The sequence below is a fragment of the Brachycentrus maculatus genome, unplaced genomic scaffold (assembly GCF_059751285.1).
Source record: "Brachycentrus maculatus isolate JH-2025_06_01 unplaced genomic scaffold, ASM5975128v1 h1tg000061l, whole genome shotgun sequence".
NCBI classification, from domain to species: domain Eukaryota; kingdom Metazoa; phylum Arthropoda; class Insecta; order Trichoptera; family Brachycentridae; genus Brachycentrus; species Brachycentrus maculatus.
Window position 1 is genome coordinate 2,041,254 of NW_028280815.1, and position 540,279 is coordinate 2,581,532.

The following is a 540,279-nucleotide window of genomic DNA, read 5'->3' on the forward strand; positions in this document are numbered from 1 at the left end:
GCCCAGCTTATACATTGATATATTATGTAAATAAATACAAAGGTACAATATTCTATGTAGAGCATATTAGTATCGATTGAATGCGTAGTTATTATTTATCATTAGCTTGAACTTTGTCAGCTTGGAAACAGGTTTATTATGAATAATAAATTCACGCAATAAATCGTTTTGATATTAGTAGATACGAGCGCGAAGTTTAAATCTCATCTGATTACCGCACTCACGAGTAGGCATAGGCTATAAAACTTAAAAAGTTGAAGCCTGAGTAGGGTCATGATAAGCGGTGTTGCATAAGCCGTAGCTAGATTACAGAGTCACTTGGACCTTAGGTAATTCAAAAAACTTCGCTTCTTTTTAGGGTATAAAAAATTTGGAACATCAAAGACTACTGACAGATAAAAAGATGCTTTGTCAGACAACAAAGTTTATGTTTTATGATTTAAATATTTACAACATTCATAAGAAAAAGATATTCCTACAATTCTAATAGACATTCTTCGACATATTATGTCTATTGGCGGTAGACCGGTAGACATAAAACGAAAATTGGCAACAAAAAATCGTGGCTTGCGCAAAAATGTGCATAAATGATCGTAGGATGGATAACCAAAAAAGTCGGTATTTAAGTTGTGAATCTTAAAGGCGTTCTTTAGTAGCGATTATTTCTTGATTTAGGATTCTTTGAATAATCCATATTTTTTTAAAAAAACATGGTTCTTATAATCGCACACATTTAATGAATAAATCGATATTTTCAATTAACAAACACTCTGAAAGACGATTTAATTGTTGTAGTGTGGAGCTCGCTTAAGTTTTTAGACCAGGGAATATGTAGGTACACATTTTCATTATATACCACGTTTTTCTTGCAATGTGATTCTTCAAGGTCCTATTCTCACTCAAGTAGTGCATAAGGTACCACATCGAATCGACGTGGTATTCGCTCGATCGGGATAGTATGAAGGCAGGATTATCAGTCCTCCTATCCAGATTCATAAATACAGAAGTAAAATATGTTATGTTTGACAGGATGCAGATCAGAAAAATAGAAAGAAAATGGCGAAGGATTAGTAGGTAGTTAATATAGAAGAGAAAAACGATATTATTATCGCATGTCCAAAGCACTCGGAGTTGTATATCCATACTCTTATTAACTTTTGTAAGTGTGTACAATGTTTATATATATACGAGTCCCATAAAGATAAGCCTTGCATAATATTTAATTCATTAAAAATTCCCGATATACGACCATTTTTGTACTACTAGGATTGAACGTATCTTGGGGTACGTGTACGGCCTGACGTAACACATTCTTAACCGAACACTCATACTTAATTATGGATTTTCATTAATTCAGTAAATCTTTTATTAAAATATTACTTGTTTTTGCAAGACTAGACGCATTTGATCATGAGAAGCAATGAAAACATAAGATTTATTAAGACGTTAAATTTCCACTTCCACTAAGCATTGAGTCCGACATAGCGTGTCAGGGTGTCGGAAAACCCTGAAAAGTGACGTCAAATATCTTTGTGCATATAATCTAAACCTAGAACGTACGAGTACGTGGTTAGGGATTGCAAATCCGGATCTTAAAACTTCGGATTAGATCCGGATTTTGACACTAAATTTACCAATATAAATTATTTATTTATTTCGTTTATTTATTTAATATAGTTAATGTTTTATAAAATTTCTATAAATTTCTACTTAATACAATCTTATAATATTGGTTACGCTCAGGCACCCAAAAAAGAGACTGAGCTCTTGTGCTTGGAGAGGGACTTTTATTTTAATTTTAATGTCCATTAAAAATATATTACATACTTATATTTGTGAATGTATGATACGAGTACATATATGCGTAAATAATTTGGTCCTCTTTGGAAAATGTAAGCCTATTTAGACAAAAACATTCACATGGAAAATTTTTATATTACATAAATAAATGTTATTAACTAAAATTCATTGTATTAATACTGAATTTCGTATTATTTTCTGGGTCGTAGGGACAAATGTCGCGTAAACAGGACTGTTATAAGTTTGATAGATTTGTTTAAAATAAAAATTGGCAAAAACAATTATATCGTATCGAGAAAGCTATGCAGAAGGACTCTAATGCGTTCATCCCCCATTTGTGTCCCTATTTTCACATAATTTGTCCTCGACTTGAGCTTTGATCATTCCCTTTTCTCCTTTTCCTCCCTCCCGTCCCTCTTCCAGGTATTTTCACTAACTTACAAATGTGAAATTTTGTAACTGGAATGGTACAAATACCTGTTTTTTTGTTACTTGTTAATGTAAACGTATTTATGTAACTGTTCTATATAATGTCCAAATAAAATACTGTTTATGATAAAGTAATTGCATTGAAAATAATATGATTAAAAACATCCGGATTCAGTTAATACTGGGAAAATTAGAGAATTCCGGATTTCCGAACTCCGGATTGCAATCCCTACACTATAGTATGCAGTTGGATATTTATATTAATCTTATTGCAGTTTGATCTAGCGGCCGCTAGCGAAGGATACTTAGTTGCGATACTATCCGATGGTGTTATCTTGCAAGTGACCCGTGGAAATTGTTTTGCGCCGGAAAATTGTTCGTAATTATATATTTATGTGTTTTCATTATTTTGCGCAACTGTGATTCAAGAGTAAATGTACGAATATGGTGAGTGACATTTAATCTTTCGTTTTGAAAATCATGAACTTTCTCGACTCGTTTGGCTGCTGTGCTGGAGGTCCCGGGTTTGATTCCCAGGGGGGTAAAAAAATAGTCAGACATTTTCACTGTAATATTTATTTCATATTGAAGAACAGGACTAATTGCCGTCCCATCGTGTCAATGTCATTACGTCGACAAGACCCAGTGCCCTATGCACCATCGGGTACGAATAAGGTTTATGAGAATAAATTTACTAATATACTCGTATATATAATTAATAAGAATGTGTAAATGACGGGAATTTTTAACAATAATAAAGAAGAATGTGGGGATAATTATAAATTTGTAATTTCATAGAGGTCAGTCGTATCATGTACCTATGGAAATTTTTCCATACAAAACGCAATCTATTAATCTTAGTGAATAATTACACCGCTTTTAGAAAAATCGTATTTTTTCACGATTTTTTATCGATTTGCTTAAAAACCTAGTTTATTTTTCAAAAATTTAGAAGTTTTTCCACACAAAATCGCAACTATACAGAAATACAAGGTGAATATGAGCCTTTGTAGATATGTAACTTTTTGCGGGGTATACCATTGCATTCATTATTTAGTTGCAGTAATTAATTTGTTATTAATCTCATCACATGAGATCAACAATGACACTGTATTATAATATCGGAATTCTGTAACAATACTGAATTTAACCTAGAAAAAACAAATGTTTTCATACAAAAAAATACTGTTTTGGCGGTAAAATTTGGCGAAATTCATTGAAAAAAAATAGAAAAGTACACTAGTAGGAAAAATAAAATAGCAGCAATCGCTAGGGCACCAGGTGTTGTTTATCTATACTCGTATTGTTGTGTAATTTGGACACAATCGTGTGAGATTAGTACTTATTGAAAATTTTACTAAAAAGACAATTCTTTTTTTTTTCTTAGGTTAATCACCACTCCCGAATGCTGCAAACAGTTGTGCTGTTTGTAGTAACACAACTAGTAGTCGATGGGCAGTACTCCTCCATACCAGGAGAGTCTCCGTGCCCCTCGGTTTTCTCGTACGACAGCAGTTCCTCCAGAACTGGCAAGTGGTACGGCCTTATAGAGATTAGCACAAATGTGATGCTGTATGGCGTGTGGATTGATGTCATACTGGACAAGACTGCAGAATCACTCACCGTAAGGCCCTAAAAATCTCTTTTTATTAAACTTTTATTAATTGATGTCTTGTTAGAAAAACATCAATTTTGATTAAAGTATGGGAAAAAATGTTGTTTAAATAATTTTAAAACAAATGCATTTTTGGAATAAATATCATCACTCACTGTTTCTAACTGCTGGTGTAAAGCATTCCATGCTATTGGGACCGCAACAGTAAAGGCACGCTTGACATATTTAGTACACTACAGATTCATAGCAATTGCTGTAGCTGATGGAAGCATGAGACGTCTATCAGCTTATTTATCAGTGCCATGCATTCAGATGACAGTCAGAAAAAGAAGGAGATTACGATTGCATAGTTTATGATATAAAGAATAAAAGCACAGCCAATGCAGTTGAAATGTGATATCTTAGATAAATGTGTACAAAATTTATGTATGACAGAAATAAAAGGAAGACATAATAAAAGAATGTAAGGTTGAGTTAGAGATAATTAAAAAAATCAAGAAAGGTTCACTTTGAGGTGGTTAGGATATGTGTAGTGAATGGATGGGAAGAGAATGGCGAAAAGAGTATTTTTGCAAATGTGAATGGGAGAACAGAATGAAGAAATAAAAAGACTTACATGACCAAATTAATAAAAACTTGCATAGACGTACAAGAAGCCAGGAGTGTATGTCTGGACAGAGAAGTGAGGCATTCCATCCGGCATGATGGTACTCGTAGTAGAAGTAAACTTACTACATAATGCAAAAATATTTTTTTCAATTGCAGAGTTCATTCGGAGATGTAACAACAACGGATAACAAATCATTTAAAATCGAAAATAATCGCCAGTACTTGAATCCGGGAACTAAGTCCCACGTGACAATATCTGTTGCGTATGATTCTTTTTATACCACACCAAAGTTGCAGATTCTTAGATTAAATGGCCAAGATATTTGCCACACTGTTACTTCTTCAATCAAACCAGTTTACACTCCATATCAAGGAAGCTACAATACACCAAGCAATAATGAAGATAATGGAAGACAAAACACAGATACTGGAGAAAGTAATAAAAGAAATCCAGCGAATAGGGATGATTTATATACAGGGGGTAATACTAGAGATAATGAAAGGAGCAGTTTTGGAAGAGAAAGTACCAATATTCCAATACAACCTCAGAGAACTAATTTTAATCAAGCATATCCAGCAAGCGATACTGTTGGAAGACGTAATTTAGGAAATGATGATATTAGAGAAGATAACATGGATACTGCTTATAGAAGAACTACTGAAATGACATCAGCCCTCTCGCCGATACAAGATTCATTCTTTTCTAATTCCAATCATGATAGAAGACCAACAACCCGGCCTGGTATCGATGAAGAATACCTGTAAGTTGTATAACATTAAACATCAATATAACATTAAACAAACCACAGCAGGCGCGATGGCGTAGTCTGGTAGACGCTCGACTGCGAAACTGGCTTTGCTGGTTTGATTCCCGCCAATTGCAAAATGAATTCAAGAAATATTAATTTTCAAAAGGTCTGGGTATTTGTGATGTATTTTTCACATATTTCTCCCCTTTCCTAACTATCCTACCTGCAGACAAGCCTCTAAAATAGAAGCTTTGCGGGTTATTCCTTTAAAAAAGAAAGAAAGATAATATTTTCATAAAAAAAAGGAGTGTGGGGAAAAACCTCAATTTTACCGTTTTATAAAATAGTTTACACAATGTATGAATTAATTTACCTATGAATTTCAGTAATCAGGGCAGCAGGGTGACAGCCTCAAGACGAAATCCTCCATCAAGGACTTCTGGGACTTCAGGGTAAGTTATAATTTAAATATTTTTATTGAATCCTCCTCGACCCGTATCAGCACCCTAATAGTGCATGGGGCGCCGTATTGTATCAAAAGCCTTAACTCAATAATTGGTCACCCCACCTATATACCCCAGTTGCTTGGATATAATAATAATAAAATAAAACCCTTATCCGCACCCCAATGGTGCATAGGGCACTACGTCATATAAACGCAGTGTTATCTTGATCATTTACACATAAAGGAAAGGTAATCAGCCCTCCGCTTCAGGTACCAGTCCAGGGTAATATTGAATAAATATGACAGTGAAAAAATCACTTATATTTATTTTACCCCCCCTGGGAATCGAACCCGGGACCTCCAGAACGGTAGCCGAGCATGCTGACCATTACACTACGGAGGCAGACATAAGAGTGGATATAGGAGTGGAATATATTTGATGGAAAACACATGATCCAAGTTAAGGAGCTCGGGATGAAAAGTGTTACTATTATATTGAAATAAAATGGTTAAGGTATTCCTCATGGAAGTTAGGAAATGGAGAACAACAGTAATGGCTGAAGCACACAGGGTTTAACTACCCTACCTTCGGGTTATTTTCAGGCATATTTTTTATAAACAAGCAAAAAATCACGTTTATTGTCACAAAATATTGTCAGGTATGAAACCTGACAAAAATTTGTCAGTGTACCCGGTACACATTAAATATTTTTGGAACAGATATTTTTTCTCGTTCATACGTTCGTATATGTAGGGCGCTAAAAATTTGTAAAGTTCCTTAAGAAAAACAAACATGATGTAATTACGATTAAACAGTTATTAGAATTTATTTCCTACCATTTGATTTTCTTGTCTACTCGTATTGAAAAGCAGATCTCTTATGTTGTGATCCCTTGAAATAATATTAAGTGCCCTGAATCTCCTTGCCCCTACAAAAATTAAAAATATATTACAGCCTTGGTTACACCTCAACTAGGGCGGTTCCATTGTCACCCAAAAACTCAAATGAGCACGGGACTTCGAGAAGACCACAAATGACTTCTTCAGGAACACAAACCCACCGAGGAGTCTCTCATGATAACAGTGAAGATTATGATGATCCAACTGACGTAGATAATATAGAGTAAGTCAAGAATGTTTATTAGTATTACTAAGAAAGCTGTTTGAATAATTTCTTATTTATAGGAGAATTTAAATTAGAGACAAGTAGTTACAGTATGGTTAAAAGTTTTAGGTTTCATTAGGTACTTTAAAAAGTTCTGGTCGATGACTTTCGTGTCGATATTTGCGGAGAAATGAGGTAGGGTATAATATGGCAACCGATTTGTTATCATGCCAATTTCTATATTCCCCACTCTGCCAGTGGGATGTCAATGCATATTGTGTTATGAAACCGTAACTTAATGTGATGTACTTTCGTGTGGAGTCAATATACCTGCATACTTTCCACTATCAGCAGTAATGGGCATTGACCATAAGATGTTGCAATATCTGGAGTAAGTGTCCCCATACAGTATTCGCAAGACAGAAAATAGAAAGTAGAATAAACGGGAGTACATGAATAGGTGTAAGGTGATTTTATATTTTTTATAAGGAAAGTGTCAGGTTTCGAAGGGATTACTTGACTATGACTATTTAATAAGAAGATAACTTAAGCTATTCAAGTACATATCTGCATCTGCCTTGTTTTGCTGACAGTGTAGAGGCAAGATCCACAACCAGAAAGCCAGCAAGAGGTAGCGGATCTTCTATATCAAATGATTACTTCCAAGGAGACCATAGAATACCGGAAGAGTCAAAAATACACCCTACCCCACCACATTCAAGGCATGAGGAGGAACATGAAGTTAGTACAATCCTGCCTTATAGCATGTATACTGTTGATTTCATACACTATAAACAAATAAAGTGTTACCATAAAATATCCAACTATAAATAAATACTATTAGAATTTATCACACACTTCGCTTGAGTTGTTCAAGCATATGTCCCATAAGGCACCTTACTGTTTTATATTTCTGTTCGCGTGTTTAATTTATTGATTAACTGATTATTTTAGCAGTCTTGTGGTGTTGTAGCTGTTCAAGCAACACCATTAATAGTTAGTGGGCAGTTAGCTAAACAGGGTCAGTGGCCGTGGCATGTTGCTCTTTATCAGTCTCAGGTACAGACAAATATTATTATTTTCTTAATTAATGTCAAATTGTTACATAACAATTGGATAAATAAACAAGTGTACTAATCTATTTTTAAATTTATTTCAGACTGTTGATAGCAAATATATCTGTGGTGGTTCTCTTATAAGTCAATGGCATGTCTTGACTGCAGCTCACTGTGTCACAAGAACGTCAACTATGAGATCAGTAAATGCTCAAACCCTCACTGTTTACATGGGAAAATTCAACCTTCGTAAGGCTTCCGACAGCGTACAAATAATGTTTGTAAGCAAACCCATACCAACTTGTAAAATACTATTTGATTACTTTTAGACAGAGTTTAGAATGGGATTGAGCAAACTGGAACATGGCTTTGGTTTGTAAGATTCTAGCTAATATAAGTCCGGTTAATGTAATTCTTGCAGATATACATCGGCTGTCCAAACTTAAAACACAGTAGGGGACATTTTTTTGTAGTACTTTTTTTTGCATTTTTGGACTAAGTAGAATCTACTAATACTATGCAAAAAAAAAACCTACTAAAAAAATGTCCCTTACTGTGTTTTGAGTTTGGACAGCCGACATATGTCCACGATGAAAAATGGATGGATCTGTATTCAGATAATACATAAAGATTGGTCCAATTTGAAATATTTGTTTTAATTTGTTACATACATTTTGAGCCCACCTGCATTTCATATATTATTTTTATCACTCTTTTCTGGTTACTCCGTTAACATGATTTGTTATGTGATTTTTTTTATTTGTATGAATGCTCTTTAACATTGTCTAAAATAACTACATAATGATTTATTATTGCATATTGTTTACAATAAATAATATGTATGTATGCATGTCTGTCTACGGTCACAAAGCATTTTCGGTGCCCTGTGACCTTATCATCAATAACTGCAACCAAAAATATTACATGGGCAAAGTTTGACAGCTAAAATGCTGTAAAAAAAACTGTGATCAGACAGTTCTGTCATAATATTTATTACGATTAAAAAAACTAAAAAAAAAATGTTAAAACAAAATTACAAAATTATATACAGAATTCAATATCATAAAAGAAATAAATAAAATAGAAGAATGGCACAATACATTCAAATAGTGTTCTAATAATAATGATTAATGTTAAATTTTTTTGGTGATTTTTCTATTTTTTATATTATAGGTGCGCAAGATATATGTGCATCCTGAATACAATGCCTCTAATTTCTACGCTGATTTAGCTGTGCTCAAATTTACTAAGCCATCCGAATACTCCAACGTTGTACGGCCTATCTGCTTATGGAAGGAAAATGAATCAGACCTCTCTTATGTCGTTGGAAGGGAAGGATCGGTAAGACTATTATGTTTAGATTTTCATATCTCTCAGACAAACTTTTCACAATGGAAATTTTAATTATTAGTAAATAAAATTGAGTAAAACAGAATTCTACATTGAGACACTTTAGTTACTAATTTTAATAATAAAACGAACCATAAAAATATTGATTAATTAAAATTTTATATTTCTCCTCGGGAGGCTTGTACCATCGTGTAGCCATCGCTCCTATCCTCATTTTCCTAGCTGCTATCGTTCCTTCATTTCCTTTCATATTCTATTTTTTTTTTAAATATGTTAAATTTCACTTTAAAATTTGCTATCGCAATTTTTTTTTCATAAAGCATTGGTTTAAATTAATCGACATGGACCTGAAACAAAGTGTTTCTTATTTTAAAACAGATGTTTTTTTTTATATCACACTATATCCATATGATTTATCAATAAATTTGCCTCTGTCATCCAGGTGCATATAAAACTGCAGATTCATTTTTTACTTAATCACTATTATCTCAATGTAATGGAAAATTTAAATAGTTGTACTTTAATGAAGACAAATATTAAAGTTTTGTAATGATATTTCTTGGTGGTGTTTTATTACATAAATATTGAAATAACTCAATATCTGGTCCTTTTAAGATAGAGATTTGATAAAAATAGTTTTAAATAGCTAGTAACCCTGTATATTTGTTATTTTAGGTGGTCGGATGGGGTTACGATGAGAGTAATCGGCTAACGGAAGAGTTGGCAATGGTGAAAATGCCAGTGGTAGAACAGCTGACTTGTGTCTGGTCATTCAAGGAATTTTTTTCTCACTTTACATCCAATCATTCATTCTGTGCAGGTTTTGCAAATGGTAAATAATTATTATTACCTTCTTAAAAAAAATTGCTATTTAATATACATTGAATATATAATAATTTTTATATTTAATATATTATATAATTTTTTTATTAATTATATTTTAAAACTATTGAAACTCATGACGATAATAATTTCATTTACACACACTTGCACACACACACACATTAAAAACATATTGATTTTTAGTTATTTTATTTATTATTGGTGGACATTGTGTTTTTCTATATAACTACAGATATATATATATATATATATATATATAAATATATATATATATATATATATATATATATATATATATATATATATATATATATATATATATATATATATATATATATATATATATATATATATATATATATATATATATATATATATATATATATATATATATATATATATATATATATATATATATATATATATATATATATATATATATATATATATATATATATATATATATATATATATATATATATATATATATATATATATATATATATATATATATATATATATATATATATATATATATATATATATATATATATATATATATATATATATATATATATATATATATATATATATATATATATATATATATATAATATGTATATATATATATTTTTTTTACTTTCAGCAGATTTATACATATTCAGAAATGTATTTTTAGATGAGACTTGCTTACCCTATTAAGAATGTATGTGTGTGTTTAAAAAAATTGTTTAATGTCAACATAAAATGTGTTTTCTTTCTCTGTCCAGGTACTTCTGTATGTAACGGGGACTCAGGAGGAGGGATGGTGTTTTCCGAGAGTGGTAGAAATACTGAGACTTGGTATTTGAGAGGAATGGTGTCCATCAGCGTTGCCAGGCAGAGTGATTCTGTGTGTGACCCCAATCACTATGTTGTATTTACAGATGTGGCTCAGTACCTCACATGGATTAAACAAACTATGAAACGTTAATACATATTATGTACTATTACATCTATAATATAAACCATTAATAACTGTGGTAAATTATAGCCTTATTATGTTAAAAAAATAAAATATCCTCTTTAAACAAACAGAAAAATGTTTTTCAACTTACCTATTTATAAAATTAAAATGTATAAATCTAATTAATATGTTTTATACACCTGTTATGACATACTTAAAAAAAAACAATAAAACAAAAAAAAAGACAAATGAAGCTTTAGCGACCCTACCTACTAATGAAAAAATCAATAAAAACATACCTATTTGGTACTATCGACAAAAATGTGAAGTTCATAATTTTATACGATTGTATATTTTCAAAGGATTACATAGTAAAAAAGATGGGTAATGGGGCATTTCGAAAAAATAAATATTGTGGTTTTTTGAAAATGCAAAAGTCAACAAAAATGTTTTGAGAAATATGTCATTGATTCCATGGGAAAAGAAAATAATTTTCAAAATTACCGCCATTTTACACTACCAACATATACTAATTAACAATGTTTTTGACAGGTGAATGTAAATAATACCACACACAAACATGTTTTTTTTTCATTTCATATTTTTTTATAAATTATTGTGTCCATGTAAATAATATGATAAAGACGTTTCCTGAAAATTTAGATAGACATTGTTTATAATTGCATGTTATATAACGTAAATACTTAAGTTTTAATTATTATGTGATTTCAGTGTTTTTGTATGGTTACCTTTACATCAAAAGTAGGTTAGGAAATTAAACAAACGGTAAATTCTGACGTCGGTGATTATAAATTCCGAGAGTTGACGTGTGGTTAAAATTTCTCGTGTGTTATATTTTAATAAACTCCTATTTAGTTCATTCTGTAATTTCATTTTTTTGAATGTATAAAAATCAAATAAATTGACATGTTGAACTATCAATTTTCTGTGAAAACAAAACACCTATAAAAGTGTCAAAATGCATCTTCGGAAAATAATATCGTGATAATACTGAATGTCAGAAAAGTTTTTATCGCGGTTTAAATCCTAAACAATCGCTTAAATGTGCAGTGTATAAATATTTCGCGGTTGGTTAACGTAATAAATTCATAGTAATACGCACTTATCTGTGAAATATAGTCCAGATTACAGATTTACTTCTTACGGAAGATTATTAAAAATTAGTTCGCCCTGCAAATTGACACAGGAAAATTTGTTTTTCACTAACAACTCTTGTTGGTGAAGTGTGTAGTATTCATTTTCTAAAAACAAAAGTTTTCGATTCTGAAATCCTTTCGAAAATTTGATTTAAAAATCCTTATTTCATTTATTTTTTTACGCTATACTTAGAAGGAAAAAAAACTAGTTCAGCTAAAATCCTGAATTATTTGAAACATTTTTTTTTTCAAATGTTGCTAAAAATTCAGAATTTTAAAATATTAATTTGAGAAAATATTGAATATTTTAAAATAAGTTTTTCTGTAAAATAAAACTATGATTTGTTTTTAGTAAGCCTTCTCGTTCGTAATACATAAAGCTCGTAATAAATTAATAAAAACAACTAAGATGCTGGTATCTGTGCGTATCAAAATCACAATATTTTTGTAAAACGTATAAATTTTTTAAATAGAAAATCAAAATATAAATTCTGCTGAAAAACTTCAACCAGCCTTAAATATAATCACAGTTCCCGGTTTGGGAACAATCACATTGTAATTTTTACTGTAGTGGATATCTCTTGATTTTGTCTTTCGCTTGTATGAAACAAGACAACTATATTTACAAGACATTGAATCTCTCTTTACCTGCTACTAGCATTCAAACTTGTTAAAAACTGAAAATAACTTAATGCATTTTACATCGAAATTGAGCTGATGTGGACAATAAATCATAATGATTGATTTTGGACAAAAAATATAAATTTAAAAAAAAATACACTAAATAAAAAAGTTCTCAAAAAATACTTTACATAGTTTTTTTACAAGGAATTAAAATAAAAGTATTTAAAAAAAAAGTTACTGATGAAATATAGATAGGAAAAGTATTTTTAACTTTTTGTCTTTGGGAAAAAATATAATAGCCCGTGCATTTCTTCTAGCCAGCCATATTGTGAATACTTCTTACAGCAAGCAAATAATTCATATTTGTGTGATTTATTTTCATAGAAAAATCTCTAAAACTCTAAAATTTACTGAACAAATTGACAAAGTTTTAAAATTAATTAACATTTGCAAGTGTTTGGGACCATGTCGGCGGGGAAGTCACGGGATAAGTCCCTGTTTATAACGTTTGTGCTGTGGTTGTTTGGCGGTGTGTTTGGGATCCACCACTTCTATCTGCGGAGAGACCGGCATGCCTTCGTGTGGTGGAGCACCCTGGGAGGCTGCGGGGTGGGGTGGGTGTGCGATCTCTTCAAGCTGAACAAGTACGTGAAGGATGCTAACGAAGATCCCAAGTTCATCGCGGAGTTTATCCAGAAGATGAGGAAAAACCCAAAGGTAAACAAGAGAAACCTGGTTTTTGCTACTTTTTTCCACTTTGTAAGAACACTAATCGATATAATTATACCAAACTCCCTTTTTACGCAATTTTGAAATAAAACGATGGAATTAATTTAACAATGAGTACCAGTAATTTGGAATTTCCTACATCGCAATCACTTACTTCTCAGTACTATGCGTAGAAAGGTGCTAGGAAAGGGGCTAGGTGAATAATTATGTAACCTTTGATTTAAAATATTCGGGAAATTTGATTTAGCAATAATAATTTTTTTTCTTTGATCTGAATTGGTTTCTATACAAGGAAACCTATCTATCATATTTTTAAATTTATTTTACTACTATTTTCTACTCACTTCAACTATCCATTTATCAATTTTAAAACTTTGTAGCATTTTTTGTTTGTTGACCAAATGTGATATAAGTTGGATTTTTTTGCCATTTTTCTATCACATGAATGAATATGGGAGTACTTTTCCGGTGATCTATGTAAATGATAAAATTATTTTTATTTGTGTAGATTAATTTAATGATTTGTGTTTACGATCAAAATAACACTGCGTTTATATGATGCAGTGCCCTATGCACCTATGGGTGCGGATAAGGGTTTGAATGAAATGAAAGATTAATTTGATTGTATATTCCAGCCCCCCTTCTCCACTAACCGCTTCATAGCGGCGGCCATGGTGAGCTACTCCTGGGGCCACATGTACCTGTCTGCTCTTCCACTGGACGACTTTGCGGGAGTCAACTGGAAATTCCTCATCTGGCTCACACCCATTGCTGTTGCGTTAGGTAAAAAACATATTTTACCATTTCCCTTTGAAGGTATAAAAAAAGATGCATATTAAAATTAAATAATTAAAAAACAACTACTGATATTTATTTTGACCCTCCTGGGAATCAAACCCAAATGTGCTAAACACTACACTGTGACAGACTATATTACACATTTATTAACTTAAATCTTAAGTCGACATACACTATTTTGTACCTGATCTTTTTATAAAACTCCATAAAAATCCACTTAATTCTTGGCTTCATTTTTTATTTATTTAATATAGTTACAAGAGTTTTATTATAATTTAATTTATTTTCTTGACATTTCTACTTTACAATCTCAAAATTAATAACGTATTTCTCTTCAATAAAGAGACTAAGCTCTTATGCTTGAAGAGGGACTGAAACTTATTATTTATTGTTTATGTTTGTGGGTAACATAATTTATTTTTATCATAATTATTTTTTATTGGGTATTTTTTTTATTTTGGATATTTTTCATATTATATTGTTTTACAAAATTGTCAGGTGTGTGGACGGTTGGCAATATTGGACGTCAGTGCGGCAGTATAAAGTGGTGCCTGCTGGCAGCGATGGCGTGCTGTCCGCTGCGCTTCTACTTTGTGGACGACCTGACCTGGATCGGGCTCATGGCCCTCGTCAGCGCGCTGACCTTCGACTCCTTATCCAAGAATTGGCGGAGAACTCCTCCCACCAAGACTCCCATGCTGAGGTTATTTCAATTTCCGTACCCTTTTCTACTCTCTCCTTTAGAGGAGAAAAAAAACATGTGCAGTAATAATTATGGGAGAAGACAATAGTTAAGACAACAGTGACGACAAAAAGACCAGCATCACCCCCCGCCATCTGCAGTTGAATATCCACAATGAAATGAACTCAACAAGCTGCTCTCCGGCGCTACCATCGCTCAGGGAGGCGTCCTGCCCGACATCTTGGCCATGCTGCAGCCCAAGAAGACCGAGAAGAAGGCGCAATAATACGGCGGCTCCACTTTCCCCCTTCAGACTCAGCGGATTGACGACATTTTTCTTTAATATATATTTTTTTATCATTGTCATTTCCATATCATAATCCATTCTGTATAAGCGCCCTTGAGGTAGTATTTTATGAAAATGGCGCTATATAAATCATCCAAAATTATTATTATTATTATTAAGGGTAAGGTATTATTAAGTGTTCAATAGGCAATGGAGAAATAATTTTGTTTGCATTGTTGCGTTGCAGGCGCCTGGGAGTGCTCGGCGTGTGCGCGTGTCTGTACCTGTCTCTGTGGGTCGGGTTCTTGTACTTCAACGGGACGGTAACGGACGTGAACGGGGACGAGGTCCCGGTGCACGAGGCCTTACACCACTTCTTCACGAGCCCGTGGTGGAAGGACTTGAAGCAGAGTCTGTACGACACGTACACCTACGCTCAGCACCACGGCTGGTACGAGATATGGAAACAGATAATCGATCTCTCTGATATACAAGGAGAGCAAAATGCATACAGGGTACGTAAACGCTCAATTTTATACACATACTTATTTTATTTTAGTATCCGCCTCCATAGCGTAATGTTAGCGCGTATAACTTCTGTGCTAGGTGCTAGGTGAAATTCTCAGGGGAGAGTCAAAATACATATGTTATAATTTTAATATTTATTCAATGTATCTTCCTAAACTCGTACCTGAAGTACAGGACTGATCACCTTGCCTTCATGTAATCATTTAGATCAAATTAAAAATAAAACACCTTTTTTACCGCTTGAGTTTTATATTGTTACGACTAGTTTCGGAAGCTGCAGATGCTTCCATCCTAGGGTTTGAATGTAAACTCCATATTTATTTATAGAGTTTATATTCAAACCTGTAGATGGAAACAACTGTAGCTTCCGAAACTAGTTGTAACAATTTAATACTCAAGTGGTAAAAAAAGTGTTTTATTTATAATTTATTCATGTCTTACCACAAAGTGAATGCCTAACCAATAAATAATATAAATGATCAATATAAGACTACTGCCTTTATGATGCAGTGCCCTATGCACCAGTGACAATATTGAAAAGAAAGGAAGTATTTTTTACATGCTGGTCAGTTCAATTTCTTTTGTTGTTGTCTTTTTACTATTTAGAGCAGATAACATGATTGTAATGTGGTCGCTTGTGCAGGTTCTTGGCGTATCGCGAGACTCCAGTCAGCACGACATAACAGCCGAGTGGAGGAAGCTCTCGCGCCAGTTCCACCCCGACAAGGAGCGGGACCCGGAGAAGAGGGCCGTCAGACAGGAGCGCTTCCTGGAGATCCAGGAGGCCTACGAGATTCTGTCCAACACCAAACTGCGTCGGAACAGAAAGAACAAAAAGTCTACCAAAATGGAACCAGATATCGAGCTGTAGAAACATGTCTCATGTTTCATAGTATAATCCTATTTAACTTGTATATTTCATGTCACAATTCCATTCCGTAGTGTGTCGAAAATGCAACATTTTACAAACAATAATAATAATAATAATACTAACATACTTTACAGTGTCGAATAGAAGAGCTGTATTTGATAAACAGTGTTTTAGCGTCTCATAGAGTATGAATGACCCTTTGAGAGCTTGTGCACTACACGGAATTTCACAGTCAGGCAGTCCGGTTTTGAAAAATAAAAGCGACTACAACAGTTTAGCGTGATCGAATTTATGCGCAATGTGTTCACGCACCGATCAAGAGCACTGATCTGAAGAAAGATGGACAAAAGCACAAAAGCCAATCATCGTTTTATCACGCTAACTGAAGTGCCAGACTGTAAAATTCCGTGTAGTGCACAAACGCCCTTAGCATACAAACTAAATTAATCAAAAAAGAGTATGAACAAGATGTTGTGTTCGTACTTATTCAATTATTATCAAATTTATTTAAATAATATGACTTGTAGTGACATCTGTGAATTTTTTCACATAGTTTCCTGAGGTTTTTGTACAGTATAAATATAAACAAAATCAAATGGTTTTGCCAAGATCCCATTATCAGTTGTATCAGGTGTAACTTTTTAATTGATATGGATACATTTTTATTCACAATGTTAGTTCATGTTTTGATTAATGATATTATGTACATATGATAAATAAAAGTAAAATTGAAAATCTCCCTTTTTGGAAGTAGTTTGCAAAAACTCGCTCACCAAGAGAATACTTGATTCAACATCACCGATAAAATACATTAAGTACATTAATATTACATACCATAAAGTAGGCATGGTTGATGTGACACATTCTATCTCTTTCACGCTCTCTTGACTTTCTTAAAATACTATTTTATTAATATCCTTATTGACTTGTAGTACAATTTAAACAGTTGAACTTCTATATAAAACTGACTTACTAACTAACCATCACGCCACGTAGGCAGAGATAATCGAATGCCACACCACTCTGTCTTTGCAAACATTCTTCCCCTCTTCTACATTCATGCATCTCCTCATACATACCCGACGATTAAGACGATAAGACGACTTTCAAGTATTTGATATACCTGATGTGCCAAGTTTTCCTTGGGCTTCCTCTGCTTCTTTTTCCAAATACATTCGCCTCATAAATTTGTTTAACCGTTCTTTCCTCACTCATACGTTCCACATGTCCAAACCATCTCAACACACGTTTCTTATCGATAATGCTTATCTCAGCCTTGCATTCTTTCCTTATTTCATCATTCGAACATCTATCAAACATTGTTTTGCCACACGTTCGTCTGAGAGATCGCATTTCGACCGCACTCAGTCTTTTAAATAATGATATTCTCGTGCATTTTGCCTTCTGTATAACCAACACTGGTTTTTTTATAACCCAAGATTTGTCTCCATACTACCATTTTGGAATGTCACCAAAATGGTAGTATGAATGTATGTAATAAAATATTTATAGTCCAATATGACAGCAATACCTGATAAACAATTTTTACCCTAGAACTTGTAGAATAACCTGATTGTCAATGTTCATTTCATCATGAATTATTCATGATGATAATAATCATGAATAAGTAAAATTATTATTCCACAGAAAATATTTAACAAATATTGGAAAAGTCTTGGAATGTTTTCCTAATAGTAAGTTCTTAATTTAATAATAAAATGATATGTATTCTGTATTTGTAAGTTCTTAATTTAATAATAAAATGATATGTATTCTGTATTTGAATTTTCCATAAAATATATTTTTGTTGCTTTGATTTACCAACTTCGTATTATAGAACTGTTCAACTATATACATATTTAGGTATATGGAGTTATCAATGGAAAAACTGTGTTCTTATTAAAACCATTCCTACGTGTGAAAAATCATTTATATTATATACGCACAATGTTAAGAATGAAATACATCGAGACATGTTAGAAAATATTGAACTGTTATACATATTCATATAAAATTGAATTGTTGGAATTTATATTAACCTTCCCCTCCCGGTGATATGTATTTAATACAACTCGACTTTTAAAATGAGAATATCAAAATAAAATATAACAGATACGGGCTCACAATTTTTGTATTATTCCGTAATATAATTACGTATTACATGAAAGTGGCATAATATAAAGTTATTCATTTGCAGCGACGGAAATGAAATATTTTGTGAAAAAATCGGGGATAAAATCACCAATACATAAATGTTTCTCAGAGTATGCGTGCGTGCCGCGTTTTACGTACACAGGCACGCGAATTCATACTGTTTCGGACAATCTCATTTTAGTTGCGCACAAGTCGTCCTTCAGGGTGGTCGTGTCGCGGCAATTGCGTACGGTGGCAATTGCGGTGTATTTTATTTATCTTTTTTAGGTATTAACCAGAGCTAACATTACAAAATTGATACATTTCAACTTCAAATATGCCCAATAAAGGCAACATTTAGGAATATTTACGTTTTTCCTGTTTTTAAATCACATTTTCATATGGTGTACAAAATACATATCACCGTTGCACGTGGAAGTTTTAAGCACTGTAAGGGAAGGGTTAAATTCAGTGCGAATATGTACTGTTTTTCAGACTGTTAATTTTTATATCATTAGTTATTATCAGTATTATGACTTCCTTTTCATCTTCCAATCTTTTCGCACCTTGAATTATGTATCATAATTATAATAAATTAAACTGACATTTTTATACATAGTTTAAGATTGATAAAATGGCTGTCTTGTACGTGAGAAATGAATAAATTGTTTTTTGATATAATAGTTTATTTTTTAGAAATATTATTTATGAGAGCATTTTTGACTTATTTTTTATAAAGTTATTTATTATTATAGTATCATTCCACAAGTTGTGATGTATTTGAAGTGTTCATTTATTGATATTAAAAATTTGAGCACCACATATGCTTTAGATTATAAATATTGGATAGGTTGAATAGTTTATTCAAAATAAATGGATAAACTAATAAGATTTTTATTTATTTACAGTTAGTTAATATTTAATTTCATAATTTTGCATATTTTATTATAGATTTTTCTTTTTAAATCTTCATAATTTGTATGTATAATTTAAAACTATTTATCAGTATTTATTTTACTTCTTGAAAAATAGAGTATATCAAATTTCTTCCACTTCTAACCCTTATCCGCACCCAATGGTGCATCGAGCACTGCATAGTATTGACGCAGTGTTATCTTGATCGTTACTTATATGAAGGCAAGGTGATCAGTCCTGCGCTGCAGGGACCAGTCCAGGGTAATATCAAACAAATATTAGAATGTAAAATCACTAATATTTATTTTCACCCCCCTGAGAATTGAACACCTCCAGCACAATAGCTAGACCTGCTAACTATTACAACACGGAGGTGGACAATATTAAATTTACTTAATTATAATATTTGTTTATAGTAAAATGAAGCAGATTTTTTCCGTCCATTGCGGTTTATTGACTTTGTAACGCTTGTAATTTAGTTTTGACTAAACCATTCCTACTTAATATATGATTTTTATAAATTTATTAAAATGCAGCTATGAACAACATTCATTTTTGTGAAATTATTTATTTGTATTACTGACTTTTTTAAACTTAAATTAATTTACTTTAAAATAAGCTTTAAATGAATAAGTTAAATTAACAAGCGTTAATGTACATGATAATTAAAAATACCAGTTGTTTGTGGCATGTATCACTAAATTGTGGGTGTTTTGCCAAAAAGAGCTTGAAACAAAAAAATACTTCTGTATTATTTTACAAACCATGGCACAAGTATTAATAGTTTACTACATATAAAACAAACTGATATTAAACTTATTTTTGTAAAAAAACATGTATTCCACATGTTACTTAATTTTGTATTGTTTTGTGTTTTTAATGTCAATTTTCAGGCACGTTTATTTCTTTTTAGGTTTTATGATTAAAAAAATGTTTAAATAAATACGAAAGTGTTATAATGGAGTTTTTAATTATGATTTAAATGTCATATCTCTGTATATCTTCTTCTTCTAACCCTAATCCACACTCAATGGTGCATAGGGCACTGGATCGTATTGAGTGTTGCTGTGTTATCTTGACGTTACATACATGAGAAGGCAAGTTGATCACTCTTGCGTTTCAGGGACCAGTCCAGGGTAATATTAAATAAATATTAGAGTGTGAATTCGCTTGTATTTATTTTCACCCCCCTCTGGGACCATGACCTATATAATTAAGCGTAATCTCTATATATCCATCTGGTATTTGCAAAATATCCCTAATGTTGTTTTTCACATACTTCGTAGCATTTTTTAAAAATGGCAACATATTAATCCTAAATTATTATTGCTATTGTCGGCACACGCGGGGATAGCAATTGCAAAAATCATTCTTCTAACTTCTAATCTTACCCAACTATAAATAAAATTCTCTCTACAGAGGTTGAAAAATATCTACACATTTAGGAAAACTTATTAAACAATAAGAGGAGTAAAATAAAACACATTTTTCAAGCTTACAGTTTATTTGGTGCTGAAACTAGATATAACACAAGATATAACATTTCGTACAATATGTATTGTTATATATATAATATTCAGATAAATACAAATTAGCGTCATTAATACTGACTGGACATATAGCAAATTTATGACAATGTTACTCTCAGATTTGATTATTTAGGATAATGAATAATTATATAATGACAATATAGTGAGGAACTTTTTTTTCCTTATGCATTGTAAAATTTCGAGACATTTGTTTTAGATTTTTATGACGTGGTACATCTGTTGTTTGCACAAAATTAATCATGACAGCTACATCAAATTGGGTTTTTGCCGAATGATGTAATATTATAAAACATATGTGTGCCTGGAATCCATTATAAATGACTGATCATTTTGAAGAAAAAAATCAAGATAAGATTGAATCATACAGTTATCATTCTTCAAATGAAATATGTATTTGCTATCGACATTTGTTATAGTAGAAAGAATTCAATGTAAAATTTTGTTGAAAGTGGTATGAGTAATGTAAATATAAATTTGAACAAAACCTCTTAAATTGATATTGAATCTTATACGAATTATAATTTTCTAAAATTGTACACAAGTCACATTTTCTTAATTTTTCCAAAACATTTCCAAATTGCATACATACTAAACAAACTATTGCTTTTTTTCCTTAGGGGGAAGATTATTCCCTTCTCTTGATAAATTATTTGTTGGATTCGTAATTTACCATATTAAAATTATATATGAAAAAGGTACACATATTTATTTATACCATATTAAAAGTTGTTAAATTTTCACAGCCGTTCAGATGCTGATAACACATTTATTGGTTATTATGCCATGTGTCTTATTTACTTCTTGACAATGTTACCAAACATCTTTGGAAATAGTAATGGTACTCTAAAAGCTCCTGCAATATTCCCTGCGTCTAGTTCAGAAGCTATTTGGCTTCCATTTGGACCCAACACAAGCAATAACAACTTCTTAAAATCTAGTATCGTTATTTAAACAATCTCGCAAGTAAAGATGAAAGTAACTACCAACGCTTTCCAAGTATCTGTCACCGTCACCTAGGCATGTAAGGTACTCAAAATAAATGTATAATTTATACTACCATGTTCATTTATACTACCATGTTCATTTATACTAGCACTACCGTGTTCTAATGCCCAAGGTAGCGACAGATGACTGCTTGGAATCATCAGGACGAGTCCAGGTTTTGACCAGGCAGACCCTTACTCTACCAACCCTCCACTAATGTGTAAAAGTAACTGGTCACAAGTTTTGCATGATTTTGCTCTATTTTTTTTTCTTTATTAAGATATTCGTTAAAACAAAAAGCCATATCGATGCAAAAATTAAATAAATCAAAAATGTTTTTAAAAAAAACTTGTGTCCAGTTGTTTGTACACATTAGCACGGTAATAGCATTAAGAACAATCATGTTTGCCTATAAAATTATTCTTAAATCAAATTCAGTAAATTTTTCATTATTTAAAAATATATGTTTACTTACTAAGATTGTTTACATTAATATGTAAAATTATATAATAAAAATAATATAATATTGTCCACTTAATGCGTATATCACATATACGTATGTTTTACCATCACATGGGCATACTGCTAAAAGAAATATATAAAAATAATCAAATTAGTATACAGTAACTTAGGTTTTCTTTGAAGTTAAGGCTTCCATTTGTAAAACATAAGTAAAACTTATTCCAAAGAGCACAAATTATAAAAAAAAATAGTGTTAACAGTTTTTCAGCAAAAGAAAAAGAAGAACAAGTTCTAGTACAAATATGTAGTAGTTTATGTATTAATTGTTAAATCAAACGCAGATTTTTTGAGTCTACTAAGTTGTATTTTATTGTTAAAAAAACACAAAAATTAATATTGTGACAATTGTTTCGCCTAGTTATGGCATTTTTAAACTTAGAAGACTCAAATCTGCATTTGATTTAACAATGAATACATAAATTAAAATAGAGTTCTACAAATTAAACACCAAATCAATAAATAAAACGAATAGAAGTATTTACACAAGTACGTACATTATAAATACTGTCTAGCAAAAGAATAACTATCTCTTCTATTAAAGCATTAATAAAGAAATATATTCAAGTACTCATTGTTCAAGAAAGAATTATCAACAGTGAGTTTCAAAAAATAAATGATTGATACCTATCGATATTAAACTTATATGTAATACTTTCATATTAAAAATTTATAATCTCGTTGTATTTTAGGCGTATATAACATTGCTCGTTTATTCACATTTAGAAATTCACATTGCTTACTTTGCAGAGTACTGTGCAACATTGGCTGCAGATAATAGTCAAAAGAAAAGAAGAATCCATCGTAACAATATATAGATGGATCGCGTTTCACCATTCAATGCTATGCAGTGGAAAAAGTTGAGTTATAGGAGAGCATAACCAGTATATAACTCTTATTACTTTCGGAACATTCTAATCAATTGAAGATAAACTTTTCTTGGATACATGCAATTGAAGTGAACGAAATTTGATGGGAATTTCGCAGTTACCTAACTACGTCAAGAAAGCTACAGATTTTTAGTCTCTTGAAAAAATGAGTTTTTGTTGATACATACAGGGTTGAGTCGGAGCAGTATCGAAATATATAAACATTTGTTCCAACATAATATTCTTAAAGCGATTTGTTTTTTGTGTTCTATAGAACAGAGTTCCATAACTTTAGGACACGATTTAGAAACCATTCCCATAGAGGAAAATGAATAATATAATAAAGCAAGTACATACACAGAAAAACCATTTTAATAAAAGTTTGATCACAATTACAACCGATACTCGAGGGCTCACATCAGTACTGAACTGGCGAAGAGCTCCCTGGATGGTCCCGGTGCAGGCCGTGTACCTAAGGATGGTGGCTGCCAGGAAACTGGACAGCCGGCATCCACAGCCCGAGTTAGCTGGGCTACTGCACTGATGGAGGGCAGCAGTACCCATCAGAACTGGAAGCGAGCGGAGGCAATGGATGCCAGAACGGTTGCCCAACAGATTACTCCAGGCGCAGCTGCAACAGCCTCAACGACTGGAGTACTGCGGTGCAGAAGGCAACGGGAAACCACTGCACTACTTTCCCAAGACAACCCAATGAAAGCAAGCAAACAAATAGGAAGGCCGTCGAGCGATCCGGTTGACACCCGGCGCCTCTGGGGGTCCGGGCCCCAAGGTGGGAAATCGGTGACCGGGCACATCGGTGTGACGCACCAGGCACCATGTGGGAAATGTGCGACTGGTGAAGCTAATTCCAATACAAGAATATCCGTGCGTAATACACACAGAGTTGGCACCTGGAATGTCAGAGGATTACGCCTGCCAGGAAAGACGGATATTCTAGAAAAAGAAATGACCAACCATAACATACACATATTAGGAGTCTCAGAAACACATTGGACCGAAAATGGACACTTAACAACAGCAAACGGTAATACAATATACTTCTCAGGCAATGCAAATGCAACATTTAGTGGGGTAGCGGTAATTTTAACATCTCAGTTAAGTAAGTCTGTCATTGGATATAACCCCATTAATGACAGAATGATCCACATCAAACTGAACACTCAACCCTGCAAAATGAATATTGTACAAGTGTATGCACCGACTGCCGATGCTCCAGATGAAGTTATTGATCTTTTCTATTCTGCTCTCAAAGAAACGCTGGCTCAAATACCCAATAAAGAAATAACAATGGTTATTGGTGATCTCAATGCAAAAGTTGGATCAAACAGTTACCTCGAAGGTGCAGTTGGCCATTATGGAATTGGCACCCAAAATGATAGAGGTGAACGTTTGATCCAATTTGCTATTGAAGAAAAAATGACAATCATGAATACTTGGTTTAAACAGCACATCAGACGCCTATACACATGGATATCACCGGGTGATAGATGTCGCAACCAGATTGATTACATCATGATAAATAGCCGCTGGAGGTCATCGGTAAGTAATGTTAAAACTTATCCTGGTGCAGATTGCGGCTCTGATCATAATCTGCTGATTGCACAAATCAGAGCCAAGTTCAAAATTATAAAAAGGGATAAGTTTAAAACTTTAAACCTCAATGAGCCAGCAATTAAATGTTTTGGCACAGATATCAGGAAACAAGACGCTGATTTCAACGTAAACTCCTCAGAAAATGTCGAACAGCGTTGGAACAGTCTCAAAGAGAAAATTGTCAAGACTGCAATGAAATATCAGGAGCCGAGAAATGAAAAGAGGAAATCTTGGATATCAGACCCCACATGGGATATGATATCAAAGCGAAAAGCGATGAGAGTAAAAGGAACCTCATCTGCAGAAGCGAAACAAGAATACTCTAGGCTCAATAAAGATATACAAAGACATTGCCGACGAGACAAAAATAAACAAATTTCGGATATCTGTGCTGAGATAGAAGATAAAGCGAATAGCGTCACTACAAAGGATCTTTTCCAAAAGGTTAAACTCTTAACCCGTGCCTTCAAACCTCAGACATGGGCAATAGAGGACCAAAATGGAAGCGTTCTGACGGACATTGGCAGCGTCTTGGAGAGATGGCGAGGTTACTGCTCCGGACTATATGCCGAGACCTCAACAGCAGGAAGTCCTTCCTTTGAGAATCAAACCATGGAACCCGACATTTTGGAAGAAGAGATTCGAAATGCACTGAAAAAACTAAAATGCAACAAGTCCCCCGGCAATGACTGCATACAGGCCGAGCTTCTAAAAGAACTAGGGGATAAGGGCATAAAAACAGTGCTGGATCTCTGCAACCTCATATGGAGAACGGGAACATGGCCTCAGGAATGGGCTGAATCTGTTTTCATTCCTCTTCACAAAAAAGGCTCATCCAAAAAGTGTGAAAACTATAGGACAATAGCACTTATCTCTCACACCAGCAAGATAATGCTATATGTTCTAAAAGCACGATTACACAGTTACATTGGATGGCAAATACCAAAGGAACAAGCTGGTTTTGTGAAAGGAAGAGGAACAAGAGAGCAGATCCTCAACATCCGCCAAGTGATCGAAAAAAGCCGAGAGTTCCTGACGCCAACAGTTTTATGCTTTATCGATTACAAAAAAGCTTTCGACTGCGTGAAGTGGGAACATCTGTGGAAAGTACTCATGGAGATGGGAGTCCCATCCCATTTGATAAAACTCATCCATGGACTTTATGCCCAAAGTAAGGCAATCGTAAGAATCAATGGCATAAACACTGCAAGCTTCCCCACTGAGAAAGGTGTAAGACAGGGATGCATACTCTCCCCTGACCTGTTTAACATCTATGGGGAATACATCATGCGCAGGGCTCTCTACGAATGGAATGGAGGAGTGTCCATTGGTGGCGTAAAGCTGTCCAATATACGATATGCGGACGACACAACACTTCTGGCCAAAGACCCAAAAGAGATGGTAGATCTCCTTAAACGAGTAGAGATTGAGAGCAAGGCACTGGGACTAGAGATTAACCAAAGCAAGACCAAGATCATGATCATAGATCGATCTAAGAAGTTTGGTGATCTCGGGAACTCACTGGAAGGTTTAGAGATAATAAACGAGTTCCAGTTCCTTGGATCTCAAATCAGCAATGAAGGAACTTGTGAAGGAGAGATTAGACGTCGTATCGCCATCGCCAAAAGTGCCATGTCTAAGCTAGACAAAATTTGGAAAGACCGGGGTGTGAGTAACAACACCAAGATGAAGCTTGTCAGGAGCTTGGTCCACTCCATTTTTCTCTATGCTGCTGAAACATGGACTATAAAAGCAGCAGAAAGGAGAAAAATTGATGCCTTCGAAATGTGGTGTTGGAGGCGCATGCTCCGAATTCCATGGACAGCTAGACGCACCAATGAGTCCATTCGCCAGGAACTACGCTTGGATGGCTTGTCTCTGGCCAATATCTGTACCCGACGGATTCTCCAGTTCTTTGGACACGTTGCGCGTGGCAACGAGGATAGCCTGGAACGCCTAGTTGTGATCGGTAGCCTGGAGGGAAAGAGAGGGAGAGGAAGATCCCCCACACGATGGACCGATCAAATTAAGGCAGCAGCAGGCACCTCAGTGGTTGGAGCGCTACGTGCAGCGCAGTCAAGGGATAACTGGAGAAGAGTCATTGCTTCTGCAAGGGTCACAACCCTCAGCAATGAGGATTAAGACGGAGAAGAAGACAACCGATACACATGACAAACAACTGTCGTGTGTAAGGGTGATTCTGTTCGCAGAGGCATTCACCAATATACAGGTTTTTGTAAGGTGCACGAAATTGCCATTAGTTCAGATGAGACATCCATGGACTATAATATTACTCATTTCTGATATCCCAAATATGAGTTGTGATATTCTCACAAGTGAGAGATATGTTATGTGGATCATACAAAAGAAAAAAATATGTAGTCTTTATAACCAGTATTGGATACATAATCACAATGTAATCATAACAAATCTAACAATTACGTTTCAATAAAACCATTACTCAAAAAATAATTGTATTTATTTTGATTAATAATAATAAATATATTTACAGGTTATTTCAAAAAGTCAACACATGTTTATAATGTTGTTATAATAGTAAGAAAATGTACAACCAATGCTTAAATCCTTAATTGAAAAAATAATAACGCTGTTATGATGTTTACTAATACATATTTAGTTGCAAGAAACAATATAATTTATAGTTTTTTGTGCCAATTTGGGGCAGTCTTGTGACAATTTGACAGGGAAATATCTGCCATTAGGCGCTTATAAATTAACTATATAAACTGTATAAAGTAACTCCACCAAACTGATGCTGTACCACTTTGTGCCATATTTGTTTCAATGCCTGAACTATAATTTTTATTTAATAAACATAATTTTTTTAAAAATGTGATGAGCATTTAGAAATAACCGCAAGAATTCTATATAAATAATAATGGATGGAAAACAATTAGATTGAGTTGATAATACTGCACTATGTTGTATACAAATAAGTCCTCTACACTAGTCCCTATTTTGAAGGCGTACTTCATACAATAAACGACTAAGCACCATTGTTTTTGCACTTGATCTTCAATATTACGTAGTCTCCAGACCCCTATATGGACCTAATGGCGCATTGGGCACTGAATCAAATCAACAAGGTATCAACTTATTTATTAATTATATGAAGGCAATGTCTTGTGCTCCAGATTCCCCGATTAAAGACTTTTGATATAGATGATGTAAGTAAAGAATATTACTATTATACTGTTCTGAGGTTAAAAAAAAATGATTTGCCAGGTAATTGAAAAATAAATAAAGCTGAAGGTATAAAGAAATACAAAAATGGCGCAAACTGTGTGCCAGGTGAGTGTAATGAGTTAAAGAAGACAGTATGTGACTACTGTAGTCAGTTCTACTACATATTTTAAAAAAAATTGATAGTGACATTTAATGTTGTCTGTACGGATGTTTTAATAAAAATTTTATTTATGGCTGACAAGTTTTTTTTTCATTATTTGTAAATCTACTAAAGTAGGTCCTCGTATAAATGTTATTTTGTGATTGTCTATTCATAATATAATCTCTGGTGACCCATTTAAAGTTTGCACCTATTTAAAAGATTGTAACATGCAGAGGACTTTGTGTATTTCAAATAAACCCTAAAATATTATTAAAATTAAGTACAGTGACAAATCACTATAAGATTCTTACATATGATTAGCTTATTAAGGACTTGTGATAAATATGTTATTATTCAATGATTATATTGGAATAGTGTAAGTTATTCCTAAATTAGCACTAAATATAAATAATGTATATTTTTACACTTTTATATAGAAAGTAAAGGCAGATATTTGAGTTACTCATTGACTTTGTACAAAAGTGTAATGTGCTGATTGAAGTGTCAACAGAGTTTATCTACAGATTAGATTAATCTTTTTTATTGACAATTTTTGATGAAATTCCATAATAACGATTTGATAACTGTGGTATTAACATATAAGTTACTTAAAATTCTTCAATAAAATCAGTAATATTTATATATTTCTTTTGTTAACAGTTAAATAATAAGAAATTCTACTATGAAAATGCCATTTTGAGGATTGAATGTAAAATTTACCTACAGTAATGTAAAGTAAAAATAAATAGTAAAAAATACAAAATTAGTACGTAAATGTAAATTATATTCCTTTTGATTCAGGAAATATATTTTCTTCGATTTTGAAATCAGTCGTGTCCACATTGTTTTATTGCAAATTTCTGCACATCTCATGGTTTATAAAATTTCTGCATTCTAAGAATTGTCAAAATTATATTATTATAGCAACTAAAGGCAAAATATTTTTCACGCCTACAGAAGTCTACAATTCATACTTGTTTATCCAACTTGGATATTTGTTATATTATCTTTAAAAAATGCAGACACATTATTTATCAATCAGCACATTACCAGCGCACAAATGGCTACTTCAAGATCGACAGTACCATTAATCTAAGTAAGTTTTGGTCCACGCAAACGGATCATCCTTGAGATCATCAGAGTGGAGGGACTTTCCTTGCGCGAGAAGTTCCGCAAATTGGGCCACTATCGGGTCCCGCTGGCACGAAGCCATCGAGATTACTCTACCGGATTCGTTGAAATAAAAAGCTACAAACTTCAAGGCTTCCGCGTCTCCTTCTATTCTCATGCTGTGGTATTTACCGTATCCGCAATAGCGTACAGACTTGCCGAACAACAGGGTCCAGAAGAAAGGCACAGATTTTAGAGGAGTGTCGATGTTCAACATGTTCAAGGCGGCGACGCGTCCGTGATAATGAGAGAGGCCAAAGTGGCCGATGGAGGCTTTTATACCGTCGTGCGAATACACCGGCGCGTAGGCAATATCGCCACCGGCGTATATCCCTTCGATATTAGTCTCCAGTCGGTCGTTGACCGGAATAGATCCATTCTGCTCCATCACGATGCCGGAATCTTTCAAAAAACTAGTGTTAAATAGGGAACCGACTCCCATGATTAAAACATCAGCCGATAAACTGCTGCAATCGTTCAACTCGACAGAAGTCAAAACGCCATTTTCACCGTGGCACGCTTTGATGTTATTGTTCATTTTAAATTGCACACCTTTTTCTTGGAATAGTTTCATTAAGCCCATGCCCACGGCTTCGCCGAATACGGGCAAGAAGGGAACGTTGTCCCTACCGATGACCGTGACACTCTTTGCCTTCCCCACGCAGTAGGCGGCCGCCTCCATGCCGATGAAGCTGACACCCAAAATGACCACATTTTTGTCTTTGTTGACTCCCATCGCGCTGTAGATCTTCCCTCCGTCGGCTACGGTTCTCAAGGTGAACACATTCTTCAAGTCGTTACCGGGAATCGGGAGCAATCTGGACTTGGAACCGGTGGCAATATACATTTTTGTATACCGTAAACTTTCGCCGTCAGAAAGAGATACAGTTTTCTTGTCGATATTGACTTTAGTGACTTCTACTCCTTTGTATACTTCTATATCGTTCTCGGCGTAGAACTCGTCGCTACGTAATTGCAACTTCTGGACGTCGGCATCGAGGGCTTTGGATATCTTGACTCGGTCGTACGGGAGGGCGTTTTCTTTGGTGATCATGACAACGCGTCCGGCGCAGTTGTTTTGCCGCAGAGTCTCCACGAAGGCGGCGGCCGAGGGTCCGCCACCGACCACCAGATAAGTGGACGAGTCCTTGGAAGAGCGCCGGGGACCAGACCTGACGCGATGATTTGATTCCAAATCTGTCATCTTAGCCGACACCTAAAAATAAAATTTTACATATGAAAAAACAAAGTAAGTATTAAAAAGTGGCTCACAAAGATTATCTTTAATAACAGTCATTAATAATTTCAACATGAGCATTTACTAATGTATTAATATGTAAACTGTTTTCACATAACAATCTTGATGGGCACATAATTATGTTCATATTGTATGCAGAAACTGGCTGTAATAAATACATAGATTAAGATCGATTTGTATGAACACTAAAAAAAGTGCTTTGTAAGCAAAAGAGGAGTTTACTGAACTTAATTAACATTAACTATGAATTAGATATTCTCAATATTATTGATATTTAAAGCATTTTTACTTATTTTTTATTTATTTATTTATAATATTAGTATATAAACTCTCACCGTAAGGTGATATACCGTAGGTTATATACTAATATTACTAACATTTTTGTAAAAAAAAAAAGTAAAAAGGAATTAGAACCATGAAAAATATAAAATTATGTATATTTTGTAATAAACAATACATATTTATTGTGGTTTTTGTGGGTAATAAAAATACATAGCTTTTAAATAAAATAAGGTCAATATGATATTTTATATACGTATATATATTTATAGATAACAGTTAATAAGAAAAACAGATTTTAAAAAAAAGTGGAGAATGTATGAAAGGGGTCAACACTCGGAAGGTCATTAAACAGTTTAAACATTTTCCCATGAATGTAAACATTTAACAGTTTATTGGGACTAAACCTGGGATAAATAACCTGAGAGGCTTTAAAATATGGATACCAAATTATACATTCTAATTACAAATTAAGAGGATTGATGCAATTATGTAATCACCGTAAATGTGGATCGCAGAACTGGTTGTATCTGAGGTACAAAATATAATTAGAGTAAATGTAATTTATAACAGTTTTCATCAACTTTCTTCAAGTCTCTCAGGTTGCAAGATGCGGCATTTTCTGATACTTCTTTACTTTCTTTTCCCCTAAATAATAAGTTGATTTTGTCAAAATATGACTAAAGTCCTCTCATGATATGAACTAGAATAAAATCTTGATACTACGAACCACTCGTCTCTCTTTGACCGTAAGACTTAAAAATTTGTAACTCTAAAATATTTTCATTATCTTTTTTAAAACTATATTGTGGTAACAAGTATCTTTTCATCCTTTTATGTTATGTTTCATTAGTATGTGTACAAACACCATAGAAACCTTTCAGGCTTGCACACTTCAGCTCGAGGCTTGGAATAATTAAATAAACAAATAAAATCACACGAGTAATTAATTTGTTAAACTTACTTTGACACTCCCGTCTTGTTCGACGCTGACCTGGTAGCACGGCAGAGAGTCCAGCCCGGGATAGTCCTCTATATCCCCGGTCTTGATGTTGAAGCAGGCGCCGTGCCACGGGCAGCGGACTCTTCCCTTACCCAGCGCCCCCGTGGCCAGCGGAGCGCCGTAGTGCGTACACTTAGCGCCGATTGCCGAGATCTGGCCGTCTTGTTTCACCACCAGCACCTTGGGACCACCGGGACCCATCTCGAGGGACTTCATCTCGTTCTCCTGGAGGTCTGCGGTGTTGCAGACCACGGCTTCCAAGTACTCGGCCACGGGAGTAGCCATCTTGCTGGACTCGGCTGATGAGGATTGTTCCGGAGTCTTACCTGAGTGGGTAAATAAAATTTTCGGATGTTTGTAATGAAATAAGTGCCGAGGAAGTCACTACACATAACTCATTTTGGCAAACTAATGCAAATGGGAAGTTCCTCAATAGCTTAGAATTAATACTTGAATAATCTCCTTCTTTACACTGCTATAAAACATAAACATTGTATGCTATAAGACGAAAAAATGCAACTGTGAATTCAGAAATTGAGTCAATTAACATATTCAACGATATCCAAAAAAAACTGTTTTATGCTTTTTCATTATTTAGACAGATGTTGATACTTTTGAAATTAAGTTTAGAATCCTGACTTCTGTCTAATCATTTATCTATTTGTGTTGCATAGCAGATAGACAAAGTGCCACAGATGTGTGGGCCAGCCAGGGTCAAGGGTTTAAGAATAATTTTGGAAAGGGGTTGAATTATAATTTTGTTTAGGTTTTATGTAAAAATTAAGAAGGAAAGAAAAAAGTCCATAATCGTATTTTTCAATATAATAATAACAATAAAATCTTTCAGTGATACCTTGATTGATCTCTCTTGACAAAAAAAACAAAAGTCTTTTAATTTAGCAAAATTTACTCTTTTTTTAAATGCACAAAATAATAATTAAAAGGTGCCTTCTCATAGCTAGCTGTTTGGGTTATATTTCAAAACAAATATTTAGAGTTGATCTTAATGATAAATATATAATAATAAAGTCAAATAACGTGTGTTTCTACATTTTATAATAAAGTATTGGTTACGTCAATAAAATTGTCCTAAGAAAACCTTCAACAAACTAACTAACTAACTAACTAACCATCACGCCGCTTACCCGCAGGGGTAGGCAGAGAGAATCGAACGCCACACCACTCTGTCTTTGCAAACATTCTTTGCCTCTTCTACATTCATGCATCTCCTCATACATACCCGACGATTATTACGACTCCTGACCCGGCCGCTTTCAAGTATTTGACATACCTGATTGTGCCAAGTTTTTCTCGGTCGTCCTCTGCTTCTTTTTCCAACTACATTCGCTCCATAAATTTGTTTAACCGTTCTTTCTTCACTCATACGCTCCACATGTCCAAACCATCTCAACACACCTTTCTTAATTTTATCGATAATGCTTATCTCAGCCTTACATTCTTTCCTTATTTCATCATTCGAACATCTATCAAACATCGTTTTGCCACACATTCGTCTGAGGGATCGCATTTCGACTGCATTCAGTCTGCTTTCATCCTTCTTTTGCCAACTCCATGCTTCGCTTCCATACATAAGGGTTGGAACCAGAACTCCATTGTGTACTGCCAGTTTAGCTTCCGCTGATAGATTTTTATTTGCTAAAACTGATTTTAGTGCACCATTCACTCTGTTCCCAGCATTCACTCTCCTTTCTATGTCTTTATCAATCTTCAACAAACTAAAAGTCAAATATTTTATTTCCATAAAATTGATATATCAATATCAAGTATTTTAGTTTCTTATAAATATATACCTTTGAAGGCGATCAATAAAACCACTCTATTATTCATGGAGAGGTTCACCCTTCATTTCATGAATTCACTTAAGATATCATTTATAACTTAAAACTGTTTAAAAACTAATTCTATACAAGTATTAATGATACTATACTAAAGACACTTTTTTTAATTGTAATTGAATTCCTGCACGTATTCGATCTGTGTTTTATTGATGAGTCGGAGGTCACATTTGGTGTCCGTCTTAAAAAACACTACTTTGGTCATCGTGGTATTTACTTTCATCCCTTCTTTATTAGCACTTTTAATCTAATTTTATTTCTGATAATATCTATTGTATTTTTGCCAGTGCCCTTTATTATAACCTAAAATATAATGTTTACCCACACACATGTCATGCCTTTGTGAGATCTTTTTTTTATTATTTTTTTTTTGTACTTGTAATTATTATATGTTGCGAAATGCAAAAGAATTTAAACTAAAGAAAATAATAAAAATCCCAAGAGCATTATATGCCCAAGAAAAGGTGTCCATTGTCTGGAGAGCTTGAGCAGAGTACAATCATCCGCGTACTGCAGGTTGCCTATATATATTTCCCTAACTTTTGGTTCTGAATAGTTTCAAATTAAACAATCCTCCATCCAGGCGATAACGCAAACCTATACCTTTGTCCACCAGCTTTCTCTCAACAATAATTGTGAGTGCTGTAGTAAACAGAGTAAAGAGAAGTGGCGCCAGCACAGCCTTGTCTCACTCCAGTTGTTATTTGGAAAAATTCCGTGAGATCATTTATGGATATATGCAAGATCCGAACCCCGGATTATTTTCACATACTGGGAACCACGAGAAAACAATTTTATTCAGGTTTTCAATTCATGTTGAGATGTCAAAAAAAATCTCTTAAGTGGAAAAAACCCAGATTTGTGAGCAAGTATTTAGATACACTCCAAATGTTATAACAACAATAATTTATATTTTTACTTTAAAAAGTGATGGAAGCGCTTTATTTATATTTGATGAGTGAGGTAGGGTAGGCACTGTTTATCTGTCTATATGGAACGTACACCACTGCTCACACAAAGCCAAATGAATCCTCGAGCAACATGGACTATTGAGAATATGAATATGAGAGTGTAAGTATTCTCCAATGGAGTTCTGAAGAGTTGAGAATTAAAAAAAATGCCTCTAGTACCCTCATATTACGTATTTTAAAAAACATGTGTCAACAAAGAGGAAACAAACTTCAAATACCGGATAAAATGAATAATGTTTAAAAATAGATTTTTGTAATAATAAGTGCTAACAAAAGAGTTGGTTGTTTTTCTAAAACCTGTTTATATTACAATACGAAGCTGTTTAAACAAAATAATATTGGATGTTGCACATAAAGTAATATGACTATTGAATTTATTATTCAAAAAATAAACCAAAGACTCTAATTAAAGTAAACATGTTTTATTTATTTCCAAATAACTGCGTACGAAGATTTTAAATCTGGCACAAACATGAATGATCATTTTTATTTTTTGTTTAAAAATAATTATTAATACCTTATTCACAAATTCTGTTAAAATTTGACCTTGTACTGAAAAGACCACAAAAAAGAGATAAACCTAATCCTCACTCTATTTTCTTGTATATTATTGTCGCTTTAAAAAAAATATCAGAAGAGAAAGAAGACAGCTGAATCGACCCCCTCATATCGGCTGTCCAAACTTAAAACACAGTAAAGGACATTTATTTGTAGTAGGTTTTTTTTGCATTTTTGACGTAAATTCTACTTAGTCCAAAAATGCAAAAAAAAAACGCATGACAAAAAATGTCCCTTACTGAGTTTTGAGTTTGGAGAGCCGATATATCTAGAGTTATTTCCCATTTTTAAAACAATGCAATGGGATAACAAATTTGTAATGACAAATTACAAAATAACTCATGATATTAAAATCACTATACATTTTATTATAACTTGATTATAATTTCAACACCGGTTACGAAGTGAACAGTTTCTTCCTCAAGACTAATGACTAATTAATCAATAAATTTAAAACAAAGTTCGTAAGTTTGTAAATAAAAAAATGAAAAATTTCAAAGTCAATGATTCAAATATGGATTATACAATAATTTTAACTTTATACAAATTGATATCTTAAAAAAATTAACTGCATTGTAACATGTAATAAATAATGCTTAGCGTATTTTATAATAGACTAAAAGTAGGTCATGAGTCACCAAAGTATCAAGTTCTTGTGTAGCAAATTATACATAAGGCTATGTCGATACTTTCAAACTGGGTATCTACCTACCGTGGCGCAATGCCACCTGACAATTTCCTATCCAACAATTAGACACTCATTCTAGGAGGCATTGAATACAAAATGTTATAGGCCCATTTAATCAATTTATATTATCAAATATACATAATAATACCTTATGTTTACAAAATGGACTAGATTAGTATATTGCATCAAAGGAAACACAGTAATATTTCAAATCAATAAATTGTAAAATATCATTTGAACTGGAATTCTGGCAAAAATTGCGTTTTATATTTTTTCTTCTCTAACCCTTATTTGCAACAAATGGTGTTATCTTGATTGTTAAATACATGAAGCAAAGGTGATCAGCCTTGCGTTTCAGGTAACAGTCCATTGTATGTATTAAATAAATATTACTGTGAAAAAAACACTAATATTTATTTTTGTATTTGAATATTTGTATTTGAATATTTATTTGTCCTAAAAGAAGCTGTTTGATTTGAAACTGGTCAGTATAATAATTCAGTCCTAATAAGATAATAAAGAAATAATTTTAAATGATTTTTATTTTAAACATTTTGAGTGTGTCCAAATACTTGTTCACAAAATCTGGATTAGCTCCAATTACAGGAGTTATTTTCATATTATTTTTTGACATCTCATCCTTTGATGAGATGTCAAAAGATGTCTTTACATCTCCAGACTTCCATATTCTTCTTCATATTTGATGAGATGTCAAAAAATAATATGTTTTTTTTTGTTTTCATAAGTATATAACAAATATAACAGAAAACAAAAAATATAGAGCATTAATATCGCTACACATTTTGTTTTATTTTTAAGCAATTACAGTGGAACCTCTCATAACGAGCATAATTCGTTCTAGAATCTTACTCGTTAAGCGAAACACTCGCTATGCGAAACATTTTTGTTTTGACTGGCGGAGAAGTCCGGGCTCACAAGTTAATGCCGTGAAAAAGGGACTTGGCATTTCTCTGTAACCGGTTATGCGAAATGTTGCTTGTTAAGGGAGCGACTTTTCCAGTTTTTTTTCTCGTTACGTGAATTACTAGTTATGAGAAGTTCCACTTTAAATCAATCTGAAATGCAGATAGAGCATGGAATATGTATTTGAATGACTCTCCAAAGAGCTCTATTGAGATACTTTTAGTAATCAATAGTAAAATACTACCTCAAGGACGCTACTCATGTTTTTTTTTGGAAATGTTAAAAAAACCTAATAAAACACTTTTTAATAGCAAATCAAACCTTACAGCTCAGATGACCTCTGCAACAAATGGAAAACTAGATTTCCACTACACTTATGGAGGTTAATAATTATTAATTTGCAGTTAAAACTGAGAATAATTCAAATTGATATAAATTACAATTTACACACGCACTTGATATCTAGATATCAACCTGACTGGAATGAATAAATGCTAAACGTATTTACACATCGATCGCCTTGTGCGTAATGAAGAAACCTTGGAAGTTCTATGTTAAAAAAGGGGAGACTAAATTGATTATTTCTTAGTCCATTAACCTTATTTACAAATTAGATAGTTAAATAATATATTTCTGCGGTCTACGGTCACTTACCACACGTTTCCTGTAAATTATAAAAACAATGACTTCCGATAGTTACCAAAGTAAACATGGTGAAAATTGGTGGAAAAATATTATAAAATTATCTTGTCAAATAAAAACCGCTTCCGATTGGTAGAACTCAAATTTAGCGGTGACGTGTTATCACATAGCAAGATCATTAACGTGTATTACGTGATCTCTATATAAAAAGTGCACATTCTCGAGTTATGGATATAACCTAAAATTTGGCAAGACTGCGGATAAAATAATAAAGTATTGATTTGTGTTTTGTTATACTCACTTTTGCTGCAGTTTGAAGCACACGGCGTATTTTTTGGAGAAAACGACTTTGAACTCGAAGAACCCATTCTCTGGAATTTGTAAATAATGCAAATCTTTGAGTAAAGTAAAGCGTCAATACGGCATTTCACAGAGAGCGCTTATGTCAAACTTGAGTGAAAATGATTTAACCAACAGGTGTTGCAAAATGTACGCGACTCACAATGCCAATAATACTGAGGCGGTGATTCACAAGTGCACTTAAAAACTAATATTTTTATTCGTAGAAGAATGTCAGTCCAGACATCGAAATATTTATCTCGTTTGACAGTTTGTAAAAATGAATAACCACGCGCGGCAGCTTATTAACAATGCCTCCTAGATAATAAAATTTTCAATGTAATAAGATTGCTTTGGGAACACCTACCTATCTAAGATATGTATCCAAGTAAATAATTTGTAACTATGGCGACGAAGAGTGAAGATTGAGCGATTTTATGGACTTGTGCTTTATTATAAACAAACGAAAATCCTCAAGAATAATAAATTCTCAATACTTATGTCATACTGTCACACCAATTGGTTGCATTAAGATCCCACCTATCGTCGATGTAACTTTTTTTGGAAATAAAAACTTTACCAGAAAAGTATGGAAGAAAATATTATATTGAATTGTAGGCAGTACATAGAACACATCAGAATGGCGTTCTGGGATCATTCTTCGACAGATTTTCCAACTTGAAACATAAAAAGATAAACTTGGACAAAGGTTTGTCGGGCGAGCATTGAACAAAACCATTAAATTTATTACAAACATTTGCAGGAAATCACTAAATTAAATTTATGTCAAGAACTGAACATGCATTTTTCCAAATGGTAATAATAACAAGATAAGTTCTGGCACCTTTTTTAACATACAAATAATGACTACAGGTACCTATAACTTGAAAAGGCGCATACCTGATCAAAGTTAAAAAATATTTATAATCATAACTTCTTTAAACCCTTATCCGCACCCCGATGGTGCATAGGGCACTGCATCATATAAGCGCAGTGTCTTGATCGTGAGCACACGAAGGCTGATCAGCCCTCCGCTTCAGGTACCAGTTCAGGTACCAGTCCAGGGTACCGACAAATGTCAATAGAAAAATTGTATATTGATTTTGGGGACACGAATCTTACTAAATATGTAAATAAAAAAACATATATCCCTCACTCCTTTCAAGAACGCCATAAATAAAAATATATGATTTTTCAGGAGAACGCTTTAAAAGTTACAATAACTTTTCTTCAAAATGCAAAAACAACACTTTCTGCCCAGTAGCGGGTAAATATTAAATTAATAATATGCCTCTTTTGAAGGGATATAGTACATTTTTTGGGCATTCCGAAAACATACACAACTGAAAATTGACGATTTTTGATTTATGACGTTCTTGAAAGGAGTGAGCGATATGTATTTCAAAGAAAAATTTTAAGATATTCTAACGATTTGTATGTATAAAATATATACATTACCACCTAAAATCAGGTGCCTACTAACTACATACTTTCAATGGGGGGTAATGATAAACAGTTTACCAATAACAGCAGCTTAGACGTTGATAAACCCAATACCATATGCACGGGGAGGCTACACTAGGCACTGATTTTGCGAACTTTCTATTTCGTTCTCAAGGCCGAAATCGGAAATTCACAAAGCTTTTGACCGTAACACAATAATTTATCGACGACCTTATAACTACTTATTTTACGGTCACTAAAGTTATTTAACAATTGCAAGAATTGACCGGCAGCCGAAGAACTCACCGTGAATGTCGTTATAACTAAGCGAGAGGTTTGAAATCTTACGATTACCGGCGCTAATTGGAAGAATCGTCGCATGGCAGTCCAATTATTATCCTATCACTCCCACAATAATCTGCCGGTTATCGAACCTTTTTAGATAACAAAGCTTTAGACAAGAAGTGTTTCAGATAAAATTTCATTTTAATCGTTCACTATACACACAGACCACGCTTTCACGGCTAAGCCACGGCTAAGCTATTTACGTTCACTTACGATTCATGCGCAAGCAATATTGTTTTTGGTGACAATTGTCAGGTACTTTTACGATTAAAAATAAACATATTTAATATTAAATAATAGCCTCAAAGGACTACAAATTAGTAGTGTATAAGTTATACAAGCTAGTACGAGTACGGATATGCAACCACGAGTGCCCTAGTCATAACTGATATTAATAGATTTATATTATCCACTGACACTTCGTGATGGAATTGCATTTTTAATTTATTATTAGATTAAAACCAATATTTTTAGCTTTTCCACTTTTTTATTTGACCAGCGACCGGGTTTCGTCGTTACCGACATCATCAGACCAGTCTGATGATGTCGGTAACGACGAAACCCGGTCGCTGGTCAAATAAAAAAGTGGAAAAGCTAAAAATATTGGTTTTAATCTAATAATAAATTATAACTGATATTATTACTTACCTATTATATCTCCTTCGCTTCACTTCCCATACGGCAGTAATGACATTCACCCTGAGCTAACTCATTGAAGTCATTTGTATCCCATCAAATATATTTTACTCCTAAGTCTGTAGTGCAGCGCTGCCTTCATGTAGTTGGCATTGTCGATCCCATATTCAAAAGGAAAAAGCAAATATAGTTTGCGTATCTTATGTAGTCTTACGAGAATCCAGTAAGAATATATGTTGTATGCTGGATAGCGTACTGGTAATTAAAATATTAAAAGAATAATAAATTTGGATAATTTATACAGCGCCATTTTCGTAAAATACTACCTCAAGGGCGCTTTGGAATGGATGAATTTGGATGGAAGTATCTTACCTCCTAAGCTGGAAACACACTGGTATCTTGGAGTCGGCACAGTCGGTGACAATATACAAAAAAAAAATACAAATCAGGACTTTACCACCTTTAAGACCGCATGTAAATGTATGAGATATACTATGAGGCTAAACCATCTACATTTTCAGTTTTCTGGATTTTTTTTTTAACTCCTGGAGTTCCACAAAAGCTTCAATTGTTTCGTGGAGAGTTGGTGTCTGACCAGTCCATATCGTCAACATCCCCGGCAGAATCATCTTTAGAATCACTCAAAACCATTCGCATAACCCGAGGACCTCTTACTTCTAGCTTCTCTAATTATTTCAGAACCACTATCAGAATCACTATCGACTACACTGTCTCTTCTCTCAATATCACTATAGGATCTTCTGAAAAAATATCCAAAAAAATTCGGCCAACATACTTGAAAGCGGCCGGGCCAGGAGTCGAAATAATCGTCAGGTATGTATGAGGCGATGCATGAATGTGGAAGAGGTGAAGGATATTTGCAAAGACAGAGTGGTGTGGAGTATTCTCTCTGCCTGCCCCTGCGGAGAAGTGGCGTGATGGTTAGTTAGTTACTTAGATGTCATTGAGTTCGACTACTTAAACCTGCGATAACGCGGGGCCGGTACCAGTCAGTTCAAATTTCTGCAAATGCGGGAACGGTCATTAAAGTGTTATTAAGCCTGGTCATTGATAATTTTTCATCAGACTCTATTTCATAGTTTTTGAGATAATTTGCAGCATGTTTCAAGATTAGTAGTGGAAGAATTACATTTTGCCTCCAACCTTGTGTTTTCAATAAAGCATCCAAGCGGTTTTTGATTTAGTTGACTGTATTTGGAGTCCACAATTGACAAGCAAAATTGATCAAAATCTTAGTACAAATGTACTAAGATTTATAACATTTGTAACCTTTAAAGGTGGAGACTGACCAGAGCATTTCGTTGTAACATAACTTCGTTGCGGCGAGCATCCGACTTCGGGTGGAGCACTCGGAACGCTGTACTGACTATACGAATGCTCGCATCGGAACGTATTATAAAGAGGTTTCTTTCTTGCAGTCAGCAAACTGGTATGAATAATCAGATGGGAGTTACTGAGTGATGAGATTGGGTGTTGACTGACAATTCATTGTGTCCGTACATATCAAAACAAACCAAATCTACAATTTTAGTATTTTTGTTTTTATCGTAAATTTCTGTAGAATGTGCTATTTTATTTGCATTTTTATAATTTAGAATTTGAATTATACAAAGGAATCATGCGTGGAGACGCATGAAGAAACAAATAAAGAAAAGAAGCAGTTTTTCCTTGGATGCTTTGTGGATCTGGCTTATTTCGATAGATCAAGACACAACTGTAATTTACTAAACAAGGTGTATTTTTATGTACTTTTTTTATTTTCCCTTAAGCAAAAATTTCCTTTACATCCATCAAGTGTTTTGAGAGCTCGGCACAGCCTTGTAGCAAATAAAATAAAATAAAAACCGCCAGAGGTTTCCTTCATAATGTTTTATTCCTCGGTGTAATTTCCATACTCCCCCTTTCTATATAAAGTTCCGCAACATATCATCGGACACTTTACATGGAAACAGAGAGTTTACAAACATATCCAGAATCCATTTTAATATCCTTTTTTAAATAATTCGTTAATAACTAACGTGAAGGGGCATTAATGATATGCAAAAATATCAATGAGACAACGGTATCGCCATCTCAAAAAAAAAGAGTGTGCTCGGATTCAAAAAAATAAGTATTCGTATAGTTTAGAATATTTGCAATATAGCTTTTAAGTTATTAACTAATTCAGTTCAAAATAATTAACTGCCCGAATAATTTTTTTTAAATAAAATTTACTAAATTTATTAGAAAATTAATTTGGAATGAAACAGAATAAATATTATTTATCTAGCACGACTAAATATTGCTCAAAGGTATTTTCATTTTTATACATATTATTAACATCACTCGGTACAAAATGGGCTTCTTGCACTTTGCACTGGACACGGGTTGGGTAATTAGCAGGGCTCCAAATGCAAACTTTGATAAACCGGAGCGGAACTTTGTGAAACGAGGCTAATAAAGCGCCGGACACCTCCGTCTATAGATGATATGTGCGGTGTGTTCATCGGATTAACTTATTAAACTGGCTAATTTACGTCGCAGAACTAGCCCAATAGATTTACAAACAAGTAGATTTGTATGGCAAACCCACTTAAGGAGCGGTATTGTTGTACATCTTTAGGTAATTTCGGGACATTAATTTGCCTCACCAAACAAATTATATAATTCATTGAACAAGCCACAATCATTCATAAATGGGAGCGACTATAAGATAGCTATGGAGCGTAGGCTCCATATTTATTCCGCAAGACTCAAAAAGAGCTATACTTGCACTGCTTACCGTTTCACACACCAGAAGGGCGCCCAGGTTTGTTCTTGTGCATTCCGAGCCCCGGATAAGTAAGTTTACCGCAAGTACAATCCAGAAACAGTTAAGTGCGCAGCAACCACTCGTATCATTTCTAGTAGATATTATGCTATCCGCTGATATTTATAGTTAACACTCCCTCCGAGGGCTTGTTTCGTAACAAAATGGAACAATTAACAATTAGTCAAGAGGATTTACACAAAATGAAAACAGCTTCGGATTTACATTGTAGGTATAATATCCGACGTTGTGGTTGAACATAGTTATGCTAAAAGCAGCCAGTAATAAAAAACACAAACTGAAATACTCAAAAAGTTATAGCTGTGTTTGACGAAAGTAGAGGAATTAAATCATCTAATAATAAACTTGTTTAAACTTTCAATGCTAAATTTTGGATTAGGATTCTGTAAATGAATAAAAAAAAAAGCTCTTCTACTATAGAACAACATATATTTATACACAATAGCATGTAGTGTTTTATGTTATTTGTGATTAAGAATGGAATTTGAAGTGATTAAAAAATATTACGAATATTCACATAACACTGTCAGCATTAGAACAGCAGCGACATGTTTTTTTTACTAGGAACATTTTGAACTAGGGCATGGGGCTGTTTGCTTACCGCAGTCCACATTTTGTGACTGGCCGCTTTCTGCAAAACTAAATTCAAAATAGAATTTCAGCGGAGTGGAGTGGCCGCCGCCGTCTTTGGAAAATAAAAACAGAATGTACACAATAATAAATAGAAGGACCGCATTTCCGATGTTGGCTCTCTGTCCATAAATACTATATCTCTATACAAACACTTTTACCAGCCCACCCAGAGTATTTACAAGACGGCTGATTACTTCCACTTCTCTACAATACTTATAGACTCGCTAGTCCCCGACACCTCCGGAATACACGGATCTCGCTACTAAGGCTGTCCCATCTCGCTGCTTCAGCGGAGCCTGTCTGCTTTGTATACAGAGCGAGGGTGCAATGCGCCCACTAATCAATTCAGCGACCGCAAATTCAAATCTAGCTGTTAGCACTTTTTCCCTCGAGGAATTCCTACACATTAGCAATATACAGATATGTAACTCCAAGTGCCCTAGCCATTGCGGGCATTCTCTTTTTTCCCCTCCTACTATTCCTCCTCCATTTCCTTTCCTATATCAATAACGTCTGCTATCCACATACTTTTTATGGACATAAATCTTTATTTACAACACATAAATGCAAATTATGAAATTGGGGTACGATTTCAGTTACAAAAACCACTTCCTACTCAAAGTACATGTGAGCAATGGCTACCCAAAACAAGCTTGTACTAGCTCGAGTAAGGAGTGGGTGTTTTAGCCTCCACATAGTAAGCAGCTAGTATACCTCGCTACCATCACAGCCACCACTTGGCTCTACCTATTTTAAAGGCAGCCAACTCAAAATAAAGCGGCTTTGAACGACTACGGCCGGCCGTCAAACAGACAAAATGGTTTTAGGTCTATCCGGAGGTGTTGGGAGTTTCAATCACAGGAACAGGAAAAAACACAGTTTTGAAATGTCAATTACACGAGTGATACAAAAATTGCTTACAATTAAGTTCAACAAATTTATTATTACGATTCTCAGATGCAAAAACTAAAACACAGTCTCTTCTCCCTAAAATAAAAACTCGGAGGAATCCAAATGGAAAAATGTACATACTGTTAGTTAAATCAGATAAAACGACAAAAGTTTCCATTTTAGTACAAAGTTAATTTGATTTTGAAAATTCCATTTAATCGATAAGGAAACAATTCTGACTGTCGGTTTAATTTCTGCCATCCTTAAAAAGTGAGCCTTCTCACAATCGAGAAAACATAAAATGCCTCGGCACAAATGTAGAGACTGCATTTTTTTAATAGTTGTTCTTCAAAAGAACCACAATAATATACAGTAAAATACTCTAGAAAAAACATTGCACGCGAATTGGTTTATATACTGTATTGTGTAAATTACTTTTGTGAGCCTATCCCCCTCTTGACCATCCTCTTATTACACCGCTACACGTGCCATGTTTTTCTTTAGGGTGATTTTATTGCACGTTTTGTATTTATGCTCGGGATACATAAAATGCAGTCTTTTCACTCGATTTAATTTTTAACACTACAACTGCCGAGCGATCATTCTGACTGCTCAAATAATGTGATTTTATACATGGTCATACTGTGAAATGTAAATTATTTTCAAGCGTGGTATTTGTTTTAAGATATATGTTTAGTGTTTATCTAACTAAAATGTGCAAATCAACATTTTTCTTTAATGATTTTTAGATGTATAAAGGACCCTTCATACATCTTAAGTGTTTTTCTCCATATTTGATTGGCTATTATTATAATGAGTAAAAAGAGAACAGTTATATATTGTACACTTGTTTCAAGTTTATGAGATCCTCACTACGAGTCATTACCTCGTTTTGTCTTTTCAAACTAAACCATAAATAAATAAAAAATACCATTTCTTTTAGTATTTGCGTACATAAATAATCAATTACGTAATTCATAAATATATTTACATATTTTTTGGACAAGGAAATATCCTATGCTGGTGGGGTCTCGTAATTAGAAACTAGCTCTACATATCGGCAGTTGTAGTATTAATAATTATTGAATGTATTCCCTGAATAAGGTTATAACTGACAGTTGGCGCTTGCCAGCCCACTTGGAAGGAGATGGATTTTGTTCCATAGTATTATAGAATACTATACATAGCGACAGTAAAAAGCTACATTACTCCATGAAAACATCACTTTATTCCGGTGATACATTCAATTGGAGATGCCACATTCTTAATAAGAACGGCAGTCATAAAATATCCTACATAGTCACATTAGCTGCCTTTACACGTATGCAATCGAGATAGACTGAAGGAAAGACTACGGTGAAGGAGTATGCTTGTCACTTTTAGCAACGCGCGCTTTACTACACGATACAAGTGGCAAATTGCGTATGTCTAAAGGCAGCTATCACACCGAAAAGGCAATACGCTACGAGCGTTTCCATACCAAAAGCTTTACAATATAAATATAGATACTAAAAAAAAGAGAAACCTTCTATTAGCGTAACAACTCAATAACATAAATATTTATTTACAAGATTAATTAGTTGTTAATTGGGAAATAGTGGAGCAGATTTTCAAAATGCATCTGGCAACGTAATTATGTTACATTTTCACTTACAATAATTACAAATTATTAACATTATATTAAAACATACATATATATGTTTGTTATATATTCGGATGGTGTGTACACGGCATTCTGCGAGTGGTACAATTTGCCGTTAACATAAATAATTGGTTGCAAATCTCCAGTATCAATATCAAAAACCTCATTTAATGCAAATTTGGTGCGTTTTAGCAAGTCAGAATCCGAGACATCCAGTCTGAAGTACAGCTGCCCCGCAGTAATACCGAGGAAATAACATAATGGAAAGTTTATACAACTAGATTTCTATTTTATTCTGAAACAATGATTTTTTAAATATACAAATCCACCAATCACGGAGAGGATGTGATTCTCCTTTATTTTGGTTTCAACATGATTTTTTTCTGGAAGTTACTTTGGTTTTTTTTAATGTTCTAACCCAAACATGGATGAGCATAAAAATTACAACAGGCGTCAATAAAATACAATTACAAAAATAAGCAATGTTTAATGCAAACATTTATTACAATATGAATAATTAGCTGAAACACAAAGTTTAATTTCCAGGGATTAGGCGATATCTGGATAGCACATAAATCCCACACGTTTGTGCTGTAGCCCATGCTAAAGCAGCGATCGAGGTGTAATATTAATAATATTGCAAGATATCATAGCTAGGATTTTTGAATGTGACGTCACCTCGTCCAAACAGCAAAAAAGATTTAATCAGACATTAGATACTTAGTAAGTTTTAATCTGCAAATACTGAATCACAAAGTGCACTGCAATTAGGCACAATATGTAATTTTTTACAGTAGTATAGTCTTCCACAAACTACAAAACGGTGGGTGAATTAGAACTGATTGCATTAATTATTGTACTTGACTGACATGATTTTAATAGCGTTAAATGAGGTTTTCTCACAATGTTTGAAATGAGACAGTGAAGTTATATATAGTATGAATTCACTTACTATCATTCCATACAAAATACATATTGTGTATAGTTTAGTTTAAAAAAAAAAACAAAGTGATTATATGATTGCAGATTCTCAATTTACCGGAATAAAAGAGAAAAATCTCAATTGATCAAAACATATGTTCATGATTTTTTTTTTTATAAATATGTATGCATTGTTCATATAAAAAAATGTATCCGTGATTCTTTGAAACACCTCTAACAATTGGGAACCTCCCACACAGCGCAGCAGTTAATATTTAACTTTTATTTAGTTGCCATGCATGAGTTTCTGGTTTTGAATCCCAGTAGGTTTATTAATATTAAATATATCACTGTAATAAATATGCATTTATTTTTATATGATGTATAATTTTTATTTAAAAAAAATCTTTGCTTATAAAATATTTCTGAAGCAGCCCTAACAGGCCTGCGTTTGAAAATAGGAATCGAGTGTGGTAGATTAGAGATTAAGGTTGTCTCTTATGTAAATTCATTAGCTTTGCAATGAAAATATTTTAGGTGGATTCATTGTCCTATTTTAGGTCCAACGTGGCATAGTTGCCATACTGCAAAATGAATTCAAGAATTTTTTTTTTTCAATTGGACTGGGTGTTTGGTATGTATTTCTCTTATCTTCCTTCTAACCCGTCCTTCTTTTCAAACTGTGTTTATTTAATTTTGACTGTCTTTTAACACTAAGTTTTTCCTCAAAAGTAAATAAACAAACTATTATAATGCATACGTTGGGTAACAGTATAGGTCGAGTTTGCTCATTGCCACGTGTACTTTTGTTGCATCAAATCCGGTAAATTGAGTCTACTCTATTATAAATACGGAATAAGTTAAAAAATAATGTTATTTTTTCGTTTGTTATTCCTTTGGGTTATGTGAAATAAAAAGTAAAAAGAGTAGCCGGTGAACCCTGTAATATCCTGATATCGCTTGTCTTTTGCTAAAATATTTTAAACCTTACTGACTACACTGCGTTTAGGAATTTCTTAAAATATGTAGCAAAGCAGATGCGGATATACTCTTAGCCAAATTCGACGCGCACTCTTTTAAGTATTCAAATGTCACCGTGCTTTAAGGATCGCTTCCAAACAGCTCTGGCGAGGACCAGAAAGTGTTAGCCGAGATGAAAGAACCCTTAACCGATTCTAAAATAACCAAAGAACACGGTTTAGCGATGTTTAACAACCATCACGACAATAAACATTATCGTGTTGTCATATATGTGTATAGTGACAATAGAATGATATCTACTGTGATCGTAAAATGACATCATAAGAAAGTCTATCGTCACAATGACAGGACGCCTACTTTGACTATAGAATGATTTTGAATATTACGTCATAAGGACGTTTACTATGACGGTACAAAGTCATAATGACGTCTATCGTGACAATAGAATGAAGTCATAAAGATGTATATTGGTGATAATCACAGTTTATGATTTATCACAAAAACACGGTGATATAAACTTCCACCAAAGCCTGCGGTAGATTGATAATAATTAGAATAAACAATGTATTTTCACAGCGGGCAAGATATACGAGTGCGCCGTATGTAAGATCAAATGGCAGTAATTTATACTTTTTGCAAGCAATTCCAAGCAAAACAGCCAAATAAATATATTAAAAATAAAAAGTAAACAAAGTTGTGCGACGCTGGGATCTCAGACAAACAGATATTTAATTTCAAACAAATGATAACAGCGCACACATTAATCAAGCATTTGCTCTTTTTTGCGTTTTTGTATTTTTTTTAAAATTCATTTTTTAAAGTATTATTTTACTTGACATTTGAGTTAATTAAGTAAAGTTAGCTTCGGTTCGACCCATCGGCTGATTCTCCGCCAGGGATCCACAATCAACACGTCATTTCTGCATTCAGAGAAATGAGTTTGATATTAAACAATAAATATTTAAATATATATATATATATATATATATATATATATATATATATATATATATATATATATATATATATATATATATATATGTATATATATATATATATATATATATAAATATATATATTATATTTTACAAGTATGGTGATGAATGGGTTAAGGTTGGGATGTCATGATATAACGTACGTTACGTACGCTTTTTCGCACACTTTATATATATGTATATATTTCTTCTTGAAAACCACACTGTACCGCGTTTTGTCCACATAATGTACACCGACTCGAGTCTGTCACAGCCGCGCACATTTCATCAAAAAACACTAATAGTTTTTAAAAATTTCTCGCCGTAAATGTCACACACAACTTTTTTGGTATACACTCTCGATTACATTTTTAAAATTTCATTTCATAAATAAATCTTAGAATTTTCATTCAATTTACATAAATATATACGTCTCATATTATTGTCGATACAAGAATATATACGCAACCGTCGTGTCATTAATGTCCCTTTAATGAAAAATATTACATTTCTCTCGGCTAACCTAATATATACAGATAAGCGGCCCCACTCCCCACCGAGCGCACACTGCTGCGAGCGACTGATCAATCTACTCGGAAACGACAGTGGAGATGGCTGTTTTTGACTATTAAACATTCCAAGAAACGAGTAAAAGAAAATGCACAAAATAGGCCATTCGGTAGACCTCTCAGGAAAAACCAAATAAAATCCAACATTCGCGTTACATAAAATCAGTTATGTATAAATAAAGAAATGGGAAACGGGATCCATCCGTCAGAAAGAAATGCGATAACATATATTCCTAGATTCCGGCCGATCTCCAAATTGCGATGAAACTGTACACGATACAAGGGTCATTTAGCGTAATATCCTATCAAAATAGAATAACAACAAACAAAACTCAACAACAGAGCGGAAAATAATATGAAACGTAAAAATCAATAACAATAAAAATTAATAAGAATTTCGAGCCCAGTTCCTTCGGCATTAAAAAGATTTCCTTCCCGTATCGTCGGTGACTTTATGCCCGATAAAACCACCAAAGTCCGCCGCAATCATTTGCCCAACTAGCCATTCCACTCTCGACAAACATGACTAATTCCGGCAAATGTTTCCAGCACACAGCCGCACGACGCGTATAACCCCATTCCTACTACTGCATAATTTCAAATGCCAATTCCCTATCTACATAATAAAACACTAGACCGAATCGTCCGCGGTAATATTGAGTTAAGACGCGCACTTTTGAAGCACACTGTAGTCCATTTTAGTTTTACACTCATTTTTAAACAAGTAATATATATATTTATCACACTTAATACGACATGTTCCACTTTGGTCAGTAGCCCTACTGGTGCTCGCTGTAGTAGCGAACCTTGCCCTCCGGAGACCGGATGATGTCCTCCCAAGCTGAAAAGTGAACAAAAACCCGCTTAGACAACAATATTCCAAACACCACAATGTTCCCAGACGCCCGTGCGTCCCGTGGAAGGAGAGAGGAATACAAATATGTGCTGGATTTATTCCAATTTATTCCATTAGTATTCCTCAGTAATATTAACAATATTTAAATTTATCAATATCTAAAGTAATATTATCAATATTTATACAAAAAAAACACAATTAAGAATCTACAAGGTTATTTTTCACAAACTACATTACGTATTTATCGCAAATTTGAAAATAAATGCAACAGAAAAATTAAACAATACATATGTATATTAGAAAATAAAAACAGTATATCATTTATTTATATACACTAATAACAAAAAAAAATAAAGCAATAAATCTAATAAGTGTTTAAATAATAATACAAAAATATTATTTCATATTTACTTATTGAATACCACTATTAATGGTGGTATTTACCAAGCAAAAATAAGAATAAATATTTAATTATTATATAATAACTAATTAGCTCCAAAATTATACTAATTTATAAAAGTACCATCTAATTGCAATATTGTTTTGTATTTATTAAACATTCAAACAACTTAATTCTTTCAAATCCGTCAAGACTGCAGGGGAACGTGATAAATGCTGTGATAAGTATCCTGGCACCAAGCGGCACTATTAAGGATATTCATTCACTCAAACCCTCATCTGCATCCAATGGTGCATAGGGCACTGCAGCATATAAACGCAGTGTTATTTTGGTTGTGTTAACGCATGAAGGAAAGGTGATCAGCCCTCCGTTTCAGGTACCAGTCCAGAGTAATATTGAAAAAAATATTAGAGTGAAAAAAATCACCTATATTTGTTTGGCCCCCACCTGGGAATCAAACCTCTAGTGCGGTATCCGAGCATGCTGACCATTACACTACGGAGGCAGACTTATGACATAGAATAAAGCATAGGTATATTGAAATTAGAAATTAAAAAAACATGGTGATATCGTACCTGTTCCAACATAGTGCACTATCCTGTCCAGATTGGAGGAGTCCTTGATACCCACTACCGGAGCCACGAACCTCAGCTCCTTGGTCAGACCGACCCTGACGGCCTCCTCTTCACCCTTGGAAGCGAACCTCATACCCTCGGGATGGCCCTCCTTGTCCCGGCGACCCTCCACGCCGCCGGACTCGGGGCTGGCGTCGCCATTCAACAACTGTTCGTTGATGTCGAAACCGAAAGTGATCCCGTCGATATTGTGGATATTTTCCGAAGATATTTTCAACTCTTCGTTTAGAATTATCACGGCCGGTCGGTTTTCCGAGGATTGGTTCATGTCCGCCAGCGGCAGAACCACGTCGGGAGGTTTGCTGATGAAGTTGTCCAACTTTCCCGGTGAGAACGCGACGTTGTCTCTATCGAGAAGGGTGTAGCTGTTGTCCGAGTGTGCTAGGTTGTTTGTGGCGCTGTGCTTGACAAACGCCACATAGTGATCCAGAGACCTGTCCATGTCGTCCGAGCTTCCGTTCACTATCTGCGTTTGATAATCGTCGTCCTCGCAGGACTTGGCGGAATTGCTCTTGCAAATTTGCTTCTTATCTCCCACGAGGCCTTTAGACGGGATTTCGTTTATATTCTTGCAGACGCTGTTGTTGTTCATTTTGATTTCTAGTTTGTTTTTGGCGTTGTTTTTGTCGGAGAGTCTCTGAGAGCGAGGTTCGAGGGCCGGGTACTGCTCGTGATTGTAAATGGGATGCGGCGGGCTCTGGTCGACTTGCGTGCCCGCGTCCGCGATGTTGTTCTTCTTGACCTTATTCCTGTTGGCGTCGGTCGGGGCGTCCTTGAGTATGAGGTTCTTGGTGTTTTCTGTGGAGACGTCGAGGTACTTGTCGGGGGCGGCGGGGCGGTCGGCGTAGTAGTTGCAGGACTCGATGAGGTCGGGGAAGTTGCGGTGGCGCTGCGGGGGCGGCGGGGGCGCGGCCGGCGGCGGCGATGCGGGCGGCGGCGGCGGCGCGCGCCCCATGACTGCCGCGCGGGCCATGTCGGCGTACGAAGCCTGCAGCCTCTCCCCGGAGGCCTCCGCCGGCAGAGAGTGCACCGAGTCCAGATCGTCGTTAGAATCGTTGCTTTTGTCGGAAGGCGGAGAGGAGGTGGAAGTGTGCCTCCTCTCCACCGAACCCGTCCTCCTTTTGTAGACGGCGTCCCGATCGTTCAGATTCAAGCTCGTATTGAAGCGTCCGCCATTTTTCCCTCCGGAGTGGCCGTGAGAATGAGAGTTATTGATCCGGCCGCGAGTCTCATCGCACGGGCTGTGTCTCTTCCTGATCTTTTTCTTATTAGTTACAGTCTGGAAGTCGGAGGCTTCCGGAACCGGTTCGATGACGGGTTCGACATTTTCTGAATCGCTCTTGACGGGTTTAGGTTTCTTGGGTTTGAGGGTCTGTCCCGATACGGAAGACTGAGCGGAGGAGCTATTGGACATATCGGCGGAGAAGCTGTTGTTCATACTGGCGTCGTGAGGATAGTAGGAGTCGGATCCGTCGTTGCCCCAGGATCGGCGATCGCTGCGCTTGGAATCGGGGATATCGGACCGGTCGAAGGTGGACTGCTTTTTGGTCTTCCTGAGACTGGAAGAGGAAGTGAGATGGTCGAGCTCGCTGCGGGACAGTTCCTCCATGGAGTTGGACTTCTTGAGCTTGTCCATCTTGCCGTCCTTGCGGCGCTCCGTGGACCTCTTCTTGTCGTCCCTGCCCTTGGCGGGGGTGGTGCGGTGGTTGGCCTTGTGCTTGGCGCCGTCGGGAGAGTTGGACTCTATGAACTTGAGGATGACGTCGAGCTGCTCGCACCCCCTATAGCCGGCGATTTTGTCGGATAAAGTTTCGGTTTCGTTCTTTTTCTGCTTGCGTTTCTGTTTCTTAGCCGAGTGTTGGCCGGAAGAGGAGAGGGAAGTGTTGATGTTCTGCAAGGAGTTGCCGTTTTCATCCAGAGACTTCTGAAACCAACCACACATGATTGAAGTGAAATATTGCTAAAATTGCCACTAGTCGAAGATGACGTTTCTTTATAATTTGCTGGTCATATCCGGGTTTCAAATTAAACAAAATGCTGATGATTACAATTCGAAAATGGTCAAAACATGGAAAAGGACAAACTTACTATATTTTTGTATACAAAATAATTTTAACTGGCAAAATTTACTAAACCAGGTCTGTCTACAAATATCAAAAATACATTTATGACACAATGAAAAACCATAATAAAAAACAACCCTGTTATGTTACGGGTGTTCCATCTGTCATTATCTACCAATTTTTGCAATTTTTAGTATAGGTATGATGTGTGTAAAATAGTATAGGTATTACGTATGATAAATATAAAATAATATTTTGTTATACATATATGGTCTAGAATAAATAAAAATTGTAATAATAAATATATAAACACTGAATATTGCCATACCATATTCTTTCAGCTCAAGTTTGTTGAACGATACAAAACTCAACGAGAAGCAAACTTTTTTGTTTGTTGAAATAATGTTTCATAATTTTTAATATGAAGTTATTAGTGAGATAGAAGTGGGGTTATTTACATGGATCACTTAAACCATACTTTCATATTCCTATTACACTAATGTGCAAAGGCAAATAGCCGCGAGTTAAAAACAGTAGTTTTGAGATAAATGAGTTTAAAGTTAACTTAAAATTATGCTTTCTGACAACACATGTATCAAATTGATACAATTTTGCGGCTGTTCGGATTATGAATATCTCGGTAAAGGAAAGAGATAGAGCAAAATCTGTGATTGTATACGATAGAGGCTAGTTATAAGAATGCTTTGGGCCGTGTTACGCCAAACAGCAGCAACATGAGTTACGGCTAGTTGCCTTTACACATTAAAACTTCTTCATCTACATTGAAAAATTAATAAAAATAAAAAACCTAAATATAAAATTATTTGAGTCAAAGATCAAAATAACTGTTCTGTGGGCAGTAACCCTACTCGGCTGTCCTTAAACACAGAAACTTAAAACACAGAAAGGGACATTTTTTTGTAGTACGTTTTTTTAGCATTTTTGGACTAAGTATATTTTTGGACTACTTAGTCCGAAAATGCAAAAAAAAAATACTACAAAAAATGTCCCTTACTGAGTTTTGAGTTTGGACAGCTGTACTGTCTATGTGATAGTTTATTGGGTACCTTGGGGTCGGCGGGCGAGACGCGCGTCTGTGCCGAATGCGCACTGTAGAGCGAGGGCGTGATGATGGGCAGCGCGCTGGCCGAGGTGACGGTGGTGACGGCGGGCGAGGCGGCCTGCGTGGTGATGGCCTCCAGCCGCGCCGGGCTGCCGCCGCGCTCCGGCGACCCGATCTCCAGCGTCGCGCACGACGTGTACTTCACAGACACGCCGCGGTTGGACGACCTGCACATACACATACACACGCTCTTAATATTGGTGGAAATTAGACACATTTATTTACAAAACTGGATCAACTCTCTCTCAAAGGTGGTGGTTGTATTATGAGGATGAAGTTAGCGTAATTTATACCATTCATGTTTGTTTAACCTAGGCTCCAACGGGAGGAAATCCCCCATATATGAATTTAATTTGATAACTTTAACAGTTAATATTTTTGTAATCTCAAAAATGAAATTTAATAAAATTTTCCCTTTTTTTTATAATTCCAAATCGTTGAATGTTATAAAATATGTATTATTTTCGATAAAAAGCACAACCAGTTGGTACCGGGAGATCTTACGTACTTATATATCAGTTATCTTTTATAAACAAGCAAAAAAAATCACAATGTTTGTTGTCACAAAATATTGTCAGATATGAGACCTGACGAAAATTTGTCAGTGCATCCGGTACGCATTAAATATTTTTGGAACAGATTCTCGTGCGCGTAGATCATACGGGTTAGCGCGGAATGGTGAAGAAAAACCGCGCGTATCACATACGCTCATATGTGTAGGTGGTTAATGTTTGACGTTCATTTTTTGTCTGCTAGTGACATGTTATTTGTTTCAATCTAATAAATGTGGTATTACCACAACAAGAGAACGAGACAATTATATTATTCCACTTTCGTTCTATCCGATTTCCGGCCAATTGCTTATTGTCTCGTGCTCTAAGTTGGCGATAAGGATGTGGAATTTGTGACTTTAAGTTACGAGTTGCGTAATACGACTTCCATACAAATATGCACTGGGGTCTTTTGGTACCCAGATTCAAATCAAGTTTAATTTTGGGATTAATCAGTACGGGAAAGGTTATCTCTTAGAATGCCATTGTTTAGAATGGTGAATTTATGCATTTAATAACACGTATCAGAAGTTAAAATATGATCCTTAAGACATGGTGCCTATCTGATAGAGATAAGAATAGACTAAATGCGTTGGAGATGTGGATCTATAGAAGGATGCTCGGGATATCCTGGAGAGACCACATCTCCAACGACGAGGTACTACAATTGATCAAGGAAAGGAAGCACCGACTCGTAACTATCTCCAAAAGATACGCCGAATGGATCGGCCACGTGCTAAGACAAGAGTTTTCCTGCACCAAATAATAGAGTGGACGATCAAGGGAATAAACGCCAGAGGACGCCCACGCCGCCAATACCTAAGCGACTTATACGAAGAGATGGGCTGCTCGATGTATGAAGAGCTAAAGAGGACTTCCGAAAATAGGCGAGAAGGCGAAAGAGATGTCATCTGTTGCTACAGACTAATCCGCAGGATTGAGACCAGAGAGAGAAGATGAAAATTTTCTGCTTATATAGTTATTAATAATTTTGATTATTGTGTATGAATATGATGCAAGTAGTAAGCACCTTGTGTCCAGGTCCTCGGTGGTGTAGCAGCGCTCGGGCGGCGAGGCGGCCCTCTGGCCCAGGTCCAGCAGCATGTAGTTGGCGGGGTGCTTGCTCAGCACGGGGTTCACGCAGTGCACCGTCGCGATGTAGTCGCCGCCGCCGCGCCGGCACTCCACGTCGGCCAGGAAGCTGCCGCCGCCCTCCGACACGCCAAAGTTGTGCTGCAAGCATCATCAAATATCAGTTATAGTTGGCTCAATCCATACTTTGTGTTAGGAATCGTTGGCTCCATCCATAATTTGTTGTAGGAATCGTTAACTTGATGCATACTTTGTGTTAGAAATTGTTTACTTTGTGCAGCTTTGACATTTATTCATCAACAGGATGAAAGTTGACTGAATGCAGTCGAAATGCGATCTCTCAGAAGAATGCGCGACAAAACGATGTATGATAGATGTTCGAATAGTGAAATAAGGAGGGAATGCAAAGCAGAGATAAGCATTATCGATAAAATTAAGAAAGGTGTGTTCAGATGGTTTGGACATGTAGAACGAATGAGTGAGAAAAGAGCTTCAAAACAAATTTATGAGGCGAATGTAATTGGAAAAAGGAGCAGAGGAAGACCAAGAAAAACATGGCACGATCAGGTATGCCAAATACTTGAAAGTTAGGAGTCATAATAATCAGCGGGTATGTATGAGGACATGCATGAACGTGGAAGAGGCAAAGAATGTCTGCAAAGACAGAGTGGTGTGGCGTTCTATTCTCTCTGCCTACCCCTGCGGTGAAGCGGGGTGATGGTTAGTTAGTTAGTTAGTTTTAGGAATTGATTAGGTTAGTGTGGAAGTTTCTAGTGTGTACCTGGTCCACATTGGCGGGCAGGCTGCCGCCCTGCAGGGTGCGCGCGGAGACGGGCGCCGTGGCGCGGGCGGCGCGCGCGCGCGGGTGGCGCGGCTGCTGCGCGCGCGCGGCGCCGCCCGCCGGGCCGCCGCCCTCCGCGGCCAGGTCCTGCAGGCTGCCCGAGTGCGCCAGCAGCGGCCGCGGGCCCCGCCGCCCGCGCCCCGCGCGCCCGCGCCGCCCCGCGCCGCCCCACGCGCACTCCTGCTCCGTGTCCTGCTCTACCTCGTGGAGAAGCTCCTGCAATCACACAATGCTCACTGTCACGGTCACCACATTTATTTTTATTTTATAAATATATATATATATATATATATATATATATATATTTAAATCAAATATTGATTTGAGTCTACTAAATTTTATACTTTATTTTCAAAACACAAAATAAAAAATACTTGAAAGTAGTCAGGTTAAGAGCGCAATAATCGACAGGTATGTATGAGGAGATGCGTGAATGTGTAATATGGGAAGAAAGTCTGCAAAGACAGAGTGATGTGGCAATCTATTCTCTCTGCCTACCGCTACGGAGAAGCGGCGTGATGATTAGTTAGTTAGTATAAAAAAAAAATGTTACAATTGTTTCCCCTTGTTAGGACATTATCAAACTTTTTTTGTTTATGTTTTTTTAAATTGAAATATATAACTTAAGTATATGACTCAAATCATGTTTGATTTTAATATTTGAAGAATAAATAACAAGTTCTGCAAATTAAACGCCAAATCAGTAAATGAATACATATTTTTTACTTTGATATCGATTTGAATGAATTTTAGGAGTCAGAATAGTTTCAGTTGGAAATATATTTTGTAAAGTGTACTCCCTCCCTATACACGAGCAGTACTGTCTGTTAGAGACTACACCACGGCGCCTGTCTGTCAATAATCTTTGTTGACGCGCTCTGAGTAAATTATCAAACAGATTTTTTTTCTGAAGAATTTCCGGCACATTGACACTTAGCAGTTTGTTGGCAAGTCAGTACCACATTGTTTTACCCAGGTGGATAAAAATGAGGGTATCGACAACGATTGTTGCAGTAAAAGATACCTTATGGACCATTATGGTCATTAAGTTAGGCGTGAGCGGGGGTGTTATACCAGGAGTCTAAAGAAAGGGGAAGAGAGAAGCCAGTCACCTTGAAGAGTGAACTCTTCCCCTCGCGGTCTTTGGGATTCTTGTAGTTGACGGCCTCGTCAAGTAGTGCTCTGAGCTGTCCCTCGTCCAGACTCTCCAACTGCCCGCTCTCCTGGAAAAAAATCAAATTGGCAAATTAATTCACGGAAACATTCATTTATTTATCAGATGTAAGTTAAAATTTAAAGTTTTTTTTTTAATTTTTTCCTTGGATGTATATTAAAGGTTTTAAAATGATATAATACGAATTATGTGGTGGCATTTGTAAAAAAAAATTACCAAAAACTTCTTAGAATATGATTGATGATTTTCTAAATTTTACTATTCAGTGGGTTAGTGTTATTTAAATTGATGAACATAAAATTTTCATATCAGTGAATGATCAAAGCACAAATGTGTAGATAAAAAAAAGCTTAAGAATTATGCTAGCGTATGATCAATGTTCAAAGTAACATTATTTAACACAACGAGTTTCGTGTTGGCAGAGTAATTTCAGCGATATATCTCTATATAAGCCAATTATTCATTATAATATTACATCACCTTGGATTGGACCGAAAGTACCAATACTGACCACCTCTTCTTAAGTAATTATCAATTAAGTCAACACTACATCAATCCACTGCACTGCATTATGGACCACTGATTGGGAATAATACATTTGTAATACATATCAGCGAATGAATACAAAATTACTAGCACGATATCTACGTATGCCAATCACACTAGCCGATCAACTTCGTACTGATAGTGTGCTCTGCAGTCAAAGGTTAACGGTTATGTGAGCAGCCAAGTCGCCGCATAAACTGTAACAAGGTGAATAGTTTGGAAGATATCTCCGATAAACCACAAAAAGGATTTCATTGAACTTTATGCACAACAGGACACGGGGGGGAAATTTCAAAACTAAACAAATTAGAACTAATCTACCACACCAATATCCTGTTTCAACGGAATCAGCGTGGAAAAAAAACAAGTTGTTCTGAATACATTTGTGTATTGGAAAAATGATAAACAGTAATTTTAGAACACCCACTATTCAAATATTTTTGATTACATGCAGTTAAACAACCCACAAAGCTAAAAAAATGCGACACATTCAATATCTTCTTTTGACCCTTATATGCACCTAATGGTGCATAAGTCGCTGCGGTGTATCCAAGCAGACTTATCATGATCAGTCCTGCACTATAGTTACCAGTCCAGGGTGATAAACAAATATTAGAGTGAAATATCGCTCATATTTATTGTAACACCCCGGGAATAGAACCCGGGACTAACTGCTATGGAGGCAGATACATTAAATTAAGTTTTTATTTTAATACAAGTACCATTATGAATCCTCGATTATTGACCAAGTATTGATAATGTAAAAACATTAATTAATGTATTTACAACATTTTGAGTGTGTCCAAATACTTGTTCACAAATCTGGAATATCTCCAATTAAAGGAGTTATTTTTCATATAATTTTTTTTGGACATCTCATCAAAGATAAAGAAGAATATGGAAGTATGGGCATTTACGGGGCTGACGACCAGCCTATGACGGTTGTCAGCCCCGTAAATGCCCAGACTTCCATATTCTTCTTCACCTTTGATGAGATGTCGAAAAAAAATTAATTAATATTTCATTAATGTAATTAAATGATGTTATTTCTGGTAGTAAACTGAGAAGAAAACTGAAATTTAATCTAGAATATTTAGCCATGAGAGATAATGATATTATTCTAAACTCCGGGGTGAAGTAAATAGTACATATTCGCACTTTTCAAGTACTTATCTATCTTTTAAATGGTAAAAAATACATAATGTATACATCCCAGAGATATCTCTACTGCTCCCAACAATAACAGTCCTCTATGTAAATTAATACATTTTATAAGTATGTTACATATATACTTAACTGGATTGAGTCAGGTTAGGTTAAAAATATGAAAACATAATGAATTTTGCAATTAAATTTTGCTTAAATTGCTAAAAAAAAGTACATATGCAACAAAAAAGATGAAAAGATAAATAAATGATTGCTATTAGTAGTACACTTGGGCCTGTTTTTATGCGGATCTTTTTTATGCGATTTTGAAGTTATGCGATTTTCAAATGCAATGGGACCTATCCCTTAATTTTATAGGTAGTTCAAGTCTTTTTTTATGCAAATTCGCATAAAAAAATATAATGTAAAAATAGTGTTTCTTCCACCCAAGACGACATGCTTAATTCACCTACTAGATCTGGTTCCTTCGTTTACTCAAAGCCGTAAACGTTTTCACCTTTTCATAGTAAAAAAGTATCACAAAGCATATTTCTTCAGATATATAATTCATTTTCAAATCAATACAATTTTTTACAAAGCAATATGAATTGGAAAACAATTTTCTCAAGAAATGTTGACTCAAATGTCACCTTTTAAGCACATGTTCATTTAAAACAATCAGGTGAGTTTTGCCTAATATATGGGCATTAACATCATCTAGTAGCAAAAAACCGCAGATACTTTATATGACCTATTATATATTGTGTTTTTATTTTTATGATTTTTTTATAAACTTTTTTAATGCGATTTTTGGTATATTCTATCATATTGATTTGAAGTTTATGTTAAAAAAAATTATGGAACCTATCCCCCAGGTTTGTATGTAGTTTAAGTCTTTTATTATGCAATTTTTTTATGTGACTCCCCGTGGAACGTATCTTTCGCATAAAAAGAGACCCAAGTGTATTTATTTTAGGCAAATATTGCATTTTTTATATTTTCACTAAATGAATTCACTTACACCTTTGGTGCTTTAAGGAATCCACGTAGGAGTGTTGATATGGAGAAGCATTTTTTTTTTAAATAACCGTGACTCAAATCTGACTCGTAAATATAGAATGTTAAACTTGAAAAAGTTCCAGAATGCGGGAATAATAACACAAAAGTAAAATTTGTTTATACAACACATGTGTCGGGTATTATTTAAAAAGCGGTAAGATATGTGTATCTATTGTTTGGGCAATACTAACAATATCACTCAACACGTGAGTTTAAAATTACATACTATCAACAGCAAAAACTTATGTTGCTCGTGTATTAAATACATAAACGTCTCACACAAACTTGTTTTAGGGAAAGACTAGGATGGAACGGAAGACATTCAGCATATATTAAATTTGCTAAATATATGATTTCCTGTAGCAAAAAAATTAAGTAAATAAGATGTTAAAACCATCTTATCATTAAAAGTTAGATACACAATTCTTATCAGTTGGTAGTTAAAACACATAAACTTATCAGCGAGTGCATATAGGACTTGCAAGCACTGTATTTAACAGTATACAGGCTGCTCGGTAAAGACAAAATGTAACTTAAACAATGACTGCATTATACCTATTCTCTTGTACAGTTGTGAAACATCATACAAGGATAAAGCTGCATAAATTTGACACCAAGTTTGTGAGACTAATGTTAGGGGTGCGGTGGTTTGACTCTGAACACAGCAACCCAGATGGCTAGGCCATGTACTCCACATACCTCCTGAGAACCGCCAACAAGTATGGATCTTTTACGTAAGGGATTTTTCAGGGCCCAGGACCTCCATTTAATGACAATTCATCTGCAAGTCCGAACTACAAGACACGGCCCTGACTTAAGAAACGCGTACCGCATTCCACATGCTTCGCACAAGGAGTGGACGTGGACAAAAAGTTAATTTCATCTAGGTTAATTTTCTGCATAAAAAACTGACTAATATAACCATAAATTCTCTATATGTCAATCCATTTCCTTTCCTATAGAGCAGTAATAGCCTTTACCTTGAGCTCCTTCACTATGTTATCTGTATCCTGTCAACCGTATTTCACTTCTATGTCCAAGAATCTGGACCGCAGGACTGATACCTTGCCTTCATATAATCAAATCAATTTAAAACTGCATCAATACAATGCGGTGCACTGCGGATGACTTGGTTGCAGATAGGGGACAAAAAGAATGTCGATCACAGAAAGTCGATTTCAGAACGCTTTGCAGTTTACATTATATGTTGATGCTACACTGCAAGGCAGATTGATACATTACATAGAAGAACGAATGACACAGCATAATAACCTAAAAAATGGCCACAAAAATCTATAAAATACACATTCCATAGTGTAGTGAATGAACCTAGACACATATTATGAACAAACTTGAAAACAGGATATTTGATAGCATCTGTGACAAATAAAAAGTTAGTCTGAAATTGAAATGTCACCTGCAGAAATAATATTGTGACAATACTCTTGTCAGACATAAAATTCATGGTAACTGAAAAATATAAAAATATAATTTATCAAATTAAGGTTTTACAACTCAAACATATGCAGAGTTAATAAAAATACCACAGACAACTAATGGAATATGGCCTGACCACAAATTATTCCATATTGGTGCATTTTTGTTTCACTCACAGCTGACAATAAAAACAATGGTCATAGAGAAATAACTCGAAAATGTGCCGATTCATTCATATCTTAAAAAGTGCGATTATTTCCATTCCGATTATTAGGACAAAATAAAATATATTTCACCTTAATTAACAGTATTGTAGCGATGTCGACGGACAGATGTACAGAAATTGTGATATATAATTTTGAAGAAATTTATTTGAATACCGACAGATAATCAGCTGTTTTTTATGTAATGTATGACAAAATAAATGGTGTATTTACGAAATGATGACAACACGTTTTCGGTAAGTTACTCGAAGTTGCGGAGTTTCTCGATCGCATCATCAGTTATTCGTGCATGACAGCTTCCCGTAGAGATTTTCTAGTATCCAGAAAATTAAAATTAAGGATAATGTAAATATAGCCAGCCGCGGGCGGCGCTGAATTATGTTAAAATGCATTTTCATGACGTAATTGGATCTCGGCTGTCTTCGGTCAGTTGGAAAGACTGCACAGGCCGCCATCGGAAAACGTCTTGTCATCATTCAACGAACGCTGACAAAGATCGACAAAGAAACGGAAAGAAACATAAATACCTCTGAACTAATATTGATTTTGAACTTTCACAATAACTTTCGAAACAAATTCGCCGGCTTCGTTTCCCTGGGCACAAAATTCGGGAATCTAAAATAACATATTGAATGGTCCGAGAAAGCGAAAATATCACTGTGATGCGAGTTTATGTCTAAACAATAAAATCCACAAATATAGAAAGGTTACAATTTTTATCACCAATAAAAGTTTTGCACACGTAAACTTAAACTATAGTTGATATTCTCGGTTGTAAAACACAAGTTTGCGCGACTGCTCGCGGCCGCCATGAACGCGCAGTGCGCATTCGCGCCGCTAGAGGCGCTAGTGACGAGGTGTTGCTAGTTTGCTATAGTTGCCAGGCGGTAGCATACCGCCAGGAAAATGCAGTCGGAAAAATATTTTGATTCATGCGGGTCGAGTAATAACTAATGGTAAGAGCGGCGCGCGCACGCATTTCGTTTAGATAGGTCAGCAGTTTTATCTCTACTGATAAAAATACGTATTTCGACCAATCATTAACGTCTGAACAGTACATAATCAAGCTATTTATAATTCAAACAGAAAGGTTAACAACTTTACGATTTCTAATCGCAAACAACACGCCAAAATTTAAAACTAATAGATATTATTACAATGATGAATTGTATATTTTGAAATTTTGTAATTCTTAATCACCCCGGAGTTTTAAAAATAATTAAAACTAACTAATACGCCGCTTCCCCGCAGGAATAGGCAGGGAGAATAGAACACCACACCACTCTTGTCTTGGCAAACATTCTTCGCTTCTTCCACATTCATGAGCCTCCTCATACATACCCGCAGACCATTCTGACTCCTGACCTGACCGCTTTCACGTATTTGACCTACTCGAACACGCTTAGTTTTCCTCGGTCTTCCTCTGCTCCTATTTACAACTTCATTCACCTCATAAATTTGTTTCGTCGTTTCTTCTCCACTCATTTGTTCCACATGTCCAAACCATCTCAGCGCGGCTTTCTTAATTTCGTCGATAATCCTTATCATGCTTGCCTTGCATTATTTTCTCATTTCACCATCCGAACATCTATCTATATCGTTTAACTTGTTTATTATCAGTATTATGTAATATAATAAAGAGTGAAGTGCGATAAAACATTGAGTGGAATGCAGGAAACCAATTTCGGATTCATAATAAGAGTAGGAACTAGACCTCCAGAAAACCTAGTAAAGTCTGTAAAACACTAATTGATTCGGCAGCCGCTTTGTAGGTTCCATTTTTATCTTAAGCTTTACTTGGCAAATACCCGTGATTATTCAAATCCATTGTGACACGTGTTTCGATAGATTCTGCATCAATTTCAAACACCGTAGTACGGAATGCATCGAAACACGTGTCAAAATAGATAATGGTATTTAGCAAGTAAATCTTAAATTTGAAATGTCTATAAAACATTACAAAATAAGTTATATATTTTTAAAATTAACTAAACTTTCATTTATAAAATGATAATCGTTTTAGTTGATCAATTTAGACTGGACCAATCCGTTCAAATTGAAAAATAGATGCCTTTTATCAAAACTAGGGATGCGAACAGTTACACTGGAGTTACAGAATGAATGGTACTGGTGGGTAAACAAAAGGTTTTTAAAATGCCAGGAAAATTAAAAGGCCGGAAACATTGTAATGTACGAGTGGAGTGCGAGTCTACACTAAGTTGCTGGTTACGTAGTTAGTTGGTTGTAAAGTCCGTTTTATAGGACAGGTGGAAAATGGAAAATTGCCAGAAGGGATCTGAACGTTTTGGCATAGGGGAAAGACGGAAAGCTTTTGAAATAAAACTCTACTACTCCACTACTCTGCCCAGTACGAAGACCAAGGGGCAATAGCAAAGAGTAAAATAACCATTTTTATTTATTTATAATTATACACATGGCTTTTTTTTTAAACAAATAAGGTCCCTGAACTCACTTCATATCAGGCTTTTTACTTAAAAAAATAGTTCATTACAATACCATATTTTATCATTTTGACGAATTATATGATGCAATTGCGTAAGCGAAAACATTGTTATTTTGTGGAAATTACTGAAGCTGATTGAAACACACACACATACACACATATATATATATATATATATATATATATATATATATATATATATATATATATATATATATATATATATATATATATATATATATATGTAATAAAATACCTATACATTTTATTAAGTACTTACAAATAGTACCTACATAAACAGTTCTACCACCAGATGTCGCATGCGTCGCACTGAATAAAACAAAAGACATCAGATAGAAAAAATATAATATTCTGAACTGTCAGAATCAGATAGATAGATAGAAAAATATTATAAAGATAAATTAAGAATAAACTTTAATTACAAAGCAACACATTGTTTATTTTATTACTATACACCCACTTTACATATTATTTACACCCGATTTACGAAGAAAATTATTACCACGTTATATATATATATATATATATATATATATATATATATGTGTGTGTGTGTGTGTGTGTGTGTGTGTGTGTGTGTGTGTGTGTGTGTGTGTGTGTGTGTGTGTGTGTGTGTGTGTGTGTGTGTGTGTGTGTGTGTGTGTGTGTGTATGTGTGTGTGTGTGTGTGTGTGTGTGTGTGTGTGTGTGTGTGTTTCAATCAGCTTCAGTAATTTCCACAAACTAAACGCAAAGCAGCAATTCTCGTGCTCTTTTGAACTGGCTGAATTCACTCAGATGTAAGATACACAGTTTGATAAATTCACCCGACGATGTTAAATTTAAATGTGTCCCTTTGTGTAATAAATTATGACACAAAGTTTGACACAAATAGTTGTCGTAATACGGGGATCATGTTAAATGTTAAAACAAGGCGGCACACTTGCACGCGCGAGGGTCGACTGTATTCGTATACGTAGATGTGTAAATCTCATTTAGGCAATCAACCCTCCTCTGTTGACAAGATAAATCTGCCCGCATGGCTTCATTACGTGCACACACACAGACACACATACACACGCTCACACAAGCTCGTGCAGTGCCAGGCCACCGGGCATACTCGCACCTTCTACTAAACCGGCAATATAGATCACTCGGCAGATTCATCAACTTCGTGCCGGGGTCCGGCCATTTCTCGAAATCCTAAACTAAATCCCGACTAAAACTAGACGGATTTCTCGCCTTTTACTTAAAAATAAAAAAAATATATAATACTTATTATACGAGCTAATAATAACTGTCCGCCTCCGTAGTGTGGTTCAAGCGCGTTTGGCTGCCGTGATAGAGGTCCCGGGATGGATTCTTAGGGAAAAATCAATATTTTAAATTTAAGTTTTACTTGGTACCAGTATTTATTCAAATATATTGTGACACGCCTTTCGACATATTTTGCATCATTTTCAATGCATCGAAACACGTGTCACAATAGATTTTAAGAAAAACTTGAATTAAAAATAAATACATATTACCACAAAGTGACTTCCGAATAAAATCAATAAAAAAAAATTATGTGATTTTTCAAAAAAATATTTGTTTCATATCACCTTGGACTGGTACCTGAAGCGCTGCATTAATTACTTCAGGTAATTAACGATAATATAACGCATCGATGCGATGCAGTACATAATTAGCTGCGAATTAGAGTTAGAATAAGAAGAATAAAGAGAAATATCTCCTTGAGGGACTCGAACAAATTAGTAGTGTCCAAATTACCCCAGCTTACATAATAAGGTAAGGGTATAAAACCCCGAGAACCCTTCCCATAACCGCTATTCTCCTTTTCCTACCCAGTATTTCTTATCCATTTCCTTTCCCATATAGCAGTGATGGAAATCCTTTGCTAAAATCTGGAGCGCAGGCCTCATCACCTTGCGTTTATATAACTAATGATCAAATTAACACACCGTCGATCCGACGCGGTGCCCTATGCACAATCTGGGCAACAATGCGAAGGACAAAAGAAATAATTTTATAAATTAATAGGGCTTGGAGATAAAAAATACTGATAACAATAAATTGGACTGTAAAAGTGTAATTTATTCGCGGTCTCGTAATGCCGCCTAAACAGCAACACAAATCTTCACGCCCTAGTTTTAATTCTGCGTAATCCATCCCAATCCACCCAAGCCCCAGGTAACGTGAAATACACAACCTTCAGATTAAACGAGTGACGAGAAAAAAGGGACAGGTCGGTACCTAATCAATATTTGAGCCGTGGGTAGGACCAAATATAATACGAAGTCGTTCTAGATTATTTTCATAGGATGGCAGGCAACATTACATAATTTGAAAATGGAATAAGTGAATAATGAAAAAGCGCTCAGGATACTTGATAAATGAAAATCTAATTCGTTTTTTCGGATGTAGAATTAGCGAGGGGTCGTCCATAGACAACGCTTTTGTGAAAATGTCGATTTGACAATAATAAAAAGTTTAAAAAAAAAACTATCCGCACCGGATTAGTGGTTCAATCGTTGATTGAAAAACTAAAAACACAGTTAATTTCAACGATTTTCCTTTCCACCTTATTTAATTACATCAAAGCGCCTTAGAGGCGAGTATCTTAGAAATTTTGTTCTATTTAAATTATTATATTAACCGAAGCACTAACAGTGTTTGTATTATATTTCTCTACTGCCAAAATATAGGACTTTTCACACTGTTATTAATTCTAGATGTAGACAATCAGTCAAATTAATGACTTCTTGCAATTTTTACCCTCTAAAATTTACACTTTTAACAATGGCGTCCATTATGACGAGAAACCTAGAACAACAAAAAAAACTAAATTCTTTTAGCATTTTTGGCAGAATGACAAGTTTACTCTACAAATGAACGCCTCTCAAAACTATATGTTACAACAATGAATTACCTAAAAGTAATCCGAGTGTGTAAATTACGCAAAGTGAAGAAAAAAGTAGGTAAAAATTGACGCATAAATTAAAAATATATCGGTAAGATAATATTCTTTTCCATTTAATATTAAATATTTTAATTATTTTATGGCGTTGAAAATAATTATATTTTATAAAGACAAATATATACGTAATTTCAACTTGTTTGCTTTGGTGAGCAAATTTTTCCGGTGTCTCATTTCATTTTATCGATCGAGTTTTTTTCCAGTTCGATTCATTCGATTTAGAACTTCAATAAAAATACATGGACTGCCCATCCCTACAGACAAGGTTTTTCCGCAAATATTTGAAAATTTGATTCAATTCAAGAGATTTTCCGACGTGAAATAAGCGAATTGAGGCGGATTACGAAACGGAATTCAATTTGTCAACACTTACCTTAACTTTATTGAAGGTAAGTTCTTTACTTTGAGAATTACTTCCAATAGAATAGAGTTATCCAAAGGTTGCGCTCATTTTCGGTATGAAAAAATATTGGTACGTTGCCCACTCGATACTGCGCCAGTCTCCCCAGACTGCAGTGCAGTGCAGTCGGGCTGCTGCTGACAGAACTGATTGAAACCCCTACATCAAATTAAGTGACAAAAATCAAGTTTTGTTAACGAAACGTGTGACGTATGAATTGGTGGAATTATGTACCCCTATATCGCTGGAAATCGACATTTCTAACGCTAGAATCATGGGTGTCTTTTTCGCATATGAAAATCTTGACGATTTAGATACCATTTTTGGAATAATAGTTTATTTTTTTTGCATTGTGGCCCTTTGGCATTTAACCAGCGATATGGTCTCCAAAAATATTTTAAAACATTTTAAATCATCCTAACTTGTATTTTATAAGGCTGAGATATCGAACGTTCAAACTCAAAACGCGATTGGCAGCGCAAGGGGTTAGACGTCTTTCCGCGCTCATTTTTAAAAAATATATATTCGAATTAGACTTTATTTTCGAATAAACATGTTTTTTTAAGAATAAACATTTCGAAAAAATATTTTTTTGTAACCTATCAATAACTCTTAATTTCAAAACCATATATTTATTTTGAAAAAAAAAAATTTGTTCAATACAAAAACATTTAATTTATAATTTATGAGGCGAGTGTGATTTGGAAATATAAAAAGATGAAATGTGAGGAAAACTTGACATGATCAAGTATTTCAAATACTTGAAAGTGGTCGGGTCAAGTAGGTCAGGTAGGAATAATCGGTGGGTATGCATGAGGGGATGCATGAATCTGGAAGAGACTAAGATTGTTTGCAAAGACAGATTGGTGTGGCGTTCCATACTCTCAGCCCTTCAGAGAAGTGGCGCGATGGTTAGTTGGTTAGTTACAATCATTTAATGTTGCCATCATCGTTTACCAGAAGTAATCACATTGCCCGCAATTAATTTACGACCAAGATAGCGCGACGCTAACTCGTTGTATCATTTAATGCAAATGTTATCAGAGTATATTTGAATATCACCAATCGAAATTGGAAGATTGACGTTCAATCATAATTACTCATAATAATTTATCAATTAAGTCAATCTGATAATACATAACCGAATGAAAATCTTATCTACAGATAAAACAGTTATATCAACATTATACTGTCGGTTAATTTAATCAGATTTCAGTAATATTTACGGGTCATGGAGCATTTCGAGAATAAATCTTCCGTTTTAAAATTGTAAAAAACTCTACATGTAAATGTGATGAGATCACAAGATGTCCCTCATTTAGTGTGGGTAGGTCCAATTTTTGAAAAAGACATTTAAATTCGAAACAGAATATGCAAAAGAAGGTATGCAGTTGACAAAAATTGATGAGGCAATAGGACATAAAGATCTATCAGATTTAGTCACAATAGATTTTAAGAAATAGTAGTATTTACCAAGTAAAACTTAAATTAACTCTTACCACTCTGTAGGCCAGACATTCTGGCCCGTATGATTCTAGTAGGCAGCTCCGTGGGCCACAATGTCTGGCCCGGCGCAGGTATAACTTTAATCACCGATTTCTCTATCACCCGAGTATATTCTACCAAAAAATATTTCAGATATATACAGTTAATCTTAATTAACATGGTCATACGAATTGCCAGTGTCCCAAAATTAAGGAACCATTTTTTTTATTTTAATGGTAGAAAAACGTCGCATTTTTTTGATCAGAGTAGCTGATCAGTTATGAGAAATAATGGTCAGAGTGGAAAGGGTTAAAAATGAAACAATCAATACTGACGCTGTATCAGGAACATATAAACGAACGCACCTCATACTTGCACCGCGTAAACATGCCCAGTCAAATGCATATTTCTAGTGTGTAAACTTGTTGTAGCCAAGCATGCCCTGGAGACACTATCTACCTGGAGTGGCGACGTGACGAGGGACGCCATGCACCGCGCCGTGCGCCGTGGTGATCCCGTGTGCAGACCATGACCTACCGCCCGACGGGGCCCGCAGTGAAAGTCCCCCATAGCCGGTTTGTAATGTACACCCGCTGTCGGCTCTCGGCTGCCCGTCGCCGCCATACATTACGGCTTCATACCTTCGTATACACAATCCTTCGCACTACACGTGGGTCGTTAGCTCACGACCGGATCTTGATGATTCATTCAGACACACTGACCGAGAGACGCGGATCCCAGTTTCGAGTGAATCTCGTTCACGAACGAAGATGCACCGAGATTCGCGTGGATTCATTTACTGACTCACTACTTAGTATAAATACCTACTAGGCACTAGCCCAGGGTCGCGCCATATGTTGAGTGGGTTCATGTCGTTTGTAATGTTTGTTAGAGTAATAAAATTGTAACACTCTCTTTATCATTCATCGTTCACTTTGTATAATACCACTTTGAAAAACACTACTTCGTGATAAGGAGAATGTTATATTACCATACCACAAAGTTAACAATGGTCTTAATATACAAAAGATAATAAAATTGTCATTTCACGCTTATTATAAACATTGATGATGGAGAGGAGGATCCCCCAGCAGCAGACACCTCGGTGGTTGGAGCGCTACTTGCAGCGCAGTCATTGCTTCCAGTCAACTAAGGAGGAGTCATTGCTTCCACAAGGGTCGCAACCCTCAGTAATGAGGAGTAAGAGGAGAAGAACAAACATAGATAAAATGTACATGAGTTTTATAGCCGTTATTTACTTTTTCGATCTGTTAAAAAAATGATTTGGTTAATTTTATTCACGCAAAAAATGCATGAATGAATCTTGTTATTTTATTAGGTTTTTAAATTCATTGCTGAAATATTGAATACATATTTGTGATTTTAGTGAATTTTTAACACATTAAAAAACTAGCTCAGTATAAGGCACTCCACAATATACTCGGCTGTAGATTAGTGAATATACTTTTAATATCACGATACTAAAATACATATAATGGACATTACCTTGTAAATTGAGCGGTACGATGATATAAAGCAAACATTAGAGATTCGATTTCTGTATATTTTTTACCAGATAATTGTTTTATTCAAGTAGAATATTTCTGCTGAAAACGACTTAACTTGACTATCGGATATATTATTTCATTCATCGCAAGTGGATGGAATAATCGAATTAACGTATGACGGAATAACTGAAAAGATAAAGTTCCATCTAACTCGTTCAATTGATCCGTTCTTAATAAACGGATCACTTTGATGATCCGATCTTCTGAATGAGCGGATCTTACCCGCCTATACTTCAACACAACACCGGACCGGACACCCGATATGGTATCATTAACTGGGTCAGCGGGCGCGGATACATGTGTGGCTCCTGTCACAATAGGTTGCGTCTTACGCAACCGGTCTAATAGATCTGATCGAGCCGTACGCAGGTAGAGGTAATAAAACACAACTATCAAACGATCTTTATAAAGTAAATCCATTGCCAAATAAAGTGATCCAATGAAAAATACTACTAAACATTTTTTTTTTTTTTTATATTTTATATATTTATTCCATAGATACATTTTTTTACTACATGTATTACGGCTCTTTAGGCATGGCCTGTGTTGAGCCGAAATACTTACATGTAAATACATTTTTTATGTTATTATTATTATTATTAGATTATGTACATTACATACAATAACAATTTACAGTATAAAGGTTTTACAATAAAATAATTACACCTGGACTTTAATTAATTCACTTTCTACCTTGTCCCTTACCATGACACCGTGTATGCTGAGAGCATGGGACGCCACACTAGTCAATATTTCCCTCTGCATTCATAGATCTAGTCCTACATGCCCTCCGGTTACGTATACTTTTGGTCCGACCGTATTTCAGGTTCTGATTTATTCGGTCGTTCCAAGTCTTTTTAACCGTTCTCGTTAGTTCTCTCATTTAAAATTGACAAATATACCTACTGATTCGTCATCCATTCGCTCCACGCATCCTTTTCAGTGCTATTAATTATTATAAAAATATTAAACTCGAAATTAATTGAGATTTGTATCTTCTTTTTCTAACCCTTATCCGCATATTGAGATTTGTATCTTCTTTTTCTTACCCTTATCCGCACCCGATGGTGCACAGGGCACTGCATCATTTAAACGCAGCGTTATCTAGATCGTTAACACATGAAGGAAAGGTGATCAGCCCTCCGCTTCAGGTATCAGTCCAGGGTAATATTATTTGACCACCCCTTGGGAATCGAACCCGGGACCTCCAGTACGGTAGCCGAGCGTGCTGACCATTACACTACGGAGGCGGACAAATGTGGCGGAGATTTGTATAGCTATCAATAAATATATAATGGATGTAGGTAGACACCAAATAAATCGTGTCATTCGGCCACGCCGTGCATGATTGCGTAGCAAATGTCAATATTTTAATTGACCAAACAAGTATTGTAACTTGGCCCTTGGTACAAAAAATCCCAGTGAGGACATTATCGTAAACACGTGTATAATAAAAATAAATAACTTTCCCGTCAAAAAGAAGAAAGCGTAAAAAAATGATGTTTTAAAGAGTAAATAAATTTTAAGAATGCTTAAATGTCTAAATAGGTGATTATCTCGATAAATGGTATCATTAAAACTCCGTCATCATTCTCCTACAATGAGCTAAAAACCTGCTAAAATCCCCCCGATGTTAATCTTCAAGAGTTGGAGGATTTATGACCATTGCTCGAAGAATAACTAACAAAGGGGGTGGCGGGGAGATATTTCAGAGAAAATTTCTTAGTACCTAATTAGAATAAAAACGTTTGCGAAATAAAATTATTTAAATATGAGTTCCGAGTTTTCGCAATATTTTAAGAGTATCCAATTCTTTGTTCACAAATATGGGTGTATCCACTTGGAACAGGAGTTCGTTATATTGATATCTCGACAAAGATGAAGATAGACAGACGCCGTGGCGTAGTTGGGAGATGTTCGACTGCGAAACTGGCGTCGCAGGTTCGATTCCCACCAAGTGCAAAATAAATTCAAGAAAGATTTATTTGCAGTTCGTCTGGGTGTTTGTGATGTATTTTCACATTTGCCATTCCTATCCTTACTATCCTACCTGCAGGGAAGCCTCTAATTTTAAACTTTACGGGTTATTCCTTAATAAAAATAAAGAATATCTTGAGAAATAAATAATATAATATTATAAAAATAATTAATAAAACATTAGGTAAATTGTTGCTGTGTGAAATGCTCTGATGGAGTTTTTCTTCACAGTCTAGTCTCGATATCCATATGTTATGATTCGAATTGGTGTGTTTGCAGATTGTGGCTGAGATCAATACTGAGTTTATGTCATTGAAATTAATGTAGGGGTAAGTAATTTATTAAGAATGCAGAAATTAGAAAGTTATAACCAGAATTCCACTTTAAATTTTCGCAATGTCAGTATAGGTACAGGTTGGGCTAGCACACTTATCAAAAGCTCTAAAAACTGAAGCGTTTTTAATTTCGGATCGAAAATTTGATGACTATTCGAAATTTGAAGGGTGAAGACATCTCCAAAGTCCGGAGGGCCCGGAGGGTATATAAGAGGGGCTTGTTCCGAAGCCCCCTTTGTTCCGGCGCGGGCGCCAGAGCGGCCGGACCGGCGGAAAGTCGGTCACCGGCCGCCTCCTCGCGGAGGGCGCTCGCGGTGAATGACACAACCGACGTGAAATTACTGTCAATTTTCCGAGTTTTCGCATATTCCCGTCTATTTTGGACGTCGGACGCGCCGGCTGCACATTAGTGAGACATGGTCTATTTATTTTTTATCCACTCCGCATACCTAGGAATAAGATTCCCTCTCTAAATTAAGCGCGGCAAAGGTGGACAGGCGGAATCAGGTGAGCGAGGGACGGTTTCTCAACTCCTAGTTGTGATCATACAGTCGACCTCCACGACGCAGTGCTAATCACGTCACATACAGGAGAGAAAAAAACATTTTAAGTGCCACATATGTCTCATAATCTATCCAACTGTTCGAGCCACTAACGATATTGTATTGATGCATTCGTCTGCCTTTATTAGCCAGTTAAGACTCGTGGACCGTAGAGTATTGAAAGCTCTCCCAACCGCATACCCTGATCTGATTCAGAAGCATCTAGGCTTTCTGACATACCTCTTTGCAAAGCAATTTAATTTTATGAGCTAAGCTGCGAAAAAATTGTATCCCGATTGAAGTGTAAATTTACGCTCTTAATGTCCCTGTCTGTAAAACCACCACCAAGTTTCTAGAAGTTCCCCAGTGAAGGCAGTGAAAGGGATTAGTAGTTAGTTAGCTCAGTTAGTCAGCTAGATCCGTTTCCAACCCGACGTTGGCCGGTACAGTGACGTTTCCACACCCCCGACCAGCTAATCAGATAGACACGGAACAGTGCCGAGAGAAACCTGCTTGCAGCGCGGGTGCAAACTATGCGCCTTAGAGTTAAGCTCAGACTGTGATGTTCTCTGCGTAAATTTAACCACGGATCGCAGAACAGTGCGCCAATTCATCGATACAATGTGTATTCTGCATATCATCTCGTAAAATCATTGAGCTTGGCGTAGTTTGAAAGTTTCTAAACTACGCCAAATTGAAAGCTACATTACAATTGCCCGCGTCTCACAGATAGACTGGCGGTGACGTAAACATTTTCCTAGTGGAACTAAAAGACTCGGACATGTCATGGACAGACTGCCAATGACTAACTTTTAAGTAGTGTTGTTTACACAATCATTTTGTAAATGTGACGATATAGACATCTCACAGACAGACTGGCGACGACTCGAATACAATAATTTTGCAAATGCAAAGGCAAAACAAACCAGCTGGTCGAGACACAATGTAGAGCTAGCAGAGAATAGTGGCCTAAACTTGTACGGAATAACCGCGCTGGGTGACAAAGAGAAATCGATTCGCCACAACTCGCCGCATATTTGGTATAGAATTATCTTACAGAATAGGCGATGTATTACATGATCTTACGGCGCAAGGCCGAACAGCTAATAAACCTACTGCACGGTACTACTGTGGAGACTACGTCATAAGGGAGCACCTGTTAACCTACATACATCAGTCATACAAAATTAAATTATGATAGTTACAAAAAATATTACGATTTCATTCATATTTTCTACTTTTAACTAACTAGACTTTTCTTCCTTTGACTAAGCTCTTCTGCTTGGAGAGGGACTTACACTCAATATTTATTCTTTATACTTAATTAATTTTACAATAATTTTCTTCAATCAACAAAAGGATTTTCAAAGATTTTTTACAAGGTTATTTTTGGATTTCAAAAATCGGATTTTTCTCACATTTGCCTACCTCTATATCTCTATTTGGGCTAAAATTACATTATAAAGAAAACGCGTTAATTCGTACAGTTGATAATTTTAACTTTACTTCTGTTCGGTTAAAAAAATATTCATTAATTTTCTAGTACCATTAGCTTACTGACAATACTGATTTTTGCATTATGAACGGTTTCAGAATGCAAAAATCTCCAGCAATAAAAGTCCATAAGTAAATTTAAAGTTATCAACACTATGTAGTTAACGCGTTATCGATCCACTGTAATTCCTAGCCCCGATCATAAACATTCCGACTAGAGCGAATATTTCAATCTGCGTGCAACGAAGTTGTCCAGAACTCTCCCAACTCGGAATGTTCGCCTCTCATCTCGCTACAGAGTCACACGTCAATATGGATTTCTGAGATGAATGAATAGTAACGGTGAGATGAGGATACCCTCAGACATGGAGGACAGTTTCCGGGATTACAAATTACGAAAGGATTTTGAGAGAGACGAAAAGGGTTCAGTACTGAGTTCTTAAAATTGCTCCGGTTTTTCGATAGAACCCAAGTGCAAAACAAGCTTGAAAATGAAAATGACTAAATGCAATGATGCTAAAAATATCGAGATAATTTTAAATATATATTTACCTATCGATCTACCGTTCACTACGTAAAACTAAATTATTAATAGTCAAGTATTTAAAAAAAACTATGATAATGATACTTTTTGCTGTTCGATGTTAAATGAATTTTCTAAACGCGTCTAAAACATGATATAATATTTCGATTTGATATTTTCAAACACTACGAACTCCGTGACGTAGCAATCGTCGTTGTATTCACAGTACTCGATGAAATCGTACATACCAGGTTTTGTGGGAAGAGCCGTCTCTTTTACTGACTGAAGTATGCCAAATAATTGATTTTATGGCGACATTGATTGTTTTACCTTGGTGGTTTTAGCTGTATCAATTGATTTCTTCATTTCTCTTAGCCTTCATATACTTTCTTTCTTTTAATGGTGATGTTCTCGATAATTGTATGTTTATTGCAATAAAGTTTCGTAATGAAATTTGACTTACTAATTGGGATGTCAGTAAGCTGAGCATTTTCACTCCAAACCTACGCTATGCGGCCACGCAATACGCCCTGCTAAGTCAATTCCAAGAAATCCAGAAAATTCCAAGTGGAAATTGAATATTTGACAAAATCTTTACGATTTTGGTACGTTATACGTAAGACAAAATGTGGAATTAATCGATTCTTTATAACGTAATTGTTAAAACAGCTGGACTGGTGATTCTTGGAAATCTACAAATTTACAAAACTTCTTAGAATTTTGATAAAAATGTGATAAAATAATCCTTAATTCCGTGGTTGCTATATACTCGTATGCAAAGGGCACTGCATCAAATTGATACTGTGTTTTATTGATCGTTGATTACACGAGAGATTCATAAAATTAAGAAAGGTGTATTGAGATGGTTTGAATACGTGGAACTAACGAGTGAGAAAAGAGCAGTAAAACAAATTTATGAGACAAATTTAGTTGTCAAAAGCAACAGAGAAAGATCAAAGAAAAGTTGCTCAGGTATGTGAAATACTTGAAAGTGGTTAGATCAGGAGTCGAAAAAATCGGCGGGTATTTACGAGATGCATGAATGTGGAAGAGGCGAGGAATGTTTGCAAAGACCATATGAATTGTCAATAATTGTTGGTCCTTTGAGCCGGATGCGCCGATCGATCATACCACGATACGAGTAACGGTAAACAGCAAACAAGCATCGCGCCAGGCCGGGGTCGCAGCCGGCTGCAGGCGACCTAGTGCCCTTGCGGGGGGCCCGGGGCCTCGCAGGGTCAGGGGCGCCCAGGACCCGCCAGTCCTGGCGTGACGTCAGCGCACACGACCCGCTATATTATATTGATTGATGACGGCTTGTGCCGAAGGGCTAGATTTCGCGCGCTTCACGGGGCGGAGAATTTTATGGGATGTTAGGAATGGGGTCAATGGGGTGATCTATTTGATATGAAAGACTTAGTACGTCATTTGACGCGATGAAAGGATATCGCTTTAAAAAACCATTTATAAAAATCTAGATAATAAATTCTAAAATGCGAGATATTTCCTCGTTAATGTACCATCGGTATTCAGATATCGTAGTCATACAGGAGAAAGTGAACAAGTGCATTTTTTACAAAAATGTGATCATTGACTATTTGATATCTTACTAGCTTGATATTGCCCTGAAAAAATCTCAAAGGATTTTTAAACTCGGAAGTATAATATATTGACCCAGTTAAAAATGACTAACTGCATTGATGTTTATTTTCTTGCCAAGCAAAAGTGACTTAAATGGCCCTCCTGAACATTTTACGTTTTGTTAGTTGGTCACTTTCTCCTGTACGACTACGGTATGTTCGTCGACGGATGAGGCGAGTGAGTTGATTACAGAAACGGGGCAAAGATACTGAAATACAATGCATAATAATAAAACGAAGTAAACAACTTCTCATAAAAACAATCACTCAAATCTAGAAAAACATATCCCAAAGATATAAAAATAATTTTAAAATACTCAAATGCAACACAAAACAGTGCCAACCAAATTACATATACTTACTTGGGAAGAAAAAAAATTAACAGCCTCCCTTTAGAAATAAAAATTATAAGACACAAACACTTTAAAAAAAGAAATTTACAAACGAATACTACAAACATATACAGACTATACAATAGAAAACTAAACAGGATAACTCCTTCGTACCGCATAAAAATATATGTTCCCCAGTAATATTTTTTAAAATATTTTAACATGATACTATCAACAACAACAAAAAATAAGAAAAAAAGACCCTCTTCAAGCACAAGAGCTCAGTCTCTTTTTTGGAGAGGCTCAGCGTAACTAAAATTATAGGACTGTATTAAGTAGAAATGTGTAGAAATTGTATAAAAAAATACCATGAATAAATAAAAAATAAAAATAAAAATCAACCGTCAATCCATCATCCTTTAGTCAAACCTAGAGGATCATCTCTGAATACCGGAGTATGAATAGTATTAAAATAAAGAATTTAATTCCCTCGCACACCGTTATTACGTATATTTTGTATATTCTACAATCCTCGGAAGCTTAGCGGTTAGCTTATCTCGTACAAACATGTGTGAAAATAATACCCATTTGTAAGTCCGCTACGGCGCAAAGGGCTTGAACTTTAGGCCATTCTAGTTTTGTAACACGATACGGCCGATACGGTCAAATAAAATACAGAGCCAAGACAATAAACCCCGCCGTATATCACCCGATTTGAATAGAGATGAGCGCTCGGTGTCCGGTGTCCGGCTTCCGGCAAACGGGAAAAACTGTCCGCTGGAGGTCGGGCGGGAGAGACTGGATAGACGGGATAGTGGGACTGTACGGGGGGATTAGGAACCTCATAAGTGCCTAAAATTGAATTAAAAAATATGTATGTTCATAAATAAAAAAAATATGTATGGAAATATGCGAGATCGAAGATGTCGTTAGGTGGGGAAGGCAACGAAGGAGACAATGGTATGCGCATACGAGTAGAATCGAACCATCCAGACTCCCCCACATCGCACTGTACGGCCAACCCCATGGTAGACGACTTCCGGGCAGGCCACCAAAGAGATGGGTCGATAGCTGGAGGATCGACGTCGCAGGAGGCTTATCCCTTTTAAAAAACAGGCCGCAAGGCCGATCAAGAGGAAGGCGTTTTAATTTGTCGGCTCATCTTTTCCCCGCTCCAGACTCGACAGCCCGAGATCGATTGACGACATTTTAATCCATTTTTTTATATCATTATCATCATCATCTTATTATTATTATTATTATCCATGTCTTTATAAGCGCCCTTGAGGTAGTATTTTACGAAAATGGCGCTATACAAATTATCCTAATTATTATTATTATTATTATTACAATAAGAAGAAGAAGTATGTTTATACAATTTAGCATTTACTTAATTGAAAAAAAGACATAACTATCTATCATTAGAACCCTAACTGACCATCAAACCTCTTCCCTTAGTTTTTCCCTCTACTTCCTACCTTGAACTCCCTTTTTCCTTTGCCTTCTTTATTATTATCAATTTTTAATTTATGTTTTTTTAAATGTTCAAGTACTATTTACCCTCTGATTGCAAAACAGGTATTTATGGTATCAAACGTTTTGACCAATATCACTAGTCTGTTTTTGGTTGTTTGGAACATATTGCTTTTTAGCAATAAACCCGCCAATGTGCTTATTTCTTTTCTGTACATGAAGTTTAAATAAATAAAATAAATGTAATAAGTAAATAATATCATTTTAAGCACGCGACGTCGTTGACGTGATTATCAATCTATGGGATTTTTTCATTGGTTTATGCTGTCAGCTTTACATCGTGATGTTAAAAATATACAAACCACAAAAAATCGTGGTGGTATCAAATCACGTGAAACTGTAGTTGTTCTCTTGTAACAGTTATGCGAATTTTGTGAAACAGTTTAAAAAAAATTACTTCTGAAAAACCGTTAAGTAGTAACTTAGTAGGCGATTCGAAACTGTTTTTTATTGAACAGTTTTTGTTTGTTTTGTGAAACAGAAGTAGTTGCGAATGATACTAATGATAAAAATGGTGCATATGTTCGATATCGTTCATCTCAGAAACTAAACGCCCAATTGAGTCCCGATTTCGGATATAACATACTCGTATGTATGTACTCGTATGTATAAAGGAATGTAAGGCTGAACGAGGAATAATTGAAAAGATTAGAAAGAGCTCTTTGCGGTGGTATGGACATGTGGAGCGAATGGATAGCGAGAGAATGACTAAGAAAATATATGTGGCGAATGTGAGAGGGAAAACAGAACGTGGACGACCGAAAAAGACTTGGCACGATGAGATCAATCAGAACCTAAAATCTGGCGGTGTCAAAAGTCTGCGTAATCGGAGGGCATGTATGACTAGATGTATGGATGTGAAGGAGGCTAGGAGTGTATGTCAGGACAGAAGAGTGTGGCGTTCCATCCTCTCTGCCTACCCCTGCGGGGAAACGGCGTGATGGTAGTAGTAGTAGTAGTAGTAGCAGTAGTATGTATGTCCTGACTGTAAGCGAATTTCAGTAAATAAACAAATCAATCATCGCATGTTGTTGGAAAAATCAATAAAAAAATGTCCACAGAAGCTTGCGCATTCAAATAACTGTTACCTTTATATTTAATATTGCTCAATTTATTTTTCACTAGTTCTTTCAATAATTAACATTAAAATTTATTTAAAAAATCCCCGCCTGTGAATATATATATTTTTTTTAATTAGATACCGGTTAATTGTTTTTCTTTTTTTCATTTTCAAAACTAATCAGTAACGCTTTGTAAATTAACTAAAAGCATACGCAAAACATTGGTCTCAATTCTCCACAGCAAATTACATAGCTGTTTCATTGTTGGGAATTACCCATTGAAACACCTGGAACAACAATGTTTATTCGATATAAATTTGCCCTAACTCGATATCAATTTTGCGGTACAAATTGGCCATTTTTGTATCCACTAGTGTCCGGTGGCCGGTGTCGGAGCGCTTCGCATTACCGGCCGCGGGTGGGATATTACTCGGATAGAGCAAATGGGGCTTGAAATCAAGAGAGGTGATAATAATTCATTCTTTGGGATAGTTCATCGGATTATCCCGGGTAATTCTAATAAATAACGGCCAAAATAAATTGAAAATAACCATTCTGAACGCTACCGGAGAATTTCACGTTTTTCGACACGCAAAACGTTACATATCATCATAGAAAAAAGTGAACATACTCTCGTCCTGTCGAGACTCACTGCGGACTGTATGTATTGTGATGAATTTACTAATTTTGTGGTACGTTGCTAAAGGAATCGGTAAAAGACGTGTAGCCGTATACACAAATTCTGTAAGTTTAACCTTACAATTTTAAAGAGAAGTCCATACATTTTTTTTAATGAAAGATATAATTTTTTAGTGTTCAAAACTTGAAGTGTGCAGACCTCTAAGGTTCATATAGCACATACATTAGATAACATACGACCATGGGATGTCTTTGTACAATTTACATTCCAATAAAAAAAAGTGATAAGACCTTATTGAAAATGTTATTGAAAGTTTGCCTCGTTTGGAAGTTGTAGTGATTTGGTAAACAATCCTTTATGGCTTCGTATCGGCTGGAAATGTTCCGTCGCCAATAAACATATCCGCCGGCCGATGTAATCAATATTCAGAAACAAAGGGATAGTTTTATCCTTCAAAAGCTTCCCCAAAAAAAACTCTTACATTCACAAATGTCGGTTGTTGTTGAAATTACCTTACCTCCTATGGATAATTTAATTTATTTTGTTGTAAATATGGATGTTCGAATGGTGAAATAAGGAAAGGATGCAAGGCTGAGATACGCATTGCCGATAAAATTTAAAAAAGGTGTGTTGAGATTGTTTGGACATGTGGAACGAATGAGTGAGAAAGGAACGGTAAAACAAATTTATGAGGTGAATTTAGTTGGAAGAAGGAGCACAGGAAGACCGAGGAAAACTTGGCATATCAGGTATATAAAATACTTGAAAGGGGCCGGGCCAGGAGTTGAAACAATCGGCGGGTATGTATGAGATTGAATGAAAAAAAAAAACTATGAGTGTTATATGTTACAGACTTATAGCCAGAAATTACAGTCTTACAATCGCCACAGAAATATAATTGTATTTACTCAATACATCTAACATTGATACGCCTACACAACATATAAAAAAACAGTTCCGCAGGAATAAGATTACTGAATTGTGTCTGAAAGAATTTCGTTACGTAAAAAGCAGCCATTACACGTGATTCAAGAGAAACGTTACACGTGACATAAGCAATGGAAGCTGTAGTATGCGAAAGGCGACGTAGTGTGATGATCAGGTGTATCATATCTTTGAAAGTGATACATCGGACGTCGGAACAATCAGCTTGAATGTCTGAGGAGACACTATCCAAATTAGATAATAATGATGTAACGCGGTGCCAACTTTTTTTGTCACCGAGTGTAGTTTAAGCGAAAAAGCACAATCAAGTGGCGAGCAATAGAATATCATTTAGCAAACGTAATTTCTGTTAAATTAAATTCATTAAAAAATATCATAATTATAGAATAAAATAAAAACTATGTTTTTCCATGTGTATTTTATTTGACCAGCGACCGGGTTTCGTGATATCGGTTACGACGTAACCCAGTCGCTGGTCAAATTCATGTAGAAAGAAACTACATAAGTACTTATGTAGTTGTTATTTTAGTCTATAAAATGCAGTCCCACCAAGAAATATCACTAAAAAATTTAAATAGATCATAATTATTTTAAAATTACACTGTTTACGCAAACTTTTCCCATGTTTCGCTTTTTGCAAACAAAAAAAAAACCGGTGGACAGTTAAAAAGAATATCCTTAAAATGTAATCCGAGGTGAGCGCGCGATGATATTTTATGACAGAATCTCGAGATGGTCTCGGTTGACACGGTGACGTGAGATTGCATAAGTTATGCGGACAATCCGTTCATTGCCGGTTTTCAGTCGCACATCGCAAGTGGCGGAAATCAGTATTTCGCTATTTTTATTAACCATTTATCATAGCGGCTCTAGCGACCTTTGGCGATTGCCAATTCTTACTATCCACCGTTCCCAGGTTGCAATTCTGAAAATACTGGGTGGTCAGACATATGCATTCGTGAAGTCATGCGTGTATACATACCAGCCATTATAAACTCAGTGTTACGTAATACTGTAGCACATCAATAGGAAAGGCACCTGTATTCAGCCAGGTAGAACTCAAATAAAATATCATTATTATTACTATTTCTACACTTGCAGTCCTCGTCTAACACTTCGCTGTCATAAAGCGTATTTTGGTGTTGAAAAATGTCTCCATAAAATGACACATTTATAATTTGTAATATAATATCCGATAATAATATTTTCTGCTAGTAACGAGACGGCTGAATATGAAAAAATATTGAAAAAAAATTAAATACGTCAGCGTGTCACTGAAATATCAATCCTTTTTTACTCGCACCAATCTAATTACGAGGAGTTTATAATACTGAATAAGCAATGAGTAAAAAATAGCGCGCAACACAGATAGCGTGAAAACACTATAACCCTTTTTTACGACAATCTTACATGAATTCTTAAGATTTTTCTTGAAGTTGAATGTACCAGTTTCAACACAAAAATTAAATGGAATTTTTAATTCCGGCTGTATTTAGCTTTTGAAAATCAAGAGTAACGTTTAATTTTTTTTTAAATTTTATTATTAGCACTTATAGAGTTTAAAGCATTTGAAAACGGCAAATTTCTGGTTATTACTTACGGATTTACATACATTAAAATATTTTTATGATGTAAACGCGAAGCTGTTATTCATCGTCCATTTATGAAAATTATCTCTTAGTAAGTAGGTGTTTTATTTGCTCTAACGTAGATCAAAAATAACGTAAGTTAAATGTCAAGCACTCTCGAGAGATAACAACGTATTAAATATCAAATTTTCTATTTTCCCAAGGAAATTAATGCGAACGAGGAAAAGTCAACTGAAGGAACGTGAAAAATCACTAAACGAATTTCGGGACATTTAAAAAATTACCATTTTGAGGTTTTACATAAATTGAAATGTCTCCCGTTGCTGGCAGTGTGTCTGTCAGCCGAGCAGGCAAGGCCGATGGAGAATTAAATATTATGAACGTATATCTGTCACATTAACACTAAACATTACTGACTCACTAAACATTAATGCACAAATTCAGTAAACAAATTATCTACTTTATTGCCGTAAGTCAATATTTCAATTTTATTATCACATCCACTAACGAGAATCGCAATTTAGAGCAAATTTTCATTGATTTAAATTACCACTCTTGTTTCCAAGACGATATATTAAAAAAATAGATAAGAAAATCCAAAACAAATTGGATGACCGTGAGTAAAATTTCATTTACGTACTAGTATTATAATCCACCATTTTACAGAAAAAATATGAAATTTGATTTAGTGGTGTGCTTTTTTTACATAAAAATTTAATTTTTTAACTAAATCATTCGTAAGTAAAGTTTTTGTGGTAAAATTAATATTTATGTCATGTTGCGATCCTCTTAAATGATTACGTATACATAGTACAAAACCCCAAATAAAAAACAACGTCTTTCATTTTCTAAATTCGCTCATCGAAAAACAGTTTAAAAATACAACGTTCTTCACATTCGGATTAACAGGGAAGTTTTATCACCTTCACAAAATACCCGATTTGAAAATAGAACATTTTCTCATTCGGATTAATCGGGAAGTTTGTTCACATTCACAAAATACCCGAATTGAAAATAGAACATTTTCATATTCGGATTAATCGGGAAGTTTTTTCACATTCACAAAATACCCGATTTGAAAAAATAACATTTTTATATTCAGAAGTTGATTCAACCGAGATTTACATTCCCCATCTCGAAAAATCGGGAGTGTAGGGAAATTTATTATTCACACGCAACGGATAGACTGCCAGACTTGGTCGCAAAAGTTTTAACAATATCGGGGAGCAACACTCCCGGCATGGGTCCCGCGGGAGGGCACGGGATTAACGGACCCGTTAATATTAACGTAGCAATTATCCCGACTGCAGGGGCGGAGATCCATTAATGAGGGCGATAACGATATAATAAGATAAAACCGTTAAGTCGTGTGGGGATTTATAATAATATCACGCTGGAGAATCTACAATATTTTTTCCCGAAATATACATACTGATTATAGTTTTTATTTTACATACAGGCGCCATGGCATTGTTGGGTAGACGCTCGTCTGCTCGCTCAACCGGCGTCACGGGTTCGATTCCCGCCAATGCAAAATAAATTTGAAAAAGATTTATCTTCAATTGGTCTGGGTATGTGTGATGTGTTTTTCACATTAACCTTCCCAACCTTACTTTCCTACCTGCAGCATTTAAAAATAGAGGCTTTGCGGGTTATATTTTTAATACTTGCTAAATACAACTATTTCTTAAAATCTATTACGACACGCGTTTTGATGCATTACCGTGATTTTAGAGATTTTTTTTAATAATATGATTTTATAATACATGTGTATAATAGAGTAAATGTGTATAATCGTTAAAATTATAATATTTTTAGATAATTCACATAGCGCCATTTTAGTAAAGCACTAACTTAAGGGCGCTTCGCTATGTGCTTCCCATCATTCCATGGTAATTTAAATATGTGGACCTCTAGCTTTTATGTGGAAATCCAATATAAAATATTTTATGTCATTATTTTATTTTATTTTATTTATTTGAGATTTTTACAGCCACTACAAAACAATATACAACAACAATTAACAAATCTACAGCCAATTAAAAAAAATCCACTGATAATACTATTCTTATGAAAGTTATGTTGGTTGGTGTGTGTGTGTGTGTGTGTGTGTGTGTGTGTGTGTGTGTATGAAAGTGTGTGAAAATATATAATATGGTATGAAATTAATTGCAATAATTTCAGAAAAGAATTGATATCGTTGATTAACAGTTGATTTAAATGATTGGTAATGCATTACGCAGCAATAGCACGGTACCTTATTCTGTGAAATAAAATTTCTGTTAATTTGGCTGTGGCCGATCGATTCAAAATTAAATTCATAACAGGGTACGCCATTCCTTTAGCGGAGCTGCGCTGCGCTATGGCCACCGCGGTTGTTGGCTTCTGTCTACGGTCAGCTACGGTACTTTGCCAAAAAACGCTGCATTTTTGGTACACATACTCAACACTTACGATACGGCGCTGTGGGTTTCAATTTGAGCAAATCGATAGATCTGAATATTATTGCGGTCATAAAATAAATGAAGAGCATTGATATGAAATGGAATTTTTTAAATTTTGAGAACATCTTTTTTGTTGTATACACACGCGATACAAACCTCTTATTTCGAGCGATCTAGTATGCTCGATTCTGCTGTAGAAAGCAAACAGCTCATCTATCTATCATAAACATAACACACAATTTTTTTAATGTAAAGTTTTACTACTACTACCATCATGCCGTTTCCTACAGGGGTAGGCAGAGAGGATGGAACGCCACACTCTTCTGTCCTGACATACACCCCTCGCTTCCTTCACATCCATACATCTAGTCACACATGCCCTCCGATTATGCAGAATATTGACACCACCAGATTTTAGGTTCTGATTGGTCTGGATCGTGCCAAGTCTTTTTCGGCCTTCCTCGCTCTGTTAAGATTTAACAGTGATATTCAATGTCATATCGACAATTTAAGATTATGCTTATGCAAAGTGTTATGCTAAAATATTGGATTTAACTTTCGAGGCATTGTGTCCAAGATTTATTTTAAATGTCGAGACGAAGAAATTTTATGGCAAGTGAAAATTAAATCTGTGGGCACCTACAGAGCGAAGGACATGAAGTCGTATGGCTTAAATGATCATTCTATATACCTATCTCACGTTCACCGTTTTGCTAGAACACGAGTAGGCCTAATACCCTTTTTTCAAATAGTCTTTTTGTTACAATATCAATTTTTTATATTATTGTGAATACGCGCATTGCGAGTTATTTTTGCCTTGAATTATGACTCATGAATTACATGAAATTACAGTAACTCTAAACATAAAGAGCAAATCCACTCAAGAGTAGGTATAGATTATAAAACAATTTTGTAGCCTAAGTAGGGCCATGATAAGCAGAGTTGCATAAGCCGTAAATATATTTAACTTGGACGTAAGGTAATTTAAAAAAAAATGAATACGTGCATTAATGTGTTACCCTGGACTCAATCGAATGATCAGATAAGAAAAGAAGAAGATAATGTTATTGAATCATGAGTTTTAAAAATATATATTCACTCCTAGGTTGGATTTTTCCAGCGCTATTGGTAATTGGATTCGCACTTCACTTACCAGTCCAATTAGCGGTAATTAATTAGTGACATCTCAGCGAGTCGATCTTCGCATTGGACGAGAGATACAGATCTCGCAAATACTCTATTTAACTTTATGTTTCTTTTTCCAGGCAGTAGCAAATCGATTACGGTAAAAGAAAAAGAAACGAAGTAATAATTAAAATTGCATGGCGCTTTGTGATAGATTTACATATCTTAAAAGTAATGCATTGAACAGATATAAAAAATTACAACAGTGTATAAATTTCGCGGACCGTATTGTGACAATGCATACTTTATTTCATATAAGTTTAATACCTTATTACCTTACAATCTTACCTTATGTTTATCTCATTTATTTCTTTTAAATATGCTTCTTATGCCTATTTATTATACCTGTTTATTGTTTTTTTATATTTCGCCATGTATTAATTTTGGTTATTTAAAAAAAATCTTTTTTGTTTCTTTATTATTTGTGTTCCTGTCTTGTTAACCTTAATCCCATGTCCCAAAATGAGAAATAGAAATTACTCATCGGGAATACTATATATACGACATATGTATGTAATATGTTTTGAAAAATAAATAAATAAATAAATATTGTTTATATGTACTATAACATATAAGTTTAATTTAATTTATATATTAAATGTTAAAATCAAACACTGATTTTTTGAGTGTACTAAATTGTATTTTATTGTTGAAAAACACATTACATAGTTAAAAAACAAAAAACAAAAATAATGTTCTGGCATTTTCAAGCGAATGACATTCGTTTGAAAATTCTATAACAAGGCGAAAAAATTGTCACAAAATTTATGGTGTTTTTTAACAATAAAATACAATTTACTAGACTCAAAAAAATCTGTGTCTGATTTTAATAATTAATATATAAATTAAAATGGAGTTTTAAAATAAGTTTTACTAGGTACAAACCAGTATTTCTTAAAATCCATTGTGAAACGTGTTTCGATGCATTCTGTAACTTTCTGTACGGTATTTGAAAATGACGCGGAATGCATCGAAACACGCGTCACAATAGATTTAAGAAATAGTGGTATTTACCAATAAAAAATTATAGATATTACCACAAAGTAACGTCTATCAATTTTTTAATCAATTAATGAAATCACATAAGATAATTTCATATAATGAAACTTCACTTTTATTTTAAACGTGGCGAAAAATGAATAAAACGCATTCATTCGTCTTTAATCTATCATCGTACCTACAATTTTCCCAGTTTGTAGCATAGGTATCGAGTTTGTTTGACGAAAACAACAAAAAATACATCGCGATATATAGGCCTCCGCGGCTTACCTCGGCGCCACTACCGCGAAGCAGTAACGCCAAATGACCTATATAACTTTTGATACATAATGACATTAATTTAAATCTAATTTAAAATACCAGGTAATACTAAAACCTCGTTGTTTTGTTTACTAATAATTTAGAGGTTATATCACAGTCGCTATTACATTGAACTGTACATTCAGATGTTTGAATTATAACGAAATTCCATAAAAAGTGATTATATTTATATAAATATATATATATATATATATATATATATATATATATATATATATATATATATATATATATATATATATATATATATATATATATATATATATATATAATCGTGAAATTGTGTTTGTTTCCAATAGGTATAAACTACTTAAAAAATTCTAGAGGAACTAAGCTCTGAAGTAATGGTCCATAAAATCGAACTCATTTATTGTAAGTCAAGATTTTAGCAGGTTGAAATCGTAGAAAGTTACAATGTACCTACGTGATTTAAGTCATCAAATCGTATCTTCAGAATGACAAGGTTCCATCTTACTAAATTTCGTAGGAGTAATCGGTATTATTAAATGGTACCTTTACAATATTTAAAATAGAATAAAACTCTTTCTCACAAGGATGAGAACTTTTCAAAAGACAAATAACATTTCTTCTGAAATTTTAGGTATGGCAAAAAAACACACGCATAAATACGAATTAAAAAAATATTACATGAATTGATAGAATGATGACCTAGTCAAGACAATGAAAATGTTATTTATCGCATTGAACGCAATTATCTGAGAAGTACGAAGGGAAAAAAAACATCTGAAAACCTAGCAATCGTTGCGTGTATTAATACCTAAAGTGTATTAACGTTTAAGCATAATAACAGTGGACTCTCGCATGTATACTCTGTAAATGTGAACAAATAAAATTCCCATTAATATGATCCGGCTCGAAGGACCAACGGCCACCGATGCCGCCCTGGCACAGGCACGAGACAAGCTGTCGGGTTAGTTAAATAATAATTAACCCAGTCGTAAGTAGTACTCTAATTGGATAACACTACCACAATGGCGGGCATGAATGTGCGGCACGAAGAATCCGCGTCCCACTGTGCCCAGGCTGAAATGTAGGTCAAATGGAGGGCGAGCTGTTAGATATCTCGTATTTGAGGGTGTTCAGCTTCGTTGTTCGAGTAAGGGGATACAACCCAATACAGAATTCAATAACCGGCCGACCACCGGAGAGGTCACACGTCTTTCCACGCCTGATGTTTTAAAGAATATATATTGAATATTTTTTTGTTTTTTAGAATATGTATAAAAAGATATTGCTATATATTTTTTCAAACCCATACAATTATTTTGATGAAAAACCAAGTTTTTCAATGCGAAAACAGTGTTTTAAGAAAAGAAAAATCAATTACGTAAAATGTTATCTGGATTTAGAGAAAATTAAGTTGCGATTTAACGAAGACTGGGCTTTTACCCTCAAATAATACACAGTATTATTTATGTCTCCCAATGAAGCAAAAATTTAGTCACTGTTTTTTTACTAATGTGGTAAAATCAATACATGTAATATGTAAAACTGATGGTGTTTGAGTCGCACTTTCCTTTGATTCAATCAAATATGAGCACAGATTAGCGTTGAGTGATTGAATTCAAAACCATATACGTGTACATACATACAGTATCTACTCAATGAATTAGGGCCACGCAGAATTTCGCGCAATTTCTCAATTCAAACAGGAATAACTCAGAGAAAACCTTGAATAAAACAACATTGAATTTTATTTACACATGAACACTTTATTACGCTTAAATTATGCATATATTTTCATATAAATATAGTTAGTATTTAGTATTTCCACCTTTGGCAGAAATAACTGCCTCAATTCTTTTTGGCATACTTAAAATGCACTGTTTTATCATGTTTTTTATTTCTTCGTCTTCTGATCAAATTTTTTGAATATTTTTTTTTAGACAGTCTACTGTCGGATTTGGAAATGAGTATACCTTATTTTTTAACATGCTCCATACGTTTTCTATAGGATTAAGGTCCGGAGAATTTCCAGGCCAGGGGAGCAAAGGCAGATTTTTGTTAGACAAAATTTTTATTATTGATTTAGCCCGGTGGCAAGGTGCCCCATCCTGCAAGGTGTATGGACCTTCTGTTGGGTCGAGTGTATGGTAGAAGGGCAATGAAATTCGTTCGAGGACCTGATTATAGGAATTTTGGTTCATTGTTCCTTCCACGAAAAACAACGGCCCAGGTAAATTGTTAATAATACATGACCATATCATTGTTGCAGGGGGGTGTTTGATAACTTTTACCGCACAGGCCTCATTGTAACGTTCCATTGGTGTTCTCCTGACGAATCGACGGCTCTCTGTCACGGCTTCTAACCGGCACTCATCACTAAAGATGACCTGAAAAATAATGAAAATTTAAGTTTAATTCAAATATATAAGTTTATTTACTAAAATGATATGTTGAAAATTCAATTTAAATAAATACCTTTTTCCAATCATCTACCGAGTAATTTCGATGTAGCCTGGCCCATTTTAATCGATCCGCTTTCATTCGTGGTGTCAATTTTGGTACTTTTACAGGGCGCCTGCATTTCAGATTTACTTCGTAAAGACGTCGCCTCAGTGTTGATACCGATATATTTATACCCTCTTCTTCCAATTTTATTTTTAATGTTTTTGCTGATGCACTACGGTTTTCTAAGGCACTTTGAAAGATTTTTCGATCAGTCCTCGGTGTTGTTTTTCTAATCCTACGACAGTTCTTTCGCCGATTGCTGGTGGCGGGTGACTGATTTTTTATTGATTTTGAAATTCTGTCCACTGTTTGACGAGAAACGTTTTCTTTTTTTGAAATTTCTCTATTAGATAGTATTCCTAATTTCAGTAGCACTATAACACTAGACTTTTTTTCCTCAGAAATGTCTTTACTTTTTCCCATTTTGTCCTTTTCAAAAAAAACACTTGTGTTTACAAATTTTTTTTATACTTTACGAACTAAAATTAAAAATTATTTTTTTTTCACAAGACACGATAACTATATAACCTCTCTAAACAAAACAACAACCAGAACTCAAGAAACTTCACTAATAAATGAGATAGGACTATTTTTTGAACTTTCAACTATCTGTCTACCTGGGCTAATTAGGGACCTTTCTCAGAAAAAGGGTTTGAAATTTTGTAAAGGCTTAAATAATCCAGGTATATTTTACATATTATTGAAGGTAATGTACATGATATTAGATGTCAATAGAAAACTTAAAGTATTTATGTAAAATAAATATAATAATCCAAAGGATTTCAGAGTATTCATAAAAATAATGGGTGGCCCTAATTCATTGAGTAGATACTGTACATACATAAACGTAATACTCATTTTCACTCTTCAAACAAAAACGAAAATTGAGTTACAATTTATCGCATATTGGGACTTAAATATTCAGTTTGAATGAATTAGGTGTTCATTTTTTAATTCGGTTCTGCCCATCACTATGTAGTATGTAAGATTCCCATCTACAGGAGTGCGGTATTATTTTGACAGCTAAAAGCTATCCTAAGATTTTTTTCTTAAATCGTAAGCGATTTTAATTTATTTGCATGGGTTTATTTTAACACACCAAATCCACGAAGAAAAGTACAAAAATCGCAAAAGAAGAATAAAAAATAAAACTATTTGCGATGGTTCACACGCCTTTCTTTAGCGCATCCTTCCATCGTGACACATAAGACGTCACAAAAATCTGACTAAATATTTTTCTGCTATTGCATTTTTTTGTTATTTAGAACATTCGCATTCTGACACGACTATTCGTGGCAGCCAGTTGGATTGTTCTAATTACATTCCTCGAGTCAAGGGTACAATTATTTCGTTGTTCGTGCGTCAAGTGTCGTTCAAATGCGAAACTAATTAGTCGGAAACAAACAACGAGGCTAATTAGGTTGTGTGTCAATAACCGTAATAGGAGGTGCGCAGTACTCCCAATAGGAAGAGTGTCGCTATTGGGGACCAAACGACACGGAGCCCACTCCGTCTTCCAGCGGGCAATGTATCATTCTCATGATGTGTTATTATTGGCTAGTAAATTAATATGAAGAATCACAAGATTATCAGTAACATTCTTATTAAAATCTGTAGGGAAGTAAGGGAGATATGAAGGTTAATACATTCAATATTTTAATAAAACGAAAAATGGACACCGCTATACGTCATCAAATTTCAAGCCTACTCCGTCTTCCATACGGGCAATGGATCATTCTCATGATATGTTACTATTGGCTAATAAATTAATATGAAAAATCACAAGATTATAGGTAACATTCTTATTGAAATCTATAGAGAAGTAAGGGAGATATGAAGGTTTAAACTTTAGATATTTTAATAAAACGAAAAACGGACACCGCTATACGTCATCAAATTTTACGTTATCGGGTGTATCCCTTTATGTATCTGCTTTATGGAGCTGTAATAGAAGTAGTGTGGATTCGTTTCTGTTACGTCATTCGTTACCAACTTACGAAAACAACGTTTTTACGAAGGCGAATTTTGCAAAAGAAAATGATGAATGAAAATATTGATTGCATCGGCTGTTATAAACACAAAACGAGTCTTACACACTCTTTTATAGGTTGAGTATGTTAAATTAGATATTCCTCCCGAGTGATAGTACCTACCCTATTGGACGTCAGCGGACACGTGGGAGACGCCACACGAGAAATGAGACCAAAATCAATACCCGAGCAGGAAGGCTGTCGTAAAGCTAATATATTAAGCATTTTTTTATTGTCAGCTTTATTGCAAAGGTTTCACGGGCTCTGCGACGGAACGAGAAACATAATATTTACTGTCATATAATGTAATTACTGTTCCGGCAATGAAAATGGGCCATTGGCCGATATTTTTAATTCATCCGTTGACAGTATTACTATAAGACAAAAAATATAGAATATTTTTGAGATCATGTTTTTGAGTTATCTAATACATATTTGATTTTATTTATTTGCTTGTTCTTTTTTATATATTTATAAATGTGAATGTATATCTGTGTGTGTGTGTGTATTATACACTATATCGTAAATTGAAATATTTTATTTTGTATTGTGTCCAGTTGTAAATACATTTGAGTACAGAATACAGGCGAGTGGTTTCAAAGACCAAATAGCTTGAAATAAAAAAAAATTAACGGAAAATAAAACGTAAAATGGTCAACAATGATGGAAACAAGCCCGGGACCACCAGCAGGGTAGGCAAACGTGCTAACCGGTACGCTACGAAGGTAGACACATATAGGCAGGCGGGCACATTTTAATAAAATGCATAAACTCAATAGACATATATTAATGATGATTAACTATACATATCGCTCACTCCTTTCAAGAACGTCATAAATCAAAAAACTTGATTTTTCGGGAGAACGTTTTCAAAGATTAAAAATATAACACAATGTATTAAAAATAAATATCAAGCCACTTATTGAACTTTTTACTATGCAACAGATTTTTTTAGTTAAAACCTAAAGGTTTTTTCTCAATTTGAAAAATATTTAGTATATTTAAAAAAATTATTAAACAATACCTTTTCATCAAAATGCAAAAACAACACATTCCGCCCTGAAGCGGGTAAATATTAAGTTAAAAATATGCAGCTTTTGCTGGGATATAGTACATTTTCTGGGCATTTCAAAAACATGCACAACTGAAAATTGTCGATTTTTGATTTATGACGTTCTTGAAAGGAGTGAGCGATATATGATAGACCGATCAAGTTAAGGCAACAGCAGGCACCTCGGTGGCTGGAGCGCTACGTGCAGCGCAGTCAAGGGATAACTGGAGAAGAGTCAGTGCTTCCACAAAGGTCACAACCCTCAGTAATGAGGAATAAGACGGGAAGAAAAAACTCAACAGATTAACAAAATAAAATACAAACTTATAAAGGTTCAACCGCACAAAAGTACGCTTGCCTTAGTTTGACAGTTTTATCACCGAAATTTCCATTATAAAACCTTGTTGAAAATTTTTACAGCGGAGCAAATTGGAGCAAAACTTATTCTGGTATGTAAAAAATGATTCGAGGGGGCGTTTTTCATGTAGGAGGCGCTCGCACCTCGCTCCAGTCCTACTTGCATAGTAATACAATACGAAATTTTAACTACAATGCTCATACCGATAGCAAAAAATGTATTTAAAAGCGATTGATTGTACCGAGCCAGATACACAGCTAATGGGAAAGCGAGTGTGGGCGCGATGCAGACCGGAGATTGCCTTGGAAAATAACTGTAATAGGATTGATACGTTTATTTTACAAAAATTACATAACATTTATTGGGCAAATGTGGTTTTAGAACGCTGTAACATTACAAGACCTAAATATATCGCTCACTCCTTTCAAGAACGTCATATATCAAAATTCGTAAATTTTCAGCTGTGCATGTTTTCGGAATGCCCAGAAAATGTACTATATCCCAGCGAAAGAGGTGTATTTTTAACTTAATATTTACCGGCTACAGGGCAGAAAATGTTGTTTTTGCATTTTTAAGAAAAGGTATGTTTTAATTGTTATTTTAAACATACTAAATATTTACAAATGGAGAAAAAACCTTCAGGTTTTACCTAAAAAGATCTGTTGCACGATAAAAAGTTCTATAAGTGGCTTGATATTTATTTTTAATACATTGTGTTATATTTTTAAACTTTAAAAACGTTCTCCTGAAAAATCAAGTTTTTTTGATTTAGGACGTTCTTGAAAGGAGTGAGCGATATGGTACCCATAACTGCGTGCTTTAAAAATAAATTGAATCGTCGGTGCATATAAAATAAATATTATGTCACTATAATGTGAGTGTGTCCAAATTATTGCTTGGAAATGCAGAATCTGCTACACATACGAGTTATTATAGGTCGTAAGCCCTATCGCTACCTAGAATTCCATATTTCCATCTCTCATTCATATTGAGATATTAATAAAAAAAATCTTTACTTAAATAACTAGCTGTATCCGCCCACGGGTTACTGTGGCTCAGTCTGATTAAATGAAAAAATAAATAAAGTATAAAGCACACATTGCTAATATGTTTGTTTTGACGAAGCAAGTGAAGCAATGAAAATATTAAAAATCTTTGAAACAACAGTGAAATCGAAAACATTGAATATGCTAAATGATAGCAGCTGTCAAGAAGCACGATGTCCGCCATGAACAAAATTTAGTATCTCGTGTTATGCTGTTACTTTCAAGAGATGGCGCTGCCATTGTAGTAAAATCACTGTTTCAAATAATATACCCGTAATTTTGTGACCCAGATAAAAAACGCCTGTCACAGTCCTATATAAAGGTACATGATAAAAGACGAAAAAAAATATTAAGCTTATAATAAATTATAAGCTTAATAATAAAAATGAAAATGGTATTTTCTGGCGTTTCTCATGTGTGTGATTATAATCCAGGATTCGGATCTCACATACTAATATAAGAGTTTCTGCTTAATAAAAAGCTTCTTTACATCTCACCAATAGATGTCTCTAGTGAAGTTATAGTGATTCAAGAACAAGGTTTCTAAATTGGTTCATATATATAGAACTTCCATGAATTTGAGTAGTGTGGTTGTCAATAATGGGTAGAATTGGTGAATGTTACACGTGTGTAAAGTGATCACTTAAACCAGCCTATGACGGTAGTCAGCCCCGTAAATGCCCAGACTTCCATATTCTTCTTCATCTTTGATGAGATGTCAAAAAATAATATGAAAAAAATTATGTCAAAATTTCAAAGCGATCGGTGAAAAACTTTTGACATTTGTGATTTTTAACAAACTTTTACATTTTTATCCATATGGATATATGCCGTTCAGCATACTTCGAGAAACTAAAAAAAATTACTAACACAAGAAGTCATATCTAAAATACGTAGTTGTTTATAATCAAAAGATTGTAAAATGCCTAGAAAGCAAGTAGGATAATAAATAAATAATATAATACCTCCCCTGTACTTAGCAGGGTAGTAAAATATAATAAGACAAAGTTGTACGTTCCGAAAGCGACTTAATAATTTTCTCCGAAGTATATTTAGAAAAATAATATCTGAGACGGCGAATCTTTTGTTTTTCTCGTAATTCCAACAGCATCCCCTTTCCCACCCTTTCCCCCACTTCCCACCCCCTCCCTACCAACGATCCCTGCCTTTGTCTGCGCTTCTCCCTTCGAGATACCCCCTGCGCCGCCCGCAGAACAAAACACCGGAACATTGAATGTGACATTTTAATAAAGGAATTTTCAATTTCGAGAATAATTTAGTGAAATTTAACATTCATTGAGGTTAGCAGATTTTCTGCGAATGTTTTGCCTTTCTTCGTATAGCGTAAATTATTTATTTCGAAGAAGACAAAGTACAGCGCAGAAAAAAAGAGTTACAATAATGAGGAGAAACATGAATGTGGAAAAGGTGAAGATTTTTAGCAAAGAAAGATTGGTGTGATCGAATATAGTTTTGTCCAATTATTAGACACCCAAAAATGAAACAAGTACTTATTTACGGTGAAATTATTAATTATGCAATGACTTAAATTTCGACCGTTCAGATTTTTTTAAATGTACAATTAATACAAGTTATAAAATAAAGTCGATTAATCTTTGCATTTTTTTAGATATTTTTCTCATGACAACTGGCTACTAAATAAGCATCACGCCGCTTCACCGCAGGGGTAGGCAGAGAGAATACAACGCCATACCACCCTGTCTTTGCAAACATTCATTCGCCTCTTCCACATTCATGCATCTGCTCATACATACCAGCTGATTAGTTCTACTCCTGACCCGGTCGCTTCCAAGTATTTCACATACCTGATTGTGGCAAGTTTTCCTCGGTCTACATATATCAAATATCGCTCACTCCTTTCAACAACGTCATATTTCAGCTGAGCGTGTTTTCGGAATGCCCATTAAATGTACTATATCCCAGCAAAAGCGGCATATTTTTAACTTTATATTTACCCGCTACAGGGCAGAAAATGTTTTTTTTTGTTTGAAGAAAATGTATTGTTTAATTATTTTTTTAATTATACTAAATATTTTTCAAATGGAGAAAAAACATTCAGGTTTTACCTAAAAAGACACAGTAAAAAGTTCAATAGGTGGCTTGGTATTTTTAATACGTTTTACTATATTTTTAAACTTAAAAAAAAAAAGTTTTTTGATATATGACGTTGTTGAAAGGAGTGAGCAATATATCAAATATGTCACACATTAAAAAAAATACGTATGCAGTGTTTTGATGTTAGGCAGTAGTAAATTGTTTTATTTCACGTAGTCTGGGCCCAGCCTTTCAATCTATTTCCAAAAATCCAACATGTCCATATTATACTCCAAAGAGAAGACCCCATAGCTAAACGGTAAAACGTCGTAATATTAACACTTCGTTAATCTCACAATTTTCTTTAATCCCGGAAAATCCGTAACAGCAATACACCCATCAATTCTATATATTCCATTACAAAGGGCCTTTGTTATCCAATCGAAATTGGAAATAAAAAAAATACGAAATTAGAATTAAAATGAAGAGAAAAGAAAGTACAAATTTCACATATCGCTGGTTAAATGCCAAAGGGCCACAACGCAAAAAATAAATTTAACTCTTTATTCCAAAAATGGTATCTAAATCGTCAGCATTTTCATATTCGAAAGACACCCATGATTCAAGCGTTAGAAATGGACATTTATAAAATGGAAATAGTATTTTTTTAAATCTTAACATTTAAAAAGCCATGTGTATTTTCTTCGTTCATCAATAGTTTCGCGACGGAAATTAAGGATATGACGACATTCATGCATATTTTTTTTCGAATTACCTAACGTCCAAGTGACTCTGAAATCTAGCTACGGCTTATGCAACACCGTTTATCATGTCCCTACTCAGGCTTCAACTTTATAAGTTTCATAGCCTATGCCTACTTGTGAGTGGATTTACTCTTTATGTTTAAAGTTACTATAATTTCATGTAATTCATGAGTGTAAATTCTAGGCAAAAACACTCGCACATTCATGCATAAATAGATTGCATTGTTTAAATACTTCCCGCACGGTGCTAGGTGATTTTTTTGTTTATTTTAAAAATCCTAAGTACACAAACATTTGATGTGCTTTTACATCCATGTCATGAGGCACGCGACATATTATTATATTGATAAAAATTGTCTCAAAAAGGTTCGCCATCCCTGCCATAAGGGGTCATAAGCCTTAAAATTGTTTATTACCCATTTAAAAATAAAATAAAGCAAATTTGATTTAATTTAACAAGTTTTCCAATTATTTTCACGGGCTTATCAAATATACTGGCCATAAATTTAAATTCTTGGGTGGCTACATAAATGGGCGTATTCGGCACATATTTTACGTTGTTAAAAGCGTATAACACATGTATGCCCTGCAAACCGCGCGTACATAATATCGCATACGTAATTCTCGAGAGACACAGCTCAAAAAATACTTTTCAAAAATCGCTCACTCCTTTCAAGAACGTCATAAATCAAAAATCGTCAATTTTCAGTTGTCCATGTTTTCGGAATGCCCAGAAAATGTACTACTATCGCAGCAAAAGAGACGATGATTTTGAATTTAATATTTACCCGCTACAGGGAAGAAAATGTTATTTTTGCATTTTGAAGAAAGGGTATTGTTTCATCTTTTTTTTTTAAATATACTAAATATTTTAAAAATAGAGAAAAAACCTTTAGGTTTTACTCAAAAATATTAGTTGCACAGTAAAAAGTTCAATAAGTGGCTTGATATTTATTTTTAATACATTGTGTTATATTTTTAAACTTTGAAAACGTTCTCCTGAAAAATCAAGTCTTTTTTATTTATGACGTACTTGAAAGGAGTGAGCGAAATGTGAAAGGCTATTTTGCGAACATAGGCTGAATTTGATTGACTAATTACGAAAGAATCAATATACTAAAAATGTTGTAAATAAATTAACTGGTCAAATTTTCACATAATTTGTCTTTGACTTGAGCTTTGATCTTTCCATTTTCCCCTTTTCCTCCCTCCCGTCCTTCTTCCAGTTTTTATTTAATTTAAAATGTGAAATTTTGTACTAGAATGTTACAAATACCTGTTTTATGTTACTCGTTAATGTAAATGAATTTATGTAACTGTTCTGGAAAATTTCAAAATAAAATAAAATATTAAAATGAAAATGAAATAAAAATAGAATAGTTAGCCGATTAATAAAACCTGATTTACAATAGTATACGATTACCACTCAAATCTCGGTAAACCAAAAAAATGTAGACGTTAATCTTCAAAATAGTATGGCGTTAATTTTTTTCGATTAAAGTAGTTCCATTAGTTTTCCTGAGCTTTATTTTAATTTCATTTTTGTATTTAAAATTGTGTTCTATCGATGCGCGATGTAGTAGTTAACGCGTTGTACTGTAAGAATTCATACACGTTTTCCTGTGGCTGTAAGAATTTCCACGAGTTCGAATGGCGGTTATACGAAGGGCAAGTGGGATTAAAATATATATTTTAAATGTACATAGCATACATATTCGAGAGTAAGTCGAAAATAATGAGAGCGAAGACGGAAAATCCATTTTTCCCCTTAATTTTCAATTACCCAAACGTAAATAAGATTAATCTAAAAATTCTTCCCAAGTTCGCGTTCCGCAGAATCCATTTATTGAGTTAATTAGAAAATAATACGCGCTGAAGAAAATCGAATTCTAAAAGGGAATATCAAGATCGCAAAATCGTATTTCTAGGTTCTACAGGATGGCACAAAAACAAGCACCCTATCGGGGGAAGATGTTATGTATATTTTTTTTGTTTTCCGGGATCTTGACTGAATTCTTTATTTTAGTGCTTTCATACAAACATCATGGTTAGATTCAGAGAACATCATAGTCTAAGCTTAACCCGAAGGTTTATAAGGGTTTGAAAATGTACGATGAGATGCCTGAATGTATGAAGAATAAAAAGAGTGAAATAATGTATATATTTATATATTATGTAAATTAAGTGTAAATAATAGTTTGTTTTAAATGTAATATAAGCCAACAAAATAAATAAAATATAAAAAATAAATAATTTTTGCAAATGCCGTCGTACGTAAATCACATTTGAAATTTGTAAACAAGACAGCTGCAGTATACAAACAAATCGATAAAACGGGCACAAATGTGTATCAACACTGGCGGCAGCCACTTGACGGATATCATCTTTTCCACCTAACGAAGAAATTGTTTTTTCCTTCTAGTTCCCAAACACACGGTGACAGTAACACATCCAAATCACATGGATTTTTTCACAATATTCTCATGTAGGTAAATAATTTTAACGTCAAAAATGCTGAAAGCTGTCAACCCACATGGATAACATTTTTTAATGGTTGTGGGTTAGAAAAAAGTTCTCCAAAAATATTGTGTTGATCTTTTGGATTGGGTGTCTTTCGGCTAATAAAAAAATACTATTGATGACGTAGCATTCATTAAAAAGTCAAATTGTACAACTTCTAGGTTGGATGGTTTCTGCATAGCATGGTCCAATAATTTAGATTGTATTTTTTATACTGGTGATTCACCCGATGCACAGGCCAGATGGCACTATTCTCTGGCTATGAATCAGCGCCACGTGCTCGACGAAAGAAGACACAATTATTATGCTAGAGCAATATTGCACAAGAACCGGTTGGATGATCTCGATCAGCGGCCGGAGCCGTCGGACTAATGCTCTTCAGACAATAAATCCAACGGACTGTAACATGGACCATTCGGAAATGTATCTAGAACCGAAAACGGCTACAGCAGATAGTACGCTAATCTCACATTAATCCGATGATCGCCACGGTCTGAACAGTCGGTTAAATCGGAGGATCTGGGCATAGAGCTCTTGTGCACTACACGGAATTTTACAGTCCGGCAGTCCGGTTTTTTTTTTTAATAAAAGCGACAACGAAAGTTTAGAGTGATCGAATTTACGCGCATCGTTATCACGCACGAATCGAGCGCACCAATTCGAAGAAAAACGGCCAAAATCACAAGCCAATCCAAGCCAATCATCCGTTTTATCATGCTAACCGGACTGCCGGACAGTAAATTCTGTGTAGTGCACAAGCGCCCATATGGTACATTACCGGTTTTCTGCAAATCAGTTATCGGTGGCTAAATACCATTCATTCGGTATTTATTGTGTAATAAAATTTTCACCACCCCTTTTTTCATCAAACTAATTAACCCTTTTTTCTAAAAACTAACTAACCGCCACGCCGCTACCACATAGGGGTAGACAGAGAGAATAGACAGCCACACAAATCTGCTTTTGCAGACAATCGCCACCGTCCGGGGAGCCAGGCGGGCAACTGAAGAAGATTATTGGTATTTATATATTTATTTATTGTAATAGCAGACAGTTGGTAGAATTGTATTTTAAATTATTTGGTAATAAGTATATCCAAATTTAAACAAGGTTATTGGATTGAATTCTACTTCCATTTACATATACTTATATGACAAAATGTGACGCGTTTCGTCTTATTAAGACATTATCAAACACATTTATATATATTTATTTAAACTTCATGTACAAAAAAGAAATAAATATATTTGTATATATATATATATATATATATATATATATATATATATATATATATATATATATATATATATATATATATATATATATATATATATATATATATATTGGTGGGCTTATTGATAAAAAACAATATCTTCCAAACAACCAAAAACAGACTGGTGATATTGGTTAAAACGTTTGTTACCTTGTATAACTGTTTGCAATCAGAGGGTAGATAGTAACTTACACATACAAAAAAATCATAAATTACAAATTACGGCTGTATTAATTAAGCAACTACTTTATATTGTATCAAATATTAATGGAAAATACAAAATTGGTGATAATAAGGAAGGTAAAGGAAACGGGTATATTATTTATTACCTTAGCTCAGTAATAATATATATTTGACTGTACATTATACAGTTTCCTATCCCTAAGACTGATACTGTAAAAATAGTTTTTTTAGATGGGAATTGCAAGAGGACGACCGAGGAAAACTTGGCACAATCAGGTATGTCAAATACTTGAAAGCGGCCGGGTCAGGAGTCGTAATAATCGTCGGGTATGTATAAGGAGATGCATGAATGTAGAAGAGGCAAAGAATGTTTGCAAAGACAGAGTGGTGTGGCGTTCGATTCTCTCTGCCTACCCCTGCGGGGGAGCGGCGTGATGGTTAGTTAGTTAGTTAGTTAGAATTGCATTTATTATTTACTTTGCTTATTATGTACAAGGTTTATAGATCATTTAGTGGATTTTTGTTTCTTCTAGCTAATTCAACATGTTTTATTTGAATCTGTGTTGGGAAGAGGGGGGATAATCTAGTGTGGGCCAATCGGGAACTTGTCAGCATTTGCTCATTGCTGGGAGGAAACTAAGTAAAACTCCTCAGGAGAAGGCGGACTGCTGACTGTACTGTAAAACATCTGGATATAAAACTGTAATTAACGATTTGCATATGAAAGAGACGTATAACGAAATGTGTTATTAAATTTGGATGAAATTTCAGAGTTGTGTAAAAATTGATTTGCATTTTACAAACTGTTAGACCGATATAATGGCGGATATTCGCAATTAAAACTAAAATCCAATATCTCGTTAGTTTCACTTTGGTAAAAACATTTTTCTACGTTAACGGAGATACTAACAAACTGACTGACCGTCACACTGCTTTTCCGCGGGGGTATGCAGAGAGAATATAGCGCCGCACTTCTCTGTCTTTGCACACGTTCTTCGCCTCTTCCTCATTCATGCATCTCTTCATACACACCCGCCGATTATTTCAACTCCTGACCAGACCGCTTTCAAATATTTGACAAACCTGACCATGCCAGGTTTTCCTCGGTCTTTCTCTGCTCCTTTATCCAACAACATTCGCCTGATAAATTTGTTTTACTGTTTTTTTCCTCGCTCAATCGTTCCACATGTCCAAAACATCTCAACACACCTTTCTTAATTTTATTGTTAGTGCTTATCTCATCCTTGCATTCTTTCCTTATTTTACGATTCGAACATTCGAACACAAGAGCACAGACTCTTTTATGGAGAGGCACAGCGAATCGAAATATAAAAGTTCTACATATGTATAAATGATTCAAATGTTATTATGTTATAAATAAAAATGTAAATATATTAAATGAATAAAAAAAAAAAAAAAAAAACATCTATCATACATCATATTGCCGCACATTCCTCTCAGGGATCGCATTTCGAATGCACTCAGTCTACTTGCATCCTTTTTTTGCCAACTCCATGCTTCATTTCCATACATTAGGGTTGGAACCAGGACTCCGTTGTGTACTGCCAGTTAACAGAGATCTCCGACGATAATTTATTGTAGCTTACACATAATCGTCTATCTTACCGGGAACCATTTTGGATTGACCGTACTATATTCCTCATTAGATGGCGTCTCCAATTATCGTAGACTCGTTGACATATTGTGATGCATAAATATACACTAAAACCTGGTGGTGTCAAAAGTCTACGTAATCGGAGGGCATGTATGGATGTGGAGGAAGCTAGGTTAGGACGGAAGAGTGTGGCGTTCCATCCTCTCTGCCTACCTCTGCAGAGAAACGGCGCGACGCTGTAGTAGTAGTACATATAAATACACACATTCCAGAAGTGCATTCGTGCGTTCGACTATTTTCATCGGTTGGGTATGCTCATGGCAGCTGGAAATCCACAGATTTGGGCAGTTCTTTAATGCCCAACATTCGTTAAGTCGCTTTCATTCCACCGGACACCACCGGAGAGGTCGCATGTATTTTCACGCCCGATTTTTCGAATATTTTTTGTTTTTAGAATATACATTAGTATAAGGAAGAAATATTTTTACAATTTTTTTAACTTATTACCTTTCAATAACTTATTTCTTTTCAAAACCATAGAACTATTTCAAAGATTTTTGTTTTCAATACAATAGTGTTTTGACAGAGCTGGCAACACTGACCCTCCAGGCTATATACCGATTGATTTGGATTTTCTTGGAATCTATTCCAAACACTGATACCCATTTTCTAAACATTTGCTTGCTACAATAGTCTGATACTCATTTTCCAAGTATAACAACATGCGACAATGCCAACACCGACGTATGGAAGCGAAACATGGAATTGGAAAAAAAGGATGAAAGCAGAGCTAACCTCGTTGAGATGCGATCCCCTAGACAGATGTGTGGAAAATTTATGAATGACTGAAATAAAAATAAATATTTTAGTAGAAAGTGTAAGGATGAGTTAGGGTTAGTTAAAAAGATTAGGAAAAGATCTCAGAGGTGGTTTAGACATGTGGAGTGAATTTATGACGAGAGAATGACTAAGATAGTATATTTTGAAAATGTGAAAAGTAAATCAAAAGGAGGACGACCAAGAAAGGCATGACCAAACCGAAGTGTCAACGTTTATGTAAGGAGGACATGTATGAATGTAAGGGAGACTAGAAGTGTATGACAGGATAGAAAAATATGGCGTACCGACCTCTCTGCCTACCCCTGCGGAGAACAGGCGTGATGATAGTAGTAGTATAATATGCGAGTCAAGGCCGGCGCTGACGGCCAGCTGTTCACCTTAACTGGTGTCATTTTTGTTAACACAAAAGTACCTAACATACTTGTGGGAAACGATTCTATTTTATTTTATGGTGTTGCCAGCAATTGAATATGATTTGAATAAAATAAAAGTGATATTGAATTATAACTAAAGTCTGTTCACAGTTATTTTACCTCTAGTTTTTTTTATTATTATTATTTATACTGCCAAATAAATAATTTTAAAAAAAAAGTAGAGGTAAAATAACTGTGATCAGACTTTACATACGAACTATCAGCCAGACGATGGACCAAAGTACATTAATAATTTAACAATAGCGATCGATTTATCGTCAATAAAAAATAATATATATTTCATACATTTATAGTGAAATAATCATACATAAAAATTATTTAAAAAAAGAGTAATAAGAACAAATTAAGCGTGCATTCCTCGACAGTGAACTAACACTTTAAAATATAAAATCCGATTGCCGCGACGTATAAATCACTACAACTCCAGTGTAGGCGTTTTAATAAAATCATTATTTGCGGAGTTCTGTCATGAGAAATATTATCTACAGGTAAACGTATGTATTTTAAAAGAAATTTTAATAAATTTGAACACTTTGTTACAGAACCACATTTTTATGACAGTTTATTTTATCCACGACTAGAACATGTTTCAAACGCCTATTACGACATAAATTTATAATATAGGTAGCCCCTCCTCTATAAAATTAAATTATTATTATATTCGCTATTTATTTTAGATATTCATAAATCCATTCGCAAATAATCGCGAGGTAAGATATCCGAGGAATGGCAACACTGCCCCTGTCATGTCATAAATCACTATATAGTAAAATCGCATTATTCAAAAATAAATTCATAAATTGTCACTTAAAACGATTTAAATTATTTTAAAAATCGTAAGAGAAAAAAAAATATATTTGTGAGATAAGGTTCTTATTTTGATAATGGAGGAAATATCTAAATAAATTCAAACCGTAGCGTAGAATAGTAGTTATTACAAAATAAGAAATACAATGAACGTAAAGAGTATTGGTTTATTTACTTTTATGTGGAATATATTTTTTGGAGTCATTATTTATGATTTTAATTAAATGGATAAGAAAACCAAGAATTTGTATGTTCACAAAACGCAGAGCGAAAATGTGCGTATGGAAAAAAAACGGGAAAAATGAGCTGTTTACTACCTAAAATTAGAATAATTTTGAAAGTATCACAAATCGGGTAAAAACAGAGGATAATAAATATCACATTGACCTTCAGATGATTGTTATCACTTATCAGGAAGTAAGGACTCGGATTAGACCTGTAGAATGTGATAAAATAATTGATAAAGTTAGCGGGTGTAATGCAATGCACTTGCAGCCGCTCGCTATGGCGGTTGACCAAATAGCGGAACGCTGATAGTCCGAATACAATTAATATCCTAAAACGACCAAGACGATTTTCTGGTACCAGACGAGCTTATTGCCATTGACTGCACCGCGGAAACCTCGATAAACGGCGAAAAGGGCTGCAAATTCGAAATACAGCGGACATAAAGAGGTCAGTCAAAAATGACAAAAACCCTACCTCGGGATCGGTGTGGCCTCCCGTCGCGCCGGGGGTTGTATCCGAATATTGTTGCGTTTCCACCACTGGCACTTGAATGTCACTCGAACTATTATCACCAATTTGAGAGTGGCTTTTGTCAGGCGCTTTCGGCTCCTTATCGTGCTCGGGGGAGGGAGCCATCTTGGACGAGGACGGTCAGATGACAAGTCTTATGACCTCGCTACACTATACTCCTTTACTACACGCACACCCTTTCTACACCACCCTCAAACACTCAGGGTATCATTGTGAAAACTTTTCAATGTATTTGAGTCACTTTTCTTTTATATTTCTTAGCGATCATCATTATTTTTGACGAGAGCCGACCATCATTTTTCACTACTTACAAACGTGCCCTCTACAGGTAAATTTCGGAAGCTTTTACCATAGACTCTATTTGGTATAGACTGCAAGCTTATAATAAACATATTTCGAAGTTTTAAACACGAATCTCAGTTTCAAAGAGAAAGATAACGCACTACAAGTTTGACTACATCTCCCTCCAACTTTATCCTGGTCCAAATACGTATTCAACACACAAGTACAATGTTTGCTTTGTCTCTTTTCCTCACCCTCAGCTTGCATGGGAGTGATAAAAATAAGGATATTATTTTTAACTCTGTAAACTATTCTACCAAGCTTAAAGTATCTGGCTTTAAACGGATGTACAATCTAGGACGTACGTCCCGATGAGCTTGTCGCCATCTAGCAAAGAAGACTTATTAATTATTGAATTTATTTGTAAAAATAATATCAATATGAGGACTCTTTCGTAGCTATCTTACAAATAATATTAACTTTTTGATGAGGTGCTAAAAATTTTCTTCATATTTTTTTTGCATATCTACTATTTCTGTTTCTCTTTTACACATTTTCGAAACGTTATTTTGTACTCTTCGGCGAACTGTCATTCTGTACGTCAAATAATTTTCCGTGCTCCATACATTTGAAAATCCGGGTTTGCGCGCACAGGCTGGAAAAGGGTGGTACTGTTTACGAATTGTATTCTTTAGGTTTTTATCACATCGGGCACGACTGTAATAACCAGAAAAAATGTCTGAGAACATATTTCTTTTCGTTCCGAATCTCATTGGTAAGGAAGTAAATTATTTTGGATATAATGAATTTGCTAATTTGATTATCACGCCACAATGATTTTTTTCTTGTTATAGGATATGGACGCATTATCCTCGCTATTATTTCGTTCTATTTTATGCCAACTAATTACATCGTAGCCTGTTGGTGCTACGTACTTTCTGGCTTGCTGGATGCCGTGGATGGACATGCTGCGAGATATTTCAACCAAAGTAAGTGGAAATATTGTATTCTTAAATTATGCGTAAAAAAGATGCGAACAAATATCAGCACACCAGAAGCAAATAAGGCAACATGTAAATCAATATTTGTTTTTGACTGCGACATTTGGAAATCAGATATTTACATTTCAAATTGAATTCTATAGGTAAATAGTGGTGGACATGAAAATAGTATTAGGGAATTGTACAAAAATGCTAAATATGGTACAACATGTTTTAGAAGCCCATGTTTTGCTAATTATAAAAAATGGGAAAAATTGTCAGGTTGCAGTCCCGTGATTAGTGTTGCGGTCTATGAACCAGAGTTTCCTAGTTCAAATCCACTACCACAACTATTTTTAATATCGAGTCAGTTAGGCCCACTAAAATAGTATGAAATTGATATTTGAAATGAAATTTTAATAAAATAAAAGTATGTATTAAATATATGTAAACAATATAATTTTAATTTAATTAATACATATACAATATATTTTTTTTTATATATAAAACTTTTCAGTCCAAGGTTGATTAAATATATTTAACATTTTCTATTTTGCATTATATTTATTATTCCTTCCATAAAAAGATTAAACTTGATAATCCAACCTATGATAACAAGTCATAAAGTATATTTAAACCCGCCATATATTCAGTATTAATAATTTTCTTTGAACTATGATGGAAAAAAATATTGATTACGAATGAATCACACATGGATTACCCATTTTATATTTAGTTTATTTTAAAAACTTAAGACATTTTTGTTTTTTGATTCCCATGATTTTATGTAGACACATAAAATTTTACTGTGCAATATAAATATAGAAATAAAACTACTAATACCATTTTTCGTGCTTATTAATAATATAAATGATTCGATTATGATTAGATTTGTTATTGCCCCTTGTCAACATTTTATTTTGCATTGGAGTTTAGTGTACTGAGAAAATTTAGTTCACCATGGGTACTACGAAGATTTTGTTTTTATTTTTTTTTTTTTATAGATATTTAAATTTTCTATTTGCATTTTTTGGTTGAACTGCATTTTATTAAATAATAAAACACCGCCTATTTAGTTTTTTTTCCACTTGATTAATTTTCAAACGACTGTTTTGTCGTCTTCACTGACATGTTACAGTGGTCAGTCTGGTAAAAGTCCCTGTGAAAATAAATAAGCTTACTAATTTATTTTATTACTTTGATAAAATGTGTTGTTTATTAAGAAATTTTTGTTATTTTCATTTGAGCAATATTATTCTTCATTACGGGTAGGTACTACGAAAATGTTAACACATTGTTGTTGGGCGGTTTTTTCATCAACCCCGACCCTAATTAGTATACTAATTATGGTTGTATACTAATCACAAGTAACCTAATCACTAGTAACCGTAAACCTCATTCCGACCTGTAATTTTTTTTTGTCATCTTGCGCTCTACAAAAAGGAAGAAAATTGAATGCTTGTAAGCGTCTCCCACATACTACTTTATATAAAAGTCGCTTTTAAGCGTTTCCTGTACCCAATGTTTTAAAATTTTGTTGATAATATGTTGTTTACTACGGATATTTTGTTGATTAAGGATACTAAAACAATGTTGTCGATTACAGGCACCAAGTTTGGTGCTATGCTGGACCAGCTGACGGACCGCGCCGGCACCATGTGCCTGTGCATCACGCTGGCCACATTCTACCCGCAGCACGCCTTCTGGCTCCAGCTGTCCACGGCCATCGACGTCACCTGCCACTGGCTGTACCTGCACACGTCCACGCTGCAGGGCAAGGCCTCGCACAAGTTCATCGACATGTCGGAGAACGCCGTAATGAACGTCTACTACACCAACAAGGCGGTCCTCTTTGGCATGTGCGCCGGGAACGAGGCCTTCTACGCCGCCCTGTACTTGCTGCACTTCACCGAGGGGCCGTTGAGTAAGAAACATTTTAATAAACTTAATATAGGCATATAATTTATATTTGAGCACCAACTTAGTGATTTTCCATTTTATAATTAAAATATAACATTGTTTTAAAACCACTATACCATATGTATAAATAAGTATACTTTATGTATAGTGATTAATACATGTTATATAGAATCACTATACTTTTTTATTTTTTTATATTTTTTTTACATATAAAACCACTATACTATATATATGTAAATCACTATACTATATCAGTCTTGATAAAGAAGCGGTTAGCTTCTAAACCGGTAGACATTATTATTAAGTTGTAATAAAATATTTATAATGATTTTAAAACAAAGTAATATTTTAATTATTAATATAGGCAATTGTCATTTTCCAATCGGTCTGTACTCTATGGTATTGTTGTGAATTCTGAATTAAAGGTCCGTAGTTCGATCCCCACTCTACTACTACTCGATTCCTATTTTCAAACACAGACCACTTAGTCTTATGAGAAAATTGTATAGTAGAAAATAGATAAATGAAATATGTGTGTGTGTGTAATTGAAATATTGGTTTAGTAAATATTTGTGTATTTTTTAAAAATTAATATTCATACAACAATTAGACAAACATCAGTGCTGAAAGATATTCAGAAAAAATCTTGTTGAATCAGATTCTATGGATTCTTTAACATTATTTTATAAAGGCAACCCTCATCTTTTACACAATTCGATATTTTAAGCATATTTTACTATTATTATTGATGTTATCAATAATGCACATCAACCAGAGATTGCATGTGCCCAAGCGCGATTCAAATCATCGATAAAATTCTGCCCGTTATTAAACATACTGAGACAGAAAAGCAGTTGTGAAGACTAAATATTCATTTCCATTTGACCATATCTGTTCCCTATGTGGAACATGCGGAATCCACAAACTGCCTCCAGGCTTTACTGTTAGCTGCTAGTTCCCTTGCATCCTCCCACGTTAAGTCTGAATTCCGAAATTCAGACGAGATCCACTGATGGATTGTCAGGAGTGGACGTCTGGGCGGTGGGAATCTAATGCCTTGCAAAAGAGGCAAGGTCGATGGGGGCTCTCGGGAGCCATGCGAGTACATGCCTTAACTAAGTAAATCGCCTTTTCTTGACGATAGTTGTGATTATGCCATATTTCTTTGTTCTTATCGAAGCCACCGCATGCCTTAAATTCTTCACAGTTTAGTTTATCGCTGGTGTGGACCCTTGTAAGGTGCCATGTGTCACAGCTGTGTAATAGAATAGGAGTGATGCAGCCATTATATATGCAGCATTTGGTCATATATACAACTTCCAAAATAAATTTATATTATCCACTGACACTTCGTGATGGAATTGCATTTTTAATTTATTATTAGATTAAAATCAATATTTTTAGCTTTTCCACTTTTTTATTTGACCAGCGACCGGGTTTCGTCGTTACCGACATCATCAGACTGGTCTGATGATGTCGGTAACGACGAAACCCGGTCGCTGGTCAAATAAAAAAGTGGAAAAGCTAAAAATATTGGTTTTAATCTAATAATAAATTCCAAAATAAAAGCAATACTGAGAACACCTCCATGTTGGCACCTGTATAGGCCTGCTAAGTAGTTGTAAATGTGTGACATCTAGATGCACAACAGTTGCTTGTCATGCCTACGGAGTCTTAACTAACGAAAGCATAAAATGGAGAACCTCTTGGGACATAATAACAATTCGTTTGTATATCGAGGCTGCCTATTTTATTATTTATAACTCCATATGAGTAAGTATGTTCTTCAACAGTAATGCTAAGATATGTATATGGTATAATTTTAGATTTTAATCATAATAAAATCTGAGTATGTTTGAGATAGAACACACTGCTTCAACCAATTTACATATTATGTTTATGTAATTCTTATGTACCTAAACATATTGATAAAAGGTTATCTAAAAATATAACTTCCACTGAAGACTTGTGCATATATATGATAAGATCTGTTGGGTAATCTAATTGTATAATGCATAATGTTTTTATTAGTTGCAATTGCATAAATAAACCATAAACAATATAAATTATATTACTGTAATTGATGCCTTTGAGTTTAACACTTTGTATGCCACGGCAATTTTCAGAATTCCTGTCTAAAAAGCCAATTTCACAAACAATAAAAATATCCTTTTACTTCTTGATTTTGAATAAGAAAATTATAATCGTATTTTCTGTTCATTTTTTAAAAAATATTCTGTTCATGTAAGCCAACATTGATTTTTTGTTCTCTTCCCAGCAGCCATCTATCCATATTATCACTGATAAACTAGGAATTTTATCATAACTGCACGAATATGGCAATAATAAGTAAACACAGTACGAGATAACTCGTAGCCAGTGTCCTAGCAAAGAACGCAATCGTAGAGTTATCTTATAGATGGCATTTAACGTGTTGAAAAAAAATACAATTATAAAACTCTTGGTAAGGTCAAAACTCATTAATTATTTTATTTATTTCAGTTGCCGGAATAGGATTCTTCCGTGTTATAATGTGGCTCTCCGCTCCCATCGCCATCTTAAAGACCCTGATCTCCCTCATCCACGGCTTTGTGGCTTCGCTAAATCTTGCCACCATAGATGTGAATGAACGCGCCGCCATTGCTGCCAAACAAAAGAATTAAACTGGATGAAGCCAACAACCCGAGATTTGTTAATATTTACCTTTTTAATCTGACCAAATTGAGTTAAACTTTTAAGATGTTTTGTTTTCTGTATGCTGTTCTTGGGCGCTAAAAGAAGCTTGTTAATTTATATATATATATTATATTTTATGTCACATATCGAATACATATATGTATGTATTTCATTATTTATTACATACTTCAATATTAAGTTTTTCTCGATTCACTTGTTTTTATGCTCATGTTTTTAAAAGAATAAAGTATATTTGAAATATTATATGCTGTCACTTTTGGCGGTAAAAAAATATTTTAAAACTCATTTTACATTTATTTTGATCCTTTATTTTTTGTGATAGTTTTATTAATTGTATAAAATTGATTCAAAGACTTTCCTTCATTATTCATTACCATTTAATTAAGCTTTTAAGATAAGGTTAAACCCTTTGTTTGCTAAATTTAAAATCCTATTAAGAACTTTTTAGCAACAATTCATATTTTATTGGAAAAAAAAATAGAATTTTAAAATCTAGTACATAATGCAGTCACATTTATGGGTTATAAAATGTTTAGATTGGAACCTAGTAAAAAAAACACCATCCATCCCTCACAAGTTTTATTTTTATTTAGTTTTTTTATTTCGCAGCTAATAATTTTTTTTTAGTTACTTGGTATAAATTTATCCTGGAATAAAACTAGGATTATAATGGTAAACATAATCAACTAATATAAAGGTTTTGTGTCACCATCTGCATTCGTTTTGTAAAAGTTATTCACGTCGTTCTAGGTCCTGGATTAGAAGTGTAGTTGGTGTCCATGCATGACACTAAGGAGTATTAACAATTCCCTTTGGAAATAGGCAATTATCAATTTATTGGCTTAGATAGATGTCTGTGTAGCTTAGTTGAATAAAGCACCTGATTTCCACTAAACCAGGGTTCTTATCCTGGCGAGAACAGTTATTATTTATTGTGATATGATGAATTTATATTATCAAAATGCTTTATCTCTCTTTGTTTGTTACGTTTTTTATTTCTTCAAATGATTTATTAATATTTTTTTATTCTTGAACCAAAATTTGTTAATTTTTTGCTGTTGGTTACTAAATATTGTTTTTACGCTGGTAGATTACTAGTATTGGTAAAATATATTGCCTTTATTTTGACTAATAGTTTAGCCATTTAGTACAAATGCCAAAAAATATTATATTTTTTTATTCCATCAGATCAACTAAAAAATTTAATATATTTTTTTGATACTAAGTGACTGGACCACTATGATTATGTTTTTAATTAGTTTTACTATAAATAATATAATAATTTTAATTTTAGAATGGTTAATAAATATAACCATTTATTTTATTTTTTTCGAGTAAAATGGGCAAATGAAATTTTGCACAAAATCAAGGCTTATATATATTTGGGTACGATATCAATATATGTATTTATCATTCCTGTCAAACAAAAGTAAGCAAGTAACAAATGCCACAGTAGCCTTTCTGGATTGCAAAACCAAACCTCCAAGAAATTACAATTATTTTTAAAATAAGTTTACATGTTATTTAACAAAAATAAAAATAATTATAACAATCACCTTTCAAGCAACTAAAGAAGTAGCAAATAATTACTACAGTAAATATCAACAACAACAAAAAATATGTTAATGACGTCACGTTGGACTGAACTTGCCAAAGATGATCATATATGTAAAAGGAAAGGAACATGATTTAACTAACATAAAACCTCTGAACTATACAATGTATATCCTCTAAATCAATGCGGATGAAATCCTTATTTTTAATATTATCTTAGGATCTGCTTGCTACACACAATAAAAGGATAACATAACAATTGGTATTAGTGACTTTAGTACAAGAAAAATGTGTATTATGTTTCCGTGTAATTTATTTTGTTCCAATAATTTATATTCCAATAAATAATAAGAAATTTTTGTATCTTTATTTTTTATTTACTTTGATGCTTTTATTTTTGTATTATTTTAATAATATTTTCACTGTCTCCTGTAAATTTTAACCATTTTTTTACGTTATATGCTAACTTATAAGGTAGGTGCACGCTAGTAGGCAATTTGTCTGACAAGTGATGTTTCAAGTCTTCCATCCGAAAGGTATTCCATAGACATCTGATTTTTGTCTATAAATATTTGCCCTTTCCTGTTTTGTCTATAGACTCGAGTCACATGATTTTGTCTACTAGTTTGTACACACTTTTGAAAAATTATATATAAGAATAACAGAAATGATCAAATTTCATGAATAATTTATGCTCTTTGGCACTTTAAATAATAATTTTTAAAGTATTTATTGCGTTGTGTGTTCTAGTCTCATAAACATTGTAAATTTAAGTCTTAAATTCAATTTGATATATTTTTTAATGAATATTTTTGTTTGGTTTGTGAGCAAATTTTCGGTTGAATTTATGAAATATGATTGGAATAATGTTAATATTGTTTTTTAATGTCGTTTAAATAATATTAATGTAAAAATATTTGAATGTGAAATAGGTCACCCCTTTAGACGGTATTCAATAATATAATCCTATGCCAAATTCTAGAACCCATAGATGTAAGGCACACTTTTCCATTGAGTTCTATAGTTTAAAAATCAACATTATTGGTATTGTATATATGGAATTTGAAAGTTGAACAATATGTTGTTTTTCTATTATTTTAATGTCCCTTAATGAAAGGGTATTATCATTTTTAGATATTATTATTAGCAAATAAATTTACATTTATATCACAAAATATTCTACACTATTCTTATTGGTGTCTGTATAGAAATGAGAAAGATATAATAGGTTAAACCTAGAGATTGATACTAAAATCATATTGGCGTTACACCTGACATCATTATGAGTCCGCGGTCTTGCGCTGGTGAGACTGCGATATATGGTCTCTGTAGTGTACTGTTAGGACGTTTGTGCACTACACGGAATTATACGGAATTTTACCGTCCGGTACATCACTTGGCTATAGGGCCAATCATCCGTTTTATATGCTAAGCCAATCATAATTGGCTTGTGCTTTTTTCCAACTTTCTTCGTATCCGTGCTTTTGATCAGTGAGTAAATTCGATTACGCTAAACTGTCATAGTCACTTTCATTGTTCAAAACCAGACTGCCGGACGGTAAAATTCCGTATAGCGCACAAGCGGCTTTAGTGTGTAACTTTTGGAATGGAAATAAATCTCTATTTGTAATTCCTAATACCCTATTGTAGTCGTTTGTTATTCGAAATCATGTATTCACAGATATAGTACTCTCATGTATTTTTCAACACTGTTTCTATATTATATTTCGGCTATTGTCAATTTCATGTTTCAAGATTTACAAATTATAAAATATTATAATATGAAATAAAAGTATTTGTAATTCCAAATTTTATAAAATTATTTTACGTATGTACTTAATATTATGAATATTAAACGTAAATGACTAACTAAATGTGATGATTTACTAATAAATATAATATTTATGCTAAATTAGACCCCCCCCCCCATAGTCGCACACAGCCTGATGTTAAGACCTTATGATAACTTATGATAAGTATTGTGTACTCACAGTAGGTATCCATCGTGTACCCAGTATTGTAAAATATTTTGATCTGTCATAAATAAATGTGTGAAGAACTATATGTATGTGGTGTTTTATTGATTTGTATTTACCAGTTTAACACATTGTTTGCGGGAAACGCTTAAAAGCATCTTTTATATACTATTGGTAGAGAGAGCGGGAGACGCTTATAAGCCTATTTGCTTACTTTTGGTAGAGCGCGAGAGGCCAAAAAACATTGTACAGATCGGAATTACATTTGCGGTTACGTGTGATTAGTATACTAATGGGGGTCAGGGTTGATGAAAAAATCGCCCAACAACAATGTGTTAAGAGCTAATTTAAACAGTTTTATAAAAATACACATATTACATAAGGCGCCAACCGCTCTGTCTGAATTCAGGCTAACATTATAATGTACATCTGTGCAGTATAGTGGCTAGTATGTTTGGTTACATGTGTGAAGTGTGAGGTTCAATTCCCAGAGGGGACATTGTGATTTTTTACTCATTATACAGTAAACCCCCCCTTTGACGTTGAGATAGGTACCGCGTTATCGGAGGGAACATTATAGGGGGTTAATGTTTCAAACATTGTAATTTTACATTTCAACCAGCGGAAATAAGTCATTATTATTTAAATACAATTTATAGGGGGTAAATACTCCTATAAAGTTAACGCTATTGGGGGGTTTACTGTACTTAATTTGTATTACACGAGGGATTGGTATATATTACTGTGACTAAATTATTAAACTTAACTGTACGAGTACCAGTATGCGACCCTAAGTATCCTGGCCGTTGCTGATATTATCCTGTTCTTACCTACTATCTTCCATTTTTTTTCCATAAAACAGTAGTGCCCTTCAACCTGACCTGCTTCACTCGTCACCTATATGCCTTAACCGGATCCACGCGGCTCGCATAACCGTATGTGTTTTAGCGGCTGACATAAGCGTTTGTGTTTTTAAATTGCTCCAAGTTTCGAACCTCAGTTCAACTTAGAGGGATTTTTTCATGGTGTGGAACTTTGGATAAAATAATACGTCAATCCTTGGCCTTATGACATCTGTTGAAATATCTGACTAATAATTTGTAACATCACAAGGATAAATAAAAGAACAGATTTCTGATTTTTCTTGAGGTCGGTAATTAGTCCACACCATAATCATGCCCTATATCTGTCTCACTCTCAACGCTACGCATCGCCAGTGGGTAAGAGTGACACACGATGCTGCTTTGATTTATTTATGTTACAATCTAATTTGTTTATTTTAAGATATATTTCAAGAATAATGTGACACAAGTGTATTATAGAGTACCAAAAAGGCACAATGAATCCCATTGAACATTTTTGTTTTGGAAAATAAATCGTCTCTTAACTAAATACATGATAAAAGTAATAATTTAAAAAAGACGAAATACCGCCGCGCAAGGACGTCTCTTAGGAACAATGTTAACGCGGTTAAAATATATTTCACACCCTATGCACCATTGTCAGAATGGCATAGTTATACCTTATAAGTCTAGTTAAACCATTTCAAGGCATGTGTTTTGTTAATAATTTAAAGAATTTCAAAGTCAGAAATTCTGTTTAATCAACCAGCAATTAATACAGTATTTGCACATTAAAAAAGTTTCTTCTTAGAAGAGAGGTTAGAACCTTTATCCGCACCCAATGGTGCATAGGGCACTGCATCATATTGACGCAGAGTTATTTTGATCGTTACTTGTGTGAAGGCAAGGTGATCACTCTTGCACTTCAGGGACCAGTCCAGGGTAATGTTGAATAAATATTAGAAAGTAAACTCACTAATATTTATTTTCACCCCCCTCCCATGGAAATTGAACCCGGGACCTCCAGCATGGTAGCTAAACATGCTAACCCATTACACCACGGAGGTGGACTTAAAAATAAAGGTTTAGGAAACAATTAATTAATAAATAAACATTTATAAAATTAGCATTTTTTTATTAAAGCATACATATTAAGTTAATACAATATTAATAACCTGTAATATTGTGACAACAAAAATATAAACTAGTTGATTTATTAGTAGCAATCTCACGAGATAGAAGGCACAGGGCAAATTAAACAAAATTAATGATAAAATGAATTGGTGGAAAGCAACCAAAGTGTGAATAACGAGTAATATAAAAATATTTGTGGATATTTAATGATATTGTTGGATCGCATGTGAAGTGCGGAAAATAAAATAATACTTATTTTAAGCTAAAATTGTCCCAAAATATAGGATAATCGAATAAAGCTCAACAGAATCCAACAATGAGGGATTTCAAATGCACCGGGTGATTTTATTTCTATCCTTTGAGACTGCTCATTCCCGCTCTCATAATCTCATCCACAAGCAGGAGGTTGCAGGCAATCACGGAACAAGAGTTGATAATTTGTTTTTTAACAATATAATTATCGTAAACTTCCGAATCTTTCGGATTCATGGGTTCCCCGGTGCTGAGATCTAAACCGATGGGATCGGGGCTCAAACGAGATTCTTCTTGCAGTTTTACGATAGTATCCTGGACGTCGTAACCGGAGTTGACAGCCAGAGTTTTGGGAATCACTAATAAGGCTTCGGCATAGGCTTGGACCCCCAGTTTGGCTTTTCCTTTAATGGAGTCTTTGTGTTTGATGAGCGCATTGTACGCTCGGACCTCGAAAGCACCGGCGCCAGCGATAATACACTTATCCTCGATCGCATTATTGACGGCTCTCAAACCATCCCTCACGGCGTCCTTGATCTGAGTCAGGGTGTGCTTGTTAGGTCCTTTAATGAGGATTGTGACTGAAAGCGGATTCTTTAAGTCTTCGACAAATGTGAATTTGTTTTCTCCCAGAATGTGTTCGTAGAGAGATCCGGCAAACCCGAGGTGAGATTCCTCAAGGTCGTCGACGGAGTTAACGGCGACCCCGCCGCAGGCGAGCGCGAGGCGCTCCATGTTGCGGCGCTTGGCGCGGCGCAGGCCGACGATGCCCTCCTTAGCGAGAGCGTCCAGGGACATGGGGTCGATTCCCTTCTGGTTGATGACGGCGAAGGTCTTATCGGTTCCATCGCATAACTTCTTCTTCAGGGCGATAATCTGAAAGAGGAAGGAATAAGGATTCAATTTTAATTTTGAGGAGTTGGAAATCTAAAGTTGTATATATCTAGGCTAAAAGGAGGAGAGGGTTGAAGAGACACGATAATCAGATAATTTTTTTTGTGTCAAGCGCTAGTAAAAACTAGTTTTACATTCTGGCGACCTGGCAAATCATTATATGTAGTTTAATAATAATTAAATATTATTAAAATTCAAAATTCAACTTCATATTTAAATCTCAAAAGCTACAGAAAAACCTAATTATTAGACTTAAATGAAAAATGGTATTAAAGTGGATAATTAAAAAATGTGTGTGAAAACTGAATTAATAAAATTTCTGAAGTTAAAAAATAATAGAAATGCTTAATAATACATAGAATACATGTTCTCATTGTATGTACTTAACTTTTACCTAAATGTATAAACTCTGAGTTTTATCAAAATAAACATTCAAATTTGTTTTTTTTCTTCGGAATTTTGCATTTCAAAAAAAAAAGAAGTAATACACTACCTACCACACTTTATATATTGCACCTAGAAAAAATTTCAATTTCATTCCGGGGGCATAATAAATAATGGCAGGTATAAGGCATATTGTAAAAGTCACCTTTTTAACTCTCTGATCGATGAACTCCCTCTCGGCGGCCACGAGCTTCTCACGGTCCTCGGCCGACTTGTAGAAGAAGCCGGAGTTGACCTCCGACTTCTCGTACTCCAGCGACACGTTGCACGTCAGGATGTAGGCGTTGTTCAGGCGCTTGGGCATGTCGGGGTGCCGCGCTCCGTGGTCCATCACGATGCCTAAATAAACAAACATGTCATTATTATTATACGCTTTCTGTATGTACATACATACTCAAGTTTATGCCATCGATGATGGAAAGTTAAAATGGCTCTTAAGAAACATTTAAACATTTAGGAAAATTTAGAGGTTCTTAAACCGATTCTCCGTTTTGAATATTTAAAAATTAGAATGATTTTTTTAAGATGATGATGTTACAAAAACAAACAAGTTTGTCAATAAATCAAGGATAAAATTTTGTTTATACTAAAAATGTCAATGCAGCAAGTTGTGTTAAAACTTGTTAAAATAATCGTATATTAAAACAGTATTTTCATCAACCGCGCCCCTTATTATACTCAAGACAGTCTGCTGCCCGACCCTCAGTATACTAATCACAAATAACCGCTAACCTGATTTCGATCAGTACAATGTTTTTTCGGCATCTCTCGCGCTTTACCAAAAGTAAGCAAATAGAATGCTTATAAGCGTATCCCGCCCTCAACTAACAGTATGTAAAAGATGCTTTTTAGCGTTTCCCACAAACAATGTGTTAAGCATATGAGACTTTCAAGTTTGCAGAATGTTTCTGTTTTTTCCAAATGATCCAATGTCTCACCTCTGACGAGCATGGTATCCGTAGCCGTCTTGTGCTGCATCTCCATGATCTCCACCATGTGCAGGTCCACGGGGCGGCCCTCCTGGCGGATGGCGAGGATGGCGTCCACGCACGTCTCCGTCAGCACGTCGGCCAGAGAGTGGTGCACCTGGAACCGCACAATGTTTAGTAATTCTATTCAAACGGGGCTACATTCGTAGGCCTGCGGCGGCATTTACAGGAGATGGAGTACCTTGGTGCGGAAAGAAGTGCGCGCTACGCCCATGAGGTTCTCCTTCTTGATCTCAATGGGAATCTTCATCGCTTCCAGCACCTCCAGCGCCTTCAGGCGAGCAGCGTCGAACCCTTCCGACACAATGCGGGGATGGAGACCTAAATACATCCAAATGTAAGTTTAAGACTTTTTGTTTCTCTATTAGTGTATGTATTCATTAGTGTATTTTTATATTAGATACTGTATATATGTATTGTGTTAAAGGCTTTAGCCGTTCAATAAATAGATAAATAAATAAATTATGAGTATTACATCAGAAATAAATAGGATAGTGACAGGTTTCAAATTATGTTTTAGTCATATTTTAGCCAAGTTGACATATTCAATTGCGGAAAATTTGTATTGAAAAGTCTAATGGTGAGCATATTGTCCTCTCAGGATCTTTAAACTATCTTTCTCTGCATTGTATGTCTCCACTAGAATCAACATCTCACACACACACACACACACACACACACGCACACGGGCACGCGCACGCGCACGCGCACACACGCACACACACACACACACACACACACACACCTTCTTACACACACACACACACACACCTTCTTACACACACACACACACACCTTCTTACACACACACACACACACACCTTCTTACACACTTCACACATGCACATTCGCCCTGTCATAGATACGCGTTCATTTGCTAGATCTACGCTAGATCTTTTGTACCAATCTTTTTGTGTTTTTGTGGTTAACTATAATTGACTTTATTTTATGTATATTCTTTTAATGTTTTGTTTTATGTGTTGCTGTTGGTAACCCAAATAAATAAATTAAACCAAATAAAAGTGAGAGATGAAGTCTTCCAACCTTCGCTGATGTAGAGGTCGGCCTGCTTGAGGAGTTCCCCGATGAGCAGCACCGTGGAGGTGGTCCCGTCCCCGGTGGAGTCGTCCTGGGCGGTGGAAGCGCGCGCGATGAGCGACGCCGTGGGGTGCTGGATCTGCATCTCGTGAAGCAGCACGTTGCCATCCTTGGTTATTTTGATGTCGCCAGCGCCAGACACCAACCTGACAAGTTCATAAATTACATATTTAAAAGAAAAACAAATATGAAAACAAATTGACAAGGAAACAAAGGGAGGTGTAGTGTGGAATTAAATCTATAAAAAATTAGCGGAGAATATAGTGGAAATTATAATTCATAAAGGAAGCGATTACATTTTTGGTGAAGCAAAAAACTTCTGTAATAAATGAATATCTAAATCAATATTTAAAGTATGTAATTTGTTGTAATTTTCCATTTTCTAACTTGAAAAATATAATTACGATATAATAAGTGGTTTTATGACATGAAAATAAAATAAAATATAAACAGATTATGATATTATCAGTGAATATAGTCAGTTTAAGGGTAAAACCCACGGAAGTGAATAAAACGGCGTTTGTTTAGTAATGCGCTAACCAAGGGGGGAAAAACATTTTCTATTCCTCCAAAGTAGTTAGTCATATTTAAATAAGATGAAGTTTGCCAAAATCTGTTTACAGTTTAGCATGATCATATTATTCAACGGTTTTTTTTTAAATATTAAAAGCTAATACATTTAGGGCAACATTATAATACACAGATGCGACACGGGTCACTTGCAAATGCTCTTAACTGTACTGTCTAAATCTCATAATGTTACTAAAAACTACTGAAAAGTTTACGACCCCCGCGAACCTAACACTTATCTCAATAACTCAATGCTTTTAGAGTTCAAAAACTCAAAGAGTGTAATGAGAGACAAGAGTCCTTTAATATAGTGTTTATTTATGACCATAAAACAATTTATTTGCCATATACAACATACACAAACAATTAAATATCTATACAACACGACCCTATGTAACAAATTTCTTTATGATAATTTCAATATGTCTATGTAACATATTTCTTAATGAAAGAAGTACGTTCTCATCTTTTTCGCAAGGGAACATCTCGCTGTTCTTCAGTTTCAGTACATAGCCTTAGTACTTTTCTCTCGCGCATCTGCCTAAACCGTGTTTCGCGTTGTATTGGCATTTGTTTTTGATAATTGTCGCATCGCCGTTGACGCTGCATTTCCAGGCGAGCATAGCATTCCTCCGCAGTTTCAGTATCATGCGTCTGCTTTGATTGCGTTTCGCACTGTTTACAATGATACTCGCGTTGCCGTTGAAGTATCAAACGTTTCACCTCTTCGTCTTCATTAGCGCGCTGCTCCCGATATATCTGTCTCTGTTTCTCTAATTTATTTTCCCGTCGGGCGAAACTTTGGAGGTAAATTGCCACGCAAGCCACAGTGCTTTTAAGTTTTTTTTTTTTTTATTCTTTGGAGTTCTTAAAATTGAATGAACGAAATTGAAAATGAGCCTCATCTCGCTCGATCCTGATCTAGTAACAAACTTAAGAGTACAACATGTGTTTCAAAATGAGTTTCGCAAAGCAGTCTTTTTAATAAAATTACAAATTGTGATACAACAATATTTATAAATAGCAAATACGTGATGAATATTAAACTAAATAATACGATTATAGACATATTGTTTTATATTCGACTGTCAAGCCATGAAAGCCTGTGGTATGATGTTTCCGTAAAATTTTGCAATCTTGAAGTAAAAATATATACAAGTATGTATTTTTGCTTGAAGATTGCAATCATATGCCGCTATGCGAAATTTCTGAATTATTTCACATAGGGAAGTCAGTCAAAAGTGATCATTTTTGGGAGATAGGTGTTAAGTAAGTTAAGTACTAAATGGTTAAGTGCAAATTAAATCATTTAAGACATCTATTTAATTTTTGGTGATAAACTTCCATAAATCCTCACATTAAAATGATAAGATTTGCACTTTTTCTTCAAAGAAATTTAAGAGAAAGTTCAATATGCAATTAATCACTTAAATTATTGCATAAAATAACTCTTACAGGTAACAAAGAGTAACTTAGAATTTGAATAACAGGTTAGAATGTTAAACCCGGTCAATATGATAAAATACACCGAATTATTTAAGATCTAATATAACATTTTCTTTCAAATGAGTACGTGGTAAATTAATAAACGGAGTAAATTAGGTATTTATTTAGTTATTCACTAAAAACCGAACATGTTTGATGCGTGAGGTGTGTCAAAACGATGTGGGAGTAATTACACACAAACGTCCTAGTATGTTCATTTTACATTTATAATGGTTCATGGTTTAATTAAGAAACATAAATATGTTAATTAATAAAAAATAATGGGAACGAGCGATAAGTAATCAAATTGGCATACATTTTCATTGTTCCTTTCGGTCCCAAATTTGTTTTCATTACATCTTGAATTCCTTTGGCCGCCGATATATTGACAGCTAGCGCCTGGGCGGCTCTGGCAAATTCGGCTTTTGGATTCAATAAGCTGATCGCTGACATTTTAAAAATTAATTTATAACTTTTTAACAAACAAAAACTCCAAAAGAGCTACGAGAACATTCGAATCGAGCACGAGGTGATTGGACAAGCCCGGCGAGACGGACGATGTTGCCAGATTGAAGTGAAAAGTGAATATTGCCAGTTGAAATACAAATTAAATAAAAGGACCACATACATTATTTTTAAAGTACTTATCTACCTAACTTTTACAAAGGGGGTATTATGTAGGCAGAGAAGATAAAATGTAATCCACTATTAGCATGCAAATATTGATTATTTACCTACATTATTCTTCTGATTCTGTGACTATCGCTACCTAGTAAATGTTGCTATCAAAAGACGAAAAACCATATACTTTGGCCACATATTCCGTGATGAAACATATCTACAGCTTTTAGTAAAGGAAAACACCGAGGGCAAACAGGGCTTAAGGCGTAAAAGAACATCATATCTCAAAAATCTTCGACGGTAGTATGGAATACCTTATTTAGCAACCCTCATCAGGCTAGCCATATGGAGTTTAAGGAGACGGTCGCCAACCTTCGATAGCAGTGTCACGAAAAGAAGAAGAAGTTAATATTATATCCTGTTACTTTTTATAACTATTTTTATAACTATCAGATTTAAGATCAAGAAATAGACTTTGAATTTCATATAACAACATATGAAATAGTTCAATTTCTATAAAGCATATTTCCCAACTATCGACAAATAAAATTTGGGATTGACTGACAAAAATTATGATAAGATCATTTTTCGTATTATACATCTGAAAAAGAATTCTAAAATAATGAACATTTTTTTTACATGAAAAACCGAAATCTTCCAAAAAAGATTTGAGGAGTTGAAGAGGATGGCGCATAATAGACCGGAATGGCGAGGGATTTATTGCTGTCATTTATTGCTGCAAACTAATCTATAAGATTGAGACCACAGAAGAAAGAAGTTATTTTGCAGATATGACTTTATTCATTTGATGTGTCAATATAACAGACCTATAAACAAGTCCTCAAGGGATTCAAAGGTCTTAACGATAGCTTTTCTTACACAAGCTTATGTACAATCTCAAGTGCCCTTGCTATTGCCGCTATTCTCCTTTTTCTCTCTACCATTCCTCTTCTGTTTCCTTTCTCATAGAGCTTCACTCAGGTCATGTGTATCGTAACAAATATATTCCACTCCCAGACCTATGAATCTGGAGCGCAGGACTGATCACCTTGCCTTCATTATTGATGATCAAGTTAACATTGCCCAAAAACAGTTAAAAAGTAGATTTATTTTTTTTTCAAATAAAAGATTAAGTAAAAAATATATATATATATATTTTGAATGCACTTATTTATTTTTCAATAAAAACAAATAAATGGAAGATATGGAATATAACGTAATGAGGTGAAATGAAATTTTTGTTATTTTTTTTTTAAACATTTTTAATAAAGGTAAAGATCCTACAGAAAGTATAAAAGTCATATATTTTTAATAAATAATTAATAATAATTTATAAAGTCCCAATCTAAAATAACACTTGTATAAAAAGTATTTAGTGTAGAATTACAAAATTTAATCATTAAGTACACTTTTGAAATACTAAAAACTATCATTCAAGTCTCAATACAACTCTCAATCTATGTCCTCTTCATCTTCCTCATTATTTTGTGGCAAAGGTGGTATGTAGGGGCTTTCTCCGGGTTTGGTTATCAGCTTTAATTCCTCTGCAGACTTCAAACAGTTCTCCGCAAATTCCTTGATCACCTTCTTGGAATTGTCCTCCAACTTTGTCAGCGCCATGAGAATTTCCATAACATCAGTTGCGATAACTTTTTCGGCAGTCTCCCTATCGCTGTTTATGAGATTGTAAACAATAACGACGCCTCGGTGCTGTAATTGCAAGTTGGGATTAGCTAATAGGCAGTGTAAAACTTCTAGCCAGGTTTTGGAATCGAAAATTTTGGAGCAACACTTTTTACTGGATGTTGTGAGAATAGCGAGGGCTCCGGCAGCTGCGATGGCAGTATCTTCATCTTCATCGAGGCACAAGTGGCACAAGAACTTCACTCGATCATTTTCAAGTTCGTGGGCTTTGACAACCTCCTCCGACATTGCGATATTAGTAATAACTTGCGTAGCGGCTCTCCTAATCATGACGTGATCCTCGAACAGCTGAGCTTCGATTCTAGCAAGACCGCATTCCTTCATTATCCTGCTCCTGGTTGATTCATTCATAGCGGCCAAATTGCAGAGGGCCATCAAAGCTTCGAAGTTTTCAAGAGCCGAGCAGTCTGGGTGCAGGAGAGCCGTAAGGGGACGCACTACCTCCAAGCTTCTTTGCCCGGGAAAGGCTACTTCTGGATTGATGGTGATTCCTATTCTAGCTAAAGCTTGAGCGGCATGAATCTTCCCTTTATCGGTACCCTCAGTTGCCATGGGTAAAAGGACTTTAGCCCCTCCCTGCTGAACTACAATACCTCGAAGTTCTTCCTGACTGCAAATAGCGTTAAAAACTCTAGAAATAAGTTCCTTCGAGTTATTGCTTTCCGTTTTTGAGAGAGCGACCAAGGCTGTTGTTACGCCTTCCTTAGCGAGTATGGATAATCTTTTGTTTACAAAGTCAGGATCGTCTAATTCGTGTTCCTCCGGGATGTGGTGTTTGGCAAACTTAGCGAGTTCTACCATTTCTGGAACTAATTCTTGCTTTTCATACGCATTGCAAAGATTAACTAGAGTGGTCACCACGCCATAGATAACAGACTGGTCTCCCGACTTGGCGAGCTCCACAAGGGCTTGGATGGCAGCTTTGTCGTCCACGAGCTTTTCTTTGACGTCGGCATCGAGAGTCAAATAAGAAAGACCTTCGGCGGCCCAGCGCCGCATGTCTTTGTCTTTGGCCGGATTGATGAGGAACCTTCTGCAAGCTTCGGCTAATTTGTTTGTCGATCCATCAGCAAAAGGTCTGATAGAAGCGTCCACTCCTCCCGAACTTCCGAGCTTGCACAGTCCTACCAGAGCCCGAACTCGGATGCTGTCATCTTTAGATTTATATAACTTCTTGAGAATATCGACTCCTTGACTAATAATAGCTTTGGCTTTATCTTTCTTAGAAGCTGCGGCTATTAAACACTCGCAAGCGACCTTTTGCTGAAGTTTTTCATCAGTATTGGCCATGACCAAAATCATTTCCACAATTCCTTCTTTCGATATGACAGCATTACCGACGTCGAGGGGTCCCAGGAGAAGGGATGTGATGGCCACGGTGACCCGGACCTTAGACTCAATATCCGGAGTCAGCAGTTTGTCCTTTATAAATTCATCTACTTGATTCAGGAACTTTTCTCTGGCTTTATCGTAGTACATGTTTTCGTAGATTTTTTGTAAACACACAGCTGCGATGGTCCTCGACGAAGGAGTAATGTCCATGGCGGATTCATATTTGTATTCTTCGAGCTCGCTACACACTTCCAGGAGACGGTGGAGTCCTTTGATCTCTACAAATCTTTCGGCCCAGCTGAGGGCGGTATAGTGACAGTTCCTCATGACCAGCTCTACAATGGCGTCCCTCGCTATCCCCGTGATGGCTCGATTGGTGATAGAGTAAGTGAGACACGTCAACAGAGTGTCGATCTCACTTTTGTGTTCTTCACAGAGCTTCTGGTTAGGTTTGCTGTCAGGCTTGTTGGTCATTCCTGAGAAGGTGTTGAGGATGGTCTGCATGCAGTACTGAGCGGAGTTCACCCTCTCGGGGATTTTACTGTCGATAATTTGCAGGAACCACGGGACGCCGCAAGTCTTCAAAACACCCTGGACCCTTTCCACATTCCCAGTGCACAGTTGTCCCACAATTCGAACGGCATTTAAATATATGCTCTCGTTTTTCTCTATTTTTAAAAGGTCGAATATCTTTTTCACCACACCATTCTTGAACATCATGTCGGCTGCCGCTTTCTCCCGGGAGAGCACCAGCAAGTTGCTCATGGCTGTCTCTCTCTTCTCAATTACGGTGGAAAGGTTGAAGGCGATCTTGAACATCTCCTCGACCTTGTTGCTGGTTTGCGAGTTGGCCTTGGCCCTCTCCTGCACGATGTTGAAGAGCCTCGCGAGGACGGGCTGGATGGCCTTGTTGGTGGGCTCCACATTGTGCACGGCTCGAGCGTCTCGGTACGCCTCCTCGAAGCGCTCTAAGCTCTCCAGAGCTTGAGACCGCCTGAACAGCGCCTTGGGATCCTCGGGGACGATGGCGAGAGCGGCATCGCAGTCTTTGATAGCACTTTCGTAGTCTTTTTCCTTTAAAAATGCGGCCGCGCGGTTCTTGTAGTACACGCTGATATCTCTGCTGTCTTTTTCCCCGAGTTGAATAGCCTTGGTGTATAAACTGACGGCTTCCGAATAATTTTCCGATTTAAAAGCCTCGTTTCCTTTATTTTTGTAGTCTTCCGCGTCGGTGGTCGTCGTACCCATCGTCATATTTCAAACTAGGTTAACTTCAGATATGCACGCGGAGCTCCAACTTCGGTTTATATGAAGCTTTGCGCCCTTCGGGAACTTTCGAGCATGACAATTATAAATAGAAATGTATTCTTGTCGGTATCAATAAACCAGGAAAAGCACCCAACCCCCTTCTCAGCTTTTCGCCTGTCAAATTACGACACTACTACAACGGCTAGTGTTTCTAGAAAATTTATTCTCTAGTCATTTCTTACTCGGACAAAAATTGTATTAGATTATTTATGGAATTGTCAAAGTAAAGTTTGATATAACAATATATTCATGATAATCAACTTGATAATGTATTTGATACGTATGAAAATAACTTGACCCCGGTCGATTATTAAATTTATGAAAATTTTAGGAATATTTTCACACACAAAAAATTAAAATTGTACTTTTCTAGTCACTGGTCACTTTTATCAGCTGTCATTTTTGACATTTTATGTGTATTTGTTTAAAATGTTAAATTCTTTTTATTTTATGACTTTTAATTTATACAAATAATAATATTTAAAAAATGTTCTCATATATAAATAGAACCAATTCAACACGGACATTAGTTAGCATAATTACAGAAAACACTAGTAAAATAGTGCCGAGGGAATTATGTAAAAAGATTCCTAGTGGATTTAAATCAGTCAACGCGAGTTTTAGTATTTTTGGAATTAATAATCGTTGCATAGATTCAAACAAGAAATATGACCAAATCACTTTTGTAAAATTTGCTTCAAATGTGTCCGACCAAGCTTGTTGGAAGTGTAAAAAAGTGAACTGCAACAATACTAATCCAATATTTTGTATCCATTGTAATACGATACAGAAGCCAAACAAGGATGGAAACTACTTTAAAGTTATCGGAATACATGAGGGTTTCGATGTGGATGAGGTGTTCCTGTCGACAAAATATAAAAATCTACAAAAACTTCTCCATCCTGATAAATTTAGCAATAGGTATATTGATATTTTGCATTTCATTGTTTAATTCTAATCCCATTTTTCAATTATATTTTTGACATCTCAACATAGATGATGAAGAATATGGAAGTCAGGGCATTTAAGGGGCCTACGACCGTCAAAGGCTGGTTCAAGTGATCACTTTACACACGTGTAACATTCACCAATTCTACCCATGATTGACAACCACACTACTCAAATTCTTGGAACATCTTATTTTTAATTCTTATTCTTCTTCCTGTTTAATTTCGAAATGAAAAGTGTTTGAATTCACTAGAATTTCACTGGAGACATGTATGATGAGATGAGAATCCCATTTGCTTTCTAGTGAGTGCTTCTTAGTGAGAACTGACAAATGGAATTGTCATCGTTGAGAACTCGTAAAGTGAATAACTTACCCCAATGCCAGGCCGTAAGCCCTGTGAATGCCCAGACTTCCAAACTGGTTTTGAGACACCAAATATAAACTGGTTCATTATTTGTCTACAGGGAAGGCACAGAGCAACAGATATCTGCAGAATATTCATCCCTAGTGAACAAGGCATACTCAACTCTGTCACAACCACTATCCAGAGGTATTAAAACAATTCACTGTTATGCGATATGGACATACACTGTTTGCCTTTATTAAACGTCATTTGGTCCCTAAGTTACTTGACTTAAGTTTTTGTAAAAAGTAATAATAAACAAATAAAAAATAAATTATTTTATAATTTTTGGGACATCATCTAATGATGCCACAAGCGCAATGATAGTTTCACTGCAGTTTAACAAAATCAAGTGGATTCATTTGTTCGCTGCTGAAAACACTAAATAATTAAAACACTAATTTTGCAAAAACTTTCCTTATATAATTAATAAAAACATCTTTATTTTTTTTTCATCATCTAATTTTATTTATTATTTATTAATCAATTAATTATATTCGCTATGACTTACCACAGGAGTATGTAGCTTTATGTATTATGTTTTTCATGCCGTAAATAAAAAACATTAATCTAATAAAGCTTTTCAGGTATTTATCTCCTGAGGCTCAAAGGCCTAGAGATTTCCGAAGAAACTCAAGTTGAGAGCGAATTTCTGCACCAGATAATGGAAAGAAACGAAGAGGTAGAGGAAGCTGAAACTCCAGAAGAAATTATGAAAATTTACAAAGACAATAAAAAAATGCTCGCAGAATTGATTGGGAAGCTGTCAGTGGCATTTAAGGATAATGACATGAATTCCGCAAGAAATGTTTTAATTCATATTAAATATTTCGTCAGCATAGAAAACCAAATCAAAGATATTATAAGAAGAATGGGTATTGTGGAATAGGTTTTATTTTGTTAATATATATCAGAGTTTAATCATTCATATTTTAAACCCGACTCCCGGACAGACCACCAAAGAGATGGGTCGATAGCTGGGAATCGACATCGCACGATGCTAATCCCTCTTAAAAACAGGCCACAAGGCCTACAACAAGATGAAGAAGAGGAAGAAGATATTTTAGATTGCAAGCTACAAATTTGTAATTAAATAAATATGTTTACCCCATAGATTACTTTTAATTTAATTCATAAAATATTCTTAAAATTCTTAAAATATTCAAAATAAAACTTATTTGAAATATTTCCTTAAATGTGAAACCATTTGAATAATTGTCATACATTGTTTAAAGTAACATAACAAATCAAATACGTAACTTCACTGTGGATTAATGGTAGATTATACCTTTATCATATCCATTCGGTATTCATGCTTTATTTATTTATCTTATAGTTTAAATAATAGGTGATTGTCTAGCAACGAGTGTCTCAAATATTAGTTGCTGACAAAATTTAAGTTCATTTTGCCCTACTAAATGTGTTTAAGAAAAATGGTTAAATACACATTTTATTATATTGAAACTTTATTTGATATAATTTTACTATATCAAAATACTATGCCATGTACTAAGATGAATTGTCTTGTAAGATAGTGCATATTGGCATAACGCCTTGTTAGAGTCTGGCTGTAGTCCTGTGGTTATTGTGGCGAACTTTAAGTCAGAATTCCTAGGTTCAAACCTACTCTACCGCTATTTAATTTTTATTTTTGATATCAACCCACTTAGGCCTATAAAAACGTGGTATGATATTGAAATATTTGTGTATATAATAAGAATACAAATATTTTTCTTGGAATAAAATATTAAAAAAAACAATACACAGTCACATAGCGATATTATCTTTTATGTACACCTTTAATATAGTATATAAACATATGATTTCAGCTGGCAAAATTTCAATAATATTTTTAAATGTTATTGTTTGGGCATTATTTCAAGGTAATAGGTATAAAGCAAAATCTTTTTCTGTCATATATATATATATATATATATATATATATATATATATATATATATATATATATATATATATATATATATATATATATACAGTGGGTGGCCAAATTATTAGGGACACTTGTACTTTTTTGTAATTTTCAAGTTTAAATGAATTTTTTGGTCAAATTTATTAGTTATAATCATTTTTTCTTATGTATTTTTGTTGCTAGTATCATTGTTTTGAAGATGTATCAATACTGTGAAATATCAAAAAAGTAAGTTTTTTTTCATTTGGATGTTGATTAGTGAAAAATGATATTGGTGTGAGCTCAGTTAATATTTTTTAAAACCATTTTTGTGTAAGTTTTTTGAGTTCAAGACCATAAAAAAGTAAGTGTTGTTTAATAATTTATTAGTTTTGCTAATTCAATACGTTAATTTCAATTTATTTTTAAATAAAATTCAATTTAGTTTGAACTGAACCATAATATTCTCAATTTAAGTATGGGCAAGTCTTCAAACATATCTCCGAGAAAATGTAGGGAAGTTATAACCTTACTACTTCATTCCACATATTTCCAGAGAGAAATAGCAGCACTAACAGATGTTTTGAAGTCAGGAGTCCATCGCATATAAAGAAAAATTGATAAAAACCTGCGTCTAGAATCAGCCCGCGTCGGAAAAAAAGGCAGAAAAAGCATCACAACTCCGCGTGGTGCCCATAAAATCAGGGACATCTATTTCCAAAATCGTAAAAAGTCTGTTGATTGTCTAATTGTTGTTGATTTCTGTTGATAAACGATGAAGGAATCAACGTATCCAAAAGGACAGTTCAGAGACGGTTAGTTGAAGTAAATCTAATGGGTCGACGTCCAACCAAAAAACTACGCCTGACTGAGGCATGAAGAAAAAACGACTCCTATGGGCCAAAGAACACTGGAATGTAACTGTTTCGGACTGGATTCGAATATTTATGGCTTGTATTCGTATGATAAATTAAGAAGATAAAAAATATATGTATTTTTGCAATTATGGTAATACATTACAGGTCTGCTTCTTGGACGAGTCAACATTTAAAATTTTGGTGGGAAAAACTTCATTTTTCCGACGTGGCCCAGGAGAAAAATTCCTCCCAGACTGCCTTGTGGAGATGGTTAAAAACACCCTGTTAGCATAATGTTGTGGTCCATAATCTCATTTAAGGGTATGGGATGCCTCTTTATCATGGAAGGGACCATGAGGCAAGACCAGTACCAGCGAGTACTGAAAAGTCGACTCCAGCCGAGGCTCAAGAATGGTTCCCTAGCGATGAAGAGTATGTGTTAATGCATGACTCGGTATTGTGTCATAAAGCCAGGAGTGTTATCACATTATTGGCTGAAAAAAACCTCTGTGTTTTGCCTTACCCGGGGAATTAGCTGGATATGAACCCCATTGAAAACCTTTGGGAACTAACGAAACGTGAGATTGCTAAAGAAGTCATCACCACCAAGCGGCAAATGATAGAAACTCTTATCAGAGTATGGCATAATAACCCTAATCTCAGGCACAATGCAAAAATCTGCATTAAAAAGTATGCCCTGACGTTTGGAGGTTGTAATCGCAGCAAAGGGTGTTATTACTAAAAATTAAGATTTTTTCGAAATTGTTGAATAATCACTTTTTATGATAAAAATAAATTGGTATTATTAAATCCATGATAACATAGTTTCTAAATTCTAAATACAGCACCCCAATCAATAAAAAAATATTCAAAAAACCAAATTATTTGCTCATTAAATTCATTTAATAATGAAAATTACAGGGAATTCGAAGTGTCCCTAATAATATGGCCACCCACTGTATATATGCCATCATAATCTGCCAAAAGTTAATTTTATTTAATTTAATTAAAAGTTAATTAATTTTTTTTCTGGTGATTGTCTCAAAACTGCTATTCAATTGCTTTTTTATGCCACTATCGCAGGGCGATGTGTTAATTTTTTTTAATGTGTTTAGAAATAGAAGAAGGGGAAAACCAAGGAAAATGTGTCATGATCCGAGTATTTCAAATAGTTAAAATCAGTGTGTTTGTATGAGGAGATGCATGAATATGGTAGAGGCGAAGATTGTGTGCAAAGTCAGATTGGTGAGGCTTTCCATTCGCTTTGCCTACACCTGTGCGAAGCGGTGTGATGGTTAGTTAATTTTTTTTTTAAATACACTCTAATTTTATTTAAAAGGATACTATGCCAAATTATTTTATTTCAATTTGATCTTTGACATACTATACATTTTTTATGTAGGTAGGTACTTATCTAAATATATAGGTACAGTACCTACTTTTATGATTAATAATATAGATGCAGAGAGATATCAGCACCACAGTAGCAATTTTTTCATAAACCAAGATAGCCTAACATCAGGGTTTTCTGCCTTTCAGCCTTTACCTTATGAATACATATACAAATATATATACGCAAGATTTCAGGATTATTATAGTCAACTATTAATCTACATGAAAAATAATAAAACACAAATTATATTTATTTCAATATATTTCTTAATATTTGGTTCCATTAATTTACAGCTTTGCAGAAATATATTACAATTTATAATATAAAAGTATAATGCATAATTATTATAACAAATCATTTCATGTGAAACAATGATTTGCTGTGATGACAAATAAATAAAATCAAAGTAACAAAAAAAAGTTAAAAAATATACAAAAAAACAATGGATTGATAACAAAAGTACCACGAATCAACATACTTTTAAGTATTTACAAAGAAACAAGTAAATGAAAATACAAAATGGATATGGATGCACAAATAAAGGTGTATTTATTTATCATAATATGGTGTGTACAAAAGTATTTCTAGGACATAAAAAAATCAGTTTTTTTATGTTCCAGTTCTATCTTCATATATCTCAAGATATTTCTACAAAATGTTAGTATATAACCACTCAGAGATTTGTCTACCGGTTTTAATACATACTCATCTTCTCATCGGGATAATTGACCAACATGTAGTAGTGCATTTTGTGTAGGTGTAAGTGTATGAACTGGTAACTATAACCATAAGTACCATTGTAGTGTTCTAAATGTTGTTTATATACTCGTGTAGTGATTGTTACTAACATTTTGTTAAATATGAATGATTTTTTTTAATACTATCTCTCTTTCCCAGAAAAGTGTCAGAAACGCCACTCAAGTAAAGATGGCCTTGTTCACTAAATCTGCTCAGAGTAAATGTATGCATGATATGGAAGAAAATAATATGGTTTAGAGTGATCTTCGGATCGCATTAACATCAAAATGTCGATCACAAATTGAATTTAAATGGAAATTGATCATTCTATTCAGACTCCATAAATAACTCCGCAATAATCTGGAAAATAGATATTCAAAATAAAATAGATAGTGGAATGCAAATAACATCATTAACTTTTGTCCAAACAATTGTTTATTTGCTGCCAAAACCAAACTGATAAAAAAAACTGTTAAGATTTCATTAAAAACACACATATTTTAGCAGACGTATAAGCTCTGATCATTTGTATGATTGATTGCTGATCCAATAAATTCTTTTCTCAATGTGAAATATGGCTTAACTTAGATATTTGGCAGTGTTTCAACAATACATATCTACATTACATCAGAGGAATGCAAGCACAATCACTAGAAATTAAAAACAAATTGACCCTTATTTTTATAATCACTGGAGTTATTGCAAATTCATCACTAGCTTTATTAGACCCACGTAATTAATTATTCATCTTACAAAGCGATTATAAAAACGTTTAACATTTTACACAAAATGTATATAATTATAAAAGAAATCAATGAAGAAAATTCATTGTAACAATATTTGCACACTTCCATCTTTGTTGAAAATAGATTTTGGAAATTTTGGAATTAGAAGTTTGCATGGAAAATGTGTTTCCGTAAATTTCCAACAATATCTCAAAACTTTCTAAATATTTTTCAATGAAATTTTCTTTTAAGTTTCTATTGGGATATTACGTATTCGACTGTAGCTAGGTTAGCTAAAGCCAAAAAGTATATAGTATGAGTGATCACAGAGTGTTTTGATTGGAGTTAATATTAACTCAGTATTCGCGGATTCTTCGTTTGGGATTCAACATATTTGCATATGCTTCAATATTGTTTCAATGATAATTATATATTTAAAATGACATGAAATTTTCTCTTTTTTTTATATCTACGCAACCCGTGTTTGTAGGAGTGTGACATGATTTCTGAGAAAAATTTTGATATTCGCAGTTACACTAGGAATCCTAATAATCCTAGTAACCTCTACAAATACCGAGGAATGACTGTATTACATTTCCCAAAATGAGATTTTACGCTATATTAAAATAATTTAAAATCTGTTGACGAGAATCCAATAATACCCAAAGGAACAATCGGACTTTGGTTTTCTTACATGGCTGATAGTGGAAACTATGCTTATTGGGGTTTTATAGTACTTGGTGACTTTGAGTGGTAAAATATGTATTGTATGCAGCATTTAACTTTATCAAACACAATTCACAGGGAAAATTACTAGGAACACACTCTTAAGAAAAATATAAAAGTGTTTTACTACAATTTGTTCCAATTTTTATGATGAATATATTATAGATTATATATAAGTGATTTTTCACTGCAATATTTATTCAATATTATTACCCTGGACTGGTACCTGAAGCGGAGGGCTGATCACCTTTCCTTCATGTGTAAACGATCAAGATAATGATCGATCAAGAGAATGATACTGCGTTTATATGACGCAGTGCCCTATGCATCATTGGGGTGCTGATAAGGGTTTTATATTATTATATAAAATGTATTTTTTTAATCAACATAATTAAGTTAACTGGCTATGGTAAATAATAAAAATATATATTAACTGAAATTTGTATGCCAAACCAAGTTCAGATGTAAATTTTAAAAAAATCTTGTGACAAAAATAAAAAAAAGTGCAAAGAAGTAAATAAAATCAATAATGGCAACATAATATTTTGCAGTCTCACTTTATAGAAACTATTTACATATGGAAGATTATAAAATTATTTACTATAAAAATAAATGTGAAAAAAAAGTAAATTGAAGTGTAAAAATTAACTTAAGTTTACAGTTGACGTAAGTAGAGTGAGAATTTAACTAATTAACAAAAGAAATATTTAAAGAAGTAAATATTTTTTTTAAAAATAAAACTCTGCCATTTTTTTTGTGAAATACTGTATAAACAAGTGCGCAAATAAATATCACCATCACCTCAACTGGAGTCCTAATGCTGCATCGGCTGATTAAGTGCGCGTTGTTCGGAACTCCATATGAAGAAATTGGAAGGACTCGGCACAGTGCCAAGGTGCGATCACTTTTAAAGTATAAAAAAATATCCTGATTTTATACATATATTATTGTACACGTAACCTAAAAAATATCACCATATATCTGTATCCTGCAGGCACACTACATGTATTATTTTATTTCTTCCTATTATTTTCTTATCGGACATTCAAATATGAATGAATTTCGAAATATTTTTCATTTGTCAGAAATAAGCACTTTCGTTCTTGAACGAGTGAAGATTTCAGAAAGTATTTTATTTTTTCTATTTATTTATTTATTTATTGAGTGGACAAAGCTGTTTACTTCACAAAGTTTTCAACAGGTGGCACTATCTGTCAGTTCCAAAATACGAATGCAATTATTACAACTCATAATTAATGCAATATAGATGTTGAGTAATGGGCAAAATGGTAAACATGGTGTAAAGTAAAAGTTTAAGCCAGCTAGTGCCAAGTCTAAAGCCCTGGGATATTAGGACTTCCATTTTCTCTTCTTATTAAAAAAATTAATACATTGGTATTTCATAATATGTGGCATTTTTAAACGGGCAGTGCGTATTTTACTATTGCTTCATTCAAATGTTTTTTTTTTTTAATAATTTAATGTAGCTTACTGTAGGGCACAGATATTTTTTTTAAGAAATTAAGATTAAATTTTAAAAAAAGGTACCAAAATTAACTACCAGAATAAAATATACATTATTTAATATAAATTTAAAACATAATAACTCCATGTAGTATTTATACTGACCAGAGAAATGTATGGCCGGTTAGACAATTTAAAAAATACAAATCTTTAACAATATATTTATAACAAATCAAAAATAACAGGAGACAGGTCATATCATATTAAGTTAAAATAACCACAGTAAAGAAAATTTATATAATAACAAACATTTTTATCATCTTGAATAAATTAAACAACATTCGACGATAATATTATATATAAATATAACTGGATGTAAATTTTGGTGGTTTTACTAAAGTATAAATGCGTCGCAGTTTACCCATTTATAAATATTTTATTATTAGGAATTTTAGTATGAAGCTAATACAAATAGCACCAAAGAATGATCGTATAATATGTCATATGCTGGAATCTAAACCGGTTGCTTAGAATCTTTTTTGAAATTGTGATAATTGGAGCATTTTTCATATTAAATTTAAAAGGCATTTTATTTAGTGCAATGGAAAAAATAAACTCAAAGTCTTATTTTTTTTTGTCACATCCAACAACCATAATATGGGCTATCAACCATATACCTCAGATGAAATCTCTGATAGTTAGCCATCTTGCAAGAAGAGGATTGTCCAGAGAAATTTGTTGCAGTCGGCAATGTGGGGAAAAGAGAGGCCAAGGTAGATCTCAATGAGCAAGTGAAGGAGTGCTGTTTTGAGGATTCATCAAGGTTGTCACGATACTTAAGAGACTGACCGAGAAGAAGAAAATCTTTTTATCGGTTGGATAGTGTCGGTTACGACAATACCAGAAAAAGAGTAATATAAAAACAGATTTGGAGACCAAATTAGATTCCAGCAATACATAGTATGTCTCACTATGGTTATATTTATAGGTATATATACTAAACACATTGAAAATTAGCAATATCCAATTCATTATGAAAGCTAATGCAATTTTTGTTAAGTATCAGTCGTAATTTTCAAGATTTATGCTAAACTTTCCTTGTTTACTTAAATTTTAAGGCTCGGAATGCAGTCGGTTTTTGTCACAAGAAAAACCATAATTTACGTTATTTTTTTGAATTTGCATCTTCATGGAATGGAAATAATGAAATTTTATTTTTTGATACGTGTTCAAACAATGAGACTAAAAACATCCTACCTGAATTATTTAAAATATATTGAAATCGACAATATAATAAACTGTACTGAGAACAATGCTTTATAAGTGGTATTACAGAATTTTATATTTTTATATTGCAGTGAAACAAATTACATCATTGAAGATGTAATTTTTATTTTATTATTCCATGGACTCTTTACCATCCAGAGTCCTACAAATATTATTTTAAAAAGCACATAGAAATATTTACAATAGCCACAGTACATTCATAAGGGTATATTTTAATATAAGCATTCAAAATACACATTTTTTTAAATAATTTTGTATACGTACATATTATAGACATAATCATGATTTTTGTTGTTAAAAATTACAGAACACATTTCATTTTGACAATATTTGTGTACCATAGAAAGGACGAAGCATTATTATGTTTAAAGGATGATAGAAGTTTGCAACTAACTATAATGGGGTCCATACACACACGAATATGTTCCTTTTAACTGCTGGGTAGGTGTTTGATGTGGTGGTGCTTGCCACACTTTCACCAATTTCATTTTTATTTTCTAGTGTCATAGTTATTCCAAGAGATTTCTCCTGTTAGTTAGGCAGCCTTGGTTTATGGAGTTTTTTTTTACTGGGGCTTTTATGTCGAATCAGATAAATGAATGTATTTTTTAGAAATGAAAAGTCCTTCACCATATTTTGTCTACGATCTTCTTTCATCAATAAAGCATAAAGTGAGTGTAAAAAAATGAGGAATTCCGTCGTACCCATTGCTTTTCAAATAATTGGATGCGAGTATCCGTATCCTTAATTTTATACAAAAACGACCATTATTCTTTACAACTAATTTCATAATTCACAAAAGCATTAAACCAGTGCCTTTTACATCAAATGCAAGCCTTGGTCAAAATTTGGCAACGTTACATACACCATTAACAGTAAAACTATATTCCAAGTTTAAAAAAAAATAATTTAGGTACCTTAGTACATAATAGATAAAATCAAGCTCTCTTAAAAAACCAAACTGCATCACACCGGGTGTTACTCGTAAATATAGTGTTAAAAAAACAATTATATCATGACCAAAAATATAAATTTAAAAACATTGCCATGTCGGAATTATTTTTGGAAAAAAAAAATTAATTACTACACTTATCGCTCACTCCTTTCAAGAACGTCATAAATAAAAAAACTTGATTTTTCAGGAGAACGTTTTTAAAGTTTAAAAATATAATACAATGTGTTAAAAATAAATATCAAGCCACTTACTGAACTTTTTACTGTGCAACAGATCTTTTTAGGTACAACCTGAAGGTTTTTTCTCCATTTGTAAAATATTTAGTTTATTTAAAAAAATAATTAAACAATACCTTTTCTTCAAAATGCAAAAACAACACTTTCTGCCCTGTAGTGGGTAAATATTAAGTTAAAAATATGCCGCTTTTGCTGGGATATAGTACATTTTCTAGGCATTCCGAAAACATGCACAACTGAAAATTGACGATTTTTGATTTATGACGTTCTTGAAAGGAGTGAGCGTTATGTCAAGCTTACTTTTGATTATGTATAATTTTTGCACCGTGTAATTTATTGAACATTACTGTTTAAAAATTTTTTTATCTTAAGAGACAAATTAGCAGTGTCCAAGGTAATATGAGTACGGGTATGCCAACATTGAGTGGCCTAACTATGTATTACTGTTATTATCCTTTCTATGCCCTTCATCCTGAGCTTCTTTACTCACATCATCTTTATCCCCATAAATATATTCTATTTTCAGATCTGGACCACAGGGCTGACAATCAAATAGATAATGAAAAAAATAACAGAATTTTAAGTATGTATGTGGAAAAAGCCGGAAGAATTAAACTTTATATTAGTAAACAACATTACCAACTTAACCATTGACATGATTTTTTAAAAATTAGAAGTTTTCTATATTTTTGGTCATGTGTTAATTGCTATTAAAAATTCCTTACTCAATTTCAAAACTCAACATCCAAATTTCCATAGTGAGATCAGATGCAATTATTTGTACGTGATTGCTTGACCAGTTTTTACAAAAAAAATACTTTTAAATAATCTAGCAAGATCCTCCTTTAAGCTTTTGAATTTTTTACATAATCCAGTTAAAAAATACAATTTAATTTTCCACACTTTAACTCGCTAAAAGATTTTTTTTTAATACTTAATTTTTGCAATACTTTATAATACATTAGGTCAAATCACATTTGCAAATTTTGTGAATTTTTTACCCCTCAAAATTAACATTGAAACCATAAAAAATATTCAGCATTTTAAGAACATCAGTTTACAACATTGAGTAAATTATGCAGAGAAGATGACATCAAAAGGAAGTCTTTAAACTAAAGGCGGAATCCGTAAGAAATTAACTAATTCTGATTAAATTAGGTTAGCATTATTTTAAGTCTGTGACTATCCAATTTTTTTTCAGTTACAAGAAAACTAAACAAAATATACATATTTTTTTACATTATAAAATATCAACGAGTGTAACGTTAGGTTAGGTTATAGTTGTCCCCCAATAACAAGTTATGATGAAACACAGTTCCGATAACATATAAATTAGGGCATTAAGTCACGAGAGGTTTGAATCTGTTCACAATCAGATAAAAGATAAAGTATTTACCCAGAAAAATACTAATAGCATTAAAACACTCCTCAATATTCATCATTCACTTTGTGTAATACCACTCAAAAAGTCTATTTCACAACAATGAATAATAAGGAGAGTGTTGTATTACAATACCACATTAATAATGCTTTTCAAATACAAAAAAAACTTGCAGTAATATCATTCCATTTAAAAAATACTCGGTAAATACCACTAGTTATAATATTGACTTTCAAACATTATGATGCCGAGTGCATTGAAAATCTTCTCGTAATATAGTGGATAAATTAGGTTAGGTTACTGTGTCTTTTATGTTATACACTGGTGGCAAATGTGTGATTTATCATATCAAGTCTGTAAAAATAGCGCAATTAACATATTATGGTTATATTTTTCTTATATTCCTTTCCCGTCTTTTCTCTCCTACCTGCAGATGAGCCGCTACATAGACAGTGGCTGTGTAATTTTCCTTTATTAATATGGTTGGAGCCAATATTTTAGCTCAGCGAGCACATCTTCTTGAGGTCGTTTTCCTCCCCCTCGGCCAGTTGGAGCGGTCCGGCCACGGGAAGCTTGTCGCTGGTGTCCGGCATGTAGGCCTCGTAGTCCAGCCCCGTGCGCTCGTAGAACAGCATGTACGCGGAGGAGGGGTCGATGGGCGGCGGGCCGGCAGCGGCGACTAGCTCGCGGCAGGAGCTGTCGTTGTAGCAGTACCACGTGCCCGACGGGTTGTGCGCGTACGCCACGTAGTGCCCGCCGTTCATCATGCCCGAATGACTCTGAGTAAATAGACCAATCATATATACAGGAAATTCAAAGATTCAAAATAAACTAAAATCAGGATGAAGAAAACGAAATAATGAAAAAATATAAAGATGGAAATTTGGCGCAAATCAAAAGTAGACATTCAACAGATGTAAACCATAAACATGATGTTTTGTTTTAAAACTCCATATAAATCAGTTCAATAAGAAAATTTCCCATTTCGAATGTTTAGCAAAAATTTATTGATGTTAAATAAAAATCAATATTTCCCACTAAAAGTAATTTAATAATATTATTTATTTTTTGTAAAGTTTAAGGTGAAGTCATAAGAACTTGTTTATGAATCATTATGCTATAATGAAGTGATAAAGAGAAAGTTAAATGGACGGATGCAATCTGAATGCCAAATGTGTAAAGAAAATCTTACCACAACGGCGTACAGGCGATACTTGAGGTTCAATGGATCCTCCCCCGGTTTCAACTTGTGCTGATGATAATCCACAAACTCCCCGTCCAAAACCGGAGTCTTGCTCAGACTGGAAGAAGCTAGTCTCTCCCGAGTGCTCACGATGATAGAACCCTTTCTGGAAGACCTGTCACATTTGCTTTTCTCTATAATGGAACTCCTCACAGACTCCGAACTTCCTTTGAAATCGTCTCTCTCCTCTTTCAAGTCTTCTAAAACGGATGAACTTTTTCCGCGGTCCAAATCGCTGTTTTCCCGGCTAAACGAATGAAATTTCGGACTGTTTCTAATATCATTGAGATCTTTTCTTTTCGGTTTCGTCTCACTGTCGGAGTCCAGGCGTTCGTTGTCGCTTTCTTCCGTGGACTCTTCGCTGAGGAGTTGGGTGCCTTTCTTCAGCATCTTGTGGGCGCGGTGGAGGAGTATGTCGTTGTGTCTGAGAATTGTTTCTTGAGGTACGGAGGCGAGGAATGAAGTCGGATCGAAGTCCTCGTAAGGAAAGTTGACGGCCTTGTGAGATTTGATCCATTTTTTGTTGACATACTGAAACCGTTTCAAGTGTATTACCTGAAAAAACAAGGTTAATTAAGTGAAATAAAGCTTTTTTTATGAACATTCACATTTAAGTTTGAAACACAATACATATTTCGGATTACCTATCTAATTGATAGTTTTAGGCGGCATTGGTTGCAAAATTGAATAAATAACTTCTTCAATTTCATTAGTGAAAAAAAATCATTTATATTTATTTGGTCCCCCCCTGGGAATCGAACCTGGGACCTCCAGTACGGCAGCTGAGCGTGCTGACTATTACACTACGGAGGTGGACAAATAACAATCTAACTAAACTAACACACTAACAAAGCAATGGAAATAGGCACACGAATATCCTAATTTCATATGAACATATTTCGCACTACATTGGTGTCAGTTTGTCGGTTTGCCAATTGCAAGTGGCACTCACTAAGACAGGCGGTAGTCTCCAGATCTGTAGCTTCTTGGTGGCGGGCTGGCGTGAGCGGCACGCGGAGCAACCGTAGCGCTCCTCCAGGCGCTCCTCGCTGGTGAAGGAGCGCAGGCAGTGCTGCAGCTGCGCCGGCAGCGCCTGCCCGTTGCGGCACCATCGCACCGACTCGTGCTCCGTGAACATCTTGAAATACAGATATGAAGTGTGAAAATCTCTCTTATTTCTTTAAGGACTTCAATAAGAATAGTTTCGATTGTATTGTAATTTTTTGTATAATAATTTATTTAGCAATGAAAAAAGTGCCCAATTGATGTGTAAATAGGGTAATCCTCTGATAATATTGTAATAAATCCTCCGCAAGGGGCTAGCTCGGCTAGTAATGCAGTGGTGCCTCACCGCGTCTCTGTTGGCCTGGTAGCGCAGGTGCAGCGCGGTGGGCTCCCAGTCCACGGCCAGGTGCAGGTGCTCCGCCACGCCCGCCTGCCGCAGCTCCTCCATATCCAGGCGCTGCAGCAGCGGCTCCGCCTCACGCCCCGGCTCCTCCCCAGCCGCAGGGCCCCCGCCTCCGGCCCCATTCGCCCCCCCGTAGCGGTGCTCCGCTGGGGACCCTATACCGAGGTCAAGTACTTATGATTAGCTATGTTGGATCCACTCCAATTAAATTCAAAAACCAAATTAGGTAGCAACCTCTTCACAAGAATGTAGCCAATCACCATTATCTTTTGATGGATCTTAAGGTTTAAGTATTAAACACTTTTAAGTTATAAATACATTTTTGTCGGGCGGTTTTTTCATTAACCCCGACCCTAACTGTACTCAGACAGTCTGCCAGCCTACCCTTTTACTAATCACAAGTAACCACAAACCTAATTTCGATCTGAACAATGTTCAACATTCTCCTTATTGTTCATCGTTCACTTTGTGTAATACTTTACTATTATTTAAGTCGTAATACACAAAGTGAATGATGAATGATAAAGAGAGTGTTATATTACAATTATATTACTATATCTTTTAATATACAAAATATGTACGTTTTTCTGGCATCTCTCGCGCTCTACCAAAAGTAAGCAAGTAGAACGATTATAGGCATCTCTCGTTCTCTATGTAAAAGACACAAAAATATTTTGAATTTTTTTAAGTAGATAGTGTTTTAGTATAAATCAGTCTTGAAAAATAAGCGGTTAGCTTCGAAACCGGTAGACATTATAATTAAGTTATAATAAAATATTTACTTTATGTATTAATTTTAAATCAAACACAGATTTTTTGAGTCTATGTACTAAGTTGTATTTTGTTAACAAAACACATAAAAAATTATATTGTGACAATTGTTTCGCCTTGTTAAGGCATTATCAAACGAATGTCTTGTTTCGTCTGAATTCGTTTGATAATGCCCTAACAAGGCGAAACAATTGTCACAATATAATTTTTTTGTGTTTTTGTTAACAAAATACAACTTAGTAGACTCAAAAAATCTGTTTGATTTAAAATTAATACATTAATTAAAATGGAGTTCTACAAATTAAACGCCAAATCAATAAATAAAATATTTACAGTGATTTTAAAACTAAGTTATATTTAAATTATAAAAAAAAGTAGTCACCAGTAGGGTAGAGGTTCACTATGAGGGGGTCATCGGTGCACGGGAGGGCACAGCCCCGACAGAACCTGGTCCAGGGGCACACGGCGCATCGGAGGCCCTTCTGCCCGACGGCGCGCAGCGTGAACGGGAACGAGTACCCCAGACTGTCATCGCTGGAACATAGACAGACATGTTTTGTTAAACGCATATCAAATTCTTCAACTTTCGAGTCTTATCTGCACTTGATGGTGCACAGGGCAATGCGTTGGATCGATGCAGTAATAACTGGATTACCATATTTAGAAAGTGGTCAAAATCTAAATGATTATTTGTCTGTTTCAAAAGAAAATTAATAAATATCTATAATTTTCTTTAAAAATATTTCGAATTATTTTGTAGTTATGTTACAATAAAACTGTGGTATTCTTTATTGGAAGTGGCAATGGGCGGGACATACCCCATAAGGTAGAACCCTAAAATTTTAAGATGTAGACCTTGGGAGAATAATAGAGACATCGGAAGACTTCAAAAAAGGTGGTCCGACAACATAGCCGCTGTGGGAGGTAGAAACTGCCTGCCAGCAGCAACAGACAGAAAAAAAGGAAGGATAGGGGAGAGGCCTATCTATATCCAGCAGTGGAGGGCAGAAGGCTAAAGAAGAATAAGAAGATTATATATTCCAAATTGTGTCAGAAGTGTGGAATATAAAACCTACATGGAGGCATTGCCCATGCGATAGACGAGTACAAGTTGAAGAGAAGGAGAGGGCTTACCAGTCAGTCGCGTGATTAGCTTGGTCCGGTGGCTGCGGGGGAGGAGCGCTGAGTAACCGCTCCACCTGTTTCCAGACGGCCGCGTACAACTCCCTTCCGCCGCATCCCTCTCCGATGGGGATCACTAACGGCGAACCGAACGTCTCCCACTTCCTCTTCTGCTGCGACAGGAAGTACGACTCCTGCCGGGACTGCTTTCTGTGCACGGCGATCAAGTAGTTCGGGATGAAGTCCTCCTCACTCCTGGCGCCGGAGATGGAAGAAGTCGACGAGACGTCTTCGTCTCCTTTGGAACTCAAGTAATCATCCTTGTTCTCGAGGCTTAACTTTCTAGAGCTCAGAGTCGGTGAATTCTCCACATTTTTATCGCCCATATTCTTTCTGGACGTCAACAACGGTGAGTTTCGCAAAGGTTTCGACGTCGGTTGCATCTGTATATCCCCATTAGAATCCAGATATTTCTTTTTTAAATTCGGGCTGTTTTCCAAAGACTTAGAGCTCAAAGTCGGTGACCCTTTATTTGAAAAACTTTTTAAGTTCTCTTCGTGTTTTTTAAGGTCAATGTTATTTTTTCTGGGAGTTGAGTTGTTGTAATAGTCACCCGGAGTGTAATTCGGCGGCGTAAAGTTGTCATTGTCTCGATTATTGTCCAGTTCCTGTATGGAGTTATAGCCCGAGGATCCGTTGTTGCTATCTAAAGCCTTGATGTTTTTGGAGTTGAGGAAATTATTAGCAGTCGGACTCTCTCCATACTCGCTGGATACGGAGGAACGCTGGAATTGTATCATAATGTAGATAGGAACATAATCAAATGTACAAATTAGCGAAAATTCGTACATAATTGCTATTTGTTCTTCATTGTTCTGCTAAGAACAAATATCGACATTTTAAGAAATATATTAGGTTGAAAATTGCAATCAAATTTGTTAATATTTTTTAAAATGCTTTAACACAAATGAGTTTTATTTCTCCTTGAAGTAAAAAGTATTTTTTTATTTATTTTTATAAATGAAGAAAGCAAAATCACCATATTGAAATATGATTCATCTCATATATATTTTTTAAATGGACGTTTTTCACATTGCCACCTACAATTTACGTACGAAAACTTTTCACCTTATTCTGGATCTTGGATATTAAAATACCGTATAAATTCATGCTGCCTAAGTGATTTTACTCTATGCTTTAAAAAAAAAAAAGTATTATGAAGTATATTTTGCATTTTAAACATCACTTTATTCTTTGATGAATTTAGTATTTTTACTTATTATTTTAGCAGTCTTATTTATATTTTTAATCAATGTACAAAAACTTATTGTGAGTATTTCTAAGCCCATAAGACATTTTTTCACATCAAAAATTTGTATAAAAAAACAGACGCATACAAAAAGAACACAACATTTTTGCTCGTTTCTATGATTTGAACAAATTAATAATAAATAATACACCACTTTACAAAATACAAAAATCTAAATAATGTAATATTTAATCAATACACATAGTAATACTGCATGTAATATGAATTGCTACTTAAAAATTACTTTTCTACCTATAAATGCACATTCCGTCAGTACATCTAAATTACCATGCCCTAATGGATTCGACCAACAGTGACAGAATGTGTGTTTTGTAGAGAATATCTCTCACACTATTATGTCAAATGAATTCCCCGGCCGATAGACTATATAAACAATTAAGAAACCTTTTTTTTTTTAAATCAAAATGAAAATTTTATTTTTTAATAGATGGGAAAGACTAATAACACAAGATTATGAGAATGATACTTTATGGTCAAAAGTGATCAACACACATCTTTGAACTGTATATTTCTGTGTTTCACATTTTCATAGATAAAAATGATATTTTTTACTAAAGATCTGTCAAAAATCGAAAAAGGGTAAATAATAACAATTGCACAAAGGCAATGTCTAATTTATGTTTTTGGAAGAACGAAAGCTATATCTAATGTAGTTGAGAATTTTGTTATAAACAAATCAGATTGCGTTTGTATTGATTTTAAGCACATGTAGTAAGGAGCAACAGTAATAGTTTAAAAAATATATTTGAAGTATAATACTGTGAACCTAACATTATTTATCTAACAAACAAAAAATGGTGCATTAAACAAACAAAAGTGAAAAGAAAAAACAATTTTTAGAGAAACTCCGAGTCATTTGTGACAAAATTAATAAAATGAATAATTGTCAATTTTGAGTAAGTATAGAATTCTGTTTTTTTTTTTTAAATAGTTAAAATAGCTAAAAATAATAAGGAAAAGAAACTAGATTTGAAATATGTACATATTCCCCATATTATTTTTCAAAACATACGGCACAAAAACACAAAAGTAACACAAAATAAAATAAATCCTATGTTCATAGTAGCCAAAACGTAGAATAGTAGAAAAGATATATATTACTTGAAAATATATTTTAAAATTGGTAAAATATTATACAGCTGACAGTATACAAAACTAGTACGAGAGTAGAGGGTAATAGTAGAAACGAGGCCATACATCATTGTAGTCAGGCCTTCTCAGTAATGATCTACCAGTCAGACAATAGCGTTGGGAGTCCATGAGGACCAAAAAATAGAGGCATCCCATGTCACGTCTTAAAATATTTACTGTATTTATTTTATACTATTTTTGAGATTGATGGTGACAAAATGTTTAATTTTCATTAGATTTTATTTTCAAAAACTACATTAGTAATTAAAAATTTATTTAGTAAAGAAAAATCAAAAAACATTCATTAATAATTGTGTTATTTATCTTGTTTACACCAATATTATTATTTTTTCTCAAAACCATAGATTACACATTTTGAATTGCATGTTTTTAAAAAAAAGAACCTGAATTAGTGTTGCCAGCATAAGGATGCAGGTTCATTATATTAATTTTTCCTTTCCTTTTTTTAATGTTAAGTACTAAAAATTCGGAACAGTTAGAACCGCAAAGATGTTTACAAAGTATACTATTATTATTACTACGATATCTACAACAAAATATGTATATTAAATTAATAGCGAAAAAATATAAATTAAAATTATTAATAACAACCTTCTAACAAATTACAAGAGATGTAAGGATACAGAGTGCTTATCAAATGTAACTGTGTCATTTTAGAAAAAATCATTCCAATGTTGGAATAAAAAAGACATTTAGGTACTTAAAAAACAGTACGAGAGATATTTTTCCTCAATGATATCAGTATTTTTGAACCTTTAACAGAAGGTTTAAATGATCGGTTGAAATTAGAGGGTTCAGGTATTTTTTTTAATGTTTAGACAAACATAGTTCTTTGTTTAAAAAAAATTATAGGTCCATACAAAGCTACTTGAATCTACCAAAAATCATTGTCTTTGGTTCTTGATAATAAGAATAATGATCAATATAATATTTACGTTTGTATCAACGTTTTTACCATTTTTTGCTTGAACCCAATGTTGATGTATATGTTTATATGTATTTGTTTTCAAGTGAACGGGAGAAAGTGGGCACGCACACAGCTAGATTTGATAAGGCTAAGGGGGCTGTGAGGGTGAGGTGTAACTGCACTAATTATACCTTGAAGCAGAAAAGAGCAGGCATGCACAAGGAGGGGGTGGGGGGTCTCCTTACCTCGGCGGCTGGGAGCACTACCTCCTTGTCTCCCTCTGAAACTAAAAAAAACGCAAAATTATCAAACACATCACCCTAGAATAAAATAAAAATTATGTAATTTTTTCCACATGAATTTTATTTGACCAGCAACCGGGTTTCGTCGTAACCGACATCGTCAGACTGGTCTGACGTGACTGACCCAGTCTGACAATGTCTGTTATGACGAAACCCGGTTGCTGGTGATACAAACGTAAATATTATATTCATGTGGAAAAAATTACATCATTGTTATTTTATTCTATAAAATGCAGTTCCGCCAAGAAATGTCAAATTAAAAGTCACATCACGCTAGTTGCCAACACGATAGTAAATTACGATTAAAAACAATAATCAAAATCACGGACCTGCATCAACTTTATAAACTAAATTTTATTTAAGAAGGTACCTACATACCTTCTTTAACTACAAATCTGCACCCAATGGTGCACAAGGCACTGCATCGTATCGACACAGTGTTATCTTGATTGTTTAACATATGAAGGAAAGGTAATCAGCCCTGCGCTCCAGGATAATATCGAATACATAAATAGTAGTGAGAAAAATCACTTATATTTATTTAACCCCCCCTGGGAATCGAACCTGGGAACTCTAGTACGATAGCCGAACGTGCTGACCATTACACTTCGGAGGCAGACAACTTACTCAACTAACTAACTTACTTAACCTTAATCAGAAAAAGAGGATGCGAATACCTAAGCGATTTATACAAAGATATGGGCCGTTCAACATATGAGGAGCTGAAGAGGGTTCCGGAAAATAGACCAGAATGGCGAAAGAGGTTTCATTTGTTGTTACAGACCAATCCACAAGATTAAGACCAGAGAATCAGAAAAATCTATCAGCATTTGAATGGTTATTTAAAATTAAAGGAAACAGCGGGTGGTTACCGGTTGCAGCGGGTCGGGGGTGTGTGGCGGGGACGGGGGCGGGGGCGGGCGGCACGTGGTAGGCGGCGAGCAGCGCGCCGGGCGCCAGGCGCGCGGCGGGCGCGGGGCGCCGCAGCGGCCAGGCGGGCGCGCCGGGCGGGCGCAGCACCAGCAGCAGCGCCTCCGCGTCCAGCCCGCACAGCGGCGCCAACTCGCGCGCCACCTGCCAGTAGCGCGCGTCCCAGTTGAGCCGCACGCCGTACTTCACCGGCACCGAGCCGTCCAGCAGGATCACTACACGCACAAAAGACAACATTCTGCCTATAATTTCTGTCACTTTTAAACTATTTATAGATTTTGTGTTTAATTTGTAGAACTCCATTTTAATTTGTGTATTAAATGTTAAATCAAACACAATTTTTTTTTGTTTTTTGCTGTCTGTATTGTATTTTATTGTTAAAAAAAACACATAAAAATAATATAATTAAAATGTAACTTTATTTTAAAATCACTATACATTTATAGTGATTTTTAAACAACGTTACATTTTAATTATAAAATAGAAAATCACAAAATTAGTGCTTCAAATATAAAAAAATTAAAAAAAATAAAAATTATATACTTAAAAATAAATTTTGTGACAACTGTTTTGCCTACTTATGGCATTTTCAAACTAATGTCTTTCATTCTCAAAAAATCACTTTTAACCCCGTGTGGCTAAAATAAATATAAATTCAAACCATAGAATTTTCTAACGACTTTAAATGGAAATTTGGATAAACTTTATTATTTTTACACTTCTTTTTTTGGTTTTATTTGTTTAACAAATATCACTTTTACAGTCAACTGATGCTATTAATATGATTCTTGAAAGATTAATAAATTCGTCATTTTAGTCTCTGAATATACACAGATTGAAAATGAGTGACATAGCACGGTTTTTTTTTACTTTTTATCATTGATCACATTTGTAGGATAGACCTATTAAAATGTCATAATTATCTTTCTGGATCTTTCAATATTAATACTGTCAAAAGCACTTGACCTTGGCTAATAAGATGAGCAGAAAAGTCGAGTTAACTGAGTAGAAAAGTACAGAATGTAGTTTGCTTACCTAAAACTTCAACGAGTATATAACTCTCCATTGGAAGTGGGAGACTGAGCATGTTGAAAGCGTCAAACCTCACAGATTCGTGGCCGCACGAAGCACACGTCACCTGCGAGAGAAAACGACAACAATTTAACACTCAAAATGTCAATAGGTTTATATTTTTGCGCATTGCACATATTTTGTGTTTCAATACCTTAGACTTGAGTTGGCCGTAGAAGAGCTCTGTGATGATGGAGTGATTTCTCGCAGTCTGGTGTTCCCAAGCTTCTTGCGCAACCTCCTGCATAAAAAAGGAAATTTAAAATAAGCACATCAGAGATTTATATAGCTAAACTGGCATCGGAAGAGTTGAGGTGATCTCATAGCTGAACAGAAAAGTCTTTACAGTGATGATTGCTACCGCGGTGACTCGTTACTCGTTATGAGTAGGTACCTAAACAAACTAGCAAACCCACCAGGTTGCCTGTACTGGTAAACCTACCAGGTTGTTAGCCCTTAGCATACTGAGCGGGAGTTCATTAAAACCCGTGTGCAGATGCAACGGGTAATGAAATTATTCAATTAAGTCATTTACATTCAGTGATTTTCAATGCTTTTAAAAAATAGTTTTAGAGTCCTTACTTGTATTTTATTTTAAATTTAAACTAATAAACTGTGATCTGTGATCAAGTAAGTACATTTTTTCATTTATAAGCAATCTTCTAATTCTGAGTCTAAGAGAGGTAAGTGTTCATACATCACACCACACATAGAATATTAAGCACCTCACTACCATAGCTGAGATTGTCTGTGGCACGTGTTCTCACCTGGTCGGGTCTGCAGTTGGAATCCTCCAGCTCTCGGTAGGGCACGTCGCGAGGGCTCCGGTTCAGGTCTTCGTGCAGCGCGTCCAGCAGCCACGCCAGCAGCTCCTGGGAGTCGTGCTGCCCCCCGCTGGTGAAGCGTGCGGCGTGACGAAGCACGCACGACCGCACGTGTAATGGTGCCACTGAACGTGCGCCACTCAGCCATACCTGGAATAGACAGTAAAAAATAGAAATCGAAACTGGCACGTTAAAATAACTGCAAATATGAAGACTCTCAATTATAAATAAAACACTGGTTTTTTACCACTTGAGTATTCTATTTCTTATTATTTTCGTTAATTTAGTATTCAAACCCGTAGATCGAAGCATCTGTAGATTCCGAAACTAGTCGCAACAATATAATACTCAAGTGGTAAAAATCAAGTGTTTTATTTAATCATATCTTACCAAAAAGTGAATGCCGAAACAATAAATAACAATAATAACAATAAGAGTATGATTACCTCTTTGCACAGTTCTCCATATCTCTGAGCTAGAGTCCCTCCCGTTCCGTGTGGATTGTCCATATTCAGTTCGTAGAGATGCATTCCTCGGGTGAAGTAACGGGTGAGTGCACCAGTATTCCACACCTGGAATTTACAGAAACAGTACTTCACTTATCAAATATACGATAGAGCTTCTAGGACCAATATCCGAGAATGATTGGAAAAATAGTATATCAGCATTTTAGTTGTATATCAATATTTTAATTGCGCAGTATTGTTATCATTTTCAGAAAACTATCTTTGAGCATTCCGATATAAGTCCCTTTATTAAGACATGTCCAGTAATTCGTGAGAAATGACGGTTTTTTTTCTTAATTTTTAGTCTTCTTCTCCGTCTTATTCCTCATTGCTGAAGGTTGTGACCCTTGCAGAAGCAATGACTCTTCTCTAGTTATCCCTTGACTGCGCTGCACGAAGCGCTCCAACCACTGAGGTGCCTGCTGCTGCCTTAATTCGACACAATTTACTAAAAATCTATTATTTTTAAAAGAATTTTCCTGCAGTATTATGGTAAACGAATACAAATGGAGGAAAGAATGGGAGTAATTAAAATTCTTACAGCTTGTAGTGCGGCGTTCATGAAGCAAGTGTTCCCGAGGTTATGGAGGCCGGTTGCTCCGGCCGGGTGGACTGATGTCATCACGGAGACCACGCTCCCGCGGCCCTCAGAAACTGCCCTGTAGAAGAAAACATGGCACAATGAAACCAAAACATCAGAAAGTAATTACCGCAGATTTACCCATGACATATGGTGTATTTTTTCAATCCATCATCAAAGGTACCATGGCTTTTATATGGAGAAATAATTTTAAGAGATTATTTTATAAGGTTAAACTTTGACTAGCTTCAAGTCAAACAAATCTATTGATCCTGTTCTTATCCATTTAGAATCAAAATTTCTATAGTAACCTACCATTGCCCTGCAACTCATGTAAAAAAATCATAGCAATAATTTTTTTTCAAGAAGGCGATTTGTTTTGTTTAATTTATTTTTCAAAGACAATTGTGATTTTAAGTATCTAACTAGATATATTGCATAAATTGTCTATGGTCTATATTTAAATGTTAAAAAGCAAGGTTCAGACATAGATTTATCAGAAAAATATTTTGTTGATGCCATTAAAACAAAATAATTATCAATTAATTTTAATTTAAGTTTTACTTGGTAAATACCACTATTTCTTAAAACCCATTGTTCCACGTGTTTCGATGCACACAGCATCATTTTCAAACACCTTATGATAATGATGGTGAATGCATCGAAACACGTGTCACAATAAATTTTAAGAAATAGTGGTATGTACATATTTACTAAGTAAAGCTTAAATTAAAAATGGATAGATTTTATCACAAAGTAACTGCCTAATCGAATAATGAAATAAATTACTATTTATTAATTCCTTTCCGATTGATATTATTTGAAAAAAAGAATTAAAAAGAAAAATGACAGAAACTATCAGCCTATACAATGGGTGTAATGGTAGACAGACCTGAGCGCTCCCAGTTCCTCGGGCCAGGTGAGGTCCTTGTTGCGCACCTCCAGCAGCACGCGCTGGCCGTCCTCGGCGCCCAGCTGGCTCAGGGTCACCTGCTCCTCCTCCAACAGCTCCCCGCCGCCCGCCGAGCCGCCGCCCACCAGCCACAGGCGTACCTCCTCGCGCGCCAACCCCAGCTGGCTGCAGATGAACTCCGACACCTGGAAAAGGGGCAGACTTCAACACCCAACGCCGAGTGAGGTCTGCAATGTGTGCCTCACAGTGAAATTTTTGAAAAACTCCAAATAATATGGTGCAAAATATTTGTTTCACCTTTCAGTTAAAATGTCCCGGCATGGTTACGAGAAACTATGGCAAATAATATTAATACAATAGCCAATTAATATTCTTCTTCTTCTTCAAACCCTCATCCTCACCTGATGGTGCATAGGGCACTGCACATATTGAATAAATATTAGAGTTAAAAAGTCCGCCTCCGTAGTGTAATGGTCAGCACGCTCGGCTACCGTACTGGAGGTCCAGGGTTCGATTCCTAAGGGGGGGTCAAATAAATTTACATTGCTTGTTACTTATAACCCTTATCCGCACCCAATGGTGCCTAGGGCACTGAATCGAATTGAAGCAGTGTTTTCTTGATCATTACTTACATGAAGGCAAGGTGATCACTCTTGCGCTTCTGAACCAGTCCAGGGTAATATTAAATATTACAGTGTAAAAATCACTCAATACTTATTTTCAGCCCCCTGGGAATCGAACCCGGGACCTCCAGCACGGTAGCTAAACACGCTGACCGTTACATCACAAAGGCGGACCAAATTTATATAGTGCTGTTATAATGAAAAATCATCTCAAAGGTGCTTTACAATTTATGTTCGGATATTTACGGGGTTCGTGGGAGAGCCACCAAGAAAAAGAAAGGGTGGTTCTTGCGCAAGTCCCTTACCTGTCGCACGGTGGCAAGGCGGGAGAAGGCCGCCGTGTGGGCCAGGTACCTGACGGGCTGCGATACGCTCGTGGATTGGTAGGAGGCCATGCCCACGCTGGACAGGGCCGCCGCGCCGTACCCCCCCACCATGCCCGACCAGGACGACGAGGGACCGGAATCTGAGGATCGCAAGTAAGACACATTGGTTTCGGCACTTTGGTTGTTCTATCAAATAGGAAAGGATTTTAACTATTCCACGTACTTGTTTGTTGCCCGGGCGGAGTGTGTCTTAACAGTCTCAGGTTCCTGGGATAAAGTTCCAGTTCTACATCGGAATTCGGTGGCTGGATAACCTAAAAAATATGTACGGTATTCAGTACAGTAGCTACAAATCCTAAATAAATTATTAATGGTATGTTAACTAAATGAATGTTAATATCATGTTCGTGGGGTGACTGTTTTAACGCATTAACTATTAAAAGCCAACTAGTCGGATTTTTGCTGCCAACCGTAAACGGCCAAACATTGATTAGTCAATTTTTAAGATATAGAAATAATTCTCACATCTGGGTAAATCAATATACCAATTTAAAATTTTAACTAATCATTTATCATATTAAGGTAAGTCTTTGATGATGGCAATGACTTTCGATGAATAAAATCCATGAGGTTGATAAAGACAAACAGCCCAAGGGCGCAGCCTTGTCTAACTCCGGTATAGACCCCAAACCAATCCGTGAAAACATCGTCAACTCTCATACGGCATTCACTATCAATGGGAAGGAACTTAATTAGCTCCACTAGTTTTGTGGACACCCCATAAGCTTCCAGTACTTTCCAGAGTGTAGCCCTGTCTGGACTGATTAATTAAAATTGTCTTTAAAAAATTTGTTGGTAAATAAAGTGCTAAGAATCCGGAATATACGAGATTGGACGGGGATCAGAACCGTCGAGGAACTGTTTAGACTAGCTGAAAACAAGGACAATCACTCTCAAGTGATAGTTGACGTCAGGCGAACCTGACATGACACACACAGAAGAAGCTTATTGAAAAATCATGCAGGTATTTCACTACATCCGAGAGATGGCATCGGGCGTGTACTCACTTGTCTAGGTAAAGGTTGCGGTCCTCCGTACCATTGCGCCAGCGCCTTCCAGAGCGAGTCGGGTACGAGCTCAAAGTCTCGATGCTGGGTCAGCATGAGATCCCTTCGCAGGTGGCCCCCCTCGCCAGTTAATGACCTGACCTGTAAAAAATATACCAAGATATTTAACAAATTAGAACAGGTTGTTGGGAAAATCACATTTGGTTGACCATACCAAAACTCACAACATCTCTCTCAAATACTCCAAATGAAGATTAACACGTTATGGATCCATTATTAACATAGTGGAATTCAAACGATATACATTCAATCTATTTTCTCTGGTAACATCTTTATCACCGTAATTCATTAAAAAACAGAGTGAAGGCGCTTGTGCACTATACAGAATTTCACTGTCCGGCAGTCCGTTTTTATTCTTCAAATAAAAGCAACTACGGCAGTTTAGTGTGATCGAGTTCACGCGCGCCGATCCGAAGAAAGACCGACAAAATCACAAGACAATAATCCGCTTTTCACGCTAACAGGACTGCTGGACAGTAAAATTCCGTGTAGTGCACACGTGATCTAAGGGTATTCATAATTACACCTGTTACGAAAAATAAAAAAAACAATGAGGTCCCACATGATGTCTGTCTAACTTTTATATGCCGGTTTACCCACTCACGTTACGGGCTGACTGCCAGCGACTGATCTTAATATGAAAATGATAGTGTTTCATAAAATGAGGCTGGATTCCCTATGTACCTTGTAAGGATTTGGTTGGAGTAGATGAGAGTTGTCGATGGGGCCGGGATGGCGACTAGTGCTGGACACCGAGACACCGCTGCCCGAGGAGGCGCTGCTCAGGGAGACTGTCTCCTCCCGCACCAGCTGGTCACTCATGGACTCTGCTAACATACAGGAATTACCTCATCAAACAATGCTATTTTTTCTTTTTCTTTTTAAATTAACCACTTATTGCTAGGGTGTTTTTTAAAAAAAGTGTTTAAAAAAAACATCTAGTTTTATTAAAATGTTTTATTCAAAGTTCATCCACTATTCAAATAAAATATAACAATTTCAGCATATTTAATTTACAATTACGCCTAAAATATTTTGTACTAATTCATTGTCAAAAAAGTAGTTGAAAAATTCAAAATTGGAACGCATATAGCGTGCGAGCGTGACTCGTTCAAAAGTATGAAGCGGTTGACAAATCAAAGATACACAGAATGTACCAGCAAATTAAAAGTGTCAAAATTGTAGAGTAAATAAAAAAGTTTGCGTATTTTACCAGCAGAATTGAAGCTCTCATCACAGACAATGGCCTCGTCGACGGGAGGCGGTCTCTTGCCGCACGAGGAGCACGTCCCCCGGCCCAGGGCCCCCGTGTGCCCCAGCCACTTGCTCCACCACTCTCGGGACACCAGGTACCAGAATTGGCCCACGGCATACCCTCGGGTAACTTCCCGGGACAGCCAGCGCAACACTGGAATATTTTTTTTAATATAGCAATTGCTATGACGCATAATAGACCGGAATGGCGAAGGTGTCATTTGCTGCTGCAGACCAATCCGCAAGATTGAGACCGCAGAGAGAGTTGGTATGACTGCTACTGTTAGTCTGAGATATTTCAGATTCTTCGACATTATATTAGACTCTCGATATTTCCAAATTTATGGTAAAATATATTTTTTGCCATTCATATTTGCCAAATACACTCATAACCATTCTCTAAATATACTTTCGTTCCACATTGTCAAATAATTATAAACCTTTCTTCATCTTTTCTATTATGCCTGTCTCATCTGCATGTTTCTTTCCAGTTTTTTCAATTACAATCCTAGTCGTTTATTAAAAAAATTTATTAAACAATGCCGTGTGATTACTACAACTAGGTAACTCTTAAATAAGCTTTGTTCGGAAAATGAAATGTAAGATTATGGGCAGTTTGATTTTTTATTATTATTATAATATTTAAAAAATCATAAAAATTCTTGATGACTTCAATGACTTCAATGCGTTATGATATATATATTTGACACATACAGACCAGAAAAAAAAGTTATATTTTTAGTGACTAACTGGAAAACATGGATTTCAAAGTTACCTAGTTGTAGTAGTTATTACCCCACAACATACATGTAGAATGCAAAAATTATAAGATTGTCAGAGATGATCATAGATTATTTACTCAACCATCTAAAAATTTTATACAAATTATCAAATGTGATCAAAACCAATGGTAACACAAACTTACCAATTTCATGTTCCTGGTGTTTGCACTGCGGTCGCAATCCTAATACAATATGGCACACATCGTAGATCAGTCTCATGAACGGAGTCACTAGATTCTCCGCTTTCTCTACGCCCCAAATCAAGAACTCTTCTTGGGACAGCCCCCACTCTTCTTCCGAGGGTGCCTTCGTCCTATTTCCCGGGCTCGAACTCTCCTCTGTGATGAGCGACTTGCTGTCATCGACCCGTTCCCCGCCACCAGAAGTCCTGGTCTCTTGGCTTTCCGAGGCGATAAAACCGGTCGTAGATTGTAGACTGTTGTTCACGTCTTCATTCAGGTCAGATTTGACTCTATCGCCTAGTTGGAATTTCTCATTGCTGCTTCGTTTGGTCTTCTCTCTCGACCGTCTCCTGGGTATTTCGTTTCTATCTGTGAATACTGTTTTCCGCAGGGCGTCGAATACGACTTCCGGGTCGTGGGGTCCCGAGGTAGTTTGCGGCCTCTGACAGTTAGAGGATTGGTTTTGCTGCAGGAGAGATTCGGTGGCGACAGAGCAGAGAATGTGACACATTTGTCGGACTTCCGATTCGTTAAGGAACCCATCGCGATCGGTGTCGAAGACTTTGAAGGAAACTAGAAAAAAATATATATTTGAGATAATCTGCTACAAAAATATGTGTTGTTTTATCTGGCTATCAAGATCCAAATACGTTACATTACTTTTAAGAGTTTTTACATTACTTTGAAATTCTTGGACAGATTTCAGCCGAATACTTTGAAAACACCCTCAAAAGGTGAACTAGTAATTTGACTGGATACCAGATACCGAATACCTAGTAAGGCTTTCGGGTTTATACGTGTTAACTTCGCTTTTTAGTAGCAATACAATACTAATGATGATTCTTCTTCATGTTACAAATTATACAAATGATAATAATACAACCATTGAAATCCAACTGCTTAGAAGAGGTACAACAGACAAACCGAAATATGGGGAAAAGTTCTGTGGTAAATGAACTAGATTGATGTTTAAAAGCTATTCGCCTAGATCAAAAGGCAGGCCCTTAAAGTGGTGTTCGCCAAATGCCAGTGTCCAATTCTAATGAAAAATTTGTGTTATTGGTTAATTACAGCATGAAAAACTACTGCCATACCACAGGGATGAGTTCGCCACCTTTGACTGTTATCTACATTATAACACATATATCTAGAGGCAATTTCTGCAGACATATCGATAGACTCACACTTCATCCGTTCGCACGTGGGCCCCCGGCAGGCGGCGCTGAGTCCGCAGCAGAGCTCCTTGAAGTCCACGTGGCCGTCCTGGTTTTCGTCCAGCGCCAGGAACAGGCCGGGCAGAGCGGCGCGAGGGACCGGCGGAGACACCAGCGGGGACAGCACCTCCGCGTCCAGCTGCCCGCGCATGGAGCGCGACTGCAGGAACCAGAAGCACTTCTCCAGCGCACAGATGTCCTGGGGTAACAGTTCACTAAGTGAGTAAGGCTTATAACACAATAGCTCAACAAATATATTTATTTCTTCTTCATCTTCTTCAAACCCTTATACGCACCTGATGGTGCAAAGGGCACTGCATCATATAAACGCAGTGTTAACTTGATTGTTTCAGGTACTCCATCAGCCCTCCGTTTCAGGTACCAGTCCAGGGTAATATTGAATAAATATTAAGGCGAAAAAATATTTCATATTTATTTGACCCACCCCTGGGAATCGAACCCGGGATCTCCAGTACAGTAGCCAAGCGTTCTGACCATTACACTACAGATAATTTTTATTAACTAGATACAAAACACACAAAGTAACAGATGGCTTATGTCAATCCGGTAAAGCAGTGGACACAACATCCAAAGGTCACAAAGTTAAAGGCAGCTAATTTTTCCAAGAAAAAATTACTTATTGCTTTGTTCATTTTTTCCTTTAAAAAATTAATGTAAAAAATCATTGTAAGGAAAGCTTCAACGCTATGCAATTGCTAGGACAAGAGGTTTCCTGATTTTATTCATGGATAATGTTCTTTGAGTTTTTCAATGGAGCCAATTCACATAGGCACTGTTGGCGTGGTCATCAAAACTTGTCAGAAACAAGACAATTGAGATAAAAGATGTCCAGACTAGACCCTGAACAGATTCAAGGACATTCTAAGACAAGGTTGCTTTCTCCGTTCACTAAAGTAATTGATTGTCAAATTACCAACACATTTCTGGCAAGCAAATATTCATTGAAGAAGCCATTCGATGACAGATTGAGAATAAACCATTTTGTTTTTCATTTCAATAATGCATGGAACATATGAGTAGATAGGCATGCTGACCCTGCGCTACAAAGATGGACAAAATAAATAACGATGTAGCCAAATCGCCGATGTTTGATTTTTATGACACATTTTTAATAAAATGCTGAAAAATTTTATCAAAAAGGATAATTATAAAGTGATTACGTTTATGAAAATTTCTAGACCAATTATTTCCATTTTAAATGACGGTGTAAATAATTTGTATGACTCAACACAGCAATAATTGAGTAATGTTAATAAACAAATTGAAGGTTGTTTGTTACATATTATCAATAAATTATTGTGTTTTGATCAATTTGATAATGTTTCTCTTATCTTCTGTACGTGCTGACATTATTTGTTATAGATTTGAAAAGGAAAAAAAACAAAGGATTATCAAAAAAAGATATTTTTTCCATCAGGACCAAGGAACCAATAATGCTTTAAAAATTATTATGTAATAATATATATGTACCAATAAAAAATACCTGCTTTATACGCATATATATGGAAAACAATATTCAAGTTGTTGACACCTTTCCCTATTTATTATTTTGTAGAATCGATCTTTAATGCTGTTCTGTGATTATGACAAACTGAATATATTCCCAAAGAGAGCTTCATATGTTCCGTAAGAAAATTTAACAAGATTTCAAATATTTAGTTTAGCGCTATCAGCCTCTAAATTCACTTTTATAATCAATAAAATGAAATTTTAATAGGCTTTATACTTTTGTGTATGTTAAGAATAAATAAAAATCTCTTTTATCCAATGACTAGAAAATTGCTAACTTACTCATTTCCTAAATCATTTATTAAACCATAGAAGATCGCAATATTAATATAGAGGAAGATCCCACACGATGGACTGATCAAGTTAAAGCAGCAGCAGGCACCTCGGTGGTTAGAACGTTACATGCAGTACGGTCAAGGGATAACTGGAGAAAAGTCATTGCTTCCACAAGGGTCACAACCCTCAGTAATGAGGACTAAGACAGAGAAAAATTAGTAACACAATTTTTTTTAAATGTAAATGAAAATTTCATTACAGGTGCAGCTTAGGGAGGCATTTATCAAAAAATAATAATGTATAGTAAAAACAAATAAATAAATACATCTGGCAATTCACAGGTATGTATCGAAATAAATATTATAAAATTAATGTTATATATATTTACGATCATTTCAAACTATGAGTCCAAATTCAAGAAAACATATTTTTGACAGAAGTAGCTATCCCAGTGAAGGTATGAAATCTTTTTCTGTGATTTTTCGCATTCTAGTGAAGATTATAGTTTTTTCTGATACCTCTCAGCCTTATCGATGCGTAAAAAGATCTAAGTACCAATCTTAGAAAATATTTTACATTATTTAATTCTGCGAATTGGCATTATCACTTCCACATTCCAGTCAATGATTAAACAGAATTTGACGTATTTATGCTATGTATGTACGATAATGTAACGATTATCACCATGTAAAGATACCGCTGGTTTAATCTGTGTACTGCATATGTGTATCTACACAATCATATTTTATGAGAGCAGTAAAACTATTAAAAAATTATATCATTTAGATTATTGATTCAATGAAAATGAAAATTTTTGGATGAAATTCCATTATTAACCTTTCCCTTACGGTGCTAAAAAAACTTCCGCGTACAACGGTGATATGTATTTTTTACACCAAATGAAAATGTGGTTTTAAAAACGGGAAAAATGTGAATATTCTAAATGTTGCTTTATTGACCACAGTTGAAGTTGAAATTTAACAGTCTCAAAAATGATTATTAAAATTAAATTTTAGAGTGAGGAAAGAACAGTAGAACAAATTTAAGAGGCAAATTTATTTGGAAAAAGAATCAAAGGAAAACTTGGCACGATCAAGTATGTTAAATACTTGAAAGCGGCCGGGTCAGGAGTCAGAATAATCGGCAAGTGTGTACGAGGAGATGCAAGTGTGGCATTCTACTATCTCTGCCTACATATGTGGATAGTCAACATGATGGTAAGCTAGTTATTTAGTTATATTTATCAAGCAAACCATTAAATTAGCAAAGCGAAGATATTACATTTTAGACAAGGCACTGATCAAGATTTGTCTCACCCTTTCCTCTAGATGCGTGACGCCGGCCAGAGTCTGATAGAAGGTGGGCGTCTCCAGATCCGAGGTGAGCCGCACCCTCGGCTCGAGCAGGATCCACCTGGACAGCACGGTCGCGTCGGCGCGCAGCTGGATCCAGCTCTGGAACTGGTCCAGGTCCGCGCGGTCGCCGCTTCGCCCGAACAGCGCGGCCAGCGCCTCCGAGGACGCGATGGCCGCCGGCCGCGCGCCGGGCGGGTGCAGCGACGCGTTCTCCGCCTGCAGCGCGCGGATGAAGTCCCATCGCTGGATGTGCGTGCCGGCCTCGTTGCAGTAGAGCGTCCATAGGAATCTTGAGATTCAGAAACGAAATACGTGGTCATATATTGACGTAACTAACATTTCACGAAAATATCCGACGTTCAATAAAAATAATTTTATATCGACGAGTACAGCCTTAAAAACAGATTATTCAAATAATTTATATTTGTTTACAATTTTCCATTTTATAATTAAAATACAACTTTGTTTTAAAATCACTTTAAATATTTTATTATAACATAATTATAATGTCTACCGGTTCCGAAGCTTACCGCTTCTTTATCAAGACTGATTAATACTAGTATTAGTATTAAAGTTATAATAAAATATTTATAGTGATTTCAAAACAAAGTTATATTTTAATTACAGATTATTCAGACTAATGTTGCATGAGATCTGTATTTGCATATGTGTAAGTGTGTGTATAGTTCTATGACAGTGGTTTTATTTATATTTTTAATTATTTGATTGTCCCGATGAAGATACAGGTAAGTCACTAAACCAGCAGACTACAATCTCAGCCAGTTGTTATTTACTAACATCTAGTCAAAGTATCTGGCCACAAAGTGAAGTCTTGCAACTTCTATGTCGAGTGTGGCTCAACATTATTTGGCGCAATTTTTAAAATAATTTAAAACAAAAAATGAATACATGGGTGGGCTGTCCAAACTCAAAACGCAGTAAGGGACATTTTTTTAGTACGTTTTTTTTACATTTTTGGACTAAATAGATTCTACTTAGTCCAAAAATGCAAAAAAAAACGTACTACAAAAAAATGTCCCTTACTGTGTTTTAAGTTTCGACAGCCGAGGTTCTCTACAATGTTCCAGAACAAAATAAATGTGAGACCCCTTTTGGTCTATTTTGTAAATCAATAAAAGAATTGGTGGTAGGTAAAAAAAAAGAGAAGTGCCTTAAATATAATTAGTACCATCCTTTTCATAAAACCGTAAACAGATAAATATGTAAATTGCGCATATAAAGACAGAATGGCATATATAAATATGATTTTTAATTTTACCACAAAGTGACTGACTACCAAGAGTTAATTTTATGAAAAATATGAATTGTTTATATTCTTAATTTTTCTCTCTTTTTAAATAAAAAAAAATCAATTTATGAAATTAAATATAATTTGCAGAATAATATTTTTATGTATAAAAACTAGGAAAGATTTTTCTACAACTTTTACAGAGGTGCCATTTTGATGTATATCAATGGGTACCCGGAATCGAGTGCAGATGGTATGTCCATTATTGAGTATTGATGAATGCAATCTCGAGTGTATTGCTCCATTATAATCTACATTCTATAAGGAATAACATGATAACAGAGGTACTTTTTTGTAATCATTTTTGTAACTAAATATATCTATGAAGGAAAACTATAAAAAGGATATTATTTTTAATTTAAATCAAAACACGATTTGATTTGAGTCAAAAACCAGTTACAAGTATTTAAGTAAAAAATTGTTTAAAGCAGTCAATCAGATTGTTTTCTTCTATTATGTAGTCCGCCTCCATAGTGTGATGGTCAGTACGCTCGGCTACCGTTCTGGAGGTCCCGGGTTCGATTCCCAGGGGGGGTCAAATAAATATAAGTGATTTTTTCACTCTAATATTTATTCAATCTTACCCTGAACTGGTTGGTACCTGAAGCGGAGGGATGATCACCTTTCCACTTCGTTTATATGATGGAGTGCCCTATGCACCATTGGGGTGCGGATAAGGGTTGAAGATTTTGTAGTTAGTATACTTTTCAACGCGTTTGGACCATTTTTTTGCAAAATCTATGGTTTCCACTTCAAGGAAAAATATACAAGGATTCCCTACCATGGTAGATTAAAGTCACTAGGACTTACATCATTGGAAGAGAGTGGACTTGATAGGGAGTTTTAAAATCTACGGTGTAACTAATATAAGGGAACAACACTCATCAAACTCAAATTGCGAAAATGATGGAATTCTGTGTTACAAATCAGTTATTGCAGCTTTTAGATAGAGAAACTTGTCTACAGTAGTAGCTTTTAATATTATGGCATACCATTCTCTCTAGTTAGAAATATTATCCTTATAGAAAAATGACAGTTATAGTTTCATTACATTGCCATTTTAAAATGGTCAAAGCACACTACAAGCTACAGCTGTAGGTATGTCGGGAGTATGCGATGTCCGATAGCTGGAAATTGTGATGTGCCTTCGCTCATTCCTTATCTAATCTCTATCCATTGTTTGCCGAGTGAGCTGAATCAACCGAGTACATGTGCGTCCCTATAATACGACAACACCGCACTGATTTCTTTGAGCTCGGGAAAATCTGACAAATTGACTGAGTCAGAAAATGATCACTCGGGCAATTGTGTCGGGTTGTAGTCCCGTGGTAAGTGTCGCGGACTCTTAAGTCAGAGTTTCTCGGTTCGAACCACTCTACCACAATTTGATACCTAGTTCTAATAATGAGCGGCTTAGGCCTACAGAAATAGTATGAAATAGAAATATTTGTGTAATTAATAAAACCACTTATATTTATTTTAAAAAAATAGAATATGCAGTAAAATAATGTTGAAATATTAAATACTATAAATAACTCAAATAAAAAGGATGCGGGGCTGAGAAATTTTTTATCAATAAATAGAATAAAATAACAAGTATGTTGTTCTTTCCACATTAATTTTACATAACCAGCAATCGAGTTTCACCATAATCAACATCATCAGACTGGTGTCGATTACGACGAAACCCGGATGCTGGTTAAATAAAATTCATGTGGAAAAAACTACATACTTGTTTTTTTTTAAATGCAGTTCCACCAAAGAAATGTCAGTACAAAACCTAAATTTATCAATAAAATTAAGAAAGGTGTGTTGAGATAGTTTGGACTTGTGAAACAAATGAGTGAGGGAAGAATGGTTAAACAAATACGAAACACAATTTTTTTAAATTACAATTGATAAATTACAAAATTACTGCATTTTATAAAAGAACAGCTAATTGGCAATTATTATATTAAATTTCAGACTTCTGGATATTTATTTACAGTTTCATTTTGTATTTCTTTTCAAATGTACAGAAAAGTTAAAATTACTCTCCCGACGTGTTTCTGTATATCTAACTTTAATAATCATATATTGATTAAATGATTTACAGTATCGAACAGATTAATTCAAACAAAACTTTTTTTTCGTAATTTCAACACCCTCTAAAAAAAATGTTTTGGGGGTGTTCCTCGTATTATGGACCAGAGCTGCTTCATTCAGTGACTGAGATGATGAATAGCGAGAAGTATCACCCAATTCTACTGGAAAAGATACTACCAGAGATACAAAAACGAAGGTCAAATGGTAATGGAATATTTCAGCAGGATTTAACCCCCTGCCACAAATCCAAAAAAAATTATGAAAATTTTCACACAAAAAACAATGAACTGTGTTGGACTGGTCAAGAATTTTGCCAGACATAAACCTTATTGAAAATCTATCGGGAATCTGTAAGAATCGGCTCTCCAAAATTTATTGCACTACTGGAAAAGCTCATTTTGTCCATAATTCAGGTATGGTTTCGAGACGAAAAAATGGCATCCACGTGCCAAAACCATATTTAATAGATGCCAAGAATGGTATAATCTTTGATAGAGCCCAAGTGAGATCATATTAAATATTAATTTGTGATATAACTAATAAACAAAAGATTTTACAAAACTTTTTACGAAAATAAAACAAAAAAAGTTTTGTGTCAATTAATCTGTTTGATACTGTATTTAAAGAAAAAAACTAAAACAAATAAATGTTGCCATTATATTGTTGTTATCAAAACATGAGATTATATAGCATAATTAATCACACTGATATTAGATAATACGTCATTAGGAGTTGCATACTTAATAATATGCTTATTTTATTAATTAATTATTTGCTCAGTAAAATATCATGTATAAATAGTATTTGTTTATTACATTTTAATGTTTTTTGTGCCATGTCATAGTCAAGTATCACGTGAGAGTATATGTCCCTAACTTGGCCAGCTCTAAACAGCGCCTCAATAGTTCTGATGCCCGACCAATCTCGTATATTCCGGAGCCAGATCTGTCTTCTGCTATCATGTCGTCCTTTTGCCTTTTATGATTAGGTACAATAGCCCGTACTTCTCTCCTCTGAGCAAAGGCCCCAGATAGGACTCCTTCCGGACTTTGATATCGGTCACCAATTGTCTTTCTATTCTTGCTCTCTGGAGCACATTCACGTTGCTGACCATATCAGTCCATGGAATGTGTATCATTCTAATATGTAACCATGCTTCGAATGCCTCTAACTGGTTCATAATACTGATCTTGAGGGCACAATTTAACTTTATTTTATATGACTAATATACATAATTATTTTATGTATTAATTGTTAAATCAAACACAGATTTTTTGAGTCTACTAAGAATAACTCGACACTGGCTATAACACTAAAGATGGGTGAAAAGCCATTAAAAAGAAGAAGAAGAAGAAAGGGTCTACTAAGTTGTATTTTATTGTTAAAAAACACATAAAAATTAATATGACAGTTTTTTTGCCTAATCATGGCATTTTCAAACGAATGTGAAGATTAGATGAAAAAATCTACATATGTTTGATTTAACAATCAATACATAAATTGAATTTTCTAAGGTTATTTATTGGTTATAGGGTTTTACGTCTTATTTGTGCCATATTGTAAGCCCGAGACAGGATCTAGACTACTTTGGTGTAAATCTGGCAAGATTTATAATCACTGAATGAGTAGTCCAGGCCCTAACTCCATATTGTTGCAGTTTTTGCCATAACTTTATTTTTAATTTCCTGTAAACCTTCCTTGTTCTGTCAAATTTAATTCCCGTATAATTATTGTTTCTAATGAATTTAGTCTATAAATAAATAAATATTTTTTAAATTATGTTGCCTGACTAAATAGTTAAATTATGAATCAGACAAAAAAAAAACAATTCGAAACGAAAGTAAAATGAATATTTATTTTTAACCAATAATTATTTATTTTTCATAAATTTGATATCTTTATTTATTTGTTTAACTTGTATAATAAGCTTTTGGATATTGCCATCAAAGGAGAAAAAATAAAGATCTTAGAAACTAGGAAAACATATGTAGTATAAACATTTTTAAACTAAAGATTAAATATGCCAATAGTTATTTTGGACACTGTTATACTATTTGTTTTTTATTGTTATTAAAATGTTAAATATATACACTTGAATTAATATTCAAATTGAGCTTTGAATAGGGTATGCTTAACTTAAGGAACTGCCAAATGGTAAAAAAGTGTTTTTTTTATATAAAAAAAATTACTTGGTAAATACTATTCAAATTAAAATTGTACAGATATTCCAACAAAGTGACTGCCAAATCAATTAATGAAATTATTTCTTAAATACTTATTATTAATAATTTAAAATAAGAACAATGGCTAATTTTTCTTATCTATTAGGATTCTTGTTGGTCTGTCTTCAAGTTATAAATAAATGAAAGATATGTTGTTATCTTTAGATGTGATTCTGCATAGAATCTTTTAATAATCAGATGATTCAACAACAACTCAGCCTCAATGCGCAAATCATTTATGGTTTTTCATTGTTCAAACCTAGACATCTCAAGTTTATCTCATATCGTGACAACACAATTTAATACTTGATTTGTGTGTTTTGGAGATAAGGGAATAATACTGGGGGCAAATTATGCGAGAACTTACATAATGACCGAAATAAAAAGCGACCGTTTAGCAGCGAAATACACAAAATATATATTTTTCACTCACTTGATCCTTTCTTCCTGCGATCCCTTTGTCAGGACTACGAGACCACAGACCAAGTCTTTAAAGGCTATCCCTCTCCGGGTACCTCCGCAAGCGGAGTAAAGCAAGTCCGACACACTGGTCGGGACTCCGTCTCCGAGCACGTCTTGCACGAAGCCATTCTTGCTCAAAGGATCCCCCGCAGATCCAGCAGACTTCTTGAAAGCCTCCCCGATCCGCTTCAACTCGCTCTCAGACACTGCAAATTAATACGGAATTAAGAATTCACACACTGTCACTTTTACTTCATTTCGTTATATACGCGCATTCCGCGGACGAAAAAAAATACGCACCGCGCTTGACAGCTTCTTCGTACGTGATAAAACAAGGTTTTGAACCTTTAGCACCCATTTCCGATCGAATTACAGTTCGATATTGTTTCACATTTGTGCACGATTGAATATAAAACAATGCAAATTTTATAAAATGACAGATCGAGACCTGATGATCACTAAAGATCAGCAGACATATTGAATATTTACTTGTTTTTGTACTGGCAATATAGTTCCAGTACCAACGTGACAGAAATACCGAGATAATTAAGGCAAATGGGATACAAATTAGAACACCTTTCATTTCAAAGCAAAAATATAATAAAATTGATAAACATGGATTTTTTTGTGTAATTTATGTTGATATGGGTATAATATTTTTGATTTTGTCAAATACTTGAAAGCGGCCGGGTCAGGAGTCGTAATAATGTATGAGGAGATGCATGAATGTGGAAGGGGCGAAGAATGTTTGCAAAGACAAAGTGGTGTGGCGTTCGATTCTCTCTGCCTACCCCTGCGGAGAAGCGGCATGATGGTTAGTAAGTAAGTTAGTTTATATTTTTGAGGAATTATTTTCAATTTATAAATTAATTTAAAATTCAATATTTGAATCTCACAATTTCTTTGTAGTTTAAATGTATAAGAATATATTCATATTTATGTTATAGTCACCGTTTTTTGGGGTAAGTAGTGGGTATAGTGATGGAAAAAGTTTTTTTTAAATTGTGCTTTAAAAAACACACGATTCTGTTTTTTATAAAATACTTACTTTAGCTTACTGCACACGTTTTTTCAGCCAGCGTTTTCCTTTGTTGGAATCCCAAATGCATGAAACGTGTGGAAACAGCATATCAAGTACACGAGCGTTTTTTCCAAACGGAAAGTATTTTGGAATGGGTTTCATTTTCCACGTTTCAAACATATCGTAGTCATAGAGGAGAAAGTGACTTTTTTTACAAAACCGTGATCATTGACTATTTGATATCTTACTAGCTTAATATTGCCTTGAAAAACGTCCCAAAGGTTTTTAAACTTGTAAGTATAATAATACGGATATAGTCCGCCTCCGTAGTGTAATGGTCAGCATGCTCGCCTACCGTTCTGGAGGTCCCGGGTTCGATTCCCAGGGGGGTTTAATAAATATAAGTGATTTTTTCACTGTAATATTTATTCAATATTACCCTGGACTGGTACCTGAAGTGGAGGGCTGATCACCTTTCCTTCATGTGTAATCGATCGAGATAACACTGCGTATGTATGAAGCAGTGCCCTATGCACCATTGGGGTGCGGTAAGGGTTTTATTATTAGTATAATATATAGACTTGGTAAAAATGACAATCTGTGTTGGTCACTTTCTCTTGTACGACTACGATATGTTCGCTTTTCCCTAGTACCTAACCAAAAAAAAAATAACAACTCCAACTACCTATTTCTTATGTTTTTGTCTATGGTATTCTTTAACTCGTTCCAGGGGGGGTCGACTCGTAAACGTCAGATTGTTCAAAAAACGACCAGAAATGACGAGACACATTAATACACCAACAAAAACACCAAAACGGGAACGAAAAATACGAGATACCAAGATATTTGAACAAGTTGTTCAAATATTTCAAATAAATATAGACAAACTATGGTTATAGACAATTATCGATAGAAAAATAGAAATCCGTATATGAAGAACTTGATAATATTGAGTATTATGCCAAAGTTAAAGTTAAATTTTGCGTATGAAAGTGTAGTTTTTCTTACTTGACACAACGCTCCCTTGAACTTCTGCAGCACCCCCCAAATGCAAAAAATTTAAAAACGCCTAGCCAGACTTCCAAAACGCCTACAAAGGGGCGCTGGCACCCCCGTTAAGAAACATAACTTCAGAAAGTGGTGAGCACTCCTTCCGCCCTTTTAAAATATTGTATTTTCTAGAATTTTAAATTTAATATAGTAATTTGAAAATTCTATCGTTTTTGTTTTTGTTGAAAAGCCTTATATTTATACATAGTTTGAGATAATAATTTCAAAAAAGTTACCATTACCATTTACCATTATAAGGTTGAGTTGAGTAACCATTATTAATCGCCTGAACTCTTTTTATAAATGTCGCGTTTTAGCCGTGACCTTTCTATTTTTGTTTACACTGAAATAAATAAATTTAGATAGTGAAATATCTTCTTTGTAATATTAATATTATAATTTTGAAAATATATAATACAACAAATTTCAATAAAAATACCATTTAACCTGAAAAATGAATGATAAATATTTCGGCGGGTGGATTTGATATTCAGCCGCGGCGAAGTCACGCCCAGCCGGGAGCTTAGTACTTCTAGCCGTTTACGTCACTTCCGGCCGCTGGCGAATATCACTTCTAGCCATAAAAAATCGAGGCAGTTGGCGGTCTTTATATAAATTAGTTAGTCTGTGCTTGTTCGACCGATTTTGTGACAGGTATCGAGGTTTGCGAAAAACTCCATCAAAATGTTGGCAAAATTATATCCCCTTTTGTTCAAAAGAACATCAACATTCTTTCTTACTATTGCGGTAACGGGTTTCTTCTTTGAAAGGGCCGCAGACGTCGGGGCAGAGGCATTATTTGATAAAATAAACGAAGGAGTGAGTATCGTTCATTATGTAATGGACGCAGTTTTCTATCAAATTCTATGAACTGTTTCGATTTTGGTACATAATACTTGTCAAAATTGTTTGCCACACTATACAATGATAATTATTGTAATTACCCTATATTTGACTTGGCTCGTGTATTAACGATAGTCAAAATGGGTTATATTATTAAGCCTTTGTTATTTTGTGACATTTTATTGAAATAAGTGTAATCAAGACTTTGTAAAAAAAAATATGTTAATTATTTTGTTTTTTTTTTCTTTTCAGAAACTCTGGAAACATATGAAGGCTGATTTAGAAAAATGAATAACTCCTATTTCAATATTGCTGTATAGATGTACTATGTTAAATATAATGTAATTTAATTCGATTTTTTTATTATTTTATTTTACCTCATATAATTAAACAAGGTTACATATCTAATGCCTTGGCGTTTGTCTGCCTCCATAGTGTAATGGTTAGCATGTAATGGTTAGTATGTTTGGCTACTGTAGCGACGCTGTCTTCTATACACCATTGTGTGGATACAAAGATGAAGTGTAGAATATCTAGTAAATACAAATTTGTTATTAAAAGACAATTTTGAAATCAATAGTAAGAAAATATTTATTAAGAAATAACTCCTAATTGGAGATAATCCAGATTTGTGAACAACTCAACATGTTGAAAGAAAATATGTTCATTTCCATATTACTTTCTCCTTGTAAAGCCTGTTCTATTTCTATCACAAAAATATTTAAAAAAATAAGCATATAGTCTTATAAAATATTCAAGACATAGTTTTACTATCCCAACAGTAAGCTTAGTCTTCCTCAATGAATTGATAAATTTTTCCTTTTCGGCGTGTCCACACCAATGAATGTGAAATCAATTATCAGATATTGTAACAGGTACTGGCAGGTAACAAAATATTTCGTAATTGAGGAGTATATTTATATATTCAGTCTCTTTTCTAGTAGCGAGAATGGATGAGGATAATATTATTAACTAAATTAAAATATTGATAAAGTAAAACAAAATGACTCAAGAAACATTTATTTTCAATTGGTCTGGGGGCTGTATCATATCCAAAAAAAACAACAAGTTATAAATAAATAATGAGAGCTGACCTGTAATAAATTATTAAAGTGCAGTTTGAATGCAGATTTTTCACACTCATTATTTATTCAAATTCTTATAAAATATACCTACTGCAACTCTACATGTGCATTTATTTGATTATGCAGGTTTGAAATTTTTATGTGGTATTATCATAAATTCAGTGTACTGGTCTCATCGTTCCTGAAAATCACCTTAGAGACAGCATCAGCAAAGATTATTTCAAGTACCTATATACAAGATCAACTTGCTGATGGTTTTGCCTGTTCCATGTTCCAGTTGTTTTTCGAAGGAAGATCCTTCTCTCTTCCTTAAAAGAAGTTAACTGTTGATGTGTATCTAATTTTCATTTATCTTTGGTATTTTTTAATTATCCTTTTCATGTTCTCGTACGTATGATTTAATAATACTTTCTTTTATGAAAAAAAAAATTACCCTTTAAATGTTTTGCCCAAAAGAATTCAATATATTTGGAAAATATGTATGATATACTCCAAATATTTCTACATTGTAAACTTGAACCACTTTTTTTTTGACTGTCATTGTCCAAAGCTAGAGTTAAATAATTTAACATATTGGTTCACTACTTTCTTCAATAACTTCCCAAGGTAATTCCGGCCTATACTTTTCCCAGGCTTCTGGTTTTCTGATTCTCCTGGGTTCTGTTAGTGACACACCTCCATTCTCTAAATTCTGCATTAGTTTCTCCATCTTTCCTCCGGCTGGAGGCTTAATATCGCATCTGACTTCTATAATTCCAGACTGCAGGCACCTTCTTGCAAGTGCTCTCCCCACATTAATGTACGCCGAGGTATCCGTTAGCTTATAAAGTTGCTTCTTTATTGCCCACTCTGACGAACTCGCTTCTATGACTGTGCCGTTTAAGTAGTGAACTATGCGGGCTGTTATATGGCGGTTTGTTGGAATTACTTCTAACCTAAAAAGGTTTATAATTTAACACATAAATATGGTAAATCCATTTCTTCGGATGCTACTTGAAAATTATTAGAGAATGTGCATCTTTCATTCTTCAAGTCGTAACAGCTTACACAGAAAATAATGACTGAAAAGGGTGTAAATGGGAACAGCAAAGCGATAGACCATGTACAGAAAAGAAACGAAAATCGCTCTACATGCATGAAAAATTTAATTTGTTATTGTATTGTGAACCTTACTTATGCCAAAACTTCCTTCCCGGTTTATCCAAAACATATCCATTAGGCTTGTACCCTAATCGCAATCTCTCCAGATTCCTTGGGTTCCTGTTGTTCATAACTGGGGAGATATCATCGTTGGGGTGCGTCGTGGCTGTGCTTGAACATCGTGCAGAAAGCGCTGGAAATATTCTTACTATTTGTCGCTGTAACATCTTGTCAGTTTACGACGCAGAAACTATTTAAGAAATAAAATTACCGTTTTTAAGGTTATTATTGCTTGTCAGAAAAGTCATAGAATAACTCGAAAATAGAGTAGAATTGTGAATTACAATCGAGGTTGACCATAGGCTATGATGAAATGTACAAAATGAGTAGCTCGGGGTAAAACTTGGTAAAACAAAAAACTAGTGGATTTTATTCATTTTGCAAAAAAAAACAACATTTTTTTACACTAATTTGTGAATCTTCTTCTAACCCTTATCCACACCCAATGGTGCATAGGGCACTGCATTGTATTGACGTAGTGTTATCTTGACCGTTACTTACATGAAGGCAAGGTGATCACTTCTGCGCTTCAGTAACTAGTCCAGGGTAATAGTAAATAAATATAAGAGTGTAAAATCATAAATATTATTTTCAACCCCCCCTGAGAATTGAACCCGGGACCTCCAGCACGGTAGCTAAACACGCTAATCATTACAAAATTGTGAAGAGCTATTTATATTTTAAGAATCACTCATGCGATTAAAATAAATTAAGAATTCGGTAAAACAAGTATTCCAAACACTTAAAAGTGGTCAGAATGCAAGGAATAAAATAAATTGTGTTTTGGAAAGAGTGATTACAAATAAAAATATGTCCATGGAAGCCAAACTGGCGGTTCACAATGAAGTGCTAGTACCACTGACACTGATGTATGGAATTGAAGCAGCATGGAACTGGCAAAGGAAGGATGAAGCAAACGAACGCTGTTAAAATGCCTTCCCTCAGACAAATGTATTAAAAACGAAGAAATTAGAAAATAATGTAAGGTTGAACTAAGGATAATCGAAAAGATTATGAAAAGTTCTTTAAAGTGTTATGGATATGTGGAGCGAATGGATAACGATAGAATGACTAGGAAGTACATTTGGCAAATATGAACGGGAAAACAAAACGAGGACGGCCGATTAAGACTTGGCACGACCAGATCAATCAGAACCTTAAATCTAGTGGTGACAAAAGTTTACGTATTCGGAGGGCATTTATGGCTAGATGTATGGATATGAAGGAAGCTAGGAGTCTATGTCAGGACAGAAGAGTGTGGCATCCCATCCTCTCTGCCTACACCTGTAGAAACAGCGTGATGGTAGGTAATAGTAAAAGTGATCAGATTGAGACGGACGTTCTATTCTCTCTGTCTACCCTTTTGGAAAAAGGAAAAGTGATGGTTAGTTATATGGTAAAAATGTTTTTCAAAAATAGCATAAATATTGAATAAAATATTTTTTACACTTGCAGCATTGTTTCAAAAAATATAAACTAGTCTGCTGTCATGTTGGTGCACTTGTCGTCAATCTGTCAATGTTTTGGGCTCGTCCGATGCGTACGATGTTGTGTTATTTAATTTCAATGCACGTAGTATTTCCAAATATGTAAATATTAGTGTGTCATATTATTGTCACCATTTCAGAATTTCAGGGTTGAGCGCGGTATCTCGTCGCGTAATTCCGTCGCGAGTGAAAAATCATCAGGTTGTTTTGTATTAAGGTATTGGGCAATCGCCACACGTAAACAAGAGGAGTTAAATATTATCAATTATCCGCCGCCCACCGCGATAGCGAATAGTGAATAATTTAAGTGAAGTGATTAGTTGTTCCGCTACAAGTTGGGATGGACAGAGGAGATATGGTTTACCCGCGTGCTTGACATAACATCCCAATATGTCATCTTTGAAAAGTACTACGGCTGATAAGAGTGATAAGACGGATAGAACCGATAATACTTCCGTTTGTTCTTCCGTCAGCACTCTCCACGATGGCTCCGTCATCTCCACAGTCCCCGACAGACACGGCTTTCTCGGAGGAACTCAATACAGCCCCGAGCCGTGAGTTTCAATTTGTGCATACATCCTTCCGAATACGAACAGAAATCTTGCGCAATTTCCTGAATCCATACATTACAAATTGGTTATGTATATAATTGATACCAAATGCTGCTGTTTTTTTTCTGTTTTCGTGTTATTTCGGTTATTGCGGTTAGCATATGGGGTTAGACAAGTCGTTTAATAATAATTGTAAACAAGTTTCCCCAAGGTGAGCCACTAATGACAATTCAATAATATTTATTGTCGTCTTTTTTATATAAAAAGTTTAATATGGAATGCACTAATTAACTGATTTATTTATTATTTAAGACTTTTTGTGTAATCGGTTAGTACATAAGTGTGCTAATTGTTATGAAGCAATATCTTCCAACCATCAAAAAAATTTGTTTGTAAACATGTTACTATTATTTATACTTATTAAGTATATCCTAAACTACATAATTTGAGTACCATGTAAAGAAAATACAGTGACTGAGTTTCATTTGTTTTGTGACTGAGACCTTAATCCAAATTGCTGGTATAGCAAGTTTTTTTTTTAAATTTCGTATTCAGAGATGATCAATAGGAAGGAGCTGTTTGCTTCAAAATCCGTAATTAAGTTATAATAAGATATGTAGTGATTTTATAATAAAGTAGTTTTTTAAAAGTTAAATTAAAGGGAAAATAGCAAAGCTAGTATATTTTTGACATCTCAACATAGATGAAGAAGAATATTGAAGTCTGGGTATTTACAGGGTTTATGACCTGTCATAGGCTGGTTAAGCGATCACTTTACACACATCCAAAATTCACCATTCTACCAATGATTGAATGATTGACAACTACACAACAAAAAAATTTGGAACTCCTACATATATCATTCATCCCGTGACAGTGTACACGTGAGTTCACTAGAGTCATCTATGGTTGGATTGAGAAAGATTTTATGTATCGGAGACCTTTTTATTTGGATATATGCAAGATCCTAACCGGATTATTTTATAAACTGTGAAATGTCTGAAAACATAATGAACAATTATTTGGATACTTAAAATGTTGTGAACGAAACTAGTGCTTAAAATATTAATTATGCAATTTATATGCTTTACTTAAAATCTCTTCCAGGAGATATGTTTTGACTTCAGTAGTTTTAACAAGATATTTCATTACTCACCTGTTTTATTATTAGAATTATAGATTAATGAGTATCAAGGCCTGATATTTACATTTCCCAGATATTATTTCCGGTTCTCTGTGCTGTATGCTGTATGCTGGTGACTCTGATAAGATAAACCAACATTGTATTATATTTAAATTACGAAGCATTCAACCAGCATAGATTTTTTCCAAGTTTGCTTATTTGCGGATGATATATTTTTGACTCTCCTTTTGGTAATATACAATAAAATATGCTTATTAGTGGATGATATATTTTTGATTATCCTTTTGGTAATATATAGTAAAATAACAACTTTATAGTTTTTTCCACATAAATTTATACAGAAAAAACTTTATAGTTGTTATTTTACTATATAAAATACAGTGCAACCAAAAAATGTCAGTACAAAACTTAAAAATGAAACTTTTATACTAATCAAATTTTGCGAACTTGTATTCAAAGCAACATATTGTTCACTCCTTTCAACAACAGCATATATCAAAAAACTTGATTTTTCAGGAGATCATTTTTAAAATTTAAAAATATAATACAATGTATTAAAAATTGATATCAAGCCACTTATTGAACTTTTTACTGTGCAACAGATCTTTTTAGGTAAAACCTGAATGTTTTTTCTCCATTTGAAAAATATTTAGTTTATTCAAAAAAATAATTAAATAATACCTTTTCTTCAAAATGCGAAGACAACACTTTCTGCCCTGTAGCAGGTAAATATTAAGTTAAAAATATGCAGCTTTTGCTGAGATATAGTAAATTTTCTGTGCATTCCGAAAACACGTACAACTGAAAATTGACAATTTTTGAAATATGACGTTGTTGAAAGGAATGAGCGATATCATAGATGTTTGAATGGTAAAATAAAAAAAAATAATGCTAGGCTGAGATAAACACTATCAATCAATTTAAGAGAAAACAGTAAAACAAATATACAATGCGAATGTAGTTGAAAATAAAAGCAGAGGATGACTGAAGAAAACTTGACTCGATCAAGTACTCTTATATATGGATGCATTTAAGTCTAGAGTCCACCATTACATAGGCACTGATAACCAAAATTGAAATGCGATTAACACCAGAGCTAGTATTTATGTTACACGGCATTTTGTACCAGAAAATCCCTTTTTGTTTCCAAAAACCCAGTTACAGAAGAGACTATCGTACTTTATTTTTTATCTTTTATGAATGATTTAGTAAAGAAACAATTTTTGTTTCTTATTTTAATTCTTAATTTGACATTGATCTTTATATTTATTTCCAGAAAACAAACGGTGTCACCCGCAACCATCTTGCGCAGAGAACAGAAATGGCTTCGAATGCTCAACCATTGGGAGTCTTTCATGTCCAGAAATTATCGTAAAGTATGTATAATTTTTTACATTCTAACAATACATAAATATTTGTTTGTTTTCCTTTTTTCAATTTGAATGACGAGTGATTTACACATTTGCGAAGTTTTGACTCATGCTGATTGTGTGCACTTAATTTGTTTGCTTGTGTATATATTGTACATACTTCTTCTCCTAACCCTTTTCCGCACCCAATGGTGCTAGGGCACTGCATCGTATTGACGCAGTGTTTTCTTGATCGTTACTTATATGAAGGCAAGTTGATCACTTCTGCGCTTCAGGGACCAGTCCAGGGTAATATAAAGTAAAATTAATAGTGTAAAATCACTAATATCTATTTTTACCTCCCCCCCCCTGGGAACCGAACCCAGGACCTCCGGCACGGTAGCTTAATACGCTAACCATTACACCACGGAGGCTGACATACACGCACCATGGAAAATCTTCATACCAATCTTTCAGCTTTAAGGCCTTACTCGCAATAATATAATTCATTATGCGTTTGGCTTCGCAGAGAGCCAGTCGCCACCTCATGCCCGATTCGGTCTGAATAAATTGACCTTCGAATGTTGGATACGAAGCTGTGTGCTGCGTAAATTGTGTGTCAAAAGCACCCTGGGCATTATCAAAGGTGTCACAGAACATATGCCAACCGCATGTCGAGAGTAAAATGAAATATAAACCTTGTACATTGTAAGTGAGAGGTTTTATTGTACGCGGGACTTGTTCACAGGTACGAGAGCGGTGTCGCAAGGGCATCCCGGCGTCGGTGCGGCCACGCGCGTGGCTGTTCTTATGCGGTGGGCAGCTGCTTCTGGAGCGCCATCCTCGCCTCTACGAGCAGCTGCTGCTGGAGCCCGCCGACCCCAAGTGCTTGGAGGACATCAAGAAGGACCTCCACCGCCAGTTCCCTTACCACGAGATGTTCGTCAGTGAGGAAGGACCCGGGTGAGTCCTTATCTGTGTGGTGTTTACTTAGTGGGCCTACCACGTAACATAATAATAATAATAATCAGTGGCGTGCACAGAGAATTAATTCTGGTAAGTAGTAGAGGTAGGTAGTAAGGAAGCTAGGTACTACTTACTAGGGTAGTCAGTAAGGTAAGCTAGGTACTACTTACTAGGGTAGGTAGTAAGGTAAGCTAGATACTACTTACTAGGGTAGTCAGTAAAGGTAGGTAGTAAGGTAAGCTAGGTACTACTTACTAGGGTAGGCAGTAGAGGTAGGTAGTAAGATAAGCTAGGTACTACTTATGAAGTTAGGGTAGGTACTGGTTGCATTTTTATATGTGACGCGGGTAAGTTAGGATGGCACTGCTTTTCTACCTATATAGAATGCATGCCCCTGATAATTTGGATAATTCAAATAGCGACATTTTCATAAAATACATTGTCAAGGGCGCTTCACTGTGAATGAATTGGGGAAAAAATGATAGTGGTAATGATTTAGAAAACAAATGTGTTTTAAGTTTTTTTCTCATCATCTCATCTCGCTCTCACTATTACTAACTACTGATGGAAGAGCATTCAACGCCATCGGTCCCGCAACAGCGAAGGCACACTTGCCAAATTTAGTGCGCTGGTTGCGAGCTGGTAAGATTACTTTGCCCATAGCAGTTGTTGTAGCCGATCAAACTATGAGACATAACATGAAATCCTATATTGACAATCCGCAGACAACCGGATGAGATTTTTAACGGGCCATGTGTCTATTTTTTGTACAGAGTTTTTGTAACTTTGTCGAATATTAACAGCATTTGTGAATATGGATAAATATATATGAGTCTTTTGAGGTGAAATGAATTAATTAATAGCTACCAGCAGTACAGCTGTCCAAACTTAAAACACAGCAAGGGACATTTTTTGTAGTACGTTTTTTTTGCATTTTTGGACTAAGTAGATTCTACTTAGACCAAAAATGCAAAAAAAACGTACTACAAAAAAAATGTCCCTTACTGTGTTTTAAGTTTGGACAGCCGAGTAGAGATTAAATGATTGTTTTGATGTTTACATAGTGTGTATATGCTATACGCTACATTCCATACTGTGTATCTAAATTCCTAAACATGATAATACACCCATAATAGTTATCAAACAATATAGAATTACTGTTTTTAACACGATAATATATAAAGTCACACAACACTACCATAAATATTTTCATATTTTAAGCTGACAATTTTTTATAAGTTATGGTCTATTGTGTTATATTACTAGCTGTACTGGCTATGCGTTACTGTTGATGCACAGTAACACCAGTCTGGTTCAACAGAAAAGAGAGAAAATAGAAAGCACACATTTTTCATATGTTTCATCCCACAATGTTTGTGAAGCAATGAAAATATTGAAATTCTACGAATCAGCAATGCAATCGAAAACATTTCAAAGTGACACCAGATATCAAGAAACACGCTGTCAAAAACACATGTTTTTACCTGTCACAGGTAAAAAACATCTGTTCAGAGTAACATAGAACAGGGCTACTTGAACTTTGATGTGTTACTTGAGCCCAATACAACAACAAAAAATTAGATCTGTATTTGGTCTACAATAATGAACACATCGACATGATTCATTGTTACCCTGACAGGTGACACTTATTGTCACGATACGTTCATTATTGTAGACAAAAACAGATTTAAATTTTTTTTTGTAGGTACTGGGCTCAAGTAACACATCAAAGTTCAAGTAGCCCCGTTTTACATTATATAAAACATGTGCATATTCAAATGCAATATTGTATCAAAATTTCAAAGCAATCGGTGAGTAACTTTAGGAGATTTAATATTTTGAATTAACAAACAGTAACATTTTTATCCGCCTACGTAGTGTAATATTCAGCACGCCCGACTACCGTACTGAAGGTCCCGGGTTCGATTCCCTGGGGGGGGGGTCAAATAAATATAAGTTATTTTTTTACTCTAATATTTATTCATTATTACCCTAGACTGGTACCTGAAGCGGAGGGCTGATCACTTTTTCTTCATGTGTTAACAATCAAGATAACACTGCGCCCTATGCACCATAGGGTGCGGATAAGGGTTTGAAGAAGAATAATATTTTTATTTCCATGGATTATCATTTGAGCTATATGATTTTAAAACATCGCTCACTCCTTTCAAGATGTCATAAATCAAAAATCGTCAATTTTCAGTTGTGCATGTTTTCGGAATGCCAAGAAAAAATAGTATGTCCCAGCAAAAGCGGTATATTTTTAACTTAATATTTACCCGCTACAGGGAAGAAAGTGTTTTTGCATTTTGAAGAAAAGGTATTGTTTTTATTTTTTTAAATATACTAATTTTTTTTCAAATTTTCGGAGACCTTCAGGTTTTACCTAAAAAGATCTGTTGCACAGTAAAAATTTCAATAAGTGGCTCGATATTTATTTTTAATACATTGTATTATATTTTTAAACTTTAAAAACGTTCTCTTGAAAAATTAAGTTTTTTGATTTATGACGTTCTTGAAAGGAGTGAGCGACATTGCAACTGTGTATGTATGTCTAGTGGACATAGCATTGCATTCGCTGAGAGGGACAATAGAGTAATACAGTAGTGTGGCGGTGTGATGTATAATATGTAACCGCTGTTTGTTTTGATTGGTAAATACCCTCCATTCTCCTCGTCACTCTGATAAAATAATTACCCCTCAAACTGTTCAACAGCTATTGAGAAACGTCAAGAGCCATTGAGGTATTTCAAATAAACATCTCTACCAATGCTGGTATTCTTGAATCACGTTTGATGACTGTTTTTAACATAATTAATTTCTATGGTCAAATTAATATAGCAAATTTTATATACATTTTTGACATCTCAACATAGATGACGAAGAATATGGAAGTCAATTTATAAAATAATTATATAATTATCATAAAATTATAAATTTTACGGTTTTACTAATAAATATGGTACATTTAACTATTATGCACATATTTTATCATGTCGCCCACTCCTTTCAAGAACGTCATAAATCAAAAACTTGATTTTTCAGGAGAACGTTTTTAAAGTTTGAAAATATAACACAATGTATTAAAAATAAATATCAAGCCACTTATTAAACTTTTTCATATGCAACAGATCTTTTTAGGTAAAACCTGAAGGTTTTTTGTACATTCAAAAAATATTAAGGATATTTAAAAAAAATATTAAATAATACATTTTCTTCAAAATGCAAAAACAACACTTTCTGCCCTGTATCGGGTAAATATTAAGTTAAAAATATGCCTCTTTTGCTGGGATATAGTACATTTTCTGGGCATTTCGAAAACATGCACAACTAAAAATTGATGATTTTTGATTTATGACGTTCTTGAAAGGAGTGAGCGATGTGTCTAGATCAGAAATGTGATAATTAACAAAAAAACTTTAAAAAATAACTCATTAAAACATTACACCTGGGATGTAAAGTTTTGATTTATAACTGATTTTAGTTAATATTTCAATCAAAAGGATAATTCTATCCTTGCAGGGACATCTTTGGTCAAGTGTCGTCAATAAATTTGTAAAAAAAAATTAAGAAATAATGCATTATAAAAAGTTTTCTTTACTGATTTGTAGATATCTTTTAGTATCTTTATAATATGAACCACCACGGACGGGGGCGTGGTTTAAACCGCGACTGATGTGCAAATGTTAAATTTTCTTAGTCGCCAAGATTTGGCGGCTGGTACGCCGATTGGTTAATAAAAACCGAATTCATTGCTAGGGATTTAGGATAGCTCAGCATTCAGTTGACGATCTGTCCTATGGATTTGATTGGTAACACAATTTACAAAATGAAATTTTTAATTGTCCATTACGATCCATATATGACATCATTTGCATAAAATAAACTAATAATAAGACACTTGTCACCAAATGGATTGACATAATCGTTAGCTATTCATTCCGCATTGTGAAATCAATTCTGAATAATACGTATTTACTTTTCTCGTGAGTGTGCGCCATTTAAAATAATGTTAATTCAACAACGCTCATCGAGCCTTATGAGACATTCATTTTTTTGTATTAGGCATCTTCAAAACTCAGCAAAATAGCCTGTGACAGGATCGTAAGCTCTGTAAATACCTACACTCAAAATATTGTGGATCTTTAAAACTGTTCATAATCTAAATATAGTAATTTATCAGTTTATAATTTTCAAGTGATTGGTTGTGCTTTTTGTTGAATGAAACATTACCGCTTAACCATAAGAATACAATATATACCTCAAAAAAAGTACAGTGGTGTGCACAGAGTTTTTAATCAGGATTGGCAGTAGGGTTGGGTAAGGATAAGGCATAGTAGGCACTGGTCGTGTTTCTATATGGAATCCAGGGTAGGCACTGCTTTTCTGCCTATATAAAATGCACGTCTCTGAAAAAGTATTATTATAAATGTACATATCCTAATGCGGATATAAAATTGAACTATTTATGTGCTTCCTGTTGAGAGTTTTATTTTATTAATATTTGAAACTTTTAATCTTCAATTTTGTATTCAGACATTAAAAAATAATTGTTGTGCCAGTATATAATCGTTTACCGGAATTTAAGTCTACCGGTTTCGAAAAGTACCTGTTTCTTCATCAGGACGATTACTACACCATAGATCTATTCACACACTTATACATGATGTATTTAGCACACACTGACTACTAATGCATATGATGAATATTTTAAATTGGTGTAAGTATTTGAATAGTCTCAAAACCTGTGCACTTAAATCTCAGTAAGCAGTTGTATATCAACATTTATAGCATTTTGCTAAAGATTTATTCCTATGGTGTACTTTAAAGCATTCTAATGATTAAATTTATAGCTATTGTTGACAAGAAAAATAGAAAAAATATGGGCGGTGAATATATTACCCTTATCCGTTTGACTTTACTTTGTACATCTACATCTTTACGAGTTTGTGTATGTATTTTTAAAAGAGAAATATTTTTTCTTTTTTAAATTCTAGTGAAGCATTGAAAGCAATTATTTCCTGTATTTTATCAGTATTTTTTGTGCCATTTTGCACCATGAGTGTATAGCAGTGGCAGTCGGTGACTTTTTGTAGAAGGGATGCTGGACATAAAATTTTTATACTCGTAATTACTACGTACTAGATATCAAATATGCACATCTAGACGCCATCTCCATAAATCCAAAACTCAATTATTACAGATACAAAATATCATCAATTAATTTTTATTTATTTAAATTATTAAGTAAATCGCAGGTTAATAATATTCAATAACAGTTTAACTTCAGTCTTCAAGCTCAAAAGTAAACTGTCAAAGCAACGCGCGCACTAAGAACAATCCAATAGAGTATGTGATTCTGTTCATTATACACATTAGTATTAAAGACATTTTTTGTACGTCAGATGCTGTCATTAATATCGTATACAGTTGATATGGATGTTGGCTTGCGGGTCTCAGTGCGCATGCGCGGAAAGAACTCGGGTTCTGACATTGTGCACGCGGTTTACAAATCGCATCCAGCATTGCTTGTTTACGTGCTTTTTACGCGTTTCACAGTATTTGAGAATGTATGTGTATTTAGACTCGCCCGTGATCTTTGTATCGTGTCTCTCGTTGCGCGTACGCTGAGACGGTACGATATATGCACATTCTTTTATAATTATAATATTTGTATGATTTTGTACAGCTCTGTTTTTGTAAAAAAAATAACATAATATGGTCGCTGCAGAAATATCAAAATATTTAAATTGCAGTATTGCTGTTTAAGGATAGAAGTTTAAATCTTTTTACTCTAAAATGCAAGGGATGCGGAGCATCCACAGCATGCATGGACGGACCGCGCTTGGTGTATAGGTTTATCATCTCCTGTTTAACTCATTTGCAAATAAATGTACTTATAAGGGTCCCCCTTCATTACAGATTAGAAAGATTAGTAACAATGTGTGGGTGACTTTATATCACTTCCCTGTGTGTACACAGTTGAGGGGTAATTGGTGTAGTGTCGCACGTAATGTGGGTCATTTCTTGTGAGTATAAATATTAAGTATGGCTGTCGGCCTTTTCTATATGATGTCACCAAAAATATCATTGCTGGAAAGAATGTCTGCCTTCGTAGTGTAGCGGTTAGCATGATTAGCTACCCAACATGTGGTCCCAGTTTAGCGTGAAGCAAGTGTTTTTTTTTACACTTTAACAGTATATTTGCAACCCTATTTGCATCATAATTTTGTTTACCATCCTTTCATTATTCTTTCGCTCCACAAGCCCAAACCACTGTAATCCTTTTTGTCCACAGACCCTCATACTCTCATTTCAATAGGCTTTTTCATCCATTTGAGATTTCGATGAAATTTTGACTTCTTTCTCCATTTTATCTTCTTCAAACTCTCATCCGGACTCCAATGGTGCATAGGCCACTGCATCATGTAAATGCAGTGTTATCTTGATCGGTAACACATGAAGCAAAGGTGATCAGCCCTCCGCTTCAGGTTATAACGGCAGTGTTATCTTGATCGTTAATACATGAAGGAAAGGACAGAATTTTACCCTTCGGCAGTCTGGTTTTGAAAAATAAAAGCGACTACGACAGTTTAGCATGATGGAATTTACGCGCAACGTGTTCACGCACCGATCATGAGCACCGATTCGAAGAAAGATGGACAAAGGCACAAGCCAACCCAAGACAATCATCGTTTTATCATGCTAACTGAAGTGCCGGACGGAAAAATTCCGTGTAGTGCACAAACGCCCTTAGAGGGAGGTTTTATTGTTTACGCCTTTTTTCACTATCCAGTTTTAGTATGACAAAAAAAAGTGTATTATTATCTAAAAGAGGCCAAGGGTATTGACGCCTGCACACCAGGATGTGATACACCTGTAGTGACTACGTTTCTTTTATTTTTATCTATCGATTGGGTGATTTTAGTGTTGTGCAAATAAGACACTTCAAGTGTTTGTTTTCGAAACACTTGATAAGTAAACACCTGACAGAATACACAGTACACCCAACATTAATATCTGTAATCAACTTACTGGAATTATCAAACACAGTCGTCCCTCAACAATTACGGTTTGTTTATTCGTGGATGATTCATTTTCAATGTTGTTTAGATTTTAACGAAGTTTTGCAAACTAATATGAATGAATAAAGGCAATATTTTTTTGTGAAGTTGTTTTTTATAAAATATTTTTATAATTCATTCTGTTAATTATAAATGTATTCTGTAAGTATAGTAATCACAATACATGAGTTATTTAAATATAAATATGTTTGTCGAAAGGTGACTCATTAGTTAATTATAATTTCAGTGCCATTGTGCCCTGTAATGGTAGCCATAGAGAATAAACACATGTGAAACATGGCACAGTTGCACAAAAATGCATCTGTTCCGTGTGTTTGAGGGGGTATTCCGTAGCGGGATTCTTCTACGTTTTTAACAAGAGTCTTCTTACTTACTTTTTAATTTATGTTTTTAATGTTTATGCCTAAAATGTTAATTTGTTCTGCATATATTAATTATTGAATAAAGTGATCTGATATACTATTTCGAGAAATAAAAATACTTTTTTCACTCACATTTTTATTAGCCAACTAGTTTTGGCAACAACCTGTTGCCCTCTTCAGGGTTTAATTTAAGTCATAAATTAGTAAAAAGTATTTTCATTTCTCGAAATAATTTATCAATATGATCCACAAAGTTAATGCTTTCAATATTCAAAACAAATTGATTTGATTTTTAAAGTAAAATGTTGTGAATATAAAAGAACATTCTGGAAACAACAGAATCTGGATTTGCTATTCTTTTCCGCATACACTGCTAACTTAATTAATTTTATACTATTGTTTCTTGAATGTTTTTCGCAGATACTTTGTGGCACATTTTATAAACTTTATAAAATAAAACAGCTTTGTTTTTAACCACTTTTTTATTGTGTTAAACCCTGATGATGATAAGGTTCTTGTCAAAATCGGTTGGAGAAAAATGTACCCGTAAAAAAGTGGTTAAAAACAAAGTTGTTTTATTTTATAAAGTTTATATTATTGCGGGTATGTATGAGGAGATGCATGAACGTGGAAAAGGCGAAGAATGTTTGCAAAGACAGAGTGGTATGGCGTTCTATTCTCTCTGCCTACCTATGGTTAGTTATTTAGTTAGTTAGTTAGTTATATTATTGTCTTATTCATATAAAATTAATCATTGTCTCATTTTTCTTGACGTAATCCACTTATGATATTCTATAAATATTTATGAGCAATGTGATTTGTAATTTATTTCTCAAGCTGTTTTTCAGGTAGTCTATTTAATTTTACGCAAGATGTTTATTTGAGGGTGAATGTGTTCCTTAGTCATAAATAAACATAAGAGCCGCTTAGTTTCAAATGTCTTGTTTATACATATGATAGCAGCTTGCAAAAATAATTCAAATATTTCATGTATAAATTTTACATATGTTTCTGTTTACATATGTTTCTATTTACATATGTTTTGGTTTATGCATGTATTTTGATTTTATTTTTCCGCGATTCCTTCATTCTCAGTCCTAATATGATAATTTTATTATTAAACCATATCCGCTCCCTAGGTGGAGCCTATGGAGTCCACAAACTGTCTCCAGGCTTTTCTGTCGGCTGCCAGCTCCCTTGCATCCTCCCAAGTCAGATCCACGTCCCGAAGTTCTGACGAGAACTGCCGATGAATTGTCAGCAGTGGTCGTCCTGGGCGGCGCGAACCTGATGCCTTGTAAAAGAGGCAAGCTTGATGGCGGCTCTCGGAAGGCATGCGGAGTACATGGCCCTGACAACTGAATCGCCTTTTCTTGAGGACAGTTGTGACCAAGATTTGCTGTGTCCTACGCCTTATCTCTTCATTCCTCACAAAGTCAAACCATCGCACGCCTAAAATTCTCCGCAGACACCTATACTCAAATTCTTTGAGAATTGATTATGATAAACTGACCATTTAAGCCATCGAGGTTAATTGTAGCTTAAGAGTTAATTGTAGAAAGGAGTTCATTACAATGTGGAATTTGTAAAATTAACGAATCAATTGGTTTTATCCGTTTGCAGTCAGCAAGAGCTCCTGTCCGTCCTGAAGGCGTACTCGGTGCTGAACCCCAAGGTGGGCTACTTCCAGGCGCAGGCCCCCGTGGCCGCCTTCCTGCTCATGCACATGCCGGCCGTGCAGGCCTTCTGGTGTCTGGTCAGCATCTCCGACAAGTACCTGGCCGGCTACTACAATCCCGGTCTTGAGGTAGGCTCTATAAATCCGACATTTGCATCCGCTGAACAGTGCTGAAAACATGCTACTCAGTCAGATGGCAAGTCTGGAATGCTGGGATTAGTTATTTTATTTTTTAAACTTTATAAAATAAAACAACTGTTTTAACCACTTTTTATTGGCACACTTTTTCCAGCCAGTTTCAACAAGAACCTTGTCATCATCGGGGTTCATGTACTAATTTATTTTTATTGATTTGGCGTTTAATTTGTAGAACTCCATTTTAATTTATGTATTAATTTTAAATCAAACACAGATTTCGTTAGATAATGCCCTAACAAGGCGAAACAATTGTCACAATATAATTTTTTATGTGTTTTTGTTAATAAAATACAACTTAGTAGACTCAAAAAATCTGTGATTGATTTAAAATTAATACATAAATTCATGTACTAATTCTAAAACATTGAAATACTCATAGTTAGGTTATAGATAATTACCCTTCCCTTAGCTACCAAGCTCACAATATTGTCGTCCGGAGTGGACGTATTCGCTGCGCAATACTCATTAAAAGCAACATTTAGGAGTTTTTTCCGTTTTTTCCGTTTTTTAAATCACACTTTCATACGGTGTACGGAGTGCGTGGAAGTTTTTGGTATCTTAAGGGAAAGGTAATTATCTATAACCTAACTATGAGTATTTCAATGTTTTAGAATTAGTACATAAACCCTGGATGATGACAAGGTTCTTGTCGAAACTGGTTAGAAAAAGTGTACCAGTAAAAAGTGGTCAAAACAAAGTTGTTTTATTTTATAAAGTTTATAAAATGTAGTTTATAAAAAGTATCTGCGAAAAACATTAAAAAAATTTTTTTTTATTTGTTTGGGAATTATACAGCTTGTACATTAAAAATATTTTAAAAAATCGTGACATTGACAATGATAAAAACCAATTAAATAATTCCACATTTATATTATGACTTCTGTTGAACATTATGAACCAGATATTGGTCTCGCTACAAGTGTAAATGCACTTGTAAATGTATAAGTGCAAGTTCACTTGGCACAGGCAATCGGACACTTGCTTACACTCATTTCTTCTAACCCTTATCTGCACCCAATGATGCATAGGGGACTGCATCGTATTGATATAGTTTTATTTTGATCGTTACTTATATGAAGGCAAGGTGATCACTCCTGCGCATTGGAGAATTGAAGAAATATTATAAAATCACTTATGTTTATTTCCCCCCCCTGGGAATTGGCTCTCTACTTTTACAGGCATCCCCAAATTTTAACAATGATAAGGTTGGTTAATAAGCTTAATTTTGATTATTTTTATACACCCCAAAATTGCACCCTATCTAAACATGACCATTGGCTCTACGCAGTTCCCGTCATCCCATTAATACAGTTAAATGTTACGACCACCTATCATAAGATCAACAATCCTTAACATACATGCTATATCAGAATTCCAAAAGAGAATTGCCCCAGGCGTGCAGATAACCCAAGAGTTTTTTCGTATGTGCAGGTGCTGCAGCGCGACGGAGACATCCTGTTTGCGCTTCTGAAGCGCACGGCGCCCGCAGTGCACCGCCACCTGAACAAGCACCGCGTGGAGCCGGCGCTGTACGCCACCGAGTGGTTCCTGTGCGCTCTCACGCGCACGCTGCCCTGGGACTGCTTGCTGCGCCTCTGGGACTGCTTCCTCTGCGAGGGGGTCAAGGCGAGTACACAATGCTACTTTTTTTTTATGGAAGTACCCGCAAAGCCTCTCCTTTCAGACGCTTCTCTGCAGGTAGGATAGTAAGATAGGGAAGGTAAATGTGAAAAATGCATCACAAAGACCTGGACCAATTGAAAATAAATCTTTTTGAATTTACTTTGCAATTGCCGGGAATTTAACCCGCGACATCAATTTTACAGTCAAGCCTACTACAGTGTACCCTACTACACCACGACGCCTTCCAAATAAACTACTCATTATCACATTTGTGAGTGACATTCGTTCCTCATTGTTTTGCTCCTTACCTCGCATCATGGTCTGCCGGGATGTCAGCTACTCAGCAAGTGATACGCCAAGCTGAAGGCATCATTTAAGGGGCATTGCAACATAGTGTTACCATAGATAATTCTTTCACCATAAACTCTACTTACAAATGATATATGTATTTACCATATTAGTATTTTTTTGGAATTCTTGACCGTGTTCTGTCTAGCCATCCTCATAGAATAATTAGTATAGGGTTTATGGTAAAAAAAATGCAAATAAGTACTATGTTGCGATGCACTCTAATGAAGACCCTGTTAATTTCTTTATTTGGTCTGTCTATTTAAGGCAGACTGTCCTTTTGTGAGTGTATCTTTAACTTTTCCTGTGATTGCCAGCTTCTCAATACTTATGCAATATGGCCCCGAGTAGGACAGAATCCTTATTCCGCATGTTGTGTCTTTTGGTAATTCCTGAAGGATGGTTTATGTGCTTCTTGCAGTCCAAGGAATGTTTGGCAACCGCCTCCACTGCTACTTTTCAAACAAATTCAATGCACATATAAAGATGCTATACAGAAATAATACACATTCTAATCGGTGCCCTTATTAGATTCAGCCAATAATACCAAAATATGTACCAATACACTGATGGAATATGTGTAAAATACATGCATAGTAGTTTACGTCATCGGCTGAAGTTACTGTATCATGAATTGAATAATAAGCTTTTACTTTTGTACAAGTTGTAAAAATATCAATTAATACTTTCACACATTGGAATAATTGGCACTTTCATTCAGTAATGGGCATCCTCATGCTGGTATTGGGAGAAAGCGAAAATTGATTAAATTTATAAATATGGTACCTTAAATGCAATTTGATAATAAACAAATTATATATTTAGATTGAAAGGGAGAATACGCTTCTAGGCAGAAAGGATAGATCACCAGATTGCCGTACACTGTTTTTGCCATTTCTACATCTTTTCCACTTTTTTTGACTTTTCCGCTTTCAAGTTTATGGTGTACTTGAAATTTTATATATGATTTCTAATTCCAACTGAATTTGCATTGTAAATCATTTACATTTCATTCATAATTCATATGCTCCACACATCTCCTTTTTTCCTCATCATAGCCGTGCATTATTTACATATTTCAATGTTTCTTCAACTTCTTCAAGCCCTTATCCGCACCCCAATGGTGCATAGGGCACTGCATCATATAAATGCAGTGTTATCTTGATCGTTAACACACGAAGGAAAGTTGATCAGCCCTCCGCGTATCAGTCCAGGGTAATATTTACTGTTTAATAATAATTTTAGTATTGAATGTTTACTATTTAGTAATAAAAAAAAAATGTTCCAAAAAAATAATAAAGCATCTTATACCCAGGTCCTGTTCAAGGCCTCCCTGGTCATTCTCTCCGGGGCTCTCGGCTCATCCAAAGTCCGCAAGAAGGCAAACGGATTATGCGAAACCGTGGAGATCCTCCGTCACCCTCCCCCCGCCATACTCAGCGAAGAGTACCTCATCCCCCAGATGGAGAGGCTCGGCCTCACTGAAGAAGACTTCGAATTCGAGCACCAGAGACAGGAGGCGCGGAGAAAGGCATCCGCATCTAAAAGGTAACCACGGACAATCGCCCTTGGAGACAAAAAATTCTGTTAAACTATCCAGAGATTTAAGTTTTAATATCATTCTTATTCCAGTTAAGTAAGGGTTAAGTCGGTTTTCCCGCGCACCGCACGCTCTGCACACGGCTACATTAGCTGCGTAGGTTAATGTGTATTCTGTGTGCAATGTGTGCGATTGGACACCCGGCTTTATGGCTTTTACCCAACATTTAGTAGCGTGAATATCACCGAAAGACCTAGTATGGTGTTTCTTTATGTTACGCAATCAAATGAAGGTTAAACGCTACCTATTTTAAATCATTAGTTTTTTTTTAATAAGGTAATCAATGATTGTCTTATTATTGTACACAACCAACTTTTAAGTCTTTTGTTTAGATTGACACGCCTATGAATAATTGTGTATCTGTAAAATCACTCGCCTACAGTGCCATTTGGCGCCTGCTTGCGCAACTTATCACAAACCTCCTCATTTTAATGATGGTGTCTCGGTTGAGGCATAAATATTACACAGATCAAAAACATTATACAGTTTTCCATTTGTTCCACCCGACAGCAATAAGCGTTTTTTTTTGTGTTCCACCCTTTTTATATATTAAAATGCTGCCTGTTCAAAATGTGGCATTACGTTTTATTAATCTTTTTTTTTTTTTAAAGAAAATTGTAATTGTAGATTTCACATTATTCATAGGGCATGTCTGGATAGTATATTTTTGACTGCGGAATAATATATTGTGAATATAACATAAAATAATAATATTTGCAAAAATCTTTTGTTTTCTTTTTCTTTATAATATTGCATCAGAAACTCTTCTTTATTTGAGTGCTTTTAAATTTGTTTCAAATTGCACTGTTGTTTATTGGGGCCTGTATTTACATTCAATAATTATAAAACAGGGGCAGGTAGTGATACTTTTAAATAAATTCTGGAATATATTTAAAAATCACTATTTGCCGCTTTAATCAGGTTATTTCAATTTCTTCTTTATTTTTTACTATCTTAGAATGTAAATCTGTAATGTCTACCTCAGACAAAATATATTTCCTTCAATCTAATAATTATATTCTTAAAAGTCTTTAAATATTACAAATGAAGAATGATTGATTATTCTATTTTTGTATGAAAACACAACGGAATTGATGAAAGTATCCAATTTGACTTGTAAAAAGTAGTATGTTAACCTTAAATATTAAACATGAAATGAATCTTTATTCTCTGCATTTCTTTATATTCATTATTTATTTTATCTGAGATTAATATTAATTGTTCTTGTATTAAGTAAGGATTGCATATTTATAATCTATAAGTGCATAATAAATTATGTTAATCGCTGAAAATCAATCCTATGGCGATATTTTCACTTAATTTTTCAACATGTCAACTCTCAAAATTTTCCCACCATAAAATTTCCTTGTTTTGGTATCTCTTCTTGTCAACAACAAAAAAACTAGATTTCACGCAATACGTGATCTCCATTGTTAGAATTTTATTGTGTTTGTATATCCTGCTTAAAACTGGCATGCAGTAAATTTATTTAATGCCTTAAATCATAATCACACATTTTAAATAAAGTCAGTACTCTTTTTATTTTTTGGATATGGCAAGTTTTTATTTTATTTATTGGTACACTTTATTGATGATGTATTATTTTATGATTATTGATATTTAAGTTAATTACTTTTTTATTACGGGGACAGATGATAATTATATAGTATTGTTCAGTATTATTTATTTTGTTAATTCTATATAAAAAACATTAATTCTATCATCTATCCTTCTTAAGAGAACTATTTTGCTACATTAAAAATGTGTTTCTGAATCTCTTATATTTTTTCAATTGTCATTTCTTCTAGAATGTGTGTTAGTTTCTAATAAAACATTTGAGAAATCTTCATGAAATTTAAGTATGTTTTATTTTACTTTTGTTTCATTTCTTTAAATTATCTCATCTTCTCAGAAAGCAATGTCGCTGTTTTTGTTGTTGTAACAACATTTTTGCAACATTTTTTCTTAATAGTCAAATTCTTTATTGATACTTAAATTTCATTAGTACACTGTATTAATTAAAAAAAAAAAAGTAAATGGTCTGCTTTATAAATTACTTCTATGTAATCTTGCCACTGTTGGAATCGACCTTTTTGATGTGAAGTTAACTTACAATAGAAATGATTCTTATTCTTTGAAAATAAGCCATTGGAAATTGAATGATATTAAAAAGGATGTGGAATAGGTCGTGAAATTACTTTGAAAATGGAAAAAAATATTTCGAAATTCAAATGAAATTCACTGTAGTGTAAGTATATTGATGTGTTAATAAGTTTGTCAGGTGATATAAATAAAACGTAATAATAATAATAAGGTTGGCATAATTCGAAGTACTAATTCAGAAATGCATTCATTGGTTTCTGTGATCTGTCAAAATAGGACATTAATTAAATGGATAGTAAATATTAAATGGCAAATGCATAATAATTATTTTTACTTTTGCAGATTATTTTAAAAAAATCAGCATTGTATTGTATTTTTTTTTTAAATCCATGAAATAAATTGAAATTATTTGTGCATTGGAAAAGTTACAAATGAAGAAAAAAAATCATTTGTAACGTTCCTTTAAATGACAAATCTACAATCCTAGTATTCTAATTCATTAGCACAATATACATATAGGTAGATACTGTTTTTTATGGTCGTTAACGTTGGTTAGGATTTGTATAATTTACTTGAATGAAATGAATTTGTAAATAATGTGGAAATTCAGTGTTTTTCTATGGAATTGTTATATTTCATAAAAACAAGAAATGTTACCGTTTTATAAATTTTTAACGGAGTCAAAACAGATTTGCGATCAACTCGTTATACATTGACTATTGTGTATGGTCCCATTTTTTTATTGTTGAATTTATATAAATGTCTTTAATAAACTCATTTTTAATACATTTTCTATTTCTATTTATTTATACAAGAATATATGTTCTTATTTCTTGCAAATATTAGTTTGTTTTCAGAAATTAATGAACTTTTAAGGTGTTTAATATTGACTGGTAGTAAATAAACTACTAGATGGACTATGAAAATGATTGTCAATTGATACATGCATAATATTTATACGAATTGCAATTAATAATCGATTTAAGAATTTCATAACTTGGGACGCAAAACTAAGTAAAAAATATTTCTTCTCCATGATTATCCTCATGTCTGAAGGTGGTGATCATCCTGGAGATTTTTATCTCATTAGATCATCAATCTCTTCCATTATTCTGTCTCAGTCTGCTGTTGCCCATGAGATTGAGAAAAAACTTCATGAAGTCTCTCTGATCTAGTCACCTCACCTACCAGGAACATTGCCGATCATGATTTGCTTCTCAAGATTGTTTAATCTTCTGTCTGTCCAAGGAATTATTGTAAGCGTTACAGGCAGTTATCGGATAGTCTCTCCCTGGTCCTCAGTTCTTTCACTATCGATAGATTCGTGTGGCGTTCGGTCTGGAACATCCTTGTCCACGACGTGTTCTCTCGCTCTCATTGTCCAAGTTTCTACACCGTTTATAAAGACGGAGAACACCAGAGGTCTGGCAAATCTCTTTTTTTAAAGTTATGAATTACATTTGTATATTTAAATATTTAAAAATTGTAATAAGTCCTTTTTTAAATCTAATGAAGCGTATTTTTGGTCCATCTTTTAGTTAGTTTAGCAAAAGATTTTGGTAAATGTGGTGGTGTTACGAATGTCTGAATAATAACAAAAATCTTTCAATTCTCGTCCAACAACACAATTTGCAGTAAGTAAGTTAGGAAACCTAATATTTATACGAAACTCGTTGTTTTCACAACGAATTTGAACAACATATCTCCGATCCATAGATATCTGAATGTTGACAATTTTTTTTAACTAATTGTCGAATATTAAGATTAAGCGTAGTATATATCAAGGTGCAATATAAAGTACAAGTTTGCGTGCAAAAAGATAAGTAAATGTATGTGTGTGAAATTGTATTAGGATAAGAAGTACATAATGTGAATGTGTCATTAGAATAATAATTGTCAACCCGATCACTGCGATGCTCCCATTTATCTGTGAGCACCCGAGACAACATCAGTATGTTGAGCTCACAGCCTCCGTGTGTGGGTGGTACCTAAGATTGAAACCCTAAGATAAAGTACTCAGATTGTAATAATTTTGGCTCATTCTTCATACTGTTGCCATGTCTAAATATCCTGAAGAAAAATACGCTTTTGCACAGTTAAATAATTAAATTGGGCCGTGGTAATCTCAGCGGCTGCAGTAAGCATTCAAAATATTACTTTTTCTTGCTTGCGCCATGTTACACAATATTAACTTGAGCATTCATGTTTGAGAATGTTTGTTTTTGTATTTTACATATTAATTTTTGTATTTTATTTGATATCTTAGTCTCATTCAAAGCTCAAGTGGATGATTTCTTTTCAAAAAGTTCATGAACTGCTAAAATATCCATTACTGCAATAAAAATATATAAAAACAATGGTTCTTGAGAAAAAATGTGTTTGAAATAATTTGAAAATAAGTAATTTCGTACCACGCAGCTTGAATGTCACAACAGATTTGAAATACATTTTTTATTATTTTTAAATATGAGTTTTCTTTGTAATACAAAAGTAAGTGCATAATATACAGTAGAGTCTATGATCTAATGTATATATCAAAATATTTATTCTCAGATTACTGAACATTTTCGGATTATTAATTAAAAAAGAACTACATAAATAAATTTTCTGCATATTAATACACCAAGTTAGCAAAACTAATCCCACATTATGGTCCAACTTCTAAGTTTCTAGGTGAGGCAACGGTTTTTTGAAAGTTTTGAATTATTGCTGTTACTAACTTTTAACTATATTTTTAGTTTTTGTAGGACAAAAATCAATCAATTTTTGTGGTCATTGATGTTTTTATAAAATACAGTTTTATAAATTGTTTATGCAGTTTTTTTATCAGTATCTCTGCAACATAATTAGGTATTGGGAATATTTTGATCAAATGGCGCAGAACATATATACAACGTTGACGCTTATCGGCACTTTTGTTTTTATATATTGTACAATGTGATGGCGGTGCATTCTCATCTTGGCAGTTGCTGCATTTTCTTTGGAGTGTCAGACTGACGAGACTCTATTGTAATAAAATGTAAAGGAGCACACTTAACATAAATGAGAAATTGACCTTAAGGTGGAGACTGACCGGAGCATTTCGTCGTAACATCGCTCGCGGCAAGCATCAGCGAGCATCCGAAACTATGGATGGAGCGCTCGGCTGCCTGAATGCTCGCATCGTAACGTGTTACGTTACGACGAAATGCTCCAGTCAGTCTCCACTTTTATGATTAAGAAATTATCTGAGTTAGTGCATAGCTATAATAAATAAAATTAAAATAAATAATATTATTCTAATTTTACATTAAAATAAATTTATGTAAGAATGTGTAAAAATAGTACACTATCAATGTTTTGGCACGTATTTGTTTTTTCTTCAACACGATGACTGATCATAATTTAAACATAAATGTAGATTGTACGGTCACTGTTAATGATAATTATGTTAAAACGTTTTTTGGATTAATCCGTGTCTTACTTTCTCCTATGTTTTGGCCACTGTTACAGAGGCTATTTTCTGGGCTGATATGTCGGTTGACCCAAAAAGTGAGTGTTCTATGATCATAATTAGCTTCTTTTTTTTACTTATAAGTTATATTTATTATACTTTTATCTTTCCTCTTGAAGTTGGAAATGCATTTAAAATACATTAAGAATCTTTTTGTTTGAAATAATAAAAAAAATTGGCAAGTTTTATCTCTTAAATTCCTATAAACTTAAGATTTGGACTTTTCAACATTCCTTTTTCTACATCGAATTATGTATCTTAATATATTTTTCTTTTAATCTGGAACTTCATTCATTGTTATGAATAGAAACCTAGTTTATTAATTGATAATAAAAAATATTGTATTAATAGAAATACATTTAGTTTTTAGATTATTATTAATTTTGCTTTAAATGTCTTATTACATTATTGAATCTGTGCCAAATGTTATTCTTCCGATGTTACTACCTGTATTGAAATATGAAAACAGTTTTAAATGTAAATTATTTTAATAAAACCTGATTTAAAAACCTGTCGTCCACAATATTTAAAAATGGTAACCTCATCATTTTCAAAAGCTCCAAAATATTTCAATTCAAGACATCATTTTTTTATTTATTTAAAATTTCCATATAAATATATACTTACTGTCCCATAGTTCCTATTCAAAAACATAGAAGGAAGTACCTTTTTTCTGCGTAAAATTATTTGATAGCTCAGGCAGTGCCACCTAGATTTGCTTAGCTATAACAGCTGGTTGGCTGTCATAGGTAAACTTTTAAAATTTAAGCGATAATGATGAACCTATTTTAATAAACGGCTTAAAAAATTAAAAAATCAATACTTTTACAGCTCACTTTAACTCATAAACCAAAAAAATACATTTTGGTGGTGTTGGGTTATGGTAAAAACAATGTCTTAATTTTTCTACCTGTATTCACTTAACAATATTTAAACATAGTTCTAACAAATTATTGTTTTTAAATTCTTCATCTCAGTTAAGATAAGTATAAAAACCTTTGTATCAAAGTGATCACCACCACTTCCCTATAAATGGGCAAGAAAAAGAGCTATGCACAGGCAACAAATAATTGAGAATCAATATTCTAGGTTTCCATAAAAGAAGAAAAGGAAACATTTGTTACTTTTTAAATCATGCGTTTGGAAAGAAACATATATATTTAGCAAATTTACTAAAACAAAACAATATTTGCCGAACTGATGTCAATGATATTTAGTCCGGAAAGATATTTTTCGCCGTTGATAAAATTCAAATTCCACTGAGTACGCAAAAAAGAGCATAAATATCAGAATTGGTTTATGGATCACTACCCTTTTCAAAGGTGCTAACAAAAGTACATATGTTATTTAACCCGTATAATGTAAAAGAATGACGGGCTGAAAACTGCTGACATTTTCATGTGTGATTTTTTTGTTTTTAAGAAAACAATTCATTGTATTAAAACATTTATCAATACATATGAGGAAATTGAACTTTCTTTTTTTTTAAATCTCTTTTTCAAGGATAATGATCAACTAAATACAATTTCACGCTTAAACCCATTTTCTGACCAGTTTTTACATGAACCCCTGTAGTTTTCAGCTCGTCAATCTCGATGATTTGAATATGTTTTAAGGTTAGGTTAGGCAGTTATTATTTATAATGTTTATAATATTATTACATAAATATTTATATATTAAGTTAATGCATAGTATTTTAATGATTCTAAATTAGGTTTATTATCCCTCAGTTAATACTGAAACGTTTAGACTTTAACTTATTATAGTTTTAATTTAATATGCTGCTCTGCACGCTATAATAGAATACAATACCATTCTACAGTAATGCAAGACTTCTTATACCAGTTTTCAAGTTGAACCAATTAGAAGTGTATTTATAGTTTTACAGCTCATTTTGTTACGAATTGGAACTCAGCACTTTTAATGGTTTTGACAGCTATTAAACTTAACATTATTATTTTGTCATTATGTGTAGTCAATTTCTTTCTTTGCGTTGGCTTTACAAATGGGGATATAATGATAATACTACCAATTTTGGAATTTAAATAGCGCCATTTTCGTAAAATACTACCTCAAGGGCGTTTCGCTGTGATAAAGAGGTTATAGAGGAAAGAAAATTACTAAAATGATTTGGTAAACAGAACATTTTTAGATTTTTTTCTTCTAAAAATCATGAAATCCTGAGTGCCCTACCCTGTTGCTTCTATTCTCATATTATCCATACTAAAAAAAATGGCTTTTTATTGTATGTATTTACTAAATTTTGTTAAAGGTGAAGCAATATTTTTAAATATATTCCTGAAAATACAAAACTGTAAACTAAAAGCTCACAAATATTAATGGATAACCATTTTCCAAGAAAGATAAAAGTGAATTATCAGTTCAATAAAAGTACCAACTTGGTGAATGATACATTTTAGTAATATTTTGAAATCAACGGTAAATATAAGTGATAATAACATTTTGTATTTTATTATTCTTCAGTGGTTAACTCAATATTATTCTAATATTTACCCCAGGGCGAAAATTTAAATCATGAATACAATTTTATATGTAATGACACATTGCGGCTATAATTAAACCTAAGATAAATGTCAACTTCTGATTGCATTCAAAGTAATCCCCCTTTCAGTTAAAATGCAAATGCAGAGTATCTTACCTTATACCAAGATGAATGACTCAAAGAAACACGCTTCTCCATGTTTACGCCTCTATGAACAGATCATATAATTACAAACACAATCAGTTACTTCCCGAACTAATCAACAATCTGAACAGGGGTTAAAAATAGCTACCATCTTTTCTTTTCAATTTTTGCATTACAATAATATGATTCACAATATCGGGACTACATATTTTGTTTCTGTGTAATAAAAGCAACACTGCTAAATGCTATTTTTGGTAGGGGTATTCATAGTTTCAGTTCCTTACCCACTAATAAGTCCATGTTTAAAAAAATACATAAATGAATATACTATATTAATCTCATTTTGCAAATGAACGTGATGAATGGATTAAACATAACCTTTCTACTTTTGTAATGTACGATATCTCGATGTTAACTGATATTTGTACAGGTATGCAATACAAAATACTGAGTAATATAAGATATTTTATAAATACCTTTTTGTTAAAATGTAAAACCCAACATTGCAATAAGACAACCTCCTAATAGCGTTCTGGTAGGTTGTATTATGTTGGGTTTTACATAAATTAAACCTAATTTGTATTCTTCCACAGGTGATACAAAATCCTTCAATTACACACTAATAAAATGTTGCAAATATATATGACTTTTTATTTACCCATTTCCAGTAAACATAAGGAACAGAGTTAACCTGTTAACCGGGCTGTCCGCTGTCCAATTAAGCAACTTGTAACGGGCGCGAATACTGATTCACTCCGTGTCTTAAATTCATGTCGAGATATGTATGGATGACTAATACCTTTGTTGTTCGAAAAATATACATCCCGCCCGTTCCAGGGCGCAACATATATTTCAAGAACGTATTCATATGTCCTACCTGTACCCGATATTGTTTACGTTTGACGTATTTATGCATCCCGCCCGGTTAACAGGTTAAGGGCATTCAAATCAGTTGCGGTAAAGTTATCTGCACTACGTAGTTAACAAGTTATCTTTTCACTTTAATTCCAGTCCTGGTAACGACTCTAATGTAGGGCGAAAGAAGAATGAAAGCAGTCAAAATGCAATCTCTCGGGAAAATGTCACTTATGGTTGAGATACGCACGATCGGTCAAATTAAGTTGGCTTGGAACAAATGAGTGAAGAAAGAAAGGTAAAAAAGATTATCATGACGAATATCGTCGGAAGCAAAAATGAAGGAAGATTTGGTACGATAAAATATAAATTCATTTCAAAGTCAGAAATGAAGGAATTACATATTTAATGTTTTTATCCGAATATTATGTACCAATCTCTTTGTTAAGGTCTTAACTACATGTACATAATTATCTAATTCTAGCGGTCCGCAGGGATAAAAAACACCCATTGGAAGCGTATTAACAAACTCCAAAACAAAAAAAAATTATCTTCAATAAAAGACATTTAAATTTTTAAGTTTTTTATTTATTTTTCACATAGATACATACATACATACGAACAGTATCTCATTATTGTATAAGCCATATGTAAAAATTATCTTTTTATGAATTCTATATTATTAGATTAATAATACACAATGATAAATTACATTAAATTGAAACATTTTCTCTTCTCCTTTCTCACGACATAAATTATATTTTCCCCTAACAATGCGCTATTTTACAATTTTTAATGAAATCTTTACATTATGGACACCGAGTGAACGCTTCTAGCCAAATAAATCTGTAAACTTCCTTTCATTTTTTGCAGTGTAGACTAATTGTAAATTGCCGAACACTTACGGTTAAGTTAACAAAATATTTAAGAGAAAGAAATGTTTGTATTTAATAATAAAATATGGATGTTACGGCATTTTGAGGAACCCATGACAAACAAATCGGACACACATATTATCATCCATCCGCTTCTTAACGCTACAAAATTTCAAATTAACATCGAAACTATTAATTGCTTCAAAATCAATAGTAACTCGAAAATATGCATAACTAAAATACAGTACTGCTCTACTCCAGCCAAACGGCTCAATCTTCATTTTTCAAATTGTGGAGTTAATTGGTCAAATTTAATGAATTTCAGCTGTTTGTTTTAGTAAAATAAATTTGTCTTCTTTTTCTAATCTTTATTCATTCCCAAACATGCACAAGGCACTGCATCAGATCAGCGTGGTATTATCTTGACGGTTAATTACATTAGGGCAAGGTGATCAGTCCTGCGCTTTAGGTACTAGACTGGGTGGTATAGTAAAATATAATCAATTTGAATTTTCCAATAGTTTGGAAAATATTATGAAATTCTTCTCTCTCGACTCAAAAAGATCGATAATTCATAGTAATATTTCCTCCGGAACTAGAAATAAAATAAAATAGACTTGTTACGCGTAGAAAATGAATGAACAATCACTGCGCTTTGGTTTATCCACCACCCGGAACCAGGAATCACCCATTCTATCATAGCTTGGAATCTTAATTTTCTTTCATCACATAGACGCCAAGGTTAGTTTAAAAACCAGCTTTGTTATAAAATCATTACAAATCATATCAAGATTTTTAGTATATCAAAATAGCTGAAGAAATCTGTCGAGATGGGAATATTCCCATATGAAAGTCTGGGCATTTTCAGGGCTTACAATCTGTCATTGGCTGGTTGATCACCTGTGTACTTTATAACATTCACCATTCATGACAACATGATTGACAACCACATTATTAAAACTTCGGAAAGTTGTATATATGTATGCTTCGACCGAATTAATCAAATACATTTTTCGAATAAAACTTTGTACGCGATATCTATGGTTGAAATTACTATTCACTTAATAAACAGTAAAAAATGATTTTAAAAACGATCCTACGAAGCTTGCAATCACATAATAATTAGTAACAACTCATTGCGATATAGCGCTAACCTAAAGAGTAGTAAGCACTGAGTTACCGCAAATACGCTTCCTATATCGTATACTGATTACAATGCCCTTCAAATGGGTTTACTGCAATTAAAAATGCCGATTTACATTTAGCTTCTTAAAAAAAAACTAAAATAGATCGATCGGCATTAAAAACTTCAAAAACAAAATAAAAAAGTTTAATTTACCGCATTTGGCTGAGTAGCTCTGTATCCAAGGGGAGCCTGTTCCTTACGGATGCTTCTCTCGGCTGACGGGTCACCCTTCTACTGACATAACCAATTCCCGGAATCCGCGGATTTTATGAACGTTTCCACAGTATTGTCCCGAGTATTCAGTTAACATTGAAACAATATATAATACGAGCGACCGCTGTATTTCAATTAGTTGGTTTGCATCATCAGTTCGGGAGTTGCCGATGAACATTTAGAGGTCAAGGAGCGACGGACTTGTTACAATAAAGAAAAACAAATATTTAATAAATAAAATGTTCAAGTATTTAATACAGACAGTATGGGGAATACAGAAAAATGTTTATTGCCTGTAACAATAATGGATATTACATCGGGTATTTTACACACTAAACATATTCATATTACACTAAACAGCGATCACATCGGAAATACAAACTTTATTAAATACATTTCCCATGGAATTTACGGCTATTCGTGTATTTATATAATATATAATAATAATTTTTTTTTATAATTTCGGCAACGTTTTATGAACAATATAAAAAATAGAAAATAATAACCCTAAACTCTAAGTAAAAACAATATTACAAAATGGAAAATAGGTATGAATTAACAAAAAAGTTACAAAACAAAAAAAAATAATGTACATAGCTCACGGGCGATACAACTGAATTTAAAAAAAAATATGATTTTACGAATTTTTAAAATGTGTCAATATCAAAATTTGATACTATTATTCCATAGCCTAAATTATTACCATTTGAATGTTTTTTTTAAAATTTTTTTATTTGTACGAATGAGTACAAAAAATTGCTGTAATTAACAAATAATAATTTATAATATTTAAAGACAATTTAAAATGTTTACAGTACCGGCCTGTTTCTATATTTATAGATGCTATAAATATATTCCATTCTGAATGTCTTCCAATAATATAACGACCTGATTGTGTAAGATACAGGTCCATGTTTGGTGATGGGTACGCGTGCACCGATGCGCGCTGACAGCATCGCTGCACTGCTACCCGTACCCGATGCGACGTGTTTCCCGTTCATTGTAGTTCAACAATACAGAGAGAATGTTATTTCATTCTATTCTAGACACAAAAATAGGACTGCATTTATGACGTATGCTCAATATTGTCACCTTGATAATTATCATCCATCTTGTAACACCCCGGCAGTATTACGGTAGATGCATTCAATTTACTTCTCTCCGTATTTTGCGATTTTATTAATTAAAGAACCGCAAAATAAAACTTCAGACATCTTTTCAGAACTTGAAATATAATTTTGTCGGACAATAAAAATGACAAATCAAAATACATGATCCAATATTTTTTTGTACCGTTTTTACAACCGAAACATACAAATGAATACAATCAATCCACTTTACAACCATTATCTTATGACTACCAAAACTATGTCATGTCCTTTATGTTCCATGGTCATCAGCAGAAGGGAAACACGATGTAGCGCACAGACCCTAGAACCGAGTGACGGCTTGTCGAGCCACGCTGTTGCCACTACATATTTGGCTTCATCATCAGATGTGGGAAAATGTAAAAAAAAAGAATTGTGATTTGCCATTTTTATTGCTTGTGTATGTATGGTATAGTTGTCGAATGTGGATTCAAGGTGACAATAAGTAAATTAGTGCCGAAATAATATTTGGCGATTCTTTGCGCGCATTTTCATCGCCACTATTTTAAAACTAAATTAAAACCGGGAAGATACCAAACAATTAAAAATAACAAACTGAAAATGTCATTTACATAATTTTGTTTGAACAATCCCGGGCTTAGAATATCTAGAATAATGGCGCAACAATAAAATTGATCAATGTAGACACAGAAAACACAATTTGAAAATAACACTGATGTCTAGTTTAAAACGATGACGGTAAATAATTTAGCGTTAATCTTGTACTACGACACATTCTTCTTACAAAACCGAAACCGATACTGATTTATAAAGAAGTCCAGCGAGGTTAGTGAGGATTTCCCGCTCACCGTTAGGAATTCAAACATACTGACTGATCTAATTTATTTTTTTATTATTTTTTTTCGGTCGCCCGCGGAGTCGTCCCGCCTGCAATTTTGTTGTAAAAATGTCCAGTCGAATATATACATACAATCGGTCACCTTTCGCGTGTAATTTCCAAGCGCAAACAATAAATAAAACCAATCTAACGGTTCCGACCAGCGTAGCTACAGTGTACCCTGTACCGTTTCAAATCTCCAACCAAACACGTTCGGTTGGCTATATTTTTACGAGAGTTATTTAAACAGTTATTAATTTTTTTTGTTAGAGTTTTTGTCGGTTTTTTATATTTTTTTTTGTGTTTAAATGTTTTGCCGGGGGGCGACTCCGCGTGCTTTAGTATTTAGTGTTTTGGTGGTTGGCTCTAAGACTTCTTGATGACTTCCTCGCGCGGCTTGGCGCCCCCGAAGATGGCCGAGTGTTGGCTGGTCTCCGCCAGCGAGTTGATGGGAGTGGCCACCGTTCGGGGCATCAGGTTAAGCTTTGGCCGACCCGTAGTGTCTACAAACGCAACATTTAAAAAATATATTATTACACGTAATATAAGTTTAATTACTTTTTATTTCGACAGTTTAATTAATTTTGATTCTGACAGATTAATTAATTTTTCAGATATCTCTCTAACCCTTATCCGCAGCCAATGGTGCATAGGGCACTGCATCATATTGACAGTGTTATTATGATCGTTACTTCCATGAAGGCTGTGAAAGGCTTCCATAAAGTGATCACTCCTACACTTTGGGAACCAGTCCAAGGTAATATTAAATTTTAGTTTAAAATTACTAATATTTATTTTCACCCCCCCCCCCTCCGGGAATTGAACCCGGGACCTCCAGCACGGCAGCTAAACACGCTAACCATTACACCACAGAGGCAGACAAATTTTTCAGATATACATTTCGGATACCTTGAGAAATTTGTAAATAAATTTTTAACCGGACATCAGATGGATTTTCGAGTCTGGTGACCTCACTTTGTCGCAGTTTGATCATCACATAAAAACAGGGGAATTAAAAACCCACATAAAAAAGGAATTCATCCAATGCAAGCTCTATGCCGGGAACAGATGGGCTAAGAATTTTCTTTCATTCAAAATTGTTTTTTAGTAGTAGCATAGAGTGCTGGTACCTGGCTGTGAGCTGGGCATATCGTCGAAGTTTCTCCTGTCGGGCCCCCCGCGCGGGCCTCCGCGGGGGCCGCCGCCGCCCCCCCGCCCGCCCCAGTCCCCGCCGCGCCCGTCCTCCATGTCGCGACCGCCCCCTCTGCTCCCGCCCCGGTCTGCGGATACAATACATTCGTAACAATTATCACCAACAAGTGGAAACAAGACTGATCGAACACCGCTCGGGTTAGTCAATAAAAACAAATACATAAATATCTCAGCTCGGGCAAATCAATGTGGAGAAGTCGGAGCAGGATTTTCCTGGCTCACCTTTACAATGCCAACTCCTTGCCCGACTCACTCTCTGGCTTAACTTGGAACTGGTTAAACAAGAGAACAAACTGGGAACTGGTTAAACACTCCTCCATAAAACTCCTACATTTGGTCAGTCTATTTTACTAGTTCTCTTATCCCACTTTCTGGCAATATCTTATTAATGATTTTCCACGGCCATTTCCATCGCTCACTCTTTTCAAGAACGCCAAAAATAAAAAAAAACTTGATTTTTCAGGAGAACGTTTTTAAAGTTTAAAAATATAACACAATGTATTAAAAATATGTATCGAGCCACTTATTCAACTTTTTACTGTGCAACAGATCTTTTATAGTAAAACCTGAAGGTTTTTTCTCCATTTGAAAAATATTTAGTGTATTTAAAATAATAATTAAACAATACCTTTTCTTTTCCAATGCAAAAGCAACATTTTCTGCCCTGTAGCGGGTAAATATTAAGTTCAAAATATGCCTCTTTTGCTGGGATATAGTACATTTTCTGGGAATTCCGAAAACATGCACAACTGAAAATTGACGATTTTTATTTTGACGTTCTTGAAAGGAGTGAGCGATATGGCATTATTTTTTCAAACCAAAATAACACAATGCATTAAAGCAGTGCTCCGCAACTGGTGTGTCGTGAGCCAAATACAGGTGTGTCGCAGTCAAATTCAATATTCTGACATTTCACAATTTTTCATTATTTAATACACAACAAATTATTTTTCAAATCGTCTATTTTTTTAAATGCAGTGTGGAATAATTATTGAAACTAAATAATTTTGGAAATGATCTTTATAATGTACCTATATATTTTAGCTTTTGGTGTGGTGCGGAATTCTAGGAAGAATTTTGGTGTGTCGTAGGTGAGAAAAGGTTGCGGAGCACTGCATTAGAAGCCCCTGAGTCGTGCGGATGCAAGCATGGTCAACTGAAGTTTACATTACGTAGCTAAATAAAGGTCGTTCCACTGAGGGCAAGTTACGCTAGTCCCGGGAGTACTCACCATTTCCATATCTGTCGTCCCTCCCGCCGCGCCCTCCACCCCCCCGGTCGCCCCGCCTCTCGAAGTTGCCTCCGCCGCCCCCGCCCCCGCCGCGGCCCCCGAAGTCATCGTACATCCCGCCTCCCGAGCGGAAACCACCGCCGCCTCTGCCCCCTCGGTTCCTGGAATACCACAAATTCAATATTTCACAAGCTTGCCTCATATCCAATGCGTAAGTAACATGAAGATATACAAAACATGTGTTCGACCCAATAGCCACTTATGGAATTGAGGCAAGAGCAGATATATCTAAAACAAAATCTCTAGGCACTACACCTGGGAGACGATAGAAATGGAGGTATTGGAAAAAATGCAGTCAAAATAGGCATTCTCGACTTGCTGCCAGCGATGGAAACAGTTGCTACTACAGAAGGCTACCCCAGAAAAAGTTAATTGCAATCACTGTCAACTACTGATCACTTAAACCAGCTCGTGGACAGGTCGAAGGCCTGTGAATACCCAGACTGAGAATGTATTCTTCTTCATGTAAAAATAAGTGGAGAGCCAGATTTGTGAACAAGGATTTGGACATCCCAAACCACTGGTGGGGGTCGGTTAGACTCTCCACCTCCGCTCCAAGAAGAACGAACCTGTCATTGCGTTTCCCTTCAGCTATATCTATCTTCAGCATGTGTCCGTCCACCTGGAGAATGTCGTTCATGTTAACAGCCCTCTCCAAATCGTCCACTTCCTCGAACTCCACGTAGCAGAATCCCTTGAATCTGTCCGTCTCCTTGTCCTTGACCAAGTGGACATGGCGAATGGTGAATCCCTGCAAACACAAATCCTCGTCAATAAAAGCCAACACATCACTAACCGACCACAATGGAATTTTAAATTTCATCCGCTATTTTCATAGAGACAAGTTGCAAGCGCGCAAACACATGTCGCTCACCCCTTTCAAGAACGTGATAAATCAAAAATCGTAAATTTTCAGTTGTGCATGTTTTCGGAATGCCCGGAAAATGTACTATATCTCAGCAAAAGAGGCATATTTTTAACTTAATATTTACCCGCTACAGGGTAGAAAGTGTTGTTTTTGCATTTTGAAGAAAAGGTATGTTTAATTATTTTTATGAACATACTTAATATTTTTCAAATGGATAAAAAAAACCTTCAGGTTTTACCTAAAAAGATCTGTTGCACAGTAAAAAGTTCAATAAGTGGGTTGATATTTATTTTTAATACATTGTATTATATTTTGAAACTTTAAAAACATTCTCCTGAAAAATCAAGTTTTTTGATTTATGACGTTCTTGAAAGGAGTGAGCGATGTGTGCCTCTTTTCATTAAGGACAGAAAAAAATATATCCATAAATAATTGGTTTAGTATTAGAGTAGGTAAGCCTTTTCAGCCTCAAGCAGCAATTAATATATAAAATCATATATTAATATGTTTTCCTTAACTAAATAACAGCTACATAAGGTTTCTCTTCACCCTTTGATGTACTTACTGACATCATTATTGGTGTAAGAAGCTATGTGGAAATATTGCAGATATCTTTTTTTTTAAATTATGTTACACTACTTACAGATAAGCTTAAAAGTGGTAAACTGTAATAGACCTTTAATATTTGCTATTTCATATATTGAACAATATTATCAATTTTTCAATATTGTTATATTCAATTCTAAAAACTTAATAGTAATTCACAGAAATATATCATGTGTGTATTGGCAAAAAACGTTAACTCAAAAATATGCTATTTTGATTTAATAATCAGTATTATAAAGTTTTTCACGTTATATAAACTTGCTAAATACACTAAGTAGTTTGAAATGTCATATTTGTGAAGAGTTAAAAGTAAATTCAACTTTAAGTCTAATAGCAAGTATTTTCATTAATTGATTCGGCAGTTACTTTGTGGTAAAATCTATCCATTTTTAATTAATGTTTTACTTAGTAAATACCACTATTTCTTAAAATCTACTGTGATACAGTGTTTGAAAATGATGCGGAATGCATCGAAACACGTGTCACAATAGATTTTAAGAAATAGTGGTATTTACTAAGTAAAACATTAATTAAAAAAGCAAGTATTTTATTAATGCTAAAAGTTTTAAATAACAGGTATTATTAAAACAAGGATTTTGGAGTTTAAGTTTTTTGCCAGTATACCCACGATATGATCTAGGTTCAAAACATTTTTTTTCAAAACTGGCTGCAAATTAGGATTGATTTTTTTTATGCTTAAAAGACGGATTATGCTGTTAATTGACACTTTAAAAAAATATGTAAATAATATAATTCTTTCCTCAGTGGTGATCGGGTAATTTCATATTCATCTGTATGAAACATATTTTTCTAACCCGTTTTTGTGAAGCAGCGTCATTTTGATTGTGATCAGTCTTGCCCTTCAGGTAACCAGTCCAGGGTGATATCAAACAAATATTAAGGTGTAAAATAACCTACATCTATTTTGACCCCCCCTGAGAATCTAGCCCGGGACCTCCGGCACGGTAGTCAAATGCGCTAACCACTACACTATAGAGATGGACAAAATGAGATATTATATTTCAAAACATATTCTGCACTAAATGATATACAGAAATAAACAGCGTGGAGTAAAAAAGATAAGTAACCCATAAAAAAGATATCTAATTACCAATGTAACTTGTGTCAGTATAAACAATACCATTGAATTGATAATGTTTATTAATAAATAATGATAATATTGAACACCTTGAAAAAGTTCCATATTTTTTATGTTAGCTACGTTACTCATAATTTTCATCTGCTATTGGGAGTGCGATTAGGACTCTCAGGATTTAACAATACGAAGGCTGTCTGGAGATCGGATCTGTACTCGGTGAAGACCAAATGCCTCCCATACAATGCCTGCATCGCTCCTATTCTCTTATACGGCTGAGAAACACGGCACCTTACAAGGGCCCAGAGCAGCTTTGAGAATAGGTGTCTGCGAAGAATTTTAGGCGTGCGGTGGTTTGAAGAGATAAGGCGTAGGACGCAGCAAATCTTGGTCACAACTGTCATAAAAAAAGGCAATTCAGTCGGCTTGGCCATGTACTCCGCATGCCTCCTGAGAGCCGACGTCAAGCTTGTCTCTTTAACAAGGCATCAGGTTCCCGACCACTGCTGACAATTCATCGGCAGTTCTCGTCTGAACGGGACACAGACCTGACTTGGGATGATACAAGAGAGCTGTCGGCCGACAGAAAAGCCTGGAGACAGTTCGTGCACTCCATATGCTCCACTTAGGGAGCGGATATGGTTTAATGTATTGATAGAGAGGATCAGATTTACCGTTACTTCTTTATAGTTAATCTGATCTGTCAGGCAATGAGAAATGAAGAGGGGCTTCCTTCAGCATCTATTCTAAACCTGATTCTCTTCAATATCTATATGTATAATGTTATCCACACACTCAATTTTATTTCAACGGCTTGACTTATCACATATTGTTTGGGTGCCGACAGCTACATGCGATTTTTATATAAATATAAAATACTACACACTGGCACTTTTGAAGAATAACAAGCCATTTTAAAAAAAGAACTATTTATTACAACAGAGTACCCTTTTTATAATTGATTTGTCTCTTGAACATTATGATTCTCAGCCCTTTACGTTAACTTTATATTTTCATCAGTATTTTTTACCTATATTATGTTTGATATTGCAAAATATTTGCATATGGGTCAGCCTTAATCACAAAAATGAAAATACAACAAGAATTAAGTCTCCTCTGTCATTTTATTCCCTTAATTTTGGACATCATATAGACAGGCATAAGTCATATGCAAAACAATTAAAATTATAAGTACATGATTAACAGAAACAGTATGGGAATAAATTAATTAGCATGTAAAAAACGTCCTGCAGCTGGTTATGTGATAAGTGATATTAATTAACCTTGATGTTGAATATAAATAAGCTTATCAACATATGCAGCTTCTTTTTCCGATGAATTAAGATCTATTTTCGGGCAGTTAAGGGTTGCTACTGGTGGGTTTAGAGCTGCCGCCGGCGAGTTAAGAGTTGCTACAGGTGGGCTAGAAGCTTCTACCGGCGGGTCGAGAGCTATGGAAAATAAAAACAACGAATGTAAACTCACGTCAAATATGCGGTGAACGTCTCCTTGTACGATTCCATCGGGCAGGTTGCCTACGTACGCCTTGTAAGGGGGCTCTGTGGGTAAAGGCTTTCCACCGACACGACGGCCACCGCCGCCTCCACCAAAATCCCTGCAACAAGAAACCCCACATTAACCTTCGGAACCGGCGACCGCGCATAACCGCGAAGTACCACTCGAAACAATATAAACATTATCCGCACAACAACAGCCAAAATCACTTATTTCACGGCGAACAGCGGGTCCGGGAAACGGCGATAACATGTGGAGTTTGCCAGACATTCGCGCAGATCGGACATTTGGCAAGCGTCGGACTATTCGCAGAAATGGAGCGCGGAAGGCGTGTAATAACGAGACAAAACGTTGACCCTACAAGAATAGTCTAGTAGCGACACAAACAACGGCATAAATCTGTATAAATAACTGGAAAATATTCCCTCACCTCGGATCGCGCTCGCCATAATTATTACGACCGGCCATGTTTGGATGCGCGGAAATGCGCTTGCGCGCGCATCAACTCGATACCCTTCAAAGTTTAGCCCAAAGTTGGAAAAAAATGTTTTTTAAAGTACCTACATATATGGTTAAAATTATTTAGACCGAAATATCAAAAAATTATAACTATCAATAAAAAGGCAATCCTTAAAATTTCTTTTTCTGGGTTATTGTGTGTCAAATTTCTCATTTGCCGACATTTCAGCCATTTAGTATAAGTTTTTATATTTTATTTTACTTTTTCAGTTAAATAAATCCAATTATTATTAGACCAAATCCGCTCCCTAGGTGGAGCATATGGAGTCCACAAACTGTCTCCAGTCTTTTCTGTCGGCTGCCAGCTCCCTTGCATCCTCCTAAGTCAGATCCCGTCCCGAAGTTCTGACGAGAACTGCCGACGAATTGTCAGCAGTGGTCGTCCTGAGCGGCGCGAACATGGTGCCTTGTAAAAGAGGCAAGCTTGATTAAGGGTCTCAGGAGGCATGCGGAGTACTTGGCCAAGCCAACTGAATCGCCTTTTCTTGACGACAGTTGTGACCAAGATTTGCTGCGTCCTTAAGACAAACCACCTTAAGCCTAAAATTCTCCGCAAACACCCATTCTCAAAGCTTAGTACACGGCTGCTCTGGGCCCTTGTAAGGTACCATATTTCACAGCTGTATAAGAGAACAGGAGCAATGCAGGCATTGCATAGGCGGCATTTGGTCTTCACCGAGTATAAATCCGATCTCCAAACAGCCTTCGTACTGTTAAATGCAGATCCTGCGAGTCCTTATCGCACTCCCAGTTCCTTTTGAAGGCTGCCATTTTCAGTCGCGTACATTCCCAAGTACTTGAAACTCTCAACCCTTTCGATGCGCTGGTTACTCAACATCAAGGTTTGTTGGGCATCTAGGCGTGAGCTGTTGAGTAAATATTAAAATATAAGGCATTGAAATGTTTTTGTATTTTGATCAAAGCAAGCAATAAAATTCATAGTTTGGTTCCATATCTAGATATGAAACAAATAATCATAATAATTCTCAACTTACTTATTTTACTTTCTCTTCGAGCCTTGGAGTTTAAGACTGAAATGTTGTGGATGTAGAACAAATATTTCATAGTTCATCATTTTGGAGAGCAATTAATTTGTTTGGTTTGTGAAAAATTAATGATCGATAAAAAATAATCATGGAAATTAAGGGGGAAGAAATATTGTTTTGGTTTGTTATAAAAAAAATATTACTGATATTTATGCACCAATAGGTGTAAATACCACAAATTCAAAATTCCGTAAAAATTAATAATTCCGTATGCAGGTACCTTTAAATTTATTGTTGGCAATACCTTACGTCAAATTTTCTAGTAATCTATGCAGAGGAGCATCGAGTCGGCGAATGTCAGTTTTCAAACATGGCCATCGAAGTTGACGCGGCTCCTAATGAGGAATCTGTAGTGAAAAAAGTAGAAAAAAAGCACTCGATCAAAGCCACTGTCTTAGATTCTTTTACATTATTGGGAAACAATTCAGAATCCATAAGGATAAATGGCGGCGTACGTCTACTGGGATATTTATTTACGAATAACGACAGCGAAGAGGTTAGATTTACCATGTGTTAAATTAACATTTCAATCCAAAAAAATATTTAATGTTTTTGTGATTTAAAAAAATTGGTTTTAGCACTCATAGGTGCTATTCCTGTGTTATTTAGTATACATTTTTTGTTTGATATCCGTTATTACAAATAGATTTATTTAATTTGTTTTGTGTTTTAGACGGAAAAGGAGGCGTCGTACGCGCTGAATCGTCTCATCAGAGGGATAGCTACTAACAGGCCCAGTGCTAGACAGGGTTTCTTCACAGCGTTGACTGTCTACCTTTCTAATCAGACGAATATTACAATTGAGTCTTTAATTAAAGTACTTAACAAGGAGCTACAAGTTGGAGGGCAATCTAAAAGTGTAAGGAATATTTTTTGAGTTCAATATGCTTTCACTTTACTTTTATTTAAACTCATAATTACTTTGTTATGAACTTGTATTGTGTGAAATTGAATAACTATCCATTTAAAAGAAGTTTCAAAATTCAATTTTTGGATTTGATCACTTAAAGCTAATAGCGAGTGGTCAGCATGCTCAGCTATCGTACTGTAGGTCCCGGGTTCGATTCACAGGGGGGGGGGGAGTCAAATAAATATAAGTGATTTTTTTACTCTAATATTTATTCAATATTACCCTGGACTTGTACCTGAAGCGGAGGGCTGATCACCCTTGCTTCGTAAGTCAACGATCAAGATAACACTGTGTTTTTTCTCACTTTTTCGCCCGTCCTCGTTCTGTTCTGCCGCTCATATTCGCCACATATACTTTCTAAGTCATTCATTAGTTATACATTCGCTCCACATGTCCATACCAACTTAAAAAAATCTTCTTAATCTTTTCAATCATCCCTAGTTCAATAGGGATAGTTGAAAATAATTGAAAAAAATATTATTAATCGTTTTTCCCAAGAAAGAACACTTTCCGTTCCTCGCCATAACACATTATTTTTCAGTAATTCCTTCTCTGTGCAAGCGGACGGAGTATGGCATGAATAACCTCTCCTTGTGAAAAATGCACCTTCTCTTGTAACTTTTAAGAAACGCTTGACACATTACTATCTATCATTAGAATCCTAACTGTTCATCAAACCTCATACCTTAATTTTTCCCTCTACCTCCTTCCCTAATAGTACATAAAGTTTAAGTATTTTTTTTAAATGTTCAAGTACTATCTGCCCTCTGAATGCAAACAGCTATTATAAGGTATCAAACATCTTGACCAATATCACTAGTCTGTGTCTAACCCAACCATCAAGCAGAGAAAGCTGATGTACTTCGGACACGTCATGAGAAATGAAAAATATCGTCTTCTCCACCTAATCATACAAGGAAAGATTGAGGGGCGAAGAATTCAAGGACGCCGAAGGACATCATGGCTGAAAAACCTACGTCAATGGTTTGGCAGAAGCACCAAATCTCTGTTCCGAGCTGCAGCATCTAAAGTGAAGATAGCCATGATGATCGCCAATCTTCGTTAGAAGTGGCACAGAAAGAAGAAGACTAATCTGTGACGATATTGCTTTTTAGCAATAAGCCCGCTAATGTACTATTTTTTTTTTGTATATGAAGTTTAAAGAAATAAATATTCCCATTTCTTGTAACAGGAGACAGGTGAGCTGTGCACGGGGCACGTGCTGGCGTGTGGCGCCGCCCTCCGCTCCGGTCTGTTCTCCCGCTCCTCGGAGTCGGAGCAGGCGCTGCTGCTGGCCGCCCTTCTCACCGCCGCAGCCAGGAAGGCCTACCTCGGCCTAGTCGCCTATTCTTTCATTGTGGACTTCATCAACACGGTAAGAAACTTCCAAATCAATTCATATAACCTTTCATTCCTGATGATATGTATTTACTACACTTCGACTCTAATAAAGAGAATATCAATATAAAATATAATGCATACGGGTTCAGAATTTTTGTATTCCTCCATAATACAATTACGTATTACGTAAAAGTATTATAATATAAAGGTATTCATTTGCAGCGATGGAAATAAATAATTTGTAAAAAAAGTGGATAGAATCACCAATACTGCTTCAATGCGATGCAGTGCCCTATGCACCATTAGGTGTGGATAAGGGTAAGAAGAGAAGAGGAATTTAAAAGTTACATTGTATATGGTTTCGTATTATAGTTTATTTATATTTCAGAACTCTGAGGAGGATGTGTCTCAGAAGCTGTGGCCCCATATAAAAGAAACACTTTCAAAGCCGCTAGAGGAACATTCTCTGGACTCCCTGTACTGCCTCCTGTCGGTGGCCAGCCGGTTCCCCGCCCTTGCCAGGAAGATCGTCAAGAAGAAGATGGGGCTCCCATCTCTCCTCTGCCCGGAGACTGTCACCATTATTTGCGATAAGCTTATGGTAAATATTAAAACAGTACTTTTGAATGTCTGTAGCTAACATTGTTTCAAAAAGTGGCTTTGTGCATTAACTATATTAACAAATTGAACCTAGTAGTCTTCTGACTACTAAACTAGTCCTGAATCATTGTTTCCTTTCCATTGTTAAACTATAAAAAAGTCATTAAATTACTTTATCAATTTTCTGTAATTTGGGAACGGTTGATTATAATTTATACTGATACTTAATTTATGGGTATGAAATGCTTTCAAAATTGCTTATTTCCAGTATTCCTCTTCTTTTTATTTAAAATGATTTTTTTCTTCTTCAGAATGCTCCAGATTTCCCCTCTGTTCAACATCCAATCTACGAAACATTCGGCAAAGAGTTATCCAAATCCGAGCACCTCGTGTTGTTCTGGACAAGCGGCCTGGAAACTAAACTCAGTCTCCGTAACCAAAACAGATCCATCATCGCTCTCACGATAGTCGACGCGGTTTTAAAAAATATAGCCGAACATTCGAACGAACTCCCTCACCTATTCAGCGACAAGTTCATCCCCAATATTATAGAATGGTTCAAAGGTTTCAAGACAGCCGGACACGGAGGAAGGCTCAAGAAATACCGTGGCAAACAGCAGAGATACGAAGAAGAGGATGATGAAAACGACGGGAGAAGAGTCATAATGAAAGCAAAAGATGTCTTCGATTCCCTTATTGAAACTTTGAAAAAAGAATCCATCGACAAGATGGTCGCTTTAGAAGTGTTGAAAAAGCTTCTCTTCTCCCCCGGTGATATCATGTTTGGCGAGATTACCAACTCCAAAGTGATCAAGTCTCTTACTGAAGAGTTGAGCGCGGAGGGGGTTAAGGAATTTGCTGATATTTTGAAGAAGGTTATAGCCAACGAAAGCAAGAAGGTTCAAGTCAATAGAGCGGAAAGACCGTGGACCAATACGGAGAGGTTGCGAGCTGCCGAAATGTTTACACATCTTGTAAATCACAAGGCCACAGCGGATAACATCAAGTGGAGAATCAAGAAGATGCAGTTCTTACTCAAAGTTAGCTTGTTTAAGACGTCTGGACATTCCGAGTCGGCAAGTGTGAGCTCTGAACTTGCAGGTAAATATTAGTTTGGCATCCCTACAACTTATATCAAACTGAATTAAATTTATCTCTCGAACTAATATGTTTCTTTTTTACGCAGCTGCTGTGAAGAAGTGCTTCTTTCGCTGTCTCAGCTTCACCCTTCCCAAACTGGAGACCCTTCTAAAGGTCCTGTCTTCGCTCGTTGACTACACGGACGAGTGTCTGTCCGACGAAGCTAACCTGAAGTGGCTTACAAAACCCATATCCCCTAAGACTTTGGAAAGCTGGAAGTCTATGAGGAAATTTACAAAGAAATTGGTCACCTCTGCCGACAGTGACGGATCGAAAGCTAATACAGTTTTTCAAATTCTCTCTCTTCACAGTGGACTCTTCTTGTTTGCCGATGTCATGAGCGAAGAGATGGCCTCTAGTTCCTTGTTGGAAGTGCAGAGCTGTTATGACCATTATATTAAAGATCGCAAGGGCGGGAAGAAGAAAATAACGGAAAGCATAGAAGGAGAGATCGTTGATGAAGAACCAGAGTGGATAGAAGTTCTAGTTGATGTATTTTTAAACTTCTTATCCAGAGATTCTTTCCTTTTAAGAAGTGTCGTTCAATGCGTTTTCAGGCTTCTGTGTGAATATCTCACCCCTTCCGCCATCGGACAGATGGTTTCGGTCTTGGACCCGGACAGTGATACAAACCCACTCTCGCATCACGGAGAGAAGTCTGATGATGAAGATGACCAAAGCGGTTCTGACGAGGAAAATGAAAATGATAATGACGAGGATAACGAAAGCAACGAAGAGGACGATGATGAGTCATCTGGCAATGAAGATGTTGATGATAATACCACAGTTACGGATCAACTGAGAATGGCGGTACAAAAGGCTCTCGGATCCGCAGCTCCCGAAACAGATACAGAAAGTATAGATGCGGATAATATTGGAGAAGAAGAGGGCAAGAAGTTAGACGAAGCACTTTCAAACGCATTCAAACTATTGAAAGAATCAAAGGGCAAAAAGAGCAAGAAGGATAAGAAAAATGACAAAGTTTTAATGGATTTCAGGCTAAGAGTTTTAGATCTTATCGATATTTATCTAGAAAAGGAGCCGTCGATGGAACTTTGTCTCGGAATGCTATCTCCCTTGTCCAGGTGTTTGGAGTTCAGTATAAAGGATTCTGACCAGCAACCTCTGGAAGCCAAGGTTAGAAAGTGTCTCAAGTGCCTCACGTCCGTGAAGTCCTTTTCCTCGGTGGAAGGAGTTACCACGGCATTGCTGGCGGAGTACCTTCAAGCCGTCACCAACAGAGGAAATCGAACTCAATTTGTTTTCCAAGCCTTGGGAGACGTGGTGTCCAAGTGCAGTTCCTTCATCGTTCGATGCTCGCAAAAGATCAAACCGACAGAAACCCCGAGCAAGAAAAAGAAAAAATATAAACCGTGTCCCGTTGTCGAAATATATAAAGACTCACTCGCTACATTCTTCACCAAGAGAGACTGTCTGCTCCCGGTTATACTGTTCCACGATGTCCTCCAGCTCACTTGGGAAGGAAATTGGCAGATCTTACCGGTTATTATTGACCACTCGTTTGCACCCGGTGTAAGACAATTTAGGAAAAATGAAGGCTTAGAAATGATAAACATATTTTATAAAAATCTCAAACGTTACTTGAGAACTGAAAGTGCTCTAGAAATTTCCTCAAAATTAAAGCCGCTGGAAGATAAATTATCGGAAATTGTTTTGACGAACTTACAAAATAATACAGAATTAAATGAGAGGTTTTTCGCTATCCTTATGAAATTACTTGTGAAAATAAAGAATTACCACTCTTCGGTGAAAGAATCCGTGGACAACATGGCCTGGAACGAACTCAAACCTGTCATACAGCAGTGTAGGCAATGTCTCAAGCTCAAAAATACCCAAGACTATTTTAAGTTTTGTAACTTATTCGGTTTAGAAAAAATTAAAAATAAGCAAGTAGAGATTGCTCGGAAAGGAGAAGAAAAAGAATCCACAGATTCCGGACACGACAGTAATACGGACAGTGAAACTGAAACCAAACCGGAGACTAAAAAGGACAAGAAGTTAAAGAAGAAACAGAAAATGAACGGCCACGAAAATGGAGTAGGATCCGATGAGGATAATGAAAAGAAACACAAGAAGCCGATCAAAAGGGTAAAGAAAGAGATATCTAAAAAGGAGGCTAAACAGTTGAGGGCTCAGGCGTCAGCGGAAGGGCTTCAAGTCGTGTCCTTTAGTAATTTACTTGCGGCTAATATTGATGTAGATGACATTGGGGAACAAACTCCCGATAGTGATGATAACAAATCAAAAAAGAGAAAACAACCGGACGAGGTAAAGGATAAAAAGAAGACAAAAAAAGTTAAAAATGATTTGTAAATTTAACATCTCTGTGAAATGTTTTCATATTTTATAAAAAAAATAAACATTAATTTAAAATTCTTATGTTCTTCATTCACTCACATCCTGCAACTTCCAGATGTAATTGACTCCCAAAAAGTATGTACGAGGAGAGCAACACAAAAAGATGCGCCAAGGCTTCAGTCATGACATCGAACCCATTCCAGTAGAAGAATGTGTATCAAGTTTAGATTGTAACTTAGTAAAACAATATGTTTAATGGGAAAAGAGTATTAATCTCAAAATTAGAATTTCCGATAAAGGTATTTCTCAAAAAACTAATCAATTTTGTAAAATAAAAAAGTTTTAAATGTTGGAATTTTTATCATTTTTAAGTTATTCAAAGATAGTTTTAAAAAGCATTTGTTATTTTGTAATGTAGCTTTTATGTGAATTTTATCATTATTTATAATATTATTCAGTACTCATATCACGGTATATAATTGATGCAACACTCTGCCTTCTGTAAATTACAATTTATTAATCCATTGCAATGCCTTATGCACTATGCAATAAAAAAACATTTTCTTTGACCCTATCAGCACGGGATCAACTGCCCCGTTACTTACTGACAAATAATGAAAATATACACACTGGCAAATTCTTCCCTCTTGCAAGTGATGGGCACCTGTTCCAGTAAACCTGTGTATACCTGACACTGATTTAGATCCCCGGTTCGATATATAGCTGACAGGACATTACATATATATAAGAAAGGGAGTAGTAAACGAGAAAATCAGCAATGGCCACGGCACTCAGAGTTGCATACTCGTAATCGCGCATGTTAGTGTACCTTAAACACTGCTGATGTGCCTATAGGAATAGATTATTTTATAATAATATATTTTAGTAACGTTGGGAAATAAATTTATTTTTCTTTTGCAAAAGATAAGGGTAAGTACATACCAACCTTGCATTGTCTATTGTGTAATGATGTTCAAAAACATCTATGATTTATGTCTGTGGCCGATTTTTATGGCCTTTTGTGGGCATTTTTGTCTGAATGTCACCGTCGGTCTCATTTTTCAAAAGATTTTTGTGACAATTTTGCTACGTCGTTCAGATATTACGTCTGCATTATTGATATAACTGTAGATTTATAATTTTATTATAATGGCGACCTTTTCAAGAATACAGAGATACGCGCTCGTAGGGTTAGGAGCTGCCAGCGGCGCGACTATTTATTATTTTTCTGTGCGGCCGATTTCCAAATCCAATGTGGTGTATAATTCATGGACTACAAACTATACTCCGTCGGTCAAATGGGATAACAATTGGGACCAGTAAGTTAAATAACCTATAATTAGTAAAAGAAACGTGAGCGATTTAACCTAAGAATTTAAAAAAAATCTTTGTTTATTTGGATGACACGAGTATTATTGCCATTTGAGGCATTTCTACATTCAAAAGATTAAAATAATATACATTTATTTCATAAAATCGATGCTGAAAGGCTAGAACAGGGCAAACGATGATTAGGCATTAAACGAATTTTTTTTCATAAATTTTTAATCTCTGCCAAAATATGCCAAAAATATATGTCAAAAAGCTGTCTAAATATTTCCATACGCAAGGGCGAATTTTCGGCATAGCCTAGAAATCACCATGAAAAATAAGGATGTTTTTGACAAGTGACGCGAACGGCACTACATACATATTTTGGTAGCTCCTCTACAATGGACTTTGTGCCTATCTTTTTTTAAATTTTAGCTCACCCGCCTTTTTTGTTGAAAAATTGAGTTGTCAACGAAACAAAGGATTCTTACAAATTTAAGGCGTAGCCGAAAAACAACAATAAAATTGTGGATGTTTTTAATGAGATACATCGTCCGCCTCCATGGTGTAATGGTTAGCGTGTTTAGCTACCGTGATGGAGGTCCCTGGTTCGGTTCGATTCCCAAGGGGGGTGAAAATAAATATTAGTGATTTAACTCTAATATTTATTTTATATTACCCTGGTCTGGTCCCGGAAGCGCAGGAGTGATCACCTTGCCTTCATGTAGGTAACGATCAAGATAACACTGCGTCAATAAGATGCAGTGCCCTATGCACTATTGGGTGCGAAAAAGGGTTAAAGGAAACGATTATTCTTAACCATCGGAATGAGTAAAAGTAATTTTTTTACTCATAAACTATCTTAGTTTATGTGTAAAAATTTCAATAATACATGGTGGCATATTTTTCCAGTCGGGATCCCAAGAGCCTGGTGAACCCGAGTAAAGGCACCCCCGAGGATGACAACAGGTACAACGAGGACCTGGAGAAAGTGACTTCTAGAGCAGTTCGTCACCTCTTCCTCATCCGGCACGGACAGTACAACCTCGATGGAAAGACCGATAAGGAGCGCGTGCTTACGGAACTTGGTAATTATCATCATTAGACCATAAATCATGTCTGCCTCCATAGTGCAATGGACAGCGCGCTCGGCTACCGTTCTGGAGGTCCCGGGTTCGATTCCCAGGGGGGGGGGGGTCAAATAATTAAAGGTGATTTTTCACTCTAATATTTATTCAATATAACCCTGGACTGGTACCTGAAGCAGAGGGCTGATCACCTTTCCTTCATGTGTTAACGATTCACTCATCTACACCGCTAATCGGATCCCACTAAAGGAGTGCTCGCTGATCCAAGTCCCTTCCTGCCGTTTGTTCGGTCCACTTGTTTTGAACCACTGTCGGACTGCGCCTGGGAATGTTCGCTTAATAATAACTAAAACCGCTTACTGAGTATTAAACATATTCACGCTAAATCGGTTAAATAATAAATAAATCCAAGTTGTGGAGATGTTACATGAAACCATCACAACGAGGGATAAACAACCTACTACGACTCTCAGATTCAGAAGATCTACCCGAAGGGTCAGTCCTTATTCCTATCCTCTGATTGTTATCAACGCATATGACTTCCTTCTTCTTCTTCATCTTATTCCTCATTGCTGAGGGTTGTGACCCTTGTGGAAGCATAGACTCTTCTTTTGTTATCCCTTGACTGCGCTGCACATAGCATTCCAACCACCAGGGTGCCCGCTGCTGCCTTAATTTGATCGGTCCATCGTGTGGGGATATTCCTCTCCCTCTCTTCCCCTATAGGCTACCACTGAACACAAACGTTCGTTCCAGGCTATCCTCGTTGCCACACGCAACGTGTCCAAAGAACTAAATATTGCACTTGTGACACAAAAGACAAAAATTTACAACCTACTGTACGAACCAGCTCACGTCGCCACTAATGCGATTTAGCACCTAACTTTATAGACAAGTAAGTCCCACTCTGTGTAGTATCAGCTGTTAATGTGACCTTCTCTCCGGTAGGCCGGAAGCAGGCGGTGATGACGGGCCAGCGGCTGCGCGCGCTGGGCATGTCCTGGGAGTGCCTGCAGAAGTCCACCATGACCCGCGCGCAGGAGACGGCCGCCCTCATCGCGGAGCAGCTGCCGCCCGAGCTGCTGTGCGCCGGGCGCGACTGCCCGCTGCTGGAGGAGGGCGCGCCCGCCGTGCCGGAGCCGCCCGTCGGCCACTGGAGGCCGGAGCCGCACGTAAGTGTCCCTCCCCACCCTACTAGACCTACCGGGAAGCATCCGGTGATGACTCGAGTCTTTTGTTCCGGACTTACAAAAAAAACTTAATTTTTTGACATCTCTACATAGGTGAAGAAGAATATGGAAATCTGGGCATTTACGGGGCTTATGACCATCATAGGCTGGCTTAAATGATCACTTTACACACGTGTAACATTCACCAATTCTACCCATGCTTGACAACCACACTACTCAAATTCTCGGATGTTACTTCACTAAAAGTGTCACTTTGTGGTAAAATCTATTCATTTATAATTTAAGTTTTACTTAGTAAATACCACTATATATGTATTCTATTGTGACACGTGTCACAATAGATTTTTAGATATAGAGGTATTAACTAAGTAAAACTTAAATTAAAAAGAATTTTGTCTTGCCAGCAATGTGATGGTAATTGGATGTCGATAATGAATGAGTTGTTATGTTTGCCTGTTTAGCAGTTCTTCCAAGAGGGGGCCCGTATAGAGGCGGCCTTCCGGAGACACGTGCACCGAGCCCCCGCCTCGCAGAAGGCCGACTCCTACACGCTCATCGTGTGCCACGCTAACGTCATTCGCTACTTCATCTGCAGGTAACATGTTAAAGCGTGACGAATCCCTATTTTAATTATTTTCAAAATATTATCTTTGTGACATTTTCTTTTTCTTAATTAACACACTAATGACGGGAAGGGTATTTCTACCTGTTCGGTCGATTGATGCTTAACCTGTTAACCGGGCGGTCCGCTGTCCAATTATGAAACTTGTAACGGGCGCGAATACTGATTCAATCCGTACCTTAAATTCATGTCGAGACATGTATGGATGACTAATACCTTTGTTGTTCGAAAATATACGTCCATATATATAATATAATAAACATATATTTCAAGAACGTATTCATATGTCCTACCCGTACCCGATATTGTTTACGTTTGACGTATTTATGCGTCCCGCCCGGTTAACAGGCTAAGAACGGGAATAGTATTTTTACCTTCTGCGCCGGCCTCGTTTTAAAGTCAAAAAAGAAGGAATTATTTAATGTTTTCATATGAATATTATGTACCAATCTTTGTTAAGGTCTAAGCTGTATGTACACAATTATCAAATCCCATCGCTAGCGGTCCACAGATATAAAAAATATCCGACCGAAATGTGTTTAACTATTCATTTTCCTTAAGTTTCTTTAAATACAAGCCTCTTTTGCTGTAGATTATCACGCGACCTTTAACTGTAATAGTGTAATTGATGGAGGATTAGAAAAGATTTCCTCCCAATTTTTGTCTCTACATCTGGCTGTGTTTATATCCTTGTGTTTATATGAATTTCAGAGCCATGCAGTTCCCACCAGAGGCCTGGCTGAGGATATCGTTGAACCACGCTTCCATCACCTGGCTCGCGGTCCATCCCAACGGCAGGGTCATCCTGAGGTGTCTCGGCGACACGGGCCACATGGACCCCCAGTACATCACCAGCCGATAGAATGCTCAATTATTACGGCCCTCTGATTGGAGAAAAATCAACCCGATTAAAAGTGTCCGCCAAACAAACGCCTCTGCGTCGTGAATCGAGGTGCATTCTCACAATGCAAAATATCTACACATCTTCATATTTGTCTTTATTGCAAATTGTTTGTTTGTATTATACTTTGTGCAATAGTTATTCAATATTATTCAAGCAGACATAATGGTTTGTGAAAAAGGATAAATATCTAAATGTGTAAATAGAAATCTAAAATTTCCCATTTTTGTTTGTTTTTAAACATTGCATATTATGCAGGTACATGACATTTTTATTTGTATTATTTTGGTGTTTTTTTTTCTACAAAATTTGAGGGTTTTTCGATGTGCTAAGTAAGGAAATTTAAAAGGGTATTAATTAGACAATGTAAAAAAAATCAGATTACCTATCTCAAAAAATTGGTTTTCTTAAATTCCAGGTTAATTTTTAAAAGTTGACTGCGTGACAAATTTGCAGTTTTTTGTTGTTGTTTTTTGTTCGTTGTAAAATTATTTTTATACATTAAAGACGCTGAGAACCGAGTATAACAATGTCCATCCCAAAGGGATCCTTCATTCCTGAACTGCACCGATGCCAATATATAACTAGCAGTGTGGAAATTATTCTTTGATTATCGTATTCTAGTCTTCCTTCCATACACAATGGCCTCGGAGCAATTTGCAATATCATTATCTTCAGAAATATCTGCGGTTTACCTCGTATTTTGAATTTACTCCGTTCTCAGCTTAGTTGAATTATAGGAGGTGATGTCAATACGGACCCTCACTCAATATAAACCTAGAACTAAATTAGATATTGCATGAAATTTTGAAAATGTGGTTTCTTACGTAAGCATCCACGTACTTGCGTGTTTGTAGAGTGGTGTGAGTTACTCCTCTGGCAGGTTTGGTTGAAAATGCATACTTATAGAATTTTCCAATGGCTATCCGTGCGGACTTCGAAATATCTTAAATTCTTAGCAGGTGCACAGATAAATCTATCAAACTATCGAATCTCTGCATTCTTCGGCAAGGGAAGAGTTCCTGTCAACCGTTCTTGCCGTAACAAGAATATGTAATTCTTCTCCTTCATAAGCCCTCTGTCCTCCACTCCACATAGGCCTCTTCCATTTCTTCTTTCCATTTCCTCCGGTCAGTTGCTGCTTGCAGCCAGTTCCTACCCCCCCCGCAGCGACTATATCGTCGGACCATCTCTTTTGGGGTCTTCTAACGCCTCTTTTGTTCTCGCAAGGTCTCAATCTTAAGATTTTTGGGGTCCATCGTGTGGGACATGTAATATCAACTTGATATTTTAATCTGTTAAGGTATTGTTTATGGACTTGTTTTTTCTTAATGTATGGAGGTTATAGATTACTTTTAAATAAAATAGTATTTTTACGAATTCGTAAATTATTAGTAAAAGTGACTTACGGTAGTTTTAGAATTGTGGCGTAGTGGTTTATTATACGCTCGCAATATACTGCAACTGATGAAGCATATTGATGCCAAAAATGCTTCCATTTTTCCTTTCTTTACAGCAGAAATGAACGCACAATTTACATTGTTGGATGTTTTTTTGATATTTTTATTTTTTTGTACATTTTTATAATCCAAGTCAATTACCAATATGAATTGCAATTATATTATAATTATATTAATGCTAGTAAAATTAATGCTACCTTTACATATCGCTCACTCCTTTCAAGAACGTCATAAATCAAAAATCGTCAATTTTCAGTTGTACAAATTTTCGGAATGCCCAAAAAATTGACTATATCCCAGCAAAAGAGACATATTTTTAACTTAATATTTACCCACTACAGGGCAGAAAATTTGCATTTTGAAGAAAAGGTATTGTTTAATAATTTTTTAAATGAATTTTTCAAAATATTTTTCAAACGGAGAAAAAACCTTCAGGTTTTACCTAAAAAGATCTGTTGCACAGTAAAAAGTTCAATAAGTGGCTTGATATTTATTTTTAATACATTGTGTTATATTTTTGAACTTTAAAAACGTTCTCCTGAAAAATCAAGTTGTTTGATTTATGATGTTCTTAAACGGAGTGAGCGATATGCGTCTTACTGTGTGATGAGTGTTACGCACGCAATTCTGCAGTAAAAATAACAGGGAAGACCATGCCCTCGGTGCATACGACTTATAAAAAAAGTATCATGGCCTTTTTAGCCAGGAAAGGACCGTGCTCATCCCTTATGACAATGTTATTTCCTGCATTAATAATGACACTGTAATGTCATGGTAAAATAACCACGGAATTAGAACGGTGTGTTTCTATTTCAGCAGAAGTCACGCACTGACCGACAAATGGTACTGTACCTTTCTCAGTCCTAAACACAAAAGGCATTACATGTTATCGTATGAATTTTTCCACAACTAGCCGGGTCAATGACTTAAGAAATTGTTTTTTGGGTGCTCAATCTTAGGCCGGCTTAGGATGGCCAATATAGTGGTTGTTGATTTGTGAATTTAACAAAAACATGGAAAATAATTTGAGTCACTAGAAATTAAATTTTAAAAAAAAATCAGCACGATTACGTATTTTTAATCTTGCTGATTTTTTGTATTTTTAAAAGTTAGCCAAATTTTTTTTGTCATTATGGATTTAGTTTGCTGTATTGGATTCCTGACATCGGTATATACAATACAAAAAATAATATAATATTTTGTTACAGTATTCAAACATAAGGAAATGGGTACAAAGACAGTATTTTAATAATTGTACAGTGTTGCTTTACTGATAAAAAAATCCAAAACAATGTGAAACTTCTTAAAAAATATAGAATAAGAGAGATTTAGTGTGAGAGAGTGAGCATCTCAAAAGAAATACATCAATATAAAATTGGCATAAAAAATATTCTGTTTACTTACACAAGGTGTGATACCTCACTGTTCATATATAGCGTCTGAAATCAGCGCATACAGCGCTATTATTCTACCACTTTATATGGTTGTGTATACATTCTCTTGTGCTCCACTCTCTTTTTCCTTCTCTTAACGTTATATCTTTTCACTCTCTCATGTAACAAAATGTGCTTAATACATGTGACGCGTCCTTGAAATTCCACTCTCAATTCTCGTCTAATAATCGATTACGAAATCACCGCTTAAGAAGTTTCACTTAAAATAATATTATTATTTTAATTTTTTTGCTTTTATTAAAAAAAATATAAAAAAACCCATTTTTTCACTACGGAGATGACGGATTTCTCATCCTAGCTGGTGTTTAATTTTTTCTACAGTATATATTCGTAAAGTATGGTCACCAAAGTCAAGAAATCAATGCAGACAATATTGTTACTCTTGATTTTATTGCAGAGACAATATGCAGCTCTTACGACGCTGTCAATTTAACAATTAAAACGTTACAGTCGTAGTATTAAACAAATATTTTTATTTGAATTTGTACAATGTATAAGAAATAAGTATGTAAGTGTGTACGTAATGTTAAATGAATTAAAAGTTTTTATGTTGTAGACCATGCGTTTTATTTATTTATTTTTTAAACGCGGTCCGAGGCTAGGGTCACAGTGAAAAGGTAATGCGGTAACTACATAGTGGAGAAAACTTAAACTTTACTTCTGGACTTTCATATTTGCATCTCATTCTGGTACATTCATTCTTTCTTGACTTGATATCTCACAACTTTGGCATTTTTAAACCGGTTTTTGATCTGTAATGACAAGAATTAATATTAAGAAGATTTACAAACCTTGTGTCCAACCCATCGTGACGTATGGAATCGAAAGTAGGGCGGACACCGTTGCCACAAAACAAACGCGCTTAGAGTGTCAGAAATGAAGACTCTAAGAAGCATATCAGGCAAGAGTCTTCGATATAGAATAAGAAACTCCAGGATCAGGGAAATATGCGAGATCGAAGATGTCGTTAGGTGGGGAAGGCAACGAAGGAGACAATGGTATGCGCATGTGAGGAGAATAGAACCATCCAGACTCCCCCACATTGCACTGTACGGCCAACCCCATGGTAGACGACTCCCAGGCAGACCACCAAAGAGGTGGGTCGATAGCTGGGAATCGACATCGCAGGAGGCTAATCGCTCTTAAAAACAGGCCACAAGGCCTACAACAAGATGAAGAAGAAGAAGAATGTTAAGAAGTTAATGAAAATAAAATTAACTGCTGTTGAATATATACATTGGAGGACATCCCAATCCAGCGTGGAGTCCGACAAGGATGTGTTTTGTCACCTATGTTGTTCAATTTGTACTCCAATTTATCATTTATTTTGGCGATTTACATTGACGTAGACACCATTCATTTTTGACGCAATATGGGTGTCAAAGTGAATAGTATCTACATCAATAACATTAAATATGCCGATGAAGCAAATGTGCTCCAAAGAGCACGAGCAGGAGACAGTTGCTGACTGACATCAAAGTCCAGAAGGTGTCTTATCCGGGGCATGCGCTAAGAGGAGAGAAGTACGAGCTAATCTAACCTAATCATAAAATGCAAAATAAAAGGTCAACGAGGTGTGGGCAGAAGACAGATATCCTGGCGCCAGAATATACGACAATGGACGGGGATCAGGACCGTCGAGGCACTGTTTAGAGCTGTCCAAGACAAGGACAATTACTCTCAAGTGATAGTCGACGTCAGGGAGACTTGACGTAACACGCACAGAAGAAGAATAATATGTATGTTTTACTGAAATTATAGATAACTCTATCTTTACATACATACATTTTTATATGTATGTATAGATAGAGTTATCTTCTAATTTAATCGATACCCAGGGTTACTTTATGGTGCTTTCATACAAAACCACATTTCTTGTGGTTTTGCTTGAAAGGCCCATACAAAGCTCCTTCAAACTTAACATATCGCTCACTCCTTTCAAGAACGTCATAAATCAAAAAACTTGATTTTTCAGGAGAACGTTTTTAAAGATTAAAAATATAACACAATTTATTTAAAATATATATCAAGCCACTTGTTGAAGTTTTTGATATGCAACAGATCTTTTTAGGTAAAACCTGAAGGTTTTTTCTCCATTTGAAAAATATTTAATATATTCAAAAAAATAATTCAACAATACTTTTCTTCAAAATGCAAAAACAACATTTTCTGCCCTGTAGCGGGTAAATATTAAGTTAAAAATGTGCCTCTTTTGCTGGGATATAGTAAATTTTCTGAGCATTCCGAAAACATGCACAACTGAAAATTGACGATTTTTGATTTATGACGTTCTTGAAAGGAGTGAGCGATATCAGACTATAGCCGCTTGTGCACTACACGGAATTTTACCGTCCGGCAGTCCGATTTTGAAAAATGAAAGCAATTACGACAGTTTAGCGTGATCAAATTTACGCGCAACGTGTTCACGCACTGATCAAGAGCACTGATCCGAAAAAAGATGGACAAAAGCACAAGCTAATCATCGTTTTATCACGCCAACTGAAGTGCCGGACGGTGAAATTCCGTGTAGTGAACAAACGCCCTATCATTTACATTTTTACTTGAATATCTGTAGTTGTAAGGATAATAATTAAGTTTATATTATTGTATTGCTACTGAACTCATTTTTCACTCAAACTTTTTGACATAAAATAAAACACAAATAGAATTGTACATTTTTATTAGACAAAAATGATCATATCATGAATGAAGGTCTCAAAATATATTGGCCAATTAGTACTATGGGATATTGGCAATCAAATATTTCACTCCCCTTCTGGAAATACTTCATCATCATCGTCATCAAGTTTACCTATTCACTCCTCTTCTAGAAATACTTCTTCGTCATCATCGTCGTCAGGCTTACCTAGCGCCTGGACAAATTCTGGAACGGAACATTGAATAGTGGAGTTAAGGGTGATGTGCTGGGTATCTAACAACTATTATTGAGAATAAAGATTAAAAATTATAAAAAAAATAATTGATTGTATTTTATTTTAGTTTATAGTAGTTTTAATCCGCCCTCATAGTATAATGGTCAGCACGCTCGGCTACCATTCTGGAGGTCCCGGGTTCGATTCCCAGGGGAGGTCAAACATATATAAGTGATTTTTTCACTCTAATATTCATTCAATATTTCCCTGGACTGGCACGGGAAGCAGAGGGCTGATCACCTTTCCTTCATGTGTTGACGATCAAGATAACACTTTATTTATCTGCAGTGCCCTATGCACCATTGGGGTGAGGATACTAGTTTGAAGTTATAGTAATAAACAGTTAAGTGTATATGTAATAATAAATGTGCCATAATTTATATCAATAGGCAGATTGTTTTGAAATAATTTATTAGGTACTCCTGATTTTGGGGTCGACTGAGCAATGCCTGCATTGCTCCTACTCTCTTATACGGCTGTGAAACATGGCACCTGACAAGGGCCCAGAGCAGCCGTATACTTAGCTTCGAGAATAGGTGTCTACAAAGAATTTTAGGCATGCGGTGGTTTGACTATGTGAGGAATGAAGAGATAAGGTGTTAGGACACAGCAAATCTTGGTCACAACTGTCGTCAAGAAAAGGCGATTCAGTTGGCTTGGCCATGTACTCCGCATGCCTTCCGAGAGCCGCCATCAAGCTTGCCTCTTTTACAAGGCGTCAGGTTCGCGCCACTCAGGACGACCACTGCTGACAATTCGTCGGTAGTTTCGTCTGAACTTGGGAGGATGTTGAGTTGGCGGCCGACAGAAAAGCCTGGAGACAGTTTGTGGACTCTATATAGGGATCAGATATGGTTTAATTGATTGCAATATGCAATATGAACATTGTCCGCGATCATAAATAAGCAGATTAAAATGTTACAAATCCAACTGCAATTTTCCAGGACTGTGAAAAAAATGGATCATGAAAAAAATATGTAAAAAAAGCAAATCATTTTTTTTGCGAGTGACAATAAAAATATACATATGTTGTGAAAGAATGACATATTTTATTAGTTTTGTCCTCATCAGCAAGTGGATAATTTATTATGTAAATGGTTTTTTATAAGGCTTTTATTTATGTAAAATTGTAAAAAAAAAGGTTCTTAAGGAAATTTTTTGAAATTATAAGTTTAAAAAAATAATGATGTGATTCGTTTAAAGAAAAAAAGAGACACGGTGATAATATTTTTTTTAAAGATAAAAGCATTAGTAAGTGAGATATGTATCTGCACTTTAAAATCAACAATAGTAAGTAATTAAGATAACAAAATAGCATTTTCAAATTGCCAACTTAACATGATTATTAAAAATAATAAAAATAATCACTTTATACAAATTAATTCACCAAAAACATACACTAAAATGATGTATGTATTTCTTCTTCTAAGCCACAAGTGGTGCATAATGTACTGTATCAGAATGACGAGGTGTTAAAAAATCTTTAATAAAATAAATGGCATGGCATCAGTCCTGCGATCCAGATTTTTATATCTAGGAGTGGAATATGTTTGCTGGGATAGTGAAACAACGAAGGACCCTACTTGTTCTTTAGGAAAGAAATTGTTGGTGGAATAGTGGATACTATGTGAGAGTAAGAGGAGAATAGCAGCACTGGCTGCATGTATGCATTTAGTTAAAATTGACAAATCTGTACACTGTTTTTTGATACTACGTATTTAACTTGAGAGATATTATAAATACAGGAATCAATTACTCTTACCGTTAAAGTCTATTCTTCCATCTTGGTCAATGTCCACTTCTCGGATCATGTCCTCGACTAAAAAATATAATAAATTTAAATAGGATAATCGATTTACTGTTTTATTTTTTGATAAAGGTAGTTATTTTCTTATTTATATCATCCTAATGCACTGGAGTTACGCTTTCAAAATATAGTACTTCAAACAGTTTTATATTATCTTTTTTCAAATCAGTTGAAGATATTTACCCCTGAAGTTCTGGATTACTAAGAATCCTTTTCAATAATAAGGAATTTAATAAGACATAAAATTAGCTTATTTTTGAAATGTATTATTTATTGATGATTTTCCTTTCACTTACTTTCATCTTCGTTTAAATCCTCTCCAAGGCACTGAAGAACGACTCTCAAGTCCGAAGCGCAGATGTAGCCTCGGTTCTGCTTATCAAATACCGCAAATGCATCTCTCAACTCCTTCTCGTCCTCTTCGGGAAGGGTGGATCCCATGTTGCACATTATCATCACAAACTCTTCAAAACTTACAATACCGTCACCTGAAAACAATTTCAGCCATGAATTATTATTCTAACCCATAAGGGTTAGATAACTGCACTTATCAATACATTGTTAGCTTGATTGTTGATATTGTGAAGGCAGGATCAGTTCTGCGCTTTAGGTACAGGTAGATGTTTGATAAATACTATTATGTATCATTTTTAACACATTGTTTGCGGGAAATGCTTAAAAGTGATTTTTTCATACTGTTGGTAGAGAGCAGGAGATGTTTATAAGCGTTCTATTTACTTACTTTTGGTAGAATGTGAAAGATGCCATAAAACACTTTACAGATCAAAATCTGGTCTGCGGTTACTCGTGATTAGTATACTGAGGGTTGGGCGGTAGACTGTCTGAATATAATTAGAATCAGGATTGATAAAAAAAATTGGCCGACAACAATGCGTTAAGATCCTAATTGATTTTTTGATATAGACAAAGAAGTCTATTGAGTCTTTAGATGGAAATATGACAGTCTAAGTATTTACAAGGTATACGTTAGTTGATCTTAACATGGTTGACAATCACATTACTCAAATTAAGTCGTAAATGGACTTACCATAATCTATTAAGTTACATGCATGTTAATTCTAGGTATTTGTTAATAATCGGATTTCTGAAATCAAGCGATATAATTACCATCAGAATCCACTTCTCTGATCATCTCCTCGAGTTCTTCCAAGCGAGCGTACTGCTGCAGACTCCTCATCACATGGTCCAACTCCGTAATGTTGATATTACCATCACCGTCTTTGTCAATTAAATTGAAAGCGTCGCGGAATTCTACAACAAACATTGTCATGAAATAAGATATACTAGCTCAAGATGGGTAGCCTCTAGCACTAGCACATGATTACTTTCAGCTTACAGCAAAAATACAGCTTATAACTTAGAAAATAAAAGTACCCTGAGTTATAAACATTTAAAACATGCAGATATTTCACCCTTTGTCCAAGATTTTCTCTCGAAACTGGTGACTTTTCACCGGCCCAATGTATTTTACAAGGGGATTTAAATCTTTACCTTACTAAATAATGAAAGTAACATCCAAACTCAATTGAATTGAATATCTTCTTCTTCTGGCCCCTCTCCGCACCCAAGTGGTGCACAGTTTTTTTATAATGTATATTTAAGGGAGTGTCAGAAAACGCTAAGACAGCACGTTTTTGTGATTCTTTTTAGAAGTGAAAGAAACAAATTAAGTTATTGAATTTTAATGGTTTTATATATATTTAATGAATACAAACAAAAAATAATGTCAAAAATATATACATAACAGATTTTTAAGCCTATTTCACGAGCGTCTTATCGCTGCAGTCTTCAATTTTTATAAAATAAAACTTTAAGGCGCTATAACAATTATTTTAATTAACTTTTTGACAAACTTTTTTAGTTCACTTAAAAGATAATTGAATACTGAAGAAAAAAAGTTTATATTCTTTTTTGACATCTCATCAAAGATGAAGAAGAATATGGAAGTCTGGGCATTACGGGGCTGACGACCGTCATAGGCTGGTTTAAGTGATCACTTTACACACGTGTAACATTCACCAATTCTACCCATTATTGACAACCACACTACTCAAATTCTTGGAAGTTCTATATATTTGAAAAAAAATTGAAACATTATCCTTGAATCACTAGAACTTCACTAGAGACATCTATTGGTGAGATGAAAAGAAGCTTTTTACTCAGCAGAAACTCTTATATTAGCATGTGATGTCTGAATCCTGGATTATAATCACACACATGAGAAACGTCATAAAATATAATTTTCATTTTTATTATTTAAGCTAATGATTTGACCAGATAATTTATTTAATTTATTTATATTATTCTTCTTCATCTTTGATGAGATGTCAAAAAATAATAAGAATTTGTTAAATAACTCCTATAATTGGAGATAATCCAGATTTGTGAACAAGTATTTGGGCACATTCAAAATGTTGTAAAAAAACTTTAGTTTAATCAAATAAGTTTATTAATATTTTACAGAAAAATATACTGGAAAATAAATTACCAGCCATTTGCCTTCTTGTGATACCGAGCTCAGCGAGTGCCGAGCCGGGCTTCACCGTCAGGGAGGGCTGCTGGCGCAGGGACCTGCGGGGGGCGCACGGGACCTGGGACAGAACAAACAACATCCAAAGGAAATCTTTTCATTTCATCATTATACTTTAAAGTCAGACTGGAAGAATGTGGAAATCGAATGTAAGTGCATTAAAAAATAAACCCCTACTTACGTAAAGTACTCTACCTGCAAATCTGTTACTTTACAGGAGAGAGCTTAGAACAGGCATGGGGAACCTGCGGCCTTTTGGCTATTCTAGTGCGGCCTTTTGACTGATGCCAATTTTTGCAAATAGGCATTTTTTCCATATTTTTTAAAATTGCATTTTTTACAATTTATATTGTGACATAATTAAAATATTTAGTTTATAGGGGGGTTGTCAAAGTTTTCTTTACTGCGGCCTCATGTTGCATCAGTTAAGTGAATGTGGCCGATTGAAATAGAAAGGTTCCCCATGCCTAGCTTAGAAGGTTTTTTTCAACGTATTTTTTTTATTAATTAACGGTTTTATCTGAAATTCTAATCTAGTATTATACATACAAAAACACGATAAAATAATGTTTTAAATAATTTTTAAACTTTATGCTTTGTCAAAATTGAGTAGTTGGCATTTTAGGAGTTTATTTCATTTCGAAAATTTGATGTAAATAGAGTCTGTACGCCTGAAAACTAGGCGTATTTTTTTTTAAATATGTTTTTTTGTTTATTTTTATTTGTAGATAACGGTCTGTTTATAACGCACACCAAATATCTCAAAATTGACAAAAATGTAGTTAGAGCACTTTACGTAGGGCATGTCGATATGAAAATTAGATTTAAAAAAATCATAAAAAAATATGAACATACAACCAAAGAATATATTTTATAATTTATATTTGAAGCAATAACTTTATGATTTTCCATTTTATATTTAAAATATTATTTTGTTTTAAAATCACTATAAATATTTTATTATTATTTTACCTTCTTTTGAAGCCTGATTAATACTAGTATTAATCAGTCTTGAAAGAGAAGCGGTTAGCTTCGAAACCGGTAGACAATAAAATTAAGTTATAATAAAATATATATAGTGACTTTAAAACAAAATTATATTTTAATTTATTGATTATAATTGAGTAAAATACGGCAGTTCGCCTCCATAGCGTAGTGGTTAGCGCGTTTGATTAACATGCTGGAGATCCCAGGTTCAATTCCCAAGAGGTACAGAATAAATATTAGTGATTTTTTAGTCTAATATTTACTTAATATCAACCTAGAATGGTACCTGAAGCACAAGGCTAATCACATTTCCTTCGTGTATTTATCGATCAAGATGACACTGCATCTATACGATGTAGTGGCCTATGCGCCATTGGGGGCGGAGAGGGGTTAGAAAAAGAAGAAAATAAGACTTAGTGAATTAAATCTAGATGGATTTAAAATATAATAGAAGTATATTAAAATTTGATGAAAAAAATCTTTAAAAATATAAACAAGTACAACCAAAGATTTAAAAAAAAAATTAAATTACAATGATTAAAGAAAACACTTGTTTTTTACCACTTGAGTTTCATTAAAGACTACATGTTTCAGAAGTTAAACTTCCATCATTCAGGTCTGTATAATAACATTATTGTTATTATACAGACCTGAATGATGGAAGTTTAACTTCTGAAACATGTAGTCTATAATAAAACTCAAGTGGTAAAAAACAAGTGTTTTCTGTAATCATTGTAACATGTCTTACCACAAAGTTAATGCCGAAACAATAAATTAAATTAAATTGTTATGCATTACATAAAATAAGACTGTCTAATATAGGTGGATTAAAAATATAATATAAATTAATTAAAATTGGATTTAAAAAATATAAACAGTATTGTAATGAAATCGATTTGAAAAAAACAAAGAAACGTTTGGAATTGAACAAGTTATTTTCAGACTCAAATATTGGAATCAAATTGAGAAACACGAAAAAAGGAAAACGTCGGATAGGAATCCGATTACAAAAGAAAAAGGACGTCAGAAATCAATTGGATTACAATGAAAAGAGAAAAACGACGGAATAAAACTTGATTCTGAAGGAAAGAATCTATTCCTTATGAAAAACGTTGGAACAAAATTGCATTGAAAAATAAGGGCAACATAAAAAAACATCGAATCGAAATTGGAAAGACAAAACGCGGGAATAGGAAAATATCTGCTTGAAATTGGATTTAAAAAATGAAAAGATAGGGAAACAAAGATAAAATCAAATAGAAAAAGGAGGAAGAATGCAAAGAAATCCTAGACAGGGTCTAAATTGGCAGAAATGCCATTCCTGGATTCCGTGATTCAAACCACCTACAGCAATTGTAATATACTCGTATAGTGTTGTAACTCAAAAAAGTCCTCTATTTTATTCATTTATATGCTTCGTAAGTTTATTTTTTGTTATATTGTTGTTTTATTATTTTACACTACTTTGAGATAAATAAATATAAATGTATATACACACACACACATATATATATATATATATATATATATATATATATATATATATATATATATATATATATATATATATATATATATATATATATATATATATATATATATATATATATATATATATTTTATTTTTATTTTTTTTTTAATATATATATTTTTAACAAAGAAGTTTATTTAAGCGGTCCAAATGACTGCGAGTGTGAATCTCCTTGGAGATCATAAAGTGGAATGCACGAAAGTTCAAGAGGTCACATATCCGAGACGACATTATTCAATTACCCCCTCATTCAATCCCTATTAACCGCTAAATGGTAGGAACTTTCCAACTGAACACCGACTACTAGCCGCTGGTGTGTATAACACAATATATGTTATACATACACATTGTAGGTTGGTGCATTCCAGCGACCATGTACTCGTATATTATTGGGAGATGTAAGGTTATAAAAAGCGTGTAATGTCCAGACATTTTCAGGTGGCGAACATGTTCCTTCCATTTCTTAGTATTATCCCTGTAACTCATTGCATACCCTTAAATGATATTCATTCATTCAATCCCTTATTCGCACCCCAATGGTGCATAGGGAACTGCTAAGTCACCCTCGGTCTTCAACGTGTCGAAATTTGAGTAACGTGATTGTCAGTCGTGGGCAGAAACCATTCTACACAGGGTATAAAGTAATCTTATAAGCCAGCCAACTACTGGTCGTAACTAACTAACTAACCATCACGCCGAATCCCCGCAGGGGTAGGCAGAGAGAATAGAACGCCACACCACTGTCTTTGCAAACATTCTTCGCCTCTTCCACGTTCATGCATCTAACTACTGGTCGTAAGCCCTTTAAATACCCTGACTTCCATATTCTCATCTCTATGCACATATTATCTATGTTCGGATATCTTGATAGAAAAAAACTGCTAAGTGAGGTACAACCTAGGATTTGTGAACGCAGATTTAGACACACACAAAATATTCCGTAGAATTTATAAAACTCATAGGTATGTGCACTTGTAACGTTTTCGAAATAAAAGCGTTCAATACCATTTATCTGCCAGTTGAAACTTTATCCGCAATGCATGTATATATTATGCATACGGGTATAAAATACACCTAAAGTTAGGTTCACTCATTGAAAATTTCGACGATCTGAACGGTCGAAGTGCACATTCGGAAAGGATTTATATAATAGTGGAAACTTTACAAACTTCCTTCAATATAAAACTCCAAGCGAATCCAATTTACAGAGCCTTCGGCAATATTTTGCCGAAGGGAGCCATTGTCGCAGAAAATCACAGTTCCAATCGTTTCCGTAAACTATAATTGATTTGGTTAGAAAATATTCAGTTTATTTAAAAAAATAAACTGGTAATCCTGATTTTTATATTTCACCTTTTTTTATTTGATTTTACGATACATTGATTTTTATAATATTTTTTAATGAAAATAAGTAAGTTTTACAGCTTTGAGATTGGTTACATGGATCTGTTTCATTTTTAAACAAACAAAATCAACGAATTCGCGCTAATTTGGATTATGTATTTTAAAAACGTCATTTTTTTCTAAAACATATTAATAATGACCATATTAATTATATAAAATTTAAATTGCGCTATTTAAAAAAAAATTCTACTTACCCATAGATCTATTTACTACCTACAGATTGTAACTGTTTTTTTCGTGTTATTTTATAAATCTCTGCTTATCTGTGCATACCTAATGAAGATAAAGTATTTGTGAAACCACTCGGAGAAATATAAGAACATAAAAGTGGTTAAAACGTAAGTGTTTTATTTTTATCAAGCTTAAGTTTTGATTTGATAATTAAATTAAACACAGAAAATTTATTTTTTCGTATCGTTTTAACCCACAAAATAACTTCGCGCTTTAGTAGTATTTTCGTGCAAGAGAGAGAATGAAAATATTACAAATAAAACTTAAATTAAAAATGAAAACATTACTTGCGATTCCCCTTCAACTGAAATGCAATGGTAAATTTAAAAAAAACTACCAACAAAATGACCAGAAACAATCCATTATTTATTTTTCACATAACGCACATCATTCTTCTGTAAAATTGAATTTGGTAAAATCGAAATTTCGTAATAATTTATTTAAAAAAAAATCATTTTGTATTTTCTGCATCTCTAATTTTAATTTTAGTTCCTGCCTTATGGCAATTACCATTGTTCATACAAAAAGTCAATTCACTTATGTTCAATTACATACTAAAGTGAATTTATCATTTGCTCAAAGTGGTATTTTTCTTATATTTAAAACCAGTGATATGTGAATTTAGGCATACTAAAAAAATCATGCGTACGAATTTGCTTTAGCCGTTTGGAGATATAATAAAACTGCGCTAGTGGCATACGTCACAATTCTCATTTCTCCCGTATTCCAGCTAGTACGGGGTGGCACCGATTACCGGGTAACGAAACTAAGGGATGGGGTGAGGGGTGGGTTCAGGCTGCAGCCTCCTGCGGAGCCTCTCAGTCGAGAGCAGGCAGCCCGGGGGACTACACGTACCTAACTGACGACAGATCAATACTACAACAAAGCCTCTGTACGTCAGGACTCTAAAATAATAATAAAAAGTCTAGAAGAAAAGGCTTATTCACCCACGAAAATGGTCGCAAATTCTATGCTGTAAAAAAAGGATTATCGATTTAATATTCAACAGTGAAATGTGCTGAAAGTGAAAAATCGAGAAAAAATCACTTGTGGTTTTTAAAATATACGCGATTTACTGACGCGTTTGGCAAAGTGATAGTTCGATTCCGATAAGCTGTAATTTTACGCTAAATTATTTTTCAAATAGCTGGTATCGTTTTGTGTGGTTAGCGAGCTACAGGTTGATAATTTTCCATAACAAGTAGGTCGTTGCTTCCGTTTCGCAGCTGGTAGGAATTTCGGTGCATTTTGATCGATCTTTCGACAGTTTTCAGAGTGAGCGACTCGATCGAGTGCCGCGCGTGGGTATCGAAGGTCGGCTGAGCAGACAGATCACCTAACCCGAGCGGGTCCGGCTCTGCCCAGCGTCACGTTGGACGGGAAAATATTTTCCGCCGTGAACCACTTCTTAACTGGTTCGCCTCTGGTGAATCAGCTAAAGGAGATAATGGTAAGCGAAATAAACTACGGTGGAACCTCTCATAACGAGCACCTCTCATAACGAGTAATTCGCATAACGAGCAAAAGAAAATGTCAACAAGTTGCTCCTTAACGAGCGACATTCCGCATAACGAGTTACAGAAAAAGGTCAAGTCCATTTTTCACTTGTGTCAAGACATAAACTTATGAGCCGGGACTTCTGCGCCAGTCAAAACAAAAAAAAATGTTTTACTTAACGAATGAGATTTTGGAACAAATTATGCTCGTTATAAAAGGTTCCACTGTATATAATTAAAAATAAACATACCAGTCTTTTTCATGTTATGTTACTTTCGCAGGTACAACTTATGAATTCATAAAACTCTAAATATTCGTAAAAAAGAGAATATAAGATATTGAAATCTTGCCTAGAAGATAAATACTAAAAAAAAAATCAAGATATTACTGCCAAATTAATGTGCACATTTGGGTGTCAGTGAGAGAAATTTTGTCCTCCTCCGTAGTATAATGGTCAGCACGCTCGACTACCGTACTGGAAGTCTTGGGTTCAATTCCCAGAGGGGTGTCAAATAAATATAACTGATTTTTCATTCTTATATTGATTCAATATTACCCATGACTGGTACCTGAAACGGAGGGCTGTTTTTTCGAATTTGTCCTTCCTGAACTGGTACATTTCCTCCATGTGTTAACGATCGAGATAACACTGTGTTTAATGATGCAGTGCCCTATGCACCATCGGTTGCGGATAAGGGTATGAAGAATGAATGAGAGAAAAATTAAAAGGAGTATAAAAAATGTATATTTTAGACACGCGGCTCCGGACAGGCGGGCGGCGAGCCCAGCTGCGCCGCCCCCGAGGAGCAGGCGGCCGCGCCCCCCGCCCCCGTGGAGCCCCCGGCGCGGCCTGCGCCCTCCGCCCTGCCGCGCAGCCGCCTGCTGCGCAAGGAGATGAGCTTCACGCGCCCCCCACCCAGCATCGACTCGCCCACAGCCCTCGCGCACCTGGGCATCTCCAAGAAGCAGATGAAAGGTAACTTGTCGAGAGGCTTCTTCTTCTCTTTTATGAGCCCTCTGTCCTCCACTCTCAGATGTAGGCCTCTTCCCCTTCTTTCCATTTCCTCTGGCCGGTTGCTGCTTGCAGCCAGTTTCTACCCCCCACAGGCGCCATAGCGACGTACGACATATCGTTGGACCATCTCTTTTAGGGTCTTCCCACGCCTCTTTTGTTTGGGGTCCATCTTATGGGATGTGTAATAACAACTTGATATTTCAATATGTTAATGTGTTGTTTATGGACTTGTTTTTTTGTCTTGCTTTTTTGGGGTCTTCCGACGCTTCTTTTGTTCTTCCAAGTACTCCATCTTAAGATATTTGGGGTCCATCTTATGGGATGTAGAAAACAACTTGATATTTTAATATGTTAATGTTTTGTTTATGGACTTGCTTTTTGGGATCTTCCGACTCCTCTTTTGTCATGAGTGGCGGGCAAAAATCGTTCATAAAATTCCACTGACGAATGGCCTTATTTTTCTTTGTTTTTGGGTGAATTCTGAAATATCACATCATCTTTAGAATTACTATAACTAGGTTTTTCTAATTTTCTGTATTTTCAGAATTCCGAGAAGCGTTCAGGCTCTTTGATAAAGACGGTGATGGAAGCATCACCAAGGAAGAACTGGGTCGTGTTATGAGGAGCTTAGGGCAGTTCGCCAGGAGTGAAGAGCTTCAGGAGATGCTACAGGAAGTTGATTCTGATGGTAAGTATCTGTCATTCAAATTAGGAAATATGAACTGACGAGATGATAATACTTCCATCTTGAAACAGTGTACAGGACTCAAAATTTCGCAATATGCACCAGTTTACTTTCCAGTGCATATTTTAAATATTTTTATGTTACCATCTGTTATCATCATTATTAGCTTGACCCAATTCTTCTTAATGTCTCGTTCTTCTCGACCCAATTATTTTTAATGGCTTCAGTGTTAAATGTTTGTGCGATTTTCTACGCTCAACATTTTCCACGGATGTTGAGGATGACGTTGAGTCAAGGCAGATGTGCGTGTGATGATACAACGCCTCCATATCCCGCTCATTTTGCGAAATAAAATAGCTCGGAGTGCGACGAAATGGACTATATTCACATCAAATATGTCATGAGTCATGAGACTTGTCGAAAGAGGTATTAGAATTCGCGATATAGTTAGCGAAGGTCGTAAAAATACAGGACATAAATTTTCGAACACTTTGGACAAACAACTTAAGGCTGGCATTACGGTGCGAAGCATGCGACAGTCCGAATTCTCATGAGTTTACCGAGGTTTTCTTTGACACAGCTAACCATCCTACCCAAGCCCAAGTGCTACTCACGCGTTCTGACATCGTTTTATTATTTGTCTTCTTCTTCTCTAGCCTTCTGTTTTTCACTACTGTATATATTTAGGCTTTTTCCGTATTCTTCCATTTCTTCCTTTTTTAATCATTGTTCCTGACATCGTATCAAAGGAAGATAACATCATAAATCCGATATTTTCATGTTCAGGTGATGGTAACGTCAGTTTCGAAGAGTTCGTCACCATCCTCTCCAACATGGGAGCCGCCCAGGAGTGCAACACAGCTGAGGAGGAAGAGAAGGAGCTGAGGGACGCCTTCCACGTGTTCGACAAGCACAACAGGGGCTACATCTGCGCGTCCGACCTGCGCGCCGTGCTGCAGTGCCTGGGAGAGGACCTCAGTGAAGAAGAAAGTAAGTTGGATATTGAATATCAAAAAAAATATTGAATGACTTTCCTTAGTCAAAAGGAAAATTTTATGGAAAATGGCGCAATTCATGATATTGAATAAAGAGTGAATGAAAGACTTTGATAAATGGCACAATGAGTAAAGTTATTGCAAATTCAAATATGCATCATGTGTGTCAATGGAAGCTAGGCTAAAAGCATCAAATGAAGCGCCAGTCGCAACACTTATGTATGCAAGCATAATAGCAAAAATGAGTGATTTTGATCCGATGGAAGGTGAGACAACGGTCAACCATTTTATAGAGAGTTATTATGGCATAAGAAGTTATTCAAAGTGTCAATGGTAGAAATAATGGTACCCTTCCTTCTTCTTCTTCTAACCCTTATCCGCACCCAATGGTGCATAGGGCTCTGCATTGTATTGATGCAGTGTTATCTTAATCGTTACTTACATGAAGGCAAAGTGATCACTCCTGCGCTTCAGGGACCAGTCCAGGGTAATACGAAATAAATATTAGAGTTTAAAATCACTGAAATTTATTTTTTACCCCCCCCTCGGAATCGAACCCGGGACCTCCAGCACGGTAGCTAAACACCCTTACCATTTCACCACGGAGGCAGATAATGGTACCCTACGCAAGTCTAAATGATAAAATTCTAAAATTTGACCCTCGTGCTATTTAAAAATATAAGAAACAAAACGAAGAGCTTCTAAAAATATTATGTACATAAATGTGGAGGCACATGAAATAATAATAATTGGTTCCGTTTGACTGTAGTAGAATTAGTTAATAAAAAAAACACATTACTAAGGTTATCTTTTAGGGAAAGGTTAATTTCGACGATCTGAGGTTAAGTTTAATTTTTTTGTTTACCTACATACTATCGAAATATATTTTTTAAAACCATGAACAAATAACGTTGTTAACGTTGTTATTGCTGTGAATGTTTTACATAAGTGCACATTTTGTTTCAGTCGAGGACATGATCAAAGAAGTCGACGTCGACGGTGATGGAAGAATCGACTTCTACGGTATGTACAAAACAAAATATTTTTCAAAAATAGAACTCCAAACGGATAGAAATAAAATCAAATATTTTGTTCCAGAATTTGTTCACGCCCTCGGTGAGCCAGAAGACCCGATAGAGTACGAAGAAGAAGAAGAAGACGACGCCATAGAAGCGGCAAACGATGAAACTAAAAACGGGAACGTTGTGCCAAGACCTCCCTTGACGGCCACCATTTAATGGAAAAATATATTCAATCAACTCCTCGTTCAATTTATGCTACTTCGAATATTAATAAGTCATCCATTACCTACATCAATTATGTCCTAAATCCATTTTTGTCATTTAAATTTCATGTATTCTTAACTAATTAATATTCGTGTAAACTCGTAATCCGAAATTCGCCATTTGATAACTGTATACGCTATTTTTATCGTAATCGATCATATTGATTTTGGCTTACGCTTTGATAAATAATGTGTTTTTAATCCAATGTGATATAAAATCACGTTTATTTTGATTTAAGTTAATAAGTACTTAAATCAAAATAAACGTGACACATTTACGGTATTTTGTGCCCAAGTAGAAATGCAAGTAGATCTCAAATCCACCATGACACCAAAACTAAAAAGATTTTCAAATGAGCCTTCCTTTTCGTTATATAAATCGCTCACTCCTTTCAAGAACGTCATACATAAAAAAACTCGATTTTTCAGGAGAACGTTTTTAAAGTTTAAAAATATAACACAAAGTATTAAAAATAAATATCAAGCCACTTATTGAACGTTTTACTGTACAACACATCTTTTTACGTAAAACCTGAGGGTTTTTTCACCATTTGAAAAATATTTAGCATATTTAAAAAAATTATTAAACAAAACCTTTTCTTCAAAATGCAAAAACAACACTTTCTGCCCTGTAACGGGTAAATATTGAGTTAAAATATGCCTCTTTTGCTGAGATATAGTACATTTTCTGGGCATTCCGAAAACATGCACATCTGAAAATTGACAATTTTTGATTTATGACGTTCTTGAAAGGAGTGAGCGAAATGTGAGCATTCGTGTATGATACTCGTTCATTTGATTGGTGCTTACTCATCAAATGGCAATTGACGAAGGTATTTCAATCAAATCAAATTACTGCACATCTTCTGTGTAGTAATTTGATTAAAAGACCTACAACTTCATCTGCTGATTGTATCTCATAAAAAAAATTCACATGGTTCCAAAATAAACCCAAAAAAGTAAATTTTACTTACTTATAACGCTTACCCGCACCTAATGGTGCATAGGGCAATGCATCAAATTGACGCAGTGTTATCTAGATCATTACTTACATGAAGGCAAGGTGATCTCTTGCGCTTCAGGAACCAGTCCAGAGTAATATTAAATAAATATTACAGTGTTAAATCACTAATATTTATTTTCACCCCCCCTGGGAATCGAACCCGGGACCTCCAGCACGGTAGCTAAACACGCTGACCATTACACCACGGAGGCGGACAACAAGTAAATTTAATGTCAGATAAACAATACAACAACAAGATTGGCGTTTTGTCAGAATATTGGATGAAAGCCGTTATTAACATAAGACAGAATCAAGAAATTTCATTTTGAAATGCTCTCACAAATTGTAAGTGTCATAGGTCATAGGTGACCGTAAGTCAATTCCGTGCATTATTATTTTTATATTTTGTTCAAAAGTAAGTAGCATTTCGAACCATGCTTAACTGCTCCAGCAACGTCAGTTCTGAGCGGCTTAAAATATTTAAAACCAACCGATAAACTTGTATAACCAACTAATAAACTTGTTCAACCAATCAGTAAACTTATATAACCAACCAGTAAGCTTGTATAACCAACCAGTAAACTTGTATAACCTACCACTAAACTTGCGTAATCAATCAATGAACTTGTAAAACTAACCAATAAACTTGTGTAAACTTGTATAACCAATCAATAAACTTGTACAACCAATCAGTAAACTTATATAACCAACCAGTAAGCTTGTATAACCAACCAGTAAACTTGTATAACCTACCACTAAACTTGCGTAACCAATCAATGAACTTGTATAACTAACCAATAAACTTGTGTAAACTTGTATAACCAACCAATAAACTTGTACAACCAATCAGTAAACTTATAAAACCAACCAGTAAGCTTGTATAACCAACCAGTAAACTTGTATAACCTACCACTAAACTTGCGTAACCAATCAATGAACTTGTATAACTAACCAATAAACTTGTGTAAACTTGTATAACCAACCAATAAACATGTACTTATAACCAACCAGTAAACTTGTGTCACCACCAATATTTGGATAAATAACAAATAATACAATTTAATTTTTTTTTTTCATTTTCATTTTTACTGTAACTCAATATTTTTCTCATGTATAATAATTTGCTGCAATTCTCATTAAAACATTGTAAATTATTTGTTAATTTATTTATTTAACGTAACTGCTTTATTACGTAGGTATTTGATGTTTTGTCTGTAGAGCGAACAGTCATAAAGAAGATTTTTGACGTCAAAATTGAATCGATTTTAAGATGAAGTCTTCTCAATCTACTTCCAACCTCGACAATCCTGTGTGTCATTTATTTTAAACCTCGGTGTTTCTGGTAGCATAAGATATTTAATATATCGCTCACTCCTTTCAAGAACGTCACAAACCAAAAATCGTCAATTTTCAGTTGTGCATGTTTTCGGAATGCCCATAAAATGTACTATATACCAGCAAAAGCGGCATATTTTTAGCTTAATATTTACCCGCTACAGGGCAGAAAGTGTTGTTTTTTGCATTTTGAAGAAAAGGTATTGTTTAATATTTTTTTAAATATGTTAAATATTTTTCAAATGGAGAAAAACCCTTCAGGTTTTACCTAAAAATATATGTTGCACAGTAAAAAGTTCAATAAGTGGCTTGATATTTATTTTTAATACATTGTATTATATTTTTAAACTTTAAAAACGTTCTCCTGAAAAATCAAGATTTTGATTTATGACGTTCTTGAAAGGAGTGAACGATATGTAGTGCATTTTTTCTGTATCTCACAAAACCATTGTTAATTTTCTAACGTAGATATTTTAAATATTAAATCGTACTGAAAATATTCAATCCAAGGTCTTAAAATGGTATCTTTTCCAACGTTCCCGAAGTGAAAACCGAAAAAGTTATCGCCAGTCGCTCAGAACGTTTTTTTTCAGATTTTACAAATTTTCATAGAACTCAAAAAAATAATACTTAACTTTATAAATTCATTCATAAAATGACAATTGAGAATTATATAAATATTTATACATATGTCGTAATACATATCTACAAAGGGTAAAGAGAGTAGTTATTGGCCCCGAAGATACTTAAAAAATCTCCAAGTACGTTTATAAGGTACGGAGTATTCAACGGTGTTATGAGAACCAATTCGCATTTATTTTATGGTGAGAATACAATGAGTTATTGGCTCCCTATTCAAATTATTTGAAAATATCTTACTAAATAATTTTATATTAAGGAAAAATAGTGTTTGCTTCGAAACTTGTCGACATTATAATTAAGTTAACATATAATATAGTAATTTAAATACACAAGTTTTTATTAAGAGTTATTTTATAAGTTGCAAAGTACAAATTTAGTGCTTCAAAAGTTACGAAGTACGAGTTAGTGGTTCAAATATTGAATGTAACATTATGTAAATTTCGGAAAATAACAAATAACACACTAGAATGGAAGCATTTTTATTTTTTATTTTTTATTTTAAAGGAATAACCCGCAAAGGCTCTATTAGAGGCTTGTCTGCAGGTAGGATAATAAGGATAGGGAAAGTAAATGAGAAAAATACATCACAAACACCCAGACCAATTGAAAATAAATTATTGTATATTATTATTATTATTATTAATATATTCAATATTTGATTAGAAATTTGTCAAAAACTTGTTTTTGAATACTTGTTTTACATTCAATTTAAACAAACAACAAAAATCAGAAAAATCAGAAAATTGGACCCAATAGTTTTTACTGCTTTAGATCACGTTTTCTTATCATAAACATAAAATACATCAATATGTGTCTCACATCAGAAGACAATATGTATATATAAAATTAGGAGTGCCAATAACTGTGAGGAGGCCAATGACTCTTATTTTACCCTACGTAGTTAAACAATATCTTCTGTCACTGGAAAAATATACAGGAATCCAACTCGGGATCAATTTACCTACGAAAATAATATTTTTTTCAAAAATAAATATGTAAAACCTTCATATCATATACTTAGAAATTTTGAATAACTATTGATGTTTTTAATAAAATTATATCAACAAATTCGTTGAAAAACATTTAAAAATAATTGTGGTTGCAGATTTGCAACTTCGAATGTAATTTTTTAAAATTTTAAATTAGCTTTATAATGCTAGTTCTACTTCTCTTTTAAAAAATATAAAAATTAAAATTTGATCGGACTTGGCGAGTTATTTACCGACGCAATCGACATACGAGCTTACAAATCTGCAGCGACGATATAATAAAATACATTTATAAAAAATACAAGGCAATCTTTTGAGTGGGCCATTATAAGTGTACTAATAATTATACACAATTATTATGACGTTTTCGTTAAATTTCATTATGCATGTAATATTCTATGAAATAAATGTTTTTGAAATCTTTAATTTTTAGTTTTCTTCTTAATTTATGCCTCCGGCACGATGCCAGACTCTTCAAGAAAATAATTTAATCATTTCGAATTGGAGAAAATCATTTCAAGGATCAACTGACACCTCAGTGGTTGGAGCGCTACGTGCAGCGCAGTGTAGGGATAACTGGAGAAGAGTCATTGCTTCCACAAGGGTCACAACCCTCAGTAATGCGGAGTAAGACGAAGAAAGAACATTCACCGTTCTTCCCATGATTAACAATGTGACAATGTGAATGGTCGGCACGATGAATTACGATACAGTCCGTTTTGTGAAGCGGGGTTCGTTGTGTGAGTCGTGTAATAGACGAACGAGAAGTTCGTAGTGCGTAGAGTTCGTTATGCGAGGCATCACTGTATAAGTTTAATAAATATTTAAAATCATGTTTTCCGGCGTCTCTCAGTATGTAAAATTATTAGGGAAGAATCCATTTTGATAACTGGTATATATAATATATGTTATATATATATATATATATATATATATATATATATATATATATATATATATATATATATATATATATATATATATATATATATATATATATATATATATATATATATATATATATATATATAATGGTGAATGTCACACCCTATATTAGGTCGTAAGCCCTGGAAATACCCAGACTTCCATATTCTTCTTCATCTATATTGAGATGTCGAAATAAAATTGCGAAATTATTTTATTTTATTTTATTTTGTTTAAAGAGGGTTGTAACGCTCAAACGATTGAGAAACCCCGGTCAGGAGTACGCGGATCGTCATTCATTGAAGCATTTCTCACAGTCGGGTCCATTGATAAGTGATAATTGAAGATGAATGGCACAATTTAGCTGGGAAGTTGCCGGGTGCATTGTGGAGATGAGTCCACTTGAGACGGCCGACTACTGACGCAGGCTGCTGTCTCCTGACCGCCGACCGCTGACCCTGAGGCGGGATCAATGGAGTTATATTGGATCTGAACGTTCAATAATGAACGATGACCACGAATCACAAAGTACAGTACATGTGAGCACGCAATCATCGCATTTAAATAAGAATATATCGCTGGTTAAATGCCAAAGGACACAACGCAAAAAAAATTAACTGTTTATTCCAAAAATGGTATCTAAATCGTCCACATTTTCATATTAAAAAAGACACCCTGATTCTAGCGTTGGAAATGGACATTTCTAACGCTAGAATGCAGCAGGCACCTCGGTGGTTGGAGCGCTACGTGCAGCGCAGTCAAGGGATAACTGGAGAAGAGTCATTGCTTCCACAAGGGTCACATAGGGTAATAAGGAGTAAGACGCAGAAGAAGATGTACCATGAAACGATGTATATAATTATATAATATATCACTCTAAGGACACTGGCAAGGTAATGTTAGGGATCTGAAAATAAAAAGAGAACTATTGACTAACAATCTATTACGCCGTTTCGCCTCAGGGATAGGCAGAGAGAATAGAACGCCACTCTGTTTTTGCAAATATTCTTTACCTCTTTGTCTCTTCATGCTTATCATCATATACATAACAACATACAAGCACCTATGTATATAGAAAAGTTCATTCGTGCAAAATCTTAAATCCTGCATCGGGTAAAGCGTCATGTGTTGGACGTAAGAGCAACATATTCATACTATATGTTATTCATGGCCGACAGCGTGCTTCATGACAGTTATTGACGCTTAGCTTTTTCTATGTTTTGGAATGCATCGTTGTTTCTCATAGGTTATTACTATTTTCATTGCTCCGCAAGCATTGTGAAATGAATCATAATATAATTGTTTGCTTTCATTTTTTTCTTTTGGCCAAATAAAGCCACAGCAACGCGTGCCCGGGTATGGCTAGTATATATAACTAACTAACCATCCCGCCGCTTTCCCGCAGGGGTGGGAGGAGAGAATAGAACGACACACCGATCTGTTTTTGCAAACATTCTTCGCCTCTTCCACGTTCATACATACTCCTCATATGTACTACTACTACTACTACCATCACGCCGTTTCCCCGCAGGGGTAGGCAGAGAGGATGGAACGCCACACTCTTCTGTCCTGACATACACTCCTAGCCTCCTTCACATCCATACATCTAGTCATACATGCCCTCCGATTACGCAGACTTTTGACACCGCCAGATTTTAGGTTCTGATTGATCTGATCGTGCCAAGTCTTTTTCGGTCGTCCACGTTCTGTTTTCCCTCTCACATTCGCCACATATATTTTCTTAGTCATTCTCTCGCTATCCATTCGCTCCACATGTCCATACCACCGCAAAGAGCTCTTTCTAATCTTTTCAATTATTCCTCGTTCAGCCTTACATTCCTTCCTTATATCATCGTTTTTAATTCTGTCATACAATGATTTTCCACACATTCGTCTGAGGGAGCGCATTTCATATGTATATATATATATATATATATATATATATATATATATATATATATATATACATATATATATATATATATATATATATATATATATATATATATATATATATATATATATATATATACATAAATAAATATATATATATATATATAAATATAAATATATATATATTTACTGGTATTATACGATCTGCACAATACTGGAGTTAGGTACGTGTACGTGTTAACATAAATCAATACTACAAAATCTTATATAAACTATCTACATTATGCGAGTTTCTAATTACACCTACTAATGTCATTGTGTCACTACAACCGATCTTTGTACCTGAACCAAAGTCTTAAACCAAATTAATATATAATATAAACTACCAAATTACGTACTTACATAGACGACACGCTAATGAACTGAATCATTTTCTATACACCGCGGTGCACCGTCGCGTCAGTACGAGAGAAAAATCAGCATCAATGGATCATTCCCATGATGTGTTATTATTGGCCAATAAATTGAAATTGAATTCACATGAAAAATCACAAGACTATCGGTAACATTCTGATTGAAATCTGCAGAGAACTAAGGGAGATATGAAGGTTTAAACTTTAGATATTTTAATAAAACGAAAAACGGACACCGCTGTACGTCATCGGGTGTGTTGTGGGGCGTATCCCTTTATGTATCTGCTTTATGGAGCTATAATAGTAGTAGTGTGGATTCGTTTCTGTGACGTCATTCGTCACCAACTTACGAAAACAACGTTTTACGAAGGCGAATTTTGCAAAAGCAAATGATGAATGAAAATATCGATTATATCGGCTGTTATAAACACAAAACGATTGTTACACATTTCTTTATAGGTTGAGTGTGTTAAATTAGATATTCCTCCCGAGTGATATATTACCCTATTCATTATATTGACTCCTGGCAGTCAAAAATGTTAACAGTAAAACATCTCGGTGTCATAATGGATCAATACTTATCCTGGTACGAACAGATCACTTGAGTTTATCGTCTGACGCGGTAAAGAATCATAGCATTCGGTTTGTTTTCAACCCAAAACAGTAATAATAATAATAATAAAAATTTTGATAATTTACATAGCGCCATTTTCGTAAAATACTACCTCAAGTACATATCGCTCACTCCTTTCAAGAACGTCATAAATCAAAAATTGACAATTTTCAGTTGTGCATGTTTTCGGAATGCCCAGAAAATGAACTAAATCCCAGCAAAAGCGGCATATTTTTAACTTAATATTTACCCACTACAGGGCAGAAAGTGTTGTTTTTGCATTTTGAAGAAAAGGTATGTTTTAATTATTTTTTTAAATATACTAAATAATTTGCAAATGGAGAAAAAACCTTCAGGTTTCACCTAAAAAAATATGTTGCACAGTAAAAAGTTCAATAAGTGGCTTGATATTTATTTTTAAGATTTATTACGATATTGATATGACCATCTCTCATTAAACTAAAAAATGGCTACATTTCAATTTGCGCATAAACCTACAAACTCTCCCACTGCTTTGTGATATTCTTCACAACCCCAATGCACCAAAATATCATGTTGAGAACTTTACGTCCCTTTTTTAAGGCTGAGATCTCAAACGTACAAATTCAATATGCGACCAGCCGCGCTACGGACCAGACAAATCTCAGCGCACACTCTATTTAGAATAATCGTGGGTGTGCTGGCAAAAAACGTTAACTCGAAACTATGCAATTTTGACTTAACGATGCAGTATTATAAATTTTTCAAAGTTCTATAAACTGGCAAAATACACGAAGTGGTTTTAAATGTCATATTTATGTGGTTTTACAGGTAAATTCAACTTTAAGTTTGATAGAGAGTAATTTATTCAGGCTAAAAGCTTTAAATAACAGGGATTATTCAAACAGGGATTTTAGAGTTAACGTTTTTTGCCAGTATACCCACGATGTATTTATTGGATTCTGATTTTTTAGAGCATATTTTGAAAAAATAATTTATCATTTTTTTAAGTCTAATTCTTTTATTTAAAAAAAACTATGTGTTACTGACGTAACTCTCGCTATGCCACTGGGGGGCCCGTCGTCTGTAGCACAGCTATGGCTCTGCCGTTGTAAGTGGCAGAGACTCACCGCAGCTCAGTCCGGTCGGCGTAGCCGAACAATATCCACTGGCCCTGAAAAGGGCCTCCGACTTGGGTATCGGTCTAATGGATACCAGACTGAGGTACGGAGAGCAGGATCACAAGGAGATCGCACTGACTCGTGTGTCGAAGCGTACTCACTAGCCTTGAGAAAGGCTTTCCAACGGTCCGTTGTTGGTGCAGTGAGACGGCGAGTCAGGCGAAGTCCGGCGGCGAATTCTTGAGGCGAAGGAGCGAAATGGAGAAATATAAAAGACCAATTCGGTTTTTTCACACTGCTTTATTCAAATTTTGGTTTCTACAGCCGGCACGGTTTTATGCCGTGTCGGCGCTTCTCGGCGCTGAATAACGGTAAAGTACCGTTGCTCGGATAACGGGACTATACCGTTATCCGAGCCTTGTCCGTACGGGCCCCTCTCTGCTGGCGACCGCGCTCCCCGCTCCCCGCCTTCCCTTCCGGGCGCGCGGAGCTCAGTCGACCGATTTGCCTCGTACGGACTACATCAAATTACATGTATGAGCTAGGATACAGGCTTATTTTAATTTATACATTTTATCCTTAATATTAACGCTTATTTTATTCCTAATACTAATGGCTCAGGGCCAGACGTCCGCAACACTATGTTTTTTCGAAGTAAAACTAATTATTTCAATACGAAAACGGTGTTTTAAGCAAAAAAATCAATTACGTTTAATGTTACCCGGATTTAAAGAAAATTAAGTTGCGGGCCATCGATTATCCCGCCATTCTATCTAATTATGGTGACATGTTATAGTAGAAATATCGCCCTAAGCGCCCTTGATTTTACGAATAAGGCGGTATATACATTATCTAAAATTATTATAATTATTATTATAACCCCCTTTTGGCTGGCAACAGTCAACACATTTATTAGTAAAGACGAATAATCCAAGAAGAAAAAAAAGTTGTGAGTTACAATGAAAAATAACGGACCTTGAACGTTAAACTGTTTGAATCCCAGTTCGTAAAGCACCGTGAAAGGCACGAGTATATTAGTACACACATAATATGTATGTTATGTATGTATGTATATTAAGTATGCACATTCTGTACAACTTAACATATCGCTCACTCCTTTCAAGAACGTCATAAATAAAAAAAAACTTGATTTTTCAGGAGAACCTTTTTAAAGTTTAAAAATATAAAACAATGTATTAAAAATTAATATCAAGCCACTTATTGAACTTTTTACTGTGCAACAGATATTTTTAGGTAAAACCTGAAGGTTTTTTCTCCATTTGAAAAATATTTAGTTTATTTCAAAAAATAATTCAACAATACCTTTTCTTCAAAATGCAAAACAACACTTTCTGACCTGTAGCGGGTAAATATTTAGTTAAAATTATGTCTCTTATGCTAGGATATGGTACATTTTCTGGGCATTCCGAAAACATGCACAACTGAAAATTGTCGATTTTTGATCTATGACGTTCTTGAAAGGAGTGAGCGATATTCTAAACAAGATATTACAGATTACACATTATGTACTTTAAGAAGCTTTTTTGTGCATATTTCATATATTTCTTGATATTTTTAGACATTTTCAGAAAAAGAGTACGCTTTAAAAACCAATGAGAGACAATCAATAAAATATTTATTTAAAATGAAATATGTACAAACTTTGCAACAATAAACAAGAATGTTTTTAGGACTAAAAAAACAAATACACCAATTTGCAGATCGCGAAAAAACATGTATGCACCCATCTAAAAATTTATTTTATTTGAACCCTTATGCGCGCAATGGTGCATAGGACACTGCATCGTAGCGACGCAGTGTTTTCTTAATCGTTAATAGCACGAAGGCAAGGTAATCAGCCATGCGCTTCTTGTACCAGACCTAGGTATTAAATAAATATAAGAGTGAAAATCATTCACATTTATTTTGACCCCCCTGGGAATCAAACCCGGGACCTCCTATGCATGATAGCCAAACGCGCTGACCACGACACTACGCAGGTCGACAAATATAAAAATAATGCGTACCGTAGAACGGGGCTACTTGAACTGTGTTACTTGAGCCCAGTACAAAAAATCTGTATTTGGTTTACAATTATGAACGTATCGTGACAATAAGCGTCACCTGTCGGGGAAACAATGAATCATGTCGATACGTTCATTATTGTAGACCAAATACATGTCTAAATATTTTTTTTGTACTGGGCTCAAGTAACACATCAAAGTTCAAGTAGCCCCGTTCTACGGTACATAAAATAGGTTTTTACTGATTTTGACCTATTTTAGTAACGATTTTGTAGTAAAACATAAATACAATGCGTAGTTTAACAATTGATAACCGCAGAAATCATAAAGCATAATCCATAAACACGAATTTGTGTCACCATTGCTTTCAAATGTTTTGTACAAACCTCTGTACTAATAATCGTGTTGGGAGGTATTAAAAACGAATTATTGAAACTGAATACTGAACACACGTGTCTTTGTTCGCGATTCAATGCCGACAAATGCTGGGATGGATTGTAAATAGTAAATGTTTAAAAACCGATTATCCGGACAATAGTTAACAAAGCTGTTTTTTAAAAATTATTTTACGTAGGATAATATTATTAATGTATACAGAGGGTGTCCATATAAAATTATGTTATTTCTATGTAACACCTTTACAAAAGTATGTAAATAAATAAGCAAAATATTGCACATACGATTAAAATTTAACTCTGCAACTAAAAGTCCATTAAAAAGTTTAAATCGATCTTCACACTCTACATCTTACCTATACGTAAACCAAATAAAATCATCACATTCTCTAGTAAATTACTGGCGCTCTAGAATCATGCTTCTAGAACTATAAAGTGAACATAACCAGATTTATATCATTGTCCGCCTTAGTAGTGTAATGGTCAGCACGCTCGGCTACCGTACTGGAGGTCCCGGGTACGATTCTCAGGGGAAGTCAAATAAATATTAGTGATTTTTTCAGTCTAATGGTTACTCAATATTACCCCGGACTGGTACCTGAATCAGAGGGCTGATCACCTTTCCTTCATGTGTTAACGATCAAGATAACACTGCGTTTATATGATGCAGAGCCCTATGCACCATCGGGTGCAGATGAGGGTTAGAAGAATTTTTTTCAGAAGCTACCTGAGCAATATTTCATGATTTGTCTCTGGCGTATTTTGCGCTTTTATATTGATCGATTTAAATCGACTCAAGTACTACGTCACTCTATGCATGAATAGACCTTTATTTTATTTGAATTTATGTTAACTGTTGAATTGTAACATTTTAAAGTGCTAAATAAAAAAAACCAACCCTAATTACTTATAATAAAATGACCAGTGCTTGATATAATAATATCATATAATTACCTCGATACATTGAATAATGACAGGCATTGTATAACACATAAAAAATGACATTTATATAATAGTCATCAGCTGACTATAGAATGACGGGTAGCGGATGCGTTTTATTCATATATCAATACTCTAATACTTCGTAGTTATGCAATAAAAGAGATCTAAAATGACTTCAAACAATGCAAAACTAATTCATAAAAACAAACTCCATAATATCAATTATTATTATTGATAAAACACACATTGAGTGAAAGATGAATAGAGATAAAACTCTTAAAAAAGAAAACAACATAAAAATATGTTTACAAATTACAGGAGATAAAATGAAAAGTGGGAAGACATAGTGAATAAGACAGAGTCAGACAATACAGTTGGAGACAAAAAGCACCAAAAATAGATACATTTGAGAGGTCCGGTGTCGCATCTAGTAAAACATGTTGAAAGAGACCTCTTTGTTAAGGATTATAAAAAAATACCTCCCTAACGTAGGATATTACGAGTATTTGGTCTCGGTAGTTAGTATAATACCCAATCAGTCCGGATAATCGGCGTTCTGCCATACAATGATACAATACAATGAGTAGGTACTGCTCTTATTCATACTTTCATTACTCAACTCCTCTATATTCAGTTGTCATTCAATTCCCGCTCTCCACTGCGGCGCAGCTCGCGACCAACTTCACTCCAGTCACTTGCCGGCACTCGAGCGCGACGCCTTGCACCTCGAAATACGCGTGGTCTAACCTTACACCGACCGGCATCTCGAATCTCTAAATCTGCTCGCAGATAACGACTAAATTCAACAATTAATCAATCGTTTCCATATTGAAACCCACGTTTAATTCATCACATCAAAATGGACGCGTTCCTGAATAAGAAATACAAGCTTTCAGCGTCTGACAACTTCGACGAATATATGAAGGCGCTGGGTAAGTTTAAAAAAATATTTATTTCATTTTACAACCATACCTTTATTACTGTTCGTTATAATTAATTAGCATTAGTAACGATCAAAATTAGGTTTTAAAAAATAAACGGTTAAATTCACAAAGATTTATATCGTATAAATAAATTAAATATTTTACGCCCATTTTTCCACATCACTGAAAAAAATGATATCCGATATTATCAACTGAATTTTTATCATCATGACATTTAATAATAATAATAAAAAGTGTAAATATTAGTGATTTATTTGCCGAACATGCAATGTTAAAACAGGGGCGTACCTTTTACTCTTTAAATTTATTCATGTAACTAAAAAAAAAAATATTATTCGCGCGAATTTTTTTGATGATATTTAATCAAGCGAATATTCAAAAACCACATGACACGAAATATTAAATATCGTGCTAAATTTTAAGTGGGTAATTTTATGTATTTTATTGTATTGTTTTGTAGGAAAAAAGGTGATAATTTTTCAAATCGTTCATAGTAATCATGATATTATGTAGTACATATTTTCGCAAATCCAACTGTAGTATGTAGGTAGACGGGCGTTTTCAATCAATACGTGAATGTACTTTGAAATATGCGAGGGGACTAAACCACGTGTTGTACAATGTACACACTCGTGTGTGTGCGTTATATCCGGTTTTTAGGCTTATTGCTTCGCGTTTGTAGTTGTGAATTAACCCTTTTTGCATGATAATAATAAAAAATATGTCTGGCGTCCCTAACATTGCCATTATTCTAACAAACCTATGTAGGTACTTATCTAGAGTATTGTGCAAATTAATAGGATTAATATCGGTCGCCTGCATTTATAGGTAGATTATTACGTCACCGCGTCGGATCGGTGCAGTGTTGCCTTGATCGCAATTACGTGAATGCAAGGAGATTGGATAAAAGAGTGAGATATACGTATTTGATATACGGGATACACGTGATATTTCGCTCACTCCTTTCAAGAACGTCATAAATCAAAAATCGTGAATTTTGAGTTGTGCATGTTTTCGGAATGCCCAGAAAATATTCTATATCCCAGCAAAAGAGGCATATTTTTAACTTAATATTTGCCTGCTACAGGGCAGAAAGTGTTGTTTTTGCATTTTGAAGAAAAGGTATTGTTTAATAATTTTTTTAAATAAACTAAATATTTTTCAAATGGAGAAAAAACCTTCAGGTTTTACCTAAAAAGATCTGTTGCACAGTAAAAAGTTCAATAACTGGCTTGATATTTATTTTTAATACATTGTGTTTTATTTTTAAACTTTAGAAACGTTCTCCTGAAAAATCAAGTTTTTTGATTTATGACGTTCTTGAAAGGAGTGGGCGATTTGTGAAGGAGCTCAGGGTTAATGACATTACTGGTATTGAAGAAGTAAAAAAAATATAAACAAGCTGAATTAAAATTTTAAGGGTAATGATTTTTATAACTACATATTACCTCCCAGCAAAGCACATATCGATCACTCCTTTCAACAACGTCATATATCAAAAAACTAGATTTTTTCAGGAAATCGTTTTTAAAGTTTAAAAATATAATAAAATGTATTAAAAATAAATATCTAGCCACTTATTTAACTTTTTACTCTGCAACACATCTATTTAGGTAAAACCTGAATGTTTTTTCTCCATTTGAAAAATATTTAGGATATTTAAAAAAAAAATGAAACAATACCTTTTGTTCAAAATGCAAAAATAACACTTTCTGCCCTGTAGCGGGTAAATATTAAGTTAGAATTATGCCGCTTTTGCTGGGTTAGTACATTTTCTGGGCATTGAAACATGCACAACTGAAAATTGACGACCTTTGATGTATGACGTTGTTGAAAGGAGTGAGCGATATATCAATTAACACACTTAGTGGTGACGTACATGGAACTCAAGATCCAAAACACATCAAATAAAATTTAACCCAAAATCCAACTCTTTTGGTCAAAAAAACTTCGATTATATTGCAATAAAGTTGTACAACCTGCTTCCATTATCTATGTAAAAACTAAACTATATCTGAATAAATTTAAACTAAATATATTATGAACTATTCACAAATGGATAATGAATGTGAGTAGATCTGAAATAGATCGTATCATTCTCCCATGTCATATTCGATTGCATAAACATTTTTTTTCGTTATAATTTTATATAAATAAATGCTATAAAATGTGCCCTCGGCACGGGAAAATCCAGTGACGGCACATTGGCATTGTTTTAATAAGAATGTGACAATGTATAGGGTCCGCCATCTAAAGTTTTTTTTTTTCAACTAGTGCTTATTTCGTGAATGGTAACACTTAGCTCATGTCTGATTTGACAGATAATTAGTTTTATCCTTCCGCTGAGCGAATATGGTTGTGTATACGCTTGAACAACGCTGGGAAATATTGCGACATTACTTTGAAAATCATGGTAATGTTGCAGAATGTGTGCGAAAATTGCGTACGGTTTTTGGAAGAAGAGAAGCACCGTCAGCTCCGTATGTTCGTTATCTTGTGAAAAAAGTGAAAGAAACTGGCATCCTCATCGATAAACCAAAGCGTGAAAAGCCAAAAACAGTGCGTACACCCGAGAATATCGATGTTGTGGCAGAAAGTGTGCGTGAAGCGCCATCAACATCAATTCACCGTCGTTCTCAACAATTGAACATTTCGGAGACATCATTGAGACGAATTTTGCATAAAGACCTTGGTATGACGCCATACAAAGTCCAATTGGTTCAGGAGTTGAAGCCAACTGACCATCCAATGCGTTTTCGCTTCGCTGAGTGGGCCTGCGATCGACTTACAGAAGATGCCGATTTTGCCAAAAAAATCATCTTTTCGGATGAAGCTCATTTTGATCTTGGCGGGTATGTAAACAAGCAAAATTGTCGTATTTGGGGCACAGAAAACCCGCACGCATACATTGAAAAGCCGGTACACCCAAAACGAGTCACTGTTTGGTGCGGATTTTGGTCCAGAGGCATAATTGGGCCATTTTTCTTTGAAAATGAGCAAGGAGTGGCCGTTACAGTCAATGGCGATCGTTATCGGGCCATGTTGAACGGATTTTTGTTCACAAAAATTGAAGAGGAGGATATTGGCAACATTTGGTTTCAACAGGACGGCGCTACGTGCCACACAGCCGAAGCTACACTCGATGTTTTGCGCCCTGTTTTCAAAAAAAAAAAGTTATTTGGCGGACCCTTTATATGATAAATAAATAAATTAATATGGGTGATTCGAACGAATTCATACAACCTTCTCCATATATGCCACATACACTAAGAAATGTAATAATAAAAGTATGAACACTTTCATTGTGAAATATTTTCAGTAATTTTTGACCAGAGATGGTGTCATTTCAACTTATATTCCTAACCTCTAACTTAACCTAACTTAACCTAACCCTTATCTGCATCTAATGTTGCGTAGGACACTGCATCGTATTGGCAAATTGATATCTGTATCGTTAAAAAATCGACACACCTGACGGAATGCATTGCTTAAATTTTATAAACTAATTTCATTGGACCGTTATACCGAAAGAAATCGCTATTTTACGTGTCACAATAGATCCATACATGTCACAGTGCGTCAGGAGCCTCACACGCTTTGACCGTCTGCTAAAACAAGAAAATATCTATGTGTGTAATAAAATCAAGAGGTTACCTTATTAAAAACGGCCTCCAGGCGTTCCAAATGCACATTTTTTCTCGATTCTTGAATAAAACGTAATTAAAATAGAGGATAGACACAAAATGGCGACACAAAACTGCACTGTGATCTGAATTTGCGACTCAATGAATCAATTATTTCACAACGTCCACGCAATTTACGTCTATTTTTGTTAACTAGGACGACATTTTATTTGCCACGTGCTTCCGTGACGTCTTTGATATTTTCGAAGAGTTTTTGTGCAGAGAGTAGGTACTTACATACAAAGCAGCTACCTACGTTCATAGTACGTACCCATGTAAGTAAAAATTTAAAATAATTTGATAATTTAAATTATCATTTTTTTCTTATAGCTCTCGTCTGTATGGACGCAGAGATTTCTTGATCGTTCACAACATTTTGAGTGTGTCCAAATACTTGTTCACAAATCTGGATTTTCTCCACTTGGGAGTTATTTTCACATTTTGACATCTGAGATGGAAAAGAATATTAATGGAAGTCTGGGTATTTACGGGGCTTATGACCTGTCATAGGCTGGTTAAGCGATCACTTTAAACGTGCAACACTACTCCAATAGTAGTAGGATATTACTTTATATTGAGGAATATTCTTCTTCCGAGATTTTTCTCAAACTTATCAATTATCTTAATAATTGGATGAAATATTAAAGTTAAAACTGAACATAGACAAAGATCAGTATTACTAGAACCAGATCAGGCACTACCGTCGACGCAGTATTCTCTCGTTATTTAGAAAATTTTCAGTCTAAATTATTTGTGAAAATTTACGAATAAAATTTGATTAAGAGAGATTTTCTACAATCGATTTTCCACATACCTATTGTCTTATCCTGCAATCGCTCACTTGGTGCCACAATGACGTAATTACACTTAAAAAAAAGTTAATGTGCTGAAAGGCTATTTACATGGGGAGAAACACGGACAGAATTGATTTTGTGCTGAGATGCTGCGAGATGGCGCGAGTGTCATTTTAGAATTGAGTAAAATGGCAGCGTTTCTGTTGCTACAACGTCTGAATGGCATCTCCTGTAATATTTCTAATAGTGTAATTACGGCATTGTTGCACCAAATGTCAAAAAAATGTGAAAAAGTGCAATGGAAGTCATGCACAGAGTCGAGTGTAGCAAAAACTTAAATAGTTTCACTCCTAACGCGAACGAATCTGACGCATATTTTTAAATGTATGAGAATCCACATTTTACTAGGATTTTCTTATAAGTCTTAGTAAAATGAGGATTTATTTAGTCTTTAAGTCTTTGGTTAGATTTCCATTTTAATTATATCAAATCGAAGTATTGCACGTCATAAACTATTGTAACAAGTGCTTGGCACACTTCTTGGTTATTCTAAATCGAATTCAATTGGATTCTTATTGAATATTAGCACGAAAGATTGTTGCATTCATATACGAGTTTGAACTGTGCGAAACTAGAGCATAGGTCGCGAAACGTTAGATGAGTTACGCTTAGGCAGCTTGTGCACTTCACGGAATTTGACCGTCAGCCAGTCCGTTTTTGAAAAATAAAAGCGACTACGACAGTTTAGCACGATTGAATTTACGCGCAACGTGTTCACGTACCGATCAATAGCACTTATCCGAAAAAATATGGACAAAAGCACATGCCAATCCAAGCCAATCGTCGTTTTAAAACGCTAACTGACGTGACGGACGGTAAATTCGGTGTAATTCCGTGTAGTGGACAAACGCCCTTAGAGTTGCCATTCTTCCCGATACATCGGGACATGTTACTTTTGTTAGTTTTGTTACTTTTGTCATGAAAGGTTTTGAAAAACTGAAAACAGACCAACGTAAATCAGATTCGCGTTAATTTGCATCTACGCACATTTGCGATAATCGGGGGATATAATAAAGAACAGAGAACTAAACTATTTGCAAATGGCGTTGTACGTCTCATCATATTAAACATCTGTGAACTAGACCGCCGCAGTATACAAACAGATTGATAAAACGGGCACAAATGTGTATCACCACTGGCGGCAGCCACTTGACGGATATTATCTGTTCCACTTAACAGAAAAAATTTTGTAATAGTCCAAATAAAGATTTCCGTCACTCAATTTTTTTTTATTTAGTAAAAAAGTTATTCAAAAACAAAATTGGATGATCAATTTTGCGCCACCATAAATTTGTTTGTATACTGTAGCTGTCTAGTTCACAACTGTCAGATTTTTGCAAATCAAACATTTGCAAAAAAAAAATTCGCGATAGGGTGATTCATTTTGCGCCACCTGTATTTATATTTGGGGTGGTACATTATGGTGTACGTGGGTCGTTTGTAAACGAACGGATCTCAATTTCGAACGAATCTCATCCAAGAACGCTCATCTTTCATTCGCTAATTCATTGATTCAGTGATTCTGAAAACATACATTGTACTTTTGATCCGGTACCATTGACCGGATCTTCGGAATGACCGGATCTTACCCATCTCTACATTGTAGTATACACAGTACAGTAGAGTCGTGGTTAGTACATTTTGCTTCCAAGAAAGATATTCCAGGTGACATTTATATTATAAATAAAATATACGAGTATATTTACCTCTAAAAAAATAATGACTTTATTGTATGTAATTGTTTTTTTATGATTATTTTTAATATCTAATATAATAACTAAAGATAGCCATACTTTGAAGATAACAATCATGTCGTGATATTAAAATCAAATCGTTAGTTGTGTGTTTTATTTTTATAATCTTATATAATTTTCCTTGGAGATAAAGAACCTTACTATTTATATCTTCATTGTCTAAAGATATTTTATGTAATAATATATATTTCCTGACGTCAGAGATTTGATCATGCGATGACTATAACTATAACTATATATATGTGTTTATACATAAGCTTATTTTTTATTCTATGGTTTATTATATACATATTATTAGCGAGATATTATTGAACTTTAATTCCATGAATATGATAATAAGATGAGAATGAGGTATTATAACGATAAAAATCGCATTTAGATAGATAGATATCTAGGAAAAATCTGATACATGAAGTGTTTTTAAGGAAATTATGAATGTAAAAGAAAATATTAGTTTTTTTTGGAATACGTGTAAAATAAGAAGGTTTCCCGCCCTCTGTCATGCACGTCATAAGTAAAAAAAGTGTTTTGAGTATGAAATTTAATGAAATTTGAATTTCTCAAATGCCATATATAAAAGTTCATTATAAATTATAACACGAGGAGTACAAGGCATGCTTACATGATATTGTCTATACTCTTTTTTAAAAAAAAACTAATTAACCATTACGCCGCTTCCCCGCAGGGGTAGGCAGAGAGAATAGAGCGCCACACCACTCTGTCCTTGCAAACATTCTTCTCCTCTTCCACGTTCATGCATCTCCTCATACATACCCGCCGATTGTTACGACTCCTAACCTGACCACTTTCAAGTATTTGGCATACCTGATCGTGCCATGTTTTTCTCGGTCTTCCTCTGCTTCTTTTCCCGCTAACATTCGCCTACACTCTTTTTAATTCGTCAAATACTGTCATTACACAAAATACGGCACATTTTCATATGGCAACACTGATTAATGGTAATTTTACCCGACATAAGTCGACAGTATTAATATTTTTTGCAAGAATAGATTGGTATGGCGTTATATTCTCTCTGCCTACCCCTGCGGACAAGCGGCGCGATGGTTGGTTAGTAAGTTTTTTTTAGAAAAGAAAAAAGATGCCTCATTGAAATAGGACATGTATAAGAATACAGGGAAATAAGGACATATAGTGAATATAGGACGAATATAAACATTAGTGGGAAATTTAAAAAAAAGGTTACCATAATATAAATACAAAAAAATCAAAAAATTTATACTATAGGAATATAATTGATTCAGCAAAGTACGAATATTATTTTTTGACATCTCATCAAAGATGAAGAAGAATGTGGAAGTTTGGGCATTTACGGGGCTGACGACCGTCATATGCTGGTTTAAGTGATCACTTTACACACGTGTAACATTCACCAATTCTACCCATTATTGACAACCACACTAATCAACTTTTTGGAAGTTCTATATATATATGAACCAATTTCGAAACATTGCTTTTGAATCACTAGAACTTCACAAGAGACATCTAATGGTAAGATGAAAATAAGTTTTTTTGAGCGGAAACTCTTTGTATTAGTATGTGAGGTCCAAATCCTGGATTATAATCACATGTTTTTAAATTTAAATCATAAAAATATGTTTTAATTTATTTTTAAATATTTTTTTTTAAATTAGGCGTTTTTATTTAAATTTTCTGTAATATCGCCGCTACTGCTTACACGTTTGCACAAAAATGTGGTTAGAACACTCAGTCAATATTGACCATCTGAATTTAGCCTTATCAACCGGTCCCGGTATTTTAAAGACCTTTGCAGCGCTCGTATTATCATGCATCGTTGCCATGTCGTACTTTATTCATCAGTGCAATTAGGGTAAGTCACTTGTAAACTCGAAACACATGCATATCTGCACAGGTTGCTATCCGCTTTCAGGCCGCACTCCAGTGTTAGCTAGTATTTCACTAGTGTTTGCCCATGTCGCCCAGAAAACACCTGAAAACGGACAGCAACTTTGTGTGTGAACTAGGGATAATAAAAGAATTGTAAACTGATTTTTTATTTTGATTGAAATACCGTAGTTATATTAGTTTTGTGAGAAATATAGGTGCGTCGAAGTCTTTGTAACTGGAACTTTTTTTCTTCTTTTAACCCTTATCCGCACCCAATGGTGCATAGTGCACTGCATCGTGTTATTGTGATCGTAAATTGCATGAAGGCAAGGTGATCAGCCCTGCGCTTCTTGTACCAGTCCAGGGTTATATTAAACAAATATGAGAGTAAAAATCACCCATATTTTTCATATAATTGGAACTAGGACAATATAAAAAATTAGCCGAAGCAAAATCTGATGGTCACAGTAGACCCTCTATAAGTGACGTGAATTAGTTTAATTTCACTCACACACACACACGCTCTGCTATATACAAGGACATGTATCATTATCCACCTTTTCAGAATAATTCAGTGTCTGATATTAGAATAAATACTAAAAAAATAAAAAAATAACAGTAACGTCGTTAGTCACGCTTCTAAATCAAGGCAACATGTACCGAGTTGTTTTTGTGTACCGTCTAGCTGACCCATTTCAAGGATACGTTGTGACAATATTTGTAGTCTGTCTGGATAAAAATATTGTTTTTAGTCTGAGAAAAAATCTTAAAACTATTTTATGGCGAAATGCAATTAAAAAAATATTTTTTCACACCCATTTAGTGGCTCGCTACGAGAATTATAAAAAAAATAGAAGTCTGGTTAAGTGATAAACTCTCATGTAAAATAATGCAATGTACACATCGCTCACTCCTTTCAACAACGTTATATATAAAAAAACTTGATTTTTCAGGGGATCGTTTTTAAAGTTTAAAAATATAATAAAATGTATCAAAAACAAATATCAAGCCACTTATTGAACTTTTTACCGTGCAACAGATAATTTTAGGTAAAACCTGAATGTTTTTTCTCCATTTGAAAAATATTTAGTATTTTTTTAAAAAAATTAAACAATACCTTTTCAAAAAAATTAAACAATAAACAATAGCGGGTAAATATTAAGTATAAAATATGCCGCTTTTGCTGGGATACAGTACATTTTCTGGGCATTTCGAAAACATGCACAACTGAAAATTTACGATTTTTGATATATGACGTTGTTGAAAAGAGTGAGTGACATGTAAAATAATTATGTCAGGATCTTACGAGTTCCAAAAAATTGAGTAGTGTGGTTTTCATTTGAACTGCGGGCATCATTACGAGATGAAACCGCAATATTGCGCTGCTCTCGGGTTTCCAATATGGTATTGAAGTGCCTCATATGTGCACTGCAGGATAGGATTTCATCCAACTCGTGTGCAATTCCTATGTGCATTACCGAGTCACTGATACTTCCTAGTATTGATATTAATCTCTGCTTCCGCGATAGTCGAGTGTTGCATTTCGCCACGAGCGTGTTCGTGGCTAAATGCGTGTACCAGAGGCGTGCGGTAACTGTTTTAAGGAGGGATGCTGATATAAAAGATTTCTCTAGAGACAGCGGTGAGCTGCAGGGAGCTCAGAGGGGCTCGCGCGAGCCCCTTGTTAAATTTGACTTGGGCCGGCGAGCCCCTTGTTAAATTAAGAGAAATTAGTATTCTCTGATTACATCAGTAGATAAATGCAATTTCAGTGGTTAGTTTAAATGTATTATGAAACATAAAACTTTGTTGCCTTAACGACCAAAATCCTTATTTGCAAAATCGTACCCCTGTCTATCTTCGCCCCTGATTTGAAGACAGAGCGCATGCCCCATACAATCGATTGCAATTTCTCGAATTACAAAACCATCTTCGTCGGCGTCAGAAATCTTTCTGTAAGACTATTCTGAAGAAATCTTTGGACATTATGGTGACGAATCTTTACTTGGTTTTGGATAAATACTCACATATTCTCAGTTGTTATATCAATCAATCAAAACGTAAATAAATCTGTTATTTTCAATGTCACGACTCTAATCAATCTTTCTTGTTTTATACACACACACACACACACACACACACACACATATATATATATATATATATATATATATATATATATATATATATATATATATATATATATATACATATATATATATATATATACATATATATATATATATATATATATATATATATATATATATATATATATATATATATATATATATATATATATATATATACATATATGTGTGTGTGTCATAAACATTATTCTTTTACTCGGATTTCGATATTCTTCTTCATCTATGTTGAGATGTCAAAAAAAAAAAATTAAACTAAGTATAGCAGAGCTATTCATAAATGGATAATGGATGTGGGTAGATCTGAAGTACGAGTAGATCGCGTAATTCGGTCATGTTGTATTTGATTGCACGTCATAAACAGAATCCTTTCATATAGTTTTATAAATAATTTTTAAATTTGCAATTATGTGTATAATAAAATAAAAATAAATAAATACGTGAATAATTCTAACTACCAACTTTATATCCTTGTAACTTTGCTATCAATCTCTTAGGTGTGTTATTTTTTTTAATGTAATATTTTCCTTATCATTCACGTAATCGACACACCTTTTATATCAGCTCCTTTTATAATCAAATCAGTTGAGTATTAAAAATATATATGTATAGAGGGGGATTTGTTATTTGTGTACTTTGTCATATAAATTTTAAATATGTAATCACCTCTGGTAGCTAGTAGCTCGTAGCTGTTATCAATGTGACTGTGCAATTTCACTGCTTATCTGAATGTGGATAAATATGTATTTAAAAAATATTCGGATATGATTTAATGCACGTATTTATACTGAAGATACAGTCATATTATCTATTTTGAAGTATATTTTAATATAATATATTTTTTAAATTTTATTGAGTCATATAAGTTTTGGTGAATTTCCACCACTGTATCAAGCTATAAGCACTCAGGAGAATTATAGGATTTAATAACTATCACGCTGCCCCGCAGGGGTATACAGAGAAAATAGAATGCCAAAGATTATTTAAAATAAAGCTATGAGAATAGTACTTAAGAAAAAAATAATAATATGGAAAAATGAGAGAAGAACGCAACTGTTTACCTATAAAAAAGACAAATATATAATATGCTTATGTTTATATATAAAAGCATGGTACGATCAGGTATGCCAAATACTTGAAAGTGGTCAGGTTATGAGTCGTAACAATCGGCGGGCATGTATGAGGAAATGCATGAACGTGGAAGAGGCGAAGAATGTTTGCAAAGACAGAGTGGTGTGGCGTTCTATTATCTCTGCCTACCCCTGCGGAGAAGCGGCGTCATGGTTAGTTAGTTATTTAGTTTTTATATATAAAATTTTAACGATAGATTACCCAAATATTTTAAGGATTAAACAAGAATTTTCGCTAACATAGTGCTAGAAATAAGGATAAAATAAGCCATTTTTGAAAAAACAGAGTCGCAAAATTGGTTAATATATAACGGTTTGAAAAGGTATGATGAGATGCCTAAATGTATGAAGAATGAAAACATCTGATAATTTTAAAAAGAAATGTTTTATTTACTGTAAGAAGACGTAAATATATACATATCGCTCACTCCTTTCAACAACGGCATATATCAAAAATCGTCAATTTTCAGTTCTGCATGTTTTCGGAATGCCCAGAAAATGTACTATATCCCAGCAAAAGCGGCATATTTTAAACATAATGTTTACCCGCTACAGGGCAGACAGTGTTGTTATTTTGCATTTTGAAGAAAAGCTTTGTTTATTATTTTTTAAATATACTAAATATTTTTCAAATGGAGAAAAAAACCTTCAGGTTTTACCTAAAAAGATCTGTAGCACAGTAAAAAGTTCAATAAGTGGCTTGATATTTATTTTTAATACATTTTATTTTATTCTTAAACTTTAAAAACGATCTCCTGACAAATCAAGTTTTTTTTTTATATATGACGTTGTTGAAAGGAGTGAGCGATATATGATGTAAATTAAGTGTAAATAATAGTTTGTATTAGTTGTAATATAATAATAAAAAATAATAAAAACCCTTATCCGCACCCCAATGGTGCATAGGGCACTGCTTCATATGAACACAGTGTTATCTTGATCGTTTACACACGAAAGAAAGGTGATCAGCCCTCCTCTTCAGGTACCAGTCCAGGGTGATATTGAATAAATATTACAGTGAAAAAATCACTAATATTTATTTGACCCCCCTGGGAATCGAACCCGGGACCTCCAGAACGGTAGCCGAGCGTGCTGACCATTACACTACAGAGGCGGACATACAGTTGTAATATAAGTTAACTAAATAAATAATAAAATAAAACCAACCTTTATGCATTTACAATTTTATTTCACCAGTTACTTCTGAACTTGACCGCATAGTAACCTGTCTCGTTGTTTACACAACGCAAAAACATCGCCAATTATTTTAACTATACTAACAATACATTATTCTACGTAGGAACTACATTATTGCATTACCTTCCCATTATTTAATTTCAATTTAAAAAAATGACGATAGAATAAAATTAGCATACATTCGTTAAAGTTTATAGGTATTTCATTTTTTAGCGTATTTTAAGTTCCTCTTTTAAATGTCGAAGTTGCATAACCGGATAAAAACAACTTATCGAAGTTTTTTTTTATCAGTTTGAAATTATTTTGTCTGGATTTGATAAAATTATGTAACATTTAAATTGTTTAATCTCCTCAAGATAATGGATGAAGTACACGATATAGGAATACATATAGATAAATAAGCGAGGATTAAAATTATAAAATTTATACATTAAAAATATAAGATAAAATAAAAGGTGGATCTAACAAAACTTACATTGTAAGTAAATCTTTGAATGCCCATCAGTCAAACTGAGATGTCTTTTATCTAATTTGTCTGAAATGCACAGCTATATTAAATATCCCAGTTCACAGATAAACTGTACTCGTAGTAAACAGAATATTAAAAACAAATTTCTTATAATAATTAGATTAAAATATTTACTGAAATCACTTCCAGTGTAACGTTGCCGATTTCATATGAAAATATTTACCGAAATTAAATTTCATTAATTGATTCGGCAGTCACTGTGTTGGAAAATCTATCCATTTTTAATTTAAGTTTTACTTAGTAAATACTACCATCAAATTAAATGTATCAGCAAATTGAATTTTTTAAGTGTTTATTCATTGTTCTTTATAAATTTTAATCAAATATAGTTTTAACCCTTTGCATTTTCATCTTTGTTGAGAAAACTATATTGTTGTACGTCTAATCCGATAGAAATTATTCAATTTTATTTTAAGTGTGGCATGATTGACTTACTGTCAATTTAATTCACAATTTTAGGTATTTTTTCGCTTTTCATACATATTTGTAAAATAATGAGTAGAATTCTAATAAAGCAAGAAGGGTAGAATAGCTGAAAACGAGGGAAACGTGGATTTAAAAAAAATGTTAAGTATTTCTACGTATTATTTCTTCGCCATGGAATTCTGAACAAACTAACGTTATTCCAATGAAATATTTGAAAACTGGATTTTCCATATTTTATAATAATAGAACTGTATGAAAAAATTATAAAAAACGGAAAATCTCCAATAAAATATTACTTTTCCTAACATTACATAAATTTGGAATTGTAAGTACACGGTGAGACCACTTTTTTTTAAATTTTGTATTTTGATTCAAGTCAGAGATACCTACCAGCTCATTACAATCACAGTTCTATTTAAACACACTTTTCTTACATTTTCTACTCCCTATATACGAGTATTGTACCATTCAAATACCATTTTAATATATCATTTGTAAGTAAAGATTTTATGGTAGGAAATGTATGTAAATACGACGTTTGAAAATTTGAAAGATATTTTTTGAATACCCTAATGTTAGGTACCAATAACTGCATACTTCATCTTATTATAGTTTGTTTTTTTTTAAAGATGTGACTCAGTAATGACCTCCGTACAACCTCTTCCGATTAATGTTGCCCTGTGACCCGTGTTCAATAGCACCAAATCAGACGGACTTTTGACATAGAGGGTTTTATCACGTTGGATACCGATATTCGTTATCAAAGTTTTTTTGCCAAGAGATACCTTCGTCACTATAAATCAGCGGTGGAGACCATTTATTTATTATTCTATCCGTGACATTCACCGCGAGCCGACATCAGGGTTTTGTGTTTTTTTGAGGAAAAAAATAATTAAAAAATAAATAAAAATGTCGTGGGTAGGCAAGAAATACAAGTTGGAATCCAGCGACAAATTCGATGAGTACATGAAAGCCCTTGGTATGTTTTGAACATATTTTTATATGGTAATATTTTTTATTGAAAAAAAAAAACTTGGGTAAGCGCTCCTTACTTGTACGCACCCTTTTATGGACATTAAAAAATATGTTTATTTGATAATTTTTTTTAGAATATTTAGAAAATCTATAATGAAAAATAAATTTAATGTTTATTTTTTTATATAAACATAAGAAAATATATCCTAGGTCTAATATGGTGTCGATGAGTATTAATTTTTTATCAGATTATTCAAATATTTATTTCGTTAAAAGTACTATTTTTTTTATTTATTCTTCTTCTCACCTTTATCCACACTGAATGGTGCATGGGGCACTGACGGTGGTAAAAGCCACAAGTTAAAATGATGATGCGGCTTTATATTTATTTTTAATTAATTTTATTTTTTTATATTTTTAAACTTTAAAAACGATCTGCTGAAAAATCATATTTTTTGATATATCGCTCACTCCTTTCAAGAACGTCATAAATCAAAAATCGTCAATGTTCAGTTGTGCATGTTTTCGGAATGCCCAGAAAATGTTCTTTATCTCAGCGAAAGCGGCATATTTTTAACTTAATATTTACCCGCTACAGGGCAGAAAGTGTTGTTTTTACATTTTGAAGAAAATATATTGTTTAATTATTTCTTTAAATAAACTAAATATTTTTCAAATGGAGAAAAAACCTTCAGGTTTTACTTAAAAAGATCTGTTGCATAGTTAAAAGTTCAGTAAGTGGCTTGATATTTATTTTTAATACATTGTATTATATTTTTAAACTTTAAATACGTTCTCCTGAAAAATCAAGTTTTTTGATTTATGATGTTCTTGAAAGGAGTGAGCGATATGACGTTGTTGAAAGGAGTGAGTTATCACTCATGTCATGATGTGTTTACGTGTCCACGTTCCTACGTGCCATTATTTGTCATCCTTTCATTATTAGAGCGAGTGTCACACGTTTTTGCATTGATAATGTTCTTCAATCAGTTGTTACTGAACTTGACCTCATTATAACCCCTCTTATTGTTCACAAAACACAAAAACGTCACCAATTATTTTAATTATTTTAACCGTACTGACATAGATTATTGTAGTACACAGGTACTACATTATTGTAGGTAGGTACCCAGTACCTACCTATATTTAATTTATGTTTTTAAAAATGACGATAGAATAAAATTAGCATGCATTCGTTGATGTTAACACGTATTTCTTTTTTTACTTGATATCTACGGCATTTGAGATTGTCTGATTACAAATAACAGTATATATTTTTTAATTACTCGCATCAACTTTTGTTTGCGATTTGAATAATTTGAAAATGGCGTGGAAAGGCAATAAATACAAATTGGAAAAGAGTGAAAAATTCGATGAATATATGAAAGCTCTCGGTGAGTTTATTTTATTTTAATGTAAAATATACAACTACGGGGTCAGCACGCTCGGCTACCGTACTGGAGGTCCCGGCTTCGATTCCCAGAGAGGGATGTCAAATAAATATAAGTGATTTTTCATTCTGATATTTATTCAATATTACCCTAGACTGGTGCCCGAATGGGAGGGCTGATCACCTTTTCTTCATGTGTTAAGGATCAAGATAACACTGCGTTTATATGATGCAGTGCCCTATGCACCGTTGGTGTATATAGGGGTTTGAAGATTTACGTTTCTTTTTGTCAGAGCCATGGTCTCTAGTGCATATGTATTTACTGGCAGTATACAGGATTCATATTTTTTATTATTTATTTATAATAGATTTTTGTCACGATGTTGGTTTATTGGCTATTAAATGAATATGAAAAATCACAAGACTATCGATAACATTCGCATTGAAATCTCTAGGGAACTAAGGGAGGTATTGAAGTTTAAACTTTAAATATCTGAATAAACGAAAAACGTGCGTTCGCATACGTCATCAAATTTCCGTCATCGAACGTTTTATGACGTCATATGGTTTGTTATCTATGGTTTATAGAGCTGTGATAGTAGTAGTATGGATTGTTTGTGTACCACTACACTACCATTTGTGTTATACAAATATGAGGGGTGGGGGGGAGGGTGGACCATAGACATCAATAAATAGAGCCACCAATAATTTAGCAATGTTGTCAATATTCAAATAAGTCCATCGTTTCTGTGACGTCATTCATTACCAACTTACGAAAAGAACGTATTTACGAAGGCGAATTTTCCAAAAGAAAATGATGAATGAAAATATTAATTATATCGGGTGTTATAAACACTTCACAAGTCTAATACAATCCTTTATAGGTTGAGTATGTTGAATTAGATATTCCTCCCGGTTGATAATGATCCATCTACTTTTGAGTAAGTCGGGAACATGAGTGGCATGGGATACCACTGAAGAAAGCTTTCTACCTTAATTTACACTGTTTTATTTTATTATTTATTATTCCTTCATTCAAAAGTCATATAATATGTTATGTGACTCGTGAATTCCTGGTCTGCAGTCAACTTTCTACGCCAGTCTACTTGTGGTTTAATTGCAGTAGTGTCACATTGCACTAATGCATTTAGTAAACGGAGCTCATAATGCATCTAGACGCTTATTGCACCACTTTCCTAACGAGATGATTGTGAGAATCGTGATTCCGGACCACTTTCTATGGGTACAATCAGATCATTTCCCCGGATATCTCTCTGCTCGTACACACGGGCCAATGTTCGCACGAATGCATTTGATTCACGATCCGTTCATTGTCGGTTTTCGGTCGCACACCGGAGTGGCGGAAATCAGTCTGTTTTTGTCATATCGCTCACTCCTTTCCAGAACGTCACAAATCAAAAAACTTGATTTTTCAGGAGAACGTTTTTAAAGTTTAAAAATATAACACAATGTATTAAAAATAAATATCAAGCCACTTATTGAACTTTTTACTGTGCAACAGATCTTTTTAGGTAAAACCTGAAGGTTTTTTCTCCATTTGAAAAATATTTAGTAAATTTAAAAAAATAATTAAACAACACATTTTCTTCAAAATGCAAATCAACACTTTCTGCCCTGTAGCGGGTAAATATTAAGTTAAAAATATGCCTCTTTTGCTGGGATACAGTAAGTTTTCTGGGCATTACGAAAACAAATACAACTGAAAATTGTCGATTTTTGATTTATGACGTTCTTGAAAGGAGTGAGCGATATGTCATGCCGTAGTTGTCTTCGATGAAGAAGAATATGGAAGACTGTGTATTTACATGGTTAACGACCATCATAGGCTTGTTTAATTGATATATTTACCACACGTGTAACATTTACCAATTCTACCCATGATGACAACCACACTACTCAAATTCTCGGAACTTCAAAATATTTTTGTAAAAAAATCATTCTTATTGGAGTCGTGAATAAAATGTTAACCTGCCTGAATTTTTAATAATTTACGAGTATATCCAAATTTTAAAATAGAATGTGCAAAGAAAGTAAGCACGATTAAATTATAAAGTGAGCGATAAGCTCGGATTTATCGATATTTATATATGTAGATAAAGAAATCGTTAACATATTGCTTAAAAACTTATCGTGTTAGTATTATTAATACTTATCCATCATAAATATTATATTTGATATCGTATCGATGTACGGCCGCCAAAGCGTCTCGAAAGCCGCGACTTACAATGGCTTTTGCATAAAATAAAATATACCAATATTTCATCTCGCCAATAGATGTCTCTAGTTAAGTTCTATGATTCAAGAACAATGTTTCAAAATTGGTTCATAAATATATAGAACTTCCTTTGAGTGGTGTGGTTATCAATAATGGGTAGAATTGGTGAATGTTACACGTGTGTAAAGTGATCACTTAAACTAACCAGCTTATGACGGTCGTCAACCCCGTAAATGCACAGACTTCCATATTCTTCTTCATCTTTGATGAGATGTCAAAAAAATAATATGAAAAATAAAATACACATACTTATATTAAGCGTTGTCGCAGCCTTTATATGATTTACTATATGCATGCGACCGAATAACTTTCTGTTAATGTTATTTATAAAATAAGTATATATATTTTTAAAACCCTCATACTTTCTTCTCAAATGTTTAACGAAGGCGGTCACGTTCACTTTTAGTTTTTTTGGCACATGGGTCTTAAGCTTTCTAAAAAATATATTTTATTTACTAAAATAATATTTTCCCTTGAATGCAAAGCTATCCTAAGTCGCATACAAATTTTAAAAAAAAACTCAAAGAAATAGAAGCGTTTTCGATTGTGCGACGTTTTTGACTGTCGACGTTTTCAGGCGTCCTGATGGTTTTGGAAGGTCCATTATGTTTCTTCTTTACACTACCAGTATGGCTGAACATATCCACCCATATCGTAATGTATGATGCCTGATGTAAAAAACTATTTGTGATAAGGCACACGACCTGCAGGCGCGATATTGAATTGTTTTCCGAATGCACGTTGAGTGAGTTACGATGACGGAACGATTTAAGGAAAAATAGGCTTCCACGGCGCACTCCTCGTTCGCCCATGGTATGATTGACACTAAACTATCCTGAAAAAAATTAAGATCCCGTGCTTTCGGATGCGCTATGGGAACGCGTTCTAGGAGTAACAGTCGTTTTGTGGCAAGTGACCGCGCCCCACATTACAGTTTTATTGCATCGCCTGTAATATTTCCTTGCAGTGAGATCAGTTCTGAACAAATGACGACATAATTATTTTAACTGGATAAGGATAGGTTACTAATCTCTCCTTTTATATGAACTTTTCGATACAAGGTAAAATTAATGGCGAGATTTATTTATTGACATTATATGTCGCTTTTGTATGAAATAGTACATATACATGTGTGAGGTAGTGTCACCTCGATCATTTTTGTTATTTTTCCAATGTCGGTATTTTTGTTTATCTTGTCGCAATATTGAAATTCTGGTATTTGGCTATTTTTACACATACTTATGCTTGATTTGTTTAAAGTACATATTGATTATTTAAAAATGCAAATATTACAGTCAAAGACAAAAGTTTTCGACCACCATTTTTGTTAATGCTTTTTTTTTAAATTCCATATAAACAGTATTTATTGACAACATTTTGAGAGTGTTTTTTTTTTTACAAATCAGGGTTTTCTCCACTTTTACACGGGTTATTTTTACAAAGAAAAGGGTTTCTGCTAAATTAAAGCTTTCTGAATCCAACACAGATGGCTGTTGTGAACTCATATGTACTATGTCATGAGATTGATTAATACAGTAAACTCCAGAAGCTCAAATTTATATATATATATATATATATATATATATATATATATATATATATATATATATATATATATATATATATATATATATATATATATCCTGCATTTTTGCATCACCTTAGCCAACCGAACCAAGCCAAGCCGCCTCCGTAGTGTAATGGTCAGAACGCTCGGCTACCATACTGGAGGTCCTGAGTTTAATTCCCAGGGAGGTCAAATAAATATTTATTCACTATTACCCTGGACTGGTACCCGAAGCGGAGGGCTGATTACCTTTCCTTCACGTGTTAATGATCAAGATAACACTGCGTTTATATGATGCAGTGCCCTGTGCACCATAGGGTGCGGATAAGGGTTTAAATGAAAGCCAACCGATGACGGATCGTACGTCCTGTAAATTTTTGTACGTAAAGAAAAACTGGTAAAGGATTTTGTTTCTTTAGTGCAAAGACAAGTTTTGGCGCGTGTTTGAAGAATAAAATTTATGTTAATATTGACTAGCCGGCAAAAAAAACTATCACAATAATTGGAAAACTAATAAACTTTTTCCACAGAATGACGCAGTTGAAAATAAATTATGCAAGGCAAAATAAATTATTTAGTAGTTATGTTAATTATCCGGGAAAATTCCTTACTTATTCATTTTCTCACCAAAATATATGCTTCTTACTCTATTCGGTTATATCAATTATTTATCTAGTAAATTACTTTCGCTCTGTATCCCGTGTGCTTAAAAAATCAATGTAAACGTGTTCCAGTATCGTTACGCCTAAGGAAATTTCCAACGACAATAAGCTGAAGTAATGAATAATAAATACATATTTCTTGTACTTTTTCTATGGTTATAATAAAACATTTGTATTTATTTAACATTTTTTGGATTTCCGATCAATATTAGGATGAAAATATATCATTCATTGAAAATGTCACAGACGCTACACCTGCGCTAAAGGTTGCAAAAATTAAAGACAAGAGATCGGCTGTCCAAACTCAAAACACAGTAAGGGACATTTTTTGTAGTACGTTTTTTTGCATTTTTGGACTAAGTAGACTCTACTTAATCCAAAAATGGAGAAAAAAAACGTACTACAAAAAAATGTCCCTTACTGTGTTTTAAGTTTGGACAGCCGAGATAGATGGAAGACGACTGACATAATAGGGTTGTTTTTTTTTAAATCTCTGTAATCTAATAATCGTCTTCGTCTAGAACTTTTATATTATAGAATATACTTAATAGTAGGAATACATATATAATATTGGTTTGTAATATGAAAAAATGTCCATTAAATTATGGCATTAAGGAAAAAGGAAAAGAAAAATACATGTTTTTATTTATTGATTTGGCCTCTAATTTGTAGAACTCCATTTTGATTTATGTATTAATTGTTAAATTAAACACAGATTATTTGAGTCTACTAAGTTGTATTTTATTGTTAACTTAGTAGACTCAAAAAATCTGTTTGGTTGAACAATTAATGCATTAAAAATATATGTATAGGATTTTGAACTATTGTGATTTTAACACGATCAATGCGTATAAAATAATGTCAAAATTCGCGAATTTTAGAAAACTCGTAACTTTGTTGAAAATCAAATTCTACTTTCTATTTAAACATCATTAATAATTGTATTTTCCTTCGTGTTTTCAAAAGACATAAAACCGGCTACGAATCCTCTTCTTTATTCAACACGACTCCCGTCAACGCGTGGCTGCAATATTTGTATGGACACGGGAGCCGTGTTCGACGCACATAATGTGTTAAATAGTCTTAGGATTTTTCTGCCTCTTTAGTGTAGTGTTTAGCGTATTAGGCTATTAACGTGTTGGAGGTCCCGGGTTCGATTTCCAGAAGGGTCAAAATAAATTTTAGCGATTTTTCACTTTAATATTTATTCCTGGACTGGTACCTGAAGCGGAGGGCAGAACACCTTTCCGTGTTAGCGATCAAGATAACACTGCGTTTATATGATGCAGTGCCCAGAGGCGTGCATTCTATATAGGCAGAAAAGCACTGTCTATCCTGGATTACTCGCGTTCCATATAGAAACACGACCAGTGCCTATTACGCCTTATCTTTACCCAACCTATTCTGTTCCGTATCTGTCCGGTCGGGGTTGTGAAGGCGTCTGTGTACCGGCTAACGTCGGGTCAGAATGGGATCTAGCTGACTAACTGAACTGACTAACTACTGATCCCTTTCACTGCCTACTCCGGGGTACTTCTAGAAAATTTGGTGGTGGTTTTAAAAACTTGTATTTATTTAGATAGGCAGTGTCAGGGATATTGAAAGCTTTTAAATATAAATTCACAGTAAAATCGGGAAACAATTTTGTTAAATATATTCAATGAAATTCGCAGCTTAGTTCAACAACAAAAAAATGCCTTGCTAGAGAAGGTCTGTCAGGAAGCCTAGATGCTTCTGTATGATCTGGGAATGCGGTGGGACACCTTTCAATATATCCTTACCCAACTGATTAAATACTCTGTGCACGCCAATGTGCCCTATGCACCATCGGGTGCGGATGGGCGTTTGAAAAATAATTTAGATACATTCGAAATGTTGTGATAGAATAAAACAATTGAAATTGTGTCGTACGTACCTCTGCGATGCTCATTATGAATATTTGACGTAGCACACAAACACTTTGAGCGAAGTTTGGTAGAATACTGGATAATGGCTAGCCGTCAGCCTTTGGCAAAAAAATAAAACAGGTTCTTTATGGACCACATAGACATAATGCATTATTTACTCGCTACAAGCTCGTCACCTTGGAGATCATTTCTCACATTATAATGATAATTAATAATAATAATAGAGAACCTGCCTTATTTGATTCGGCTGTGAGTAGGAGGAGGCATGGAATAAAATCATATTACTAAACCTGATTTTTTGCTATAATCGCACAGCGCAGCGGTCCGACTTATACCTGTTACTTTTGAATTTGAACACGTGAATTATCTCAAAAATAACGCTAATGCATAAATAGATTTATTCGTAAAAGTTGTTTACGATTATTTTTTTACAAAATAAGGAAAACACGAAAAAACGCAATCATTAATGTCCCTCCTCTTCTTTGATCTATCATCGTGCATTCATTTTTTTTAAATTCTATGCTTATGCAGGCATTGCGTTTTTAATTGGATTTTTTTTAGGTGGGAGTTGCATTTATTATTTACGTGGCTTATTATGTACAAGGTTTAAATCATTAAGTGGATTTTTGTTTCTTTTAGCCAAAAACATGTATTTATTTTAATCTGTGTTGGGAAAAGGAGGGATAAACTAGTGTGGGCCAATCGGGAACTTCTCAGCATTTTCTCATTGCTGGAAGAAAACCACGTTGCACTCCTCAGGAGAATCCGGACTGTTGACTGTCGTCAACAGGCCTTCCGTTCCACTAGAAGAGGGTTCGGCACTTTGTGTCCTAGCTTGGTTTATGGTAACAATATCCTTCGCTATTTGTATCATGTATGATACCACCCCTCGTGACAGTTCCTTTGAACTATCACGGATCCGATGTCGTATAGGTCCTCACCCGGACTCCCGCAACGCGCCTCCAGCTGTTGTCTTTGAAAACTGTGTTTGACATTTAGAGGGAGTAAACAATATATTTTCATCTAATATTGGCCAGAAATATAATTTTTTAAAATAAATATAAATAATTTGCACTTGCAATCAAGAGTTATTCAAAATTACGATACTGGGCTACGTTTATATCGATTTTAAGCACATGAAATACAGAGCACCGGTAATTTACCAGATAAACGATAGGTAGACGCTCGACTGCGAAACAGGCGTAGCGGGTTCGATTTCCGCCAATCGCAAAAAAATAGGAAATATTTATTTTCAATTGGTCTGGATGTTTGTGTTATATTTTGCTTATTGACCTTCGCTATCCTCAGTTACTAACATGCAGACAAGCCTCTAAGACACGGGCTATGCGGGTTATTCCTAAAAAAATGTCAAATGGTCATGATTAATTTACAGTAACGTGTTTTGAGTAATTTTCTGTGCATAATCCAATCGCGCCGGCTTATATTGGAACCGATAACATTTTCAGATTAATTTTATCACGCTTTATTGAACAAAACAATGGATTTTTATTAAACGATATCGCTATAAAAAAGCTTTTACGTCAATTAAGTAATAAATCAATGAAAGATAATTATGTAATTAAATAATTAAGAATAAAATTCTCTCTTTGGTATCCGCCTTCAAAGTTCAGAGTGAGGACCAAAGGTCGTCCGTCGCGCATACAATGCCTCGGCGTCGCATCACCAACCCTCGAGTCGTTGTCTTCCGTGGAGCTCCACGGAAGACAACCATGCACAAGGCGCACTCATCAACGGCATATCGACGACGATGCAATGAGGTGATGAGGTGATGAGGCGATGAGGCGAAGGTGATGCGGGGCCGAGGCGCTAGATGAGCTAACCTCAAAACTGAAAAATAATAAAAATAATCATCTGATCAACGCGTTTTGAATCGGATGTCGTTCAATTTCTACCACGCGGCGCAATTATGACATATTGATTGTAAAAAAATAACTTTATTCGTGAGTATTCTTATTTTTTATGAAGTTAGAAACCATTTATTTATTTAATAAATTTTTCGTTCTAGGTTTGAAAGAGATGATATATTTGTGGGTACCCGCAAACATACAATTCAGTAATTGATCGGCTGCGCGAGGGACCAAACGTGTCTCCGTGCACAATTTTACTTTTTAGAAATCAGATTTTTTTAGAAAATGTATTGAAAAAATACAATTATATATTTTTTGAACTCCTTACCTTTCAACTTTTATCTTTTCAAAACCATGCATTTATTTCGAAGAAAAACTTATTTTTTCAATAAAAAAATAGTGTTTTAAGTGAAAAATTCAAATACCTGGGCTTATAAAAAATCTGCCTCCGTGGTGTAATGGTCAGCGTGTTTAGCTACCGTGCTGGAAGTCCCGGGTTCGATTCCCAGGGGGGGGGTGAAAATAAATATTAGTGATTTTACACTGTAATATTTATTTAATATTACCCTGGACTGGTTCCTGAAGCGCAAGAGTGATCACCTTGCCTTCATGTAAATAATGATCAAGAAAACACTGCGTCAATTCGATGCAGTGCCCTATGCACCATTGGGTGCTGATAAGGGTTATTAAAATTATTATTAAAAAATTCAGTTTTATTAGATATTTTTATTATTATTAGATTTTACACGGCTGTTTTGGAGCCTATCTGAACATTTTCTCCTCCTTCGCACACAAAAAAAAGACTGTTGGCGGTAGTCTAACTACCAGGAGGGTCTCCCATGCCGAGCAAGTTGGTGATGAGAGGCTAGACGAAGCGGGAAACAAGGTTGAGCCGACCTGTTGAGGGGTCCTCGGACCTCAGGCCACGGGAGTGCAGGCCCCCCCCTCCGTGTCTGTCAAGTTGCTATTTTATTTGTCATATGTAGAGCCTTAATAAAGATATTTTTTGAGGCAGCCCTAAATGTTGTGTGTTGCAGAATCACTGTATAGTATGACACATAGAACCCATATCATATTTATATTTTTATATTTACATTTACATATTCTTGCACAAATTGTGTAAAAAGCCTCTGAATAACACCTGGATGTGTTTGTCCCCAGGTGTCGGTCTGGTGACCCGGAAGATGGGCAACTCGGTGTCGCCCGTGTGCGAGCTGAAGAAGGAGGGGGACACGTACACCTTCTCTTCCGTCACCGCCCTCAAGAGCACCGTCATCTCCTTCAAGCTGGGAGAGGAGTTCGATGAGGAGACCGCTGACGGCAGGAAGGTGCGTCATCCATATATTATCCAACCCGTCACTGAGATGATCCCTGTAATGGCATATATCACTCACTCCTTTCAAGAACGTGAAAAATCAAAAAACTCTTTCAGGAGAACGTTTTTTAAGTTTAAAAATATAATGCAATGTATTAAAAATAAATATGAAACCACTTACTGAACTTTTTACTGTGCAACAGATATTTTTAGGTAAAACCTGAAGGTTTTTTCTCCATTTGCAAAATTTTAGTTTATTTAAAAAAATAATTAAACAATACATTTTCTTCAAAATGCAGAAACAACACTTTCTGCCCTGTAGCGGGTAAATATTAAGTTAAAAATATGTCGTTTTTGCTGGGATATAGTAAATTTTCTGGACATTCCGAAAACATTGCACAACTGAAAATTGTCAATTTTTGATTTATGACGTTCTTGAAAGGAGTGAGCGATATATCATACAGATTGTCAAATCACTCAATGTGTATATAAAATTAAATAAGTCGTAGTTGTAATATGGCCCAATTGTACAGGAGAGATACATGCTCTTGTCAATTAAGGTGGTATGAGGTGCTAAATATTCTATATGCGACTAGTCCACTTGCAAACCACGTTATGTTAAAATATTTAGTTTTTTAGCCAATTTCTCCAATCGATAGAAAATTAGAATATTGATGAGCGTGATGAGCAATGGTAGAAGATTTAATATTGTACCAGTTGTCGCCACTGGCTAAAAAACTTAAATTTTTAATATAACGTGGTTTGCAAGTGGACTACTCATGTGATGTGATGTGTGAATACCTAGCTCCCTGAGACTCATCACAAGATGGCTGATAAATGAAAAACGTACTTACTTGATCAGTTTATTAATTTTAAGTTATAAAACAAAATATAAGAAAGGTATTATGTAATAAAAAAATTTAAGAGTAATAAAAATCACTGCATCTGGTTGACAATAATTTCATCACGCAAAAGTTGTGGTTGCTAGCGGCGAGTGTCTCGAGCGGTAGACGAAGGAAAGAGAAAGATTGCATGTGCGTGTGGTTTTCGTGGACTCTCTTGCGTTCCTTTAGCAGGGCTAACAACCTGGCAGGTTTACCAGTGAGGGCATCCTGCCAGGTTTGCACGTTTGCTTAGAGGTACCTACTCGTAACCGAGTGACGAGTCACCGCACTATCTTTAAGATGAATGTTGTCATGGAACGTCCAATTTCTTTATGCATTAAGTGACCGGTATAAATTGATATTTGTCAGATGTCTCATTAGTTGCGTAACGTTACAGGTGAAGGCAGTGTGCACCATGGAGGGGGACAAGCTCATCCAGACCCAGAAGGCCTCCGACGGCAAGGTGACCGTCATCACCAGAGAATTCACTCCCACTGAACTCAAAGCTGTAAGTGTCACGAACAACGATATTTTTCCGTGAAATAAAATCAAATGACAGTGTTGTCTCTGTGAATTCTCTCTCCCTGAGTGATATGTGATCAAGTATCCAGCAACAAATGTCAGGTTGTGGTCCTACGGTTAGTGTCGCAGACTCTTGAATCAGAGTTTCTGGGTTTGAACCCACATTACCACAATTTGTTGGAAGTGAAACATGGAGTTGGCAAAAGAAGGATGAAAGTAGACTGAATGCAGTCGAAATGCGATCTCTCAGAAGAATGTGCGACAAAACGATGTATGATAGATGTGCGAATAGTGAAATAAGGAAGGAATGCAAAGCTGAGATAAGCATTATCGATAAAATTAAGAAAGGTGTGTTGAGATGGTTTGGACATGTGGAACGAATGAGTGAGGAAAGAACGGTAAAACAAATTTATGAGACGAATGTTAGTGGGAAAAGAAGCAGAGGAAGACCGAGAAAAACATGGCACGATCAAGTATGCCAAATACTTGAAAGTGGTCAGGTTAGGAGTCGTAACAATCGGCGGGTATGTATGAGGAGATGCATGAACGTGGAAGAGGCGAAGAATGTTTGCAAGGAGTGGTGTGGCGCTCTATTCTCTCTGCCTACCCCTGCGGGGAAGCGGCGTGATGGTTAGTTAGTAGTGTTACCTATTATTAATAATGAGCCGCTTAGGCTCACAGAAATAGTATGAACTTGAAGTATTTTTGTAAATAATAAAAACACAATATTTCTCTTTTAAAAAAAAGTATTTTTCCGCCTCGTATGGATTGGCGATGATTTATTTCTCGACATTTACTCTTGTTGCACTACTCGTAGATAAGTATTTTTCTGTGTGTTGCTCTTTGGAGACGAGCTTGTATTTATAAATTGGCATCAGCTAAATGCGCGATTGTTGTTCATCATGTGTCACGGTCTCATCGTTTGAGACTCCCTCTGTAATTGCAAAAAAAAAACGAGAGTATCTAGAATGAATTTTGGTACTTTTAATAAAAAAAATTACCTAATATCTGGTACAGTCAAAAGTTTCATAATCAAAGGGCATGTATGACTAGATGTATGGATATGAAGGAAGCAAAGAGTGTATGTCAGGACAAAACAGAAGAGTGTGGCGTTCCACTCTGCGGGGAAATTTGATGGTGGTAGTAGTAGCAATAGAAAATATTTTTTACGAAACAAATAAGCTTTGTTTTATCGTACATTAAGTATTCAAAATGTTGTTTATCATTTAAACAAGATTCAAATATGCAAAATCTCAAACAATATATCTGCAAATACTGATCTAGATCGTATAAAAAATAATATTTTCATTTTGAATTAATGCTTTAAAGTAAATTACTATTACTTAAAATCTACTGTGACACTTGTTTCGATGCATTCCGCATCTTTTTGAAACATGTGTCACAGTAGATTTTAAGAAATAGTAGTAAAACATGTTATTTTTTGACATCTCATCAAAGATGAAGAAGAATATGGAAGTCTGGGTATTTACGGGGCTTACGACCGTCATAGGCTGGTTTAAGTGATCACTTTACACACGTGTAACATTCACCAATTCTACCCATTACTGACAACCACACTACTCAAATTCTTGGAAGTTCTATATATATGAACCAATTTAGAAACCTTGTTCATGAATCACTAAAACTTCACTAGAGACATCTATTGGTGAGATGTAAAGAAGCTTTTTACTAAGCAGAAACTCTTATATTAGTATGTGAGATCCGAATCCCGGATTATAATCACACACATGAGAAACGCCAGAAAATACCATTTTCATTTTTATTATTAAGCTTATAATTTGACCAGATAATTTATTTACAACATTTTGAGTGTGTCCAAATACTTGTTCCAGATTTTGTGAACAAGTATTTCGACACACTCAAAATGAAGTAAAACATGAATTTAAAATGGATAAATTTTACCACAAAGTGACTACCGAATGACTTAATGAAATAATATTTTCATTTTATTTCCAGATAATGAGTGTAGATGACATCACCTGCACCAGAATCTACAAAGCTCAATAAGCCATTCCTTCCGCAACATCCATCACAAGCCGTTACATCACCTTTACAGAGGAGCCGATGAATCGTATCCACATTCAAACTGGACCATATGGACTCGGCAGCTTTCATCACATAACTATGACTAAAACCTTATGACTAAAGACTAATTAGTCAAACATTTCCGTCATTACCAGATATCGAACCATTTCAATTTTATTATAACTTAATGTACACAAAAAAATATGTACATTTGCATTCTTATTGCTAAGGAGCAATATCTTACAATCAACCAAAATTTTGTATTTTATTTTTTTTATTTTTAACGTATCCATCACCCGTAACACCAGTGTGATTTGTGTTTGAATGATTACCCGTACTGCTTATATTGTATTTTGATTAAGAATGCATTATTTCCTTATTGTTTATTGCATGCAAAGTATTACGATGATAGTTCTGATACAGAAATGTAATATTTACATTGGATCTTGTGGAGTTTTGCTGCGGTGGATGTTCACATTTATGTATGAAGTCATTTTTTGTAAGCTTTTCTCATTTTTTGATAAAACCAAATAAACTAATATTCATCAGATCTCTTGCTAAATTTTCTTTTATTTACCCTAAAATTCCCTCTTTTTCCTATTTTTTTACATCCTTATTAGTATAGTTTAAACATTGTTGTCGGGCAGTTTTTTCATCAACCCTGACCCTAAATATACTCGGACAGTCTGCTATCCGACCCTCAGTATACTACATAATCATAAATAACCGCAAACGTAATTCTGATCTGGACAATATTTATGCCATCTCGCGCCGTACTAAAAGTAAGAAAATAGAACACTTATAAGCGCCTCCCATTTTATAGTGTCTTCTACATTGTGTTAGTAGACCAACAGTATGTAAAAGACATTTTAAGCGTTTACCGCAAACAATGTGTTAATATAGGCTTTTTATGCATTTGATTATAATTTTATCAACTTGATCTTAAGGATAACTATTTTCTTGAGAACTTGGATTCTTCCAAGTTCCAATATTATTTACATTACTCATACCATCACCATAGTGCAGTGGCCACCAGCAACCATGCACTATGTGTGCTCTATGACACTCAGCTCCATCAAGTTCAGCCTAAAAAACTAGGCTCCATGGCCCAGTTTTTTTAATAAGGATGTAAAAACTTGTCTATACAAAAGCCGAGAAATCTAGTCCAACAGCATAGGGGTGAAACACGCAAAGGAACTGATCACGGGGTACTCGCGGAAATTCACTACAGAGGCTTTAAAGCTTAACAAAAAACAGTTAAGGATCCTAACCTGGGCTTTAACAGGACACTACACACTGAGGAAGCATATGTCGAAAAATTGACTGCATGATTCCGCAGTCTGCTGATTTTGTATGGCAAATAACGAAACAAACACCCATCCACATTCTCTATAATTGTGACGCACTTATTTGCAATTAAATTAAAAAATAGTCACATCCTCGAAGGACCACTACTAGACTTCCAGAAGGTGAAGCTCCTAACACCAAGACAGGTTGTGAGCTACATGCCTCACATAGGTCTTGAGAGTGAGCTATGACACAGAGAGGGTCACAATAGACGTGATAGGACCGAAGTGACACAAGGGATGCAAGATCCCTTGACCTTTTACAAAAAAAAAATTGAATGCAAAAGGTTCTATGGGTTGAATTTTCAAGGGGGTCGGTTGAAAAATGTAAAATGCTTCTGTCATTTGAAATATATACAAAATTGGAAATTTGAGTAATATGATTGTTAACAACATTTTATTCGATTCAATTCAATTCAATTTATTTATTTCAATTAATATATACATTACAAACTATATAAAATTTCGATTGTATAAATTAAAGTAAAATATATGCAAGAACTATTGCTAAAGGTGTAGCAGAATCCCGCTTCGGAAAACTCCTTTAAGACATATGTCTGAAAACATTCATACAACATTCCATGTGGAACAGATCAATATCCAATGAGATATTGTTCAACATAGCGGTAGCTCTTCTTACAGGCATAACCATCGGCAGGTTGGTCCTGTGTTTAGGAATGTGAAACAATCTATGTCGACGCTGTCTTAGGTAACTATCGGGAACATACAGACCAATGTTCCGGATAATTTCAGGGTTATCGATCGATTTATGACAATTATTATATTATATGATGATATTTGGTGTATGATGGGATGAATGGGTACAGTTTTCTCTGTCGGACGTCCCGGGTTAGATTCCCAGAACGGTCAAAATGAAATATGGGGTTTTTCACTGTATTTTTTAAATATCTCTCTGGTCCTGTATCCGAACTGCAGGACTGATCATGTTGCTTTTATATAATTAACGACCAACATAACACTGCATCAATGTGATGTAGTTCCCATTGTGTGCTGATAAGAGTTAAAAGCGTACAACATTAGAAAGGATATAAAGGGTTAATTTTAATCAGACGAGTCATCCTTTATGATTCCTGTTTCAATAACCTTCTGTATCTGTCTTGTGATAAACATTAATATCTTTGTTAAGAAATCATCTTTTAATTCTAATTTTTATGAGATGCTACCAAAGGTACAACTTATCACCTTTCCCCATGTAGTAAAAAATCAACACTACATCAATAATAATGAATAATAATGGATGTATCAAATACTTAGAAAAATAAGAATATTCTCAAAATTGAACGAAAGAATAATAATTCAAAGTCGTATTAATTTTAATAAAGCACACTTATGTTTTACTGAAACATAAAATGAAAGGAACGGATAATAAATAATTTCTCCAATGTCCGAAATATGACGATTATTCCAAAATTTCTTGAAAACCGCGCTTTTAGTGACATCTATTGATAAAAATGTATAACATATTAGTGTCAAACTGTTCATCGCAAGACGTAAGAACCATCATATATTTTCTACTAAACCAAAGATGTCAAAAATGCATTAATTTAGTAATTCTATTCAGATATAACAGATGGCAGTAATATGACGATAGTGCCCAAGGGTTTAGATAAAAAAATAAATACAAAAAGATAATCACAATTTTGATGGCCCACTAAAATAATCCATAATGCAATATTATTAATTTGGTTGAAAATCAAATTTGAGAAGAAAGAGATCATTGAAGAAAATAAAATATAAGAAAATTTCTTCGCATAAAAATATTTTTTACCATACAAATGATAGTAATAATATTTTTTGATAGTTCATATGGTGGCATTTTCGTAAAATACTTGAGATTTCTAGAGAGTTTGAATGGCTTACCGTTAAATACGATATATTACCCAAATATTTCATAGAATAAAATTTTCATGAACATAGTACTAGAAATAAGAATAAAATAAGCCATTTTTGAAAAATATAGAGTCACCAAATTGTAAAATGTACAAGGGGTTGAAAATGTTTGACGAAATTCCGGAATGTGTGAAGAATCAAAAAAGTATGAAAGAATTTAAAAATAATATTTTTGTTTACTGTAAGAAGATGTAAATGTATATTAAGTGAAAAAAAATGTTTGTATGAAATGTAATCTAAGCTAACTAAAGAAATAAAAAATAATAACAAAACCAAACTTTATTCCTGAAAAATTTGGTTGATTTGGGAAACAAAATACCAGGAACAAGGTATTATAAACGCAGGTATAACCTATTTTCTATATAGAAATAATCTTTGGTATACTAAAGATTAATTGAACGTTGGTAGGTGTGCTTTACCCAAATATTTATCGTATTTGATAAATTAATATGCAAATTTATGGCGGTATGACGCGTCGTGCGGCCATTCACTAAGAAATCTGTGCTGAATATGATAAAAATTCCTGTCTCGTATCATTCTACGCGCAATGAACGGGAACGGTATCGGAATGTACAGTTACCGGCAAACCGGCTTCTCTACTACGTTCATGTTATTATTGTATATTGTTCAATAGACGACCTGGCAGGTGTGGTCTACTAACAGCCGAAGGAGCTATTCGGAGTCGGAGGCATGCCAATTAATATTACCTACATCTTGTTCTAAAAATTAACGCAGCGACATACTGTTTCCGGTCCAGCTGATTCTGAATGGCTTGGAAAGTAGTAGTTACCGAAAGTTTTTAAAATTATTATTCATTTTACTTTTTCATTATTTTTTTTACCGTAAAGTTCAAGTTAACTTTGCTTTGGAATGAACATCTGAAATGCAATGAAATGCTTCTATATTGAGGCATTTATCGTCGTTTACCAAATTCAGAATCACCATTGAAAAAGTTGTGTTTGATTCTAATTTGAACACGCGACAATAATTTATGACATTAGATATGTGAGGAAGTATAAATAGTAGTTGTGCAGTATAGACCAAAACGGTGAATTTATTTTAGAATTCTAAACTTGCTTTAACGTAATCGATATTTGAAGCACTAACTTTGTGATTTTCCATTTTACAACTTGCAAGTACGTAAGTAAAATTCGTGTAAATCACACTTTGATTAAATAAAAATAGAACACATACATTCCCCTTTCACAGAATTTCTTAATTATGTAGCTTGAATCATATATTTTTTTAGATAGGGTATTTGGTATCACAGTATTTTCCTCAAATATGATGTACATACTCGTGTTGATTTATCATATATAGTGATTAAAACCAACGTTTTGTTTCTTCAAACGATCTAACACCCTCACGTTGTACCTACACTAATTATTCTCCTGACATTGCCCACAACGCTTAGAGAATTGCACCACACATGACCGAAATATAAATTCCGAATGCGAATATAATAGCTGGCCGAATTATAAAGACGATGGAATAATTCCGTGTTCACTGATTAATTATACATGTCACTTCTTTGTGTCAAATTTTGTTTGGAGAACAAACGAACTCGGCATTTACAACTTCAGGCACATTCTTCAAGTTTTGAATAGCTTTTGGTAATGTGGTGAAAGGCATCACCGTGTCTGCAATAATGATTTAAGCGTTTAATCTTCTGAGAAGCGGGATTTAATGAAATTAACATTATGTACGTTGAAATTGTACGATTATTATTATTACTGTTGTAAAACTACACGCTAGCTTAACCTTCAATTGTATGTTGTTGCATATAAGTTACATAAAGATTATCTCGATGAAACGGATTTAAAATTATGAATGATAACTTTGGATTTCGTGATGGTGATTCGTCACGATGCACAGGAAAATGTCACCTTTGTTGACAATTGTGGACGGATGTATATCTGACTAATATTTTTACAGTTTGTTGTATTCAACAAATATAAAAAATACCTTTATTCGTGAGAAATAAACTAAATTAAACTAATGGTGTAATCTTCTGAACTAATTTATCATCGACATATGAAAAACCTAATTTCAGAACTCAATGATATATTTTTACAAAGTGAAGGCATGTCTGTTGAGCACATACAAAAAAGGACAAACCATATTCTCGCCCCTTGTAAACAACCATCATCCATTTTTTCTATGAATGTATGGCGCTTAAGGTTGCATACGAGTATTCGTGCTAATGTCACTTGGGCAATGCTAATATAATATGTACTAGACCCTTGTGGAAATGCAATATGAACAAAATTAAAAGCAGTATTTTACTAAACGAAAGAAATTAAATGGGTAAAGTTGATTGTTCGAAAAAGAGCAACGGGGTCATTCAAATTATGTAAGCAATTGGTATTTACAATTTCAATGGTAAAAAAAGATTGCAAAACAAAGTTTGAACTTTTGAATGCCCCCTCTCTTTTATTAGAAGGGTCACGTTGTCAGCCCTGAGCGTGCGCGCGTTTCGCGGCTTAGTTCACGCCGCTCCGCGTATGGGAGAGTACGTATTCCATAGAAGTGTTTATTCGGACGCGACCTGTCAAATACGCCTATCGGAACACTTTTTATGCATCATAAACGTCAATAATAATATTAAAAACATCTCTGAAAAATTCGTCGCGGGTGTTCTATATTCCGACAGTGCAATGTGTATTCCCAAAGTGCGTGCAGAGTGATTTATAATAGTTATAAATTAGAGTGATATTGTGAAAACGATCGCCGATTCCGGCCAACTTTACGTTTTGGAAAACCCAACTCTGAAATATCAAAGGTACGAGAATGTGAAGATCATTCGGCTTTCCATACATACATTTTAATATGTTTATTCTCGTCTATTTTCGCTCTCGAGCTGATATTTTCTATTAGCGCAGGTCTATTTTCGAAGAGCACAAATTAGATTAGCGTTCGTTTGGACCGATTATTAGTGTCCTATTGCGCTCGGCGCTCGCAATGACCGCGATGATAGCAATAATCCAAGTTTCACGTAAACAATGTCTTTGTACAATTTCCTCTAAATAGGTTATCACAATATTTAGATCCCGGCGCGGAGGGCCATATCGATTTTTGTTCGGCAGCGTGTCGGGCGATTTCGCGCGACTATTATCTAGTAGCGAGAAATAGGTAGATACTTATCAAAATTACTGACTTTACCCCTTCGATTGAAATTTGCCCCATTCATCATTCAGAGGATTACAAAATATCTCGATTAATGGAATGTTTAAATTCTCGCTTTGCGAAATTAATTGTTGAATATCGGAATTTATTAGTAAAGTTATCGATATATTTATGGAATACTGGAATTTGAAAATTGTCGGAGCACGCATGGGATTTCGCATATAATATATGGTACATACTTCAAATATTAATTAAATTTTGTTGCGCAATCTTACATTACTAGAATTTTCAAATATGTATTGTTCAAATATGCAGTCTGAATGCAGTCGAAATGCGATCCCTCAGACGAATGTGTGGCAAGATGATGTTTGATAGATGTTCGAATGAAATAAGGAAAGAATGCAAGGCTGAGATAAGCATCATCGATAAAATTAAGAAAGGTGTATTAAGATGGTTTGGACACGTGGAACGTATGAGTGAGGAAAGAACGGTTAAACAAATTTATGAGGCGAATGTAGTTGGAAAAAGAAGCTGAGGAAGACCGAGGAAAACTTGGCACAATCAGGTATTTTAAATACTTCAAAGCGGCCGGGTTAGGGTCGTATGTATGAGGAGATGCATAAATGTAGAAGAGGCGAAGAGTGTTTGCAAAGACAGAGTGGTGTGGCGTTCGATTCTCTGCCTACTGCGGGGAGGCGGCGCGATTGTTAGTTAGTTAGTTAAATATATGATGGTTAGGACACGTGGAATGAATGAGTGAGGAAATATCGGTAAAACCAATTTGTGAGGCGAATGTAGCTGGAAAAGGGAGCAGAGGAAGACCGAGACAAATTTGGCACGATCAAGTGTGTCAAATACTTGAAAGCGGTCAGGTTAGGATCCATCTGCTAAACGTAACAGCAACACGTACAGTACTTAACATTACTCATGGCAGACAGCGTGCATCTTGACAGCTACTGCCCTTATTTTGTTTACGATTACATTGTTGTTTCAGACATCTCGAATATTTTCATTGTGTCACAGTCATTGTGAAATGGAACATATTGGAAATACGTACTTTCAATTATCTTTCTTTTCCGTTTAATTAGACTGAGACACAGCTACGCGAGGCTTCGCACAGCTAGTTATAAACATTGACAGTTCGATACTAGGTTTAAAAATTTACTCGGAATTTTTACGAAAATTTCCGAAACCGTCTTTGGATAATAAATCTAGTGGAATATTATTGTATATAATTTATATTTGAAGCACTAACTTTGTGCTGTTCCATTTTATAATTAAAACGTAACTTTGTTCTAAAACCACTTTAAAAAATAAATTTATAATTTATAGTGATTTTAAAACAAAGTAACATTTTAATTATATCATTGTATAATAATAATAAAACCCTTATCCGCACCCCAATGGTGCATAGGGTACTGTGTTATATAAACGCAGTCTTATCTTGATCGCTATAATAAATAAAAGAGCATTTCAAACATTGTATATAAATTCAGCATCTTTTTCTTCATTCTTCAAACTTTCATCCGCATGGAGCATAGGGCGCTGCATCATATAAACGCACAGTTATCTTGATTGTTAGCACATGAAGGAAAGGTGATCAGTCCTCCGCTTCAGGTACCAGTCCATGGCAATATTGAATAAATATTACAGTGAAAAAATCACTTATATTTATTTTACCCCCCTTGGGAATCGAACCCGAGACCTCCAGAACGGTAGCCCAGCGTGCTGACCATTACACTACGGAGGCGGACATCACTGTATACTTATGTATTTTCTTTTATTTAAATTTCGTGGTTTTGTTATTAAAATGACTTTCTCTCCGCGTTTTGTAAACACATTCAATTCAATGTACATATTTTAAATTAAACAATTCAGCCAGTTTGCGTTTCAATACCCATTCAGGCATTCTTTCAAATGACAATAACAAATGGCAAACACAACGACTTCTTCGTTATTTTTTTTTACTGCATTGATAATGTATTTCAATTTGAAAAACGATAAAAACTGGAACTTATTGATAATATCGTTTAAACGTCGGCGTCGATAAGATAGACAGCTTTATCATATTATTGTCATTTCTGTGAATTGTGTAACTGTGACAATTTCGTCAATTTTCAGTTGTGCATGTTTTCGCAATGCCCAGAAAATGTACTATATTCCAGCAAAAGCGGCATATTTTACTTAATATTTACCCGCTACAGGGCAGAAAGTGTTGTTTTTGCATTTTGAAGAAGAGGTATCGTTTCATTATTTTTTTTTAAATATGCCATATATCTTTCAAATGGAAAAAAACCTTCAGGTTTTACCTAAAAAGATCTGTTGTACAGTAAAAAATTCAATAAGTGGCTTGATATTTATTTTTAATACATTGTACTATATTTTTAAACTATAAAAACGTTCCCCTGAGAAAACAAGTTTTTTGATTCATGACGTTCTTGAAAGGAGTGAGCGATGTGTATTTAAAATAATTTATAGATTCAGCGTTCAATTTGTAGAACTCAATTTTAATTTATATATCAAGCACTGTTTTTTTTTTCTTCTTCTTCTTATTATTATAGGCCTTGCGGCCTGTTTTTAAGGGGGATAAGCCTCCTGCGACGTCGATTCCCAGCTATCGACCCATCTCTTTGGTGGTCTGCCCGGGAGTCGTCTACCATGGGGTTGGCCGTACAGTGCGATGTGGGGGAGTCTGGATGGTTCCGTTCTCCTCACATGCGCATACCATCGTCTCATTCGTTGCCTTCCCCACCTAACGACATCTTCGATCTCGCATATTTCCCTGATCCTGGCATTTCTGATTCTATCTCGAAGACTCTTGCCTGTTATGCTTCTCAGAGTCTTCATTTCTGACACATAAGTGCGTTTTTTGACTGATTTTTGAGTCTACTAAATTATAGTTTTTTGTTAAAAACACGTAAAAATAAAAATTATGACATACAACATAGTTCTCAAAGTTTTTTCTTGTTGTTCTTACTTTTCATATTTGTATTTCCGTTTGTTGTTTGGCGGCACTCAATTTTTCTGAAAAATATATTCACTATACTATCGAATTTGTCCGCCTCCGTAGTGTAATAGTCAGCATGCTCGCCTACCGTTTTGGAGGTCCCGGGTTCGATTCCCAGGGGGGTTTAATAAATATAAGTGATTTTTTCACTCTAATATTTATTCAATATTACACTGGACTGGTACCTGAAGTGGAGGGCTGATCACCTTTCCTTCGTGTGTAATCGATCGAGATAACACTGTGTTTATATGAAGCAGTGCCCTATGCACCATTGGGGTGCGGTAAGGGATTTATTATACTATCAAAACTGAAATCTAGACAAATTTAGTTAAAATATTTAATTGTAATATTGAAAATAGGAATTAGGGTTAGGTGGCTGTTATGTGGACTTGGTACAAACTATTGACAAAAAAAAACGATTTCTGGTTTCTGGGATCAGGAAAGGAGTTGTGGAGAAAAATCAATTCCTAAAAAATTAAAATGGCCTATTTAATTGTGACATAATAAATATTACAGAGAGGTAATAGTGACTACATCTGCATTGTGTTGGGAAAAGAAATTGATCTCAACAAGTGTTGTATTGTGATGAAAATATTACGCAACTATTGTATTTAAGTAATGACTTCTTTATAATGGTATGCATTGTCTACAGACAGGGTTGCCACTTGCCACGATTGATACACACATGATTGACAACCACACTAATAATAGTTTTTTTGGAACGCCTAGATAATGGGTGATTTTTTAATAGCTGTGGGAAATTTAAAAAAGAACCACATAAAAATCAGGAAAATGCATAAAGTCTTTATTTGAATCGAAAGTACGGTCCATATAATTTAATGTTTGAAAATTATTTCATTCAAATGTTGACCGCGCCTGAAATGGTCCATTCGCTTAGTCCAATTTTGCATACATTTTCCAACATTTCGGCCGGTATCTCACGAATAAATACTTTAATGTTTTCTTCCAATGCGTCAATCGAAGCGGGCTTGTTAGTATAGACATGAGCTTTCTTAACATAGCCCCACAAAAAAGCGTGTTGGTGGTTTAATGTCCAACAATGTAAATTTGGTGCGAAATTTAGTCACAATGGCCCGAATAGCCGCTTCAGTGGGTCGATCAAACTGACCATAAAATGGAAGAAGCGCGCGATGAATTTTCTTAACAGAGCACGCATTTTGATAGTAAAATTCAATGATTTTCAAGCTTTGTTCGTTTGTAAGACGATTCGTGGTTAAATTATAGACCAAACTGAATATGTTTGACGTGGACACAAAACACGAAACGTTCGTGAGCTGTCAAAATCAGTGTTACCAAAAACAAAATACTTAAAAATCACCCTTTAAATCATTTATCTTATGACACAGTACATATGAGTTCACAACAGTCATCTTTGTTGAATTGAGAAAGCTTTTATTTAGCAGAGACCCTTTGCAAGATCCAAACCTCGGATTATTTTCACATCCTGCGAAACGCCTGAAAACGTGATAATTTTTTTTTGTATGCAGCTTATTATGTGACCAGTCATTTTTATCCACAACATTTTGAGTGCGCCCAAATACTTGTTCACAAATCTGGGGTTTCTCTGTTAATATTTAGTTTAAAATGGTTTTAATGCTAATTATTGTTCTTAAAATAGTGTGTAAATCCATTTATTACTATTTATGTACCTTTTTTATTTTTATTTCTGACTAATGTTTTGTTATGAAAAGTATGCTACAGCTAACTTCAATGAAATGTGGTGATCGTGTGGGTCTAGTTTTAATTTAAACTTTTTTCAACAGTTCGCAAATGTGTCCATTTATGCCACGTTTTGGCTACCCTGCATGTTAGCGACATCCTTGTCGGATTGCGACACCGAATTTTTCGCCAACATAATACACATTATGTTGCATATTTATATTGGCAACACTTTTGCCAGATAAGTAATACCCGATGGCTAATTGAGCCCCTCCCACCCGCGCTTGTATGGTATAAAGTATAAACAATTTGTAAAAATGAGATAACTCGTATTAACGCTGAAACAATCGATAATGATCGCTGTATGAGTATTTTTATTTATTTTATTATGTATGTATAAAATAAGATAAGGCCGACCGTTCATAGCGAAACTAGTGATGTACACGAGATGTAGAATAGTTGCCGGATTAAAAAAAATGTTAAAAAATACAGCAATATCAATCAATAATTGTTATTCATTTTACAATTTTCATCTAATTATTTAAAAAAATTAAGTATCACATGAATTTAAAAATATATATGGTACATAAAAGAACTCATGATAAAAATCTATAAGTAATCGTTGCTTTTTATCGGTTTCAATATTATAATTTTATTTATTTATTTAATATGGTTACAAAAGTTTCTTTTTTAATAAAATATATAAAAATAAAACCCTTATCCGCACCCCAATGGTGCATAGGGCACTGCGTCATATAAACGCAGTGTTATCTTGATCGTTTACACATAAAGGAAAGGTGATCAGCCCTCCGCTTCAGGTACCAGTCCAGGGTAATATTGAATAAATATGACAGTGAAAAAAAAAATCACTTATATTTATTTTACCCCCCTTGGGAATCGAACCCGGGACCTCCAGAACGGTAGCCGAGCGTGCTGACCATTACACTACGGAGGCGGACAAAAAGGCGGACATTCTTTTTTAATGATTCAATTAATTCACTACACATTCCTACTTTTACAAACTTAAAATTGATAACGTAGAACTAAGCTCTTGTGCTTGGAGAGGGCTTGAATATATAACTAACTTACCATCACGCCGCTTTCTCGCAGGGGTAGGCAGAGAAACGCCACATCTTTTTGTCTTTGCAAATATTCTTCGCCCCTTCCACATTCATGCATCTCCTCATACACAGCAGCCGATTATTCCGACTCCTGAATTGACAGCTTTCAAGTATTTGACATGCTCGATCTTGTCAAGTTTTCTTCGGCCTTCCTTTGGTCCTATTTGCAATTACGTTCGCCTTATACATTTGTTTTACCGTTCTTTCCTGACTTGTTCATTCCGCATGTTGAAACCATCTCAACACACCTTAATTCAATCAACCTCTCTTTATTTTACCGATAATACTTATCTCAGTATTGCAATCTTTACTTATTTCATAATTGAACATCATACATCTTTTTGCCGCACATTCGTCTATGGGATCGCATTTCGAGTGCATTTAGTCTACTTTCATCCCTGTTTTTCTATATTTTTCTATTTTTGTTTATTTATTTATGTATTTGTATTATTTCACCTGCTGAAGAATGTTGTATAGAAGGTGTGTGAGAGTGTTGCTAGTGTTGGCAGTGATTGCTGCCACGCTGGGTAGGTAATAGCTGCCTCCTAGATATAACATGCTATTATGTTACGCTGTTATATAGAATTAACTGTCTCGCAGTCAATAGACTGTTCTACACGGCGCACTTGCGATTTCTAAATGGTCTGCAACGTGCCCATTGGCCTGCGACACTCGAAGTGTGGCGCGGGAGGGTCCCGTGCCTCGGATGTCACACAGGTGGTGTTTTAATTGAGAACTGTCACAAGTTGGCAAGCCTGCGCGGCGCGCTGTCGTCAGTGGTGTGCGCAGAGTTTTTAATTAGGGAAGGCAGTAGGGTTGGGTAAGGATATTATTGAAAGCTGTCCCACCGCATTCCCGGATCTTATACAGAGGCATATAGGCTTCCTGACAGACCGCCTCTTGCAAAGCAATTTTTTTAAACTATGTTTTTATTGGAAATGTGAAACAAAATTGTATCCCGATTTTACTTTAAAAAGCTGGCAATATCCCTGTCTGTGTCAATCTAAATAAATACAAGTTTGTAAATCCACCACCAATTTTTATAGGATTACCCCAGTGTAGGCAGTGAAAGGGATTAGTAATTAATCAGTTCAGTTAGTCAGCTAGATCCGAATCCGACCCGACATTGGCCGGTACACAGACGCCTCCTCCGACCAGCACAGCAGACAGACACGGAATAGCGCAAAGACAAGACAAGTTGGGATAAGGCTAGTAGGCACTGATCGTGTTTCTATATGGAACGCGTGTAAACCAGGGTATGCACTGGTTTTCTGCCTATGTGGAATGCACGTCTCTGGCTGTCACAGTCTGTGCTCGCGATGCGTACTTAAGTTTTCAGACAAGACTTTCAATACTACCTTAAATCATAAGTTTATTAAAAAAAAATACAACTATGTAAATACTATATATTTTTTAAAACAATCTTTAATTTTTTTGTAATTTTTAGGGTCTCTTTTTTATAAAATGCAATAAAAAGTCCAATTTGTTTTATAAAACGTCAAATTTAATTTGTTATATTCAAAATGGTTTGTAAATTTCCAATTTAATTTGTAAATGTGGGGATTGACCTCCACATTTCGTCGTAACGTAACATTCGCGGCGAGCATCCGACTTTGGATGGAGCACTCAGTTCGCTGTACTGACTATACGAATGCTCGCATCGTAACGTGTTACGTTACGACGAAATGCTTCCGGTCAGTCACCACCTTAAGGCGTCTAATTTGGTTTATAAACGTCCAATTTGGTTTTTATAACGTCTAATTTGATGTAAAAAATCTGTTAAATCAGCTCATCTCACCCAATTTAGCCGAGATGTCTCATTTTCACATTGTCAAGGTCCGACGGGAAGACCAGAGCTTCTGTATCGGATCCTGGAACGTAGCTGGAAGCCTCCAATGTCCAGTCACGGTGTGGCTATCCCGTGCATAGCCAGCTTGAACCTGGAGTATTTTGACTTTGTAGCTTTCTCGGCGGTGCCCGCGTAGGAAAAGTTTGAGTGCGCGTTTCGTAACCTTTTCACTCTGGTGTTGGCAATTCATTTCCTTTTCACAAGCGGCATTTTCTCGGTATACCTTACCCACGATGCCACGAAGTTCACCCGTACCCACTGACGGTAAGCCGGCATTCGGTAAACGCGGAAGTCGGCGTAAATAACGTAATAACTCGAATTCATACTTCATACGATGCTTATAATTTTCCCATGTAAACGCAGTGTTATCACATGAAGGAAAGGTGATAAGCCCTCCGCTTCAGGTACCAGTCCAGGGTAATATTGAATAAATATTAGAGTGAAAAATCGCATATATTTATTTGACTACCCCTAGGAATCGAATCCGGGACCTCCAGTACGGTAGCCCCTCGGCTACACTACGGAGACGGACATATATCATAAATAAAATAATCATAAATTAAAGATTTCATATTTTAGTTATCACAAACCATTAATATCGGCAGTGGCGTGCACAGAGAATTCATTAGGGGTAGGTAGTATAGTAAGCTAGGTACTGGCTGCGTTTTTAATTGTCACGGGGTTAGGATAGGTACTGCTTTTCTGTCTATGGAAGGCACGCCTCTGAATGACCATTATTACCAATTGAAGCACTAATCAATGACAGTATAAATATTGAATAAGCACAACATTTATATTGAAAATTTTATATTGTTGTATTTATTTTGAGATGATCTCTCTTTCTTTCTAAATATTTTTTGGTGTAAGCACCAAATCTCTCTTATTCTTTATTTTTTAAGAAGTTTCATTTCTATCGCGTGTGCAGTGCTGCACGCGCCATTTGTGTAGACTTTTCGTCGCAAGGTCACGTTTTAAAGGCAACGGTAAACACGCGAAAAACTGACACGTGTTATCTGGTAGTCGGTAGCCGGCAGGGTGAGTTGGCCTGGCATATAACATGATCATGAGCAGGTCACGACTGGCGTGTCTCGACCTGCGGGCAGGTTGGGTAATACGTCATCACGGCCGGGAACACGTGACCGAATGGTTAATCTTAATTGGCCGGTTTGTCATTGTTTCACTGGCGGGGAAGGTGCCCATTAGTCATGTTTCGACGTTGTACTTCGAAAAGTGACAACGTGCGAAAAATAATGTTTAAATATTTTTATGAGGCGAATTCGATTCAATTATATTTATTCAATAATTAATAAATACATTACAAACTAACATTTAAGGCGTATACATTGAAAAAACAAATTAAAAAGTAAGCAAGAAGACTCTTGTTAAATGTGTAGAAGAATCCCGCTTCGGAAAACTCCTTCGGACACATGGAACAGATCAATATCCAATGTGATATTGTTCAACATAGCGGTAGCTCTTCCTACAGGCATAACCATCGGCAGGTTGGTCCTGTGTATAGGAATGTGAAACAATCTATGCTGACGCTGTCTTAGGTAGCGAATGTGGTTGGTAATAGAAGCGGAGGAAGACCGAGGAAAAGTTGGCACGATCAAGTATTTCGAATACTTCAGATCAGGAGTCGGAATAATCGGCGGGTGTGTATGGAGAGATGCATGAATGCGAAAGAGGCGATGATTGTTCGCTTACAAAAAAGGCTTCAGCAATTTTTGCATATATACGAGTAGATATACATAACATATGGAATGTTAGAAACACCTGTTTTTTTATTACTCATTATGGTAAATGTATTTAGGTAACTGGTAACTGTAAAATTTCCAAATAAATAAAATAAAAATAAAATCGCAAAACAAAAACTGGCATATATTCCTTTTCGCAGGAATCGCCATCACTACCGACATCTGTGAAATTTTCCATAAAATAGATGAACGGAACATTCGCCATTTTTCAAATCGATTTTTTTTCCAGATACAGACATGTTCAACTTCATGAAGAAGGCGGGGGTCGTGGTGGGGGGCGGGGAGGAGGAGGACAAGGAGAGGAGGAAGAAAGAGAAGAAAGAGAGGAAGGATAAAATGAAGAGAGACAGAGGATCAATGTCCGCCGAGGAACTGCTCCGGATAGACGAGGTAAGAGAAATCCACTCTTAAATGATTTCATTGAATTATTCATTTATTTTACAACATTTTGAGTGTGTCCAAATACTTGTTCAACTTTTTCACGTTCATCTCACCAATAGATGTCTCTAGTGAAGTTCTAGTGATTCAAGAATAATGTTTCAAAATTTGTTCATATATATAGAACTTCTAAGAATTTTAATAGTGTGGTTGTCAATAATGGGTAGAATTTGTGAATGTTGCACGTGTGTAAAGTGATCACTTAAACCAGCCTATGACGGTCGTCAGCCCCGTAAATGCCCAGACTTCCATATTCTTCTTCATCTTTGATGAGAAAATTATTTATTTTATTTTATTATACAAACATCTGTTTATCGTTATAATTGATCATCAAAAATGAAAATTAAATATCATGATATAACTAACTAACCATCACGCCGCTTAGCCGCAGGGGCAGGCAGAGAGAATAGAACGCCACACCACTCTGTCTTTGCAAACATTCTTCGCCTCTTCCACGTTCATGCATCTCCTCATACATACCCGCCGATTGTTTCGACTCATAACATGACCGCTTTCAAGTATTTGGCATACCTGATCGTGCCTAGTTTTTCTCGGTCTTTCTCTGCTCATCTTTCCAATTACATTCGCCTCATAAATTTGTTTTACCGTTCTTTCCTCACTCATTCGTTCCACATGTCCAAACCATCTCAACACACCTTTCTTAATTTTATCGATAATGTTTGTGTCTCAGCTTGGCATTCCTTCCTTATTTCACTATTCGAACATCTATCATACATTTTATCACACATTCTTCTGAGAGATCGCATTTCGACTGCATTCAGTCTACTTTCATCCTTCTTTTGCCAACTCCATGTTTCACTTCCATACACTAGGGTCGGAACCAGGACTCCGTTGTTTACTACCATGGTATAGGATCATTTTTTTTAGTTATTTAATGTAAACACGAATAGTTTCTAGAACTACAGTTGTTCTGAAAAGGTGAAAATACAAACTGTTTGTATTTTCATCAGCTGATGAAAACATCTGTAGTTTTCGAAACTAATCGCGTTTACATGAATATCATGTCCTTCCACAAGGTAAATGCCAAATGAACAAATAAAAATAAACCTACCAAATTTTGAGTGTGTCCAAATACTTGTTTATAAATCTGGGTTTTCTCCACTTAAAAGAGTTTTTTTTTAATTATCTCAACATAGATGAAGAAGAATATGGAAGTCTGAGCTTATGACCTCTCATAGCCTCTCTTAAGCTGTCTGTAGATCTTTTCTTGAATGTTTTTCGCAGGAAATGGGACCAATCAAAATCATCAGGACCATGTAGGTCACTTAACCGGCCTATGACAGGTCATAATTTGAGTAGTGTGGTTGTTTTCAACATTTATTTTCAACGAAAAAAATCAAAAATCGAAACATCGCCAAAAATCAGCGAACGTGTTATTTTAATAGTCATGCATGCAATATTGCATTCTAAATCTATGCTAACATCGTGATTTTTTTCATCGACCTTGAAATATAAAGATTTATTTATACATTTTATTACATGTCGCTCACTCCTTTCAAGAACGTCATAAATCAAGAAACTTGAGTTTTCAGGAGAACGTTTTTAAAGTTTAAAAATATAATACAATGTATTAAAAATAAATATCAAGCCACTTACTGAACTTTTTACTGTGCAACAGATCTTTTTAGGTAAAACCTGAAGGTTTTTTCTCCATTTGAAAAATATTTAGAATATAAAAAAAATTTTAAACAATACCTTTTCTTCAAAATGCAAAAACAACACTTTCTGCCCTGTAGCGGGTAAATATCAAGTTAAAAATATGCCTCTTTTGCTGGGATATAGTACATTTTCTGGGCATTCCGAAAACATGCACCACTGAAAATTGACGATTTTTGATTTATGACGTTCTTGAAAGGAGTGAGCGCTATTTTCTTGTCTTGTTCATACCATATCTCCAAGTGTTGGTACACCTCCATTTCTCACACGACCAACTAACCGTTTTCACACAATCCTCCTAATGACCGCATCTTAATTAGCGAACCGCTATTAATACCTAACAACTTAAATGTCGACTTCCTTTCTATTGTTGCGATTTGATCTGATTCTTTCATTTTCCACGCAATCTTCGAAACATTAAGAAAAGTTTGTAAATCCGGCCAGATTAGGTACTGTGGATTCAAGAATGTATCATTATCTATTTTAACATACTCAACCTATAAAGGATTGTATTAGACTCGTGAAGTGTTTATAACAGCCGATATAATCAATATTTTCATTCGTAATTTTTTTTGTGGAATATTCGCCTTCGTAAATACGCTGTTTTCGTAAGTTGGTAATGAATGACGTCACAGAAACGATGCACTTATTTTAATATTGGTAATATTGCTAAATTATCGGAGGCTCTATTTGTTGATGTCTATGTTCCTTGATCTTATTTATAACTTAATATTTACCCGCTACAGGGCAGAAAATGTTGTTTTTGCATTTTGAAGAAAAGGTGTTGTTTATTTATTTTTTTAAATATACTTAATATGTTTCAAATGGAAAAAAAACCTTCAGGTTTTACCTAAAAAGATCTGTTGCACAGTAAAAAGTTCAATAAGTGGCTTGATATTTATTTTTAATACATTGTGTTATATTTTTAAACTTCATCGACTTCGTTATTTATTAATTAAATCGACTGTGACACGTGTTTCAATGCATTCGGCGATGGAGGCGGACAAAACTCTACCCTTCAGTAAAGTTTAACTTGTAAATTTTAACAGTAAAGTTTAACTTGTGTTTTCCACTTACATTTTTATTAACAACCAACTAGTTTCGGCAACAACCTGTTGCCCTCTTCAGGGTTAAATTTATGACTGACTAAACCCTGAAGAGGGCAACAGGTTGTTGCTGAAACTAGTTGGTTAATAAAAATGTTAGTGGATCAAAAAACAAAGTCTTTTTATTTCTCAAAATAATATATCAATATGATCCACAAAGTTAATGCTTTCAATATTCAAAACATAACTTTCATTGCACTTAACCTTGAGGAATCTTTGGATTTATATACTGAAGTCCTGTGCTATGAGGAGTTCTGTAAGGACGCCGAGTGGGGATCAGGAGAGGCCTCTTATCAATGCTTCTGGCTGCATATTATCGCATGTGTGGTCGCTAACGAGGAAGTGTGCGGTTTCATTCCATCGCTAAGACCACAGACTGCTATTATAATATTCGATTTGCGAGTTAGGAACCGGCTCTTGGATAGTCATTGCCCAAACACTATTATGGATCTCGTTCCGATTTCGGTAACATTCGCAAACCTTGACTTGTCGCGGATTTGCTCAAAACAAAATGTCTGCACGTTCGCGATAAATGATAAATGGTTGCCGATTGCAGTTTCTTCTATTAATAGCTGTTTCGCCTTGAAATTGCGATTGCGAAATTTTCGGTAATATGAAAACATCTCATCTTATGTTCGCTACATTCATTTTAGAGAAACATCGGAAAAAGTAACATAATCTTACAGATATCTTAATGTAGATAAATAAGTTTTAGGGAAAGAAATGTGAAAATCTGGGCATTTTAGGGCGTTAGATCTTTCGTAAGCTGGTTTAAGTGATCACTTTATATAGTTTGTATTGAAAAATAATTATTAAAATTTTGCCATACTTATGATAGTATGGATAAAACGTATAGAACCATCTTTATCATTAATCGTTCAATCGTTTTAAGTTAACTTTTTTGTGTATATAAACTTCACTTAACGAGGACTAGATTCGGAATTACCGTTCCTTCATCAAGTCAACTGTAGTGTGCAGTTAGTACACGATGAGGGAATGGAATGTGAGGGAATGGAATGGTCGCAAAAAGCGAGTGCCGATTTTAATGTCTACCGATTCATTATTTTTTGACATCTCAACATAGATGAAGAAGAATAAGGAAGTCTGGACATTTACAGGGTTTACGACCGTCATAGGCTAGTTTAAGTGATCACTTTACACACGTGTAACATTCACCAACTCTGCCCATGGCCGACAATTACATTATTGAAATTCTTGAAACTTCTAGACATACTCCCAAGCTTCTATATTCTTCTTCATCTATGTTGAGATGTCCAAAAATAATGTAAAACAATAACTCCTAATTGGAGATAATCCAGATTTGTGAACAAGTATTTGGACACACTCAAAACGTTGTACCCGATCAAACAATTTTTATGTCTAGCTTTTCAGGAATTAAGCCCGAGACTTCACATTGTATTGTAGTCCAATGTATGAAATAATGTGTCATTGATATTTTTGTAATGTGTTGTTTCGATTTTAATGTGGCTTTTTCATTGATCCAGGTCCGAAGGTCCCTGAAACTCAGGGGCAGGCGAAAAGAGAAGGAGAAACTCCCCTCCGGCATCACGGCGGACTACAGCGCGTCGTTCTTCGCAGAGCTGGACCGGGACGCCAACTACTCCAACTACCCGCTGGTCGCGGAGACCGAGGACAACAACCACATCATCCTGTCCGAGCTCAAGGCCTCCTCCGTCGTCTGGCGCGAGTCGCTGCTGCAGTCCGACAGCTCGGAGGCGTCGCTCAACTCGCTCAACAACCCCAACGGCGTCGCCAAGCAGCCGCCGAACCTGCCCCCACTACCGCCCAGACCACCGAAGAGAGGGATTCTAAAAGGTCCTAGAGCTTTGAACGCGTCCCCTCAAAATAATGGACATTCGTCTACTGATCAGGCTGATTTTGTTCAAAACGGACAAGATAGTAACCTCATTCATAACACGATGAGGAACGAAGTTATATCGTACCAGAATCTTCCTATGCGTAACGGAGTTTCGGATGACCCGAACTCTCAAAATTTCACGAAGAAAGTGATACATAGCCCGGTGGATGGAAGCATCAAACCGGGGTATTATAACAATTATGGATCACCGCCTCCTATAACGATAACATCTCATGACCAGTACAAAGAAAATGGTAATCCAGCTTGCGCCACATCGCCATCTCCGAGTGCGGACACTTTGACCGATACGACTTCCAATTCTTCGTTCGCCACGCCTCCGTTCTCGATGTCTCCCACGGGAGATTCGGACGGGTTCCACCAGTTCTCCAACTACTTGGATGGAGTGGATCTTCCTCTGCCAGATATAGTGCCAGCCAGCCTTCCTCCGCCGCGGGTGCTGACCATCCAGAGGCAGAAGGCGCCTAGGAGTGATTTCGGCTTCAGCCTGCGCCGCGCCATGGTGGTCGAGAGGCAGGCGGTGGAAGGAGTCAACTGCTCGGACGACGAGAAGGACGGCGTGAAGATGAAGGCCGTGATATTCGCGGAGCCCGGGACGGCCGGCCAGGGACACGAGACAGGGTTGCTACCGGGAGACAGACTCCTGGAGGTCAACGGGGTGTGCGTCGACGACAAGTCCAGGGATGAGATCATCGAGATGATCAAGGGCAGCCACGACCACGTCACCGTCAAGGTAAGACGTCATCACACTCTTTTTCTTGCGCCTTCTTCGAAGGTCATCGAACATCGTGATAAATTTCACTTTATAGTAGCTATTTAGTTCCACATAATTGTGTTGTTTTTTCTATATCCATCCCTCCTTTTTAGGATTAATTTGGCATATATTAATTAAATTTGTGTTTATTTTGTAGAACTTTTTGTAGTTTTAATATACGAAGGATTTTATATAGTATTTTTTTACATAAACATATTCTAATGGTAGTATGCGTAGTAATAGTTATAATGGATCAATTAAATACACACACAAATATATATATATATATATATATATATATATATATATATATATATATATATATATATATATATATATATATATATATATATATATATATATATAAGACACTGCTGACCATTATATAGTTTTTTTTTCAAAAACCATATAAAGTGAATGGGTATTTGTATCTATCAACGAGTCACAAAAATAGCGTAACAAATTTTAGCTCCGGGGACTCTATCGGTTTGGTCGATTCAGCGCCTTCTTTATTAAATTAAAGCCATGGACTCGAATCTGGCAGCTTGCCAATAGTTGTTATCGGTAAACCTTGTTTACATGTTCTCGTATACTAACAAACATTAAAATTGACCTCAAGGAAGTGTTTTTTAAATTCTTTTTACGGTCATGGAAAAATATCATGTAATTGAGTTTTACCATTTGATTTTTTTTCTTAGATTTTCAGGCTCGTAGCTACGTACTCGTAGGTAAAACACTAATTCGTGATTTATAATACGTGAGTTATATGCTTGAACATGTCAAACAAATGTCATTCATTATAAACATTTTCGATTAATTAAAAAAAAAAAAAAACAATTAAAGCTTCTCGTGGTTTTGAGGACAAATGTACTTATAGTTTATTCACAACATTTTATGTGTGTTTGGTATTGCATTTTGGAATCTCAAAGATGAAATTCAGAATTAAATATTTATCACCCTTTCACAGTTGAAGAATTGCTTCTTTAGGGACTTGGAATGTTGAAAATAATAATTTCGTTTGGAAAACATTTTTATTTTATTGTTAAAATGACTTTAATGATTCTAAATAATTCAAAATAGTGTTCTCTTAACTATTTTGATTGGGTTCAAAGTTATGGGAACAGTTTTTCGGTACATAGTATTGACACGATGTCTAGTTGGCACTGGTTAAGTTCATCGTCGCCGTCACCATAGCAAATAGTCGACGTTTAATATCTGATGTAATCTACATTACTTTCACGTTCTCCTTGAAGCACTGTTACACTTACAGCAGTGATATTGTCAAAACCAAATATAATTCAGCCGAGATGAAAACAGCCGAGACAAGCTTACACGTTCGGATATATTCGGATTGGGCCAATTCTCAAAATAGGCTTCCAATGTGTTTGTTTTGAAACGATATTCAGCTGATATCAGATGTCATCTGTCATTGGGTTTGATGGCTGTAAATGTTCGATGTATTGAGAGAATAATATTATAGTGGTCAGAGATCGAAAAAGGGCAACTAAATAGTCGTAGATCATTGATCACGCACATACAGAATAATTGTGATAAAAACTTATTTTTTTACGATTTAACATGTCATAATTTACATTTTGACAGTTTAAACACATACACAAACACACACGCACGCACATACACACACACACATGCACGCACGCACGCACGCACGCACGCACGCACATAAACACACACATATTCATATACCATATTTACACATATCAAAAAGTAAACTGTCATCATTTTTGTATTTAAAATAATAAATAAATGTGACACTAAATAACGTAGAAAAACAAATCAATAGTAAATAAATAATTAAATTTAAGAAAATATGTAAAACAAGAAACGGCAAAAAAATATATATATAAGAACAGGAACATCAACAATCGATATGTTAAAATTTCTCTAAAAAATCATTCATATACCGGACTACTCATCGGACAAACTTAATTAACAAAAAAATGATTAAAAAATGGATTTAAAACGTTTGTCTTGTAATACGGGCTCACACACATAAATGCAATATCATCGAATTCCGAATCAAACTTTCTGATCATATCGTATTCTGATACTTGACAGTCGGTAACATGGCCAAATTTTCCTGCTAACGTTTCACGTTTCTCCGTGGCTGTGCAATGTGCTGTCTGGTGCATTCTTATGCAGATTACTCGTGAAGATATGAAGACAATTCACGCATTTGCGTTTCTACAACTGATTTGAATAGAAATTTAGCAAAGAAATTATCTATTTATCGATTTGGCGTTTAATTTGTAGAACTCCATTTTAATTTATGTATTAATTTTTAAATTAAACACAGATTTTTTTGAGTCTACTTAGTTGTATATATTAAAAAAAAAACACATAAAAATTAATGTTATAACAATTGTTTCGCCTAGTTATGACATTTTCAAACGAACATTGGTTTGAAAATGCCTTAACTAGGCGAAACGATTGTCACGATATAAATTTTTGTGTTTTTTTTTTAAAAAATAAAATTCAACTTAGTAGACTCAAAAAAAACTGTTTGATTTAAAAATTAATACATAATTTTTTTTTTTAAAAATTGGTTCATGGTAAATATTACTATTTCTTAAAATCTATTGTGTCTCGATCTCGTGTTTCGATGCATCGAAACATGTGTCACTATAGATTTAACACGTTAAACGCCATGGGGGGCACCGGTGACCTCGCCTGTGTTGGACCGCAGCGCCATGGGGGCACCAGTGTCCTCAATCAAGAGCTATATTCAAAATGCTTTAACTATGAAACCCATCGTTAAATCTAAAAATTAAATAATCTAAATACATAAAAAAAAACTAACTAACCATCACGCCGCTTCACCGCAGGGGTAGGCAGAGAGAATAGAGCGCCACACCACTCTGTCCTTGCAAACATTCTTCGCCTCTTCCACGTTCATGCATCTCCTCATACATACCCGCCGATTGTTAAGACTTTTAACCTGACCACTTTCAAGTATTTGGCATACCTGATCGTGCCATGTTTTTCTCGGTCTTCCTCTGCTTCTTTTCCCACTAACATTCGCCTCATAACTTTCTTTTACCGTTCTTTCCTCACTCATTCGTTCTACATGTCCAAACCATCTCAACACACGTAAATACGTAAATTACCGATAAGTTTTTTTTGTGAATTTCAAAATTGACAAATTTTAGTGTTGGCGTTTAACGTTTAACGTTTAACGTTTAACGTTTAACGTTTAACGTTAAGAAATAGTGGTATTTACCAAGTAAAAATAAAATTTTATCCGCCTCCGTGGTTAGCACGCTCGGCTACCGTACTGAAGGTCCCGGGTTCGATTCCCAGGGGGGGAGCCAAATAAATATAAGTGATTTTTTCACTTGTCACCGCGGACTGCCACCTGATGCGGGGAGTGATCACCTTTCCTTTGCGTGTTAACGATCAAGATAACACTGCGTTTATATGATGCAGTGCCCTATGTACTATCGGGTGCGGATGAGGGTTTAAAAAATCTTCTCCGGAGAAACCCAGACTTGTGAACAAGGATTTGGACACACCTAAAAATGTTGTCAATCAATTTAGTTTCAACCCAATACAATATAAGTTAGTCTGTTTTTGGTTAGTTGGAAGATATTGTTTTTAGCAATAATCCCGCCAATGTACATACTTCTTTTCTGTACATAGAGTTTAAATAAATAAACAAATAAAGTATGCATCAGCTATGATTTGCGAATAGCGACATGCTCTCCACATGCTCCCGGCTGTGACGAGACGCCATTGCATGGAGCGGTGATGACGCAATCGGAAGTGGGTCTCCATGTCCGGCCGGCGAGGTGACGCTCGGATAAAGCGCCGACCGGAAATGTCCCGTGAACTGTGAACTCAATCTGAGCACGATCGCTGACCGACGCCAAATAAAACCATTTATTTGGGTACTTGTTCGGAAAGAAATGTGTGGCATCTTTTCTGTATTAAATACATATATCTATATAAGTATATAAAAAATCTGCCTCCGTAGTGTAATGGTCAGCACGCTCGGCTACCGTTCTGGAGGTCCCGGGTTCGATTCCCAAGGGGGGTAAAATAAATACAAGTGATTTTTTTCACTGTAATATTTATTCAATATTACCCTGGACTGGTACCTGAAGCGGAGGGCTGATCACCTTTCCTTCATGTGTAAACGATCAAGATAACACTGCTTTTATATGATGCAGTGCCCTATGCACCATTGGGTGCGGATAAGGGTTTTATTATATAAAAAATAAAAACAATTGTATAAGACCACTTTTGAGATATATCATGGCGAATGTCGGCATCTGTTGTAGATGAGAACATTGAAGTTCTCGAAACTAGTAATAATATGCCCTAACTGAGTTTCCCGTGCCGAGGGCACATTTTACATTGTTTAAATAAGAATTACATAATTGACTTTGTGCACTGGAATAGATGTCCATTTTGTCAAATATTGAACATCTTAGTTTAAAAAGATGTTTCGTCTCTAAAAAGACTGAGTGTTTTAAGAATTTTTATTGTAATTTAAAATGAGGCATGCAAATACAAAGTACATTTTTATTGTTATTGGGTGCGCGTCTAAAGATGAGCCAAGTACCAGTATGGGTGTCAGTAGGTCAAGATAATGTTAGTAGATATATTATAATTAACCATGGATCGAACGAACCTCAGTCGCGAATTTAACCCTCTACCGCAAGCGATGCCAAATATGGCTGTGCAAGAGATGCCTTTTTTGCTATGGTGCCTAACAAAACGCGATTCAATTTGGAGCGGAATAGTTTAATAGTCCGCGCAAACATTCGGTTAAGGAAACTTTTTGATTCGACTCTTATTTATCACCTAAATATCTTAATATTGTTATTAAAAAAACATGTAAGTAAATACATTTTGACATCTCATTATAGATTTTTTTAGGAATAACCCTCAAAGCCTCTACTTTCAGAGGCTTGTCAGCAGATAGGATAGTAAGGATTGGGAAGGTAAATGTAAAATTTCATCACAAACACCCAGATCCATTGAAAATACATATTTTTTAAATTAATTTTGTACTTTTTGGGAAATCGAACCCGCGACGCCAGTTAAGAAGTCTAGCGTCTACCCAACTACGCCACGGTGCCTGTCGATGAAGAAGATGGAAGTATAAGTATTTACAGGGCTTACGACCGTCATAGTCTGGTTGAAGTGATCACTTTATACACGTGTAACATTCACTATTCTACCCATGATTGACAATAACACTACTTTTTTTTTGTAAGTCTTCCATCCCAAAAGTTGGGGTCAGCTCTCCTCGTCGGGTCTCCTCAGGTCGTAGGTCCTTCTATCATATACAATACAACGTCACCTAGGCCATGCTTTCGAATCATGTTATCTTCCTGTAGCATCCATGATTTCTTTGGTCTTCCTCTAGATATCTTTCGAGGAAAATCCACGGCAATCGCCTGGTTTATAATACGTTCAGGTTCTCTGGGTCCTATGTGTCTATACCATCTCAATTGCCTTTCCTCTACCTTACTATCGATGTCTGTTACACCCAGGCTTCCACAAATTCTTGAACTCTTTATTTTGTCTCTAAGGTCTGACCAGCTGACCATGTAGGCATTCGCATTTTAGCAGTTTCTAGTTGTCTAAAATATGTACATAACAGTATTGTCCAATTATTGTAACCGCACTATTTACGAAGTGTTGACCTTTAAAGTCCAGCTGGCCATCTAAGCATTCGCAATTCAGCAGTTTCTAATTGCCTAGAGTAGGTTTTATACAGGAGCCATTGAAGAGTGCGGGTCTGACAATTGTTTGGCAGACCTTCCCCTTAGTCTTGGCTGGCATTTTTAGGTCACAAAGGTCAGATCGGAGCTTTATCCGAAATAAAATAAAATCCTACTATACACAGTCGAGAATAGTGTTAAACGCCAAAAAGTCGAGACGTGATATGCCACGAGACCTGGTACTGGATGGCCAACACTAGAGTTGTGTAATGCTATATGAGGAGAGGGAAACCCATTGTTTCAAGCTAAAATTGAGAACATCTGAAATTATTCTGGGAGATTCGGTTACAGCACATGACGGACAATGAAGTACTAAATGAGACTTTTTAGACAAATTGTATTAAGAGTCGGTAACTATTTTAGACATCGTAGTAATTTATCGAGACTCGGTTAAACTTATAGACAAATGATTTTTATTCGGTTAGCTGTATGTATTGATAAACTTTTATTGTAAACTGATTTTTTTTTAGGTAATTTTAACACAGATATAAACGACATCCATAAAAAAAATATAGAGTTTAGATGCTGATAATCTTCCTGGGAATAAAAAAGGATTTTTTTTACAATAATTAGAAGGTGTGTTGAGATGCTTTGGACTGGACATGTGAAGCCAGTTGGTGATAAAAATATGGTAAAACAAATTTATGAGGATGAAGGAGCAGCGGATGACCGAGAAAAACTTGGCACGATCAGGTATGTCAAGTACTTGAAAGCGGCCGGGTCAGGAGTCGAAATAATTGGCGTATGTGTACGAGGAGATGAATGAACGTGGAAGAGGCGAAGAATGTTTGCAACGACAGATTGGTTAGGTGTTCTATTCTCTCTGTCTACCCCTGTGGAGAAGCGGCGTGATGGTTAGTTTGTTAGTTAGTTAGTTTAAAGGTTTTGTGTGATTTTAAATAATGTTATTTTAGAAATCGATTTTTGTATGTAAATTTAAATAATATATCTTTGGGTGAATCTGGAAACGTTTGTTGACAACTCCTTCTAATGCACATGAATTACATTGATAACTAGTTAACGACGAATGTCTCTTTTTTCTATGTATGTACTTTTTTTTAATAATGGGTCTAAGTCTAAACCTATTACCGCTAGAAATAGGTCTGAAAGTGGGTTAATTTGACCTGATAGCGAGGGGTGTCTCGCGTGTCACCTCTGTCTGGCACGCGCGCATGTGGTTGGGTGACCAGTGTGCGTGAACCTGCCCCAGTCACGGAGGTGACCAGTCCGGCCGTGACTCACCGCGCCGGGCGCTCCCAAACCGAGGCACGAGGTAAAGGTCACGCGATCCTGCGCCCCTCAATCTGTGCCGCGTGCGCGCTATTCAAGGTTAACTCTCGTTTTAACTAACGGTACATTTCCACTATACTAATCAGGAATTTTAGCTTGTAACATTGTTACGTTTTGGTGCGATTTAATGATTTCATATTGGTTTAACACAGGATTGGTGACGCTTTGTCGCAAATTTAATCAAGATTTCGATAGAATACAGTAAACAGAACAGATTTGCATTTAAATAAGTCTTTGTGCAGTATTGGAAATGTAACTTTTTGGTGAAAACCTCCACAATTATGTTCTGAGATTTGAAAAAAAAAATTTTATAGTTTGATTTCAAAACCAGCTGTTTAGGAGGGTTTAAATAAAGTATGTACCATAGTAAAACATAGTTGAATTGATACTGTTCCCTATTAATCTTTAATACGTATTTGTTATTACATTGATAAAAAAATCCTTTTTTAATTTAAGTTTTACTAAGTAAATAGCACTATTTCTTAAAATCTATCGTGACACGTGTTTTGATGCGTTCTGCATCATTTTCAAACACCGTATGTGAAGCTATTTTTATTTCGAAACTAGTCGTGTGGATCTCTATCAATGGTCTAATACGACTGTTTAATTTTTAATAATCAACATATTCCACAACGTAAATGCTAAATCATTAAATGATAGGCTAAATTCTTTATATCGTAGTCGTACAGGAGAAAGTGACCAACTACCAAAACGTAAAATGTTCAGGAGGGCCATTTAAGTCACTTTTGCTCGGCAAAAAAATAAACACCAATGCAGTCAGTCATTTTTAACAAGACAATATATTATACTTCCAAGTTTAAAATCCTTTGGGATTTTTTCAAGGCAATATTAAGCTAGTAAGATATCAAATAGTCAATGATCACGTTTTTGTAAAACAATGCACTTGGTCACTTTCTCCTGTATGACTACGAAATATTTAGTATGTAATTTATTTGTAGTTTCTAGACCACCCTATTCTCGGATTATTTTAACACACAGGATTTTTTTTAGGGATCATAGGTGTGACAGATATTTTTCTCATGCGCGTACGTGATACGGGTTAGCGGGGAATGGTGCAGAAAAATGCACGTATCACGTACGCTCGTTTGTGTAGGGTAGTTAAATTAGTTTAACACAAAATATGTAATTTAAAGAGATTAAGACGAAGATGATCAAATTAAATACATATTTGACATTTTGACAATATGGTCTAGTGGACGCACTTTGACAATATCGCTCACTCCTTTCAACAACGTCAAATATATAAAAAAATGTTTTTTCGGGAGATCGTTTTTAAAGTTTAAAAATATAATAAAATGTATTAAAAATAAATACCAAGCCACTTATTGAACTTTTTACTGTGCAACAGATCTTTTTAGGTAAAACCTGAATGTTTATTCTCCATTTGAAAAATATTCAGTATATTTAAAAAAAAAAAATTAAACAATACCTTTTCTTCAAAATGCAAAAACAACACTTTTTGCCCTGTAGCGGGTAAATATTATGCCAAAAATATGCCGCGTTCGCTGGGATATTGTCCATTTTCTGATCATTCCGAAAACATGCACAACCTAAAATTGTCGATTTTTGATATATGACGTTGTTGAAAGGAGTGAGCGATGATATGTCGGGTTTAAAATGCAGCCCGTTTGACAATCTGCATGACGTCACGCGGAGAGTGTGGTGACCCCGCCCACAGCTGGAGAGTCGCCTTCACCGTTACAGCAGCGTGGATCGTCTCTTATTGCACCACTTTTTTAAATGATATATTAACAATTAACATCTGACTGCTCCTACACACGGCAGATTGTTTTCGCGAATGTATTTGGGGCAGGATCCGTTCATTGTCCATTTTCATCAGTCTGTCCCTGTCGAATTTTAGGTATAGAAAATTTTAAGATAATAAAATTCCAAAAAATAAATTAAATGCCTTTTACAACATTTTGAGTGTGTCCAAATACTAGTTTACAAAATCTCATCGTAAGCCCCGTAAATGCCCAGACTTCCATATTCTTCTTCATCTTTGATGAGATGTTAAAAAATAATATGAAAATAATTCCTGTAATTGGAGATAATCCAGATTTTGTGAACAAGTATTTGGACACACTCAAAATGTTGTAAATAAATTATCTGGTCAAATTAAAAGCTTTTATAATAAAAATGAAAACGGGTTTTCCGGCGTTTCTCATGTGTGTGATTGTAATCCAGGATTCGGACCTCACATACTAATATAAGAGTTTCTTCTTAATAAAAAGCTTCTTTACATCTCACCAATAGATGTCTCTAGTGAAGTGCTAATGATTCAAGAACAAGGTTTCTAAATTGGTTCATATAAATATAGAACTTTCAAGAATTTGAGTAGTGTGGTTGTCAATAATGGGTAGAATTGGTGAATGTTACACGTGTGTAAAGTGATCACTTAAACCAGCCTATGACAGTCGTCAGCTCTGTAAATGCCCAGACATCCATATTCTTCTTCATCTTTGATGAGATGTCAAAAAATAATATAAAGGCCTTTTTCACATTAATCGAAAAAAAGACACCAAAATTAAAATACGAATAAAAAATATTATATCACTCATAAGTATAAACAATGAGAGTAAGTCACTCTCCAAGCACAAGAGCTTTGTTTCTTTATTGGGAAAGTGGCCAGGTCAGCAGTCGGAATAATCGGCGTGTATGTGTGAGAAGATGTATGAATGCGGAAGAGGCAAAGATTATGTTCAAAGACCGATTAGTGTGACGTTCCTTTCACTCTGCCTACCCCTGCGGGGAAGCGGGGTGATAGTTACCTAATTTAGTTTCTACATACGAAAGTAGGTGTTGAAATAAACCATTTAAACAACATCTAAAATCGAAGGAATACGAATGATTTAATAATGGGCAGGATCGAATGATCACCCAATCCAGCCAGTGACAGGTTATGTGTCTTGCAAATCCCTGAAATATTAAATCAATAATCCCTTACCGCACCCCAATGGTGCATAGGGCACTGCTTCATATAAACGCAGTGTTATCTCGATCGATTACACATGAAGGAAAGGTGATCAGCCCTCCACTTCAGGTACCAGTCCAGTGTAATATTGAATAAATATTAGAGTGAAAAAATCACTTATATTTATTAAACCCCCCTGGGAATCGAACCCGGGACCTCCAGAACGGTAGGCGAGCATGCTGACCATTACACTACGGAGGCGGACATATTAAATGACGCATACACGATTTGATAACGATTTGATATTAACTCATTATAATTTATCTAATTGATTATTGAACTTTGAATGAAATATGAAGCTAAAATATACGTTCTTTAACAATCAAGCGATGGCAGGCGATTCTCGCCCCCGCGCTCCGGTTGGCTGCTTTTGTTGAATCCGCTCAGTGTTGTCAACCTGACAGTAGCAGTATAATTCAGTGTTGTCAACCCGACAACACCAAATGGCGTGGCCGGACGGCTTCAGTATTCAGTACGGCTGAATACTTGAAATTTAAAAAAATATTGCATTGTGTGCAAAGCAGACTATCTTACGGTACTAAAATGGATATTCTTGTTATCATCATAATTTACATTTTTACTGCGTTTTAATGAAGAACCGTCAATAAAATAAATTATAATAAATGGAATTACTTATTATGGCAGACATTTAATACAAAAATACCAATTAAGACGTCAGATAAAAGATAATTTATTGCAAATACAGATGAGAGCACTAGATCCAAAGTTGGAACTCTCTCTTTTACGAATTACTGAGATACATATTAAGAATTCAATCGTATATTTTGTTTATTAAAAGCATTTTTGACTTTGTTTTATGGTAATATAATACTCCTTAAAAGTTGAAAGATTGATAAAGACATAGAAAGGAGAGTGAATGCTGGGAACAGAGTGAATGGTGCACTAAAATCAGTTTTAGCAAATAAAAATCTATCAGCGGAAGCTAAACTGGCAGTACACAATGGAGTTCTGGTTCCAACCCTTATGTATGGAAGCGAAGCATGGAGTTGGCAAAAGAAGGATGAAAGCAGACTGAATGCAGTCGAAATGCGATCCCTCAGACGAATGTGTGGCAAAACGATGAACGTACGAATAGTGAAATAAGGAAAGAATGCCAGACTGAGATAAGCATTATCGATAAAATTAAGAAAGGTGTGTTGAGATGGTTTGGACATGTAGAACGAATGAGTGAGGAAAGAACGGTAAAACAAATTTATGAGGCGAATGTTAGCGGGAAAAGAAGCAGAGGAAGACCGAGAAAAACATGGCACAATCAGGTATGCCAAATACTTGAAAGTGGTCAGGTTAGGAGTCGTAACAATCGGCGGGTATGTATGAGGGGATGCATGAACGTGGAAGAGGCGAAGAATGTTTGCAAGGACAGAGTGGTGTGGCGATCTATTCTCTCTGCCTACCCCTGCGGGGAAGCGGCGTGATGATATACGAATACGAATTGTTTTTGTATGTAGTCGAATATCCGAATTCGTACGCATATTTCACGCACTAAAGTTGGTGCTCTAGACTCGAGAGGTATGCAACATTTTTAGAGCGTACACTCTTTAAACCGCCCTCAAAGTATCTAAATGTTAATAGTCTACAACCGTTATCATCAGCGATCGGCAACAGTTTGCGTATCGACGCATATTGATCAACGGCGAAACGATGTGTCGACGATATGTCGCTTTTTAGCGGCATTAAGCCCGTATATCATATTACGAACAAAATATTACATATTAAAAAATACATAAAATACTTAGCAACGATCACTCCTTATCATTCATCGTTCACTTTGTGTAATCAATCAAACCCTTACCCGCACCCCAATGGTGCATATGGCACTGCATCATATGAACGCAGTGTTATCTTAATCGTTAACACTTGAAGGAAAGGTGATCAGCCCTCCACTTCAGGTACCAGTCCAGGGTAATATTGAGTAAATATTTGAGTAAAAAAATCACCTCTATTTATTTAATCCCCCCCTGGGAATCGAACCCGGGACCTCCAGAACGGTAGCCAAGTGTGCTGACCATTAAAATTCATTACATTCATTACATTATATTCAAAATTACCCTGGATGCCGATTTTTTCGCGTCTGAAGCGGAGGGCTTGATCACCTTTCCTTCATGTGTTCGATCGAGATAATACTGCGGTTATATGATGTAGTGCCCTATGCATAAACCATTTATTTTTGTCCTCAAAACGGGATGTATACAAATTTTTATGTAATTTCAGTTTTTTATGTATTAATAAAAATAATTTTAATGTTGATAAAGAAAATAAGAGGAATTAATAATATAAATATGAAGAAAAAAAAATTCTTCAGGCTATCTAAAAACGGGACTGTCCCGTTCAAAATGCGACGTATGGTCACTTTATCTATGCACCATTGGGGTGCGTATAAGGGTTTTTGAAGAAGAAATGTGACGTAGTATTTATCAAGTTTTAAGAAATAATTCAGTTTCAATGGCCGATGGTTGCCGATGGCGGCGCAGAATCGCGCCACGGTAATTAGGCAATCTCGATACACAATCTCGGCATCACACCATTCCGCTTCCACATCTGTAAACTAAATTAAATTATACACTATTGTTTCGTGCCTTTAATTGCCGCGCCACGTTACAGTACCACGTACCACGCACTCGACGTCAGATCGGGAAACAGTTTTACGCGGAAAAAATCCCGCTTACCAATAAATATCAAAACCTTTAATTCTAAGCAATTCGCATGGATAAATAACTCAATTTTTTAACATTCTTCTCCGTCTTATTCCTCATTACTGAGGGTCGTGACCCTTGTGGAAGCAATGACTCTTCTCCGGTTATCCCTTGACTGCGCTGCACGTAGCGCTCCAACCACTGAGTTGCCTGCTGCTGCCTTAACTTGATCGGTCCATCGTGTGGGGATTTTACTTTCCCTCTCTTCCCCTACAGGCTACCATCTCTTTTGGGGTCTTCCGACGCCTCGTTTATTTTCCCAAGGTCGTCATCTTAAATTGTACTAATGACGTATAACTCTTTAACTATAACTAAAATATGTATGTATATTTGTCTCGAATCTTCTGTGCTTATGTTAATTTTCTTTTCCATTTCAGGTTCAGCCGGTCGCAGAGCTTAGTGAGGTGTGGCGCCGCTGGGCGGCGCTAGTCGGGAACGGAGAAGACGATTCTGCACCACACCGGCTCACCAATGGCGAGGTTGGTGTTCAAATATCTTTACAATCGATACATGTCTTGTGACTGACGCGAGAGGGGGCGAAGCGCACCTGGTGCAAAGTAGCCCCTCTTGGTGCAAAATAGCCCCCTTTGATGCAAAATAGTCCCCTTTGGTGCAAGATAGTCCTATTTGATGTAAAGTAACCCTGTACGGTGCAAACTAGGCCCACTCGGTGCAAAGTAAGCCCCTTTGGTGCAAAGTAACTGCATTTGGTGCAGAGTATAATACACTCCCGATTTTCCGGGATGGATGGTTAGAAATATCTCGTACAATCGATAACCCCGTTAATCCGAAAACATGAAGAGAAATTTATATATGCACTATATGCCCTTGTGTACATGTACCTATTTGCTTAGTACGACGCACGTGTTTCCTTTTCTAAAACTATTTCAAACCTATTTAAAAATCTGTTTCGAAAAAAAAACTTATTTTATCAATACACAAACGGTGTCTTAAGAAAAAAATCAATTACATACAATGTTACCTAGGTTTAAAGAAAATTGAATTCCGATTTATCGTGTGAACTTGAAAAATATCTTTTGATTATTTGTACCTTTTTTTACGATGAATAAACATTTAAAAGGATACAATTTGCAAGGATTATAATCAAATAATGAATGCTACCGTTGGTCGGATGAATTTCAATGCGAAATGGAGTCCGTCTGGTATCGATCGGAGGTCCTTTTAATCCGCAAGTAACGCAACCTCCGCCCTACGTGAACTCGCGACCAGCAGAGGAGTCGGGGGAAGGGGGCGCGACGCACTTGCTAACTTGGGGGATGATAAATAATGCACCAAATACCAGACAGGTGAATTCTGAAGGCGAGAAATGTCTTGCTGAGCGAGCAGTCGCGTTATTAAAGTATGTATGAAAAAAAATAGTTTCTTAAGTAATATATCGCGATCTGGATGATTCAGTATGCGTTCGGCTGCGCGAGAAGCCAGTCCTGTCTCTACACTTGTCTAAAAAAAGTCAAATGTGTTTTAAAATTTGACTTTTTTTAGAATATGTATTGAAATATAATTAACTCCTTACCTTTCAACAACTGTTCATTTCAAAACTGTATATTTCTTTCAAAGAAAAACCAAAAAATATAATTTCGTCAAATGTTATCTGGGTTTAAAGAAAATTAAGTTGCGATTTATTATTTTATATATTATATATTCTACTTATAATATATCGTTCACTCCTTTCAACAACGTCATATATCAAAAATCGTCAATTTTCAGTTGTGCATGTTTTCAAAATGCCCAGAACATGCACTATATCCCAGCAGAAGCGGCATATTTTTAACTTAATATTTACCCGCTACAGGACAGAAAGTGATGTTTTTGCATTTTGAAGAAAATATATTGTTTAATTATTATTTTTAAATGTACTTAATATTTTTCAAATGTAGAAAAAAACATTCAGGTTTTACCTAAAAAGATCTGTTTTCACAGTAAACAGTTTAATAAGTGGCTTGATATTTATTTTTAATACATTTGATTATATTCTTAAATTTAAAAAACGATCTCATGAAAAATCAAGTTTTTTTATTTATGACGTTGTTGAAAGGAGTGAGCGATATGTAAGTTGTTTATATAGTATGTATATTATTTGATCACTAATCTTGATTTGTCCACTACTAAGTAGACAAACTCAGATTTGGAAATACACAAGATTACATGAACTAGCTGAAAAATAGTTTCGGGATGGATTTAGATTTCAATTTCGTCGATATTAGATTTGTGGACTCTTGCCTCCTTAGGGACTCTCTCCCCTAATAAACAATTGTATTTTCCACAAACACCGTGAAGATGTCGTGGACGCCCCCTGCCTATCTTGTCGCTAGGATTTGATGTTACATCGAAGAGCGGTTGAATGTACCATGTACGCAGATTCACATTTCACGCTAATATACGTAAATTATGATTAATCTCGGTTGTTTCATTCATCTCTCCGCGGGAGTCGAACTCGTTTATCGCCTAGGCAAGCCTGCATTTTGCCGCTGAGCTGCGAGCCTCGTTAAATTGCGATATTCACGAATCATGAATTTTACTGTACTAAGGGGATAATCGCTAATACAGAATTCATTCCACCAGAACCACCGGAGAGGTCACATGTCTATTCCGCCCGATTTTTTAAAGAATGTACCTATATTCTTTTACCATATTATTTTTGACATCTCGTTAAAGATGAAGAAGAATATGGAAGTCTTTGCATTTGCGGAGCTGACGACCGTCATAGGCTGGTTTACGCACGTGTAACATTCACCAATTATTGAATGTTACCTTTTGTGTTAAGTGATCTTTTAAGCCAGCCTTTGACGGTCGTCAGCCCCGTAAATGCCCAGACTTCCGCATTCTTCTTTATCTTTGATGAGATGTCAAAAAATAATATGAAAAATAACCTCCTTTAATTGGCGATAATCCAGATTTGTGAACAAGTATTTGGATATACTCAAAACGTTCTTTTACCCTCATCAATTACGACAATACTCAGTCACATTATCATCGATTCGACCGCAATCATTTCCTTCTGCTGATAATCCGCTAGCTATCTCAATATTGTGATATTGTGAAGGTAAAGTGCGTTTTGTAATTTATCATGCGCTGCAGCGAGGGGCTTCTGGCGGTGCGCAGATTGTCAGATCGACCCCTTCCGCCCCCCTCCCCCTGCAATTCTCATTTATCTCCCTTAACTACCAGAGCCGCCCTCCTGTCACCTTCCATATAACCTCGCGAAGGTGAAATAACATTATGAGGCATCTTTCAGAACTAAACTAGTTATCTATAAAAAAGAGACTTAAATTAAATACTCCGATCTTTATAAATAAATTTTTAAACAATAAATTACCCAAATATTTTAAGGATAAAATAGTGTTAAACAATTTTGTTTATAAACATATAGAAATAAGGATAAAACAAGACTGCCATTGTTTAAAAAAACCGAGTCACAAAATTGTTTAATGTATAAGGGTTTGAAAATGTATGATGAGATGCCTGAATGTATGAAAAATGAAAAGAGTCTGAAAGAATTTAAATAAAAATGTTTTGCTTACTGTAAAAGATCTAAATTATATATTTGATGTTAATTAAGTGTAAATTCTAGTTTTGTCCGCCTCCGTAGTGTAATGGTCAGCACGCTCGGCTACCGTTCTGGAGGTCCCGGGTTCGATTCCCAGGGGGGGTCAAATAAATATAAGTGATTTTTTTCACTGTAATATTTATTCAATATTACACTGGACTGGTACCTGAAGCGGAGGGCTGATCACTTTTCCTTCATGTGTAAACGATCAAGATAACACTGCGTTTATATGAAGCAGTGCCCTATGCACCATTGGGGTGCGGATAAGGGTTTTATTATTATTTAAATATTAGTTAATATTAGTGTAATATAAGCTAATTAAAGAAATTATTAAAAAAAAAATTCCTCTTAAATTTTGAAGAGGATTCACATTAGTACCGCCTAATGAAACTTTAGTTCAAGACACTTGTAGTAAGTAATCTTACATTTGTAATTGTGCATTTTTGGGGTTGGGCCGTTTACGCTCTCACGGCCTCAGTTCCGGCTTAATGTCGATTGAGGATATTGAAAAAAGATATAGCTATCATGAAGCGATTATTTTTATATTTTATACCTATTTAATAGTCTATCTAGATGTCGAATTGGTGATCACATGGCAAACTTAAAAAAAACTATTTTTATGCATCATTTTGTTTGTTCTGTGATGTTAATTTGTTTCTTCTTCTTACTTCTTCATGAGCCCTCTGTCCTCCACTGCTGGATATAGGGCATCTTCCCTTTCTTTCCATTTCCCTCGGTCGGTTGTTGCTTGCAGCCAGGTTTTACCCCCACAGCGACTATGTCGTCGGACCATGTCTTTTGGTGACTTCCGAGCCCTCTTTTGATCTCCCAGGGTCTCCATCGTAAATTTTTTGGGGTCCATCTTGTCCTGCAATATGTCCTGCCCATTGCCATTTGAGTTTGGCCACACCATTTACGAAATCCTCTATTTTGTTTTTTTTCCTGGTATCTTCATTTTTTATTTGATCCATCAGGCTTAAACCAAGCATGGATCTTTCCATAGATCGCTGTGTGCATTTGAGCTTCTCTGCATTTATCTTTGTTAGTTGTTAATTTTTATTAATTAATTAATTTTAAAACACATTAGATACATAAGATTAAAAACATAATATTCCTGATGGGTAATTTTCATTACTCATTTTAGGATTAAGGTTAAAAAGGTACCTACAAAAATAACAAAATCTTAAAAAAAAAGTAAATAAGATACGTCCAAATTAAAACAAGACTGGAACAAAAGTAAGAAAGTAAAAAAGATAACAAAATAAACACAGAGGAAAATGTAAAATATAAAACAATAAATGGGTATAGTAAATTCTTCTAACCCTTATCCGCATCCAATGGTGCATTGGCCACTGCATCGTATAGAAACAGTGTTATCTTGATCATCAAATACACGAAGGAACGGTGATCAGCCTCGCGCTTCAAGTACCATTCCAGTGTGATATTAAATAAATATTAGACTGAAAAATTACAAATATTTATTTTGACCCTCTTGGAAATCGAACCCGGGACCTTCAGCATGGTAGCCTAAGCGCGCTTACCACTATACTATGGAGACGGTCAAAATAATAAAACAGCTATTAGGCATATAAAAATGTAAGGTAAGAAGCTATATTAATAAACGTTCAAGTTCATGTACTGCTTGGTGCAAGTAGGGCAATGAAGAATGTATTTTGTCACAATTTTGACCTGCAGCGATTAATCATGTCGCGATTTCGATATGTCGCTATTTGACCTGTTGCCTTTTCGATCTGCAACGATTGACACGATGATATTTAGAAATGTGTCAATTTGATGTGGCGCGATTTTGACGTGAAGCGATTTCGGCCTGTCTAGATTTCGATCGGCTCGCAGCTCCACATTGTCTATCACATTAGAGAGGTATTACCATATGATGGCAGTGCGTCGTCGCCCGTGAATTCGATTCTGCTGCGACGTGACGCGTGATTGCTCAGCTGATTTGCACAGCATTCCTCGGCGCAAGAGTCACGGAATGGAAGTATGCGCTCTTTAAATATTTGCTTCTCATTTCATTATTATTGTACTCGTAACTGGGGCAGGATTTCGCCAATCGTACGCAAGGCGTTCCAGGCTGTACGAATTGCGAGTCGTACGAATACTGATACTTTTCCATTTTTTACTATTCTTCTTCTGTGCGCGTTGTCAGGTCCCCCTGACGTCGCTTGAGAGTAATTGTCTTTTTCTTGGGCAGCTTTAAACGGGGCCTCGACGGTCCTGATCCCCACCCAATCTCGTATATTCCGGAGCCAGGAGATCTGTCTCCAGCCCAAACTTCGTCGTCTCTCTCTATTTTGCCTTTTATGATTAGGTAAAATAATTAGTACTTCTCTCCTCTAAAAACATGCCTCAGATAGGACACCTTTCGCACCTTGATACCAGTCAGCAACTGTTTCCTTGCTTTTGCTCTTTGGAGCACATTTGCGTTGCTGACCATATCGGTCCATGGAATGTGTAGCATTCTACGATGTAGCCACATTTGTAATGCCTCTAATCGGTTCCTAGTGGTGATATTGAGGGACCTGACAACATTGGAGTATGTAAAATACTTGATCATACCAAGTTTTCCTTGATCTCCCTCTATTTCTATTTCCAACTATTATATATTCGCCTCATAAATTTGTTTTACTGTTGTCTCTTCGCTCATTCGATTCACATGTTTGGAAGTATAATTAAAGATGTATTTTTTAGGGATTAACGTTACTTTTTTAACGATTTATTGTGAACTATAACACATCCACTTTCATTTTTAAGAGATATAAATAATATATAATGTAAATAATCATTGTATTGTACATAAAATGCGAGGAAAATTTTCTAACGCAACTAGTAAATATTTGAAAAAAGGTGTATTTATATTCGATAATAGGACGAATACAGAATCAGACGAATTGCGAATGGCGTTGTCTGGTTCACTAGTTGCGCGTGTGGAGTGCCTACCCTACCAGAAGACGTTGACTTTCAGCATATCGATTCAATCCACCCAAGGTTGTGACGTACTTTGACCGCTGTAATAAATTCAGCTATTGCGTTAATTTTTATTCAACCCTCCCCGTAAGCTGCGGATCGCATCTATTGTCGTTTTTTTATAGAAGTAGCGTTGACTGCGGATCGCATGCATAGTCGTTTTTCAACTTTACGTACTTATATCAACACCTATGGATATTTTTTGCACTTAAATTTAGTTCGAGGCATGGATAAATTAGTTCTCTTTGATTTATTGTCATACAATATCAAAATTATTTTAATTTAGTGTCAACTTTATCGTGAATACTTCCGGTCGGCTCGTGCTCCGCAGATACGACAGCCGCGTCTTCTATACAGCCGCCATACTTTAGGCCGCGAGTCCGTAAATGTTAATATTTTTGTGTAAATACACCATTAAAACATAATAAGTAAAGTGCATTGTGTACTGTGAACATCTATGATGGATATCCGAAAGTTTCACTACAAAAAATAGGCAAAAATATGCTTTTTTCGTCCAAAATATTGTAATGTAAAATAATCCAGCACGGGACGGAAAGTTTGACATTCGAAATCGAGCAGCTTAGAGGTTAATGTATACTTTAGATTTCATACCCGTACCTGCTTCCCATGTGGAGCATATGGAATCCACAAACCGCTTCCAGACTCGTCTGTTTTCCCAGATGCTCATTTGCGTTTACCAAGACACATGAGATGCGTTGCATTTTTCAGACGAAAAAAAAATCGGCGCACAATATTTGGACGGGAAATAGTATAGACTAGTCTTTCTCAATGTGGGTTATGCGCCTCCTTGTGGCGGTCTAGAAGTCTTTCAGAGGGGAAAAGAGGTTTGAAGAGGCATATACCATAGAAGTGCAGAGAAGTAACCTATACATTTATATTCTTTACTTCTTTTAAATTACCTTACGTCCAAGTGACTTTGAAATATAGCCACGAGTAATGCAATACTTTATCATGGCCCTACTTAGATCTCACCTTAAGTTATTAAGTCTTTAAGTTTTATATCGAAAAGATATTAAAACTCTAAAAAATAAATTACAAATATTGAAAATAAATTATATACAGACTTTTTTTTATATTCACTCTCCTTTCAAAATTTTATTTTTGTACAAATGTCGAATCGTAATAATTTTATTTTAATGACCTGATGATGGAATGATTATTCCAAAACCGGTAGTCACGAATAAGTGTTTATAAAAGTGGTATTACACAAAGTGAACGATGAATGATAAGCAAGTATTATATTACCATACCACAAAGTTATCAATGTTTTTGTAACTGTATTACTTAAATCAAAACAATACCTACTTGTGAGTGGATTTGATTATTTGATTTCTACATTCTGGCGATTTTTTTCCCCTTTGAAGAGAAATTTTGAAAGGAAGGCGCCACACTAAGAAAGGTTTGGAACCTCTGCCACAAATACGGTACTAAAATATAGAGACAAAACGGCTCCTTTGCATTCGTGGAAACTTTCGCTCGCATAGCCAACAACAACATATATTTAATTCGCGAATAGTAAATGATTGCAGTATGTATGTATTAGAGTGGTATAGTAGAGATGGGACTAATATGTTAGTTATTTTTTCGGTTATTCGATTTGGATGTTATATTCGTTACTTTTTCACCGATTATATTTCTTTCTATTTTTTTTACCAAAATGTTAGTAATGTTAATAAATAACCACTCGCCGAGATTTTTGTCTACCGGTTTTGAGACGTACTCGTCTCTTCGTCAGGACAATCACTAAACCAGCGTGCAAATAGTACTACTCGTCACTACCATAGCACTATTCGCACACTCATAAGTACATAAAATGTTCACATGCGATTTTCATCGATCTTTGTGGTTATATTACATTATAAACATTTTTGTAAAAAAATAATAAAACCACCGACTAATCACAAAGTAAATGCTTTAAAAGTTAACAATATTATTTCTTTTTAATTTAAGTTTTACTTGGTATAATCACTATTTTTTTAAGAAATATTTGTTAAATATATGAAGAGGTAGAAATACGCAATAGGAAACCAAATTATATTGTTTATTGTTTCGGCATTCACTTTGTGGTAAGACGTTATTAAATTATATATAAAACATTTTTTTTACCAATTGAGTATAACGACTAGTTTTGGAAGCTACAGATGATTCCATCTACTTTAATATAAAGTTTATATTCAAACTCATAGATGGAAGCGTCTGTAGCTTCTGAAACAAGTCGGTAAAATATAATACTCATGTGGTAAAAAAAACATGCGTTTTTATTTATAATCGAAACCAAATTTGTGCACTGATTAGCTTTGAATGATCGAATCCAAAGACCGAATGAATTTTACGACTTATTTTTAAAAAGACGTCATTTGATTCGCTCGGGCGTGTGTATGGCGGAGTGGTGTGCCGCCGGATCCTGAATGAGCGGACCTTGGGTTCGTGTCTCGTGTCACGACCTCGCTCAACATTCCGGCGAACACTTCTCCGGGGCGGCTTTCTAACCCGACCACCGGCTCGCGGAACAAGACACATTCGCGTTCTGCACAAATCGACAGCAGGGTGGAGGGGGTCCCTCATATTGTACGATTGCATTTCCTCATACATATCCGCCGATTATTCCGACTCGTGCAAATTAGCAATGTCCACGTCGCACAAGCCAGTGCGATTACGGGTATGCAATCCCGAGTGCCCGCAAATTCTCTGTTGCAGAGACTTATCTGCAAGGGTGGGGGAATAAATTATAATGATTATTTGTAATTCAAAACCTAATTAACTAACTGACCATCACGCCGCTTCCCCGCATGGGTAGGCAGAGAAGATAGAACGCCACACCAATCTGTCTTTACAAACAATCTTCTCCTCTTCCACATTCATGCATCTCCTCATACAGACCTGCAGATTATTCCGACTCCTGACCAGACCACTTTTAAGTATTTAAAATACATATTCGATCGTACTAGGTTTTCTTTATTTTGTTAAAAAAGTATATTAAGTATCTCAACAGAGACGACGTATTTTTATTCTCCAAGTATAAAGAATTGTATCGTTCAATATACAGTATCTTGATAATAAATATGCATTTTACATTTCCTATACAAAAAAAAATTGTTGTTTCAAACGTATCAGCGATCTTTGTGTTTATAAAAAAGAAGAGGAAAAAAACGATTCTCACGTTTGCGTACGAAAATTTAATGTATCGCATTAATTATGTTTTGAATTTTTACACAAAATTATACCAAAATATTCAACACATCAGCGTATAACTACCACATGACCGTGACATTGTAAACATACGTTTGTAATTCGGCGTAAAAATTCCAGTTTTCTATTTCCTGAATTAAAATTATGCTATTAATTTATTCACGACTGTTTCCCGTTCAAAAATGGTAATGTGCTGTCTGATAAAATATGAAAACGGTGTCATGTAGGACATCTGTTGCAGAGTAGTTTCACTAAGGTATAGAAGACGTTTGGTTTGCATCACCGCTATATTGAGATATTCTATTAACCAATAGGTGGCAATAGTGTGCACGTTTGGTCGAAATTATTAAAAATATATACAAAAATTTATTTAAATTAAATTTCAAGTAATTTGTAACCGAAGTTGATTTTTTTACTAAATATTTTTAAGATTTCAGTAATATGCCGTTACAAAGCTTAATTTTCACCTACATATCAGGGCTTATTACAGATTTCTATTGTGATAGTGGGCGTAAATGATTTTACACATTTCTAATACAATGCTATTCAAATATTAAGTGTTATTTTTGTAAGGTATTTTTGTACTTCAACATTTTCTCTTTTCTGTTTTCTCTAGACATCGAAATAAAAAGGCCATTTTTTATATCATTGTTTAATCACAACATTTTGAGTGTGTCCAAATACTTGTTCACAAAATCTGGATTATCTCCAATTACAGCAGTTATTTTCATATTATTTTTTGACATCTCATCAAAGATGAAGAAGATGAGGAAGTCTGGGCATTTACGGGGCTGACGACCCCGTAAAAAAAATAGTTGCTAATAAAAGAGTTTCTGCTCAATGCTTATTTTCATCTCACCAATAGATGTCTCTAGTGAAGTTCTAGTGATTCAAGAACAATGTTTCAAAATTGGTTCATATATATAGAACTCAAAGAATTTGAGTGGTGTGGTTGTCAATCGTGGGTAGAATTGGTGAATGTTACACACGTGTAAACTTAAACCAGCCTATGACGGTCGTCAGCCCCGTAAATGCCCAGACTTCCATATTCTTCTTCATCTTTGATGAGATGTTAAAGAATACTAGAAATTTGGTTGTAAAAATGAATAATAACGATTAAAAGTAATGATATTAAAAATTATAAGTAAAAAGTAAAATTGGTATTTTTCATAGATTTATATTATCCACTGACACCTCGTGATGGAATTGCATTTTTAATATATTTTATTTATTGTTTCGGCATTAACTTTGTGGTAAGACATGTTACAATAATTAAAGAAAACACTTTGTTTTTTACCACTTGAGTTTTTATTAAAGACTACATGTTTCAGAAGTTAAACTTCCATCATTCAGGTCTGTATAATAACTAAAATATAAAATATAAAATTTTTCTATAAATAAGGAGAGGGGAAAGTAAGGGGAAGGGGTTAGTCAAGGAACGGAGTTTGAAAACAAAGTTTTTTTAATATATTATTAGATTAAAACCAATAATTTTAGCTTTTCCACTTTATTTTTATTTGACCAGCGACCGGGTTTCGTTGTTACCGAGATCATCAGACTGGAACCATCATCACCAGTTATATATTAGTATTTTTCGTTATGTTAGATATGATCTGTGACGTTTTGGTAGAATAGACCTAGTTGAAGTGACATGTGAAGAGAATAGCGGCAATGTTGAGGTGAGAACGTGGGGTGAGTAGTGTGAGTACCTACCTACTACCTACTACCTACTACCTACTACCTACCTACTACCTACTACCTACCGCACAGAGTTTAGTAAGGGCGTGGGGGGATAACACTTCTCGGTTTTCAAGTTTTACCACATTTTTGCATAACTTGTATTATACATGGTAAACAATACACACATAAGTAGAGAAGTCTAAGCAAATGATTATTTTTTAATGCAAAGACCCTATTTTTTTCGTATTGCCATAAAACACTTGCACGACAAAATCCAGATATCATTTTTGAGTGAATCAAGGAGAGTGAATGCTGGGAACAAAGTGAATGGTGCACTGAAATCAGTTACAGCAAATAAAAACCCATCAGCGGAAGCTAAACTGGCAGTGCACAACGGAGTCCTGGTTCCAACTCTAATGTATGGAAGTGAAACATGGAGTTGGCAAAAGAAGGATGAAAGTAGACTGAATGCAGTCGAAATGCGATCTCTCAGAAGAGTGTGCGACAAAACGATGTATGATAGATGTGCGAATAGTGAAATAAGGAAGGAATGCAAAGCTGAGATAAGCATTATCGATAAAATTAAGAAAGGTGTGTTGAGATGGTTTGGACATGTAGAACGAATGAGTGAGGAAAGAACGGTTAAACAAATTTATGAGGCGAATGTTAGTGGGAAAAGAAGCAGAGGAAGACCGAGAAAAACATGGCACGATCAGGTATGCCAAATACTTGAAAGTGGTCAGGTTAGGAGTCGTAACAATCGGCGGGTATGTATGAGGGAATGCATGAACGTGGAAGAGGCGAAGAATGTTTGCAAGAACATAGTGATGTGGTGCTCTATTCTCTCTGCCTACCCCTGCGGGGAAGCGGCGTGATGGTTAGTTAGTTATTTTGAGTGAGTCCAAATACTTGTTCAAAAATCTGGATAATCTCCAAATTTCCAAAGAAGAATATGGATGTCTGGGCATTTACGGGGCTTACGACCGTCATAGGCTGGTTTAAGTGATCTCACGTACAATTGAAAGGGTTTCTGCTCAATAAAAGGCTTCTTTCATCTCACCATGGATGTCTTTAGTGAAGTTCTAGTGATTCAAGAATAATGTTTCAAAATTGGTTCCATATATATAGAACTTCCAAGAATTTGAGTAATGTCGTTGTCAATCATGGGTAGAATCGGTGAATGTTACACGTGTGTGAAGTAATCGCTTAAACCAGCCTGTGGCGGTTGTAAGCTCCGTAAATGCCCAGACTTTCATATTCTTCTTCTTCTATGTTGAGATGTCAAAAAATAAATTTCCAGATCATTTTTGCCATGATCAAGTATTTCAAATACTTGCGCGTGATCAGGTCGGAATAATCGGCGGGTACGTATGAGGAGATATGTGAATGAGGAAGAGGCGAGGATTGTTTGCAAAGACACAGTGGGGTTGGGTTCGATTCTCTCTTACCCGCCCCTGTATAGAAACGGCATGATGGTTAGTTAGTTTTTGCTTATCGCGTATCCCTTTTACAGTATGAGGTGTGAAGTGCCCTACGCGTCGGTAATTGCGATTTCATTGGTCATCAATTGGAGAAACGTCCAGTGACGCCCACAACGCGTCGCTTGTTATTGCCGAGTTCCTACCGGCCGCGAGTACCTGTCAAAATACCAATTCAACTGCGACTCAACGATGACGTAATGAGCTAAGCCTAAAGCATCCGCCTGGCGCGGGCTACTCGATGCCTTCACGAATTCATATGGCAAATGACCTGTTTTGTATCTTTGCATTGTCTATAGTGTTTCTCGCAAACCGTGCATTTTGCGGCGATCCGTTCATTTTCGGTTATTGGTCGCACATAAAAATGGCAGAAATCAGTCTGTCTCTATCATATGTAACGCCGTCGCGTGTTTCCGTTTGTTTTTGTTTACAATTTACTTTGACAGCACAATTTGAAGTGGCTTTTCTGTAATGTCACCAGGTTGCCGAGTTGCAATTTTGAAAATACCAGGCAGTGACATTTTTATTCAACCGAAGTTACTACTATCACCCTGTTTCTCTGCAGGGATAGATAGAAAGGCTAGAATATGCTTATTGAAATGACATTCAATTAGAGAAATCCACAAAGTTTAAATAAAAACCTGATTAATGATTCTATATTTTAAAAAATTAAAATAAATATTTGTGTGTTTAATGATTCACACAAATATTTCAATTTTATATTATTTCTGTGAGCCTAAGCGGCTCATTATTAAAAATAGGTATCAAATTGTGGTAGAGTGGGTTCAAACCGAGAAACTCTGACTACGAGTCCGTGACACTAACCACGGGACCACAGCCCGACACATTTATTTTATTTATTTATTTTTGTGACAGCTGTTTCGCCCTGCGAGGGCATTATCAAACCGGGTCTTAACGTATACGTATACAGAAATCGACATCGCAAGAGGCTAATCCTTCTTAAAAATAGGCCACAAGGCCTACACTAAGAAAAAGAGGAAGAAGTTGTGATCATATCGCCTGTTGAATTCGTTCAAATACACACCGACCAGAACTTGTCTTTATCAAAAGCACTCAAGAGTTTTCCATTCATTCGCACTCAAAATTACGGAATTCTGATTGAAGACACTTGGTAACGAAGATGTAACTATTGTATACCCTTTTGTAGATCCTTGGTCCTCAGGGTGCGGTGTTTTTTATACCGGTGACGAAATGAACCGGTAGGAAATGCCGCCCGCGCTATTGTCGATATCGGAGTCTGACGGCACTTTTCTCAGTGCACGGCGAGCCTTCGAGTCGCGTGCGCGCGCATCTCTCCAACTTCTAACGTTTGTTTGTTTATACATATAAGTAAAACACGGTTTTTTCGTAAGTTTCGGTTTTATTTGCAAAAGAAACGCGGTTTATTTTCGTAAGTTTTGGTTTTATTTGGAAAAAGAAACGCGGTTTTCCCACTTGAAGTTTCGATATTTTGAATATAAAAAAGTGTTTTCCTGTGCTGTGGTGTTTGAATTTTTATATCCATAATAAATTATATAGTTATTTCCACATATATTTTATTTGACCAGTGACCGGGTTTCGTTGTTAGCGACATCATCAGACTGGCGGAGAGGCTAGACAAAATTTTAAATGTTATATTCACGGCAAGGCAGGGGTTGAAAAACCATGATTTTATATATTTTTTTCCTAACAAAATTAATTCAAATTGAATGAGTTTAAGTATTGTATTATAATAATAATAGTGAAATTTAAGTTATGTTTTATATCAGATTATTTTAATTCATACCCGTCGTTATTTTTTTACTAATAAATTCTCAATTTAAGTTTAAAAATCTATACCGTGGTGTTTATATCGTGTTTTTAATACATGTTTTTATTATTAATAATAATAATAAAACCCTTATCCGCACCCCAATAGTGCATAGGGCACTGCGTCATATAAACGCAGTGTTATCTTGATCGTTTACACGTGAAGGAAAGGTGATCAGCCCTCCGCTTCAGGTACCAGTCCAAGGTAATATTGAATAAATATGACAGTGAAAAAATCACTTATATTTATTTTACCCCCCTTGGGAATCGAACCCGGGACCTACAGAACGGTAGCCGAGCGTGCTGACCATTACACTACGGAGGCGGACATGTTATTATTAATACCCGATATTACTTTTTTTTCAAATTATTTAAAAATATAAATATTTACTATACACGGATAAATGTTGCGAATAAAATTGATAATGCCCTAACAAGGCGAAACAATTGTCACCATATAATTTTTTATGTGTTTTTTGTTAATAAAATACAACTTAGTAGACTCAAAAAATCTGTGTTTGATTTAAAATTAATACATAAATTAAAATGGAGTTCTACAAATTAAACGCCAAGTCAATAAATAACTAGTTAAATTTTAAGCTGCATAAAAATTGAAAATCTTGTTTTCAGGCGTCTAGCACTATGTAAAATAATCCGGTTAGAAACTTGCATACATTACAATTAAAAGAATCTCTGCTAAATACGAGTAAAAAGCTTACTTAGAACAACCATAGATACTACCGCAAACTCACCCTTGTAGCGACGTATGCGTTATATGATTTACCTGTATGTATGAGCTTCAAAAATTCGAGTTGTGTGGTTTTCAATCGTGGGTGAAATGGTGAATGTTACACGCGTATAAAGACATCAGTCAAACCAGCCTATGACAGGTCGCAAGCCCTGTAAATACCCAGACTTCCATATTCTTCTTCATCTATGTTGAGATGTCAAAATATTTACTTGGTTTTACTTTGAGCAGAGTCATATCAATAATAAATTTGAAAAAATGAGTGAGGAAAGAACAGTAAAACAAATTTATGAAGGAAATGTAGTTTGAAATAGGAGCAGAGGAAGACCGAGGAAAGCTTGGCATGTTCAAAATTTTCAAATACTTGAAAGCGGTCTGGTCGAAGTAGGAATAATCGGCGGGTATGTACGAGGAGATGCGTGAATGTGAAAGATTGTTTGCAAATACAGAGTTTTGTGGTGTTCTATTCTCTCTGCCTACTCCTGCGGGAACGGCGTGATGGTTCGTTAATTAGTTGTTATTTATATAATTTTTGCAACAGACGCGCGAAGGTGACCGAATCAGCAATATTAGTTTTGCAATGAATTTCTGCGTATTTTTTTTAAAATGTGATTTAAATTAAAAATTGAAGAGCTTGTTTTGCAAGAGTTTTGAAGAGCATATTACGTATTTTATAAATAAAATGTGTAAATTATGTTCATTTCGCAGTATAAATTCGTAGTTAAACGATTCGAGGTTCGAAATATGCAAATTACCTACAAATTGCGAAGTGTATTTCAGCATTGAGTTATGTCTCTATTTTACATATATGCAGATATTCAATCTGTCAGCTGGTGTAAACAAATTATCAATTGATATTTATACATCGCGTCCGATGTATTTTTTGTAATCAAAACAGATTATAAAATGTTGGGATTTATTCCGACAAGCTGTATTTATTTATTTATTTATTTAAATATATTACATACATAATTCATGTATCGCTCACTCCTTTCAACAACGTCATTTATAAAAAAAAAACTAGATTTTTCAGGAGATCGTTTTTGATGTTTAAGAATATAATAATAATAATAAAACCCTTATCCGCACCCAAATGGTGCATAGGGCACTGCGTCATATAACGCGGTGTTATCTTGATCGTTTTTACACATGAAGGAAAGGTGATCAGCCCTCCGCTTCAGGTACCAGTCCAGGGTAATATTGAATAAATATTACAGTGGAAAATCACTTACATTTATTTGAACCCCTCTGGGAATCGAACCCGGGACCTACAGAACGGTAGCCGAGCGTGCTGACCATTACACTACGGAGGCAGAGATATAATAAAATACATGTATTAAAAATAAATATCAAGCCACTTATTGAACTTTTTACTGTGCAACAGATCTTTTTAGGTAAAACCTGAATGTTTTTTTCTCCATTTGAAAAATATTTAGTATATTTAAAAAAATAATTAAACAACACCTTTTCTTCTCGTCTTTGCAATCAATCATCGTCTCTTTCACATTCACATATCTCCTCATGCATACCCGCCAATTATTTCAACTCCTGACCTGATCACGCACAAGTTGACAATTTCAAGGTTTTTTCTCCATTTCGGAAATCTACTCAAATATTCTTCCTTTCAAAGTTATTCCTTTCAAAGTTATTTTGAGTTTGACAATATTCAATAAATATTACAGTAAAAAATCTCATATTTTTTGGCTCTCTGAGAATCGAATCTTGGACCTTCAGCACGGAAGCCAAACGCGGTAACTACGGAACTGCGAAGCCAGAAGGCGAGAAGTGTTAGTTAACCCACAGATAGTCCGCCCACTGAAAATTTGCGCATATCTTCGCTAATAGTTCCGCTGTAGCTTTGAAAAAATTACTGAATATTTTTTAAGTGTAAATTTGCTTGAGAGTTGGCTTAATTCAATTATCGTTATCTTTATTCGTAATTTGTGGGCGGTAATGTGGCCAGGTGACCTTGCGCAGTGACTGCACATTAAATGTTATTACTTTTCATATTACAATAGTTGGTAATGAATTCATCATTATTCTCACAACTGCTCGCCATTGTAGCTGTTTACTTGTGTATAAATGTGGGTGGGGCAAAGCATGAATGAAGAAAAGTAAGAACATATCGCTCATTCCTTTCAAGAACGTCATAAATCAAAAATCGTCAATTTTCAGTTGTGCGTGTTTTCGGAATGCCCAGAAAATGTACTATATCCCAGCAAAAGAGGCATATTTTTAACTTAATATTTACACGCTACAGGGCAGAAAGTATTGTTTTTGCATTTTGAAGAAAAGGTATTGTTTATTTAATTTTTTCAAATATACTTAATATGTTTCAAATGGAGAAAAAACCTTCAGGTTTTACCTAAAAAGATCTGTTGCACAGTAAAAAATTCAATAAGTGGCTTGATATTTATTTTTAATACATTGTATCATATTTTTAAACTTTAAAAACGTTCTCCTGAAAAATCAAGTTTTTTGATTTATGACGTTCTTGAAAGGAGTGAGCGATAAGAGACTAAGGGCGTTTGTGCACTACACGGAATTGCACGGAATTTTACCGTCCAGCACGTCATTTAGCGTTTTAAAACGATGATTGGCTTGGATTGGTTTGTGCTTTTGTCCATCTTTCTTCGGATCGGTGTTCTTGATCGGTGCGTGAACACGTAAATTCGATCACGCTAATCTACCGAGTCGCTTTTATTTATTATTATTATTATTTATTTTTTATTCAAAACCGGACTGCCGGACGGTGAAATTCCGGGTAGTGCACAAGCCCCCTAAGTCCGCTTTATACGGAAGAAATAAAAAAAATTGGGTCCATAAAATATTTACCAAATTTAAGTTTTGTGCCGACATTTCTTGGTGCAATTGCATTTTTTATAATAAAATAACAACTTTATAGTGTTTTCCACGTATATTTTTTTAACCACTGATCGGGTTTCATCGTTACCGACATCATCAGACTGACATGAGGCTAGACAAAATTCTATGTTACATACACAACAAGGCAGGGTTTGAAAACCATGATTTTATATAAATATTTTTCTGACGAAATGAATTTGAATTGAGTGAATTTCAGTAGTCCGCCTCCGTAGTATAATTAATGGTCAGAACGCTCGGCTACCGTTTTGGAGGTCCTGGGTTCGATTCCCAGGGGGGGTCAAATAAGTTTCAGTGACTCTGGACTGGTACCTTAAGCGGAGGGCTGATCACCTTTCCTTCATGTGTTATCGATCAAGATAACAATGCGTATATATGATGCATGCAGTGCCCTATGCGCCATTGGGTTGCGGATAGGGTTTTGAATGAATGAATTTCAGTCCTAGTATATTTTTATTATGGAATTGGATTTTTGTATGTAATTTCAAATAACCCATATGTTATTTGAATTTTCATACAACAATGCATTTGTATAATATAATCATAATTAAAATCCTTTATTAGATTTTATTATAATCTATTTTACTATTAAGTATTATAACACACCACTACTTTTAACTGATTCGTAATAAGTAATTTTAAATTTAAGTTTAACTTGGTAAATGCTAATATTTCTTAAAATTTATCGTGACACGTGTTCCGACGCATTTCGCATCATTCATGGATAATGGGATCGGTGTGATTATCGCGAGTGATCCAATCAAATGATCGAATTAAGTAACTTAACACTCTCCTTATCATTCATCGTTCACTTTGTGTAATACCACCCAAAAATTTAACGATGAATGATAAGGAGAGTGTTACGTTACCATACCACAAGGTTGATTATGCTTTTAAATACAAAAGTTTTGGTTTTCCGATTGCCATTAGGCACAACTAACTATAAACTGAAGCGACTTGCGCAACTCCATCAGCCGACAGTGCTTGCATGTGCGGAATAAATTTTAAAAAATTAAAACCTAACTTGCATACATCACTCACTCCTTTCAAGAACGTCATAAATCAAAAAACTTGATTTTTCAGGAGAACGTTTTTTAAGTTTAAAAATATAATACAATGTATTAAAAATAAATATCAAGCCACTTATTGAGCTTTTTACTGTGCAACAGATCTTTTTAGGAAAAACATGAAGGTTATTTCTCCATTTGAAAAATATTTAGTTTAAAAAAAATAATTAAAAAATACCTTTTCTTCAAAATGCAAAAACAACACTTTCTGCCCTGTAGCGGGTAAATATTGAGTTAAAAATATGCCGCTTTTGCTGCGATATAGTAAATTTTCTGTGCATTCTGAAAACACGCACAACTGAAAATTGGCGATTTTTGATTTATGACGTTCTGGAAAGGAGTGAGCGACATGTAACATTCACCAATTCTACCCACGATTGACAACCACACTACTCAAATTCTTGGAAGTTCTATATAAGTATATATGATCCAATTTTTTAAACTTTGTACAAGAATCACTAGAATTTTCACAGTGCCCGTATTCTTCTTCATCAATGTTGAGTTGACAAAAAATAATATGATAAATAACTCCTGTAATTGGAGATAATAAAACACGCACAACTGAAAATTGACGATTTTTGATTTATGACGTTCTGTAAAGGAGTGAGCGACATATTATATGTGTGTGTAAAGTTATACAATCCAAACGGGCGTGTTTAGAATCGCTAGGGATTAGCAAATCGCTCAGTAATTCACAGTTTACAGTCGCACGATTGATTTTTAGAGTTTTTGTAAGGAGACATGAATTGTAACCATACATTCCTTTTATAACTTGAGACAATAGCGTTATTGAGAAATCGTTGCTGGTTGTTAAATATCTTGGATAACTAGTTAACCCTTTGTTAGTGTCTCAGCGAATAAGTACACAAATCTCCCGTTGAAAATTTAATAAATTTCCTCATAGTTTTTTTATGTCATTAAGGAGCTTGCGGTGACCAAAAGCGATTTTTATTTTATTTAATATTTATTTTATGAATATCACTTTTTATTAAAATCCATTGTGAAACGTGTTTTGGCGCATTCCGTATCTTTTTCAAACACCTTAAATGACGCGAAAAGGATCGAAACACGTGTCACATTAGATGTTAAGAAATAGTGGTATCTACTATGTAAAACTTAAATAAAAAATTTATATAAAATAAAAAAAATTACTAGCTACAAAGTGAATGCTTTAAATATTAATAATATATTTTCTTTTTAATTTTAGTCTTAGTCGATAAATACCAATATGACTTAAAATGTATTTTGACACGTATTTCGATGCATTCCGCATCATATTCAAACACTGTGTGTGTAGAATGCATCGAAACACGTGTCACAATAGAGTTTAAAATAATTTTGGTATTTACCAAGTAAAACGTAATTTTTTTAAAGACTTGTAAAATACGACTTTGAGACTTATTTCATTACACACGACTAGTTTCGAAAACTAACAGACGTTTTCATCTACAGGTGAAAAGTAAAAAAGTAAACTTTTTACTTTTCACCTGCAGATGAAAACGTCTGTTAGTTTTCGAAACTAGTCGTTTGTAATAAAATTAAACTCATTAAGTGGTATTGTACTAGTCTTTAATTATAAAAAAAAACTCATTCCACAAAGTTAATGCCGAATCAATAAATAATATAAGTAAAATTTAAATTAATAATAGATAGATATTACCTCAAAGTGACTGCCGAATCAATTAATGGAATTAAATTAAACTGAAATCCGAAGTGCCACTGAATTAGAAATTTCTCGAAGCATAGTATTTATTATACATAGTGTAGATGCACATATTGGTAATGCGAGTACGAGTATGTGTGTTTGTAGCGCAAATGGACCGGATAAGGAACACCCTGAGCTTGTAAATTAACGGTATAGCTAACTACCATTTAAATTAATAATCGCCATCAGCAGCTCTGACGACCAAATTACTTACCACTAAACGGACGATTAATAGTAAACTGGATTATCTGCACTAACGCGCTCCACCAGGGATATGCGATTGAACTTTAAATTTCCAATAATTTGGTTACAAGTTTTTTCAGTGTCTGTCGAACTTTTTTGGCGACGGAACCTTCTTAAAACGCTAAATATTTCAGCTTAAAAAAAACGAAATTTGGTTAAAAAAATTCAATAATCCCTTCTTTTCTGAGAAATTGAATTGAGAATTGAGAAGAGAGGTGTGTTGAGATGGTTTGGACATGTAGAACGAATGAGTGAGGAAAGAACGGTAAAACAAATTTATGAGGCGAATGTTAGTGAGAAAAGAAGCAGAGGAAGACCGAGAAAAACATGGCATGATCAGGTATGCCAAATACTTGAAAGTGGTCAGGTTAAGAGTCGTAAGAATCGGCGGGTATGTATGAGGAGATGCATGAACGTGGAAGAGGCGAAGAATGTTTGCAAGGACAGAGTGGTGTGGCGCTCTATTCTCTCTGCCTACCCCTGCGGGGAAGCGGCGTGACGGTTAGTTAGTTAGTTAGTTTTTCTTTTCTGATTTCGAAATGAAGCCGGACGCAGAATGTAAAAATACCCTTCCCGTCGTTAAGCATCAACCGACCGAACGGGTAGAAATACCTTTCCCGTCCTTAGTGTGATAGTTAATTAGTGTGTAAAATTTAAAAGAACACACTTGTTTTTTACCACTTTCAGTTATATTTATTTTATTTTAACGACTAGTTTCGGGAGCTATGGTTCCATCTTTAGGTCCATATTTGAAATGTTTGTATTGAGACCTGAAAATGAAAGCGTTTCTTCTGAAACAATTCGTTTAAATAAAATGAATATATTTTCATTAATTGATTCGGCAGTCACTTTGTGGTTATATCTATCCATTTTCAATTTAAGTTTTACTTAGTAAATACTACTATTTCTTAAAATCCACTGTGCTATGTTTTCATTTTCAAACACCGTATGTTTACAGTGTTTAAAAATGATGCGGAATGCATCGAAACACGTGTCACAGTAGATTTTAAGAAATAGTGATATTTACTTAGTAAAACTTAAATAAAATAAAAATAAGTACAACCCAAGTGGTAAAAAACAAGTGTTTTCTTTTAGATTTCATCATATTTTACCACAAAGTGAATGCCAAAATAATAAATGAAAAATAAGATTTTATTATTTATTTAAAATCCCTAAAATGCACACCAAGTCCTACCAAAATACATTTTTAAATCGAGCCTGCGATATGTGCGATGTAATGCTTAATGAAATATACGTCAATAATGTTTATTTTAATAACAACATTTTGAGTGTGTCCAAATACTTGTTCACAAAATCTGGATTATCTCCAACTACAGGAGTTATTTTCATATTATTTTTTGACATCTCATCAAAGATGAAGAAGAATATGGAAATCTGGGCATTTACGGGGCTGACGACCGTCATCGGCTGGTTTAAGTGGCCACTTTACACACGTGTAACATTCACCAATTCTACCCATTATTGACAACCACACTACTCAAATTCTTGGAAGTTCTATATATATGAACCAATTTAGAAACCTTGTTCTTGAATCACTAGAACTTCACTAGAGACATCTATTGGTGAGATGTAAAGAAGCTTTTTTATTAAGCAAATTTTTTTTTTTAATACGTTGTAAGTCAAATATTGTCGATGTCTATTTGACTAGTTGGTAAAGAAAATTTCTATTATTTGATAAAAACATGTAATGTAAGTTTATTATATAGTTATACTTTTATGTACGTGACAGTATATTTTTATTTTTAAATTACTAGAGTGAAAACCTCTGGTTGGAATGTTATTTTTTAAATTTTATTATATTGTGTTATTTTTGTTAAATATTCTGTTGGTTTTCTAATAAATAAATAAATAAGATGTAATGTTCATCCCTCGCTTTCAACACTCAAAGCGGAGCGATGAATTCTAATTATATAATTATTTAACGATTCTTTAAACTGCTATCAATTATTCAATTCCATCTCTCGATAAATTCTAATTAACTCCGGTGTATTGTGCGTCGACTAAAGGTTTCTTAACGTCCCAGTGTCGTGTGTGTTTTCTTAGCGTGTCAGTGTAATGTATGACCATCCCGAATCGACAAGAACCGATTGACTTCGGTTGTTCACAAATTATCTTTCGAAAGCAATTCGAAATTGCGTATTTTCGATGTTTCGACTCTTGTCACGAGGACAGGAGAATACTACTCTAGTATCATTATAACTGACTAACCGTCACGCCGCTTCCGCGTAGGGGTAGGCAGAGACAATCGAACGCCACACCACTCTGTCTCTGCAAACTCTCTTCGCTCCTTCCACATTCATGCGTCTCCTCTTACACATACCCGCTGAGAATTTCGACCTGACTCCTGACCTGACCGCTTTCAAGTATTCGACATACCTGATCGTGACAAGTTTTTCTCGGTCTTCTTCTGCCCCCTTTTCCGACTGCATTCGGTTTATAAATTTGTTTTACCGTTCTTTTCTCACACATTCACCTTTCTTAATTTTATTTGTGAAGGTAAATCTAGATTCGGACTGCGTCAAAACACGTGTCACTATAGATTTAAAAAAAATAGTATCATTTAACAAGTAAAAATAAAATTAAAAGAAATAATAGAAGTACCTAAAATAAAGTAAGAATAAAAGTATTAAGTGAACAGGAGCGAACAAAGTAATGAAACGTATAATTGTACCAAGAAATACAACAAAACTCATACAGCTAAAGGCGTTCATAACGGAAGTATATAGACATATTTCTATCTCTCGGGTTCATTAATATTTGATCCGGGATTTAGATGGTATGGTTGATTTATTTTTTGTTTCTTTGTATCTCGTCTGTATGGCGACACTTCGCCTCAAATCCATCAGTTTTAAATGTCAATAGAATGTAGTGTGTTATGTTGGCGTAATATATTAGGTTCTTGAATGTCAGCTATCGTATTACTCGGGGAAATTGCGAGTCGCGTGACGTGAATACATTCAGTGTTCCAGTCTATCCGATCCGTCAAAACTGCAGCCGGCCGCGTCGTGCACTCGCGGCTTTACGCATTATTTGATATTTCTCCTTTGTATCGAGTAGGTGACCTTTACGGAATCGTGCAACACATTCCGGTGACCACGTTACCATGTGTGAATAGCGAACTAGTCGTGATGAAAGAAAGTGAAATTTTACCGATCTAACGCGTGGCCATGTTTCACCTGCACAGAGCTTTCGAACTCTCCCTGCGGGGACGGGAGCCGAGTCCCAAGAGCAAAGCGAACCTCGCCGTCATACACAAGCAATGCACGGGCAAGGCCCACGCTAGCGGCAACGCGGACCCCTCGCCCAGGACCGTCCTCAGGTCGGACTCCGGCTCCAGCATCAGGTCCAGAGACTCGAGAGCGAGCTCGGCAGACTGCTTTATCGAAATCAGAAACGCGGATACTCAGCGCGCGAGCCGGAACGGCAAGGAACCAACCGACTACGGAAAGAGTTTTAGTACCAGCTCTGTCGACGGCCATAGCGACACAGACTCCAGCGAAAACACCAAATCAGAATGCAGCAAACACGCGAGTATCGACTCTCAAGGCCTCACCAGCGCCCCGGATCGTCTTTACCACATGTCCACAAAAGCGTCACTCGCAAAAATGAGGTTTGCCGACGAAGACCAAGGTCATTATTCCATCGAGGAATCAGACGGTTCTCGAAAAGGAGATGCCAAAGACTCGGGAATTTTCTTCGATAGAAAAGACGCCAGAAGGTCGTCGGGACGGTTGAGTTTTAGAGAAAAGAAGATCGGCATCGTCACAGTAGACGACGTCAAGGCTGACGGGTTGACTGACGATTCGAAGGACGACAAGAAGAAAGCGGCCGAAAGAAAAAACTCCTTTAAAGATGGCAATGAAAAACGAGCTAATGGATTGCCCGAAGGCGAGAAGCCGCCGATACCAGGGAACAAACCCATTCTCGTCCGGCGGAACTTTAGTTCCCCGAACCAGAGCTCCAGAACCGGCTCGTTCCGGAACTCGTCTCCCTCGCCGGCTTCCAGGCCTCCGTGGAACAGCAACAACGCCAACAAGCCCCCCGTCTCCGGCGCCCCCGGCCAGGGGCTCGTCAGGAACGGCAGCCTCAGGAGCAGCATCAACAGAAAGAAACCGAACGTCATGGACTCCGCCTTCTGGCAGGAGATACTTGACATCGCCGAGCGCAGAAAGGCCGGCTGGGGACTGGACACCGGCAAGGACGGCCAGGGTCTGCTCAAGGACTTGCAGAGTATGGGAATAGAAGGAGATCCTGAAGTTAAAAAGGTATTTCTTTAAAATATTACTCGATTGACGTACTTACATGAGTTTGTCTGATTCTCTTTATCATCACCTCCACCCTTTTTTCTTTAGCCTTTGTAGATCATTCTTCTGTGCTACTCGTTATGGGTTAATCTTTTGAGTAATAATTTATTAATCTCGTTTTTTTGATAATTTATTTAAAAACTTCTTCTCTTATTTTTTACTTAAAAAAAAGAGAATTTATATTTTATTGTGTCAATTGTCTAATCACATGTCATCGTCATTGATTATGGTGTTCCAATGACCCATTAACTAGAAATAAATAAACTATAGAAATCCCCCTCCCAAAAACAAATTAAGGCCCTAAAAAATCTAGAAAATAAATCTGAACTCTTGTAGACTACCAAAAATACCTACCTACATTATTTCTGAATGTTTTTCAAATTTCTATTTACGTTTATGGATCTCGAGAATGCACCCTTTTGGAACACCCGCTTTCTCCAAACTGAACATCCAAAAACGACACGTCAGTAGCCTAACCTTACCTATTATTTATATGTTAATATATCACTCGTGTCGAATGGTGTTTTCATTATTATTATTATAAATTAAGCAGTAATACGTTTTCTATCCGATGTCATTAATGTCGCGTATCTATAATTTGATTTCGCTACATCATAATTTGGCGTAATTTCACTTTCATCAAATGGTATGGTATTTAAGATACACGCGCCGCCTTGTGCAGGAACCGCTTTGATCTTGCGGGGCCATTTCTAAAAGTCGGACCCGTACCCAGTCAGTCTAGTTCGGAGTTGGGAAATTGTTCAGTATTTGTGGGCCGATTGCATCGCCGTACTTTGCGTATTTACACTAGACTTCACCAGCTCATTTTACATAACATCTCGACACTTCACGACATTCTACATACGATTCACGCGAGGCCAATATTTTCAAAGTGCACTTGTTTGAAGTGTCACTCGTGTGGAACAGGTTCTTTTAAAAATAAACTTTCTTCGACAACTTTTTATGTAATATCAACAGACTTAGAAATACGTCTTTCTCCTCTCTAGGTGAGGTCAAATTATGACATTCAGTATTTAATTTTTAAAAAAGTCTATTCTAACGCGTACCTAAATCGTTTATCTTCGTAAACAGTTAACGTAATTTGTCCAATAAATTAACGTTATTTGATGTTGAACTATCTTGAAGTCTATAATAATAAAACTACAATAGAAAAACGAAAATTTAGATGAAAATCACATTCACAAAATTCTTTCATGTACAATGTCTGATGAGATGCCAGAAAATATAAAGAATTTAAGGAAATTAAACAAATAAAAAAGTAATATTACTTATTTTACTTTTTTGACATCTCAAGCAAAGTCTGGGTATTTACAATACTTATGACGGCTGGTTAGTGATCACTTTATTTACGTGCAACATTATCAATTATATCGATGATTGACAACCGCACTACTCAAATCAACTCCTTGGATCATGTCAGTCACTCCTTTCAACAACGTCATATATCAAAAAACTTGATTTTTCAGGAGATCGTTTTTAAAGTTTAAAAATATAATGAAATGTATTAAAAATAAATATTAAGCCACTTATTGAACTTTTTACTGTGCAACAGATCTTTTTAGGTAAAAACTGTTGGTTCTTTCTCCATTTAAAAAATATTTAGTATATTTAAAAAAATAAACAATACCTTTACTTGAAAATGTAAAAACAACACTTTCTGCCCTATAGCGGGTAAATATTAAGTTTAGAATATGCCGCTTTTGCTGGGATATAGTACATTTTCTAGGCATTCCGAAAACATGAAACAAAACTGAAAATTGTCGATTTTTGATATATGACGTTGTTGAAAGGAGTGAGCGATATATGTAATTTTTCATAATTTCAGGTGGTCAGTCATGGGTAGAATGGAGAATGATACACGATGTATAAAATAACCACTTTATCCGACCAACGACACGTCGTACGCCCTGTAAATACCCAGATTTGTCTTCCCATCTTATTAAACTGCTTCATCTATGCTGATATATCCATAAAATATATTGATACCATGTTTTTCTTTACCTAAGTATATACAAAACACCTTAAATTATCCGTTTCCGTACAGTTCGGAATATCGGCGGAAACATCCAATCGGACTAAGCGAGGTATGATAAATTTGTAGTTAATTTAAAAAAAATGCTTTCTGATGTCGCCGTTCCAATATCCATGGTATCAATACTTAAATTGAGATTAACAGAACGTTCCCGTCACGTTTTCAGTTCGTTAGATAAGAAAGAATTGAAACATTGTTAATCGCTGATCAATTGTGACACTAATCCCACCACTAACGTGATATTTAAATATGTTTTAGCTTTAGTGTCCACTGTCCTGTTTAGAATTTGTCGTGTTTAACTTCTTATATGAACGTGATCTCGTACTCGTATCTTTATAGAGTCGTCGTGTGTCAGTCGGCCCACCAACCACAATTTTCACATATCTGTACTTAATAGTTTTCAGTTTTCTCTTTTCCATTATCTCTCGATACTATATTTACGAACGCCACATCGTGAATGCTTCCCAATGTTTCATATCTTCTTGCGCCAACATCTGTCAGATTTTAATTTGTTTTTAATTCATTAAAAGGCTTCGGTTCTTCATCTTCGTCTTCAGTTATAGTATCTAATACTACTACCACCACTATCATCACGCCATTTTTCTGCAAAGGTAGACAGAGAAGGTGGAACGCCACACTCGGCTATCCTAGCTTCCTCTATGTCCATACAGTCATGCATGTCTTCGGCTATATATGCTTCTAACGCGACCAGATTTTAGATTGTAATTGACTTGATCTTTACAACATTTTGAGTGTGTCCAAATACTTACACACTCACACTCACAAAATCTGGATTATCTCCAATTACAGGAGTTATTTTCATACACGTTACACGTGTGTAAAGTGATCACTTAAATCAGCCTATGACGGTCGTCAGCCCCGTAACTGCCCAGACTTCCATATTTTTCTTTATCTTTGATGAGATGTCAAAAAATAATATGACTTGATCTTTCTTAGCCGTCCACGTTTTGTTCTCCTATTATCTTTTATTAAACACGCTCTCCTAGTCATTCTTTTGTCACCCATCCGTTCCTCGTGTCCAAACCATGGTAGGGTATCAGGAGGAATCAATCGGTTCTGTCCGATTGCTGATTCAAAAATACCCAGAATTGTTTGTGTCTATTGGAGAATTTCTCCTCATTTAGCCTTTTGTGGTGAGAAAACCACAGAAAGTTCATTAAGAAGAGCTGGACTGTTGATAGGCGTCCACGGGCCTTCCGTTTCACTCGAATAGTGGGGGCAAGCCGTGTCCATCTTTGTTTTATTTAACTTATGGTTTTCACCGTCAAGAAGGGTTTATTTCGCAACAGATGAGGATAAAGTGAATCTCGTGTCCTATTAAGAGGAAGAAACGATTAAAGTTGATGCAAAATAAGTCGTATATGCTCCAAATAACAGTTACACATTAAAAGCGCTGAATAGTATTTAAAATATATTTTTAGACGTAGGTGATCGAACTGAAAAAAAAGTCGAATTTGATAACGACTTCTTTAAAAGAAGTCGTTAGTTAATTCGGTTTTGTATTCGATCATTCAAAGCTAAACACGCCAACCAGTGCAGTAATTTGGTTCTGTATTGCGTATTTCTAGCTGCTAAATTGACTTGACAATTTGATATGATAAAATTAACGAATACCATCCCAATAGGGTAACAGAAAAATAACAGTTACCCATTAGTCACATCAACTTAAAAAATATGACTTAAGATTAATCGAATTGTTGGGTAATATATCCATAATTGAACACGGATAATGGATTGAATTATACTATATTTACATATGTAATATGTGACGCGTTTCGTCTTATCAAAACGTTATCAAACACTGACTAAAGATATTTACAAAATGTCCTTTAATACTAACAATAATTGCTATTATTAGGTTTAGGGGTACATGTATTGGTGGATATTTCAGTGGGTAATGTGGATTTCTATGTTCTTTAAGAAATTAAGATTTGTCGTTAATTTTTATTTGTAATCTGTTCTCTCTTAAAACCTTCTATGTCTTCCTGCTCCGTGCCTCCTGCCGCCATCTCAATCCTGTTACGGACCTTTTGACATCAGTCCATCTTGTCGACAATTCTTCCACAGATTATTTAGATCGATATTTGGTTCCATGACATCAATTCCTCTGTCCAACATTCTGTATGCCCTTGATTCTTTTTCTTTTTATGTTAAAATATTTTTCAACGTATGCTAATTGCTGTTTTTTCTTCTTTTTGTTATAGGTAAGAACCTTTCACGGCAATTCAGCTAAAAATGTCACTTCGTCACATCTTTTGGTAAGTCAATTGAATGCTTTTTCTTCACTTTGAAAATGTCAAGTACACAAATAATCCATCACTTAGTGCGTAGGATCATTGATGAAACTTCTTCATTTGGGGTAGTTCTATCGATAATTCTCCCTTCAAACACACTAATAACCCTATTCTTAATTTTTCAAGGTAATAGACGAATAAAATACCGCGCACCTCTTAAAATACAAAGAGCAAAGCCTTACCAGCTGACATTAGCGTTTTTGGTCGCTTTGGGAGGCTTTAGCCACTTGCTGTCCACTCAGTTTTGACTCTGTATCCATGTTTTATCCAATATCACATACCGGATAAAAAATTCCTTTTGATGGCGTTGAAATAGCTACAAAAGCGTTCTAAATTGTCGATGTGTTGCTGTTTTTGATCGACATTGATTTGCTCACAGCCTTCACCCTTTCCAATGATAAATGTTGATGCAAAATGGTAAATATTTCGAGTGTAGTTTTGCAATGGGCGCACTTAAATCCCGTAAACATCCGCTTAGTACTTATGGCCGACATTCGAGATATCTTCTAAAAATTCTATGCAAATAAAAATCCCGAATGAGCCATATCCTAAATTTGCCGAACAATGTTTGATCAACTATGCACATACGCATATCGGTTTAAAACTCTAAGGTTGGGTTTACACCTATGTAGACCAGTCTTCGTTTGCTGTTTGTTTTTTTTTCAAATCACTAATTGATTTTCGGCTGTCTTCGTTAGTCCTCGGGCTGGTTTATCACACAAGTCGTGTGATCATGGACTTGATTGATTAGCAGACGACATCCAAATCAAATCAAATATGAGTGTTGTAAACGCGGTTTTTGGGGGTCACGTTTGTTTAGTTTTGTCGTATTGTCAAAGTCTTTCTTTGATTCGCTAATATAGGTTTATATCTTTTACACGCTATTTGATTTTTGGCACCTAACTGAGAGGTATCAAACGAGTTTTTTTTGCACCCAAATAAAGATAACATAAAGGTGGTTTTCAAACCCAAATAAGCATAACGAGAGAGGTTTTTTTCGCACCTAAATAAGGAAAACAAAACAGGGTTTTTCGCACCCAAAATAGGATAACATAAGAGGGATTTTTCGTACCCACATAGGGATAACAAATTAGGGGTTTTTTACACCCTAACGTAGAGTATCAAATAAGGAATTTGCGCACACAAATTGGGGTTTTCACACGTAAATTACGAATTTTCAAACCTAAATGAGGCATTTTCACACCTAAACGGGGAGTAAAAAATGAGGTTTTCGTACCCAAATAAGGGTTTTTTGCACCCTAACGTAGAGTGTCAATCAAATAAAGAATTTGCGCACACAAATTGGGGTTTTTACATCTAAATAAGGATAAAAATGACGAATTTTCGCACCTAAATGAGGCGTTTTCAAACCTGAACGAGGAGTAAAAATAAGGAGGTGTTCGTACCCAAATGAGGGTTTTTTGAACCCAAATCGTAAAATTCGGAACTCTTCAAGGTAAAATACTTCCCGATTATGTAATGTATGTTACGTATGTACATATAATGTAAAGTCATCTAATCGCATTGTGTGTGCATATATTTGTAACCATAATATTAATATGCAGCGGAAAACCCGTGTATGTAAATAACGACTACCATTTCAATACATATTTATGATTTATTCTTGTCTATTGTGTTCGGCGCAGAGCCTTTTGGCTTCCATTTGCATGCTAATTCTTGCTGTCGAGAGAGTAATGGCTATTTGGAGACAATCCTGCCGCGGAGGTGCATTCACAAGTCATGTTCAAATTAATATATATATATTTTTTGACATCTCATCAAAGATGAAGAAGAATATAGAAGTATGGGCATTAACGGGGTTGACGACCGTCATAGGCTGGTTTATGCGAATTCGTTTGATAATGTCCTAACAAGGCGAAAAAATTGTCACAATATTATTTTTTTGTGTTTTTTGCTAATAAAATAATGTGTTTGATTAAAATTAATACTTAAATTAAAATGGAGTTCTACAAATTAAACGCCAAATCAATATATAAATATTACTGATTTCATCTCTAATATTCATTTAATATTACCCTGGACTGGTCCCTGAAGCGCATGTGTGATCGCCTTGACTTCACGTAAGTGACGATCAAGATAATACTGCGTTTATATGATGCAGTTCTCTATGCACCATCAGGTGCGGATAAGGGTTTGAATGTATGTGGAGATCCATGATTGTAAAAGAGGCGAATAATTTTTGCAGAGATAAAATAATGGATAGACCTTGATCTTCAATTATGCGACATGACTTGACTTGGCGTGAATGAGTAATTCAAATAATTGGGCGTTGACAGGCAAGAAGTCGGAATAATCTGCTTGTGTGTATGAGGTGATTGATGCACGAATGTGGAAGATGCGAAAAATGTCTGCAAAGTCTGAGTCCTGTGGAGTTATATCCTCTCTGCCCACCCCTGCGTGGAAGCGGCGTAATGATTGGACAGTCAGTTACTCGGTTTTGATTATATGAAGGCAAGATGACCAGTCCTGCACTTGGTTTATTCATTTTGACGCCGGCGTGAATCGAACCTGGGGCCTCCAGCACGGTAGTCGAACGCAATAACCACCACGCTATGGAGGCGGACGATAGTTCCACGGCATAATAACACAAAAATAACAACAAAGCTGTTTCCAAAAACTGTTTATCACGAAACATTAATCATGCAAAATCGAACCGGTTTTTTTACAGATGATGCAAATTTTCTACCGACTCTTAATTTATTTTATTGAACACGTATTTGCTAGTCGTAAAACACGTATAACGAGTATAATATAAGTACGTTTTGATTTATTTTTTATGTAATATATTTCAGTGAGATTTTAAGCACAGTCCGGCTCCTGAGGAGTTTTACGTGGTTTCCTCCCAGCAATTATCAAATGCTAAGAAGTTCCTGATTGGTCCACACTTGTCTATTCCTTTTGTTCCCAACATGGTATAAATTAAAACACGTTTTTTTAACTTTAAGTAACAAAAATCCACTTCAATGATCTATAAATCTTGTCCAAAATAAATGCAACTCCCATCTAAAAAAAATGTTTATAGTGTCTTCTTACTTTTCTTGGTGTGGGCTTTGTGGCTGGTTTTTAAGAGAGATTTGATCCACATGTCGATCCTCAGCTGTGTCGATCCACAGCTGTCAATCCATCTCTTTGGTGGTCTGCCTGGTAATCGCAGAAGCTCTTATATTAAATGCCCAGACTTCCATATTCTTCTTCATCTTTGATGATATGTCAAAAAATAATATGAAAATAACTCCTGTAATTGGAGATAATCCAGATTTTGTGAACAATTATTTAGACACACTCAAAATGTATCCTGGAGTTCCTTATTCTATCTCGTATTCTCCAGATATGCTCCTTAGAGTGTTCATTTCTGACACTCCTAGCGCGTTTTCTTGTTACTGCGGGGTCCGCTCTGCATTCGATCCCAAATGTCACCATCTTCATGTCAGGGTTTTTCCATTTAGATTTTTTCAGACATCCTGAGATGCCTACAGCCTTGTTAACTTGCCGGAATGTACCAGAATGAAATGATACTGAATACATTCTCCCAGCAATCAGATGTGCTGGGATGTTAAACGTATGACCATTGGAAACTCCCGAACGCATTCTCTCAGACTCTCACCGCTTTATGGACTGTTCTGATATTCATGGACGTCTTTGGGGGCCCGTAATACTGCCACTCCGCAGAGTTGAAGAATCACGACTCCGTCCGGCCGCGGACCTCCGCGAGCCGACGGTCCGTGATCTCCCCCTAGGGCACATCGCGTAAAGCACACCCAGCATGGCTGGGTTGTCAGGTTTCACTCTCATTTGAGGGGAATGGAAACGAAATCGGCCACAGTTTGCAATAGATTCTCACGGTTTTTGATGTGATTTTGATTGGTTTTTATTTTCTCAAATGCCTCGGCTGTTTCACATTCAGGATACAGATCTTGATGGAGAATGTTTAAAAGTAGTTTTTTGTACCTTTTTATGTTAACACATTTCGGCTGTCCAAAACTTAAAACACAGTGAGGGACATTTTTTGTAGTACGTTTTTTTTGTATTTTTGTACTAAGTAGAATCCACTTAGTCCAAAAATGCAAAAAAAAACGAACTACAAAAAATGTCCCTTACTGTGTTTTAAGTTTGGACAGCCGATTATATATCTGTACGGATATTATTTCTAAAGGTACAGATACACATAGTTATAAGTAAGCGCGCTTATGAGGTGCTACAGGCGCATTCATTGGTCGGAACTGGGAATTCATTGGTCGGAACATGTAGGGAACAACTAGCTTTTAATCAAGCGTCGTAACATCGCTCGCGTCGAGCATCAGCGAGCATCCGAAACTATGGATGGAGCGCTCGGCTCGCTGTACTGGCTATACGAATGCTCGCATCGTAACGTGTTACGTTACGACGAAATGCTCCCGTCAGTCCCCACCTTAATAAATAACAAGTAACACAACAGCGAGCCAAATGGATGGGCCATAATATAAGACAACCAGGCATATTTTTTGGCTGTTAATTCCCCATAACTCGTTCAGGTGCCATCATTTATATTTTGAAACCTTGTTCGTTTCCTCATCGACCAATTTGTCTGGTCCATCGAACGTGCCCATCACCAAAGAAGGCCTAAATAGAAATCAGCCCCAGGATCTTTCATCGTGCGCTGCTTCCGAAAAGAAGAGATCGTTAGCTAACTACGATAATTTACGGATCGAAATGCCCATACTAGCCACTCGCCGCTCGCTCGAGGCGAGTACTGTCCCGGCAATACTAGGATTTGATTTATCACGACGAGCCATTCCAGTCGCCGGTTCAGTATGATGGTTTCATTTCCATATAGGCATTCTAATGATTATTTCCTTGTTTATTTATTATAAAGTTGATGTGTTTTATTATGAGCGTGTCCTCTTTGATCCAGCTTCTTTTTAAAGATTTTTCGATGAGACATGAATTTAATTGTATTAATTATCGATTTTCTTTGTTTGACGGTCTTTTGTATTTTGTGCCTAGCCAACTAAATAACCTACAAAGCCTCTTGTTTTAGAAGCTTGTCTGCAGGTAGGATAGTTAAGGACTGGGAAGGTCTTCTTCTTCTCCTTCTTGTTGAACTTGTGGCCTGTTTTGAAGAGGGATTAGCCTCCTGCGATGTCGATTCCCAGCTGTCGATTCATCTTTTTGATGGTGTGCCCGGAAGTCGTCTACCCTGGGGTTGGCCGTACAGTGCGTTGTGAGGGAGTCTGGATGGTTCCATTCTCCTCACATGCGCTTACTATTGTCTTCGTCGTTGCCATCGTGATATATTTTTCATATTTACAGGGAAGGTAAAAAATGAAAAATACATAACAAACACCCAGACCAATTGAAAATAAATCTTTCTTAAATTTATTCTGCGCTTAGCGGGAATCGAACCCGCGACGCCTGTTTCGCAGTCGAGCGTCTACCCGACTACGCCACGGCGCCTGTATATGATGCTGTTATTCACGTTAGTGGATGATCTTCGGATCTCGGTGCTCTAAAATTGAATGCTCTCCTTTTTTTCAAATCGTACATAATAAATTTTGCATTTACACCGTCGATAGTTAGTTGGCTACGCTCTAAAGTAGGGAGTAGTCTATATTGAAAACTGTCCCACCGCATTCCCAGACCTGATACAGAAGCATCTAGGCTTCCTGACAGACCTTCTCTTGCAAAGCTACTTTTTAATTAACTAACCATCACGCCGCTTCCCCGCAGGGGTAGACAGAGAGCATACAACGCCACACCACTCTGTCTTTGCAAACATTCTTCGCCTCTTCCACGTTCATGCATCTCCTCATACATACCCGCCGATTGTTACGACTCCTAACCTGACCACTTTCAAGTATTTGGCAAAACTAAGTTGCGAAATTTATTGAAAATATGAAACAAAACAAAAAAGTACCCCGATTTTACTGTGAATTTAGATTTAAAAGGGGTAGGGAGTGGTCTCATTAATATTCGCGCAACATTGTGGCCATTCCCATGATCACTCCACTTAACCTCCGCCGCCCGCGTGGATGGTCGCACGGCCCGTAACGAGGGTTCACGTCTCACGTCCAATCGGTCGCCAGATATGGACTTATGATCTCTCGGGCTCGCCATTCGCCAGAGAGAACGCCCCTCTCCCTTTCATCGCTAACTTTCGTTACGGCCTGAATTTTAAAAACAAACAGTGCTCGCTTCGGGCGATTGTACTAGTATTTTGAATGAATTATCTGATTACCGAACCCATTATGGCGAAGGATTGTTATTATTTTCATGATCGATATTTTTATCAAGAAGAATTATTATTTATCATTCGTATGAATGAAAGTGAAAAAATTGGACAATGTAATTAAATAAAAAAAATGTTAACAATATTTTGAGTGTGTCCAAATACTTGTTCACAAAATCTGGATTATCTCCAATTACAGGAGTTATTTTCATATTATTTTTTAACATCTCATCAAAGATGAAGAAGAATATGGAAGTCTGGGCATTTACGGGGCTTACGACCGTCAAAGGCTAGTCAAAATGATCACTTTACACACATGTAACATTCACCAATTCCATGATTGACAACCACACTACTCAAATTCTTGGAAGTTCTGTATAAGTATATATGATCCAATTTTTTAAACTTTGTACAATAATCACTAGAATTTTCACAGTGCCCATATTCTTCTTCATCTATGTTGAGTTGACAAAAAATAATATGATAAATAACTCCTATAATTGGAGATAATCCAGATTTGTGAAGTATTTAAACACACTCAAAATGTTGGTAAGAATTATTGTTGCCCAAAAATCAATTTGAATATCATATTTGTAGTCTGTCGTGGTCAGCTCTCCTCATCCCCAGGTTGTAGGTCCTTCTATCATGGACACCGTAACCTAGGCCATGCCATTGAATCATGTTATCTTTTTTAGCATCCATGAATTTTTTTGTCTCTCTCTAGATGTCTTACGAGGAATATCCATGGCAATTGCTCGATTCACAATATGATCAGGTTCTCTGTGTCCTATGTGCCCATACCATCTCAATTGCCTTTCCTCTACCTTACTATTGATGCCTGTTACAGCCAGGCTTCCACGAATATGTGAACTCTTTATTTTGTCTCAAAGGGCTGACCAGCTGACCATGTAGGCATTCGCATTTTAGCAGTTTCTAGTTATCTAAAATATGTACATAACAGTATTGTCCAATTATTATAACCGCACTATTTACGAAGTGTTGACCTTTAAAGTTGAACATTTCCCGGCTTATGAAGAAATGCAAGACTCAAATGCATTTCCTGAACAAGTCTCATATCGAAAATACGGTTATTAAAAATTATCTTACGATGTTTGGACGCTAGTAATCATAATTGCAAATCTCACCTTGTGAAATGGAATCTCGAATCGATAGTAATTATTCAATAAATTCCCGCACAGTTTATACATTATGACACGAGGAAATCGAATCCACCTGTATGGTATTTATTCATACCCTGTTGACTTAGCAATGCGATAATTCATTCTCGTCTAATTTTTAATGGCCGCTTTTAATTTTGTCCGAAATATATTAACTTTACTGCGCTTCCGCATCTTTGAAATCAATGCCGAATAATAAAAAAGGCCGTTTAAATATTTACTCTTGCCCACCTACAAATTCTCTCCGTATGACTTTCGTGAACGTGTTACCTGCGTGGGCGGGCTGCAGTTAATGATACGATTTCTTTCACACCTCTTCGTTTTATACCGGGAAGGCGGAGGACCCATCGCGCCGACCCAGACACCTTCAGACACCCCGACTGGGATAAGCCAGTGTCAAGCAGAATCATCTAATAACTGACAATTATAATTTGGCAATGTTAGGTTAGGCTTTTCTGTATCCTTTCCTGCTGCTATTAAACATTAGGTTATTTCCTCGCTGTAGTAAACGAAGGGGATAAAACGTCACACGCGTCTGTTCGTACAGTCATAGCTTCTGTTTTAGATCTGGTTATGCGAAATCTCCTCTTACATATATGGATTCTTGACATGGCGGTTGTTGATTGATTTTATTTAGCCTTGCTTTTTATTCACATTTGCTTACCGTATCCTACCTTTGTATGTTATATTCCTTCGTTTTTCATTCATTTCATTCATTGGAGGGCTGATCACCTTTCCTTCGTCTGTTGACGATCAAGATAACACTTCGTTTATATCATGCAGTGCCCAATGCACCATTGGGGTGCGGATAAGGGTTCGATGAATAGGTGTAGTTTTTCAACTATACCTATCTGCGAAAAGCTGCACAATCACTTCTTATTCCTCCATTTTTACTACTGTCATACATATTTTTTGCATACATTTGTCAATCAAATGTCATTTCACCAATATTAAATATGTCACCTCACCTTTTCTCTCAATTTCATAATACATACTACTTGTTGAGACTACCACTAGACTCTGTTCTACATATACTCCCAGTTTCGCTTCCATGGGCATACTTCTACATATAAGCAATAACTCTGTTAAATAATCCTTTAATTTTAATTTTTTCATCCTCCCTTCATTCAGTGTCTTAACTTACATTTCTATCTGTTGAAAACATACCCCCTACTTTTAAAATTCCTCTACTTTTACTAGATATTTTATTGCTTCTATCACCACACTCTTCTCCTAGTCTTTGAATCCATGTATAATATTCTATATTTCTGTCTATCGTTCTGATTTCCTGTATGTTATTTTAGTACGCTACATTAATAATCTAGTTTGCATATATGCATACTAATTGAGTATGTTTGCAAATTCATTATGATTAATTATATCTTTTTACTAAAAACATATTGGAGAATTTTAGCGCTCGGACATGTAGGTATTTGTAATGACATACCCACATTGATGTTGGGCTGTAGCAAGACGTAATGTTGGGTATTATTGTGTACGTTATTTGTTTTATCGCTTCCAACCATTTCTCAACTGTCAAGCTCTACAAATACAGGGTGTGTCAAATACAGTATTGTCCGAAAATTTCTGTACTTAAGATTTTTGTTTTTAATTTTTGGTAAAATATTATATATTCCAAAAGTTCCTTAGGTAACCTTTCTCGTTTTATATTCGAATCGAAAACCGAGATAAATAACATGACATATAAAAATGAAACACTTGTATACGACCACTTTTTTAAGTATATTAATGTAAACACGACTTGTTTTGTAAACCACATATGTTCTCATCGAATGGTGAAAATACGACTACCTAACTAACCATCACGCCGCTTCCCGCAGGGGTAAGCAGAGAGAATAGAACGCCACTCCAATCTGTCTTGGCACACAATTTTCGCCTCTTCCACATTCATACATTTTGTTATACATACACGGTTATTATGCCGACTCCTGACCTGACAACTTTCAAGTATTTGAAATATTCGATCGTGTCAAGTTTTTCTCATTCTTCCTCTGTTTATATTTCGATTTCTGTTCTCTCTGCCTACCCCTGCGGAGAAGCGGCGTGATGGCTAGTTAGTTAGTTAGCTTTTAAACACGCCTTCCGTCGGTTTGGCGGGACAATCATAACAATGTATTACAAAATTAGTACTACGAATGTGGAAGTGGCGAAGATCTTTTACAAAGACAGAGTGGCATGGCGTTCTGTTCTTACTGCCTACTTTTGTGGAGGTGCTTGACTGAAGGCCTAGAACAGGGCGCAGAAGTGTGATTAAAAAAAGTGGCGGACCTGCACTGGAAGAGAGTCGCGTCCAACAGAGAACTGTGGAAGTCCAAGACGGAGTATTTATATTTGAAGCACTAACTTTGTGATTTTCCATTTCATAATTAAAATGTAACTTTGTTTCAAAATCACTATAAATATTTTATTATAACTTAATTATAATGTCTACCGGTTTCGAAGCTAACCGCTTCTTTATCAAGACTGATTAATACTAAAACACTATCTACTCAACAATATTCAAAATATTTTGACGGTTAGGGAAAGAAGCTTGGGTAGATCTCAAGTGGCTTTATTTTTTCGTGTTGATTGGCAGTCACAGTCAAAAGGGATCAGGGATGATGAGTGATGGGAAACATATTTAATAACGGACTTTTAGCAAAATCATTTACTTGTGTATTTATTAGTTGTAAATTATTATTAATTGCATTTTTAATTTCTAATATTTCTATGTAATCTAATTTAAGTCCTCTTTTTCATGTGTGTAATATATTTAGACCTTTATTTTTATCAAATGAGTGATTATTTTCTTATTATTTTTTGACATCTCATCAAAGATGAAGAAGAATATGGAAGTCATTTGGGCACTTACGGGGATGATGACCGTCATAGGCTGGTTTAAGTGATCACTTTACACACTTGTAACATTCACCACTTCTACCCATTATTGACAACCACACTACTCCAATTCTTGGAAGTTCTATATATATATATATGAACCAATTTAGAAACCTTGTTCTTGAATCACTAGAACTCCACTAGAGACATCTATTGGTGAGATGTAAAGAAGCTTTTTAGTAAGCAGAAACTCTTATATTAGTATGTGAGGTCCAAATCCTGGATTATAATCACACACATGAGAAAAGCCAGAAAATACCATTTTCATTTTTATTATTTAAGCTTATAATTTATTTATTATTTTCTATCAAGTAGTGAGTAAGTAAGTAGCCTTGAGTAGAAGCGGCGTGATGAACAGTTTTGCTGGACCAAGAATTGGAAGAGAGAGATATGGGCTGTTCTTGCTTGGTTGTAGCATCCTGTATGTGGATGTGAGGTATGTATGTACACATAGCAAAACGAAGAGTTGAATGGCACGGTTTTAGCTATTCTCGCCCACACACACGACTTGCGGCCTCCTCGCGTCCTTGGGACTCAGCCTTTTGATTATGTGTACATAACAAAACCATACATTATATACCTAGATATACCTGTACATATAGTGGTCGTATATAGGTATTACCAGCGTCCGTATTAATTGATATTCATCGCTTAAAGCGTTCACTCACGAGACGTCTTTCGAGATGTAAAAATGTCGTTTTTTTCGCTCCGTACGACTTGAAATGCAATACACGAACTGGCTATTAAAAAAAATGACGACACGCTCTACCAACAGCCATATCGTAGTCGTACAGGAGAAAGTGACCAACTACCAAAACCTAAAATGTTCAGGAGGGCCATTTAAGTCACTTTTGCTTGGCAAGAAAATAAACATCAATGCAGTTAGTCATTTTTACCAAGTCAATATGTTATACTTCCAAGTTTAAAATCCTTTGGGATTTTTTCAGGGCAATATTAAGCTATTAACATATAAAATAGTCAATGATCACGTTTTTGCAAAACAATGCACTTGGTCACATTCTCCTGTATGACTACGATATATTCTTCCTCTTTTTTGTGTAATCTGTTTTATTGTAATTTAAATCATGTTTATATCATATGAAACTAAAGGGCTTACACTCTTTACTTCAAGGTTTGAAATAAGGAAAATATATACATATATAAAAAATACAGTGGATCCTCTCATTACGAGCTCTTCTCATAATGAATAATTCGCATAACGAGCAAAAAATGAAAAAGTTACTCCCTTAACGAGCGACATTTCGAATAACGAGTAACAGAGAAATGGCAAGTCCCTTTTTTACGACATTTACTTAGGGCTGGAACTTCCGCGCCATTCAAAACAAAAAATGTTTATATACTCGTATGTATATATATATATATGTTTATATATATATATATATATATATATATATATATATATATATATATATATATATATATATATATATATATATATATATATATATATATATATATATATATATATATATATATATATATATATATATATATATATATATATATATATATATATATATATATATATATATATATATATGTATATGTATATATAAATATATATATATATATATATATATATATATATATATATATATATATATATATATATATATATATATATATATATGTATATATAAATATATATATATATATATATATATATATATATATATATATATATATATATATATATATATATATATATATATATATATATATATATATATATATATATATATATATATATATATATATATATATATATATATATATATATATATATATATATATATATATATATATATATATATATATATATATATATATATATGTGTGTGAATGTTACGCATGTGCATAACGCAATCACTTAAGCCTTAAGATCGGTAGTGTGAAGGCAAAGGGGTATATCTGTCTCAAACCAAACTTTACAGGAGACCAAAAATAAACTTGTGAAATTAAATAACTCATTGGTTTTATGTATTTTTATATGTACATATCTCAATTAAACTAAATAAGTATTGCAACTACAGCTATATTCTTTTGCCAGATTATGGAATACACTATTTTAGACATTTTGTGGAACAAACTTAGGAAATGAAAAATTTGACAGATATACCCCTTTGCCATTACACTACCGAGATAACAGATCGTAAGCGCTCTATATAATATATAAAATAAAACCCTTATCCGCACCCCAATGGTGCATAGGGCACTGCGTCATATAAACGCAGTGTTATCTTGATCGTTTACACACGAAGGAAAGGTGATCAGCCCTCCGCTTCATGTACCAGTCCAGGGTAATATTGAATAAATATGACAGTGAAAAAATCACTAATATTTATTTTACCCCCCTTGGGAATCGAACCCGGGACCTCCAGAACGGTAGCCGAGCGTGCTGACCATTACACTACGGAGGCGGACAAAAATAACTAAAAAGCGCTCTATAAATAACTAAAAAGTTCCATATTTTCTTCCCATAAATACGAGACGTATTATGGTTCTAAGGCATTTTTCTACCATGTATGAAATACGTAAAACTGTACATGAGTGGTGGCCTTAAAGCCATCTTCACAACTGCCTTTGCACACCTCTTCTTCTGAATCTCAACCATTTCCTGACCTCTCTTTCCTCCGCCTCTCTCTGCTCCCCACATTCGCGTTCTAATCACGTAACACCGTCGCCATCTCGACATCAGGTAGACTGCAGGTAGATTTCCTTACACATGTGATCTACGTACGAAAATTCCAAGAGGTCATTATTTAAAAAAAACTCATTTCAGTAAATTTAAATACATTTTTTTTCAAATACAGACCTCTTCTTCTAACCCTTATCCGCACCCAATGGTGCATAGGGCACTACATTGTATAGAAGCAGTGTTATCTTGATCGTTATATACACGAAGGAAAGGTGATCAGCCTTCCGCTTCACCAGTCCAGGGTCATATTTAATAAATATTAGACTGAAAAATCACTAATATTTATTTTGACCCTCTTGGGAATCGAACCCAGGACCTCCAGCATGGTAGCACTACACTATGTAGGCGGACAATGCGGCTCAGAATGTAATACGTTTTATATGTCGCTCACTCCTTCAAGAACGTCATAAATCAAAAATCGTGAATTTTGAGTTGTGCATGTTTTCGGAATGCCCAGAAAATGTACTATATACCAACAAAAGCGGCATATTTTTAACTTAATATTTATCCGCTACAGGGCAGAAAATATTGTTTTTACATTTTGATGAAAAGGTATTGTTTAATTATTTTTTTTTAAAACTAAATATTTTTCAAATGGAGAAAAAACCTTCAGGTTTTACCTAAAAAGATCTGTTCCACAGTAAAAAGTTCAATAAGTGGCTTGATATTTATTTTTAATCCATTGTGATTTCTTTTTAAACTTTAAAAACGTTCTCCTGAAAAATCAAGTTTTTTGATTTATGACGTTCTTGAAAAGAGTGCGCGATATTTCTTGCCATTTTCAGTAATTTTAAAATAAATATCCAAATAATTAAAATTTGTTTGGAATTGCTTGGCGTTACACTTTGATATTTTGAAATCATTTGAAAAATAAAGGATATGTTGTTGATTCCATTAATTGATTGGGCAGTCACTTTGTAGTCATATCTATCCATTTAAATTTAAATTTCTATTTCTTCCTCCTTATAGATCCTCGGATCTGTCTCTTCCGTTATCCGTCTCTTATATGGACTGCTAGATGTCACATCAAGTATTTTAAATACATTCATAAGGTCATTCCAACATTTCCTCGGTCTTCCTCTGCTTCCATTACCAACCACGTTCGCCTCATAAATTTGTTTAACTATCCTTTCTCCACTCATTCATAAAAAATGTAACTGATACCATATGAATCATGTGGCCGAAAAACTAACAGTTATCCATTAGTCATAACTCTAGTTCAGAGAATCCGCGCGATAGAGAATAAAAATACTAAGCAGAAATGTTTCCGACGATAAAAAGCTGAGGGCAAAAACCTCGACTATTTATAAATATGCACTGTGCATTGGATGGCCATTTCTCTTCCTCGATTCCGTATTGCTATTCACGCCACGCGCCCCGCGCTACCGCGGCGGCCGTTTCAGTATCCTGCTTTCGGCCACCTTCCGGGAAACGTGCTAACCCACCTGACCGAGGCGTCAACCGATGTGATGTCACTCTGCCGATGACAATCACTCATAATTATTATATTATTAAACCATATCTGCTCCATATGTGGAGCATGAGAAGTCAAAACCGTCTGCAGGATTTTCTGTCGGCTGCCAGCTCCCTTGCATCATCTCAAGTCAGGTCCACGATATTCAGCTATATTCAGCGTCGCTAAGTTTTGACAAGATAATTTTGTTTTATTTCAGCGCAGGTCCCACTAATTCAAATATTTATTATTTTTGGAATAGACATCGAGTGCTGCTTCTAAAACAGTGAAAAGAATGCGAAAGTCTGACGTTTTGATACAAATAAAACTGTCAGTTGTTAGCAGGAAAATTTCACAAGTCACAATTTACTTTTTGTTACTCGCTATTTCGGGTTGAATTTTAAATGTGGTTTTTATGAAAATTTTGTATTTGTCCTGAAATGGGTGTGACAGTGTCGTCGTATGGTTATGGTGAAGCATTGAGTCCTTGCTCTTCTGCAGAGAGCGTCCTTTTGGAAAGACGATCTTCCTACGAATCCTGCTTGGGAGAGGTACGCCATCCTTAATTTTTCACTTGATTTCAATATGAATTCATTGGCATACCAGCCGCCATATTTTGGTGGCTAAGAATATTTGTAGTTCATATTATAAGCATAATATTATAAGATCTCTACAAATCGGTAATGAAAACTTTTGGTAAACGATGAATTTCATAAATAAACGCGATCATTTGGAAACTAAACTAAACATTTGGAACCGGAAACTAAAACTCAAAATCTGAATCTCATTAGTGGTTTGGTTGATAATAAACACTTACTTGTAGCCAAAACCATTAATGAGTTTGAGAGTAAACATATTTTCCGCGTTTGCAAGATTTTTCATGTCATATATTCTATCAAAATTTCACTTAAATCAAGATTTTCATGAATTGCAAATGAAAATTTTCTTTTCATAATTAAAATGTAACCTTGTTTTAAAATCACTATAAATATTTTATTACAACTTAATTATAATGTCTACCGGTTCGAAGCTAACCGGTAGACATAATTACGTTATAATAAAATATTTAAAGTGATTTTAAAACAAAGTTACATTTTAATTATACAATGGATAATCACAAAATTAGTGCTTCAAATATAAATAGTATGAAAATTTTCTTATCCGTCATTAAAATGCGAATTTGTGTAAACGACTACACCCTACAAAAACAATGTAAACACGTGTGTAAATAATTTCCCGACACCTCCCCTCCGGGCGAGGCAAATTTTTACTTTCGGGGATACATTAAATTAGTGTATTTGTATACATTATTGTCCGCCTACTCCGCTCTGCTACCGTTCTGTAGGTCCCGGGTTCGATTCCCAAGGGAGGTAAAATAAATATAAGTGATTTTTTCACTGTTATATTTATTCAATATTACCCTGGACTGGTACCTGAAGCGGAGGGCTGATCACCTTTCCTTCATGCGTAAACGATCAAGATAACACTGCGTTTATATGACGCAGTGCCCTATGCACCATTGGGGTGCGGATAAGGGTTTTATTATTTATTATTATTATTTGTATACATATATTTTTTTTAAATGATATGTGGATGGGTTAACCTATTCCGATTAAGGCATTGTTGACTCGCCTCCGAACGGCTTGAACAGCATTGTGCTTACCTGTTAAGAGACCAGTTGAATAAATTAAAAGGATCGCAACGTGTAGTCCCCGTATGGGATGTAATCCGCTGTCGACTACGCCCCGAGAATGACAATTCTTCGCACTTTGTGACCACCAGTGTCGGAGAAGCCACCGGACGCACTGGTTCTGAAGTGGCGACACGAACGCGACACGTCGACAGACTTGAGAAATTGATACTAGTCTTATATACTCGCAAATTGTGTGCACAGAAAAATTACGCAAGGCTAGGTATCACAGATATTTTTTTTCTATCTGAATACAAATGAAATTAAACGTTTTTGCTATTAGCCAGTTTCATTTTTGTTGATTTTTTTTATGTCAACACTTTGATAGCAAAATATGCATAAATGTGTGAAAATATTGGAATGTCATCAATTGATGACATTCCTTGGTTACTACCACTACATATTGAAATCTATTAAGACACGTGTTCCGATGCACCCAACATCATTTTTAATCACCGTTTCATAATCTCGTTGAGTGCATCGAAACACGTGCCACAATATATTTTACTCGTAATTATTACCAAGTAGAAATAACGTTTTGAAATATTGAAAAGTACCCTGTTACGCTAGTCGCTATATATTTGAAATCGAATTAATTAAATAAAACATTTATTCTTCTGTAATCTAAACTAATTAACTAACGACTATGCCGCTTTCCCACAGGGGTAGGCAGAGAGGATAGAACGTCATACCCTCCTCGTTCATGCGTCTCCTCATACATACCCGCCGATTATTCCGACTCCTGACCTGACCACTTTTGAAGTATTTGAAATACTTGATCATACCAATTTTTCCTCAGTCTTCCTCTGCTTATAGGTCCAACTACATTCGCCACATAAATTTGTCTTGCTGTAATCGTTAATCGTTAATCGTTAGATGATACTGTATTTGATGAATGGAATTTAAATGTGAAAGGAATGTTGTTGTGTTGATGGCACATTGGTGACCACTCACTTAGAGCTACCTAGTTATTCTTATTTGTAAAAACAAATGTCAAAGTACTATCGAGTTATTACTGACCATCTTTCACCACTTTACTACATAACATTATGGTATATAGGGGATATGATAAATTCATCCCGTGTGACAGGAGTCTTTTAGGAGCTGATTCTACTTTTGTGTTTTTTACATTTTTTTTTCGAAGGTTCGAACATTGTGAATGCGAAAGACGTACCAATGTGAAAAGCGCTTAAGAGACAAGTTTGCGCTATTGTCATGGTAATTCACCTGTCGGATTTACATTGTCGCGATCTGATACCGTTCTCCATCTCGCTCCTTCATTACCATAAGTCCGTTTAAATACTCCAAGTGACATTCTCTGCACGCGTTACAACCGGTATCTTTGTTATGTATCCATCTTTTATTTCTTTAACATACCAGCGCCGGGATTCCATATTTCCTGGGCCTGTTAGTAAAAAGACAAATATTCATCTCCTTCTTCTTCGTCATCATGAGCCCTCTGTCCTCCACTGCTGGATATAGGCCTCTTCCGTATATTTCCTCCGGTCGGTTGCTGCTTGCAGCCAGTTTCTACCCCCCACAGCGACTATGTCGTCGGACCATACATTTTTCTTTTTTCTCCCAAGGTCTCAATCTTAAGATTTTGGGGTCCATCTTATGGGGTTCTGTCTTGCAATATGTCCTGCCCGCTGCTATTTGAGTCAGTAAAGTGTTCAAATAAAAGTAAAAATAAAAATAATGTTTTACTTTTCACCTGTAGATGACAACATCTGTAGTTTTCGAAACCAGTCGTGTGTGATGAAATAAAACTCATTAAGTGGTATTATTTATGTTTTTAATTTTGTAAAAGTACTGGACATACTCAAAATATTGTAAATAATTGAAGTTAATGGTATCAGGCATTGATTCTGCCTTAGTTCACATACTCGTAAGTGATTGGGAAATGTTGATGTTACTCCACCCATATGAATCTAGCTTTCACTTTGCGACAATATGTGATTTATACGTACTAAAGATGTCACGAAAACGAACCAATTTTCCACTCATTTGCACAATAGGTTTTCTTCCAATAAATACACAATTTTTTTGACAATAGAGTATTATCACTCGGGAGGAATATATAATTTAACATACTGAAGGATCGTGTAAGACTCGTTTTGTGTTTATAACAGCCGATATAATCAATATTTTCGTTCATCATTTTCTTTTGCAAAATTCGCCTTCGTAAAAACGTTGTTTTCGTAAGTTGGTAACGAATGACGTCACAGAAACGAATCCACACCACTAATATTATAGCTCTATAAACCAGATACATAAAGGGATACGTCCCATAACACTCCCGATGACGTAAAATTTGATGACGTATAGCGGTGTCCGTTTTTTGTTTTATTAAAATATCTAAAGTTTAAACCTTCATATCTCCCTTACTTCACTACAGATTTCAATAAGAATGCTACCGATAGTCTTTTAATTTTTTTATATTTATTTAGTAGCCAATAATAACACATCATTAGAATGATCGATTTTTTCATTAATTGATTCGGCAGTCACTTTGTGGTAAAATCTATCCTTTTTTAATTGTTTTTTTTTTACTTAGTAAATACCACTATTTCTGATCCATTCCTGAACCTTTCTCGACCTTGTCCATTCGACGGTTATAAAAATATGAGATCCTGCATACATATGTAAACTTTGCGTCCATATATGTACGATTATTTAAAGAATCCAGTTTTCTGCAGTAAATGTCGGAAAATTATTCGTAATAAAAATAATGAATCCATTAAAAAAATATTGATATGATATTTTTATGTCCGCGAGACGTGATGGGCCCAGCATAAAGCGCACTGCTGATGTCGAACTAATCAACATAATTTGTTTGCTGACGCACTTACGAGATAAATCCTTATCTGGGAATTTCAAATCAATTTTTAAATCGACTCTGAATTTTGTGTAGTATCATTTCTTAGTTCAATAAAAAAATCAAATTTAGATATATTGTAAATATGGCAGACGTTTTAACTAACTAACTAACCATCAAGCCGCTTCCCCGCAGGGGTAGGCATAGAGAATAGAGCGCCACACCACTCTGTCCTTGCAAACATTCTTCGCCTCTTCCACGTTCATGCATCTCCTCATACACACCCGCCGATTGTTACGACTCCTAACCTGACCACTTTCAAGTATTTGGCATACCTGATCGTGCCATGTTTTTATCGGTCTTCCTCTGCTTCTTTTCCCGCTAACATTCGCCTCATAAATTTGTTTTACCGTTCTTTCCTCACTCATTCGTTCTACATGTCCAAACCATCTCAACACACCTTTCTTAGTTTTATCGATAGTGCTTATCTCAGATTTGCATTCCTTCCTTATTTCACTATTCGCACATCTATCATACATCGTTTTGCCGCACATTCTTCTGAAAGATAGCATTTCGACTGCATTCAGTCTACTTTCATCCTTCTTTTGCCAATTCCATGTTTCACTTCCATACATTGTTAGCCCATACGAGTTGGAACCAGGACTCCGTTGTGCACTGTTAGTTTAGCTTCCGGTGATAGGTTTTTATTTGCTATAACTGATTTCAGTGCACCATTAACTTTGTTCCCAGCATTCACTCTCCTTTCTATGTCTTTATCAATCTTTCCATCCCTAGAAAACATACTACCCAAATACACGAAATCCTCTACCTGTTCCAAAATCTCTCCGTTTACCAATATTTCACATTCAGACCTTCAAAAACCATAATTTTGGATTTGCTAACAACCATTTAAATAAATTATCTTTAAAGTTTGAAATTAAACAAGCTGCGAACTTTTTTATTGTTACATACATTTTTACGGTTTAATTTATTACCTAGACTTTTTTACTTACTTAAAAAAAATACCATATTCTAGTAACGATATACCTATCCAAAAAGTTGACTAAGCTCTTGTGCTTGGAGAGGGACTTACACTCAATATTTATTTATTTTATCCTATTAAGGCCCGATATGATACGATAAATCGCAACTAATTTTCCTTGAATTTAAACCCAGGTAACATATTGACATAATTGTTGCTTAAAACACTTTTTTGTATTGAAAATAGTATTTTTTCGAAATAAATATATGGGTTAAAAAAAAGAGTTATGAAAGCTAAGGACTTGCAGAATAATAAAAAATATATATTTCAATATTAATTCTTTAAAACAAAACAAATTCCAATATATATATTCTAAAAAGATCGTGGACAACGTGTGTGGCTTCCCGTGCAGCCGGTCGCGTACTGAATTCGCACATTTGAGAGTACATCCTTAATTAATCTAGTGGTTTTATTGTTACATCCGCATAATACACTGCCTTTATAGATTATTTCCAAGAAATTTGAGAGCGGTTGAAAAAGCAGTAAAACAGATTTTTCTAAAAAATTTAAACGGTTTTTTAGTGGATCTTTTATGGATTTACTGTAAAACTCTATCAAGATTGTTAGCCGCATTAAACGTGAACTGTGACAGAACGATATTTGAAAAAATCAAGATCATAATTCAAATGGCATTTAATGTTCATATAAAATTCAGACTGAATGCAGTCGAAATGCGATCTCTCAGAAGAATGTGCGACAAAACGATGTATGATAGATGTGTGAATAGTGAAATAAGGAAGGAATGCAAAGCTCAGATAAGCATTATCGATAAAATTAAGAAAGGTGTGTTGAGATGGTTTGGACATGTAGAACGAATGAGTGAGGAAAGAACGGTAAAACAAATTTATGAGGCGAATGTTAGTGGGAAAAGAAGCAGAGGAAGACCGAGAAAATCATGGCTCGATCAGGTATGCCAAATACTTGAAGGGTTAGGAGTCGTAACAATCGGCGGGTATGTATGAGGAGATGCATGAACGTGGAAGAGGCGAAGAATGTTTGCAAGGACAGAGTGGTGTGGCGCTCTATTCTCTCTGCCTACCCCTGCGGGGAAGCGGCGTGATGGTTAGTTAGTTAGTTAGTTTTTATAAAATTCAGTAAAATAAAATAAATGGAAATAATTTTATTAATATATTTAATATTTATAACATTTATTTTGTTTTTAGTCATTTTTACTGTTTTTTTTAAATATCAGTAGTGTTAGTATTATATATAACCACTCACTGAAATTTTAGTCTTTCGGTTCGAGACCTAACCTAACCAATGTATGGAAGTGAAGTATGGAGTTGGCAAAAGAAGCATGGAAGTAGACTGAATGCAGTCTTAATGGGATCTCTCAGACTAATGTACGGCAAAAGGATGTATGATAGATGTTCAAATGGTGAATAAAGGAAAGAATCGCAAATCTGTGATAAGCATGTTCGATAAAATTAAGGAAGGTGCGTTGAGATGGTTTGGACATGCGGATCAAATAAGTGAGGAAAGAACGGTAATTTTTAATTTTTAACAGCGGAAGAGACCAAGAAAAACTTTCCATGATCAAGTACTTCGAATACTTGAGTGTGGACAGGTCAGGAGTCAGAATAATCGGCGGGTATGTATGAGGAGATGCATGAATGTGAAGAGGCGGAGAATGTTTGCAAAGACAGTGGTGTAGCATTCTCTTCTTTCTGCCTACCCCTGCGGGGAAGCAGCGGCATGGTTGGCTGGATAGTTCTTTTAAATTTTTGATAATTACATTCGGTACAATAAAGTGCCATTACAAAACATTATAATATAAAATTATTATAGGTGAGTCAACTTGATATGAAACATCTTTCGTCTTTTTATATGAAAAAAGATGGAAGTCTGAGAATCTCAGGGCTTACGACCCGCCATTTGGCTGACTTAATCGATCAGTTTATACGCTTGTGTAACGTTCACCATTCTGCCCATTATCATCCATATTGCATTAGTTTTTGAAACCTGTATATATGCATGGATGAAACGGTGATTGGAGCGCTACGTGCGTGCAGTCAAGGGATAACTGGAGAAGAGCCATTGCTTCCACAAGGGTCACGACCCTCAGTAACGAATAGTGATAGGTAGAAGAAGTAGGTACTCGCATATATGCAATGGTCTCGGCTGCCTTCCGCATGCGGGTAGTAATTTTGATAGATCTTGAAGTATGTCTGATTGTGGCGCCACCTGTTGAGAAATTTGTGAAGTATTTATTTACACTTATTACGACCCACTACCCACATTCATATTGATCCCTGGCGAAACTTCACACTGTTAGTGATTAACAATTATACCGTGTCGGGTTTGGCTCCCGGCAGTGCAGATCGCGGCCCTCGGATCCCAAACGCCTTGTCAATTACGAATAGCACGCATCCTACACGGATTACAGCTTACTAGGTGACGCAATCGCAATGAGCGGCCACCTTCGGTGCAACAGCCGTCGGCGATGCAGAAATGACGAATGATTGCGACGTTATATATCGTTCACTCCTTTCAACAACGTCATATCAAAAATCGTCAATTTTCAGCTGTACATGTTTTCGGAATGTCCAGAAAATGTACTATATCCCAGCAAAAGCGGCATATTTTAACTTAATATTTACCCGCTACAGGGCAGAAAGTGTTGTTTCTGCATTTTGAAGAAAATGTATTGTTAAATGATTTTTTTTAAATATTTTTTAAATGGAGAAAAAACCTTTATGTTTTACCTAAAAATATCTGTAGCACAGTAAAAAAGTTCAATAAGTGGCTTGATATTTATTTTTGATACATTTCATTATATTCTGAACTTTAAAAACGATCTCCTGAAAAATCTAGTTTTTTGATGTATGACGTTGTTGAAAGGAGTGAGCGATATGTACACCGTATTCAGAAATCACGTTGATATTTGAATGTGTGGTGGTGAAGCATGGGGTTGGCAAAAGAAGGATAAAAGTAGATTGGATGTAGTCGAATATGCTATCTCTCTTCTTCTTCTTCATGAGCCCTCTGTCCTCCACTGCTGGTTATAGGCCTCTTCCCCTTCTTTCCATTTCCTCCGGTCGGTTGCTGCTTGCAGCCAGTTTCTACCCCCCATAGCGACTATGTCGTCGTACCATCTCTTTGGGGTCTTCCGACATCTCTTTTGTTCTCCCAAGGTCTCCATCGTAAGCATTTTGGGATTCATCTTATGGGGTCCTGTCTTGTAATCTGTCCTGCCCATTGCCATCTCTCAGCGCGGCAAAACACGCGTATTTAGAAATCAAGTTTGTATTTGTATAATGGTGAAGCGTAGATTTGGCAAAAGAAGGATACAAGTAGATCGGATGTAGTCGAATATGCGATCTCTCAGTGCGGCAAAACCCCCGCATCTAGAAATCAGGTCGGTATTTGAATGTTTGGTAGTGAAGCAAGTAGTTGGCAAAAGATGGATGAAGGTAGACTGGATGAAGGATGCAGTCAGAATGCGATCTTTCAGTGCGGCAAAACCATGTATGATAGAATTGAAGTTCAATTGAAGTATAAATATTACTTTCGAAACTTGACCAGCATACGTATGGTTGTCAATCATGGATATTATGGCGAATGTTACACGTATGATTTGTCATATAACCAGCCTATGACAGTTCGTAAGCCCTGTATGTCGTTGAACCTACATATTATTCTTCATCTATGTTGAGATATCAATAAAAATCTGTATGAAAATGTACGGTTTTGCTTACTGAAAATCCCAAATACACGTGATACCCATGCTAAAAAATGCGAAAATTGAAGTAAAGTTAAAATTAAAATGTAACTTTGTTTTAAAATCACTTTAATGATTTTAAAACAAAGTTACACTTTAATTATAAAATGGAAAATCACAAAGTAAGTGCTTCAAATATAAATTATATGAAGTAAAATTGTTTTGATTTCAGGATTCGAAAGAATAAAATGTTTAAAATCTCGGCGATTATCTGGTTTGTGTATTGTACATATAAGTACTCGTATGTCGGCTTAGTTTAGCTGATAAGGAATGCAACTACGCAACGGTTGTCAAGTTGGTATGTAAGTTGATACCGAATATGCGGGCCGCTGCTGCCATTCGTGCAAAAATGCGGACAAAAATTTTAGGAGCTAGAACGGGCGGCCATATAGGGTCTCTGTGCTCTGCGTTAGTCAACATTAGATCGATTATATAAGGAAATGTATTGGGATGAGAATATGGGTGTCTGGGCATTTACAGGGCTGTGATTGGCTGGTACTTTGTACACTGTACAACATCTATATTAACAGATGGAAGTCTTCTTCTTGTTTAGTTATGACTGTGTCCTGTTATTCTCTGGTCCACTCCTGGGAGGTGGAAGACCAGCTGTCTCTCCATCGTTTAGGTGGTCTTCGTGGGGGCCTGTTACCTTTTATATCGCTGTCTGCTGCTATCCTCACCACTCGATCCGAACTTGCTCTTCCCACATGATTTCTCCAGAAACGTCTTCTTACTCTTCTTCATCGCACAACATCGCAGATTTTTCTTATTTCAGAGTTTCTTACCTTGTCGCGAAGTGTTAGGCCTGCAATGGGTCATAGTCTTCATTTCGATGGTTTTGTGAAGGCTTTTCGTTCTCGTGGTGTCAGCTCTTGTTTCTATGTCATGATCTGTCTTATGCAGGTCATATAAATCCACACTTTACTATCTTTCAGCATGTGTTTATTTCTCCATACAGCATTTTTTAAGCATACATGGAAGTCAACGAAGTAAATGCCAATTTAAACCAAACGAAAATATCAGTTTCTGATTTGATTACTGTTACTCGTCCTTTTTAGGGCCTGCGGAATATATTGTCGGCGTTCTCAAAAAGGACCACGGATAGATAGAGAAGCTCCATTCGGTTTTTCAGAAGTGATGGAAAGGAACATAACCAAAAAATGTCATATTATGTTAGATCTAAATTATCTCTGCACCATCGCGAAAGAAAAGCAATTAAAAATATCAAAAAGTCGAAGTCCATTAGTTGGACAAATTATGTATCGAAGTTTTGCTACAGGGAGTCCAAAATCACGAGGAGCATAGATACACGATTTGCGTTGTACGATATAAGCGGATAAAGCCAAAAAATACTCGGAGAAGGACGCTAAATTCACAACAATTTATCTATGTTTCCGCTATAATTGATATTAATGATGCCATACATATATCATACCATGATCCGTATAATTGATTAAGTTTCATGAATTGATTCGGCAGTCACTTTGTTGTAATACTTATTCATTTTTCATTTAAGTTTTACCTGGTAAATACCTCAATGGTATTACTAAAAATCTATCGTGACACGTGATTCGATTCATTCCGCATCATCTGGTGTTTGAAAATGGTGCGGAATGCATTGAAACACGTGTCACAATAGATAATATTTACCTTTTTTTATTATAATTTATTAATTATTATTTAACTATTTAGAAAAATAGTGGTATTTACCAAGTAATACTAAAATTAAAATAGATTTATATTATCCACTGACACTTCGTGATGGAATTGCATTTTTAATTTATTATTAGATTAAAACCAATATTTTTAGCTTTTCCACTTTTTTATTTGACCAGCGACCGGGTTTCGTCGTTACCGACATCATCAGACTGGTCCACCCAGACGTGACAGACATGTCGGTAACGACGAAACCCGGTCGCTGGTCAAATAAAAAAGTGGAAAAGCTAAAAATATTGGTTTTAATCTAATAATAAATTAAAAATGCAATTCCATCACGAAGTGTCAGTGGATAATATAAATCTATTAAAAATGAGTTTTTTAATAATTTTTTTAAAAATATAGTCATTCTTGCAACAATGGGAGGAGCCCTCCATTACGTCTATGCGACCTTCGGTGACTTGAGATAGAAATCTCTATGCTGAAGAAGCCCGCCTATTTAGCATATCTGTTCTCTGACACACATTTTGCAACGTGTAGGTACCCTGTAGATGCTGCCTCCGGCCTTCTTCTATTCGCTACAACTATTGGAAGGCCGGAATTACAGAGACCAACTGGCAAAGACCACACATTCGGGTCGTGCTCTGTGTAATGGATTAAGTTTCATTAATTGATTCGGCAGTCATTTTGCGTAGTTTGTGCCTTCGCACATGCCCTACGCAATCACAAAAATAAAATTTTTAAAATTTTCTTACTTAGAGTTTGAATGAATGGAAATTACATTTTCTTTAAATTCCAACAATTTCTCATATTTAAATAATAAAGTCGCTAACAAATGGAAAGAGAGAATGTGTGAAATCAACTGTTTCTAAAAACAGATGATAGAAAATGATGCAAAATGCATCGAAATACGTGTCACATTACATTTAAAAAAATGTGGTATTTACCAAGTAAAACTTAAATTTAAAACGGGTAGATATCGATTGATTCATTTCTATCGCGTGAAAATCATGCATTTTTTAAAATTACTGTATCTATGTATAACAGCGGTTCCCAACCTTTGGTACGCGTACCACTGGTAGTACGCGAGTAGATAGTAGGTGGTACGCGAAACATAATCAGTAAGTATATAAAATGTTTAAAAAAAACAGATACAAAAATGATTAAAACAATCGTATTTTATTAATTAAAAATATACAATACTGTTGTTATTGTGTAAAAATTAAAATTAGTCGTTAAAAAAAAGCTTAATTACATGTCCCAGTTTTGAATTTATACAAGAAATGAGCTTTGGCAACTTTTATTTAAAAAAAAAAACCCTGTGATATGTATATGTAAAGTTTAAATGTCTCATTTTTATCAGAAAAAATAAAACCTTGGGTATGTTTTAAAAACTTGAAAAAATTGAGTTTTGGGAAATATAGTCACCATATAAAGTTTAAAGTGCAAATAGAATAAGAAATTTCTCGAAATACAATAATTTTTACTATGTGGTACAATTAAGCGTGATGTACTACCAAGTGGTACACGAGCCAAACAAGGTTGGGAAACGCTGATGTTCGAGTATATGCATCTTTAAACATCTTCGTTTCATTTCGAAGGGTTAAAAATATAAAAACATTTTTTAAATTTAATTTAACTCTAATGTATGGAAGTGAAACATGGAGTTGGCAAAAGGATGAAAGTAGACTGAATGCAGTCGAAATGCGATCTCCCAGAAGAATGTGCGACAAAACGATGTATGATAGATGTTCGAATAGTGAAATGAGGAAAGAATGCAATGCTGAGTGTGTTGAGATGGTTTGGACATGTAGAACGAATAAGTGACGAAAGAACGGTAAAACAAATTTACAAGGCGAATGTAATTGGGAAAAGGAGCAGAGGAAGACCGAGAAAAACATGGCACGATCAGGTATGCCAAATACTTGAAAGTGGTCAGGTTAGGAGTCGTAATAATCGGCGGGCATGTATGAGGAGATGCATGAAGAGGCTAAGAATGTTTGCAAAGACAGAGCGGTGTGGCGTTCTATTCTCTCTGCCTACGGCGTGCGGCGTGATGGTTAGTTAGTTAGTTTTTTTAACCCTTATCCGCACCTCAATGGTGCATAGGGCACTGTGACATATAAACTATGACGGTCGTCAGCCCCGTAAATGCCCAGACTTCCATATTCTTCTTCATCTTTGATGAGATGTCAAAAAATAATATAAACGCAGTGTTATCTTGATCGTTAACACATGAAGGAAAGGTGATTAGCCCTCCACTTCAGGTACCAGTCCAGGGTAATATTGAATAAATATTAGAGTGAAAAAAGTTAGTTATGTAGTTAAGTTAGTTAGTTAAATTTTTATTACATTTTTGTCCCTTTTATGAATGATTGATGAAATTGCACTTGATATGGAACTCTGTTGTATGACAGAGTGTTTCTGGCATTTCTCAAAATCTTGAATGGGGGCGCAGAACTCGATACCCAGATGGAAATAGTCAAATCGGAGAATGGCGTTTCGTAATCCGAAATTAGTCCGCCAGTTGGAGCGGTGCACAGCGGCGTATCTCGTAGTTCGAGCGAAGGTAGGCAGGTACCAACGTATGTATGCATTGGGAGAATACTTAATGGAGATTTTTGTAAGATGATTTACTCGATACGTCTATTTGTGTTTACTGTAATAAGTATTATAATTATATTACCCTACCTATATATGTTCAGTAAAACTTCGATATAACGATCTTCGGATATGACGAACAAAAATCCGGTCAAATCATTGACTATTCGTCATATAACGAAGTTCAACTTTATTACAAGCATTTTCGTTATTTTAGTGAGTCGATTATATACAAAAAAACAGCAAACTTCAAAACTGCAAATAAAACTTGATTCACGACATTTTGAGTGTTCACAAAATATGGATTTGTATTGTTTATTATTTAACTAAATCAGTTCATATTGAATAATTTTTCTTTTTGATTTATTTATAATCAGTTTTGTGCAACTTTCGGCTTTAACGGATACCCCTCCAATTACTTAATTATATCGAGGTTTTACTGTACTTTTGCATGGATATAAATTAGGTAAACAAATGGTTACGCCATCTACCTAACATTGATTTTCTATGTAAGTTTACTGTACGTTCTGCCCCTAAATGTCTCTCTGTCTGCGTGTTTTTGTTTTTTTTTCCCTAAAAATACTGTTAGAGCTAAGAAAAAACTTTCTCAGTAAAAAAGGATTGTCATTAAATTATCTACAAAATGGCAATTATTTAATTTTTATGAGACGTATAGGTTCTGAAATATAACCACTTACATTATGTTGAGTGTTCCCAAATCTGGGTTTGGAGTTAGGAGTTCTTAGGAGTTATTAATATTTACATCTCAGCATAGATAAAGAAGAATATGGAAGTCTGCGTATTTGCAGAAATAACAAATTCATCGAAATATTATAAGTTTACGAAGTGGTACAATTGAGCGTGATGTCTCTTTTGTCTCGCGTACCAAATGGTTGGGAAACGCTGATGTAATTGGTACACAATAAATAATTAATGAAAACTCATTCCTTATCGTTAGGCTTCGACAACACGCCTATCTCATTCTGCAATTGTTCCGCTCTTTCTTGGATTCCATTATCCTAACGCTCGTTTGTATCGGCGATTCAATCTATCCGTTTAATTTAATTTAATTATTTCCGTTAAAATTATATTCTCTTTGTCCGCAACAAAAGGGAAATTAAATTTTATCGTCAGTGGAAATTTAAAACGCTACATGCGCGTATTCACAAAACACGTTAAAATATATATTTTGTTTATTAAAAGCATTGTTAACTTCGTGGTATGGGAATCTCTCCTTAGCGCGTTGCTCTCACGAAAGTCAGTATCATACATGATAAAATTAGTGAAGGACATCAGTACCAAGCTAGGACACAAAATGCCGAACTCTCGTCTAGTGGAACGGAAGGCTTCTCCCGAGGAGTTTACGCGGTTTTCTCCCAGCAATGAGCAAATCCTAAGATGTTCCTGATTGGCTCACACTACTTCATCTTCCTGTTCCCAACACAGATTACAATGAAACATGTTTTTTTTAGCTAGAAGAAACAAAAATCTATGCAATGATCTAGAAGAATTGGACTAGGTTGCGCAGCCTTTGGAATACTCAACATTAAGAATAAAGATATTTCCATGGTCTGGAAACTATATCTGTCAACTTTATAACCTCGACCGCAGGGACCATACATAAATTGAGATATGCACTGCGGTCTATGGAGAGACAAATCCTAGCCATAAGTCTGAGAGATGAAATCAGAAATGAAGAAATCAGATGCCGGACAAGTCCATGTGATAGATCGCGTTGCCAGACTGAAATGGCTTTGGGCGGGTCACGTTGCGGGACAGGCAACGAACAGATGAGCATCCAGAGTTCTGCGGTGGAGACCGTAGGACATGAAGAGAGTAATAGGCCAGCCCCAGAGAAGATGGGCCGATGACATTGTCCCCGTTGCGGGTAATAAATAATTAGATTGAAAAATTCCAAACGAGAGACGTCTGGATGGCATTATGAGAGACCTACATCCAGCAGTGGAGAGACGGCTGACAAAGAAAGAAGAAGTAGCATTTACAAACATTCTCGCCAATTCGCGCTTCGGGCTGTTTAATTGAATGGATTACTATCTTTGCGCAGTAATCATTCAACGGTTAGTGACAGTTTGCGAGTCGAGTACCTAAGTAAATTACCTTATGCAAGTATAATAATTCTATCAGTCCAACACAATGCGGTGGCCGGTAGCATTGTTGTACTGGGGGGGACGTCTGATATTGCGAAATCGATTTGTGCAAATGACTAAATTTACTGCGAGGGAACTGGTTTGCTCGGAAATATTGTATTAGACCGGTATATTGCCATAAATATCATATTAACCTGGTGAATGCCTGGAATAACTAAGCTAATGCACAACATTTTGAGTGTGTCCAAATACTTGTTCACAAAATCTGGATTATCTCCACTTAAAGGAGTTATTTTCATATTATTTTTTGACATCTTATCAAAGATGAAGAAGAATATAGGAGTCTGGGCATTTACAGGGCTGACGACCGTCATAGACTGGTTTAAGTTATCACTACACACGTGTAACATTCACCAATTCTACCCATTTTTGACAACCACACTACTCAAATTATTGGAAGTTCTATATAGGTATATTAACCAATTTTGAAACATTGTTATTAAATCACTAGAACTTCACTAGAGACATCTATTGGTGGGATGAAAAGAAGCTTTTTATTGAGCAGAAACTCTTTTATTAGTATGTGAAGTCCGAATCCTGGATTATAATCACACACATATAGACTTCCATATTCTTCTTCATCTTTGATGAGATGTCAAAAAATAATAAGGTAATGCACATACTCGTACACAAAATAAGGCATTTTTAATAACAATTTTGTTCGGTAAATAACACTATTTCATTATTTCATTATTTAAAAAAAAAGAATAACCCGCAAAGCCTCTACTTCTAGAGGCTTTGCGGATTATTCTTAATAGGTTAGGTTAGGCTTGTCTCCAGGTAGGATAGTTAAGATGGGGAAGGTAAATGTGAAAGAACACCGCAAACACCCAGACCAATCGAAAATAAATCTTTACCCCGCGACGCCAGTGTCGCAGTCGAGCGTCTACCCAGCTACGCCACGGCGTCTGTCTTAAATCGTAAATTAAATCTTTTTTGACGCGTGTTTCGATGCGTTGTATTATTACACACACACACATCATAAAAAAAATGTATATACAACAAATTATAATAAAATAATTAGGCGAATGTAGTTGGAAAAAGGATCAGGAAAAGACCGACAAAAACTTGGCATAATAAGTATTTCAAATATCTCACAAATACCACCCCCATTGATAAATATCAACCCCAAGGTAGACGACTCCCGGGCAGATCACCTAAGAAATGGATTGACAGCTGGAAATCGACATAGCAGGAGGCTAATCCCTCTTAAAAACATGCCACAAGCCCTACAGTTCCCTACACCGTGTAGAAGAAAAAGAAGAAATGCCACTATTTCTTAAAATCTATCGTGACACGTGTTACAATGCGTTCGGCATCATTGATGCGGAACACATATCGAAATACGTGTAATTAACCAAGTAAAATTAAAAGGAAAAATTAAGGATGTATTTTTGGCTGTGATTTTACTTGCCGCGTGGGTGCGAGCATTAACAAAAATTATGCCATTATCGGCATAATTGAGTGCACGCACTCTCGGCTGATGTATTTTATTGACTGGCAGCTGGTTAATTGATTCGGTCAATAATGAATATTCATCCGCAATTATCTCCACAGATCGAGGTGGATAGCTCAATCCGGCAGCACTTAGTGGTCGAGTGCCTCGAGTGGTGTGGGTAGTCCACTCGGACTGCGACGGTCCATCGAGACCTCCCGATTTGGCGAGTCCAGTCTGGCCAACTGGTGTTTTAAAACCAAATTAATTATTTTGCCATTAATTTCCCGAACGTCCTTGTGTATTTTTTGTTTGTTAGTTTGTGGCAGTTTTGTTCTTGTCCATTTTCCTAAGAAACTTATTACGTTAAACTTTTCCGTTTTGCTATTGTAACCGTTCTGTTATTATTATCCAAAAAATCGAAGAAAATTATTTTCTTAATTGATATGCAATACCTTTTTATGTTTTAAATATTTTAAAAAAATTATTATTTGATTTCGAGATCTTCCGTCTTAAAAGAGACCAGAAAAATGGTGACGTTTAACCATTTTAGTTTTGGGTTAAAATTCCAGATAAAACACATTAAATTTCAGTCCTGGGCACTTCTTGTCTATGCAGCAGTTTTCACCGCTTTCTATATAGAGCCAGGTTTTTCTGTTCTTTAACTGCTCCATATAGCTCCGTCTTGTTTTCCTTCGTCTGTTTCTTTATTTTTCTTCTATATTATGGTACTGATTAGTTCGTCTTTTTGCTTGATATATCCTCTCATTTTCCATGTATTGTTTTCTTTTGTTTCTAATGAGGTCCTTTTTACTTTCTCTCTTTTTTTACCTCTTTGCTTGTCACTCTTTCCATTCAGCTAATTATTGAAGTCAAACACCTTTAAAATATATCTTTCCCTCTTAGTCATCATTCGAGTTCCATTATACCCCAGATATGTTTTTTCTACCTTTTCCGTTGTCAATATTATTGAAGTGATCTTTTCTTATTAAATTCCTATTTAACCACATCCATTCTGCTCTTTATTTCATTAGTGCATTTTGAGTATTCTCTTATTCTTCATAGATACTTTCATGATGTGCCTGAACCCCATGTAAAAACTGATTTAGTCAAACCGCGGTGTGTAGTATTATTAATTAAAACAATATCTGCATAATAAACCCAGAAAAGATCAATTGGCTTCTGAATGGAATTGATTGTACTCTATTGAATAATATTTAAAAGAGATTTTTTCCCATTGTGTTAGTTACTGAATTTTCCAAAATCAGTGGGACGTCGGGAGTAAAGATGTGTACCACATCTATAACAGACGCTTTTCTCGCATTTTGTCGATCGTTGGAGATACTGGCACCGCCGTTCTGCATGGGTAGGAACCTGTTATATTAACGACGCATTTAGTGATTAGTGATTACCTTTTCGATTTAATCTTGTTAAAGTAAATCGATAAACTGTAAAAGTATCCAGAGTCATTTGTCTTAATTTAGTCTGTCAGTTAGATGGGTGCAGTATACATTGTGGAGTACCGGCTTCACGGCCGTTCGGTGTTACGGTCTTTATGCAAGTCTTGCCAGTGGCGCTACTTTGAATAGACATGGTTTTTAACGATAGATTTCAAATTTCATGACAACAAACTATTACTTAAGTACCTAGAATTGTAAAGCTATATAAGGACCGTCAGTCCGTTTGATCTTCCATTTGAAAATGCCATAACAAAGCGAATTAATTGTCACAAAATGTATTTTTATGTGTTTGCAACTATAAAATACAACTTAGTGGACTCAAAAAATTAGTGTTTGATTTAACATTTAACATATAAATTATAATGAAGTTCTACAAATTAAACGCCAAATCTTTAAACAAGTATTATACTTATGTTTGCTGGTTATCTCGATTCTAAACGTAACATTTTAATTTTGAAAAAAATATTGGAAAATGCCACAAATTTTTAACTATTTGATTAAAAAACGCTTAAACAAATTTATGAGGTGAATGTAGTTTGAAAAGGAGTAGAGGAAGACCGAGACAATTTTGAAACGATCAGGTACCAACATATGTCAAATACATAAGAGTTGTTTTGTGTTTTGTATCAGCGGGAACATTAAAAGGGGGAGGCTTTGGTAGTTTTTATGTGTATTGCTCTTATATAAGTGCCCTTGACTTGGTAATTTAAGAAAACGGCGCTATAAATGTGTCGTGAAAGTGGCGCCACTTTCTACCCTCTCATACACTCAGCATGCTAGACACTGCCGTTACGTTTAATTATTATCTCTCGGTAACACGCTGCATACAAAATGCTCGCTGCATACTGAATACAGGTACCTATCTATCATCTTCACTAGGTAATAAAGCCCGATGCTCACTCGGCGGCACCTGGATCGGCACTAACAAGCCTAGCCCTGACAAGCGCCGGGATGGCCTCCGGCCGCGGTGTGGTAGCGGCCTTATCTCGCCCTAAACCTCGGTTCGATGCATACTAATCTCCTGGTGCAAGCTGTTCGCCTGGTGTCCGATCAACTTTATTACACTCGATTTCGTTACATTTATTAACGCTGTCGTTAATTTTAACGAGCGTTAAATAAATATTATATTTTAACGACGTTTTCCCGTGTAAACACCAAATTAACACACTTAACATGCTGCCTGCATAAAGGGAACACTAATAAACAGTTTTCTATGTAATATTTATTTTAAAAGTCGTTAACGATTATTTTTTACTTAAAAAATGTCTCTCATGTTCGATCTAATATCGTACCTTTAATTCTTACAATTTCTAACATAGGTATCGCATGTGTTTGATCAGCCAGTGAAATGATACATTTTCACAACATTTTGAGTGTGTCCAAATACTTCACTCACAAATCTGAGTTTCTTCCGCTTAGGAGTTATTTTTGCATTTTGACATCTCAAAATAGACGAAGAAGAATATGAAAGTCTGGGTATTTACAGGACTTATGACCTGTCATAGACTGGTTAAGTAACATTTTACACATATGCAACATTCACCATTCTACCCATGATTGACATGGGTTCGGATCTTGCATACAAATAAGAGGGTCTCTGCTAAATAAAAGCTTTCTCGATCCAACATAGATGGCTGTTACGAAATTATATGTACTGTGTCGTGAGATTGACCAATATATCTAGGAGTTCCGAACTGCTCCAAACTCCAGTGTGCGTGGAATGAGATTTTAGTATCGAAACGACAGAGAGCTAGAGAAGAACGACACTATGAGAAGTCTTTCATATTATTTTTTGACATCTCATAAAAGTTGAAGAAGAATATGGAAGTCTGGGCATTTACGGGGCTGACGACCGTCATAGGCTGGTTTGAGAACTTCACTAGAGACATTTTTTGGTGATATGAATATCCTTCTTCATCTTTGATGAGATGTCAAAAAATAATATGAAAAATACTCCTATAGTTGAAGATAATCCAGATTTGTGAACAAGTTATGGGTAATCGAATTTAAATAATCATAAATCTAATCGATTAATTAAGATGATATCTTTGTAATTGGATCAATTTTTAAGGATGGGAACTCCTACACACATAAAAAGAGTCAAAAATATAGAATGACTATCAGTACACGGTAGATGATAACTCTCTGTCACATAGAAAATTAATTTGAATAATATTGATGTTAATATGTTGGAATGCCTTTTTTTCATATCTCAACATAGATTATTTTTAAGTACCGTCAGCAAAGGAACTACTCATACACAAAATCGCACACATACGAACGTATTTAATAAACCTAGGCACTCAAAAAATTGAAACTAACAACAACAAAAAAATCACATTTTTAATTAATGTTTATGAAAAAATTCTGTCTCTGTCGAATAGTGGCGGGCACGGGGTTGGGAACCTGTGACATAAGCTATAAAATTAAAAAAAAGTTGAAGCCTAAGTAGGTACGATAAGCGGTGTTGCATAAGCCGTATAAGCCGCTAGATTTCAGAGTCACTTGACGTGAGGTAATAAAAAAGGGTCAGACGTACTAGTATTTTTCTCCAAAATATTTTTTTTGGTGTCTGTTATTTTATGGGTACCGTGTACAAATGGGTTATTCCTTTAATAGTGTTTTGATTGGTCCGAGTCGCTGTGTGGGCCGATGGGGTTGCCTATAAACACCATGACGTACGTGTTCTCCCGAATTGTGTAATTACTCCATTTACGTTTCTCGTATCGGATAATACGATCTGCTACCGCGGCGATTACACGCGCTTTCGTTTAATTCGAATTATCGAGGTTCTACTGTACCTAGATTGGGAAACCTTCTAGGCGTTTGTCTCAAGCAAAGGACGCTTCCTTCCTCGTCTAGCGTCTTGCATTTTTTATCTCTCTGTCTCTTTTCTGTAAGAAAAAATCGAAACGAATGTTTTGGAAATTTTCGAATGCCGTAAATCGGGTACTGATGAACCCGGATTATCCGAGATATTTTTTTTTACAAAAAGTGAAATGTATTATATACATAATATACAATTCAAAAAAGACAAAATGATTGAAATAAATAACAAGAAACTAAACATAAAATGAAATGAAATTATAGATATATAAATTTACACACACACACACGCACACGCACACATATATCTACCCTGTACCTTGAACTTTTCGCTCAAATATTAACAGGATTTGTGAATACGGATATAATGGCATTGATGTAACAGGGCTGTGGTGTGCTTTAACAAGATGGCGCAACGTGCCACATGGCGGGTGCCACCATCAATTTATTGCGGGAATGTTTAGTGTGTATACCTTTAAAAAATTACACCCTATATATTTATTCATACACACATATTTATATTGTATGACTTGTGATTTGTATATTAAATATTAACTTAAATTCTGTATTTGGTTGAATCATTTATTTGTTTGATCAAATATCACTCACTCCGTCATATATAAAAAAAACAACGTCATATATAACAAAAACTCGATTTTTCAGGAGATCGTTTTTATAGTTTAATAATATAATAAAATGTATTTAAAATAAATATAAAGCCACCGATTGAACTTTTTAATGTGCAACAGATCTTTTTAGGTAAAACCTGAATGTTTTTTCTTCATTAGAAAAATATTTAGTATTTAAAAAAAATAATTAAACCTTTTCTTCAAAATACAAAAACAACACTTTCTGCCCTGTAGCGGGTAAATATTAAGTTAAAAATATGCCGCTTTTGCTGGGATATAGTACATTTTCTGGGCATTCCGAAAACATGCACAAATGAAACTTTACAATTTTTGATACATGACGTTGTTGAAAGGAGTGAGCGATATGTGTAGTCTATCTTCTGATGTTGGTTTTGTGACAGCTGTTTCGCTCTGTGAGTGAGCGCAATAAGGATTCTGTGTAGGTACATATCATATTATAGAAAGCCGCGATTTATGCAGTTTGTAATTTATGCATTCGTGTGTTCATTAACGCACATTTGCTCGTGTGAGTGCGGAAATGTGCGCTTTTGGCTATCGCTCCATCGCGCTGCCCTTTGTGCCGGCGACATTACAATACACCCAGTGACTAGTCTGTATATCGCGTTTACTCCCGTTCCCCAACCGTCGAACAATACTGCTCCGAATTAGGGAATTGGAAACACGTGCTCTAGGTACAGTAAGCGACACGGGTCATTGTCTATGGCCGATTCAAAACCGACTTGTCGGGCGACCATGAGCGTTTGGAAACAAAGAAGGCGAGTGTTGCCAACGTTGAGCCAGTGTTTTTGCCTAGAATTTTGCTGACTATCTCAACCGTCACGCCACTTTCTCTCAGTAGTAGGCAGAGATAATAGAACGCCATATCATTCTTCTGTCTTTGCAAACATTCTTCGTCTCTTCCGCGTTCATGCATCTCATATACTCCGATTATTCCGACTCCCTAACCTGACCACACCCGAGTATTTGAAAAACTTGATCATGCCAAGTTCTCCTCGGTCTTCCTCTGCTTCTATTCCGAACTACAAAATAACCACACAAAGAAAGACGTAATAACCACACATGTTCACTTCACAACATTTTCTTTTAGTATGTCCAACAACATCTGGGTTGCTCCACTTAGGAGTTATTTTCACATTTTTTCATCTTAACATAGATGAAGAAGGTCATAAGCCCTGTGAATACCCTGACTCTTATATTGCTCTTCAACTATGAGATGACAGAAATGTACATACGTTCACCATTATAATTCCTATATTTCTGTTTGTCACCAGGTCAAGTCTGATGATGAGTCGGATCCGGTCGCGCCGGGCGGGGAGCGTATGTGGCTGTGCCACCGCGCCGGCTTCACGGCCACCGTGCAGGCCGGCGGCGCAGGCACCGTGCCCGAAGGCGAGGAGCGCCGCGGCAGGACGCCCGTTCGCCTCGCGCACTCCGGTCAGGAGGTGGACGTCGAGGAAGACGACCTGGAAAAGGTACAGTAAACAGTCTAATTGATCATTGGTCAGATTGAATTAGTCACTCCAGTCACATCCAGTGGAGACAGAAGCGGATTGAATGCAGTCGCGGTTTTATAGACGATTTTTTTATTATTGAAAGGTGTCCCACCGCATTCCCAGATCTGATACAGAAGCGTCTAGGCTTCCTGACAGACCTTCTCTTGCAAAGCAATTTTTCGTTTTTGTTTTATGAATTTATAGAAAATGTGAAACAAAATTATATCCCGTTTTTCTGTCAGTTTACATTTAAAAGCTTTCAATCTTATAGACGAATGTGCAGTGAAATCACGAAGGAGTGATAGATGTTCTAAAGGGAAAATGCTGAAAGAATCTTCTTCTTGTTCTTCGTCAGCCACTGCGCTGTCAGAGGATATTTCATCTCATAGAGAGGAACCAGGAGGTCAGTAGAGGAATAAGTGTCGAGGCAGCATAAATTGCCGCTTAAAAATATTGAATTTCAAATATTCAAAAGAAAAGAAAGAGGTAGATGTAAATTTTTTGCTGTTGTTGTTGTTGTCCCACTGCATTCCCGGATCTGATACAGAAGCATCTAGGCTCCCTGATGTACCCTTCTTCTTCGTCAGTCGTCTGTCCACTGCGGGATGTAGGCCTCTTCTATTTTATTCCAGACTTCTCTTGTTTGGGATTTTTCAATCCAATTTTAATACACGCGACGGGGACAATCAACCCATCTTCCCTGGGGCCAGCCTATTCCTCTCTTCATGTCCCATGGTCTCCACTTTTACTTCTGCTTTTCACTCTGCTCGCATCAATGTTTTTTATATCCAAAATATCTTTCCTTCCAGGCCAACCCTTCGCAGTTCGACCTGGCCGAGGACCTGGCCTCCCTGCGCTACCTGAACGAGAGCTCGGCCCTGCACACCCTGCGCCAGAGGTACGGCAGCAACCTGGTGCACACGGGAGCTGGCCACGGGCTGGTCCTCATCAACCCCCCGGCGCCGCTGACCATCTACTCCGACAAGGCGAGTTTTCTTTGCAGTTCAACGTGTTGGTCAGATCATCTTCTGTGTGTGCCTAGCTTATTATGTACAAGGTTTATGGATCATTAAGTGGATTTTTGTTTCTTCTAATAAAAGAAACGCGTTTTATTTTAATCTTTGTTGGGAAAAGGAGGTATAAACTAGTGTGGGCCAATCAAGCACTTCTCATCATTCAGGAAGTCAGCATTTACTCATTGCTGGGAAGAAACCACGTTAAACTTTTCAGGAGAAGCCCAACTGTTGACTGTCGTTCCACTAGAAGAGGGTTCGGCATTTTGTGTCCTAGCTTGGTTTTATGTTACCAATGTCCTTCACTATTTTTATCATGTATTATACCACCTCTCGTTCCTTGTGAGCTATCATGGATCCGATGTCGGATAGGTCCTCACCCAGGCTCCTGCAACGCGCCTCCAGCAGTTAGTTGTCTTTGAAAGCTAAAATGGGGGCAAAGCATCAACAGTTGAGGGACATCTTGAGGTGTCTCATTATCACACGCATTCTCTCTTTTGGGAGTGTCGTTTGATTTTCAAGCTAATTGACAAGCTATATAATTGATTTTATGGCCTGGACCGATTTTCAACCATTGAGTATCCTTGGCTAATATGCCAACCCTGGTCAATTGCTAGTCTAGTTCCATTTCTTTAGTTTCTTCGAGACATAGATTGATGGTTGTAAGTTCTTTAGCGCCACAACCATAGTGAGTCTAACCGTAAACCAATAGTACAATCAACTAAATATGATGCACTAACTATTTCTGTGAGTTCTATCATCACTCAGATGGTACATAGAGGACCGCATTGGATGGACGCGATGCTATTTGATACCCAAGTTGTCTGTCCTGCGTTCCTGGATCTTGAATTCAGGAATGGTTTGGCTACCGTGCTGGAGGTGCAGGGTTCGATTCTCCACACCTGTACTAGCTCGCATAACTTAGCGCTAACCTGTGCGCGTCTCATTACAGGTGGCCGCCATGTTCAAGGGCTGCCGCTGGGAGGACGCGCCGCCGCACCTGTACGCGGCCGCGCAGGCCTCGCACCGCGCCATGCTGGCCTCGCGCCGCGACCAGGCGCTCGTGTTCCTGGGCCGCCGCGCCGCCGGCAAGAGCAGCGCGCTGCGCCGGTGCGCCCTCTACCTGGCAGGTAAACACCATCCCCATTCTACCAACTACTATATGGTTACTACCCGAGGACGCAAGGCTGTCATTCTTCATTCTTGCGCCAAACAAAGTTCACTTTAGTCGAAGGTTTCGATCACACTATGTACTCAAATTCTTGAAACATCTAGATACCATAAAACGGGGCTACTTGAACTTTGATGTGTTACTTCAGCCCAGTACAAAAATATATTCAATCTGTATTTGGTCTACAATAATGAACGTATGGTGACAATAAGTGTCACCTGTCAGGGAAACAATGAATCATGTCGATACGTTCATTATTATATACCAAATACAGATCTAAATAGTTTTTTTTTGTATTGAAAGTTCAAGTAGCCCCGTTATACGGTACGAGTTTATTGATACTAGAAGGTATGTGTATTTGATTACGCATTTTTTTAGATTGTTGCGCGGTATGGTCGATAATCCTGAAATTATCCGGAGCATCAGTCTGTATGTTCCCGATAGTTACCTAAGACAGCGTCGGCATAGATTGTTTCACATTCCTATACACAGGACCAACCTGCCGATGGTTATGCCTGTAGGAAGAGCTACCGCTGTGTCGAACGATATAACACTGGATATTAATCTGTTCCATGTGTCTGAAGGAGTATTCCGAAGCGGGATTCATCTACATTTTTTACAAGAGTCTTCTTGCTTACTTTTTAATGTTTTGTGCCTTAAATGTTTTGTTTGTAATGTATATATTAATTTTTGAATAAAATGAATTGAATTGAAAAATTGAATGAACTCATAACACAGTGTGTGCGAGTTCACTATAGCAGAGACTTGTATGCGAGGTCCGAGTACTGGAATGTGTCATGACCGCCATGTGTTGCCGTGTGCAGGTCAGGGCTCCGCGAGCGCGGGTCCGTGGGCGGGGCGCGTGCGCGGCGCGCTGCTGGCGCTGGAGGCGGCCGGCAGCGCGGGCGGGGGGCGCTCGGGCTGCGCGCAGGCGCTGACGCTGCACTACGACCAGACGGGCGCGCTGGCCGGCGCCGCGCTGCAGGCGCACCTGCTGGACACCTCGCGCGTGCCGCTCCGCCAGCGGCTCGACGGGGCCTTCGACATCTTCAACTGGTAATCACCTCTACTTCTGTCTGTTTCTATCTCCACCCATCTGCATTCACTTTACAGGTGGAGTGTGCAGTCTCCTAGCCCATAGTGGCCACTGAAGCTTTGCTGGAGGTAGTCGGCGAATGGTTGTCAGTGATCTTAAGGAAGCCTAGATGCTTTTGTACCAGATCCGAGAATGCAGTTGGGAGATGGGGACTATCCCCATTGAAAGCTGTCCTAACCACACCTGATACAGAAGCATCTAGGCTTCCCGACAGACCACTCTTGCAAAGCAATTTTATTTTATGAACTAAGTTGTGAAAATTATTAGATAATGCGCAACTAAATTGTGTCGTGAGTTAATGGTGAATTTTCATTTAATAGTTTCCATTGTCCCTGTCCCTGTCAATCTAAATAAATATTAGTTTGTAAAACCACCATCAAGATATTAGAAAGACCTACCCCAGTGTAGTCAGTGAAGGGGATGTTTTTTTAAAAAAAATTAAAAATAGAGAAATATTTGTTTTTTTTTTTAATATTTACAAAAATACTTCAATTTCATACTATTTTTGTGAGCCTAAGCGGCTCATTATTAGAAATAGGTATCAAATTGTGGTAGAGTCGAACTGAGAAACTTTGACTCAAGAGTCCGCGACATTAACCACGGAACCACAACGACGCACGATTAGTAGTTAATTAGTTAAGTTGGTCAGCTAGATCCAATTTCCACCCGACGCTGTTCTGTCTGAGCGACCTTGATAGATCCCTTCATTTCCAGGGTGATCCACGGGTGCGAGGGTGCTACGCGCCGCACGCTGCTGCTGGACGGGGTGCGGGCCGGCGGGGAGGAGGCCGCGTCGCTGGCACGGCTAGGCGAGGCGCTGGCCGAGCTGGGCGTGGCGGAGCGGGAGCGCCTCTGCCTCTGGAGGGTGCTGGCCGCCATCTGGCACCTGGCCGCCGCGGGGGCTGTCAAAGGTGAGCTGCCTCTTCAAAATATCCAATGCGTCTTTTTAACACACTTAGTACGGAAAAGGTATTTCTACCCGTTCGGTCGATTGATGTTTTAGGACGGTAAGAGTATTGTTACCTTCTGCGGCGGCCTCATTTCAAAGGCAGAAATGAAGGTATTATTCAATGTTTTCATATGAATATTTTATACCAATCTCTTTGTTAAGGTCTAAATTATATGTACACAATTATCAAATCCCGTCGCCAGTGGTCCGCAGGCGTAAAAAACACCTATTTCAAATGTAAAAAACACATTTCGGAAAATGTCTGCAAAGACAGAGTGGTGTGGCTTCCTATTCCCTCTGCCTAAGTGGCGTGATGGTTAGTTAGTTAGTTACTCATATTTAACAATATATCATGGGAGCACTGGCAAAAAACGTTAACTCGAAAATATGCAATTTTGACTTAATGATGCATATTATAAAGTTTTAAACGTTCTATAAACTGCCAAGTAGTTTGAAATGTCATATATATGTGGTTTTAAAAGTTAATTCAACTTTAAGTTTTAAAGCGGGTACTTTATTCCGGCTAAAAGCTTTAAATAATAGGGATTACTATAAAAGGGATTTTTAAAGATAACGTTTTTTGCAATTATACCCAAAATATAAACTTAAGCTACATATTTTCTTGGTAAAGTGATGAAACTGCATTGAACGTTGCTTGAATCGGAAAGTTATTTGATGTGTTGTGTTGCAGTGAGTGGAAGATACCAGTTTGCGGAGCCGGCCGCGGGAGCGAGGGCGGCCCAGCTCCTCGGCTGCTGCGCCGAGGAGCTGTCTCGGGCACTCTTCAGCGGAGCCATCGGGGCGGGAACGGCTGGCGCAAGGTTGGCACTGCGTTTTCACTCTGTACTTACTCTTAGTCTCTAATGTGTCTCACAATTGTCCATCGGCCTTGGGATTCTGCAGTTCAGATATATTTGTATTATAAGTATTCGGATTTGACTTCCATTGGATAACAGCCTTATATAAATTGACAATTGTTATGCAATATAGTCATTATAACGTTTAATTGTTTCAGTGCTGAGATTTTTTCTTATATGTTTGCTAAAGTTTCTGAGTTGTCCGCCTCCAAAGTGTAATGGTCAGCACGCTCGGCTACCATTCTGGAGGTCCCGGGTTCGATTCCTAGGGGGGGGCGTCAAATAAATATAAGTGATTTTTTCATTTCAAGCGGAGGGCTGATCACCTTTCCTTCATGTGTTAACGATCAAGATAACACTGCGTTTATATGACGCAGTGCCCTATGCACCATTTAAAAAAAAAGTTGCTGACTTTTTTTGAAAAGACTTTTTTCAGAAATGGTCCTTTTTTTATTATTTGTCCAACAATAATAACAACAAAAATATTTCTCAAATAAAGACCAATTTTAGTATTCTTTCCGGTATTGGTCGGGAACATATCAAACTACATATAACTTCATTTGGAATAAAAAAACAGTGAAATGGAAAGAGTTGAATTAAGATACAGGTAGAAAGAAACCAATCAATTTTTTTTTTAATCCATAAGATTTCTGTTCTTGCCTTCCGAGTTATCCACTTGACTCAACTCCGCATATTGCTTAGATTTTTGCATAGGTACTTCATCAGTCAATTTGTTATTCTGTTTATTCCAGAACGCCATCCCCGACTGACCGTGGAATGGATCGTGAGATATCCGGGCAGGAAGCCCTCGAAGGACTGGTCATCGGTCTCTACACCGAGTTCTTCAATTGCTTGGTCGCTCTAATTAACAGGTAATTTCATTCATATTTTGAAGGGTTGATTATTTAATTTGGTACTGTTGGTGTTTACGTCCCTTCCCTTTCTAAGTCTGGTGTTCATGTCTCTCTCTCTCTTTTCCTGAGTATGATGTTCATGTCTCTTTGCTTTCCTAAGTCTAGTGTTTTCTCTTTCCTTCCATTTCTATTTCCGGTATTCACGCATCTCAGCCTTTCTAGCCTTAACGTAATTTTGAACTGTTAGTGTTAAAGCCTCTTTCCCTTCCTAAGTCTGTGTTCATGTCTCTCTCTCTCTGTCTTTTTTCCTGAGTATCGTGTTCATGTCTCTTTGCCTTTCTAGCTCTATTGTTCATGTTTCTCTCTCTCTCTCTCTCTCTCTCTCTCTCTCTCTCTCTCTCTCTCTCTATCTCTATCTCTATCTGAGTCTGATGTTCATGCATCTCAGCCTTCCTAACTTTAACTTAATTTGGGACTGTTGGTGTTAAAGCCTTTTTCCCTTCCTAAGTTTGTGCTCATGTTTCTCTCTCGTTCTCTTTTCCTGATTATGATATTTATGTCTTCCTTACTCTAGTGTTCATGTTTCTGTTTCTTTTTTTTTCACTCTCTCTCTCTCTCTCTCTCTCTCTCTCTCTCTCTCTATCTCTCTCTCTCCCTCTCTCTCTCTCTCCCTCTCTCTCTCTCCCTTCCTGGGTATGGTGTTCATGTCTCTCTCCTCCCTTCCTGAGTATGGTGTTCACATCTCTCTCCCCATTCCTGAGTATGGTGTTCACGTCTCTCTCTCTCCCCCAGATGCCTGACGACGAGCGCGCGCACGACGTCCTCGCTGCTGCTGGTGGACCCCCCGGGGCTGGGCGGCGGGGGCGGCGCGCCGGCGGGCCTGCGCCAGCTGGCGGCCAACTACCTGCAGGAGCGCCTGCAGCTGCTGGCGCACGAGCGCGCCGTGCTGGCGCCGCGCGCTGCCTGCCGCCAGGAGGGGCTGCCAGAGGAAGGTAGGGACAGATACCCCCCACTTGCCCTAGAGACAGTCTCGCAACAGCAAAGACAAACTTGCCAAATTTGGTATGCGCTTTCGTCCACCCCCGTAGTCTAAGCAGCAGTATGCTCGGCTACCGTTCTAGAAGTCCCGAGCTCGATTCCCAGGGGGGATTAAAATAAATATAAGTGATTTTTCACTCTAATATTTATTCATTATTACCTTGGACTGGTGCCTGAAACGGAGGACTGATCACCTTTCCTTCATGTGTTAACGAACAAGATAACACTGTGTTTATATGATGCAGTACCCTATGCACCATTAGGGTGCGGATTAGGGCTTGAAGAATGAAGGTTGTGAGCTTGTAAAATTACTTTATCCTTAGCAGTTGTTGTAGCCAATCGAAGCGTGAGATGTCTACCAAACAATTGGTCCGGAATACACAGCTCTTAACACATTGTTTGCGGGAAACACTTTTACAGACTGTAAGTAGAGAGTGGAAGATGCTTATAAGCGTTCTATTTGCTTACTTTTTATACATTGTATTGTGATCACAATTGACGTCAAAATACATTGTACTGTGATCGGAATTGGATTTTCCGTTACTTGTGATTAGGTTAGTTGTGATTAGTGTACTAATTAGGGTCAGAGTTGATAAAAAAAACCGCTCAATAACAATGTGTTATGTACAACATTTTGAGTGTGTCTAAATACTTGTTCACGAATCTGGATTACCTCCAATTCCAATTCCAGTTGGGTCGTAAGTCCCTTAAATGCCCAGAATTCCATATTCTTCTTCATCTATGTTGAGATGTCAAAAAAATAATGCGCTATATATTAATTTATACATGAGTAGACAGAGTTTACACTGTACCCTTTCGGGAATGCGTAACCTGTGCAGTGGGTGAAGTAGTAGTCATTCTGGTCCATTAATACCTGTTTTGATATTGCAGATTGGATCACCGAGGTCATGAATCCGGGACCCATGGTGGAGCTGCTGGACAAGGCTCCGCAGAGCACCATGCTGCGCACTTCCCAAGCAGATCTGCGGGACGTGGACCGGAAGGGCTTGCTGTGGTGGGTGCCATGCAACAACAGAATAACAAAGAATTTGCAAAAGAAGGATGGAAGTGGATTGAATGCTGATGTACAAATGTGTGGAGAATTGATGTGTGACGACTCTAGTGGCTGAATATTGTGTCTCTGAGATTGGTAGCACTGTCCTATCCTACCATTGTCTGTCTGTAATTGAATCATCATGTCTGTGTACGGTAGATGTTCGAAGGGTGATATATCGGTAGTGTAATGGCAAAGGGGTATATGTGTAAAAAAAAATGTTTTCTAAGTTTGTTCCACAAAATGTCCAAAATAGTGTATTCCATAATCTGGCAAAAGGATACAGCTATAGTTGCAATACTTATTTAGTTTTATTAAGATTTGTACATGTAAAAATACATAAAACAAATGAGTTATTTAATTTAACAAGTTTGTTTTTGCTCTCCTGTAAAATTTGGTCCGAGACAGATATACCCCTTTGCCTTTACACTACCGATATAAGGAAAGAATGCAAAGTTGAGATAAGCATTATTATCGATTGATTTTCTTCCTGGCTCTGTCCCAACTTTTCGTCTTTGTAGACTGTTTGGATCAGCTCTCCTCGTCCTCAGGTTGTAGGTCCTTTATCATTGACAACGTCACCTAAGCCATGCCTTCGAATCATGTTATCTTTCTGTAGCATCCATGAATTCTTCGGTCTTACTCTAGATTTCTTTCCAGGAAGATCCATGGCGATTGCCTGGTTCACAATATGATCGGGTTCTCTGCGTCCTGTGCCCAAACCACCTCAATTGCCTTTCCTCTACCTTGCTTTTGATGCCTGTTACCCCCAGGCTTCCACGAATGTGTGAACTCTTTATTTAGTCTCTAAAGGACATTATCATTAAAAGAAAAGTATTATTTATAAAATAAGAAATATGTGTTGAGATGGTTTGGTGACGTAGAATGAATGAGAAAATAACAGTAAAATAATTTTTTTAGGAGTGGAAATGGAAATAGGAAGAATATGGAATAAATGGACATGGAAAACATGTCATCATCAAGTATTTAAAATACTTGAAAGTGGTCAGATCAGGAGTCTGAATAATTGGCGAGTATGTATGAAGACATGCATGAATGTGAAAGAGGCGAAGATTGTTTGCAAAGACACATAGATGTTTCGTTTTTTCTCTCTGCCTTTGTTAGATAGATAGTAGTAGTCTCTATGCTTCATCCATCTCTACTTTACCAGCATTTATTATGGCGTCTTAATGTGTCTCGTGTCTCCTCAGGCTGCTGGACGAGGAGTCGATGCATCCGGGCGCCTCGGACAGCAGCTTTGTGGAGAGGGCGGCCGTCATGTGGGGCGCCGCTCCCACCAAGCTGATGCAGAGAGCGCCCCACCCCATGCACTTTGTGCTGCATCACATGCAGGTCAGTGTCCTCGCTCTTCTTCCTCACATGATTGTCATCCACCAATCTCAACATAGAGAAGATCATCCTCAAATTGCTAGGGGCCTTCTTAGATTCTGATCTCTCTCTTGAGACTCAAATCAGCAAAATAAGAATTACATTTTTTATTCAGCTTAGTCAAATTAACATGTTGTTTTCAGGCGATTTTTTCTTCAACCCTAACTCTAATTATACTCAGACAGTCTGCTTTCCAACCCTCAGTATACTAATCGTAAGTAACTGTAAACCCAATTCCCATCTGTACATGCTCTACTAAAAGTAAGCAAATAGAACGCTTAAATAGAACCGATAGTTACCTAAGACAGCGTCGACATAGATTGTTTCACATTCCTATACACAGGACCAACCTGCCGATGGTTATGCCTGTTGGAAGAGCTACCGCTATGTTGAACAATATCTCATTGGATATTGATCTGTCCCATGTGTCTGAAGGAGTTTTCCAAAGCGGGATTCTTCTGAACCTTTAGCAATAGTATTCGTGCTTATTTCTATTTTTGTTTATGTATACGATTTAAATTTAAGTTTGTAATGTGTATGTTAACTATAATTAAATAAATAAAATTGAATTGAATTGAATTATGAGCGTCTCCCGCTCTCTACCAACAGTATCTAAAAGATGCTTTTAACCTTGGAGTAGATAATTGATGTCCGACTTTCTCTGGGGAGTGGGTTTTTTTTTAACATTAAATATGTATTTTTTTTTAAATAAAACCTTTCCATTATGAAGATAGAAATTATGTGAAAATAATTTAAATTAAAAATAAAGCTCACCATCTCTAGGTTTTATTTTATGACAAAGTTAAATACAAATATCCACAGATGTCATTACGATACAAATTAAATTATACCAACTGACAGATAGACTTCGGCGTTCATCAACGTCGATACTCCTTTGAGGAAAATTCGCACCGACGTTCATTTATGTCCATAATCCCGGAAAGGTTAAGTGTTTTCCGCAAACAATGTGTTAAGAGCATTCGCAACAGTCTGTCAAATGCGTTTGGAGTATAGACTCTACTATTATCATAACACTTTAAATACTTTATCTACCAAACAATTAAATGACTACACGCTACAGAGCTGTAGAGCTGTATATGATGCTACAGAGAGACTAATTTTTGGAATTTCTTAATTCAGTCCCATCACATCGCCACTTGGTCTTCCTCTGCTTCTATTTCAAACTAAATTCGCCTCATAAATTTGTTTTACTTTTTTTTTTCTCCTCTCATTCGATTCACATGCCCAAAGCATCTCAATTTACCTTCATTAATTTGAAGCATTATGCTTATTTATTTACTGAACAGCTAATGCCTTTAACATAATACATATACATATGTATACAGCATCTAATATAAAAATACACTAATGAACACACTACATAATAGAGAAACAAAAAGTCTTAAACATAAAATTATAGTAAAATAACAAACAGTAAGCACTGGCACTCCTTCACACACTATCAGCGAGCAGCGAGAGAGAGTGAAACACAACGTTTACATTTATCCATTATAACATGGAGAAGAAATGCTGAGAAAGTACACACTTCAAGGTGGATAACAATATATTAAATAAATCTATACTTACAAAAGCATTAGCTAACATGTGAAGCCGCAGATTGGGAGAGAACATGGCGTAGTTTGCATTATGTACAAATACCGCGAATATAGATTTTTGTCTAGTACCTCTTTGACACACGCTAAGCTGTATTTGATTTAGGAGATCAGGGCTGTCCAAAAAATTGTTGAGATTTTTATAAAACAGGACCAATTCAGTAATTTCCCTTCTATCACTGAGATTTATTAATTTTTATCTCAGCTTTGCACCCTTTCCTTATATATATATCACCATTTGAACATCTATTATACATGGTTTTGCCATACTGAGAGATCGCATTTCTACTGCATTTAGACTTCTTTTGCCAACTTTATGTTTTACTTCCATACGTTAGGGTTTTTTTTTTTTTTTTTCCCTCACATTTTTTTGCACCCTGCTTATATATGCAAGGTCATGTTACGGGTACGGGATTCTTGCACTTTTGCTTTAGTGCTTTCGGGTATGCATTATCTGAGAGAGAAAAAGAGGTTAGAGCAGCGTTCAGCTGCTTCACTCCGCTGCATTGAGCTCCGTAAGTATTATCCGGCTTCATTGTACGTTTTTCCTCCTTCATTGACGTTTATCCTCCTTCATTGTAGTTTTTCATATTCACAACTAAACTTTCCAGGTAGTCCATACATTAGGGTTGAAAACTGAATTTTTATGGGTTAATATATTGTTGTTTTTCTTTGCAGGGCACTTATCCGGTAATGTACAATGCGAGCGGTTGGCTGAAGGCGAGCCGAGAGAATCCGGTAACACGTAGTGCTGTCGGCATACTCCAAGAAAGCAGCATGTGAGTGTCACTCCATCAGTCCTAGAACACTCTCATTATCATTTATCCTTTACTCCATTTGAAAACTATACTTAACGACTCCCGGCTTTAGAATAACCATTCCCTAATCATGTCATCCATAGACTATACTTGACTATAGACTGTGTGGTACTGCTGTTGTTATATGTTATGGTTCTATGGAATATTTCCTCATCAAGTCAATTTTAGACTACCGTATAGTCACTGGTTGACCTCACGATGTAATGGTTATTCCGAAACCGGTAATCGTGAAGTTGAGTTTTTAAATGATATTACACAAAGTGAACTATTAATGATAAGGAGATTGTTATATTACCATACCGTAAAGTTAATAATACTTTCAAAATACAGAATATAGTACCAGGAGAAGTTATGCTCCTAGATGATGACATTCCAATGCAGTCTGAAATATCTGTATGACAGTAAACCACATCATGAGATACTTGGTCCATTTTGTCCAAACCCTGGGTCTAGCGCTAACAAAAACTATCGTAACTACCGTTCTGGGTCCAACAGACACTTATGTAAAGTATGCTACATTCTTTACTTGTAATTCTCAAGTACGTTATACATTGTTATTTCTATATGATTCAGATATTATAATACATTAAGAGTTTCAATAAACTCAACATTACCTTCCGAACGGGTCCATTAGACTAGCTTGGTAGAGAAGTTATAAATGCTGACATGCTTTCCTTTCCGCAGTGAGGAGATGTCCCGCCTGTTTGTGTGGAGTCGGGGACTGTGTGGAGCCGGTCCCGATGCCCAGGCCAGTCTGCGGAGAGCTTCCAGCATCAGAAGGACCCTCACCACCGGTAAACACATCACCTCTCCTGTCCAACTTTAAATTAAAATATGCCAGTCAAGCCAACTGACAAGCTAAATAAGTGATTTTATGGCCTGGATTGTTTTTCAACCTTCCAACATCATTGCTTAATATGCCAACCTTGGTCAATTGCTAGTCTCTGATGTTTTTGGCTGCGTTTCTTCAGGGCATGGACTGATGATTGTAAGCTCTTCAGCGCCACAAGTATAGCAAGTCAACCATTAACCGGCAATACGAACAACGAAATTTGATGCACTAAAGCTGTTGTCTTTGAAAGCTGAAATGGGGGTAAAGAATCAAGGAGTGAGGGACATCTTGAAGTGTCTCATCAACACATATACTCTCTCTTCTGGGAGTGTCGTTCGATTGTCAAGCCATATGAGTGATTTACAACCTACCAGCATCATTGGTCAATATGCCATCATGGGTTAATTGCTAGTCTAGTTCCATTTGGGTTGTTGAAAGAAGTTGTAAACTAACATGGATCTGATGTCGGATAGGTCCTCGCCCAGGCTCCTGCAACGGGCCTCCAGCTGTTTAAGTTGAAAAGGGGGCAAAGCATCAACAGGTGAGGGACATCTTGAGGTGTCTCATCATCTCGGAGAACTTGAAACGTTGCAGGTAGCTCATGAACCCACTGTGATCCATAAGGATTTGGGTGAGCTCAAAACCAGGTTCCTTGACTGATCATGTATGATACCATCTCACGTTGGATCCGATGTTGGATAGGCTCCTGTAATGCGCCTCCAGTTGTTGTTTTCGAAAGCTGAAATAGGGGCAAAGCATCGACAGGTGAGGGACATCTTGAGGTGTCTCATCAAAGAGCTTGAACCGATGCAGGTAGCTCATGAATGGTAAGGATTTGGGTGAGACTGATTGATTGGTTGTCTACAGGCGCGGTGGTAGTGAACCGGCGGTCAGTGGTGGCGCAGGTGCAGGCGGGGGTGGAGTGCCTGCTGGGGGCGCTGCGCCGGACGCGGCCCCGCTTCGTGTACTGCGCCCTGCCGCGCAAGCCCGACTCCTGCCTGCCGGGCCAGGAAGGCACCCTCGACGTGCCGCTGCTCAGGTCACAGGTAAGTCTCCAATATTTTCAATTTATTATTATATACAACATTTCGAGTGTGCCTATAACATAGATGTCGGTAGTGAACTCACATGAACTGTGTCACGAGTTTGATCAATATATCTAGGGGTTCTGAATAGTGAGTAGTGTGGTTGTCAATCAAGGGTAGAATTGGTGAATGTTTCACGTGTATAGTGATTATATAAACCAGCCTTTGACGGTCATAAGCCCTATAACTATACAGACTTTCATATTCTACCTATCTTTGTTGAGATGTCAAATAATGTATTAATATAATTTATATTTGAATCACTAACTTTGTGATTTTCCATGTTATGTTAAAATGTAACTTTGTTTTAAAATCACTGTAAATATTTTATTATTACTTAATTATAATGTAAACCGGTCTCCAAGCTAACCGGTAAACATTATAATTAAGTTATAATAAAATATTTATATTGATTTTAAAACAATGTTAAATTTTAATTATAAAATGTATTATTATTTATCCAGACACTGGATTATTAACCCTATGGATGATGTCAATATTATAGGTGTATCGAATGGAGCAAGCTATACATATACTTGACAGGTTTCTCAACTGATGGCACCACAATCAGCCATATTTCCAAATCCATTGAAATTCTACCCACGTGCGAAAGGGTTCCAGGACCATTGCATATATATAAGTTCCAAAAATGAATGCAGGATGGATGTTCAATAATGGGCAAAATGGTGAACGTTCCTTCTTCTTCTTCTTCTTGGTGTAGGGCTTGTGGCCGGTTTTCAAGAGGGAGTAGCCTCCTGCGATGTTGCGAATTGCATACATTTATTTAAAACATATTTTTAAAAAAAAATTGCAGAGACCCACCGAGCCACCTTGTGTGTCTTGTCGGTGGAGTTCTTTTTTAATACATTTTAACCTAAAATACACACAGAAAAAGAGAGAAAAATTAAGAATATACAAACATACAAATATATAAACATTTTACAATTTTCATAAAATTAACTGTTGATCATTTACCCATTCCTTTATTTTGCTTTTGTTTCATATTTTATTTTGACCTCTAACATTCATCGGCAACAAATTAAAAATGTTTGGAACCATATATTACAGTGTTGGAGTCCCATATTTATTGTTAATTCTTGGGACTATCAAACCTTCGTTGTGTGTAAATCGTGTATCATGGTTGTGTACTAAAAGATTTCAATATTTTTGTCTAGTTTGTTGTTCAACGATGATACTCATCCACAATAATCCAAGTACCGGCAGTAATTTTAAATGTTTATATATCAAGATTGGTCACAATGTATTTCTATTATTTTTCAGTTTCGTGGATTTCAAATTTTGGAAGCAGCTCGGATGTACAAGCAAGGGTTCCCCGACTCGCTGCCATTTGCGGAGTTTGCCAGAAGGTTTGTCACTACGCACATACATAATATTGCGACTGTTGATGACGGTCGCCAAGATTTTTCGTTGTCTTTTTTTCCACAGATGTCAGTACTATGAGGATTTTTGAAAAAGCTTTTTTTAGGCTATAGACAGCTATTTTTTTTACGATGTTGCGGTGCCACTCGAATACAGACTGGGTACCTTGAGATACATGGAATAGTCACTAAGCGATCACTGTCATTCACTTTTCATATGTTTGGGCGCATGTCCACTACCCGGAATTTTACCGTCCAGCAGTCTGGTTTTGAAAAATGAAAGCGACTATGACAGTTTAGCGTGATCGAGTTTACGCGCAACGTGTTCACGCACCGATCAAGAGCTCCGATCCGAAGAAAGATGGACAAAAGCACAAGTCAATCATTGTTTCAACCTTTTCCACTCTGACCATTTTTTCTCATAGCTGATCAGCTACTCTGATCGAAAAAATGTGACGTTTTTCTACCATTAAAATAAATATTTTGGTTCCCTAATTTTGGGACACTCTGTCGGGCAATTTGTATGACCCTTCGTTTTTATAACTGAACTTGAATGTGTAACTTTCATCGTTTTCCATGGTGGATTAACTATAAAATATTTATTATAAACACATAAAATGCAATTTCTGTTATTTTAACTACTAATACTAATATCACAAATTTTTTAAATATAATAGCTCCACAAAACCAAGAAGTGGGAGTATCCTTGGAGAACCGTCATAAATGAAGGATAACGACTGACTGTCCCAAAAAATATTAGCGGATGACAAATATCATCCCAATCACCCAAAATGAAAATCTATTTTTCCTAGATTATATATAAGCAATGGAAAGTCTTATTGAAGAAATGTTGGTTAATTCAATATGTTGCGACGATCAACCGCATTTATCTCAAATATTATACTTGGGTGATAGAGAAATCAATGATTAAAGTTATACCTGCGCCGGGCCAGACATTGTGGCCCACGGAGCTGCCTACTAGAATCATACGGGCCAGAATGTCCGGCCTGCAGAGTGGTAAGAGTTAAAACGCTAACTGACATGTCGGATAGTAAAATTCCGTGTAGTGGATAAACGCCCTTAGGGTTTCATTGAAGGGTAGTAATATCCCAAGCATATCGGTAGAGTATATCTCTGTCTAGGTTCCGCCTGCTGGCGCTGCCCGTGCTGGAGAGCGGCGAGGGCGCGGCCTGCCCGCCCTCGCTGGCCGCCCTGCCGCAGGACGAGCAGCGCCGGGCCGTGGAGGAGATGCTCCACTCCATCGACCTGGACGCCTCCATGTACCGGATCGGCCTCAGCCAGGTGAGCTCATACCTTCATACGTATACTGCTATCTCTTTCTCCGCGCTCGGCATCTAGAGCCATTTGCCGAACAAGACACATACGCGGCTGGCACCTATAGGTGATGCTGGTGAGTTTTTGCCTGATTTAGCCCGTGATATGACAGCTACCTAACCTTCACCGCTTTAGCGCTGAGATTTCTTATAATATGTATGCTAAAATTTAATGATGATTTTTTTACAAAAATGTTCCATTTCAAATAGTGGGCTTTGTGAGGCAAAAACAGTAGTTTTATTTAAATTTTTTAAATGTACTTCTATTTTTCTCTAAAACTTGGTTAAATTTGTGTATCTGTGAATATTATTTATATATCAGAACTTTAGAACCGCCCATGCTGCGACACAACCTCCCATCTCGACTGCCAAAATACACTGGCGTTTTTTATTTTTTATTTTTTCGGGAATTGTACAGCTTTGCATTTAGTAAAAGTATATAATAAAAAATAGTTTCATTAATAAAAATAAAGCCAATTACACAATTCCACATTTAAGTTATAATAACGAACAAAAATAACAAGACATTAAAAATGAAATAAAAGAATGTGAGTGTGTGTGTGTGAGGAAGGGAGTAAAAGGGTAAGGATATGGTATTAAAAGTCATCGTCGATATATCGACGATCGCGCTTTTGGGTACGACATACCAAAGTCGATATATCGATTTTGAGCACTCTTAATGGTTAAGCCACTGCGCATTCTGTCGCCATGTTCGGGCCTATTTTCCACGCAGCCTTTCCACCAATAAGAGTGACAAAATGGAATATGAAATTCATAACACTCTCGTAATGTCGCTCACTCCTTTCAACAACGTCATATATCAAAAAACTTGATTTTTCGGGAGATCGTTTTTAAAGTTTAAGAATATAATAAAATGTATTAAAAATGAATATCAAGCCACTTATTAAACTTTTTACTGTGCAGCAGATCTTTTTAGGTAAAACCTGAAGGTTTTTTTCTCCATTTGAAAAATATTTAGTATATTTAAAAAAATAATTTAACAATACCTTTTCTGAAAAATGCCAAAACAACACTTTCTGCCCTGTAGCGGGTAAATATAAAGTTAAAAATATGCCGCCTTTGCTGGGATTTAGTACATTGTTTAGGCATTCCGAAAACTTGCACTACTGAAAATTGACGTATTCTGATATATGACGTTGTCGAAAGGAGTGAGCGATGTGTGGTGTCATTATGTTTGCGAGAAATGATTGATTCGCGAATATTGTACTGTTATAATTATCCCAATTATTCACTTGGTTACTTCTCTACACGATACACATATCGCTCACTCCTTTCAAGAACGTCATAAATCAAAAAACTTGATTTTTCAGGAGATCGTTTTTAAAGTTTAAGAATATAATGAAATGTATTAAAAATAAATATCAAGCCACTTACTGAACTTTTTATTGTGCAACAGATCTTTTTAGGTAAACCGGACGGTTTTTTCTCCATTTGAAAAATATTAAGTATATTTAAAATAATAATTAAAAAATACAATTTCTTCAAAATGCAAAAACAACACTTTCTGCCCTGTAGCGAGTAAATATTAAGTTAAAAATATGCCTCTTTTGCTGGGATATAGTTCATTTTTTGGGCATTCCGAAAACATGCACAACTGAAAATTGACGATTTTTGATTTATGACGTTCTTGAAAGGAGTGAGCGATATGTCAATTTAGCCAGTAAATTACCAAAGAAAAATACGACACGCATTTTTTCATGAAACTTTTTACAATCAATTAAATTATCATATTCATTTCCTTAGTGAGAGTTTGTCATTTGAATTACCAAGTAAAACTTCACGAAGTAAGAAATTATTATCGAATTTCCAAGTAAAACGTTGTCCAGTTAGAATTAACCGTTTATTTACCTAACAAAACTTTACCTAGTGAGATTTTATAATTCGAATTACCTAGTAAAAATATATTATTCGAAATATCTAGTAAAATGTTACCAAGTAAGAAAGAATTCATCGTACGAATAAGTAGTAAAACTATATATTTTTAATTCAATTTTTTACTTAGTAAATACCACTATTTCTTAAAATCTCGTGTGACACGTGTTTCGATGCATTCCGCATCCTTTTCAAACACCGGAACATGAAATTATGTTTGAGAAATAATAATTTTTCTGAATTCGCTAACCATTTGATAGATAATGATCACATATTTAACCACAATAGCGTAGAAATAATAAAAATAATTAATACGAAATGTCCGCCTCCGTAGTGTAATGGTCAGCATGCTCGGCTACCGTTCTGGAGGTCCCGGGTTCGATTCCCAGGGGGGTTTAATAAATATAAGTGATTTTTTCACTCTAATATTTATTCAATATTACACTGGACTGGTACCTGAAGTGGAGGGCTGATCACCTTTCCTTCATGTGTAAACGATCGAGATAACACTGCGTTTATATGAAGCAGTGGCCTATGCACCATTGGGGTGCGGTAAGGGTTTTATTATTATTAATACGAAAAGCCGTAAACTGCAACATTTCGGAACAATAGAAATTCATAAAAAGTCATTCAATCTGAAGGGTGGTGTGGCGTCCTCCTCTCTCTGCCTACCCCTGCGGAGAGCGGCGTGACGGTTAGATGTGTAGTTGTGTTGCGTTTAATAAACCCGACGCAGTGATATCCGGAAGAGGTCGGTCCATTCACGGGCGATTTGGTCCGAGGAATCGGTCCGGCATTACGCCCCGCCTGTGGTCGTGCTCTGCGACCGCAGTGCGGTGGGTAGGGCGCGCGGGAAGTGCCCATAATTGCGCAGCCACCATTACAAGCCTTCTGTGAAAATACCGGCCTACGGTCAGGGATTATCGAAAAGATTGAAAATGTAATGACATCGTCTTCAAGAAGCACGCTGTCCGCCATGAGCAATGCTTAACATTGCTGTTGCGTTCAACAGATGGTCTAGCCATTGCGGTTAAAAAGCTTTTGAAAAAATATTTTGTATAAAGTAGGAAATAAGAGCTGGAGAAGACCGGGGAAAACTTGGCATGATAAAGTTTATCAAATATTTGATAACTCCTGTAATTGGAGATAATCCAGATTTTGTGAACAAGTATTTGGACACACTCAAAATGCCTTATGTAGCTGTTTGCAATCAGAGGGTAGATAGTACTTGAACATTTAAAAAAACATAAATTACAAAATATGATAATAAGGAGGGCAAAGGAAAACGGGAGTTTAGGGAAGGAGGTAGAAGGAGGAGGTTCGATGGACAGTTAGGGTTCTAATGATAGATAGTAAATAGTAATGTGTCAGACGTATGAAGACAGTAATAATATAATAATATATTTGTCCGCCTCCGTAGTGTAATGGTCAGCACGCTCGGCTACCGTTCTGGAGGTCCCGGGTTCGATTCCCAGGGGGGTTTAATAAATATAAGTGATTTTTTCACTCTAATATTTATTCAATATTACACTGGACTGGTACCTGAAGTGGAGGGCTGATCACCTTTCCTTCATGTGTAAACGATCGAGATAACACTGCGTTTATATGAAGCAGTGGCCTATGCACCATTGGGGTGCGGATAAGGGTTTTATTATTATTATATGAATAACTTTAGGGGGTTTTGAATATACGAATATTTACATTTTTATTTATATTTATTTAGTAACTGCCTCGTCGATCGATCGAGATCTCCGAGGCTGAGGAATGCGTTGATCGATAGTGAAACTGCGGTGTTGTATTACAGCCCGATCTGCATATCGACTTTTACCGAAGCATCCACTGCAAGCCGTGTGTGCGGAGTGCCTGTCTCGCCCGACTGGAACATTATCATTAATACGTTATTCAAATTAACATTTTTTTGCTTTGCGACACGCATGGTAATAAAAGGTGCCTTTAGACGTGCGCGCCTCGCCGCCCGCTTAGTGCGTAGTATTGCGCGTCTGTCGTGTCGTGAGTGGGATGAGGGAAGCAATCATTCCGGCAGCAACAAATGACTTTATTTGAATCTATCGAAATAATTTAATAACTCAAAAAATGACTTTGTTATTAGCTCAGTATATATCTCATTCTATGTCCACCTCCGTGGTGTAATGGTTAGCGTGTTTAGCTTGTAGTCCCAGGTTCGATTCCCAGGGGGGGGGGGGGTGAAAATAATTTTACACTGTAATATTTATTTAATATTACCCTGGACTGGTCGTCCAAAATCGTCAATTTTCCGTTGTGCATGTTTTCGGAAAGCCCAGAAAATGTATTATATCCCAGCAAAAGCGGCAAAATTTTAACTTAATATTTACCCGCTACAGGGCAGAAACGGTTGTTTTTGCATTTTGAAGAAAAAGTTTTGTTTTATTATTTTTTAAAAATAAACTTGATATTTTTCAAATGGAGAAAAAACCTTCAGGTTTTACCTTGAAAGATCTGTTGCACAGTAAAAAGATCAGAAAGTTGCTTGATATTTATTTTGAATACATTGTATTATATTTTTTAACTTAAAAAACGTTCTCCTGAAAAATCAAGTTTTTTGATTTATGACGTTCTTGAAAGGAGTGAGCGATGTGCCACGCATGTCTGAGGATAGATGGACGAGTGCGGTGCTAGACTGGAGGCCTAGAACAGGGCGCAGAGAACTGTGAAAGTCCAAAAGGGAGGCCTCTGTTCAATACTGGACACAAGAAGGGCTGAAGTAAATATGTAACTTAGCTAATTCAATACATACAAAGTCGTGAGCCCGTACGATGGATTCATTATAGGGTCATTATTGGACAGTATGAGATGATATTTGGTTGCAAAGTAGAGTGAGTACAGCTGTCCAAATATAAAACACAGTAAGGGACATTTTTTTTGTAGTACGTTTTTTTCCATTTTTGGACTAAGTAGAGTCTACTTAATCCATAAATGCAAAAAAAAACGTGCTACAAAAAAATGTCCCTTACTGCGTTTTAAATTTGGACAGCCGAGTAGGTACTCGCGGTACCTGCCCCGCCGACCTGGACTCGGCTGCAGGCTGCTGGCTGCTGGCTGCTGGCTGCATGGGCGCCAGTAGCCACCTGCGAGTCGGCGCGCGCGCACGCCCGTCCGCACACCGCCACCGGCGGGAAATCGCCGCGAAAACTTTCCAATTTACAACTATAACTTCGCCCGTTTTCAGTGCGTTTGTACTTTTGTTTATCATAAAAAAAAAAAAAATAGACTTTATTCGGCGAATTATTCGCACTGTGGTGTCAACGGATTTGTCGAAGGACAAAAATTCATGATTTGAAAAAAGGAACATTTAATCGATGTTATTTTTTAAATTTCGGTACCTAATTTCATATTTTACAGGATAAAAATAATAGTTTAAATGAGGACAAATATCGTTTATTTCTAATACGACCATTAAAAATAAATTACATATCTCATGCAACAAATATTGATAAGAAAATACATCTTTCTTAGAATTTAGTTTTATATCGACATTTCTTGGTGGAAGTGCGTTTTAGATAATAAAATAATTTTTTTTCGATCCGTGGCCGGTTTTCATCGTTACCGACATCGACAGTCTGATGATGTTGGAAACGAAGAAATCCGGTCAATGGTCAAATAAAATAAAAGCGAAAAAGCTGTTAAGTTGTTATGGTATATATAAGTATAATAAAATAACTTATTTTGTGGCAATCTAATCAGTGGTATTTTAATTAAATTTACGTCATTTTCCATACTTGATGCGATGGCTACGAAATAACAACATCCTCTTTTAATTTTTGCATTTATTATTATGATAGCAGCCATAGTTTACGATAATTGCAACTGAAAATGGTTTCGAGGTAATTAAAAAATGTTTTTTTACTTATCATGGTCTAACACTAGAACCACGACGTGTAACTTATTTTGAGTCGGGTGGTTGGTGTCGCGGACCCCACTCTGACACAACTTGATTCCTATTTGCAAACGCAAGCCACTTAGGCTAACTTGAAAATAGTATTCAATATTTATACTTTATTTTGAACATAAGTTTATGTTGTGTTTTTGTTGTTGTTTACCATATTATGATTTTAAAAAAATATATTGATCTTCTTACACAGAATAAAAAGTGAATTTACTATAAAGTCAAATTCATATATAAGCAATGTTTTTTTTTTAAATATTTTTTTTATTGTTTGGAATTCTAAAATTTTTCATATATTATTCTCAATATTATTAATATTTAAAGCATTTACTTCGTGGTTAGTCATTTTTACTTTTTTTTTTACAAAAATGTTAATAATATTAGTATATAACCACTCACCGAGATTTTTATGTCTACCGGTTTCGAGACGTACCCGTCTCTTCGTCAGGACAATCACTAACACAGCATGCAAACAATACTACCCTTCACCACCATAGCACAATTTACACACTCAAAACTACACAAAATGTCTAACACATGCGATTTTTGGTCGACCCGAAGACCAACATGCACTATAGTTTTCAATACAGACATGCGTTACGAGCCGAGGTCAAACGAGCAATACAATTAGATCTATAAAAGAATCTTTCATACATATTTCGATAATCTTCACTATCTTATTTCTTTTATTATCAATAAAATAAGTATCAGCACGTACCATTTTTTTGTAAACTCCTAAAAATAGATTATTGATAATTTTCAAGATTTTTGCCTTGTTAAAATTTAAAAAAAATTAAACATCAAAAATTATGTTGGGTAAATTATTTGCAGTTTCAATGAAAACACGACTAGTTTCGAGAACTACAGATGCTCTGATCGACAGGTGAAAATATATTCTGTTGATGAGGACATATGTAGTTCTTGAAACTAGTCGTGTTTAAATTAACAAACTAAAAAGTGGTCTTATACAAATGTTTAATTATTATATTGATCTTGTTATTCACAAAGTGAATGCCAAATCAATAAATTATTCCGTTTTTTATAATCTCTCGATCATTTTTTCATCCAATTTGAAAATCTCATACCATTAATTAATGTATACGGTTTTTACGCCTGAAAATAGCGTAATTGTTCCAGTAATAACCGTTATTTCGGGTTTTTAATTAACGTTTTTACCGATTTTTTGCGCAGCAACACGATTTGATCGGTAAATTTGGTCGCGTTGATTTTCAATCCGGTTATTCGTAATTAGAAATTTCGCATCCAATTTGTAAAGACAATAATGATTTTTTTCCTTTGTTTTGTTTAATTTCGGCACACTTTCCACGTGCATTCGTAATTACCGGTCCGGCGAGCTGATTATAATACTATGGCATCAAACAGTGCCATGAGAGTGTTTGGCTACTCACCGCCTTGGCACTTGGCACTGCTAATTTCGCGTGACTCCACTGTGCGATGGTATGGAAATATTTATACATTCATGCTATCGATAAAGGAGCTACACATCTAGAGCTGACTAACTGACCATCACGCTTCCCCGCAGGGGCAGGCAGAGATAATAGTACGTCACACCACTCTGTTTATGCAAACAATGCACATTCATACATCTCCTCATAAACACTCGTCGATTATTCCGACTTAAAAAAAGACCACTTTCAAGTATTTGACATACTTGATCATGTCGGGTTTTCCTCGATCTTCCTCTGCTCCTATCTTCATCTACATTCGCCTCATAAATTTGTTTTATCGTGTTTTTCTCACTCGGTAGTTCCACGTGTTCAAACCATCTCACGAGAATACGATCATATAACCTTTCGATGGCTTCATAGCTACGTTTGTAAGTACGTTTTGTAATTTATGCATTTGATTTTCCTTCTTGGAAATGACTTTTCACTCTAATTGCGATATGGAGTAAGTACCATACACTGTTTTACATATTGTTGCTTTAACGTGTGTGATGCTAACTAAGATTTTTTATCATTTAATTTTTTTTTTAATAATATCGGCCTTCATAGTGTAGTAGTTAGCGTGCTTGGCGTCCGTGCCAGAGGTTCCGGGTCTGATTCCAAGAGGCGTCAAAATTATAAGTGATTTTGTTTCTTATATTTATTTAATTATACACTGGAGAATGGCACCTTGTGATTTCTAAATGATCGTTTGATCAAATGTGCTGCGTCATAAGGGTGTTTTCTTTATGCAAGGTGCTGCATTGTGTTGTCCATTATCTTCTTCTTTCTTGGTCCATCACAACTTACCGTCTTTGCAGACCGTTTGGGTCTGCTCTCCTCGTCCTCAGGCTGTAGGTCCTTCTGTCATGGACAACGTCACCTAGGCCATGCCTTCGTATCATGTTATCTTTCTGCAGCATCCATGATTTTTTGGTCTTCCTCTAGATGTCTTTCGAGGAAGATCCATGGCGATTGCCTGGTTCACAATATGATCAGGTTCTCTGCGTCCTATTAGCCCATACCATATCAATTGCCTTTCCTCTACCTTAAGTACTATAGATGCCTGTAACACCCAGGCTTCCAGAAATGCGTAAACTCTTGGAGTCAGACCGTTAAATCGTCTCGAAAATAATCGATATTTTAAAAATAAAATTTTAAATTTTGTCCGCCTCCGCAGTGTATTGGTCAGCACGCTCGGCTACCGTTCTGGAGGTCCCGGGTTCGATTCCCAAGGGGGGGGTAAAATAAATATAATTAATTTTTTCACTCTAATATTTATTCAATATTACCCTGGACTGGTACCTGAATCGGAGGGCTGATCACCTTTACTTCATGTGTTAACGATCAAGATAACACTGCGTTTATATGATGCAGTGCCCTATGCACCATTGAGGTGCGGATCAGGGTTTGAAGATTTTTTTTACCATTATTAATGTTATTTGACCCACTATGAAGTTTCGTATTGGCATCTATGTATTTCCAATTTGATTAAAAGTACGCTATTTTCTAGTTTTTTTTCCTGTCTGGGATTCTGTTCACCCGCCTCTCTTTTGATAAGGTCTCTATCTCCCTCTCTGGGTGAGGCTACCACAAACAAACAAAAAATAAAACAATCAAAACATTAGAATCACGTCGGCGCGGCGTTATTCCGTAACCTAATTCCTCCAAATGTAGCGTAGAGTCGTCTCTAGTGACCGTCGCACTGTGGGAACTGTTATTTCGCTTTCACACGGGTGCCGGTCGGTGGCGCTGCGATCAAATCGCACTCAAAATAAATAACATTCGTATAATTAACGATCAAGTTTTATATGTGTAACTCTAATTAAGTGCCCTATGTACCATAGGGTGCGTATGAGGGTTAGAAGAAGAAGAAGAAGAGCAATGCAGAAAGGTTCTAAGAAGAACTTCTCCCGCTTATTCTTTCTTCTTATAGATCATCGGATCTGTCTGTTCCTTTATCCGTCTGGCTGGTTTAAGTGATCGCTTTACACACGTATAACATTCAGCAATTCTACCCATTATTGACAACCACACTACTCGAATTCTTGGAAGTTCTATATCTATATATATATATATATATATATATATATATATATATATATATATATATATATATATATATATATATATATATATATATATATATATATATATATATATATATATATATATATATATATATATATATATATATATATAAATCAATTTAGGTAATATATAACCATATTCTTCTTCATCTTTGATGAGATGTCTAAAAATAATATGAAAAATAACTCCTATAATTGGAGATAGTCCAGATTTGTGAACAAGTATTTGGACTCACTCAAAATGTTGTAGAGAAATACTTTAATGGCATTCACCCATGGTAAATATCTTCTTACTCTGGAATTTCATCGTCTCCCATTGTACAATAGTTTAGATGACGCGGTGAAATAATTGTTTTTCTTTATTTCTAAATGCGTATTTAACATCGTCGGCATTTTCACATGGTAAAAACTTTATTATTCGTTTGTCGGTTGGGGTAGAAAGCTGTTTCCCGACCTAAAGACGTCGGATTTCACCTGTCGCAGAGGTATTCTCACGCGCCGCGACTCTAATAAACAGTGTGATGTGCATATCTGCTGTCACATCGGTGCGGTGATAAGGCGGTATGGAATACCGAATACTATGTTAAGTATTCGCGGCGAAACTGCGAATGTGAAATCGGCCTAATGCCGGTGGGAATTCGTAACTGAAATTTCATTCCATTTTTTTTGTTTGTTTTTATTCTCACTAAGTCGGACAATTCTTCGATTTTTTTTATTATTTTTATATTTAAAAAGAAAATATCTAGTTTACTTATTTTTTTCATGGATTATGATTCGGCATGCTTTTTGGCAATTAATATCTATCCATTTTTAATATATATTTAACCTTGTAAATATTACCATTTCGTAAAATCTATTGTAACACGTGTTCCGATGTATTACGGTGTTTGATACAAATGCTGAATTAATCGAAACACTTGTCGCAATGCATTTTAACAAATATTAATAAATAATTACCAAGCACCATGTCCAAGTGACACAAGCTCGTGCGAGTACGGAAAAAAAAGTATGTAACCTCGAGTACCCTACCTGTCTCTACTATTTCAATGTCTTGCCGTTCTTCCTACGTTCCTCCCTTATTTCCATTCCCACATATCGCTCACTCCTTTCAACAACGTCATATATAAAAAAAACTTGATTTTTCAGGAGATCGTTTTTAAAGCTTATAAATATAATAAAATGTATTAAAAATAAATATCAAGCCACTTATTAAAGTTTTTGCTGTGAAACAGATATTTTTAGGTACAACCTGAATGTTTTTTACCCATTTGAAAAATATTTAGTATATTTAAAAAAATAATTAAACATTACCTTTTCTTCAAAATGCAAAAATTACACTTTCTGTCCTGTAGCGGGTAAATATCATGTTTAAAATATGCCGCATTTGCTGGGATATAGTACATTTTCTGGGCATTCCGAAAACATGCACAACTGATAATTGTCGATTTTTTTTAATATGACGTTGTTGAAAGGAGTGAGTGATATCTGAATGATGTGGGAAATGTAGGCTGTAATGTTCGAGGATATTGCATAAATGTGGAAGAGGCTAAGCCTCTTTTCAAAGTCTGATTTTTCTTTGAAATTCTCTCTGCCTGTCTCTGAGGGGAAGCGGCGTGATGATATAGTTTTTTTGTGATTTCTGTAACTTTAGGTATTTTTTTTTCGAAGAACGTCAAATTCGAACAATTCTTTCGGCGAATTTTCCCAACCGTAGTAGAAACCTTGACACTGAAAATTAAAAACCGGACGTAAATAATACACATCATCTGTCTGCGGATAGGATTGTACGAGATGAACAATCGCTGTCGTATTTTCCATGGTAATTAGGTATACTTTGTATTTCATTGTTTCCAGAGGCATCCATTCTCGCTAACGCCGCGCCATCTTGTACCTGTTCTTGGCCATGCGATGTTCTCATGGTCGTTAGCGGAGTAATTTGTTTGGGAATTAACATGAAAATGGCCGTAAATTCTGGAAAAAATGTAATCACACACTTATTAAAACTTATACGAGTGGGATTCAGACTATTTAAAGCATTCAAATGCAATTATACATTTATTTGTTTATTTACTATGTAGGAAAGAAGTTCGAATGGCAGATTTATATATATATATATATATATATATATATATATATATATATATATATATATATATATATATATATATATATATATATATATATATATATATATATATATATATATATATATATATATATATATATATATATATATATATATATATATATATATATATATATATATATATATATATATATATATTTTTTTTTTTTATATTATTGGACATTATTATTAGAGTCGTAACAATCGGCGGCTGTGTATGAGGAGATGCATGAACGTGAAAGAGGCGAAGAATGTTTACAAGGACAGAGTGGTGTGGCGCTCTATTCACTCTGCCTTCCCCTGCGGGGAAGTGATGATGGTTAGCTAGTTAGTTAGTTAGTTAGTTTAGTTATTATTACATGGAATTTGCCAAGGAAGGATGGAAGCAGAGGGAATGCTGTTGAAATGCATACCCTCAGAATAATGTGTGGAAAATCGTTGAACAACTGAATAAGAATAAAAAATAATTATATTCGAAAAGAATGTAAGGCTGAAGGCAGTAAGCCATAGTTTTTATTTTATTTAAAAAAATATATTTTGTTAGCTTATATTACAACTAATACAAACTATTATTTACACCTAATGTACATCATATAAATATATATTTATATCTTCTTACACTAAACAAAACACTTACTTTTAAATTCTTTCAGATTCTTTTCATTTTTCATACATTCAGTTAACAACAGTTTTATAAATGTTTTTTAAAGTGGCACTGGTTTTCTGCCTATATGGAATGCACGCCCCTGGTTTTCAGTATTTTCAGTATAGTGCTTGTAAAAACGGAAGAAAAAAAACCAATTTCGATATGTTCCAGTATGAATGATGAAATAAGCGTTGTATATTTATGAAGACAAGGAAGGCAAAGATAGTAGAATCAGGTACGGAGTTGAGGGGGAGACGACTGTTTGACGTCATGCAGTAGGCAGATAGTAATCGTTATCGGTTTCTAGCATATTATGCTTATGTGTGTCTATACTTGTCCGTATTTACTGCGTGATCGTGTCTGAACGAGGAATGGTGATCTGCTTCACTGGTCGCCTAATGCTAAACACATCACTCCAATTAATATGTATATTTGAATATTAACTCGTGTAACCCGGTTATGGGCTGCACTCAGGCGGCCGCTCGTGTACTGGTTCGACTCCCACGTACTGCAAAAAATCGACCACTTTTTATTCGACTAATCTGTACATCGACCCTCCGAGAATACTGGTAAAAAAATTGGTATGTCCAGATACTTCTTCACAAATCTGGATATTCTCCACAAATCTGGATTTTCTCCACATATTATTATTCTAGTTATTTAAAAAAATAATAATATTGACATAAATATACTACTAAATAAAGTAGCCTCCGTAGTGTAATGGTCAGCACGCTCGGCTACCATACTGAAGGTCCCGGGTTCGATTCCCAGGGGGGGGGTCAAATAAATATGTGATTTTTTTCACTTTTAAATTTAATCAATTTTTTATTTTTTTTATTTTATTTTTATTTTATTTATTTTTTATTTTATTTTTTTATTATTTTCATAATACATAGATACATTCAATATACATATTCATTTCATATATACATTTATTATACGTATTACCCTGGACTGGTACCGGAATCGGAGGGCTGATCACCTTTCCTTCATGTGTTAACGATCAAGATAACACTGCGTTCATATGATGCAGTGCCCTATGCACATTGAGGTGCGCATAAGGGTTTGAATGAATGAATAAAATAAAGTACTATCTACCCTCTGATTGCAAACAGCTATATATGGTATCAAAGGTTTTGACCAATATCACTAGTCTGTGTATGGTTGGATGGAGGTTATTAATTTTTAGCAATAAGCCCGCCAATGTACCTACTAACTTCTTGTCTGAACATGAAGTTTAAATGAATAAATAAATAAATATGAACGTAAAAGTCTGGGCATTTAAAGAGCTTGTGCCAGAGCAGACGATGAAGAAGAATATCTTCATCATACCAGACTTCCATATTCTTCTTCATCTATGTTGAGATGTAAAAAAACAACGAAGAGATGCATTAATGTGTAAGGTTTGCAAAGGCCGAGTGGTGTGGCGTTCTATTCTCTCTGCCTACCCCCGCGGGGACTATGCCTGGGATGATATTGAACGTCGAACAGCTAGTACCTAACGTGCATAGCTGACATACATTTTCATATTGCTTTCAGCGCCGGACAGCGAGAGCGGTTAACAGTTATGGCATAACGGACCAACCAACGAGTTTAGGTTAAAAACAAAACTAACTGGGATATTGTGTGACCAATGAGGTAAACAAAAAGGCGGCAAGCCATTCCGGTAGTTATACCCAATGATCAGGGGCGAGTCTTCCATATGGGCAGAAAAGCAGTGCCTATCCTAACTTACCCGTGTGACACATAAAATGCATGCAGTACCTACTCTACCTTACTAAGTAGTACCAGCTTACCTTTTTGTTTTTTTGTTTTGGGGTCAAGGGATCTTGCATCCCTTATGTCACTGCGGCCATATTAGGTCTATTGTGACCTTCCAGCTTACCTTACTGCCTACCCTAATTTATTCTCTGTGCACGCCACTGCCAATGATCCATAGGGCACTGAAAATTACCTACATGTATTGTTTTTTTAAAGCTCAATAGTGCAATAAATGTAAAGAAAAACCCAGATTTTCTTAATCGGTAGCCCGCATCATGAAAATAGGCTTTTCTTCGAAATACATATACATATTATGTTTTTTCTTTAAAAAAATGTTTTAAAAATGATAAAAAATATTTTTCAATGTACGAGTATATTCTAAAAACTGAAATTCCAAAACGTATTTAAGAAAAAAATGTGTGCGAAGACACGTGCGGCTCCCGTGCAACCAGTCGCGTACTGAATTCTATATTTGCGAGCACCCCTTAATATTTACGTATATCGCTCACTCCTTTCAACAACGTCATATATAAAAAATCGTCAATTTTCAGTTGTGCATGTTCGGAATGCCCAGAAAATGTACTATATCCCAGCAAAAGCGGCATATTTTTAACTTAATATTTACCCGCTACAGGGCAGAAAGTGCTGTTTTTGCATTTTGAAGAAAGGGTATTGTTAAATATATTTTTTTTTAAATATGATATATTTTTCAAATGGAGAAAAAACCTTCAGGTTTTACCTAAAAATATCTGTTGCACAGTAAAAAGTTCAATAAGTGGCTTGATTATTATTTTTAATACATTTTATTATATTCTTAAACTCTCAAAACGATCTCCTGAAAAATAATGTTTTTTTTTTATATATGACGTTGTTGAAAGGAGTGAGCGATGTATTTTGGAAAATGAACTATAAACCTGTGCATATTATATGATCTGATCGATCGGTCGATGATGCCATTGCAAAAAATATTATTTTTAAATTGTAATTATGGCAAGGAATTTCTTTAGGATGGGTTCGCATACGGCGCATGCGCCGCGTTTAAAAATCGAAAACGCGATTCGAATTTCAAATCGCGCCGTTCCAAATTTAAAATTCGTCACTCTTGACGCATATCAATCTTTGTGACACTTACAGATATTTTTTTTACTGATATATGGCCCTTAACCCTTAATTAGTCGCATGGGGTCAAAGCAATTTCGCATAAAAAAATGAAGCATTTTCTGCTTCGCATTTGATATTTTATTATTTCTTTTAAATATGATAAAATCAATAAAGCAATTTAATAATAAGCAAGTTTTATTATCTTATATATTTAATTCGCCTCCGCCTCCGTAGTGTAATGATCAGCACGCTCGGCTACCGTTCTGGAGGTCCCGGGTTCGATTCCCAGAGGGGTCAAATAAATATAAGTGTTTTTTTCACTGTAATATTTATTCAATATTGCCCTGGACTGGTACCTGAAGAGGAGGGCCTATCACCTTTCCTTCATGTGTAAACGATCAAGATAACTCTGCGTTTATATGACGCAGTGCCCTATGCACCATTGGGGTGCGGATAAGGGTTTATTATTTATTATATTTAATAAATAATAAGCAGTTATGTATTTTTTTCGTGCGAGTAATTAAGGGTTAAATGCTAACTCACTAATTATCCATCACGCCGCTTCTGCAGAGGTAGACAGAGAGTATAGAACGCCACCCCAATCTGTCCTCAAATAATCTTCGCCTCTTCCACATTCTTGCATCTACTCATACATATCCTTCGATTATTCCGACTCCTGACCTTACCCCGCCCCAAGTATTTGAAATCATGTCAATTTTGCCTCTGTCTTCTTCTGCTTCTATCTCTAACCAAATTCGCCTCATCGAATTGTTTTGCTATTCTTTCTTCACTCGAATGGCGAATGTGGTTGGTTATAATTAGAAGCAGAGGAAGACCGAGCATGGCACGATCAAGTTTGTTAAATAGTTGGGCGTTGTCAGGTCAAAGAAGAGAGAACTTGACTCTAAGGATTTTTTTTTAGAATTCTAAAATTTTTAATTTTTAGAAATATATATATTTCAATGAATTTTTTATATCATTGAAATATATGGTTGGTTCACAAATATTTGTGATTCTTTCATGAATTGATTCGGCAGTCACTTTGTGGTAAAATCTATCCATTTTCAATAAAAGTTTTACTTAGTAAATACCACTATTTCTTAAAATCTACTGTGACACGTGTTTCGATGCATTCCGCATCATTTTCAAACGCCGTATTTGAAACCAAACCATACGGTGTTTGAAAATGATGCGGAATGCATCGAAACACGTGGCACAGTACGGCTGTCCAAACTTCAAACACAGTAAGGGACATTTTTTGTAGTACGTTTTTTTTTGCATTTTTGGACTAAATAGAATCTACTTAGTCCTAAAATGCAAAAAAAAAACGTACTACAAAAAAATGTCCCTTACTGTGTTTTGAGTTTGGACAACCGAGTAGATTTTAAGAAATAGTGGTATTTACTAAGTAAAACTTGAATAAAAATTTGTAGTTCTAATGGTATTGTTAGGTGTTGTATTTAGTCAGATTTGGAACAGGTAGATGATTTCGTGTATTTGGGTAGTATGTTTTCTAGGGATGGAAAGACTGATAAAGACATAGAAAAGAGAGTGAATGCTGGGAACAAAGTAAACGGTGCACTGAAATCAGTTATAGCAAATAAAAACCTATCAGCGGAAGCTAAACTGGCAGTGCACAACGGAGTCCTGGTTCCAACTCTAATGTATGGAAGTGAAACAAGGAGTTGGCAAACGAAGGATGAAAGTAGACTGAATGCAGTCGAAATGCGATCTCTCAGAAGAATGTGCGACAAAACGATGTATGATAGATGTGCGAATAGTGAAATAAGGAAGGAATGCAAAGCTGAGATAAGCACTATCGATAAAATTAAGAAAGGTGTGTTGAGATGGTTTGGACATGTAGAGCGAGTGAGTGAGGAAAGAACGGTAAAACAAATTTATGAGGCGAATGTAATTGGGAAAAGGAGCAGAGGAAGACCGAGAAAAACATGGCACGATGAGGTATGCCAAATACTTGAAAGTGGTCAGGTTAGGAGTCGTAACGTATGAGTCGGTATGTATGAGGAGATGCATGAACGTGGAAGAGGCGAAGAATGTTTGCAAGGACAGAGTGGTGTGGCGCTCTATTCTCTCTGCCTACCCCTGCGGGGAAGCGGCGTGATGGTTAGTTAGTTAGTTAGTATTTAGTCATCGTAAAATCATTTTGGAATCTCAATGAAGTATTTTTTTTATTTAAATATTTATCAACCTTTGATTGTTGAAAATTGCGTTTTTTTTTTTTTTAAAAATTGTTTCTTCATTAGGTACATTGTCTCTCTCTTTTCCGCACCTGACTCATTCTCGCTTCCAAAAGCCAAGTACATACATGCATAGGTGTACACACAATACGCTGTCTCATGTGTGTCGAATGCTTATTTGGTTAAGCTGATTGATGTACCGTTGATAACTTGCGAGTGAATAATTTATAAGCGTCTTGCGTTCGGACAATTTTGGATGCAGCGACATTATGTTCGAACTCACACTGTAAAAATTGTACCGACCACCACAAACACACGAATGCATATGGTGGCTGACCAACCGATATATTTAGAATTGCAACCTGGCAGCCATGGTTATAGCGAGTCCTTCGAATTATGGATGGAATTTTCGTACATGTGTCTGTTTTTAACTCTTTAAATTATCGTTTTCTGTTTTGTGAAATATGATTTATTTAATAAAACTAAAAAAAAAAAAAAATATATAATTTAGAGCCATTTTCGTAAAATACTACCTCAAGGGCGCTTTCCCGCGATTTGATTGGGAAAAAGGATATTGCGTAAGCGATTTGACAAACAAATGCTTTTTTAGTTTTTTTTCTATTCATCATCTAGCTCTTACTGTTTGTAACCACTGGCACCGGCGGAAATGCATTCCATGCCATCGGATCCGCAATAGCAAAGGTACGCTTGTCAAATTTTGTGCGCTGATTGCGAGTTGGTAAGATCACTTTACCCATAGCCGTTGTAGCGTGAGACGTGTATCAACCCATTCGTCTGGAATGCGCAATTCTTTTACATACTCCGGAGTCACTTCTTCATCTCTGTTAACACATTGTTGTCGGGTGTTTTTTTCATCAACACCGACCCTAATTAGTATACTTATTAGGGTCATATATTAATCACAAGTAGCCGCAAACCTAATTCCAATCTATCCAATATTTTTTGTTTCTTGCGCTCTACCAAAAGTTAGCAAATATAACATTTATAAGCGTCTTCCGCTTTCTACTAACAGCCGAAGACGCTTTTAAGCGTTTTCCGCGATGTGTTAAGATATCAATAAAAATAATATTTATTTATTTATAATTATTTCTTTTTACAAAACATGTTTTATTTTTTGATGACCGTCTCACTAGGCAGAACCCGTGACGAGATGTTCATTTACATTATAAAGAAAATATAAAAAAAAACTAACTAACCATCACGCCGCTTCCCCGCAGGGGTAGGCAGAGAGAATAGAACGCCACACCACTCTGTCTTTGCAAACATTCTTCGCCTCTTTCACGTTAATGCATCTCCTCATACATTTGTTACGACTCCTAACCTGATCACTTTCAAGTATTTGGCATACCTGATCGTGCCATGTTTTTCTCGGAAAATATTATTTTTAAATTTCAAAATATTGCAACATAAAATATATTTATGTTAACAAAATAAGTACAGTTTTGTACAGTGATAAATTAACAAGTATACAACAATAATAATATGATTCGCTCACTTGCTTTAGGAGTGACTTTATTTGAAGGGGCGTTTGCGTTTTTGGGCGTATGATCTCGTACACAGTGCCCCGGAATAACGATAGTACGTTTTAATGCAGAGATTAATATGGATGTTTGGGGATTGAACACGTTACTTGGTGACTAACGCGCTCATATTATACGCAAGGCAGACAATGCACAGCAATAATGTAATACCTACATTCTCCGGTATTATTCTCTTCCGTGACCCCTTCAGACCTTTGAACGGAGGTATGAACGTGTTAAATCTAGGTTGTTCGCGACGGTGTATCCATATGTGAGAGTTGTACCTTTGGCATCATTTTTGAGTGTGTCCAAATGTTTGTTCACAGATCTGGGTTTTCTCCGCTTAATTTTTACATTTCCCAGTATGTAAAATATTCCTGTTAGGATCTTGTATACATCTAAATAAAAAGGTCTTTGCTTAATTAAACCTTTCTCGATCCAACCTTTTTTTTAAATAAAAACTTTCTCGATCTCGGTCTTTGCTAAATAAAACCTTTCTCGATCCAAACATAGATGGCTCCGGTGAACTCACACGTACAGCGTCATGAGTTCAATGATTTATGTAGGAGTTCCAAAAAAAATGAGTAGTGTGGTTGTCAATCATGGGTAGATTGGCGAATGTTGCACGCGTGTAAAGTGATAATTTAGCCAGTGTTTGACAGGTCGTAAGCCTTGTAAATACCCAAATTTTCCTATTCTTCTTCATCTGATTTGTCAAAAAATGTATTTAATTTTTACTTATACACACCCATCCTTTGTATAAAAGATGCTTCGTCTCCGTTAAGACATCTTACATATCTTACTGTATACTACTTATTAGCATATATATTTTCGCGTGCTTGTGCATGCTGTTACTGCCAGCTCAACCAGCCTATGACAGGTCATAAGTCCTGTAAATACCCAGACTTTCATATTTTTCTTCATCTATGTTGAGACGTCAATATAAATAACTCCTTAGTGGAGAAACCCAAATTTGGACACACTCGAATTTAATACCTTCGTACATGTCGCTCACTCCTTTCAACAACGTCATATATAAAAAAAACTTGATTTTTTATGAGATCGTTTACAAAGTTCAAGGAAATAATAAAATGTATTAAAAATACTTTTCAAAACCATATATTTACTTCGAAGGAGAACTTTATTTTTTTTTATACAAAATGGCGTTTTAAGGAAAAAAATTCTATGACGTCAAATGTTAAAATAAAACTAACTTGCGATATATCGTGTATTGGGCCTTCAGACTAAAAAATATATAAATATGTTTAAATAAATGCAATTCCAAATGTGCATACATTGCGACTGGACTATTGAGACATGAATATTCAACGGCTGCCGGAATAGAAAATGCATCCGAGAGATCGCACATGCTGCCGAATGACACAGATGCCCGTGTTATTGGTTAATTACCGCTGTAATTACTCACGGGGACGTAATACATCCACGACCACATCATTTCCCGCGATCTGCCACGTTGCTAAGCGCGGTAGCCGTATCTACTACCTACATACATTGCAAGCGAACGAGAGAAAAAAATTCACTGGTCGAATAAACGAATTGACATCGCACACTCCTTTCAATAACGTCATATAACAAAAATCGTAAATTTTCAGTTGTTCATGTTTTCGGAATGCTCGGAAAATGTACTATATCCCAGCAAAAGCGGCATATTTTTAACTTAATATTTACCCGCTACAGGGCAGAAAGTGTTGTTTTTGCGTTTTGAAGAAAAGGTATTGTTTAATTATTTTTTTTTAAATAAATTAAATATTTTTGAAATGGAGAAAAAATATTCAGGTTTTACATAAATAAATCTGTTGCACAGTAAAAAGTTCAATATTTATTTTCAATACATTTTATTATATTTTTAAACTTTTAAAACGATCTCCTGAAAAATCTATTTTTTTGATGCATGACGTTGTTGAAAGGAGTGAGCGATATGTTGGATTTGATCTTCCTTCGGAATCGACCCTGGACTTTCAGTACGGTAATCAAACGTGCTAACCGCTACGCTACAGACTAGGAAGTTAAATTCTCTATAACTGAAGTTTAGTTTAAGATATATATTTGTGGATCGCTTTATGGTGTATCTTATTTTAATTAGGAACTTATTTCTCTGCGACAGATTTGTACATCCGTTTCCGGAACTCGAATACAACGATTCGTTTTCGTGGGAGAGAACATTCTTTACTATATTGAGATATCCATTCACTTCCGGTGTGTTTCGGAAATATGGATAAAATCTCGGTGTAAATCACTCCTTAGGTCAGTAAATCTATTATTTGTCTATAAAGAAATTCACTCTCTCAAAATATAGTGAAAATAGTGGTATTTATTAAGTAAAACTTTAATTAAAAACAATGACTGCTTTGAATGAGTATAATTAGTAAATATTAAAAATAATTTAACTATTAGGTGTTTCCTAGTATTTTAAATAATTCATTAAAATAATCCTTTTGAATTCCAACAATAAATGTCACCTTTGAAGCATTACTCGAAAAATACCCATACTGTTTTTTATTGAAGCATATATACGTCTTTTAGAAATATGAGTGTAGCGTGGTTGTCAATTATCAATTGAATGGTGAATCTTACATATCGTATTGATGTGATTGCTCAAATCAGTCGATGACAGGTCGTAACCCATGTTGCAACCTAGACTTTCCGTATTCGATAGGATATGTAAAATATGTTTCTTTTCAACCAGCTTTTTAGACCGTAATGGCAGCGCCATCTTTTGAACCTAATAGTTACACACTTCATTATAAACATTGGTAATGGCGGACAGCTTGCTTCTTTACAGTTATTTTTAGGATTATTAATGTTTTCGATCGCATTATTGTTTTATACATTTTTAATATGTGTTTTCAATGCTTCGCAATGAAACATATTATATATGTGTGCTTTCTCTTTTCTTTCTTTTCCATTTAACCAGACTGAGCTACAACAACGCGTTTCTGGGTACAGCTATCACATAATAAGACTCGTAGGATAACTCCAGCATGTTTTTTCTTTAAAAAAAAACGACATCATCGAAATATCGGTAATGCAATACAAAGAACATAGACCATAAAGAGATTTGGGGTTGATTTACCCACTAGAGGTCAAAGACTCTCTTTAAAAGTCCTATGACGCATTGTTGGTATTTATTTGCGTTAAAAGTACCGCATGTGCGGTTTTGTCAACCCTTGACAAGTCCGCTCGAGTGCGGGTCACGCTGAAGTGCGTGCTTGAGCTTCTGTATTGCGGTTTAGGTCGACCCACTGACCTCCCTTGGAGGAAATTGTAAGTGAATTGCAAAGGAAAGGAAGGCGCACAATGTAATCTTTAAATACATAAATGTACATACTTTCTACATAGTTTGTACGGTAATAAAACTACTCGGAATTAATTAATTACCTCTTTCTATGTAGGTTTTTATAGGTTATCAAATTAACTGCGTTCTTAATTGAGTTGTTGTGTATTTAATGTTGAATTAAAACTTTACTTGGTAAATACCACTGCATTTTCAATTCTATTTTGACATGTTGCTCGCTCCTTTCAAGAACGTCATAAATCAAAATTCTTCATATTATTTTTTGACATCTCATCAAAGATGAAGAAGAATATGGAAGTCTGGGCATTTACGGGGCTTACGACCGTCATAGGCTGGTTTAAGTGATCACTTTACACACGTGTAACATTCACCAATTCTACCCATTATTGACAACCACACTACTCAAATTCTTGGAAGTTCTATATATATGATCCAATTTAGAAACCTTGTTCATGAATCTCTAGAACTTCACTAGAGACATCTATTGGTGAGATGTAAAGAAGCTTTTTATTAAGCAGAAACTCTTATATTAGTATGTGAGATCCGAATCCTGGATTATAATCACACACATGAGAAACGCCAGAAAATACCATTTTCATTTTTATTATTAAGCTTATAATTTGACCAGATAATTTATTTACAACATTTTTGTGAACAAGTATTTGGACACACTCAAAATGTTGTAAACAAAATTCTTCAATTTTAAGTTGTGCATGTTTTTGGAATGCCCAGAAAATGTACTGTATCCCAGCAAAGGTGGCACATTTTTAACTTAATATTTACCCGCTACAGGGCAGAAAGTGTTGTTTTTGCATTTTGAAGAAAAGGTATTGTTTAATTTTTTTTTAAATATACTAAATATTTTTCAAATGGAGAAAAAACCTTCAGGTTTCACCTTAAAAGATCTGGTGCACAGTAAAAAGTTCAATAAGTGGATTGATATTTATTTTTAATACATTGTATTATATTTTTAAACTTTAAAACGTTTTCCTGAAAAATCAAGTTTTTTTGATTTATGACGTTCTTGAAAAGAGTGAGCGATGTGTTTCGATGCATTCGGCATCATTTTCAAACACCGTATGTGACACTGAAGCTAAGTCTAAATTTTAGAGTTGCTTCCTTGGGACACACTCAAAATGTTGTAAATAAATTAACTGATCAAATTATAAGCTAAAATAATAAAAATTAATGTGATATTTTCTGGCGTTTCTCATGTATGTGATTGTAATCCAGGATTCGAACCTCACATACTAACAAAAGAGTTACTGAAAAATGAATTACTATTGTGGCATATTATTTTTTGATGCATTATCGATTGACATTGAGATGGCATATCGCTCACTCCTTTCAACAACGTCATATATAAAAAAAAACTTGATTTTTCAGGAGATCGTTTTTAAAGTTAAAAATATAATGTAATGTATTCAAAATAAATATCAAGCCACTTATTGAACTTTTTACCGTGCAACAGATCTTTTTAGGTAAAACGTGAATGTTTTTGCTCCATTTAAAAAATATTTTGGATATTTAAAAAAAAAATAATAATACCTTTTCTTCAAAATGCATAAACAACACTTTTTGACCTGAAGCGGGTAAATATTAAGTTAAAAATATGCAGCTTTTGCTGGGATATAGTACATTTTCTGGGCATTCCAAAAACATGCACAACTGAAAATTTACGATTTTTGATTTATGACGTTGTTGAAAGGAGTGAGCGATATGCTTACCAGATGAATACCGACGTCATTAAACTGGTTAGCATGCATTGATAATGCATTATGAAAGAACGGTAATATAGAGATGTGGTTTACGAATACAGTTAGAACTTTGTCTGAAAAAACAGCTAATCGGGTACATTTATTAATACTTGAAAGTTGACAAGTCTAAAGTGTCATAATCGGCGCACATAGATGCGGAAGCTGCGATCATGTTTGCAAATATGGACTGGTGTAGCTTTATATGTAACTGTTAGAATGTGAAATTGTAGTAAACGATGAAAGTCTGAAGCGGGTAGATGAATTTCTATGCTTTAGAAGGTTTTCTATGGATGGAGAGATTGAGAATGTCTTGAAATCAGAATGATTAATGATAAAATTTTAATCATAAAGAGTATATCCATTTACAAGTAGGTATAGGCTATAAAACTTATAAAGTTGAGATCTAACTAGGGCCACGATAAGCGGTGGTGCATAAGCGGTAGCTAGATTTCAGATTCACTTGGAACAGTGTGTTAGGTGATTTAAAAAATGTATAGATCAGTTTATTGAGTTAACGTCAAAATATAAAAGCAGACAGACGGAGAAGAATATGTAAGTCTGGGCATTTACGGGGCTTACGACCGTCTTAGGCCAATTTAAATCACTTGTAACGTGTAATACACGTGTAACATTTACCAATTCTACCCATGATTGACAGCCACACTACTCAAATTATTGGAACTTCAATATACATACATGGCTCAATTTCGAAACATGAAAAATAACTCTTATAATTGGAGATAATCCAGATTTGTGAACAAATATTTGGACCCACTAAAAATTGCGCAAAGTAGACAGATATTCTTTAAAGAAAGGTGCGATGCGATCCTTAAGAGAAATGTTCGGTAACACGATGTATGATAGATGTTAAAACGGTGAAATATGGTACAGATATGTATGCAATACTGAACACAGGATTGTAGGAAGTCTGTGAAGTGTAAAAATAGAATTGGGTACAATGAACGAGACAGAGTTACCAAATTCTGGTAGGTAGATGTATTAATTATCTCAGTGTAGCAATAATTGTTATCTCTTCCGTAGGAGCGAGTTTCACCAAAAATACTTAAATGAATAAAGCAACATTAGCTGAGCCGTTCGTTATACCCGATTAAATGAACCAGTGTGGACGAATTGATCCAGAACTTACTACATATATATTTTACCATATCTATAATAGATTCACATTTTTACATCTCGACAAAGATGAAGAAGAATATAAAACCCCAACTTTGAAATAACTTGAAGCCGAAAATTGCAAAAGACTAACTTTTAGTTTAGTTATTTTTCTCCTTATTACATTTTGACATCTCACCATATATGAAGAAGAATATGGAAGTCTGAGTATTAACAAGGCTTACGATCTGGCATTTGTCTGGCTTGAGTGATCGCTTTATACACGCGTAACATTCATCATTCTACCCATGATTGACAACCACACTACTCAATTTTTTAGAACTCGTATATATATCATATAATTCACACGCCGCTTCTTGTGTGTGCTCGCGGCAGTATCATTTGTTGATTTGAGTAAGCATTTTATTTAGCTGAGACCTTTTTATTTTTAAATATATTGAAGAGGAATAATCGGCGGGTATTTAAAGAAAAAATTCATGAATGTGGAAGAGGCGAAGATTGTTTGCAAAGACAGATTGATGAGGCGTTCTATTCTCTCTGCGACGTGATGGTTAGTTAGTTAGTATTTCCACTTAAGGCCCATTATTCGTTCATTCGCCCAGTAAGTCGCAATTTGATTTTCTCAAAATCCACTTTACGTTATTGAATTTTTGCTTAAAACACCGCTTTTGCAGTGAAAAAATAAGTTTTTCTTCGAAATTATTATATGGCTTTGAAAAGAATATAGTTATTTTAAGGAAAGACTTTAAAAAATACACATAAAAATATATTTCTATACACGAGTATATTCTAAAAAACAAAAAAAATACTGTGTATAAATGTAATATACTTATATGTAAATATACATTCTGTAAAAAATCGGGCGTGAAAAGCTGTGTGACCTCTCCGGTGGTCAGTGAATCTTTGGTCGCTGATCTTCCTCGCTGAGCATCATCGGTGTAAACCACCTGCATTGTATTCTTAGATGACTAGACGCACAATTAGCTGTGTGTGGCTAGTAGGTACACAAATTTACAATCTTACTGTACAATGTTGTTTCGTAAACAAGACGCGCATGCGAGTACATACCGTTATGCACGCGGTCGGAAGTGGCGGAGACGCGTACGTAAATAATGGGACGTCTTGCCCATGTTGACTTGCTCCGATTGTCTAATCAAGAATGTTTGAACAATGCGATTCGTGGCTACCAAATGTGGATTACGCAATTGGACTAAGATGTGTGGCGTTTTATCTCGCATACATAGTGATAACTTCGCAACATTTTGAGTGTGTCCAAACACTTGTTCACAAAATCTGGATTATCTCCAATTACAGGAGTTATTTTCATATTATTTTTTGACATCTCATCAAAGATGAAGAAGAATATGGAAGTCTGGGCATTTGCTGGCGTTTCTCATGTGTGTGATTATAATCCAAGATTCGGACCTCACATACTCATAAAAGAGTTTCTGCTCAGTAAAAACTTTATTTTCATCTCACCAATAGATGTCTCTAGTGAAGTTCTAGCGATTCAAGAACAATGTTTCAAAATTGGTTCATATATATATGTATATATATATATATATATATATATATATATATATATATATATATATATATATATATATATATATATATATATATATATATATATATATATATATATATATATATAGAACTTCCATGAATTTGAGTAGTGTGGTTGTCAAAAATGGGTAGAATTGGTGAATGTTACACGTGTGTAAAGTGACCACTGAACCAGCCTATGACGGTCGTCAGCCCCGTAAATGCCCAGACTTCCACATTCTTCCTCATCTTTGATGAGATGTCAAAAAATAACTCACATTTATAAGCTAACAATATCAAATTTGGAATCCTTGGCAAGTTATTGGGCTAACAACATCACATTGGGAATCCTTAGCAAGTTGTTAGCTAATAATATAAAATTGCGAGTCCTTAGCAATTTATTAGCTAACGATATCAAATTGGGAATCTCTATTACAATAATAATTACGTACGTGTAATAAACGCAATTATCGTTGCAGTACTTCCGGAACCCGAACGAGCTGTGGATAGAAAGAATGCACTATTAATTTTTGCACAACGCCTGCTCTCTGTTACTGGCAATACACAAATCGTATAATCTTGCAATTAACTATTACAAATATTATTTTTTTGGTTAGCATGCCTTTCACTGAGCAATCGAATTCGTAACGATTATTTATTGCATATTTAGTTAATAATATTTAAACAGAAATCAGAATGAGTACTGGAAAACATTTAAAGTAAAGAGTAAATCCACAGACGAGTAGGTATAGGCTATAAAACTTATAAAGTTGAAGCCTAAGTCGGCTGTCCAAACTTAAATCACAGTAAGGGACATTTTTTGGTAGTAGGTTTTTTCTTCATTTACTAATCAGAATCTACTTAGTCCAAAAATGCAAAAAAAAAAACGTACTTGTAAAAAATGTCCCTTACTGTGTTTTGAGTTTGGACAGCCGAAGTAGGGCCATGATGAGCGGTGGTGCATAAGCCCTAGCTAGACACTTTCAGAGTCACTTACGACACATTTTCTTCTTTTCCTTTAACATTTTCATAGTCACAACATCCATCCATCCGATAAATCCAATATGTGTGTTATTAAGAAGGATTTCGATGTATTTAAGTTGTTTATTTTATATGGGTTCTTTGAACCCTTTTGTGATTTATACCGTACCGCAGTCGTCAACGTACGTGCAATTTTCTCTTTGTTGGCAAATACCAATATTTCATACGCCTCTAACAAACAATAGTAAACAATTTGCGTTCATCGTAAATAATATATACCGAACGCTACGGACATACCAGCATATCATTTTTTAAAACCACTTTCTCTGCTTATCGATGTGTGGGCGCTGCATAATGATATTCGTTGTCAAACTGTCAAATGGTCCAGTTTTAATTTCGAATAATTGTGATCGCTTCATTTATTTAAAATTAAATAAATTTACATCGCCATCAATCATCGCGGCCGTGTTACCTCCTCAGATCCGGTATCATTCCTCGATGTTTCAATTCTCTTTCATTTCACTTTTTAATTCTCAAATAATTTGATTCTCGTTTCACTATCTACACCAGTAACATAAATATGTATCTTTGTTAATCTGTTCGACAGTATGATGCGTGAAATGTGTTGAAACCTGGCGGGATTATACTTACGTACAAGATGACATTTAAGACGCCAGTGTAGACTTTAAATTTGTGTCATTTGAAAATAACACTGATCAAAAAAAAAAACTGCGTAGTATGGATATTGATTGATCAGGATTTATTTATTTTTTAATTTAACTTCATGTACAGAAAAGAAATACGTATTGGGGGGCCTATTGCTAAAAAGCAATATCTTCCAGCCAACCAAAAACAGACTAGTGATATTGGTCAAAACGTTTCATACCACATAAGTATAGCTGTTTGTTAGAGAGTAGATAATGCTTGAACATTTAAAAAAAAACATAAATTACAAATTGATGATAATGAGGAAGGCAAAGAAAAAGGGAGTTTAGGGAAGGAGGTAGACGGAAAACTAGGGGAGGAGGTTTGATGGACAGTTAGGATTCTAATGATATATAGATGTCTCAGACGTCGTCTCAGTTCATAAAAGTTATTATTGGAAATTTAACAGAACAGTTACTTAAATTCATTAACATTAAGGAGTAACACATAACAGGTTTTTGTACCATTCTAGTTACAAAATTTCACATTAGTAAGTTATTGAAAATATCCGGAAGAGGGACGAGAGGGAGGAAAAGGGGAAAAGGGAAAGCTCAAAGCTCAAGTCCAAGACAAATATGACAATAGAAACACACCACGATATGAATGTCGACTTATATGTAAGCGATCTCAGTGCTGACAATGACGAGTAAACATGTCAAAATTCCCATATTCATCGTTGACCAATTAAGCACGCTGAACTGCGTCAGGACGTCAATCACAAACGCTCTTTCTACATATATTAAATTGTAAATGAAAACACTAGTTTTTTAATGAATATTATACTTGGGTATTGTATTTATTTTTAACGACTAGTTTCGAATGTTACAGATATCTCCATCTATGATTTTGAATATAAACTATGTTTTTTTTTCAAACCCGTCTTTAGATGGAAGTATCTGTACCTTTTGTGGTAAGTGGTTATACGAACGACACCAACTATTAACGAAAGAAAAATAGATATATCCACGTTGGATTACACTGCAGGTACAGATGCGGAATGGAACGAGTGCGGATTCGAGAGGCCCCGTCTTAATTTCTTTAATCACTGCACCTTACCTACACAACTTTCTTTTTTACGACACTGTCAATTGATCATATTTGTTGATCCGTCTCTTATCGCGGTACATTCTCGATCAACCTGAACTCTGATATCACGTGTGTGCATAGCGTACTCTCCTCTTAATTTGCTTTATTTCACAACGTCCAATTCTGCTGTCTTTCGTACATTATATATGGCGCTTTCTTCTCTCGACTCGGTACAAAATAACGTATCATAATTATTAATTGGTCAATTATATATTAATGCCTTTGTGTCCGTTCAGTTCCACGAATTGAATTGGATCTACGCGCTGGAAATATTTATCGTTATTACTCTTACGATTATTATCTTTCCATGTGAATATCGTACATAAATCTCGTAATGTTTCTATGTAATACCGTAATTTTTGCCGCGATTAGACTGCCACTATTCATTTTTATCTCTTAGACGAGTAGTGTTTAGACTTTTAAAGAATAGACAATACGATGTGAGCTGCGGAACAGACAGTGTTTACTATCGTGGCTCTGATCCCGATTTAAATTAGTTTAAAAATCAAGAACATGCCACAAGAAGAAAGCAGCGTTCCGTTGATCGCCCCGAGCCCCAAGGCTGTGAAAAAGGCCTCACTCAGTGGCATGCAGAAGTTCTACAAAAATTTCAGCGTCAGTAACCAGGAACTCGCCGGGAACTTGAAGAAGTCTCGCGGATTCTCGTCCCTGAAGAACAAGGCGGAGAAGAACGATAGCGACGACGGAGGTCTGACCATCAAACTTAACCAGAGCGCCGTCCAGAAGTTTCTCTCGCACATCAGCGTGGTCCACGTAGCCGCTAAGGAAAAAGCCAACAAGATTATCAAGAAAGATAAAGATTACGACAGACACACTTACGAGAATATCGAAATTAAAAACAATAATGAGGCAACGATTCTCCCAGAGAAGAAAGTCTCGCGTAACTCCATCAGTTTGGACTCCTCCGATGGGAAAAATGTTCTAGTGATCAAAGTGGAGGACAATAGTGAGACGATCGCCGTCGCAGACAGTCCTCTCGCCGCGGAGAGCGACGCCAAACTGTCCAAAGCTTTGGAAACCTTCGACAAAATATTGTCGGAGTTCTCCGGATCCGGCGCCAAAAGTCTACCGTTCGTCCCCCCTAAGCTACAAAAGGCGAAGACTTGCAGTATCATCGAGTCGCGATGTATTCTGAAGAAATCTAGCTCCGACTTGAGATCGTTGCGAGACGGGAGTGGTGACAACAGCCTGACGGGACACGTACCTCTGGATAAAACGAAAAGTTTGTGGAATTTAAACGACATGGAGGGAATGCAGCTCAATTCTAAAATCCCGACCTTTACGCCGTACTCGGCGTGCGGTATGGTCTCCAAGACAAACAGCAAGTATAATACGTACATCATATCGGGTAAAGGCGAAAAAGTTGAAGCATCAGCTGAAAGCTCAACCAAAACAGACGATGCCAGCAAACTCGACGTCAAATCCAGAATTTTACAGAAAACTTTGTCGAATCCTCCGGTTCCACCCGTAACTCCCGCGGGAAGAAATAAAAAACCCGAGCGAAGATCAAGCGATCCGAATAAAAAACGGGAAACCCAAAGGACGCCACGTCCAAGCGTAACTAGCTACAAGCCCACTTCACTCATTAAGTCGAAAACTAGCGACAATATAGACGTATCCAGGTCCAAGGTACACAAAGCGAGAAGTGTTTGCGAATTGAATAAAGCGCCCCCTTCTAGCAAACCTCTTTCGAAGACAAAGTCTAGCACCTCTCTCAGTGGATCTTCCAGCAAGATACCGGTAGTCAGAGGCCAAATCTCCCAGTGCAAAGTGTCCTCCACGAGGGCACTCTTCTCTTCCACTCCTGGGGATCTAGCTCCTGTAGATCGCTCCAAGGACAGCGGAAGCGCCAAAGCGAAACAACATACCCGAGAAGAAAGTGTCTCCGCGCCAACACCACCCAAGAAAAACGAGAAAGTAGAACCGAAGTTAAAAAACAGTCCACGTAGTGTGAACATAATAAAAAGAAACTCCAACGAATTCAGCGAGATTCATAAAGTACGCGCAAAAATTCAACAAAAGAAGTTGACTAAAAGTGGATTACAAATCAACGAGAGAAGATCTTTCAATGCTGAGTCTGCGATCGAAGACGCTCCTCTTTCGCCCGTCAAAAGCATTATCAGCAAAATAGAGATGCACAGCGCCAAGGAGACTCGCGCGGATCCGATACAACTGCAGAACTGCAAGATCTTAAAAACCGCCAAAGGCACGCCTTGTATCGCTAACGTCTCCCTTCACAGCACCGCGAACGAAGTGCCGAAAAGGAAAATCAAAACAGCGGAAGTGAGAATTGAAACGGCTAAAAAAACTCAAACTCAAGGTGATATTGAGAAAGCTGACTATAAAAATGACGATGGGCATTCGGACTGCAGTGATGATTCTGGCCACGTATCGAACGAGAGCGAACCTCTAGCGGATAAGTCTCCACTTTCTGATGACAAGTTCTCCTTCGATCTTGAAGCTAAGAACATAGCAGGGAAGGACGATACCAAGAACCCGGTCGAAGAAGATCCGCGGAAGAAGCAGTCCGGTAACAAGCCAGACCTGATACCGGATGTGGTATCACCCGGAAATAAGCCAGCATCCGGTGAAGAGGGCGCTCAGTGTTTATATCAGCAAGGTGACAAATCCTCGAGTGCTCCGATACCAGCAGAAAGGCGTCTGCCCACTGTGAAGACACCGGAATCTCAGGTATATTTTCAATCAATATTTTTTAAAATATTTTTTCAATGGTGTATAGGGCACCGCGACAAAACCATGCAACACAAAGACATAGTAATTAGTCAATGTCAAAGGTTAGCAATCATCATGGCAATTTTTAATTTGTTTGCAACCGCTCTAAGCAGCGACTCAGTACTACAGTAAAACCATACAACTAATCACTAACACAAAAAATATTACTAATCACTAACACAAATATCTTTCCATCTTGTATTTTTTCAGTTCATTCATTTTGGGTCCCTGACTGGGTTCTAGTTTATATATGTCAGGCAGCTGATTAATTTGGGTATAAGCAATATATTCTAAGACCTTACTCCAAACTTAGTTGTGTTTATCGGCTTCACATGTATTTTGTTCTCGTGTATTATAATGATGACTTTTTTGTTGCTAAAAAACGGTTTGGTGTTGCTGTATTTGAAGATTATTTGAGGCATTGTATTTGTTATCTCACACTTTGGTAGAATGTCATAGGGTATAATTTTGGTTCTCAAATAAATGTCTTTAACATGTCATGCATAGGATATGACAATTTTTGTTTACTACCGAGACCTCCAGCACGCCAGTCAAACGCTTTAACCACTACGCTACGCTGCCGGAGTATAGTTTCGATACTATCATTATAGGTGTATGTGCTCTGGCTTCATAATACTGTCGGTAGATTCCGGTCAAGTGTCCGCTGTCCGCCGTCCGCCGCAATTTTAGCCCCAGATATCAGTTCGCTAATCACACTCCCACTCGCTGTTTACAGTTCCAACAGTACACAGGGTTGTATGGGGTCAAGTCTAACGCGTTTTTCAGGTTTTGGTGCACATATTACATAAAACGCTACTCGTTATAACGTGAAAAATATGATACTCCTGAGGGCTGCGAAAAACTCAAATGGACATTTGAGTGGCGTTTGTTATCTTTCCTTTAAATAAGTGCTTAACTGATGCTGGGTATCAATGTCCTGGGCAGGACTTATCATCTTGCCTTCGTGTAATTAACGATCAAGATAACACTGGGTCCATGCGTTGCAGTGGCCTATGAACAATTGCGAACAGATAAGGGTTAGAATAATAAAATATTGTTAATTTTACTTGGTAAATACCACTTTTTCTTAAAATCTATCGTGATCCATTTTGAACACCGTATGTGGGAACATGAATAATAGGGGGGATGCTTCAGTCATGTAGATTTATTTTATTAAATATTTGAAAAGCTATATAGAAATATTACAACTAAAATAACAAAGACTGCCTTTACCTTTTCCTAATAATTAATATTGTATGTTAAAAAATAAACTTTTTCTTTTAATAATAAATAAATATTTTATTGTATATTATTAAAATGCTTTATTTTAAGTTCATGTTCCTATGAATAATAGGGGGGATGCTTCAGTCATGATCACATTGTTAATTATGGGTTTATTATGTAATATTTTTATTTTTATGAATTTAAAAAAATTGAAAATCATTACATTTTGTATTAATAATTCGTATGGACAACACAAATCTTTTAAAAAAATACGTAAAGCTTTAAACTTTAACATTTTCAAACAATAGAATTAAAAAAAAAATGTGTTCCATGCAAAATTAAAGATGGATAAATATATATGTATAACCGCAAAATTACTGCCAATCAATTGTTGAAAAAATATTTTACGTTAAAACATGTAGACGTAGGCAGGTATAATTTTGAATCATCCCTAAAAAACATATTATACGAAAAAGACTTGGCACGATCAGATCAATCAGAACCTAAAATCTGGTGGTGTCAAAAGTCTGCGTAATCGGAGGGCATGTATGACTAGATGTATGGATGTGAAGGAGGCGAGGAGTGTATGTCAGGACAGAAGAGTGTGGCGTTCCATCCTCTCTGCCTACCCCTGCGGGGAAACGGCGTGATGGTAGTAGTAGTAGTAGTAAATTCTTTAAAAAAAATAGTGGTATTTTTCAAGTAAAATTGAAAATGGATAGATTTACCACAAAGTAACTGTCGAATCAATTGATGATAAAATATTGTAAGTGATTTTAGCTCTAACAGACAAAATACATTGTAATAACAATAAATAATAGAAATAAAAGGACATAGGAGAAAAAACAGTAACAATAATTAACTGACTTTAAGGAAAATATAAAATAAATTATTCGATCTACATTGATTACGTGTAGACTTGCGCAGGTACAATTGTGAATCGATACATTGAACGCCGGCAGAATTAATATCTAGACTTGCATAGCATTTGCCGGTAGTGTAATTTCCATCACGTATAACCTTATTAACGTTTCGAGAAACTAACAGGCCCCTTCATCGTGCATTTTAACACCGTAATGGTTTTAGGCACGATCTCGCCGAGCTGATGAGCCGAGCGATTCCTATCATTTTATAGCTAATGGATTTTTTATTGGCATTCTTCTTCTTTTGCCTTTTGTCCTTCACTGCTGGATATAGGCCTCTTCCTTATCCTTCCATTTTTCGGTCTGCTGCTGTTCGCAGCCAGTTTCTACCCCCACAGCGGCTACAACGACATCGTCGGGCCATCTTTTTTGATGTCCGACTGTTTTATTCTTCCGAGGTCTCCATCTCACCATTTTTGGGATTCATCTTTAGGGGTCCTGCCTAGCAACATGCCCCGCCCATTGCCACTTGAGTCTTGTTTTATATTTATTTTTATTTTTATTGATATCTTGGCACGAATGAAGAATAATATGGTAATCTAGTTATTTACAGGGTATACGACCATAAGTTGGTTAAGTGATCACTTTACACACGTGCAACATTCACCATTCTAGCTATGATTGACAATCACCCCACGCAAATTTCGGAAGTTATATTTATACTTCATGTGCTACTTTTTACGAACATTAATTTATTCGGCATGTGGTAAAATAGGTAGGTAGATCTTCCTGTCATGTATGTGTATGTGTAGGTCCTTCTGTCATGGACAATGTCGCCTAGGTCATGTCTTCGAATTATGTTATCTTTCTGCAGCATCCATGAATTCTTTGATCTTCCTCTAGATGTATTTCGAGGAAGTTCCACGGCGACTGTCTGGTTCACGATTTGTTCAGGTTCTCTGCATCCTATGAGCCCATACCATCTCGATTGCATTTCCTCTACCTTACTATCGATGCCTGTTACACCCAGGCAAAACTCTGTTTTGTCTCTAAGGGACACTCCAGCTGACCATCTAAGCATACGCATGTCAACTGCTTCTAGTTGCTTATAGTATTTTAAGTACCATGTATTATGGTTAAATTTCGAAACATAGTGCTTGAATTACTAGAATTTCACTAGAGACATCTATCTATTGGTGAAATAAGCGTATTACGCTTCAAGCACAACGCTATGGATGTGGCCATTTTGAGGAACCTATAATTCTTTAATATACCGTAGAACGGGGCTACTTGAACTTTGATGTGTTACTTGAGCCTAGTACAAAAAAAAATAGATCGTGGTATCGATCTAAGTATCGTGACAATAAGTGTCACCTGTCAGGGAAACAATGAATCATGTCAATACGTTCATTATTGTAGGGCAAATACAGATTTAATTTTTTTTTGTACTGGGCTCAAGTAACACATCAAAGTTTAAGTAGCCCGTAATACGGTACCTTCAAATATTATTGCGTGCTGACTTTTATTTTTTGTCATTTGTCATTTCGACTTCCATAGTTTTTACCCCTTGCTTTTGTGGATGTTCCACTATGGTGGTCCAGACGAGTACCGACATGAACTAGAAAGATGGCAGCGCCCCGAGAATGGGACGTGACTGCGAAACGAAACGCCGGTGTTTACGTTTTTTTCCCCATTCCGCTGGTTCAACGTCTTCGCTAATCGAGTGAAAGCGCCGGCCGAATAGCGAAGCTAATGCATTAATAAACTGGCTCAGAACGCTAACGGGACAAGACAAATATCGAAGAAAAAAAATGTACCGTGAAATCCCCGCTATTTGTCCAAACTACATAACCATCACGCCGCTTTCCCGCAGGGGTAGGCAGAGAGATTTGCATTAGCCTTGTGGCATAAGACACTTTTTAAGATTATCTCTATCAATCATAAATTTAAACACGATTAGTTATGAGAACTACAGATGTTCTCATCAGCAGGTAAAAAATTCTAACTTACTATCACGCCCCTTCCCCAAAGGGGTAGGCAGACAGGGTAGAACGTCACACCAATCTGTGTTTGCAAACAATCTTCGCCTCTTTCATATTCGTGCATCTCCTCAAACGTGTCCGCCGATTATTCCGACTCCTGACCTGACCAAGTCCAAGTTTTTAAAATACTTGATCATGCCAAATTTTCCTCGGTATTAATCTGCTTCTTTTTCCAACCACAAATATTTGTTTATTTTTTATTAAACTTAAAAACTATCAAAAAAAACTTACTCAACACAACCATAGATGGTGCCAAAAATTCGAATGTCATAGAAGATGTCAATTGATGGATAAATGCAACTTACTAAATTCGAGTAATGTGGTTGTCAATCATCGGTAGATTGGTGGATGTTGTATGTGTATAAAGTGATCACTTAAACAAGCCTTTGACAGGTCGTAACTTCTGTAGATACCCAGACTTCCATATTCTATTTCACCTATTTTGACATCTCAAAATGTAAGTTAATTTACGACTTGACTTTAATATTCTTCTATGTACATTTTCGTTAGTAAGTTCGATATTTGTACGACTTGAAATTCGAACAGACTACTCGTGCGAATATCGAATTTTTGCTGAGCTAAAGTTCAATGCCTTACCTGCAGCGGGATTCGAACACGCGATCCCATGATCTATACACTAACGTCGCCTTGACTCGGCAATTAGCTGTGAACTTTAATAATTTACAATAATTTAAAAAATACGTATTCGCAAATTTTCCCACAGTTGTTATCTACGTATAAAAACTAATTACCAGATATTGTGGGTTAATTATTTAAATTATTTTTACATAATTTGTGCAATTTATTACATGGTTTTACTATTGAGGTTATGAATTTTCACGTAAATTATTTTATTTCTCGTGTTCCGCATCTTTTGGTGCTTTGGGCACTTCGTTAGATTAATGGATTGTGAAGTATTGCGCCTTTGTGTATTTCTTATGATTTTATAACAATTTATGCTATAATATGTCTCAATCATTCCTAAGGCAGAGATCTCAAGCGTTTAAATCACAACGCGCTCAGCCGCGCCGAGGGCTGGACGTCTCTTCACGCTTCATTTTTTTAAAGAAAATAAATTGTAATTAGACTTTTTTTTAATATATGTATATTGAAAAAAAAAATATTTTTTAACTCCTTACTATACATAACTTTTCTCAAAACCATGTATTTATTTTGAAGAAAAAATATTTTTTTGGCTACAAAAACATGGGCCTTAAGGCGGGATAATCGATAACCCGCGACTCAATTTTCTTTAAACTCAGGTAACATTTAACGTAGTTGAATTTTTTGCTTAAAATACTGTTTTTGTATGAAAAAATAAGGTTTTCTTCGAAATAAATGAGTTATTGAAAGGTAAATAGTTAAAAAAAATTATAAAAGTTCATATTATTAAGTACTTTCTTCTTTTAAATCATATAGTACGTATTTGCAAACTTATTTCATTTTCATCTTTTTGATTTTTTGTTTTCTGTTAAAATCAAATATTTGTATTTTATATTAGCACTTTTAATCTAATTTTATTTCTGAAATCTATTGTATTATTGCCAGTGCCCTTTATTATAATCTAAAATAAAATGTATACCCACACACAGGCCATGCCTTTGTGGGATCTTTTTTGTATTAATATTATGAACTTTTTTATTTATTTTTTTTATTTATTGGAAAACCAACTAAATATTTAACAAAAATAAAATATTATAATAAAATAAAAAAAACATTCAAATTAGAGGTTTTCACTTAAGTAATCTAAAAATAAAAATAAAAATAAACTGTCATGTACATAAAAGTATAACTATTTGATAAACTTACATTACATGTTTTTATCAAATAATAGAAATTTTCTTTATCAACTAGTCAAATAGACATCAATAATATTTGTCTTAAATGTATTAAAAGAAACATTATTGACGTATATTTCATTAAGCATTACATTGCACATATCGCTCACTCCTTTCAAGAACGTCATAAATCAACAAACGTCAATTTTCAGTTGTGCATGGTTTTCGGAATGCCCAGAAAATGTACTATATCCTAGCAAAAGTGGCATATTTTTAACTCAATATTTACCCGCTACAGGGCAGTAAGTGTTGTTTTTGCATTTTGAAGAAAAGGTATGTTTTAATTATTTTTTAAATATACTAAATATTTTTCAAATGGAGAAAAAACCTTCAGGTTTTACCTAAAAAGATCTGTTGCACAGTAAAAAGTTCAATAAGTGGCTTGATATTTATTTTTAATACATTGTATTATATTTTTTAAATTAAAAAACGTTCTCCTGAAAAATAAAGTTTTTTGATTTTTCTTGAAAGGAGTGGGCAATATCGCTGGCTCGATTTAAAAATGATTTTTGGTAGGACTTTCTAGATTTTTGTTACTTTTAATTATAATATATTGTGAAATGCAAAAGAATTTAAAATAAAGAAAAAATGCCACTTTTGCGATCTCTGCTTCATTTTTTAGTACACGTTAAATATATATCTGTTAACCCTCCGTCTCTTGTTGGCAGGTGCTGCTGCGCGCCGGCGCGCTGCCCGCGCTGGAGGCGCTGCGCGACTCGCGGCTGCGCGCGCGCGTGGTGGCGCTGCAGGCCGCGTGCCGGGGCGCGCTGGCGCGCCGGGCCGCGGCGCGCCTGCGCGTGCAGCACGTGGCCGCGCGCTGCGTGCAGCGCAACGTGCGCGCCTTCCTGGCCGTGCGCGACTGGCCGTGGTGGCGCCTGCTCGTGCGCGTCGCGCCGCTGCTCGCCGTGCACCGCACCGAGGACCAGCTGCGCGCCAGGACGGTAAGGAGACATTACTACAAAAAATTGTTATAATGTAATGTCAAATTGTATTAATGTAATGTAAAAAATTGTATTAATGTAATGTAAAAAAAATCGTGTTTAGCTACCGTTCTGGAGGTCCCGGGTTCGATTCCCAGGGGGGGAGGTGAAAATAAATATTAGTGATTTAACACTGTAATATTTATTTAATATTACCCTGGACTGGTTCCTGAAGCGCAAGAGTGATCACCTTGCCTTCATGTAAGTAATGATCAAGATAACACTGCGTCAATTTGATGCAGTGCCCTATGCAAAGCGATTTTAAACTTGGAAGTATAATATATTGACTTAAAAATGACTAACTGCATTTATGTTTATTTTCTTGCCAGGCAAAAGTGACTTAAATTAAATGTTTCTTCTGAACATTTTACGTTTTGTTAGTTGGTCACTTTCTCCTGTACGACTACGAAATGCTCTTTACAAAAAATAATTTTCGGATGCGATGAAACTCAGATTTAATGCCTTCAAGAGCAATTGGATATTGCAGACTCCACAACCACATTGCAAGAATGGGTCTTGCAGCAACAGCAAGGTACAGGTTCTGCATCGCCCGAGCACATCTCGGACATTGCAAGACCTCCAAAGCGATGGCGTGTCACGCCATCGCTTTGGAGGTCTTCCAGGTGGTCTTCTTCTGTCTGGGTTCTCTTGAAGAGCAATTCGGGCCAGTCTATTTTCTTGCATTTTACTGACATGGGCATTCCAGAATCATCTTCGCTATTTTCCCTATCTGACTATATCCTCCGTACTACATATTTTCCCGTTATACTTATACATATCGCTCACTCCTTTCGAGAATGTCATAAATCAAAAAACTTGATTTTTCAGGAGAACGTTTTTAAAGTTTAAAAATATAATACAATGCATTAAAAATAAATATCAAGCCACTCATTGAACTTTTTACTGTGCAACAGATCTTTTTCGGTAAAATCTGAAGGTTTCTTCTCCATATGAGTGAAGAAAGAACGGTTAAACAAATTTATGGGGCGAATGTAGTTGGAAAAAGAAGCAGACGACGACCGAGGAAAACTTGGCACAATCAGGTATGTCAAATACTTGAAAGCGGCCGGGTCAGGAGTCGTTATAATCGTCGGGTATGTATGAGGAGATGCATGAATGTAGAAGAGGCAAAGAATGTTTGCAAAGACAGAGTGGTGTGGCGTTCGATTCTCTCTGCCTACCCCTGCGGGGAAGCGGCGTGATGGTTAGTTAGTTAGTTAGTTTTCTTCTCCATTTGAAAAATATTTAATATGTTTAAAAAAATAATTATACAATACATTTTCTTCGAAATGCAAATACAACATTTTCTGCCCTGTAGCGGGTAAATATAAAGTAAAAATATGCCTCTTTTGCTGGGATATAGTACATTTTCTGGGCATTCCGAAAACGTGCACAACTGAAAATTGTCGATTTTTTATATATGACTTTCTTGAAAGGAGTGAGCGATATATCAATTTCATAATATATTGTATATTTTTTTAGGAGGAGCTTGAAACCATTAAGACGAAATCAGAAAAGTTGGAACAGGAGAGATCTGCCCTGAAGCACGAGAATGACAAATTGGAGAATAAGGTAGGAACAATCCTGGTGTAGTTTTTATTCTCTATGGCTTCTTTGATTACTTGAAGGTTTTTGCTATGTGATACGATTATCACATTTTTTTGTGCTGTTTTTGCTGCAAATGGTCTTCCCATCTTCCTAATTTCTAAATCAAAATCCTGACAAATATTACCATCCTACCAAGATGAAAATACTTATAAATATTAAGTGAAATGAATTTTGATTATTAATTGTTAAATTCTCCACATATCAAAATGTTCGCATAAGATAATTTAACCACAGTCTCTTATGTGAAAATCGTGAAAGCTGAAATTCTCAATAAATCAAAATCCTGACGGCTCTTTTCCCAAAATACCAAAATCGTGATATTCCTAAATAAAGATCGGTAAAACAAATTTACGAGGCGAATGTAATTGGAAAAAAGGAGCAGAGGAAGACCGAGAAAAACATGGCACGATCAAGTATGCCAAATACTTGAAAGTGGTCAAGTTAGGAGTCGTAACAATCGGCGAGTTTGTATGAGGAGATGCGTGAACGTGGAAGAGGCGAAGAATGTTTGCAAAGACAGAGTGGTGTGGGGTTCTATTCTCTCTGCCTACCCCTGCGGGGAAGCGGTGTGATGGTTAGTTAGTTAGTTGGTGATAGTGCTGAAACTTGGCGTTGACCGTTCTCTCGGGGGCTTGTTCGATTAAAAGGCATAAATTAATCATAATCTGATCGGCGGGACGGATATAGCCCCCTGGGAAGTGGCCGGTGACTGATGCCCGCGCCGGCTGACCGCTGGTGGTGGACATTTGGGACAAGGAACTATTCAGGAACGTGTCCGCCGATCGAACTGCAATCTGAATATCATCGGTCAACTGGACCCCTTTGCTGAAAATTAACGCTAGCTCTATTGACCCGAAGAGCTTACCTTTATTGAGTGCGAGACCTCACATTTTTTAGACGGGAGGAATAACCTATATTGAATGGTAAGGCTTACCTTTATTGGACGGGAAGGCTCACCTTTATAGGTCGGAAGGGCTTACTTTTATTGGAGGGGAAGGTTTACCTTTATTGGACGGGAAGGCTAACCTTTATAGGTCGGGAAGGCTTACTTTTATTGGAGGGGAAGGTTTACCTTTATTGGACGGGAAGGTTCACCTTTATAGGTCGGAAGGGCATACTTTTGTTGGATGGGAAGGTTTACCTTTATTGGACAGGAAGGCTAACCTTTATAGGTCGGAAGGGCTTACTTTTATTGGAGGGGAAGGTTTACCTTTATTGGACGGGAAGGCTAACCTTTATATGTCGGAAGGGCTTACTTTTATTGGAGGGGAAGGTTTACCTTTATTGGACTGGAAGGCTTACCTTTATAGGTTGGGAGAGCTGAACTTTATTGTACGGGAGGGCTCACGTGTGTTGAACAAGAGTGCTTATTTTTATAGTACTGGAGAGCTTACCTTTACAAGTTGGGAAGACTTACCTGTATTGGACAGGAGGTCTTGCCTTTATAGGACGGAAGGGTTTACCATTATAGGACGGGAGGGCTTACCTTTATAGGACGAAAGGGTTTACCTTTATAAGTCGTGAAGGCTTACTTTTATAGGACGGGAGGGGTTACCTTTATACGACAAGAAGGCTTACCTTTATTGTATGAGAAGGGTCACGTGTATTGGGCTTACCTTTATTAATTTATCCTTGATGATTTTCGGTATGTACGACGCACGAAATAATGATAGCATCGGCGGTGTTTGAGAATAGCAGCCACCGCGCGGGGTATTATTATATCTGTTCGGAGCCGGCAGTCGCGGGCCAGTCGCGGCGACCGCACCGCGCCACCGACGTTCGCCTCTGTCCGTATCTTATTATGTCAATGTAACGAATCGACTTCGAACCGTCTGGTCCTTCGAGCCAGTCGCTCCTTCGAACCGTTGGTCCTTCGAGCCGATGGCTCCTTCGAATCATGGATGAATGTTCGTACTTGTGTCGTTTTTAATTCTTCGTTAAGTATCGTTTTGTGTTTTGTGAAATGTGAATTATTCGTCGTATAATTTTAAATTTAAAAAAAATATTATTTATTTAGTGATATTTTTGTAAAATAATTCCTCAAGGGCGCTTCATTGTGATGTAACTAAAAAAATGATATTGTGAAAATAGATGGGGGATGAAAAATGTTGAAAAATAGGGGTCGAGGCAAACAAGTTTTGGATTATAATTAAAATGTAACTTTGTTTTAAAATCACTGTAAATATTTTATTATAACTTAATTATAATGTTTACCGGTTTCGAAGCTAACAAAAAGCTAAAAAAAATCTACTTGAGATCTCTACTTAAGCTTCTTTCTCTAACCGTCAAAATATTTTGAATATTGTTTAGTAGATAAAGTACCGTTCTGGAGGACCCGGGTTCGATTCCTAGGGTGGGTAAGAATAAATATGAGTGATTTTTTCACTGTAATATTTATTCAATATTACCCTGGACTGGTACCTGAAGCGGAGGGCTGATCACCTTTCCTTCATGTGTAAACGATCAAGATAACACTGCATTTATATGACGCAGTGCCCTATGCACCATTGGGGTGCGGATAAGGGTTTAAAAAAAAGATAGTGTTTTAGTATTAATTAGTCTTGATAATGAAGCGGTTAGCTTCGAAACCGATAGACATTATAATTAAGTTATAATAAAATATTTATAGTGATTTTAAGACAAAGTTACATTTCAATTATAAAATGGAAAATCACAATGTTAGTGCTTCAAATATAAATTATAAGTTTTGGATTCTCTGATCTAAACTGAAGATGCCCTCTTAAGACAACCCTTAGGATAATAATAATGAATATTTTTTAAAAAAAATACCATTTCCGTAAATTACTACCTAGAGGCCGCTTCTCTGTGATTTGATTGGGGAAAAGGATATAGTGGAAATGATTTAGCAAACAAATGCGTTTTTAGTTTTTTTCCAAAGCTCATCTCACTCTCACTGTTTCTAACTACTGATGAAACAATTAAATTAGCATCACAGACCGAAACAACTATTACGGATACTGAATTTTGAAGTGTTTGTGTCGGGTTGTAGTCCCGTGGTTAGTGTCGCGGACTCTGAAGTCTCTGAGTTTCTCATTTCGAACCCACTCTACCACAATTTGATACCTATTTTCAATAATGAACCGCTTGAGCTCACAGAAATAGTATGAAATTGAAATATTTGTGTAAATAATAAAAACACAAATAATTATCTTTTCTTTAAAAAAAAAGTTTTATTCCCATTGTTTTGATTAATCATATCTCAACATAGATGAAAAAGAATTGTTCCAGTCAATGACAGGTTGTAAGCCCAGTAAATACCCAGACTTCTGTACTACCATATCATTTTAATTCTTCATCTGCTGTCTGTTATCTTCTTGAATTATTTTTATCTTCTTCTTTCAACCCTTATCCGTACCCAATGGTGTATAAGGCACTGCATCGTACAGACCCAGTGTCATCCTGATCGTTAATTATTAAATATGAAGGGAAGGAGATCAGTCCTACGCTTCACGATCCCCCCCCCTCTGGGAATCGAACCCATGATACAGCACGGTAGCCAAACAAGCTAACTACTACACTAAAGAGGCGGACTTCTTCACGGATACAGAAGTGCAATGTGTTTGGTGAGATCCGGATGACGTGTGTGAAAAAGCTTAGGGATAAAAACATCACTGCCATGTGGGAAATGGAGCAGGAATAAAAAAAATGCAGCAATTTCTAGGGCGCTCGGGGTTGCATACGGGCTGAGAGCTCCCGACATATTCCCAGTTCCGGTATAGAAACTCTTGGTTTCCATTCGGACCCATGCATTAAAAAAGCTTTTACAACATTTTGAGTGTGTCCAAATACTTGTTCACAAATCTCCAATTAGGAGTTATTTTGCTATATTATTTTTTGATATAAGATTTCTATATTCTTCTTCATCTATGCTGACGTGTCAAAAAATAATGTAAAAAGGCTTTTATTTTTAAAAAATCAGTATTTAATCAATCATGCAAAGTTTTTCACTGTCAAAGATATTTTTATTATTATTAGAATGCTTTCAAAGTTCCTATCACTGTCAGCGGGGCATGTAAGTCCCATACGGGCTCGTGTAATTAAGATATTGCATCAAAATCGATCACAAAATCGATGGGTCGTGAAGGAGTAGTGTATTGATAAGTGCAGTCGAGCTTCTCGCCCGAGGCAGAAATAGCCTGCGCTGAACGGCGATACTAACCCGATTGTTAGTTCATTTGGGTTGTCAGTAAGTTATTTACGATCGGTTTCCTCACCCAACCAGGTCGCCGCGCGCGTTACCAGCGTCCGGACAATCAAACTGACCAACCAACCGTCACGCCGCCCGCCGCAGGGGTAGGCGGAGGGAACACAACTCCAGCGTAACTACAGATTCTGGCACCATAAATCTCAAACGAAGAAATCCTGACAAAACAGAGATGGGTGAAGCATGGAGACTGTTACCATCTATGTAACTAATTATCACGTTGCTTCCGCAGGGGTAGGCAGAGAGTATGCAACTCCAACGCCAATCTGTATTTGAAAACAAGCTAAGCCTCTTCTACACTCGTGCATCTCTTCATACATATGCCCGCCGATTATTGTCGACGTCAATTCAAGTATTTGAAATAACTGATCATGACGAGTTCTCCATATTTGTTGTGTCCAAACACTTGTTTAATATTTCTCCCTTTTAGCCCTCATTACTGAGAGTTGTGACCCTTGTTATGTGTCGAAGCGATGACTCTTCTACATGTTCTATATAAGGTGCGTAAAATTGAAAATCATGTATTCACGTTTTTCCCATTTTGAAAAATAACCCAGTTAGGATCTTGCATACATCCAAATAAAAGGGTCTCTTCTAAATAAAAACTTTCTCAAACCAGCCTTAGATGGTTCCAGTGGACTCACATGTAAAGTGTCCTGAGAGTTATGATAATCGTATGTAGTATATAATCAAATAACAATTACATACATAGTTTCATCAAGTTTGCAGTTTCCACCAAGAAATGTCGATACAAAACTTAAATCTAATATGTGTAGGAGTTTCAAAAAATTTAGTAGTGTAGTTGTCAATCATGATTAGGATGGTAAATGGTGAATTTCCATATTTCTCAACTATGATGAGATGTTAAAATGTGAAAGTTTTGTGGTTCTTTTTGATATTTTCTGTGGATTTTTCTAGTTTGATCTAGAATCTTGATAATGTCCGTCTGCACCGTATCAGATTAATCTGAAACATGAATTTTGAAACGAAAACACATAGTTTTCACCACAGTTTCTCTTATCTTATTTTGAGCCACGGCAATTAACTTCACATGTTAACGGCTCGTTCGTTTTTTGTTTGTTGTTGTTCCTGCAAACGTTTGATTGTCCGAGTTGCTGCTCGGTCCATTTGGCGTGGTCTCCTCGCTGCAAGAGTAAGGCGAAACTGTCTAATTTTCTTTTAACCGGTGATAGTGTCGCTTGCCAAGTATTCGCCAGTGTTGTGCAATCTCGGCTCGCCTCTTGGCTCGCCACTCGGGGCTCCGGGACCGCTCGGGACGGCCGCCAGTAGCGGAAGGATGCCCTAGCTTCCTCGGCAGGGTCCTCTTCCTGCTTCCCTCGTCGGAAGTTGTGATGCCGCCTGGTTTCTGTTGGGACAAAATTGACAGTGATCGAGTTTAGTGATACCCGATGATAACGTAATGATGATACTGTTTTTGTCTGGGGTTTTGTGTCATGAAGTGCAAACGTAATCCCAGAAACACTCTACCTTAAACTAAATTCATTTTTATCAATTGATTCGGCAGTCACTTTGTGGTGAAATCTATCCAATTTTAATTAAAATTTTACTTAGTATATACCGTTATTTATGTTAAATTAAATGCAGTTATATATTTTTTAAAGTGACTTTATTATCCAGGACCCTTGAAAATCGTAGTTTTTTCGTTATTTTTTTTTATTCTAATGGGAATGCATAGGGAACTGTATCCGGTTTAGCATAATCATTTCGTAATTTTGTCTAGGCCAACATATTGACCTTATGTGCTCGGAAACGAACCTGGAAGTCAGACATGCTACTGTAAGTTGTGACTGTCTGTGGTCCTTACGATTTTTTCCACGTTGACCTTAACTATTTTAAATTTAAGTTTAAACAGCTTTCGTTTGTTGTAAATAATTCAGTTCACTTTCTTTGATTTATTTTTATCATTGTTCTCGTATTCTGGATCAGCTGTTTTTAATTTGGGAACAAGTGGGCTTTATACGATATTTTGTTTTTTACTGTAGTCTAAATCTGGCCAATTAATAGTTGTTTGTTGTCGGTTCGCGAAGTTCCTCGCATCACTTAATCTGTTTACTGACTCACATCTGTCTCGTAAGTTATTATGTAGTGTTGCTCAAGTGTCACTCTCTCGGAATTTAAAGATAAACCCGTCTTCAAAAAAATTAATCCCGTTCAAACGCCTTTGCCCCGGTTGGGTTATATATCTTGTTGCGCGTCGCGTACGACACTCGCACTCGTATGTATCTCGGGAAATTACGACCTTGCGTTTCCATGATCTACTTAGTGAGGTGATATTGCAGAATGCGTTGAAAGTTAGCGGGTACTTGATGCATACTTAATTGAAACTACTATTGTTTGGGACTTTCGATTCGAACAATAGAACAAGTGTGAACGGAATAACGCAATGAAAGTGCCAAGTGAAACTGTGTCGCGGGTCTAGCGTCTACTCTGTCACCCCGCGCCGGGGGCAGCCGCAGCCATGCCTCTAGGGCCGTCCGTCCTGGCCAACGGCCTCTTCCACAACCACGTGGGCCTCGACCTCGGCAGGAGAAACGGGTCTCGCTCGCCGTCCATGTCGGAGCGCTCCAACTCCTCGAGAAGCAGCCCCGTGTCGATGAACGGAAATCCGCTTCCGCGCAGGCCTATCCTACCCATCAGGAAGACCAACACCTCACCCCTGAGTTACCTCGGTAACGGCTACATATCGGATCTCAGACCTCCCATACCACCGATGGCAAATAGGGGAAGCATGTTTTATACAAAGCCGCTAAGAGAAGTCCACACCGTTTCGCGGCTGCAGCCGAACGGAAGCAACGGCAGAATCATCGTGTCGAAGTCTCCGAGTCCGGGAGTTCGGAGCATAGAGACCGGAAGAATAACAGACCTGCCCGGAAGAAAAAACACGTTCGTTCCATCCATCATTTCGCGATCGCCGAGTCCGCTATCCTGCCTGAGCAGCATCAGAAGCACCAGCAGTCAGTACTCCACGTGCAGCTCGCACAACCCTCCGCCGAGGTCCATGAGCGTCTGCTCCGCCACTGTGGCGAAGTCGCCTACTCCTAGAAGGATATTCCCGCAGATGTGCGACGCCGATATCGGAATAGACGTGGACGAGTTGAAGTCCAAAGAACAAGCCCCCGTGGTGTTCGACGCTAACCTCACTTTCGTCCTCGGATGCGAGAACCAAAAGGTCAGGCAGAACGTGAGGCCCATAGCGGCCCATCTCGAGGACTCGACGGCCTCCAGCTACCTGACCGCGAAGATCGAAGACTTCCTGAAGCGGACCGACCACGTCATGGACGAGTGGAGGAACCTCGGCCACAGAGACGACGAGATGGACCTCGGCCTGACCGGAGCCAACGGCCGCAGGTTGGGCAAATCCAAGAGCGCCGCCAACATCATGATCAAGGGCTTCCAGTACTACAGCCGGTCCGGAAGTCGGGCCGGGAGCAGAGCCGGAAGTCTCTGCCGGTCCGCCAGTCACGTGAGAGACTTTTCCGAAGATGGGACGACCATTTCCGAAGAAGATGAGGTGATTATTCCTTATGATTGTGTGTTTTTTTCTATCCCTAACAAATTTCCCGTGCATTTTAGAATCCAATCTATTAATATCTCGCCTTGAAACTGTTCCAGTCTGTGTGATTCTAAATTTAAGGATGTTAAATAATTCTACGCAGTAAATGTCATAACTTGTCATATACACATATGTATGTAACCTCGAATAGTCAAGCATATCAAAAAATAATCTGTTAAAACGTGAGTTTTTCTGTAGCCGATGTCCACATGGGTTGTCGATAACATTTCTGGTATTTTAAATTGAATGGGTGTTTTGACAGACACGGAATTTCAAACTCCCTATAGGGAGTGCAATAAATGTCAAGTTATAACTTGACATTTATTGCATGTTTGGCTGTTTGGTTTTTCCCGAATCGCTTATTTAACTAACAGGAAATCGACGATTGTTAATCACATCCGTATTTACGGTGGATTTATTTTAAAAATTTACGAATGCTCATTGAATCGATCATAAAGCCACTCGTGGTCCATTAAGAATTTTCATATTCGCATTGGCGTTCGGGATGGGTCTATAAATTTGTATCATTCTAGCAATTTTTTGGCATTGGCTCAAATACTTTCTCGTGAGTTATAGCGGAATAATAATATGAATAAGTGGCGCCATCTTGTTTTCTAATTTTTTCAATGGCAAAATTTAATTACTCTCTGCTTGAATTTAAAAGTTTTCATATATTTTTTTCTTCTTTATTACCAGATATTTTTACCGATCATTTCTAAGCGACATTGTATTGTATTTTTTCCCGAGTTATGGCACATTTAGTATGTTGTCACCGTGAAATTTCAAAAGTGCGGAATCCCACGGTGATTTGTTACCCTCGTGGATTTTTCAAAAGAAATTTTTGAGATGTTCGATGATTAATTCTGGCTACTTGCCAGATTCGTCTCGGTCTTCCTCTATCCCCACTCTTTCTTCTTGCATTTGTTTTAAATTAAGATGAAGTGTACTGTGTGAGGACACTCGAACACGAGACGGGTTACGTGGTTTTGATTTTAGACCGATACGGAGCCTTGACAAGGTCAAAGCCAGCCTTGAGGAAGAATCTAGTAACTAATAATATCCGACTAGTAATTTTTCAAACTTATAATGACAACCTGTCACACAACAGAAAATAAAACATTTTTTAACATCTCAACATTGATGTATCTAAGAATATGAAAGTCTGGGCATTTGCAGGGCTTATGACCTGTCAGTAGGCTGGTCGAGTGATCACTTAACACGTGCAACGTTCACCATTCTACCAATGATTGACCAACACTACTCAGATTTTTGGAACTCCTATATAATTTGAAATTGATAGAACATACCATAAGTATATTTATTTCGAAGAAAAACGTACTTTTTACATACAAAAACGGTGTTTTAGGCAAAAAATGCAATTACGTTAAATGTTACCTGGATTTAAGAAAATTTATGTCATCTGATCATGATTATCTTGCCTTAAGGCTCAGTATAAGTTAAATCGCAACTTAATTCTCTTTAAACCCTAGTAACATTTGACGTCATTGATTTTTTTGCTTAAAATACCGTTTTTGTATATTGATAAAAATAAGTTTTTTTTTCGAAATACTCAAATATATGGTTTTTGAAAAGAAAAGAGTTGTCGAAAGGTAGAGTTAAAAAAAAAATATTTTTTCAACATGTACTTGTATTTAGAAAAAAAAAACAAATTCCAATACATGTATATTTTTTTTAAATGCTTTTAAAAAATACAAATTTATGAGGCGAATGTTAGCGGGAAAAAAAGCAGAGGGAGACCGAGAAAAACATGGCACGATCAGGTATGCCAAATACTTGAAAGTGGTCAGGTTAGGAGTCGTAACAATCGGCGGGTATGTATGAGGAGATGCATGAACGTGGAAGAGGCGATGAACGTTTGCAAGGACATAGTAGTGTGGCTATTTATTCTCTCAGCCTATCCCTGCGGGGAAGCGGCGTGATGGTTAGTTAGTTAGTTAGTTAGTTAAAAAAATACGTCCGACCTCTAGCGCAGCCGTCCACGATCTGAATTTGAGTTACACCTTAAATAAGTTTGTTTTTCTTCGCTCTGAGAATTCTGATGAATACACTTCGATTTCGATTTGTTGAGGCGGATGCGTTTCGATTCGTCCCCCAAATTTGTTGACGATCGGCAAAAATAGCCGGATTTATGCATTATGCATTTATGCAGCAACTTATATTTGCTTTGCTAGCTGCGATCAATTTGATTTACTTCAATCCGACCCACTCTGGAGTTTGCCAAATATTAAAAAAAGTAACTTTCAAATGTTGTTTAAAAAAAAACTAACGAGCCGTCATGCCGCTTCCCGGTAGGGGTTGGAGGAGAGAATAAACACCAGACCGATCTGTCTTTACAAAAAGTATTCGCCTTTTTCACATTCATGCATCTCGCGTCATATACGTACATACCGGCCGACTACGAGTATTATACTGTTGCTACTGCTATTACTACTTGTACTACTCGGCTGTCCAAACTTAAAACACAGTAAGGGACATTTTTTGTAGTACGTTTTTTTGCATTTTTGGACTAAGTAGATTCTACTAAGTCCAAAAATGCAAAAAAAACGTACTACAAAAAATATCCCTTACTGTGTTTTAAGTCTGGACAGCCGATATTACACACATGCAATAAAGGACTTAGAAATATTAGAAATTAAAAAGGCAATTAATAATAATTTACACTTGTTTTTTTTTTTACAAAAATGTTAGTAAAATTAGTATATAACCACTCACCGAGATTTTTACGTCTACCGGTTTCGAGACGTACCCGTCTCTTCGTCAGGACAATCACTAACACAGCATGCAAACAATACTACCCTTCACCACCATAGCACCATTTACACACTCAAAACTACACAAAATGTCTGACACATGCGATTTTTGGTCGACCCGAAGACCAACATGCACTATAGTTTTCAATACAGACATGCGTTACGAGCCGAGGTCAAACGTACATAATAATAATTTACAACTAATAAATACACAAGTAAATGATTTTGCTAAAAGTCCGTTATTAAATATGTTTCCAATCACTCATCATCCCTGATCCCTTTTGACTGTGACTGCCAATCTACACGAAAAAAATAAAGCCACTTGAGATCTACCCAAGCTTCTTTCCCTAACCGTCAAAATATTTGGAAAATTGTTTAGTAGATAGTGTTTTAGTATTAATCAGTCTTGGATAAAGAATCTACTTAGTCTAAAAACGCAAAAAAAACGTACTACAAAAAAATGTCCCTCTCTGTGTTTTGAGTTTGGACAGCCGTACTACTACTGACGAGTTCTCGATTGGTCCACACTAGTTTATCCTTCCTGTTTCTGATTATAATAAAACATGTTCTTAGCCAAAAGAAACGAAAATCCACCAATTGTGTCGGGTATATAATTAGCAAGGTAAATAATAATCCGCCAATAGATATAATTTTGTCCGCCTCCGTAGTGTAAGGTCAGCATGCTCGTCTACCGTTCTGGAGGTCCCGGGTTCGATTCCCAGGGGGGTTTAATAAATATAAGTGATTTTTTCACTCTAATATTTATTCAATATTACACTGGACTGGTACCTGAAGTGGAGGGCTGATCACCTTTCCTTCATGTGTAATCGATCGAGATAACACTGCGTTTATATGAAACAGTGCCCTATGCACCATTGGGGTGCGGTAAGGGTTTTATTATTATTATTATTAAATAATAATGCAACTCTCATCTAAAAAAATCTATTACAATCCATTAACAGTAGCTACCATGACGCCGTTTCTCTGCAGATGCAGGAGAAAGGATGGAACGCCACACTCTTCTGTCCTAACATACACTCCTAGCTTCCTTCGCGTCCATGTATTTTTTTTGCCCAACAAACAGTGTTTATTGGACCCGTTACCAAAATGGCTTTTGAAAGAATGTGTCAACGAAATTGCTCCGTTTGTAAGAGATCTTATCAACACGTCTCTGGAGAAGAGCATTGTTCCAAGGGCCGTAAAAAAGGCGAATGTTACACCGCTTATGAAAAATTCTCAGATGGACTCCGAGGACCTTTCAAGCTACCGCCCTTGAGGTAGCGTTTTACGAAAATGGCGCTAGATAAATTATCCAAATTTATTATTATTATTATCGCCCCCATCGAGCGACTTGTCGCACTTACTTCCGTCCATCTCGCGTGAGCGGCCATCGGAAGTGTCTCCTGGAGCGGCGCCAACTGTCAGCCAACCGATTTAGATCTTCCGACAGCATCCAGCGTTGACGCAAGTGATCGGGACAATCATGATAGATTGGTCAATGTTTATATTTGTCGGCTCTGGACACTTTGCTCCGGTGGCGGTGGTTTCGCTAGTAAATTACATCTTTTAGACCATCTTGTTTTTTGACATTTCAACATAGGATGAAGAAGAATATGGAAGTCTGGGCATTTACGGGGCTGACGACCGTGAAAGGCCGGTTTAAGTGATCATTTTACACACGTGCAACATTTGCCAATTCTACCCATGTTTGACAACCACACTACTCAAATTCTTGGAAGTTCGATAATTATATATGATCCAATTTCGAGCACAGCTTAACACGGACAGGAATCCAGCTTAATCCACCCTTAATTTCTAAAATGATAAAGCTGAACGCATTTAAACTTTGAAATTTTGTTTTAATTGTTATTATTATTTTCTATTATTATTTTGTTTGTAAATAAAACTAATACTTGACACTGGCAGAAACATCTGTTCACTGGGTGACTGCCAAATAAACAATTTATAAAAAAAAAACATTGTGCTTGAATCACTGGAATTTCACTAGAGACATCTGTTGGTGAGATGAAAGAAGCTGATTTATCGAGCAGAAACTCTTTCATATTTTCTTTTAGACCACACTCAGATAGTGTAGACTCTCTGGATGATCGCGGAAAATCAGCATATGTGATCTTCTTTTGTAGATTATTAAACTTGTATATCGATTCGCCGGAATTGCTGGAACGTATATGTTTTAGAGTTCACGGTCGGATCGCCAGGACAACTGACACCCTAGCGCTTCCCGCGTATAGAACAAACTATAAACAAGGTTCCTATATTTATCGTTCATCAAAATTGGTCAACATTGAATATGGGAATTTCTGTATGGTCCACTCGACATTGTCAGCACTGAGATTGCGTACATAGTAAGTCGACATTCATATCGTGGTGTGTCCCTATTTTCACATGATTTGTCTTGGACTTTAGCCTTGATCTTTCCCTTTTCCCCCTTTCCTCCCTCCCGTCCCTCTTCCAGGTATTTTTATTAAATTACAAATCGCTCACTCCTTTCAAGAACGTCATAAATCAAAAATCGTCAATTTTCAGTTATGCATGTTTTCGGAATGCCCAGAAAATATACTTTATCCCAGCAAAAGAGGCATATTTTTAACTTAATATTTACCCGCTACAGGGCAGAAAGTATTGTTTTTGCATTTTGAAGAAAAGATATTGTTTAATTATTTTTTTAAAATAAACTAAACATTTTTCAAATTGCGAAAAAACCTTCAGATTTTACCTAATAAGATGTGTTGTACAATAAAAAGTTCAATAAGTGGTTTGATATTTATTTTTAATACATTGTGTTATATTATTAAACTTTAAAAACGTTCTCCTGAAAAATCAAGTTTTTTTGTTTATGACGTTCTTGAAAGGAGTGAGCGAAATGTGAAATTTAGTAACTGGAATGGTACGAATACCTGTTTTCTTGTTACTCGTTACTGTAAATGAATTTATGTAACTGTTCTATTAATTTTCAAATAAAAATAAATAAACAAAAATAAAATATATTTCATAACCCGGATTCCATACCTGGGATCAATATCCGAGGATTTTTCAAAGCTTGCTGTTAAGTGTGCCGGACTCTAAGGTTTATATGACATACACGGATAAATTGTGACAATTATTGTGACAAGTAGCAAATAAATATTTGCGTATAGTTAACGTCTCCCCAACCTCTAATCAAAATAAACTGAACAGAACCTGTGAATATTTTGTGACGGCCAAGTGTGATTCTCTAGTGCAAGTGTTAGTAAAAGGAAGAAACTTTTAACAACGGTAAAAAAAACTGTTTTTAAAATACTGTTATTATTATGGACATTATTGTCAGATAAGTGATTTCGCTACTTGCATACAGAGGTCACTAGTATAAAGTGAAATGTCTATAGTTACGAGGGTTACAGTTAGCTTGGACTAGTCGACTACAGATGGCCGTAATATCGAATCGAAGTAATACCGAGTTTGACAGCTAGCGTCTTTGTTTTGGAGTCGATTTCAGCTGAGTAACTAACTAACCATCACGCCGCTTAATGCAGGGGTAGGCAGAGAGAATAGAACGCCATACAGTGGTACAGAGTGCTGTATTTGCAAATATTCTTCGCCTCTTCCACGTTCATGCATCTCCTCATACATACCCGCCGATTATTACGACTCCTAACCTGACCACTTTCAAGTATTTGGCATACTTGATCGTGCCATGATTTTCTCGGTCTTCCTCTGCCCCCTTTTCCAATTACATTCGCCTCAAATTTGTTTTGCCGTTCTTTCCTCACTCATACGTTCCACATGTCCAAACCATCTCACCACACCTTTCTTAATTTTATCGATAATGCTTATCTCAGGTTTGCATTCCTTCCTTATTTCACTATCCAAACATCTATAATACATCGTTTTGTCGCACATTCTTCTGAGAGATCGCATTTCGACTGTATTCAGTCTACTTTCATCCTTATTTTGCCAACTGCATGTTTCACTTCCATACATTTTATTCAGTTGTATGTATTCAATATGTTTTTAAAATATATTTTAAACAGAAATACTGTGAAAGAATGAAAATAAGAACATACCGTGAAAATGATTGAAAGATAAAGCTGTCTAGCCTCCAGTTTTGACCTCCATCTCCAAGCGTCAGCAAAGAAAAGTCACAATTAAATTCGAATCACAGATAATTACGCAAATCCAGTTGTTGAATTACGTCGGATATTCCCTTGAAACTGTGACATTGCATTACAAAGCCGAGTTTGGTCTCCACTGATCACCAGTAAGTCGAACCAAGTGCCCTGAGCATACAATGTCTAGTAATCTCACCTTGTTCACTTATCTGACAACCACTGTGGTAATGGCATGTTTAATATGGCGAATCTTTATCAACGCCGCACAAGTTGTTCCCTGCCAATATGTAAGACTCTTTATTGATCTCCTTCACTTACGACGTATGTATCTTACAAGCGCAGGGTTGATCACCCTCCAATCGTCGAACCGATCCGATGCCTAGGGGGATGCATCATCTAGGTGCGTATAAGGGCCAAAGAAGTACATATTTTGATATGTCAGGATTTTGAAATATCGAGAATTTCAGCTATTAGGATGTCGATGCTTCAAGAATTGCAGCTGTCAGGTTTTTGATGTGTCAAAAATTTCAGCTGTCAGGATTTTGATGTGTCGAGAATTCCAGCTGTCAGGATTTTTATGTATCGAGAATTTCAGCTGTCAGCATTTTGATATACCGAAAATTTAAAGTTAAATTGATGTATCCAGAATTACAGCTGACTTGATTTTGATATGTCGAGAATTTAAAATTTCAGGATTTTGATATATCCAGAATTACAGCTGATATGATTTTGAATATCTCAAAAATTTCAGCTGGTCAGAATTTTGATATGTCGAGAATTTCAGCTGTCTGGATTTTGATATATTGAGAATTTTAGCAATTTGAATTTTTATGTATGCCAAAATTTCAACCGTCAGAATTTCAAATATTGATGATACAGTCGTCAGGTTTTTGGTATATTGTGAATGTTCGCTCTATACGTTCGTACTTTTTGCTGATAGGGTCCGAAAGTAGAACATTGATTTTTGCATCTTTGCGGTAGTATTTTACGAAATGCCTCTATATAAATTATTATTTTAATACGTGGGTCCTTCAGGAAGATAATTATCTCGGAAAAGTGGTGATTTAAACGGATGAGGGTGGACGTACGGGGTGAGGATCCGTTTGTTCATTTTTTCGTTTCAAGGAAACTTTAAACGGGTTTTGCGGATTAGGGTAATAAGATCTTAAACATAGTATTCTAAGGTCTTGTTATGTAAAAACATGTCGCGTTCTTGAAGTGGCACTGGAATGGGCAATCGCTCGCGACGAGTCACGCATTCCGCTGATAGCAAGGCTGCTGCATCCACTGACACGCTTCGGTGGCCTGTGGTATTGCACGGCCTGGACACCTCGTCAAAAAGTCTCTTCATCATCCCTCAGTCAGTTATCGCCTTCCTCAGATGCTCAACCCCTTCTTGCAATACGCCGCGTCATCGGAGCAATGCACTTTGTCAAAAGACCCCTCGACCAAGCGGCGATCGTTCGATGGGTTGTTGAAACGGTCCATTCCCGCTTGTGTCGCGCCGTCGGATTCCTCGTTATCAGGTGGACTATACCGATAAGTGTTCGTGCTAGCTAGCTTTGCGATACATTCGGTTACATCGCCACTTATTGTAAGTGTGCTTATACCGTAAGGTCTCGCTTTGATCCCCGTGCAGTGAAATGCATCTTTTTGCTAATTTCTTTCGTAATCCACGCCAGTTTTATGCACTTACGAGCTGCATTTTTCAAGACTATACGGAGTAAGTGTTTGATACTACCTAACTTATTAACCAACCATCACACCGCTTCCTCGCAGGGGTAGGCAGAGAATATAGAACGCCACACCACTCCGTCTTGGCAAACATTTTTCGCTTCTTTCACAATCATGCATCTCCTCATACATACCCGCCGATTGTTCCGACTCCTGACTTGACCGCTTTCAAGTATTCGACATACTTGATCATGCTTTCCTTTCCTCGGTCTACCTCTGCTCCTGTTTATTCGCATTCCTGCATTCGTCTCATATATTTGTTTTACCGTTTTTTCCTCACTCATTCGTTCCACATGTCCAAACCACTGTGAGACCTATAATATTGGTATATCATCCGTAGGGTGAATAATCCGGAGACTGTCTGACGGAATAAATAATAATAAATTCTGAAACTCAAATGTGGTCTAATACAAGTGTTTTTGTCAAAATTCTCTCAAATTCGGTAGAAATCACTCTTATTGCGTTTTATGAATTCGTTTTTGTAATCGGCAAGTAATTCGTGTAATTACACCGGTGAATCGAAATTGGTCGATGGGTCACGGTTCCGAAAATTAATAGTAAAAGAGTGCGGAAAATAATCTAAAAAATGTAGGTACTCCACATTCGCACGGGTGTACCGCAGAGATCGTGACTGGGACCCTTTCTCTAGCGGCTAATTCTAGACCATTAAATATTGCATTTTTAAATAACATACAATTATTTTATTTTATACTTGGATATGGGATCTAATTTTCTAAATTGATACACCTTTGTACATTCTCTATGTTTCTCCATATCCTCTATATTTTGAATTGCCTTATTGAATTAAAAACCTATCAGCTGGCAGTTCATAATAGAGCCCCGGTTTCAACCCTGATGTGTGAATGTGAAGCATGGATTTGGCAAAAGAAGGATGGAAGTAGACTGAATTCGGTCGAAATGCGATCCCTCAGACGAATGTGCGGCAAAACGATGCGAGATATGTGTTTGAATGGTGAAATAAAGAATGAATGCAAGGCTGAGACATGAGGATTATCGATAAAATTAAGAAAGGTATGTTGAGGTGGTTTGGGCATGTGGAACGAATTAGTGAGGAATAAACGGTAAAACAAATTTATATATACTTACCAAGTAATATAAGGGTAAGATTGATATGATAATTACAAATATTTAAATAACCCTAATATCTGGTATTGTACAAAAGTCTACATAGTCAGAGGGCAAGTCTGGATAGATATATGGAAGATGAGGAGATTAGGAATGTGCGTCAGGACCTGTTCCCTCTGCCTACTCCTGTGAGGGAATGGCGTGATTATAATCTTCTTCTCTTCACTTCTAACCCTTATCCGCACCCCAATGGTGCATAGGGCACTGCATCATATAAACGCAGTGTTATCTTAATCATTTACACATGAAGGAAAGGTGATAAGCCCTCCGCTTCAGGTACCAGTCCAGAGTAATATTGAACAAATATGAGAGTGAATAAATCACTTATATTTATTTGACCCCCCCCTGGGAATCGAACCCGGGACCTCCAGAATGGTAGCCGAGCGTGCTGACCATTACACTACGGAGGCGGAGTGATTATAATAGCGATTTTAAACGTTCTTGTGGTCAAAATACTTCATTAAGACGCATTCCTGTTAGTTAAAGCTATGTAGTTTTTAACATCAAGCTCCAATTTTTTTTTAACATTTTAAATGTTATTATTATCTGGAATAGATCATCAAATTGTGTTTTCATGTTTTTTCATTAATTTATGTTATTATTTTTGTAGAGGAATGATACACACGTCATCAGTTATCTGACGAGAGTCAACACTTGTGAATGGAAGCGATTTTTGGACATGGTCCATTTTCCATGCGCGCGAAGCATCTTTTCTAAAATAATACACTCCACTACATATTCTTGCTGGAAATATTGTAATAATTTCTGCCGACATTCGTTGTATAAGTTAGCCATAACTTGTGTTTTCTCATTATGTATGTATGTATACGATGGGAGGGCTGTTCAATTAATACGTAGACTGACGTCATAAAATAAAATGTATTTTATTTGGAAGTTAGCATGTAGCTTAAAATATCAACAATTGTATAAAAAACAATAACAACAAAAAACTTTTCAGGGTATAAATTCTTGGCTTCCTATACGTGAACTAAGCAGTAAGATTAACGGTTACAGGGTCTCAAGTTTTGCGAAAAATTTGTTTCCCTTATAATTCATGTATAGATAGTTTAATAATCGTGTATCTCCCTTCTTTCTTTCCAGACTCCAACAAGAGTAGTGATGATTGTAGAAATTTTATAATAACCCCTTTTGTCCTTGGAATTTTCACTGCTGAAATACGAGTTATTGATTTGCAAATTGTTGTTTTGTCCAGCTGTCGGAGATGACGGCCGAGCTGGCCGTGGAGCAGTCGGCGGGGGCGCTGGCGGCGGAGCGCCTGGGGGCCGAGACGGCCGAGCGCCTGCGGCTGGAACGGGACATCCTGGCCCTGCGCTCGGCCAACTCCTCCCTGCAGCAGGTAGGTTTCTTCGATCGCCGGTAGAGTTCTCGCGGTTACGCGGGTTTAGCGGGTATTGATAGAGTGTCACGTTGCAGACGTCGGAGCGGCTCGAGACGGAGCTGATGTACTCGCGCGCGGAGACGAGCGCGTCGGGCGGCAGCGCGTCCGGCGGCAGCGAGGAGGAGGGCGAAGCGGGCGGCAAGCACCGGCGGCGGCTGCAGGCGGCGCTGCGCGAGCTGGACGCGCTGCGCCGCCAGCTGCGCCAGCAGCACGAGGACGACCTGGAGCAGCTGGTGACGCTCAAGAAGCAGCTGGAAAAGAAGGTGGCCGACGCGTACGAGGAGGCCAACGAGCAGCGGCAGGTGGGCGCGCAGTGGAAGCGCAAGGCGCAGAAGGCGGCCAGCGACGCCAACGACCTGCGCCTGCTGCTGGACGAGCAGGGCGCGCGCGCCGCGCTGCTGGAGAAGCGGCAGCGGCGCGCGGACGGCGAGGGCGCCGCGCTGCACGAGGAGGCTCGCCGCGAGCGCGCGGCCCGCGAGCGCGCGCAGCGCGAGCTGGACGCCGCGCAGCAGGACAAGCGCCTGCTCGAGCAGCAGCTGGCCGTGAGTACCCCCTGCGCCCCCTATCTAACATTACAGTTATACACTTATACGAGTATTACATAACAAGACAGGCGCCGTGGCGTAGTTGGGTATTAGACGCTCGACTGCGAAACTGGCGTCGCGGGTTCGATTCCCGCGTAGTGCAAAATAAATTCAAGAAAGATATATCTTCAATAGGTCTGGGGGTTTGTGATGCATTTTTCACATTTACCTTCCCTATCCTCAATATCCTACCTGCAGACAAGTCTCTAAAAGTAGAAGCTTTTCGGGTTATTCCTTGTACTGTTCCAATTACAAAATACCACACCTGTAAAAATATCTATAAGAGGAACGGGAGCTAGGAAAAGGGAAAAGGATCAAAGCTCAAGTTAAAGACAAACATCAAAATCCCCACATTCATCGTCAACTAATTAGATAAATGATAAATAAAGGAACTTGTTGGAGGTGCTAAGGTGCCAGTTGGTCCGATGGAAACTCTACTGGGTCAGTCAACTGGGAACTCTAAAACGTATCACACTCTGACTTGCATGTCTGCTGCATACCAGCCATGTCTTTCACTAGCGTCAGTATCCCACCACATATTCCACTTCCATACCATCTAGAACGCAGGACGGATCACATCGCCTATATGTGTTCAACGAGGGAATAAGTAATCTGGCATTGTTTCCAGGATATCCGCGTGGAGCTGGAGATGAAGGAGGAGCGGCTGGCGGAGGCGCAGAAGGAGCTGCAGGAGCTGGCGTACGGCGGCAAGGGGGAGGAGGAGGTGGGCGCGCTGCGCAAGGCCAAGCACGACCTGGAGGCCAAGTGCCACGACCAGGAGGAGGAGCTGGACGAGATGGCCGGCCAAGTGCAGGTGAGCACCTCCACCTCGCTGCTACTGCTACCGCAAGACCCATTCTCTCTCGCAAGGCGGTTGTGGAGTCTGCAATGTCCAATTGCTCTTGAAGGACTCAGTTCATTACAATACCACACATTTGAGTGTTTAATAATGTCCTATGAAAACGAAACGCGTCACGTATTAAAATATACATAAATAAATGTAGAATTCAACCAAATAAACCGTGCTTAATTTTGGATATATTACCCAACAATTCAATTTGGAATTCTACCAACTGTCTGCAGTTACAATAATCAGTTCATTACTACTGAATTTGAATTTAATTTTTGTAAGGAAAAGCCGTTTGGTAGTAACTCTGCATGATGCCAACCTGGTGTTTGTTGCTTTAGTACATCGTTTTGATTTGGCATGGCTGAGGAGTGTATTTGGGCATCATGCACCAAAATTCAGGGCCTATTCAGGGGTGTCTCTACTCACTAGGCTGCCTCGTTACCGTCGATGTCACGGCACCAACATTAGGGTCACCTAGAGTCGACTGGCTATTATGATGCGTACCTAGCCACGGATTTCTTCCGTCTGATCTGCGGTGTGACAATAAATCCAGTTGTACTGAGAACCAATCCCTATATTCCCGATAACTATCTCAAGTTTCCGGAGCTTAGGTTGTTCTGTCACATATGTCTCATGTAATATATGACGTAAATTGTTATGTGCATAAAAGAAAAAATAAATAAATGAATAAATATTTTCTCCGATTTCATGTTTTCTCCGATTCCGCGGCTCCTCATGTTAGCCAATGCTTTTGAAAGTATAGATTTATTTAATATATTTTTATCCACCTTGAAGTGTGTACTTTCTCAGCATTTCTTCTCCATGTTATAGTGGATAAATTTAAATGTTGTGTTTCACTCTCTCTCGCTGCTCGCTAATAGTGTGTGAAGGAGACGTGTATTAACCAGTGCTTACGATTTGTTATTTTATTATTATTTTATGTTTAAGACTTTTTGTTTCTCCATTAGTGTATTTTTATATCAGATACTGTATTATGTATTATGTTAAAGGCATTAGCCGTTCAATAAATAAATAACTAAATATTCTTGGAATGTACGAGACTCAAATGGTATTGAATACATTGTCGCGGCAATCAGCTGTGCTTTTTAATGTACGACCATTAGAAGCTCCCAACCACATTCCTAGATTTGATGCAGAAGCTCTACTACGCCCTAATGTACTGCCGAGGGTGCTGTGCACTTCACATATCCTTAGAGCGACCGTTCTGCTCGACCAGCGATCGTGGTCGGGGTCTCTCCAAAGCACTATCATCACTGGATTTGCTCTATTTCTCAGCTGCTGGAGAGTCACAAGGTCCGGCTGGAGATGTCCCTGGAGCAGCAGAGGAAGGCGGCTCGCCTGGAGGCGGCTCAGCGCGACGAGGAGCTGGAGGAAGTGCGAGCCCAGGCGGCCAAGAAAGTCAAAGGTAAACCGACTGTCAGCTCCAAACCCACATCTGGTAAACATCGAGATAAAAAAAGCTTTTATTTTTGAAATGCGGTGTTACAATAGATTTCTTCTGTAACCCCTGTTCGTGTGTAAATGGTACAGACGGGATCTCATCTGATTTACCCGGTGTTAGGTTGGTTGCCTATAACACAAAGGCAAGGCAATCAGTCCAGCACTTCAATTTTCTTGTAAAGAGGAATATGGAAGCCTGGGTATGAACAGGGTTTATGGCCTGTCAGTAGGCTGGTTGAGTGATCACTTTACTACACACATGCAACATTCACCACTCTACCCATGATTGACAACCACACTGCTCAAAGTTTTGGAACTCCTACATATATCATAGTTCTCGTACTGCTGTATCTGTGGTCGTTTTGAGAAAGGTTTTTATTATAATTAAATGTAATTTTTTTATCATTGTTAAGGTTCTTGATAACAGCGCTACAATATGTCTCCACTTAGGAGTTATGTTTACATTTTGACATCTCAACATAGATGAGGAAGAATATGGATATCTGGGTATTTACAGGGATTATGACCTGTCATAGGCTGGTTACATTGACAACCACACTGCTCAATCTTTTGGAATTCCTACATATATTATGATGCTCTCGCACATCATAATCATATATCATGATTATGATGTGCGAGAGGAGCCATCTGTGGTCGGTTTGAGGAAGCGTTACAACGTGTCTCTATTGGCAGGTCTGGAGTCACAGCTGGAGGCGGAGCACTCGGAGCGCTCGCTGCTGCTGCGCGAGCGGCACGAGCTGGAGCGCCGGCTGGGCGCGCTGGAGGAGAGCGCGCGCGCCGAGGGCCGCGAGCGCGACGCGCGGGAGGCGCGCTCGCGCCGGGACCTACGCCGCGCGCGCGCGCTGGCCCGCGACGCGCAGGCCGTGCTGGAGCGCCGCGACAAGGAGGCGCCCGCCAAGCAGCACGTGCGGCAGCTGCGGGACAAGTGAGACTCCTCTTCTTCTTCTCTTCGTGTCATGACACATGTCAACACCCCCTGATCTCGTCATAACTTGAAAGCCTATGTCACAAGAGATCAATGCTTAAGAGTGTTATTATTACGATGCGAGCATTCGTATAGTCAGTACAGCGAGCCAAGCTTGTTACGACAAAATGCTCGGGTCAGTCCCCACCTTCACTTTACAAGTTACTATACTTCATGTAATTCTAGGCTAAAACACTGTTTTCAGACGTATTTTTACTTTGTACAATTGATGAATGGATTGAATCTGCAGGTTGGACGACGCGGAGGTGTCACTGCGTGCGGCCGTGAAGGCGCGGCAGGCGGCCGAGGCGGAGGCTGCGGACGCGGCGGGCGCGCTGGAGGAGGCGGCGCGGGGGCGGCGCGAGGCCGAGGCGCGCGCGGCGCAGGCGCAGCGCGAGGCGGCCGCCGCGCAGGCGCAGCTCGAGGAGGCCGAGGAGGAGGCCGCAGAGGTGACTTGTCTCCACTTTCTTTAACATATTATGAACTCAATAGAGTTGATGTTAGTGAATTTAGCTATCATTCTATAGACCCTAGGTTCGATTCTCTCAAAAATAAATATTTGTGATTTTTCACTTAGCAACCTCAATGCTGGAGTTTTTTTTTCTTACTAATATTTATTGATTTGCCTGAGACAAATACAATTTTTTTTTATTGACTAACCTGAGCAGTGTTCAGGCGGTCTTGTTTTGACTAAAATTCCACTGTTGTTGACTGGTTAAAGAATTTACATAATTTAATTTAACCTTATATAAAAAGAACTAAAACAAGTCTGTCTGACAATAACAATTTTAAAAAAATTGGTCATTAATCAAAGAATTTCCAATGAATTCCAATGAAAAACCCAAAATGGTAATTGGCAAACTCAAACGTAATGCAAACAAGTTAAAACACTTAATCTTAAATACTAGTATGTTTATTTATGTATGGTAGTATGTTTTCTAGGGATGGAAAGATTGATAAAGACATATAAAGGAGAGTGAATGCTAGGAACAAAGTGAATGGTGCACTGAAATCAGTTATAGCAAATAAAAACCTATCAGCGGAAGCTGAACTGGCAGTGCACAACGGAGTCCTGGTTCCAACTCTAATGTATGGAAGTGAAACATGGAGTTGGCAAAAGAAGGATGAAAGTAGACTGAATGCAGTCGAAATGCGATCTCTCAGAAGAATGTGCGACAAAACTATGTATGATAGATGTTTGAATAGTGAAATAAGGAAGGAATGCAAAGCTGAGATAAGTTTTGTCTATAAAATTAAGAAAGGTGTGTTGAGATGGTTTGGACATGTAGAACGAATGAATGAGGAAAGAACGGTAAAACAAATTTATGAGGCGAATGTAATTGGAAAAAGGAGCAGAGGAAGGCCGAGAAAAACATGGCACGATCAGGTATGCCAAATACTTGAAAGTGGTCAGATTAGGAGTCGTAATAATCGGCGGGTATGTATGAGGAGATGCATAAACGGGGAAGAGACGAAGAATGTTTGCGAAGACAGAGTGGTGTGGCGTTCTATTCTCGCTGCCTACCCCTGCGGAGAAGCGGCCTGATGGTTAGTTAGAGCTTTCTGCGAACACTGCTCTACTGGAGATCGGTCATCATTTGCAATCTGACCCATTGCCTAATATTAATATCGGATTATTATACCATTATATTATACCATTCCCTGCGCAGGTGATGAAGAAGTACCGCGCGTGCGTGCAGTCGCTGGGCTCGGAGCAGCGCGCGGCTCGGGACGCGAGTGCGCGCGCGGCCGCCGCGGAGGAGGAGGCGCGCCTGGCCCGCGAGCGCGCCGCCGAGTTGCAGGCGCGCCTCGCCAGCGCCGACCTGCACCACTCCCAGGGACACTCCGTCATCGCTGACAAGTCAGTTGCACAACACACGCGCATTTATACTAACACTAGGATGAGACAAATATGGAAGATGATCAGTGAAAGATTGCTAGTTATTGCTTTATTCTAATTATAAGTTACTAGGTAGATCTAAGTTTTGGGAGAGACTAAGTATTGATGATCAAGATAACACGTTTATAGTGCCCTGTGCACCATTGGCTAAAAGGAAATATTACTTACTAGAATTGTCACTCTGTGCCGCATGTGCTTGAATTCATGTGTTTAATTTCTTTATTGACCCAACCTGATACATTCTGTTCAATAAATGAAATTTCTGTACATTTGATGTGATTTTGCATCAAGTTTGATAGTTGGTTTTGTTTTGACTGTTATTATATACCCTTCTTCGATCGATAAAACTCTTTACGATAGCTTATAATTTTAAATTAGCAAGGAGCAAGTAATTAATAAGCCACACATCATTCGCAGGAAACGCTTAAAAGCGTCTTTTACATACTTACATACTTGTAGAGGCGGGAGACTCCGCTGAAAACACTGCCCGACAACAACGTGTTTCTTTCTTCTTGAGCCCTCTGTCTTCCACTGCTGGATATAGGCCTCTTCTCCTTCTTTCCATTTCCTCCGGTCGGTTGCTGCTTGCAGCCCGCAAGCGACTATGTCGTCGGACCATCTCTTTTGGGGTCTTCCGACACCTCTTTTGTTCTCCCAAGGTCACCGTCGTAAAATTCTTGGAGTTCTGTCTCGCAATATGTCCTGCCCATTGCCATTTGAGTTTTGCCACGCGATCGATGGACCATATCATGATATCTCCTCTACTTTGGCTCTTTTCCTGGTATCTTCATTTTTTATTTTATCCATCAGACTTAGAACAAGCAGGGATCTTTCCATGGATCGCTGTGTGCAATATGTTCTTGTTGTTGGGAATAGGGAAGGATGCAAAGAGAACAAAGATTAACAATTCAATTGAGTTTATTTAATAACAATATACACATGTTTTTCTAAACGATCGACCACTGTCGTAGATCTCCTTATTCGCTCTGCGCCGCTCTCTTGCGCACCTCTTCTTGCTTACATCCGATGCCCACAGATGGCGCTATACAATATTTTCATTGCTTAAATCTAACAGTTCTGTCTTGGTTCTGTCTTGCAACAATGTGTTAACACAATGAATCTAGTATTTGGTCTGACGCATACTTGGGTTGGTACTTCCAGGCTGGAGCTGCGCAGCAAGGAGCTGGAGGCGCGCCTGGAGCTGGAGCAGACGGCGCGCAGCCGCCTGGAGGCGCAGAGCGCGCGCGCCCGGGACGCGGCCGCGGCCAGCGCGCAGGCGGCCGGCGCCGCGCAGGCCCGCGAGCAGCAGCAGGCCGAGGAGATGAGGAAGGTCATGCGGCAGCTCAGGTAAGCCGACTATCACCAACTTCATACAGCTGTTTCAGCGACTCTCTTTAGCTATTCATGAATTCTCCTTGTGAGGTGAAACATTAATAAGCTAATGAAGGATGAATACCATTGAAATGTTATTGTTTAAAGCCCAAGGGTCAGCATTACCCACCTCGGTGATCCACTTCCTCCAACTTATAGTTTTTGCCCTGCGGATGGCGATCTTGTATAGGGTCCGCCATCTAAAGTTTTTTTTTTCAACTAGTGCTTATTTCGTGAATGGTAACACTTAGCTCATGTCTGATTTGACAGATAATTAGTTTTATCCTTCCGCTGAGCGAATATGGTTGTGTATACGCTTGAACAACGCTGGGAAATATTGCGACATTCGACTTACAGAAGATGCCGATTTTGCCAAAAAAATCATCTTTTCGGATGAAGCTCATTTTGATCTTGGCGGGTATGTAAACAAGCAAAATTGTCGTATTTGGGGCACAGAAAACCCGCACGCATACATTGAAAAGCCGGTACACCCAAAACGAGTCACTGTTTGGTGCGGATTTTGGTCCAGAGGCATAATTGGGCCATTTTTCTTTGAAAATGAGCAAGGAGTGGCCGTTAGTCAATGGCGATCGTTATCGGGCCATGTTGAACAGATTTTTGTTCACAAAAATTGAAGAGGAGGATATTGGCAACATTTGGTTTCAACAGGACGGCGCTACGTGCCACACAGCCGAAGCTACACTCGATGTTTTGCGCCCCATTTTCAAAAAAAAAATGTTATTTGGCGGACCCTTTAGATACACACCTGGCACTCCTTTCTTCAAATTTTAGGCTATCAATGACTGTTCGGCTGGCACCATCCCGCAAAGAGGCCCCCACCTTGCGAAAAGCACGCTTAGAGCAGAGCAAAAAAGTTCGTCCAAGGTTATAGGTCTTATAACCTGAGGACGAGGAGAGCTGACCCTTGCAGTCTACATAGACGACAAGTTGGGATGTGTGGCTACACACTGGCTTGCTGGCTAGCAAGAAGAAGAATGTATCGTGTGTTGTGGAAGGTTTGGTGACATGTTTGGTTGTGGTTGCAGGGAGCTGCGCGAGGAGCTGGCGACGGTGAGCGCGCGCATGGAGGAGGCGGTGCGCGCGCGCGGCGAGGCGGAGGCGCGCCTGGAGGCGGAGCGGGCGGAGGCGGGAGGAGCGCGCGCCGAGCTGCGGGAGGCGCGCGCGCGCATCGCGCTGCTGCAGCAGGCCATCTCCGACGAGCTCAGCCCGGGAGACAACAGCGACAGGTAATCAACAATTATTGTGACAATGATTTTATACAAATTAAAACATAAATATTTATCCAATTTTTGTCCACATCTGGTCAGCGCGTTTGGCTATCGTGCTGGAGGTCCCGGGTACGATTCTCAGGGGGATCAAAATAAATATGGGTGATTTTCACTCTCATATTTATGTAGAACCTGGACTGGTTCAATAAGCACAAGGCTGATCACCTTGCTTTTGTGCAATTAACAATTAACAATAACATTGCCCCTTACGATGCAGTGCCCTATGCTGCACCATTGGGTGTGGATAAGGGTTAATTATTTTTTTTTTAAATAGAGAAAACAGCAAAAAATCCATTTATTTGCTAAACCATTTCCACTACATATCTCCTTTTCCACAATTCAATCACAGTGAAGCCTTGTATTTTTTTAATGAAAATGGTGCTATATAAATTATCTTCATTTATTAATATAATTATTGTTACTATTCAAACTGAATTTTATAAATATATTCCCCTTTCTATAAATATATCAATTATTTATGAAAAGAAATATATTTCTTTAATTTTTTTGTCTGTTTTCCGTGTAAAGCCAAGGTGGCGATTTTTCTAATTGTTGAACTCTGAGCTATGTTGCCTTTCACATCAGAAAAATGATCAGAAGTGTCCGATTTTGCTTTTGCCGTGTGGAGTGACTTATTTTGACCATTTTTTTTGTTTTTCCAGTGACAACGACAGCTACAGTTCCGACGAGTCCATCGACACCTTTCTGGCCAACCACAAGATCAGCCCCGTCGCTAACTCCTACGCGGGAAACCACTCACCAAAGTAAGAGTCAACCTAACCTGCATCATTAAAATGCAGTGCTATCTTTTTTGTAATTACTTGGTGCATAGGGTCAGCATAGTGATGCAGTATTATATGATCGTTAATTGCATGATCAGCCCTGCCTTTTTTGTACCAGTCCAGTGTGATATTTAATAATTATGACAGTGAAAAATCACTCATTTTTATTTTGTCACCTATATTTGTCCACCTCTGTAGTGTAATGTTCAGGGCTTGAGGACCCGGGTTTGATTCCCAGGGGAGTCGAAATAAAATATTGTTAGACTAGTAGTTCCTTACTGATTGTGTTTGTTTGCATATCCAGGTCAACGGAGGGTCGCCAGAGCCGCTCGAGCGTCACATCCTCCAAGCTGAGTCCGGCCAAGGAGTCGTTTGCGTGAGACCCCCGCCCCGGGGCGCCCCCCGCCCCGCCCGGCCTCTCCCTCGCTCGCGTCGCCTCGCTCTGCTGCTACAGGTTCGCCTGAGAGGGCCGCCACCATACCGCGCCGCTCACGCTAATGCCAAATAACTAGAAATCGAGGGGAAGGTTAGACTTACTCAGCCTCAGACTTGCACTATCAATCACTCAATTTGTATAAAAATTGTGCAGAACGAAGTCTTTTTTTCAATACTTCATAAAATAATTTAATTATTTACCTGAAAATGTATTATAGTTAAACATTTGAGAGTGTCAAAACATCTAAATTGATGCTGAAAGCATTTTTCTGCGTTTTTACGCCGTGCGGATTGCACTGTATATTGGTCCTGATGGAGAATGCTACAATGGAATCCAAAATATTAGTGAATAGTGCTACCAACATACTGCGTAATAGCTCCGAAGGATGCATCAGCAAATCGACCCTTTTCTGCCAAAATACTATAAAAGACAGCTCAAAGATCACAATATTGATTATTATACAAAAAAAATGCATTTTAAATTTATTCTTTTGAAATTGTAGCAAAAGGTTTATAATTTTACAAAATATGAAAAGTTCAATTGAGAAAAAATCTAGTTCATCAAAAAATGTATGGGGTATATAGCTCTCCCGTTCAAAGTATGGCAAAATTACTTAAGTCATGTGAAATGCAATTGATTGAAATTTAACCTTGCATTTTTATATTCTCATCAAATATTTTTAACTCTCACGGAATATGATGAATTAAAAATTCAATTGTAGAAAAATAATGTTTTATAAATCCAAATGGCACCAGTCGGATCTGAGCACATTTAAAATTCAAGCCACAGTAAATGGGAGATATGATGAGCATTTATGATGACTAGTACGCGCAAAAGCGTGTAAACGTACATCGCAATATTGACGCCATGTCAATGTGCCCGATGTAAAGACAATCAAACCTTTAACGCTTCGGTGACAACTGATTCTATAATCTTCAATTTGATATTGTTGAATTTTATATTTGATTGACTATTGCCGTTATTGAGTTTTGCGTTATTAAGTCTATGTATGTCTCGCGGCACCTGTAGATGTCATATCGCAAAGGTTCGCCTAATTTAAGGAGGTCGAATGACCTGAATAGGTATCATGTTTGTTAGTGAAGTTGTTGTTGGATGTTTAGGATTATTCCGGATATATCCGCGTTCCTTTGCCTAAAATTAGCTATCGAAATGTGTCCCAAAGGAGACTTTGATTATAAAATGTATACTCGGGTATCAACTCTTCCAAATACTCGCGCAATACCTCATTTGATGTGCTCTCAAATATTTAAGACCATTTTAAACAGTTCCCAGTTTACCCTGATTGTGACTCGGGCAAGGAAAATCGTAATCCTACTTCTTGGTGTCGATTTGCCCGAGCCAAATATATTTGTTTGTTTTTATTGACCAACTGGAGCGGTGTTCGGGCAGTCTTGTTTGGACTTGTTGGTGATGATTTCTTGCACCAACGAAGTAAGAGGACAAAATTAAGTAGATCATTCAATGTGTTAGATAGGTTTTGTTGCTGAAATTGATTAGTTTATGAAGAAACATCTTCAGAAAGAAACTGTTTTCGAAATGTTGGCCGTTTTCCAGCCTAATGCTAGGGCTAACAAGCCCTGGCATACTCATACATTCATCTTCTTTCACATAAAAAATAACAATAGAAGTTGATACACTTGCAATATGTTTTTCAAAGAGTTTCTAAAACGATACAAAATGATTATTTGGGTGTGATTTTACATTTTTCTGTATGTATTTCTGCAGTTAATACTTTCTTATAATAAATAATCAACAAAAGTCTGATAGATTCACGATTTTGAATAGTTTCCGCATCAAATGACCTATTGCGTCGGTTTGGGAAGGGGGGGCCCTACGAGGAGCCTTGCGTAACGCCAGTGAATACTTAGCAATTCTCTACCTCACTGAGTGGCTTGAAGTTTTGTACTTGACTTTTTGTAAGCTCTTTTCTACCGATCAGTACTTGTTGTTGTCTTGTGCCTAGTGGAGATTTGTTAGCATGAAATGTTAGTACCGTACGGGGGGAGATGTTCAAGGAGCGACGTCCTCTAGGGACTTAGGAACTTACCAAGTTAACGCTGTTTTTAAGGTATTATTTATATTCTATTATACATATCTAGTTTAAGTGCTAGTTTTTTAGGTAATTTATGAATTGAGTGCGAAATATTAGTGTCGTCTGTCTAAAACTGATGAATTTTTATCGTTAACGGAATTTCTGACTTTTAATCTACAGGAAAAGTCATTTTTCCAGTTATATATTGGGTTGTGAGTGAAAAAAATAGGTAATTTTCTAAGATTTTATTCTTTGACGAAAATAGATTTTTGATATTTCTCTTACCCTTATCTATACTCCGTGGTACAATAGGGCACTGCATAAAATTATAGTGTTACTTTGATTGTTAAAAACAAGTGAATCAGTCCTGCGCTTCACTGCCAATGTAAGTTAACTTGAAAAATATTTATTTTGACCTCTCTCAAGAGGTACCGGATTTAATTCCCGGGTAGGGAATTAAATCTGGTACCTCTTGCACGGTAGCTAAATACACTTACCAATACACCGCAGAGGCAAATTAAAAATGAGGAAGGTAATTGGTGGATTAAATTCAGGTTTTCAAGACTGTTCCCTGTTACCCTGTTCCGTCAGCCGCCACCTTTAAACACGTCAACTTGAAGGAAATTTAATTCTCTGTAGTATTTTATTTTATTTGACTATTTTGTTTTGAGTTTGAAAAAGGAGATGAACTGAAATTATTGTTCAACTTGTGATATGATTTGAAACATTGATATTTCGCATTCCCATAGTTAAATTTTGATGTCTATATTATCCAAATTTATACTATTAAGCATTTGAAATAGCTTGTTTTCAATATTGAGTATGTGCCCGTCACACAACATGTTAACAAAGCATTTATTCAGGTTATTTGTTTTATTTCAGGCATTTCAATCATTTTCTTTGGCATTTTTCTTAATTATTTCTCTTAGAGTCTTCATTTCTTATTTATGATTGGGTGAATTGACATTATTTTATTAATAAATTATCAGCACACGGTGTAGTATATGTAATACAGTAACGAGAATTAATATATTGTAAGTACATATGTAGTTTCGTAACTTGTACATTTATATAATTGTTTTTATTTTATCATTTTTTAAGGTATTTAAATAATTTATGTAATATGATTAAAAGGATGAAACAAGAAAAAATTAATTCAAAATATCAATTTCCGTTAAAAATCCAGTACAAATAAATATTTCAATATTCACGAGGTTTTTGTGGTTCACTTCGAAGGTTTGGCTAGTAATTTACACCAGATTGGGCTAATGCAGTGTTATCTTGATTGTTACAAAAAATTTCACATACAATTCAGTTTGATTTTTTCTAAGCCTTGCCTGAACATAATGGTGCATAGGGCATTGGAAGGAATGTTACTTCGTTCGCTTATGACATGAACTTGAGGTGATCAATCCTGCGTTTTAGGTATATCAATCCAGATTGATTTTAAATAAATATTATAGTGAAAAATCACTTTTACTTATTTTGGTCGCCCTGGAAATAAAACCCGGGACCTCCAGCATGGTAGCCAAATGCTCAAACCACTGGGAGACGGACATTTTGACAATAACTCACACTTTTCAATTGAGATGTTTGGTCGAAAAAATCCTGATTTATAATAAAAACCACATACAAATAATTATAATTTATCAACCAAAAGGGATGAGATCCGTCTTACATTAATAAGTGGATTCATTCATTTTCGTATTGGCCCAATCAGGTATCGAATACAGTTCCATCTTTGCTAGCCAAACGCACTAACCGCTACACAGAGATATCATTCATCTTTTGCATATAAAATAAATTTTTTAAACGAAATTAACTCTTGTTGAAATCGCTTTGAAAAAATATTCGATAAATGTAACCACAATATATTACGATAGACGAAAAAAAATAGTTAGTAATAATGTAAATACAACATTTATTTAGTTATTATTTAATTGATTTCTGTTATTGTAAATGTTGGTTGTTTTCATATTTTATTTTATCTAATTTAGTTTTTCTTTTTTTAATTAAAAAAGACGAAGCTGATAGTTTGATCATTCTGTAAAATTATTAATATGAAATACTGCCAAAAAGTTTTATAAATTGTAATTAGTTACAGGTCAGTCTCACTTACGCAATAATAAAATGTTTTCATTTATATTTACATTGTTTTATTTAATAATCTTTCTAACGGAATTTGATGGGCTGAAGTTATGAGATAAGTATGCAGTAATTTGTGAAATGTTCAATTTGATTTGATAAACGTCCAATTTGATTATTAAACGTCCAATTTGATTTGATAAACGTCCAATTTGATTATTAAACGTCCAATTTGATTTGATAATCGTCCAATTTGATTGTTAAACGTCCAATATGATTTGATAGACGTTCAATTTGATTTAAACGTCCAATTTGATTATTAAACGTCCGATTAGATTTGATAAACGTCCAATTTGATTGTTAAACATCCAATATTATTTGATAGACGTCCAATTTGATTTAGTAAACGTCCAATTTGATTTAAAAAAACGTCCAATTTGATTTGATAAACGTCCAATTTGATTGATAAACAAATTTGATATGCTTTGATAGACGTCCAATTTGATTTAATAAACGTCCAATTTGATTTGATAAACGTCCAATTTGATTGTTCAACGTTCAATATGATTTGATAGACGTTCAATTTGATTTGAACGTCCAATTTGATTATTAAACGTCCGATTTGATTTGATAAACGTCCAATTTGATTGTTAAACGTCCAATATGATTTGATAGACGTTCAATTTGATTTAAACGTCCAATTTGATTATTAAACGTCCGATTTGATTTGATAAACGTCCAATTTGATTGTTAAACATCCAATATTATTTGATAGACGTCCAATTTGATTTAGTAAACGTCCAATTTGATTTGATAAACGTCCAATTTGATTATTAAACGTTCAATTTGATTTGATAAACGTCCAATGAGGAACAAACAATGATGATATTAATGAAACAAAGTCACATAATGTTTTGGCGATTTTTTATTATTTTTGTAATTCAGAAAAAATCCAAATCCGTATTAGTACAATTGAACTAAGGGAGAAATAAAATTCAACTACATTAAAATAAATAAAGGTTAAATTTCCATAAATGACCACAACCTTTTACAATACAAACAGTTAATTTGGAATAAATTTCGAGAGGAACATATCTGCGCACATTAATTAAAAATAAATACTAAAAAATAATACTGATTAAATTACTTGAGATTTCACTTGCTAACCCAATCGCCGCAGAGCTCACACGTCCGTGAGGGGCTAAACTAACAGAGGGCAACTAACTAACTCAAGAAAATATCCTTTTGTACCATTAAATGATGAAACTGGATGCTGCAGTCGCCGAGATAAAACATAAATCAGGTAAAACATCTGTGTTACTAAGTAAAAAATTTGAGTTGTGTCTTTGGGATGTTGAGGATGAAGAGACTACAATTTAGACTTGAAGATTCCATAGTACAAAGTTGGTAAGTCACCACAAAAAAGTTACATAGAAAATTTGTTTAGATAAATCTATATAAATAGAAATATTAATTTCATTAACTGATTAGTAGTCACTTTGTAGTAATATCTATGCATTTTTAATTTAAGTTATACTTGGTAAATACCACTATTTCTTAAAATCTATTGTGGCACGTGTTTCTATGCATTCTGCATCATTTTCAAACACCGTATACGATGATTAAAGAAAACACTTCGTTTTTTACCACTTGAGTTTTATTATAGACTACATGTTTCAGAAGTTAAACTTCCATCATTCAGGTCTGTATAATAACTAATAAGTGGTAAAAAACGAAATGTTTTCTTTAATCATTGTAACATGTCTTACCACAAAGTTAATGCCGAAACAATAAATAAAATATCGTATACGATGTTTGAAAATGATGCAGAATGCATCGAAACACGTGTCACAATAGATTTTGAGAAATAGTGGTATTTAACGAGTAAAATTAAAGTTATTAATATATAGATATTACCACAAAGTGACTGCCGAATCAATTAATGAAATGATATTGTATCGTATCGTAATAAGAAATCAATGGTTCTTAACAAAACATGTTTGTGAAATGTAAAATGGGTTTTTTCCGAACCACGCAGAGTGGACAATATGGCAGGTAAGCCGCAGAGATTGGGTTAAAAAATGAAGTAATTTTTTAAGAATTAATTGGGACATAGAAAACAATTTTCTTCTTCATTATAAATAATTATTTTAGAAATTACACTCCTCTAGATCTGACATTTAGATTTCAGTTCTTCTTCCGGATTATCTGGAACAGATAGACCATCTTTAGCAGGTATATGCGGGTTGCGCGTTGTTGGCAGACGCATCGCTGCCTCGCTTCAATTCGATAATGCATCTTGTTGACTTGATATAATAATAAGTTATATTGACATAGCCGTATCTAACATAAAGCGTCATCGACAAAGTAAATTCAAGTACAATAATTATTTACTTACTAAATTCTTAATAATATTCCCTGTGGTGCATTTTAAGATTGATCGCAGATGTGCAAAAATTCATGGTGACGGAGAAAAAAGCACCAAAAAATACTGCGCAATTCAATTTAAAAAAAAAGCAATTAACACAATGTTAGGCGGTTTTTACAACAACCTCGACCCTAATTGATATACTAATTAGGGTCGTATATTGACACGTTGACTGCCACGGCAATTTTCAGAATTCCGGTCTAAAAAGCCAATTGATTTAATCATATTTTACTATTAAAAACTCTAATTTTAGTACATAATTATATTTTTCGTTCACATATTAATAAATTTTCTGTTCATGTAAGCCAGCATTGATTTTTGCTCTCTTCCCATGCGCCATCTATCCATATTAGCACTGATATACTAGAAATTAGAATTAGGCTGCAGAATATGGCAAGTAAACACAGTAGGAGATAACTCCTAGTCGGCGTCCTAGCAAAGAACGCAATCCTAGAGTTATCTCGTAGTTGGCAGTCAACGTGTTAATCACAAAAAACCGCAAACCAAATTGCCATTTGTAAGTTTTTTGGACTCTTGCGGTCCACTAAAAGCGAGCAAATAGAATGCGTCTCCGGCTCTCTACCAACAGTATGTAAAAGATACTTATTATAAGCATTTCCCGCAAACAATGTGTTAATTTCTTCAAATATTTGCATTTTTTTTAACTATCCCGCACATCCGTGAAATACATAATTATTAATTTATTATTAGATTAAAACCAATATTTTTAGCTTTTCCACTTTTTTATTTGACCAGCGACCGGGTTTCGTCGTTACCGACATCATCAGACTGGTTCATCATATTGGTTTTAATCTAATAATAAATTTAAAATGCAATTCCATCACGAAGTGTCAGTGGATAATATAAACATAATTATTATATACTAATTAAAAATAATACGTATATTGAATTCCATCTATTGATAAGTAGCAAAAGTATTCTAAATAATCTTCTATGAAGTTTGGTTATTAGCACTTATATTGTATAAAAAAAAAATCTGGTTTGGAAGTGGCAGATACTTTAATGTGCTAACACGCGAAACTCTACAAAAACACAGGGAAGATAGTCTCGCCTGACATCTGTGGCCAGAGTTTTTAACTACCCATCTCGGCCATCTTTAGGGACACTCAATATGTATTTTATTTGTTATTTCTTTAATATTTATGTGGTTATTCTCCTATTTGCAACAGTTAAATGACAATTAAACTTATTCTCATCACCACATAACTTAAAGAACAATATAAAGTATAAAATAATCAACTTTTTAGCACACATATTCCAGATATTCAATTAAATATCTTCCAATTAATTTTCCAAGTGACATCTACCTATATTTGTACATATTGGAATATGGCAGTCTTTGTAAGGTAAAAAAGATATGGGACAATATACGCATATGCTCGAGGTAAGTTACGAGGTAAGCTACGTAAGTGCTTAAGTTGTCAAATGGTTATATTTGCATGTGCGTGCAATAGTCTACAAACAGTTGGAATGGTTCTACACTTTCCTACAAAGCTGGATATAAGAGCGCGTTAGCATATTATAGTATTTGGTAACATAAAAAAAAATAGATCCGTTGAAAAAGTTAAAAAAATAAACTTATAAATAATATTTTACAGAAAAAAATAATTTCACTAGCAAGTCTTTTTCTTCTTGTTTGACCCCTCTCCCCACTTAAGTAGTGCATCGGGCACCGCAACAGATTGATGCGATCTTAATCCTTTTTGCATTTTCTTGAAATGAAATATGCAGTATATACATTATTTATTTAAGGAATCAATATTAATTTTGTTAACACATTTTTATGATTGTCCCACCAAACCAACGGAAGACGTGTTTTAAAACTAACTAACTAACCATCGTGCCGCTTGCCGTAGGGGTAGGCAGAGATGCCTCACCAATCTGTCTTTGCAAACAACCTTTGCCTCTTCCACAGTCATGCATCTCCTCAAACATACCGGCCGGTTAGACTGACTACGCCCAAGTGTTTGAAATACTCAATCATGCCAAGTTTTCCTCGGTCTTCCTCTGCATATAGAATTATAGGTAATAGTACACTTGCCTCATAAATTACTTTTACTGTTCTTTCCAAACCATCTCAACAAAAATGCTTACCTCAGCCTTGCATCCTTTCCTTATATCACCATTTGAACATGTATCATACATCGTTTTGCCACACATTCGCCTGAGAGATTTTGAAGATTTTCGTCACATTTTGAAGGCAATCAGTCAACTTTCATCCTTCCTTGCCAACTCCATGCTTCACTTTCACATATTAGGGTTGGAACCAAGAATTCATTGTGCACTGCCAGTTTAGGTTATGCTAAAAGATCTGTATTCACAACATTTTGAGTGTGTCTAAATAGTTGTTCACAAATCTGGATTATCTCCAATTATAAGAGTTATTTTTCATATTATTTTTTGACATCTCATCAAAGATGAAGAAGAATATGGAGGTCTGGGCATTTATGGGGCTGACAACTGTCATAAGGTGAGGCTGGTTCAAGTCAGTCAGTTCAAGTCTGTCCATCGTCAGCTGGTCGTCAGTCCCGTAAATGTCCAGACTTCCATATTCTTTGTCATCTTTGATGAGACGTCAAAAAATAAGGTTTGTATTTGCTATATGTGATTTCAGTGCACCATTCACTCTGTTCCCAGCATTCACTCTCTTTTCTATATCTTTTTTATCAATCTTTCCATCCCTAGAAAACATATTTGTTTATGTTTAACATTGTACAATATGTAAGGCAAAACCAGGCACATCGCCACTAGTTCCAGACTAGTTGGATTATCAGCCATTTTCCCATTGCAAGTAGACTTCCCTTACCGTAAGGTTGCATCAATATGTACCACACTATATTGCATATATAGCACTCTTGTCAATAGGACATGTTTATTATAAGTAACCTTATATATATATATATATATATATATATATATATATATATATATATATATATATATATATATATATATATATATATATATATATATATATATATATATATATATATATCGCTCACTCCTTTCAAGAACGTCATAAATCAAAAAAATTGATTTTTCAGCAGAACGTTTTTAAAGTTTAACAATATAATACAATGTATTAAAAATAAATATCAAGCCACTTATTTAACTTTTTACTGCGCAACAGATCTTTTTAGGTAAAACATGAATGTTTTTTCTCCATTTGAAAAATATTTAGTATATTTTAAAAAATACTTAAACAATACCTATTCTTCAAAATGCAAAAACAACACTTTCTGCCCTGTAGCGGGTAAATATTAAGTTATGCCGCTTTTGCTGGGATATAGTACATTTCCTGGGCATTCCGAAAACATGGACAACTGAAAATTGACGATTTTTGATATATGACGTTCTTGAAAGGAGTGAGCGATATATATATATATATATATATATATATATATATATATATATATATATATATATATATATATATATATATATATAAATAACAACTTCACGTATCAACTTCTAACACTCTCCTTATCATTCATCGTTCACTTTGTGTAATACCAATTTTAAAAAAAAAACAAAAAAACATTACTTCGTGACAATAAAGAATAATCGTTCTATCATCAGGTCAGATGTAGATTAAAAATTAAATAATTACGGTCTGACATTTTTACAAAAATTAAATTTTAAGAGAGAAAGAAGACACAAATGAACCACAATGGGAATATTTTTAAAAGTGGACTTGTAGTTAAATTTAATTGGTTATTTACTATGGGTGAGTTTTTATTAATTGCTTTACTTATTTCTACTTTTTCTAGATTACCTAAACAAAGACCAGTTTTATTAACATGTAAAAAATTTATACCCGTTGATTATATTAAAATTATTTTAAAAGTGGTATTACACAAAGTGAACGATGAATGATAATGAGAGTGTTATATTACCATACCACAAAGTTAACAATGCTTTCAATATACGAAATGTATCAACTTCTAGCTCAAATCCATATTAACCGCCCTACCCATACGAACGTATGTGATGTATCCACTATATTAACGCCCAAACGCAACAAGTCATATCCCGTACGTTCAGGTACAAAAAAGTATACCGGCAACCACAGAAACGTTGGTGATATGTCAAATTGTTCCTACTCACCTAATTGTTACTACGTCACACGGAGCATTTAGTATTTCAAGGTCAATATTGCTGGCTACCTCATTTGCAGAATATGCCTAGATTATGAAGATTGATATATTACATTCAATACAAAATGTATTTATAAAAATATTCAATAGAATATTATTACAACAAAATTATCCAGCGACATCTTATTTTGAGAACCTCTGACTTGCAAAGGACATAAAAAGGGTCATTAATGAGTCTAATGCAGTGATTCCCAAAGTGTGAGCCGTGGCTACCCGAGGAGCCGTCATGTAGGCCCCGCAGTTGAAACGGATACACAACAATTTGTAACGATTGACATTAGATATTTTGTATTATCCCAAGGAAATCAGGATAAAACTTTGTTTCACATTTTCAATACATTTCGTAACTTAGATTTAAAAAAAATTGCTTCGCAAGAGGTCTGTCAGGAAGCCTAGATGCTTCTGTATCAGATCTGGGAATGCGGTGGGATATCTTTCAATGTCCCAAGGAAAATAGTATTCGTTTTTAATTTTTCGGTGTTAAATGGGTAATCGCTTTTAAAAAGGTAAGTTTTCCTAATGTTATAATAAGGGAACCGCGTAAACATCTGATGTATTATTAACGGAGCCGCAAACCGAAAAAGATTGGGAGCCTCTGGTCTAACGTTTAGAAAATTTATCTGGCACATTGTACATAGTATTATCACTGAGGGTTTTTTACTGAATAATAACTCTGAAGTAGGGCGGTTAATACGAACTGAACCCCCGACTGATTTGATAGGTCGGATTCTATTTAAGATGCGAAAAACATTCAATATTGAAAAGCAAAATAAATATCATGGCACAAATGTGATGATAATCAAATATACAAACATTGCTTCTTTCTTATCTTAATACATCTCATGCGGGGCCGATCGAGCGTAAGTTAATGAGTGACGGGTGCGCAATAGCGCTCACGTGACATATTAATCGCGACAGCATATAAATCATTAAAACATTTTAAATATATCCGATAAAAAGAAAAGAAATATAAACACTCAACTAAAATGTTATGGTATTTTTTATGAATTAGTTTCTCACGTGCACTTAATAATTTTTAAATATAAACTAAAAATACCTAAAAATAATCAAATAAAAAATAATCTAATAAAAATCAATATTTTACTAAAGCACGGGTGGCCAACCCGCGGCCCCCGACGCCTTTACGTGCGGCCTGCAGTCATGTTTGAAGAATATATTTTTAAACCGGTGATATATTTGTGATACACGGTTTGATACATCAACAAAATTTATACGCTCAAGTATTATCTATGAGCCAAGTATGCATGTTGTTATAAAAACAGTGAACAATATGCGTTCGTACGCTCTTCAGCATCGCCAATTAAAGGCAATCTAAAAAAATCTCAAAAACCAGTTAAGGTGTGCAACTTCAACTACATATGCATTAAAATAGATTTAGAAAAATTAAGTAAGTGAAAAGCAACTCAAATCTCGTACTGAGTGGCCATTGATAATTTGGTTTTATTTAAAATAAAATTGTTAATTTTGTTTGAATTATGTGTCTCTATTAATAATTATGGTTTTTAAAATTTTTTTATAATATTTATTACTATACAAATACATTTTTTGTTGGTTCAATGTGTGTTTTCTTCTCACATCTGGTCGTAGTTATGTTTTATTTCACGATTACCCTGATTGTAATTTTTTGATTACCTCTGCATTCAAATTATTTATAATACTTATAAAAAAAAGAAATTCTTTGTTAAAAAAAATTATATATATTTATATATATATTTTTTTTAATGTATGCGGCCCTTGGGAAAATTTTAGGTCATTGATGCGGCCCGGGGTGCAATTTGGATTGGCCAGGCCTGTACTAAAGAGAGGTTGGTACCAGTGTTAAGAGTGAGACAGTCAGTCATATTCTTAAAATGAAGCTTTGACAAACCTCAACAGATGTCACTATAAACATGAAATATTGCAATATAGTAAGAAAAAAAAAGTAAAATTTTGATAATAGTCTCCCGCAAACGGTGATTGACAGACTAAGGACTGTAAACTCGCCTCTCGCATAAGATGTGTTAACAATACAATAATTTGACTTAATTAGTTAATGTTCAGTACAGCTAACGTATACATTAATGTGTAATACTAGTATAATACATGTTTAGTTATTAGTATCGTGTAATATGGTTGTCCCACATGCATTTTAAAAAATTACAGTAACTTTGTCTGTCTCTTGAATCCATCCACAAAAAATGGCAACACTCCGGACAACCAGATTATAAAATAATATTGTCCCAATAGATATGGCATACATCAAAATGTACATACATCAAAACATCGGTAATAATTACAATTTATTCTGGCTTGATTGACTGGCGGGTGCAATACTTAAGGCAGCCATATTTTGTTTACATAGTATTATAAGAAGCTACGATAATACAATAAAAATATATGAAAAAGAAGAAAAATAAATGATGAAAAATGAAAAAATTAAATGCACCCGTCTGAAAATAAATACATTAAAAATAAAATACTACAAAACAGTGAAAATCATAATTTATCATCTTCCTCTAATCCTTATTGTCTCAATTGATATGGCAGAAATGTACGTACATCAAAACATTGATAATAATAATAATTTATTCCGGCTTGACTAACTGGCGCGTGCAATACTTAGCCAGCCATATTTTGTTTATAAGTAGGTATAATAATACAATATGTAGTAGGTATAATAATAAAATATGATAATACAACAATAATATGTGAAAAAAAGGAAAAATGAATCATATGCATGATTAAATTTTTGCACATGTTACGGGTAATGCCAGAGAATACCCAATCCTGTTGGGTAATGTTCGAAAACTGACAAAAATCAATTGGAATTTGCAGTTTAACCACATATACCTAGAGCCGACACCGTGAGAACAAAAAGCCTTCCTAGGACATCGGAAATGAAGACTCTACGACCCATTGCAGGCCTAACACTTCGCGACAGAGTAAAAAACTCAGATATAAGAAAAATCTGCAATGTTGAAGATGTTGTGCGATGGGGAAGAGAAAGAAGACGTTTCTGGAGAGATCATGTGAGAAGAGCGAGTTCGGATCGAGTGGTGAGGGTGGCAGCGGACAGCAACATAAGCGGGATCAGACCCCCAGGAAGACCGCCTAAACGATGGAAGGATAGCTGGTGTTCCACCTCCCAGGAGCGACCCGAGAATGACAGGACCTAGTCCTAAAAGAAGAAGAAGAAGACCTAGGTCTACCCAACACTGGCCGGGTAATGTTAGATTACGTAAAGTTTTTAAATTATCTAAACAATATGTTTGGTACTTTTTTAATGATTTTTTTGTAATAAAACATATAAATTCAAATATTTTGTTAAAATGTTCAAATATTTTGTTAAAATTAAAATGCAAACAATAACTCTGTACTTAAATTGTCTACGTTTTTCTAAGATTATTTAATCAGGATAGGGTAGACTTAGGTGTACACAGGTAAACTGCAAATTCAATTATATTTTTGTCAGTTTTTGAAGTTTACCAAACATTGGGTAATGCTAAGTTAACCCGGATAAACGTAGGTTTACTTTGTATTCTAGCATTACCCGTAACATATACATATCTAAACATAATTAAGGTGATACACAAGAGTGTATTTATACAACACATTCAAATATTTATTACCAAATGAATATATTATATGTATGCACAAACATCACATTTTAAGGAACTTTCATATGATATAAAATAATAATCGAAAAAATTCATCATTTGGAGTCATCAAACCAAACTATCGAAAAATCACGTAACGTAAAAAATAACGTCGTTATAAAATCATTATATACGTTATTATAACTTAATTGTAACGTCGACTGACTTGTAAGCAAAAAGGGTCCTTCTGCAAACAGCTCTGCTAACTGCCAATTTGTAATTTTTTTAAAGTAGATAGTCGAAAGATTTAAAAACTTTCCAACAAAAAAAAGAAGAAACAAACACTCATCTACAATATTACAATGATTATGAATATTACAATTGTATGAATTAGTTTCTCGCGTGCACTTAATATTTTTTAAGTACATAGATAGTGTTAAGTATTTTAGTCTTGAGGAAGAAGCTTTTTGCTTCGAAACCTATCCACATTATAACAAAGTTATAACAAGATATATCATGATTTTATAAGAAAGTTATTAAAATTATAACATAAAAAATCACAAAGTCAGTTACATATATAAATATTGATTACATAAAAAAACATTTTTGTAAAAATTCGAGTTTTGCTTGTACCTATTGAAAATAAATAAAATAGTAACATCGGTTGAAATGCAATCTTGGCAGTGGATAAAGTGTTTTTGACTGATTAAAGTTTCGTTTTCAATACAGTAAAAGTCGGTTGATTCGCAAATTGAGGGACTGAATTTTACAAACAAAACTAAAATTCGGATTACACGATTCCCAAAAAACAGTTTAAATTTTGCAGTTTTTCACGACAGCTGGGGAAACATGGCGGCCATTTTTTCATGTTGTTAAAGTACATTATTCATTTTAAATGAATTAAAAGACAAAACATTTGAGTGCCTTGTGAGTGCGTCCAAATATTGTTAACACACTTCAGACGGGAAACGCATTTCTACCCGTTCCGTCAATTGATGCTAAAGGATGGGAAGGGTATTCTTACCTTCTACGCCGGCCTCATTTCAAGGACAGAAAATCAGGAATTATTTAATGTTTTTTTTATATGAATATCATGTACCAATCTCCCTGTTTAGGTCTAAACTATATGTACACAATTATCAAATCCCGTCGCCAGCGGTCCGCAGGCGTAAAAAACACCCGTCCGAAATGTGATAACAAATTTGGCTTTCTACACTTAGGAGTTATTTTTACATTTTCGACATCTCAAAATCACCTCATCGCGGTCAAACCCATTAATAAAAGCATTCTAAATCCAATCATAGATTGGCTGTTGTGAACTCAATAATGGAACGTCATGAGATTGATCATATATGTATGACTTATAAAATTTGAGTAATGTGGTTGCTAATCATGGGTAAAATCGGCGAATGTTACACATGCGTAAAGGTGATCACTTAAATTTTTTTTTAATTAACGTTTTACTTAGTAAATACCACTATTTCTTAAAATCTATTGTGACACGTGTTTCGATGCATTCCGCATCATTTTCAAACACCGTATGTGTCACAATAGATTTTAAGAAATAGTCACGTGTCACAATAGATTTTAAGAAATAGTGGTATTTACTAAGTAAAACGTTAATTAAAAACGGATAGATTTTACCACAAAGTGACCGCCGAATCAATTAATGAAATTAGTGATCACTTTAGATAGCCTATGAGAGGTTGTAAGCCTTGTGAATACCCAGACTTCCATATTCTTCTTAAGATGAAGAACATAGATCTAGATACATAGACGACATAGAGATGTCAAAAATGTTTAAAAAAAAAAGATTCATTATTGTCCCATTCAGTCTGATTCTTATCTCCATACTACGATAACTTCGGGGTCATTTTCGATAGTGTATTCCAGCTGCGGCAGGCCTATCTTGGTGGCGCAGCAGAGCCTGTCCACGCACAGTGCGCCGGTGAAGAGCGTGCGCAGGCTGTCCGGTCGCAGCTTGTCGCGCTCCCCCGTGTATATGGGGTACTTGCGCAGGCACCGGATCATCTTGTGCAGCAGGCCGAAGGTGATGAGGCGCCGCTCGTCTATGCACTTGGTCTGGGGCGAGTGGCGCACGCAGATGGACTTGAGCGTGCTGCCCTGCAGCAGGCTGCAGTACACCTGCAGCACGTCCCGGATGGAGGGCAGGGAAGGGGGCGAGCCGGCGGCGGCGACGAAGCTGAGGCACTCCTTCTGCAGCCCAGGGTCCCGGAAGAGGCGGGATAGGGCCGGCGTACTGCGATACATGTTGCCGTACTTCAGGATGGGAACTAGCGCTACCTGAAATGAGAACAATAATTTGTATAGCACCATCTTGCTGTCAATAAATTAACTAATTTAATTAATTAATTAAACCCATAGACAGCCATTATGAATATTCATTCTTTTTTTTTACAAAAATGTTGGTAATGTTAGTATACAACGAAATTTTTATCTACCGGATTCGAGACATCTCTTCGTAGGGACAATCAATACACCGTTACTAGCACTATTTATTTATATTTGTAAAAAAAGAAAAATGACTTAACCACAAAGTAAATTCTTTAAATGTTTTAATATTTTTTATTTTTTATTTTGTAATTTTTTATTATTTACAAAAATACTTCAATTTGATACTATGTATTTCTGTGAGCCTAAGCGGCTCATCACATATTAAAAATAAGTATCAAATTGTGGTAGAGTGGGTTTGAACCAAAAAACTTAAATAATAATCTCGATTAACTTAAACTCGAATAACTAAAAAATTATTGATATTTTGAATATTTTTTATAATTTTTCAGCCAAAGTCAAAGTCCAGCCTCGTTTTACATAAAACAGTAGATATTTATGTGAGATATTTAATAATCTTAATTAAATATTAATTTTTTTCTAAAAAAATGTTTGATAGGAAAATGTGACGAGTTAGTGACACATAGCTAACTCCTTTCAATAACGTCATATTTCAAAAATTGTCAATTTTCAGTTGTGCATGTTTTCGGAATGCCCAGAAAATATACTATATCCCAGCAAAAGCGGCATATTTTTAACTTAATATTTACCCGCTACAGAGCAGAAAGTGTTGTTTTTGCATTTGAAGAAAAGGTATTGTTTAATTATTTTTTTAAATAAACTAGATATTTTTCAAATGGAGAAAAAACATTCGGGTTTTAACTAAAAAGATCTGTTGCACAGTAAAAAGTTCAATAAGTGGCTTGATATTTATTCTTAATACATTGTATAATATTTTTTAACTTTAAAAACGATCTCCTGAAAAATCAAGTTTTTTGATATATGAAGTTGTTGAAAGGAGTGAGCAATATGTAATATGTGTGAGGTACTTACAACACCGTAGTAGACAAGATTCTGGATACACGCCTTCACAAGCCCAGTCTCCACGTCGGCTTCTACGGCTATTTTGGAAATGTGATTGTATCCATCCACGTATGGTAGTACCTGGAACATGGAAATGGGCTATTTTCACTCGGGAGGAATATTGGATTTGGCAAACTATCTTGCCCGCAGGGGCAGGCAGAGAGAATAGAATGCCAAAACTCTATCATTGCTAACATCCTCCGCTTCTCCCACTCAGTTTTTCACTCATATTATTTATTATTACCCTGGACTTGTACCCGAAGCGCAGAACAGATCATCTTGCTTTCAAATAATAAATGATCTAATAAATATTGCGTCAATCAATGCAGTGCCCTATGCATCATTGGGTTCGGATAAGGGTCAGTAGCAGAAAATACATGCATATACATAATTTTTATTGCATATAAATGAAAAATCTCGATTGTTATGATTGGTATTTGAAAATGATAAAAATGAAAATGTATCAAAACACATGTTACAATAGATTTTAAGAAATAGTGGTATTTACCAAGTCAAACTTAAATTAAAATTGAATCTACTATTTTTAGTCCAAAAACACATTGGATAAATACACACAAATTTATTTTTGGAGTATATTTAAATAACTTCTACTTTTTTTTAAATAAATGTGTTACTTGACACTGGGATCTCAAAAGCATATGTTAACCTTTTAACCGCGTTCGCTTTGTTCTTGAGAGACGCCCGTGCGCGGCGGTATTTCGCCGTTTTTTAAATGATTACTTATATCATGTATTTAGTTAAGAAACGATTTATTTTCCCAAACAAAAACGTTCAATGGGATTCATTGTGCCTTTTTGGTACTCTATAATACACTCGTGTCACATTATTCTTGAAATATATAAACAAATAAGATCGTAACATAAATAAATCAAAGCACGCATCGTGTGTCACTCTTACCCACTGGCAATGCGTAGCGTCGAGAGTGAGACAGATATAGGGCATGATTATGGCGCGGACTAATTACCGACCGCAAGAAAATCCTTGTGATGTTACAAATTATTAGTCTGATATTTCAACAGATGTCATAAGGTCAAGGATTGACGTATTATTTTATCCAAAGTTCCACACCATGAAAAAATCCCTCCAAGTTGAACTGAGGTTCGAAACTTAGAGCAAAGTAAAAACACAAACGGTTTTGTCAGCTGCGTACGGGGAATGTTTTGTGAAAACACATACGGTTATGCGAGCCGCGTGGATCCGGTTAACATTGAATATTTACGATAGAGGTTGCCTCCCTACAGTACCTCTGTTGTTAATCTACTAATATGGTTTTTTTCTTCGTGTGTCTTGACTATCACCTGTGAGAATGTGTCCCTATTTTGGGCAGATTGAAACAGCTGTCTACACAGGAAATATTCCCAAAGAACTACAAGAGCAGTTGCTGCGCGGTGGCTGATGAACTGACCTGCGTGGTGGTGAGGTCCCACTGGCTGTGGGGGTCGGGCGGGCGCAGGAACACCGGCACGTCCTGGTCCCGCACGGGAGTCGGCGCTCGCCACTTCTCCACAACTTTCAGGTGTATCATTGTCTCTCCCTCTGAATGGAAAAATTCAAAATTCATTCACATTAACCCTTTGGCTACTAAAATCCATATATCAACATAAGCTACTCTAGCGAGAAATACCGGATCCGTCGGATCTGACGTTATAATTTATAAAAGTATCAGATACATTTTGGACAGTATGTTAGAGATTCCTTCAGGGTTGTGCAAATTTTTTCGATTCATATATATATATATATATATATATATATATATACACATATATTTTTTTTATTATTTTTTTTCAAATAAATTATAGATTGGTATTTAGAATAAAATGATCATTTGTGTCTTAATAATTCTGAGAAATATTGAGGTGAAGATGAAATTTAAAAATTTGTTTCAACAATGGCACAGAGTGTTTATAAATTAATCAAAAGCATTTGATTTTTGAATTATTTGTTTGAATTGCGGTTTTTCTAGCAAATTGACCACAAAAGCCCTGCTAGGCAAAAGGAAAAGTTTGTTATTCAGTCAGTTTTCAAAAATGACTGAGCAGTTACTGAGCTACTACATATGGTTTTTGATTTTTTCACTCTAATATTTATTCAATATTACCCTGGACTGCTACCTGAAGCGAAGGGCTGATCACCCTTCCTTCATGTGTTAACAATCAAGATAACACTGCGTTCATATGATGCAGTGGCCTACGCACCACCGGGGTGCGGAAAAAGGTTTGAAGAAGATGTAGAAGACATATGGTTTGTGTCGGTAACTACTGAAGTCCAGTTGATGAAATCTTAAAAAAGGTGCATGAAAGCAGGTCTATGTGGGAAATGTTTGAATGTCTTCTCACCCACGATGGAGGCCTTCTGGTGCGTGTTGAGGTCGTGCAGCAAGTGCGCCAGCAGAGTGGGCAGCTTGCTGGCTCCCACGGCGGCGTCAGACAGGAACCGGTTCTCCTCTTCCATGATCATCTGGAAAAGAGAACCCACACATCAGGTGCCAGATCGCTAATCCGAAGCGCGCTGTAATCCCAACGATGCCAGATTAAAAAATTCCACCTGAAGCCGTACAAGCTTTTAACATAGCCATTAACTGGGCTGAAGAAATCGTCCAGAACACTGAGGAATTGTTTGTTTTGATGCATGATTTAGCCCATGAACACCAGTTAAGTGCATTGGTTCAAGAGTAAAAATGTTAAATATTCAAATTATTCATTCCGTACCTAAATAAAATGTGAGATAAAGAGCATTTTCATAACACCCAGTAATCCATATATTCTAGTTTATATGATTTTTTATGTTTTTATTGAAAGGCATATATTTTACAGCAAAGACTTGCTCAATCAAACATATATAGCTCTAGTAATATCAATATACAGTGTAATGAGATTAGTACACGTGTATGAAGTGATCACTTAAACCAACCTATAACAGATCACAAGCCCTGTAAATACCCAGGCATCTACATTATTATTCATTTATGTTGAGATGTCAACATTAAAAAATAGCTCCTAGGTGGGGAAACCGAGATTCGAGAAGAAGGATTTGGACACATGCAGAATGTTCAAGAAGAATTGTGCCTCACCAAGTGTTCAGCTAATTTCTTGACGACGGGTTCGTATTGGGCGGTTCTGGCCCACGTGTCGCACACGAAGCACAGGTTGAACATGTAGGCGTTGCGCTCGTATCTGGCACTCTCCATGCGCACGGGGTAACCAATTATCTTGTGGCCGAGAGCATTTCTAAAAATTAAGAACAAAATATTGCAGTAGAATCCCGTTGTATATCCCAACAAGATTTAGAAAGCAAAACTCTTCTTTCTATCTCAATCCTGTGGATTGGTCTGCAGCAACAAATGACTCCGCCTTCGCCACTCCGGTGTATTTTGCGAAACCCTCTTCAGCTCCTCATACGTCGAACAGCCCGTGTTCGCAGAGTGGGCGTCCTCTGGTGTTTGTTCTCTCGATCGTTCCCTCTATTATCAGATGCAGGAAACCCTTCTGTCTCAACATATGACCGAGCCATTTGGCAAAGAAAAATGTTTGTAGAAAAACATTTAAAAACTACGCAAAGACTGAAGAACACATTTATTATTACGTATCATGGTTATACTGGCAAAAAACATTAAAAAACTCTCAAATCCCTGTTATTCAAAGCTTTTAGCCTGAATAAAATACCCGTTATTAAACTTAAAGTTGAATTTACTTTTAAAACCACATACTTAGTGTATTTTGCCAGTTTATAGAATGTTGAAAACTATATAATTTGCATCATTAAGTCAAAACTGCATATTTTCAAGTTTTTGTCAGTACACCCACTTTATAACTTAATTTTGTTTAAAAATCATTGAAAAGTTAAATACAGTACACAGTATTTCTACTAAGTACTGTAATGTAAGAACAAAGATTAGTACGCAGAGCATATGTTGAATATTAGGTAGCATAGGGTGGCGTGTAAAACGTAACTACTGCGGTGTAAAGTACTATGTATGTACTGTTTTACAAATTTATCAACTAATCCCAATTTTTCCAAATCCAAACAGGTCACAGCCCCAATTGTCCACATTTCCGGGTTCTACTGTATTTGAAATTTGAAAAAAAACTGAATTTTAAAAATTCTGGCATTTACAGATCTCTGCAAAACCACTGTCAAAATGTAAAATGTGTAATTTTACAGTCTGACTATGATTAAAGCCTTCCCAATATTGTCCATGTTTCCACTGATGAAAAATACAAATCATCGATTCCGATCCTGTAACATTCTGTATCCCAAAGGCGCGGTGTAATATGAAACTATTATTCACCCTACGGATGATATATCAATATTATAGGTGTCTTAACTTTAGACAAATCATCTATGGTTTTTATTCAAAAGAAGTTGGAAGTCAGACCATCCCAGAGCTTTCGTATAAAAATGATAGATGTTACATCTTAAATGGAGACACCTATAAAATTTATATGTATTATATTTATACCAAGTAATCATTAAATTATAATAAAAATAAAATAGTCAAGACTCTATTATAGTAATAAAAATAAGAAATTACACTTACATTGTCATGAGACATCGTTGAAGGGGCGGCTTGGGTATAATGTACACGTTGATAGCGTCAAATATCTCCTTAGAGAGATATTCATCAGGAAACTAAAAATTATATTAAAAAAATATATATATTAGTGATTACTTCCATCCATACAGAAATCCCATAATATTCAAGAATGATATATTCTTTAATATTGTTCTTTAGAACACAAAGAAAATATTAACACATTTTTTGCAGGAAACGCTAAAAAGTATCAGCTAATCCCAATTTTTTCCAAATCCGAACAGGCCACAGCCTTAATTAGTCTAGATTTCCGGGTTCTACTGTATTTAATTTTTTTTTTACAGATTCCTGCAATACCATTGTCAAAATGTAAAATGTGTGATTTTACAGTCTGACTGTACAATATGACAATGATTAAAGCCTTCCAACTATTGTCCATGTTTCCGCTGATGAAAAATACAAAGCATCCCTTCCTATCCTGTAAAATTCTGTATCCCAAAGGATGTAACCACATACTGTTGATAGAGAGCGGGAAACGCTTATAAGCGTTCTATTTGCTTACTTTTGGTAGAGTGCAAGAGACGCCTGCAAAACGTTGTACAGATGGGAATTGGGTGTGGCGGTTACTTGTGATTAGTATACTGAAGGTCGAGCAGCAGACTGTCTGAGTATAATTATTGTCGGGGTTGATGAAAAAACCACCTAACAACAATGTGTTAAAAACACAATTATATGTGCCAAATTTATAAGCTCTAATCAGTTTTCAATTCCATAGAACAATTGATAACCGGAACACCAAAATATTCCCGTATCTCAGAACACTTAAGAGAACTCTACTGGTTGAAGTGTGCAAAAGAATAATGTTTGTAAAAAAGGGTTCTTTTTGCATTCGAAATTTGATCATTTTTTGATCATTTGATCATTTGAAATTTGAAATTTGAAATTTGATCGTTTGATCATTTGTCAAACATGGATAGAAAAGTGAATTAATCAAGTGATTACTTAAATCGGTCAATGACAAGTCGTAAGCGTTGTAAATACCCAGATTTCAATAATTCTGTCCTAATAAACCTCTTCAAAAATTATTTTTTTTTAAATAAACTGAAACTTTGTTTTATGAAGTTTATAAAATGTGCAACAAAGTATCCGCTAATAAAGGATTCAAGAAAAATTATTAGTATACGTTTAAATTACGATAAAATGTTGATGAAAACAGCTCATAATAATTTGACCACTCAAAATATTGTGTAAAAAAATTGGCATTTTTATTATCTTCAAAATACATTTTTCATTAATTTTCATTAATCCATATCTGCTCCCTATGCGGGGTGAATGGAGTCTACAAACTGCCTACAGGCTCTTCTGGCGACTATCAGCCCCTTTGCATCCTCCCAAGTCAGTTCGCATCCCAAAGTCATTTTTAATGGATGATCAATTTGTGCAAATAGGTATTGTGTAATTTAAAAAAAAATATATTTAAACGGCAGTAAAAATGTTTTACGTATGCTTTTTTACATTCCGTAATTATTTTCTAGGAATCTGACATGTGACTCACTGTCACCTGCAATTCTTAGAACAAAAAATATATACGTCTAATTATTTCCATATTTCAAAGGATTTGCACAATAAATGCAACAACGGGAAAGCATTGCAATTATATTGGTCAATAAATTGCGTTGGACATATTGGGTAATGCTGTTAATTAGTTTTGTGGTTGTAAAAAGATAATTGCACCAGACTTATAATTACCTGATAAGTTATCTTAGGTCCTGCGACAGGATGAAATTCGCACAGAAATATACAGCGAATGGGTCCTTCCCTGCCGCACCCTTCGTAAAACCTGGTCTCCATTTCACTAAATACTTTCTGCACAAGTTTTAAATACAGCCAGCCTCATGAGAAAATAATTTGTTTACCGTTTTATTTTATGACTGCTCACTTGTCAAATTCTGCACAAAAAATAAATACTTATGGCAACAAAAAGACATATTTTTTCACTATGACAACACTAGATTTTGTTACTTCGATGTGGTTTAGAAGTACCTACCTGCGAGTGTTTTTTCCTAGAAATTTCACTCATGAATTACATGAAATTATTATTATTAACCATATCCGCTCCCTAGGTGGAGCATATGGAGTCCACAGACTGTCTCCAGGCTTTTCTGTTATGAAATTATATACATGAAATTATAGTAACTTTAAACATAAAGAATAAATCCACTCACGAGTAGGCATAGGCTACAAAACTTAAAAAGCCGAAGCTTGAATAGGGTCATGATAAGTGGTGTTGCATAATCCGTAGCTAGATTTCAGAGTCACATGGACGTTAGGTAATTTCAAAAAAAGTACCTACCTAAAAATGATATAGTATCATTTGACCTGCTCATGTATTCTATAGTTTTCAATTAATGGTGTAGTAATATTTTATTTTATAATATTGTTATTTATAATTTATGTGTGAGTTATTTTACATTCGGGTTCATAGGTAGTGAGGCTTTAGAAGGGGTCCATGGGCATGGCATGTTTGGAAACCACTGCTCTAGCTGAAGATATTTCGAATACAATAATTAACATCCCAAGTAGGTACTCCTAAAGAACAGTATTTTTTTTTATAACTATCTAAATCAAAACCTCAAAAGTGCCAATATAGAGAGCTTTATATTTTTTGGTGTTCAATAGGGTTCAATAGGGTTTTAAAAAAATATATCTTAAAATTTTAAAATTTCTTGACCACTACATATTTTTTAAGATTTGCAAATAAATCAATATAAAGAAATCGAAATAATCAAAAATGTTCTTATTAAAATCACAAAACAAATAAGGGAGATAAAAATGATTCATCTTTCTTTCTTCAAATGGCGCTGACTCACCACTGATTGATTTAAGTAGATTCTTTTGTCTGCGCACTATACTGTAATCCCGCAATATGGGGCCCTATTCTAAGTATTTCATACTAAGAGCGAGGGCTTATATGCACTGGTTTTAACGGCATTGGTTAAAACCATCCATACATTTAAAGATCCAATATGTTTGACAAATAAACAAATTTTGTTTATGAAAATTGTGAAAAAAAATTAAATCATGATATAAACACTGTTCATTAAAATTAATAAAATATGTTAAATTCAATATTAGTACTGAGTGAAAATAGCCTATTATAAAGGAAAGCTAGCTATCACAAGTACTGGTATGCAACCCTAAGTGCCCTAGCCAATGCTGCTATTCTCCTTTCCTAACTAATATTCTTCCTCCATTTCCTTTCCTATATAGCAGTAATGTCCTTCAACCTTAACTCCTTCATTAGTCCACAAGCTATGAAATATATTCTACTTTTTTATCCAGAATCTGAAGCACTGAACTACCTTTCCTTTACGTAAATGGAGATCAAGTTGACACCGCATTGACCCGATACAGTGTCCTTTCCACTGTCTGGGTGTGGATAGAGATCAAAAAAAGCTACAAGGAGTTTCTCCAAGAAATTCATATTGATTGGAGATTTCCTATTTAATATCCTTAAATTATAAATAAAACACTTGTTTTTTACTACTTGAGTATTATATTGTTTTGATTAGTTTCGAAAGCTGCACATGCTTCCATTTACAGATACCCTCACTTCTATCAGTACAGATAATTATTTATTTATTAATGCTTCACAGTTTATATTCAAACCCGTGGATGGAAGCATATGTAGCTTCCGAAACTAGTCGTAAGTAATAATACTTTAACGGTAAAAAACAAGTGTTTTATTTATAATTTAATCATGTCCTACCGCAAAGTGAATGCTGAAACTATAAATAATTATATTTTCTTACTTATGTTTTCATAATTGTTTCATTATTTCTTATTTTACATTTCTTTTTGTTTTTGTTTTTCTGGTCTAAAATTATCACAATTAGTTTCATTGTGTTTATTGTATTATATGTATACCCATACACGCAGGCTATGGATATGTGGGATTTTTTTTATTATTATGTTTTTAATATTTTTAAATGAATATTTCTACGATAAAATGAATTATAAAAAAGATTTATAAAATAAATAAAAAAAGGTAAATGATAAGAAATAGGGGGTAGTTTAATGGATTTTTATTGAATTATAAAATGCATACTGTTGACTATTGAAAAATGAAATTGACTATTTATCACTAATCCCAGCTTTCGTTAACTCTGAGATGCATCAGTCGATCTGCAAGAGTCACGTGTTCCTTGAACCTGCTTTGCCTATATTCGTAGCATTTTAATTTGTACGCTTCCTGTTTTCCAAGAGCTCTTGCGTGCCCAAAACTTTGTTCCTGAAACACAAAGATTCACAAATATCAAACATATTAGATTTTCAGAGCTCTTTGAGTACATATTTAACCCATCCCTTACGATGCTAAAAAACTTCCGCAGCAGCCACTTGACGGATATCATCTTTTCCACTTAACAGAAAAAAAAATTAAGTCAAAATAAAGATTTCCGTCACACAAAATATATTTTTAAAAATTAGTAATAAAGTTATTCATAAACAAAATTGGATGATTTATTTTGCGCCACTATGAGTCTGTTTGTATACTGCAGCTGTCTAGTTCACAAATGTCAAATATGATAGATGTACGACGCCATTTGCAAAAATTATAACATCTTCCGATAGTGATTAATTTTGCGCCACCCTGTATAATAGCGGGGAAAATAAAAGGAAAGAGAGCAAGCGGAAGATCAGGGAGAAATCGTGTGGAGAATAAAAAAAAGGTACTCTACGTAGAAATAATAAAATAAAATAAAACTGGTGTTGAATGTTACTGCATGAAACCAGTAGTACTCTAAACCTGTATATCTTTGATACACAGATTTGGAGTACATCTCTTCTTCTTCATGGCAACATCCAAACTTATCATCATTGTAGACTGTTGGTGTCAGGTCTCCCCGTCCTCAGGTTGTAGGTCCTTCCTCTTAACTTTTCGGACCCTTTCCTTGGACGAACTTGTTTTATCTGCTTCACTTTGCTTATCCCTGGAATCTAGCTGGTCCTGACACATTGTCAGTCTCTGGTTCACTGAGAGAAGAATCTCCCTCGCTGCGTGACAGGGTGGTACATCTTAACGTTGTTTTTCCATGAAGCTTTGGTTTATTTGACTGTAAAGATTTTATTCAATGATGGTCCTCAGACGTGGAACCAGAGTAGCCCAACTAACTAGATTTAGAGTACAACTAGGTTGATGTATGTTGTTGTATTAGATTGCGTTTCATACTTCACTCCATTATTATATACTTACATTGATAAAAAATTAACATTCACACGAACCAACCAAATCCAATATACGAGAGCAATGACGAGACCTCGTCATGTAATAATATTTGTTCACGGTGAATAAAATTTAAAACATAGTTTTACCTCCGAGAGATATGGATGCCTCAGGAGGAGCATGTTGTTATCCTCGATCTCATACCGTTCGCGCAACTGTCTGATGTGTATTGGCAGGACTTTTCTAACAAATCGATCTTTTCCTCTGAAAATATGTCCATTAGGCATACGATTTTTGCGGAATAGAATATCGGTTAACCTCATGGTAGTAAATAAATTTCACAGAAATAAATTACGGGCTCTTCGTATTTTTACTGAATGTAATATGAAAGTATTCTTTCAGAACGTCAAAATACAATATTTTGAGGTTATAGTATGTTTATTGATGGGAAAAATTGGATGAATATTATAATCGATTTTTAAAATAAACGAATCATTTCGTAGTAAATCGATTATTTTAGGAGCGCTTCTATAGAAAAACAAAAAATTGATTCGAGACAATTAAAGGAAATTTAGGGAAAAAGCTGGGGTGTAATGAATTTTTATGAGAGAAAATTTATTAACGGTCTTTTTTTGGCCGAGGGTAGCTTGAATTATGTTTTTCGGGTTTTTCTTATTGGATTCATCATCACATAACCCATATTAGTGCTATTGATTAATCTGATGAAATTACTGAAAGAAATAATAGAAACACTTGTTTTGAAATGCAAGGCTGAGATAAGCATTATCGACAAAATTAAGAAAGGTGTGTAGAGATGATTTAGACACGTGGGATGAATGAGGGAGGACAGAACGGTAAAAAAAATTAAGAAACAAATATAGTTGGAAAAAAGAGCAGAAGAAGACTGAGGAAAGCTTAGCATGATCAGGTATATCAAATACTTGAAAGCGGCTGAGTCAGGAGTTGAAATAATCCTCAGGTATATATGAGGAATAATATGTGGAAGAGGTAAAGAATCTATGCTAAGACAGAGTGGTGTGGCATTCTGTTCTTTCTGCCTACCCCTACGGAGAAGCAGCGTGATGGTTAGTTAGTTACTGTTTTGAAAGCTGTTATTTCGATTATTGATAAATTTCGATTAATGGAGATTAATCCCATTACTACCGTAAGAAGAAAGGGAAGATGCTCTACAAAATATGCTCCATTTCTGTTTTCTCTTATTTCCTTCTAATGCCTTCTCTTTACGTTGGAAAAACAAAGAAAGAAATATGAATATTCAATCACAGAATCACTAAATTGAGCTTGCAGTACCTGTACTGAACTAAAAATGTTGCCATAACAAATTTTAATTATAAGGTAAGTAGGTACGTTAAGTCATATGCTTTTTTTCTATTTTTATTTTGTTTATCAAAACATGAGAATGTAAACACTGAAATGTCAATATTTCCGTATTTCTTTTCAAAATTGAAAATTCCTGGTTGCATCACGTCGCTAGTGTTTTTTTCCAACTAGATTTGAATAAGGTTTTCGCCGGGAAATGTTTATACAAACAAAGACATGAGTTTTCCGATAATTCGATGCAGATTTTCTCCGATGAGCTCCGCGTTCACCAACATTCTTACAAAGACATTTACTCAATATAACCTTAAAGTTTGTTCACGTAATTTTATAAATACATCGGAGAATTTAAAGATATTTCATAAAGATTTTCGGGATGTATCGTGCGTTTTGAATAAAGTGAAGGTTTGCGATGTTTTGCCGTTTACGCAGAGACGAGACATTTCTTCTGAGATATCGAGGAGATGTTTTGCTTCCGATAATTCGTTGATGAAAAAGAAGATACATAAAAAGCGGTATGCGTCGGATGCGGATCCCGAGCTCTTCGAAGAAGGGAGATATTCCGTGATAGCGCTTGCAACGGCTAAGGAATACGATCTCGAACGGCTGAAAATAGCATTAATGGAACAAAAATTATACACACCTCAAAAGTAAGTTGATCAAAAAAATAAAACAAAATTCATAGGCAAATGCCTACTCTATAATATTCTTCATAATAATAATAATGCACCAGATTATCTTGTTGAAAAGATGTTTTCTGATCGTGGTCTATATTTGCTCACTTGGGAGAGAATTTTCCAATCCTCACCATATCATATCAGTAATTCAGTAATTTCTATACTATGCAAGCTGCTATTATTTGTTCTAGTCAAATTATTTGTCAAATCCATGATACCTTCATATCCTGTCTTTGGTTAATCACACTAACATATAATTAATTTTATTGACATCTCTACGTCAGGGCTTACGACCTGTCGTAGGCTGGTTTGAGTGATCGCTTTATATATGTATAACATTCTACCCATACATTATAACTTGTATATATCCTTTGATTGACACATTCTTTCACATGTGAGTTCTAGTCATCGCGCCACCTCTCCACAGGGGTAGGCAGAAATAATAGAATGCCACATCACTCTGTTTTTGCAACCATTCTTCACCTCTTCCGCATTTATGCATCTCATACATGCACTATGCAGGTCAGTTACATCGAGATTTTCCTGTATTTAATTTTAACTAACTAATTAACCATCACGCCGCTTCCGCAGGGGGTAGGCAGAGAGAATAGAACGCCACACCACTCTGTCTTTGCAATATTCTTCGCCTTTTACTCATTCATGCATCTTCTCATACATACCCGCTGATTATTCCGACTCATGACTGAAGTATTTGAAATACTTGATGATGCAAAGTATTCTTTGGTTTTCCTCCACTCCTATTTCCAACTACATTCACTTCATAAATTTGTTTAACCATTCTTTTCTCACTCATTTGTTCCACATATCCAAACCATCTGGATACACCGTTCCAAATTTTATCTTTAATTCTTATCTTAACCTTGTATTCTTTCCTCATTTGACCATTCCAACATGTATCATAGATTGTGTTGTCACATTTACGCAGTATTTTATAAACAAGATTTTGTTTATTATCTCATCTCGACAGGTTGTTATCTGATAAGAATAAGCCATTTTAACACATTGTTTACTGTTAGCAGAGAGCGGGAGACACTTATAAGCGTTCTATTTGCTTACTTTTGGCAGAGCACAAGAGACGCCAAAAAACACTGCTCAGATCGGAATTGGGTTTGTGGTTACTTGTGATAAGTATACTGAGGGTCGGGCGGCAGACTGTCTAAACTGCCAGACAATAGTGTGTTAATAGGTTCAAACTTTACTAAGTATATTCAATTATCTTTTTTTATAAATACACAAAATCCAAAACACAGAAACACATCAAACAAAATCTAACATGCCTATTTTAGTTATCCACCCGCGAGGTAGACTCAATATTTTCGAAATAATGTGGGTCTGATCAATACTTAAAATTCCGAGAGAGATCCCACAAAGGAAATATTAAACAAATTACATATTAGAAGATCTTCAGACATACGAGCTATATGACTTGCCCTGTTCCAATTTTATTCCGCAATTCTTTGAGCCACATCTGTTACTTTGGTATTTTCCCTTATCCTAACATTAGTTTTTCGATCTATTGTTTTTTGTAATCCAAGGGATTTATTGTTTTTTTGTATATTCATTGTTTAGGTACCTACTCGAAGATGAGTGATGAGTTGCGGCAACTGTGAAATGATTGACTGTATACCCTCTGACGCAGGCTAGGCGACCACGACGCCCCGGATGTCCTCCTCACGGTGGCCAAGTACCGGGTGGGCGCGGAGCCGCGGCACATGTTCTTCTTCCGCGAGGGCGGCGTGGTCCTGTGGAACTGCAGCGACCTGGAGACCAGCAACGTGCTGGCCTTCCTGAAGCCCTTCGAGGAGGAGCCCTACTCGGAGGCCATGGTCGTCAGGGAGAGGGAGAACATGTCCTATACTTACCAGTCTGATGGGTATGTCCATTTAGTAAACGCCTTGTGAGAATGTGCCTTGTTGTCAATGCCTTTTAAGAATGCGTCTTGTTGTAAACGCCTTGTGAGAAAGTCCCTTAATGTAAATGCCTTTTCAGAATATGTCTTGTTGTAAACACCTTGTATAAATGTGCTTCGTTGTAAACATCTCGTGAGAGTGTGCCTTGTTGTAAACACCCTGTGAGAATGTCCCTTGTTATGAACACCTCGTGAGAATGTGCCTTGCTATACAATCAACAAGGTTTAGGCTTTTCATTGTTTTGATGTTAGTCATTTTTTTAAATGTTTGTATATCATCTAAAAAGGTTTGTTCTTACTTTTGTATCTTCCAAAAAATCAACGAAAATTGCACAACTTTAAAGAAAAAATACATAATAATTGGTCTTTGTAATAATTGTGTCTAAAATCCAACTACTGATATCTTAACAGAGAAAAAAGTAAATATTTATATAAAAGTAATTCATTTTTCTGCCAATTTTTTTCTGCACATTCACACGCCTGGTTGCTTCTTATAATCCGTCAGTATGAAAATATTGGGTTGATGCAAAAGTAATGACCGTTTTTTATGATCCCAGGTAAAAAATTTTTGTTTCACAAATTATGAATAGTATCTTCTTTTTTTATGATTCCATTGTATAAAGGATGCTTTCCCTCTACTTTCTATTCAGTTTTGGCCTGGCCAGAGTACAGTAATAACCCCTTGTATTTTTTCAAAATGTCGTTCGATAAAGTGCATTTACGTATTGTTTACTTTATGAATTCCGTAAAGACAATACCGCGAGTGTGGCAACCAAAAACATTTGTGAAGCGTATGGAGCAGATGTCATCAAAGTTCGACAGGTACGAAGATGGTTTGCAAAATTCCGATCTGGAGATTTTTCACTCATTGATAAACCACTTACCGGGCGGCCATTGAAGTCTGATGACGACGAATTAAAAGTCATAATTGACACCAATCCACGTCTAACCAACAGGGAGATTGTGTCAATGATGGGAGTCAACCAAACAATCGCATTAAGACATTTGAAGCGTATGGAAATGGTTTCGCGGTACGACGTTTGGATACCTCATCAATTGTCGGCTGCCAATTTATTGGATCGTGTTTCAACGCGCGTTGCTTTGAGTGCGAGACAAAAACATGAACCTTTTTTGCATCGTTTGGTGACGGGAGATGAGAAATGGGACGTGTAAAACAACGTGACAAGAAAAAGACATTGGAATATACCTGGACAAGCCTCATTAACAACTTCGAAGGCCGAAATCCATAAAAAAAAGTTATACTTTGTGTTTGGTGGAATAATAAGAGTATTGTGTATTTTGAACTCTTGAAACACTATAAGACAAGTACAGCAGAACGATATTGTCAGCAATTATCCAAATCGAACATGGTCCTTCAAAAGGATAGACCAGAATTGGTAAACAGAAAAGGGGCAGTGTTTCATCACGACAACGCGCGACCACATGTGGCTATGATGACCTAACACAAGCTAAATGAGTTAAATTGGGATGTTATCAAGCATCCACTGTATTTTCCAGATCTTGCTCTTTCTGATTTTTATTTATTCCGATCACTGCGAAAAAATTTTAATGATGAAAAAAATTATTCAATAGAGCAGGTAAAAACATCCCTTACTTCATTTTTCGCATTAAAATCCGCGGAATTTTATACTACTGGTATTAATAAGTTGATAGAAAGATGGAAGAAGGTTATAAGAACTGATGGAAATTATATAATTTATTGAATAAATAATACACAAGAAAAAAAAAAAAATATATATATATATACACCCCAGGACAAAAAAATTTACGAGTTTACTTGCTACCGCACGCCTTGACTATACTGAACTCTTTTTCTAAGAAATCCTTTATCGATACATCTTTCTTTTATTTAATAAATTAAAGACACTTTGTGTCACCTTTCTACAATATTTACATTTTAAAATGTCTCAACAATATTGTTTTACCCGCGTTTGAGGGAACATAACACAACAATCATGGAAAGTGCAAAGCAAATGTCGATTTCGATAAAATCCAAAATAATCACACTGTCGCAACAAAACATATCTAATTGTAAAATATCTCGTCGAGTTGGGTATTCAGAAGGTGCAGTGAGGTTTTTATTTAAAAAAATTCCAAGAAACTGGATCCATAGAACGGAAAAAAGGAAGCGGATGGGGGCGCGCGACATCTGCCCGAGATGATCGCTTAATAAAAAAAATTGTTATGCGCGATCGATTTTTAACGGCACTTAAAATACACGCAGAGGTGCAGTCTACCAGCTAATCAACATTTTTAGTAAAAACAGTGTCCAGGCGGCTGTTGGAGCATGGTTTCCAAGCACGAAGTTCCGCAAAGAAACCATTACTGACGAACAAAATGCAGAAGGCTAGACTGGATTGGGCGAAGGAGCACCAGAATTGGACCTTGGAGGATTGGCAAAATGTTATTTTCTCCGATGAATTAAAATTCAACCTTTTTGGTCCAGACGGCAGAAAGATAGTTCGACGAAAACTTGGGGAAAGATACCATCCATCGTGCGTCACTCGAACCGTTAAACATTCACCCTACGTCATGATTTGGGGGTGCATGACAGCGTACGGTTTGGGACCTCTAAATTTTATACAGGGTACGATGAATGCCATCCAGTACAAAAAAGTGTTGAAAAACCATCTTATTCCAACAATCGAGGACATTACGCAGTATACCGCGGACCCGATTTTTCAGGACGATTTGGCACCGTGCCATAGAGCCCGCACTGTGAGTACAAATATTTATTTTTTAATGCACTTTGTAGACCACTTGATAAATAATTTATTGTTTTTCTTACAGATCATTGAATACAAGGATAAAATTGGCTTAAAATCGTTGACGTGGCCCGGGAATAGTCCTGATTTGAACCCGATAGAAAATTTATGGGCGATTATGAAAAAAAAAGTTAGGAAAAAAAAATAAAAAAACATTGAGGAATTAAAAAAAACTTGATTTAAGTTTAGGAAGAAGAAATAACATCAGAAATTTAAGATTCGCTTTACGCTTCGTTAAAGAATAGAATTTTACATGTTATAAACAATAATGGTGAATTCACTAAATATTAAATATTTTTAAATGTTATAAATATGTTTAAATGTAAAATACCTTAATTTAAAATAAAGCGATTAGAACCTTCTTCTTAAATATGAATTAAAAAATTACATGTCTTTTATTACTCCATCACAAACACTCGACCATAAATGAACCGTTATGGGTCTCTAAGGTTCGGATAATCTGATACCTGGTATATAATGGCAATTTCTAAGTACAATTCATGAGTAAGATCTTTCATTTTAATCTTGAAGTAACGAGTAGTCATCACATATGTTAAACAATACAAAAAAAACTAATTAAATATCAAGAATAATTCATTATGTGTCAATTTTAGTTTTTTTGAGGACTCGTAAATTTTTTTGTCCTGGGGTGTATATATGTAAAAAACGGTCAAAACTTTTGCATCAACCCAATAGTATATCTTGATATAGATCGGGTGTTAAATATTTTGAGGTACAACAAAAAATTGACATGTTTTTTTTTGTGTTTATAGCAAAAAATGTCGCCTCCAGGGCTCCATGTTCCTGCTGAACCCCGAGCCGGAGAACATCCTGGAGAAGTACACCTTCTCCAACGCCATGGCGCAGTCCGTGAAGCTGGGCATATGGGAAGCCACGCTGGACGTGTACGCGGACTCCATCGCGGACGTGACTGACGACCTGCAGCGGGGCAAGCCCATCCTCATGTCCCGGGCCGAGGTGGGTTGGCGGGAAGGATGATTGAGGAGATTTTAGAAATAGAACAAATTCAACATTTACTAAATTGTAAATAAAATACTTGTTATTTTGAATATTTAAGGCACTGACTTTGTGGATCATTGTAATATATTATTTGGAGAAATAAAATAACTCTGTTTTCTGATCCATTTACTTTTATTATTATTTGTTTTAATAAAATATAAATATAAATACAAAAAAAGATCCCACAAAGGCATGGCCTGTGTGTGGGTATACAATATAATAAGGGTATAGGTATTATAAGTAGAAATAGAATAATAGTGTTAATATAAAATACAAAAAATACTTGACTATCAGATAACAAAAATCAATATTTTTTTATTTTTAACTACTGTCTCTTTATCTCATTTAAGGTAGTAAGTAGTACTAGGGTAGTCATGTTATAAGTCAAAATGAAAGTCAGGGTGTATTAGAGCTTACTACCTGTCATTGGCTGGTTTATGTATTGATGTTTTCTATTGCTCATGATGCGGGGTTGCCGTGTTTAGGTGCTGCGCAAGACTGGCGCTCTCTTCGCTTTGCGGCACCACATTAACTTGGAGTCCGACCTGCTGGACACCCCGGACTTCTACTGGGAGCAGGCGGAACTGGAGAAGCTGTATGTAGACACCGTCGCATACTTCAGCATCAACAAGCGGACCAGGGTGAGTGGAGACGCAGCGGGTGTCCATAGCAGGATAGAATTGTGCCCACAGCTAGATAACACCGTATCACACCTTGATAGTTAGCATCGTTCACGTAAACAATTATCTATCTTTCTTTTTGACATCTTAGCAAAGATGAAGAAGAATATGGGGAAGTCTGGGTATTTACAGGACTTACGACTCGTCATGGTTTATGTGATTACTTATAATATACTAGTAACATTCTACCCATACTTGACAACCAAACTATTTAAATTTTCAGAACTTGCATATATCCTTTAATTAACACATTATTTCACATGTGAGTTCTAGCCATCACGCCGCTTCTCAACAAGGATAGGCAGAAATAATAGCTACCTTACTGTCTTTGCAATCATTCTTCACCTCTTTCACATTCATGCTAATCACAAGCAACTGCAAACCCAATTCCGATTTGTACAATGTTTTTTGGCGTCTCTCGCGCTCTATCAAAAGTACGCAAATATCAGTCTCTACCAGTAGAGAGCTTTTTAGCATTTCCTCCAATAAATGTGTTAGTAAGGCTTGTACTTTAAAAAGATTGTTCGCATGAATACGTCGTGCTGATATTTGTGCCGAAGCGGCACTTAAGAGGTCAAAGAGCTGCATCCGGCTTCCGAGCCAAACTTTTTCGAGTTAAAAATCAGATATTTTCTGAATATTTATAATATGTGGTGTTTTCCAGATTTTGAATGAGAAGCTGTCTCACTGTGCGGAGCTGGTGGAGCTCGTGGCCGCGCAGCTCAGCGACCACCATCACGTGCGGCTCGAGTGGATGATCATCATCCTCATCATGGTGGAAGTCGGCTTTGAAATCCTCCACTTCCTGGATAGGTACTACGTCGGAGTCCAGTCTGTTGAGCCAGTACCCCGTGCCGATTGAAGGTTCAAGATACAAAACAAGCATTTCTAACATCTCCGAATAAAGGGATTCATCAGTCATTTTTATTTTAAGATAAATATTCTCTTCTTCATCTTCTTGCTCAATGCTGAGCGTCGTGGTCTTCTGGAATGTCAGGCACTTGTCGCACAAGTCCTCTCCATTCTTCCCGGTCCTGGGCCAACTTGATGGCAGCGTTTAGCGAGGATCCGGTTAATTCCTTTATTTGGTCTGTCCATCTTGTTGGAGACCGTCCTCTTGCCCGCTTGCCTTCAACTGTACCTGTTACTACCAGTTTTTCAAGACTCTTCTCGTTCTTTCTGGCAATATGCCCAAAGTAGGACAGAATCCTTTTCCTGCAAGTCGTGGAGAGTCTTTCTGTCACTGACAGTTCGCGGAGAATGGAGACGTTTGTGCGTCTTGCAGTCCAAGGAATGCGCAGCATCCTCCTCCAGCACCACATTTCAAACACATCCAGCATATGTTTTTCCTTTTTCCTCAGTGTCCATGTTTCCACTCCATACAGCGCAATGGAGAATACAAGAGATTTCACTAGACGGGTTTTCGTTTTCCTCAGTATGGACCGATTTTTCCATATCTTCGCCAGACTAGACATTGCTGATTTTGCCATTCCAATTCTTCTCCGGATTTCTGCTTCACAGCCTCCGTCTTTAGAAATGAGTGCACCTAAATAGATAAAGTCGTCGACTTCTTCATAATCCCTTAAAGAATTGTTCCTTATCAGGGTGCCGAATCGGTCGATGACAAGAACCTTGGTTTTACTTTTGTTTATTTGAAGTCCTAAATGCTGACTTTCTATTTCGACTCTATGGAGGAGTTCAGCCATTTCGTCCTCATTGTTGGCTATTAGCGTTGTGTCGTCTGCAAACCTTATATTGGAGATCTTTTTGCCCCCTACTGATACGCCACCTTCCCACCCGTCTAGTACTTTCCTCATTATATATTCTCCATATATATTGAAGAGATCAGGAGACAGTATACACCCTTGTCTCACGCCTTTTTGTACTTGAAATGACTCTGAGAGGAAATTATCAACTCTTACCGATGCCAAATTTTGTACGTATAAGTTGTGAATAAGAACTATCAACTGTCTCGGTACACCCATTGCTTCCAAAACCTTCCACAGGCAATTCCAATTCACGCAGTCAAAAGCCTTTGTATAATCAATAAAGCAAAGTACGACCGGAACCTTGAACTCCCGACTTTTCTCGATTATTTGTCTTATGTTCAAGATTTGCTCACGTGTACCCTTGCCTTTGACGAATCCAGCTTGCTCAATTGAAATTTGCCAGTCGAGGTAGTGTTTTAGCCTTGCTTTTAATATGTGTAGCAATATTTTGCTGGCATGAGAGATGAGTGAGACAGTTCGATAGTTTTCACACTTTAGCGTAGAACCCTTCTTGTGTATTGGAATAAATACAGATTCCACCCAGTCCGTTGGCCATATTCCTGATTCCCATACCGAATTACATATATCGTGCATCCTCTTAATGCCGTCATCGGTCATATTCTTTAGGAACTCAGCTTGGATTCCGTCCTTTCCAGGCGATTTGTAGGATTTGAGATTTTTAATGGCATTCTCTACTTCCTGGAGGATTATATGGGGTTCATCTGGATTTAAATCATTGAATTCTGCCTGGGGTTGCATACTATCATCTTTGTATAGATCCGCACAATACTCTCTCCACCTTCTGATGACTTTGTCAATTTCACAGATGGTATTTCCCTGCCTGTCCTCAATATCATGCCTGTCATAAATATTAGTGTAAAATAAATACCCGAATGTATGGTAGTGAAGCATGGAGTTGGCAGAAGGATGAAAGTAGACTGAATGCAGTCGGAATGCAATCGTAAGCATTATCTATAAAATTATAAAACATGTGTTGAAATGGTTTGGGCGTGTGAATAGAATCAGTGAAATAACAGTAAAACAAATTTACAAGGTGAATGTGGTTGAAGACCGAGGAAAACTTGGCATGATCAAGTATTTCAAATACTTGGGCGTGTCAGGAGTCAGAATAACCGGCGGTATGCATGAATGTAGAAGAGGCGAAGGTTGTAAACACAGATTGGTGTGGCATTTTATTCTTTCTGCCTACCTGTGAAGCGGCATGTTGGTTAGTCAGTTGGTTTTATTTTTTTTCTAAATAGTTTTATTTCATTATATGTATGTATAAATATTTTAATTAAAAAAAGAATAATTCATACTATTTTTTTAGGCGCAAAAGTGGTCTGTTATTAAATATATGTACATATCACAATAGAGTAGATTCGAACCTAGACAACTTGGACTTAAAGTCCGTAATATTTACCATGGGACTACAACTCAGTACATATATATTTTCTATATACTGTTATTATGGTAGTTGAAAGAGTTAATTTTTTTTAAAGACGTTAATATTTTTAATTTTCTACCGATTGTAGCCATTTTCTAAAAAACTTAATTTTTTAACATAACATGGTTTGCAAGTGGACTACTTATATGAAAGATGGGTTAATTTTTGTAATGTTTTAATTTGCTCTTTTGAAAAATAGTATTTTTTAAATATTAGTCCCGGCAATTTCAAATGAATAGGCCTTCATCGAACAGATGTATTTTTTTGTATTATATAAAACTGGTCAACAAATGGCTATTTGTGCTGTGTTTAGTATATTAGTAATACATTGAATATTTTTGAATTTATTTTTATGAATGTTACACGATCTTGTACATAGGCAATTATTGCTAAACACTAGAACCAAAAATAGGTATAATTTTTATAATAAAAATTATTTAAAAAATGTTTCTTTTACTTCCCCCCCCCACCCTCCTATGTTAACTGCACATTTGTTATACAGATATACCTTGATACAAAACCCTGAGGGACTTGACCCCTACGCTTTTATATCAAAACCCATAGATGGAAGCATTAAATATAATTCTTAGGTGATAAAATACAAGTGTTTTATTTATAATTTAATAATGTTTTACCACAAAGTGAATGCCGAAACAATAAATAACTAAAAGTTAGGCCGCCTCCATAGGTCAGCACGCTCGGCTACCGTTCTGGAGGTCCCGGGTCAAATAAATATAAGTGATTTTTTCACTCTAATATTTATTCAATATTATGCAGTGCCCTATGCACCATTGGGGTGTGGATAAGGGTTTGAATTGAATGGAATAGTGTTGTTGAAACCCCATATGTGTATTTTGAATAAAACATTTTTTAATGTATTTACATAATGTATATTTAATAAATAAATAATTCCTTTGGAATATAAAAGGTTGGGTCACATACAGAGAAAAAGGTAACAAAACAAAAGAATTCTTGGAATAAAAATATTTAAAAAAATAAGTAGTCGAGAAAAAAATAAAATTCTGAATGGCACTAAAAAAGGTTTCAATATTTAAATTGTCTTATAAATAAATATGTAAAAAGATTAACTAACAATTTATATACATAGTAATAAAATCAGACTATGAAAAAATAAGTAAAATGCTAATTTTTACAAAAATGCATGAAATATCGCAGAAAATAAATCTGAAATGCTTTCTTTTGTTGGTTTCAACATGGTATGTATGACTCTAATATTTATCACTCTAATATTTATTCAATATTACCCTGGACTGGTACCTGAAGCGGAGGGCTGATCACCTTTCCTTCGTGTGTTAACGATCAAGATAACACTGCGTTTATATGATGCAGTGCCCTATGCACCATTGGGGTGCGGATAAGGGTTAAAAAAAAATATGCAGGATAGTTTTATTTATGTTTTAATGGGAGAATTTTCCCCTATTTTCAGGCAACATAGTGCGAATTAAATTTTCACCTGCGGTGTAAAAATCCAAAAATATGGGAATGCGAATTCTTTCCAGGAGTAGAAGAGAATTTAAGGAATCTCGGAAATCTGAAAGTAGTTCCGAAAGCAAAATAAATATGTATAATGAATAGAGATATTGAAATTTTGGGTGCTAAAAATTCTCAAAAAACCAAGGGAAATCCACCCAAGATTTGTCAAAAAAATGCTTCAATAATACAAAATATGTATAGCTAAAAAGGAGATTTTTCTTACTGGGCAAAATAAGTTGCGGGTTATTTCAACATCGGCCACAATTTGCAAATAAAGGCGTCAAACGGTAGAGTTGTTTTGTGGATATGAGATTCTCACCACATCTTCTTATGCTATACCGTATTTATACAAAGTCGACATTCGCTTCCAGAAACCTCTCACACATTTTACTTATTATTTATGTTTAAATCATGGTTTTTTCCAAAAACAAACAGGTTTGCCAGCATAGTAACCAAAAGCCCTGGTAACCAAAGCGTTAAGGAATTTATTTATATTCAATTATGTCAGGAATTTTGGTATATACAAGAGTATGAACATTTATCCGGAATAATGGGTGCCTTATTTCACAAGATAGCGCTGCGTCAATACAATGCAGTGCCCTATGCACTGTTAGGTGCGGAGGATAAGATAAAAAAATTCGAGAAGCGAATGTCCAGTCTCCAAAGCGGTCCTCGATTCATATGGCTAATATTTGAAATCATACAATTTCTGACTTGTCATCTTAATTCTAACGTTGTGTATACACACATTGTGTACAAGTGTGGCTAGGTGACGAACCCCGCGCTGGGAAGTGGGTTCAGGGCACTTCCAAATCCATGTCGCTCCAGACGGCCTCCGTCTCGCTCTCTTCCTGGCCGTTGTTGCTGGCGTCGCTGGGTAGGTTGGGTTCCGCCACGAGGTCATACGTCGTGTCGTTGTCTTCAGCTGTTGAAAGTTCACCATTAATTAATATACATGAAATTTTATTAGTTTAAGGCAGCAAAGTCTGGCTCTTTGACCTTTTAAGTGCGGTTCCGGCACAAACATTCGTTGCAAGGCTCTTCAATTCAAATTTCGGAAACCACTTCTTTATGCGAATAATAATTTTCAGGCATTAACTTAAAAAAAGATTGCCAAAAAAGCAAAAAAACTGGGAAATCATCTCATTGAGGAAAACCAAAAAAACACGCTAAAATTAACGACATACAACCCCGACTTTCAAAGGAGATGCAAGGACATTATTTGCAATAAGTAGTGTTCTTATGGATGCCTTACTTTCAAAAGATTTTTTATCAATCAATAAAATGTGTGAAATCAAGTTTTAATGAGCGTACCTGTAATTATATAAAGGTGCAAAACTATAATGAAGGTGTACTAGAATTACAAACAGATTTGGTTCTTAAGGTGGAGACTGACCGGAGCATTTTGTCGTAACGTAACACGTTACGATGCGAGCATTCAGGAAGTCAGTACACCGAGCCGAGCGCCCCATCCATAGTTTCGGATGCTCGCTGCAAGTGATGTTACGACGTTATGTTACGACGAAATGCTCCGGTCAGTCTCCACCTTTAAGATTTTTTTTGTTGGAATGTGCATTCTCGTTAATAAGTTTGCCAACTACTGGTTTAGGGCATCATTGTAGGTATCACCTACTGACCTGGTTAAATTAACCTTAGAGGCTTATACTAAGCGACTTGGTGAAGGAGATGTCACTTGTTGCTGCAGACCAATCCACAGGATTGAGACCAGAGAAGAAGAGGCTTATTTCACATGAATCTTGAAGGCTTGCATTCCTTACCACAAGGTTTGGCATAAAGATAAATAAATTGAATTATGCAGAACACAGGTCCCCTGGCTCCCGAATACACGAGATTGGACGAGGATCAGGACTGTCGAGGTACTGTTCAGACAAACACTCAAGAAACAAGGTAAATTACACTCAAGTGACAGAATAAAATAACTACATATATAGTTTTTTCCACCTAAGTTTTATTTGCCCACCAATAGGGTTTTGTCATAACCGAAATCATCAATGATTTTATTTTGTTGTATAAAATGCAGTTCCACCAAGAAATATCAGTACAAAACCTAAATCTCAAGTAATATGACACGCATAGAAGAAGAATAATTAAATAAATAGAATTTTTGAAGCAGGTTATTTAATTTTCCACTCGGAGAAGAATGTGGACTCACCCGAGTGTTGGGCGTGCGGGGGCGCCCGGTCGAGCTGCGCGAGCGCGTCCAGCACGCTGCGGCTACCGGGCTCCAGCGCCAGAGCGGCCACGTAGTGCTGCAGCGCCTTCTCCGCGCCCCCGCGCCGCGCCCACGCCTCGCCCAGCGCCTGGTGCAGCGCCGCCGACGGGCACACCGACACCTGCAATGCAAACCCCACAAACTCACTCATCCAAATGCTCAAAACTATTTTGGGCAACTCCTTGCTACTATATATGAGATTACCTTAGTACCGATGATAGGAGATTAAAATCTACTTGGTATCTGTATTGAGAGATCAAAGCCCCCTTGGTACATCAGGTGAGAGATTAACACCCGCTTGGTATCGATATTGAGTGATCAACGCCCCCTTGGTACTAATGGTGGGAGATTAACACCCGCTTGGTATCGGTATAGAGAGATCAACACCCCCTTGGTACTAATGGTGGGAGATTAACACCCCTTGGTATCGGTATAGAGAGATTAACGTCCCCTTGGTATTAATAGAAGCAGATTAACACCCCCTTGGTATTAATGATGGGAGATTAACTCCCCTTTGGTGCTAGTTGGTGGGAGATTAATGCCCCTTTGGTGCTAATACTTTGGCACTCCAGAACCAGCGTGATGAAATGCATTACCTGCTTCTCGAGAAGGTCTATGGAGGCCTGCGGGTCCTCGTCGGAGTCCAGCAGGCGGGAGAGTGCCAGGGCTGCGGGCAGGTGCGTTTCATCTTGCGTCAGGGCCCTCTCCAGCAGGGCCTTGGCGCGCACCGCCCCACCCCCTCCGCCCTCCTTGATCAGCACATTGGCGTACAGCTGCAACAACACCAAAGGACTCTGATCAGCATGTATTGTGCACTATACATATATATATATCAAGCATTTTCAATATCTAAACACATATGATGTATAAATATGTCAATTGTTAACAATATCTGGTACGAGTAGGACATATGAATACGTCCTGTAAATATATGTTGCGCCCTGAAATGGGCAAGACCTTTACTTTAAATATTTTCCAACATCAAAGGTAATTAAAGGATGGATGTCCTGGCATTTATAGAGCTTACGACCAGTCATTGGCTGGTTTACTTATCACAGCAAACTCTAAAATTATGAGATGAAGACCTCGGGAGAATAAAAGAGGCGTCGGAAGACCTCATACCAGATGGTCCGACAATGGCCAAGTGGGGGGTAGAAATTGGCTGCAAACCAAAAAAAATGGAAGGATATGGAAGAGGCTTATTATGCAGCAGTAGAAGAGAGAAAACTAAAGAAGAAGATTTGTAATTTAAGTAAAATTGATGACATGAGATATGGACATGATGGCATTTAATTTGAAGTGGTGATGGTTGGGCGCACTGACCGTGAGGGAGCGGGGGCAGCTGGAGAGCACCTTGCAGGCGTTAGCGGCCACGGCGGCGGCCTCGCGGGGGCGCCGCAGGGCCAGGTGCGCCTCGGCCAGCCCCGCGTAGCACTCGTAGCGCCCGGGCGCCGCCTGCAGCGCCTCGCGGAAGTGCGCCAGCGCCTCCATGTACTTCTTCATGCCCATCAGGATGCTCCCTGCAACAAATCACATAATAATTCCATCTTCTTTGTCAACTCATTGTCCTTGCAGACTGCTGGGGTCAGCTCTCCTCGTCCTCAGGTTGTAGGTCCTTCTGTCATGGACAACGTCACCTAGGCAAGTGTTCCGCAAACTTTTTCTATTCAAGGTACACCTACCAAATTCAGAAATTTCAGAGGTGCATATTTACCATATTATGGTAACATATTTAACATATTATGTTTAATGCAAAATGTGAGCCTACTTAACTGAGCACAGGCAATCAAAATTTGGAGCAATTGTGTTATTTTCACAAAACTAGACTTTCTGCAGCACACCAACTAATCACCATGGTACACCAGTGTGCCACGGCACACACGCAGCGGAACAATGAGCTAGGCCATGCCTTTGAATCATGTTATCTTTCTGCAGCATCCATGAATTCCTCGGTCTTCCTCTAGATATCTTTCGAGGAATAATTCCATAGTGTAGTGGTCGAAAATCCAGTAATAAAAATAACTTCACAATATTTTGAGTGTCTCCAAATACTTGTTCACAAATCTGGATTATCTCTACTTAAGAGATATTTTTACTAAATAACTCTTAAGTGGAGAAACCCAGATTTGCGACACACTCAAAATGTTGTGAAGTTATATTTATTTTTGACTTAGTAGTGTTTATTAATAAACTGTGGTTGTCAATCGTAGGTAGAATGGTGATGTTATACGTTTATAAAATGATCACCATCACCCAGACTTTTATCTAGGATAATTTGATATGCCCGAAGGTTATACTAAGATTTTTCCAAATCATTTATACGGTTTTTGAAAATGAAGCAGAATTCATCCAAACACGTGTCACAATAGATTTTAAGAAATAGTGGTATTTACCAAGTCAAACTTAAATTAACCTCTCCATGCGTAAAATACCAGGTCAGATAGCGTATGGTCCCACGTTTGGGGCGAAGTGATTATTTCAAATTGACAATAATTATTGATCGTTTGCATGGCATATGTTAGAAATGTTGATGAAAAATTAAAAAAGAAAAAAAATTAAAATTAAATATTCATTTAAAAAAAAAAAACTCACTCTGCAGGATACAACCTTTTCATTCATATCTTACGAATCGAGAGGTTAAAAATGGATGGATTTTCCTACAAAGTGACTGCCGAATCAATGAATGAAACAATGTTACCTTTGAGCAGGAGCGCCTCCGGGTCGCGGGGGTCCATGATGCAGGCCTTCTGGGCGAAGTAGGCGGCGCGCGGCAGGCGGCGGCTCTGCGCGTGCGAGTGCGCCAGTACCAGCCACTCCTCGCGACCGTATTCCGCGGCGGGCAGCGCGGGCGGCACCAGGCGCGACTCACGCTCGCGCAGGCGGCCCTCGCGCGCCAGGCACGCCGCGTACAGGCCCAGCCCGCGCCGCATCAGCGGATCCGCCGCGTGCGCCTGGGGAGCACACACACTAGTGTCATCACACACAAGAGAGATACCGAGTAGTATTGCGTCTCGTCCAGCGCCTTGTACTAGAGTAGTGGATGTGGTAGGAAAGGCTCACCCTCTGGAAGGTGATGACGGCCTGCGCGGTGTCGCCCGAGTAGTACTGCACCTCGCCGAGCGCCACCAGCAGCATGGGGCAGCCGCGCAGGGGCGCGCCCGGGGCGTCCAACGCCTTGAGTGCGCGTACGCTCGCCGCCCACTCGCGCGTGTGGTGATGTGCGCGCGCGCCCAGCCACGCGCTCACCAGCGCCCCGTCCGGACCCGTCGCCACTGAACCAAACAGTACACAATCAACAATCTGCCTTGAATGTCATTTAAATATAAAAATAAAACACTTGCATAAGACCTTACATAGAAACAAGAGCAGACACCAGGAGAACAAAAAGCCTTCTTAGAACCACTGAAATGAAAACTCTACGACTCATTGCAGGCTTAACACTTCGCGACAGCGTAAAAAACTCTGAAATAAGGAGAATCTGCGATGTGGAAATGTAGAAGATGTTTCTGGGGAAATCATGTGGGAAGAGCAAGTTCGGATCGAGCGAGAACAGCAGCAGACAGCAGCATAAGAGGTAACTGACCCCCAGGAGGACCACCTAAATGATGGAAAAATATCTCTTCCATTTTAAATTAATTTATTTAATGAGTTTGCGGATAATGGCAGTAGGTTATAGCACTTAATTGGGTAGTATTCAAAATTCATTTGACCAAATGTGGCATTTTGTTGTTAATCTTGTGGTTTTTAAAAGTTTTCACGTGGTGTTTTATGATTTAACTGGGAAATTTTTTGTGATTTGTGTAATTTTTTAAATGAATATAAAAAAATTGTTAGTAATACTGTCAATTAATGTCGTTTTTATGATTAAAAACTCTGCTTTTCAGACAATGTCTGCGTGCTCATCAGCGCGCAGACATTGTCCCAACAAGTATGTAGGAAAAATGTCTCCGCGCACTCCAAGAGTTATAGGACGGAGGAGAAAGCTAGCGTACCTTCGTTCACAATAGCGAGGACCTCGGAAGGGCGGACCATCAGCTTGAGCAGTCTGTCAGCCGCCTCGATGGCCAGCGGACATGCCCGCAGCGCCTCTCTGTACGCGGTGGCGGCGGGGCGCACCAGCCCCACGCGCTCAAACGCCTGCCCCAGACACATGTTGATCTTTGGAGTGCGATGCTTCCCTAAAAAAAAATTTAATTTATAAAGATGACGGACAGAATTGGAATGCATTTAATAGGCTCCATGGCAAAGCTGGGTAGACACTTGTCTGTGAAACAGGTACCGTAAATTCGAAATCCGCAAATTGTAAAATGTATTTATCTCTTTTCCGTCTTACTCCTTATTACTGCGGGTTGTGACCCTTGTGGAAGCAATGACTCTTCTCCAGTTATCCCTTGACTGCGCTGGACGTAGCGCTTCAACCACCGAGGTGTCTGTTGCTGCCTTAACTTGATTGGTCCATCTTGTGGGGTCTTTTCCCTTTCTTCCCCTCCAGGTTACTGATCACAATTAGTCGTTCCAGTCTATGTCCAAACGTGTCTAAAGAATTGAAGAATCTGTCAAATAGACATTAGCCAGAGTCAAGCCATCTAAGTGTAGTTCCTAGCAAATGTATTTGAAAGGACTCTAGCTGTCCATGGAATTCGGAGCACGCGCCTCCAACACCACATTTAAAAAAAATTATTTGAGAAATATTTATTTTGAATTGGTCTGTATCCTATCCTTTTTATCCTACCTGCAGACTAGCCTCTTAAATGGAAACTTTGTGGGTTATTCGTCTAACTTCTCAAGTAGTATAATGACATTATATTAAACAAGGTGTCTAATAGTTTGTAAAATACGGTAGTTTAATTTGGCAATATACTAACCGGAAATGGTCTGAAGGATGTCGATAGAAGATTGGGTTTGCCTCATGTGAACGTAGCACAGGTGCATTTTGTATTTGATCTCTATATCCGGGTTCGTCTCCTTAGAGCTGCCGCTGCTTCCTCCGCTGCCTTCCTGACTCTTCCACTGTCCTCGGTTCTTCAGCATAGACTTGCGGAGGTGAAGAGCCCTGTAGGAGACAAACCGTTATTCATTTATTCCCGGAAATAGATAAGTAGATCCTTTATGTTTATTGTTTTATTTTTTATTTAAAAATAAATATTTGTTTTTTTATTATTTACAAAAATACTTCAATTTCATACTATTTCTGTGAGCCTAAGCGGCTCATTATTAGAAATAGGTATCAAATTGTGGTAGAGTGGGTTCGAACCGAGAAACTCTGACTTAAGAGTCCGCGACACTAACCACGGGACGATATTGATATCAATAAACATAAATGAGCAAAGAACAGTTTTGTTCAAGCGATTGACTAAACAGTATCTTTGTCCGCCTCCGTAGGTCAGCACGCGCGGCTACCGTTCTGGAGGTTCCGGGTTCAATTCCCAGGTGGGGGGGTCAAATAAATATAAGTGATTTTTTCACTGAAATATTTATTCAATATTCCCCTGGACTGGTACCTGAAGTGGAGGGCTGATCCCCTTTCCTTCATGTGTTAACGAGCAAAATAACACTGCGTTTGTATGATGCAGTGCCCTATGCACCCTTGGGGTGTGGATAAGGATTTGAAGAAGACTATTGATGGTAGTTAAACCCAGGCATCCAATTAATTTATTTGTAATTATATATAAGAATGATGAAATAAATAAATACTAACTTCCTGTAGATGGTCTCCGCCTTGCGGTAGTGCTGGAGGTGGAACAAGGAGTCGGCGTAGTAGCAGTACACCTGGAAGGTCTCCTGCGGGGAGATGTACTCCCCAAAGTTGTTCTCTCCAATGGACACCACCATCGCAGCCTGATAAAGCCAAAATAATATTTAAAAAATACCAAATTACCTACCAGTTTGTATTAGTTTAAGATACATTTCTTAAGTTTTGCAAATAAATAGCAGAGAATAAATATGCATTGGAGATCATGGCTCTAACCAAAAAATGCAGAGAAGCTCAATGCACACAGCGGCCCATAAAAAGATCCATACTTGGTATAAGCCTGAGGTTTTTTTATTAACATAAATTGTATACATTTATTTAAATCACAATTTAAACATATTTTTTTAAAAAATTGCAGAGACCCACCTTCTGTGTCTTGTCGGTGGAGTTCTTTTTGAATACATTTTTTATTGTTTTTAACGATTTTAACCTAATATACAAACAAAAAAGAGAGAAAAATTAAGAATACAAACATTTGACAATTTTCATAAAATTAACTCTTGATCAACCCATTCCTTTATTTTGCCTTTAAATCGGAAATTAAATTAAGAAATGAGGACATTAGGAGTAGAATCCAAATATCATGGATCGCGTAGCAAGACTCAAGTGGCAAAGAAAATGAAGGAAATAAAAACCTATTAGTGAAAGTTGAACTGCAGTACACAACAACCTGTTTACAAGTCCTGGTTAAAACCTTAATGTATGGAAATGAAACCAAAAGATATTTTACTTAAATATTTATTGGATTATGTAAATAAAACATGCTTTGAATTGACAGAACATTGACAGTCAAAATGTATGTGGTTTGCTTTTATAAGCATATCTAGAATGTATAATTTTCGTTTAAAAAATGCACAACTGCTGGTAAATACAAGGTTTTCGATAGTGAAGTGTTGCTGAGACATTGGACACTAAATATTTTATTGCGTGCTAATGAAATCCCAATTCGGGGAGAAGAATTTCAAAAAAACTTTCCTAAAATAAATGTAAGGCAAAACAATAAAATATCTTCCCTAAATAGAAGTTCTTTACACTAGTTTAAGTTTGTACACTATGATGAGAAGAACGCTTACTTTTTTGGGGACTACCTCAATAAAATAGATGTTCAAAACAATAACAATAAATGACATAATACTTGAAAGGATGTATTATGCATCGGTCTTGGACATTTGGAAAACAGCTTTTGGCAGCTGATTCAAATTTGTGGGCAGTTATCAAAATATAACCAATAGAAGATAATTAATAACTGTATTAAAAACTGATTCTAATTAACATAATGGTTTTATTGTCACAATATAATACGTTCGCCATCGAAGGATCGATTAATGGCGGTTGTGTCATGTAGAAAATAGTTTATTAAAATTAGTTATATTGATGAATTAAGGACATATGTTATTTCTTACCAATGTTATGCAGTTGGAATATAATTCCTGATCGTACATAAGCTTTACTTGTTTGTATAGACACACCATTTTGGCGGCTGAATATTCAGTGAAATTTGACAATCGGAAAAAGTGACAGTTGTAATTTGCAACCAGTTGGTTCCTGTTAGGTTATTTTCTATGTACTGTATTTAGCTAGCCCGCACACGAGAAATGTTAAAAAAAACGTAAGTGGATTTTTGGATCATGAATTTCCAGTAATTCCAATTTTAATATATTAAAATCCCAGTGGGGATTTTTTTTTAAAAATGTTTTATTTTATCCTATGCAAACATTGAAATAAACTTCCGATATTCACATATCAAAGGTTATAAAGTTCTTAACGGATGGTATATTTGTTTCAACTGAGATATAAAAGCGATTGCTGAAATACATATTTGCATCTTCCAAAAATCCATGAAGTGTGAATATTCGATAATAGGCAGAATAGCGAACGTAACACGATGTATGAAATGATAACATAAGACAACTTTTGGCAGGTTTCAGCTCCGTAAATGCCCAGATTCGACATTTCATTGGTATAAAAATAAAGTTGAATATGTTTTGTGATGTAGTTCGTTTATTTGAAAAAAGGTTTATATTTAGGTAAGAAAATTGTGTTTTTCGATGATAGTACGAGTATTTTCGATTTTTGAAAATAAAAAGGACGATGGATTGAATGAACATCTTGATTTTTAAAACAAAGAATCCATAAAAATACATCCGTACGCAGAGTATATTAAATGCAATATATCTCAGAAGTATGATAATTACTAATTTACCCTATCCCGAATTCGGAATAAAAAACTCCATAAATGGAATTCCTAGGGAGGAAAACGTGCGTGTGTTGACAAACTACATTTTAAGTATAGGGATGGGCAGGTTTGTATCGATATGTGAGCCAGCTATCGTTCATATTCGTAAAAAAACTTAAATTATAAAAAAATGCAATGAATGAAAATAATCAGCAGATGAAACAATTTTTTCTTGAAAGGACAAAAAATGTGCAAAATATGTATTACGTAGATGGATTGAAAAATATTAATTTTACTTTTTAAAAAAACTTTCTCTTTTTAAAAGCATAATTTGAAGTTCAGTAAATGAAATACAGTACCCAATGGCCCATAAAAGGGATGAATTATTTATAAGAAAAAACGCTTTATTTATTTTTATCATTAAGGTACTTAATTAATTAATAATTATATAATGGTGATTTACTTACTACGGCTTATATTATTAACGTAAGCTGAGTTGTAATAATAAGAAATTTACCTTTTGGCGCTTTTGATTGATTTTTTGAGCAATAAAATGTTAGCATTGGAAAATAAGAAATTAACCCCCTAGCAAAAGCGAGATTCAGTGGAGTAAATTTTGGGAGATAGATGATAAAAAGGGTAGATGATAAAAGGTAAACTCGTTTCGCATCGATTTTTTTCAGGATTAAAAAATAGACCTATTATAAAAAGGGCATAAGAGTATAAAAATGCCACTGAATTACAAATAAAAAGTAAAATAATTATGAGAAAGAATACGATATTAAACAGAGTTTGCGTTTATGACTGCTTTTTAATTATGTTGAAAAAAATCGTTAACTGTTTTTGTAGAATAGATTGCAATAATTAAGTAAAAATATGACTAGAAAAGGAAAACTGGATCCAATGAAATTTTCAGTGAGAAATGCATTTTGAATACTCGGGCTATAAAATGTAATTTGATTAACGAAACAGCACCACTTGCATGTACTTTAAATGCTTTAAATAATGCTGTCTCGTTGTGTACTATAAATATGAATGTTAATGTGAGGCTAAAAGCTTGCAGACGTAAATTAATTACAATTTGCCACGTCACGCCGGCGTCACGCGTCAGTCCAATTAACGGATTTCATATCTAAGAGATAATTTAATATTATTTCGATTTAAAATTAAAATAATTGCCCCGTAAACTAAACTTGATTTAAATCATTTACCAATTTTGTGTTAATTTTGATAGGTATCCGTGAATTAATAAAAAATGTTTTCTTCTAATCTTTATCGGGACCCAATGATGCATACGCTACTACATTGTATTATAAGGGAAAGGAAATGAAAGAGAAACAGTATGAGAACACAGCATGAATGGCTTGGATTAATTGTACCATTCATGCAACATTCGTATGAGAAAAAGGGTTCTAAGAAGAGGAAAGATGTGATGTAAATATGTTTTTCACTACGAAATCTCTTTTAGATCTCAATTCCTCAATAGATTCCCAGAAAGTTTTGCTAATTTCCAAATAATCATTGGAATAATTCGGAAATATGTATTCCTTATTTTTGGACAGAAATATTTACTATATTGTTTTTGTGTTGGTTTTTGATAGCCCTATTATTGCTAAGCGGCCAATTCAAAATAGAGGTAGGTAAGATCGCATCATTCAGAAAATCCGCATCTGAGGATCTGTATCACTTAATTGATTCGTTAACTAAGACCGGATAAATTAAACGGTGGAATTAAATTTTACTATCATGAAACCTGACTTTTTCCTGGGTCGTATTTGTCGTACGACCAACAAATAATAAAAAAAAACAAAAGATTGTCCAGAGATTTTCTATCGTTAAAGAATTTGTGAATCAGTAGGCCAGAGAACGGGTCAGCGTTCGTGAACGAGATTCACTCAAAATTGGGATCAGGTAACTTATTGTCCATGAACGGTTTATTAAGATCTGGTCGTTCCAGAATTTCCCGCTTCTAGTTATGATAAAAGCAGATTCTTTCTTGTCATTATTAATTTATGGGTCAATTTGACACTTATTACTATGGAAATCGTTTCGTGTAAACGTGGGTGTAAAACAATACTACTGCTGAGGGGTTTCTATTGTTTGTCGTTTTCATTATTTAAACTTGTGAATTAACCGAAGGCACCTGCTTTGTAAATTTTGTCAAAGTCCTCGCCAAAGCCCGCGACACAGAGGGCATTGTCAGCCGACTCTCGAAAACAACTTTTCTCATCACAACTTGGAATAATTACGCGGCCCCTTCTTGTAAAATTGTAAATCATCCCTCAACAATGGCGCACCCCTTTCGCGACATTTGCAGCCAATTTGAATTTTCTCCCGCGCGGCATCTCCGGGAGGTTGTTGTCTCGCGATCGCTAACTTGACGACCTTTGTCATCCGTTTGAAAATATTTACAAAGCACACAATGATCACGATAAAGATTTTTTTAATGTAATTTTCTTAGTAATCATGACGCCTAAGTGGCTGCAATATAACTGCGACTTATAAAACACCATTCATGTTGTAGATAAATTATTAGATGTGACAATACTAGGCTCTAAAAAAATGAAACTGTTCTTTTATTATTTTTTCCTTCATTTAACAGTTGTATTATTCTTCTTCTTCTTATCTTTATCCGCACTCAATGGCACAAAAGCACTATTATTATTATTAAGTGATATTTTGATCGTTGTTAGCGATTTAAATGAAATACACGAAGGAAAGGTGATCAGCCCTAAACTTTAAAGTATTTTGAAATATTCTTACTGGTCCAATAAACATTGAAGAGGAATTTCACTAAAATGTATTTATTTTGATGCGACAACCGCACTATTATTTTCTTCTACTGATTCTTCTGTAACCATTTCTAAAGTCATCTTACAATGTGGTTTTGATGTCGTGTAATATTAAAAAAGTAAGTAACCTTTTTACATTACACGATTTCAGTAATTCATCTTCTTTTTTGTCAGCCGTCTCTCCACTGCTGGATGTAGGCCTCTTCTAATTCCTTCCAGACTTCGACGGGGACAATGTCATCAGCCTATCTTTTCTGAGGCTATTTCAGTAGTACAACGCCATAACGATGACCCTGTAATGGTGACACAAACGGTAGGTCAATAATTTATGTGGTATATGCAAACCAAAATGCATGTAGTACAAGCCCTGTACAAACTCTAGTGCAAGAATGCAGTATAATTTACTGGCGGAGCAAACGGTCTTTATGGAAATAGCGAAACCTAACTCATTTATCGCAACATTTAATTGCATGTCACTGAAATGCAGCGAATGCTTGCGTTGGAAACACTAAAAGGATGCACTTTCCTGTTAATTGATAGCATTCATTTGCTGAATACACAAGCGCTAAAAGTTAATTAATTTTAGCTATTTTGCTAAATGCTTTATATGCTATTCCTTAGTAACGCGCTATGATCGAATAAAATGCATTTTAGGTAAACGTATGTAGGTACTGCAGTAGTCAGTACACCTGACTTGTACACACACACACACACACACACACACACACACACACACACTCACACATATATATATGTATATATATATATATATATATATATATATATATATATATATATATATATATATATATATATATATATATATATATATATAATAAATAAAATAATTAAAACCCTTATTCGCAACTCAATGGTGCATAGGGCACCGCATCATATAAACGCAGTGTTATCTTGATCGTTAACACATGAAGAAAAGGTGATCAGCCCTCCGCTTCAGGTTACCAGTCCAGGGTAATATTGAATAAATATTACAGTGAAAAAATCACTTATATTTATTTTACCTCCCTTGGGAAATAAAATACTTCGTTTTTTGATCCACTTACATTTTTATTAAACAAACTAGTTTCGGCAACAACCTGTTGTCCTCTTCAGGGTTTGTTTTATGAAAAAAAAACATATACTTATTAGTCATTTTTTATAGGAGACCAGTCGAGTTCTTCTCTCATTTTTCTACATTCTTATATCTATTTTTCTCAAGTGAAGAATATGCAATTTATTTCAATTTCCTTCATTGCCCAACAATTATTCTGTGGAGCAGTAATGTAAATGTGGAACAATTATTTTTCTATGTAAATATAATATATTTATGAGTTCCGCAGTATTTTTTATCTAACTACGATATAGAGGAATTTTACGCTCTACTCGTATTTTAAGCGCTATTTAAATTTTCCAAATTATTATTGTTATTAAACATGCTTATTCAAATTTTAAACTTATTTGAATTTTGGCAAGGGCTTACAATCTGGTAACATTTGATCCCAAAAAGTCGGTCCATTCAAGCGCGCGCGTCTTGAATTTAAATCAGATTTTGACCGCCGGGTTCATATTTGGGCGATATTGACCTTTTCAGCGCTGACGACTTCTGGGCTAACTTGATTTAACGGATTTGAAAAGGCGAAATATTAAAATGTAGGTAAGGGTGCAGGGAAATGGCGATTGAAAACGTGATCTGCTCAAAAAGTCTGCGATTTGACAAGAAAAACAGAGCAAGTCAAGTATGTGTTGTATACAGTTGGGTCAAGATGGGTTCCGCATGAGTTGGGTCAGTATGGGAGTCGATTAACCTTGACATTACCTTATAACATATTTATCTTACTCGTATTATTTGGTTGACAAATAAATTATTAATAATTTTTAAAATCCCTATTAATTATTCTCTTATGTCTCAAAACCGGTAGACATAAAAATCTCGTGTGGTTTTATACATACTAATATTGCTAACATTTTTGTAAAAAAATAAAAATAAGTATTAATTATTGTTTACCTCCGTGGTCAGAGTGTTTAGCTACCGTGCTGGAGGTTCCAGGTTCGATTCCCAAGGAGGGTGAGAATAAATATTACTGATTTTACACTCTACTTTACTCTGGACTGGTCCCTGAAGCGCAGGAGTGATCACCTTGCCTTTATATAATTAACGATTAAGATAACATTGCGTCAATACGATGCAGTGCCCTATGCATCATTGGGTGCGGATAAGGGTTAGAAACAAAAGAAAGAACAATCTTCGCCTCTTTCACATTCCTGCGTCTCCTCATACATACACGAGTATAGACTTATCTTTGCGGTTTTTATGATGTAATTCATCTTGTTTATGGATATTACTTTATTTTCTGTTGCCTTATTACCTCAACCTGCGGTCTAAACGATTTGATACCTACATCAAATACAAAATGAGAAATTAACAAATCCAGCTTTCAGACTTTGCTATTAGGTACCTAACTACCAAGTTAAATATCGATTGTGCGGTAAGCGGGTAACCTCATTGGGATTTTTAAAAAAGGAAGCTAGGTAGGTGCCTAACGATTAGAGAGCAATTAAATGGTGCACTAATTAGCCAGTTGTTTGAAATTAGGTACTTGCTGTAGCGCCAATGCAAGTTTGTGGGGCCTTTCAGAGCAATTTTAACTGCGCCAAGCTTTGATGCCTTTACCTTTGAATATTTTTAGCCTCGCGCAGTGGTGGAATACTGCTATCTAGACTTCTAGACGCCACTGTCCCTAAAGGACACTCTAGAGTCGGCGAAGGTGTTGTAATAGACACCTTCAGTGGAGTTAGAGGGAGATGGTAGAGTGATCTCATGTTGGCAAATATATCGTGGGTATACTGGCAAAAAACGTTAGCTCTAAAATCCCTATCTCAATAATCCCTGTTATTTAAATCTTTTAGCCTTAATATTGAATTTACTTTTAAAACCATATATATATATGTGTATTTTGCCAGTATATAGAACGTTAAGAACTTTATAATACTGCATTATTGCGTTAAATTGCATATTTTCGAGTAAACGTTTTTTATAAGTACACCCACGATATGTAGTTACACGTGGACACGTTATAGGACACGTGATACAATGCAAACAGGCACTCCCAAAGCCTGTGTTTTTCTCAATGAGTTTCTAAATAAAAACTTAGTATGAGTACGGATATAGTGTCGGGTTGTGGTCCCGTGGTTGGTGTCGCGGACTCTTGAGTCAGAGTTTCTCGGTTCGAACCCACTCTACCACAATTTGATACATACTTCTTATAATGAGCCACTTAGCCTCACAGAAATAGTATAATTGAAGTATTTTTGTAAATAGTAAAAAACACAAATATTTCTCATATAATTTAAAAAAAAACATTTAAAAAATGTATTTACCGGAAACACTAAAAAACATCTTGGTAGGGATTCCATACGGAAGTTACCGATTCAACTACGTAAAGCAGATAAAGTTAATTTTCTCCTCTTTCTTTTCAAATGACGTATTATCAGGTAGTAACTTTTTAAAAAAATATTTGTCGCTGGTCAAATAAAAATCAAAGTTAAAGTATTCTACACTATGAAGTCAACATGTTGATTTCCGTGTGAAATCTAAGCATCTATGTTTTTTTTTCTTCTTTCATGTGTTTTTTTAAGTAGTGTATATCAGTATTCCATCACTGTGCGTTGGTCGCGGAGGCGATATAATAGGCACCCCATTACAGCTCGTATAAGGCTGCACACTCACTGCAATAGACATGGAGATGCAATTAAATAACGACTTCTTTGAAATAAGTCGTTATATAATTCGGTTTTTGGTTTCGATAATTTATTGGTTATATATATATATATATATATATATATATATATATATATATATATATATATATATATATATATATATATATATATATATATATATATATATATATATATATATATATATATATATATATATATATATATATATATATATATATATATATATATATATATATGATACAGTGCCCTATGCACCATTGGATGTGGATGAGGGGTCGAAGAAGAACGAAGAAAAATATATTTGATAATTTACCATAAAAAACTTAGTTAAAAAGATGTATAAACCAAGAAAAAGTAACGATTACCGTTCTCATTGGGTAACCGAATAAGTAGCAGTCACATCTCTAAGTGGAAGCGGCAAAGCGAAAGGACGAATCAAGGCAGTTAGCGGATATTTTCATAAGTGCTTGTTTGTGCAAATGTGGCTGCATATGTAAAAAAGAAAACTATCAAAAAATATGAAACTTATAACGATTATTGGGGCCGAAAATCGGGAATCCATAGAAAGGGTCGTTGTCGTCACATTAAGAGTCATAATGACGCGATATGCTTGTACTCCATAAGTGAAACGGGTTATTTCAATTCATCATATGGATGTTCAATAATGGAGTCCTTGTACCAACTAAGATGTATGGGAAGTGAAGCGTGGAGTTGGCACATAAGGATGAAACTAGACTGAATACTGTCGAAATCTAATAATTTGGACAACTATGCGGCAAAATGATGTATATTTAAACTGATGTACATTTATTTTTGCCCTCAAAACGGGACATCTACCCAATTTTTACAAAATAGTATGTATATTCAAGAAAACACGTATTTTTTCATAGTTTTATGTATTAATAAAAAGAAAAGGAATGTTGATAAAGAAAATAAGAGGAAAAATAATATAAACATGAAAAAAAAAGTTTTATATTGGGACACTTTATGTGTACTAGATGTTCAAACGGTAAAATAAGGAAATAATGCAAGGCTAAGATGAGTGTTATCGATCAAAATTAGAAAAACGTGTTGATATGGTTAGGACACGTGAAATGAATGTGTGAAGAGAGAACGGTAACACGAATTAATGGGGCAAAGACCGAGGTAAACTTTGCATGATCATCTTCTTAAAATACTTGGGTTTAAATGGTCTTACCTTAAAATCGACATATACGCAATCAGTTTCGTTGCGATCAGTTAAATTTCAAACGATAATTGGAAATTATTGAAAACTCTGTTTCCTGTACTTTATCTAAGCTTTCGTTTGATAAACGTCACTCTGACGGCTGTTTTTTTAAATGCAAATATTTACGTTACAACAAAATGGGAAGATTGATGTCATAATGACAGTTCGAAGACACATTACATAACAAGAATACGTTATGTTAAAAAAATTAATCGTTAATAACATTTTTTAGAAAAGATCCACTGTGGAATATTTTTTTGAGACATTTTAAGTATACAATGGAAGGGTATTTTGAAATGATGAATATGTCACTGGAAAACTGTTAATAAACAATAATTTTGATAAAATGTAACGATCCTCATACAAATATTATGTTTTTTTATAAAGTAATTGATAAAATACAATTCGTAAAAGAGATCTGTATATTTAGTAAAGGTAAGGGTAGAAAAAATAAAAGAGTAATTGCTTTTTCAGTTAAATTCTTTCTGTTCGGAATAAATTTAGAATGGTCATAGCGAAAGTCCGCCCGAATGTGAATAAAATTTTGCGTTTTTAAAAAATCCCCACATCGAGGAGTGCTTTTTTGCTCTGACAAATCGCTCACTGCTTTCAACAACGTCATATATCAAAAATCGTCAAATTTCATTTGTGCATGTTTCCGGAATGCCAAAAAATGTACTATATCCCAGCAAAAGCGGCATTTTTTAAACTTAATATTTACCCGCTACAGGGCAAACAGTGTTGTTTTTTCATTTTGAAGAAAAGGTATTGTTTAATTATTTTTTTTAAATGTACTAAATATTTTTCAAATGGAGAAAAAACATTCAGGTTTTACTTTAAAAGATCTGTTGCACAGTTAAAAGTTCAATAAGAGGCTTGATATTTATTTTTAACACATTTCATCATATTTTTAAACTTTGATAACGATCTCCTGAAAAATCAAGTTTTTTGATATATGACGTTGTTGAAAGGAGTGAGTGATATATCCCCGCTCTCTCGCTGACATGCAAATGACAGAATTTGAATAGAAAACACAATATAGGAGTTTTGTAACACACTTACGACAAAATGTAAAGTTTTGTAACCTCTTACGGTAAAGTGGAAACTTTCAGCACAAAAACAAGAACACCACACGCTCCGTACAGCTAATGTTCCCAGTTATGTTCTCTATTTTAGCTGAGCGGATACATAATTTATAGCGAGCTCAGCTTGTAGCTAACGACGAAGGCGTCGGTAATTAGTACCGGTGACAATACTGATGATATGGCCATCAAATTCTTGCCAGTCATCATTAATGTAAGTCTAAAACAAAGAATTAATGCACACACTATTAAAATTCATACTCATATTCAGAAATCTTGTTAATATTTAATCTTGCGAAGAAAAGCTCATTTAAACATAAATATATATATATATATATATATATATATATATATATATATATATATATATATATATATATATATATATATATAAATATATATATATATATATATATATATATATATATATATATATATATATATATATATATATATATATATACATACATATATATATATATATATATATATATATATATATATATATATATATATATATATATATATATATATATATATATAAATATATATATATATATAAATATATATATATATATTTTTTTAAACCCTTATCCGCACCCCAATGGTGCATAGGGCACTGCGTAATACAAACGCAGTGTTATCTTGATCGTTTACACATGAAGGAAAGGTGATCAGCCCTCCGCTTCTGGTACCAGTCCAGGGTAATATCGAATAAATAGTACAGTGAAAAAAATCACATATATTTATTTTACCCTCCCTGAGAATCGAACCCGGGACCTTCAGAGCCGAGCGTGCTGACCATTACACTACGGAGGCGAACATATATATATATATATATATATATATATATATATATATATATATATATATATATATATACATATATATGTATGTGTGTGTGTGTACGGCGCAAATGAGCGAATAACTAGAATTTGTGAACAAACTTTAAATACATAAAGTAATGTTATGAGCCTTAGATGTATTTTAAATTTCAAATTAAAATTTTACTTGGTAAAATAATTTTTTCTTAAAATCTATTGTGACACGTATTTCTAAGCATTATGGTCAATTTTTAAATACTCCTATATGTTTCCCACTACGAGCGAATAAAAAGGATAGAAATTTGTGATGTTGAATGCATCGAAGCACTTTCAACAAAATGTTTTGATAAATTGTGATATTTAACAGAGAAAAGTTAAATATTTTCAAAAATTGACTGCAGAATCAGTTGATGAAAAGTTTCAAATCTCTTTGTATGAGATGCGCTAGCCGGGATTAAGCGATGCATTTGATAATATTATATTTAGTACCCATGGAGCGTTAGGGTGTAATATGCGAGTGAAGGGGATAAGTATTATAATGCTTATGAAAATTCGGTGGAACTTGTTAAATCCGAAGTTGCTCCTGCTAGAAACGGTGGCGGAATATGTAAACCTGAGTACGTTCTATGTACTTTGTACTCGCAAAATATAAACTAACTTTTAAACTAAAATTACGCGCCAAGGAACTTTATGTGGAACATTAGTTCTTTATACTTGAGAGCTTCATGGATAAGTGCTATTCTCCTACGAACCCTATTTTCATATTTAATTAAAAAAAACTTACCCTTTTGTGTAAGTTTAGTAAGTTATTACTTACAAAATAAAACTCTGAAATCAATTAAAGCAAATAAAATGTACGGAGTGAAGCAAAGAGTTAGGAGAAGAGGGATAGAATTAGAGTGAATGCGATCTCTCAGACGAATGTGCGGCAGAGCGATGTATGGTATAGATGCTTGAGTAATAATATAAAAAAAATGCAAAGCACTATGTAAGCACTGTAAATTAAGATATTGTGTTGAAATGGTTTTAACATGTGGGACGAATGAGTGAGTGAGTAAAAAACCGTAAAACAAATGTATGAGGCATATATATATATAAATATATATATATATATATATATATATATATATATATATATATATATATATATATATATATATATATATATATATTTATATAAATATATACATATATATATATATATATATATATATATATATATATATATATATATATATATATATATATATATATATATATATATATATATATATATATATATATATATATAAGAGCAACACTCATGGCAGAACAGGTATTGTGAAATTAATCATATCTCCTTCATGGCTACATCCCAACTTATCGTCTTGGTAGACTCTGGGGTCAGCTCTCTTCCTCAGGTTGTAGGACCTTTTGTCATGGACAACGTCACCTAGGCCATGTCTTCGAACCATGTTCTCTCTTCTCTTCTCGCAGCATCCATGAATTTTACGGTCTTATAAGACATCCTTCGAGGAAGATCTTTTGCTATTGCCTGGTTTACGACATGCTCGGGTTCTCCGCGTCCTATTTCAACACACTGTCCTGTCAATATGTGAAATTAATTATGTAAGAAATATTTATTCTTTTCGAATTTAATCACACCGAGTAAATAAGACATGGTTTATACTACAGATGAATAAATTTAAGAAAATATTTATTAAAGAATACGCTAGAAGGGAATACATCGGATGTCGCTGAAATGGCGTCGTACACAAGTCATACGTGGTAATATGTACACATGTGAACCGGAATTACAATAATTACCCGCTTTGCAGTGGAATTGCGTAGCCACGAGGTGACATCTGGCGATCCGGTTTCCAAACTCCGCTGTCATATGTGAGCACATAGGTAAAAATAGTAACGTGTGTTGTATTGTGACGAGGCTTCCTCGTAATATCAAAATTAAATAATTTTCTATATTTTTGACTTGTAAACATAGATTTTATGTCCGCATCCGTGATATACCATGGTTATACGTGGTATATGGTTAGCGTGTTTAGCTACCGTAGAGGTCTCGGGAGGTCACGGGTTCGATTCCCAGGGGGGGGGGGGAAATAAATACTGGTGATTTTACAGTCAAAATTAATTAAATATTGCCCTGGACTGGTCAATGAAGCGCAGGAGTGATCACCTTGCCTTTATGTAAGTAACGATCAATATTACACTGCGTCAA

The 540,279-nt window shown here is 35.7% G+C and overlaps 23 protein-coding genes across 47 annotated transcripts; 12 read left to right on the top strand and 11 right to left on the bottom strand.

Moving 5' to 3' along the window:
* Window positions 1-2,538: 2,538 nt before the first annotated feature.
* On the top strand, window positions 2,539-11,082 carry LOC148311574 (uncharacterized). Of its 3 annotated transcripts, none has more exons than XM_088256482.1 (11): window positions 2,539-2,676; window positions 3,617-3,853; window positions 4,610-5,214; window positions 5,589-5,654; window positions 6,603-6,770; window positions 7,346-7,493; window positions 7,707-7,811; window positions 7,912-8,088; window positions 8,981-9,148; window positions 9,833-9,989; window positions 10,771-11,082. In XM_088256482.1, the coding sequence occupies exons 1-11, from the start codon at window positions 2,674-2,676 to the stop codon at window positions 10,971-10,973; spliced, it is 2,037 nt and encodes a 678-aa protein (XP_088112608.1). In that variant the 5' UTR covers window positions 2,539-2,673; the 3' UTR covers window positions 10,974-11,082. The 3 variants fall into 3 exon arrangements, with proteins under 3 accessions (XP_088112608.1, XP_088112609.1, XP_088112610.1); XM_088256483.1 differs by having other exon boundaries at window positions 7,710-7,811; XM_088256484.1 differs by having other exon boundaries at window positions 6,624-6,770.
* Window positions 11,083-11,625: 543 nt separating this feature from the next.
* Window positions 11,626-18,391, top strand: wus (TM2 and DnaJ domain-containing protein wurst). The gene is made up of 6 exons (XM_088256399.1): window positions 11,626-12,034; window positions 13,156-13,444; window positions 14,092-14,239; window positions 14,753-14,957; window positions 15,470-15,737; window positions 16,394-18,391. The coding sequence occupies exons 2-6, from the start codon at window positions 13,193-13,195 to the stop codon at window positions 16,619-16,621; spliced, it is 1,101 nt and encodes a 366-aa protein (XP_088112525.1). The 5' UTR covers window positions 11,626-12,034; window positions 13,156-13,192; the 3' UTR covers window positions 16,622-18,391.
* Window positions 18,392-27,383: 8,992 nt separating this feature from the next.
* LOC148311576 (apoptosis-inducing factor 3) lies at window positions 27,384-40,803 on the bottom strand. 6 transcript variants are annotated; one of them, XM_088256398.1, is made up of 4 exons: window positions 40,679-40,803; window positions 38,205-38,274; window positions 32,226-32,590; window positions 27,384-30,940 (listed from the first exon to the last, which is right to left on the bottom strand). In XM_088256398.1, the coding sequence occupies exons 2-4, from the start codon at window positions 38,269-38,271 to the stop codon at window positions 29,642-29,644; spliced, it is 1,731 nt and encodes a 576-aa protein (XP_088112524.1). In that variant the 5' UTR covers window positions 38,272-38,274; window positions 40,679-40,803; the 3' UTR covers window positions 27,384-29,641. The 6 variants fall into 6 exon arrangements, with proteins under 6 accessions (XP_088112524.1, XP_088112520.1, XP_088112519.1 ...); XM_088256394.1 differs by lacking the exon at window positions 40,679-40,803 and adding an exon at window positions 39,764-40,264; XM_088256393.1 differs by lacking the exon at window positions 40,679-40,803 and adding an exon at window positions 39,992-40,261.
* A 9,117-nt stretch (window positions 40,804-49,920) lies between these two features.
* Window positions 49,921-108,246, bottom strand: LOC148311577 (uncharacterized). 2 transcript variants are annotated; one of them, XM_088256409.1, is made up of 7 exons: window positions 107,864-108,246; window positions 58,781-58,891; window positions 57,609-57,884; window positions 56,766-56,968; window positions 55,129-55,351; window positions 51,939-53,919; window positions 49,921-50,948 (listed from the first exon to the last, which is right to left on the bottom strand). In XM_088256409.1, exons 1-7 carry the CDS (start codon window positions 108,023-108,025, stop codon window positions 50,887-50,889), a joined length of 3,018 nt encoding a protein of 1,005 aa, XP_088112535.1. In that variant the 5' UTR covers window positions 108,026-108,246; the 3' UTR covers window positions 49,921-50,886. The 2 variants fall into 2 exon arrangements, with proteins under 2 accessions (XP_088112535.1, XP_088112534.1); XM_088256408.1 differs by having other exon boundaries at window positions 51,939-53,922.
* Window positions 108,247-108,792: 546 nt separating this feature from the next.
* Pis (phosphatidylinositol synthase) lies at window positions 108,793-115,339 on the top strand. The gene is made up of 4 exons (XM_088256416.1): window positions 108,793-108,977; window positions 109,057-109,191; window positions 110,789-111,106; window positions 113,605-115,339. Exons 1-4 carry the CDS (start codon window positions 108,938-108,940, stop codon window positions 113,763-113,765), a joined length of 654 nt encoding a protein of 217 aa, XP_088112542.1. The 5' UTR covers window positions 108,793-108,937; the 3' UTR covers window positions 113,766-115,339.
* A 3,946-nt stretch (window positions 115,340-119,285) lies between these two features.
* Window positions 119,286-125,582, bottom strand: CCT6 (chaperonin containing TCP1 subunit 6). The gene is made up of 6 exons (XM_088256419.1): window positions 125,354-125,582; window positions 122,929-123,128; window positions 122,066-122,205; window positions 121,834-121,981; window positions 121,041-121,234; window positions 119,286-120,433 (listed from the first exon to the last, which is right to left on the bottom strand). The coding sequence occupies exons 1-6, from the start codon at window positions 125,488-125,490 to the stop codon at window positions 119,657-119,659; spliced, it is 1,596 nt and encodes a 531-aa protein (XP_088112545.1). The 5' UTR covers window positions 125,491-125,582; the 3' UTR covers window positions 119,286-119,656.
* Window positions 125,583-126,898: 1,316 nt separating this feature from the next.
* unc-45 (unc-45 myosin chaperone) lies at window positions 126,899-130,140 on the bottom strand. The gene has a single exon (XM_088256420.1). It carries the CDS (start codon window positions 129,946-129,948, stop codon window positions 127,111-127,113), a length of 2,838 nt encoding a protein of 945 aa, XP_088112546.1. The 5' UTR covers window positions 129,949-130,140; the 3' UTR covers window positions 126,899-127,110.
* A 229-nt stretch (window positions 130,141-130,369) lies between these two features.
* On the top strand, window positions 130,370-132,465 carry Hsc20 (iron-sulfur cluster co-chaperone protein HscB-like protein, mitochondrial). The gene is made up of 3 exons (XM_088256421.1): window positions 130,370-130,923; window positions 131,416-131,501; window positions 131,942-132,465. Exons 1-3 carry the CDS (start codon window positions 130,490-130,492, stop codon window positions 132,241-132,243), a joined length of 822 nt encoding a protein of 273 aa, XP_088112547.1. The 5' UTR covers window positions 130,370-130,489; the 3' UTR covers window positions 132,244-132,465.
* A 7,910-nt stretch (window positions 132,466-140,375) lies between these two features.
* On the bottom strand, window positions 140,376-171,322 carry Usp32 (Ubiquitin specific protease 32). 4 transcript variants are annotated; one of them, XM_088256423.1, is made up of 24 exons: window positions 171,132-171,322; window positions 170,803-171,037; window positions 164,715-165,042; window positions 161,563-161,791; window positions 160,340-160,951; window positions 159,374-159,568; window positions 158,845-158,987; window positions 158,101-158,241; window positions 157,257-157,347; window positions 157,013-157,173; window positions 156,064-156,269; window positions 155,133-155,250; window positions 154,532-154,657; window positions 154,029-154,235; window positions 153,416-153,502; window positions 153,226-153,328; window positions 152,133-152,405; window positions 151,150-151,244; window positions 147,582-148,354; window positions 146,830-146,981; window positions 145,620-145,831; window positions 145,221-145,406; window positions 144,218-144,823; window positions 140,376-143,804 (listed from the first exon to the last, which is right to left on the bottom strand). In XM_088256423.1, exons 1-24 carry the CDS (start codon window positions 171,187-171,189, stop codon window positions 143,523-143,525), a joined length of 5,619 nt encoding a protein of 1,872 aa, XP_088112549.1. In that variant the 5' UTR covers window positions 171,190-171,322; the 3' UTR covers window positions 140,376-143,522. The 4 variants fall into 4 exon arrangements, with proteins under 4 accessions (XP_088112549.1, XP_088112551.1, XP_088112548.1 ...); XM_088256425.1 differs by having other exon boundaries at window positions 151,204-151,244; window positions 158,845-158,990; XM_088256422.1 differs by having other exon boundaries at window positions 158,845-158,990; window positions 171,132-171,305.
* A 2,202-nt stretch (window positions 171,323-173,524) lies between these two features.
* ox (ubiquinol-cytochrome C reductase complex subunit oxen) lies at window positions 173,525-174,100 on the top strand. The gene is made up of 2 exons (XM_088256428.1): window positions 173,525-173,721; window positions 173,998-174,100. Exons 1-2 carry the CDS (start codon window positions 173,587-173,589, stop codon window positions 174,034-174,036), a joined length of 174 nt encoding a protein of 57 aa, XP_088112554.1. The 5' UTR covers window positions 173,525-173,586; the 3' UTR covers window positions 174,037-174,100.
* Window positions 174,101-174,426: 326 nt separating this feature from the next.
* Window positions 174,427-176,283, bottom strand: mRpL18 (mitochondrial ribosomal protein L18). Its single transcript, XM_088256427.1, has 2 exons — window positions 176,004-176,283; window positions 174,427-175,765 (listed from the first exon to the last, which is right to left on the bottom strand). Exons 1-2 carry the CDS (start codon window positions 176,195-176,197, stop codon window positions 175,396-175,398), a joined length of 564 nt encoding a protein of 187 aa, XP_088112553.1. The 5' UTR covers window positions 176,198-176,283; the 3' UTR covers window positions 174,427-175,395.
* Window positions 176,284-177,527: 1,244 nt separating this feature from the next.
* Window positions 177,528-196,270, top strand: wkd (TBC1 domain family member whacked). Its single transcript, XM_088256429.1, has 6 exons — window positions 177,528-178,071; window positions 180,489-180,588; window positions 181,310-181,524; window positions 190,598-190,781; window positions 192,282-192,476; window positions 194,137-196,270. Exons 1-6 carry the CDS (start codon window positions 177,908-177,910, stop codon window positions 194,371-194,373), a joined length of 1,095 nt encoding a protein of 364 aa, XP_088112555.1. The 5' UTR covers window positions 177,528-177,907; the 3' UTR covers window positions 194,374-196,270.
* Window positions 196,271-206,246: 9,976 nt separating this feature from the next.
* Window positions 206,247-214,856, bottom strand: LOC148311586 (eukaryotic translation initiation factor 4H-like). The gene is made up of 6 exons (XM_088256488.1): window positions 214,798-214,856; window positions 214,338-214,467; window positions 210,852-211,033; window positions 210,223-210,383; window positions 208,910-209,059; window positions 206,247-208,282 (listed from the first exon to the last, which is right to left on the bottom strand). The coding sequence occupies exons 1-6, from the start codon at window positions 214,833-214,835 to the stop codon at window positions 208,146-208,148; spliced, it is 798 nt and encodes a 265-aa protein (XP_088112614.1). The 5' UTR covers window positions 214,836-214,856; the 3' UTR covers window positions 206,247-208,145.
* A 1,368-nt stretch (window positions 214,857-216,224) lies between these two features.
* On the top strand, window positions 216,225-222,319 carry Mybbp1A (MYB binding protein 1a). The gene is made up of 6 exons (XM_088256430.1): window positions 216,225-216,428; window positions 216,606-216,791; window positions 218,035-218,217; window positions 218,572-218,784; window positions 219,095-219,884; window positions 219,970-222,319. The coding sequence occupies exons 1-6, from the start codon at window positions 216,243-216,245 to the stop codon at window positions 222,255-222,257; spliced, it is 3,846 nt and encodes a 1,281-aa protein (XP_088112556.1). The 5' UTR covers window positions 216,225-216,242; the 3' UTR covers window positions 222,258-222,319.
* A 917-nt stretch (window positions 222,320-223,236) lies between these two features.
* On the top strand, window positions 223,237-229,532 carry Pgam5 (Phosphoglycerate mutase 5). Of its 2 annotated transcripts, none has more exons than XM_088256437.1 (5): window positions 223,237-223,561; window positions 224,466-224,641; window positions 225,590-225,813; window positions 226,296-226,426; window positions 227,165-227,637. In XM_088256437.1, exons 1-5 carry the CDS (start codon window positions 223,392-223,394, stop codon window positions 227,313-227,315), a joined length of 852 nt encoding a protein of 283 aa, XP_088112563.1. In that variant the 5' UTR covers window positions 223,237-223,391; the 3' UTR covers window positions 227,316-227,637. The 2 variants fall into 2 exon arrangements, with proteins under 2 accessions (XP_088112563.1, XP_088112562.1); XM_088256436.1 differs by having other exon boundaries at window positions 223,241-223,561; window positions 226,293-226,426; window positions 227,165-229,532.
* Window positions 229,533-232,931: 3,399 nt separating this feature from the next.
* On the bottom strand, window positions 232,932-282,866 carry LOC148311589 (neo-calmodulin-like). Of its 2 annotated transcripts, none has more exons than XM_088256438.1 (6): window positions 282,798-282,866; window positions 237,518-237,620; window positions 236,137-236,280; window positions 235,305-235,496; window positions 234,964-235,020; window positions 232,932-233,152 (listed from the first exon to the last, which is right to left on the bottom strand). In XM_088256438.1, the coding sequence occupies exons 1-6, from the start codon at window positions 282,810-282,812 to the stop codon at window positions 233,085-233,087; spliced, it is 579 nt and encodes a 192-aa protein (XP_088112564.1). In that variant the 5' UTR covers window positions 282,813-282,866; the 3' UTR covers window positions 232,932-233,084. The 2 variants fall into 2 exon arrangements, with proteins under 2 accessions (XP_088112564.1, XP_088112565.1); XM_088256439.1 differs by lacking the exon at window positions 282,798-282,866 and adding an exon at window positions 264,061-264,240.
* On the top strand, window positions 242,531-247,533 carry LOC148311590 (neo-calmodulin-like). 4 transcript variants are annotated; one of them, XM_088256432.1, is made up of 7 exons: window positions 242,531-242,913; window positions 242,980-243,162; window positions 243,963-244,185; window positions 244,769-244,912; window positions 245,696-245,899; window positions 246,871-246,927; window positions 247,003-247,533. In XM_088256432.1, the coding sequence occupies exons 2-7, from the start codon at window positions 243,160-243,162 to the stop codon at window positions 247,140-247,142; spliced, it is 771 nt and encodes a 256-aa protein (XP_088112558.1). In that variant the 5' UTR covers window positions 242,531-242,913; window positions 242,980-243,159; the 3' UTR covers window positions 247,143-247,533. The 4 variants fall into 4 exon arrangements, with proteins under 4 accessions (XP_088112558.1, XP_088112560.1, XP_088112561.1 ...); XM_088256434.1 differs by having other exon boundaries at window positions 242,533-242,838; XM_088256435.1 differs by having other exon boundaries at window positions 242,533-242,604.
* fabp (fatty acid binding protein) lies at window positions 260,152-289,986 on the top strand. Of its 5 annotated transcripts, none has more exons than XR_015837229.1 (4): window positions 260,152-260,394; window positions 285,819-285,985; window positions 287,254-288,811; window positions 289,270-289,986. XR_015837229.1 is itself a non-coding variant. In XM_088256440.1 (4 exons), the coding sequence occupies exons 1-4, from the start codon at window positions 260,322-260,324 to the stop codon at window positions 289,404-289,406; spliced, it is 402 nt and encodes a 133-aa protein (XP_088112566.1). In that variant the 5' UTR covers window positions 260,152-260,321; the 3' UTR covers window positions 289,407-289,986. The 5 variants fall into 5 exon arrangements, 3 of the variants coding, with proteins under 3 accessions (XP_088112566.1, XP_088112567.1, XP_088112569.1); XM_088256440.1 differs by having other exon boundaries at window positions 287,254-287,364; window positions 289,356-289,986; XR_015837230.1 differs by lacking the exon at window positions 260,152-260,394 and adding an exon at window positions 274,819-274,971.
* Window positions 289,987-295,166: 5,180 nt separating this feature from the next.
* Mhcl (Myosin heavy chain-like) lies at window positions 295,167-481,802 on the top strand. Of its 4 annotated transcripts, XM_088256444.1 has the most exons (32): window positions 295,167-295,463; window positions 305,451-305,611; window positions 309,948-311,072; window positions 324,223-324,324; window positions 391,727-391,927; window positions 392,758-392,934; window positions 393,914-394,091; window positions 394,957-395,188; window positions 395,943-396,139; window positions 396,869-396,998; window positions 397,787-397,906; window positions 398,681-398,880; window positions 399,818-399,941; window positions 401,192-401,333; window positions 403,661-403,761; window positions 404,485-404,594; window positions 405,500-405,678; window positions 406,999-407,084; window positions 408,239-408,398; window positions 447,069-447,341; window positions 448,863-448,952; window positions 467,761-467,904; window positions 467,982-468,488; window positions 469,159-469,344; window positions 470,677-470,806; window positions 471,535-471,787; window positions 472,077-472,275; window positions 473,497-473,687; window positions 474,888-475,073; window positions 476,144-476,344; window positions 477,049-477,150; window positions 477,473-481,802. In XM_088256444.1, the coding sequence occupies exons 2-32, from the start codon at window positions 305,459-305,461 to the stop codon at window positions 477,546-477,548; spliced, it is 6,255 nt and encodes a 2,084-aa protein (XP_088112570.1). In that variant the 5' UTR covers window positions 295,167-295,463; window positions 305,451-305,458; the 3' UTR covers window positions 477,549-481,802. The 4 variants fall into 4 exon arrangements, with proteins under 4 accessions (XP_088112570.1, XP_088112571.1, XP_088112572.1 ...); XM_088256445.1 differs by lacking the exons at window positions 295,167-295,463; window positions 305,451-305,611; window positions 309,948-311,072; window positions 324,223-324,324 and adding exons at window positions 338,042-338,134; window positions 348,300-349,507; XM_088256446.1 differs by lacking the exons at window positions 295,167-295,463; window positions 305,451-305,611; window positions 309,948-311,072; window positions 324,223-324,324 and adding exons at window positions 338,057-338,177; window positions 348,300-349,507.
* Window positions 481,803-492,387: 10,585 nt separating this feature from the next.
* LOC148311593 (GATOR complex protein NPRL2-like) lies at window positions 492,388-501,824 on the bottom strand. Of its 2 annotated transcripts, XR_015837231.1 has the most exons (8): window positions 501,621-501,824; window positions 499,878-499,969; window positions 498,411-498,567; window positions 497,677-497,797; window positions 496,746-496,876; window positions 495,290-495,400; window positions 493,553-494,248; window positions 492,388-493,435 (listed from the first exon to the last, which is right to left on the bottom strand). XR_015837231.1 is itself a non-coding variant. In XM_088256448.1 (7 exons), the coding sequence occupies exons 1-7, from the start codon at window positions 501,720-501,722 to the stop codon at window positions 493,787-493,789; spliced, it is 1,176 nt and encodes a 391-aa protein (XP_088112574.1). In that variant the 5' UTR covers window positions 501,723-501,800; the 3' UTR covers window positions 493,019-493,786. The 2 variants fall into 2 exon arrangements, 1 of the variants encoding a protein (XP_088112574.1); XM_088256448.1 differs by having other exon boundaries at window positions 493,019-494,248; window positions 501,621-501,800.
* Window positions 501,825-503,941: 2,117 nt separating this feature from the next.
* LOC148311594 (large ribosomal subunit protein mL63) lies at window positions 503,942-505,539 on the bottom strand. Its single transcript, XM_088256485.1, has 2 exons — window positions 505,245-505,539; window positions 503,942-504,162 (listed from the first exon to the last, which is right to left on the bottom strand). The coding sequence occupies exons 1-2, from the start codon at window positions 505,416-505,418 to the stop codon at window positions 504,016-504,018; spliced, it is 321 nt and encodes a 106-aa protein (XP_088112611.1). The 5' UTR covers window positions 505,419-505,539; the 3' UTR covers window positions 503,942-504,015.
* A 1,013-nt stretch (window positions 505,540-506,552) lies between these two features.
* LOC148311595 (required for meiotic nuclear division protein 1 homolog) lies at window positions 506,553-514,388 on the top strand. The gene is made up of 5 exons (XM_088256449.1): window positions 506,553-507,083; window positions 508,771-509,004; window positions 512,600-512,804; window positions 513,332-513,487; window positions 514,191-514,388. Exons 1-5 carry the CDS (start codon window positions 506,653-506,655, stop codon window positions 514,386-514,388), a joined length of 1,224 nt encoding a protein of 407 aa, XP_088112575.1. The 5' UTR covers window positions 506,553-506,652.
* A 3,759-nt stretch (window positions 514,389-518,147) lies between these two features.
* Window positions 518,148-527,792, bottom strand: APC7 (anaphase-promoting complex subunit 7). The gene is made up of 10 exons (XM_088256486.1): window positions 527,625-527,792; window positions 526,168-526,307; window positions 525,335-525,522; window positions 524,462-524,647; window positions 523,530-523,741; window positions 523,168-523,420; window positions 521,793-521,989; window positions 521,066-521,242; window positions 520,410-520,590; window positions 518,148-519,161 (listed from the first exon to the last, which is right to left on the bottom strand). Exons 1-10 carry the CDS (start codon window positions 527,691-527,693, stop codon window positions 519,034-519,036), a joined length of 1,731 nt encoding a protein of 576 aa, XP_088112612.1. The 5' UTR covers window positions 527,694-527,792; the 3' UTR covers window positions 518,148-519,033.
* Window positions 527,793-540,279: the final 12,487 nt, after the last annotated feature.

What these genes read in the sequence shown, in the direction of transcription:
- LOC148311574 (XM_088256482.1), top strand. An exon ending in GGTATCGATGAAGAATACCT is followed by an intron (nt 5,215 to 5,588) that starts GTAAGTTGTATA and finishes TATGAATTTCAG; the next exon opens with TAATCAGGGCAGCAGGGTGA. An exon ending in TTGCTCTTTATCAGTCTCAG is followed by an intron (nt 7,812 to 7,911) that starts GTACAGACAAAT and finishes AATTTATTTCAG; the next exon opens with ACTGTTGATAGCAAATATAT.
- wus (XM_088256399.1), top strand. Translation starts at nt 13,193, where the DNA reads ATGTCGGCGGGGAAGTCACGGGATAAGTCCCTGTTTATAACGTTTGTG. An exon ending in AGATGAGGAAAAACCCAAAG is followed by an intron (nt 13,445 to 14,091) that starts GTAAACAAGAGA and finishes TGTATATTCCAG; the next exon opens with CCCCCCTTCTCCACTAACCG. An exon ending in ACCAAGACTCCCATGCTGAG is followed by an intron (nt 14,958 to 15,469) that starts GTTATTTCAATT and finishes GTTGCGTTGCAG; the next exon opens with GCGCCTGGGAGTGCTCGGCG.
- LOC148311576 (XM_088256393.1), bottom strand. Translation starts at nt 40,066, where the DNA reads ATGCGACGATTCTTCCAATTAGCGCCGGTAATCGTAAGATTTCAAACC. An exon ending in TAGTTATAACGACATTCACG is followed by an intron (nt 38,275 to 39,991) that starts GTGAGTTCTTCG and finishes TACAAATTCCAG; the next exon opens with AGAATGGGTTCTTCGAGTTC. An exon ending in AACAAGACGGGAGTGTCAAA is followed by an intron (nt 30,941 to 32,225) that starts GTAAGTTTAACA and finishes TTTTATTTTTAG; the next exon opens with GTGTCGGCTAAGATGACAGA.
- LOC148311577 (XM_088256408.1), bottom strand. Translation starts at nt 108,025, where the DNA reads ATGGCTCCCTCCCCCGAGCACGATAAGGAGCCGAAAGCGCCTGACAAA. An exon ending in GGAAGAGTTCACTCTTCAAG is followed by an intron (nt 57,885 to 58,780) that starts GTGACTGGCTTC and finishes GTGTGATTGCAG; the next exon opens with GAGCTTCTCCACGAGGTAGA. An exon ending in TCTCGCCCGCCGACCCCAAG is followed by an intron (nt 53,923 to 55,128) that starts GTACCCAATAAA and finishes GGTTGGTTTCAG; the next exon opens with AAGTCTCTGGATGAAAACGG.
- Pis (XM_088256416.1), top strand. Translation starts at nt 108,938, where the DNA reads ATGTCTGAGAACATATTTCTTTTCGTTCCGAATCTCATTG. An exon ending in TTTCGTTCCGAATCTCATTG is followed by an intron (nt 108,978 to 109,056) that starts GTAAGGAAGTAA and finishes TTCTTGTTATAG; the next exon opens with GATATGGACGCATTATCCTC. An exon ending in TGCGAGATATTTCAACCAAA is followed by an intron (nt 109,192 to 110,788) that starts GTAAGTGGAAAT and finishes TGTCGATTACAG; the next exon opens with GCACCAAGTTTGGTGCTATG.
- CCT6 (XM_088256419.1), bottom strand. Translation starts at nt 125,490, where the DNA reads ATGTCAGCGATCAGCTTATTGAATCCAAAAGCCGAATTTGCCAGAGCC. An exon ending in CGACCTCTACATCAGCGAAG is followed by an intron (nt 122,206 to 122,928) that starts GTTGGAAGACTT and finishes GGATGTATTTAG; the next exon opens with GTCTCCATCCCCGCATTGTG. An exon ending in GCACTTCTTTCCGCACCAAG is followed by an intron (nt 121,982 to 122,065) that starts GTACTCCATCTC and finishes GTGCGGTTCCAG; the next exon opens with GTGCACCACTCTCTGGCCGA.
- unc-45 (XM_088256420.1), bottom strand. Translation starts at nt 129,948, where the DNA reads ATGACGATGGGTACGACGACCACCGACGCGGAAGACTACAAAAATAAA.
- Hsc20 (XM_088256421.1), top strand. Translation starts at nt 130,490, where the DNA reads ATGTTCTCATATATAAATAGAACCAATTCAACACGGACATTAGTTAGC. An exon ending in CCTGATAAATTTAGCAATAG is followed by an intron (nt 130,924 to 131,415) that starts GTATATTGATAT and finishes ATTTGTCTACAG; the next exon opens with GGAAGGCACAGAGCAACAGA. An exon ending in GTCACAACCACTATCCAGAG is followed by an intron (nt 131,502 to 131,941) that starts GTATTAAAACAA and finishes AAAGCTTTTCAG; the next exon opens with GTATTTATCTCCTGAGGCTC.
- Usp32 (XM_088256422.1), bottom strand. Translation starts at nt 171,189, where the DNA reads ATGGGTGCTAAAGGTTCAAAACCTTGTTTTATCACGTACGAAGAAGCT. An exon ending in TCACGCATCTAGAGGAAAGG is followed by an intron (nt 161,792 to 164,714) that starts GTGAGACAAATC and finishes CTGTTACCCCAG; the next exon opens with GACATCTGTGCGCTGGAGAA. An exon ending in CGCAACCTTTACCTAGACAA is followed by an intron (nt 157,348 to 158,100) that starts GTGAGTACACGC and finishes CATATTTTTTAG; the next exon opens with GTTATCCAGCCACCGAATTC.
- ox (XM_088256428.1), top strand. Translation starts at nt 173,587, where the DNA reads ATGTTGGCAAAATTATATCCCCTTTTGTTCAAAAGAACATCAACATTC. An exon ending in TTGATAAAATAAACGAAGGA is followed by an intron (nt 173,722 to 173,997) that starts GTGAGTATCGTT and finishes TTTTCTTTTCAG; the next exon opens with AAACTCTGGAAACATATGAA.
- mRpL18 (XM_088256427.1), bottom strand. Translation starts at nt 176,197, where the DNA reads ATGTTACAGCGACAAATAGTAAGAATATTTCCAGCGCTTTCTGCACGA. An exon ending in GGAAGGAAGTTTTGGCATAA is followed by an intron (nt 175,766 to 176,003) that starts GTAAGGTTCACA and finishes AAACCTTTTTAG; the next exon opens with GTTAGAAGTAATTCCAACAA.
- wkd (XM_088256429.1), top strand. Translation starts at nt 177,908, where the DNA reads ATGTCATCTTTGAAAAGTACTACGGCTGATAAGAGTGATAAGACGGAT. An exon ending in TGTCCAGAAATTATCGTAAA is followed by an intron (nt 180,589 to 181,309) that starts GTATGTATAATT and finishes ACTTGTTCACAG; the next exon opens with GTACGAGAGCGGTGTCGCAA. An exon ending in TCCTCTGCGAGGGGGTCAAG is followed by an intron (nt 192,477 to 194,136) that starts GCGAGTACACAA and finishes TCTTATACCCAG; the next exon opens with GTCCTGTTCAAGGCCTCCCT.
- LOC148311586 (XM_088256488.1), bottom strand. Translation starts at nt 214,835, where the DNA reads ATGGCCGGTCGTAATAATTATGGCGAGCGCGATCCGAG. An exon ending in GAAGGGAAACGCAATGACAG is followed by an intron (nt 210,384 to 210,851) that starts GTTCGTTCTTCT and finishes GTGGTATTCCAG; the next exon opens with GAACCGAGGGGGCAGAGGCG. An exon ending in GGACGACAGATATGGAAATG is followed by an intron (nt 209,060 to 210,222) that starts GTGAGTACTCCC and finishes TTGTATCCGCAG; the next exon opens with ACCGGGGCGGGAGCAGAGGG.
- Mybbp1A (XM_088256430.1), top strand. Translation starts at nt 216,243, where the DNA reads ATGGCCATCGAAGTTGACGCGGCTCCTAATGAGGAATCTGTAGTGAAA. An exon ending in TTGGAGGGCAATCTAAAAGT is followed by an intron (nt 216,792 to 218,034) that starts GTAAGGAATATT and finishes TTCTTGTAACAG; the next exon opens with GAGACAGGTGAGCTGTGCAC. An exon ending in TGTGAGCTCTGAACTTGCAG is followed by an intron (nt 219,885 to 219,969) that starts GTAAATATTAGT and finishes TTTTTTACGCAG; the next exon opens with CTGCTGTGAAGAAGTGCTTC.
- Pgam5 (XM_088256436.1), top strand. Translation starts at nt 223,392, where the DNA reads ATGGCGACCTTTTCAAGAATACAGAGATACGCGCTCGTAGGGTTAGGA. An exon ending in GCGCGTGCTTACGGAACTTG is followed by an intron (nt 224,642 to 225,589) that starts GTAATTATCATC and finishes TCTCTCCGGTAG; the next exon opens with GCCGGAAGCAGGCGGTGATG. An exon ending in ATTCGCTACTTCATCTGCAG is followed by an intron (nt 226,427 to 227,164) that starts GTAACATGTTAA and finishes TATGAATTTCAG; the next exon opens with AGCCATGCAGTTCCCACCAG.
- LOC148311590 (XM_088256432.1), top strand. An exon ending in ACAGGAAGTTGATTCTGATG is followed by an intron (nt 244,913 to 245,695) that starts GTAAGTATCTGT and finishes TTTCATGTTCAG; the next exon opens with GTGATGGTAACGTCAGTTTC. An exon ending in GGACCTCAGTGAAGAAGAAA is followed by an intron (nt 245,900 to 246,870) that starts GTAAGTTGGATA and finishes ATTTTGTTTCAG; the next exon opens with TCGAGGACATGATCAAAGAA.
- fabp (XM_088256440.1), top strand. Translation starts at nt 260,322, where the DNA reads ATGGACGCGTTCCTGAATAAGAAATACAAGCTTTCAGCGTCTGACAAC. An exon ending in CGAATATATGAAGGCGCTGG is followed by an intron (nt 260,395 to 285,818) that starts GTAAGTTTAAAA and finishes GTTTGTCCCCAG; the next exon opens with GTGTCGGTCTGGTGACCCGG. An exon ending in CTCCCACTGAACTCAAAGCT is followed by an intron (nt 287,365 to 289,355) that starts GTAAGTGTCACG and finishes TTTTATTTCCAG; the next exon opens with ATAATGAGTGTAGATGACAT.
- LOC148311589 (XM_088256438.1), bottom strand. An exon ending in GGATTTAAACGAAGATGAAA is followed by an intron (nt 235,021 to 235,304) that starts GTAAGTGAAAGG and finishes TATATTTTTTAG; the next exon opens with TCGAGGACATGATCCGAGAA. An exon ending in TGGAAGAATAGACTTTAACG is followed by an intron (nt 233,153 to 234,963) that starts GTAAGAGTAATT and finishes GTTCCGTTCCAG; the next exon opens with AATTTGTCCAGGCGCTAGGT.
- Mhcl (XM_088256444.1), top strand. Translation starts at nt 305,459, where the DNA reads ATGTTCAACTTCATGAAGAAGGCGGGGGTCGTGGTGGGGGGCGGGGAG. An exon ending in AAGGTCATGCGGCAGCTCAG is followed by an intron (nt 475,074 to 476,143) that starts GTAAGCCGACTA and finishes TTGTGGTTGCAG; the next exon opens with GGAGCTGCGCGAGGAGCTGG. An exon ending in GCGGGAAACCACTCACCAAA is followed by an intron (nt 477,151 to 477,472) that starts GTAAGAGTCAAC and finishes TTGCATATCCAG; the next exon opens with GTCAACGGAGGGTCGCCAGA.
- LOC148311593 (XM_088256448.1), bottom strand. Translation starts at nt 501,722, where the DNA reads ATGGAGACCAGGTTTTACGAAGGGTGCGGCAGGGAAGGACCCATTCGC. An exon ending in CAACGATGTCTCATGACAAT is followed by an intron (nt 498,568 to 499,877) that starts GTAAGTGTAATT and finishes CTTAATTTTTAG; the next exon opens with AAATGCTCTCGGCCACAAGA. An exon ending in AGAAATTAGCTGAACACTTG is followed by an intron (nt 497,798 to 498,410) that starts GTGAGGCACAAT and finishes TCTCTTTTCCAG; the next exon opens with ATGATCATGGAAGAGGAGAA.
- LOC148311594 (XM_088256485.1), bottom strand. Translation starts at nt 505,418, where the DNA reads ATGAGGTTAACCGATATTCTATTCCGCAAAAATCGTATGCCTAATGGA. An exon ending in GGCATCCATATCTCTCGGAG is followed by an intron (nt 504,163 to 505,244) that starts GTAAAACTATGT and finishes TTTGTGTTTCAG; the next exon opens with GAACAAAGTTTTGGGCACGC.
- LOC148311595 (XM_088256449.1), top strand. Translation starts at nt 506,653, where the DNA reads ATGAGTTTTCCGATAATTCGATGCAGATTTTCTCCGATGAGCTCCGCG. An exon ending in AAATTATACACACCTCAAAA is followed by an intron (nt 507,084 to 508,770) that starts GTAAGTTGATCA and finishes CCTCTGACGCAG; the next exon opens with GCTAGGCGACCACGACGCCC. An exon ending in TCCTCATGTCCCGGGCCGAG is followed by an intron (nt 512,805 to 513,331) that starts GTGGGTTGGCGG and finishes TGCCGTGTTTAG; the next exon opens with GTGCTGCGCAAGACTGGCGC.
- APC7 (XM_088256486.1), bottom strand. Translation starts at nt 527,693, where the DNA reads ATGGTGTGTCTATACAAACAAGTAAAGCTTATGTACGATCAGGAATTA. An exon ending in GGAGGCGCTCCTGCTCAAAG is followed by an intron (nt 521,990 to 523,167) that starts GTAACATTGTTT and finishes GATTTGTTGCAG; the next exon opens with GGAGCATCCTGATGGGCATG. An exon ending in CCCGCACGCCCAACACTCGG is followed by an intron (nt 519,162 to 520,409) that starts GTGAGTCCACAT and finishes AACTTTCAACAG; the next exon opens with CTGAAGACAACGACACGACG.